The sequence below is a fragment of the Acanthochromis polyacanthus genome, chromosome 3 (assembly GCF_021347895.1).
Source record: "Acanthochromis polyacanthus isolate Apoly-LR-REF ecotype Palm Island chromosome 3, KAUST_Apoly_ChrSc, whole genome shotgun sequence".
Classification (NCBI taxonomy): domain Eukaryota; kingdom Metazoa; phylum Chordata; class Actinopteri; family Pomacentridae; genus Acanthochromis; species Acanthochromis polyacanthus.
This window is the reverse complement of record NC_067115.1, coordinates 22,373,418-22,825,464: the sequence shown is the minus strand read 5'-3', so window position 1 is coordinate 22,825,464 and position 452,047 is coordinate 22,373,418. Positions and strand designations below refer to the sequence as shown.

The 452,047-nt window shown below is 40.7% G+C and overlaps 18 protein-coding genes across 30 annotated transcripts; 8 read left to right on the top strand and 10 right to left on the bottom strand.

The window, feature by feature from the left end:
- Positions 1 to 2,231: 2,231 nt before the first annotated feature.
- tyrp1b (tyrosinase-related protein 1b) lies at positions 2,232 to 7,934 on the bottom strand. The gene is given in 18 exon segments (XM_051946300.1): positions 2,232 to 2,543; positions 2,628 to 2,724; positions 2,726 to 2,775; positions 2,863 to 3,042; positions 3,320 to 3,487; positions 4,718 to 4,719; positions 4,752 to 4,827; positions 4,830 to 4,928; positions 4,931 to 4,952; positions 5,162 to 5,212; positions 5,214 to 5,251; positions 5,254 to 5,343; positions 5,346 to 5,374; positions 5,993 to 6,101; positions 6,363 to 6,576; positions 6,578 to 6,689; positions 6,691 to 6,720; positions 7,605 to 7,934. Coding segments are annotated over 18 exon segments (1,770 nt in total). The 5' UTR covers positions 7,802 to 7,934; the 3' UTR covers positions 2,232 to 2,337.
- A 2,739-nt stretch (positions 7,935 to 10,673) lies between these two features.
- Positions 10,674 to 61,137, bottom strand: si:dkeyp-118a3.2 (neurofilament medium polypeptide). The gene is made up of 5 exons (XM_051946555.1): positions 61,022 to 61,137; positions 14,886 to 16,100; positions 13,861 to 14,178; positions 13,074 to 13,191; positions 10,674 to 12,336 (listed from the first exon to the last, which is right to left on the bottom strand). Exons 1-5 carry the CDS (start codon positions 61,077 to 61,079, stop codon positions 12,195 to 12,197), a joined length of 1,851 nt encoding a protein of 616 aa, XP_051802515.1. The 5' UTR covers positions 61,080 to 61,137; the 3' UTR covers positions 10,674 to 12,194.
- Positions 61,055 to 216,575, top strand: ptprdb (protein tyrosine phosphatase receptor type Db). Its single transcript, XM_051946554.1, is given in 44 exon segments — positions 61,055 to 61,168; positions 86,144 to 86,169; positions 104,132 to 104,207; positions 105,420 to 105,464; positions 148,388 to 148,537; positions 159,664 to 159,809; positions 161,807 to 161,948; positions 169,377 to 169,565; positions 173,843 to 173,860; positions 175,581 to 175,691; positions 176,694 to 176,705; positions 177,220 to 177,489; positions 178,324 to 178,433; positions 178,997 to 179,194; positions 179,544 to 179,669; positions 179,827 to 179,974; positions 180,110 to 180,258; positions 180,406 to 180,550; positions 181,605 to 181,907; positions 183,144 to 183,337; positions 185,083 to 185,109; positions 185,790 to 185,907; positions 186,214 to 186,444; positions 186,447 to 186,800; positions 187,226 to 187,320; positions 187,963 to 188,219; positions 191,604 to 191,697; positions 192,484 to 192,708; positions 192,803 to 192,963; positions 194,167 to 194,178; positions 194,996 to 195,108; positions 195,205 to 195,246; positions 195,757 to 195,854; positions 197,780 to 197,903; positions 200,195 to 200,370; positions 203,637 to 203,756; positions 204,760 to 204,914; positions 206,498 to 206,783; positions 210,642 to 210,820; positions 210,923 to 211,049; positions 212,006 to 212,131; positions 212,219 to 212,373; positions 212,929 to 213,064; positions 213,159 to 216,575. Coding segments are annotated over 40 exon segments (5,826 nt in total). The 5' UTR covers positions 61,055 to 61,168; positions 86,144 to 86,169; positions 104,132 to 104,207; positions 105,420 to 105,464; positions 148,388 to 148,452; the 3' UTR covers positions 213,228 to 216,575.
- A 9,771-nt stretch (positions 216,576 to 226,346) lies between these two features.
- kdm4c (lysine (K)-specific demethylase 4C) lies at positions 226,347 to 261,224 on the bottom strand. Of its 6 annotated transcripts, none has more exons than XM_022212907.2 (22): positions 260,980 to 261,224; positions 258,867 to 259,033; positions 258,300 to 258,475; positions 256,723 to 256,837; positions 255,528 to 255,721; positions 250,576 to 250,625; positions 248,461 to 248,564; positions 248,036 to 248,173; positions 247,694 to 247,887; positions 247,151 to 247,380; positions 244,867 to 246,935; positions 244,642 to 244,753; positions 243,313 to 243,497; positions 241,848 to 242,091; positions 240,262 to 240,338; positions 238,908 to 238,963; positions 238,656 to 238,764; positions 233,768 to 233,962; positions 231,588 to 231,758; positions 228,861 to 228,980; positions 227,557 to 227,634; positions 226,347 to 227,406 (listed from the first exon to the last, which is right to left on the bottom strand). In XM_022212907.2, exons 2-22 carry the CDS (start codon positions 259,008 to 259,010, stop codon positions 227,239 to 227,241), a joined length of 4,929 nt encoding a protein of 1,642 aa, XP_022068599.2. In that variant the 5' UTR covers positions 259,011 to 259,033; positions 260,980 to 261,224; the 3' UTR covers positions 226,347 to 227,238. The 6 variants fall into 6 exon arrangements, with proteins under 6 accessions (XP_022068599.2, XP_022068598.2, XP_022068596.2 ...); XM_022212906.2 differs by having other exon boundaries at positions 227,542 to 227,634; positions 231,588 to 231,755; positions 260,980 to 261,223; XM_022212904.2 differs by having other exon boundaries at positions 227,542 to 227,634; positions 260,980 to 261,222.
- Positions 261,225 to 262,908: 1,684 nt separating this feature from the next.
- On the top strand, positions 262,909 to 281,377 carry ecpas (Ecm29 proteasome adaptor and scaffold). 2 transcript variants are annotated; one of them, XM_022212884.2, is made up of 49 exons: positions 262,909 to 262,994; positions 263,780 to 263,910; positions 264,177 to 264,293; positions 264,527 to 264,645; positions 264,884 to 265,033; positions 265,150 to 265,327; positions 266,255 to 266,394; positions 266,622 to 266,700; positions 266,791 to 266,910; positions 267,077 to 267,162; positions 267,279 to 267,354; positions 267,446 to 267,495; positions 267,593 to 267,659; positions 267,809 to 267,931; positions 268,035 to 268,138; positions 268,322 to 268,445; positions 268,559 to 268,639; positions 268,805 to 269,021; positions 269,354 to 269,445; positions 269,653 to 269,787; positions 269,877 to 270,048; positions 270,289 to 270,461; positions 270,628 to 270,729; positions 271,027 to 271,150; positions 271,501 to 271,646; positions 271,998 to 272,052; positions 272,180 to 272,294; positions 272,444 to 272,512; positions 272,680 to 272,797; positions 272,898 to 273,065; positions 273,184 to 273,263; positions 273,811 to 273,916; positions 274,137 to 274,184; positions 274,283 to 274,401; positions 274,927 to 275,077; positions 275,173 to 275,238; positions 275,372 to 275,461; positions 276,132 to 276,198; positions 276,281 to 276,372; positions 276,502 to 276,568; positions 276,703 to 276,900; positions 277,282 to 277,493; positions 277,595 to 277,638; positions 277,731 to 277,923; positions 278,008 to 278,158; positions 278,926 to 279,031; positions 279,137 to 279,225; positions 279,311 to 279,382; positions 280,497 to 281,377. In XM_022212884.2, exons 1-49 carry the CDS (start codon positions 262,973 to 262,975, stop codon positions 280,634 to 280,636), a joined length of 5,544 nt encoding a protein of 1,847 aa, XP_022068576.2. In that variant the 5' UTR covers positions 262,909 to 262,972; the 3' UTR covers positions 280,637 to 281,377. The 2 variants fall into 2 exon arrangements, with proteins under 2 accessions (XP_022068576.2, XP_051801783.1); XM_051945823.1 differs by lacking the exons at positions 262,909 to 262,994; positions 263,780 to 263,910; positions 264,177 to 264,293 and having other exon boundaries at positions 264,561 to 264,645; positions 264,924 to 265,033.
- Positions 281,378 to 281,589: 212 nt separating this feature from the next.
- smc2 (structural maintenance of chromosomes 2) lies at positions 281,590 to 294,127 on the bottom strand. The gene is given in 25 exon segments (XM_051946084.1): positions 281,590 to 282,194; positions 282,365 to 282,512; positions 283,158 to 283,318; positions 284,169 to 284,285; positions 284,398 to 284,598; positions 284,719 to 284,838; positions 285,033 to 285,107; positions 285,270 to 285,413; positions 287,465 to 287,658; positions 287,878 to 288,002; positions 288,399 to 288,534; positions 288,753 to 288,957; positions 289,090 to 289,209; positions 289,328 to 289,466; positions 290,150 to 290,267; positions 290,357 to 290,516; positions 291,150 to 291,383; positions 291,500 to 291,649; positions 291,830 to 292,072; positions 292,197 to 292,241; positions 292,334 to 292,444; positions 292,540 to 292,578; positions 292,677 to 292,799; positions 292,924 to 293,073; positions 293,798 to 294,127. Coding segments are annotated over 25 exon segments (3,612 nt in total). The 5' UTR covers positions 293,966 to 294,127; the 3' UTR covers positions 281,590 to 282,008.
- Positions 294,128 to 295,104: 977 nt separating this feature from the next.
- On the bottom strand, positions 295,105 to 297,267 carry exoc1l (exocyst complex component 1 like). The gene is made up of 4 exons (XM_022212901.2): positions 297,140 to 297,267; positions 296,884 to 297,006; positions 296,436 to 296,614; positions 295,105 to 295,736 (listed from the first exon to the last, which is right to left on the bottom strand). The coding sequence occupies exons 2-4, from the start codon at positions 297,002 to 297,004 to the stop codon at positions 295,467 to 295,469; spliced, it is 570 nt and encodes a 189-aa protein (XP_022068593.1). The 5' UTR covers positions 297,005 to 297,006; positions 297,140 to 297,267; the 3' UTR covers positions 295,105 to 295,466.
- A 4,354-nt stretch (positions 297,268 to 301,621) lies between these two features.
- clockb (clock circadian regulator b) lies at positions 301,622 to 322,223 on the top strand. Of its 3 annotated transcripts, none has more exons than XM_022212899.2 (24): positions 301,622 to 301,765; positions 303,544 to 303,634; positions 304,294 to 304,452; positions 304,918 to 305,006; positions 305,540 to 305,599; positions 305,771 to 305,919; positions 306,512 to 306,603; positions 307,093 to 307,182; positions 307,388 to 307,508; positions 308,037 to 308,150; positions 308,541 to 308,659; positions 308,759 to 308,841; positions 309,656 to 309,762; positions 309,863 to 310,010; positions 310,257 to 310,332; positions 311,118 to 311,262; positions 311,458 to 311,561; positions 312,747 to 312,875; positions 313,350 to 313,508; positions 314,201 to 314,401; positions 315,059 to 315,252; positions 315,376 to 315,508; positions 316,453 to 316,584; positions 318,594 to 322,223. In XM_022212899.2, the coding sequence occupies exons 4-24, from the start codon at positions 304,990 to 304,992 to the stop codon at positions 318,870 to 318,872; spliced, it is 2,652 nt and encodes an 883-aa protein (XP_022068591.1). In that variant the 5' UTR covers positions 301,622 to 301,765; positions 303,544 to 303,634; positions 304,294 to 304,452; positions 304,918 to 304,989; the 3' UTR covers positions 318,873 to 322,223. The 3 variants fall into 3 exon arrangements, with proteins under 3 accessions (XP_022068591.1, XP_022068589.1, XP_022068590.1); XM_022212897.2 differs by having other exon boundaries at positions 316,450 to 316,584; XM_022212898.2 differs by lacking the exon at positions 301,622 to 301,765 and adding an exon at positions 301,823 to 302,191 and having other exon boundaries at positions 316,450 to 316,584.
- A 344-nt stretch (positions 322,224 to 322,567) lies between these two features.
- Positions 322,568 to 345,551, bottom strand: kitb (KIT proto-oncogene, receptor tyrosine kinase b). Of its 2 annotated transcripts, none has more exons than XM_022212895.2 (21): positions 345,352 to 345,551; positions 343,326 to 343,601; positions 342,954 to 343,238; positions 340,919 to 341,058; positions 340,402 to 340,570; positions 336,627 to 336,816; positions 336,435 to 336,550; positions 335,992 to 336,106; positions 334,180 to 334,367; positions 333,636 to 333,742; positions 332,795 to 332,921; positions 332,559 to 332,663; positions 331,114 to 331,224; positions 330,254 to 330,392; positions 330,077 to 330,144; positions 329,890 to 329,981; positions 327,065 to 327,187; positions 326,089 to 326,200; positions 325,753 to 325,852; positions 324,532 to 324,637; positions 322,568 to 324,426 (listed from the first exon to the last, which is right to left on the bottom strand). In XM_022212895.2, the coding sequence occupies exons 1-21, from the start codon at positions 345,440 to 345,442 to the stop codon at positions 324,283 to 324,285; spliced, it is 2,904 nt and encodes a 967-aa protein (XP_022068587.2). In that variant the 5' UTR covers positions 345,443 to 345,551; the 3' UTR covers positions 322,568 to 324,282. The 2 variants fall into 2 exon arrangements, with proteins under 2 accessions (XP_022068587.2, XP_022068588.2); XM_022212896.2 differs by having other exon boundaries at positions 330,077 to 330,141.
- A 15,655-nt stretch (positions 345,552 to 361,206) lies between these two features.
- On the top strand, positions 361,207 to 372,603 carry fip1l1b (FIP1 like 1b (S. cerevisiae)). Of its 4 annotated transcripts, none has more exons than XM_051945847.1 (16): positions 361,208 to 361,496; positions 362,176 to 362,230; positions 363,238 to 363,304; positions 363,465 to 363,577; positions 364,315 to 364,379; positions 364,504 to 364,611; positions 365,001 to 365,131; positions 366,168 to 366,286; positions 366,741 to 366,794; positions 367,519 to 367,618; positions 367,756 to 367,912; positions 368,009 to 368,090; positions 369,486 to 369,541; positions 369,797 to 369,986; positions 370,167 to 370,313; positions 371,947 to 372,603. In XM_051945847.1, exons 1-16 carry the CDS (start codon positions 361,418 to 361,420, stop codon positions 372,086 to 372,088), a joined length of 1,665 nt encoding a protein of 554 aa, XP_051801807.1. In that variant the 5' UTR covers positions 361,208 to 361,417; the 3' UTR covers positions 372,089 to 372,603. The 4 variants fall into 4 exon arrangements, with proteins under 4 accessions (XP_051801809.1, XP_051801807.1, XP_051801808.1 ...); XM_051945846.1 differs by having other exon boundaries at positions 361,210 to 361,496; positions 371,944 to 372,603; XM_051945849.1 differs by lacking the exon at positions 366,741 to 366,794 and having other exon boundaries at positions 361,207 to 361,496.
- Positions 372,604 to 374,925: 2,322 nt separating this feature from the next.
- Positions 374,926 to 380,638, top strand: LOC110965328 (uncharacterized). Its single transcript, XM_022214326.2, has 6 exons — positions 374,926 to 375,082; positions 376,853 to 376,995; positions 377,708 to 377,769; positions 377,870 to 377,980; positions 378,507 to 378,605; positions 378,706 to 380,638. The coding sequence occupies exons 1-6, from the start codon at positions 374,972 to 374,974 to the stop codon at positions 378,828 to 378,830; spliced, it is 651 nt and encodes a 216-aa protein (XP_022070018.2). The 5' UTR covers positions 374,926 to 374,971; the 3' UTR covers positions 378,831 to 380,638.
- A 6,871-nt stretch (positions 380,639 to 387,509) lies between these two features.
- Positions 387,510 to 391,068, top strand: LOC110965327 (uncharacterized). Its single transcript, XM_022214325.2, has 6 exons — positions 387,510 to 387,678; positions 387,797 to 387,942; positions 388,081 to 388,142; positions 388,285 to 388,398; positions 390,118 to 390,216; positions 390,813 to 391,068. Exons 1-6 carry the CDS (start codon positions 387,562 to 387,564, stop codon positions 390,980 to 390,982), a joined length of 708 nt encoding a protein of 235 aa, XP_022070017.1. The 5' UTR covers positions 387,510 to 387,561; the 3' UTR covers positions 390,983 to 391,068.
- A 1,323-nt stretch (positions 391,069 to 392,391) lies between these two features.
- Positions 392,392 to 399,269, bottom strand: chic2 (cysteine-rich hydrophobic domain 2). Its single transcript, XM_022214331.2, has 6 exons — positions 398,916 to 399,269; positions 397,757 to 397,811; positions 397,365 to 397,520; positions 397,129 to 397,185; positions 396,968 to 397,027; positions 392,392 to 395,693 (listed from the first exon to the last, which is right to left on the bottom strand). The coding sequence occupies exons 1-6, from the start codon at positions 399,047 to 399,049 to the stop codon at positions 395,643 to 395,645; spliced, it is 513 nt and encodes a 170-aa protein (XP_022070023.1). The 5' UTR covers positions 399,050 to 399,269; the 3' UTR covers positions 392,392 to 395,642.
- A 2,253-nt stretch (positions 399,270 to 401,522) lies between these two features.
- rhbdd2 (rhomboid domain containing 2) lies at positions 401,523 to 403,431 on the top strand. Its single transcript, XM_022214329.2, has one exon. It carries the CDS (start codon positions 401,832 to 401,834, stop codon positions 402,813 to 402,815), a length of 984 nt encoding a protein of 327 aa, XP_022070021.2. The 5' UTR covers positions 401,523 to 401,831; the 3' UTR covers positions 402,816 to 403,431.
- Positions 403,432 to 403,700: 269 nt separating this feature from the next.
- On the bottom strand, positions 403,701 to 406,227 carry LOC110965332 (OCIA domain-containing protein 1). The gene is made up of 8 exons (XM_022214330.2): positions 406,036 to 406,227; positions 405,729 to 405,813; positions 405,578 to 405,631; positions 405,429 to 405,476; positions 404,868 to 404,997; positions 404,558 to 404,730; positions 404,005 to 404,166; positions 403,701 to 403,887 (listed from the first exon to the last, which is right to left on the bottom strand). The coding sequence occupies exons 1-8, from the start codon at positions 406,084 to 406,086 to the stop codon at positions 403,850 to 403,852; spliced, it is 741 nt and encodes a 246-aa protein (XP_022070022.2). The 5' UTR covers positions 406,087 to 406,227; the 3' UTR covers positions 403,701 to 403,849.
- A 3,458-nt stretch (positions 406,228 to 409,685) lies between these two features.
- On the top strand, positions 409,686 to 416,298 carry slc34a2a (solute carrier family 34 member 2a). The gene is made up of 11 exons (XM_022214332.2): positions 409,686 to 410,664; positions 411,636 to 411,764; positions 411,997 to 412,140; positions 412,251 to 412,362; positions 412,991 to 413,183; positions 413,671 to 413,766; positions 413,856 to 413,976; positions 414,133 to 414,300; positions 414,404 to 414,520; positions 414,649 to 414,773; positions 415,671 to 416,298. The coding sequence occupies exons 1-11, from the start codon at positions 410,526 to 410,528 to the stop codon at positions 416,232 to 416,234; spliced, it is 1,908 nt and encodes a 635-aa protein (XP_022070024.2). The 5' UTR covers positions 409,686 to 410,525; the 3' UTR covers positions 416,235 to 416,298.
- Positions 416,299 to 425,231: 8,933 nt separating this feature from the next.
- Positions 425,232 to 426,946, bottom strand: bglapl (bone gamma-carboxyglutamate (gla) protein, like). The gene is made up of 4 exons (XM_022214342.2): positions 426,818 to 426,946; positions 426,328 to 426,702; positions 426,115 to 426,211; positions 425,232 to 425,906 (listed from the first exon to the last, which is right to left on the bottom strand). Exons 1-4 carry the CDS (start codon positions 426,876 to 426,878, stop codon positions 425,804 to 425,806), a joined length of 636 nt encoding a protein of 211 aa, XP_022070034.1. The 5' UTR covers positions 426,879 to 426,946; the 3' UTR covers positions 425,232 to 425,803.
- Positions 426,947 to 438,179: 11,233 nt separating this feature from the next.
- Positions 438,180 to 446,492, bottom strand: LOC110965341 (endoplasmic reticulum resident protein 27). The gene is made up of 7 exons (XM_022214344.2): positions 446,335 to 446,492; positions 443,035 to 443,120; positions 441,613 to 441,750; positions 441,372 to 441,488; positions 440,967 to 441,092; positions 439,659 to 439,856; positions 438,180 to 438,280 (listed from the first exon to the last, which is right to left on the bottom strand). Exons 1-7 carry the CDS (start codon positions 446,390 to 446,392, stop codon positions 438,239 to 438,241), a joined length of 765 nt encoding a protein of 254 aa, XP_022070036.1. The 5' UTR covers positions 446,393 to 446,492; the 3' UTR covers positions 438,180 to 438,238.
- Positions 446,493 to 452,047: the final 5,555 nt, after the last annotated feature.

The following is a 452,047-nucleotide window of genomic DNA, read 5'->3' as shown; positions in this document are numbered from 1 at the left end:
CCTCAAACATTTATGAGGAATATAGCAGCAGGTCACGGGCAACCGGACCTTTTCCAGACCATGGTCCTTCCAACCCCTTGTTCTAATATGTACGGGGCAGTACAGCAATTTTGGGAGACGCTTAAACTGTTATGCATTTTTTGCAGCTGAAAATAAAAATGATTTTCATAGGAGCACACTTGAAAGGCACTAATGATACTGTCTCTCATGAGGAAAGCGGTGGCCAAATGATTGTACTATGTGTGACTGCCGCATCTATCCATATTCATAAATCATGCTCAGTCTCTTTGCTGTCAGTGTAACCTGGTGGTGAGGAAAGAATAGCCAACAGATGATAGATCCAAAAAAATCTCTTCTTCTTTCTCCATCCATTCCCATGACATCCTTTTTCAGGACATCAGCCTGTGCTGCAAAAGTGCCAGTCCTAAGTAATTCGGTCCAGTGCTGAGTCTTGAAATCCTGCTTCCCTGAAAGCAAGACAAAAATATCCCAACAGGGAAATTCATTTGTAACCACTGTACTGTGGGTCGACAGTTAATCACAGCTATCAAAAGGTGCCACTAGTTCCATGTCATTCCCCAGCACTGAGCCGAGGCTGTCATTAACAAATGAGCTGGACTGATTGGAAATTTGGCGCAGAGAAACATGCATACCTCTGTCACCCATTTTTATTCAGTGGCATAGCCTGAAGCAAAAAATAATTAGACACAGTCATGCGGTTATAGCAGAGAAGCACTGCATGACATGCCGTATTATCAGGTTATGGAGTTTTAAAAACCACTCTGTCTTATTAAAATAAGAATGTGAAGGTCAAATGATTTAATGCAGATTAAATGGGCTTTGTGTGCCCTTTATCTATTCATTTATCTGACTACTTTTTAGGCAAGACATAGGCAGGATTTTAAAAATGTATAAGTCCAAGTGATCCCTGCACACACATTTATTTAAAGCGTAATTTGTCCCAGAGTTTCTTTTACTTGTATAAAAGCTTCTTTTTAAGGTTGTTCACTAGTCTGCCAGGAATAAAGTTCTGTTCGTTTCATCCATGTTTCTTTATCTCCCCTAACTTAGAAAAATAATCAGAATGAATCTGCAAAGCTTGCCATCTCTGCTGTTAGAAACTGCAATGAGCAACTTTAATTTAGAAATATGAACCTGCCTCTCCGCCACCGAGATCCTCAGAAAAACAAACAATGGAAGACCCACACATCAACGCGCCATCAGAGGAGCAACATGGGATTAATAACAGCACAAGCTGTGAGCCTTGTGCGTAATTACGCGTGAGCCTGCGGTCGCATTTTCTGGCACACTCCGATTTAAAGGCTGAATGTGACAAACGAAAAGGTCAGAAGAGCGTAGAAAAGGTGCTTATACTTTGCAGTTCAGAAGCTGCATTATCTGCAATTCATTTCGGTTTAAGTCGAGGTAAGAAACGCCTTTCTGATTCTGTTTTCAACCCGCTGTGACAAGTGTGGACACTGCAGGTCTGTAGCAGCTCTATGGTGACGTCGGTATAAAAATACCTTCAGGAGTCTGAAGTCATATTAAAGTATTTAGAACGATCTATTGCGTTCCAGGTGTGCTGGAATTAAAAGCCTTTGTTACTGCACACATTCAGCAAGATCATAATTTAGGAAATGTGAATAAAAGAGGACTGTAAATAAGTGAAAGATGTGAACTGAGTCGCTTTCCTCTTTTCGCAGTAATGTGTTATGTCCACATGAGGGCGGTGCGTGTGCTCTTATGGAGCACATGGAAATTTGCATGGACTCGATTTGGCTCATTGGTTAGAAGTAACATTGCATTCAGTGATGTGATTTGCCAGTTGGCCTCAGGCTTCAGACAATGAAATTTGCGCCTGCAGCTGAAGGCCTGCAGCAGAAAGACCTGTCTGTGGTGTGTTCATGCAGCGCAGCCTTTTGTTCACAGAATGGCAGAAATGGGAACACAAACATGCCATCTGACTGCATGATGTCACCCATTTATCTCCCAGACGGATCAGCTTAATCTACATTCATATAGTAGCAGCTTCTACTTCGGCAGCTGAAAAGGTGGAATTATTTTTGGAGTCATTAAATGATTGAGTTTTGACCTTCAGTGGAGATCCATTGTAAGCTGCTTCAGGTAATCTGGCCCCTCGGCTATAGTCTGACCCCTGCTGCTGTATGAGCTAAACAAAAGATCCGCCAGACCCACAATAAATAACAAATACAGGCACGGACACAACAGGCTCTGGGCTCCAAACCAGTTCAACTTTATTAGAGCAAATGGGGGAATAAAAAAGAAACACAAAACAAGTGCATGACAATTTTAAGGCCTCGTCAGAAAGGCGTGGGTTTAGACAACAGACTGGGATTTGTCCAGCCTGCGGTCATCCTCTGAGTAGCGTCGGAAAGTTTCTCCCAGCAGCGGCTCTAAGGCCTCAGCCGAGCGGTAGGAACGAGCTCGCACAGCGCAGGCAATGACGCCTCCCACCACCGCCACAACCAGCACTGCAGCAACAACAGCTACAGTAATGATCTCAGACAGGGTGAAAGCCCGAGCTGCAAAAGGGAAGAGGGTCATTGGGGGTCACTGAGTTGTGTGGATGGATGTATGTGTGGCTGTGTGTGTGCGCTGAAGCTCACCTGGCCACTGGACTTCGTATGAGTATCCCAGGTTTTCTGGGGCAGCGACAAACATCTCAGCATTGGTGACAGGAGGCCAGAAAGGAACCATGTTGAAACCGGCGGTTGTGACCAATAGGAGCATTCTCCTCCGGGTAAACGATTTCACCTGTTGGCAGGAAAAAAAATATGTCTACGTGCCAAGCCATCCTTCAAAGGGGTTTCTGTTTCTGTGTGTGAGTTAGTCTGAGTGTACCTGGTTGGTGTCTCCTGAGCCACTCGTCAAAGATGGCGTCGGTGAAGGTGTGCAGCAAGACAAAGATGGGATCATTGGGCGACAGGTGAGTCTGTCCGCCTGTCCCGTTGAGGAAGAGGTGGGCCAGATTGTGGAGGCTGCGGATCACTGGGTCATACATCCCTTGGGGGGCGCTGTAGCCTAGAAGGCATTGAACAAACAACAAAAAGATAAATTAATGAGAACTGTGATTTACCAAAATTAGGCACATCAAATGCTGTGTTGGAGCTCACCATATGTGCGTGTGGGCGGAGGACTGAGTGAGTGTGTTTTTTGGCTCTGAGTTTGTATCTATACAGTCACACAGTACTTCAGCTTTATTTTCTGAGCTGAGCCTGAATAAATCCCCTTTGTCCATCTGAGGAAGCTAAATCCCAGCTCCTGCTCTGGGTCTGACCTCTGACTTGGAGCTACACACCTTCAATGGTGTTCCTGAAGCTCTCGGAGGAGGTGGAGTAGTAAGGAGGCGTGTCGAAGGTGTTGAGCTCCAGACAGTCCAAAACATCCTTGGGCTCGGGCAGCCTCTGCACCATGGGCCGAGCCACGTTGCCAGCGGGGTTCCTCCTGATGGGACTGCTCTCCGTACCTAATAACAAAGAGAGAACCCAGGTGAGAGGAACAGAATTACCCTTACAATAACACAGTGACGGGCATCGTTTCTGGTTAGTGGGGTCACTCAGAAAATCAGTAATTAACTCATGCTAATATCACTCACAGAAATGAGAAGAAATCTGTTTAGAAATGTTGTTATTATTTTAACCTCTCTCTAATTCTGTGCGGGAGACTCAACTAGTTTGATCCATCTTAAACATGACAGGATGGCAGTTTTCTTTTTTTAAATTATTCAGTAAAAGTCAACAGTAGTGAGTTGGAGCTTTGTGACTGAACAGAAGTTTTTCTTTTTTTCTTCTGCTCTCTCTCTCTCTCTCTCTCTCTCTCTCTCTGTCTCTCTCTCTCTCTGTTGCATGCACGATCTCCTTCTTTCTTTCTTTTTGTACTTTCTCCTACACACAAGCACATAAAACAGAAGGCTACATAACTGAGTTGTCTGTCTGTTTGAAGATTATTCCCTCAGATCAAAGGAACCAGTAGACTGCTAAGATTCCTGTCTTCAACAAGCACATGCACAAATGAGGCAACCCCCACCACCACCATCCTAACCCATTTAAGGAGATGTTGCTTGTTGATGCAGGAAATACCAGGCCTCTCATGATTCTGTAAGGGGGAAATAACGAGTCAGATCACTCAAGTGTCAGCCACTCACGTGTCCTACCTGTTACCAAACTTTTTTTTTCTTACACGGCGGTTCAAAAGGATCTCCCTTTTATTGCGCTACAGTGACAGATGATTGACCTTCTTAATTATTCCAGATGAAAAGAAAATCCTGCATGTGCTATATTTGAACGCTAAAGCAAAGGTAGTGATTTAGGTGCCAGCGTGATCCAATCCCCCGCAAATCTGATCACCTAAAGTCTGGCTTATGCGGCTTATAACAGCATAAACGTTCCCTTATTCTAGTGGAAATCTCGTGACCCTTTGGGAATTAACGCCGGAAACCTACTGTTCTGATATCTTCTATTGAGAAATTAAGCTCCCTGAATTGAGAAGTATTCGTAAGATGCATTGTGCGGTACAGAAGGCAATGTTTCTAGAGTAGCTCCAAACAAACTGTGGTAATGGCGGGCGATATCGAATTTAGCACAACAGCTGTGAGGTATTATTTATAGTAGCTTATGTTCTACATGCTCTCTTTATGAGCTCTTTGCCCTCTTTTCTGAAGCAGCTGAGACGATGCTGTACATCAGCACCGCTCCACTGCTATAGCGAGGTATGGCGTGTGGTGGTCTTACTTGCAGACGGTGCCCAAAGTGTCGTAGTCATCCACGCTCTCGCAGATCACCCTCCACTGAGAGAACACAGAGTTGTGCTGATGGAGTTCATATCGAATGAGCTCCTGGCTCCCAGCAGGTCGTCGGTGCAGATGTCGCACTCGCTGCCTCGATGGGCAAAGTTCCAGTAGGGGAGGCGAAGGTGGGTCGCTCAGCATTGTCCTGCATGGTTGAAGGGGACAAGTGAACGGTTACATGAGTGTGTTAAAGAACAGTTCCTTTACATTGTTTTCTTCTACTTCTTCCCTGTTATCTACTTTCCTCTACTGCACTCTGGTCACCCTTCCTTCCTCCGCCATCAACCCATCACATATCCTTACATTCTTTCTATCCATTGTCCTGTTCTTTCTCCCCACCTTCCCTCGACTCACCTGCATGTCTCTCTCCAGCTGCAGCAGATGAAAACGATGCCAGGTAACAAAAACCGGGGCCCTCGTGGGAGAAGTCTACACCCCCAAAGCTGTCTGGCCTGGCCCCAGGTACGTCTTACTGACAGAGTAGTAGTGGCTCCAAACAAAGTAGTTGTAAATGGTGATGTTGTCAAACTGCGGGTGTTGCCATCAGGCCCAAGCACCTCCTGGTACCTAAAGATAAGGAGGCGAATGTCACTGTTTTTGTTTTTGTTTTTTCCCTCCACACTGCTTTAAGATAGACCTTTTATTGTCCAAACTCCAAAAGTGAGAGGATGCATGCATTTAACTGAACCACACACATATGTAGGTATACATTTTATTCCTGTGGTTATAATAGAGCAGAAATAACATTTTTTTATGAGGGAGTCTAACAGGGTTCTTTCTACCTGCAGGTGAAAATTGCTCTAAGAATTAATCTGCTGCAATTCTCGGCTGATTAGGAAAGGAGGTTATTCACAGATTTATGTAGTGTTATTTAAAAGATTATAATTCCCTTTCCTACTGCTGATAATAATAATATATTGCTGATAAGTTGCTCTCGCTACCTGCAGCCTTTACAGAAAGCTGCCACAAGTGCATTTTAGGATTGTGCTCATTTTAAAATGCACAGTGTGTGCATAGGCAACCAAATCTTTGGGCTTTCCAGTGGCAGATTCAGATTGTTTCAAATTGCATTTTACTCCAGGTGTTAATACTAGACCAAGAGTAGCTATTTAAAAGTCACCCCTTCTTTAAAGTGAGGCCGTTAGATTCATTTGAAGTTGGCTTATGTTATTATACTTATGTTACCTTCTTGTGCAGATGACCAGGTCGGGGTGGACAGTCCTCTTAGCTCGGTCCAAAGCATTCACAAAGGCCTGCTTCTCAGCTGTGCTCATCTGCATGATATTCCTCCTTACTGGAGCGAGGTTAATGGGTGGAGGCAGACAGGAGGGAAGGAAGAGAGAGAATGAGAGGTTGTCGAGGTGTGGAGGAACGAACGAGGAGCAGAGGAAAGAAAATGTTATTAAAAATTAACACAGACATTTCCTTTCTCTAGCAATGCATGCCTCTATTCCCTTGGCTGATGTAGACCTGTGAAATCTTAAAGGGCACAGCAGGAGTCACAAATTAAAAAGTTGCCTGAATTTTTTAAGCCCAACGGCATCCGTTCTCTTACCAACAGAGATCCTCTGATCACAGTTCGGTCCGGTCAGCCCGTGTCTGCATCGCCCACAGTTGTAGCCGCTGAAGTTCCCGTTGCATTGGCAGGTGCGGTTGAAAAACCTCAGCGGCCACCTCTCTCTGTCGTCACGTCCAGCATAGGGGTACTGAGGTCCGTGGCGGCGGTTGTCGGCCGCAATGTTCACACACTGCCCTCTTCCTGTGCTGGAGGCCACACTCATCCCCCGCCACCCCTGTTGGAGAGGGGCAGCACTGGCCGCTCCGCAGCCCCTCAGGGGTGACACACTCCCGGGGGAACTGGGCCAGCGTTAGGCCGCAACAAGGTCGCCACCAGGAGACTCGCCGTCCACATGCTACCAAAACACAGAAGAAGGTGGTACAGGTTAGATGGTCGAATAAGGACAGGATAAAGTTGAGATTTTAGAAATACAGAGAGAGGGTAGGGATGCTTTACGTGTCTAGATTTCTTTTTTTTTAACATTCTTTTCTAATCCACTTATGTTCATGTTTGTGAAGGGCTAGAGTCTCTCCCAGAACACGTTTTGTAAGATGAAGACAAAAAATTCAATACACCACAGACATACTTACTCTTCAATTAAGCTCAAGAACAACTCAGTCGGTTTGTGTTCTCTTGTTAAAGCCAATTGTCTTAACATTATTCCAAAACTTCTTACACGCCCCTGCAGGCAGTACGAGTCACTATTCATAATTCACAAAGCCATTAGCTTTCAACTCTTACAAGTTCAGAAATGCTTTCAAACAATAGACGACAAGAGATGATTTGCTTCAACCTTTTGTAGTTAGATTTGCTTGTCTTTTGAAGCTTGTTGATTAGGAATGAACGAAGGACGGACTAATAATTTGGCAGGAGCAATTATTTACAACAAAACAGTGATAACAACCACTCAAGAAAAGTTACCAATTAAAAAAACAGAGAAAAAAAGGGGGGACAATGGAACTGTTCTACATTTTTCCACCTCCGCTGAAATACAGGACTAATATGAATGATTGAGGACTTCAGTACAGCGCTGGCTGGCTTACGTGTGAAATATTTTGTCTACCTCCATCTGGAAGAAAAACTTGATTTCATCATCTGACTTAATTGCACATTTATCTCATGTCTATTTTCAATTTGTAAACGTGCTGAAGCAGTCACTCATACCAGTAAGTTGTAAGACTTTCTGCATTCCACAGTTCATTATGTAGAAAAAGAATCAGTGTAATGTGTTCCCCCTACCTCTGACTGTGCATGCTGCTCCTCTGATTGCAGAACTGTAGCCCCCCAAGAGTCGGTCCATTTCCCTCTTCTGTCTTAAATAGCTTTCGAGCACATGACCAGACCTTTCTGCAGCTTGTGTAAGCACACACACACAGAACACAGAACACATGGGTACTCTGAAAGGTCCTCGAGTGATTTCTAAAACACTCATTCATGCGCCTTGTGATCAGAGTCCGTTAAGTTCATTGTGGGTCACTCACAAAAGACTCAACTGTACGATGACATTCATGCTTTAGTCACTCTCGAGAAAAATTTGGGCGTTTCACTTATACTGTAAAACAAATGTTTTTTGGAGGATTTCTGTAATTTTTTAAAAAAATAATTTGTTGTCCTTTAACAGATTTTCCTTGTTATGTTGAATTACAGATAATAAAAAATAAAATGATTAAAAATAAATTAAACAGGCCAAAACAGTGCATAATGTCCATATCAAAAATCTTTTTAAAAATATTTATTTTTCATAATGTGTGACAGTAAAACTGCTGTTTTGCTGTATTTAAATCAGCTAAAATATCATTATTTGCAGATATTTGCTGTTATTTTCTCTGTTATTATTACACTTTTTGAATATTCCTCTGTTTATTTTCTGGCACCCTTTCTGTCAGATTTTCTTTTATTTTTACAGGTTAATTTTTACAGTGCAAGTAACAACGTGATATTGTTTTATTATCTATTAAAGAAGATACACGACTGGGGGAAAAAATCTGAAAACATTTGTGCATGCAAATTTATGGTAAACCTCATCAGTGCAGAAAAATCCATACTGGGTAGAGAAAAAAAGGGAACATTTTCAATATTATCTCTTTATTTTGTATTGCTCAAATCACAAATGATGATACAAAGGTCAAGAGTTATGTAGAATAAAAATCAAATCAAATTTTAAAATCCATCTCAGTAATGGAAAAATCCATTTTTTTTCTTTTCCTCGAAGGCCCCTGTTGTACAGTTTAATGAGACTGCTCAGACATAGCACTCTATGGTACTGCCAGCACTTTGTGAACAAACTGTACTGAATGCCGTTAAAACAGGAAAATTGCTTATTGTCGCTGCTCCTGCTCTATTCTTTTCAACAACTTTGAACAGCATGACTGAAGTGGTCAGTGTGAAAAACATTTCTCAGCAATTCCGTTTCAGCCTAAAGAGTTTACAGACATCAAGCTAGATACAAAACAGTTTTTGGCACATTTCCACACTCGCACTTGCACACAGCATTTTAAAACATGCTCTTCCTGTTCACTCATCCACATATTCATACATGCAAAATGTGTTACAGTGTCTCTTTTTCTCACTTCACATGAACACACACACAGACAAATAAACAGACATATACACCAAATATAAATGTGACACATATACACTAGTTATTACAGTTTGACTCCAAGGCAGTCTGTGTTGGGTTTGAGAATTTAGGGTAACTAGGTGATTTGGGATTGGGTGCAGGCTTGGAAAGTGGCCTTTTTGGGTTTCATTTAGACGCAGCAGGAACAGACAAACATTTGGACCCCCTAAAGGATGGAAGTCCTGAGGTCTTGTGAAGAGTCTGGTCCTGGTCCAGTGTTGGCCGACTCCTCTGTGGAGCCGGGCGGGAGGTCTGACATGGATATCGCGATGCTCGTCTCCTTGCTTCTCCTTTGTTGTGGCCAGGGTCGAAGCCACATCAGACGGGTCAAGCGGTGGCTATCCTAACGGAAAGGACAGGAGAGGAGTTGGCAGTGATTGACGGTTGTATTTGATGAATGAAAGAAAGGGAAAACACAAGACAGAAACAACTGACGCCGAGTAACGGTAGTAATATCAGTAACATGAAAGGAGTTGTTTGATGCAATACAGGAATACAAAGACGGACATGTTTTAATGAGAGACGTTAAGTTAATGGTAAAATTCAAACACAGTTTAATCTGGCGTCTTTATAATGGCTGTCAAACTGCTGTTGAATGCGCCGCTGTGAGCAAACGCTAATGTTCTCACTGGAAGGTCTGTTTATTTAATGACTTCCACACCAGATGGAGAGTCTCACAAACTGTGCTGGAATAAGATACGCTGGGAGATAATGACACACCTAGGTATAAATAGATCACTTGATGCTATGACTAATTGCAGGTGATGCTGTCCTGAGTGAACGAATTTCAAAGTGCTGCATGCGTGTTTACGTGCCCTAGCTGGACTGCCTCTCAAGGGTATCCACACCGCCATTTTAGGTGTAATTCATCTTACCCTGAACACTTTATAATGCTAATCTCGAATGTTTCTTCAAAGGAGCATGGCTTTCTGAGGTGGGCTTGGGTCAGGTTCACGTTGGTTATTTTACATATGGAATATATTAAGATATTTCTCTCCTTTTGTCTCATGCATATCAGGCCTCCATGTGCTGCAAGTAGATACTAAATGTCCATGTGTAAAGACCTAAAGAGACAGGCTGTTGCATGCTACGCCTGCAAGACAAGTGCTCAGTATTGTAAGAAATAAACTAAATTATAGTCTTAGGGTTGAAAGTCAGATTCAGTTAGAGGGAGGGGTATTAAAGATGGAAGCATATGCAGTGTTTGGGTGACAGTTTAGAACCATATTCAGGGTTTTTTCTACTATATTAAATGGTTTACATCCAACTTGTGTGCCACGTTTTACTTTATTTTTAGCTATTAGCTCTGCTTCATTTCCAGTCATTTCCAGTTACAATCCCCCCCCCCCCCCCCCCCCCCCCCCCCCCCCCCCCCCCCCCCCCCCCCCCCCCCCCCCCCCCCCCCCCCCCCCCCCCCCCCCCCCCCCCCCCCCCCCCCCCCCCCCCCCCCCCCCCCCCCCCCCCCCCCCCCCCCCCCCCCCCCCCCCTCGAGAAAGCAGCTTCTTTGCTTTACAAACAGGACTCCATCCCAACAAGGCGAAATTAAGTCATGCCTGTTCTCTAGACTGTGCATCATTCAGTCAGTCATTTGTTTCTTTCTCTTTTTTTTTTTGCCATTGCAAATACTGTATGCCAAGTTTAACAGAATGCAGTCTACATTAAAAACAAGAAGTGCTCATATCCTGAGTTCATTTCCAGGTAACTAACTGCTGTTTGAATTACAGTCACATGGTTGAAATGCTAAAGAAGATTTAGCTTGATGCTTTGATCTGGAGTTTACTTGCTTTCTATCCTGGCTTCTTGCATCCCAGTATGTACAAGGAGCAGCTCATTTGTTATTCAGATGATGAGAAAAGATGAAAAGATGAGACTTTTAGATACTATTTGAAAAGTGCTTTTATTTTTTAGTTGACAGTGATTTAGTGATTCCGTCTTCAAATGACAGCTGGATTGTCATTGCAGCTATACAGTCTCTTAACAAGGACGCATTTCAAGATGACTCTGTTGACTGTTAAATGATTCAGTGTTGCTTTGTTATCGCTTGTGCTGGGCATTCATCACATTCCTCTTTGTGTCTTGCACACGTTCGCTTGCACAAGCAACGGACACAGTCCTCTTCAGCTGAGGTTTGTTTAAATCCACTTTTTCAATCTCGCCTTGAGTTTTAGTGAATTTGTTTTTGTTTCTTGCACATCGTGTCCTTCCATAGTTTCAAATGGACGCTCCTTGCACATATGCACCTTTGGCTTATTATTGATTCAAGCCTGCTAGTCTGATTAGGGTAAATAGCGGTATTACCCAGTAATTCTCTGGATTCACGGGACTCACACTCTCATGTGATGCAGTGAACAGAATCCTGTGCACGTAAGCTACAAAACAGCCAGAAGGGAATCAGCTGAGAAGCACACAACTGGCGGTTCCTATGAACCACAAGTATGCAGGTCAGTGCACAATATTCAGTCAGCTGACAAAGGGAATGTCTGACATCTGGTTAGTGTAGGTGACAGGGAGACTGATGCTGTAGAGGTCAGTTTGATGGGAGCAAAAGCAAATCACCTTTTAGGAGGAAGTGGAGTGGGAGAGAGTAGAGAAAAGCCGGGCAGAGAGAATTCCTCTTTGATCTCAGTGAGATCATGTACAGTGAACTGCTAATGCTGATCTATGGTGAAGTCTGGTGAAGGCTGACAATGAGATCTTCATCTTCGCTGTCAGAGCAGTGTGTGGACGTTTTGTTCGATCGCTGCCGTCAGTTTTAATTTTAATTCACCATCTGTAAAAGTCATTTTTGTCCGTTCAAGAAATGTTGTATAAATATATATATATACAGTACATGTACAGATGGTTGATAAATTAAAGCAAAACTTGATAAATGAGTAGAGAAAGACAGCAACGAAGGCAGAAGCTTCCATGTAAAAGGGCTGACTGAATGCTTTAAGAGGCATTCAAATGCTGTGATATGCCTCCTTGTATGACTTCACTTTCAGCAAATTTCCACCCAAGCGAACGCCTCTGGAAGATTTCAGGCTGATATGTTAAACGCGTTAGATGTATTAGATGAAACTCCAAGTACAAAAGGAGGAAATATCTTTTGGAAGAATAGTGTACATCCCTCCAGTCAAGATCTGAAGACATGGAAAATGACTTCCAAGGAACTTTGAAGCCATTCTGGAGGCTTTTTTTTTATGACACTGTATGTATGTAATGTGCCATCAGTATAGATACTGTGAAGTGTGAACGTACTGTTGAGTGTCTCCATTGCCTGCAGGCAGTGTGTCGTCACTGCAGTCACCTCCTGTAGCTGCCTCTGGTTCAACGCACCCTTCCTCGCATGCCCGCTGTCGGGCCGGGGTACTGCACACACACACATAAACAATATCCCATTATCACTGTTATTGCTGTTGTTTCTTACTGTTGCCTTTCGACAAATTAACTACTTGTTGCATTGAGCCGAGTGGAGAAATAATATAAAAAAAAGTAGGTACAGCTGTATTACTGGAGAAAAAAAACATATACTTTTTGTGAACAGAGGGGGGAAGTACTGACCCAATACTGAGCACAGCCTCCTCATTTCATCATCTATCAGTCTTGAAATGTTAGCTGCAGCTCGGGCAACATCGAAAGCAATCATGTACCAGCACTGCTGTGAGTCCCATCTGTGATTGTAGCGCTGTTGGTGCTACAGCTAGCAATCAGATGGCTTATTTTGGCTATTAGAGAGGAAGCACTGGGATATGGTCGTGTGAATGCAGAAGAAGTTTTATTTCGGTTTTCATTCATCAAAATAAAATAAATAAAATGGAGGGAAAAAAACTTCATGAAGACCGAGTCGGAACACAAAATTTGAGTTGTTGAGAACATCTACTTTTGTCTGAGGCTGCTGGGTGAACAATGTGGCTTGAACCATCTTGAATTATAAAGCCATAATGGATGATTGGCGACAAGAAAAATTACATCGGCTATGAGTTGAACAGTAATAAGTGAAGCAGATTTGAGCCGTACTTTTAGTGCACCAACAAATCTGGGCCCATTAGACAACTTTTTTTTGAGTGTTCCTGGAGATTAAGTGCACGGAAAGTGGTGCAACTTACCTGTTTTTGTTGCGACATTTGAGGATATAGATAATGATGACAACAGTCTCCAAAACCAAGAACACTGCAGCGGAAATAGCCCCAATCTTCCATGCCTCCAGGCCCAGCTCATTTGTCTCTAAACAGATATAATAAGGCAGAGGAGAGAGCATAACAAATGTGAGGCAAGAAAAGGAAGAGGAGAAAAAAAATTACCCATCAAAAAACAAGAAATTTGATGCACTGCAATTTTCCACAGTCGAATTGTCTGTCCCTCAAATGCAAAAGAATACCTCGCTTTTTGGCCCTGCTGTGTCATTTGACACAGTTTTAAATTACACCAGCTAAAATGGGCATGTGTGTGAGGCAACGGGGCATAGGAAGAGTATGAAGTAAACACTTATCATCCATATTCGTGAGGCAGGAAACAGCGTGTTATATTGTGACAGGATGTTCCCAACTTTCTGGTCTTCCCTCACCAGTTAGAGTGGATAGTTATCCTGCTCCACTGCTTAGTCGAATGGAACGACATCAACTCGGCCATCTGCATATTTAGTTGGCAGAATCATAGTAATGGTCTGTTTTCTTCATCATTTTGCCCAAGTTCTAAGCTTCAAAAAAAAAATCTGCTGTTAATTATCCCCCAAACCATTAATAGCCTAGGATTGGTTTAAAAAACAGCCTGAGAACTACAATAATTGTCACTGGTATTTTGGAAAAAAGTTTGACTCCACACACTCGCTGCTGCAGGAATCGTGCTGAAACACTCAATTGTAATAAAATCTTTTGTTTTTTCGTTTCATTTTACCTATAGTTCCAGCTGTATCTTCTACCAGCTCATTGGCCTCTCCTGGTTCCTCTCCTTGGGCCTCGGGTTGTTCACCTAGAACACCATTCACAAAATGATCCAGTGTAGGTTGAGCCACAGCGGGCTCCTGTGGCAAAAGGTCATCGGTGGTGGTGATGATCTCGTTGCCATGGTCTGACTTCTCCTCATCAGGAGTGTTTTCTCCAGGTTCCACCTCACTGACGGATGGGTTTGGGGAGGGAGCCTGGTTCTCAGGGCTCTGCTCCACAAAGGCTTCTTCACCATCCCCAGGCTCTGGGCCAGAGATCACCGGCACTTCTAGAAGAGAGGTTTGGTATGTGACACACACATGAAAATTAAGCCAAGAGGCCAAGGTTTAGGGTTTGTCAAGTGGACCTATGGAATGTAGGATAACGCATAGATGTGCTGTAGCTGAAAGCAGGAGGCGGGTCACAGTTTGTAAGAGAACTCAGTATCATCTGCAGCACATGTCAGTGTTTGCATGGACATTGGACAAATAACATGGAGAATTTTACTGTTTTTCACAGTATCTGTTTTTTTATAGCATGGACTGGGCGCCAAGGTATTGCAAAGTGTATTAAAAGGGCTTAGAATCTTAATTTAAGACCGCTCCTCTCTCAAAGTAGGTTAAGATGCAAACAATGCAAAAGCTGCAAAGCTGCTGAGTCTAATGCAAGTGAATTTTTTAAAGACAAATACCATTGCAGTTTTAGGCTTTTGTGACCCAGATTATGTGCTGGTTTTACATATTCAACATTTCAGCTGCTAACAGATGAACTGAAAGTTCAGTGAATTAGGCAGCTAAGAGATGTGTAATTTGTGTAGAGGATTTGTTGGGGTGGTGAAGGTTTGAGACATCCTTTCTAGATTCAACGGGGCACCATGCCACTTTCAGACCACCCCACAGAAGCCTAATTTTATGTGTTAGGTTTCATTTCCATTACAAAGGAAATACACTTAGCACTGCTTTGCAACTCCACCTGTTGGAACTACACATATCTCACCTTCATCCTCCTTTTCACCACCGTTTGAAGTCTCCACAGCAGTCTGTTCCTCCTCCCCTGCTTTTTGAACGCTTTCCTCATTCACCAATGCCACTGATTCCTCCTTGATTACACTCTCTCCTTCTATTTCATCTCCTGTTACTTCCCCTACATCTGCACCTTCTGCTTCTTTCTCTTCTGCAGTTCCTCCCTCCACTAAATAGCCATCCTCTCCTTCTAGCCCTTCAGGATCCTTTACTATATTTTCCTCCTTCTCCTCCCCCTCTACTGGTTCTTCTACTACACTTTGTGTGGCTTCTATCTCATAATTATCAGAAGGCACTACTATTTCTTCACCTTCCGTTTCATCTACCTGAGTTTCATCCCCTGGAGCCTCTTCTCTCGCCCCATCATGCCCTATCTGCTCCACGTCAGCCTCTCCTAGCCATGGTTCAGATTCTTCCACAGTCTCCTGATCTGTCTGTCCAATTACTGCCATCTCCACAGCAGCTGGGGCTTCCTCTGCTTCCTGTATTTCTGTTTCACCTGCTCCTTTTTCTTCTGACAACACGAGCTCATCCTCGCTGTCCTCCCCTGCCTTCTCTATGGCAAAATCCCCTCCTGTCTCTTCTAAAGCGGCCACAGCTCCTTCCACAACCTCCTCCTCACTTCCCTGCGACTCATCGATAACCTCCACACCCTCTGCTTCTCTGACTCCAGTTTCTACACCTGCTGTGGTCTTCTCCACAGATCCAGCTGCTGTTTCACCCTCTGCCTCGACAACTCCTTTCCCCTCCTCGGCCACATCTTCAAGCGCATCCGCCTCTGCTACCTCCTGCTTCTCTTTAACACCGGTATCCTCCTCCTTGTCACCCATATTTTCATTCTCCACTGCCTCCTCTAGCACTTCTGCCTCAGCTTCACTCTCTTTTGATTCTGTCCCCAGTGAATCCTCCTCAACCGCTTCCTGCACTACATTCGCTTTTGCTTCGTTCCCTGCTTCCGCCTGTCCCAGGGCTGCCTCCACCACTCTCTCCAGCAGCTCTTTCAGCACTTCCTCGGCCCCACGACCTTCCACCTGCTCTGATGCCTCCCGCACGGCCTGCTGCACCTCCTTCAGGCTAGGAGGGGACACTACTGGCACCACTTCTGCGGGGGGCAACTCTGGATCCTGGGGTAATCTCTGTCCATCTTGGTGGGCAACCGCAGTGGAGGACTGAATGGAGATAGACAGATCTACGGAGACAGTATCAATATTTTTGGTGTTTTGTTGCAGCTGTAATACTAATACTTAGTATTAGGCGTGTTTTATATTGATGCTTACATTGAGGGAATGCTGATGATTGCAGTTATGCAATCTTTGATTATATTATAAATTATATCATAAATTGTGCAAATTAAATCTAAAGACATGCAGTCACCTCACCAAAGACAGGTGTTTTTTTTCCATTTTGGCATACTTTTATTCACTGATTTATTCATTAATTCATAATACAAGATGTCAGATTGTATGTGGGTTGGAGTCGGTGTGCAGGTGTTACTATTTTCATCAAAATACAAATACATTAGCCCACATATAATCACTTATTTGCGTAACAGCACCGTACCTTTAGACTTGCAATGTTGTATCAGCAAAACCACCAGGAATCCTTTCAAAGCGCAGTACTCCATGTTGTCAGAGAAAACATGAAAGAAATACAATCCCAGTCTCTCCCAAGAAAATGCTCTTTACTTCCCTTCGCTCCTAAATGTCTTGCTCAAATGTCAAGTGTGAGTGCGTACCCCACCACGAGACATACACTGAGGGTGTAGACTCTGGATGGTTGGACGGTAAATTGGGCCTGTCCAAGGGAGGGTGATGTTAGCAGGTGACGGAGAAATGAGGGAGGGTGAAAAACTGAACATTGCCATGTTAAATATTGACACCCCAAGGTTTCTTCGTACCACCAGGTGTCTCTATGGTGTCCTTACATAAAGTAGCACGTCGGTGTTAAATGCTTTTGAGACTCTTACATGGGCCGTGGTGAAGCATGGGCGGCATGTCACACTCACAGTGAACTCTGGCGGAGCAATTATAGGTGGGCTGTGAGTTTGGGGTGTGAGTGATGCTACCAGTAGGACTTGACATAGAGCTAGAAGAGGTAGACCTGAGTGTGGCTCAAAAAGCCTGCATGTAGAAGTTCAGGATAAAATCACAATGCATCTGACAAGAAGCGGTAGTCACTTGAGTTGGCTCGTAAAGCAAAAAGGAAACGGCTCCCTGCTGTGTGGGTTACAGGTACTTTTATTCACCATATGAGACATTTCTTTTTGCCTCTGCACCCACTTCTATGTCACCAGTCTTATGTGCACTGCTAGAATTAGAACAGCACAGCGATGCCTCATGCCTTCCTACTGTAAGGTTGTCTAACAAAAATGTCTTTCACATTATGTAATGCAAAGAATATTTACATGGATGTCTTGCATGTTCCTGTTCAGTGCCAGTCTGACAGGGTTTGCATGGGAATACAAGGAAATTGGATGCAGGTGTTACTTTAATTGGAATCTTTCAGTGAATGCACAGTTTACAACCGTGCTGTATGGCTAGAGGCGATGTAAAATCCCCCAGGTGAGTTTTTTTCTGCTGCAGTTTATTTATATTCATATCCAGGTTAGCATCATTGAGACATCCCGAGTGTACTAAACAACCACTTGGACTGAAGTGTTTAAATTTTCTCTGTGGAGGCAGCCAAGAATAAGCTGGAGCATCTCTGTGTGCAGTGAAGATATAAAAGTCTGGGGTGATACTGCACAGATTTTTGCTATGCTAGCTGCATAAATCTAAGGATGTCACTATCAGGCTGTTCTTGTGTTTGATCTCGACTGAAATATCTCAAGAATTACTGGATGGTTTGCCATGAAATTTTGTTTTTCCATTCGCAACGCAAACCACAGGACGTACACTACCATTCAACAGTTTGGGGTCACCCAGACAATGTCATGTTTTCCATGAAAACTCACACTTTCATTCGTGTGCTAACATAATTGCACAAGGGTTCCTAATCATCAATTAGCCTTTCAACACCATTAGCTAACACAATGTAGCATTAGAACACAGGAGTGATGGTTGCTGGAAATTGGCTTATACCCCTACACAGACATTCTATTAAAAATCAGCCGTTTCTAGCCAGAATAGTCATTTACCACATTAACAATGTTCATTGAAAAGAAACTGATTTGCTTTTTAAAAAAAAGGACATTTTGAAATGACTCCAAACTTTAGAACGGTAATGTAGTTTTCACTTATTCAGTGAAATTTAAAAAATATCTGCTAAATGGATTGGCATACAATTTGACACAGACATGCATAATTCCGAGATATTGCCATGTATCCCAGTTATTTTGGTGATACCTCAACTACCTTTATCACAATAAGCTCACATTTTATGCATTGAAAGAACAACCTTCTTAAAATGTGAGTGAACAGCTCACTAGATAGAGCATGAATTTTTGGTTCAGTTGTTCATATTCCAATGAATATGGACTCCTTCTTGACCCATTTTCTTTAACATCACAGAGCCAGAGTTGATTCATTAATCCAATTATTAGATTTTTAACTGAATGTCAGCAAAACAAATGCGATTCCCATTAGCTTCAGGTAAGATGGTGAACATGGTAAATGTTACCTACCAAGCAACACAGTGTAAAGGGTGTGTTTGTGAGCATTTTATCACTTTAGGATTTAGTTCAAAGCATTTCTAGGTGTGCCTTATAATTGTGTCACTACCACCATGTTATTACACTACTGCTATTTATTATACATATTTAAAACATCACATTGTGTCAGTTTAGAGGATCTGTGTTGTTGAATTACACCAGTTTACTGCAGTAGAGGATCAAAAAATCCCTAACAAAGATTATCTTTGAGATAACCAGCCAAGCCAAGCGAACAAGATTTGAATCATAACACGACGAATTTCTCCACCATCATTCTTTACGCTTTAAGTTCATTAATTCTATGACAGCAATGGGCCGTCATTCACTCTACCATCAACTGCAGTAATATGAATAGATCAATTTATACTAAACATAAATAGCGCTCTTCATTCACACCCAGGTCTGCTGGAAATGAAGATGGAGGCTGAAGTGATTGAGTGTAAAATGAGTTGAGTTATTGAATGAATTAAATGTTGCAGGGATGCCGATTTGAAACATGAAATTCTCATCTTTTTTGCTCCAGACAAAGACATCAATTCTCCCCAGATATTTGTCTGATATCTTTCTGCCCTTCACTGCCCCACCCTCCTTTCTGAGAAAGGCAGTACGTCTTTGATAGATCATACTCCAGCTGCCCTGTGATCTGCCCAATAATAGTGGCCCCTCTGGGAAGCTTTACGGTATCTCGCCTTTCAATGAAATCAGCTGATTCTGACCAAAGGCTCCATTGATTCTCATGCTAAAAGACCAGCATGACAAAACTATAAACCCCTGTCATGAAACCAGTGAGACTCATTGAACCAGCAGCTTATTTTCTTGCTGGCTCCTCAGCAGGAACACTAACAGTCTGCTCCGAGCTATGAAACCAAGCATGGAAATGATAAAGACTTTTTCACTGTCAGTGTTGGTATAAGTACATGTCAGTATTATTCTCTGCGGTCTTTGTGTTGCTTTTGAAGCCACACGGGGTGCAGCGCAGTGATCTCTGCTTCAGTTCGATTTACTTGACAATTCAGTGCCAAATCTGCACTTCTGCATATCAAGAGCCTCTGTTTTCTGTCTCAAAACAAACTATAGATAGGAAAAAAAAAACTGAGACTGGGGAGCTTCAGAGGAGCAACAAAACATATCTGAACTGTTTTCTTCACTGCTTACTTTCTTGCATGCTTTTGAATTCTCTCTAACTTGCAATTTCTGATCTCTCTCAGTTTCTCTCATTCGTGACTGCAGGAGATTAGGTCTGAAAGGTTAATACGGTCACATGAGCTTCACATTGTGCTTTGTGCTACCAGGCAGTAGCACTTCATACTTGGCTTGTGACTGGGCTGGAGAGGGGGATTATTGCACAAAAAAAACCCATACTGTATATTGTAATATAATAATGCACACATATATGTCCACATAGGTACAGACCTATAGCATACAGTTGCACATGAACTCATTCACTCTTACACACAGTGTGTAGCATTTTAAAAGGTAATTATTGTTTCACACACAAACATTTATAAGGGCCTGCATGCAAAAATAAAAGAAAAAAATGAAATGATATATTTCAGAATACAGTCAGTGACCTATAATCATCACTCTTGCTCTATAATGGGTTTCCACAATGGGGGTTAAATAACCCATATTAGATGCTGCTGAAATGATCTTTGTTAAGGTGGAAATGCCGTACGGTGTGTAGCTTCTAAAGCTGGTCTATGTTTCAGGCTGGGAGGAGCCGCACCTTGTGCAGTGCTGTGAGGCCATAGGAGTTGCTGTCCGTATTTCACATGTCAATGTTGGAATTTCAGATGTGCTCTCCATGAACAGAGGGTGGTGGAGGTGACTAACCAACGTTAACCTCAACTCCAGCTGTACTCACCAGCATGTTCATGGCACAAAATCCCTTTGAACACTTGCGTTTACACACAGACCACAAAGCTTAAAGTGACTCTATGTTGGTGATTTAGGGGCCGTTTACACGAGGACGCTTGCAGGTGAAAACGGCAAAATATTTCAACAAAACACCCTACCGTTTATACGAGGACGGCGTTTTGGGGGCTTGAAAACGCAAAAATTTGAAACCGGCCTCCAGAGTGGAAAAGTAGAAAACGCTCCGCCTTTACGTTTCCGTCTAAACAGCTAAACGCAAAACTTTGCCGAGATCTGACCACGTCGCATACGCGATTACGTCACATACGTGCTTTGGTTTGCCGGCCGGTACAAGGACGTAAACAAAGATGTGTGATTATTTCCATCCTTTGTACCTTCAAGCAACTCTGGCAGCTCTTTGTACACTACAGGAGTCGTACCAACAAACGTACAGAATCTGTACAGATTCCATTCATGAACATTTACCGCGGCGGAGATCCGAAAAGGGAGATAGTAAGCATGCGCGTAGACATGGCAGAGTTTTATCACAGCGCCACCCAGCTGCCTGGCATGCATATCCAATCGAATTCCACACACTATAGAGTCACCGTATATACGCAGATTTCCTTCAAAACCGCTCGTCTAAACGTGAAATGACAAGACGCCACTTTTGCGTTTTCTGTTAGGATGGTCCTCGTATAAACGGCCCCTTAGATGAAAGAAGTTTCTTTCAATCAACATGAAACCTTGAATCAAAAGATAAGACATTAGACTGAATGTGCATGCAGCCAAATAACTGCAAACGCATATGGTATGTTTTTTTATTATCATGGTGTCAGGGTTGTTGATATACAGCCTGTTTATTTAGATTTGTGTTTCAAGTCTAACTTGTAAGAAAATCCAACAGTAGCACAGGTAATGAGGTGCAGATGCAGACTTGCTAATGAGCATCATCTACAGACAAGGAGAGTAATCACTTCTGCGGTTTTGACACGTGCCACCTGCAGGCAACTGGTGATCAACTGCAGTTTTATGTATCCATACAGGTGACAGACATGGCCTGAGGCATTTTTGTGGGAGGGGGTTGTCCATCCATCTGTCCATGCCTCTCTCGTAAAAGCGATCTCTCTTAAAAACCTTGAGGGAGTTTCTTCAAATCTGACACAAATGTTCACTTGGACTCAAGGATGAACTAATTACATTTTGGTAGTCAAAGGTTAAGGGTCACTGGGCTCACAAAACACATTAGCAGCCATAAATTAAAACCTCACACAAATGTCTAGTAGGATAAAATGATGAAGTGATGGCATTTTATATCCAAAAAGTCAAAGGTCACTTCACTGTGACATTATATTGTTCTGCAGGAACACTATTGTAGCCATTATTCAACTAAAGAACAGAAGGAGAGATGGATGTGAACTGCAACTTCACGTGCTGGTGGTAATTCTAGATTGCCTTGTATATCTGCTGGTGGTGTGTGCTCGTAAATGTTTTATTTCATTATTACTGTCACAAGCAAATGCATGCTTTGGAGAGGGACACTGTAACACGTAGTGCTATATAGCACTCAGTCCTTCTTTTGCAGAGAACGGATCAAAGACGAACAGAGATGCCCTTGAGCAGACATGATAATTAAGGACAATAAAAATGAAATAAAATGTTTACAGTCAGTGTTAGTGTGGCTCCGTCTATTTTCCTGAAAATGCCTGTTTAAGCTCTATAGTCCAGGTGTAAAGTAGGTACGTGCTTCAGTAAATTTCTACAATCTGTGTAGCTTCATCTGAAAAACTCTTAAGTACAGAATGGAAGATGGTAACATAATTCTTTAAACACACCACACTTGCAACCAATCAGAGGTCAGAGTTGACTACAGTCTTTATTAGGAACATTGCAACCAAACCATCAAATACAGCAAAATATAGATTGCTATATTACTGTTCTGTTTTTATATTTACAATTATTGGTCTATGGCATTAGTGGCTTAAATAGCCAGGTTAGGCAAATTTGCATATTTGATTGCCTCACTTGATCTTTTGTTGTACATTGCAAGTCAATAGTGTAAGCTCAAAGAGGATTCTGTGTAAGATCTGCAAAGTGTACATTAGACACTGAAAGTGCAGTTGCATAAAAGACCACTTGAGTGTTCAGAGTAATTGAGTGGTATTTAAAATGGCATGAGGGATTTCCCTGAGGGGAGGTGCAGATGGGATGTCAACAAAGAGTTGTTAAACCTCCAGTGGAGCCCGCTGAGGGCGAGAGGCTCTGGAGGTTGAGGTAATTGACAGAATGGTATCACCTTTAAACGGGCATTATTAATGATAACATGCCCATAATTCTCAAAGCGATTCTCTTCAGAATGAACAAACATATTGAGTTCTTCGGAAAAAAAAACAGATGTTTTGAAGTCAAAGGAGAACTAATGACTGATATTGCAGCGACATGTTTGAATTAATAAGTCACAATACAGGAAGAAGTTTCCATTTCATCTGATCTCCCCCTCTACTCTCTTTTCTGTGTCTTCCCTCCTCTCTCATTCTCTCTCTCTTCCTTCTGTCTCTCTGTCTGTAGTTTCAGGAATTTTTCAAAAGGATGTTCCCCAAATATCTAGGACATCTTTTTGGGTCACCATTAAAATGATCCTCCAAACTTATAAAACATGCAGAGAAGTTACCTTTTTTTTTTTTTTGCATATATGGAGATCTGAGCCTTCCTGCCGACACAAACAACAACAACATCAACCAGTACCAACAACAGAAATAATGTATGCTCTCATTATTATTCCTATTTAGAGTTCTAATTTATTCGGCCTTAGTGGGGAACAGCAGTTTCAAAGGAAAAACCATGAAGAGTGGCTTGTTGATAAGGCACGAAAGTTAAGTCAAATTATTCAGTCTTCCCCTCTGTTTTTCCCTCTCATTTTCTCTCACACATGAAAAACACAAACACGTACTCTACATGCACACATCACTCAGCATACCCACTTCAAGCGGTGACAATTTACAATTAATTAGAGGGAATCCATATTTCCTCGCTTGTTTATGCTTTTTGCAAAGGCTCTATGATCTGCAGCTCAAAGCGGAGCAGCGAAGACAGAAGCCCAAAAAAACCTCCCCCGTCAGCTCCATATGCTTGGAACAGGCTTCATTGCTGAACGATTGACAGCCGCATATGAACTGCCAAATAAAACATCCCAGTCACTCCCCCTCATAAATGTACGTCCAACACCAGAATAGAGCCACAAGAGCGGTTAAGTCATCGTTCGTTTTGCTTTTGTTGTCTTTTCTTGTGATTCATGGTATGCTCCATTTCTCAGAGAAGGATCTCGAACCATGCATTCGATTGCAGGTGTCTCTGCACATGTGTCTTCCGTGTGAGCACCTAATATGAGCTCGAGAGACAGCAAGACGGAGCGATGGAGAGGGGGAGCACATTTGTCCAACTGCTTTCAACTGGTACTCTCGTATGCTCGCACCATTGTCTGCCAACATACAACAGAGTTTTCTTTCTTTTTCTGTGATGTTAAAAAAAGAAGAAAAAAAAACAATACCTCCCTGCACATTTCTGCTTCTCCTTGTAAATGGAACACTTATATAAGGCACCATTGTGGATTACATAAATATCTCAAAGTTATCAATATTTCATCTTCTGTGCGTTTGATGTGTTTGGTAATTGGATATTTATGTTGTGGGCTTCCTCGCTCAAACCCCCGATTGCACTTTGGTAGTTGTGTATGTATATTATATATATGAGCGTGCATGTGTGTGCGTGTGTGTGTGTGTGTGTGTGTGTTTGTGTGTGTGTGTGTGCGTTCATGTCCAGTGTATGTGTGCTTTCCGTCTTCTTTTTTTTTTTCGCTTTTGCGGTTTTCTTGGAAAGAAGATGACGGCAGTCGCCCTAATAGTGGATTCATTCCAAATGAAAGTCTGCGTGTATGTTTGTGTGTCTATTTTTGTGGCAGTTGGAGGCCTTTGTAATGTTAGACATGGAAAGCCGAGGAGGCCACCCCACAGGAGGAAGTTAAAAACTGCTTGAGCGTGTGTGTCTTCGTAAGCGCGCAGATGAAACGCTGCTGCTGCTGCTGCTGCTGCTGCTATTATTGAATTCATATGTGTACATTTTCTTTCCGCTCACACTGGGATGGTCAAGTAGAGGAGAGGGCTGGGAGGTTCGTCTGTCTCGCTGTGGCGTCTCCCAGAGGGCACAGGGAGCTGCTTGGTTCCTCTTTGATGAAGACAGAGAACAAGGACAGAATAAAAGAAGAGGAGGAGAGGAGGAGGAGAAGCACTAAAATGGGACTCCTTAGTGGGAAATTGTGTCTTATAAATGTTTCACGTTTCTGACAGTTAATGTGACAAAAGAACTGTCTGTGTCTAGAAAGTATCTGACAAACCATTCAAAGACCAATCTGGGTATCGTTGAGTGGCGACTGACAACTCAATGGAATATCATCGAGGCGAACGGGGGAGGGAGGAGGAATGTGCAGAATACTTATGGATAGCAGGGACGTATACGCGCATGGAGATAATGTAGAGACTACACAAGCAGCAGCCGACGTCTCCAGTGTGTAGTTGCAAAGTGTGGCCAAGCGAGGGAGCTGTTGGGTTTAATTTCAATGATCCCAGAGGAGTAAAATGAGTAGCCTGCCAAGACAAAAAGGAAAGAGAGGGGGAAAAAATAGTAAGATGAGAACAGAGAGAGGAGGGAGGAAGAAACAGTGAGACAGAGAGGAGGAGGAAGCGAAAAGAAGGAGACTGACTAGTACCTTCACAGTCCATTACATCACTGTTCTCTATGAGAATACTCCTCTCCAGCTTACGTCAGTGGGAAAAACTCCAATTATACTTCCAGCACAGGAGCAACACCTTCATCATGCTATATCACAGCAACAGATACAGTTCTCGGCAGCTGAAGCTACCACTGCTCACACTGTCGATGACAAATGACACTTGCTCTGTGAGATTTGGGCGTCACTTGCTCTATATTCTCTCAAGTTCAAAACCCAAATAGATGTTTCAGATACTGTATCCTAAAGGACTACATTAGGCAGGCAGTCAGAATGGATTTGAGCTTGGTAAACATAAGAGCAAATGCAGCTCCTCATAGCTATTCTGGTGTTGACAGCTTTACTGCTCATCAGACTAACAGCACCTCTGCCCCACTGCTGATGTGCCTGCTTACCTGCCTGCCTCCTCAGCAGTTCAGCAGAAAGTTGTCTCAAAGTACCACAGAGGAAGGGAGAGAAAGAGAGGCAGCAGCAAGAGAGTGCACGAGAGTGAGATGGTATGTATGCAATGGGGAATCTGGTGGCAAGTATAGGCGTTTGTGCATATTCTGTGCCCAGGCCTGCTGCTACATGCGTGCACGTGAATGTGGTTTTGTGGGATTTTTCAGGCCTGTGTGTGCGCTAATGATCCCAAGAACTCTTCCTTTGCCACGTGAAAGCAGCTCAGAGCCTGGAGGTCCCAGATAACCTGTTTGTGTGATTTTTGCTGTGGCTGCGGATATTCCGGTCTTATCATCAATCATTAGACTTTCTCGCTAGGTGTTTGAATCAGGTTTACCCTGCTGTGAACACATTTAATGTAACAGGATCTGTGTGGGTGCGAGTGCGTGGGTTTGTGTGAGCGTGCGCGTGCACACACGTCCTGCTGCGAACGCAGATACAGCAACACTCAGCACTGGACATCGCAGCAGGCAGCACCTGAGAGAGACTGAGAAAGGAAATTGTGTGTGGTGAGAAAATGCTGCTTTATGAAAAGGTGGAGAGTGGAGAAAGAAGACAGGAGGAGGGAATGTGTGTGCATTCACATCAGTGAGCACCGACAGAGGTGTACAGCAATACCTGAGTTACACAAAGTGCATCTTTTCACACTCACACAGACACACACACATGCCCAAAGAGTCACAGTCCAGGTGCAGTGGCTGGTGTCTGCTTGTGATGAAGCAGCTACTCCCAGGCAGAAATAGGTCAGAGAGCCTCAAGGCCCCCAGAGTCAGGAAGACTGGCCTCTCTGTGTCTCTGTCGATGTCGCGTGCGCACACACACACACACACACACACACACACACACACACACGCACACGCACACGCACACACGCACACACGCACACAAACCATCTAGACACTCTTCCATACTGTAGCCTACCAAACATACAAGTATCGGTCGTTAAAAAAAAAATTAGTAAGGCAGTCAGGCATGAACATACAAAACTTTTTCTTGCAATATATCTCTGATAATATAATGTGTTGTTCCAAGAGTTCAGCTTAACTTCATATCAAGTTATTTACATTGAAGAACATGGCTATACAAAGCACTACCGCCACTAAGTAAACTACAGTTTGCATGCAGTATGGTACTAGACAGCAGGCTAATCATAGTTTACATGCAAACTCACATTGGTACAAACACAGATTGTGACTTATTGATGTAAAAAAACACAAATTTCATGGCTGACACCCTACAGCATGGTAACACGGCAATGAGAAACAAACAAGAGTAAGAGTTAAGTATGGAACAATACAATGCAATACGAACGCTGCCGATGTGTATCTAGCATTGATTTCCAATCTGCTCCTGGAGGCAAATTAAATCATAATTACCCTAAACATATCAGGGAAGTAAAGAACAAGTAAAGCTTGTAAAGCAGACATAGGCAGAAGTTTTCATTCTACTTCATGATTCAGAACCATCCATCAATTTGCTACACCTGCTTTATGCTGTGGAGGGTCATGGTGGGGCCTGAAGCCAATCCGGCTGATTCAGAGCTCAGTCAGAAAAATACTGTTGCAGACAGTCGTGTGCCAGATAAAGTTTCTCAAGTTAAGTTGCTGTTATGGCCATATTGAACTCAGCAATTAGAAACAAAAGTTTGACACTCTGATGATCTGTACTTGGAATTGCAGAACAAACTTGGTGCACTTTTTTTAGAATATAGACCAAACAAGTTTTCATTTTTATTTGTTGACAAATTCTAGTGATGCGTGAACAAACAGACGCGCAACAGATGGAAGATGTATTCATTATCTAAGTTATATAAATTATAATCATTTTCATTTTTTGTAATGTATTTATTTTCCACTAAACTTAAATTGAATTTCAGTTCTAGATTTGATGTTTGTGGTGGCATTTTCAATAGATAGTAGGAAAATTTTAGTTTAGTGTAGTCAAATGATCAGTATTTATTCAGCAAAATATTTTCACTAATTTTGAACCCATCATCAAATATTCAAAGAAATGACTGTGTAAATTGTGTTATTCGTGTTTCAGTGTATCACCGAGTACATTTTTATTTAATTTCAGCTCAGTGGTGTGGATTCAGTTGCATACATGTACATGTGTTTACAGGTGAATCTTGGCAAAAACCCACAACCCAACCTGCTGAGAGAAGATCAGATGAGATAAGATAAGATAAGCCTTTATTAATTCCAGAGCTGGGAAATTTGCAACAAGTCACTGAGATTAGTCAGCAACCAATAAATCGCAGGTTTATTGTGGTGTCTACTCGCCAGACACAGTAAACCATACTGACAAAAACACATATAAAACGTCAAACCCCCTCCCTCTTTCTCCAGCTCCCCTCCTCGGTATCTGCAATTGGGATTAGCTGCTATGGCCGAGGTATGGGAATAAGGCTTACCTGTGAGTGGGAGCCTAGTCCTCAGTCCCTTAGCAGAGAAGAGGGAGATTAGCACAGTACATAAACAGGCTGGGATTACTCACTACCAAGGATTAATAGATGCAGCCATACAGTGTTAGGTGTTTTGTGCGATGTGTTTATACGTGCTCGAAGCCAGGGCTTTTTCTCTCCGTGTTCACGCATCTCGAAGATTACTTGCAGTGAGATTACCTCGACAGAGAGGTGGGGTACTCTGAGCCGTTCAACCATGGAAACTGATGAGGGGAGGATTAGTCAGCAAATCTAAATCGACACATGACAAACTGTTGCTGTTCTGATCCTCCATTTCATATTTCAATCATGATATTCTGTTTACTTACAAGTTGTGCCCGTGTCAGTCAGTTGGTGGCTATTTGTTTGTTAGAATCAATACTGCTATTTTTTTTTCGTATTCTGTTTACTTGCAAGTTCTGCCCAGTCAGTGAGTCGGGAGCTATTTGTTCGTCCAGAATCAATATTTTTGTTACATCCTCACCTGCTAAGCAAAGCAGCTGCCATCGCACGGAAAAGACCTTATGTAACTCACGGAGCCCGCCAAAATTAACAAATGAGTTACTGTAAACAAAAAAAACAACAAAAAAACTCAACATATTTGTGTGTTTATGTGTGTGCTTTTATTGATGCATATAGCCAAGGTTTGCTTTCATTTTTGCAGGAGCCAAATCAGCGGAAAGGCAGTGATTCGTTGTGCCTCATTTGAAGTTCAACTTGGAAATGTAATTGGTCTCCTGACACACACAAACACACACACGCACACGCACATGCTTGGTTCTCTTACTTGCACATTCTCTGTTTTCCATGCCTTTGAACCCATCAGAATGCATTAGCCAGAAAACAAAGACTGTACTTTGGGTGATGTTGATTAGTCAATTACACAACAGGGAGTATGATAAGAAAAGTCTGGTGGATCTCATGAATATAATGCCTCATTATGTCCTCTATCGGCGCTTTCTTTAGAGAGGCTTCCCCATATTTTTGACAGATCATATACGTGGAAAGTGCTGTAAGCGCCAAGTCATGTTTTATTTATATAGTGTAGTAATACAAATTAAAAATTTGCCTCAGGGGGCTTCGCAGTCGACAAAATTCGAAGCATGGACAATCAGGATGACAAACCTATAGATAAATTGTATGTTTAAAAAGCATCATAAGAAAGCAAGACTTCAGGGAACTTCCAGGTGGTGCCTAATTGTAATTTCTATCTGAACAAAGTTTCACACAATTACAATTACACAGCACTGTTACTGATTATGTACCGAAATTTCCTCTGATAGAAGAAGAAAGAAAACAGTTTCCACTTTTGGACTGGCGGTTCAGACGCAGCAGCCTAATAAAACTGTACAACAAAATAACAATATGAGCTCATCTCTGCCGTAAATCTGTTTTCGGTGCCGGGATACAAATCTCTTGACTATCTGTCAAATATTAGGTCAGGCATTTCAGAGGAGCCTTCTTGTTGTTCGTTATTCTCCAGCTTAGCGAGGGAGACATGAAGGAGCATCTTCTCCCTGCTTCAGGTTTCAAAGCCGTCGTGCAGCCACGCACTGGAAACAAAGCAAATGTTTTCATCTCGACTTTTAAGAGAACCTACTTGCTATTTATATCCCGTCACCAGCAGAGGAGAGATGACAGCTCTCTCTTCTCCCGCTTTCTTTCCCTCTAAAATTCCTCTGATAATAAAAGAAAATAAAAAATAAAAATGAAGTAATCAGTCACTTTCTCTCCTTCCTACAGCATTCACTGTTGTGCTACATTGGCACCACACGTGTGTCTTTGTTTGCGGTGTATCTGTGCGTGATTCACTTGTCTCCTCGGATGACAACTTCGGTAAATCAAAGGCATATCACACTTGCAACTCGGCGAAGAACACAAATGCATGTTTGACATTACATTTGAAATAAAGTAACATTTAAATAATATCTTCCTAACAAAACGAGTGTTTTCTGAGATGCTAGGTGTGAGGATGAAAGTGGTAATTCTGCTGTGGTGCTCAGGAGGGTGGGGAAACCACACAGGCTCAAAGACGCAGACAAGGAAGTGAGCAGTAAAGGTGACAGGAGACACACCTTCTTTGCAATGTTCTCCCCTGAAATTGATAACAAGACACCTCAAAAAATGATGTAAGAATGAAGAAAAGAGTTTTTACATTGTTCTGCGTTCCCTTTCCCCCTCAAATTCTCTGTGCATCGTGCTGAAATGTTTGTGCCTTTGCATAAATGTCATTAAATATGGTAGAAATGCGGTTGGTGGTTGACAAAATGTGTGGGTTAAGATGAACCTTAGATTCCATATATTAAAATCATTTTTTACAATTGGTGCTTTTGCATTACATTTGAGGGTCAGTGATGCATATTTTTTTTTATTTTTTAGGCCATTTTTGGCTTTGTTTGACATGTTTTAAGTAAGAGACAGACAGCAAGAAGAAGAATGTGGGGAAGACCTGCAGCAAAGGGCCAGGAGCTGGAATTGAACCATAGCTGTTGCATCGGGGACTATCGCCCATGTTTATGGGTTGCACACTCAACCAGTTGAGCTGTCTGGGTGCCCCCAGTGATACATGATAACATAAAATAACATTTATGAGCACAAACCAGAAGAGACGTGCAGGAAGTACAGTTTATTTGATCAATAGGTTTTTCGTTCTGAAAATGTCTTAAAGAAGTGACAAAGCACATTATGTTTGAGATGTTATTGATGAATTATGGCAATTTCTATGATTTTTTTCCCTCAGTTTTGCTGAAAATGTAATTATTCATTGGCAAAATCTTCATTTGACACTCAGCAATCAAGTAGCTGCTATAATTGGTTAAACACTCTTAAGCGTTTAGATTCTAAGCTCCTTTTTTGTGACTATCTCCAGGTCTTTGAGATTGGAAGGCCTCTTTCCCACCACTTGGGTCATCATTTTCCTGCAGCTTCTCGATAGTATCCAGGTCTGAATTCTGTCTGGGTCACTCCAACATGTTGAAATAGTTTTATCTTAACCATTTGTCGACTGCTTTGGTTGTACCTTTGCGGTTATTGTCTTGTTAGAAGCTCCAATACTGCCCAAGGTCAACTCTCTCTGCAGACTGATATTTTTTTCACGGAAAATTAATTATTTTCTTTTCTTATGGTGCTGTTGATACCCCAAAGCATTACATTTCCCCTACCATGCTTGACTGTTACTATTACTGTTCATATTTATAAATTTGTGCCTGCACTAATAAATTCTATAGTTTTGTGTGTTAATTTTTACACAGTGGATGTTTATGGGACTGGGAGAAGGGACTTGCACCATCTTTGCACTTTATATTATTGCTATGCAGTGTATGAATGCTCTGAACGAAATTTCATTGTTTTATTGACAATGACAATAAAAAGACTGAATTAAATTGAATTAAATTGAATTGATTGTGGGGATGGTGTTCTGCGGGTTGACCACTTTTTTTTTTTTTTTGCCAAAAGAAAGCTTCATTCCTGTGTCCAATCAACAACATTTTTGTCTCATCCCACCACAGGCCGGATGTCCAAAAGCTTTCTTCTTGATTCAGGTGAGCTTTTACAAAGGCTTGGAGATGTTTTCTGTGCCTGTCTTGGGGTAGTGGGTCTGAGTCCATGGAAACTGGCCTTGTGTGTGGTGACTGTTGGAGTGTCTGTCCTGGCATATTGGAACCAGAAATGCCTCAGATTCATTAGGAAAACATTGGTGATCCTTGGATTCTTCTTGGACTCTCATGCTACCATTCCTGCCAATGCAGGGATCACTTTTTGGCTTCCTACCTTGCCCTTGGAGATTTTTCACAGTGTGTAACTCCTTGTGCACTTTGTGCTGTGGCCAATGGCACTTAAAAACATTTGGATATAGCTTAACAGCCTTTCCTGTCTTGTGTGAAGCCCCACTTTGGGCAATTCTCTCTCTCAGTGATGGACTCTTTTAGCAAGTCCAATGGTTTGGTCCTTTGGTTTTAGCTATGACTAGCAGTTGACTAGAAACTGACTGGAGATTTGTATGAGAATGACCTACAACACGACAGAAAGTTATTTAAAATGTAAAGTGGTTCAAATTAATCACTAACATCTTTAACACAAAGCCTTTTGTCACTTAATGATTTCCTTTTAAAATGAAGAAACCAACTGAGCAAATAAAAAAATCTGCATCAATTAAAATTTGGCACAGGTATGAATAATTCTGGCTTTAATTGCAGATGTCCATTAGCCTAGCCATGCTACACCCATGTTTCTGACGGCACAAGGGTCTAGGGAAGCTCGACAGGGAGGGAGGCGGGCTAAAAGGTTGTCTATCAAATCCCTCTGCAGCAATTGGGTAGGTATACAACCAATCAACGCAACGAATAGGCTGACGTAGTTCCGAGAGCACCAGTGGATTGTGGCTAAGTCCCATTAGCTTCCCAACCAGCGGAGCCGCGGAGCCAACTGGTATATTAAGGATTTGCCATATCCCGTCGGCATAAGTCCAAATACGTCTTTCTTCTCAATGAAACACTTAAGTGCCGTCCTTTGTTTATCTTTCAAGTTGAATTTTAGCTTCAAATCTTTAAGGGCTGTGGCCAAAGCGAGTCAAAAGATAACTGTTTATTGTGCGCCGGTTGTTTCTGTCAGAATCGTCACGCCTGTCGTCACTTCGTTACGCCCGCCTTCTGACTACACTTCATGGTGATTGGTCCGGCCAGTTTTAGAAGAATCCAGCCTCGAGCCTTATGGAGGGTAACTAGATCCACCCTGGCAGAGAATTAAATTCGTTGCCGTGGGTTGTCTAGCGCAGCTAGGCTAGGTGTCCATCACTGTTCAGTTGCGAACCCATGTATCACCTCTCCCGTCCACCAGATGTCCTCAGTCTTTCAGTCTGCCTCTGATCACATGTCTGCCACACCCACTTCACCTGATCTCAAATCCCCAAAGAGGTCCTTTGTTCTGTAATCAAATGCTCTTCACATCCACTCCTTGGTAAGTTGGTTAGTGCGCTTCTCAAGCTCTTAATCCTCATTTTCCTGCCTTCCTGACAAGCTGTTCCACCACAATCTCAGGTTTTGCTTACCTGCTAATCCACCCAGCCTATGAGTTTCTGTCTTTCACATTTGTCAGCAAACGTCTTGAAAACTGCTCCTCTCCGGGTTGCACACATTTGAGTCCTTTTCTTGCTTTCTCAATATTAACTGCAATGTCAAGGCACCGGGGGATCTGAAGGTAAATGAGCCCAGTTCATTGAATAATACAGACTTCTTTTACAATGCCAAATTCGTCATTTTAATAGGTCTAAAGCAATTTAAACTGAGCAAGATTTATGAACACACAAATTTCACAAGAAAATAGGCAATTGTCCTTAAGCACAGACTTCATTCAAAATTGAGGTCAGTATCATAAAAAGAAGGCTTTTTGAAGGCAAAGTCGCTGCTAGCATAGCAATTGAGTCTTGGGTATTTTGTGTCTTAAAAGAAGCTTCAACTACTTTTTCATCCAGACACGAGAAAAAAACCATGCACCATCTTCACAAAAGGCATTCAACTTGGATCGCTTTGCCACTAATTTACCCATTAATATTCGTAGATGTCCAGAATTGAACCGGACACTGACAAGACGAATGCAAAAAAATCCAATATGGAAAGATAATATCTGCAGTTTGTTAACAGTTACAAAGATTAATAACCATTTTCCAGCCATTGAGCGCTACACTTCCTCATCTAATGGTATTCATATAATTACACTGTTTTCTGGTTGCTGTCTTGCCTCTGGGATCCATGACTGTTGAGTTCTCTCGCCGTATCTTGCCTCGAGGAGCTCTGTAAACTTAAAGATCACAGAACCCGAGGAACATTTTAATGGCTGCTGAAATGAGCATTTCTCCAGGCAACAACTCAACTTTCTCCCACTCAGAAACTTTCCTGGAGCATTACATACGACCCAACAAGTACTTCTTCACTGTTGCCTACTCCCTTTGCTCCATGCGGGGGTCCTCCCACCAGTGCCTACATCCTGTGGCTGATAATGAGTGGAACAGAGACAAGAGTTCTTCGTAGACCATCTAGCGCTTAATTATTTTCATGGTTTTCATAGTGTTTTACGGTGCACATGAAGCCTCCAACATGCAAGGATGTTGACAATACTCATTTGCAGCATCTACAGCTAAACAACTACAAAGTAGCAGTAAAATGATGTCCAAGAGCTCTTTTCCCCATGTGAAAAATGGGGATAAATCTGTATATAAATGAATAAGACAGATAATATGTGTATATGCTAATATAAGTGGCCCATTTTAGCAGCGCAACAAGAATCAGCCATGCTGATACCTGTCAGTTCCACCTTAAATACATTACAATACAAATACTTCAATAGACTCCTGTAGAATAAGACGTTCATGTACGATTCTTTGTTATCTCTGCCATTTTAATTACTGCCACAGCTCTGAGGGTGCCATAAACCTACATCCTCGAGTAAACAGATGTTTCAGGGGGTCACCTTCACTTGGTGCAGGATAAGGTTTAAGGTTAAGCTCCATCGAGTTTAGTTATTGTTTTTCTTCATACATACAACCCAATATTCTGATAATTACATTCACATCCAGCCAATTTGCCAATGTTAATATTTGGTGATGTACTGGATTGACACTTAATCCATTTTAATTAAAACAATCTGGAAATGTCATTGGATAAATATTTAAGTAGCAAAATGCTGAATATTAAGCAACATTCACTGACAATGTATTTTAGCTGTTCGCCAAATAAAATAAATGAGCACAGTATAGCAGCAGCAACAGCAAAAGTTTTTTGTTTGTTTGTTTTATGAACATGATTAAGTCCTGGCAGCCCTTGGTTAAAGGATAGAGATCTGGATCTTTGTCAATTTCTTTAAAAAATGGCTAAAGGGGCTCAAACAGCACATAATTATTGAAATTTCATTGAAACCACCATAACCAGACTGTCTTTGTTTGTGAAATCTGAGTGCAGATGGGGTTAAGTATATGAATCTTCACCTGTGGTCAAAGTCCTGGGCTTTGTGTAGCAGCCATCCACCCAGGCTGCATTCAGGCAAGTACAAACTTTGTTTTTGTCACATTTTGGGACATATAGTTATATAGCTATCAATCCGTTCCTTGAACAGGGGTTCTTGAAAAAGCTTGTGCCAGTTCTTTCTAGTGTTATGCTCATGTTTGTAATTTTAGCAAGTTCATCTGTATTATCTTTGGGTGAAAAAAGCCTTCTATCTCTCACCCACTGACTAATGAAACTGCTCGCCTGTAGCATTAACCCAAAAAGGTTTCTAGCTTTTAAGTTTGCTTCTGTATTGTGTGGTCTATTATATATCCAGGGCTACATGTACAGACAGTCACACTAACATTGATACCTACGAACAATTTAGAATTACAAATTAACCAGTTTTTGGACTGTGGGAGGAAGCCGGAGTGCCTGGAGAAACCACCAAGCCATTGTGCAGCCCTTATTTTAGCATTGTTTATCATTGTATTAACATGTTATCACAACACCAGAGAGCACTATACCATCCTTTTCAGACTTGGGGCCTGTTTCACGAAGCAGGTTCACTGAAAACTCTGAGTTTCTTAACCCTGAAATAAGGGAAACTCAGAGTTTTCCGTTTCACGAAGCGAGGTAACTTAACCCTGAGATGGCCTGTTTGAACAGTGTTTTTATATTTCATCTTAAGCTGATGCCACATGCGCTTCTCCCCTGCAGGATTTCACCTAAATGAAATAACTTATAGGCTACCATTCAGACAGTTATTCCCTGTAATATTATTACGATTACAAAGGACTACATTTAAACTTACGCATTGACCCGGGCAGCCGTGTTCTCCACGTCGTCTCTCTCTCTTTTGCACCTGCAGCGGTGTTGCACTTCTTTCTAAAAACGTGTTCAAACTCGCCATATGAGCGCGTTAAAAACTTCCAGTTCAAAAACGCAGCCTTTCGCTTCCCCGTTTCCATGCTGACTCGTCGAATCGGGGTTCCATTGATGCTGTCTTTTCAGAGTTGGGTGCACGTGCTTAACTCTGGGTCAAATTACTCCGAGTTAATTAAACCAATTCAAACCAGCCGTTGTGAAACCGAAAACTCAGAGTTTTCTATCTCAGAGTAGATCAACTCAGAGTTGAGGAAGAAACTCAGAGTTTCTTGAACCTGCTTCGTAAAACAGGCCCCTGGTCTATAGTTTGGAATTACTCAAATGCATATTTATTGATTTCCACATCAGAAATGTTACCTTTTTCAGGGCCATGTGGAGGAGTCATTCAGATTTTTAGAGAGCGGCAGCTGCATCACAGCATAGGAAGTGCGTTTTTAATTTAATCAGCAAATCAAATCAGACAAAGTTCCTATTCCCATAAATGGAAACATGAATATCAAGTTGGATAATCGGCCAGGCTATATTTTCTATTCCAAATCACTGGATGTAACAGTAGGCTATGTTGCCTCCATTTTACAGTGTAGACCAAAACAGAAACTTTCATTAGTGATGTCTTTATTTTATTATTCGTTGCCAAACCCCCCCCCAAAAAAAACTGTTAACTTTGGCTGCTGATTCTAAATGTGTCTTTTCCAATTCACATGGGAACAACGAAAGTTTCTGGAATCCTCTTGTGATTTTTTTCCATTTCAGTCTTTGCAGTTGTATAACTAATAATATTTGATAAAGTAACACTCCAGAAGAAAATATCAAGCCGAACTTTCATGAAGAGTTTTCATTAATTGAAATGTAGCTCATTATAACCATAAATCACTGGTGACATCTGAAGAAAAGAAGAATGTAGGTGTCGATAATCCTGACAAGATAATAATAATCATGAACAGAGTGAAACTTGCTGTACTCAAGAGAAAGGCTTTCTTATTCTTCCCACTCAGCATGTGTATGTGTGTGTGCTGACTTGTTTCTCCATCTTGGCAGCTACACAAAGCACTTTATACAAGTTTATACACTATATTTCCGTATCTTTTCAATGTATCATTCATCTGTCTGCTGTAGAACCTTAGTGTTTGATGTGTAGAGGGATTGTAGTTCATAAAAATCTTTCACACAGTTTTGTCACGCATAAATCTTGCATTGTAATGTTTTAACACCTCATGTGTCTCCAGCATTCATTCTGCAGCCTGCTTGTTACAAATCCTTCTTTACCATTTACTGATTAAATATCTGGTTTTCAAAATCACCAAAGCAAAGCAGTATAAAACCCTTTTATATATATATATATTTGCATACTTTACACAGCAGACTATTAATACTACACCCATTTGTGAAGTGTTATGCCATCATACATTTCTGAACAGAGCAAAGATTATATTAGAAATTATACTGTTAAGCACAGTTTTCACAAGCACATTAGTCCTCATACTGTTTTTGTCCAATTCCAGTGCGATGAAATGATATTTTTAGTGCTACTTTGCTGTTGGCAATCTAAGACTGTTTAACTAGTCGAGGATTTAATGGCAGCTGTACACTGTACTCAAAAGAGCCCATCTGTGTAGGAATACTCAGCAGTGAATGAGGCTGTATTGCACTTGCAGAAATGAGCCTACCTGCGATGTACCTTTGCAAACTGGGCTAAACTACAATAGCGCTTTTGTACTAGAACATTTGGAAAGTTGTAAACAATAAGTCATAATAGTCAAGTGTCAAAAACAACTTGTTTGTTGTCATTTGAACAGCTTAAGGCTGTGCGTTTGTTTGACATGGCGGATTAGTTTTGGTTCCTGGGTGTAAAAAGATAGTTCTCTACAAATGATGATTGGACAGTTTTGGGTCACTGGAATAGCGAAACAGTGATTTGATAAATGGGCGTGAATTGGAAAAAATATAGATATGGTGTTCCACTTAAATCTTGTCATCCTCTATTGTTTCTGTTTCCTTATACCCCCCCCCCCCCCCCCCCCCCCCCTTTAAAGGGGAAAAGCATTGTTCCACATAATAAATTAAGCCCCTCCAATTTAAGGATTGTAATTGTTTATGAGACAGTTTTGTTTTGGAACAGGTGTTCTGGAGATTTGTGTTGATTTTGTGATACATCTGTTAAAAGTACATTCACCTTAATAATAATCAGTCACCATGCTTGCACGCCTAATATTAAAATTCACAATTTACTAAATGATGAGATAAGAGTAGATGGAACTAGAAGGAAATTTTTGTTCCTAGTACAAAAGAAATAAGATCTATGCCTGATACATTGCTGAAAATAAAAATAAGCTAAAGTAAGATGAGAACAGTTAAGTAAGAATACTGACAATGATTCTGAAGTAGTAATGGCGAATAAAAATGAAGTGTAACATGATAATAAATTATTGCGCATGAAATTGAAATACCACATTTTGAAACTGGCATTGCACAAACTATTGAGAAAAGTAATACTGCGAATTATACTGACATAAGGTCAGATATTTCAGCTGTTATTCCTGCAGAAGGGGATGGAGATACAGTTATAGCCAGACCTCCTGTGGTGCTCTACGCTGCATGTGGCCTCACAGCTGAAGGTGGTCTGATGTGAAGGATTCATGTTCTTGTCATTTGAATGAACTGGATACTTGTATAACTGTACATGTAATTTCTATAAAGTCCGTTTTAACCTTGTCCCTGTAGGAAAACTTATGGAATGGGGCATAGTGAGGTTTATTTGAACAATGGCCGTGGCTGATTTCTCAACTCAGTCATGATGCAACTGTAACCATGACAACTAGTAGTCCTTAATAAACTGAACTCAAACCGGGATCTGACCATCGAGCTGAATGAGTAGCTCAGTTAAGATCCACTGTATTACATTCATTCTTTAGTAAGCAATTTATGAAATAATTTATTTAAAATCTGACCTTAACCAAGCTGTCTTTGCTTCCTAAACTTCAGTGGAAAAAAGAAAGACAACAACCCACGTAATTTGTTTTGTGACCGTGATAGCAGCCTAGGCCATGGTATCTGGATTTTATTTTTTAAAGAAGTGCCTTAAATTTATATACATTTGCCAAAGCAGTATATAAGAGCAAGTGCTTCTTAGTGTCAGTTATCTGTGATACTGAAGATCTGTCTACTACAACATGAAGCACTAATACCATAGACAACACGAATAAGTGTTTTCACTGACAATCATTGAGTTGTTCATATTTTTGGATGAATAAATAAACAAAAGCTACAAAAAACATTTTCAGTATTTTTGTTCTTCCTGCGGGTTCCTGAGCTTCTTAAGATGCTCTTAGCTTCCTATGTGTGGGTAGAAAGCACTCTAATCTCTATGATCATTTCAAAGACTACCTTTTGAACTTTTGACGGAAAATACCTTTTTAACTTTTAGATGTTCTTAAATGTATTTTAAGATTACCTGAGCTGTGAGATGCTTTTGGGAAATGAAACCTTGATTTGCTGTTTAGGTATGAGGGCTTTTGTTTGTTTGTTTTTTTGGCTTGTGAGCGACATCCTTATATAATTAGCCAAAAGATGAAAAAGCTCAGTTGTCGCTGAATTAATTTTGAGGTAGACCAATAGATTTTAGGCAGATTTTGAAAGCTACGGTGGCAGAGATGTTTTCTCTCAGAGAATCATTTAATCTTTTAGAGATAACAGAACGAAGGTTCACAAAAACTGGAGTTTCAGCCTCAACAGTGAAGTGTTCGTTTGTCATTTTACAGTGAATAATACAGCACGACAGCAACATGGTTGTCAAGGCAGAGTAAGGGGTAATAACAGAGATCTTCAATCTGGGTTAATAATGTAGTTTTCTTCTTCTTTCCACTCTAACAGAATTTGACCTTGTGGCATTTAATCAAATCCCTTTTCTTTATAGTAAATAGAGAGAGTTGATCATTTCGCATGCAGTTAATATTCTATACAAACAACCATTCAGTAACGTGAACATTTTCTGTGAGCAATGTTAAATTCTAGATAATACTGTTTTTTTTCTGTTATATAGGTGGTGTTTTTTTTTTTAAAAAAAAAACAATGATCTGCTGGTTGCATTTCTTTTCCATTATTTTTGTTCCATAAATTTACTTCTAGCATGTTATCCCATAAGCTGTGAAACATATCAGCTCTGGCAGTGAGGACGGGAATGATTAACAATAGCTTCATCATTTTCATTATTTCAATAACCCTTGTTGCGCTGATTAATTGCATTCCACAAAATTGTGATCACTCATTCTCTTGCTTATGGGGGCATTAATCTCAAGAGATTTAGCCCCTACATTTGTTATGGCGTGTGTTTTCTCCTCTGCCTCAAAATGGCTTTGAGAGCTACCCTCTATCAGTGTGATCACTGAGGCCTACCCAGAGAAAGCCGTCTTCTTCAAAATCCCAAAGGTTTTGTTCATCTATTAAGCCAAACAAGTGAGTACTTAGTTTGTGAATGCTGTGCTGCTCACCCAAAGTTTTGTCTCCTGATCTCTATCCACCTGTCCTTGTATGAACCTTCTCACAAAGGCGTATGCATGTGCAGGATGCAAATGGGAAACTGCATGGAATGTCGGGTTTACTCTCCCTTTGAAGATCATGGGAATTCACATGCGGGTCATCGATTTTGCAAATGAGTTTTGGGCAATTTATGCTTATATTTTCATGAAGATGTCATTTATTAACAGAGGTGTGCTTGTTCACTGAATTTTTTTCTTCAAATTCAAATCCACTCTGCAATAGAATTTGCCTAACAAATCTATTTATTAACAACTTTCAGGCCATCTTAAGGTTATAACCTGCACTATACTGACCCATCTTGAACTTTCTGCTGCAACACCAGGCTAGTATGCCAGTTTCTTATTGATCAGACCTCAGTCTAACCCTCCACAAACAGCTTCTCGTGGATTTTGACAGCATCACAAAGCTGCTCTCTACCATCTGGTACTCAGTTCTTGTCCGAGTAGTCACTTTACTATTAGCCTCAGATAGAATTATGAAGAATATCCTGGTTTGTTTGTCAAAGTGGCGGTCATAGTTGACAGAGAACATGGCAAGCTGCAGCTTTTTTCTTCTATGGAGAGTGATTAATCAATTAATATTAATCATTAACACCCCAATAATGTGCTTGACATTATTGATCCTGACATGTGCATAGTGTTTAGTAGATATTATGATTCATGACTGAGGCTTATATCTTGGTTTTGTGTGTTTATGCAGAATCATTGTGAATAGATTCTGGTCAGACTTGCCATTTCCAACAACTGCTACTGTGCAGTGTTGGCTACTCAAGCGTACCTCCTGCCAGCCCATTTTATTCAGCTGCCTCTGTCTCATCATTTTCGCCATGCGTTAAATCTGAGTATCCCCTCTGTTCATCATCAGCTACCACTGAAGTCTTTACTGCCTCTTCTCATCCCACATACAGTGAAGCAAGTTTCTTCTTGTTAAGTCCACACACACATACACACGCACAAAACTTTCAGGCAAGAATGAATGTAGGAAACACCTTCCTATAATAATTTTCAGTAGGACTGGCCCGAATAGTGGTTTCTGGCCTCCGAATATTCGGGCCCTATTAAAGACGAATATCCGAATATTCATTCCGCCCCGTAACGTCCGACGGAGGCGGGGAGGGGGGGGGGGGGGGGGGGGGGGGGGGGGGAGCGACGCGGCGCGGTGCGGCGCAGAGGCGGAGGTGCGGTAGTGACGGCGGCTGCAGCTTGTGACACAGACGGCCCGAAAATTCGGATCCTTTTTCATTTTTAGAAAGTTCTGGCCAACATTTCCTGATGACAGATTGAACCCAGTGTAAACCGACCTTCGTTGCCTTCGTTTTGTCTTCAGCGGAGGTCTTCGGCATCTTGTCTTGTGTTTATGCAACGAAGTGAAGCGCGACCTCTGAGTCGGCAGCCACCCGGCCATTCAGGTGGTGTTTACAAACACGAATGGAGGAGCCGAAATGAGCCGAAGAACAGGGCGGGATGAGCCGAAGTGGGCCGAAGGCGCAGGGAAGAGACGAGCTCCGAATATTTTTGTCTGGGGGGAGGAGGGAGTGATCACATAGACATATGTGTATATGTTATCGACGTGTGTATATCTTTATGTGATCACATGATGAGATGAGCCGATAAGTGCCGATGTGGACCGAAGGCGGAGGGAAGACAGTAACGTGGCAAATTCTTTCCGCCCGGTAACGTCCGACAGGGGTGGGGGGGCGAATATTCGGATACCAAATTAATATCCGGATAGTGCCGTAGCGAACGAATATCCAGCTATTCGGGATAATCAGGTCCAGCCCTAATTTTCAGGAACTGTTAGTGTCTCTCACAGTTTTTTTTTTCCCCACAAATGTATTGCCTCTGAAAGTAGTCCAGTCTGGAATAATGGAATGATATCGAAGTGAGAAGACTTCTGGGGACTTGAATGTAATCCTGGAAAGGGTTCTTCTGTCTGAGAATTTTTGTTGGGCATCCAAGGTACAGACAGGTTAAGCGAACCAAATTTAAAAAAAAAAAATGCATTTGAAGACGAGGATACAAGGATGTAGGTGTGTGATTCTGGAAGAATTTGTCATGAACTTAGATGATCAATCTTTTAGCTGTATCAAATGTGATGCAAAATGTCCAGGACATAATAATAATCAGCAAACTGTATAGTGGTGAGTCGGGGTTTGTAGAGCTGAAGGTGGAACCAATTGGCAAACCAAACCAAGCGGCAGCACAGAGGTACCAAAAACAGCAGTTCCTTAATTGACCACTTGAGGCTGTCTCCAAAAGTGAGTCAATCACCATAGACCCCTCACGTTACAATGCCCAATTTTATAGCAGAATAATATGAAAAAATTATTACCTTTATCCACAACTATAACAGAAGTGAATTTCTACATAATTCACCCATTTCAAGTATATTAAGGCTCACGGTTATGTATAATTAAGGGTGTGGCAACTTTGACTGACAGATGGGTGCCACCATGGTGAAAGTTCATGGCCTAGAGTTTACATGATCGCTGCAACGCCACCTCTTTGGTCATTTATCGATTGTCCAGGAGTCAGGCAGAGTCAGGCTCGACCAAGATAGTGAGCTGCTCAGTTCTGATGACTCCATTCTCAGCAGAGAAATAACCCTTAGGCTACATTTATGGAGGCCAGTGCACATGTGATACTTGGCCGGGTCTGATTTTGCTCTTTTGAGAATGATTTTTATGCTGTCTATACTGTTGAGAGAGGGAGAGAAGGGAGTAAGGCAGACAGAATTCTTTGTTTTTCTCTTGTTGCTTCAGTGAAATTGCAAGAACCCAAGTATCTGAATTCTTTATTCATCACCAACATTATCCATTATCTAGTTTGCTTAATATTTTGTATTCTGTATCAATTGCAAAAACCCTCATAATTATCTTTTGGTTCACCCTGTAGGCTGCAGAAATCTTCCCAAACGAAAGGATATTTTTGAAATATAATTCTTGAATATTCGTTCGTCTTGAAAGTTGGCAAAACACAATATTTAACCTTCACAATATGTAGACTGAGCTATGCATAAGACCCCCCACTTTCCTTACAATACATGACAAACATATATTGCTGATTTTATTGATTTGATGTCTGAACTTTATCATCAGTAACAACATCCATATACATGTAACATTTGTAGATTATGTGTGATGAAGCCACAAATGATTTAAAACTCTTAGTCTGACTTTTCATGTGTAGCCCAGTCTAAAAAACCTTTTAGACTAAGTTGTGTATATAATTAAAAAGACTAAATAGTCACACTGTGTTAAAATGTTTATTTAAATGGTTGATGTGTATTTAAGAGCAATAGAGATCATTTATTGTCATTTTTGTTTCATTTGCTGTCATTCATACATTCCGTGTTTATTGTGTTATGTTCCTTTAAGATGGATGTAGTTTGTTTGTAACGCACATTGGGATAGCGTGGTCTGTGCGCAATCTAGTTTGGTTTTTCTCAAGTCTTGTCAATCATTCTTGTTCTGTTATTGTTGTTGGTTGGCATGACCTGGGCAGCGAATCACAATAGATGTGGGCGGGATGAGCAACGGAAACCCTGTAAGGTACGAAGCACGGTAGATGAAAAAACAGTGAGGAGCTGTATACACGGTCTGTGTACGTCGCCATCATTCTATTTTCGATTTGGGGTCAAAACACCAAAAACGGATAACGGCCGTTTCCCGTTTTTCGTTTTCAAAACAAAAATCGGAAAACGGAAAACCAATCCGTTTTCCGATTTTCTTTTTTCAATAAAAACAGATATCAAAAAACAAATTATAATATGAGATTTGAATTTAAAGTATTGTGTGTGTGTCATACTTTACTTAGAATTAGAGGTTACTTGAGTTTAGTAAAGTTTAGTGGTAGAAATTAGTAACTCAATTTCATTATTTCATTACCACTTGGAGGCACCGTCATTTATTCTTTAACTGAGAGTGAATTGATAACGTTTGTTAGCTCTTCAGTCATGTTATGTTAGTCAAGTACCCAGGACCCCGCCCATAGTACTACCATCCCTACGATTTCATTAGAAATATACTTAGCTACATGGGACGGGTGTTACACATGCAACCACCTTTGTTTCTCATAACGATGAGATGAATCATATCAAACATTTTCATAATCTCTAAATACAATATAGAACAGGTTTTTCAAAGGCATTTAGTTCCATATTATGTAAACAACTTGGCTCTCTACCCTGCCTCATAATGAAGGGTGATCAGTCATGTCACTGTATCGATGGTTCATGCAGCTAAGTATTTACATACTACATTTACATATTAGTTGTGCGTAACTTGGATTTCACAATCTATGAAAAGGCATAATATGCGTATTGAGGAGCAACTGAGAAAAGACAGCACAAGCACATAAGATCAACAGGAGTGAGCCAACAGTGCAACAGGTTGGTAGCTGAATTGTTATTTTAATTCTTCAAATATCTCTAAAATTGAATGAATTTATTTTGTTGTTCTGTTACCGCAATCACAGTGATTACAAGATACAATGTGCGCTACTTATGACAAAAACACTGCAACTACTCTGACAAAGTTTTAGGTAGAATTTCTTTACTCAAAATTACAGATGAGATTAAACACTTAAAGTCTGTCTAAAATTTATGTCAATAAATATATGTGAGTAAAATGTAATAGCTGCATTTTTCTGAAAACCTATTGCCACAAGTCATACTTGTACAGCAGGCATTGCATGAACACAGTCTTATTGAGACACTAAACAAAATCTGTCACAAAAATTTGAGGAGTGAGTGGACAAAGTAGGATGAATTAGAACTTGTAAAGATGCAAATATACAAATTTAGCTGAGAATCTAACTAAAAACGTGCTGCCTGAAGTGTCATGCCATTTGAAATTATGTCAGCTTTCTTTCCAGAGGCCTCCAGGATGAGTAACACCACACTTGGAAACAGCTCCTCACTGCCTTTGCTCTTGAACAGCAGTCTAAGACCACTGCCCAACATAGTCGGCCCATTCATCCGACTCCCTGTCAGTATCTACATCCTGCAAACTATAATATCAAGAAACTGGATCACATCGGAGTTCTACACTCTCTCAACTGCTGTTATTGAAATCTCCATCTGCTTTTTTGACTTTTTTAGCATGGCTCTGTACATCAATCCAGACTTGTATTTGTTGGACATGATCAGACGGTTTCTCCTGGGTCTCATAGTCACAGCCCGTCCATTACTTCTGGCAGTGATTTGTGTGGAGCGCTATCTTGCCGTAGTCAAACCTGTGGTGTTCTTGCGGTTAAAGCCACTGAAGTACAAACTGATCTTGTCTGGGATAATCTCGTTGTTAACGCTGATTTCTGGCTTGTTCAGCGTCTTTCTGAATGTGGTATTTCATTGCTCTGTGACGGTGCAGATGGGAGTGTGCATTCTGGTGAAGCTTTACTGCTGTATTACTACTCTTCTGGCCCTAAAAAAGCCTGGTCCGGGGGAAGGCGCCAGGCAGAAGGAGGGGATGAACGACAGAAAACGGAAGGCTTTTAGGATAATATTGATCATCACATTATCAGTTATCCTCACGGGTGTCCCCATGATGATTATTGTGATGTTAAGATATTGCTTTACACTGGAAGCCTATGTTTACACGATTACTGTGTGCTACAGCTGCACTGACTTTTCAGGACTTGTTCTGTCTTTGCTGTTCCTGCAAAGGCGTGGGAAACTGCCTTGTATCAAGTGGCAGTAATATGTAAGTTTGAGAGTCAAATGTGATGCCCATTTAAATCAGAGTTTCTATATACCTTTACTGCGAATCACTGACATTTTTTTTAAAATTACAACAAATCCTAACTTTGTCTTTAAGAATACCTTGCAAGTGACACCCATCCATGCAGTGTCTGCTTGCACATTCATGTAAAACTAAAATATCTTTGTGAAAAAAATCTAATTCAGATTTACATGCAATAACTTTTGCATGTTTGAATATCGAATGGAGTCTGCATCAGCAGTTTACATTCTAAGGGCAAGAAAGCACACTGAAATAGATTTAGTGTCTTTTCTGGCAAAGACAACTCTGACTACAAAACAAGCACTGTTCATGTTTAAGATTTAATTCTCCTACTTCGTGAGAATTTAGCAACTCAGCAAGTGAACTCGGTCATTTTGAGAATTTTGGCTCTTTTTAAACTAAGCATTGGTGATGCCAATATGTAGCAACACTCCACTGTGACTGTATTGTCTTCATTTTTGAAACCTAACCAAAGCTATCACCTAGATAACAGTACCACTAAGTAACAAGCAAATCTGCATTGCCATTAATAGTGTGATTGTGGATGTTACGTCACCATGCATTTGAATTCACTAAGCTGCTAAACAAAGTTTCTTCGATGCTGCATTGGAGACAAGGCTAACTATGACTGTAACCTCTCAGAAATTAACTAAAACATTCAAATCACTGACAGGTAAAACAAAGAACATTGGTCATCATGTTACAATACAATCTTATGCTGCGAAACCTTGGATCCTGCTTGGGTCCAGACCAAGCACAACTCCTCACAGCAATGACGCTACCAAATAGCAGCAGCCTCTCAATTCCCCCTGCAATTTTGCAAAAACTGCACAGGAATGTCTTGACGAACATGACCAGAGTCCCAAGACACTGACCCGGTCTTCAAATTGTCTACATCCTAATCCACAGAACCAAAAAGATCTGTTGCTCAGATCCCACAGCAAAGTGCCACAGAGGACTTCCAGTCCATACCTCAATGGGTCAGAGCTGTTTTGATGGTACAAATACAGTTTTATGTTATGAGTGATTAGGATATTTCAATCAAGCATTTCAAAACTGTTAACTAGCAATTAATTGAGAATAAAGAGCTTTTTTTTTCCTGAAGTCATAGTTATCCAAACAGCTAATGTCGACACAACATACCGTATAACAGAAATTTCAAACCTAGAAATATTTGCACTAGTTTGCTACAATTCAATCATGTCTAGGTACTAAAACATTGCATGCTTGCTTACTGAAGACTTAAAATATCTGATTACTTTTATTTGAAAGTCATTGACGAAAATACTTTTACTGAAATCTTCTTCCTCCCTGTCCAGTGACAGAAGATATTCTGAAGTAATCTTTTCATAGGGAAGCTGCTAGATGGCAGGATGGATGGAAATCACAGACGACTGTGTTATTATCTCATCAGATCCACTGTGCAGATGTCCAGGCTTCACTCATAATCAATATCATTCTTGGTTTCCCTGCCAACATTTGTGTCATGTAGTTAATATTGGCAGGACCCAGAGATAGTGCTACATAGTCTTTTCTCTTCACTGGCCATCTGCGCAGTCGCCATTTGAAATGTCGTATTGTTAATTGCAGTGAATACTACAAGGTCCAGTGATGCAGCTGAAATACCTATTGTGTGATGTCAGATTGTCTTAGGAAACTGAAGGATCCTCTGTTCAATAGATCTGTCTGTTTGGAGTGTGATTTGACTGTCGTGACCGGACATTTCTGAAGTACAGCCTCCTTTCTTAGGAGACAGTGCAAGAATGTTGTTTTGTCCTCACAAGAGTACCATGTCCAGCCATTCACTGGATGTCTTTTGGTTTGGCTTTCACTTATTTCAAGTAGTTCGACAGTTTGGGAGATGCTTATTTTCTCTGTTTCTAAAGAGACTAAATGGGAGTGAGATGTGAAATTGACATACAAAGTCTCCACATAAAGGCTAAAAGCAAAAGAAAACATCTAGTCTGCTCTCTCAAAAATTCTCTTAAATTAAAACATTGCATCCAGCCTGTTTATCTCACATTAAAAGGGCATCTTCACATCTCACTCTCGAAAAAAATTGCAGATACGCTGAGAGTCAGCGTTGAAAGTCAGTATGATTACTGTCTGCATTACCAGGCCAGAATGAAATTTGAAAAGAATATATTTTTCCTGTTGCATGTTAAAAAAGTAAATCACAGCCTTATAACAAAAACCAGTAAACGCGGATGTTATAGAAGTTGCTCTAAAATTCTCAACTGCAACACTTACCAATTTTGATGAAACAGACGTGAGGCACAACGATGCTACATCCATTCTAATCATAGTGGCAGCAGGTGGCCTTTTTCTATAAATTTACCAAACTCAGCAATCCTCAGAAAACAGCAGCAAGTTGCATTTAAGCAGCACATCCTGCCTGTGACTTCCAGGGTCAGAAGAGTTGAAGTGTTCCTTCTTACTTGGAATTCATGAGCCACTCAACTCACCTAATTCCTGAAGATAAAACTTTAGCACTCTGTGTGAAATGTCAGAATGAATTTAAACAGAGAATTGTGGATATTATTTTTGTTTTTCGTACACAAACTCCAGCATTTCTTTTCTTTAACAAACCACAAAAAAACTGGAGAAAAGTGTGATTCACACTCAGGTTACATGCGTTATATTGTAGTGTAGTGTATTTTACCCTGACCTTATCTGTTATGTTAAATTGTAGCTATGTGTGGGATATTACTCTCTTTTTTCTTTATTTGATTGCAAAATAAATGAAATCATCGTAATCATTTTGATGCTTTCATATGTTCTAAGACATTTACTCATGAACTCGTGCTCCAAATACTGTTGTATTAAACTGCTAATTTTCTATTATATGTTTTATTATTCTATGCTATCCATCCAGTCTTACATTTTCAATGGTACTGTGCTTTGCAACTTGCAGAATTCTTTGGCTTTTTCTCACTCAAGGACAGTACAGCAGCATCTGTGAGTTTTGACACTTAGCAAATCATGTTTCTGTTCTGTTAACTATTCGAGCAATAACTTGACGAAGGAACATTTGAATATGCATTTCCAAAAACCCACCTTAAAAACATTTGGAAGAGAACAATACCCTTTTGTAACAACACAGAGGAGTTAAAGACCAAACACGTAGCCACATGGATGACTTAAACGTAACACACTGTGTAATACATATCCACATGGGAATCACAGGTGCACCTATGTGGTTACATGAATCACCTTCCCTGATTATTAAAGTGTGTGATTGTTGTGTTTGTCATTTTCTTTGTTGCATGTTCTTCAAAAGATATCACTGGAAATCTGTTGTTGCAGAAAGAAAAATATCAGTCAAGCTCCAGAGCCACATGTCTGTTAACATGGAGTTCTGTCCTCCTCTTTCTGTGTAACTCAGCCGAGTGCAGTTTCTGATGACTAAGACTGAGAGAGACTGTTCGCTAGAGACCCTGTTCGTGCCCCTCCACCACCGCCGCCACCACAGCCACCTGCTTGTCATGAACGAAGTCTTTGTGATTGACACAAGCATCTCATTTGCCTTCCGCTCACGTCCAGTAAACACCGTGGCCAAAAAGCAGTGACCTAGTCCGTTTGATGAAAGCAGATGATAAACTTGATTGTAAAGTGTTGCCTCAGATGGCATTTTAATTTTGAGTCGGAGATCACTTTAATTTAATTTGTTCCCAGTGGCAAATTACAACTGCTGTCCCCGACTCACAGTTCTCCTTCAAAAAAAACAAAAACGGCGTGAGATAGCAGAATGTGATTTACCTGTCCTTCGCCTTCGTTAGCGCCGCTTATTATTCCTGTTGTCTGCTTTTCCTTCACCCTTCCTCGAAAGTGCCACTTTTTGTGCCTGATTAGAAAGTGTGTTTTAAATTTATAAATAGCCCTCATTTCAAATATAAAGAAGTGCAATTACACCAGGAAGCTACAGGCCACACCATGCGTAAGTGATATTCTTTTTGAGATTTAATTCCTTGCAGGGGGACACATTTTAAACTAAATGAAAGAAATGTATTCACTACCAGTCAAAAGTTTAGACATGCCTTCTCATTCAATGCTTTTTATTTATTTGTGTTATTTTCTACATTGTAGATTAATACTGAAGATTAACACTCTTCAGTATTAATCAGCAATTTACAAACTAATGAAATAAAAACCGCTGAATGAGAAGGTGTGTCTAAACTTTTGACTGGTAGCGTATCTAAGCAGGATTTATATAAAGTCTGCCAAAGTCACGAATGAGATGTACTGATATTATAATAGTTAACCAATAGTTAATTTGTTCTTTTTCACCATTTCCCATATAGAATTTCAGTTTCTGTACTTGCAACAGAAGAAAAGTGTCGTATATAACACAAATCACACTGGTACAGTACTTTTACAGGAGGTATACATAATAATGCCACACACACCAGTCACTTGCATCAATGTAAACACCGTATTTGGTATTCAAGTGGTAAACCAATGCAAAGCAGCCACTCGGTTTTGTGTTCCTTGTGTTGTTTTGTTGCTTTATTTTTGGAAGGAAACTAAAGGCTTTAAGTGCAGCTGCAGGCTAGCCTGTTGGCAGCTGTATGCTAATGGCTTGCCTTGTTTGTGACTTTGAAATCAAAGAAAGTCTTATTCTGGTCAGTGCTGGTCCTCAAGGCTGTCGGTTCTACAAATGTGGTGGGGAGGGGGGGAAGAAATAAAACTAATACAACAATTGTTACTGATAAAAAAAATAATAGTAAAAAAAAAAGAAGGGAAATCCAGCTTGTGAATCAGAAGCTACAAGCTAAAAGCTTGATTTTTACTGTCAGCTACTCTCGTCAGGAACAATGCGTAGGGTTTTGAAAAGTGCAAAGAAAACTTCTTGTCTGACTTCACCATGCAAAATCAAGAGATTTGGGGTAAGACACAAAAATAAAGGCAAAATCCCACGACTGGTGGCGCACATCAACTGATCGTTGCTGCATTTTTCTCTAATCATTTCACTTCTGTCACTCGTTCTTTACGCCCCACATTCCCCTCCGTTACCTTTGTCCCCTGCCCTGATTTGTTACCTTTCATTTTTTTGTCTTTGCATCCGCTTTGGTTCCCTCTTCAGTTTTCTTTTCTTTTCCCCTCTCCAAATCAGTTCCCCTTCTATCTTCGCCTGGCTCTCTACCTTTCTTCACTTCTCTCCATCTTTCCTACCTCCCTCCCCTGCTCTCCATGTAGGCTGTGTGATATGTAAATGCGCAGACAGCTGCTCTCGTTCTCCAAGTTTTGATTCAGCCGTCGGCGTAATTAACAGCTCTGCGAACTGTGACTCATCCCAAACTAGGTGAGAGCAGCTCTGTCAGCCAACAAGCACCCTCTTTTTTTTTCCTCTGTGGTTTCTCCATGTCCTGCTCTTTATCTCACATACAGAGACACGTACATAATGTAAGGCCGCTATTTATTTACACTTAGGATGAGACACTTTCGCACTTATCCCCAAAACTGACTGTAAAACATCTGGGGTCATCCTCCCAGCAGCATTACTTTCCCTGGCCTCTCTCCCTTCTTTAGTCCATCCCGCCATCTCCTTCCTCATCTTCCTCCTCCTCTCCTTTCTCTTCTCGACAACACCTTGCAGTAACTTCTCTGCTCTCTGGCTCTCTCTTCTTCCCCAAGCCTACTCATCTCTTTAATGGGGATATCAATTAACATGGGAAACTGGGACCTCAAGGCCCTTAGAGAATTAATGCATAACATCTTAAGCCACAGAGACTGGCTCCAAAGCGCTCATCTGTTCCCTCTCCTGCACTATTCTTTTCCCCCCTTCCTATTTTTTTTTTTTACATGGTGGTTTGCTTTCTGCACAGGAAGAGCAATTCATTCTGTGAACGTGCTTTCAGGGTTTGAGCACCTTGCTGTTTGTACAGTAGCAAAAAGTTGCATTTTTGGAATTTTGCAGGCGTTGATGAGTCGCATCTGCACATCTATCTCAGTTTGGTGCAATCATACACTGTTGATAATTTGATAATGACCCTAATGAAGCAAGCATAATTACTTTTAATATTTCAAATGTGAAATGGCTCAAAGCTTGTCTGTCTGTATATGTAGCCCTGTGACAGACCGGCGACCTGTCCAGGGTGTCCCCTGCCTTCGCTCAAGTCAGCTGGGATAGGCTCCAGCACCCCCCGCGACCCTAATGAGGATAAAGCGGTGTATAGAGGATGGATGGATGGATGGAAATGGCTCAAAGGGCAGTGTAAAAAAACAACTACTTTGTCTCCATGTTATTCATAGTAGCACAGTGCTAAATTACAAAATGTTTCATTTGCAGTAATTAAATTACAGTGCTGAAATTTAGGAGTTGCGTTAAAAAAACAGTTTGTCTTGGCTCATTTCCCCTTACCAATTTAGCAGGGGGCAGAAAATCATTAGTGGCAGAAGAGTGCCGGTGTTTTGACAAGTAGGGGTATTGCAATTAGTTTTGATCTGACACCACATAAAGATAGGAATATTACCAGAAAATGTGAGTTGACTCCTGGCCAGAATGCCATTACTGTAGTGGAAAGCTCCATAAATATGCAATCTGTTAAAGCACTTGATCTGAAAACATGCACCCATCAAACTTACAGAGAAAACATATTCATCCTTATTGATAATAGTTAGAGAGACAGAGATTGAGAGTCTTCTAACAGGCTCAGTGCGCTCACTAAACTGAGCATTTACAATGGATGATTTTCTAAAGTCTGTTCAACTGAACATATTTTTGATCAGTTATTCCTGTAAAAGCATGGCAACCACTGTAAGGCTGAGGTTTGGTCAAGATGTGGCAACTGGTCTGAGACTGGACATGGATTATGGCCACCAAAGTTGAACATATAACGCAGTCAACTACCAACAAAACTCTGACCTTCACATTATTACCCTTCGCCACACTGCATGAACACCATCACACTACCTATTGCACTGACACTGAACATTGGTACCAGCTATGACTCCAATTCCAAAGAGAAACTGGGCAAAGCATTGCAGAGCTACATTAAAATCAGATTCAAATTCCTAATAGGATTCCAGTGACAAGTGTGCAATACTGTCATTACCACAAAATTATCATCAACACAATGACTTTTGTTGTAGAATGGCAATGATGAATAAAGTCTGATTATTTTTAGAAAAGGATAAATTACCGATGGATTATTTATTTCCCCATAGTAAAATCTTTCAACTGTTGCAATCAGTAACATTTCACTGGCTCTTTGCAGAAAATAATACATCCACAGGGGTCCGCAGGTACAGCTGCTTATCATCTCCTCTGTTAAATCAATGGCTTTACTTAAATTTCATGCTTTTTGAGCTCACAGCTTGGCCAGATTGCTTTATTTATTTTCCCAGCAGATTCAGTACATACCCAGCACCAAGCACTTTAAAGTCACCACCAAGCTTCAGACTGATGCACCTGTAAGCCACAACATTAAAACTACTGGCCTAATGTCGTGTAGGTTACCTTTTTACACATGGAGCAGGCCTCTCTCCTCCAATCTTGCTGTTTGGATATCTTTTCTGACATCTTGTTTGGATGTAATTTGCTAATCTTTGCATTCAAAGCACGCCTAATACATGCTTAGGTTGCTACAAAAGAAAACATACTCCACCTTCACTCTCTGTTGTCATCTCATCTGCCATTGAACAGGAAGTGCCAAACCAGACCTGGAGCGTAGATGGTAAATAATTGTATTTATATAGCGCTTTTATCCAAAGCACTTTACATGATACGTCACATTCACCCATTCATGCCAGAAGCTGCCATGCAAGGCGCTAACCACAACCCATCAGGAGTTCAGTCTCTCGCTCAGGGACACCTCGACATGAGCTCGACGGGCCGAGGATCGAAGCTTCAACCTTCCAGTTACAAGACAGCCACTCTACCCACTGAGCCATGCCGCCCCATGAGTTCATAGAGGAGGAAACCAAGTGTGGTAGAGCAGGAGGGGTGTTTAGGGGTTTTGGGTTTTTTTTGGTTTTTATTAAAATATATTTAAAGTAAACATTTTTAAAATAAATGAAGTGTGTGTACAATTGATAATATGTTTAATTTGTATATTGTTGTTCTTGTGAATGGTTTAAATTAGATAATTGAATTTTGTCTTTTGAGGTGGTAGAATCCGCCTGTATAAAAGGGGGAAGGTTGTAGTTGGAGATGAACACACTGAAAGGGTGTGGTACAGTTACAGACCTTAGCACATGCCCTGGGACATTTTTCCAGTTCCGTAAGTGTAAGTCGAGTTTTGCAAATATTTCCTTTTTTGTGTACTTTTTTTGGAAAATAGGATTTTATTTTGGATTTTCCTTGTCATTTTCTTTTGGTTTGGCCAACAGTTTAAATGTCTGCCCTGGACGCCACTGTTGTAAATAGGATTCATTTGGCCTACCGAACTTTGCCTGTAGCACAACATCCACGTGTCTTGCTCCTCGGCCAGTCTTCATGGCCACACCAAAAAAGTTCAAACCTGTCAGGCCATGGACTAAAGGATCTCTAATGTGACTGGAATTGTTACGAAGCAGCATGGGGATACTTAACAGGACTAGGATCTGGGACATTTGGACTCTAGTTCAGTGCTTTAAGCTTTTTGGCATGCTCCTCGAGCTTCTCCTGAGGAGTTTTTGCAATGTGGCAAGGTGCATTTTCCAGCTGGGGGAAGCTGCTGGCGTTAGGAAGTGCCAATGCCATGGTCTAATGACAAGGTGGGTGGCACATGTGAAAGTAACATCCACATGAATGCCAGGATCAAAGGTACCCCAGAATAACAATGACCAAAGTTATACACTTCTATCACTGCTTTTAATATTGTGGCTGATCACTGTACATTCCCCCCATGCAGTTTGTAATGGACTTTCTTTTCAAGAAAACTGAGAAGAAAAGAATAGGTGGAACCAGTACTATTAATAATGGCTTTAATAATGGCTCTCTTCTATTCAGTAGTCTCACTAAGTCAGGACAGTGTGACACTGATCCAGCATGTACAGTAGGCTTTTTTCCACAGCAGATATTAAGACATGTCAGAACAGGAAAAAGCACAATTGTACTAATGATACCTGCATTCCACTTAGGGACGGTCTTGCATTGGTGCACACTGGTTCACTGCCATGCCTTACTGGGACACTTACTGGAACTGAGTCAACAGTGATGTTATTAATTCCACCTGCGCTTTTCCTGCTGTGACTAGTCAAAATGTCTGCTTTGAAAAGAAAGTCTATGCCAGGACCCTGAAATGGAAGCGGCAAATTATTTTTATTATTTATACCAGTGAATTTCCTACTGCAACGTGTCGAAAATGACTCCTGCAAAAAGGGCTGTTTATTAAAATTCTATAAAACTTAAGTGCGGTGACTACAAGTCCAGAACAGCAGTGAAGACGGAAACACTTCAGCACTGTAATTTTTAAACAAATTTACCTGTGGGTACGAAGAAGGAAACCTTGAACCTTGAACCTTACACTGAGGTAGAGTTGCCACTAAAACTGCTGAACAAGTGAGTAGTCTATCACACAACTAACAAAAGCGGCTAAGCATTAGCTAACAAGCTAAATGCAAATTTTGAGGTTAAATAGGACAGGATTAGCTAACACTTTACACTCATCAGTGATTCTGTCTTGTCCTTGTCTTTGATACATACACCGTTCAAAAGTTTGGGATCATTAGAAATGTCCTTATTTTGTTTTTTTCAATGAAGATAAATGAATTAAATCAATCTGAAATACAGTCAAGACATTGTCAATGTGGTAAATGACTATTCTAGCTGGAAACGGATGATTTTTAGAATAATGTCTACATAGGGGTAGAGAGGAACATTTCCAGCAACCATCACTCCTGTGTTCTAATGCTACATTGTGTTAGTTAATGTGTTGAAAGGCTAACTGATGATTAGAAAACCCTTCTGCAATTATGCCAGCATGTGAATTAAAGTGTGAGTTTTCATGGAAAACATGAAATTGTAAGAGAGTATATATAAATATACATATAAACAACACTTTAAATGTATGTCATGCTAATTTTAGCCTTTACTTGTAGCTAGAACTGTGTCATGTCACCTCAGTCAGTTTGTAGTGGGTAGAGATGTGTTTTCAAGTATAAATGTTGGCATTTATCTCAATTTTAAGCTACTTAAAGTAACAAAATCTAGAATTGTGCCAACAAGCCACGGAACACTTGAGACAAATAAAAATGAGCCAATAGCCACCCTTTGCCTTCAAAGCAGCATCAACTCTTTTCATCCAAAGTCTAGAGTCCACCCTCATTAAGCTGACACTTGTGTTTAGCTGCCCCCTGCTCTTCCTTAATTGAAAGAGGGCATCGTAAATATTTGCTTTAATCTCCAGTATCCAACAGGGTGACTTGACCTAACAGTTTGAGGTTACATTACGCTTCTATCTTATGCCGTGTCAAAACCTAAGGTCCTAAGGTCAACAGCGAAATAACATAATCAATGTCTCAATGGAGATGCAGTTGGGAGGTGATGACCTGTAGTGGCAGGACAGGATATATAATTAAATTAATGGCATTATTGATATTCCCAGTCATTTTGAAAGTGGAACACTTGCCACCACTTCACCCTGTCACCTACAGACAAACGCTGGTATAATGTCTTTGAACTAATCATCTGAAGGGAATGCAAGGTCAAGCATTTACCCTCTCAAAAATTAATTTCTGTAGATAATTTTATGCTGGAATTTGAATTTACATTCTCTTGTTACTCAGTGGTAATTGTACGCTTGCGTAGGTGATTTCCAACCCGACACACCTCCAAAACACACAGTAAAAACTTCCCACTTTAAACCATCCAACTACTAATGTGCTCAAAGGGTGAGTTAAACCGCAACCTCAGAGATAAAATTAAAAACCAGGTCCCATTCATATCAATTATACCTTGAACGGGATCAATAGTGACAAGGTCTGCAGGCCATTGCTCAAGGGCTGTCAACAGGGGAAGCCCTAATCTATAGGAAAATGGCTGGCCACCAGCGCGAGCTGTAGGGGGGCCATATAAATGAAATACTGATGTTTATCAAGCTGGGAGAGGTTTACTCCGATGTGTGTGTGATTAAGTGTTTGATGCTCCTCTTTGAGCATAACGTGAGCCAGGCGTTCATCAGATGGGAGGGGTGGCTGTCTGTGTACTTGTACATGCACGTCTGCTTGTGTGCACGAAAATGTGCACATGCGTTGTCTTTTTTCCCCTTTATGGCGTTTGAAACATTTTTTTTTCTTATTTAAACCATGTTGCTTTGGTACCCCCTGAGCTTTCAAACCCCTGGGTGGTCGATATGGCCTAGTTTTGAATTTCCTGCTGCACACAGAGAGGCACACAAACAACTGGCACACATACAATGCACCGTCAGCCCCGCATGCACACACACACATACACACACATACACAGCAATACAGGCCTTGTAAGTGAATTGACAGAACATGTATGACGGAGCTTTGTTCTTTCCATTCTGATTCCAGAGAGGACAAGAAATGCATCTGAAGACGGGAAAGGGAGGACGGAGGAAGAAGGAGGGGAGGTGAGTGGAGAAGATGTGGGGGAAGGAGGGTGCAGGGAAGGAGGAAGAGGAGGGGAATAAAGTATAATAATGTGTCACTGTATATGGAGCCGAGCCAAGACACACACTGTGAATAATCTGTGGTGTTTTTTTTTGGCTGAGCCGGTTGTTGTAGCATTAAAAATATAATGCCAAATATGTCCCAGTGTCTGGCTTGCCTTAATGATGACAGCCCAGGGGATGGATAATTAAGACAGAGGGATGAGGAGTTTTCCACTATACAGCTTTAATAGTTTTCCAATGACTCTTAATCAAAGGTATTGTGTAGGTTTAAAAAAAAAATCTGTGCTAGTTTATCAAATTTTCCTGTTCTACACTGAGCAGAAAAACTGTTTTGTAAGGTGTCCTGAATATACAAAATACTGGTCTGTGTTGCTTCAAAAGTCAAAGCTCTACTTTTTTTCATGTATTCTACCAATCTCCAAGGTCTGCAGCTGTTTAGTAAGGCACATGCAGCCTCAATGCATACCTGGGTGAGCCTGGAAAAAAAATGGACAAAGAATTACCTCTTATTATTTGGGTGATTCATGAAAGAGAATAAAGATGGACAGATGGATACAGATAAAACAGCAGGTGCATAGCAATAAGATTCATCACCTTGAAATCCAGGTTTAGACCTGAATCTACTGAAGTGTTGAGTCCCAGAGTGTCCTAAATAAACCACTCTGAAGCCAACACGGCTTTCAAAAGGAAAAGAAGGAGTCTGAAACTTAAATCCTGAAAGTAAAGGCTTTATGATATGCACTTCTGCCCTTCTATATGACTTCCACTGTCTATCCTTTCGAGAAGAAATTAAAATGATGCGATTGATCAACCAATTCTGGAACATGGCCACCTGACTCATTGATTCACATACAGTCAAATATCTTCCATCGTTGTTGCCTCTTTTAGTAAACAGTGTCATGTGGTTAACATGAGAGTTTACAAAAGCTGGGAGTTGTATAAAGGAGCAAAAATCAATATTTCAAAATGTAAGCATTGTTAGACATATCACAAATAACACTCCTATGAACCTATATACATATGAATACACAAAGTTGCACAAGTACAAAGCTGACGCACACACACATACAGGCATACACACACTTCATCCCACATGCTCTGTAAATAGAGAGCAGGATGTTGCAGACATTTGGGTGCATGAACAAACAAGAGATGCTCCTTGTAAGGGAGAGATTGAGAGCGAGAAAGCAAGGAACGAAGGACGATTGAGAGAGAGCTGTAGAGAGGATAAAGACGGAGAGAAGCACGCAGGAAAAGAGAGCTAGGGGTAGGTGGACAGATGAAGTGGTGACTCAGGAATGAGATATGAAAACAAAAGATTCAGCACTTGGAATTATTCCCCTCCTCCTCCTCCTTCCTGCACGCTCCTTCTCTCTATGGACAGGAAAGGTAGCATGAGACAGTCGTGGATCTCACACTGAACTTTGCCCTTTTTCTTACTCGCTCCATCCATCTTCTCTACCACTTCTGCCATCCCGGCTCTTTCTCACTTTCCTCCAGTTTTTCTTCCTTCACAACTGCCACTCTTACCTTGTGAGGGGCAGCCGTCACCAAGCAGCAAAAATTGAAGTTAATAAAAGAAAAAATATTCAAGAGATGGGATACAAACCCTCTGCCGGCAGAATTTTTGATATGGAAGTCTAACACAAAGTCAAATAATAATACGAGTCTGATAAAATACTACATTGGTTAGCACTCTCGCCTCACACCAAGAAAAAAAAAGAATCAGTTTGAAAATGAAATTTTACACCTACACAGATTTTTGTAGCTGCTACCTCTGGCTATCATTATGTCCCTGTGATGATTCTGTAATATTTGACCAGAGTATAGAGGTCTATTTGTGCTCATTTAAGAAGTGGCGTCATGCCGAGGCTGTGGCAAACAAGTCCAGAGAGGAGCAAGGTGTCACCTGTGTGGGCACGATGAGGGCGAATGAATGAAAGGCATGCAATTCATTTGAATGATAGAAAATGTCAGTAATTTGACATAATTCACTTCCTGCTGGTAATAACTTTGACTTGCATGAAAGCTTTTTTATGTGTAATTTGTTGGGTGTATTCACCCATACACTGTTTGACATACAGTGTGCATAGTGTACCATATGTCTGTTTCCCCCCCGTGGAAAATATTTAGCTGAGGCTGCAAACCGCCCAGATGTTGACACACCTCGTCTCATCTATTAAGTGAGTAGATGATAGCCTAGACAACAGCCCCGCTCATTAAACATACAGTGTGACCCTTGTTGTGCGAAACAGCGAGCTGCACACTTTCCCCCTGCACAGGTTAATGATTTATTAATTTTATTTCAGGTCTTCACCTCTGCCACTTAAAAGCTGCGACAAAGGGAAAATCTGAAAATCTTGTTGTGCAGTTCACAGCCATGATTGTGACTATTGTATTCATTATCTGCAGAAGAAGAGAAAAGAGAAGACTCCCAGTTGTTGGTAATAGGCGAGAAATTATAGACTCTGTGCGGGGAATCTTGGATTTGCGGTTTCTTTTTGAATTAACAGCATAACAAGTATTGCAAGTGAGATGCAAGGGATTTATTCTGACCAAGTTTCTGCACCTTAGAGAACGAGAAGATGGATGAAATCTCTCGGTTTGTTGCATTTTGTCTAATTCAAACTTTCTGTATGAGTTTAAAAAACAGCCCATACAATAATGAAATAATTTCCATCTCTGCCTTGCTCTCAGCCTTTCCTTGTGGCTGGACTATATCATTATTTTATTGCTGTTGTATTTTATTGTACCTCAGTGGAGTTCGGAATATTTTATAGAGATGCATGATGATGATGGTTTGTGTTCACATCTTGACCTACTTGAGTAGCCTAACTTTTAAGTGGTGAATTTTTGAAATTCATTTCTGTGGATTCTCTCTCCCTCCTGCCTCCATCTCTCTCTCTCTCTCTCACTCTCTCCCTCCCTCCCTTCCTCTCTCCGTCTCTCTCTCTTTCCTCCGGAGCTTATCTCGGTGCGCATCGTCAGCATCAGTTTGAAGTCAAATTTGACAGCCGCTGCCTTGCCCGGTTCCTTTTTTTCCGTCTCTTTGACTCTCCGGTGGTCATCCCGTCTCGTTTTAAAGGTACTGCCCCGGATTAGTGAGCTAAGCGTGTGTAATTATTGATGTACTTTTTGGGTGGGTGGGTTTGCAAAAGCGGGGAGATTGACCTCGATTGCCTGCCCGGGATGTGCGCGTCCCCGGGCTTGACGTGCTTTTCTCTCAGTGTGGTCTTACCTTTTTTTTCTTTCTTTTTTTTCTTTTTTGCAGTTGAGACGGGACTGTGGGACCGCATCCGATCGCTTGTCTTCAACTTGGGGTGAAGAAAGACACGGGAAACTCCTCGGGATTCTCCGTACACCGAGCGCTGATCCGGATATTGTGGTGAGCTCACTTTGGCCAGATTTTTTTTCTTCCGATTTCAGTGCGTTACAAAAAAAAGTGCTCCATCTGATGTGAAACGGGCGTGTCTAAAAATGACGCTTCACTTTATTATTACTGTTAAAAAAAAAAAAGATCACTTAATGAATTGTTTCCTCACGACAAAGAACAGGAGCGTGGCAGCGCGGCAGCTCCTCCGCTTCTCTCTTTCACATTTTTTTTTAGCCCCATGGCTGCGAAGTTGTCGCTCATTATGCGTGAGAATTAAACGTGGCCATTTGTGACAATTGCCTGTATTGTCAGTATTCCTATCACGGAGGGTGGAGGGGGGAGTAAATTACAGGGAGGTGGGGCAGGGGGAGAGATTAGGTGAGAGAAGTGTGAGAAGAAAGAAACATTTGAGGGATCCCTCAGGGAAGAGCCGCCTAACCCCCCTTTTATGAGAGGGATTTTATTAGTCTTTTATTTCTCCACAATGATGACATTATCTGATGCTGTTCTAAAGCCTCTACTTAATATGCTATTATTGTCAGTGCCATTACTGCCCATTATATATAGTGACATCCTACAGTACTGCTGGCTGTGCTGTAGGCAGAAATCTATGGGGCCATTTGCTGCTTTTATTGTCCTGTTTATCAATTAAGCCTGTCTATAATGGAGATATTCACACTTTCTCCAACATAAAACATTACTCTCCCACACACCATCCGCTAGCATCTCACCTCCCACATAGCCACACTTGCTGTCCACAGCCGATTATCTGGTTATGTGCCACCATTTGCACTAATAGAGAGTCCCTACTTAATGTAATGACAACTCGATCTGTCAGCCCGTGCACAACGGAGGGCCGCTTACAGGCTCATAAGCGGTGTCATCAAGGGCAGATTGAGAGGCCATAAAGACACAGAAGACAAGACAAAGTGCCGGTGGAGGTTGTCTGAGTAGTTTGCTGATGTGTTTTATTGTCCGAGTACAGTATGGGGCCATCATTTGTTGAGGCATGTACCCAGGAATGTGTGTGTGTGTGTGTGTCTTATTGTGTGTGTGTGTGTGTGTGTGTGTGTGTGTGTGTGTGTGTGTGTGTGTGTGTGTGTGTGTGTCAGCTCTGCTCAGCCATGTGGATGCAAGGAAAGAATAAGTGAGCATAAAGAAAGAGGGACAGAGAGAAGGAGAAAGAGGGATTATGCTAACTCATAGTATTGGCGGAAAAGGAAAAACCCATGTAAGCAGTTTTTCCTCTTTGCTTATATATTTATATATGGAGCTGTCACTGATACACGGTGCGTTCTTCCGGCTTTGACATGCTTGTCACCAGCACGAGGTTTATATGAAAGAAGGCCACTGCTTATTTTTAGCTTAGCTTCAGGACTGCGAGCACAAACAAGGTGAGGCTCAGAGGATTGACCAAACAAGACCACTGACTTAAACACAATTGAAGGCATCTTATAACTCAGGTCACATAAAAGGAAAATGCTGGGCAAGAGCTGAGGTTCAGCCGCACCGTATCTTCATTTAGTCTTCCCAGTGGCCGAGCGGATGAGGTGAAAACGCAGAAAGAAATGATATGGGACCAGTGGGGCAGCTGTGGGTATTCAATAATCAGAGTTTATGTTATGTTTGGAGCTCCGTTTAAGATAAAACTAATAATGTATGAAAGAAAATTTCGTTTCAGTGGGAAAGTGCCTCGTGTCATCTCTCCTCGATTTACCCGCTGCTCTCTGTTTAGATGAGTTCCAGTCTGGGATTCACACAGATGTTTCTGTAGAGATTTTGAACCCCGCTGTAGACATGGCGAAGCAATCATGCAACAAACCAATCATTTAGCCTCTGCAACCCCCATCAGTTCATTTTTTTGTCAGGTGAAAATGAGATGTATTCTCAGATGATGTGCTGATATAGTGTCACTGATGGCAGTCCAGATGATGATGATGATGATGATGATGATGATGATGATGATGATGATGACAGTGTTTTGCTAGCTCTTCTTAATGATACTTCTAATATGGATCATCTGATTAGCACTAATAACTGGTTATAAAGCAGGTAGGGTTAGCATTACATCACTGCCATGATGGCGGTACAGAGCTGCAGTCAGAAGCAGGTCACTACATTTTACACCAGAGTAACATTAAAAGGACTTCCTTTCCCTTAATGCTCTTCAGTCTTGGAGCTCTGCAACTGCCAGTCCATTTCACAAAAGGCGAACACCGGGTTAAAGGGCGCTTCCAAGAATCAGACGAGTTGAATATCCCTCGACAGCATGAAAGAATGGCTCTTTTTGTCTTTTGGTGTTGTTGTTAAGATGGTGGGTTGGCAGCACCATCACAGTCCTATGAACATGACAAGCCATGCAAAATGGTAGCGGCATACAAAACAAATCCTGATTTTTTTTCAATGTGACAGATTGCGCGTTTTTTTATTTTTGCTTCCTCCAGTTGTTGTTTGTTCCCTCAGACGCACAGTCACTAAATCGCACATACGCATTCAAATGTACTTACTCACTCTATCTAATTTTTAACGCGCACAAATCTGACAAATGAAGCATTCGACACATCTCAAAAAAATCCCAAGAAGTCATTCATGCAGGCCTGCAGTGCCATTTGCCTACATACTTCATTCTAAGAGCTAAAAAATCTCATTGTGCCTCATACTTATCCACCCATTCTGTCAAACAGTGCTTGGCCTTGGGCTTAAAAATATCTGAGTACAAACACAAACACACACACACACACACAGGCACTCGCAGTTTTAGCAGGGACAGCCCTGGTGTGCTGGCGCCAAACCAAAGAGGTGGTGATAACAAGGTTGAAGTTAGTTAGGATTTTAGCTGCGCTTCAACCTCCTAACACCCTGTCTAAATCTGATTCATCCCAAAATGAGATGTTTTTCCAAAGGAGGGAGATGAAAACACACCCTCTCCCCCTCTGTTTCTCTCTCCCTCTCTTCTTCCCCTGCCAAATACAGTTGAGCTAACCCCCCTACTCTACCCCCACCCCTCTATTACTCTCATACTCTCACACACACACTATCTCTTTCACACCCCGTTCCTCCCTCCCGTTCTCTCACATCTCTCTCCTCTCTCCTCCCCTGGCACTTCGATGTGTTTCTCTTTAATTGAGATGCATTTCAATGTGGTGCAAATTAGCTTTCTACAGCTCCAGTCTAAACTTGTAACGTATGTGTGCATGTGTGTGTGTGTGCGTGTGTGTGTGAAAATAATTCCCACAGTTGAAAGTGAAGGCGCTACCTTCCTGTTCATTTCTCCATCGTGTCTTCTCGAGCCTCCTCTCTCCCACAAACTTACATTTTTAGTACAGCATTAATAACGTTCGCCTGGACTCCTTTGGTTTGTGTCTTTTGGCTGGAGGAATTTACTTGGCCCCCCTCTACGGATCTGAATTCTGGTCTTTGCCTCTGAGAGATGACAGTGCGTGGCAGCTCATTAGGGAGAGGGATGGAAGTCAGGAGGGTCAGGAAGGTTGTAGAGACATGCTTCAGTTATGCATTGCTTGTCTTCCTCTTTCCTGATCTGATCTGTTGCTGTTTAGCTAAATGGGAAAAGCCGGCTGGTGAGATTCTGTACAGGGTGCACAGTCAGGGAAGGGGTACTACTAGAAAACTGGAGTACAATATGCCTCACTGAACACGAGCTTTCACTGACTTATAAAAAGTAAAGAGCAAGAATTAGAGCAGTGGTTTGAGTAGGGGTTCACGGCTCAAGAGGTCAGAAGATACTATAAATCTCACGGGCTGTGAGATGATTAACAAGATAGGGGGGAAAAAATGTTTTAGGATAAAAAATCTATTTTTTTCTAATCTTAAAATCTACATTTATTGTGACATATGATTCAGCTTTTCAGGCCCAGAGAAACTCCTTAAAGGAAACCATCTGAAACATATTCTTTAGCTGAAGTGCGTATCCAACCTGTGATAAAGGCTCACAAGTACACTTAAAGTGTGAAATGATCTCACCTTGTGGCAAAAAGCTCAGACTGGATTCATCTTGAAGATAAATACAGTTCATCTTACACTGCAGAGTATCTTGAAGCAGGTTTCTCCAGGTGGTCTCTAGTGTCTGTGTGTCATTCTGTGCACGCACATGTGTGTGTTAGCAGCGTATGATTGCGAACATGGCATGAACTTTGCGCTGCTTTGTCCGTACAGGGGTATGCATGTGCACATGCATGTGAGTATGTCAGAGAACGAGAAGAGTCATTAGGGGGAGTGATGCTGACAGTGAGGTGACCTTGGGGCTCCCAGTCTTCCTCCTGTCGATGAAGGGGATGACTTAGTGCCTCCCTCCCCACCCATGATGGCTCATTTATTATCATTAGGCACACAGTCAAAAGATGCTGCTCAGGCCCTCAAGACAGAGTGGTGCGTCTGTAGGTGTGTGCGCTCGCTTGTGCGTATGTGTGTGTGTATATCGCCAAGAGTGAGCGACAACAGGACAGAGACAGTAAAGGAGGCCTTATCTCCGATGATAAGTGTTGCATGTCTGAGCATATGTGTTTGTCAGCTTGCGTTTGTCACAGGTGTGCTTGCCTTTGTGCGAGCTGCTGAGCGTGTGTTTATCCATATCTTGACGTCAGACGTGTTGCCTGTCAGTCTACATCTGCCTGTGAGGCGCGCCTCTTTCCCCTGCTCGCCATGCAGCATAAATAAGGGCTGGTGCCATAACCCTAACCTTACGTCACCTCAGCCAGCCAGTGAGCAACATCAGTGGTATATGGCTACATCAGGGCGGCCTCTGTGCTATCGTTTCTCAGCGTGATGGATGGAGACTTCTGCGGGCCAGTCAATACCCAATCTGAGCCCCACTGTCCTGATTTAAGATACAGCAGCACCCAGGTGACACACTCAGAAGCATGCCACTTTAATCACTCTGAGCATCAACTCTACACTGCCAAGATTGGTGTGTGGGTGGGTTTATTGTGTGTGTATGTGTGTGTGTGTTGTGTTGTGGTGTGTGTGTGTGTGTTTTTGTATTAGTATCTCACTCAGTCAAGCACTGCTGTAATCACACAGCGATCGGCAAGTGCTTGCACTTCTGACAGAGTTAACATTTCTTTAGAATGTAAAGGCAGTCACATAAATAACGTATACGGGAGGATTTATGCTACATGTAGCTTGAACGGTGACAGAAAACATACATTATCTAAAGGGGAATAAAACTTGTACCAAGCCGAGGTAAGCAAAATGTTCCCTTACAGTAATCCTGTCTCCTAAAAAATATGGTTTTATATGTCTAATTGCTTTGAAAATGGCAACCTGTAATTTCAGCCTGAAATAAAGTGAGGGGCAAAGTTGGAGTCACGACAGCTTCTGAATGTGACATACTTATACTACTAAGGGACAGAGAGGAGGCTGGGGTAGAGGATTGGGTCTATAAAGGGTGGGAGTTTGTGCAGAGTGTTCTACATATAACTATGTTTATACTACCAGGCTGCGTTGTTAATGCTCGGGAAAAAAATGTGGTGTTGGTTGAATAAAAAAAATGAACATATTCAATCCTAAGTCACCTTCAGGTTACCTTTTATTTCTCCAACATTTAACCTAGACTGCTACCTTTCTCTTTCGTTATCCAAGAGCCTAAACAAACCCTTGAAAACATTACTCATGCTTTAGCTGCCAGGAGCAGATTTGATGGGAGATTAAAGGAAACCATGAACATTTGGCAGATACGTTTAATATGCAAATCGTTGATTGACAACGAACAGTTTACATTAATATAAACATCTCCTTGCTATGCTAATAATGTACCATAATCCGTGCAATCATGTTTCCTTCTACGTGCATGTGCAAAATATCAGCATGCGAGTTTAATCAGATCTGGTTTCGATGTACTCAAATGTACTGGACAAACACTCACATTAATTGTGCTTTCTGCATGGATGGTAAAGTGAAAATATTTCATGAGTGAAAGGTGGACAAGTCGAATTTGGCATGCTCAATATGTACAATCTCCCCGCTGTTTCAGTTTATGAGTGCATCATGCAGGAGAACGCTTCACTATGTGTGATAATCAAGAGAAGATTGTGTTTATGAGTGAGCGGTTGGATATCAGTACTTTATCAGAGAGTAATCTGTTTGCACTGGTTCAAATTGTTCCCTCTTGACATGTCATCATTCACATACATGCACAAAGCATACTTGTTTGTGTACACGGAAACACACACTCTCTCTCTCTCTCTCTCTCTCACACACACACACACACACACACACACACGCATGCGCGCACACACACACACGCACACACACAAGCAGCCCCTTCCCTCTAGCCTCTCCGGTTTGGCTGTTAGTCTAATTTATGAGGTGCCGTTAATTTGGCCTAAACGCTCGTTGCGAGACCTCCCTCCTCTCTCATCCCTTCATCTCTGTATCCCTCCTTCTCGTCCTCCCTCTCATCAGTCACTCAGCAGAGTAAATCAGAGGGGTGGTATTGCACAGCAGGCAATACATAGACTGGACACCTTGACTAATATACCGCTGTCCTTCTCGCTCTTTCTGTCTCTCCTAGTCTATCTAACTCTCTCCATCGGTCTCTTTCTCCATGTCTCTTGCCCGCTGTCTAAATCAAATCTGGCTCCTCTCCTTTCCTTTTTTTTTTTCGCCCTTCTGTTAGATTTGCTTTTTCCTCATTTCTATCTACACCTCTTTTAGCTCTCCTGTGCACTTTCCCTTCCACTCTTGTCTTTATCCCACACCTACTTCTGTCCTCCACCGTTCTTCCTCCACTCTCCGTCTTCATTTTCTTACCTTGATTTGCTCCTCTTTGCCTACTCCCCCACTCTCCTGTTCTCATGTTAGGTGTAAATTTAGAACAGAAGGCATGAGGGGATGCTTTGTGTGTGTTTGCGTGTGTGTGTGTGTGTGTGTGTGTGTGTGTGTGTGTGTGTGTGTGTGTGTGTGTGTGTGTGTGTGTGTGTTTGTGTGTGTGTGTGTGTGTGTGAGAGAGAGAGAGAGAGAGAAAGAGAGAGAGAGAGAGGGAGAGAGAAAAACTACATGAAAGCTTCTCAGAGTCCCCATACAACGCTCAGATGGGGCTGATTAAAAACCTAAAGCCTTGGTTTTCATCCACATTTAGGATTCACATAAAATCAGATCTACACACTCACATGCACTCAGCTGTGCACACACTCACGTGCAGGCAAGAATGCACACAAACACACAAGTTTCCTCTCTCATTATCTTCCCTTTATTGCTCTCTTTTGCTACCTACTTGTCATTATTTTCCTCTCTCTCTGTCTCTGTTTTTCTGTCTCAAACACATTGCAGTGACTGGTAGAAGGTGATTCCTCCCGATACAATGCAAGTGAACAGACACAATGTCACACATCTGAGAGTCCCTCATCACTTTACGGCACATTGTTCTCTCTGATTCCATACTCCGCGCACACTTGGGAGTCACCCCCGCCGTACCGGACTGCCCGGCACACCGATACATCACTGTCCGTCTTTATACCTTTCTGCCTCTTTTCCGTCTTTCACTCGGCTCTCAATCGTTCTTGGTTTCATGTCTATTCATTTTCCTTCTTTCGCTTCTCGTATCTGATCTTTTACAGCAGCACCCATCCACCTTTCCTTTATCCTCTCTTTTCTTTAAATTCCCAGAGCACTAAGGGTTTAGCTACTTCTCAATAAATGTAACAACATCTAGTCTTGTGTTCTCTGCTACACCCCCCCCCCCCCCCCCCCCCCGCCATCTCTGTCTCTCCCCTCCCTCCTCTCTCTGTCACTTCTCCCTCCCTCCCTCGGCAGACTCCTACTAGTGCATACAGTCACAAGATAAAGCATGCTACCTCTGCCTTATCCCACTGTGTATTATATAAATCCATCGTGGTTATCATTGAGCAAGAGCACCTTAAAACACTGCCTCATTAAGATTAGACTCTTTGGAGCAGAGCATTTGAGGGTTAATACTGATTGGAGAGTTTCGATATAACATAGCTATTAAGGAAAACGAGGAATACGTATATTGCAGCAATTATAGCCAGGAGCTCATTTTCATCGGTGACACCAGGGATCTGGCGATGCGCAGGTTGATGCTGTAAAAGATTTAACAGTGGCTGGCAGTTACAGGGAATTTTGCTTAAAAATAAACACAATAGATCCCTATTACAGTCGCAGGTAGGACACACTGAAAAGGCAACTATTCTACTGTAAAATAACAGCTTCAAAGTTATTCTGATGATACACTGACTTGTTGTGAAAATTGCACCTTTTTAAATTGCCATTCTGCACCCTGAACACCTGTTCTTGCAATATAGTTAGGTACAATCTCCCTAAAGTAGCGTGCTAAAATATGTAAGAATAGTAATAAACAAACTGAGCAGCCAGTCAAACTAGGAATGAAACGCAACTCCAAATTCACTTTGCTTCTTAACTTGTCCAATTCCTCCTTTGAAGACTATTTCAAGCCCTCACAAACTCACACACTCCTGCGCTGCAGCTGTGACGTCAGTTAATTCTGTGAGGGTTTACTGCTTATAGGCCTTAGGGTGGAGATTGGGATTGGGCCCGAATATCCTTCAACCATTTTTTTTCCTGACTGAAATGTAAATGTTTGATAGTATTGCACTCTTCCATACTCGGTACTAAAGAATTCCACTTTCAGGGAGCTTTGAAGGAAAAAAGCACCAAGCTTTGTGCACTAAAAGCTAACATAAGAGTTAAAACATGAGCTTCCTTCAGTGGAGATTCTTGTTACACTGGGAGCTGGCAGGTTGTTACAAACTACTTAAGCAGTGGTGAGGCAAGGAAGTGATGTAAAAAACTGTCACAGTTCTTTAAATTTAAATGAAACTTTTAAATCCAACTTGAATTAAGGTTGACATAAAATTAATCTGACACTGTTCTGATGATCTTAAGCCAGTATTGACCAATAACTAAGGACTTTACAGTTAAAAAAAAGAAGCAATAATATGGAATATAATAGATTTTTTGGAGGCTTTATGTGTGGTACATAGAACAGGAAAGGTTACTTCTTGGATATGTTTGGACACACCTTCTCATTTAATGGTTTTTCTTTGTTTTCATGACTACATTGTAGATTCTCGCTGAAGGCATCAAAACTATGAATGAACACATATGGAACTATGTAGTAAATAAAAAAGTATGAAATAAGTCAACATGTTTTATATTTTAGATTCTTCATAATTAAAATAGCCACCCTTTGCTTTGATATTGCTTTGCACACTCTTGGCATTCTCTCTATGAGCTTCATGAGGTAGTCGTCTGAAATGGTTTTCCAACAGTCTTGAAGGAGTTTCCAGAGATGCTGAGCACTTGTTGGGCCTTTTGCCTTCACTCTGTGGTCCATCTCATCCTAAACCATTTGGATTGGGTTTAGGACAGGTGGTTGTGGAGACCAGGTCAAATAGCCCTTACACAGCCTAGAGGTGTGTTTGGAGTCATTGTCCTGTTGATATATGATGCTCCAGCTATAACACAAACCGGATGGGATGTCATTTTACTGCAAGATGCTTTGGTAGCCATGCTGGTTCAGTGTGCCTTCAGTTTTGAATAAATCCACAACAGTGTCACCAGCAAAGTACCCCCACACCATCACACCTCCTCCTCCATGCTTCATGGTGGGAACCATGCGCGTAGAGACCATCTGTTCACCTTTTCTGTGTCACACAAAGGCACGGCGAGGGGAACCAAAGATCTCAAATTTGGACTGATCAGACCAAAGCACAGATTCCCACTGGTCTAATGTCCATTCCTTGTGTTTCTTTACTTAGCTGATTGGTTCCTGCCGTAATATGGATTCTAACAGTTGTCAAATAGGGCTGTCAACTGTGTACCAACCCCATTAAGAAGGCAAGAATTTCCACAAATTAACCTTGACAAGACACACCTGTAAAGTGCAAACCATTTCAGATGACTACCTCATGAAGCTTATTGAGAGAAGGCCAAAGGTTTGCAAAGCTGTCATCAAAGCAAAGGGTGGCTACTTTGAGGGATCTAAAATATAAAACATTTTTAGTGTTATTTCACAATCAGTTATCTGCTACATAATTCCATATGTGCTACTTCATAGTTTTGATGTCTTCAGTATGTATCTACAATGTAGAAAGTGGCAAAAATCAAGAAAAAACATTGAATGAGAAGGTGTGTCCAAATTTTGACTGGTAGTGTATATTATACTTGTCCATACAATTGATCGATGAAATTTAATTCACCAGTAAATATATTCCGGGCATGTTCTTTGGGATCAGTAGCATAAATCAAGGGTTATCCACTTCTGCCAATGCCGGCAGCCTGCTAACACAGTCAGGTAAGTGCAGAATGATGAATTATTATGATTATATAAAAAGAGTTTCTCTCCCCTGATCATGTCTTGAACACGTTCATTTCTTCACAAATGGAAAAAGCATTCAGCTATTATGCTTGTGCTAATATATGCATTTACACGTGTGAAAAGCAGAACCTTTATTTCACTATTCCCTATCCACCAAGGTTCAACTCTTTCAACTTAAATAATTATCAAATTAAGCAACAGACATGGAAATTTGCAAGTCAAGTATGAATCAGATGTGTTTTCTTGTGTGAATCCATTATGTGGCCGTATCTCTGTGAGATCTCTGGGAGGCAGGCCAAGTGTCCCTGGCTGAGTCGTCTCCGTTCGCTGTGTCTGTTCAGTCAGCCACCCAGAAGACAGATAGAACCACCAGTCTGCTCACCCCTCCAGTCACACCAATGTAATCAGACCTCAGCAGCCATAAACCACCGGCTATGGACACTCTGCCCAGCCCGCTGTCACACACACACACGCACACACGCACAAACACACACCCACACACGGAAGCACAGTCCCGGGTACACAGATACAGGAAAAATGACTGCAAGTGTCGACTCATGCATGAGGACAGACTTGCGTTTGTGAGCTTAGACGCAATTTGAAAGCCGAAGTGCCTGTGCAGCTGCATTGCTTCACACATGCACACACATCTGAACATGCTGACACGTATATATGCACACACACGGAGGTTAAAGGGAGGCGTCAAGAGCTGAGTGCTGGTCCTCCATAGGTTGAGGCTTTCTGCCTGAGGAGCTTAGCCCAACATGCTCCACTCTTCGACTCTTCGAGGGCAGGAAGGATGTCTTCTGGCCCAAGGGGAATTTTCATCACGCTGCTCATCCTGCCACTATTGTGTGCGCGCGTGTGTGTGTGTGTGTGTGTGTGTGTATGAGTGCATGGATGGACTACTGTCTGCTCTGTGTGTGAGTTATGTGAAAGCTTGTGTCTTTATCTCCCTCTCTCACTGTCTCTTCCCTTCCATCACTCTTTTAGCACCTCCATCAGTGTCTGTTTCCCCCCCTCACCACCGCCTGCGTCTCGGGCCATTTTGTGTCTGTTTGTCTTTTTGTTATCTTGCATCTTTTGTTCTCCTTCTCGACAAACCAACGTTCAATGTCTCCCTCTCCCATCCCGCCGTCTTTCTTTGCTCTCTCTCTCCCCAGCTTTGTGGTGTGAACGATGGTGGATGACTGTGCTTTAAGAGATTTACTGCTGGATCCTGTCTCTGTCAGGTGTCGAGACGAAAGGAAAGCGATGAAGGGAGGAGGAGGAGGGGGGGGAGCAGATGGAAGATAGAGCAGTACACAGGGAGATGAAGAAGGCCGAGGGGGGGGGGGGTGGAATCAGAAGATGACGGCAAAGAAAGGGATGAGACGGTGAAGATTATGCAGGGGAACATGGAATGAGATAGAATAAGAAAAATGTGAACAGAGTATAGAATAGAGCGAGAGGCCACACTATGTTTTTTAATATGGTCTGAATATAGTTTGACAGACTGGCTCTGTGCTATAGCTACACAGTGTTTCTCTCCTTTCTTTAGTTTGTCACCTAAACATTAACTCAAACACACTTGGTTAGAGACACAAAGGAATTCATTCTGTCAGTTCCAGGTGAAACATGCATTCGTACACTGACCAGAAAGCAATTGGTTTTCCTTGGTAAACATTTGCTGGTTTCACATTGTTGTTTAAAACGTGTTTGTCCACGGTTCAGCAGTGTAGGGGCGAAAGATGTGGCTAAAACATCATGAGTGGGGTTTCTATTATGTGAAAAGTTTAATGGAAACAGCAAAATTCCTAAAAACACATCTTCCTTTTTACACAAAAAATGTGCAATCACATTGGTGGTTATCGATTCTTTGGGTTAGTTTAGCCTTGACACAATCATCTTGACAATACTCTAACACATTTGTACTCATTTAAATTGATGACAGTCATTGTGGGCGGAGCAAAATGAAGGATGAGGCTTTGGTGTTTCCTCAAAATAGTAACTTGTGGAATTTTTGTGGTGGAAAATTTGTACGCGCAAATACAAGCACTGTGATTAAAATGGATTCTCCACCGGAATAAAAGAACTAGCAGAGCTGCCTGACTGCACGATCCAAATGCTTTGTAAAAGTTTTATTTTCATTGTGATAGTTTATTGCCTGTTTCCAGGAGCGAAGAAAATGGTAGCACAAAGGTAGTTGAAAGGTGGGTGGGGGGAATGCCGACTAAAATGGTTGTCTTATACCTGCAACCTACATCTGGTGAGTCAGAATACAGTTAGCTTGCTTCAAATTCACTTGACAATTAAATGGAAACATGGCTACTGCGAGTGTGTTTAACCCACTAATAGACTATTCATACACCTAAATGTCCCCCAAGAGGAAAGACACATATATATCTTCAAAGACCAGGCTGGCTGCCTTAATGAAAAGTAGAACATATACTCACAGATGCACACAAACTCATTACTCTTACAGTACACGTGAGTACCATCTGCTCATCACTACTTTTCTTCAGTTCAAGAATTATTACTTACTCTGTTCAAATCAACAGCAACCGGATGCACAGGATTCTGAGGGAGGTGGTCCATTTGATCAGTTTACACTATTGGAGCCATACTGAAGTAGTCCATGTGTCTCTTTAAAACAGAATCTTGTATGTTAAACAATTGTATGCATGCATAACTAGACCTGGCCTTGCCTGAGCAGATTAGTAATTTATTCAGAAGAAAGGTCAGTTTTGGCATGAAAATGAAACAGTTTCTCTCCCCTCCCCACCGCATCACATTAAATCAATAATATCTGAGCATCTAGCTTAGTCAAGTACAAATACCATATTAATGAAACACACTGTAATTATGCTTTCAGTTTTTGCCTCTACAGATTTAAGTATAAATATATTTCAGCCGTGTCATCAAGAAACTGCTCATAAAGCACAACTGTTCCTTATCCTGCCAGGCCAAAAATAGCCCTGCATCAAAACAACACAAGGGGCTGCGTTGGAGTGGGTGTGTGGCTACAGGTACTAGCGAGATGATGAGATACAAACCAGGAAGTCCACACTGAAGCCTGATCACATAACAACCAAAATCAGTTTACCCTCCTCTGACGAAGGATTTTACAACGCTGCAGTATTATTACACTGCAATAATTTGCCCCTCCGTCTACCTGCTTGTGGGGTAAGCAGTGGAATTAGCACATCGCTGCGAAGCTACAGATTTACAGGTCATACAACAAGACACTGCATTAACAGAATACAATCATACTTAGTCATACTTACTTTTCTAAAGTGAGTTCCGGTGTTAGAATGCAGGCCTGTTATCACACCAGAACAAATTTATTGTCGGGCTCTTTGACTGGTGGTCAGGTTCACACTATGTTAGTCTGTCAGCAACAGTAACGCCGGCAGCAGTGTTGGCACAATCTGGACATCTCATGTCATTTCAGAATGATTTTACTTAAAAGGACCACTGCTTTCCCAGCTAAATAACAATGAATGCATTTTGGACTGCACCAGATATGGGTTAATAGAAAAACTGTTATATTTAAGTATTAAAATCTCAGATGCATGAGCACGTAGCCACTCAGAGAGTTGCGATCACAGGGTTGAGTTTACTCAAAACAATGAGTTATCCACTATTCTGAATTGGAACTCGAGCACCGTTCTCTTGTGTGATATCCACTCCAGCCAGAAGCTGTATTACATCAGCACTGCTGTCTCACAGTTGGTTGCAAGCACAGTTCTTTCAGATTACATTTTCTTTTTTTTTCCTTTTTTCTAAATTATTATTCGTTTCTGTGACTTTTAACTTGTAACGGTTGCTGATGTTTGCAATGAAACTAGTTCTGCTTTCAATCAATTTATATTTGGCCTGCAAGCCTTTTGGTTGCACTGCAAATACATCTCAGTTAATTAATCTTCAAGCTTCAGCATTTCTGTTTGAACATTTTTTTCTACTCTTAATTAATATTATGTTTCTGGTTTCAAGAAAACAGTAGAGTAAAATAATAAAATAAATATATTAAAAGAAGTAAAATGAAAACTTTAGCACACTTCTCAGCGTGGCCACTTGCGACAGATATACTACTATCAACCTTGCTGCACATTTCAGTAACACTCAAGTTCAGTCACAGTCACCCTCAAGATCCTCAGTATGAGTTTTGCAACCACTCCAGATACCGCTCAGTGGTGATTGATTGAGATGGATCCCAAATATCTTTTGAGAGAGTTTTTAACACATCTCCTCCGTACTCACAAAGTTTGGAGCAGGTCCAGAGAGTGTGGATAAGAGTTCCTATTTGCATTTTACACGCAGCACACATAGGGTTCACATCAGGATAGGATAAATCTTGGCTTGGCTGTTGTGTTAAAAATGAAGGATTCAATGTCATGTGCATGTCGATGGCGATTTGACCCTCATGTTTCCACATCAAGGTGCAAATTTAGGTCCTATCTGTGTTTTTGTTTCATTTTAATTGTATCTCTATTGCAATAAGCAGCATTCATGTATTCCACAAGTAAAAATAAATCTCAATGGTATCCACCCTAAGAACAACAAAACACAAACTGTCATGAAGTCATATTTAAACAGACGGGTGTTTGACACACATGCATAGCAAATGTGTGCACGCATGAATGACCACCGTCATGTCCGGCGAAGAAAACTGGAAAGCCAAAAAGAGGGAGATGCTTTGAGATGGGGAGAAAAACAGAAATGGTTTGAGGCACCCATCTGTCAGAGAAAAAGAGAAGAGACAAGCTGAGAGACGGACAGAGACAGCAAGTGGGGGGGCGGGGATTGACAAACTGAAAACAGCATGTGAATGTACAGACACGGACTGTGAGACAGGCGAAGAAAAAACAAAAAAGAGAGAAAACTGAGACAGAGGGGGGAATTGACACAGCACAGAGACGGAGAGGACACAGAGACAGGAAGACGGAGTGAAAGACAGTCAGCCTGAGAGAGTGACAGAGTGCAGTCCTGAGAGGGAGAGTGTGTGGGTGAATGTGAGAGCAGCGCTAGCTAACTCGTCTGTCAATCTGAGTCTGTGATTGACACCTCGGGGTCCAGCATTCCTCTCTTAGCCCGCTGGCTCTTCCTGTCAGGATGTAGGGCATAGGGTCACGCACACACAACATATAAAGATAAGGAATGCACGCTGAGCTTTGTGGTAGGCACACACAGCCGTTCATATAGAAAATATGTCAGCATGCATATCTGTGTCTCTCTCTACACACACACACTAACAGCAGACACACGGGGTCGAGCAGAGGTGAGGTCTCCTGTGAGGTCCACTCTTGCTGACTCGATCTCAACCTCTGACACATGACCTTTGACCTTTACACTGTCAGCAATACTGCTTTCCACTGGCTTTTTTTTTAATATCAGACTGTCTGTGTGATCGAACATGTATTTATGCATTTATGGTATAACATTTTTGCTCATAATAGTCAGTGGTTATCATTCATGTTCTTTGTATCTCTGTTTAAGTTCTTGCACAGCAGTGAGCGACAATAACAAGATGTCCTCCACAGTTTGTCCTGACCTCTCACAGTTACATGTCAGGCTGAAAAACAACGAAAAAAGTCATTAAAGTTTCAAATGTTTACGGTGCAAACAATAGAAGTTAATTATGAAACTGCTATATATTTGAACATGAGCCTCCATGTCCTTCTGGATACACTTTAGGTGTTTTTCTTTTCTTTTTTTGTCTGTTAGACTTTCTTACAGTGTGAAAGTCAAAGGAAAACTTTCTTCTATGCATGCATATGATTAAAAAGTGCATTGAAAGACATGATAAAACCAACGGGCAAATTTGTGCATTTTTAATGAGAGATGGAGTTTAAGTATACTGCTATAAGTTATATAAAAACAAGCATTTATATTCATTTTCATGTATTTTTTAAGTTCTTTAAGTTCCATTTGAATATAATACATGATGATTGTACTGTATATACAATGTATAGATTTTTCCTTAAAACACTGACCTTCCCAAAATTCACCCCCCACAAAAAAAAACCTTCATCTGAAATGACATTACACAATTTTTTTTAATGTGTGCAGCCGCATTAGCTGTGGTGTGATGATGACTGATCTGTCCGGACAGCTTCTGTTAATGGATAAAAATGAGATGAGCGTTACATGTAGGGCCCGTGTCTTTTTAAAATATATCACATAATGACTTTTACACACTTACACGTGCAGTAATGAGAGGATGTGTCCATCTGGCAGTTTGTGCGTGTATGTGTGTTTAAGTTTGTGTGTGCGTGTGCATGTGTGTGCACCAGTAGGGGTTTGTGACTAATGGGGTCATTATTGATGCTGAGTCAGGATTGCCGCTGATTGCAATGGTTGGATACCAACCTAACGAGTGTACAAATACACACATACAAGCACACATGCACAATTGCTCTACTCCCCCTGTCTCTTGCTGACACACACACAAGCACACACACATTTTCATTTCTTTCAGGTTCTCATAGGTGCACTTATGCACACACATAAACCTCCCACCTCAGCTAATAAACTTACTCACCCAGACATCCCTCCCTCAACCTCTCTAGACCTCCCTTGCTGTTGCACACACACACACACACACACACACACACACACACATACACATACACACACATGCAGACGTAGACATGCACACCGCGCTTTATATAACCACACACACATCACAGGCAAGTGATGTGTTCACTAATCAGGCGCTTCTGTATTTTTAATATAGACAAAGACACACATGCTCGCCTATAATAATAATAATAATAATAAAAATAATAACTTTATTTATAAAGCGCTTTCCGTCAAAGTGCTGTACGCAGAAATAAAAACAGATAAATAAATAAATAAAAACAGATAAATGAAAATAAAAACAATAAAAACAGAACAATAAAAAACGTTATAATACTCCCACTGTACAAACATTAACCTACAGCATACATACCTACCGCACAGAATGCTCTGTTTGGCAGCTTTGAGAAAAATACACTCTATTAAGTGTGTCTAGGTAAATATTCTGTAATGGTTGCCTTTCCACAGGTAATGGGTGAATCATATTGAATGATTTTGATCTGAAAGACACAGTAGGTGTGAAAGATACGAACAAGACACGGGCTTTGAAAATGCAGATGAAATCATAGAGAGCAGGGCTGTTGCAGATTATATGTTGTATACACAGCTTCTGTTGTGTAGAGTTGGGAGGCATGGTTGAAAGCAATGCCATACCATGAACAAGAATGTCCTGTTCTAGTATTTACAGATATTTGCAATCACGTATGTAACAAGAAAAGCACTCACAGAGCACAGTACTCTGCCAAGGCTGCTCAGCGGTGGATTTGTAGTGGGATCGCAATCATGCAGGCAGCTGACGTAGCGTTCATTTGTTGTCATAGTTACAGTGACGCCTTGCCGCTGTCTCACAAAGATACAGAAATCTTTAGCAAATCTGCGGATCCAGACTATAAGCCGCATCAATGTCAAAATCTAATGAGATGCTTCTTGTGTCATTTCTGACCTTCCCTGAGAATTTAATCCCTATCCGTTATTTCTGTTTTTGAGTGATGTTGTGCATGGACTAACAGAAGGACAAACGTACGCCGATCGTCACATAACTCCGCCGCGTTCCTTGTCGGAATGATCATAACATGGATTTTCACAGCAAGGAGCTGTCTTCAACTAAGTAGTTTTAAACAGAAAATATGTCTTCTGTTTCTGAATGAGCTGTGTATCAGAGAAAACGACCCCAGTGACGTCATCCTGTGTTACAAACTGGACATATTTTTCAGGCTGATAAGGTTGTCACATCACACAAAATATAGTACTTTAGACAGCATGCAATACCAGCGGATCAGCTTCTGCTAACTTAGTTTTGGACATTCTTGTTTTTGGCCACACGTTAAGTGGGATGGCAGTGCCAGTTGGTCACTCACCCACTTTAATCCAGAACGAAATATCTCACTAACTATCTCATGGATTGCAATGAAATGCAGTACAGTTATTCGTGGTCCCAGGGGATGCAGTCTAATGACTTTGTTCCTCGCATTTTCTCCTCAATAACCACGAGCAGGGTGAAGTTTTCACCAGTTTAGCAAAATATCTCAACATATACGAGATGGATTGACATATATTTCTGGTACAGATGTTCATGGCTTCCAGATGATGTCTTTTTCATCTACACCCATCACCTGCTGATCATTTCATTTTGTCCAGCACTTTTTTATTAATGTAAACATTTTGTTTACAGTGACTGCTAGTGTGACGTCAGCTCATAATCTGTCTCTTGTGAGAATCCCAATTTAATGACAATCCACTAATGAGTTGCTAAAATGCCCCTATGTAGCCTAAAAGCTGAAACTATTCTCTTTTTTTAATTAGGTATAATCTCCCTATAATCAATGAAATTTAATTTGGATGGCAGAATTTTGGAAATAACTTGATATTTTTGCAATGTATCATTTTAAACTTAACCATTACTGACCATTGCAATCATTAATACCTACAGTAGATATTTACTTATCGTGCGTCTGTACATGTCGTGTTATTTGTGGTGTGGGTGTTCCTGTACACAATACGTTGTTGTGTTTGTGAATGTCTCTCCTCACAGACAGACTAAATGCCGGCTCTGTGATCACCCCTGCTGCAGCATCATAAATAAACAAGCGTTCACATCAAGATAAGGCCCAACATTTAACACTATTTACAATTAGATATTTGCCTGTGTGTTTATGCTTGCATGCAGTTGTTGCATCTGGTGTGTGTGTGGCCTCATTAAGTCCCTCCGAGGGAGTTGCCCTCTACAGAGTATCACAAATACACCTCTTCTTGGACCCTGAGCTGATGAATAGAGTCATTCTCGGTTCATTAAGCTGTTTGAGTAAATGTGATTGGCACGTAGAAAAATGGAAGAAATTGGAGCAGCATGTGTGTGTAATTAAAATTGTGATGTAATACAGTATGTTTACTTAGCCTGGTACCATCTTTGTGTGTGTGTGTGTTGACTATGCTTCCAGGAGTGATACCCTTTAGCACATGAACTACACTCTCAGAAATGTTTATCCTCAATAACTACTTAGCAGCATAGCCTCGGGTTTTAATCAAAGCATGAGTGGTACGTCGCAAGTGTGTCTCCGTGTGCGTGTGTCTCCAGCTCAGTGCGATGTGACAATGTTCGTTGCTCCTGAAAGCCACTATAGATTCTAAATCAAGTATTTTATGAAGTTCTGCTGCTCTGGGCACACCATTAACATTTCATGTCACCCCGGCTCCCTCTCTGTCTTCAGTCCTATGGGCATGAAGCAGAAATTCCCTCTTTGAATAATCCCTGCCACAGTCTGCAAAAGCACATCACAGTGGCCACGCTTTTGTATTTTATTGGTATCTTACATTTTGTTCAGTTTATAGTTTTTCAAAAATGAAAAAGTTCCCAAGCAACTGTCGGCCTTGACCCTGAGCTCAACCGCATTTGTCTGGACTTTGCATCCTCGTTTCAATCTTCCATCTCACAAACTGATTTTTCATAACGGAAGAACAGCATTTTTTATTTATTTATTTTTTTTAAATCAATGTGGAGCTGTAGGGGGAAATTTTCTCTCCTAAGTTTCATCACTTTGCCAGACTTTATAGTCTTTTTCTTTTCACTATGTCCTCACTCTCTTAACATTCACCACTCACTTGTCAGTTCTGAAGCGCAGCTTGCCTTAAGTATCGGGATTCGGCGTGTAAGCTCGTCTCATTATCCCCGTTTGTGTGTGTGGACGTGTGTGTGTTTGTGCGCGCTTCATGTATGAGTGTATAACTGACTGTGAGAGTGTGAGTGAGTGATGGGTGTGTAAGCCTCCCTCTCTCGCGCTCTGTTTGAAATAAAGCGACAGATAATCGCAGGGCTCTGGTGAAGCTAGCTCATCTGAGCACCAATCGATACGGGTGCCATAGCTTCAAAGCAACCCTTCAAAGAGGAGAGAAATAGCCATATGCTCTCCGTGCTCTGTGTCTGTGTGTGTGCTGGAGATACAGAGCAAATGTGTGGAGAGAGAGAGAGAGAGAGAGAGAGAGATCGGGAGTGAGAGAACAAAAGGAAGGCAGAGACTGAGTCAGGGAGTCTGCGTGCAGATGAAACTGTTTTCATTTGATAGCAAACATTATCAAATCACATTTGACATACAAAGTGCTTGTGATGCAACTGATGTCGCTGTTTAAATTGGACAAAATCATTGTTTCGTTAGTTGGTAATCTCCTGATATTATGGCTCTGTCATCTCTTATTCAGCAAACCGGCAGCAGCTGTGGCCTTTGTTGAGGAAATGGGCTAGGAGGAGAGACACGCTGTCTCACACACGCAGACGGAGTTTAAAGACGAGGAGATAGTGTGTGTTTGTGTGTGTGGTACAGAGTGAAACAGAGAATAGACTGTACAGTGTACTGAGAGACAGTGGGAACCGAATGTGTGCAGGAAGGAAGAGTGTGAGAACGAGAGAATGACAGAGTGAGAAAGGGAGAAGGAGGTGTATGGAGATGTGTTTGTATGTGAGGGAGAGAAATCCCCAAACCATGCTGTGTTTAGCAGTGCCATCTCACCTTCCTTAAAGTGAAAATGAGAATGTATTTTTGACTTGGTATTAAAAAAAAAACTTGTCTGGAAGTTTGTGCATGAGTTTAAGTGTGATCGAATACGTGCTCCTCTGTGTGTGCGCCAACATGTGATTCTATACAGTGTGTGGGGAAAAAAAGAGACACTATGTATGTGTGTGCGTCAGCATGTCTAATTAGCTGAGACAAGCAGGTGTAAAACAGTAATTAATGGCACAACTGACTGACTTCATTATCTCCACATGAGCTTCTCATGCTGGCTGAACAAACACACACACACACGCGTTCAAAGCCGCCTTTAAAACATTACAACATACTTATGTCGAGGTGCATGAGCTTAAGAGAATGTGTGTTTTACGACAAAACACTGGAGCAGTGTCTAGTGGAGTAAGTGGACACAATCGTTGCACACGTCGCCGTTCGGCCACTCAAACACTCATTTAGTTTGCAAATGGACTCATTACTAATGAATCACAAGCTGCTTTAGAGCAGGCTGAGCACACAGTAATGGTTTGGCCATCCTCCAGAATTCAGAAGCTACAACACACACACACACACACACACACACACACACACACACACACACACACACACACACACACACACACACACACACACACACACACACACACACACACACACATTTACACGTACACACATCCACACACACTTACACATACACTCGCACACATTGACAGAGATTGAGAGTGAGTGTCCAAAAGCCCCAATTACCTTCACATCCAATGTAAGAGAACAAGCTAGAAAGCTAATTACAAGTCCCCCCACATCTAGATGGGAAACATTCAAGCACGTGCGCGCTCACACACACACACACACACACACACACACACACACACTCGGGCGAATGATATGTGATCAGAAATAGCATTTTGTTGTTTTTGTCTGTGATTGTTAGTGTTTACAATAAGCTCGTTATAGGAAATATGGCTGTGTCATTGTGTTATTACCATAAGTCATGATTACAACCTTCTGAGCCCAACGTGCTTTATTGAATCATCAATAAGACTGTATAATTTAGTGATTCCAGTTTTAGCCAGATTGATTTACGCTTCAGTACTCTGCCAGGCTTGAATGAGATCAAATGAAATTAGATGCCTCCAAATGCACCATGTTGTCATTCAGTAAGTGGAATAAATATGTTTTTTATTTATCATTCAAGTGCTATCAATCCTTTCTGTTGGTGGTTTGCCAAGACATAAATATTGCTGATGCTCTCTCTCTGTCTCTCTCTCTCTTTGGTGAGTGAGTGAGTGAGATGGCGGTGATTGGACAGAGTAATTGGACTTAATGAATATGTCAACAGCCTGTTTCTTTCTCTTTCCATTAAACACAACTGGATTAGATTTACTGTGCTTACTCTAACAACTTAAAGACTCCATCAGTAGGCCACTTTCCACTGGCATACCCACACACACACACACACACACACACACACACACACACACACACACACGCTGACACTCAGATTGGCTTAGCTCAGTAGATCAATGGCCTCTTGGTCAATGTCTCCTTTGGGAGGGTTATCTATCTGCTCCTCACTAATGAAACACTCTGATCGCTCGGTGTCTGTGTGTGAGTGTGTGTGTGTGTGTGCATGGCTTTGAATGTCTGCGTGCACTCATGGGTGTCAAATTGATTATAAAGTGTATGGATATGGCGTCATGTTGTTTATCGTTAGGTTAATTACCGGCTGTGCCATTTACTATAAGCCACTCATGCATGTACCACATTGACATGTGCTATTTTGCATGTGCACTTATGAATTTCTATGAAGAAAATCGATTTGGTGCGAGTACAAAGATGCAATTGTGTGACGTGTGAAAAAGCCACTGTTGATTGTGTTCTGTCTGCTTACATATATACATATATGTGTGTGTGTGTGTGTGTGTGTGTGTGTGTGTGTGTGTGTGTGTGTGTGTGTGTGTGTGTGTGTGTGTGTTGTACACTCACTGTAAGGATATTTTTGTGAGTTGCCACTTCTTCATCATCTGCATTAGGGCTTTAATTTTGGTTTGGCGAATAAGCACAAGCAAGCAAGAACTTGAAATTGACAATGACCAGCGCCAGTTATACCAGCAAAGCAAAGAAGTTGCCGGACTTACTCTCCACAGCAGCTAAAGTTACTTTAACTGCAATAATTGGGGGGAAAAAAATATTCAATGCCACAAACCAAGTCCAGGCTATCACTTAGATTTTACTTCGTCTTTTCTTATGTAAGTGTCTGTGCGCTGCAGTGACCTGACGGAACCGTACTTAAGATGACACTTAAATGCAACTTATTTTGAGTTCCACTTCTCTTTAGATTAAAATGTTACCTGGATTTTTAGTTTTGTGACCTTTTCAGAAACTGAGTTGAGAGCTAAAGCTAATTTTTCTTGAAAGAACACATTGTCTTATAAATGAGATGAACCTTTAAAATACGTCTGACAGCGTTTCAAGATAGCATCTGCTTCTTACACTTACTGATCTTTACACTTTTTAAAAAAATTATGAAGCACTTGGTTTTTCCCCCCTTTGTAATTATAAATACATTTTTCTTGGTCACTTTTTTGTCTTTTTTTTGTATGTCACTGTGTGTTAGTGGTGTGTACGTGCGTTATCTCTTTCCAAGGCTGCATGCGTTGCAGCCAGGAGAATATGGCAGTGTGAATTACAGAAAGTCAGTGGTTGGCAGGCGATGACAGAGAACAGCACCCAACAAACCAGTCCTATCTCCCTGCTACCTGCTCCACACCTTGGCTTGAAAAAAAGTTTGGAGCTTCAGGAGGGAAGGTAGAAGAATAAATGTTGTAAATGTTCCAGAGATTCAGCAAATCTTATAAGGCTTATTTCTAGAATGTTTTTTTTTTTTCAAATTTGTTTGTTCATTTCAATTCTGCAGATTTTCTCTCAAGTAGCCGCTTTTAGTGGGTTTTTTGTTTGTTTCTTGAAGAGCAACTGTCAAATGTAATTCAGATCAGCAGAGACTGTTTCACTGCTTCCTCATGTAGAGCCATTCCACAGTCTTAGTCACAGCTGTCAAAACACACCTGCTCTGGACTTCAAAATTCACACAAAAATAAAATAGGATCCCAAATATTTTGTGTATCTCCAAAAAATAAGCAATGTAATTGGCTGGCTGTTGCTGATTTTCATTTAAACTGAGTCTCTAAACTTAAATCATTTTTATGAACTGAACAAGAGGTGATTGTGTTTTTTGAGATGTCTAATTTCACAAAAGAATTTTTTGGCAACTGTATTGCCAGAATCTGAACCTGCATAATCATTCTTAAGAAGGAGGTGCATAAAGAACTGTATGGTGTGATTAGGGACGTGGACAAATTAAGAGTACAACGCGAACCTTCGACCTCTGCATTGAGGGGATCTGGAGCTCTGTGAGGCTGTGAAGGGCCTTTACTGACATGGTTTGGGTTCACTTGTCCCCTTAGAGGGAAGGGTCAATTCAAATCAAAGTTGTTCTGATTGATTATCTTTATCCTACAATGAAACATTTCTGTCCTGATGGGAGTGGTGTCTTACAGGATGACAGGGCCCACATTTATGCTTCACTAGAGTTCACTGAATGGTTTGATTGCAATAATTTGAATCTATGGCCTCCAAAACTGTCAGATCTCCACCCAATTAACCTACAGGAGGCTGACAGCGGTCATCATCAAAACACCAAGTGAGGGAATATCATTTAGAGGAGTGGCGTTCCATCTCTGCTATAAAGTTATACAGTCTGTAGAGTCAATTCCAGGGTGCACTAATGCTGTTCTGTTCTGAGATGGTAGGCCCAAACCTTATTAAGACATTTACATTAATTTTCCCTTGAATTTGTAGCCTTTCTCTTTATGTGAATGGAGGAATATAACAGAGTGACACTGCAGACAAATGCACAATGGAACTGCTTGTGAAATAAAAGCACCTTTGTGAAATCTGTCTAGTTTTACCTGACACGCTCTCATGTGAAGTGTCTTGGAAAGTTGTTGTTCGGCACCCTAATCTAATTTCTGTCTTTTTTTCCCCCCTCCCTCACCCCTCTTGTTTCTCCCTCTCTCCTCTGTCTCTCCCCTGTTCTGCTCCTTTTCTTTGCAGTTTGACGTGCTGAAGTGCTTCTTTAGGTAAGAGAGAGTCTCATTTTGTGTTTTCCTTCTCTTGTACTTTCCTCCTCTGATTTTCAACCCATAAAACACAGCATGCCATCAGCACTTGGCACAGTGTGCGTATCACGGAACAATCTGCGTCCTCAAAATTTATTTGGCTCAGGATCCTGCTCACTGAAACACAATAACATTGTGTTAAGATAACAAAGAGACACTCTGGGTAACACTCCCACTGCACTCTCCTGCCATGATCACAAATGCACAGAACTGAATCAGCGGCCAGCAGTTTACAGCATGTATGGTACATTTGTGTCCTTTCGTGGGATGATAAATAAGTTTAAATCAACATTATATATCATAAAAGCCGAGTTGTAATTCTGCATAATACACACACATTGTAATAACGCACAGTAAATCCTCTTTCTTGGTGTCTTACAACTGAATCGGCCTGTCACAAGCTGTTACTCACAACAAGGTCTGTCTGCAAAAAAAAACCCCACAAAAAACAGGAAAATAAAAAGAAACTTGCAGTTTTAGAAAAGATAGTGCAACTGTTATTGTTTATTTATGGACTACAGGTTTGAGCGTCAGTATATCTCAAACTTATTACTTTCAGGTCGGGATGCTCTGTAATAATATCAGCAGACTCACAATACTTTGGAAAGAAAATTAAATGTGTTGCAATGTCATACAACTGGGTTTGACCTTGTGTTTGGGCGTACAGGAGACCTGTGTAATATCTGTGTGGTTAAACTGGGGCTTGCAAGCACTACATTTCTCTAATTAGTTTGAGTTCTTGATGCGCCAAGATCTTTTTTGATTATAAACAGTCCATTATTTAAACTTTGTGATTTGACTTTGTCTAAACCTCTCTTTTTTTGGACCACTTTCTCCATGGAGTTGTGAAAATACATTTGAACTATAAATTAAGAGCATTGTTTAAGAATATGGTTATAACTTGACTAAAAAGAATGACGTTAATAGTTTACTTTTAAATGAAAGACGTTCACAGTTCGTTAATATTTTAAAAGCACTACGCCAATGCATCCTGGAGCTCTCAAACTGTCAAAACAGAAATTCCAAAATATATTTGAATTCATCTCCAGTAATTAGTAATAATTAATCTGCCGATACTCATGATTCATTAGTATGTGTTTACACTTGAAATAACTGAATGTTTGCGTAGGTGTGGATACTTTTATGACCTGAGTTTCATACGTACCACATGTAACTAACTCACACAAGTGTTTAAATATAAGCTCAACAAAAAACAATAATTAAACTCGCATACAATCAATGCATTGTAATTGCAAACTGATAGTAGGGCTTATTTTTTATGTTTTAATGTCTAGTGTTAGTCTTCCTTGTGGAGCTGCAGTACATGAAGACTTGACAACACTGTATAAGTTTGTATTCGTGGCTTCAGTAATTTTAAATACATTGTTAGTATGATTAAATCTTGCCTGTCAATGATTTTCTTATAGCTGTATATTTGACTGTCAGCATATAAATACAAGCTTCTTTGGGTGAAGTTTTCGGGAACTAAATTATGATGTAATTGTAGCATTTTTTTTCCCCGAGTGCCCTTCATGTCCTATGTCGTCTCACTTGTCATTACAAACTAAGAAGCATGTGTTGTGTAAATGACAATATCCCACGATCCCATGAATCCCACCAATATCACATGATTCTGACAAGTTATCTGCCATTAACGTTTTAGCATCATTTATTACTATTAGAGCACATCAATACAGTAGAGAGCAGTTACTCACAGCACAAAATGCAGTCTGACTCCTATAAATAATCAATTTCCAACAGCACATTCTTGGGGGAAAAAATCTGAGTTTTAGGAGGTGGACAAATCAGCAAATGGACAGATGGATGTGCTACACTGTAATGTGTCATAAATCATTTATTGTTTATACATACTTCAGAAAAAGAGAATAAGATGTACGGTACTAAAACACGCCGTTACTGGCACAAAGATTGAACAGCTGAAAGCAACTATCGATCGACCTGGTTTTTACAGGGATTTTTCTACAAACAGGTCATGTTTCTACAAACAAAAACTTTCACAACATCAGAATTATTTGAAATATGCTGGGACCATTTAAAGCTGTCCACGTACCTGAAATGTCTGGCACGTACTTTTGCGCTAGAGCAAACGAAACATTATTTCAAAGAGGCTGTTCAAACTTTTTGCCCTGTGATTTTCAATGCTAAACACTGCCACATATCAATGGTATGAAAACAAACAGTGTAATCACAGCTGAAGTTCGTCCAAATCTCCCACACCTACCTCTGAGGACCAGCAGAGAGGGACGCCAATCCACCCAAAGAAGTTGAGAACGTTTTTAGCCAGACACAGATGCCATGTTAGTGTGCCCCTTAGTGTTCTAATGTGTATGTGTGCGAGAGTATGTGCCTACAGCTTAGTCTCTGTCTTCTTTGTCTTTGTTCGTGTGTGTGTGTGCGTGTGTGTGTGTGTGTCAGCGTTTGGAGTGGGCTCTGTTGGGACTTTGTGTAGAGCCTCATTAGTGGCTGGTTTGGCTGCCGTGCTGCTACTGGAGACACTCGGGGCACAAAGTCATATGTTACTCTACTGCTGGCCCATCTGCCACATTGGCCCTCACTTGAGACTCAGTTTTGTTTCCTTTTCTGTGCACGTGAGCCTTTGTAAGCAGAATGTAACTAAGTAGATTTACTCAAGTACTGGATTTAAGTGCAGCTATGAGGTGCATGTGCTTTGAGTGACAATAATATTCTATTTTATTCTCATACTACACTATATTTATCATTATTCATTCATTATATTATTATTCTTTGTCTTGTCAGGTAGTATATGGTAATGTTGACATGGATTCACTGAGTTCATCTGAGGGCTACATCTTGAGCCTTACTTTTGCCTACATTTTTGCAAACCAATAATATCAGAACCAGCTCGAAGCGGTTCGTGTATGATACATTTTAGTGGATTAATTTGATACTAAAAGACTACACACTCCTAATTTAGGTATTCATTTTCTCTGTACGTGCAATCACTAAGTTTTGATGCAGGCAACATTTTCTCCACTGTTTGTATTGTGTGTTAATGCTGCTTTTTCTGTTCAATATTAATAGTGTTTGTTTGGATATGAAAATTCGATTCAGCTCAGTTCTCTCTCTTTTAAACCATGACGTAATGGACAAGATGTTCTACTTTAATCAGAAAATAATTTGCTAAACATGAGGCATGTCTTATTACGATTCTCTGTTATTTACTTAATCGGTGCAGGCCTGTAGTGTGAAGTAAAGGCTGGATCAGCTTTGTCTTACCTCAGTTACTCTTTTATAGATGGATAAACCAGAGGGGAATCAAACAGTTTTGGTCTTAATTATAAAGATAAATATTAAAGAACAATATTTAGAATATAATACTGTTTGAAAAGTGACTGACGAGGAATTAATATGTTTAAATTTTAAAGTCATCAGATGTACTTTTCAATGAAAATGAGGTTTTTGTTTTTCTCATCTGTTAAAAACTAAAACACAACTGACACTTTCTTTCTCTGCAAACTGTATTATTGTTGATACCCTGTGATGTACCACCTGATAAGTATTTTACAGTACCGACAGTCTTTATTAGTTGCTTGAATTCAAATGATGTTAAAGTCAGCAAATCAAACTGGAACCTTTTTTCTGCCCTCTATAAAGTATAAAAACCTTTTCAAAAACAGTTTCCACCTTTAGTAGCAATTACAGCAGTCAGATTGTCATGTGCTCAGTGAGTTACGGGAGGTCTTTTAAACCCTTAAATTATTGAGTGGCAAATAACTGAAAAACTGAATGCATTCAAAATCTTTTCTTAAAGAAAAAAACGGACCTGCACGGAAGTAGCTCTTTACATTATGGTGTTTCATTTGAAAGGTTGCTGCTTTCATAAAGGTCAAAATTACACTCTGATCTATAAAAGCTGCAGGTTCAGGAGTTATAAAATTGGTTTCCAAGGAGATTTACAGGCATTTGAAGCAAAGAAGTAAGATCATTGATGTAAAATTTGCAGTAACAGTTCTATTTTAAATATTTAAAAATATTTTAATTGTCTTTAACAGATGTGTGTCAGTGTCACTATTAGAACTGCAGTAACTGTCCTGCTACCCGCAGTTTGAAATCCTCTGTTATGTCGACATCCAGTAGATAAAGCAGCAGAGCAAATATTTTTGGGCGATTTTACATTCTGGTCTGTTATATAATGTCTATATATTTGCTGCTTTAATCTGTAGTAACTGATGAGAGCACTTCCTCCACTCTCATTTGTACAGACCATGTTTGAATCTGCGTGCATGGCTGGGTTGTGTTGTTGAATTGTGTAGCTGTCAGTCAATCGAGTCATTTTCTTAAGAAGAGAAGATGAAACGGTAATATTAGCCAACCGATGAATCTCGATGTCAGCTGATACTGTTTTTGGGACTGTTTGAATAATTCTGCTTGATTAAAAAGTAGAATCTTTCTGCCATGACAGCATGGCTATGAATTTAAAGGTAGTGTGACAGGTAAGGAAGCAGATACGAAGATAAATATAGATGGGTATGAATGTGCAGAATAGCCTCTGCGTGAACTGGTCCAGTTTGCAATTTCACTCTGTGTACAACAGCTCGGAACAACTGAAGTAATGTAATGTGTTTTGTTCGTGATAAAACTCGTTTACAGCCTTAGCTTTAATAGCTCCTCTCAGCAGGAGAAAGGTTAATTATCACATCCTGTTACAGACAGACAGGACACCTCCTCCTGTCAGGCACACACATACACTCTGAACCACACAAACATGCAGACCATCAAACAAAACTCTGTGTGTGTGTAACTGTCACATAAAGATGTAATCTAGCATCTGTTTGTCCTCATTTCCCTCATCACTCAGTTGCGGCCTTCCTGTCTTCTTCTTCACTGCTTCCTCCTCCCTCCTTCCTCTTATCCCACCACGCACACTTACAATGTGACAGCACTGATGTCACGAATTTCATTCACGTCGTTCATCAGGAAGAAACCGAGAAAGTCCCCCCAGATCACGTTCCTTCACTTTGATACGACGTGTGAATTGGGCAGGTTTTATCACATCTTCTGAAAAATGGGGCGCAAATCAAAAGAGGAAATTACAGAAGGGTGGACAGAGGTGATCAGTGGGTGGGAAATGGCGAACCACAGAAAATGAGAGCTGTTGTGTTCTCTGGAAGAAGCCAAACAACTTAGAAGAAATGAAAGTGACAACTCAAAAGGACCCACCATGAAGCAGTGGAAGTTTTTCCTTCGAAAAATGGACAAGTTCACTTTAAACGTGTTACAATACCACTGCACTCTTTCATGCCATCCACTCCATTCTTTGAGCCACTTTATCTTCCTCCTCCAGCATTCCCATCTCCTTTCTTTAAACACACATTCTTCCCAGTGTCTCCTCTTTTCTTTTAAACTCCTGTTTTGTGCACATACCTACCCCTCTATTCCTGTTGTCTCCCATCCACCTCCACCCTCTCTCCATCCTCATTTCATTGCCAGTCTAGACAGCTTCAGCGGCAGGTGCTCAGGCTTGGAAGAGGTGGGAAAAATAGGGTGAGGAAGGGAGGAAAGGAGCCAAGGGGATAAGGAAGACCGAACAGAGAACAGAGAGAGATTAATAGATCAAGCGGAGCGGCGTATGATGAAAGTTTAGAAGAGTATGGAGAGGGAAGGGAAGGAAATGAAAGGAGAGAAGAGGGATGGGTCAGGTTAAGGTAGGATTGGAGCAGAGAGGAAGGAGGGGGGATGTGGGTAAATCAGGTAGGTGCTATATGCGCAGGAAAGAGGTGCGGAAGAGGTTATTTTAATGCAGGGTAGAAATCAGGTGCTGGAGGTGGGGGAGAGAGAAGGAAGTGCCAAAGGAAGGAGGAAGGAGGGATGATGGGAAGGGAGGTGTGGAGCAAAGGAGCGAATGAGGTAAAGAGAAAATAGATGTGAAGGAAAGGAGGGTTTTAGAGATGAAGGGAGGAGAGAAAGAAGTCCCAAGAAAAGGTGGGGGGTTAAGTGGGACAGAGGAGGGAGCACGAGGATGGATGGATGGATGGATGGATGGATGGATGGATGGATGGATGGATGGATGGATGGATGGATGGATGGATGGATGGATGGATGGATGGATGGATGGATGGATGGATGGATGGATGGATGGATGGAGAGTGTATAGGGGGAAGGATAGGAACAGTGTTGTGCTTTTATGAGAGGACACCGTCTGCAAGGAAGTGAGGTGGGTAATAAGGCCATAGCTCATTCCCGTGGAGGTGTGTGTCTGCGAGTGTGAGCGTCTCGCACAGTTTATGTGTGCACAAGTTGTGTGTCTGTGCGCTCGGCCAGCAGAGAGGGAGCAGCCTCTCTCCTATTAGTGACTACCTTTCACTGGATGACTTATATGCACCTCGTTTTTCAGCAACGGGATGACAGCAGATGCTCGGGAAGAAACAAACACGTGCGCGCACACACATGCACACCGGCGCAGCTACGGGAGCAGTGACAGGAGAAATCTGCTCCCTCTTCCTGATGTGAGGAGAGAGAATGCCATCAGTGCAGAAAAAAACACAGCGTACAGCAAAGTGTGAGACTGTAGAATTACCTTGGAAACCAATGCAAAATGACGTAAAAATGATAAGTTGAAACATTATGTAATCAATGCTGCTGGATGTTTAATTAACCTACTTGTTATATAATTAATCAAAAAGCAATTCCATTATTTTAAATTACTTTTACTAATGAATCACAAAAGTAATCAGTTCTGTTTCTCCACCCAGCTCTGTCAAAGGTTTGTTTAAACAATTTTAGAAACCTCAATATCCAGTTGTCACAGCATTGTGGTTTAGCACGCAGCATTGATTTTGAAAGCATTTTCTGATCATCAACAGTCTGCTTGATGTTAGCTTTCATGTGGCTAACGTTAGGGAGACAGCTAAGAACACGAAACATGAAAACAAGACTACAGTGAAATGTGGCTGCACCAAAGACGGCACATAGTGGAGTCTGTCAGCTGAATGCAAAAAAACCCAAACTGTCTTTCCACCATACAGCCAAAAAGTCTACAATAAATAACTGGAGAGCCCAATTTATGCTGCCAGGTTTGGGTTAGCCTCTTTTCCAATAGCATATATAACTCAATGCAATCATTCATTCAGCATGTCTTCAATCTGTTTTTGTGTCTTTAAATTTTAAGACAAATTGACGTCTAATGCAGCAATTGACATAAGAAGCCAAACTCTTTGTTTTGTTTTGTTTTTTGTTTTTAAAAAAAGTTTTTTAGCTTTTGGACACAAGAAAAACTACACCTCATCTCAATAAGGAGATAAAATAAAGAGCATAAGTTTTATTGCAGAATGTGAACATGATAAAACAAGTGTTTTGGTGGTTAGACGTTGAGAAACGATATCATGGAGTGAGATCCCACATGGAGGTGGGAGATGAGGATGGGAACCCCCTGGAGTCTAGATGCTGGTGGTGGTGGTGGTGACGCTGACTTGGCAGGAGTATAATGAGACTGGTTGAGGTGCTCTGGACATCCGGATGAGGTGGGAAGGAGTAGAGGGGCACGTGTGACCTCCTGGGAGAGGACTGTGTGTGACAGAACTGCAGTGAATTTATAGAACGAGGATGTCATCACAATAGATTGGTTGGCGCGCAGAGTGCAAGAAGATAGAACATTAAATGAGAGGAGTGACGTGAAAATTGTAGCCATTTTGACAGCGTGTGAAAACAGAAGTGACGGAGAGAATAGAGCAGCGGGAAAAGCCGATGTTCACTGAGAGCAATAGACGCAGTGTGAGTGAACAGATCTTCCTTATTGAACTCGCACCTAAGATTCATTAGAAAGTGCAGCACGGGCACCAGCTAACTGTAAATGAATCCCTGAATTTAGCATTGTAGCCTTTTACTCAAAAAACACTGCTGGAGGAGAAATCACATTCCTGTAACGTGTTGCTGAAATTATTTACTGGAAGAAAAGACAAAGAGTACAGCTTCAACAAGATGTGTAACCAGCAATTTTTTTCATTTATTTCTTTGTCTGTGTTTCTAGTTAAGGGCAGGAAATATAACAATTTCCCTCTCCCTGTTCCTTTTCGCTCATGGTATGTATACAAGGAAATGAACCTGTTCTTGTTCAGGAGCCATGCAGTGGCATGAGCAGAATGAATAAAAATGAAAATGAAATGAAAAGTTGATATGCTATCTGTCTTTGCTGACTCAGGTTGCTGAAGACCTGTGGAAAACCACAGACTGTTCCAAAGGTGGAAGCACATCATCTTCTGTTCAGCTAACGACCTTGTGCACTTATAGTGGGTGTCTGAGAACTGCATAATCAGTAGCTCCAGGGAATTTTGTAATTGCAAGATATTTAACAAAATCCCCTGTTATCTTGCAAGGGTTTGCAATTTGTACCAGTCCTCTACACTTTAACTTCATAAACCCTCCCAAATCTTTTTAATATTTCTAAAATTTTTGCAGAAAAGCCAAGAGGAGAATTATTTTAGTTTCAAATCAGGAGAGGATTGGTACTTAACCACACGCATACATACAGGCACGCACACACACAAAGTTAAAACATCTTTTCAATCCCGTCTTGTCCTTTAAAGTGAAAGTTCATTTGTGTTATTGTAATTTACCATTTCCATGGTGACATTTTCTCCCGAGAATGAAGGCTGACCCCATCAGACTCCTCATCTGCCTGAGTCCAAGCAAACCCAAGGACTAATGGTTTAGAGAAAGGGGATATCAGAATATATCCCAATAATTTTAGTCATTTTAATTAAATTTATGCATATTCTTCCCTGTGAAGAATTTAGGGCATCTGGGCGAGAGGGGGGAAGAAAAAGAGAGAGAAAGAGAAAATGGGTCACTTTCGCAGTGGGACTGAGAGGCTTCATTAGGAAACCCGTTGCAGTCATTTTTGTGGCCATTCTAATTCTGCCCCAGTATTCCCATTCAGCACTCGTGAGAATCCAATATCTTGCCTTGCGTTTGTGACCTCATCAAAAGCAAGAAATAACCAGGAGTCAGGTCGCACTGGTCTCACCCACCACCACAGTGTCAACACAGTGCCACTTGTCTATTTATTCTTCCTCAATTAACACACCAGCTTGCTCCTCGTGCAAAGAAAAATGGTCAGGTGTTTCTCATCCAAAACTGTGCGGCTTCTTAGTGACAAAAGCTGCACCCATTGCCTTTGTCAGTGGAGGAATTAGGATGTTAGCACTGAGACAATCTGATGTTAACTGTGCCGGGGAATTAGATGTACTGTGTAATTTTGCCTTTCAAAGATGATAGCTGAGCAGATGGAACAGGGCAAAGCTCTGTCAAAGTTTCCTCACTTTGGAAGTTCTTCCTCCCTCTTATATCTCATTTACCCTTTCTCATTTGCTATAATTCTCCATGTATCCCTGTCGCTTCTTTATCCGATACCACCCGTTCATTTTTCTTACTTTCCCTCTGTGTTGTAGACACTTTCGTTCACTTGTTTCACTCCCTCAGTCATTCGCTCTCTTGGCCCCGGGCACAGAAGAGTCTAATATGTCTTTAAAAGTAGGACACCGCTGAGTAATTTGTTGCACCTACCAAATGATAATTCAGAATTGTCACCATATATCCATGACTACGGGGCCACCCCAAGCGCGCAATAGCATCGGCTGCTCAGGAGAACAGTCATTGTGATTTTCTCGTCACTGTGTTAAACAGAATTTGAGAATATGGGATTATTTTCACAAAGGCGTGACACTGTTTCATGGCGGAGATGTTTGTACCCTTTGTATAAACTGCGTCGTTTCATTGCCGTTACATGGAATTTGCTGTGCGGTAGATTGCTTACAGCCACCCTCTGTTGTTGCTATTCTTTCTGTCGGTAGGCGTGAAACTATATCTTGTCTAATTTTCAGCCTTTCTTGCTGTAATGTGGTGAGCTGAGTACAAGTGGTTTCTAGAGGGTTGGACTCTCAAGAGACAGAATAGAACAGATCGTTGCTTCTGTACCATCATCAGTGTAACTTAAACACCTTAAACCTCAAAGGGACACACCAAAGAATTGAGGTCAGTTCTCTGATTTTGGAGCCTCTTTGTTAATTCTAAAATAAATTCCCTAGTGATGCCATCAGGGTTACACTGCCTATTAAAAGTATTCACCCCTGTTGGAAGTTTTATCTTTTTATTGCCTTTTAATATTGAATCATGGTCAATTTAATTGAGCTTTTATGATGATAATTTACAAAAAAGAAACTCTTCGTATTAAAGGGTTTCTGCAAAATAATGTCAAATTGTTTAAAAAAAAAAGAATGTAGAATAAGTGGTTGCATAAGTATTCACCCTCTTCAAAGAGGCTCTTCTAAATCAATGCAGATGCAGTCAGTTGGTGCTAGAAGTCAGACAATTAGTGAAGTAGATATCATCTAAATGTAGTGAATGTGTTTTAGTTGACTGAAGTATAAAGACACCTGTATCTGGAAGGTGCAGTCACTGGTGAATCAGTACTCCTGGCTATAACTACACCATGAAGACAAAAGAACACCCAAAGCAACTCAGTGAAAAGGTCATTGATAAACATAGAGCAGAGCAAATCTCTAAGTCACTGAAAATCCCCTGGAGTACTGTTAAATCCACCATGCTCGATGTAAAGCATGGTGGTGGCAGTATCATGGTGTGAGGATGCTTTTCAGCAGCAGGCCCTGGATGGCTTATAAACATACAGGAAAAATGATTGCAGCAAAGTATTACAAAATCCCAGCTGTGATTTGGGATAAGACTTGTTTTCCAGCAAAACAATGTCTTCAAGCATAAAATCAAAGTTACATCGATATGGTTTGGAGACAACAAGGTGAATGTTTTGGAGCGGCCGCATCAGAGCCCAGACCTCAATCCAACTGAAAATTTGTGACTGGACTTGAACAGAGATGTTTGCTTGTAGTCCCCAGGCAAGCTCACAGTATTGCAAAAGAGGATGGGTAACATTGCAGTGTATAGATGTGCATATAAGGCTGATTCTCACAGGCTCAGAGCAGTAACCACAGCAAAAGGGGCATTCACTACACACTGAGTGGAAGGGAGGAATTCTTATCCAATTATAAATTATTTTTCTTTCATCAGTTTTAATTAATTGACATTATTTTTTGAAGAAATCTGTTTTTCTCGGACATATGAGTCTTTTTTTTTTTTTTTGTAAATTCTTATCCAAAAAGCCAACTTGTATTGACCATGATTCAGTGCTGAAAAGCAATAAAAGGAGAAAACTTCCAAGGGGGTGAATGCTTTTTAGAGGCACTGTAGGTTAGCTTTGATTTGGATTCTACATATTTTTTTTACAGATCATTTGCTTGGAAAGTGAGGGTGCAGAGTTTGAAGGATGTAGGGGGTCGAGCTTGACCCAGTAGCAACTAAAAGTAAGATCTCTCTCCTACTGCTCCATCATTCTGAGCAAATTTTAATCCATCTCCAACCTTATGGGTGCGTGAAAATGGAGTGTCCTTGCTGCTTCAACTTCTGAAACATGGGATTGCACTTTAACCTGCGTTAATAGATTATTTCATTGGGCACTTAACACATTAACACATCCAACATAGTAAATTTGGTAAAAATGATAGCAGCACTTGCATACTTGCCACATTAGCATTACCTTGAACTTCATTAATCAGTGGAAGTCCAGTGTCTAACACCTTTTAAAAATAATTTTTATTCTTTACTAAATAATTAAAAATAATCTGAATTGTCACTTTCAAGACTCCACTGTAGTTACCAACTGTTAAACTTGTCCCTCTGTCTTCATGAGTCAGACCTGGGTCCAAATTTGACTTAATCTAATCAGGTTACGTAGGGTAAGTACCTAAGTGCTAATATGAATGGCCCAGAGCCTGAGCAGTGTTTCATTTTTATAGCTTTTGCTGTTGTAGAAGTTGAAAAGAGGGCTTTAATTTTTCTCAAATAAATTTATCTTATAGCATATAAACTAGTTATTTTAGTTTCTATGACTTTACATCGACAGAGTATTATTATTGTTATCTTGCTGCTCTTTCCCACCCGCTGGTGTTTAACTGACCTTTCGGATTGGGTCTGATTATCCTCAGGTCTATTCAGGTCGGGTCTGGCTCTGCTCAGGTCCCCTTTGGATCAGGTCATTTTCTAAACTAATGCATGCATGTCAGGTTTGGGGAGGAAGACCATGACTCTGCCATTCATTCCTAAGCAATTAGAATATAGTGAGCTGATCAAAGATTTTTTGTTGAAGGCTGGGATGTCTGAGGCTCATAAAGTAGTGAGGCTGAAACACAAACAGTACAGTCTTGTCTTCACAGGAGGTGCTCCAGCCACATTTTCAGTCATTCTACTCATGCATTTGAGGAAATGAATGCTTCTATTTTACTCAATCTAGCTGTCTACACGGGTTGTGCAGTCCAGCACTTTGCAGACGGAGGGCTGTCTGTTTTTTAATGTACTGCTTTTATTACACAGCCTGTGTAGATCGTACGTAAAGTTCTGCGATTAATCCAAAATAATGAGCAAAGAGACAATGAGACAATAACACGTGCAATAGAGCTGAGAAACCCTGTGGATTTGTCAGTACAAGTGTCACTTTTCTTGTTACAGTCAGAGTCCACTGCAAATTTCAAAAACAAATATTAGTGCAGCGTAATATGGTTTTCAGTGGTTTATATGTGGAACTCCTGGACCTAATCCCAAAGGTTGTTGCTAGAGGTACGGACCCGTACCCGTAGCCTGTGGACTACGGATACGGCACTTGCCATTTGCCAATCAGATACGCGAGATCTGGTCACGTGACTCCCGGTAGACGCTAGCTGTACGGACCCGTAGCATCGGTACGACAGGTACGGACCCTAAACCTGACCCTAACACTAACCCTAACCTTAACCTTTGCTTACCTTTCAACAGTTTGCAGTGGTTAGCAGCTTCTTGACTCGCGAGACTCGCGTACGGGTCCGTATCTGTCTGGCAAATGGAAAGTGCCGTACCCGTAGCCTGTGGGCTACGGATACGGACCCGTATCCGTAGACACTACCAATCCCAAAACTCTGATGAAGCATAAAGTCAGTAGTCAAGGATATATGATTCCACATAAATATTTGTCTTTTTGTTTTGTGTTATTGTATATCATCATTTCAGTGTATCAGCTGAAAATATTGTATATTTAAGATTTCTAAACCTTTTTCTTTTTTTGAAAATAGTGGCATATTACACCAAGGTATTTATAAGTTGTTGGATAAGAGAAAGTAAAGTGCCAAACCACTTTTAAGAAAAACATTTTTAATATGCAAGTGTAATTAGTGCAAAAAAAAAAAAAACTCATCAGCATAATTTGTAGGTTAAACCAGAATTAATAACTGAAAAATGAAAAATAACTGTACAGAAGGAATGAAACTGGTTAAGAGACAGCCAATGGCAGTCTCATTTAAATTCCATGGTATGAACATAACGACAAGACCCATGCTGGCCATCTCGCATCAACAAGGTCTCTGACAAGTAGAAATTTGCAGCCGACAGGTGTTTCCAAACATGCGGCACAGTGGTCGTCCGATGAGGCTGAGAACAGCTGATGAAAAGCTCATAAAGCTGACTTCCCTTCTTCCAAAATTGTAAGATGCCCAGCAGCACTGTCAGCTCAGAAGTGGTAGAAAACAGTGGGATGCTGTTACGCGCATCTACAGATTAGAGAAGTCTGGTCGGAAGAGGTCTTTATGGACAGACAAGCCATTCTTCAGATGTAGAAGCAAAGCCAAGCAACCCGCTGTAGTGGTGTGATATTTAGGTCTAATAGAAGGCAGTTTTTTCTGTAGAGTATAGCTGCAGTATACGATTACTGTAACTATGAAACATGGTAGACATTTCTCGCTTGTTTGTAACTGATTTTCTGCTGGAGTTGGGGATATGGTCGGAATTCGTGCTGGCTTCTGTGCTGGGAAGTTCAAGCTGATTCGCATCCATCATGGAATACTATGAGAGGGTCATCTGATCAGTCCCAAATTAAATCTACAGTATGACGTTGACCCCAAAGATACTGCTAGAGTCCTAAAAAAATATTTTAGCAGGAAGAATAAGGAACCCTGCAACAGGTGGTATGACTGCCACAGAACCCTGATCTCTACATTATCGTGTAAGTCTGCCATAAAGAGTCTGAAGAAACTGAGACTAAATCCAGAGAAGAAAGGTGGCAAGTTTTCCAGGATACTTAAAACAACTCGCATGCTTGCAAGTGCTTTGAAAAATTATGTCACCAAGGAGATTTGGTGCTGTTTTGAAGAGAGGAAGTGGTCACATAAAATATTCATTTAATTTACTCTGTTTCTGTTTTCTGCACTTTGTTAATTAATACAAAAACCATCCGTTGTTTTTAGAAGCATAGAAGCTCAGATTTCTCTCATTGTTCTTTTTCAGATGTGAATTTCAGGTTAATATCTCTTCAAGAAAGCCAATGGAGGCGTAAACTTTACACTTATTTGGTTTCAGCTCCCAAGGCATTCAGCTGCATTTGGTATGTTAAACCAAGACATGAAGGCACATTGGAGAATTGCAGCCTGACTCAACTCAAAATGCCACATGTAGCTGTACTTATCCTGCTTTAGGTTTTAAAGAGGGCTATTTTTTTATGTAATTTAGGATTAAAATGAGGCTTGAATTTCTCCTGCATGTCTTCGCTTTCCAACTGTTATTTTGACGCCTCATATACAGGTTGCTGTTTGACTGGAGGAACACATAGAACTGCAGCTGAATAATCCTCCTCTTACTGTAGGCCTTTTTCAGACTTCAGAAGTTCAAGAGCAGCGGGTCACTTTTGAAGGCTCAGTTGAATTGTGCAGGCATTTGCGCATTTATCGTGTATCTTCTCAAAGCGCTTAATCATCCTTGTGGGGGCAGATACGATGCCTATCACTTTGTGTAAACTCTTAAATTTTAGGTCCGCGCACATACACAAGTTGTAAACAAGTTCAAGTTGTTTACGCAAAACTGTGCCATGCTGCTCCGAGAGTCCCTGTTGCCAGTTTGACCTGCAATAACCTCCTTAACATTCTAGACAAATTTATATCAGCGCTGCATACACACCTCGAAAGAGTAAACATGTTTACAAACTTAAATTTGCTGTTGGAATTTATTTTCTCGAGAAAATGACAGTTCTGGAGAGCATATGATCTTGAAACGTTTCACACTTAACTGCCACTTGGGGGGGGGGGGGGGGGGGGGGGACAGAAGAGATGGTGCAGCTTGAGGAGGGTTGTGTGTGGAGATGGAGTTTGTAGGTAATCATGTCAACGTTATGCGTGGCCGTGCTGTGACACTACATTTTAAATAGGCTTAAGAGACGGACATCTGATGCCCACTCTGCTGCCCTGCTTACCCACTTGCCTTGATGTTGAGGCCAGTTGACAGAAGCCTAAGAAGAGTGTTTCACACATGCTGAGTGAAGCCAAACCAAAGTAAGCCGAGTTCCACTGAGCTGCCCTGGTTAGGGTTAGACATCAAAAAATTATCTGGGCCATTGCTGTGCAGATCAGTGCAGAAATAGTTTGGTTCATGGTGTGAAAAGGGTATGTGAAAGCACTTCAGTGACCTAAATAATATGCTGCTTTGCCCTGAATCATTTCTGCCACCAGCAGAAACCTTTAAGGTGATGTCCAGACGCAGCACCGAGAGATGAATTCCCTTCAAATTACTATCAACATTTTTACTCTTACTGAATAGTCACTACAGCCATTAACATAAAAGGGCTTCAAAGGCTGCTCTGAAGGGTTCCCACGGGAGTCCTCACAGAGATTCAAAGCAGCAAAAAGGGTGTGCAGACAGACATTCACCATGGGTGCCACTTCATCACACAAAAATCAGGGAGGAATCTACAGTAATATCATGTCCACCATTGTCAGATAAACATAACTTGTCCTAGCTTGTTGTGCAAGAGCTGTAACCTGAAATTGCTTGCACCAACATGAGCTTTCCAAATGATCTAGTTTCCAGACTCTCCCTCTCCTGCACAAAGCTGCCGAGGCTTTAATTACTTCTGCTGGGCCAGCACAGGTGAAGCACATTCTCACTAACAAGGTGGTTTCCAACCAGGGAGCACTGAAACCCAACAGGAAAACAACATGATGGAGAGGAAAACTGGCGCCCGCAATAGAGGGTAACCGATGCTTATAATAATCCTCCACCCAACTGATTTCACCAGCCACTGTCAGATCGTTACAGAAGAAACATGGTGCAAGTGGAGAGGAATCGACAGAGGAATGTGTCATCAACTGAAAATAAAGTGTGAACTAGTTTTCACACGTAGAGCACATCCATTTGCCACAGTGCACATATATGCAAGCTCGGGCAGCACTGAAATCTATCACATCTTTGACAGATCATCAGAGCCGGGCAAAGACACAGATTCTTCAAAGGGCATTTGATTGCATTACATAAGATGTCGCCTTTATGGCCTAAAAACCAGCTGGGGTTTACAGGTCAAGGGACACAACAGTGATGACATATGTTCTAGTTCTCATCTGCAATTAAATCACTCAAGATCTTTACATCATCAGATCCTGCAGTTAATGTATGCTGCCATCATCTTCTCTGCCCTTGTTTAGTAAGTCGGTCAGCAGCACAAACACAGGAGTGGGGTAACAGCACAGACTAGTGGTGACTCTTTGTTATGGCACCTTCTGCCGCATGTTAAGGACAGATTCAATTTAACCACCTTAATTTAGTATAAAAAAATAATCCTCTTCTTGTTCTTTTTTGCTGTGCAATATCATGATTATAACCAGTCACAGCATGCAGCAGAGTGTGTCATACACTTAATAGGGCTTACAACAAGAATTAGAATGTCATAACTGCACAGATTGCTTTATTTACATGTAATTTAAAAGATTAAAATGTGCAAAATGTTTTTGTAAATGTCACAGCACAGCAGCCAAGTGTTACTGGTCTAAGGACTGAAAGTTCAACAGAGGACAGATGCGATAGCAAACTGTGAATCTGCCCGTGATCCTTTGAGATCCTGTCTGTTTTTGTTCCAACAATGAAGTTAGTTCTATTTTGCTGTGACTTGGTGCACTCTGCTGTTCCCCAGAGATGACTTGACAATAATGGTACTGGGTCAGTGGCGTCACAAAACATGGGAGAACATGGAAGCGTAACATCTGGACATTGTGTGTGTGTGTGTGTGTGTGTGTGTGTGTGTGTGTGTGTGTGTAGTGCAGATATTACTCAATTTGTGAGGACCTCACTCTGTTTACAGTCACAGTATGGGGACATGTCTTGCTTATGGGGACAAAAAGCAAGTCCCCACAGCATAAATTATTGAATTTTAAGGTGAAAGCAGGTTTTGAGGTAAAGCTATTGTTAATAAGAAAGCAGTACTTATGGTTCAGGTGAGAGTATGCCTCCAGTAAATTAATCTAAGTCTATAATGTCCTTTAAACTCTTAGATACACAGTTGCGCTTGTGTTTACGAGTATACATGGTCTGTCTTTGCTTGCATTTCACATGCCTCTGTGCTAGTACTCACACATGTGTCCTAATGCAACCCCTGATCCATCAGAGTGTGTACTTATCATACTGAGGTGCTGTATGTTTTTCCCAGTCAGGCTTTCCAGCCCCTTTTCCCCTCACAGCGCGTGTGGTTTGTAAGTAGCTGGCATGGAAGCCTTAAAAGCCTTAAAAGCTCCCAGTGCAGGAGTTGAGCCAGGGCTGTCCATTTGACCCAGAATGCTTTTGGAACAACTTCACTACAGTGTTTGAACTCTGCGTTCACACTGGAATCTTCGATCTCAGTGCCATGACATAAACACACACACCAATGGAAAGATGCAAACATGGGGAACTTAGCTGAAAGCCAGAGTTGGCTTTAAAAGCACTGAGCTCAGAAAGGCTAAGACTCTGTTCCTAATCCCTTTCCTACTTTTCCTCTTCCCTTCCTTTCCCCAACCCATTTTCTTTCTGTCTGTCTGTATCTTCTCTTTTGCAGGAGAATTCTGGGGAGATTTCTTACTCTTTCATTCCTCAAGGATGAAGCAGCACAGTGGACCTGTGTACTGAATCAGGTAAGCACTGATTATCATGGTGACCTTCAAAGAGACACATGCACAGACATTTCTCATTTCTTTGCTGTCAAGCGAAGATTTGTTCCTGACCAGATCTGGGTATGATTTCTGTTGCTAAAAGCCTCTTCTATGACACATCAAGGAGTTTAAAAAGAAAGAGAAATGGATTGGATCTCTCTTCTGAGAAAGAGAGTGAAGGAAACGCAAAGGGAGACTCGTCCTCTGGGATCAAAAGAGCGAGTGAAGACACTGTCGACAGGATGAAAGTTTAACCAAACATCGGCTCCCCACAGGAGTGGCAAATCTGCTGCCGTCGCAGTGGACAGACCGATGGAAAGACATGCAAAGGGACAGACTGGCAGACAGGACAAGACAGACCGGCGATCCCCAGCTGTTTTTTAAAATGCTGCCTCTGATACATTATTGAATATGCAGCTCTTCAACGCATCGCTGAGCTTTCCTCTCATGTTAGTGCTCAAGTTTGCATAGCGTCACCATTCTAAATATAAATCATTCGCTCACCCCTTTTTAGTGTGTTAAAAGATGCAGAGGCTGCACGTAGGATGTGTGTGTTACTCTGAATGCCACTTTCCTTTTCTAAGGCCGGCTGGAGTTTGTGTGAGTTTTTGTGTGACTCATTTTGGTAGCAAGCCTCTGCAAACTTCAAAAAACAAAAATAGATTTCATCAAACTCTTTGAAAGTATTGTCAGATGATGCTGAGGCAGGCGGAGAGCTTCACTGGGAGTCGTATGTACTGTACACTGAAAGAAGAGAGACGCTATCGAGGGGATTGATTTTAAATCAGACAGCATATGGAACACTGCAGGTCTAAGGCAATCTAGTGCAGCAGTAAGTTAGTTTGCACAACTCACCTACCCCTCCTTTTCTCCTAGTTCCCATTTTCCCAGCTTAATAAGTTAGATATGGGAGGATTTTCTGAGGTCAGAGTCCTGAGACTTTGTGTATGTGGAGTACCAGGTGTAATCTACAGGTGGCAGCAGAGCAACATACCCAGCAGGAATGTTTCTGTAGCAGACTTGAATGGCTCATTCTCGCCAGCCAGTTCCTCTTGTAGGCCTTTCTTACAATCATCTCTCTCTCATCAAGCAGTGTTTTCTCTATACCAGGCCAAGAAACACTGTGGAAAAAGTAATCAGTCATATTTCTTCCGGACAGTTCAAACTCACGTGAAAAATCTTGTTCTCTTTTAGCTCCCACTTTTAAACTTCATGTTCCACGATGAACCATGAGCAAAGGTAAGAAAGTTATTGTTAGTGTGTTTGTGAATGTAAGCCTATGAGCAGCTTGGGGTGCATTAGTGCTTGCAGTTGTATGCATGTTTGAGGTTGTGGGTCTGGTTTTTTGACAGATGTTGCAATGACATGATTAGCCCTGTGGCTGCTCGCGGCTCTGTGCGAGGTTGCTATAGTGACTGTGGGTTAAGTGTCGGGGAGGCCAGAGTGGAATATGAGGGTTCCGAAGATGAGGAGAGGGGGCGGAATAGGAAATGAAGTGCCTGGTGCCTCCGGCCTGTGCGTGTCTGCGTGCCTGAGTTTGTGTCTCTCTTTCTGGCTTTATGTGTGTGTGTGTTTGTGTCTGAGAGTGGGTGTGTTTGTGTGGTGTTTATGTCTGTTTGTTTGCGTATCTGTACAAAGAGCGCAGCATTGAAGAGACACTCGTCTGTGTAATTGGGAATTTGATCAAGATAACTCACTCAAACACACAGTCAATCATGTACACACAAACACACACACACACTCTCTCTCACACACACACGCACACACACATGTTGTGTCTGCGTAGGAGCCACAGAGACAGGGATCCTGTGATGGCTGGAGCGTGGGCTGAGGGTAACCTGCTCTGCCGCACAGTCCAACACTGAGTGGGTCGCACTATGTATCACTTATCACTTAAATTGCCGCGTCAATGGAGCTGTTGTGCAAACTGGTACAAGCAAAAGAAATGCCCTCCGAGCACAGAGACTGTAAAACACTGGGGACTGCAGCACCATGCAGCCTTGACAACAAGTCTCAAGCTGTGGTTGTTGATTTCAGACCTGTGTTTGAAGAAAGTGCTCATCAGCCTGAGGGTCAAGACCCCCGCCAGGCCTTGCAAGATTAGTCTGAGGAAAAGGGGAAAAACACACTTATTTGGTTATTATTTCATTTTTTTCTTACTTCTTGTTTTAGTTTCTGAAGTACCAGGCAGTTTTACATCCTCAGGACTCTATTATTACCACTATATAAATAATTATACCAGAGAAATTATGCTCATTGGTTTAACTGCAGGCAATTCAGACATAACTTACTTTAAGGGGTCACAAGCCATACACCATACAGGCATGGTTGTGAATTATTTTTTTGTGCGTGTATTGTTGTCTGCAGGGATGCACCACTTCAACTTTTCTCACCTAATACCCTTTCTGTTACCTCAGCGCTGTTTATCTACTGATTCTAATCCATTGCCTGTGCTTTCTTAACTGCTGCATGATGTTCATGTTTTTGTTACTTGCCATGTTCACTGATGTGGTCGTCCAACAACAACACAATATACAACATACACAATATTGGAATTTGAACAGCACAATTCTAAGAATATCTGTAAAAAATTAAACTTTTGTTAAATTTAGCTAGATTCCAAGCAATATACACAGCAAGATTTGCCATTTGTCTCAGCTGGATCACATTTGTCAGTGATAAATGTTTTTTTATGATATGTATAATATTTGTTACGTTTATGACTATCAAGTCATGGTGAAATAAAGCATAGTAATCACTATCAACATTTTTGGCAACCCTATTCAACAAAAAAATCTGCTTCTCTATACACCACATGAGGGACACAGTTTGACAGTGTGTGTACTGTTAGTATGCTAATATATGTGTAGCACTGTGACACATCTACACAGTGTATATTATATTAGATATTCTGCCTTCTTGACTTCACACAACTCACAGCGCCTCCTCTTGCTGGTCTTTTCAACCGAGAATGATAATAACAGTTCAGGAATTTTAATAACAACTCACTCATCAACACTTAAGCCCACACATGGGGCACCAGTATCCTCATAGAGGAAGACGGAGGTCCATGAAATATGTTCTTTCCTCTGAATTTAAGCTCTCACCAAAGCCATGCCCTGTTCCCTAAAGAACGATCCAGCTTCCCTCCCATCCAGTCTGGATTCAGTCATTTTTAGGATGCCAGAGGCCCAAATTTGAATGAATTGGTGGCTTATTTCTGATCTGAAATGTAATCAATTTATTTAATAATAACATTTTAATGGTCTGTCTGTCTGTCTGTCTGTCTGTCTGTCTGTCCGTCTGTGTTGGAGGTGATTTGGATTTTGAATTCTTCACATCTAATGCTTATTTATTAACTTTATTTGAGTGGACCCATGCAACACATTTATCATATAGAAGCACTCCAAACACCACATGAGGGTTTTAAATCTTCAAATTTCCGCTTTGATATGGAACTCATCTAATTTCAACAGACTATTTATGTAAAGCAGCACAAGGTGAGCGATTGCTGTGGCAACAGAAACAGACTCGGTGGTCTCCTGTGACAGACATAATTATTATTATGACATTTACAAAGAAACTGCATTTAACTATTTAATGTCCGCTTCTCATCAGTTTGCTACTTTTGTTTTTATATTGGTCACATTAAAACACATTGAAGCCCTTTGTTTCATACTCGGTGGCTCTTGTATATTCCGTTGACATTCTACTTTCTGTGAATGGCTTCTGCTTGTTAGAGAGGTCATGCACTTTTTTAAAAACTTGAGATATGGTGAAGTGGGCATGTAATTCTACATAAGCTGCTATTTTTTTCTTTTGTTTGATGTGGTGTGATGTTTGATTTTACCGGGACTTTGGTGTTTTTTTTTGGTTTTGATTGGTATATGTTTCGCTTTGTCTTGTCATTCGTGCGTATGACTTGTGATATATTACTGTGACTTTTTTTTCCTGTGAATTCAAAAGAAATGAAACAGAAAATGCAATCGTTAAATGTTAATGCAAACAATGAAAACTGGGAGACAGGATTATTAAAGAAATATATGGCAGCATATGCTAAAATTTTAATGTTTTAATCACTGACTTGAAAAACTATCTGTCAGAACTCTGAATTAGTTAATGTGTTCGCTGGAGGCCTACCTTAAGTGAACCACTCTTATTTTACATAAGAAATGAAAGCAACCCTAAGGCTGTGCCGCCATTACACAGCTAACCATCCTCACACTTGTCTCCTTTATCTCCAGACTGTGCAGCTGTGTATAATAGTCATTGTGAAAGACATAATATGCTGTACCATACAGGGCTGGCTTCACGCAGGGATTACACCTAGATGATTCTTCAGTAGAGAATTTAGTCTCGGGTAGCCGAGCTTAATCCGCGGCTGTGGAAGCAGACCACAGTACTGTGAAGCCATGGCCAGATATGACAAAGAACAGAGGGAACCAGATTAGTTCATTCTAGGAAGAGGGCTGAGCTTGAAGCTGCCTGACAGAGCGTCTCTTGACAGCTCCTCCCAAATCTCTCAACTCTCTCTAATGCAGTCTGAGGGAAACATTGTTCTCCTTTATGTCTTTTTGACTGTTTCTTTCTTTCTCCCACTCTGTCCCAGTCTCTCTGTGTGAGGTGAGAGCGAGACATAGAAAGAGAAAGCATGTGTGTGTGTGTGTGTATGTGTGTGTCTTATCGCTTCATTAGCCTGTAGATTTCTGGGTCAGTTGTAGCCTTGTTCCCACTGTCTGTGATCCTGTAATTGCCCTCACATGAGTCACGTCTGATAATTGGGATGGTCCAAGATTCACGCACATATCCCATGTACACTCATACATGTGACACACACACATCAGTCATTAGTGGGGAGCTTAACGTGTGGTACAGTTCTAGTGGGAATATCATTGCTGAGGGTTCCACTTTTCAACCTCTTACTTCTCTGGCTATTCATCTCAAGCACCATTCTTAAACACTTACAATAACCAATTGTATCTACAATTTCTCTTTTCTTCTTTGTTGACATGACCATATGTAAGGACAGTTTTATCAAACAGACTCTATAGTGCACCCTGATGTCATTAGGATTAGAGGCACTGAGCATGTAACTGCAATATCACAATGTCACAACTTCCATGTTTTTTAAAAATCATTTTCTCCCTCTTTCTTCGGTTAAGTCAACACTAAAGACCACACATGACGACTACGCCTCTCCCAGCAAGTGGTTGCCCATTTGGTAGTGACTCAGTGTGTCTTGTTCATAGCCAGTTAGTGAATGGTTGGCCACCAGAAGCTTACCTTTGAGCTTCCCTTCCAGTCCTGGCTTGAGAAGAGGGCCTGGTCTCCTTTTTTCTGGGCAAGCTATCAAAAATCCATCTTTGCTAACTCATAGGGGGTCTTCATAGGAGTTTAAATATCTTGGGATGTTGTTGGAGAGTGACAGGAAAATGGAGCGTAAGATGAACAGATGGATTGGTGCAGCGCCAACAGTAAGTGAATTGTCATGTTGAAGAGGGTGCTGAGCCGGAAGGTGAAGCTTTTGATTTCCCAGTCAGTTTTCTTTCCAACCCTCACCTTTGGTTTTAAGATCTGGCTAGTGACCGAGAGAAGGAGATTGCAGATATTACCGGCTGAAATGAGTGGTTTGGCTCAGCCGTAGAGATAGTGTGAGGGGCTCAGACATCTGGAGGGAGCTCGGAGTACAGTCGCTTCTCTTTCACAACAAAAGGAACCAGATGGCGTGGTTCGGACGTCTGATTGAGATGCCTCCTGGGAAACTTTCTTTATACCGTGGAGGTAAACCCAGAGTTTGCTTGAAGGGATTACATGTCTCATTTGGCCTAGAAACAGTATGGGATCCCCAGGAGAACACTGATGACATTTCTGGGGAGAGTGATGTCTTGAACGCACCACTTCACAATCTGACCCTGGATAAGTGGAAGAAAAATGAATGAATAGAAAGTTAGATCAATGTTTTTTTTCTGCTTTGCTAACCTTTAAAACATCTTTTGACCCTGTGTTTTATCTTAAAACTATCATGCAGTTTCCCAACACTAAAGCTGGGAGCCACAGTTTTTGTTTTTTTTTGTCAAGAAAAGCACAAATTTAAAAATAATTGTAGGAGAAACATGTCTACTGCTTTCACAGCGCAAAAGTACATGATAAGTGGAGAATGTTGCCTCAACAACCACTAGTCGACCAATGAAACAGTGTCTTCAAACTGTAAAAAGGACAAGACAAAGAAAAAGAAAAGACTGCGAGGAAAGTAACCTTGACTTGTTGTTCTCTTAGTTGCACTGGCATGTTCACCTCTCTTTATCTCAAATACTCTCAGTCCTTTCTCCCATCATCACTGCACCCATTTCGTCAGCTCATTTAAAGTAATATTACCCATAAGCATTCAATTTTCACTGTGTTTACTCTGTTGACTGAAATGGTAATGGAGATATTGACTGCACAGTGATTGTGTCCAGGCCATTGTGCTGAGTGGTTCGATGGAGAGGGGCGGATGACTGGAGGGCTATCTATCTATGGTATTACATATAGTGTGGAAAGCATGGGAAAGAGAGGCCCTCTGAAGCTTACATACTACGCCTCACATGCACAAACATAAAAGCCAACACACACACATGGAAACGCACAGACTGAGACATGCACACAGGCCATGGATTAGGATAGGGATTATGGAAGCATAGCTGTAAAACAGGCAGAGACAGATCAGTGTCATACTTCATGAACACACACACAAATAGTGGATGTGTATTAGGAGTGTAAAGTATGATGGATTTATTTTGAGGTGAATGCTATGATGACCTAAGTTCACGTCATGATTGAGCACCATTCAAGCTTAAATAGGAAGACGGTTCAATAGAGCAGCAAAGAAGCTTTAGCAAACAATTATTGAGCAAGAATTAGAATGGCAGGAGCTGAACAGAGCTGCAGAGATTTCATGTCTGGGTCATTAAGATTTCATAATGTTGGTAAGTTTTAATTTTCTACCAGAAGACCTATGCAGTTAGCTTCAGTGCGGTATATATTTGACAGCATAAAATGTTGCTCCTATATCCATAGTCTAAAACAGGATAAGAAAAGTCTGACATGTTGCAAGGTAAGACAAAACTCATAGACTGTGCACTGATAAAACAGCCCCAGTTTTAATAAACAATGAGTCACTTTTTGTAAAAAAGAAAAAAAAAGTTCTATTATTTGGGATTTTTTCCGTTTATCAGACTGTGTACATACAGATAGAACTCAGGAAAAATATCCTTGACATTCCAAGTCTTTAAAATGCTTTGGTTTTGTAGGGATTGTGTGAATTTTGTACTGTTCTAGCAAACCAGCGCATCCCTCTGAGGTGTCTCTAGCTAGCAGGCAAAAAACAGTAGAACATCATCAGTGGGAATTGCACTCTTTCTAATCACAGCCAGGGATCGAACAATTACACCTGTTGGGTTGGCACCTTCTTATTCATGTGAGCTTCTACATGTTCATGCTCCAGTTTTAACACTGAGGTTTTTCCGCTTAGATGGTCCTTAAAGTTCCCAGATCCAGACTCCGAAACATTGCCGACCGCACCCAGTCACGCTTACCTGTTCAAATTAGAACTGCTTGGTCTCTTGATACTTTCAAGTGTCTACTGAAAACATACATGTACTCTCTGGCTTTTACTTGAAGTTGAGCTTTGACACCTTGAAATATGTCATCGTTTTTGTTGCTCTGTACATTTCCTCACAGATTATGTTTTAGTTCTCTCCACCCACAGCATTATAGGATTGGTTACATGTTGTGAGAAATAGCCTGTCACAACTGAAGAATAGCTGTTAAAAAGCTGTGTTGAGATTAAACTAAATAAAGAAGTATAAACATTTTAGCAAACTTTGCATGGGAAACTGAATTATTCAAAATTTTGAAATTAAGATTAGAATTTCTGCTGCAAATCTTTTTCGGTTCCGATCTCCTTCAGTACTAATAACATTGCTCGAGCCCTCATTAAAACAGGAATTGACTGTATCCTCTCTCCATTAGTCACTATTTAAACTCTTAGCAGAAGGAAATTACGTGAATTACGTATATTTACATTTGTGTTGATCCCAGCTTGTTAAGAAGCTAGGGTCAGCCACAAAAGAACACTTTCAGAGCAGATAAGGTTGAGGGCCTTGCACAAGGGCCCGACAAGTGGCAGCTTGGTGGTTAGGCTTGAACACCCAACCAACAGCACAAAGCCTTAACCACTGATCCAACAGTAAGCATTAGTGGCCCGTACAGGGATCAAACCCATGACCTTGGTGTTATTAGCTCTAACTGGCCATCCTTTTCTCCCATTGATGCCATCACTGTGGTCAGACCATAGACTGTATACGTATACAGTCTAGACTAGCATCCATAATACGCTGAACCTTGCATTCAACCATAACCCACATTGTAAAGCTGACTGTGACAAACTCATATATATGTTCTCACATTACGAGAATGTCAGATGGAGCCAGGTCACCTGTTTGTCATTTACCTTGTTAGTTTGAACAAACTGTCCTTTTGTTGAAAGCATTGTCTTATTGGAGAGTAAAGAGGCAGTCACACTAATTTGGGTCCTACACTGTATCTTCTTGGAAATAAATTGCAAAGCCACAATGTCATCTAGGGTATTGTCACATATGTTTCAAAATCTGTCCTCAGTGGTCACATCTCAGTCACACAAGGTTCATACATGAGGGAGCATTAGTCATATGCTGACAGAGTGCCTCAATCTGCGGCCAGATGCTTTGGCCTCGCTGCATTAGGCATATCTTGGTCACCAGACATCTGTCGTCAGCATGCAGCTCAGTGGAGGTCCGTGGCTCCTCGTGATCCCATCTTCTCTACAACTGTCAAAAATAATAATCAATCTCTTCTTTGCGTTCTTTTATATTCACTCTGCATATTTCTGCCTGGCCTCTTCAAACTCTCCCCTTTTACCCTCCTCCTCCTCCTCCACATTTCTCTTCTCGTCTTTCAGTATGCTGAAATATATAACTAGCAATTTGCCAATCTCTCCCGCAATGACACACAGGCATTCACACATACGGATGCACACACATGCACATACACACGCACATGCAGAGGTATCCAGACCGCAAGAGCTGCTGTGGTGTATAATGACAGATAATTGGCTATTGTGGGTTCGCCCTCAGCAGCAGGAACCAATCACAGTGACAGCCACTTCTCCATGACCCGTGCGTGTATGTGCGCGCCAGTGAGTGTGTGTGCTCATGCAAGCAGGAGTATCTGTGTGTGCCGAGCACTGATAGTATTTTATTTTCCTGTCTGCTTTTGTTGCTCTGTATATAGAGGTAATTGCTTGTCGAGTGTGTACAGAACGTAATTGACGGCTCTCTTTAGTCATTGTTGCACTAAACGTAAATAAGCTATTCAACTGTTGTGTATGTATGCATTTGTTTGTGCATGGTTGTATGTGTGCAAATAATATATAAAAGTCCATCATTGTTCAAGGGCTGCACAGTGGAGCAGTGGTTAGCACTGGTTTGCATCCCGGCTTTCCTGGGATCTTTCTGCGTGGAGATTACATGTTCCCCCCTGTGCAGCCTGGGTTTTCTGACTTCCTCCCACATTCCGAAAACATGCTGAGGTTAATTGATAATTCTACATTATCTGTAGGTGTGAATGCAAGTGTGGTTGTTATTTTCATACAAATTGCCACCTAGTGCCTCTCATTTTACATTCTCAGGATTTTAAGGCAAATCTTGAAACTCTACAGCCCTGCACAATGCAGCCCTGCAGCACTGTAATCATTTGTCACGCATTTGAGTCAGCGCCCATAGTTAATGGTGAGTCTGCTTGCCATTTGTATGGAGCCAGTTGACTCCAACTGTTCCAAATATCAGAATAATAATTTTCTTTTTTTGTGAAAAATAATCCTGATGTGTTTCATGCTGGAATGGATTGCAGAAACATTAATAATGCCTTTAAATTAGCAGCCATAGTGGTGCCAGAGGAGGATGTCTCACTCTTTCTCATTCTATCCTTTTATCATCTCCTCATTTATTCCTTGCTTCTGTATTCTGTCTCTCTTTCTCTGCCACTTTCTCTGCTCTCACTGTTTTTTTTTCTCGTCTTCTCTCTCTCTCTCTCTCTCTCTCTCTCTCTCTCTCGCTGTTTGCACCGTTTCTCATTTCCGCTCTTTCAATAGTAGAGTGCTCATCCAAGCCATGCACACAGACTAAATGAGATCCTGTGTGCACGTGTGCGCGTGATGTGTGCGTGGAACTCTGTAAATATGATCTTTTCTGCAATGCTAATACTTGGTGCCATAAAAATGTGAGCAGTTGTGTGCACGGGTGGAGGAGGGGTTGTATACTTCATCATACCAGCCAGCTCAATATTCCCAAATGCAATTTCCTCGATGTGAAAAGAGCAGGCTGGGTGTTCATCATTCTATACTCCCTTCTTAGTGTTCAATAAAAGCTTCTTTAGGACTGCTGGGCTGCTTGCTCTCTTGTTTTTCTTATTTTGTATTATTCCCTCATTTTCACTCTTTTTGAACGTGTACACACAAGCACATATGCGTGGATACACACTCTGCAGAGTCATACCTTCCACACAGCAGATCTGCCTCCTGTGCATGATTAAAGTGTAGATCACAGCATGTCGCCTGAGTGTTTCATTGTAATGCTGCTCTAAAATTCTGAGCCTATAACATATAATTCAACCCAGCCGAGCTCGTCTGTACCGTGTTTGTGAAAATCAATTCCATTCATGGAGATTTTTACAGTTATATAAAAATAAAAACACATTTCAGCTGCGGCTCCGCTAAATTGATCAATTCGTGTTCCTATAGCTCAGAATTACCTTTTCTTAACAGCTAAGCCACAGATGGGATTTACATTGTCAGAGTCAAATCACACTGTTTACAGAAGTAACAAAAGAGCCAACAAGAGCATTTTAATGCCCGAATTGCAAAGAAAGCTTAAACGGGAAAGCAGGCATGAAGAGGAATGATGCAGAAAAACTATTTTGTTGTTTTTATTAATCCTCACCGTGTAATTTAGGTATGCAATTGCAGATAAGAATATAAATTTGATGCAGGTACAATAATCCAGTCAGCAGTCTTTTCCTTGATAACCTCTTAATGTTCACACTCTCATTGTTATTACTCCCCAAGGAACGTGGCGGAGTTATGTGACGATCGGCGTATGTTTGTCCTTCTGTGAATCTATCTGTGTGGAACATTACTCAAAACGGACCAACGGATTCGGATGAAATTTTAAGGGAAGGTCAGAAATGACACAAGGACCACTTGATTAGATTTTGGCAGTTATGCAGCTTATAGCCTGGATCCACGGATTTTATAAATATTTCTGTATCATTGGAAGATAGCGGCACGGCATCGCTGTATCTATAACAACAAGTGAACACTATGTCAGCTGCTTGCTGATGATCACATGATTGCAGTCCTACTACAGATCGACAGCTGCAGACTTATCCATTGGAAATGACACAAGAAGCAACTGATTCAATTGTGGGGATGTTTCTGAGTCCCATCAACTCCTGCCGCCCGCTACATATTTAGGTCATCCAATTTGGTATCTGTAGATAACGTACACATGCATAACACATGCCTGTGCTCCGTGCAAGGTCATTTTGTTTGTGGTACATCTATATTAAATGGCCACATTCTATGTTGATGTAGCCTAGCTGCGCTAGACAACCCACGGCAACGAATTTAATTCTCTGCCAGGGTGGGTCTAGTTACCCTCCATAAGGCTTGAGGCTGGATTCTCCTAAAACTGGCCGGACCAATCACCGTGAAGTGTAGAGTCAGAAGGCGGGCGTAACTAAGTGACGATTCTGACAGAAACAACCGGCGCACAATAAACAGTTATCTTTCGACTCTGCTTTGGCCACAGCCCTTAAAGATTTGAAGCTAAAATTCAACTTGAAAGATAAACAAAGGACGGCACTTAAGTGTTTCATTGAGAAGAAAGACGTATTTGGACTTATGCCGACGAGATATGGCAAACCCTTAATATACCAGTTGGCTCCGCGGCTCCGCTGGTTGGGAAGCTAATGGGACTTAGCCACAATCCGCCGGTGCTCTCAGAACTACGTCAGCCTATTCGTTGCGTTGATTGGTTGTATACCTACCCAATTGCTGCAGAGGGATTTGATAGACAACCTTTTAGCCCGCCTCCCTCCCTGTCGAGCTTCCCTAGACCCTTGTGCCATCAGAAACATGGGTATAACGTGGCTAGGCTAATGTTGATGTGCTTTTTACCACAAATTTTTACAAGATTTCATCCGTCAGAAATGATACGACTGAGCAGCCTTGGCGGAGTACTGCGCTCTCTGAGTGCTTTTCGGTTAGCATTATTTCTGCTTGGCTTAGCACGATCTTGGTTTCAATTCACGAGGGCAGACAAAGGGAGAGCTTGCACTGCGATCGTACTACAAATCCACCACTGCAGACTTTCAGTCTTATCCGTTGGAAATGACACAACGACTGAGCAGTCTTGGCGGAGTACTGCGCTCTCCGAGTGCTTTTCTTGTTTACATTAGTGTTTACCTCTAGTAAATTATGGTTGTAATTGTCCAGGTACAACTAGGAAGTTGGCATCTCTAATACCAGCCAAGTCACTAATGGTTAGCAGCCCACTGCAGCCTCTAAGGCCTGGGTGGAAAACAAATGACTGGAGAACTGGAAAATGCCAAGTCAGTGCCTGAAGGAAGGGGTAATGATGTAGTGTTTTTGTTTGTGTGTGCAACATATCTATGTGTGTGTGCAGTCAAAAATGTGCAGATTCACGTATAAGCAGCGTTATTTTCCATATGTACCAAGACAAAAAAATAGGATATTTGTGTCATTCACTTGTCAATATTTTTGGCTTGGAATATTCATCCATGTCATATATTGCTATACAATTTTTTTGTCATTTTAAATGTTGAGATTAGTCTTTGTCTGGTAATAGGATCAGAGAGGCGTCTGATCAGTCCCACAATCATCCTGCAGTGAATGACAATGATACCAAACATACAGCCAGAGTCATAAAAAAATTCTCTTTAGCGACAATAACAGCAAGCCCTGCAATAGACGGTACGCCTCACACAAAGCTCTGATCTCAACATCACTGAGTCTGTCTGGGGGTACATGAGGAGACAGATGCAACAGAGACAGTCTGAATACACAGAAGAACTAAGATGCTTGAAACGGCCCGCCACACATACCAAGGAGAACTGGTGCTGCTGTTTTACACTTTATACAAAGATAATTGATAAACAAAAAATACTTTTGTGTTTGCGAAAGCATTTTACTTTACTTTTAATACCTAAAACATTTGCACTGCTATATACTCCTTGTGTGTGTGTAGGGGTGGAGGAATCAAGTGTCTGTCAAGTGTATGTGTGGAGCATCAATCATTAAGGTTCAGTGATTAAGACGTGTGTGTGTCTGTGCATGTCGTGCAAGTGGGTGGCATAGAGACTCTCTAGGATGCTGAGAATAGAGGCAATTATTGAAATGTCACGACTTTAATGGGCAACTATTCTGCACCCTTATCATAACTCAGTAATTCAACTTTCAAAGTGATGAAACCAGGACCCGTTTTCTGAGACACTATGTGTTTTTAAATATTTTTTTGCTTAGCATATCATTGTTCTTTTTTATTTTAGCCCACTTTCCTTTTTTTATTCTCTTCTTTATTGCAATGCATTTTGTTAGTCTGTAAACAAACACACCTGTGTTGTTGGCAGACCTTTATGGCTTGTCAAGTGTATATAATAAAAGTTCCAGTTTTAGTTGCACTGTCATGGCTTACTGACACATCAAAATGAACTTGAGCCATTATTATTTTTGTACCTGTGATTCCCCTGTCACAGTGATAACAGTGAGTCCAAATTACCCTGTAGAGACAATATCCTGCTCTTAATCCGTCCACTGTTCAAATAAAATTTTTGTCTCATCAGCAGTGCTCAAGTCATTACTGGATTGATGACTGAAGTCAGTCCAAACCCAGCCTATACCTCGTGCCGTGAAGACACTGAATATGAAGTATCTACAAAAAAGTATCCATCACACTTAGACGTTTTTACCTTTACCTAATTTTAAAATTTAGTCACGGTCTATGTAATTTTTTTGACACAAATTCACCAAAAGGACTCTCTCACACCAAAGTGAAATACATTTGTACAGATTAGTGTCAATTTATTTAAAAACTTAAATGTGAAATAAGTGACTGCGTAAGTATTCACCTCCTTCAAATCAGGATTTATTAGAAGCACCTTTTTCCGCAGTTACAGCACAGAACCTGTGTGGACAAGTGTCAATTAGTCTTGCACATCTCGATGCCGCAATTTTACCTCATTCTTCTTTGCAAAAGTGCTGAAACCATTTCAGGTTACTTGGGGATTGTGAGGGAGCAACCCTTTTCAAGTCCACCCACAAATTATCGATTGGATTGAGGTCTGGACTTTGTCATTCACGTTGTTGTATTTAAACCATTTCTGTGCTGCTCTGGCTGTTTGCTTGAGGTTATTGTCTTGCTGGGACACAAATGTACTCTTCTCTTGCCAACTTCATCAGCTTTTTCACCAGGATTTCCCTATACTTTATTATGTTCATTTTGTCCTCAACCTTTACAAGCCTTCCAGGGCTTTCTGCTGAGAAGCATGCACACATCATGATGCTGCCACCACCGTGCTTCAATGTGGGGATGGTGTACAGTGTTTGGTCTGATGGCCAGAAAGCTCAGTTTTGGTCTCATCAGATCAAAGAACCTTCTTCCAGTGGCCATCAGCATCTCCTGCATGACTTCTAGTCAACTGTAGTCAAGATTTATTAGGAAAATATTGTCAGCTGTGACTTTTTCGTTGCCACTCTTCCACAAAGCTTTGACTGGTAAAGAATCCAGGAAACAGTTTCTGTACACAAAGTCTCTCTCATCTCAGCAGCTGAAGTTTGTAGCCACTTCAGGGGAGTCATAGGTGGTATCCCTCACCAGTGTCTCTCTTGCAGGGTCACTCAGTTTTTGAGGACAGCCATGTGTCATGTTCCTTTAATTTCCTGATGGTGGATTTAACTGCACTCCAAGGGAAAGAGTCTTTTTTTAGTAAATTCTTGGCCAAAAAAAGCCTAATTAAATTGACCATGATTCAGTGTTGTATAAGAGCAAAACTTTCAAGGGGGAGGGGTGAATAATTTTTATAGGCATTGCATATTCTAGCTGGAGATTATTCACTGTGATCCGGTCTCCAGATAAATGTGCTTTTATTGTGGCTTGATTCCCTCTTGTATCATTGTCATACTGAAGTTAACTGCTGGAGAAGGTGTTCTGTTGTTGCTGCTACACCAGAGAATTTACTATCAGCTCCTAAATCACGGATACAGAATGTGTCTCATTTGCTCCCATACACAATCCCAACTATGAGGGTAAATGTAGTTATAAGAATGTCTGAGTCAGATCTAAACATAGACTAGCTGCCTGAGCTGTGTCTGCCTCAGTTTTGTGCTGGTCCATTTACAAGTGATGCACTGTTTGAGGTGTTTTGATGTATCAAAGTTCAGGGGTCACACTGATGTAAATGATTGAAGGCCCACAATTCTACTTCTGCCTTCAGACTTGAACAAATTCTGACTGTCATGAAATTGAATGTGTTGCTTAAATGTTACAAGGGTGTTCATTTTTTGCAGCCAATAATTCCAGACATCTAACTTTGAATAAAAATCAGATGTATGCCATTGAGTAGTAGGTTTGAGAAGCATTGTTTTTAGCCATCGGTTTTCATCAGTGGTGGAGAAAGTATTCAGATCCTTTACTAAAGTAAAATACAAATATCACATTACAAAAAATACAATGTACTAATATATGACTACATTCAAGAAAATGCACTTTAAGTATTGAAGATATGAGCACTCGATGTAAAAAAAATGTCCCCAGTGACTGTAAGACTAATATTTATTATGTTGTTAGATTACCATTATTCATAAATGAATTTACTGTTGTAATTAAGGTGGAGCTCATTGGGATTGTTTTTGCATAAGACTGCAACCAAGGCTTATTTTTATGATGGATTTATTTGCTGATTGTGATATGGATTAATTGATTGATTGCGTGATTTGTGAAAATTCTGAAAACAGTAAGAAGTGCTTCTACAAATACCCAATTTCTGCACACACCTTGTTTTGTCCAACCAACATTCCAAACCTCAAAATTATAAAAAAAAATTTAAAAGTACTAAAAGTAAATACTCACATTTCTAAAGCAGTGTCACATTTCTATAAACTGTTACACAGCATCAGATATCATAAACTCTTTATATATTTAGTATGCAGAAATCTTATAACTATTAGCTAAAACTGTCAGATAAATGTAGTAAAAATTATATAACCCTCTAAAATGCAGTTTAAAGAACTGACTCTGTGTCCTAAGAAGCATTATTAAAATTCTTCCTTTGTGATTTTTACACTCTGCATCTCCAGTCATGACTTGATAAAGCTGGTGTCAATTTTATATTGCCTCAGTCACAAAACCAATTCCAGTTTATGTTGTCCGCAAAGCAAAATTTAATAATGCACATATTTTACTTTAAAAGAAAAATCTTTTCCACTGTTTTAATATCACATTACTTAGACTCCAGTAATTACAAGGAGTGTAATATGTTAAGCAAGACACTAACTACAAACAGGTGACATTTTCTGATTTTGTATCAATAGTAAAAAAGAGTGAAAGATCTCAGTTATTTGGAAAGACTATTCCGATGGGAACAGCGGCTAAAGTGGCATCTGCATTGAGATCTATGCCAAAGACATCAGTAAACATCTGATGACCCTGATGGCTGTTTATTTGAAGAATATGCAAGGGAAAACAGAAACTCTTCCCCAGGTGATTGAATGCAGATCGTGATCAGACTATCAACTAGAACAATTACACAGAGAGAGGATATTATAGTACGCTTTCAGTACATAAACCCCTCATTACAAAGATGAATGCGCATATGAGAGTTCAGTGGTGCAAAAACCATCAGCATTGGTCTGCAGAGATGTTGGAAAAAAGTAATATGGTCAGATGAGTCACTCTTAACTGTATTTGCTATAAGTGGGCGAGTGCATGTACGCCAAGGGAACAGTACAACCCTGAATCTTTGATCCCTACTGCAAGGGGATCTGGTGGTCCTGTTAGGCTGTGAGGGGTGGGGTATTTTGCTGGCACGATTTCAGTCCACTTGTCCCCTACTCACTGCAAATCAATACAAATTTATTCTGAGATCTTACCTTTATTCTATAAGTGGTCCCTTCCAGCATAACAATGTCCCTATTCACAGGGCACACTGAATGGTTTGATGAGAATGATCTTATACACTGGCCTTCTCCAGATGTCAACCCAGCTGAACACCTATGAGAGACTGTGGACCATCACGTTTGACAGCACTCTTCACCACCACCGTCAGAACAGCAAATGATTAAATATCTTGTGGAGGAGAGGTGTTGTATCCCTCCAGCAGAGTTTCAGCGACTTGGAGAATCAATGACGACATGTGATGGCCAAACACCTCTCACTATCTTTAAATCTTCCCCCATTGTCATCTCGTGAATCGCAGGATAAAATCCATAAGTGGGAATATCTGACAATCTTGCACTCTATATTGATTTGTTTTTTTTATCATTCAATGCTGCACCACAATAGCCTGGATTATTTTATTAACCCTATTCCGTAACCCAACAGACAATGTCATCTAAAATATATAGAGACCTACTTTAATCAGTGCGAGCTTTGAGAAAGAAAGTGTTGAGTTGGGTTCGAAATTATGGATAAGGGTGCTCCGGAAAGGCAGAGTTCATGCATGAGTTAGAAAACATTGAAAACTGATGGACTAGTTGGTTGACAGCGTGCACTGCGTGCCTGCAGGGAGTAAGTGAACCGGAGTGAACATGTGTGTTGACAGTCACACAGAAAGTATCGATGCACACACAGCCGTTGAATATTGAGCTGACATATCCATGCATATTTATTAAGAGGATTTGTATTGAATATTTAATCCACAGCTGTTGTAGAGTATGGATATGTGTTGACTGTTGTGATGGGGTAGGACGCCAGGAAACAAAAACATCATAAGCAACACTGTCTGAAACGTAGAACTTTGCGGCTAAGCACAAGTGAATCGTGTGTGTGTGTGTGTGTGTGTGTGTGTGTGTGTGTGTGTGTGTGTGTGTGTGTGTGTGTGTGTGTGGTGCAATGTCATGAGGCTCATCAAATACAACTCTAGATTCTATTTTAGCTGGTGAAGTTATCTTGATAGCAAACGCCTTATCTCTTCTGTGCTGACTTATTATCTTTAGAGTGTGTGTGTATGTTTGGGCATCTACATTTGTTTCTGGTGTGTGTGAGAGCTCGAGTGTGTTGTCCGTGTGTGTGTGTGTGTGTGTGTGTGCGTGTGTGTGTGTGTGTGTGTGTGTGTGTGTCCCAGCCCAGCCTGAGGTTGTGTTTTCTTGTACCCACTGAGCTGAGGAGTTTCTGCAACAAAAGCACGTTTACGCTCCTCCATCTCATTTACATTGTGCTGATGGGAATCTGCTGAACCACTGATTGTGTTTGGTGTTCTAGGTCAGCACACCCAGATAAGTGTGTGTGTGTGTGCACATTAGTGTGTCTGAGTTTGCGTGTGTGCTGTGCATGCATGTGCTTAAAGACTGAAAATTCGTCTTACAGCTTGTTTCGCCTTCTCACAGACAGTCCCGACACTCCTAAAAGTTGTTTTTACACACAGCATCCATATAATTTACACAAAAGACACTCTTACACAGCAGCTGCAATAGAAATGCAGCACCCTGAGTGAGTGTCTATGGCTGTAAAAGAAGTTATTTTAGCTCATTTTTGACACAGCCACCTTATTAGGATATTTTGTTACATCTGATTACAACATTATTAAACCCAAGAAAGAAAAAAGCTTCTTCTAAAACCGTGTGACTGTTGAGCATACAAGAAAAAATACAGCATTAACACAAACCTAAATCACTCCGTTGCATAGCCTACTGACATAATCATGCTGTGCACTCTAATCGCTCTAAGCAGTTCCATCTGGGAAGATTTTGGATTTGATTTTAGGGTCATCATACAGCTGGAGCTGTTAATAGTCAGAGCACATTTCTCACATCTATTCTGCAAAAATAAAAGTGAAATATTACCATTTCCTCTGCCTGTGGATCCTTTTAAATCCCCAACGGACTTGTTTATGTTCCTGTTAAGCACAATTTGGAAGCCGTTGGCCTAAATAACGTGAAATGTTGAGGCAATATCCAACTTTATCAAGAGCTACTCCTCACTGGAGATAAGATCAGCTCCACTTGTCTCCACGGATAAACTGTGCCTGTGATTGCCCCTCTCCTAATCTCCAAAGCCCAACGCTATTCCAGAGAGCCTGTTGACAAAAATTAAACAGAGATTTAATCTAAAATTGACTTTTAATTTCCACAAAATAACTGAGAGTTGGGTGAGAGTTTTTCACATAGACAAAGGGTGGCACATCTATCCATTCTGTTATGGCACATTAAATACGCTGCAGGATTCTGCTGACAAATGAAGCTGCATTTTAATGTCAGTGATAATTTAACCTCTGCTGATATCATAAAATATTAACACCGAACTCAAACATGTTTAACTGTGTGCTGCCTATCGATCCACCCATCCTCTCTCTCTCTTTCTCTCGCTCTGCTGACTCGTCCACCGGGGCGATTTCATCTCTTACCGGGCGAGGGAGTGATGGTAAAGGAAGTTAGAGAGCCCCTTTTGGCGATTCCTTACAGGATGGGCTCCCCAAACTGATTGTCGCACGGCTTTTACGCGCGGGGCGTCTGCAGCTTTAAACTGCGCCCCAGCTTCACTCCAGTCCAGCCACAACACACCGTGGGACGTCAGGAGCTACCTTCGCGAGTCAGATCCACGCCGGGTAGGAGAATTATTGGAGCGAGAGAGAGTGCGGTGGAGAGAGAGAGAGGGAGAGAGGGGAGGGAGAGAGAGAGATAGAGAGAGGTTGAAAACAGACGCACGGTGCTGGATTATTTGGGCAAAGCGGCTGCAGCTACGGTGGATGTTACACGGGCAGACGACGCACCGACGGACGGACGGACGGACGGACAGACAGAGAGCTTGAATCTACTCAGACTGCGAGTTTTTCCAACGACGGCGCCGGGCAGGACGCTGATATGGTGAGCGCGCCTCTTGTCATTTTGTGCGCAGTTGGGTTTTTTCTATTTTTTTATTTTTTTTGCGATTGTTGCGTTAACTTCTTCTCATCATGCATTCCCGAGCAAAGCGCATCTTCTCTTAAGCGTTCACATGCGTGTGCGTAATGGCCCCAGGATATCAGACACATCTGACTGACACCTCATATCTGCCTGTGTGTCCTCCCCAGGTTGAACTGATAGTTCTTTCATTGGTGTTTCAGGTGGTTGACTTCGCTTTAAAATTGCTTCATTTTTCTGTAAAATTCCCTCAATTTAGGACTCACATGCAGTCAGCAGTGAGTTCAGATTCATCTCAGTTCTGCTTCATCAGTGGTATTTAATAAAATTTGTCATTTATTTTAATATTTCATTGTGCTATTTGCATAAAGGCTCACACTACAATATGACTATCACCTAGTATTGATCTTTAACATGTAGTTAATTCAGTGTTAATCAGAATGTGGAATTGCATCCCTGTCAGATTTGCAGCCAGACTATTACAGTTCTTTAAGGCGGCTCTTGAAATGAGGTTTTTTAATGCTGATGAGAGATTACGGAGGCTGTAAATTGCTCGCGCTTCACCGGGGGTTGGTGCCTGGCCGCCTGGGGTTTTTTCGGTGCTTCCCCCTCAAAACATGCTCAGAGGTATTTTCTCATGACAGAACCGATGCCACTGGCACATAGCAACACTGGATGGACGCTTCACGGTGTGTGTGCAGACACAAAGCTCTGGGACTTGTTAATGGCTGTCAGTCAGCTGAACCTGTTTTGAGTGGGCTGCCTGTGAATTTATGCAAAATTGCGTGAACATTTTAGACTCACACAGGCTACACTGGATTATAGAGGTGAATTTCTGTCTGCAGGGTTTCACTCCGCCAGCCTGTATCCAATCTATTCAAGCACATTTTATTGGAAATGTTCAGAAATGATTAGAGCTGCTCTCCATGAAGCATGTCCAGTTTACCAGTCTGTGTGATCTGCTTTCACCTGTGAGATGTAATGACTGCATACAGTTTTGCTGCAGTTGTATTTCTTATTATGCCACTGCCATAACTCAGACTACAATATGCTGATGGCTGTGTGTGCTTATGTGTGTGTGTGTGTGTGTGTGTGTGTGTGTGTGTGTGTGTGTGTGTGTGTGTGTGTGTGTGTGTGTGTGTGTGTGTGCTCGTACGTGCGTGTGTTTGACAGCAGTCAGCAGTCTTGCTCAAACAGTGTCTATGGCAGCATTACAGACCTCACAAGCTTACAAATCAATCATGCAAGTACTTTAACAGCAATTAGGCTTGAGGATGTGAGAGAGAGACATATATATATAGAGTGGGTGAGACAGGTACCTTCTTGTGTGAGACTGATCTTACACATGCAGTTTATGCATGCAGTTTCCCTGCTCCAGTAGGCGCCTTAATCCACATGAAGTGCTGCTATGAACGACCTGCACAGTGAGAACCACATGTGGTGTCTTGTTTCCAAAATGCGACAAAAATGACTCTGTTGCATTAATCCAGTATTTAGACATTTCTTAGATATTTCTTGAGTAAGTGTACTTGTAAAAATTCTGCTTAAATTAAGTAATTATCTTCAAAATATACTGATGGATGGTATTTTGAAAATGAGTAGAACATCTTTTTTCTGTTTCTAAAAATGCTGTTACAAGAACTACCTCTGCTGCTGCCTGCAGACACTTCTGGGCGCATTAGGAAAGTGGAATACAACCTGTTTTACGACCATGGCCTGCTACTCTCAGGTCAGAGGTGCCTTGTCACATGCCAGTCAGTGGATGAACAAGTTCACTCCAACTGATCTTCCACTGTGCTTATTTTGCTGTGTGTGTGCGCATGTGCACGTGTGTGCACGTGCACATGCTTGCCACTGCAGCTGTTCCACCTCTCAGAGAGATTAAGTTTCACAAGATGTGATGGATGCCAGTGTCTGCAGAGCCAGCTGTGAGTGACTGTGTGTGTGTGTGTGTGTGTGTGTGTGTGTGTGTGTGTGTGTGTGTGTGTGTGTGTGCGTGTATGTATTCCACGTTTGTCAGCGCATTTCTCCATTTCTGTGTGCATAAAGCAACAGCATAAATGCATATACCTCGTAAACGTCCAAGTCATTGGGTCGGGTTAGGAGAGGTGACGTTGAGGTCATGGATGTTATGACTTGGGCTAGTAATTATAGCCACTGTGCCTTTGGTTCCCACAGACCAGGCCAGCACAGTGTAAACCATGAGGACTCGAGCGAGTCAACAAAACCAGATTGCTGCCTGGCTCAGCCTGTCTTGCTTATAACCCAGTCAAGAAGCAAAAAATCCCCCAAATTATGCCAAAGAGAAAAGACAGAATTTCTGCTTTAAAGTCTGTTTTCGTGTACTAAGATGCTGATCTTGTCTTTTTGTCTGATGAGGCAGAAGAGCGAGTACGTACACCAACCGTTCTATTCACTCTCAGTTGCGATCTTATTGCAAAATTTGTAGAATCCAAATCTATATGTAAAGGTTTTCCAAGAGGCTATTTTGAGAGGCAACCTTGTGCCGAGAACACACTCTAACAGTCAAATGCGGCAGGCAGGAGGCTCATGCCTCAGCTTCAGTTAGCCAGCATCCAGCTGTGTTGCTGCCGGTAAAAGCGATAGGATGAGGAGTAGAAGAGGTGGACGAGCAGCTGAGAGTAGAAGAGGCACAGCGATGCTATTGATTTAGCTGGCAGTCAGGGAGGGGGGACAGCTTCCAGTCTATCTCGGCTCCCTCTATCATCTGTCCTCTGGTTCACCCAATGTCTCAGCCTTCTTGTCTTTTTCTCTGTCTGATATCTAGATTGGGCCCTGCTCTCACTTTCCCATACCTCTCCACATCTCAGCCTAATCAATAGTATGCATTTCTGTCATCTCTCTGGTTTATTTGTTTGTTCTCTGCATGATCTATTTGTTTGTGTTGCTCCTTAGTTTTGCCTTTTCTTTGCCTGACGCTGCTTTTTTCCTTTGTCACTCATCCCTTACTTGCCTTCCTTCAGTTTTCATCTATCCATCACAGAATTACACCCACATACAGGCTTTGAATTGGTAATTAATAGCAAAGACGTCTTCACCTGTGGAGAGGAGCATATGGTGAGATATTAAAAATTCAACTTAAGACTTTCCACGCTTCATCTGTTCCACCCATGCAGGTTTGTTCTCGCTGTTTGTCTCTTCTGTGGCTCCCTTCTTCCCGGCCTTCCTCTTCTGCTCTTGGTCTGCCACTCCTTTTCCAGAACAAAATTGTTGTTTTATTTAGATTTATTTTTTTATCAAAGTGTTGTAGTAGCAAAACATAGCAAGCAAACATTTTTGCTCGCGGACATTTTTAGCAGTGTTCTGCTTATTATTCCACAACAGAGACACGCTGGCATCAGATTTCCATATTTATTACATTGGTTGTGTATGCTTTGTGTGCGTGTGTGGGTGTGTGTTTGTGCTGGATTTTACAGAAGGGAATGGGTATAAGATATAGGGGTGTTTGGAATAAGGAAACCGACAAAAATAGAGGGAAGACGGATTCAGAGCATGTGTGAAAGAGAGTGAGAAAGAGTGACAGAGACAGAGTTTGCGGTTGGGGCGATCCCCTCGCTGCTCCCCCTCCATGTTCCAGTCACAGGGAGACACTCTGAAGGAGCCAGGCACAACCACAACAATTCTATTTTCCAGCCACACTTACACACACAAAATCGCGCACTCAAGCCGAGCCAAACTTCCACAGTCACGGCTTAAGTGTTTCCCTCCTTTTCTTCTTCACTCTCCTCTCAGTTTCACATTTATTGTCTCTGTCTTCTCCTCCCTGCCCTCCTCTTCAATTATTGTCCTTTGCCTGTGTCTTTCCCACCGACGCTGTGTTCCTTCTCCCTCATCTTCTATCCCCATGGCACGCATGATGGTTTTACATACCAAACTGGTGCCAGACCACAAAGCTTTATTTTCCTCTTTGCAGTTCTTTTCTCCTGCTCTTTTGGACTCCCTCGTTCTCTCCCTCTATCAGTCCCTCCCCACCCCTCCTTACTACTGTAGAGTTTAATCTGCAGTGGGGGCTTAGTGGCACGGCTGCAGGACTTCCACATCACCTCTTTCTTTCTGCCAGAGGATTTGCTGCTGGTTGTAGTCATTCTCCTGTGGCCTTCTCTCTCTCTTTCCTAGGGTCCCTCTCTATTTTCTAGAGCTATTTATTTGTTCAATAATTTATTCACTTTCAGTTTTTTGCTTTCCCCTGTCCTCTTACACCCTCTCTTATCTTCTCCTCTTTCTGTGTGTGTATGTGTGTGTGTGTGTGTGTGAGACATGTGTCGGCATTACATCTTATTATTCTCCCCTTTAATCACTGTCCCATCAACCGAGCACACTTCATATCTGTGAAATCGCTGTCACGGGTTTCCTTTTTTTCTGCAGCATATAGAGCTAAAGATAACTCTCTCATCCAGCGGTCGCTCCACTTTTTGAATATTTAACTTTATGTGCTTAAATTGGCAGTCATCTACGTCTTTGTTCTTCTTCTTTTGCTTTTTGATGGCATCTTTGGCACCAAGCCGTCACCGCTGTGGTATTTTCCCAGAGAGTACTTGTCAGTCAAGCAGTGTGGGCAGCTCTTTGACTTGGATTTTCTCCGCAAGAACTTTCTGTCTTCTTTATGCAGTCGGAATAGTGACACTGCTCATAGTAACTCTTCTGGCAACTTTTAATCGTGTGCAAAAAAAAACCGCTTTCCTTGGAAACCGCTCCCCACCACCAGGTGTTAAGAATAATAAACATGGAAGTCTTTTATATGAGCCCAGTGTAAATCAGTATTGTTTATATCGGTCTGTAAGGGAGTAGCAAAACAGACATTTTTATGGACGTCTCACAGATGAATTCTTCAGGCTAAAGCATCGGATTTTCCAGGTCATTATACAAGCAGAGTCATGATGGCTGAACATCAGTTCTTGGTCCACTCTCACAACCTTTAACTTCCCAGCCAACAAGGCCAAACAGCAACTGGACACTCAAAATCATCTTCCACTGATCACTCACTGCACATTAATTCTATTAGTCTCTCTCAGCTCCCAATTCTTCTGCCTGTCCGGGATTAGCCCTCACCACTGTTTGTCTGTAGATTTTTAATTAATGGCTTTGATTGTCTTTTTTGTTTGTTTTTGCCAGTTGAATCAGGATAAGACTGATGAGCATTTTCTCTTGCCCTTTTGTTCATCCTTCATCCGTTTTGTCGTTCATTTTCCTTCCTCTCCTCTCTGGGGAGCTGAAATTCCAGCACAAATCCCATTTCTTCTTGTCCGTGTTCAGGAATTATGTTCAGCCTCCCTATTTCCCTCAGACTCCCTAAGGCACCTGGGATTAAATGATGCGTGATATGTGATGCGTGTGCGTGTGTGCACACCCTGTCAGCCTTTACTGTTTTGTCTTGATTGTAGAAGGGTTTTCTGTGTGCAACAATCACAGTAAAGACTGACCTTCGATGGTCTAAAGGTTTGAAGGTTTACAGGAAGTGAGTTTGTGTTTTGTGAGCTGTGTGTCCATCCCTCTGAGCGTGTGTGTGTGTGTGTGTGTGTGTGTGTGTGTGTGTGTGTGTGTGTGTGTGTGTGTGTGTGTGTGTGTGCGTGTGGATGAATAATCTCTTTACAAGCACCAAACATTTGAAATTACTAGACATACTCGGAAGACAGGATGGCACAGGCTGCAAATATTACAAACCTGACCTGAAATGTCCTGCTGTATCTGGTAGATTTAGCGTACGAGTTTCATTTATTTGATATGAGAATGGAATCAGTGTGTGTATGTGAATGGCGGGGTATATGTGTAGATGTTTGGCATACAAAAGGCCTGCACACGTGTTTGAACTGTTTAAACCTGTTTGAACTTGTTGGTCATGTGACATAGTGGATCCCCAGTAGATGTAACTAAACACTAATCTCACAAGATATACCATTGAATCAGATAAAAAAAAAGTACTAACAGACAAGCTTTGCATAATTTTGCTGTTGCCCATCGTTCAGCTTGTAAATATGTGCTATGAGACCATTTCCTTTCCTCTCTAATGCACCTCAAACCTCCTACTCAGCAATCCCAACTACTCCATTCCTGGACGGCCTTTAGACACAGGAAGTGCCTTAGCAGGTTTCTCAGTACCTTAATATTAAATTAGGCCCGTCATTTAATACATCCCCTGGTGTAGAGATTGGCATCATTTTCCCCATGCATCCTCTGAATCTCCCGGCCGAAGCAGAGAGACACCTAACCAACTGCCGGCCTCCCCTGTGCCTTTCATAAGAAGCTCCTGTAATGGGTTTATTGAAAGTAACAAGGTTGTCTTCTCGAGTTACAGTCGGAGCTCTGTTCCTGTCTCGGTTTGAACGTCAATAAAGTGTAGATTGAGTTCTTCAATGGAGCTGTTCTGAGGTGTTTTTTAGCTGTTTACCGAGGAATTCAGCTTAATACTGAGGAAAATATTGTTCTTTTCTGTGCCTTTCTTATATTTTATTCATGCAAATCCTGAACAGATGCATCTAAAAAGACTATTGCAAAAACCCAAAAAAACATAATGCAGAAATAAAAAAGGACGGACTTCTGCAGAGGCAATAAAGAAAATCGTTTGGGTTTGTAAATGTGTGAGACAAATTCCTCTACATCAGCTCCAGTTCTTTTTGTGATGCTGTTCAAACTCCCAAAACACTAAATGTTTAATTAGTATATTATGACAAATTCGTGCTTTAATGTGGGACATTTTAGAAGACAGAGATTAAACAGCAGCTTCTGGTCATCAAATAACTTAATTATATAAATTTAATTGGGCTTCAGTTGTTGTAGCAGTGGGTGTTGTTTTCTAAGAGACACAGAGAGACTTCAGTCAGGTTCAGAAATCAGCCACAGCACAGATTGATCCCCTTCCTGCTGCACAGCTCCGTCACCTCCTGAGCCTGAGACTGTCTGTGCTCCCCAGTGAGTGTGTGCATGTCCGAGCGCACAGGGGTGTGTGTGTGTGTGTTTGTGTGCCGGCATCTGTGTTGTCTCTCTTTTCACAGGAAGGCAGACATAATAGGGCTCCGTCAAAACTGTGACACACACTTTTATGTGTGCAGAGTTTACGGCACTAAAACGCAGGATTATAACATAATCTGACATTTCTTGGCCGATATGCTGATTCACCGATTAGACACCAGTCTGCCAGGCCTGCAGTTGGTGTGTGTGTGTGAGCGTTTGTGTGAAAACGAGAGACACGATGACAGATAGTTTGTTTGTGTGTTTTGGGGAGGATTGTTTGCAGGCGAGCTTAACGTATGCATTCGGCTAGACCACATGAAAGAGAACAATCATCCGAAAGACAATTGCTGAGCTACATCTCTCTGATTGGAATTCAACAAACAGTCAACCTTCGTATTATCATCAACTCACACGGGCAAAACACGCTGCATAATCTCGCACACGCATACACACACACACACACACACAAGTGAGGCGGTTTTATGATAAGCTTGCTCACCCCAAATGGACTTTCCAACCCATGCGCACACAACCATAACCACACAAGCAGCATACATTAAGCTCGCTCGACAAATTGGCCGCCCGGCACACACACATACTGCAACACTGTGATAGTTTTTTTTCCTCCTGATGTGACGCGTGCTCATTGTAAGCAGCCTTGCCATGCCGTTCTGCTCTCTTCATAGACGATTTAGCTGCTTCTCTGCTGCGCTGGGTGGCAGCCAGTAAAATGGTGGCGCTCATTGTGTAAGGCTGCTGGCTGCCATTGATTTGGCCCAGCAGGTCTCTGAGGATACACACTGTTGCCCTGCCGGCTAGGCTCGGGGAAGAGGACTGTGGTGTGTGTGTGTGTGTGCGGGTGTGTGTCTGTGTCAGATATAAAGGGAAAAGGGATTGTAAAGTGCATTTACTGGAGTGTACAGTGGTGCAATGTGCGAGGACAGCTCTCCTAAATCCCATTCTGTCGACCTGCCTGCACTAACTGTATGTTCCAAACTGTTTAAACCCCTTGGGGAAAACTATCGGAAGGTCCAGAGCGATCAATTAGCTGTAATGCTTTTGATGTGATTTGTTGTGTTTACCCATAGAGAAGGAGAGACAGGAAAACAGATTCCACAGAAAAGTGATATTTCCTGGAATAGTCCATTTTTCGCTGTCATCTTACCTCCTTTTTCTTCTCATTTTTTTCCCCACACTTCGACTCCTCAGACAAGCTTTGAAAAACAAACAAAGGGAGGCTGGCATTGGACTATAAATAATGCACAGACACAGATTGGGGTCAAATGCTTTGGATTCCACAACACATGCATCCGCCTGAATGGGAGCTTGTCCACACACACACACACACACACACACACACACACACACACACACACACACACACACACACACACACACACACACACACACACACACACACACACAGACCCGCTTTATACATTGTTTCTTACAGGCAAATCTTATTCCCCAGCGAGGATCCAGTGTGGTAATTAGGTGCACATGCATGCTCATTACGCACTGTCAAATATACAGCCAAGCAAACACTGACTCCTCGACGTACACACTGAATACTGTATACACACACAACCTTGATGTCCCTCGATGACAAAGCGTGACAAACGAGTCTGTTCAGAACACATTTAGGTCTCGTTGCATCCTCTCCCCTCCACCCATTCCTCTCCTTTTCATAACTCCGACAAGGGCAACTCAGCCATCCTCTCTATCCACAGCTCCTATCCATCAGCACACTGCCATAACCTGCCGCTGCTCCGTGATGAATTACTTTTCATGTGCTGATGTATTGGCCTATCAGACTTTGAGGAAGTGACAGATTAGATCATTATGCCCCTTTATGATTATATGAGTCTTGTTTTTATATATATATCTGATATATAAATATATATTTGTGTTTATCCGACGCAAGTTTGTGTTGCTTTATACAAAAAGCATTTTTCAGTGTGGTGCACTTTCAAGGAGGGTGAAAAGAAGAGTTGGATGTTTATGAAGGAGCACTTTACAAGTGAAGCAAATAAAACGAATGCATATAAAACAGCATTTCTTTTTAAGAAAAGCTTTTGAAGAAAACACCTTTGTACACTTTGAATGCTCTTTGTACTCACTCACATTTTCTTCTGAACTACTCGCAATATGGAAAGTGGTATGCAAGTTATTTTGTAGTAAATTTCCTCAAATAAATCAGTCAGAAAATGGTGCAAAATGCTAGTGAGTCTAGTGGAAACCTCTTCCTCTTTGATTGTGAAGGACTACATTGATTTTATAATGGAATAAAAACATTCTGTGATGAAATTTAATCACACAGTCAGTGTGATACCACATTTCCAACAATTTGCGCATTTGAGTTCCTGCAAGAAAAATGAAAAAATGCTTCCCAGAAATGTTGCATTGATCCATTTGCTTGGTTGATTAAGCTTTTTTTTTTGTTCCATTTTTTTCTGTTGACATTTTGATTGAAATGAACTGACACTGAACACATTTGATGGTGAAAAGAAGCAATGTTGCTGGAAGTTGATTCATGAAACTACAATCAAAAGACTATATCCATGTTATGAGTGTGTGAGCTCCTACCTGAAGAGTAAATTTTTGTGTGTTTTTTTTCCTTCAGTCCTTCATTGTTCATATGTAAATACCTCTTTTCCACTGCCAGTGACACAAAATATATACGAACTGGAACAGAGAAATGCTGTGATGAAACTGATGAGCCGCTGTCACTTGTATAGCTAATCCTGTGAAGAGAAACTGATGTAATGGATGCAATAGACTTGCGTTGCTGAGGCTAAATCGTTCATTTATGCCATCTACAGAACTGTATACGTCTGCCTCTCTTAGAAAGCCTACTAATCTCATGCATGCAATAGATTGCATTGATATAGTGCTTGTGCTCTAAGAGACTTTGAATTGTTTACACTGAAGGATATTTCTGTCTCCTCTATTTCTGTGGCTTTAGACAGACTTTTTCTGCCTTGTGCGGAAATCTTTCAACCTATATGACCCTGAGCAGCACATCAAACAGCTGACTCTCTTGACTTGAGGTACAGCATTCTAAAATGTTTGGATGCAGCCGGTGTGTGTTATGAAGCTTATCCACATCTCTAACCCTGAAACTCAAACACGAGCATTTAAAGTGCACCCAGTGTCAGATTCCTCACATTCAGCACCTCACCATTATGTGATGTAACTTCAAAACATAGCCAACGTCTTTTTTCTTAAGCTATCCCTGAAATCTATTCCACAGGTGAAGCACAGCTCCAGCAATCAAAGCAACAAAGCTGTTGTTTGACCTTCTGTGGAAATAGTTTATACAGTGGAGAGTATTTACAGTGCATGTGCAATGTTTTAGTGCGGGTTTCATTCAGCATGTGGGCTTTCTCCCTGACCCCTGACTCCTAAATCCACTTCAATGGTGCCGTGTCATGATTGATGACATCATTAGAAGCATCAGTGGCACACAGAAACGAGGACACGCCTTGATAGACAGCAGCCTCTCCACATCCATCTTTCTCGAGCATGCATTGGGGTTGTTTCATTTAAAAAACATGAAGCTGCGGGGTACCATGCAACATTTTCTGTTCCTGTCAGTCCTTATCATTTTAGAAGGAGTTTTCATATTCTCCCTATGATCAGTCAAGGCCATGGTTGTTGTGCACGCAGGCATGTGCTGCATGTCACATGTCCATGTATGCGAAAAAGAAATCTCCCCTTGGTACCACTTTCCTTCTCAGTATTCTCTTCATGGCTCCCGGTCGCTGCTACTAGAAGACAAGCTCTGCATTGCTGTCACTAGCCATTATAACGTATACACCACTATACAGGGCTCCTCAGAGGCCCATAGCTCACACACACACACACACACAAGGAAACATATGCACTTACCGTCCATACTGTATGCTTGCATAGCAGCACACAGCATACACATTCTTGCTTGAGTACACTTTCCTGCATGTTGCAATTTTCTTACACAGTGGTGCAGTAGTACCCGATTACATTTCCTCCAGTGCTGTTCTTATGGACAGTTTGGAGGCACATTCACCTTACTTTGATTAATTTTCTGTGCTAAGTAATGGAATGGTTCTTTACATTTCAGTCGTTTTTGTACATTCTACTGATGTATCTAATAGCTGAAGATAAATTACTTCAGATTCAGTCAGAGAAAATGTCAGCCTGTTTTCCAAATGTTAATTACTCCAGTCATAAAGCACTTTATTGCCACCCAACATGACCTCAATAATAAATTAGTTTGTTTTCAAGGCTGTCCAAAGATACAAAATCCAACTACAAGCACCTCCAAAGCTTCCAAATTAACACATTATACTACCTTTGCCATTTAAAAATAAAAGAATAACCCTAATAAAATGGGAGGTTTATGCAGCAGGTTGCTTCTTGGCTGATATATATCAACACTTAAGAATGCCACTATATGAATTTTTGCACTTTTTTTTGGTCAAGATTGAACGAACAAGACTTCCAGATGTTTGCCAGTCTTAAAGCTAAGGTAACCCAACTGGTTGTTGGCTGTAGCTTTATATTTAGTGGTCAGATTTAAGAGTGGTGTCCATGTTTTCATCTAGCTCTCCAGAAAGCAGAAAACAAATATGCAAAAACCTTACTTGTTTAGGTAAAAGCTCTGAGTAGCCTACGTCTTTCACCAGTGTTCTGTGGGAATTGTCCTTCCGTCTCTTCCTATTTCTCTGACTAGTCTCAACGAATTTGGATTAACATGCAACAGTGATAGATCTGGGACATGTCATATTTTTTAAGTCACGGGGCAATACGTTCCTAATCTGTTTAACAGTACAGTAGCCATCTTAGTCAAGAAACTCGTATAAGCAACCCTGCTGTTATATAAAGTGTTGGATGCAGTTGAGATGGATGGAGCACTGATAGAACTTTTTTAAAGGGCTATTTAGGAAATTGTGTCTGTCTCTTGCGTGTCTCGCTCACTCTCCCCCATCCCTCTTCTTTTCCCGCACACACGTCTTCAAACCACACACACACACACTGCAGGTCCAAACTTCCTTCCTCAATGACATCATTGAGTTGTGGTGCCCCCAGCGGCAGCAAGCCTAAGAAGGGCGGAGGCGCTGGCGCTCGGATGTCTGACTTGATTTAGCCTGACAACCAAGGACCATTTGGGAGCCCTGTAACCACGGCAACTTCCATCACAACATTCTGGGTAGTTGGTCGACAGAGCTAGTCAGGGCCGGTGCTCCTTGCATCCATTTTTAATGGCCAGTGTACTTAGTCGCTCTTCCTGGGTCTGTCTCCCCGCTGTCCCATCTCTGAGAAGGAGAGGCAGAAGCGCTTGGTGGAAAAAGCCCCCATTACATATTTATTGTCCCCAGTCTTAATTATTGAGCCAAAGGGAATATGGGCTCACTCTCCTGTCTCTCTTTTTAACTTGAGATCTTCTCTTTCCTTCTGTCTGTTTTCCCTCTCTCTAGTTGCCATGTGTCAGATCTCCGTCCTTTCAAACTATGCAACTTCATATCCATATAAAGCAACCACCAATGGAAAATATGAGGCTTTGTCTACACTGTTCTCTGAGCGGCTTGTGTTATGGAAAATTACAGTTTCTTTGACTATTCCTGCTGGAAGCTACAGGAACTTCCGTATGTGACATTATGTGTGTCACTGCTCAAGACAAGGCTCATTTACAGCTCATATAGACGTCTACTTAAGTATTTCTGTCTTCAGAAACTGCATTTATCTGCACTTCTTTAACTGAGTTCTTTCTGTTTTATACTGGCAGCACCATATGCAAGATATAATCAAGTTTCAGACACATGTTGCCTTCGTAATTATAATCGCTATGGTTGATTATGGAGCTGGCTGAGATCCTTCCGCATAATGTCGTGCACAACAAGAAATGTAACAGCCATTTAAAAGCTGAAATGTTCCCATCTTTGCATTTCCCTGCATGTTATTTTGAGTCATACTTGTGCTCCCACTCCTCTTCTGGCCAAAATCAATCTGAGGAAAAAGGTTTTGTAACCCCATCCTTCTCGTTCAGCCATTGTAACATGACATTGGAGAAGATTGATCAAGAAATGTATTTTTGGACACAGTTATCTATCTCCTCCCCTTTGACCTTCAAGGTGTTTATTCTTTATCGCATACTGAGCTTAAAAAAATGTATTTTCTTTCAATTTTCTGTGGTGCTAGAAATGTTTCTGTGATTTTTTATTTTTTTTATTCATCAGTATATTTTGCTCTTCTGGGTTATTCTTTGCACTTGTATCTGAATAGATGAGGAGAAAAGATGAGGATTTCTTTTCATTTGTCCTCCCCTCGTGAAATACCCTTGAGGGAAGCATGCAGCGAGGGCAACTTTTTGCTTTCACATGGAGCTCTCCTTTTTCTTGTCAGCAGCTACTCCAGCGCTCATTGAAGAGGAGAATGTTTTCCTCTCACAATAGGAAGGCCATCTCTTCACTTGTGGCGGCAGAGTCATGTACTGCTGCGTGGTTCCTCTGCTGCTGCCTCCTCCTCCTCCTCCTCCTCCTCCTCCTCATCTTCCTCTGACTCAGAAGGAAACTTTCTGTCCACACAGTCATTGTGGAGCATTGGATTTGTAAGCGGCGGTTTCTGTGAATGGTAACATGTTTGTCGAGCTTAAGAATGCAGGTAAAAGGCATTCAGTGCTCTTAAGAAGAAAGCAGGGAACTTAAAGTAAACTGCACTAAAGAATCACAACCTATTGAGCATCCATTTTTAGATACTATATAATAGAAGAAGATTGGGAGATGGGTTATAGCGGGAGCACCGTGTGGGCAAAAGGTTCAGTTATTGAAGGGTTAGCCCTCTTCTGGCGTAGAGGAAATCCATATTTTATTTGATGTGAGAGCTGCTCAAGGGCTGTAAATTATTACTGCTGTATTCCACCTGCTTGTGGAGGTCACCCAGCCAGCTAGATCGGTAGAACTGTGTGTGTGTTTTTGTGGCTGTGTCAGCACGCATGTTCTTCCTGGTGTGTGTCCGGCCCTACTAGCCCTATGGTAGCATGTGGAGCATGTCACAGAGCCACAGCAATCCAAGCCATACTGCAGGCTCATCCATCCATAGATCTATCCTTCCCTCCATCCATCCATGGACTAAAACACATTAGAGAGATGACTGCCTCCGATGTGCCACTTTACCCCCAGCACTATAGTCCCTCTGCTGTACATTGTATGTTGGAGGAAGAAGTGATCATGGCCTCAGAAAGCAGTAGTGCAAGAAGTAGATTTACATCAGTACTGTACACAAGGATCATTTAGATGTACTGATAAGCTATTCAAATCTTAAATTTACTGAGGTTTTATCGTTATTGTGCTACATATTCATCTTATGACTATAGATAATTATGTTGCAGATAAAAATAGTGATGTATTTCTGTAGTTTCAATATTCAAGATAGACAGACAGTCTGTCTTGACTAAACAGTAGAGTCACCCTGATGACTAAGAGCATTAAAATAAAACCTAAACATTAACACATAAATAATTAAGCACTGTAAAGCGAACATTTTTCCTCCGTATTACTTTCATTACTATTTAATCTTTCGGTGGAGAAAAAGTCCGAAAATAGTGAACCATGTACTTCATTCAACCCAAATCCAAAAATCACCATTTTCTTTTTTAAATTGACCACTTTAGAAACCCAAAGATATTTAGTTTACTTTTTTCTGATAGAAAGTAAAGGAGCAAATTCGCACGCCAGATGCCAGTTTCCAGCTTTTTCAACTCACTAATCTATTAGCAGAGTGATTGTTTCTGCTTTGTTTAAGAGTTTAATTTAAAAAAAATAACTTTTTTACAGCTACTGCTTATTTACTTTTTGAATGAGTGAACGAAAATGCAAACATGTGAGTGTGTTTCCATTGACGTGCTGCTGCTTAAGACTTCAAGTTGCTTACATCAGTTGCACAGTGACAGATGTTAAATCACCATACTGAAGTAGCCGCATTAGTTCGCTTCCTCTCCCTCCTTGCAGTTGTTTCCTTCCGCTCTGCCTCTCTGCCTCACTGTACCATTCATATCCCTCTCTTTAACCTTCTTGCCCCTCAGCTGGTGCTCATCTCTCATCTCCCTCTCACTCCTCCCTCCTTCCCTCCCTCTGCAGTCCTGCTGCTATCTTTACGACCCTCTCACTAATGCACCGCTCAATTAGCCTTCGATGAGGTTTCCACTAAAGGCCGGGTAAATAGGTAATTACATGTTGTCATCCCCCACCTCTTGCTAATCCACTCAACTTCACTTCACTCATCTCTGTCTACCTCTCTCTCCCTCTTGCTCTCTCAATATCATGGATGGCTGCCAGAGATGGTCCAATAGAGGCCCAGCGTGGGTCTGTTAGTCACAGCTGGCTTAACCCTTCGATTGGCCGCCTTCAGCAGTCTGCTTAGTGCACAGTTTTCCCTTTTCTTCAGCCTACACTTCAGCTATGTTATTTAGGAAACTGTATAATGAGAAATGAGAAAACTGGAACCACCCACTGGCTAAATGCTGACAGAATCTTGTCTGCTAATGTGGTCCACATCATTTTGTCTATCAGAAAGACGTGACATAAATGGTCACAGGTGAAAAGTAACATTGGCGAGGATTTATATTTTTTGTAAGACCAGCAATCAGGAAAGAAGGTGATGTGGCTCTGCACTTTATTGTCTATTTCAGGGACCAAATAGTCCTTCATGTCTTAAGACCCAGCTGCTTTTATACAAGGAGTTGCTGAAAAGGGCCAGGCTACTCAAAAGCTTTTCTTTTATTCAAGCATCAAGGAAACGTGAGAGAGACGAAGGAGAGCGATGTCTGCAAGTGGAACTTTGAGACTGAATGAATATCTTCCAAACAGAAATGGAAGCTGGACAACAATCGAAAATGGGCAGTCCTTTGCCACAGTGGATGAAATTCGTAAAATTCTTATTTTTACACAAGGGAATGTGATACCTCCCAAAGAGGATACTTGATTGACATTCCAGTCCAGCTTTTTATAGCGAGAAATTAGATATTTGTGAGACCCGAGTGACAGAGGCAGAAGAATGAAAGTACAAATGAAAAATAATAGTTTGTTTGGGCCTTTAGGGAAGGACAGCAAAGACAGAAAATGAGAGGCAGCGTTGGGATTGGAGATCGAAGTAAAAGAAGAAGTCAGGCTGAAGGAAGTTCGAAAAAAGACTGTAAGGAATAAAGAAAGGATGGTGGGAAGAATAGGAGGACAGAGTGTTGGGGGAACAAAGGGAAATGATAAGTTGAGTGCAGCCAGACAGCCTAAATCCTTATCTCAATCAATCACATTGTCCGTTCCTTTCCTCTCAGTTTGTCTTATTGATTTCTTGTTTCTGTCAGTGTCCTGAAAGCCAGCTCAAATGACTTCTCAGAGTTTTTGAGGCTCTGTCTCCCAGTGAAAACTAGTATGTCCATTTGTTCTCACATCTGTTCAAGGGATACAATGGTGTAGCTACCAATTCTCTTATATTACACTCATGTAAAACTAATTTACATTTATTCTGTATGTTTTTAAGTAGTGTCACAACACTCAATGCCAATTCAGGAAGTATTGCGGCTTTGAGTAGAGCTATTTTCCAATCTTTTGGGGCAAGTTTAATAGCAGGTCTTGAGAATGAATGAATCACAGTATGATAAGTAATTCAATAATCCCAACAGGGAACATTTTGTACCAGTTTTTTTTCAAGTGAAAAGTTAAAAATATTGAGTTTAAAATAAATTAAAGAACTTCCTGTGAAGTTCAGTGGAGCATTTTGTTATTATTACACTAAACATGCTTGGAAGAACATTTTGTGGAGAATTGGAGATGTTGTCCAGGTTGTTAAAAAAGATTTAGACAAGATCCCTCTCGCTGCCGCTGCATGTATATTGTCCAGATTCACCCCCAGGATGGAGCAAGTCTTCTGAATGAACTTTCTAATAGAGTATTGTGGCCTTTTCCCCCCTCAGACTTTTGCAAAGCACAGCGTAGAAAATGGCACTAGACATCATAGAGTTATAAAACATTTGGAGCATGATGCCACAAACATTAAAGCACCAGCACCTCAGCAGTAAAAAAGCAGACTCCTCCTTTTGTGTAGAGAATTTTTGATTTTTGTTTTGGAGTTTTTGGTCAAATCCAGTTTGTTATCCAAGTGAACTCACAGGTAGTTGTACTCATGTACCATCTCAATCCTCTTTTCCCCTAATGGAAAGAGGAGTAGTGGGGCAAGTCTTCGGGTTGCACCTGAAGTTCAAAGGGTATAGGCTAAAGAGAAAAAGGGGCAGGACAGTTCCTTGAAGTGCTCTGACAATGCAGAGGATGACTGGTCCATGATTCAGAACATCAGTAAGGCAGTCACCTGGTTTCTCAGCAAGTCAGGCTGAATGGTTTTAAAGTGCTGGAGAAGTTAAACAACATCATTTTGGTTGTGCCTCCTGCCCTGTCTAAACGGGTGTAGGGAATGTGGGGTAGTTGTACAGTGTGAGGAAATTGTCAATTACGACATGCAGTTGGTAGTGAACTGGAGGAGTCTAGTGAAGGTTGGACCAGTGCGCAAAGGGAATCCAGAAAGTCTTTCAATAATCCCTGTGATGTGTTTAGTCTAGAAACCAAGCAAGATATCTTCCGCAATGCATTGACTTCTCCAGACAACCACGGTTAAAGACGTGCCGAAGTCTGACACTGAGCATTATTGGAGAGAGCTGACTTAGCATCCTCCTTATTTGTAAGTGCATTATTAATGTCACTGTAGCTGAGTTGCTGCCATTGACTGTATGTAAAGATGGACAAATCCTCAGTGCCACATTATGCCTAACTCTCATTTCAATTCAGAAATAAGCAAAGGCGTGAGGCAAATGCATAACTTCAAGCTTTTGTACAATTTGAACGGGTAAAATTTCCCCCTTTGTACACTTGTCATGAACAAGAAAATTAGCTGTAGCGACTAAATCCTTTTTTTGTACCAGGCTGTAAATATTGTTTTCCACTGGGCTTTATGAGAATTTACTTCCTTTTGGAGGTAGCCCCAAGTGGCCATTTGAGGAACTGCGGATCTTGACAGTTCCACGTTAACCTCATTTTGATGTTCTGCTGCATTCTCCAGCATGCTCCTGTGTGCCATCGTTTACTCTCTAATATTCACATACAGCTGTTTTTGGATACTTTAAATTACCTCTTTGTCACCTAAAGGCCTCCTTCCTCTCATTCAGGGGTGCTTTGATGTCTTTGGTGACCCAGGGCTAGTTTGTAGAAAAAGTGCATATAGCTTTGGCGGGAGCAGCGGTGTCCACTCAGAAATTGATGCACTCTGTGAAACAGCTAGCTGTTGAACATTTTATAAAAATGGCTTTTGAACTTTTTAGTGTCAAAGTAAATAAATAACAATAAGCGTAGTAATTGATGTTGTAACTTGTCATGAGGACATTGTGACAGAATAATATTAAACTATATTATTCTTCCCTATTTCTGGTTACGTTTTTTGCTGCCTGACCAAATCTGAAGGGCTTCTGTTGTTTGCACATAGGAGAATGTGCACAGTGGTCTTTTAGAGATGTTTGTGTTGTTGTGTTCACGCCAGCAAGCCTCTGCAAACTTAATTTACCGATGACACCATCTTGTCTGTTGTTTCACAGAGATGTCTGTGTTTATTTTTGCAGAAGCAATAGTCCAGCTCAATTTGGACTTAGGCAATAATTTACTTGTCACGCACAGATCATGTGGAATCAATTGGGAAAAGCTAAGCCGAAGGTGACAGATGAAAAACTCGAACCAGGCAGCCTTAACTTTGTTAAATGCAAAATCACTGAATTTGTACAGAGATGTATCTGAATGTGTAGGAAAGACATACTGTATGTGCATCTCTCCACCCACACAATACATCTTACTCCCTTTCACAGAGATCAAAGTGAGTCTTTCTCCTTGTCCCCTGCCTCATGTTTCTCTCACTCTTAACAAAAGCACACACAAAAACACACACATGTGCTTAGTGTATACGTACATGATTACATTGGATGTTCTTGAGTGCTAAAAAGTAGGTGAGTCACACTGTGCAGAGGCAATTAATGTCTCTGTCACAGCACAATGTCATCCCTGCAGACAGTAGCACCGAGTTGCACGCCTTCAAATATCAACATTGCTCTTGAAAGCATGCTGAGGGGTTACTTCTGGAGTCTGTTTGAGCCAGTTTGTGTTCTGTGAGGGAGATGACAAATAACTGGTAATCAGCATGTGAATGAGTTTATGTGCACACGCATGCTCACTAGTCATATACATCAAACAAACACTCTCCCTTCAAGCTATTTCCAGCTAGGTTTCCTTTGTTGTGCACTGAGAGAGACTTACGTTTTGTGGACATTTTTACAAAGACTTCTTCCCTACTACTTGTTATCTATCTTCAATGAGCTTCTGTGAGGGTTTTTCTCTGAATGAGACAGCAACATCTTCTTCCTCTTGTTCTCTTAATAGCATGGATGGCTGCCAGAGATGGTCCAATAGAGGGCCAGCATGGGTCTGTTAGTTGCACCTGGCTGAACCCTTCAATTGACCACTAAGCAGTCTGCTTAGTGCACTGTTTTGCCCTTTTTTGTTCTGTTTTTTAACCCACATTGCTGCTTTGTTACTCGGGAAACTGTATAATGAAAAATGGGAAATCCAGAACCACCCACTGGCTAAAAGCTGACAGAATCTTGCCCACTAATAGAGAAATTAATGCGGTCCACATCATTTTGTCTCTCGGAAAGACGTGACATGAATGGTCACAGGTGGAAAGTAATAATGGCGGGGATTTGTACTTTTTGTAAGACTAGCAATCAGGTGAAGAAAGTGCTGTGGTTCTGCACTTTAATGCCTATTCTCTTATCTCTCATGTCTCAAGACCCAGCTGCTTTCATGCAAGGAACCGCTGAAAAGGGCCAGGCTACTCAAAAGCTTTTATTCAAACATCAAGGAAACACAAGAGAAACAAAGGAGAGCGATGTCTGCAAATTGAATTTTGAGACTGAATAAATGTTTTCCAAACAGAAGTGGAAGCTGGACTCATGGTGGTGGCTACAGCTGTCACTATCTTGGCAGTTTCTCATTCTGCTTAGCTCTTGGTTCAATCCAAAAATTGGCAACTAGGTGTTAATATAACTTCAAGCCGTCACACAATTTAAAGGGATGAGTTATATAAAATATCACCCCTTGTACAGTTTTCAGGAAAGAGGAAATTAGCATCTTCGGCTTCTTTGATGAAACTCTGGCATCTGTTTAAGGACTTCTTAAATACTGAAAAGATATAGTATAGTTGAAACCACCTACAGTGATATAGAAGAAAGACAACCAGAAGAACTTGAGTCCTTCAGGGTTCTTGTTAGTGAGATGTAGTGCTTTAGTGTTTGTGCTGCCTTACAGATTCAAGGAACTATGGGTTGCCAGGTGTTACCATGGTATGGTGCCAAACGTGGTACCGAGTGATCTTGCGCACATTTTCTATAGGTTGTTTACAAGATCCCTTCATTGACAGGTCAAATGCACTACAGTTCAATGAAAGACTTTCACACCTGTAGAAATGCGATGAAACAAACACACCATGTTTGCCCGAATTGCACCATTGAAAGACCATCGAAATATGGACATGACCAGTGTTGACACTGAAAAAAATATGCTTTAAGGAGACTTCACTTGAAAACCTCACTCGCCACTGTCCTTAATGGAGCGGGAGGAGGGTGCAAACCTTGTTCTCCTCACTTCGCTTATCTTGTTTTTCGTGCCGCGCTATGATGCAACAAATGAAAATCGTCTCTCCATTGACATTTCTGTCAGTCTGCCACTGTTTCAACAGGGCAAATAGAACAAGTTAATTAGTATGTCTAATTGCATTTGGTGGCTCAGCTTTTGGAATATCAAATCTAATTAGGTTTCTCAGTGTTCTTCTCCATGGCACACGGTTTGCCTTAAGCTATGCTTTTTAGGATCTGTCTTTTGTCTTTGTCTCTGTCTTTTTCAGCATCCCTTCCAGCTGTACTACGCCTTTGCTTTGTAGTCTACCCTCCTCTCTCTCATCATCCACCCACACTTTATTTTTCTTTTCTTTCCATTTTTGGATCACATTCTCCCTTTTAATTTACTTTTTTCACTTTTTCTTCCTTATCCTCCAACTTTCCAGCCCCATATTTTCATAAATTGGCTCCTCATTTACTCTGGAACAACTAAGAGTTATACCACTGGAAAATAACTTAAAAAGGCCCCTATAAGTAAAACAGAAATAAAGCTGTTAATCCTATCAACAGCTAGTTATTGTAGCTGCATTTTTTCGGATGATGTAACTAGCATTTTTTTAAGTAATTTTCTCTTTATTAATATGAATGTGAGCGCATTCATAGATTTTTTTGAACCTGTTCACTTTGCTGTCCTCACATGTCCCAGAAAAAAACATAAGCCAGCCTGCGACTCTTGAAGTTGGTCTTTGTTCTGTCAGGAGCTATCCGAAAGATAAGTGTAACAGATAGCTGGAGGCCCGGGCAGACAGACAGTGTATAATTGAGTGATAGAGACTGATGTAAGTGAATGGTTTAGGGCTGACTGTGATGCACAGCAGCAGCAGAAGCTCAGGCACAGAGGGAGGCTTTCTGTTAGGCCCTTGGTAATACTAGCAACAACAGCCACCCAGATTACAATCTGGTGACTACCTGGCTGTGTTTTGTGAGTGTGTGTGTGTGTGTGTGTGTGTGTGTGTGTGTGTGTGTGTGTGTTCCAGTGTGTATATGTGGCTCAGGTTATCTTCATTTTGTCCTCCTTCCAGTCCATGTCCCTATTCTTGTCTGTTTGCCGCTCTACTTCTATTGTTTCTGTTTCCATGCACTTTTTTTATCATCTCACCCTCTCTCTTTTCATCTGCCTTCCATCACCACCGTGTCCTCAGCCCCCCCGAGTTATCTTAGCTCTTTAATTAACGCGACATGCTGTGAAGTGAGATACTAAATAATGCAGGCTTTTCCAGTGACACCGAATCAGCTGGAGTGATTAGTGGCCACACACAATACGCAAAGACACACACATTCACACACACACATGCACCAAAACAGATGCTCTTCTTTATCAGTGATCTACCTTTAACCATATTCATTTTGCAGCAAATTGGACCTAATTGGACAAATATGAATATGAGGGCTCTGTTGAGAGTAGAGTCTATTAATTAATCAGTTTTTTGAAATTCAAAAATGTAAAAGACAACCCTGGTAACTAAACTGAAAAATTAAACTCACATCCAGTATCCAAAGAAAGCGTTTTCCCTTCTTGTCTACACAAGGTTCCTAAATGTGATTCCCTTTCATACTGTGTTGCTGAGTTTCTATATCTACTGTAGTAGTGTAAATCAGTGCAGAGGACTTAATTTGTGCGCGGACAGATCTAGGTTATCCCAAAGCAATTGTTTTGGACCAAACCAAGTGGAAAATCCAGTGTGGGTTTAGTTGTTTTCTGCCTTGGCTGCAGGGATGCTAAGAGCTCTGGGTTCCAGTGTTCTTCCACCCCGCCCCCCTTGTCTTTTTTTAATCAGATGGCTTGTTCAGGAGTGGAGGGGATTAAGACTGCTGCTGCTGCCATTGCTGATGAATCTGTCCAGTTTTGGAAAGCACACAAACACATGCACATACCCACTTACATGACCATGCAGCACAGGACCACACAGCTACAAAGCACGCACGCATGCATAGGCTGTATGCAAACACTACAGCACCTCCACACGCAGCTAGTGCTCATATGCACAGAAATGCACAGACAGAGGAATCAACATATGCATGAACAAGCCAATATGCATTCCTATGCTGCACAGTGAAGGCTTGCATATCTCTCTCCTCTGCCTCTGCTCACTTTCAGTGTCTCTCATTCAACACTGTCAGTTTCTGGACAGCAGCAGTGATCTGCCATGTCTCATTGTGTCATGTGATTTGAGCTGTGAGATTTCTGACACACAGACTGACGCCTGTCTCTTCTAATGCCAAAACGCTCACACCAGGCGCTGCAGATGGCAGGGAGACAGACAGACAGACAGACAGAAGGACAGAGCGAGTAAAAGGACGGGAAAAAAATCTGACTGATAAAATGGAGAAATAGAGAAAGACGCCAGGGAGATGGTAATAGGAAATGACAGGAAAGGAAAGAGAAAGTTGAGTGAAAGGAAAAGGATACAAGGATTTGAGAAGGGAATGATTAGAAAGCTGAAAACTGCAAGAAGAAGTGCAAGAGGTAACGTAGGAAAAGACCAGACAAAGACACACAATCTATGAAAGGAAGTGAGCGAAAGATGAAAGGATGGAGACACTGAGCTGTATGATCCAACACTTTGTGCAACATAGCCAGCAGATAACACCAGTCAGTCTCCTCCCTCTGTAATCTCCCCATCATCCATCAATCCTTTGCTCTATCCTGCCACCCCTCCATCTTAAAGCCATTCATTCCTTTTCATCAATCTGAAATCATGCCGTTTTGACATACATTTGGAAGAAATCCGGTACTGAAGTGGAGCCTGCTTTATAAATTGTGTAACGGGCAAAAAAAAAAAAAAAAAACCTAATCCAGAAAAATTGAGGTAGTTGCTTACTTGGGAGATAATAACTGCACTTCTGAAGAGGCTGATGTTTTAATGCTAAATGTTTGCCATAAGTTGAAATTCATCAGCTACTTTGCAAACACACACACACACACACACACACACACACACACACACACACACACACACACACACACACACACACACACACACAGGCGTACGCATCAAAACACACCTCCGGCACTGAGTGTATCGTCCTAATGAAGCGAGAAGAGGAGCGGCAGCTGCATAACTGGAGTGTGAGGCCTTGAGGGAACTCACACACTGCAAGTCTGCACGTATGTGTGTGCGTGTGTGTGTGCGTGTGTGCTCACAGACTATATAATGTCTGAAATTCTCTTAATTTGGACTTTCTCTAATGATTAAGTTTTCTTTTTCTTCCTCTTCTTGCACTCCCTGCCTCTCTCCCCAGGTTGTGAGGGCCTGTTTCTATCGTCCTGTTGTACAGTGAGGCAGTGAGCTCACGGTGGATACAGCATGCATGTGTCGACATATCCCAGGATGAACTCTGCCAGTCCAGGCCTACTCCTCCTCAGCTTCCTCTTCCTCGCCGATGCTGACTGTGAGTCCTTTGACGCTCTTCCACTGACATACAATCCCACACACAGTCATCTATTCACACATGCAGCACTGTGGAAAAGTTTCACGCACTTCATTTTGCCACACAACAGCAACCCCAAACATTCAGTCAGAGTTACAGCCTTATCTTCAGTGACAAGAAGAACAGTGAGTCCTGCAACAGATGGTCTTGTGTCCAGAGAGCCCTAATCTCAGTATCGTTTAGTCATTATGTGAAATGACCGAAGTAATTGAGAAGGCCTGAATCCACAGAGGAACTGTGGAAACTTCTGCAAAATACGTTAAACAACCTACCTGTTGCGTTTACTTCACTTTATATTAAATTGACTGAGTTTCCAACTTTTTTTATATGTTTTGGCAGACGCATATCTTTTGAAGACACATTCTGTGCCCTGATTTTGTTTTACAATCCACTGATGATCTCACCACCCCGCTGTATGTGCGTGATTTTGTGTGTTTGTATGTGTGTGTTTGGTAGCAGGTTTGATGTGAGGCCTGCTGTTTTTGTCCATCCCAGTATTACATGGCATGGACAGACAGATCACATATGGCAAATCAGATAATTTTTCTTACTGCTTCTACGAGTGTCATAGCATGTGCCTGTGTGTGTCTGTATGTGAAGCCCGTGGCTCGTAACATCATCCGATCCTTGTCAGATGCATTTCTCAAGTAGGTTCACATGCACATTAGTGTCCTGGTCGTGAGTCATATCCTGCTTTCAATTATAGCTGCAGCTAATGATTATGTTCACGACTAAGCAGATTAGCGTATTGATTGCTTTCCTGATTATTTGTTTGGTCCATAAAAGGTCAGATTTTTCACAGCGGCTTATGTCATGTCTTCGATACACTTGCTATGTCCAACCAACATTCCAAAATCCAAGGATACTCAGCTTCATGTAAGGCTAATAAACGTAGGAAATATTTTTTTTATAGAATGGAAATTGCATTAAATATGCATTATAAAAACGTCACTAATAATAATAAAAATAAGAAAACAAGCCATTAAAAACAAGTGTATTTGTCTCACTAAGCCTGAAAAATGTATGAAAAATGTATATAATTATTACAAATATTCTCAGTCACCAGCAAAACTGATTTAATAATATATTTTAGGCACCAAAATTACACACGCACACACTGCTACAATTGCTTAGTTTGTTACTGTGTGTATTAAAACGCCAAACTAACTACCTTATTAACCGATTTTTCTGTGTCAGTGCTCCTATCTGCTTCTTCACACTTATATATATAGGATATTAATTATGGATCAGTTCCTCATACAGCTCTACTTCAAAATCCTGAACTAACTAAGCACTTTTCCTGGAACAACAGACTTAACTCACTCAGACGTCTGGATTTCTGGACGCTGACGCACTTTCCAAGTTCTATTAGGTTTGATCTTTTCCTCTTATCAGCCATCTTAATGGAGGACATCAGCACCAGGCGACAGTCAATTTATCACTACATTGTTAACCTTGTTTTTGAGATTTCCGATTGACGACCACGATTCCCGTTGAAGATGCACCTACACAGATAACTGATGATGATCGGAACATGACGACGTTCATAAGGTGGCAAAAGTGCTTTAAAAATTATAATTACCATGATAAGTAGTCCGCTTCCTCAAATCCGATAGATTAAAGCTTATCTGAGTTTTTGAAATCAGGATATGGTGAGCTAACGCATTAACGTGAAATTCCAAACAATCTGATCATTACGGGGGTGATTGTGTGCTTGGAAACATGCTTAACACGTCTGTTTGAGATAAAAGATTTCACACTCTGTTTTACAGTTGATGATTTGCAGTTAGGGTTTGAATCACTGGTGATTATTTATGGTGAGACTTAGCATAAAAGAGATAAGACAGAAAAACAGTGTGGGAGGATTGAGGAATAATGTAAGAGTGAGAGAGGGCACAATCAAGTTCTGCTGAGCTCTATTGATCACTTGAGCATCTATCTAATTTTTGATTTGCATATTCGTTTTAAAAATGTTTGTACTATAAGTGTATGATGAGAATATTTGTGAAGTATGGTATGTGAAACATGCACAGCGTGGTTGGAAGGAAAATGCAGTGCTCAAGGTTATGGTCGTATGATGTTGAACATACATCATCACCGACCTGTAAAGCAGACATATATATGCACTAGGCTACCATAATGGCGCAAAAATACAGGCTTGAGGCAGCCGTTTCCATCGTGCATTGTTCTAAAAGTACACATCCACAAACCACTCTTGTTTTCCTTTCAGCCTCCTGCCCTTGTGTCTCATGTCTAAGTCCCAGGGTCGGCCAGCAAAGGCCCAGTCATCCATCAAAACGATGATGCTCCCAGACTTTCTCTATGAGGATTAGGGGAGCAGCACAGATGCGACAAGGGTGGAAAGGATTCATGCTCTGTCTGTAGTTTTTCTTTTTCCCCTGCCCTCGTCTCATTCACTGTGACTTTCCCCATTGCTCTTTTCTGGCTCGCTTTCTTGCCTCTTCTCAGCACATCCATATAATTTGGTGAGAAAGGAGGGACGGAGGGCTAGAGGGGCGAAATGGGAGGAAAGGCTGTTCGTTTCTCTTTTTATCTCATTGTGTATGACGTTCGGTGCCTCTTTTAATATCAACAGTAGGGATTCGGAGATTTGAGTGTTGAGAATTCAAACGGGGGCTGCCGGGACACTGACATCTTTGCTGCTTGTCACATATCTTCATGTTTTGAAATGTTAAATGCACTCTAAAAAATTGCTTTCACTTGTGCTTATCTTCGCCTAAGCTTAATATCGGATGAATGGAATACAGTTAGTCTTGCGAATTTTAGTTTTCTGTATCTCTGGCATAAGTTTTTATCAAACTTGAGAACATCAACACAGATGTTGCACTCACATACACACTGGTAGACTGAGGGTATTAAGATGCAATCAAATGGAACAGCATCCCATGTGCATAGTTGGAATCCTTGCATGACTTCACCATATGGGCATTCTGCAGAGACGCGCTGGTACAACAGTGTAAGCAGCACACTGAGCTTTGCATGTAAGAATGCAGGGATTTTTTTTGTTAAAATTCTCCCTCTTTTGCTCTCTGCCTGTCCCCTGCCACCATTTTTGTTTCTCACAGTGTTTGTGTGCGCGTGCGTGCATATGATATCTATCTGGTGGATTAAGAGTAATGCCCTGATCCTGTCACAAACTAGGCCACTGCTCCATGTACGCAATGAGATGCCCTGCGCAATGAGATGCCCTGCGCGAGAAGCTGCGTCTCTCCACATGTCATTCAGGGTGATGGGGAACAATGCAACAACAGGGTTCTTTTCTGCTGACCCTAGTCTGCCCCGAAACCAACGAGCCGTCGCCCCCCCCCCCCCTTGTGGCTTGGATGTAACAATAAAAATTCCAACTGAAATACAACGCCGCGTATGTGCAACACAACACAACAAATCGTCTCATTTTTCAGAAGCTTACAGTAGGGGAAGCACTGCTAAGTTGCAGCCCTATAGCAAGCAGACTGTACATTTTGAAACCTAGCAAGAGTGGTTTAGGATTCTGCCCAAGGAGGCTCTTGGTAATGTGAAACTCTTTACCCTCGGCTTGCATCACATCATTTATGTGCTGTAAAAGCTGTGCATTTTCCATTTCCCCAACCTCAAAGTTGATGTGAAAAAAGAACACAGGGGGGTCAATAAACTCCATTTTCAATTTTTTTACAGTTACTCAAATTATGACCTTTTCATACATGACATATTAGCCCTGTGTAGAACACTGGAAACATAGCTCTGGTTCATGCGGTGACTGATTGACCTGTCAAAATTGAAACATAGTTCTAGCACTCACGTGGCCCTCTGGCTGAAAGGTGGTTGGCTTAGTCTCCTACAATGACTGCATGTCTACTTGTACTTACTTGGGGAGCCCTTGAGCACGACAGCAAACATCACCTGCTTAGACATGAACTTTCTGTGGTTACCTGCAAGTATTTAATTCTTCCTCAGGGTGCGAGGTCAAGGGTCTGAGATGCCATTTAAAGCAATGTACTCATCTACAGTCACATGGCAGACTTGTATTTTTTGTATATTGCATTTTTTTAATTACTAAAACAAATTATTCTAAGTTTTAGTATGATGGAAATGAGCGATTCTCACTGTCACAGTCATGTACACAAACCAATGCTCAAATTATCCAGTTTTTATTGAATGCATTTGACTTTCTATGAACAAAAGCCTTACTTTTGCTTTGTTAAGTCAAAACTAAGAACATGAACAGGTAGGTATCAGTTCAGGCACATTAGCAAGTGTGCAGACTTAGAGATTAACTGGTCCTCATTACTGATGGATGACATACTGTCAGGATTTCCTGCAATGAGAAGAAGAGGTAAAGTCACAAAGGTTAAAGGTTTCTGCATGTGGGATTTGTTAAGGGTGCAAAAGACATTGAAGGTATTTTCTTGGATGGATTGTGTTTCCTGTTCTGTGAATGATTGGTATTGCTTGGCTCACTGTGAAAGCAAATAAAAGGCGAGATCGTGGCTGACATCATTGCCCATAACTTCAGCACAAAATGTCAAAGTGTCAACACCCGCTGGTGGGAGTTTAGCCCATGATGAAAGCAGCGGGTGATTTCTGCTTTTCACTGGATAATGGTGATCAAATGACCAAGAGACCTCCAGTGTTACAGGTCAGCTCGTTAAGGGTGTAAGCATTATTTTTTTCTTTAGTACATGACAATTTTTATGTGCATGAACCATAGTTGAAGATACTTTTAAATGGAGCTCCACATGTAGCACTAAAGGAGATATATTCACTTTATATGAGCAGATCCACAGCGCTCTTCTGCCTGTTCTGTACAAAGCAGGAGACAGTTGTTGCTTCACTTAACATAGATACTGAACAGGCACATTTAAAATGAAGTGCATACAATGTTGAATCAAGTAGGTTCTTCTAGTTATATGTGCATACACAAAGCCCTACACAAAGCTACAGAGGGTTGCTTTTACACTTCTTTGCCAGGGACACCTTTATTTTAGATTCTAAGCTTTATGGTGCTTCTTCTAACTGTTTGTTTATATATATATCTGTCACTGGTTTTAAAAATGACGGGTTCAAATAGACCTATTGGCAGTCTTTATCCACTGACTGTGTAGTTCCTCTTTCTTTAAAAATCAAAGGTGCAGCTAGGTGAATGTCAAGCCTAGAAACATCACAAATTTTTATGCTGGAAAATCAAAGGGCATGTTCTTTCTTGTTAAAAGTAATAAATGATATGTATAAATAATAGAAAATACATAATTGGACCCTTTTTGCCTTAAGCCAGTGGGAGGGTTAACACAGTTAGACAGTGTGTATTTGAAATAAAGGAAAATAAATCTGCTCAGACACGGCCGACAAGCCGACAGTTGATGTTGAGTAAGGAATGTAAGAATTGAGCCTAACTCGTTTTTAATTAACGTGCCACTTATCAACTGAACTAATTCCAGTCGTTATCTAAATAATTCATGTTTTGTTTTCTGGAATGATTTATTGTATTGTATTAAAATTCAGCTCCAGCGATGATGTGTCAGCTCATCTGGAATATAACATTGAAATAAATCAAGAGCGCAAGTATCTCTCCACAGAAGGTGACAGAAATGGGCCACATCACAAACAAAAAACTAAAAAATTTAAAATGCCAAAGTCACGTTGTGCAACTGTTTGCTGCTCACACTGGCATCAAAAGATGGAGAGTGCAAGAAAAATAGCTTTGTAGGACATTGGCCCGTTTGGACTCCCTCAATACGTTCCCCATTGTTGTATATTAATGTCAAACGAAAAACGAAGTCATGTCAAAGCGAGACAGATTAGGCTGAGAGCAGGACAGTCCATTGAGATGAGAAGAAAAATAAAGCAGCTGCCAAAGCTTCTCAGTGTGCTGCATCACTGGCCCTCGGTATCGAAGCTATTAGCAGCTAGCATAGCTATGCGCCCATCTGTGAATAACACAATCTGACTACCTTAGCTTAGCCTTAGCTTAGCAGGTGCACTCGCCTGTGAAGAGGCAGGGTAGCATTAGCTTAGCTTGAGCGCAGTCGAGCAGTGGCGTGTAAGTAATACACTGAGACCAGCACTAAAAAAAACAAAAAAAACAACCCTTCATCTTTATGGGAAGCCAGTTCTGACCCTGTAAAGTTGTGTACCCAGTGGGTAGCCCATGTGTTTCTAATGACCTATGTATAAAAGAAGATCCTGTTTGATTAATTCCTCCCCTTGCATTTCTAACAAATTAACCCTGATTAATTCGGCACTAGCCAGACCCTGCAGCAGCTATGGTGGTTAAGTGTCAGGCTAATTGGACATGCATTACTAACAGCCATAAAAGTGCATATTATCTTTTGCTGTTGCAGCAGTGTACAAATGATAATGCCATAGTAATGCTTGGTGACGGTGGGTGGAGGTTGTCCAGAAAACCGCAGGCCTATTTGCCAGAGTGAAGCTCACTAGCATGCAATTTTAAATCAAAACCGTGTTTGAGTTAAATGATCCCATTCTTCCTCTTTTACAGTTCAGATAGACACTTAAACTTTGTGAAACCTGAATAACATCTTATTTTAATTCAGATTTTTATCAAATCTGCCGGCACTTAATTGCGTATAATTTCATTTTCCATGTTGAAATAACCCATTTTGCCAAATGTTTTGCGATTAACGCTTATGTGTTCTGCAAAAAGATGATAGCTGTCTCTGTGTTTATTGGCCCCAGCAATCCAATTTCATTACTGGGACGAAAGCAAGCAGCTGATAATTTGCTCCTAATGTGTCGGTTTGATGTTAATGTGTTTTAAGTTATGGTTCTGGCCAGCTGCCTACTCACTCTCAAGGCTGACTATCATGGCCCTGGCTCAGTCCCGTATATTGGCCTTGTTCCTCAACTTGTTTGACAAGCCTGATTCACTTTTCATTTGGGGAGTCATCAGCTAACCACCCACAGCCACACACAATACTTTACAGCTGGATCTCTCCTCAGCAACGACTGTAAATTACTCCTCACGTGCCTAACGGTAGACACGTACAGTCACACAAATGTGAGCACAGATGCTTTTTTTTAGATATGATGCAAATTTCCAACATATGGGCATAGATGCTCACAAATGCTTTGCCTTCACATGAGTCTACATATAGACTCAAACACTCAGGATTATCTGTGAACATGTCTATAGGGAATACTGATGTGATCAGGGAGGTCAATAACCATCGTCTTCCTCTGAGAAATGATCTGCGTTTTTAAGCTGTGAGCAGAAAAAAATTCAAGCATTAAGCAAACACGCACACATCAGCTAACTTTAACGTCTTCTCCATTCAGCTGTAACTGTTCTCTTTTCCTGATAAAAACTCTGCTTACTCATTCTGTTTTTATCTTAGATTTCAGACTCTGTTGTTAATCTATTGCCTCTGATAATCCAGCCTTTCTGATTGAGAGCGCACAGTATGAGGCCTGGGGGCTCACACTTTGCAACGTTTTGCAATTTTTTAAAAGATGTGTAGAAATCATTTCCAATCATAACACAGTGCTCTTCAAAATATATTACATAAACATCTGAACTGAGCATTTCCTCTTCTGTCAGAAAATTAGATTCATAGACGTAACATCTCTTTTTTTCCCATCAAATAGAGGATAAAATCTACATTCCAATCATTGAGTTTCTGAACACATATTCCTAAATTTTTCTGTGTAATGAAAAGTATAAGAGATTCTTTCTTTAACCTGAGACGAACATCTTTCGCAGTTGTTTCCATCTCTTTTTCCTGCCAAATACGAACTTGCCATCCTAAGAGTTACACTCTTTCCTAATCTTGATACACCATATCTGTAAATCATACTCCCTGAAGGTTTGTTCCAGCATCTGTTCTTACAAACTCGATCTCTCTCGCTGTGTCCCTCTAGGTTAAGACAGCATCTGCCAGCCACAATATGTCCCTGTAGTCTCCTACACAGCGCTATTAGCTTCCTTAGTCCTGCTATTTGTCTTTTCAAAGTGCTACTCCAGTGATTCTCCATCACCCCATTACAATCCATCCAAAAACAATGCTGCATTTGTCACGGTTTACAAAATTAAAACTGACAAACCAACAAAACCAGTCAATAGTCGGAGGAGAAGCATAGCAGGGTCTGTCGAGAGGTTTTACCTGTAATAAATAGTGATGTTGTAATTTTTAAAGAAAAATTAGGACATCGTCATTCTGTGTTTCAGTATGGAATACAAAAGGCGGCATCAAGATGGTCTTTTCACCCTGGAAGTTTATCACGTCTTCAGAAGTGACTCAAAAGTGGTGCGAAGAGGGGAGTCGACTGTTTAATCCCTGCCATCTGTTGTGTCGATCAGATCCCACTATATGATGACCTATATGTCGGCCACCCTCCTTTCACCACCCACACACACACATATCAAGAGAGGAAGGATTGTTACTGTCTAATTCCATCTAAATCCCTCTGTGTGGATCACTCAGTAGTTTCCCTGTTGTGTACGATATGCAGGAAAACGGAGGCTGTGTGGAACACCGAGCCACATGCATCGACACCTCCATCACTGCCGTAAACGACTTCTGACATTTTATATGTGTAAAATAATAAACCCTCACGTGTCTCTTTCCTTCCCCCGAAACCTCTGCAAATGTTTAAGTGCCCTTTTAAGCTTTGGCCCCCTTCCTATGACCCAAATGTCAGTGCTTAATCGGCAGCATTTAATCGTCTTGGATGAGAGCTGAAACATCTCCAAGAGACAAAAAGACAAGTTCTACTGAACCACTTATGGGGAAATCATTTAGGACAGTGTTGAGAAGGAGGACAAGGATAGAAACAGGGTGATGAATTCAGAAGAAAAAGCAGTAGACTGAGAAAATAGAGGAAAACCAAAATCAAGGAAAAGTGAATAAGGAAGGGAGCTCAAAAGAGGAGGGGAGGAGAGAAATTGTTGAGAGTTGGGAGAAGTGTGGAGCATACGGTTGCATCCTCCCCCATTTCCTCCCCACTCCCACCCCCCTTCATAAAGTCAGTCAATGTGACAGGAAGACTTATATAACACCCCAGAGATGGAGGGAGGAGATGGGGAAAGGGTAACAAGGAGGAGGATGAAAGAGGGAGCAAGGAGAGCAGCTGTGAAGTGGGAGGAAGAAGCGATGCAGTGACAAAGAATTGGGAATGGGGTAGAGAGATAAAGAGGCAAAATATAAAGAGAGAACGTAAGACAATTAAACAGGAGATGTATGAAGAGAGTGATCGGGGCGAGAGAGATAAAGAGAAGGGGGGAAAGATAAAAAAAAAAGCAATTGAAAGATCTACCATGCCTTTTAGTATGGCTCTGCTGGCTTTACACTTTTCATTTGTTTTGTACGGGAGAGATTAGCAAGAGGATTAAGAGAGAGATTCTCCCGCTCCTCATTCTTTTTCTTTTTCCCTCAGCCTCCCTCTCAGATGGGCTCACATATTTGCTCGCTTATTCAGGCGTCACGCACACACATGCATGACAATGGCATGCATGTTGGAATGATCTGCGTGCAGCGATACACCGTACATATTAGCACCACAAAAGAAACCATTATTTTTATCGTGTATTCGTCTGTAGACTGTTTTGTCTCCAAAAAAATGTCAAAGAATGAGAAATTACCATTGCAATTTCCCAGAACCCAAAATGCCTTTTTTTTTTAATTGCTTGAAAATTACATATTTTACATAAAGGAGGCAAAAACACAGATCTGGAAATTCTCATATTTTGTATGCACCCTGGTGAATGCATTATCCAGAATGATGGTCAGTCCGTTGGCCAGTTATTTAATTGGCTAAACATTTGGCACTGGATGAACTCACACAAACACACTCCCACGTACAGGTGCACAGTTTCTGTAGGTGAATGTAAATTGGCGTGTGCATGGAGGAAAAAGTGAGCTGACAGACACACACACACACACACACACACACACACACACACACACACACACACACACACACACACACACACACACACACACACTGTTTTATTCAGTCATTGAGGTAGATTTGGCAGTGAGCCAGTGAGGTGTAGAGGTGATTGGGCAGCTTGGGGCTCTCTGACTGTGTTTGCCAGTACATCTGGCTCGCTCGCTCTCCATTGCACCCTCTGTGTCTCCCCCTCTCTCTCTCTCTCTCCGGCTCGTCTTCCTCTTTCTCTCTCTCCCTCCGCCGCTCTCCATCTGTCTCTCTCACTCGTTCCTTTTATCTCATTCGCTCCTCTGTTCATTTCTCCCCACTCTTTCAACACACGCTCGCTCTCGTTTTTTTTCTTCTCTCCCCTTCTCTGAAAGGCTTTTTCTCCCTTTTCTCCCTCCCTCCTTTTAAACAGCAAAAAGCAATTTCTCTCCCTTTGTCAGGGCGGTTGGCGGTAAGCCCTTAAGTAGGGATTTTCTGGTTTGGCTGGAATGCCATTAGGCGAGCTGGTGGTGACGTGCCGTGACTGACGTGCCGAATCTTTTTGATGTCGTGATGTCACAATCCAGCAGAGGCTGTGGTTATGATATTGTTGGCGTCCCCGGAACGAGGAGCTTTAGTGGTCATGTCAGGAGTAAGTCTTCATAAATCCTTTATGGCACAGAAATATTAAGCTTCTTTGGGTGGTACAGGGACAGTGGGAGAACATGGTTGTACGTGCACACACGTGTATAGAAAAAAAAAAAAGACACACACAGACACAAAGCCACCCACATTCGGATCTAAGCTGAAAGATGTGTTGGAGGTGAACACGAACTGCAATAAGGGGTTGACACTGTAACACGAAGACACTCTCAAAAACAGCTGGATTGTTGAAACCTTTTTACAGGCTGTATCATTGTTCTTCACTTTTTCGCTTAAACTGCACGACACATACACAGCTTGCATTCCCTTTTCACACACAACAAAGGTAAATGCTACAGTATATACGTGTCAGGAGCAGATTATTGTAGCATATTGAGTGATGTTCCAGTGTTGACATGCATTTAGGAGACTCTAATATTCCATTAGTGCATAACTACATGTTGTCATGTGAAGGCTATTGGATAACTTTTCATGACAACTTCTGCCAGGACTTGTTGACATGTGCAAACACACAAACTAACTTTTTCTTTTTATTACATCTTTTCCTACAGCACCCCCCAGATTCACACGAACCCCAGAAGACCAAACAGGAGTCCAGGGGGGAGTAGCTTCCTTTGTGTGCCAGGCCTCCGGGGAACCGCAGCCCAAGATTGTCTGGAACAAGAAGGGCAAGAAAGTCAGCAACCAAAGATTTGAGGTGCGATGCTGTGATACTAATGAATGAAGCACAATGGGAATTGGTTTGCATCCCACAATAGAGCCGCGGTAGAGGTTTGCTGACTGCGTGGAGGCTGTGCTCGTGGTCACAGAGTGAACTGAAGCAGGAGGACTGCTGCTGTTGTTGTCAGTTCTTGTTTGTGTTTTCCCGCTGTTTATCCTCCTTACACTTTTCTCACAGCAGACGTTTGACTGGTAAAAGTAATGACATTAAACATGGCCGTAAACACTGATTCATGATTATTTCATTGACGGAGAATTAATCTGCAACTGTTCTAATAATCAGTTCATTGCTAAAAGGAATAGTTTGAATTATAATAGATGAGGATGGAGCTACGAGACAGCTGTGCTGATTAAATATACAATATGTAAAGTGTTAATCTGCAAGCTTTAGAGATGCTTGTAGGCACATGTTTGGTCTCTGAGCAAAGCCAGGTTAGCTGTGTTTTCAGTACACTTCATGATAAGCTAACCATAACCTGCCTATAGGTTGATATTTATGGATACATTAAGAATGTAGAAAGTGAAAAAACGTGTTTTCAAACTGTCAGACTAGTTCTCTTCAACACTTTTAAAGATTAAATGTCAAACACTGCTTAGTTCCAGCTCATCAGACTGTTAATTAGACAAACACAAGAAATTGGCCTTCACCAAAGAATCAGTTAATTAAATAATTGCCAGAATTGTTTACAATGAAAAAAAATGCTGCTGTACATTTATGTTTTCCTCTTTGAAACCCTGTATTGTACATGCATACACACTCAGGTTGTCTGAATACAGCAGAACCATCATCAGTGTTTTTGCCGCTGATATTTGTTGCGATGAAAGTTGACATTTAACTCAATGATGAGGGTTGTGTTTTCATTTATTTATGATTATATACAGACACATGAACAATTTGGATACAAAGTCAAAATCTTTACCTGGAAAGATTTGATCAGTTTCCGTCCTTTCTGTATTTGTACTCCAAAGGTTTTGCAGGTGTGTGAAATGCTCTCTGTTCCAACTCTTTCATATGTCAGATAATGCCTTGGGCTACAGTATATGAGATTCTTATATGATCAGCCTTATTAGTTTCCCAGAGGCCCAAACCTTTGATTTATTTCCCCACCTCACAAGTCACTCTTAGATGGAGATGTTGAATCGGCTCCGCCAGCGTCACCCTGAGCTCAGGGTGCTTTTTCCACTTTAATAAGTCCGTTTTTCCTCCCAGGTTTAAGTTCATCTGGGTGTCTTCCTGTTTGTGATTAAATTACTCCAGGAACTATTCTGTTTTTTATTTCAGACTATATAAGCTTGAGCTACCTGCTGTATATTTTTCTTCTCTTCCTGTTCCTGTTGGGCAGGACTTGTTGTGAGATTTATTTTTATTGGATTTCAGTCGGTAGCAACCCTTCCCAGAATTCAAAATCCAGATCAATTACATGCTTGTATTAAGCTTATGCAAGAACAGTTGTAATGCACAATCTGGGAGCTCTGAAAAATCCCAAAGTTATTACAAATCCAAACAGGACAAGAGAAGTATTCTACTACATTATTTCACTGCAGTCAAAAAGTACTTCAGTGGAGTGCTTGTGTAGTGCTATTGGATTTCAATGTCTGTAGTGACCAATGTTACACTTTGGATTCAGCTTTTCTCACTAAATTAAAAACTGAAACAAGTCCTTAAAAACGTGTTTTCCCTGCAAATTTTTGTTGAGGATCAAATTAAAACCAAGCAGCAACACCAGTCAGAGTCCAGTGTTTCAGATACATTTCAACAAGTTTGCTGTCACTCTATCTGTTGCACAATGCAGTATTTTAAAGCTTGATGAATTCAGAAGAGGTTTTATCAAAAGTTCCTTTTTCGGCAGCCGCATGCCAAGTGACATGAGTAAAGAAACACCAACTATAAGCGATTCATTTCAGCCCACGCATCATTTGATCCATAAGAGAAATAGCTATTTTAGCTGCTTTAACAAATTTTCCCAACAACAGGTAATAGAGTTTGACGATGGATCCGGCTCGGTCCTGAGGATTCAGCCGCTGAGAACCCCCAGAGATGAGGCAATTTATGAATGTCACGCCTCCAACTCAGCAGGAGAGATTACTGCCTCCACCAGACTCAGCGTGTTAAGAGGTCAGTGTGAACGCACTCTCAGTCTGACTCCATGTAGCTGTCACACACTATATTTCACGTTCATAATCAAAACACTTCTTGAATTCGTTCATAACACCCTGTAATAGAGAATAAATAATGTATTTGCACACACGAAGGCATTTTTCAGTCTCGTAGTAGTCTATTCGTCCATAATTAACTCTTATCATTAATAACTGCTGTAAGTAAATAAATATTTGCCAGTTTAACCCATTTGTTAAGAATTCATTGTTTCAATTTCTGTGCTCATATTTCCAGTATCAAGAACGATCTTTCAACATTAGTGAGTTTTGTGAGTTGGGAACAAACTTTCACACACTTTTAACTTTCTAAACCCCATTTTCTTTGGGCCTGTTGTGTTTTTACTCACTGTGGGTTCATTTTTACCACAATATATGGAAACAACACAAACCTAGCTAGGAATGGTGAGAATTCAGAATTCTCTTCTGTGCAATATGGCACAGTTATAATGCCATAAACTATTTAAATAAGGAAAAGAAAAAATTAAGAAAAACACAAGTTGAATTTAGTGATAAATTATTTTACAGACATCTACCGGTACATGTACAATATGTGCTCACAATTATCACCAGTACTGGAAAAAAATGGTGTCTGTATATGCTGTCAGTATTTTACTACAAACAAAGCCTGCAGTTTAACTAAAAGTCCCATATGAGACTTCTTTTTTTTTTTTTTTTTTTTTTGCAGACTCTGGTCTGTGCAAAGGGTATTTTTTAGAGAATTTTTTTAATTGAGACGTGCAAGTGAGTCTGTTGAAATGTCCTGATTTTCAGATCAGATTTGAATAGTTTTCCCAATCAAACACTTGATCACAGATTGAAAGTCAGATGAATTTCTTTCTCTCAAAAGGATGTCTTTCTAGTGATTTTTAAAAGAAGCTTTTCAAACTGCTGGCTAATTTAAGAATTTTGATGTTTAAACACACAGTGATGATTAGTCTATGTGCATGATTATTTATGAGTAAATATGATTCTGGCTATGTTCTATCGAAGTTATCAATCAGTCATTAACAGTTTATGCACTAGTTTAGTTTGCTTCATAGTAGCATTTTGTTTTCTTATCATATACTGAAAGTATTTTATTGATGTTAGCATTGCCTTGAATACACTAAAAATATAATCTAGTAATAGTCAGGTTTTGTACCGTCAGTGTAATACTTTTCTGTCACTTTTCTTGTATCTTGAACACTATTTATGCAGAAGAAATTTGAGGTTAAGGGAATTTTGTCTTCAAATATGGATATGCAAGTGTAAGCACGGATCCACTGCGGTAGACGGTTTAGTGTTAGCAAGAGTCCATTAATGCAGATAGTGATGTTAGTGTTAGTGGAGTCCATTAGGAGAACATTATGTACCGGTAGTTTGAAGCTCAAGAGTGTCTTAGTGAGTGAAGTTGCTCAAGTGTGGATAATCACATCGCCTGCCTTTACGGTACGTGCTCGTGGGGAAAGGACGTGCAGCCTATTGTTCCACCATCTCATCTCTTTCTCTCTCCTTTTTTCTCTCGTCTCTCTGAGGGCTAATAACACCGTTTGAGCTTGTCCGCCAGTCTCTTGTCTTTCTCTCTTGTCTGTCTGTGTTTGTTGTTTTCCCAAGTCCATTCCCTCTCAGTCTTTATTGTGCTCTTCCCATTTTCCTCTCTTTTTATGCACAATCCTTCTTTTCCTTATCGCTCACTCCCTCTGTCTCTCCACATACTCTTAGGTCCACTACACAGCAGCCTCTAAATTATTCACATCAGACCACTCTTTGCATCTTCTGTGCTGTTCCGCTCCATCCATCCAGAATTTTTCCTGTCTCGCACAGTTGTCTTTTGTACGTGTGTGTGTTTGCACTTGTCTGTCCATGTGAGTGCATGCAGGCATGCTCGCTTCTATGTGTGCATCTGGTTGTGCTCTTGCTTATGTTTCTTTGCATCTATTTTTGCTCTTCCTGCTCTTCTTGATGGAAGCTTCAGTGCCCTCATCTCCAATCTTTCTTTTTTCACCGAGAACATTATCGCTCAAGCACATGCACACGGGCAACACACACACACAGACGTATCCTCAATCTAAGACAGCCAGCCTTTATGTAGTGATTAGCCTCTTTTTGTTCCTCTGAGGAGTCATTGTGTTGCAGATGAATAAAAGGCCACCTGGGAGCAGCTAATAGTCCCCGATAGACTGTCAGTCCAAATGTCAGCCACAAAGTGCACACATGTGTGCAGATACATGCACACGCACTTAGACGGGCACACAAACACACACAGTCTTGTCAGTCATGTCGCCGTGTCCCTCCCTGGATCTCGAAAGGCACCAAAGCTCCAGTGACTGACTGACTGACTGACTGACTGTCTGACAGGAGGGATCCGGTGTTAAGGTCAGCCGGCTTAATTACTGAGGATTAGAACCAGGCTAATTGAAATCTTGGCTCCCAGTAAATGGCTGTGATTGGCAATGGCTGAAATAATAATGAAGCTGAGAGCAATTATATGCTTTAGTATCCATTGTACAGTCAGATACTGTATAATTCATGGCACAAGAAAAACGTTGTGTGTGTGTGTGTCTGAAGGGATGTTTGATAAGCACTTGAGTCCAAAAAATATGGTCGTAAATTAGAAAGTTTTAATGTTCTGACTAATGTATCTTTTTAAAGGACAACACAGCGCTTTTGGATCTTATTTGACAAAGACTTACGATGTAAAACTCCCTCAATCACACACAGCAGAGCTGTAGACTTGAGCAGTCAGCTGATCAAACAGGTTGCAAACAAGCCAAAACTATCTAAATTACTTTATTTAGAGGTGAAAGTGAATGTGAGTGCTATCACAGCAGGTCACAGTGGTCTGTAAACTGCGGTGGACAATAACTTTCCTTTTTACCTTAGTAAGAATTATATAAATTCTAGTAAATAAAGCATTCATTGAAGGCACAGGTTGTATTAAGGGCAATTATAGTTTGGCTATATTCATTGTAGTATGCATAAGATGCTATATTTCTTGTGTGTCATCAGTGTGGTTGATTTTAGGTACACATTACAAACAGACCAGAGTTGAATTAATTACCCTCTGAGCAAAAAAGTTAACATGGAAGAAACAGAAAGAATTGCCGTGGCACAGTTGTGTTGTTTTGGATTGTGTTAAATATATTATCCGTGCATTAAAGATATAAGAATTATTCCCTACAGTTCATCCTCTGAGTCAGTCATGAATGACAGAAACAGGTTTGTTTGCAGGTGCACATTACACTTGGGCTTCTGAAACAGCAGCCAGCTCATTCTTTAGTTCCCATGAAGAACAGACAGTCCTCCAGATTTACTGATGACAAACCCAGAACGCTATGTATTTGAGTGTCTGTGTGTGCGTTTGTGATTTCATTTTGGGTCTTGCATAAGGAGAAAAGTGTTCGCACAGCGGTTCCCATGATTGTGAGACTGGGCTTTTCTGTGAGCTGTGAAATTATCTGGATCGCTCACAGTGGAAACAGTGAAGCGGGAGCACATCCAAAGGAAACAGTGTGATGTGTGCGAGGCTCCGTCAACAAGGGAGTGTAGGGTTACGCATCTGCCCCGACCTCAGGGGGTTCTTAGCTGTTACTGTTTCTCTAACACACACATACACACACACACGTACACGCACGCACATGCGGCTCCGTCCCAAACACACCGGGGTGTTGGTTACACCTGTCGCCATGATGGATGGTGGAAAGCTGATTATGCGCGCGCGTTAGCACGTGTGTATGTGCTTCAGTCCATTGAATCAGGCCTCGCTTTCGCTTACATCGCTTCACACCTTGTCAACTTTAAATTAAAAAAATGCCCATGTTTTGTTTTGGTCTGCCCATCAGTGTGTGTGTCCTTGTGTTGTTTTGTGCATGTGTGTTTTCACCCAGGCCTCGTTTCGTTCCTCCTGCAGATCCATGACCACAACTGTTTTTCTGTGCACATGTCAGTGGTTGCAGAAAAGGGGCAGGGAGAGATGCGTGATCTCGGGGAGTAGCACTGGAACTGTGCATCCTCAGTGTTCGGTGCGGTGTCCCACCCCAGGTAGATGAAATAGAATGCATTATTCCTGCCTACGAGGGGCTGGCTTTGAAGTAAGCGTTTGCATAATGAAAGCGGAGAGAATCAGGATTGTTATGCTGTATAGGTCCCTTGTGCTCACTCTCCCTCCCTGTCTGTTCCTCTCTCACTTGTTCTGTCTGTTTTCCTTTCCGTCACTCTTTCTTTGTCCTGCTCTATTGGAATCTATTCTCCTCGTTTCTCCTATATTCTTTCCTCTCGCTCTTTTTTTTTCTTCTCTTTTGCACTTTTGCCCACTTTCAACACCCACACACAGATACACACAAACACCTTCTCATCTTGTTCTCTTGGTTTATTATGTCCATGTTTCCATTTTTCGGGGCGTTGTGATTGATTGAAACTGGAGCTGTTAAAAGGCCACACACGCGTTCGTGAAACCGGTGTCTCACGACCCATCGGCTACGGTTCGATGGGCTAGTACCAGAATTAGCATCTCCTTGGCAAGATTCAGCGCTAGGATTTCCCGTTAATGAGGCTCTGTTTGGTGGAGAGGGATAAAGTCACAAGGGATTGTGGGTAAGAAAAAAAACAGGGGGGTGGGGGATTAAAATAGCCTGCCTTCCAAATCAAATACAGTGTAGGAACACGCTCCTTGCTCGTCTGACTTTTTTTTTCTCCATGTCTGTCTTTATCCACTTTATTATGGATGACTCATCTGACATTTTACCTCGCAGTTTCAAAGTGCAGCGTTGAGCAAAGTTAGAGTTTGTTTTATAAAAGAAAAAAAATTGCTCTGTACCTATTTGATGCAGGGTGGATACAGTGTCTTCTCAGTTCAGGCATCTTTGATCGGCTCATGTCCTCGAAGCATTGTCCCCTCCCTTGGCTTAAGTCTCTCACATCACTTGAATGAAGCTGGATCACTGCCTTTGATTTTCCTCCATCACAGTGGAATGACTCTCCGTTTGATTTAATTGCCGCCGATGTCTATGAATCTGATTTGCCATCCCAAAAGGGTGCAAGTCCCAGTGGATGTGTCTTTATTGGACTAATTTTTTTTTTTTTTTACAATGCATGAGCTTCCAGAAAAGGTTCTTTGTGATAGACACCGCTACAAAAAAGTAGCGTTCAACTGCTACTGAATCCCAGTAGAATAGCGTATTTGATTTTCAGTTGATTCTTATTCAAAGAGCAGTTGCCTAAAGCTTCAGTGAGTTTGTCAGGTAGAATGAAATATTACTTACTCTTTTTGACCTCGCTATTGGATTCTTTAAAAGTCTTGCCGCTGGTCTCGGGGCTGATGTGAAACATATTTTGGCATAAATTGAATGTAAATTTGACTCCTGCACTCGACCAGCCAGTTTCCCCTTAAAACCCTTTGACACTAGACTAGTAACTGAACAGCTTGGTGTGAGTTCAGCGCTTAAGCCGCGTCTCTTCAGCTTTTGAGCATCATGTTGTATTGAACACAGACTGCCCACTGTGCGAGGGCTTTTGCAATACGCTCACATGCACAACTCAGACAAGTACACAGTAATTGGAGGTAGCAGTTTGACACTTGGGGAAATATAACTGTTTGTGTTCATGCTGAGAGTCCGATGGAAGGGTCGACACCACTCACAACTAGTCAGCAGGCGGTTAGCCTAGTTTAGCGTAACAGGAAACATGAAAAACAGCTAGTGTGGGCTCTGCAAGAAGGCTGGCAGCTCCTCAGAAACTCAAAGAAAAAATGTAGAAATGGTAACAGGCTATCCACAGTTAAAATAATTAGAAAATACTTCCAGCAAGACATTTACAGAAAATTTCCCTAAACCAAAAAATGACTAACCCAAAGCAATTTGTTACTGTGGGTTTGTGCAATGTGCAATATGGCATAATTTTAAAGGTATTAGTCATTTAAAAGTGAAAGTTGAATTTATTTATTTATTTATTTAAAAATAAGCAACATAAAAATGGAACCTTCTTGTACAATATTTTAGCCAACAGGTGTTACCGAACTTACAAAAATATGGTGGCTTCACACACTATAGACATTTTACAACTTTCAATTGTTCATTTGTTTCTCTACTTGTCTGCTGTGTTAAAACACTGCCACTGCAAGTCCCTGTATTTTTGTAACATGACTTTTGGTCCCAGCTGATTCACTCATGGCTTCTAGGTTATGCAGAAGAGGACAGAATGTTGTGTTTTTTGACAGAATCGAAGAAGAGCAAATCATTTTCAGATTAGATTTGTTTTTATTAGATATGTAGAAAAAAGTGACTGATGAAATATTACATTTTCAAGCTCGGTTTGGTTGATTTTCTAAATGGAAACAGATATCAGATAAATGATGATAAATAGTGTAATTTTCTTTTCTTTGTCTTTTTTTAAAAGATAATATGCCTTTTAGACCAGCCAGCAGGTTTTGGGATTCAAACTGTTGTTTTTTACAGGCATGTGTAGTTTTTAATGAGACTTTTGTCACAAAGTATTAATTTCAAAAGGGAAAAAAGTTTTGTTGTAATTGTGATTTGCAAACATTTTGTCTTATTTTATTATTGCATGCATGTTGATGTCACTTCCCAGTCAGTCTTAAAGGCAGATGTATACTTGTTGAATATCGATTAACTTGCAAATAAGGGAAAACAGTCCCAATAGTAGTGCACCTTAAATAAAGTGCACAAAGCCTTTTTTATTCCAAACCAATAAGGCACTGATGATGATAAGAAATGATAGTTAGAAACCGGACAGGAGCAATGTTGTGATTGGCTTTAGTGACGACATTTGTTCATGTGAAAGCTAGTGGGACATTTACCTTTTATATCGCTTTGTGAGAAATTCCCAGAGGGATGAAGCTCTAGTATTACCATAAAGATATTATCCCAGTTTATCCTATGTAGACGGGAGTTCTGATTAATCCTCGAACATGTGGACGTCCTACTGACTTGTACAGAGAATGATAGACAGTGTGTGCGCCTGCAGTTTAAGGCGAAAAACTGCAAAAATAGGATTAAAAGTTCATGTAGAGCTGATTTCTTAAAATATTTATCAGTATCAGTAAACAAGTTTAGAATGGCTGGTAGTCACATGCTTCTCTGAAAATGTACTGTGATTCAGAAGTCATGAATATTCACACACAAATAAGTCGTATTAGTACATACTTGACCAAACTGTACGACAGAAAACGAAAAGTTTTTCATGAAAAATAACTATAGTGCCTTCTTTTCTTGTAATGAATAGAATCAAAAACTTGCTATTTTAAATCAAACATCAGAGTGAATCGATTTTTGAACACGACAGATTGTGCAGGAGGTGGTAGAACTGTGGGAACATGTCATTAGAAAAGTGTGTGAACCAATACTCTGTCCTCCCCGGTGTAAGATTTGACTCGTATATTTGATATTTCCAGAGGACCAGCTGCCCTCGGGGTTTCCCACCATTGACATGGGTCCCCAGCTGAAAGTGGTGGAGCGTTCTCGGACCGCCACCATGCTCTGTGCTGCTAGCGGCAACCCTGACCCAGAAATTACCTGGTTCAAGGATTTCCTGCCGGTCAACACATCCAATAACAACGGACGCATCAAGCAGCTCCGCTCAGGTAACCAGCACTTTCATCTCTCCATTCTTCTCCTTCCCTTCAATCCCAGCTTTTATTTCCACCTCAAGGTTTTTCCCTCCCACTTTGCTTTCATCTCCCCCTCAATATCCCCCTTCTTCTCCCCGTCTTTTCCCCCCAACCCCCTCTTTTTTTTTTTAAATTCCTGTTCCTACAACGTTTCTGTTATTCTTGCCCTCGTTCACCCCTTTTCTTATTGCTCTTCCACACTCCTCCCGCCGTGGTTACTGGCTGTGTTTTTCAGCTGCCTCTCTCTGCTGCCGCTGTGGTCTGAGCTGACTGTGTACGGTTGCCAACCCTTCTAAACTCTTTCAGGCCTTTTTCAAGTGAACTCCCAACTTTTATCCAAACTCTCCGAGGACTTCCTTTGCAAATCACCATCACGAAAGGTTTTGATTTTTCTCATAGTAAAGCTCCTGACAAGCATCAGTGACAAACAAACAAATTCCTCTCCTGACTAAATTTGCAACCAGGTGATGGTGGTGTGTACTGAAGGAATTGCCTCTCTGATGTACCTCACTGCTGTGACTAAACAATCAAATAACCTTTTGTTTTTCCTAATTTCTTGGAAAGTGTTCCTTGCGTGGAAGTGAAAATTGACTCCCAGAAATTGCATTTGTGTTATTTGGGGGAAATACACTGGCAGGATTTGTACAACTCGATGATAAATTACTTGGAAAAACACACAGACAACAGATTGGCTTCCACTCAAGCCCCCCAGTTTATTTCCCTCAGTTATTTTTGATAGCCACAGTAGTGTGTGAAATCCCAAAATGTCATAGCAAAGTCCCTTCCCTCTTCAGCCCTCCTTCTGCTTCCAGTGGCCAACTCTGGACCCAAAACCCCTTTTCTTGTGATTGGACTCCCCACTCTTTGGCTTCTTTACTGAGACCAACCTCTTTGTTTATGTCCCTGTTTAGTTTTTATGAATTACCTGGCACAGCCCTTAATGCCCTGCTTAGGATCCCATTTTGACATTTATTTTTTACATAGAAAGTAGATTAAAATCTAAAAAAAAATAATGTTACAATATGCAATGTCATATAATTGATATGTTAGAATACTTCATTATATGTAATGCTTATAAAATAGTTGAGTTTTATGATTCTTTTAAGGAAAAGCTTCTGTGTAGATACTCAATATCATGACTTTTTTGATTGTTTCTTTGGCGTTCCAGTACTTTTTCAAGGTGTTTTTCTACTAAATCGACTCCTCTGTGTAACCAATGGTCCGATTGTAATGCCATGTCTATGCTGTTTCTTTTCTCTTTGTATCTTTTTAACCACAGAGTCCTTTGGTAAGTGTTTCTGTTCCGAGGCCCACACCCTCACTGTCCACTTTTCTATATACTGTTCACTAATGTTGCTACTGTTGCTGCTACTGCTCACCTCTACAAATACTGCAGTGTTATTAAAGTGCATGGCACGCATTTTACTAACTGTCACACACAAGACATGAGGCACGGACGCACACACACACACACACTTCAGGCGCACACACATTGTTCTGGTTAAAGAGTCGTAAAGATGCTACAGACAGCCATAAAGACACACATGGACATGAAAGCACAAGCACACACCTCTGTCACCCTAAAGGTAGCTGGCCTCACCCTCACCTGTGCACCTGCAGCCTTTCCACACCCAAAAAAAATGATAACGTTCTCCTCACACTCACCTATTTACTTTTCCACTCTGTCACTTACTCAATTATCCTTTCCCTCACTCACTCACTCTATCATCCACTCACCCACTTACTCTCTCCACTCTGCTGTATAGAGTTACCAGTCAATAAGCCATCAGCCGTCAGGCCCAGATAGCCGTCAGGTTTGCTGCTGGTGGAGCCACAGTCAGGAAATCAATGGCGACCAAGTTTCTAGACATTGACTGTACAGTGTAGCGTCTACATATGTACTCTATATACGAAACCTGGTTGCTGCACTGTGGAGGTAGTGGTCTGGTGTGGACATGCTCAGTTTTGTACATCAGTAGAATAAATTTTAGCAAGGTTTGTTTGTTTAAAAATCCACTTTTCACTACTTTGAACCTGCTATACCAGGCTTTTGTAGTGAATAAGGGGTCATTTTGATCTAAAGTGCTGTAATTTGCCCCTTGTTTGGCTACAGTCACTCTCTACTTGAACATGCCTCAGACATACAAACCAAGCGTGTGATCACTAAAGCGTAGAGACAAAATAAGAGCTTCAGAGCCTCTATTAGTGAGATGACAGAAGTGAGTTATTACCCATTCTTGTTTTGTGAGATAACCATTAAGGAATCTTTTCAAGCAAAAATGCCAAATAAGATCTGGCTCCAGTGTCTTAAATGAGGATATTTCCTGCTTTTCTCTAATGCACACCGGTTGTCGGACAAAACAAGCAGCTTAAAGGCACACTGGTTTCTGGTAAATTGTGAAACAACCCTCTGACATACAGAGGATTCCAAAAAGGAAATTGATGTTTTTACTACACAAAAGAATAGACTAGCTGTAGGTTTTATTTCACTCATGTTTTTAGAATTGCATTGTCACCGTCAAATGATGTCCTTACTCACAGTGGTAGCTGTAAAGAAATTGTCATTTTTGTGTTGAAGAACAGTAGTTGCATCTTTTTAAAAAGGCACCACATTTTTCGGGGCTGCATCATATTCTGTGTTCTGTCAGACCACCGTAAGAGAGAGTTTAGTGTCTTTAACAATGGACTGCTCTCTTTGAATTTTGATGTTTGCTTGAAGATTAGGAGTGCACAAAAACCCTGTTGCTCTTTGATTCTGAGAGCCCGAGACATCAGCTTGACATTTACAGCTGAAGTTTCAGATGTTTTAGTTGAAAAATTCTCTGCTATCAGACTTAGTTGAGGCGCTGCTGAAAGGACTTCAGCTTGATGGGGCTTATTTTTTGTGCCGGTGCTGCAACCAGCACCCCAATGGTTTGGTAATTTTTAAGTTTTCTTGGGACCACACTGTTGTGATTTTATCAGCGAGAGCAAACCAAATACAGAGCACTGGCAGAATATTGCTAAAGATGTGTGCGTTTAAAGTAAAAACAAAAAGATTTCTTATGTTCAGTCTGTTACAAATTAGCTCAGTATGTCTTTTCCAACTATATTTTTAGTGAAAACAATATTTCACGTTTTATTCTTGAATCCCATTATCACTGCCGTGTCACATTTAATAGCATGACGTAACCCTTTATGACTTGAGCTATACTAGAAATAAAACTGAAATAGCTTGGATTGATGCAGCCACATAAATGCCTTAATTACCATTTTTATTTTTTGTTTCTATTATTATTGTACAAGTTCAATAAAAGAAAAACACACCATCTGCCTTTGGCTGCAGATTTGATGTGTTATATGTTCAGGATGCCCCATTCTGCACCATCCGCACAATAATCGCATTTCCTCAAGAAGCCTCTTGCCGCCTTTTTGAGCTGTTGTCGTCATGCATCACTATAATTGGCACAGATGTTTGAGAGCGACAAGACCTGGATGTGACTGGCTAAGAGTGAATTTATTAATCACAATACAACCTCCTATTTATATTCCAGTTCAGCCAGCCTGGTGTGCACTTTGCAAAATAGGAAATGCGTGTCTCATTAAAACAGAGCCTGATGTCATATTGTCTAACTATTGCCAGCTATGAAAGAGATTTAAAATGTATAATCAGGGAAAACTCTATACATGTTGTCCTGTTTTTTTAAATATTGAAGGATGGATTTTTTTTCCTCAAAGATTATAGTATTTACATATGATGTTACATCTAAACTCTGTGCAGTTAGCATGATTAGTCTTGTGTTCGATCCATTTCAAAGACCAGAACAGTGTAAGACCCAGACACAGTGGTAAGACACAGTTAACGTACTTAGAGTCCACCAGTCCACCTCCTAGAGAGCCAGTTGAGAGCAGTGCAGACACAACCTACTCCTACAGCCACATCTGCCCCTGCTGCAAATCAATGAAGTCAAATCAATAACCTATCTCCTTATAGCTCTGTCACTGTCTGTCACTCTATCTAGGATCTGTTTTTTTCTCTTCTCAGGCTTATTCTGTCTTTATTTACTCTGTCTTTTTCTTTTATGCCTCCTCTTCTTCTCACTCTTTAAAGATCTATGTTTTGAGTCTCTCTCTCTAATTTGATTCTTCTCCTTTCCAAGTTACCTTCTCCCCCCAAGTTCCCTCCCTCCCTGATCCCCTGCTCCTTCTGTGGTACTAACATTTTCTTCTTCTTCTCCTTCTCTAATCTCGTGCATTCATTGCCCACTCAGGTGGCACGCCCATACGAGGTAAGACTGCTGGGAGGACCAACATGACACAGTGGCCTGATTCCTTTTCGACCCCTTGTTCCTACTCGTCTCATAGATCTGAAAAGCAGTTCTGGGTGGGTTAATCAATATGGGGTTTAGTCCAAAAAGACTCTGCCATTTTGGTGGTACTCATCCAACTTCTTCAGATCTGCAGTAGGTGCAAGAGGAGGAATTGGAGTTGAGCAAGCAATTCATGACTATACTCTATCACCCTCCCTTCTTCTCATCTCTCATCCTCTCTTCGTCCTTTTATTTGTCCATCTCAGCCTCAGCATTCACTCTATAACACAGAAAGCCATTGCTTCCTTCTTGGCCATATTGTGATCTCTCCTCTGTACCCATCAGTTTTAACATCATTTGACGTTTTACATCTACTTTTGATTCCAAACTAAAGCATGATGTGTTTACAACTTGGGTTTATTTATTTGTTGCTTATTTGAGGTGAAAAAGCACACTCACTTCTACCCCTGTTTGTTGCTTTTTAGAATTTTTTCGTGACCTGATTTTGTTTTCCTTTTTCTTTTTCTTTTTTTTTTTTTGGGAGGAGGGTCTTGAACTAAGCTTGACCTGGCCTCTCCTTCTACCTTGTCTATATTTGCCCAATCAAACGTCCCAGTTTTGTTTTCCCTCCCAGCTGTTATCCGTTCAGCCTGAAAAGTCCAGATGGCGAAGACTCATGCACACACTTGCAAACATTAGCGTGCTCACCCACACAGATATTCACACAAAACTCCATGCAGGCATACAAACACACACACATTCCTTCATGATTTTTTTCATTACTTTCTCTTTTCTCTCTCATTACCGATAAAAAGCCCCAAACAACCACTTTTTTGATAAAGTTTTTATGGGCGCTTTTTTGCCTTACCACACCATCTTTAAAGAACCTCTGGTTGACTTTTTTTGACAATTTTTCTATTTTCAGGGAACGAGAAAGCATCGGCCCCTTCCCAAGGCTTTGCGTATGTCGTTCCTTTTTGTTTTTTTATCTGTTGGCCTTAAAGGAGGTCGGTTGATGCCTTTACCTCCTTATTGGGTGTGTTTTAAATAGACATCACACTCCTGATCCCATTGGTGGATCCGAAAGGGTTGGGGGATATCTTATTGCCACGGCAATATCTTTGTCACATTTAATCCTTGAAAATGTGATTTACTCCTTAATGTAACTACGTCTCAATTTTCAGCCAAGACTCTCTTTTTTTGTTTGTTTTTTTCAAAATGCTGTATTTGTGACTGGATTTCTCCATATTTTGGCTGCTTGGTCTATTTGTTTCTGCCTTGCATGAAGACTACATTCTCTGTTCTTGTAGGTTTTGTATCAGTTTTGTTTTTTCTTTTTCGTTTTTGCTTTCTTCCCATTTCTAAATCAGGAAACTGACCCTTGTTTTGGGCAGACTCTTGCTGACAGCGGTAGAAACTTGTTAATGTTGCTCTACAGATTCGACTCCCTTTGTAGCTCCGTGTTCCTCATACAGAATTCAGCTTGTTTTTGCTGAAAACTCCCTCAGACTCATTTGTTCTTTCTGCAGTTATTACCATTTATATGTTGATGTCTTTATGTACCATACCCAATTACCTGATGTGTCCCACTTCTGTGTGATTGCTCTTTCTTCCTCTCTGTCTTTCTTGTGCGACTTTCTCTCCTCTCTCTCTCTCTCTGTCTTCTACTCCTTCTCTCTCCATCCCTCCATCCATCCAGGTGCCCTCCAGATAGAGATGAGTGAGGAGTCAGACCAAGGGAAATATGAGTGTGTTGCCACCAACAGCGATGGGACACGCTATTCTACCCCAGCTAATCTCTATGTCAGAGGTAAGACGGGGATATAAACCGACCTGTGAGACTCTCAGTCTAATTAGAGCACAAAGATTTAAGGATCCATGTGGTTATAAATGTGCTGTCTATTGATTTAAGATGTAGTGTTGATGTTTTTCCATGTGGTATACATGTTTTATGCTCTATTTTATATTTTTTAGGCCGCAGATTTATAACGCAGAGTGTTCTTTACATCAAGTCAACGCCAGGCTGAGCGTTTTACTCGAGCCATTAATCTCTCTGCCCTCCCTTCTTAGCCTTTAGACCTCAGAGAAAAACCAAATCATTGTCTGGTTAAGACTTCTGTTTCTCCCCAAATCTGACAGGCATCTCACCTCCTCAGGCGCCGTCTCCTCTCCCCGCTTTTTCGACACACTCACATTCACGCGCATACCCACAGAATGTTTGAGTCTTGGAGACATTTTTATTCCCGGGGCTTTTTGCTCTGTTGTCTGCCCACCCAAAAAAAAGCCTTTAAACAGTGTAGCATGCTTTTCTGACTCCAACATTGCTCCTCGGGGCTACGAAACAAACACAGACGATCGGAGGCACACACACGAACACACACATCTATGTCACACACTCGATATACAGGTATACAAAATACACGTGCGTGCAAACACACATGCGAACACACAGCACGGAGTCAGTGATGTGCGTCTAACAGTGCTTGCAGGGCCAGTAAAATCTTGCAGTGCTGCTCAGTGAGTGTTTGACAGGCGGTCTTTGGAGACAGCTGGCAGCAGAGGCCGCCTTAAACAGGAAAGCTTTCACCAGTATTGGCCATCTTTGGTCTCCACTTTCTCCTCTTTCCTCTTCTCACGTCTTTTTCTCTTTCTTCCACTTGCTCTCTTCGGCTCTCCCCCATGTCACTCGCCACCTTGCCATGTTCCTTCGTCTAACTTGTTTTCTCTCCTTGTCTCCTGTCTCTTCTTTGATATTTTCCTCTCTTTTCTCTCCTCCTCCTCCCGCCATGCTTTGTCCTACCTCCCACTGCAGAGCTTCGAGAAGGTTGGTACAGTAACAACTGTGTGGCTCTTTTGAGTCTCTCCCGGGTGTTTTCTTTTCTTCCATTAAACGGCCATTTGTGTTTGTGTGTCTTGGCTGTTTCATGTGCAGTACTGAAGCTTTAAACCCGCCTATACAGTTCACTCCTTTGAGATATACTGTATGCTGTTTTTTCCCTGTGACTGCATGTGTGTTTGCTGTGGTTGTTTTTTTTTTCTTTTTTCTTTTTGTATCTTTTGTGTTTCAGTTCATAAAATATTTAATGGAGCACACCTTAAAACGGCATTAATAAAACATTTTGGTATCACATGCACCTTAGCAGTGGTGTACCAGACTGTCTGGATGCTTGCAGTCTAATCTGAATGCTATAAAACTTCATCTCAGAGCTCATGGCGCAACAACAAAAAAATCAAATAACCATCCTACAGTGTATAGAGCTTCCACTGTTCCGCACAGTCATGAATTTCTAATCATCTCTATTCTCTCCCCTTCCTGCCTTCGTTGCTGTCTGGTCCAGTGCGTCGTGTCCCTCCTCGCTTCTCCATCCCCCCAGCCGACAGCGAGATCATGCCAGGGGGAAATGTCAACATCACCTGCGTGGCGGTTGGCTCGCCGATGCCCTACGTGAAGTGGATGCTGGGAGCAGAAGACCTGACGCCTGAGGATGACATGCCCATCGGCCGAAACGTCCTGGAGCTGACTGACGTACGTCAGTCCAACAATTACACCTGTGTTGCCATGTCAACGCTTGGTGTGATTGAGGCGGTCGCACAGATTATTGTGAAAGGTGGGTTCTGACTAGGATTATAGGTGAGGAGAGGAAAAAAACACAAACAAGAGAGGATATTAATAGTTTAACCTTTACTCAAGTGAAATTTTTTTTAAAAAGTCAGAAAAGTAAAGGAGTGCTCTGTTTATAGATCCTCATGGCAAATATATGAATAAACACACTAAAGTAAATAATGCATATAAGGAATACCCTATGTACTGTATCCTTAGCAGGATGGAAAATAACACATGCACTGTCAAAAATACTCAAAAGCACAAGCAGATATAAACACAGTTCTATTGATTACAATATTCTTTTCCTAACTTATTATCTTGGAAATTGGTAGGGAAGGAAGGAGTTTTAGTGTTTTCTTGTGATTTACATTGGAAATCAATGAAATCATTCTTTTAATCAAGCTTAAAAGAATCCTTTAAGAAAAAGGTCTTTTGTCTCCACTTCTTATTGCTGATACCGAGCACAGACTAATTTTTGTGCTGCTGCTGTTTCAATTTTAGCACCAAATCTGTATTTAGTTTATCAGCATTTGCGGGTTTTAATTTGGATTGACTATGTGAGAAGTTAAAAATCTCTTTGAAGTTACAGATAAGTTTTTGGACAGACTGGATTTGTTTTGTCCAGTGGTCAAGATAATTTTGTTCATTACTGGTTTTCAGTACTTTTAATTGTTGTATAGAGATTACGGTAATGTTGTCATTCTGATGCTAAGCTGGCCTTGTCACTTAATTACTTTCAGCATTTTCATTCAGGACAAGTTTTATGTTCCAAAGTATAACCCGTTTCCAAATTATTAAAGGAAAACTCGTGAGATTTTCTCTTTTTCCTCCCCTTCAGCTCTGCCAAAGGCTCCTGGCACCCCTGTGGTGACGGAGAGAACTGCAACAAGTATTACTCTTACCTGGGATTCTGGAAACCCTGAACCTGTCTCCTATTACATCATACAGGTGTGCAGCAGACGCACAATCACTGTTTGCACTTACCCACACTCTACCTACAGCACAGTACTACCACCTGTGCTGACAAGTTTCTGAGACACAGAGCTTAAGATAGCTAAAGCAGTAGATTTTATATCAACATAAACTGTTATTAACAGCCTCAGTCACTAAGTAGGGCTGTAAAAGAAAAGAGCCTCTTGTCTCTCCTGATGGTAATAAACTTTGCCAAATTGCTCAAATGAAATCTGGTGTCTTGTGAATACTTTCTGCCCACAAGGAACAGTGAACTGAGATGTAAGAATGAAATAAGAACTGCTTAACCAGTGAGGATTAACAGCTCCATTCACAAAATGCACTGCATCTGCATTAGACATGTGGTGTCTCTCGCTTCACTCTGCATGTTTTTGGCTTAAATCTCGACTGGTAAATAATGGCATGGTGCAGTACAATTTCTATGCACTTGTGGGATAAAAACCATAGATTTTCCTCTGTAGAAAAAAAAGTTGGCTAATGCAGCTTTAAATCAGTGTGTGCCTCTTCTCCCTTCCCACTTTATTTCTTGCTTACTCTAGCATCGTGCCAAAGGCTCAGAGGACCCCTATAAAGAGATTGATGGCATTGCCACAACACGCTACAGCGTGGGCGGCCTCAGCCCTTACTCCCACTATGACTTCCGGGTGGCAGCTGTCAACACCATTGGCCAGGGCCCCTCTAGCGACGTGGTGGAGGCCCGCACAGCGGAACAGGCCCCCTCCTCTCCTCCACGACAGGTAAGGTTGATGCTTTGACTTTTGTAAAGCCGAAGGAAGTTATTACGGTGGTGTGGCTGTGGTTTTCAAATATGGCATCTCAATTATGTACATACAAGTTGCCTTCATTTCAATGCATTTCAAGCTTGGCTGTTACACAAGATGATTTGCTGCGTGCTGTTCAGCCTGGCATAGCACAGTGGTACATAAATCCTGTTTTCAGTGTGTAATTTTCAAGCGCTAATCTCAAGTTGCCTTCAGTTCTCAAAAAACCAGCCCAACTTTCTTCAACAAAACTTGCTGCTGTGAAAATATGAAGCATTTTCACTCAGTGCAGTGTTACTAAAGTTTCTAAACTTTTTTTCTGCAGGTCATAGGCCGGATGCTGAGCGCCACAACAGCAATGATCCACTGGGATGAGCCAGAGGAACCTAACGGCCAGGTGGTCGGCTACAGAGTGTACTACACCTCTGATAACACACTGCCTGTCAACCAGGTGGGTATCTCTGTGCGCATGGTTTCCCTTAATTTCATTGTTACTTTTTATTCATAAGAGATGACAGCCTGTGTTGTCTAGATGTGTAATACATGAGTGTGCATCTGGGCGTCTTCTTGCATTCACGCATTGTGTTATGTGCCTGTGTGTCGTGCAGTGGGAGAAGCAGATGGTGCGCAGCGCCAACTTCATCACCATCCAGGATTTGACTCCTAACAAGACTTATTATATCAGAGTGCTGGCCTTCACCTCTGTAGGAGACGGGCCCTTGTCACAGGATCTGCAGATTATAGCCAAGACTGGAGGTAAAACATGGGCAGCAATGGGAAGGGAAAGATATTCTTTTTGTGTGTGTGTATTAGACACAGATACCAGGAATACTAAAGAAAAATGCGAGCAGATGTCACTTTAGCTAATCTTGTTCTTCTTCAACTATGTAGTTCCATCACAACCTTCAGAATTTAAGGGTGAAGCCAAGTCTGAGACCAGTATCCTGTTGTCCTGGGTGGCCCCCACACCTCAGGGCGGCCCAGACAACCAGATCACAGGATATGAACTGGTTTACCGAAGGGCGGATGACTCAGAGGAGGTAAGGATGGAGGGACAGTTGGATTTGTAGTCAAAATGAACTGTTTTACTGGACTGCTAATTGAATTGATGATTGGATGGATGACAACAGAATAAATGATGAATGGATGAAGAGCAAAATTTAACTCTTTCCTCTGTGACCAAACAGAAGAAAGTGACCTTTGAGCCGACCGCCTCCTACCTACTGAAGAACCTGAAGCCCTTCTCCACCTACACCTTCCAGCTGGCTGCCAAAAGCAAAAACGGAATCGGGGCTTATACCAATGAAGTTTCCATTGACACACCGCAGACACGTAGGTCCAGTCGCACGCACTGCTGTGTGTGAATGGGTGTGTGTGTGTGTGTGTGTGTGTGTGTGTGTGTGTGTGTGTGTGTGTGTGTGTGTGTGTGTGTGTGTGTGATTGTGCGTGCGTGCGTGCGTGCGTGCGTGCGTGCGTGCGTGCGTGCGTGCGTGCGTGCGTGCGTGCGTGCGTGCGTGCGTGCGTGCGTGCGTGCGTGCGTGCGTGCGTGCGTGTGTTGGAGAGAAACAGGTCTCAGTTTTGACAGTGCAAATAATGAAATACACATTGACACTGAACCACAACTGCATAAAAGGCAAAATCAGAACTTCCTAAATTTATATGCCACCAAAGGATTTTGATGAGTTGCTTTCGTTGCTTTTTTGCACTGTCAAATAGGGGCCGTCATGAATTCAGACCTTTACTGACCTCAGAATTGATATTTCAACAAATGTAATACTGAATGTGATTTCCAGAACCTAACCTCAGAAACTGTTTTCCGCAAATATGGAGCAGTACCAAGCAATTCTCTGATGATTGACAGCAAAGCTTTATTTGTTGGCTACCAATCTGAGGTCTGTAAAAGATTCAGTAAAAACAAGGTAAGAAGCCAAAGGTTTGTAGATAGACATGAGAACTCCAACATGGATCACAGAGGCTTGAGTAGGCTGTCAGGACAAGTAAGTTATGGACAGGTATGTGTGTGTACTTCAGCTCTAGTCAGTGTTTTTGTGTTGCATTTCTTTTAAGTCATTCACTCGTTTTCATGAGTCAAACATTTCTGCCGAGCAGAAGTTGACACCCATCATTCAGTATCTTTGTTCAGCCATCTTGCTTTCTAGTCAAAGGGTCATTTTTCGTAAGAGCTTCTGTACGCCAGTGTTTTGTTTTCATTTTATGTTTCTTTGTCTTTTGTTCTCTGTCTCTCGTCTGCTCAATTTCATCCCCATTCCTTCACGGCAAACCTCACTTCCTCACCTCTCCACCCACCAATAACTACTTGCACACACAACCAAATAACATTTACCCAAACAACCCCTGCTGTGCTTCCTCAAAACTGGCCGATCAGTTCCTTCAGCACCTCCCCAGGACATCACATGCACCAGTCCCAGTTCTACCAGCATCCTGGTAAGTTGGGCTCCCCCTCCTCTGGAGTTTCAGAACGGCATCATTACGGGATACTCCATCCAGTACTCCACCACAGAAGGCAACAAAACGACTGAAAGGATTGATGGAATTCCTCCAGAAAGTTCTCCGTATCTCCTGGAATACCTTGAGAAATGGACTGAGTATGGCATAACAGTACGGGCATACACGGAAGCTGGGGAAGGACCAGAAAGTTTACAGCTGCTTATCCGCACCGAGGAAGATGGTATGTTCCCAAAAAGAAAAACAAAAAAAACACATGCCTCTCTTAGGATGGTTCGCCTCACTAACAGTGGCTCCCTCTAACTCACTAACATAGTTGTAATGAGCTCAAAGCACGCTAAACTAACGGAAAGCTTGTTCCACTGGCCAGTAAGGCATTTTGTCTGTCCTTGAGCTGCAGTCTAAACGGATGATGCATTTAAGAACCACTGTGAGACCCTCCATTTTTGCAAACCTCTCCTTTATTCCTTATAACCACCAAAATAACCTCCAACATCCGGAAATCTCCTGCTGCTCCCTCACCACTGCTTTTCTCTCGTCGACAGTTGCCCCCTTTTTCTCCAGCAGCCATTTTTATCCTCATTTTTACCAGTATCTTTTTTCCGCACCTTCCTCCTTTCTTCTGAAATCCCCTCTTTTTGGGAAAAGGGATTGTTGAGATTTTCTTGACTGAAAGGTAACAATATTCCCACTAACAATAGCAAGACAAACCCTTTGGCTGTATCTGTACCTCAGTCTCTCCTCACCTTGGCTTTTCTTACTGACCATCTGCCCTTCCGAATCCTTTCCAATTCCTTAATGGCTGTTTGGATATCTTTGAGCTGACTTTACTCAGTGTATTTCATTCGACCTCGAGCAGTTTGTGATATTTTTTCGTGATATTTTTGAAACTCATGCAAAATAGTCCTTCCTCACAATGTCTGCGCTAAGAAATTTTTCTGACTCCAGCGTTCTTCAGAGTGCTTGTACGTGGGTCAGTCAGATAGCAAGAGGGGGCTGGAGGTTTTTCATATTTTGATTTTGATTTTTTTTCTTTGTGGGAGAAGTGTAGTTCTTGGCAGCACGAGAAAGGTTTTTCTTGATAACAGTATTTTCTCTTTGACTGCTTGCCACTGTTTATCAGCCCCTGGCAACAAATCCTTTTCTATCTGCCATTCTTATCTTTCTCTGCATTTGCCTCTTATCTTCCACTGCTTTTTTCCTCCATGTTTTTCCTCAAGCACTCCCATTTTTTTCTTTTTTTACTATTTTGACTTTTTCACAGACATCAGAGCAGTTTGAAACTTTTTGAAAGGTTGTATTTTTCAAATTTTTTTCAGCTTTTTGATACACTTTTTCATCTTCCCTTGAAACCAATTATTTTTAAGCAAAAAAGTTCACTAAATGAAGGCCTTTACTTAAGAGGTTTGAGTGCCCATCATCTATGACCCTTGACCTATATCCCAAAATGCATTTTTAGTTCCAAGTGGTCCTCCGCGAGGGGTGGAGGCAGAGACTGTGAACGCCTCGGCTGTTAGGGTGAAATGGCGAGCACCGGCACCCGAACGGCAGCATGGTCAAGTCCGAGGCTACCAAGTCCATTATGTGAGGATGAATTACGGAGAACCTCAGGGTCAGCCCTCCATCAAGGACATCCTCATAGATGACTCACAGGTAACATGAACATATGAATTACAATCCTATGATTAAGCAAACTGTGTAAGGAACAAACTTATGGATGCCAAATAAAACCCTATGCATTATTATTTCTGAACAGCATTTAAGGCAATCAGCCACAACATTTCAACCACCTGTAATATTGTGTGGGTTAAGTAGGATCCCTTGGGGGGGGGAACTTGGTAGATAAGGCTTGTTCCAACGGATCCCACAGATGCTCGATGACATTGGGATCTAGGGACTTTGAGACATTGTGTTAAGCTCTTGGTTAGGTTCATCAAGCTGTTTCTCAGCCATTTTTGCAGTATTTTGAGACACATTGTCCTGCTGGTAGGGGTTTCCTTGATCAGAAACAGTGTTTAGGTGGATGGTACATGTCAAAGTGATCTCCACATAAATGTCAGGATCCAAGAATTCCCAAGAGAACATTGCATTGCTATCAAATGATCAACATATTTGCCTCCACTGTCTCTGGTTTAAATGTTGTGGCTGATCAGCATATATTTATACAGTCCTGTTGATTGTGAATTGTATCCATGTAAAAAAAAAAAAAGTGGAGATCTTTCCATGTATAGGCTTACCTGGACAAATTGTACAGATGCCAAAAACGTGATGCAGCCATCTGGTCACCACTGTTAATGAAATCTACACAAACACTACAACACACAATGCAGTAGTCTGGAGCAGCAATCTGTTACCGTCACTGTCAGCGTCCTCTCCACCAGATTAGTGAGCAGAACCCATCCCTAAGATTGTTTAAAGGATTTGCTGAGAGTCACATCTATCCATTAAATATGACGCTAATGCCAGCAGCCAGTAAGCTTAGCTTAGCGTCAATAATGGAAGCACCTCAAACACTCTTTGTATGGATGCTGTTTCCCCCAGCTTGTCCTAAGCTAAACTAACCAGCTGCAGGTTGTAGGTTAACATTTTGGAACCACACATCTCATCTGAGCCACATTAATGCCATATTGGAGTTTCTGTATTTACCAGTGCCCCTGTTTACAAGTTGCAATTACAACTGGCAAAGTCAAACGCTGATTCATTCCAGTGCCAGCTAAGGAAGCAAACTTGGATGCCTCATGTCAGCAAAAGTCCCTGTATATTGTCAGTTAATAAATGCAAAAAAAAAATCAAAAATATAGCTCTAGATTTAAGAATACATTCTTCAACTCCCACACATCCAGCTCTGCAGTACAGCAACCACCACTCACTCTTACACTGCAGACCTATGTAGCATGTTGCTGGTGTTTTTACCAAGCAAGTAGTCTTGCTAAATACTCTGACATTTTTTGAGTTGTTTGAGGATTAAAGAAATCTGTGTCTTTCTGATTTGTTTCATGATAAACATGGGAATCTCACCCATCATTACTGTTCCACCTACATGGTGTGATTACGGCATCCCTCTTGGCAAGAAAGCAAATCAGCATATTTCACAAAATCTTGATCTAGTCCTTCAATAAATGCTTAAGCTTAGTATTTACACGACTGCAGATCTGATCAGGATAAACAAGCTTGTTTCTCATTATTAAAGTAACATTTCGTCCTCATCCAGAACAAATTAAAGACCTATGTCAAGCCTTTGTTCCTTCTTATTACCGATAATTCCAACCAATATTTGTTTGACAGTAAAAGACACTTGACTGCAGAATTTGCAAATGAGGAAATATTTTAGATCATATGCTAATATCGTTTTAAAATGTGTGTTTCTCCCCCCTTATCTATACTGCTCCGTCGTACAGTGGGAATATGGCGACTCGACTGAATATGTGAGTAAACCTTTCCTTAACACTTTATTTGATAATAATAACAAAGCATGGAAAGTAGATGAGTCATATTTATGAGATAGTAGCTTCAAAATCTCCCCCTGAAGGAGCTCTCTTTTCCATTTCTGTCCTTTGTGTTGTCAAGGATTTTAATAAAGGATCCTGGAAAAACACAAAGATAAAGATGAGTCATTTCGGGGTATCGCCAAAATATTTTTGATTATTTATGTGATATATCTCCAGGCCAAGAAATGAAGGAAATAATATATTTAGTGTGTAGATGGAGACAAATTCGAAAGAGTTATGAGTGTCTGTGTAGTTAAATGTTATTATGTGGTTATTATGAACATTTCCATCTCTTATAATCTGATCAACTTGTGTAAAATTCTTGGTTTTGTTGACATAATCACAAACCGTATCACCAGTACATATCCTAAAAGCAGCAGTTGCATGAGCTATAAAAGAAGGGGAAAAGCAATGTTTGTGTATAAATGAGCTCAATAACTCCATGTACTAGAACACTGTTAGACAAAGAAATCACATGTTGTACCACATGAAGACTGCACCTTTTTGTCTCATTTTGACTAGCATTTTGACCTTGTATGTTTTCTTAATTAATGTGCTAAACTGCCTTTTAGCCTAAGGGCACGCAAAAGTTGTTTACAAAGCTTTTTGATCTGCAGGAGGTGGTGCTCGGAGACCTGAAGGCAGACACCTCCTACTCTGTATCAGTGGGGGCTTACACCGCCAAGGGTGATGGTGCTCGCAGCAAACCTGTTAGTGTGTGCACCGCCATGCCATGTAAGTTTGTGTACACAAACATACAGAAAGGCACAGAGCTTAAAAGAAACACACACAGTGCACATAACTGGTAATGATCTTTGAGACTTTGGCATCGCTAATGTTCATTAGAGGCCATTAAATCACTGACTTGGCCAAATCTCACTCTGTCACACCTTGCTGTGCCCGTGAAAAGCCAGTCATTTGGTGCCATATTAATCATATTCTGCAGTTTTCCTTGAGGTTATGAATAATGTGCTTTGTAATTACCCTCTAATTATCATCATTCTCTCTCTCGTTTTCTTCCTGTTTCCTTTTTTTTTCTAGTGCCCGAGAAACCCAAACTGATGGTGAGTGCCACTGATTCAGGTACTGCTCTGCTTCAGTGGTACCCAGCTCCCAACCCACCAACCCCACTCCTGGGGTACCGCCTCACCTTCGGCCGTGTCGACGTCCTTCCCTTCACCGTGGTGGAATTTCCCACAAAGGAAAACCGCTACACTGCCCAGGATATTTACAAGGGAGCTAACTATGTGTTCAGACTCTCTGCCCGTAACAAATGGGCTACGGAGAGGAGGCCATAAAAGAGGTGACCACTCCTGAAGATGCACCAAGTGGATACCCAGAAAATATTATCTCAGAGGAGGCTTCTGCCAACTCGCTTTGGCTGGCATGGAAATCAGTCCCACTAGTTGAGCAAAATGGGAAAATTACGAAATACTCTGTGTTGTACAAGGATATAAACAGTCGAGGAAATGCCTCTGAGGTTGTGGTGCCCACTCCAAAGTCGAGTGTTTTGTTGGAAGGTCTGAGTGCCGATACTGTGTATGATGTCAGGGTGTGTGCGTTCACAGCTGTCGGTCCGGGGCCCTACAGCCCAAGTGTCCAGTTTAGGACGCAGCGGTTAGACCAAGGTAGGATCACACTCACATTCTAAACAACCCATCTTCATTGCTCAGGATGCAAAACATGCCTCCTAACAGCATATTTCAGCCTATATTTTGCAAGCAAAGTCACACATGCGCACACACACACCGACGCACAACATCTGGTGGCAGCATCCTAAGTGTCCTTTTCATTGTCTTGTCACTGTAGCCTTAGACCCAACATCCCTTTCCCAAAGCAAGGTAAGAGTCTTGGGTCTTGGGCGAGTATCCCTGTCCAATCACGCTAACTGTGTATTGATGAGAGCAAGTAGTTAGTATGAGCCTGGTACTAGAGAATGATACACAGGTAAGACCATTGTGGTTGGTTCAGTGGACTGAATAATAAAAGACTGTGGAATCTTATTCAAGTTTTTTGTTTCTCTCTTTTTTTTTTTTATTCTTTTGTGCTTTAGTTTTTGCCACCAACTTCAGAGTAAAGGCAGCCATGAAAAACTCTGTGTTGCTGTCCTGGGAGATCCGAGACAAGAACCCTGCTCAGCCATTCACAGTAAGAAGATTTCTGTTGTATAAAGAGTTAGCTAGTAGGTGCAAAAATTGTCATTCAAAGAATAGCCAGATCTCGAAGGGTGTAACAAGACAAGCTGGTTCTACATAAATGGCTGGGATAAAAAAAAAAAAAGCAGAAAAAACTGAATCTCCATGTTTTGCAATCATTTACATGATACAGCCACTATTATCCTATTTCAAACTGTTCATTGGCTATAAAGCTATGAAGCTCCACTCCTCTAGTTAATAAAAGCTGGTGCAAGCCAGCAAAATTGATTAAAGATTAAACCTTGAGATACTGTCGAACCTTTAGCACCCAGTTGCCGCAATCTGCATCAAAAATCTTTCCATCTATGAGTCATATCTTAGTTAAACCTGGAAACACAAATGTTTCACTCATATTTTCAGATTTAATGTGAATTGCAGAGGTGGATTCACGGCTATAGATTTTCTAAGGACATCATTATTTGCGTTGTCCGTTGTAAATAAGCATTCATAAACTGAAAAATCACTGAACCGGGTACCAAGTTACAACATGTATACATATGCTTCAAACCATGCCTGAAGTTTTAGTGTAAGCTACTGAATCTATGGCGGGATTAGGCTTACTATTTAGACACTTGAAATGCATTTGTGTTTCTAGATCCTGTATGGAAAGGGTCAGTCCGTGGAAGTGGACGGCAAGCAGACCCAGAAGCTGATCACTGGCTTGGAGCCGGACACTCAGTACTCTTTTCTGCTCACCAACCGGGCAAACAGCGCTGGGGGTCTGCAGCACCGCGTCACCGCCACCACCGCTCCAGACATCCTGAAAACCAAACCCACTGTGGTGGGGAAGACCAACGCAGACGGCATGGTGACTGTGCAGCTCCCAACTGTGCAGACCACAGCAAAAGTCAGGTACTGATGTTTCAAGGAATGTGAGGAGAGTAAGAGTGAATGATCTGGATTGCGGTAATGATCTGATGTGAAGGTTTTAAATAGTAACCTGTGCAGAATTTGCTCCAATTAAGCTGTTGTCAGAGTAATTGTTCTATAGAGTATTTGAGCTATTTTCACTGCTTCCTCCTGCTGTTGATTTTCATTTATTGGTCTATCAGGAGGGATTTCTCCAAGCTGGCAGCAAAGCAAGTCTGAGAACTCCCACAGCAGGCCAAAGGAGAGCACAAAGCTGATCATTTCATCTGCTTTTTGTAACCAAGAACAAATATAGATACAAAGTAGAATCAGTCTGACATGTTTAAAGAGCAGGATGAATCACTCCACTGCTGCATGTTCTCACAGCTATTTTCTCATACTCTGTCTCTGCACATCAGAAGTGTTTTGGAGTGGGTTTTTTTCCTAAAGAGGTTTTTACTATTTCAGTGTCAAGCGTCCATCCCAACTTACACACCCTGATCTCAAATAGTAACACAAATTGTAATCACCTGGATGCAGAAATCACCCTATCAGCATTTCACTCTATCTGCATTGATCAAATGCAAAAATCTAAAGATTTAGCTACATGCTCTGTCATATTGCTTGTTATATCAACTATAGAGCAGTATGCTTGGAGAATTTTGATGTCTGTGCTCTCAACACTTAGTAGTTGCTTATGGTCTGACGGTTTCTGAAAAATTCCCTACTCGAGATGTTGTTGTTTTTGTTCTTGTGTGTGGTTTCCATATATTGGCCTGTTTCCCCAGCAGAAGCCACATTGTTTAGATTTACCAACGCTCCACAGCAGCTGCTACTCCTACTGCAGAATACTGTATTAATGTAGTGTATTCAGTAATTCTCAAAAGTGGAAGATTTAAAAAAAAGCCTCAAGTTTGGGGAAATTAGCTTATTAATTTTCTGAGGGTTAGATGAGAAGATCAGTACCACTCTCATGTGTGCACGGTAAATATGAAGCTATTGCCAATGCCAACAGCGAGTAGCACTTGAAATAGTTAGCCTGTCTCTGTCTAGAGGTAGCCTAAACTTACATTCAGTAATTAAACAACTGGGTTCAGATTTTAAGCTAACAAAGAAAAAAGGATACAACAAATTCTGAAAATGCTGTGAACTCTTCAACTTTCAAGAACTTTATTGTGTCGTAAACATATTTTAAGAATTTTTTTCTGCACATTTGTGAAAGTTTTCAGACCCAATTCTGTACTTTGTACAAATTTTATTGTAGGCAATTACAGCTTCGAGTCTTCTTTGACAAGTATGATTTTTGCCCACGTTTCACTGCAGTCATTCTTTCTTCAGTTAACTAGTTTCTCTGTCCATGATAGCATGATGTTGCCACCACCATGCTTCACTGTAGAGAATGTTATTGCCCAAAATATGAGCAGGCTTGGTTTTGCTGACAAAGTGTATAGAAGTTAGCCTAGACATGCTACACCCATGTTTCTGACGGCACAAGGGTCTAGGGAAGCTCGACAGGGAGGGAGGCGGGCTAAAAGGTTGTCTATCAAATCCCTCTGCAGCAATTGGGTAGGTATACAACCAATCAACGCAACGAATAGGCTGACGTGGTTCCGAGAGCACCGGCGGATTGTGGCTAAGTCCCATTAGCTTCCCAACCAGCGGAGCCGCGGAGCCAACTGGTATATTAAGGATTTGCCATATCCCGTCGGCATAAGTCCAAATACGTCTTTCTTCTCAATGAAACACTTAAGTGCCGTCCTTTGTTTATCTTTCAAGTTGAATTTTAGCTTCAAATCTTTAAGGGCTGTGGCCAAAGCCGAGTCGAAAGATAACTGTTTATTGTGCGCCGGTTGTTTCTGTCAGAATCGTCACGCCTCTGTCGTCACTTCGTTACGCCCGCCTTCTGACTCTACACTTCATGGTGATTGGTCCGGCCACTTTTAGGAGAATCCAGCCTCGAGCCTTATGGAGGGTAACTAGACCCACCCTGGCAGAGAATTAAATTCGTTGCCGTGGGTTGTCTAGCGCGGCTAGGCTATATAGAAGTCTGATCAAAGAGCAAAATTTTTGTCAAATCAAATCAGAGAATTTTTTCCTCATGCTTTCTGAGTCTTTTAAATACCATTTGTTTTATTCAAGAGCACATGATAGCCCACATCTGTCTACCTGCTTTACTATAAAGGCCTGCTTGATGAAGTACTGCAGAGATGGTCATCCTTCCTAACAGTTCTCCCATCTCTGCAAAGGACTTCTGAACCTCTGTTCAAGTAGTTGCTGGTTTCTTGGTCACCTCCCTGGCCAAGACCCTTCCTACCACATTTCCCAGATTGGCTAGACAGCCATCTCTAGGATGAGTCCTGGTGGTTCCAACCTTCTTCCATTTCACAATTATTGAGGCCACTGTGCTCCTGGGAACATTCAAAGTGGTTTTATATCACCCTGATCTATGCCTTGCCGCAATCTTATTGTAGTAGTCTTCACAGAGTTCCTTGGACTTCATGACTTGTCTTTGTCTAGACATGCGGTTGAATTTTAGAGCCTTATGTACGTACTGGACACATTTAGGGTAACCAGGTGCATCGCTTTATGTGGGACTGCTCAGCATTTTTATCCCTTGTCCAAGGTCACATATATTAAGACAGAGTCTTGCATTTTTATTGGCTTTAGTTTTTAAAAGTCCACCCTCCAGGACAGATGTTTTTCTAAAATCTGGCTTTCATCCAGTAGCTGTGCAGAAAACAGGGAAGGTTGTCAAAGACTGGGAAACTACTTATAACTGGGTAAAGCCAGTCGAAGGCAATTCTCACAGAGTTTTTCTTGGCATTTTTTTCATTCTTTTTTCTTTTTTTCAATATCCCACTCAAACCCTTTGCCCCGTGTTTGGTTTGTTGTGTTCTCGTCAGCTTCGACACATCTCAAGTATAATTAAAGCAACCAAGATGCACCTGACCACGATTTGGAGTGCCACAACAAAGGGTCTGAATACTTTTGTACACAAAATATTTCAATTTTTTAATAAATTTTTTATTAAAGTGTTTGAGTTTGGAGTCATTCGCAAAAGGAAAGTCTTACACATTTTGAAGTAAATCTACAGCACAATGAAGTGTAGGGAAATGTTTTTTTTTTACTTTTGACTGCTTTCTCATTTCCAGTCTTAGCCATACTTACCTACTGCAGCCTGCAGCTTTACTTTTGCCATGCAGGCACAAGATTACTATCAATATTCTCATCTAACTCTATCCATGAGGGCCACTATGCATTTTTCACAAAAATTTTGAAATATTCCCGCAAATGTTAGTATGTTTTTGCAGAGACTGAAAGGTTGACAAAGTGTGTAGTTTGTGGTTTATGTCCTCAGGTCTGATCCCAGTGCATGCTGTGTTTCAGAGGTTACTATGTGGTGGTGGTGCCGCTGAAGAAACAGAGAGGAGGGAAGTTCCTGAATCCCTGGGAGGAGCCCGATCAGATGAACTTGGATGAGGTGAGACACATAAACAGGCAAAATAAAGAGCTTGTTAAAAAGTCATACTGATATAAAGGGAATGGTGATGTTGATTGGGGTGGTGGAGGTGATTACTGTTAAACATGATTGAAAATGAGACATGCAAATACATTTTAAAATTGTATAAGCACAGGGGTATTTTGCTGCTGTTGCGTCAGCCTATTTCTGTCATATTGTGTATTATGAACAGTAGTTCCACAAGGCTTTTTCCTTCATTTTTACCCTAAAATTCCACTCCCTGACTGCACCACCTCATTATGCAGCTCTGAAAGCACATTGATGTGTGTGAGATTCGTTTCAATAGAGTTTTTATGGTGCCCACTGTCTCAGTGGATAAATGTGGCACCATTCAGCTGATGAAGACGTTTGTGCTTAGGTGATAATGCTCTGTACAGCCCATTGTTCCTTTACTGATGAGGGTTTTTGTGTGGGGTAAAATGATCAAAACTGCCCTTCTTTTCCAAGGTGATTTTTCATGTGAAAACTCAGGAATACAACGTCCACATATTAAGGAAATTGTAGCAATTTAGGGAAAAGATACTGCAATTAGAGAATGATGACAACATTACATGCTGTACCAAAAGCATTCAGTTGTCAAATTGATGATGCACTTTGTTTGACCTTGAAGAAAATTACAACCAACAACCACATTTCTCATTTTCTGTTTGGATTTTGCCTTTGTGTCCATTCTGTCTATTTTCTCCTCCTCTTCCTCTCTCCTGTTTATCTCCCTGTTGACCCATTCTCTGTCGCCTTTCCTTTCAGCTCCTCAAAGAGATCAACAGAACCAGTATCAGTCGTGCCCTTCGTATCCGCAGACAGGCAGGTCAGTCGGATCCCAGGGCCTACGTCACAGCTCATTTCAAGACCCTCCCCATGGAGTTCACATTAGGTGACGGCCGAAACTATGGCGACTTCCGCAACCGTCCACTGCAAAATGGCCAGGAGTATGTTTTCTTTGTGCTCGCACTGCTAGACCTCTCTGAGAATGTGAGTGCAAACAACAACGCACAGTTCGACCATCTAAGTCCAGTGTTTTCACAATTTTTATGTGAAAATGCATAAAAACCGTGTCTTTCTGCAGACCATGTACGCTACAAGCCCTTATTCTGACCCCGTGACCTCATCGGACGTGGATCCTCAGCCAATCGTTGATGAGGAAGAGGGGCTGTTGTGGGTGGTGGGTCCTGTACTGGCTGTGATCTTCATCGTCTGCATCGTCATCGCCATTCTACTCTTCAAGAGGTAACGACAATGTGATGGAGGCGGAGAAGCGAAAACTGTTCAGTAAGGCATTTGATTGGTGAGAGAAAGGGCAAGGAAATCAAAAAGAGAGGGTGAAAGATTAAGAGTTTCGGCGAATAGAGACAAAGAAAAATAATTGAAAAGGCTGCTTAACAACAGACGCTCGAAAGGGATTTACTTATTTTCATTACATATTTGACTTTTTGCTTCCCAGTGTGCTCAGTTCAAACGATTTTTTGGCAGAATTGTACATTCCACATAATTTTATTATATTGCTTGTCTTTGGTTTTTACTGTGTTGTCTTAAGCAGCAGTTCTCAGACCGCCTTTCACAGAGCAAAGTCACACACAGGTTATAATTCTTCGCATTAGTTATCTGAACTCTTGGTTTTAGGGGGAATTTAGATTATACGTCCAACTGTCTGTTCCGCTAAACGTCGAGCCGGTTGGTCCATTATGGGTTTGAATATTTAAAGAGCATACAGCGCTAACATTGTTATATTTATTGCTTTTCTGCACTGCTTTGGGGTAGACAATTATCATCTCTATCTGCTTGTCTATTATAGTAATCATAGCTGAGTTTAGCTCACAGGTTGTCACAGAAATTTGTGGGAGCTTTTCTCTATGATCTGTATTTGAACCCATATGCGGAGAGAAACATCCGTTAACATAAGAGATCGGGGAAGATAACATTATCAGCCATTAGCATTATTCATGATAATCATCTCATCTTCTGGCTAGAGGTTTGTTAATGCTCATGAATAACCACTGTGACTGATGCAGCATGGCAAAATTATTAACCTTGATGGTAATAATGTGAGGCTCATAAGCCCTGGAGTGTAACCTGTCGGCGATCTCCAGTCAGTAATGCCTCACTTGTCGTTAAGTTGCACTTTGAGCCGTGTTTCCAGTGTGTCATTAAGCACCAGGTGTCACAGCGCGAGGGTGCTGGGTTATAATATGTATGCAGGGTTGTGTTGAAAAGTGTTTTTGTTCTTCGATTCACACCCGATGTTGATCTTTATGTTTACAGAAGATGCTGTTTTGCTTATCTAACATCGTAATAAGAAACTGATTTGCTTAAAGGAGAAGGAGAGACTGATGGGTTCAGCATTGCTTTAGTTCCTGATGTTTTTTGATTGGACACTAATGGTATTCATTCTTGTCTGTCCTTTTATCTGCGTGTCTTCCTGTCTGGATCAAGCAAACCTGACAGGTAAACAAACACTGCTTATTACCATTTCTTCTGTCCTACAGGGACATTTTCCTTGAAAAGCCTTTGCAAATAGAGCTATAAAAATAGATAGGATTGTATATTAGCCTAAATATTCTAGCTGAGTTATATCGTTCATCCAGTTCCGTTTATTGCGCTGGACAAAGATAGTGGGCAGAGAAAGTATTTGTAATAATTAAGACTGAACAAGGACAGGCATGTAGATTCTCAGTCATCCAGGTCATGGTGTTCCTGCATGCTTCAGTGTAAAGCAACGCCACATTTCTTCTTTTTTTCATTTCATCTCTCTTTCATCTCTCGTCCTCAAAACTGAGGAAACCTCTCAGATGAGAGGTGAAACATTTTCGAGAACCAGAAACAAAAATCCATTTGCTTTTTCACCAAAGCACTTAGGAAAGACAACAGCCCTGCACTGGTTTCTTCATGTCACTGATTAAAAAATAAAGAATAGTCTCACAGGTTTCTCTGTGAAAAAAACAAACAGCCACCCACCATCATCACAGACAATCAGCAGGTCATTTTCATACAAAAATCTGCAACACTATCCCAGCAGTCAGCCAAAGCTCTGGTCACATTTGAAACAGAAATAACCTGAGATTTACAGCTATACCTGTAAATGTCTAAGGAACGGCGCTTTCCAAAGTTTATTTACTCACTTAATTCTGATCTATTTCTTTCAACTCAAATTCCATAGTTTGGTTTTAGATATTAATTTCCAAGTCCCAATTTTCCCTGGATCCATTTTCATGCTAGATATTTTAACTACATCAGGTTGAGATAATTGTGTCTGGTGTTGCAGAAAAAGGGCCGAGGCTGAAGGAAGGAAGGGCAGTTTTCCCTGCAGCAAAGCCATGTCCTCCCACCATCCCACCGATCCAGTGGAGCTACGCAGAATCAACTTCCAGACTCCAGGTAGATTGGAGACTAACACATATCAACATACACACGATATGTAGTTGGTGTTAGCTGTGTTGATGAGATTAACCATGGTGTTGTTTCCCTTTTCAGCCTACCGTGTATCAGTGTACCGCGGTTATCGGCGTTTGTCAAGTTAGTTGGTCTTAGTCCACCGTAGATCTTGTTTCTCTCCACTGCCATTGTTTCTCCATTACTATGTTTTCTTTCTTTCTTTCTTTCCCCCATCTTCATGCTAACTAACCTTCCATTCCATATAGGATGAAGCTGCTTGAATTGACAACATTTCATCAAATGCCTCTGGAATACTTCCTTAAACATTCCCAAAAAACAGTCATGCTAAATTTTTAACTGCCTGTGTCATAGTCTTTTTTTATCTTCACCAACAGTGTGCATATACTCTGAGGACATGTTATTGTGCCTCAGTAACTTCCTGAACACGCACATTGTTCTTTCTGTCTGCCTGGAGAGAAAATGGTCACTTAACAAAAAAAAAACCCACTTCCATTTGCTTTCGCCGCTGACCATGGACAGAACACTAAACAACACCTCCTTTGAGAATCCTAACTCTTAACATTTTCCTCCGAAAGACTTCAGTTGTACGTGTATCAAAACGGCCTCTTTTTCTGTTTCTATGCTCGGCAGGCATGGCAAGTCACCCGCCCATTCCCATCTCTGAGCTGGCAGATCACATTGAACGCCTCAAGGCTAACGACAATCTCAAGTTCTCTCAAGAGTACGAGGTAGGAATGCTGATTATCTGTCCTTGAAAATCTCCAACTCTGAAAAAAATCATCTAGTTTTGATGCAGTCACACTCATCCGTATATCGTCGACTTGTGATTTCTTTGCTCGGTTTCAATTTCAGTGACGTGTGCTGGAGATTTCGCGTCACATAGCCTTCATAGAACGATACAAGATAAAGCACACTTTCCTCTCCCTGCTGTCTTGTTGTTATCTATACAAATATAAGAGGAAAATTGAAATTGCAAGCTCAAAGAGTGCTTGCTTACAGCCAGATGGTTATCAAGCCTTCATTTCTACGCTCGGGTGGAGAAAGAGGAGATAGAAAATAAAGAGGAGGCAGCCACAGAGAGCAGAGTCACCAAGAGATACAGGAAACAAATATTCTCTGCAGAAAAAACATCTTCTTGATTAGTTTCCCTCAACTTGCCGCACAGTTAATGTAAAGCAAAAAAAATAGAATCTACTAGGAGATAACGCTGCGTCTGAACTTGGTGTGCTGAACTGTGGCACTCAATATAAAACACATCAGTAGAAATATTTCCCAACATGCTGGTTGTGTAGAAAATAGTGCTCGCATCACAATGAGTTCCGCAGAGAGCTGTTGAAAGAGTAAAAATGTTTTCCACGCAAAAAAAAGAGAAAAAAAACCTATTTAGACCAAGGGGCCTCTGGGTGAAGGGGACATAAGGCTCTAATTGGCTACTCCAAAATAGAGACAAATTGTGTGTGACAGATATACAAATACAGAAAAAGACAAGGACACATTATGCAAAAAGTAGAAAAGCAGAACGTGGATGTTTTAGGGGGAGAAAAGTATTGCGAGAGGGGATAAAGGAGGGAAGAGACAGTGAGGGAGAAGCTGTATGTAATTGTGGTGTGAGCTGGAACCAGTCTGTTGAGCCTCACATTCTCTCTGCATGACTGTGTGCTTTGTTCGGTACTGAACCCTTAACGAAGGAACAAGAGAGATGGATGGAACGGGGACTGAGGGAAAGAGAGAGGCCAGAAATGATTGCGGTGTGATAATCAGACACACATGATGTTGGAGGGGGGGAAAGCAGCCTTTAACTCACACACACATATCCAGTACCACTCCTGTCCATCCTCCCCCCACCCTCAACCAAACCATAATTATGCGTCGTAAAATATTCAGAATTGCTAAATTGCTCTGGCTCTCTCTTCTTCATCCCTCTCCATTGACAGCCCCATAATGACCTCATGTCTGCCTCTCCCAGCTAACAGCAATGGTTACACTGTAATTACCCTCCAGGAACTTAATGTGTTGGTCTAACACAACCGTCCTCTCTCTCTCCCAGTGGAATTTATTGTGCTTTTATCATCTTTCCTTGGTAGCTAGTTTCTCTGTTGAAAGTGGAAAGTCTTTCTTGAAAGGGGATATCATACATGCCCGTCTTCCTTTCCAACGTCAATAATGCCTCGTTAATTTTCAATTTGTAGTCGGTTTCTCTTGGTGGGGGTATACTGCAGGGAAGCTGGACAATGCTTTTCAGCTCGTGGAATTGTCGAAGTCTTTCTTTTCTCGGTGCCAAATCCTGCATTTAGTGAATTTCCAGTCGTACTGCTTGGAACTTATGTATAATACCACGAGAGAATCAAAAATACTGTACACACAGTAGTTGTGTATCATATCTTACAACTCCACAGGCATTCAAAACTGTTTATTAGTTCTCATATTCTTTCTAATAAATTGATCTTAACATTTTAAAGCAGCATTTACTGTAAACACAAGAACTTTTTTATACATGCCATAACAATTTCTTAGAATACAGTGATTTTGACACACTGTACACTAGTATGACCATCTGAAAACCACTTATCCAAGCCACCAGAAAATGCAAAGCTATTATAACTTTTTGCTGATGTTTGTTCTTTGCTCTAATACTCACTTTTGTGTCTTGTAGTCCGTCGACCCCGGTCAGCAGTTCACATGGGAGAACTCCAACTTGGAGGTCAACAAACCAAAGAACCGCTATGCTAACGTCATTGCCTATGATCACTCGAGGGTTATTCTCTCCAGCATTGAGGGTAAGGAAATGAGGCCATTTTGGTCACTTCCTCACTTGTTTAAAGGGCTGTTTGAGGTTTATGACTTGGTTGCAGAGCTGGGGTAAGGATCTCGACTGGGCATGAAGTTGTGATGGTTGAGGTTGGGGTTGGAGCTCAGGGCATGCATTATGTCACCACGTTGTCACAAATTTAGCAGTCCATACATGTGTGTTTGAGTGTATATATTTATATGAGTTTGTGTATGAGAGCTTTTTATCCATGACAGGATGGGATATTAATAACCCAATGATGTGTGTTACTGGCACTTCCTATACAGTACAGCAACAGACCAACTTCTTTCCCCCACTGTGGCTCAACATCCTACAAATGATTTGATCTCTTGATCATTTTAATATCTGAGGAGATAAATCATGCTCACAGAGAGACTATTTCCGATATGTTCACGGTGCACCAATTTCATTGGATTTGGTCTTTTAGAACGGCCTAAAACAAGAATATAAAATAGTCTCAGTCCTGCTCTTAGTGTGCATTTTGAAGCGCACTCACCCACCTCAGCTGGGAAAGACCTGAGGCAGAGAAACTGGCAGCTCCAATGTGAAGAGAGGAAGGCAGTGGGAGGCCAAGCCCAAACAGATGAGCCTTATCTGGGTAGAGCATGTGTGAGCAGCCCTACCACCCCCGCCTGTCCTGGAGCCCTGGCTGTCTGTCTTTCTTCCAGCTTAGAAAACGCATATACTCATGAGCGTGTCCAAACACACAAGAACACACAGTCGCACACGCACATAAATACTCTGCTGTAGATCTAAAACACATGCCCAGGATGTGCACAAGCACAGATATGCACTTTTGCTCCCAGTCTCTTCCACACATTCATGAACACACACTTTCTGCCAAGCCAGTGCAGCCACCAAGCGACTGGAAATGTGTGTGTGTGTGTGTGTGTGTGTGTGTGTGTGTGTGTGTGTGTGTGTGTGTGTGTGTGTGTGTGTGTTTTATCTGTACAGTGCTTCTGTTGTAGTCGCTTGCAATAAAGTTGTAGCACATCAAAGCATTTAGGCAAGCTGTCGTTTAGAGACTGAGGTTGATAAACATATGCTAGAAGCTCCTCTTACCGCCTGTCCCATCCCATTTAAAGTAAGTTTTATAAACACCTTGTACTGCTCTGTCATTTCAGTGTGTGTCCCTGTGGTGTGTGTGTGTGTGTGTGTGTGTGTGTGTGTGTGTGTGTGTGTGTGTGTGTGTGTGTGTGTGTGTGTGTGTGTGTGTGTGTGTGATGTTGGCTTGGGGTTTTACAACTGTATGGAACTGAGTCATACTCATAAAAATAATCTGCTCAAAGAGAATCGTCTGTAGGAGTTTCTTCCTGTTGGGGTTCTACTGTTTTCTCATTGATTTCTAGATTTTTTTTAAACGTAAACTGTTATCAGACGACTCAAAAGGACTTTTGTGTCCCACTTCGGCAGAATCGGGTCACTGCTGAATGTACGCTTGCACGTCTGAGTGTACGTCTGTGTGTGTACTTTGGGTGTTTTGGTGTATGTGTGCATGTTTGAGCTGTGACTCAGTGATTTTTGGGATTATGGTATTAGGCCCTAGATGAGCAGGCCTGATCCTAAATCAAACACACACACACGGTCTCTCACATCACACACACACACACACACACACACACACACACACACACACACACACACACACACACACACACACACACGCACACATACACAATCCCTTCCAGGACAAGCAGTGTCAGCCGAGTCTTACACAGAGACGGCCTTACAGTCATATTGCCATTCAAAGCGACACATCCAGAGTATACTCAGATTAGGCCCCATGATCGTCTTAGCATGTATTATAAAACAAGACGGCTGAACAATCCAACACCAAAGGACGCTGGGCCCTGCGAAAACATTAATCTCCGTGCCATGACCTCAGTTGATCCTCACCCTTTATTACTTGGACATAAACCTGCTTTCACGGCAGCAGACTTGAAATAATCCACGTAGATTATTTCACCACGAAACAGAATTAAAATCAGGTTCATCTGCAAAGGAAATTACAACGGACAGTGAATGTTTGGGTGCGATCGCTGCATTCATCAAAACCATAATGCAGCAGACAGACTTGAAATAATGCAGGATTTCAGCAACACTTGCATCTTTTTCATCCGTTTCTCTCTGCTTGTCCTTCCTTTTCTTTCCTGCGGCAATTAATCATCATCCTCAATCTGCACATCTGTCTTTCTTTTCATTCCCCCCACCCCCACCCCACCCTTCATGACTCCTACTTTTTTTCCCCCGATATTGCAGGTGTCCCTGGCAGTGACTACATCAACGCTAACTATATTGATGGCTACCGCCGTCAGAATGCCTATATTGCCACTCAGGGCTCCCTCCCTGAGACCTTCGGGGACTTCTGGAGGATGGTCTGGGAACAGCACACAGCCAACATCATCATGATGACCAAGCTGGAAGAGAAGTCAAGGGTAAGTAAATGGGAACCATGGGAGTATGGAGCAATGAGTACAGGACAGGACAGCACTATTCCACCACATGCATGGCAAAAAATGTAATAAAGAGAGCATCAGCGACAAGGGAAGCAAGGAGGATAGTTTAGTAGTTGGCAAAAAGCTAGCTATATGGACAGACTACAGTAGGTTGCAACTGAGTAAGATAGATGATGTGGATTATTATTGTAAGACTGGAGCAATGACAGATAGCAACAGAGTAGGATGGGGTGAGCTATAGTAGTATAAAGTCAACAGAAGTAGATACCTTTTAAGAGATGTTGGGGTTGAAATAAAGTTACTTGCATAGCCTGCATGACATATCAGTGCATTATTTCTTCTGGTTTCTGTGGAAATGTTTCTCTCAGCAGCCCTCAGAGCAGCAATCAACTGGGCGTTCCACTGACAGTGACTAATCCATAACTGCTACTGTTAGAATAGGACAGGACAGGCTATCATTCAGTACCACAAGTTACGTGATGAACACCTTCTTTTGTTAACCTGAAGAATGAGGTAAAGACAGAAAGATAGGATGAAGGAGTATTAGAGCGAACACAGTGAGTGTGATTAAAAACGGTAAGGATAGAGGTGAGTAGGACAGGATCATTATTGTAGATTAAAGTGAAGCGAAGTGACAGGGATATAGTACAGTGAGATTACAGCTGAAGGATAAGTTGAGTTGACAGCAGTGAGGAGGTGCAGGACCAAGCTGGGCAGGGCAGAACAGGAAAGGACAAGAGAGGATGTTGATTTTTTTTTTTTTTTAATTTAAATTGTTTTAACGATGGATGGATTCAACAGAACAGTACAAAAAACTAGAGGAAATGTGAGGACGAGCTGAGATGTAGAAGAAAAATACAAGAATAAACCAAAAAGCATCAACAGTCGGTATGATGAGTAAGCTAAAGGTACGCTGGTTAGGGAGAAGTCCGAGTGGACGTGTAGAATAGCGTGAGGATGCATGCGATAGATCAGAATAGAATATAGTAGAATAGCATAGATTGGTGAGCAAGACCTGGGGGAGTTACAAGTACAGCTAAATTGGGGTAGGTAATGAATTAGAAAATCATTTGGCTTCAAGGCATTTTGCTGTTGTTAACAGAATATGCGCTCGAGTAAAAATCCAATGTAATGAGAATGTCATGTTAGAATAAAATGAACAAGAATGGCTTGAGGTATGAATCATGATTAAGTGCTAACCAATTATGTCCAGAGCCCTTTTCAGAAAATGATCCTTTCTTCCCATCTGTGCTTCTTTTCCTATTAACCTGTGCCTTGTGTTAAAACTCTGTTTCCTTTTCAACTTTTTACAACTCTCTCTGTTGTGTCTGTTTGACCCTCAGATGCCCTCTTATTTCTTCTCTAAGGCAAGACCTCTCTTTCTCTCCTTTGCTAATCCCTTTTAATATGCAACCTCACCTCACATGGTTTTCTCCTTACCTTTTTTATCTCTATTCAGTGTCTTTTTTCCCGCTGTTTACCCTTTTCTTTTAATCAATAGCCAGGGCATTGAGTGAGAATGCAGAATTGTTTTCAGCTCACCACAAGACTTTCATAGTTAACTTGGTCTGAAATGGGTTTTATTGTAACCGCGGCAGTTCAGAAACAGTGCACATTAGTGTCTACAGTTTGCATGATCACACCCACAAGTTTTTTTTTCCTCCTTTGCAGTGCTGTAACTATGTAGTATTTTGAGTAGCCATTTAAAAACACATTCTTTACTCTCTGGCTACATTATGATGAACAGTTGTGTGATTTTTTTTGTTTGTTTTGTTTTTGAGTGAGCTGCTACTGTGTTGACTGTCAGTATTCTCCAGGTCATGAAATATCGAAGTGCTAAATTGAACTTACTTGAGCTTCTTCACAATGTTTCACTTCTCATCCCAAAAGGCAGAAGTGAAGAAGCCTTTTGGATGAGAGGTGAAACCCGTAAATAAACTCGAGCAAGTCTCCGGTTTTCTTCTTTTTACCACTTAGATTTCACAGCTACTGTCTTGTAAACATGAGAAATATTTAGTTTGTGAAAGCCCATTTAGCTTTAAATCCTTTAAATTCAATAAGATGGTTACATTATGCAATGGAAGCACTCAATTTGAACATATTTAGCTGTTTATTATCTGCCCACTACCTCTCTATCTACTGTTTGAGGGAGAAGTGGGCTGCTTGTTGGAGAAAATGATTTAATCTCATTTAACACCTCTCAACATTATGCCATGATGTGTTTACGCATTAACAACACAGATGATCACAGATGGTCCCACTGTGGAAATCTTGCCAGTATCCTTCCTTTTAGTACCAATCAAACCACGCAAGAGCAGGGCACGGTTATGCTGTTAGCCCATAAATCAATGGATAATAAAGTCTTCACACCAGGCATTTTCTGCGATCCTGTTTAGTGTCTGGCAGTGTGTAGCCCCCCTGCTTGGACAACCAAGCCTGTCCCCACAGTGTCTCAAGGTCTGGTGGGAAAACAACAGTTGAAAAGCTGTAATTACAGCCTGAACGTACCGGGCCAAAACGCATAATCCCCAGTCTGGAGCAGTGGAATGCAGAGCAAGCTGAGCTGAGCTCCCTGCTGTCTTTGATGTGAGGACTGGAGGGATCAGCACATAACATTTGGTTTGGCCTGATTCTGCCAAGGCCCTCCTCCTCCCCTTTCATCTCCTCTGGGATTTTCTCCTCTCTCCTCTGTGGTCTCTGAGGCTGAGCTGAAGAACTACAAATATGACCTCCCGATACAGGGGAACTGTAGGTGTTGGGATGTAGGGATGCTGGGATTTGGTGTGCTGCGAGTAGTTTTGTAGAGATTTACGAGGGTGGAATGTGGGGCGATGTACAGCATCAAATATGTGAAGGCTGAACTTAAGGCATCACTTGGAGGTTCTGAAGGCTGTGGTGGATCCTTGTGAGAGACCACCAATCTATGCCAAATAACTTGCAGGATCAAACACCACAGAAAGTAAAACACCCTCTACGCAGTATTTCTCTGTCTGTCACTCTTCACACCGCACACTTACTGAAACCCCTGTCACACACTGGGTTGTCTCAATTTTGCACATTTTTTCCAAACATTACTGGCTGAAGTTTGCAAGCCCTCTCACTTATCTGCTTGTTTGCCCCTCTACACATGCACTTGCACCCACGTCAGCTCTTTCTTCTCTCTTCTTTCACAAAAACAAAATATGTGCTCAGACGTGTATTAGCCGCTCTGCATCACTCACAGCTTCTCCACGCTTCCCTTGTAGGTGAAGTGTGATCAGTACTGGCCAACACGCGGCACAGAGACCTACGGCCTCATCCAGGTCACTCTGCTGGACACAGTGGAGCTGGCTACCTACTCTGTCAGGACCCTCGCTCTGTACAAGGTAACATGGCATGTGTAGTGGGGTGTAATGGGGTCGTACGTGTATTGATCTGTTCAAATATTTATGCATACTGGCTTGTGTGTTTGCACGTGATTTTGTGGCCATGACAGTGCAGCTGCTTTGTTGTTCATTTTTTCGACTCTTTCATGCATTAATGATATTTCCCGGGAGATATAAAGCCATTTATCACATCATAGTGGCCTGTTTTCTCTTTTAATTAGTGCATTTTTGATCAATTATTGTCTCATCTGTCAGATTCCATATGCCAACTGTGTTTATCTACATTTACATGCGAGCCATGAGTTGCTGTTGTTGTTGACTGAAAATGTGCCACGTTATCCCCCTATTAGCAAATTTGAACATCTGTGAATAAACTGAGTTTTTGACACGGACATCATGTTTTCAGGACTTCCCCTGAGAAACCATAGCCCGCTCATACTGTGCACCATCCTGCTGCTGTAAAAACACCAAAAGTGGATTTATTAAAAGCTGAAAAGAGCACCATCAAATGCATAATTTCTTAATGTTTAAGTAACATTCTCCACAAATTACAGTGCCCAACTCTTTTGGGAAAGTATTAAACCTTTTTGAAAAATTAGTCCGACTCATCGGATGTAGATTGCAGGTGTAAGCCCCATTAGCCATTTTTATGCCAGTGGTTGCCTCCCTTGTGTAAATTTTTCCAGCAAAGCTATTCCCACCTGACACTGTTTTTGCAGGGCACCATCGCTGCACCCTGGGCTTAGCTCCACCCAATACAACTGTGAATGGTTTTGCAGAAATACTCAAGTTTTTCTCCTCTAAAGCAGAATCATACTGAGACGAAGTAGAATGGCTGCTCTTTGTACCTACTTTCCATCTGTTTTTCCATAAGCCAGAAAGTACTGAGCAACAACTTAACGTGTTGCTGGATTTAGTTTTTCCGATGGGATTGTTGACGTATAAAACATAAAGAATATCACCAAGCTTCATCTTTAAAACCCTGTCTGTCTGTTCATCCCAGAGCGGGCTCCAATGAAAGCGTGAAGTTCGTCACTTCCAGTTCACAGCCTGGCCGGACCACGGGTGCCCTGAACACCCCACCCCCTTCCTGGCCTTCCTTCGCCGGGTGAAGGCTTGCAACCCTCCCGATGCAGGACCCATGGTTGTCCACTGCAGGTGTGTTTGCATGTTTGTGTTCTCAATACTTCGTCTATCCTCATCATTCACTAAACCAAAATGAATTCTAATTAATTCAGTGGTCAACAACCGTAATGGAAGCTGGTTCTCAGTGTGCTTGCATGAAACACTTATGTGTTATTTTGGGTTTTTACATGGGAGCATAATTTTTTGGGAGTGTGTGAAAATCAACCAAAAGTTCAGGGGCACTTGTATAAAATCACACAGAGCCTTGGACTAAAGTAAGATTGACCTGCCATTATGCAAACCTCAACCACCTTCACTGGCTCAGACACCAGCATTCCTGCCTAACAGCCTCTATCATCTGTAAAGTTTAACAGCAACATCAGCCACCATGCTGACCCTATTTTCCATAATTAGCTTTCACAATTGACAATTTTACTCTTCAAGCTGCTGGCAGAACTGGGTTCATAAGTTTATATTCAAATGAACTGCAGCCTGAGCAGCAGGAGGCTCATGTGTTGGATGGAGGAAGATTCTGGAAACTTGTCATTACGGTCTGGCGCCATCTTGAGCTCCAGAGCTGGGATGAAGCTGCTATTGCTCTTACCAGTGAACGAAGGAGAGGAGAAGACAGAGAGTAGCACGGGGAATACGGAAGCCGAAGCTCTTTGAGGAAGAATTAGTGAGGTGTAGATGTGGAGGAAGAGAGGGGAGGGGAAGGAAAGGGGGATTGAGACAATGATTGAGAGGAAGAGTTAGCAAGGGACTGGAGTCAGAGGAGGAGATATGAGCAGAATGAGGGAGAAGGTGAGGGTCAAATCTGGGACGCAGAGAATGAAAATTGATGAATTAAAGAAAAGGAAATGTGGAAGGAAAATGGAGCCTAAAAATGTACAAATGTGAGAGTGAAAAAGTGGTAGGGCCAATGTGAGGGTGTTGGAAGGGTGCTTAGAGGAAGATAAAGAGGCAGGGAGATGAGGAGGGATGTGGTGAAAAGGTTGGCAGGAGAGCAGCTCTTCCTAATCTTCGTAGCAGTCAGATGGAGTATCTAACAGGATTATCAGTCAAATTTTAATTATCCCGGCAAGACTCCATCATAATGTGCCTTAACACATCAACCAGACTCTGTATCAAACAATGGACCGAATCTCATTCCACCTGAACAATACACACACACACACACTCACACATGCACTCATATTAATTTAACCATATAAAAGAGTGATTTTATCACTCGCACAAATTGCTTGGTCAGGTTGTCTCACCCTTTAGGCACTAGCGCAGCAAAAATGTGAAGTGTTTGGGTGGGCAGCTAAATGTATTATATTTCTGGATTGTATGTCGATAGGGAGGATATCTCCCTAATGCCAGTGGGACGGTGATGCTGACTCATCGCTGATGTCAATTTTTACGTCCTTTGTTGAAAATATTGCTGGCTGGCATCTTTGCGATACTTAGTCGATTTAGGCACAGTGTGTTAGAGCTTTGCAGGGCCAGATTTGCACCAGGTGTGAAGACACAGCACACACTCAGGAAAATTATTGTTCATAACGCAGGTTCTGTGAGAAAATCCCATCACCATCTGTTCCCCCTTTTCTCCTTTACTGCTTTTGGCTCAGTGCTGGGGTGGGCCGCACCGGCTGCTTCATCGTGATCGACGCCATGACGGAGCGAATCAAGCACGAGAAGACCATCGACATCTACGGCCATGTCACGCTGATGCGCTCCCAGAGGAACTACATGGTCCAGACGGAGGACCAGTACATCTTCATTCATGATGCACTGCTGGAGGCCGTGACCTGTGGGAACACCGAGGTCCCTGCCAGGAACCTGTACTCCTACATCCAGAGGCTAACGCAGATTGAACCGGGGGAGAATGTCACCGGAATGGAGCTGGAGTTCAAGGTGAGGACTATTCACTGTATCCCTGAAGGTTGTAAAATTAGGTCCAACTGATTTATGGGATTCATAAAACCGATAAATGATAATAACGTCATACTTCACTGGTCTCTAAAAGGGAGAGGTATCTTTTTCCTGCCCGTTGAGACACAGAAGGTCACACATCAGAAACATTTATACAAAAGTATTCCAGAAGTCAGTGCTATGATGTTCAGAGAAATTCAGCAGATGAATCAGTGTCTAAAAATGATCTCTGTACTCACTAGGTTATTGTGACCCCATGTAAAAAGTACACTAGATGACCACTTAGTTTGTTATACTAAACTCCCAGAAGGGAAAAATGGACCAGAACAAGCTGATTATTGACATTTTGACACTACTGTGCCTTTATTGAAGTCAAAGTGATCAAAAAGATGAGGAAAACAGATACATCCAGCTTAAACCATGTGTATAATAGTCCTTGAATAATTGGTTGAGCAGCATTGTGAATGTATTGGATGGTAAATCAAAGCATGGCTGTTCCCAAAACACCACACCCCTAGCACCACGTCAGAAAAAAAAGAACCCAGATCTCTCTTAAAATTGCAGAGATAAAAGTACAAAACGTATCAGAACAAACACCTGTCAATTGTGAAAGCCCAGAAAAAAACATGACAAATCAAGCAGCTCATTTTATGTCAGAGAGCCAACATCAATTCAGAAACAAACAAAAGAACAGAAACTGCTCTCAAAGGATAAACTGCAACTATAAATATCTGTCAAGTGTGATGTTTTAGAGGAAACAAGACTAATTCAGTATTTCATTCATGCTAAAGGGCTCTTTCACTATGCTGTAAGTGTCGATCCAATATCCATCTTTCCGGAACAGAGATTTGTGATGTCCACCAGAGGAGATGAGGTTTTTTTCTGGTTGGCGCGAAATTGCGCGATAGCTTGGGCCAAAACACTGGTTTTGGCCCAAGCTATCGCGCGATATCCGAACGAGATTTGCTTTCTAGTGTCCTGAGATTTGGATACAGACCACAACAAATAGCGATCGCCAGGTAATGTGGAGGTTTTCGTTCACTTCTCATCTCTAGTATGTTGTGGGACACTCGTTGAGACTATCCGAGCTGGTCAGTGTGGGGAAAAAAGCACGTTAGGGCAGACTTTGACGCGGGGGGCCAAGTTGCCCCATACTTTTCGCTAGCTGAGCTGCTAAGTTGCCTGCCTGGCTAAATACTGGAGCTATGTCGAAAATTCATTTCTCCATCACTCACATGTATGAAATAACATATGAAAACAGACCCCAGGTTGAAAAAAACGAAGTTCCCCTTTAAGTATATAGCTGCGGCTGTAGATTTGCTGGTAGGCTGATTTTGTTTTTTGTTTTTTTCCCCCTTTGTGCAGTCCTTTGGCTCAGCTTAGCTGTCTGGCTGCTGGCACAGACTTGATATTGAATTCTCTACAAAAAGAGATTGGGTGTATTATCGAAAATGCCTTTTACCTTTAATATATGTTTGTTTTGCTTTTTATTTCCATTATTGTGCCCCCCATTGTGTGGTTCAAAAACAAAAGAGCACAAAGAAAGAAGTGCGTTCAAGAATCCCACTATTTGTTTTCAGAAAGAAGAAAAGAAAATCTGTTCAACTTTTTTTTTAAACGGTATTGAAATGGGAAAGGAAAATGAGCTGAAACTAAGGCATAAAATCAATCACAAAGACTGTAAAGTGCAAGAACGTAAAATGACTCATCATACATAACAAACAACTGTCTGCCGTCCTGCATGAGCTGTCGATGCACCAACTATTCTTATCCATGTTGACTTAACAGGTGAGGTTCAAATGGTATTTATTTTAGCTTGAAAACAATTGCTAATGATAGCTAATGAAGCTTATCTTAAATTGTTTTTAAGATGATGACTCCAACCACACAGCTTGACAAGAACATTGTCTACAAACTAACACAGAATGTGAGAGTCGGAAAGTTCTAACTTTGTCAGCCACTGAGCATCTTTCCCAGGACTGTTAGCAGCTCTTACAGTTCCAGTCCCCCTCTGAGAGTTTCATATATTCAGGATGGATGGTTGGATTTGGAAAGGATTATGGGATTGCACCTTGTGAATCTAAGGTAAAGGAGGGTTTTGGAAAGCATCATAGTTTTGGAAGTCGATCAGCATGCAAAGAAAGACCAAATAGTATGGCCAGAAAGATGCAGTTTATAAGAAAATCTCAAGAGATAATCATACAGGCCTTTTGAAAAATGTAGGTAGCCGACTAGAATTCACAGCGAGGACACCAATGCATCAGCACACAAGCAGTAAGAGTGAGAACATGAGGGATTCGAAGCATCCATTTTATTCTTGTTGCTTTTGTTGTGTTTGCTGTGGTATTTACTCTTTGCCAGATGAGCTCTGTGCAGACCTGTCTGCTCTGGCTCACTGAATAGAGAATTGGTTTCAGCCATACAGGTACATATTGAAAGCAGGTGGCTTAAATTTTTCCTGGAATGGTTTATGTCTGCTCAGACGCTCAGTGGGCCAAGTAAACACAAGGCGACTCTAAGCAATCTCCTTCATCCTGTGCTCCAGCATTCCTCTCCTAATAGCAGCGGTCTCCTCGTAATGACAACGAACTGAGCGCTCACTGAATTATTTGTTCAGCCTTATATTGATATAAAACATATGCCAGGGTTGTCCCAGTCACCACACATCATCTCACTTGAAGTCTTACTTGACATTGTGGAGCATCGTCTGAAGCAGCACTTTCCACCTTCACCAGCAAAACACCAAAAGGATGGAATTTCTGTTGGAGGAGTGGCATCACATCCCTCAAATAAAATCGCAGAAAGTTGAAGCATATGTGTGAGAAAAGCAAGAAATGACGATTTTCTGGCAGCTTTTGGTAATCCAACACCCTATTAATACATCTTGTTTTTGTTTCCTCTCACGGAGAGTTTACTGGTTGAGTTCAAAGAAACTGCCAACAGGGCAGGATTTTATCCAAGCTTAACAGATGGTGAAAGTATTGGCACGTATCAAAGCAAAAAAAAGTTTTGTGTCTGCCAGACTTTATTGATAAGACCGAGTCAAATTCAAACCAAATGACACGAAGAATTACTATTGTTGATGCTGGAGACGGGGTTCAGAGTACCCAAATGAACTGGTGAACTTGCGGTTGGTGGGATTTTCCAGCTTAGTCTGTCTGTAAGAAAACAAGGTACTGCTGTTTCTCCCACAGCGCTCCGGTAGCCACTGATGGTCGAGGCTCAATTCATGAGACCCCATTGTTTCCCACCGAGTCTGCGGTTTCCCTCTGCCTGTTCTCTGTTGCTCTGTGTTTCGTTTTAAGCCATGTCATCCAATGGTCAAGTGTGGGAGAGAGGCTGCAGCGTATGCTCACGTCTGCCTGTCTGCACGTATCTATATGAATGTGTGTGTTCCAGTTATTTTTTTCCTCCAGGATCAACTGTGGTTCACATATGTGTGTTGAGACAGTGTGGGGCCTTGTGGTTTCCTGCCCCCGTTTCTTGATTTTCTCCTTCCTCCTCCTATTCGTCTCATTATACTCCCTCTTCCATTCCCTGCCCTCAACACCCTATATCGCCCCTGCTTTGTTTATACAATTGAAGATGTCTGACTAAATGTCCTCAGGCCTGTCGAGTCAAGATGATTTTCTAATTTCAGTTACCCAGTATGCCAGAGGGAGACTAAGCCTTGTGCTAAACACATTTGAATGAGGTTCTTGAATTTGTCCAGACCTGCCATCCATCCATCCTTTTTTTTTTTTTTAATTTGCATTTATGTGCCAACACTGCCTATGAGGGCCGTGTCTTACAAATGTTTCTTCACATGTGTAATACTTGGAAATGTTCTTTCTATTCCAGCGTCTGGCAAGTGCCAAGGCCCACACATCACGGTTCGTGAGTGCCAATCTGCCATGCAACAAGTTCAAGAACCGGCTGGTGAACATTATGCCCTATGAGACCACGCGCGTCTGTCTGCAGCCAATCAGAGGAGTGGAGGGATCTGACTACATCAACGCCAGCTTCATTGATGGATACAGGTCAGAAAAACTAGACAGAAGATCAATTATTGTCTATTTTTAAATGCTATCGGGCAGATAATACTATTTTTCTAACACCTATCTGTGGATTTGTGTGTGCAGGCAGCAGAAGGCCTATATAGCAACCCAAGGCCCGCTGGCTGAGACCACAGAGGACTACTGGAGGATGCTGTGGGAACACAACTCCACCATAGTTGTAATGCTAACCAAACTAAGAGAAATGGGACGGGTAGGGACACACACTCGCTCTAATGTAATCAAGCACACTGTGTAGGATGGTACTGACTCGCCCCACGGGGAAACAAACCTCTAATTCTGCAGGTATTAGGTTTGGTGGATCTGTTAAATACAGGGATAAAAGCTGACGACAGTTACAGTAGCGTAATTGTCCGCACTGATATCTTTTAAACTTGACTGTTTGCCGCAGACTACACAGAGAATATGTAATAACAGGTTTTACGCGCCGAAGGAGAATCAAGCCAAAGAATCAGTAAAACTCTTTGTAACCAGCACTAATTAAATCCTTGTAGGTCAGCTTCACTTTCAAACAATAGATGGAGGTTGTTAGTGCATGTCGAGCCACAGTTTTAAACAGTGATTTGCTCTTGATAATTAATGGTACATGATCATTTTTGCCTGAGCATGCAGTGCAACATACAATGTCACATAATATTCTGTAATTAGGACTTATTATTTTTTTCAGATATGTAACATTTTAAAGGAGTGGCTGAATTGCAGCATCATCAGCAGCTCTTTGTTCTTCTCCGTACTTTACTTCAGCTGAAGTTCTCATCAGGACTGGACTTTTTGTCTATTGTGAAGTGTGAATAACAGCGTCCTTCTATAACAGGAAATGGGACAGTTTATGGATATGTGTGACCAAAAAACCCCAAACAAAACGTGTGGTTAAATATGGCGAATCATTTGTATTTTTGCTGAAAATCAACCAAAAGTCGCATATAATGACTAAAACAGAATGAAGGCATTATGAAGCATTGGGAGTGATAGGAGTTATCTGTCATGAACATCATATCTCATCTGGCACAAGATTGTCTTCAAATAAATAGTGAATTTCGCAAGTTATGGAGGCATTTTTGTGATAAAGTGGCCAAAAAAAAATTGATCTCCTTACAACCGATCATTTAAACGTGAGCGTTGAGCTTTTTTATTTACTGTCCTCTGCAGGAAAAGTGTCACCAGTACTGGCCCGCAGAGCGCTCAGCCAGGTACCAGTACTTTGTGGTGGACCCCATGGCTGAGTACAACATGCCCCAGTACATCCTTCGAGAGTTCAAAGTCACAGATGCCAGGGTGAGTCATCGGTCTCCGTGTGTGTGAGAAAGCTTTTCTAATTTGTTCTGGTTTGTTAAAAAGAATAACACGTTTTCTTCCGTATAGGATGGCCAGTCGCGGACAGTTCGTCAGTTCCAGTTCACTGATTGGCCAGAGCAAGGAGTGCCAAAGTCAGGGGAAGGATTCATTGATTTCATTGGCCAGGTGCACAAAACTAAAGAACAGTTTGGCCAGGATGGGCCAATTACTGTGCACTGCAGGTAGGACGGAGTTTTTCTAAGTTTGTTTTGTTAATTGCTATTGTGCACGCTGGTGACAATCTAAGGAACATTTTTAAATAAAGGATTAAACATAGATGAGATAATGATGTCAAGCTTTTAAAGTCACCAGATCGCCTTTGGTAAATTTTGAATATGTTACAGGACACTCATGTTGTATGACAAAAAAAATAGAAAGAATGTTGTTGATCCATTCAGTAGAGAGCTGCAGAATCTACGCTAGGAAGCATTTAATTTACTCTAAAATAAAAATGGGATACTCAATGCAAATTATATGAGTGTAAAATGCAAATATAGTCAAGTATCCATCTACAATGCCCACATAGACAGCAGAGATCACAGCGGAGCAGCATTTTTTCTCTTGCTTATGCATTAATAATGTTATGTTTGAGCCAATGATCAGAAATAGGTCAGCATTAACATAGCCAGTGGGAGGAACTTCTGTATACGATTGTACGGCATTCGCTTTATTATGCATGACCACTGGCTGTACAGTTCTATCCACCTCTAAACATGTTTCCATCTGTCCGCCGACAGTGCCGGAGTAGGGAGGACTGGTGTCTTCATCACCCTCAGTATTGTGCTGGAGAGGATGAGGTATGAAGGAGTGGTGGACATATTCCAGACTGTCAAGATGCTGCGCACCCAGAGACCTGCCACCGTTCAGACAGAGGTGAACTTTGCTCCTGTTGTTTTTCTGTCTCGCTTTTAAGTTCTTGCTGTCTTTTTCTTGGTCACTGACTTGAAACTCTTCTGCTTTCTTCCAGGACCAGTACCAGTTCTGCTACCGGGCCAGTCTGGAGTACCTTGGAAGCTTTGATCACTATGCAACATAAACCCAGTGGCCGTCTCTCATGCCACATCCAACCGAGTGCAGTTTTTCTCAGGTCCCGCGCCACCTGAATAAATGCACTAGGCTGCGATGTGACTTTGAAGATTTCCGCCACCACATGCAGAGTGAAGGGGGACCATCGGCTTATCCTGTACCCAGAAACAGCACCTCTAACTGAGCCATAGCAACCTGCTTGACAAGGGTGTTTCTTTTCCACCCTCAGCCCAAACACGCCCATTGGTCAGTCTGAAGAAGCAACTTCAACCACTGTTCCAACCAGAATACTTGATCAAATATAGATTTTTATTTGTTTCAGTGCTTTTTGTGAGCACCCAGATTGCTTTTTCGTTGTTTGGGTGTGGAACTCTCACCTCCACCAGTGTAGCATCACCAACCTAAATACAGGACCCGGCTACAATATTTTTCTGTCACAGGAAACTTAGATTTTTCTATCATGAGGACTGTCTAGAAGGAGTCTACAAATCCATCTTATGGAAGCCTCGTGGACTGAAAGAACTGGGACTTTAGAGCACCAGAGAATTGCCAACAGGAGACTGAAAACACAGAGCACACAGTATTAAAAAGACAACACACATCCAAAAAAAAAAAAAAAAGACACAAAGAAGTGTATTTTTTTCTGTTTTGTTTTGGAAACAGACTCTCGTTTCCCATGAATGAAAAAGAAGATATTTCTACCATACAGTAATAAACACCACCAGTTCAACCTTATGCTTCACGATTTAAGATATGGGAAGTTTAAGAGAGGTTTAAAAATGAATACCACAAAGTAAAACATTAATTTAGTTTTTTAGAAGAATATGTGACTATTTTGTTTTTTAAAAAAACTGAGTAATCCTTATGGCACGTTCAGTTTTTTTGTTTGTTTGTTTGTTTGTTTTTACAAGTTTATGACTTTGTCTGTAATGACCATACAAAGGCAAAGTTGTATTTTTTTCTTTGTAATCCAATGAGCTGTAGCCATTTTTTTAAAGTGATACGGTACTGTTTTAAAGTGTACAATCAAATCTAGTGTGGAAAATGTTCACGGTTCTATGAAAAATGCCACCATTGAGTGTCACTCTCCTGTATTCTCCACCCACTCTCTTTTTCAAAAACACACGTTTCGCATGCACACAGGACTCGCAACCTCATTGCTATCTCGCCTGCAGCGTCGGAGACCTGAAGACGGTTATTTTTAATTCCCAGGGCCCCACTGGGTTACAGTATTAACACTGCTGCTACCGGAAAGTCCCAAGAATAATCCCGCCAAGTTCTCCTATGTGTACGCTTAAGGAAAGCCAGATAGAACACAAGTGCAGAGAAAGAGAAATGTGGGGGGAAAAAAGAAAAGAAAAAAAGCAACTATTTATGTGTCCAGATAAGCTTCACAAAGATTTCTCAAGCAGGGAGCGAGAAAGGGATGTAGGAAAGGGATGGGATGTGGGGGTTGGGGAAAGAACAATTTTCTCACTGGAATGCTCACCTTTGACTTTTCTCTGTGTCTGATTCAGTGTGCAATAAGTAGATGTATTATATATTTTTGTGTCCAGTCACTAACTGCAGTTATATGCCATGATGATGATGATAGTGATGATGGTGCATCATTTTTCCAGACACAAGGATGTTACACTTAATATGGTTCCCACCACCATTTAATGTGTCCAGATTGAGGAATCACCTTTGACCTCTTAGGAAGTAGATCTTTTATCATGTCACAGCTCCAGTAGATGATGTCATCCTTCTGTCTGTCACGGCAACCAACGAATGATCGAACTCATGTTTCAAACAGCATCTAATAAGTATTTTGATTTTAGATTTCTAGTGCCTTATATTACACGCCTATTTTGATAAAGTTACTTAAAAGGATTTTTCGTGTACTTTATGTATGGATGCTTGTGCGTACGTGAACTGAACGTCTGTGTATATGATTTTGTTATGTTGCAGTACGTGAAAGTAATTTGTGCGTTCTGTTTTTCGGCTGTGAAATTCTGAATGGAAGGCTCTGTGTGGGCTGGATAGTTGTACTCATCGTTTCAAACCCAGCAACTCCATCATCATATCTCTTTTATTATGGAAAAAAAAAGGAAAAAAAAACTTATCTTACATGTGACTCAACTGCACATAAAATGTGGTTTCAAAATGGCTTCTTAAGCAGAATGAGCTGATCATTTTGGACAGAAAAAAAGATATGTTTCTGTGCCAAGATCTCCGTCTTTTCTCCGCAGGACACTTACACAAACTTTGTGTATATACTCTTCTCATGGAGACTTCAGTTTCCCTGCCATTAAATTTTGGCCACACAAGCATCTTTGGCAGCGACTGTGAGCTGGCTCAGACAAGTCATACTTTCTCAGCCATGTAGAAATCTATATAAAGCTGAAAGCCAGTGACTCTGTTTGTCAGTTTGAAGAAAAAGAAAAAAATCAAACATATGAGTACGCCCACCTGAAGCTCTTCGCCTGGAATCAGTCAAACCGGCCATCTGTGTTCCATATTCTGATGACTACATTCATGTATGTTTTCTGTTACCAACAAAGGCTGAGAGAAGTTCAGGTGCTACGTCTCCAACGACACGGAAGCTACGTAGTCATTTTTTTTGTATCTCCATTAACGCTTGATCATATAAGGGATCGCTGACAGTTTTCCACCATCTTACAGTAACCCTGTCGTCGTTTTTGTATGCATGGTACCACTTTTGAGATGCCCCTTTGGTCGCACCTGTTATGGGAAGACTTGCACTTTCTCTCTTTGTACTATGCACTAATACTAGTATCCTATTATCTCTCATAGCCCCGCCCCCAAAAAGGAGTCTTACTTGAAGTCAGTAAAGATGGACCCTGTAATGCTCACATGGTTGTGTATATGTAAATAACACAAAACACAGAGAGTAAATTGAAATGCATTAATAAATAAACAAACGACAAAGGTAAAGAGTGAATAGAAATTTATCAGATATAGAGAGTGATATAATTAAAAGGATGCACCTGAAATCACAGTTTTATGGCACAGCAGTATGTGCAATACATCACATTGTGGATTTGTTGTCCCACAAAAGAGAAGTTTCACAAAAAAAGTGTTCTATTTTACCCCCAATGTATCATGTAGATGGATTAAACTGGAGTTTATAAATTGTATAAAAATGAAAATATGGTGTGTTACTTGGATCAGTTACCTCCAATTGGTCTGTACATGTAAACTTTTTTGTTTTGTTTTCTGCTCCGAGTCAACAAGTGCTTTTTATTTTCTTACATTGGTTCTCGGAGCGTGTGAAAACTGAAAAACAGGTCTGTATGGATTTCTGTTCTTTATCGACACAAGTTTCATTTGTTACAAATAAACTCAAGTGAAAGAACTGCCGCCGCTGTCATTTTTCAATACCAGGGTTCTCGCCAGCGCAGATTACGCTGTGATTAGCGCCGCTACGCTGCCTTTCAAGTTGTGGTATTGTGTTTTGAGCACATTTGCTTGCTTAATATTTCCATATTTATGTGAGAAAACTTCTTTATTGGGGCAGTTGGCACTGTGAAAGAGAGTTATTCTGACAGATAACGCCAATGTGCGTTTGTTTTTATCGACTGGGTGCCTATCTAGGTTAATTTATGTCTCCCCACCTCAGCCGTACTTTCCTGTCGATTGACCCGTTCCCATCTAAAATTAAGAGTCGCTTCCAATCTCGGGGTTACAATTAGCATGTCTCAGTTGTTTCCGTGATGCCATGTATGGTGAATAGTGACCTAAATCACGAGCATTTGGAGCATCTGCGTGACGCTCATTGGCTGACATCTGGGCCGGCCGCTCGCGAGATTTAATGAAAGCTATTGCGCGTGCGCATAGTGACCTGCCGTTACGCTGTAAAAAAATCCTGGTGAGAACCCTGAATACTGACGCAAGCTTAACAGCAACCACATTAACTTACCTGGGATACAAACACCAGCTTAATTTATTGATTTTGGAAATAGTAGGAAGCCTTTATGTTGATATTAGGATATTCTTACCAAATATTAATATTATCTCACTATCACTCTAAAGAAAATGAAGATCCATTGTTATTTTTAACCCCATTTTGAGTGTGCAGTTGTTGTTAGTTTCCCCTTTTACCACCTTAGATGTGTTGTGTTCTTGGGGAAGGAAATGTAACACTTACTTGAAACGTGCTGGAGATATTTCTGTTCCAATCTTTACTCTTGTGTCAGACGGTCACACAAGGCCGTTGTTATTAGGGATAGTTTAAAAATTCTTGAGTCCAATATGGACACTGACATCGGAGACCAAACTCCCTTTAATTTTTAATGACATGGATGTTTTTGCTTGCTGTGTGTCTTTTCATCACTGTGGGGACAAATGAAAACATGGTGATTTTTAGAGTCACATGGATTGTTTTGACATTTAATAACCGAGTCCTGAAATAAAATTGTAGTTGTGGATTTCTGTCATTTAGTCTGGACTAAACAAATAACAGCAGCAAACCTCAAATATAGACCCGAAAGAGTGGTTTAGAAAAAATCCTTCAATGTAGACCAAAAAAGTCGGGTCTATATTTGAGATTTTAGGTGGAATATTCCTTTTAACCAGCCCCTCAGGTCTCTTTGAGGATTTTGGATGGAATACTCGGTTAAACCAACATTTTTAGGTGCATGTCCAGGGATTTTTGGTGGAATGTTCCTTTAAAGTGGATGTGTGAGGGCCTTGTAGGTGGAATACTTCCTGAAACCAACCTTTTAGGTCAACATTGAAAGACTTAAGGAGGAATATTCCTTTAAACCAACTGAAATTTCATGTTTTGATCATTATCAAGTGAGAAACCTCAATCCAGACTCCTCATAATGACGTTTGAGATTTATGCTGCTGTTGTTTGTTTAGTCCAGACTCAATGACAGAAATCCACAACTGTAATTGTATTTCAGGACTCGGTTATTAAATGTCAAAACTATCCATGTGACTCTAAAAACTCAACACCTTTACAAACTCTAAGATTAAACTCTCCACAAGGATCCAAAATAAGCTGGACTTCTACATGAGAGCTTTAATTATTCTTCATCTACTTCCTGAAAAGTTTGGTCAATAAAAAAGAGAAAAACTAATATTTTCAGCTGAACTAAAGACAGACATTGTGATTTTTCTGCTCACATGTTGAGTTGTTGTAAACTCACTCAGCATTAGCAATGGGAGAGGGGGAAAGGCATACAGGAGGCAGTCTGGCCAGGGATGTGCTAACGCATCCTGTCCCAGTGGACTGGTCTATTCCGAGAGGGAAAACCACAGTGGGCAATGTGTCGAGGCCTCTGACGCAAATAGGTCGACCTCCACTCTTCCATATCTTTCCCAGATCACCTGAACGACTGAAGGATTCAGCCTCCACTCGCCCGGTGGAGGTTTCCGGCAGGAAAGCATGTCGGCTGCCTCATTCTGCACCCCTGGCAGGTGTACAGCTCTGAGGCTTGCCAGGTGGGGCAATGCCCACCATAGTAGCCTCTGTGTCTCTTGCAGGGACTGGAAGGATCTGGTTCTCCCTTGGTGGTTCACATGGTAAACTGTAGACATGTTGTCTGAGTGCACCAGAACATGTTTGCCTTTTAAGAAGGGGAGAAAATGCCTGAGTGCTAGATGGACTGCACGCAGTTCTAACACATTTATGTGCCAGAGCCTCTGACGGCAGCTCCAAGTCCCCCTGACTGTTCTGTGCTGCCACACAGCCCCCCAACCAGAGAGGGAAGCATCCGTCACTACAATCTCCCTGCGGGAGGGGAGCGAACCCAGAGGAACTCCGCAGCACAGATAGGTCCTGTCTCTCCAAGGTTACTGGGCCCGAAGGCACTGGTCTGATATCAGTACTGTCCTGTCTTGGTGTCTCTTGGGGTTTAGTCCCAACCCATTGACCCATATTTGAAAGGGGCGCAATGAGAGGAGGCCCAGGGGGATGACCGCTGTTGCTGCAGTAATTTTCCCTAGTAGCCGGAGAAGTAACCTGTACGTCACTCCCTTGCCCCTCTGAAAGCGAGATACAAGGCTGAGAATATCGTCCACCCTCTGAAGGGAGGGCAACGCAAACTGCTGTCTGGCCTTGTTAACTTGGGCACTGCGGTCCAAGGCCTCCTGGCCTGCGGACCCAAACATCTGTCCCGGAACAACCGGCAGCGTGCGTAAAGTCTTCCTGCAGTTCTCTGATAATGGGGAGTGGGCCAGCCAAACTTGCCGTTGGGCCAAAGTTGGAGTGGACATAAGTCTGCCAAGTTCTCTTGTCATGAAAGCAAAGGCCTGAAGTGAAGCATCACTTAGACTCTGTGCGGAGGCATCAACACCAGTGGTCTGAAGGGTCTGTGACAGAGCCAGAACAAGGTGGGATAGGGAGTTACCAATGCGTCCCATCCTAGCTGCTATGTCACAGCACTTGATGAGGAGGTCATCAGTGATCCTGCATTGTGGGCATGGGCAACGAGCATCAGGTCGGAGAGCCTCATCTGGGGAGACTATCAAAGAAGCAACAGATGCATCAATGGCAGGCATTCGATCTAGTCCACATTGAGCAGGATCTTTCATAGCAGCCAAAACCCTGCAGCCACTCGGCAGATGACTGAATGCCTTAGGGTCAGGCCAGCATCTTTTAAGCTCATCAATGTATGGCACTGAATGAGGCACCTGAAAGACAGATGGTTGTGGCATATTCTTAAAGAAGGCATTGACTGGAGCCGTCTCAACAGGCGCCATGTCGAGGCCAAGCCGAGAGATGGCAAGCTGAATGGCTGTCTTAACTGCTGACAGCCCAGTTTCTGCATCTTTAAAGGGGTCTAACCCAAGAGAGTCCCTTCCTGAGGAGTGTAAGGGCGCTCCCATCAAATCTTCCTGCTCTCCCTCTTCTTTATCACTAAAGCAGTTCCCCCGAAGCTGTAATAGAAAGGACATCCTCCTCCTGCAGAATAGCAACAGGTGATAGGGAAGGCAAGCTATCACCTTCACTGATCAGGGGAGGTGGTGTTGGAGGAACAGAAGTAGTGACTGCAGCCTCTGGAGGGGGGGCTTGGGGTTGTAAATTTAAGAGAAGGCTCTTAATCTGGGCAAATTCGGAGGCCAGCGTGTCCACCTTGAGAGCCAGAGGGTCCTCACGTCTGTTTCTTTTTTGGAACAGTGGAGCTCAGTTTCTCTCTGCATTTGGAGCCCAAAGAAGGGGTCCCATTGAGGCCACTTTCATATCTGGCTAGCCTAGTGGCCCTCTCTGACAACGACATACAGCTGCAATTAGTGCAAGCCTGGTCGGTCATCGCTTGCCTGAGATGTTCAACTCCGAGGCACGTTGGACAAGTGTCATGTCCATCCTCTGCACTGAGAGGGGTCAAACATGCGTTGCAAACCGGGAACATCGCTGCTATCAGGCCCGAGCTTGCTTGCCTCCGTCGACACAAGCGTTCAGTTACTGTCGGGAGCAAGGCACGCTGTTAGTTCACAAGGAGAAGCTAAAATATGGGAGCAATGTGTGGCAAGAGTGGGGACACTCCGCAACACACCCACCTGGAACAAACGGCTAGCACTTCAGGCTAACGAAGCAGCAAGAGCGAGTCACACTCAACCACAACGTTGTAAGAGGTCCAACTGCGGGACGGTAGCTATGGAGCGAGAACACTCTCCGCTACTGTCCACAGACCACATACACTGTCGTCGCTATCAGGCGGAAGCACCCCAGCGAGACTGGTCGGTCGGATAAGGTTAGCACAGTAAAGTGTGTTCGCTAAGTCGGAAACACCCGAAAATAGCAAGTCAACACACAGAATGTTATCCGCTACAAGTGGAGACGCTAAACGGCAATGACAGCAATATCAGTCGGGAGAAAAAAAGGGTAATGCTAACCTGAAAGGTGCGGCAAAACTCCCAGTTCGGCAGTGAACACTGGCTATGCAGCCTCTGGAGGACGGAACGTAGCTCCAACCAATGGGTTACGAGGCTACTAGCACAGGCGGCTAAATCAATATCAGCAACCTGCGTGTTATGGCGAGAAGATGAAAAGGAGACGACTGCTGGGTGACGGGGCTTCTTATCAGATTGCTTTCGTCACCAAGGTCACATGGTGACTTTGATAGTCTTATGTCTCGACCTCATGCGCCACAGCGTGATGATATCCAGGTATTACATACCGTCTCTGGCGGTCAGGAAGAATGAAGTCGATCTTCATAAGCATGTCCATCAGATTGGTATCAGATGATCCACTTCCGGTCTCAGGAAATGAAAAACCAGACCTTTTTTTTGTTTCTGTCTCTTACTGATTTTATTTTGTTGTTGTTGTAAATATAAAATGAAAATCAAAGCATTTTTAAAATTTCGTATATCACTTTTGGTCAAAAGGAAAAACGCCTTGTATTTCAATTTCAACCCTAAAACATGTAAATTCTTTAGTCTCTTTAGAACAAAGCAGATGGTCTTTGGGAATAATTATCATGTTTGTCTTAAGTTCTGATGTGTACATCTTACTTTATCATGATAAAATGTATTATTGTGCCCTACACATAATATACAGCAGAAGTAATGATCGTTTAAATTAATGTATTGGGTGTATTTGCTCATACATTTTGACAGAAAATGCTCAAACAACAAGCAACAATTAATGTAAGTGGGATGTGAAAGTCTGATTTAAGTTTAGTGGCAATCTGTCTTGGTGTGAAATTGTTGAGATATTTCTGTCTGGAGATGATGACAGACTTACACTCCTGTAGCCCTTTACTAGCACACTCGAATAATAAATAGCACAGAGAAGTAGAATTAACATAAGTATGGACTTTTCCCATGGAGATTCAATTAATCGACTAATTAATCTCATCCACGAGAGGAAATGTAAATTAACATTTTGTAGAAAGTAGTTTGGAGAACACAACTACCCTCATCACAATAACAAATGAAACATTTGTGTATTGAAAACGGCACAAAGACTATCGATATACTTCAACAGCAGCCTTTGGGAAGTATAGAAAAGATGACTAATCTATATGTTTGATCACAGATCTGACAAAGTGTTAAGTAATGTCAGTTGCATTGCTGTGAATCTGCACCAGTGGTTGCTATTAACTACAAAATGTTCAAATGAGATCAAATGCTTTGATTCTTTGGTTCAGTATATTGCAGTGAAGTTTAATCTCCTGGGAAAATGACTCCTAATTATTCTGGGGATGTCCTTATTTTCCATCCAGTGCCAAAAGGAGGGGGAAATAACAGTTTATGAAGCACAGTGAGTCTAAGTGCAGCTGGCAGCCTCCCACTCCAATCTTACTTCACTTGACCTGGATTGCTTCATGTGTGGGTGGAGCCGCTGACAGCGAGCTCACCTGTGACAAATCCTCACTGATAACCCTCCACAGTGTGTTTGTGTCAAATTTTGTTGAAATTATATTTTTTAATATTTTTTGTTGTAGGTTTTTTTTTATTTATTTTAAGAAAACTGCAATTTCAGCCAGTGTTGTTTCAGTTATTGTTGAAACAATTGCATTTTCAGTTTCCATTCAGACCATTTCTCATGAGAGTAGAATAGCATGGAGCCACTTGGGCTTCACTCATGTCCGGTCAGACATTTGTTGAAGAGCCTTTCGAAAAACAGGACTAGAAAATTAGCAGCGCCTCAGATTGAAGCTGGTCTCTCAAACTGAGATGTCCTGATATGACCACTGCACAGATAGCCAGCCTTTCATGCCACCCTCTGGTCATACTTTAAACATCCCCCCCCCCCCCCCCCCCCCCCCCCGCTAATGGTAAGATGCTAAGAATAGCTCTGTTTCTGTCTCTCTCACTCTCTTTTTTGTATTAGAGAGTTTTGTGTCCAGCAATTTTTCAGTTTGGATGTGTAATGAGCATTCCAGCCTTACAGGGCTTCTTTGCCTTGCTGCTCTTTTAGTCTTGTTAAATCCATATTAGGAAACAGATTCAGGCAGTGAGTTGAGAGCTGAAGCTGATGCTCATTCATGTCTGACTTGTTGTGGCGAAATCGCAGCAAATGATCTTCCTACATGCTGTCTGGCAGGCGGTGGAGAGGCCGTCTTTCTTTAGAGCAGAAATGCCTCGTTTGCACCTCTGACGCTCAGCTGCATCTGCTATGAGCTATGTGATCAGCTCATTTCTGAGGACTTCAACACTTCTGTCAGGCTGTGTAGGATGCGCCAAAGACTCACTTGATCCTGTACAGACACACGCTTCTCCATTCAGCTCTTTTTAAAAAAAAAAATCATACTCATGTATATCAAACAGTGGAGCACCAGGCTGAAGCTCGAGAACAACTTAGTGTTGATGAGACACCATGCAAGTCTACAATAAGTGCAAATGAAGTGTTTCTTACCTCAATTACCCACTCAAGTTTAATAATGCAGCTCTTGCTCACCTCCTGTGAAACATGCATTACATTATACTTACATCAAGAGAAAAGTGTTATATTGGCTGTAGAATGCTTATTAGTTGTTTTTTAAGTGCTCTTTATTATTTAAGAAAATAATTCCCAGCAAATAACACAAATCGAGCAACAGCTTAAGGGTTCAAGCGCCACTGTGAATTCAGATGAGCTGTTTCTGTCCAATAACCTCAGTCTGTGCTGTGAGTAAATGACTAAACTCTTTATTTAACGTGAAGGAATGCAGCATTAGGGACTATTTTGAGAACCCACCACCCCTCCTACAAAAGAATCAGACTAAAATCAACAACATTGTGTCATTTTGCGTTTCTTAGTGGCCGTCTTTGACATGATTGTCAATGTTGCATCATTTTTTTTTTTTGCATTTCTTACTAGTATTTTTTCATATTTTGCTGTAGCTTCATAACTTTGCTGGGCAATGCTGTTGTCTATAGTAATTTCAAAATTCTTTGGATGTTTTTGTTCTTTTTTTATCTCTTTGCGGCACTTTTTCCATGTTGTTGTGCGGTTTTTATGCATTTATTCCGGTAATTTAGCATGAACTTGTAGTAGCTTCATAGTTTTGCTGTCTTTGTAGTCTTTCTTATATCTCTTCTGGGTAATCGTGATCATTTTGTGTCTAATATTTTTTTAAAGTTGTTTGGTCTTGTTTTGTCACTTTGGGCAGTGTGGATCTCATTTCAGCTGTTTTGCATCTGTTGGTAGTCATTTTGCATCTCTTTGCAGTTTTCTGTGCCTTTGTTATCATTTTGCATAGGTTTGTGACTGTCTTGCTTAGTTTCAGTCACATCAAAGTAGTTATGTGCATCTTTGTTGCCGTTTTGCATTTTTTGTAGTATGGGTTGACTTTTCAATGACAGTTACTTAAAACTTTGGCTCTGGGCCATGACCCCATAATCATTTAGGCCTCCAGGCCTGTGCTCAGTATACTGCTTCAGCTATGTCTCAATGATGGTAGGTGGACAAATACACAGTTTCTTATTACATGATGACATTATAGCGATAACTGACATGGTTTGGAGGCATACAAGTCACCTCATGTCCCTAAAAACTCGTAGATGCGTAAGTGGGCCAAAAATGACTAAGTGTGGTTGTTGTTGTTTTTTTTGCAATATCTTTGCAATGAAAAGTTTTTATCATTTCCTTTTCCAGCAGTTCCTCAAAAAAACAAGCCTTTGATATCACTGCATTAAATTTTATTAGTTACCGTTTATACTTTTAAAGAAATTATAATACTTGTGGTACTACCGCAAGCTCTTTATCACTGATAACATGATACAAGAGGTGATGTAGTGCACAAACTTGGAGGGACAGAGAGCAGCAACAGCTGGAGAAAAAAAGTGGAAAAATGTAAACAAACTGGACATTGACATGCTTCTATTGCTGTTCTGTGAACTATTCTTTTTTGTTTCAATTACGAAAATGCTCAAAATGTGCTATAAAGTGAAAAATAAACATATTTCAAACATGAAATCAATCTTATGTGGACTAAAATATAATAGAAACAATGATGCAAATGATTCTTCTTAACCAAAATGACAAAAATGGCACAAAAACACATTGATTCTTATGCGGGTTATTTTTGACCCACTTATGGAAGAGTGTAGGGTCCAATCACTTGTGTATCTAAGTGTTAACTCATTGTCTACTCAAGCCATCAGTGACTTTTTCTTCTGTGATGATGCATGCAAGATGTCTCAAATGATGGACCAAAATTGAAAACTGTCAGAACTTTTCTAAACTAAGTGATAAAAACTGATGTGAAGGGACCATTTCAAACTTAGAAAACAGAGTGAACCAGTTCACCAGCTCAGATGTCCGGTGCATCACTCTGAATATGTACTAATGTTTTCTGAAAGACCCAAAAGGACAGAAAAAAAAAACAGGCAAGCTTTCATGACTGTGCATTATAACCGCACACAGGAATGGTGTTAAAAGGAAATTTTCAGTTTTTTTTTTTGGTCTTTCTCACCAAGGATGACGTGTCCTCGTGCTTTGGCTTCGATACCACAAACAGCCATCTGAAGCGGGCTGGGATGCTTCATTGGGAGTACTTAAGCCACTTAAGATACCGCCTGGATTTCACTTGCTGTCTGTTCTGCCAAGCTGCTGGGAACACTCTGCTCCATATCCTTCAGCATGAGGTGGCCTCATGCAGGACATACCTGCAAGTGCTGATCCCCTAGTTTAGGGTATCACTGATAAATCCCGTATCACCAGAGGCTTTTTGCTTCATTGCACCTTAACAAAAAGTTTTGGTTCATTTATTCAAACATCAACACATTAGAACATCCAGTCTTTAACCAAATATACTGTTCTACCTTTGAAAATTATTTATATTAACAAATATATTCAACTAAGTGCAGGAACTAAAAGGACTGCTCTTAAAAATGTATTGGCGTTACTAATAAAACCTGAGTAACAATAATATCTTGATGTAGCACAATAAATGCTTATTTGAAGATTCATAAGGTAGCATATTTACGTCTCCCTGCTTTGGACAAAGCAGGAAACAATCCCATCTGTCTAAACAGGATTGGTAATATCTGTAAATAAGGATCATTAGTTCACAATGACACTTTTTCAGAGTATATTTTATAAAAATAACCATTTAAATGTGTTAAATATCCCCATTTAAGTTCAATCCAATTATCACTCCAAGATTTGTCATGTCTTAAAAAATTGCCAATTTCATTCTTACCAACTGAATTTCAGTGAAAATAAATGACAATTTAATAAATAAAAACAAATATTTAATTTTTTATTGTTTTTCTTACAGCAGTTAGCAATAGCTTAACTATAGCAAGCCAAAAATAAATACAAATTTTAAATAATTTCAACAATGTGTTTCATTCAATGGAGCAACAGTAGCATTTCACATTAAAAAGACACAAAATCCAACACAAAGGCATGGCTTCCTATCTGAATATCTTCCCAGGGGAAGTGATTAACATGTGGCGAGTCCTTTTTCTTTTGAATGATAACTTACGGAATTCACATATTTTAGTTCATGCAGAGAGGAAGCCATTGTACTGTAATTGGACTCAAGCCCAGCAGAAGCGGTTAGGAGAGAATGGTGAACATGCGGGGAGAAATGGTATGACATGAGGAAAAATACTACAAGCAAAGTACAGAAACATTCAAAATTAAAACTTGGAAATGACAGAACCCACCCTCCCCAAAGAAGCTACCATAGGCAGACTATTTAGAAAAATCTCACTTCTGAATTTTTCATGTACAAAGAAAAAATTGTTTACTTCAAAAAGGGTGATGTGACAGTTGTAAGTCACGTGTATTTTCCCTGACTGATGTGAAAGCACGAGGCAACTGAGGCAACGACGCCCTCCGTTAACCCACTCTGTACGAGTCCAACTGTCCAATCAGGATTCCTCTCCTGTCTCTCACACCACCCAATCACTGATGTATAATGTACAAGCACACACAAGTCAACATCCACCTCACCCACAACACTGTTTCCTCTGTTCTTTTCACAGGGAAGCTATGTGGGCAAACATTAAGATGGAAGCAGAGTCCAAAAACTTACAATCATACTCACACATACACTCACACAAACAACCTCGCGTCTACATCCACTGCTAATTCAGTGCATTCATCTGTCATTGCTCCTTCTCCTTGAAATTTATTTCCCTTTGTGGCCGCGTTGCTCCCATGTGCTTTTGGCAGTTGTACGGAGGCCTGGCAGGGCCACATAGTCTTTCTGGAAGCGTGAATTTGGTGTTCTCTGTCGTTTCCTCTCCCCCTGCGTGGTGAAGAAAGCATCCTGGAAACGCATGCTTGAGGCCGTTGACTAGAAAACAAGACGCGGGGAAAACACAGATGAGTAATAAGGAACTGTTCCACAAACCAACATCATTTTTAGGTTTTATATCCCATTAACGTTTATGTTTTACAGCTCGTGTTGCCCAGTAAGTCTAATACTTACAAGTCTACGCTTCACCTTTTTAGGCAGGTCTTCATCTAAAGTATAGACGTCTTCCCTTTTTGCCAGCACCTGAGAGCCGTCTTCAAACTCCACCTGAGAAAACATGAAAATGCTGTTATGTAGCTTCTGCACATGGATGAGTGATGGAGGCAAAAATTTTGACTGTGTACTTTTTTTGGTCCCCTTCTCCTTTATAGTTTCAGGTTGATATTTTTACCAAAGTCTCTCTTAAAGTTATGTTATAAATTGTCTAGCTACTACAAGTCTGAAAAAAGTACTGCCAGCTTTATGCAGTTTTTTTGGTTTAAAAATATATTCTAATACAATACTCATTTACTATCTAAAAAGGTTTCTAGAGGTGATCTCAAGTGACATGACAGTAAAAAGAAAGTTAGTGCCTTGACAATATAGCAGTTTATATATATTTTTCATGTTATCATTAATACCAAAGGCATATTAAGTCAATAATCAATTTCATAATTCATCATAGACCACAAAGATTTCTTTTATTTCATTGCAGCAACCTTTTAAGTGTTCAAACAGAAACATCAAGAGCTCGACGAAAGGTAATATTTTATTAAAAGGCCATTTTCAGTATACCTTTGCTCTAAAAAACATGTTGCTTATGTAAGAATTTCTGGTTTTTGATCACGATGTAGATCTTGAAATAAAACGTTTCCATATTGAAACACATCTTGACAATGGAAAGTTCTTGTTCAGCTGTATTTTTTAAAAAAAATCTGACCTATCTTAAACTGAGCGTGTGCGTCACAGATGCATTTGTGCATAACTGATGGTTGACGCCCAGCTCGACTAAATAAAGCTTTAAGTGGAAGCTGCATGACTGTTAGCTTAGTGAATATTTCAGTGAGTTTGAATAATGCAGATTGTCACCTCCTTCTCATCCTCCTCGCTCTCTCTCTCCATCTCTTTTCTTTGCCCATTTTTTATCACTCAGCCTCAACAGCTTTCGCTTTCTATATATCTGTCTTTTTATCCTTCCATCATCTTCCGTCTCCTCCTCAGTCACCATGACTCCAGCGCCCCCCTCAATCTCTCTCAAGTGTCGTCTCTTTTTTTTTTTCTCCCTCCACCTCTCCATACATAGACCGAAGGACCTTGACAACGTCACAGGAGTCACGATGACTCTGATGCTGAGGGAGTTTAACAAGTTTACTGCTGTGCCGCTTTGACCTAAAACTGTGCTTGCAAGTTTATCCAACATTAACAGAGAAAAAATGAAATCTGCACAACGTGTCTGTCTCTCCCCCACATACTGACTCACGATGGAGTGTTTTTCAAAGGCAGTGTGTGCATACCTGGTACATGTAGGAGACACTGGATCCCAGGTATTTGGCACCATAGAACAGCCCATCAGGCCATTTCACTTGAACAACTTCACCCACTTCAGGAGGACCTAGGTTCACACAATCTCTACTCTGAAAACACAAAGGAACAATGGTCGGTTTATGTAAGCACTTGAGTATGTCACAATGTCTTCAGAAACATAAATTACTCATCATTCGGCATAGGTTTGGTGTTGAAAAGAGCTTTTTTTACTTTCATGATTACCATTCAATGTCACAGCTAAACTTTGTATCCAACTGTTCAAAGCATTCAAGCACTTTGATAAGTTAATCTACTAAATACCAAGAGTGAACTGTAAACTAGTACAGCAAAGAACTTGACGATTTAGCTGTGAGAGTTTGAAACTCTCTATTATTTCCACACTATACACTGTGTTAATATACTCTAAATGAGAAGCTAAACAAAGAGGAATGTGTTTGAATGTTTGGTTTAAGACTGATGCCTGATCTCTCTCACTGCACAATCCACATCCACCTGCAGCCGTTCTGAGGTGCTGTGACATGTACACACGTGGACAAAATTGTTGGTACCCCTCAGTTAAAGAAGGAAAAACCCACAATTCTCACTGAAATCACTTGAAACTCACAAAAGTAACAATAAATAAAAATTTATTGAAAATTAAATAATCAAAATCAGCCATCACTTTTGAATTGCTGATTAACATAATTATTTAAAAAAACAAACTAATGAAATAGGGCTGGACAAAAATGATGGTACCCATAACTTAATATTTTGTTGCACAACCTTTTGAGGCAATCACTGCAATTAAATGATTTCTGTATTTGTCAATGAGCGTTCTGTAGCTGTCAACAGGTATTTTGGCCCACTCCTCATGAGCAAACAGCTCCAGTTGTCTCAGGTTTGATGGGTGTCTTCTCCAAATGGCATGTTTCAGCTCCTTCCACATATGTTCAATGGGATTCAGATCTGGGCTCATAGAAGGCCACTTTAGAATAGTCCAACGCTTTTCTCTCAGCCATTCTTGGGTGTTTTTGCCTGTGTGTTTTGGATCGTTGTCCTGTTGGAAGACCCATGACCTGCGACTGAGACCAAGCTTTCTGACACTAGGCAGCACATTTCTCTCCAGAATGCCTTGATAGTCTTCAGATTTCATCGTACCTTGCACACTTTCAAGACACCCTGTGCCAGATGCAGCAAAGCAGCCCCAAAACATTACTGAGCCTCCTCCATGTTTCACCGTAGGGACAGTATTCTTTTCTTCGTATGCTTGGTTTTTGAGTCTATGAACATAGAGTTGATGTGCCTTACCAAAAAGCTCCAGTTTGGTCTCATCTGTCCAAAGGACATTCTCCCAGAAGCTTTGTGGCTTGTCAACATGCATTTTTGCAAATTCCAGTCTGGCTTTTTTATGAGTTTTTTTCAGCAGTGGTGTCCTCCTTGGTCGTCTCCCATGAAGTCCACTTTGGCTCAAACAACGACGAATGGTGCGATCTGACACTGATGTACCTTGGCCTTGGAGTTCACCTTTAATTTCTTTGGAGGTTGCTCTGGGCTCTTTGGATACAATTCGAACGATCCGTCTCTTCAATTTGTCATCAATTTTCCTCTTGCGGCCACGTCCAGGGAGGTTGGCTACTGTCCCGTGGGTCTTGAACTTCTGAATAATATGAGCCACTGTTGTCACAGGAACTTCAAGCTGTTTAGAGATGGTCTTATAGCCTTTACCTTTAAGATGTTTGTCTATAATTTTTTTTCGGATGTCCTGGGACAATTCTCTCCTTCGCTTTCTGTTGTCCATGTTCAGTGTGGTACACACCTTTTCACCAAACAGCAGGGTGACTACTTGTCTCCCTTTAAATAGGCAGACTGACTGATTATGAGTTTGGAAACACCTGTGATGTCAATTAAATGACACACCTGAGTTAATCATGTCACTCAGGTCAAATAGTTTTCAATCTTTTATAGAGGTACCATCATTTTTGTCCAGCCCTATTTCATTAGTTTGTTTTTTTAAATAATTATGTTAATCAACAATTCAAAAGTAATGGCTGTTTTTGATTATTTAATTTTCAATAAATTTTTATTTATTGTTACTTTTGTGAGTTTCAAGTGATTTCAGTGAGAATTGTGGGTTTTTCCTTCTTTAACTGAGGGGTACCAACAATTTTGTCCACGTGTGTAGCAAGCTTTCACAAAAACAATACGCACCGGTTCATTTTTAAAACTCATCTGACAGCTTGTCCATTTAAAATTATGTCAAAAAGTACAATTTCAAATTGAATGGTAAAAAAGGTTCAAAATATGGTCGGAAAAACTAATTAAGACATACAATGTTAACCACATACACAGATGATTGCATCAAGGCCTAATAAAAAATAGAACGGTGTGGTTAGATTTTATAGAACAGATGGAATATAATCATTTATCGTTTCATCGTGTTGAAGAAAAACTGGAATTTGGGACGTATAATCTGACTGTTAGCAAGTCAGTAAGACATAACAGAATACACAATTCATCAAAAACATCATATCACTGTCATGTGATGCTGTGACCTTCTGGAAAATCTATATTGCTTCATGGTTGCTGTAAAAAGAGTCATAAAGAGAGAAATATTTTAGAGAGAAGCTTTGTTCTAATGAGAAAGTTGAAATATCTGATATGACCTGGTACAACGGTGAGGTGACCCCTTGAGCGTGCGTCTAATTAAACATCCTCACCACTATATCCTCGGGGTAGGTATCGTTAGAGAAGGAGCCATCATCAAACATGACCTCGTAGAACGTCTGGGAGGTGATCTGGGTGACCTTGGAGCTGTAGTAGCGCAGGTTCTTGTGTTTGGAGATCACCGTCTGGCCCAGCGAGATGGAAGCTTGGCACGGCCGCTGCTTCTAGTATAGACAGAAAGCAGAGAGCATGAATTAGGCTATGTGTTACAGTACAGTTTAAAGTCTAGCTAAATGATACGACATCATTATGTTGGATGACTGCATTAGCGCTATTTACATTACGAGTCTGATACCTAAATCACTACAAACATTTTCTTTCATTTACCGTTTGCCTGCAGTTAGTTTTGCTTTTAATGTTTTCTGGTTTTGAGATCTGGTTCTGATGCGTGCTGCCACCTCCATACAATAGAGGTGAACAGAATGTATTTTGTGATGTTCATAGTGGTGAAAATTACCATTAATCATTGTAACAGTGGCATGTCTTTCCACAAACACCGTCTCTGTTAGGACCAATTCATGCTTTCCACGTCTGTGTGCACAGACCAGTGCAGACTGAAAGCTGGGCAGTGGACGCTGTTCTCTTCATACGACAACAGGCACATGTCAGCCTGCTATGCAAACGGTCACATTACCTTTCATATTGAACAAAGAAGGACACACGAGGCTCCTGTGGATGTTTCTGAAAGACTAGCTGTGACTTTGTATTTTTTACAGGATACAACAGTTTCTTACAGATTCATCTATAGCACCATGCCAACGTGATTATTCCTGAGGTACCGTCTACCACAGTGAATGAACGGACATAGCACCGGATTTTTGGAGAATCTGGAAACTCTCACCATATCTAAACATGTACAAATCAAAGCACGTCAAATACATGAAGAATTGTAAATAGTGGGTGATGGAGAGTTTCCTCTCACTGTGTCTGCTCATAACAAGCATTTCTTTTAAGCACCGTTTATGTTTCTGGCACATGTCTGCACGCTTTACCATCCACATGGTCACAAATTTTGGGCTGCAGACATTCGCAGAGAGGGTACATGCAGACCTTAGCTGACTGGCTGGGTGACAAATTTTACCCAAAATTTTACCCTTGTGGTCACACAAATGTGGAAAGCATGACTTGGCCTTTGCTCTGGATAATCCATAGAAGGACCAACCAAACCTGTGGCTCGAGTGAGAAAATGTATTCGTGCTTTACGTACAAACAAATAACACACAGTTCAAGCAAAGCTGTGCATAAATTCCATTATTATTATTGTTCCACTGCACCTTTTTCTCCGGGCAGCATCCAGCAGCCTGTTGCACCAGCTATGCACAAGTTTTAGTTCAGTTTTAACAAGTTGCTAAATTTAAGTTTTGTGGAGAAAAGTTAAACTACACAAGTTAGTTGCAATAGACAGCCAGGACACACGTCATAATTTACAATGTGGGTCATAGTTATGATTTGGAGGTGCGGTGTCAAGTGTCCAAGGAAATTTGAATTGAATACTGCCAAAAAGAACTCGCTGCCTGTGAAGTACATCCCATTTAATGCATCGACATCCACTCAGTCGTAAGCTAATGTATTTTCTGCTGTTTTCATTTGAGATGGAAATTTTCTACATTATCAAGAAGTCTTCTAGAAACCTTTGTTAATAAATATGTAAGCATGGTATAGAAGCAAATGTTAAATCATTTAAAATGAATATAGGGGACAGTGTTAGAAAGACAAATTCACTGAAATATATGTTTAGATAGTTCATGCATGATATATGACTACTTTGTTGCGACGTACTTAAACTTTCCAATAAAATCACATAATCATAGCTGTTTTTCTGTCAGTTTTTTTGCACTACTAACACGTGACTCTGCAGCTCTTTTCTTGCTTGTTGAGGTACAGCTTCATTACAGACAGTGGAAGTCGACAAAGTTAGTTTTGGACCTCCATCTACTTCATAGTTCAAATTATATTTAGATTGATCTGGTGCAACAGTTGAAGAGGTTGTTATATTACACATGACCACCAGTCATGAATCAACTTTTACTGGGCTTCATTGGTTCCCCACAAATCACTAGGAGTTTATGATTAACCTCTTGTACAAGATTAATAAAATGCATGAACCTGTTCATTCTTGCTGAGCATAACTTGGTTCCTATCAGCTGTGGTGAACACCTGTCCTATAACTTACAGCTGACGAACTCCGTGACTGGTGTCTATGGCAGGTGATTGATACGACATACGGCCAATCATCAGGCTCCATGATTACACCGGCAGCATGGGCACAGGTCACATGAAAGGAGGTGGGACACCGGCCACATGAGCACTGGATACAAGCCCCTGCCTGCCGCTTCCCCGTGCAGCGTTTACGACAATAGATGCACTTCTGTAAACACATACAGACCAGACCAGACCAAACTGTCAATACCAGAAACCTGACTGCTGAGGGCCTGACTTCACTGAGGTTGTAAATGAAAGCTGGGGAATTCTTAATACTGCAAATTAATAACATAAACATTTTAATGAGAGCAATTTGGTTAGGAAATTTACCAAATGACAAATACAAATGTGTGCGAGCAGCATGGAGGGGCATTATAATTGGTACAGACTGGTGATGTTCTACATTTTTGTCAAAAAAAAAAAAAAATCCTATTAAAAGACCAAACCAACAACGTGCTCCTCTGAGCCCATTTGTTCTACCGAATTAGTAAATCCTCCCCCTCCCTTCTATTAAAACAGGCAGTTCGGGGTTGCCAATTTCAATTAAAATATAAATTTCAACTGAAGTTCAGTAATGATGAACACTGACTCATCTTTCAGTTAATTACTAAATCAGCTTTTAGAAAGCAACAGATGTACATGGGAAAACAACAACGCTCTGTTTCCAGGAATAAAATGTTAAAGTCATAGAGAGTAAATGATGAACAGCAACATTTTACGCACTGAACTGTAATTATATGGTATCAAAAATGCAATACAGTGAAATCTGCAACAGTATAGAATATATTTACAATCTGAAGACAGCTAGCTTGCCTGCTTTGCTGTTTACATACATCAAGGATGTAAAATTCAAAAAGGTCAGGCTTCTGTCACAACTTGTCCTTTTCTTCTTTTTTTTCCCCACAGCCAACTACATTATGAAAATTGTTTAGTCTCTTAAGTAGTGAATGAAATCTCTCTTTATTCAATAATGTGCCAATGAAACAGGGGAGATAGTGAGCAATAAGCACTTAAGAGACTTTGAATATCATCTCAAGAAAAACAACAAGTTCGAAACAAAAGACAGCCAAGCGAGTCATCACCGAATTGTGCCATGAACTTCTAACATCATTCAAAATCATTATGTGCTCCAAAAAAAATCTCTGTAATTGGAGACGGAAGTTTAAACAAATCACTGATACGAAAAGAAAGCAAAAAACAAAACAGAAAGAGACCCCAGTCGTAACTGTCAACAGAAACATGGTATTGCAATGCAAGGAAACCTCAAATAAGACCAATCAGATGACATCATTTGAGGTTTCCACAACAAACTGGTGCTGCAATGTGTGTGTTGTGGTATGTTTCCCTCGTTTGAGGTCTGTAAGCGGTACACAACCACACATTGGAGGGTGTAACACACATGCGCGTCCTATGCACAAACACTGCCATGCATCTATGCACAAACACACTCGCACCTAACTTTTTAAGACTATCCCTCGGTTTTCTGCACCAAACAGCCCATCAAGTCAATTTCCTCCTCTGTGGCATCTCCCTTCTCTCCCACAAATCCCCTGCTCTCCCAGTGAAGGGAAAAAATGACGACATCCTCCCATTATAACCCCACTCGCTCCCTATTCCTCTTTCACCCCTTTCGCATGCCTCCCATCTCACTCCATTTCCTTCACTCTGCTCTTAATAAAACACCCATCTACACGCTCTTTGTCGATTCACTTCCCTGCTCTATCTTTTTCTCTCTCTTGTGGTGTGGTTTCACATCTCTTTGAAGGTAATTTATTCATTAGTATAAATTCCCTGGAAATCCATGCTGAAATATCCATACATGTTGACATGTAATAAGCCTATATATAGACAAACTCTACAGAGTATACGCCCCAGCAGCAAGGGAGCTCATGTGGGAATTAGCAGGTTTATAAATATGAATTCCTGTTTAAGGTTCTAATGGCATGTACGCTGTCAGATCGCTATTTCATTATGTGCACAGAAGTATTTGATGTGTCTAAAGACTTTATGTGAGAGTATGGAGATAGTACAGTAGAATATTTAAAAGCACCGTAAGATGTTTTAATTCCCTGATATATATATATATATATATATATATATATGATAGGAAGCGCTGATGGCCCCAGGAAGAACAGGACAGTGAATGATAGGTGAATGAGTAGGTGACGCAGTGCGAATACAAAAGTTTCTTTCAAAGTTTCTGTCGTTATCTGCTAAGCCTCTGAAATACATGCCCTTTGTTCCTTTCTTTGAAAAATCAATAGCTGATCTAATTAGTTAACCTAGACAGCATTAATTAAATTTAACCTCTATAGCAGAGCCGGCTTCTTTTTTACAATTACCAGCTTAGCCTGCTTAATTCAGATATCAGTTAAGGATCAGAAGGTACTGTGTATGGAGAGACTTTCCTCTTTTCTTCTTGCGAGGCAAACCAAAAGGCAATGTTAATGCTTGATTTAAAATGGGTGATGAAAACCCTAACTTCATCCCTTTTTCTATTAGTGGAGCCTCTTCTGCTTCCCGGCTTCTCTGTTTTTCAGCCGAGGGACTTTCAGTCAGTGCTTTTCTTGGTGACTAACTTGGCCTACATTTCATAAACCCTTTTCCCATACCTCCTCCATTATGGACAGCAGTTGCTGATGAACTGGCCCGACTGTCTCGTCCACCTATTGAGGCCAGCCTGACAAGATTCTGACTGGCATGCAACACACCCCATGTATGTTCAAAATCAGTGTGTGTGTGTGTGTGTGTATAAATGAACATTTACGTGCATATATTGGTGGAAACCAACGTGCGTGAGGGCAGAAAGTAGTGTAAATATGTCAACACAGTTTAATGTTTTAATGTGTCCGACAGTGTGTGAGAGCCTAACCCATTTTTCGCCATTCCTGTGCCTTCTGCAGGGTGTATTTGGGTGCCTGTGTTGAACCATGCGTTAAGAACATTCCCACAGTAAATTATGAATGTGTATGTGTGCACGCGCCTGTGTGCGTGTGCTGTGCGATAGTAAATTATGAATGTACCGAGCTGCTGCAGGGGCAATGGGTCCAATGCGAACTTCAAAACACGTGGCTCTTAGAGTGAACATACAAATGATAAAGTGGACAAAAAGCCCAGGTGTACCATCCTAGGAGAAGTAACTCAGTTCAATAGTCAATCAATGTATTATCTGTCTCATGGTAACACATATATGCCCCCATATATCTGAAAAGGCTTAAAATTATTCACATACTTTTAGTTTGAACTCGCTGACTTCTTATTTTTTTTTAAGAAGCCCAACTGTTATGTCAAAAAGAAACTCATGTGTCCATCCAAAAAGTACTTATGTGATCTTGTTAACTGTTAAAAGTCAAAAACAAAAAGTATACATACACTTGGTTTTCAAAGAATCTGCTTTTTTTAATCTGGGGTGTCAAGCATATATTAGCACAGGCACAAACTTGGCAGTTGACAGCTAAAAGGCAGAAAGTATTTTTTTCTCTGAAAGAAATGTAGGTCTCTAAGATCTGTGCATTTTGGCCACCATGTGGGTCAAGTCAGAGGCTTTAATGAGCGTCCCACCCTTTCCAGTCCTGACTACAATTTCTGTTTTGTTCAGATTTTGGCTCATGTACATGGAAACTGACTTAGTGGTTTGTGCTTTCATATCCAAATGAGCTTAATTTCAATGTGGTGTGAGAAGATATGAACCATATCCCTGTAAATACCCTGTGGGTAATGTCACTAGGTCCACAAAGTTAGTGTCCCATTCAGTGACAGTGCAGTAATATCCTTTGCACTATTTTTGGCGTGAGCACTCATGAAGGAACCTAGACCGGCTGGTTCCCCTACGGAGGAGTAAGGAGGGAAAATCTATTCACACAGATGTCATTTTCTCATGGACAGATGGCTAAAATCTGCAAGGCAGAACTACATGGTGTTTCAAATAGTGCATATAGTTCAGAATTTGAATTCCTTAATGCCTTTATTTGGATCTGAAGGGAGACAAAGGGGAGGACTGACAGGCACTGAAGGAGGCTAAAAGGAAACCGGGGAAGTTGCAGTTCAAGGTTGGCTGCTTAACCTTTGGGCAACTTAACAATGGGGGTAAACTAAATGTTGGAAAGAATTTTGAGTATGACAATACTGCTGATGAAAAAATACAGCTTCCAAAATAATGTTGAATCAACTCCTTTCTAAAAACTGAACATTATACCCTCATGAAGGCAGACTTTTTTGCAGGCCTGTTGAATGAACCTAATAGACTGTAAACTGAATGTATATGAACAATACCCTGAAAATCAAATATGTATATATATTAATCGATGTCTTCCTGTCATTGTTGTTTTCAGCCCTTTCATTCTAGAGTTGGTCAACAAGCTGATTTACTGTTGTAAGTTTTGTTCATGTGATCTATCACATCTTCTTTAATTTATAATTTAATGACTTGGGTAATGGCAACATTACTTTTCTGCTACCCATCTTATGTTAGGATGTACTTTTCCAACACTTTGCTTTCTGCTGAGCTATCATTGTGCCTGCAGCAGAGAGCTAACTATAGTGGCAACATGTCAGGTCTGTTGAGACGCTCTCCAGCTCTCTCATTAAGCAAACACACTAAATGCACAAACGCATGCGCATACACACAGCAAAGCAGACACACACCTACACATGTATATACAAACACCAGCACAGAGGCAGTCCTATACACACACAACTCCCCACTCCCACCCACCAGTGGTTAATTATCTAGCTTTGATTGCGGGCATGTTCGTCTCACATTGTTAATTAGAACTGCGAACACTTCATTAATTAGACCGGGCCAGTCCTCAAGGATTGTGTGTGTGCGAGAGAGACTTTGTGTGTGTGTGTCTTCTCACCAGTTTATATCGCTGCATGGGGATCCTGCTGGTGTCAATGGGACTCCTCTTGGCTTCATCGCTGAACCTCACCTCCGGCAGCGCTACTGCACACATCACGTGGGCCCATCTATACACACACACAAATGCACACATAAACAAACAAATTAATACATTATGATGAATAAGATATGCATGACAATTCATTCGACTGAACTCTGGAGATCAGGGATAAGTATGCAGAGCTAATCACAGAACAAAAGCTTGTCTCACTTGTCGTTTTGGGTTTTCTTCAGAGCTCCACCTCTGAGGTTACACAGACAGCATTCCTGAGAAAACAAAGAGAGAGTCAGTAAAAGAGAAAGTAAATGTTTATCGTCCCTTTACCAATATCCTTACACATACTTACAAGTAGAATCTGCATATAACAACGGCACCACGAGGTCAGATTAGAGAAAAGTGGTGTGTGGTGTTTAAAAAAAAAAGTTTTTTTATTAACATTAAACATACAGCATCCTCCATAATTATTGGCACTCCTGGTTAAGATGTGTTCTTTGGCTTCTAATAAATTCAGTTTTTTTCTAAATAATCTCGGACCACAATGAAAAAAAGAGGAAAAGCCAACCTTTAATTCAAGTGCATTCATTCAGTGGGGGGGGGGGGGGGGGGGGGGGGGGGGGAATCACACATTAAGAAATAATTCTTTTACATCAAATCATGTGTGCCACAATTATTAGCACAGCTGATTTCAATACTTTGTACAACCCCCGTTTGCCAACAAAACAGCACCTAATCTTCTCCTATAATACATTTTTCAACAATTTTCAGTGTGAGAGTATGCTTCTGCAATAAAAATTGAATTTACTTTAAGGTTTTAAACACATCTTAACCAGGGGTGCCAATAATTATGGAGGGCGCTGTATATGTGGAGCTGAAAAGCTTACAACTGCAACTTAAATCAGTTTCTGCATGTTTTCTTCCTTTGTAAAACCAGACGCACACAAAGTGGCAAAATCAGCAAAACTGATAAACAGCATCCTCTTCAGCAGTAAGCATTGAGGTTTACTGCTGGGAAATGTGGTTGATATTTTTTTTTTAAATCTAACAATAGGATTTATAGTTACTGTTAATTATTTAACTGATGACATTGGTGCTTTAGAGTATCTTTTATAGTATTTTTTTTGTTTGATTTTTCTACTGTGAAGTGCAATTCAATAGATGTGGTGTTTAATGTAAAAAACTCTCAACAATGTATGTCAAAATGTATGGTTTGACCTCACACACAACAAATCTAATTTGGTATTTCAAAGCTGTGTTTGTTAAAATAGCATTGTTCAAAAGAGCAATGCTGAACTCCAAAAGCAATATTTTGTAAGACATTATGTTGATTTCACTCAAATCATTGAAAGATCTGTTTTCATCAGCTCATGAAATCTATCCAGGATTGAAATGCTGTCCCTGTAAAAAAAAAAATTGTGGTCCACCGTCAATATGCAGAAGATTCGCTTTTCATCAGCAATATTTTCAAAGAGTTTTGTACCTACTCTACCCTACCCTCCTTCTAAGACAACACTGTCTCGAAAGTGTCAACAAAAGCTGAATTAAACAAAGGGATAAAGTGTCTTACTGCTGTAAAGCTTCCTTCCATACACCGATCACATGACCATTGCTCAGTGATGTTCTCTGCAGCAACACCATAACAACCTAAACGAGGAAGGGATGAATGAAAATTAGAGGAAAAAATATTTACTCAAAGCTACTTGCATGGTACAAACTCAACAACAGAAAACAGCAGACTTGACAGCGAACCGTTGGTCTACTGTAAGTTATAAAGAACAGAACAAAATGCCACATCAACATTGTTTCCACAGATTTTTTTTGACTGAAGGCTGGTATTGTTCCATGCAGAAATGCAAAGTACTGCAGACTAAGTGGAAATTGAGATGTCTATGGTCTGCGTGTATAGGAATGTTGGTGTGGTCAAGGAAGAAATGCAGACAACAAAAGAAGAAGAGTTACTGTACATCTATACATCTAAGCTGTGTACATATTGCTGCTTTGCTTAGGTCTGGTCTGTGCCCTTGGTGTGGCAGAACAGCATAAATGTTTTGTTTTTTTAAAAACAACAACAAATGCTGGTGGCCTTGAACAGAAAAACATTCGGGATTTAATTTAGTAAAACAAATGTGATTCTATTCAAAGCTAGCAGCTGGTTGCAATCCATGGACTAGAGGCTTTAGACACGTAAGCTTGGAGGGGAATTTTAAGTTGTAAAAAACACTTAAAGTCTGTATATGTGAGTATGTCTCTGTTCTTTTCCTCCACTATCCATCATGAAACCCAAAATAAAATCTAAGCTCACCTCCGTTTCCTTCCCAGAGTTCAAATAACAGTACAGAACGAAAGCTACATCAACTTGTACTTATTGTTGGGTCTCAAAACCAAACTTGTGGCTTTTTCATCAGTGTCAAATGACATACACTTCATCTCCTGCTCCCACCCTGCCATACCTCCACACACTCACACAAACCCAGTAAATACATATGCAGTGCAGCACACACACAGTGCATAAATCCTGCACGGTGAAAAATGTGGTGAGATCAACACTAGCATGAGTGATTGAAAACGACTTAGGGAGAGGCAATGTAATTTTGAAGCTGTGGATTCAGGACAGTGTTTAAGACTTTCAAAAGTGAGTCTGTGTGCCCACCAGCACATGTCTGTGAAAGACTGACTGGGGGTTTAAGATATCAGTAAAATGTGCATGATTGGAAAAGAGGTCCATGGCTGTGTGAATGACGGCTTGCGATAATGCACAATGTATTGCATCTGTGAACAGAAAGACTCCAGGGGATTTTTAAGAGTGTGTGAGGGCTTGTTACTGGCTTGGGGCTTTTGAACAGGAACTATGTGTGGTGAAGACAGAGGATTCACCCTCATTCAGCTGACGAGGGAAATAAAATACTCCAAACCGCAGAGAGAGGGGGAGAAAGGGAAACAAGAAGGGGGTGGAACATTGAGACAGAGTGAGTCAGGACTGAAACCCACTGACCCTCTAACAATGACATCAGTGGGACAAGCACAACGTGTGGAAACAAACAATGTGACCTGGTCTGGTGGGTGGCAAATGGACACCGTAAAGTTTACAAATATCACTATATACCTCACTTACACACACACATATACATATTCTCCTTCCTTGTTCATACATACTTGCATGGACCTGCAGGCAACAGCCCTGACAGTAGAGCAGAGGGGAGGTGCCGTCTTCCTGCAGCAGAGGGTTAGTAGGAGTTGGGGGGCAGTTTTGTTCGCGGAAAGAAAAGCAGATTTCTGGGACAAGGGGCTTGGTCCTCCTCAACGCTCTAAAGGGAGGAGCGGGTCCTTCCATTGGAGAAGAAGATGTGGAGCTGTCCTCAGCTATGACAGGCTTGTTGTCCTCTGCTTTGTCTTCAGCCTATGGGGGGAAGAGACTGGGTAATTGTCATGTTCTTCTTGTGGATTAGGATATTTAACAGGGAAGTGATAAAATGTTTCCACTCCTTTGTAATAAAAGTGGCCATTCTGGATGACATTTCAGCCAGGGGCATATTACAGAGACTAGTTCTGTAATAAACAAAGGAATTACTATAATTACTATGGGGCTTGGTATTATTGATGTGCATGTACAACATTTTTCCACATATCTACAGGTGTGAGCAACACTGGGGGGAAAAAAAAATCCCTGACTCTATATACAAGAGATATTTTAGTATTGACATTTTTAATTTGCTTCCATCCTTGTTTTCTGTCTGTGTAAACACAGTCTGCAGTTCATTCCAGTTCAGCACAAAAAGCCCCTGAATTTTTCTCACTCGTCTGTTGGTTGCAGCTGAGCCACAAATGGTTTTTCGTTTGCACAGAGAAGTGCAGAATTTTATGTTTTTCACAGAATGTGGTGACTGCAAACATTTTATTTTGTGGCAAATAAATGAGACATGCAGATTAAAGTAACTTTGATGAAACGTTCCAATTTTTGGCTGGGATTTGATCGTTTTTCCCAATGAAACTGAAAGTCATATATGATTAGTTCAACAACTGTGCCCGTGTTAAAAAGCCAACAGTTGTGAATTACTCCAGTGTTTCTGTTTGAATGTCGATTAGGCTGAATTTTCACAATAAAGAAAGTACTGGTGTTTATGACTGCTCTGTACACGATGTTCACTACATAAAGTCATTTTAAGTGAAACAGGAAAGACCAAATCACTCCTTAGCATCACATTACACCAGTCAGTTTGATTCGCTTGTGGGGTCTTTACTTTTGTATCAGTTTTTGAGTTGATGATACTATTAAATCTATCAGGTTAGCACAATTGCTGTCCAAACCTGACAAGTGATACTAACAACTGTGAGCTGAGTTGATTTCACTCAACATAGCTACACTAAATTCAGCTTCACTGACAAATACAAACAGTAAAAATCCAACGTGTTTCTCCAAGCTGGACCTAAATTACATATGAACCAGCGAGCTCGCTAAAAAACTGTGAGTTATAACTAGAATAGAGTCGTGGCTGAAAATTCTGAGACATATGTGCTCCGGAGAGGCTTAGAATTGTGTTTTCGCACTAATGGAACTGTGTATTTTAGACACAGACATCTTCCATATGACACTATGTGTTTGTGTTGAACTCCTCTTTACCTGATAATAGGGCATGAAGAGTGTGCACACAGCACAGTGTGGCTGCATGTTGGCTGCATGAGCGTTGTACTCCCTCTCTGCTGAGAAGCAGCTCTTTTTGTTCTGCCACAGGTAGATGAGGGGCTTTGCCCAGGCTTCCATTTCCTGCTCCTCCTCCTCCTCTGCCAGGCTTGCTTCAGGGGGCTCTAATTAGAGACAAAATAAAACCTTTCAAGCTCGCAATCACTTATCTATTCAATTGGTGGTTCTTGTACTGTGGCTCAGATGATTATTCATGCAATACCACTTGCAAATCTCCTGCCTGGTCATTTGTTAATTAAGCCTATTTTGAATGTGAAATAATATGCAACCTGCATATCAAAAACACAGCTTGCATCATTTTCTTTTAATAATTGACTTGTGCTCTATTAACACACTTGCACAGATTTCTTGCTAAGTGAGATGTCATCCATCCACAGTGGTGACAATTTCCTCCAGTGACCTGAAAAACATTATTATTCACCAGGAACCTGCCTGTTTACGAAATTGCCTAAAATAATTAAGCCCTCTCATCATCATTAAACAGGCTTCTTACAGCCACAGTCATTTCTTAGTCCGGGATAAATAACGACAATGGCCGCTGAATTATTTATCCTTTTTTACAACCATGGAGATGATGAATGTAATTGTGTGTGTGTATATGCGCATTACTAGTTGTTAATGGAAGGAACTCCCCCACCCCCATCAGTAAAAACCATGAAAACAAATAGAGTATCTATCACCAGATCATTTTACTGTGGTAGGCCTGAGAATTAAATCTGGTTGGTTTATGTGCACATTGACGTCAGAAGAATCATTTGTGGGGTCATAAAATTTGAAAAATGGGCAGGGGAAGTGGGGACCACAAAGAGTGATGGTTAACTGTGGGAGAACACAAAAGTTATCTTAATAATTGTTAAGTTTTTTGTTAATGGAATTAAGACAATAAAGGCAGCTGTATGAATTCTAAACACTTTGTAATAGCTGCAATACCTTTAACAGAGAAAATATGTTTTTTAGTCTAAAATCCTAGTTAGTCTAAAAAAATGTTATGGCAACTGTACTGTGGATCACTGGTTTACTGTAATGGAGGATCATGGTTTCTGGCCCGGTGCCACCCGCTATGCAGCACTAACCGCAACAGGAAATGTCCCTGAGTTTTTATTGAAACAAGCATGACTTTTGGCTAACATTATGTGAATGTGTCACTGTCTGAATGTTGGAGTCTTTTTAAGGATAAACCATATAAATACCTCTCAGTGAACTGTGTGAACTGTGTGTGTGTGCATGTGTGTGTATTAATGTGCCAACCATCGTCACTGACGGCCTGTTGTTTGACAGCAGTGGGTACAGCCCTCGCAGTGGGTTTCCTGAGTGGGTGACGCCAGCTCTTAGTGGTCCTCTTCACTGACAAAGCAGGGTACTGGCAAGGACAGACATCATTGGAAGGTGTTAGTGGGGCAAATAACCTGTATTTTCACAAGCAATAATCTGAATGACGATAACTGAGGGTTAAAAAAAAAAAAAAACACTCACAGCACAAACCTCCCCGGGTTCCAGGCCTGATTCATCGCACTCATAATTACTTGTATCATTTTCCTCCTCTTCTTCTTCTTCTTCTTCTTCATCAGATGAGTCACTACTGCTTTCTCCCTTGGCACTACTTTGCTGCTCTGCCTCTTCACCATCAGATCCCCCTTCTTCCGTATCAGATACCCCATCCTGTTCTTCATCTCCCATCCTGAGAGGTGAAACAGCACTTTCTGAGTGCAGATTCTCCTCCGCTTCCCTTTGCCTCCCCAGCTCCCTGCACAGGGACAGGGCTTCACTCCCATTCACTTCATCTCTTTGCAGCTCATAATCTCCACAAAGCCCCAGTGGCTCAATAGCACCAACTGAAACTAATGATGTGGGCTCAAGCTGGGCCCAGGTCAGAGCCCCACCCTCCTCTCCCTGGTTCTCTGACACACGGAGGTCTTGTTCTGGGTCTTCGAGGTCTGTGACCTCTTTGCATTGAGGTTCAGTCCACATAGTGTAAGGTAGAGGGTCATGGGTGAAGTCAGAAGGGAGCTCTGGGTGCAAACTCTGAATGAGGACTGCAGGACTCTGTGAATTGAGGTTTTTCCAGATGCTACTGGAGAAGGTTTTGGGCTCCATGTATTGGTTCTGGGAAGTACAATGGGAAGGGGAGTATGTTTTGTGGTGGTGGGGTTGTAATGCTGAGTGGCTGTCACTTTGAGTGCATAATGGTGGTGCAGTGGCTAGAAGATTACTATTTGAGGTACCAGTTAACAGAAAGCCAGCACTGTTCAGACTTAATGCTCTATCTTTTCTAGGTGGATCTTTGGAGTTATCTTTACTTGCAAACTCTTGCAAGTTGAGCTGCTGCTCTCTCTGAGGTGTTGTGCTCTGAACTAGCTGGCCAGGGGAAGCATCACACTGCCCAGGAATAAGATTTTCCAGCTTTGCAGGATCCCTTTCTGCTTTAACTTCAGGCATTATTAGCATTTCGTGGACACCGCCAGATGTTATTTTGTGCATACCACTGGCAGTTAAATGGGCCGTGTTTCCCTCTAAACCAGACACTGTTGCCCCCTCACAATTATGAGAAAAATCTAAATGCCAGTTGTTGGCATGCTCTACTGCACAAGGTTCTGCTGACATCATTAAATCAGTCTCTTTCTCTTTGGCTCCATGTGTGGATGGGGAGCCAGTTGGCGTCTCCCTCTGAAGCACAGGTGCAATCTGGTGACTGCACAAGCTAGTTTTCGGAAAATCCGTTAGTCCGTCATCAGCAGGGGTGAGGGAGGGCATCTCTTGGGTCAGTACAGGAGGCAAAGGGCAAATGCCAACCTGATCATCTGGCTCTGGAGTGAGTTGTGGCATTTCCACTGCATTCCTCTGTAGAAGAGGAGGGAAAAGATTCTCCTCAGTGTTACTTTTTGCTAAACTGCGATTGCCTTGTGATTGGGAGAAAGTCCCACAAGACGTGGAACTATCCCCCTCTACTGGCTCTCTTTTGAGATCATAAAGTGCTTCTGTAGTGGAGTGTGGACTGATATGTTTTGGATCAACAACTATGTCAATTTTCTCTGCTTTAATAGCGTTATTAGTGTAATTCTCTGTACCTGTGTCCATGCTGCAGTCAGTGTTGGATGCTAGGTTTAAAGTGTCTTCCCTACATGAGGAACTAGATGTCTGAGTGTTTGAGTCAGGGGGACACAAGCCCATCACAGTCTCAGCAGAAGTTTGTGTGTGGAAAGATGAACTGAGTTTGCTGGCTTCAAGGGGAGGGATCCTGATCGAGCAGTCTTTACAAGTTGAGAGGTCTCTTGGTTCAGAAGAGCAACATTTTGACTCAGTTTCCAGATGCATCTGATTAGCCTCAGGCACTGGTGTAAGTCCTTCAGGAGTCCTGCTTGTGACCCCTGGCCCTGAGAGGTATTGAGGGTCAGCTTGAGTGACTGCTTCTGCCTTCAGGTCAGTTACCACTGGTGAAGCAGGGGAGCTGGAGTGAGAGTTATGGGATGACTCCTTATTAGGAAGCGCCAAACTTTTACTCTCTACACGATTCACCTTGACCACACACATCTGTCTGCAAGGACCTGTAAAGACAGAAGGATGGATAAAATGTGAAATCTACCATCAAATAAACAAGTACTGTCAGACATTTTTACACATCTCAGTTGAGAGAAGAAGCACACAGATAACCACCTCAATCACACACACAAATTTAGTATCAAGGCAGTCTGTGCGCTCCTCAAATCAAAGTGAGACACAAAGCTTCAAAGTCTTTCATTGTCATCAGTCAGTCTCTTACCAGAAAGCTGAACAGGGTTTTGATTCTGGTTGTGCTTTGACTCAGCTTCCTTTTTCGTCTCTTTCTCTTCTTCCCTACAAGTTGTCCCTGCCGCAGACCTTCGCACCTTAGGCCCAGGTGGACCACCCAGACCTTTCCTCTTGCCGTTGCTCAACGCTGAGCTGCCATCCAGGCCAACAGGCTCTTCTGTGGTTCTGAGACGCTTGGAACGCATACGAGAGTGGCTGCTGCTTCAAGAGGAGAGAGAGATCAAAGAAGACTAAAACTCAAAAGCCTGATTAAGGCTGAAAAGAAATGAAACCAAATGCAGAATTTTATGACTGAGGAGACAAGGGCTGTGATATATTTCTGGCCACATAACATTGGGTCACCAGTCACCAAATTGTCCCAGTCTAATGCATATCCAAATGTTGCACAGCTTTTAGTCACTATTCTCCACCACCCGTGCTCTCTCCCTACTAGCACTGTTAGCTGCAACACACTACTCCGTGACAATATGGCACAGAAAACAGAAGAAGCATTGTCTGGGTCTAAATACAGTACCCTTTATTAGCAGACTTGGTCTTGTGGCGCCTGTGCAACCAGCTCTGCAGCTCCGGTGTTGTACTGGGAGTAGCAAGCGTGTGGTCAATAGGCGTTGAATCTTTGCCCAGCATCCAGTTAGCATAGCGGTCAGGCTGAAAACGCTTCACAAAGGGTTCCATGGATATCTTTACCATGTCCTTGCTACACGTGCACTAAAGAAGGGGAAAAGGAAGAGGAACACAACATCATTTTACCTGAAATCAATAATATTGCATATTTTTTTTCATCCTTGTTAAAGAGATGCACAGATGCACAGTCTTAAGATAAACTCTCATCCAGTTGACCTAAGTGCAGTGTTACCTGTGTGGCCATTTTGCCATAGTCTATCCAGCGCACAGTGGCAAAGTTCGTTGACTCCGCACAGTTGAACCCATGATTAAATCCAGCATGGTAACCATAAGGGAAAGTGATCATGAACTCTCCAGCTTCCTGAGTAATCTGACAATTTATCATAGGGATGGAAGAAGGCAAAGGGAGAGAGATTGTATATTAAAAAAGATGAGTGATCAAAACAATGAACTGTAATTTTGGCTTTCTAAAATTAACAAATAAAAGAAAACTGTTGACGGAATTCAAATAAGCCAACGCAGATTTGTGCAATCAATCACAGCACTACTTATTATAGTGGCAAGAAAATCTGTTTTCACAAAGTTGGTAAATAAATGAAGTACAAGTGGCAAGAAAAGGCGGACTGAGAGTTTTATCAAAGGGGGTTGAGAGCCTACCTTATCAAAGGGAATGCCATACTTCTTCAGTATGGAAGGGGAGATTAGAGTCATCTTGTGACGAAGAAAAGCTTCACACCCCTTGAAGCTGTTGGGAAAAAAACCTGACAGACACACAAACACACACCCCATTACAGACTTTGCTAGTCAAAAAAGACAAACATAGATTAATAAAATGCATGAATAAAAGCCAAATGAAAGGTGGTGTACAGTTTCTGTTTGCAGAAATTTAGAGTACACTGGCATTTTCAGTGTTACTAATGATTATTATATCTATTAACTTATCTTCAACATACTTATGTAATCTGAAAGACAGTAAAGAACATCCAGTGATATAGTTCACAATGAATGGAACTCCAACCAGGAAAAGCATTGTATTTCTACTTAATAAATTACTTGGTATAAGGACTGAACGCCACAATTATGCACAGTATAACAGCTCTAATTCCAGTCCAATTAAATACACAGACATCCTACTTCCCTCCAGCAGCATTTCAGTTGGCAAAAGATGGAATGCTGAATGCCAGTTTGACTAAAATCCAGAGCATGTTGAACAGGACTTTTGTGAGGGTCGCAGAATACAAACAGAAAAGCAGAGCAAAATAAAAATAGACCCGGAAAAGACACTAATTTCCATTAAATTGATCAAAAAGCGATAGCAGCAATGAAGGCATATTTAAGGTAGCATATATACGGACAAAGCACAACAAACTCTTCACTGACAGTATATGAGGAGCAGATTGCAGTGGCTGAAGTTAAGTTATTCAAGGTCTATGACTGTCACAACGCCAGATATTCACTGCATGATTATGACAATATCTACTGAACATTTGTCTCTTATTCTGGCAAATTGATTCCACTCAAAATATGAGTAGACTGTGTAGCCATAACTGATAACAATATTATCATGTGTGTATCACATGCATTAAAAGGGCAGGAAACATCATCAAGGACAACTTCCACCCTGGTTCCGACCTGTTTGTCCCGTTGCCCTCAGGAAGGCGCTACAGGTGCATCAGAACCAAAACAAACAGACTCAAAAACAGTTTCTTTCCAAAAGCCATCACCACTCTGAATTCAAACATGCACTGACATTCCAAACCTCTCTCTCTCTCTCTCCCCTCTCATGTGCAATACACTGACCATGCACTTTATTCTTTTTAACTGTTTTAACTTATCCTTTTTTGGGATTTTTATTACATGTATCTTGCACTGATGGAGATGCTCTAAATCTCATTGTACTTGTGTATAGTGACAATAAAAGGCATTCTATTCTATTCATTACTAAGAGAAAGAAAAGATTGACAGATGAACATATTAAAAGGGTCCCTAAGAACACAGTTAAGTGGACACATTCCAGCATATACCTGTCTTGTTGACTCTATTTTTTGAGTTTGTCATTTCTGAAAGGGTGACGCAGGATAAGAAAGTCTAAATAATTAAAACCTTCTTCTTCTTTTTTTTTTTTTTTAAATCGCATATTCTGTGAGTTTGACCCACTGCAAGTGAAATATATGGATATAGAGAACATAATTTAGGAGGTTTGAGTAAAAAATGAAGTTTTAGCTATTGATATATATATATATATATATATATATATATATATATGTATATGTGTAGTAAGTTTACACATTTTACACTGATGAAGCTGCTTTGTTTGGGAGATCAGACAGATATGGTGTGTGAATAAATGTAACTTGTAATACCAAATATGACTCGCTGTCAACCGCTTGCACTTTGTAATATTAGCTCTCAGGGAAAATAAGTTTGGAGAAACCTGTTCTATATATTTTTGATTCTGTTCTTATGTTTTCACTTATTCAGTGCAGTTATCAGCATGTTCTCGGCTCATCTTGGTTTTTATTTGTCAATACTTCATTCATTTTACAGCTTTTCTAGGGGCAATATTTGCAGACAGTCTTCATTAGCATGCTCCATCTTCAGCCTTGCCATTACCTCAAGTGCCCTCTCATTGCAGCGATTAAATTAGGCTGTACTCTGATGTTTAATGCAGACCTGCCTCTGTATTCTGTGGCTGTAATTAAATAATTATTTAATTATCTCGGCCGACACCATTTATACAGATAAAGCAGAGAATATAAATGATTCTGTTACCTGTAGCCAGACGCTCCAGTCTCTTCCCATGCTCAGGAGGGATGGCATACCTGTTAGAGACAGAGATAAGGTGCAGACAGAATTATTTTTGACTATGTATGTGAAATTCATGCATTGTTAATTATGCATACAGTCTAACACACCCTGGCATTTACAAACAATTTCAAGACTGCCATCAAGTGGTGGATAAATGAACAGTAGCAAAGGGGCTGATCAGCCTTTTTGAGCACGTCACTTTTTTTCATTTTTGAAGTTTATTTTCTGGGGCATATTTAAAATGTTATTTTAAAGTGGCATTTTCACGTCTGTTACAAAAAGTAGAAAGGAAATTTGGGGAAAGAGAGTCAGTGAATATAATCTAACATAATATAATATAATATAATATAATATAATATAATATAATCTCCAGCTGGGAAATGAATCAGGGACCAGTGGGGTATGCACCCTTACTACTCATCTGCTGGGTCACCCCAACACTGCACTCTTGGTTATTATAATTAGGTATATAATCAGGGTTGCACAGTAGAGCAGTGGTTAGCACTTTCGCCTTGCAGTGAGAAAATCCCTGGTTAATGTCCCGGCGCTCCCGGGATCTTTCTGCATGGAGTTTGCATGTTCTCCCTAAGGATGCGTGGGTTTTCTCCGGCTACTCCGGCTTCCTCCCACAGTCCAAACATATGCTGAGCTTAATTGTTAACTCTAAATTGCCCGTAGGTGTGAATGTGAGAGTGATTGTTCATCTGTATATGTGGCCCTGAGATGGACTGGCGACCTGTCCAGGGTGTCCCCTGCCTTCGCCCGAGTCACCTGGGAAAGACTCCATCCCCCCCGCGACCCTAACAAGGACCAAGCAGTGCATAGATAATGGACGGTATATCATCAGAACAATATACAGAAAAGTTGACATTTTTGATCCCCCTGAATTTCTCTACAATCTTCCCATAATCTGCTTGCTATTACATTTTTCAGGTGCAAGCTGACCATTTACAATTTAATCGCCATAATGCAATAAATCTAAGTTTAAACTAGTCTCTGATAGAGACAAGATAACCATCACTGATTGCTGTTGAGTTCACAGGATATTGGCTCGACCTTATTCTGCATTTTCTTTGGCCATGCGGCTGATACAATCTGAATATAAACTATTTGAAAGTTCCCAGCGAGAAACCCAAAGAGAGTGACAGAATTCCCTCAAGGCTTGACTAGGCATTCCATTTGACTAGTACCATCCGCCCTCAGGTCTGTGGCATTTCTATCATCATATCAGCTGTCAGCTTAACACAGTAGTGAAAGACAGGGTAAGAGGGACCCTCAGGTAGAGGTGACACAAAGAGTTGGAGGGAGCAGGGGATTGAGAAGAGGTGAGAGAGGCGCATCTTTAAGCTGCTCCCCTCCAGGGACGAGATGTCAAAACAGCAGTGAGATGAAAGAGTGTACGTCAGTGCGTGTGTACTAGATGATAAGGGTATGCATGTGTGTGGGTACTTGGCACACTAGGCTGCTCTTTGTGAGTGTGTACCCCTGTTTCCGTGTATATGTGTGACACTGTCTGGCTGTGACACTGATCCCTGTGGGGTTGCAGGGCTCACTGCTCTAATGAGCAGAACTCCCCCCAGGGCAAGAGAGAGAAATGGAGCACGCCAAGCTGACAAAGAAATAAAAAGAAAACTCCATTTTGATCTACCTGCACTTTTTTCACCTCCTCTGCACTTTATCATTTCAGTCCAAACCTCAAAATAACAAAGCATCAATTAGGCATTTATATATATATATATATATATATATATATATATATATACATACATACACAGACATAATTACATATATCCATAATTATTGGCACCCCTGGTTAAGATGTTTAAAAATTTTTTTAAATAAATTCAATTTTTTATTGCAGAAGCAAACTTACACTGAAAATTGTTGAAAAATGTATTTTAGGAGAAGATTAGGTGCCGTTTTGTTGGCAAAAGGGAGTTGTACAAAGTATTGAAATCAGCTGTGCTAATAATTGTGGCACACATGATTTGATGTAAAAGAATTATTTCTTAATGTGTGATTTTTTCCCACTGAATAAATGCACTTGAATTAAAGGTTGGATTTTCCTCTTTTTTCATTGTGGTCCTATATTATTTAGAAAAAAGCCTGAATTTATTAGAACCTAAAGAACACCTCTTAACCAAGGGTGCCAGAAAGAAAGAAAGAAAGAAAGAAAGAAAGAAAGAAAGAAAGAAAGAAAGAAAGAAAGAAAGAAAAAAAGAAAGTATTTTCTATGACCATCAATAAGACAGTGTAACAAACTGAAACAGAAACTAGAAAACGCATCAACCACGTCTTCCAAAATGTAATGTAAAAGTTAAGTACAACAATAGAAAAAAATCTACTACTTATGTCTGCTGGACAACAATCAATCTGTAAAAAAAAAGCAATGACATTTTCTGGGGCACCATACCTCCACACAAATTTACAGAAACACTATATATTATTGGGAGACTGATTAAAATTAATTTTTCCTTGCTCCATTGTAAAATCAAGAAAGACAGCCTTGAAGAAACCAAACCATATGCTTGTGGCCCTTGGAGAGCAGCACAGCTCCATACACACTCACTTCCTGGATATGAAGCCTCCATATGTTGTACCTTTTCTATCCTCACTAGTATTTAATCTCCTATAATAGTCACTAATATCAGGGGACGTTTTCCTCCATGTGCCAGTATGAACCAAAGGGAGAAAACCCTCAAGCCACATGCAACAGAATTGCCATGCAAATCAAATGCAACCTGCGATAAAGTAAGTAATTTACATTTTAATTCGCTTTAATTCTGGAAAAAAAATGGAGAATGACAACGATGGATTTTGTAACGTTGATACAAATATGTGTTGGGATTATGCAAAATACATGCACTGCCAGCTAATGTTTCCCACATTTAATATACTATATACTCTGTTATTCCTTCAGCATGTCATAGCGATTATTATTTGAATGTTCCCATACATTTTTCCTTGTTCCACTTCAAAAAACGGTCCAATAAATTGTGACATGAGTCATTACAGTCTCTGGGGACCTGTGGAGGTTTAGACTGCTGTGACTCAGGATGGTGAGCTGATTCTCATAGTCAATCCAGACATTGGATTTATGAGTGAGACAGACTGAAAAAAGATTGACCCAACTCTATTTGTATTTGCAGACTAGTGATTGTTTACAGTCTATTCTGTAATGTGCACTTCACACAAATTTCATATTCAAGAGAACACTTTTGTTGCCCACTTGTTGAATGTAGAAGAGAAAAAAAGCTCTTTTCAGACATGCAGGCTTTTCCATTATTCTAACAGCATCTGAACATGTTGGCTTCATGTCTCCATGAGCACTTTGGTTACTTTTCCATAAAGGGTGTGACACCAGTCTTAATCCGTCAAACCGAGTAAAATATCCACACCACTTTGGGAGATGTGTGCCCTGAGCCTGGTTCTGTCAGAGCTAGTTTTTTCCTCCCTGTTAAATTTCTTTGATTGCATTCCACTGTCACAAAAGAATTCCAAAAGCAACTATATGTTCTAAATGTGTAAGGTCTTCATCGTACTATGTTAAGTACTACGAGATGACATATGTTGTGACTTGGCGCTGCACATAGACAAAATAAAATTGAAAGCCGAATTTTCAGCATGGCAAAGTTTGAACTGCATACTGTTACATTCATGGATGAGTACATGCAAGCGACATGCGTCAAGTTGTATGAAGTGACTCGAGGAGGCTTTTTCTAAATTGCGACACTAATATTTCTTCAAAAACATTACACAGAGAGCAAAAAAAGCAACTTCTATGTCAAAATCCCTACACACTGTTCTAATTCACTTTACTATTCACCGCTACACACTTTACAATTTCACATCTGTTACAAAATGAAATGCCCATAAATATTCAACTACTGCAACTATGACAGACTGTAATAGGTTGGTTTTATGAGACTCAACAATAATGATTGTAATCTGGGGTTTAACAAAGTGTTTAAAGGAGCTGCAGTTTAGCTTGTTGCTTAAAACTGTTTGTAGGAGTGTTTCCTTTGACTTTATTAAATACCTGCAGCATCATACTGCAGCAGGATGCCTATGAACATCTCCAAAGCAAGAGAGTCGAATGCATTTCTGCTTTTGGAGCAACAGAAATGACTTCATTATTTACTTTTAATTATAAATTAGCCCCAACGTGGAGACAGGACCAGTCAGTAAGTCACACTGTGCACTTTTGCATCACTTCAGACATGTAAGCTGTCACACACACAGTCACAGTTACTAAGCTGCACTTAAATCCTTTGTTACTTAACGGCTTTAGATTTAGACTTCTGTAGCCTGATGTACTGCCCAATCCCATGTGTACGACAAATATCGCTCTCTCGAACAGTTCTGTGGGAATCTCTGAATGAACCTGGGGAACGTAAACCTATACTAAAGAAAACATTAAAGCGACCAGTGCTTGAATGACGGAATGCTATCACTGTAACAGATTGATGAAGCCAGCAATGTTCAGTCTGAAAAGAGCTTTTCAGCAAGAAATTCTTAAAACTGCTTAATGTAGCATTTGTATATATTTAATGTGACTTTAACATCCAGCGCTGAAGTTATACTGAATCAGAAGAGACGTGTCAGTGCCCAACCACTTTACATAAATATGCATCACACAGAAATACTTAAGAAGCATCATACAGCTAATGGTAAAATTAACATTTCTGTATCATTCTAGCTGTCTGTTTACTGACTTTACAGCACAATCACTGTTTTTACTTAATTTAATGTGTACCTTGGCTTTTAAAATTACACATCTGTCATAATAAAATTTGTTGTAAAATTAAGGTATGAAAGAGTTGAGAGAACGCTATTTTTCTGATACTGTTGTACTACATTGCATAATGTTGATAAATTATTGCTTCTTGTGCATCTGTTCACTGTCCGACACTCACCAGGACTTGGGCTCTCCAAAGTGAAGATAGTTGATGCTGTACAGGTCCATGTCTTCTGTGTGCCAAGAGAAGGTGGTCTTCCACATACCAAAGTAGAGATACGGCGTGTTGACCCCCTGTATAGAAACACCACAGTCCTCCTCGATAACATCCAAGATGGAGTTCAGGTGTCCAATGTTCCACTCCTCTACATCCTAGAAAATTAGAAACAAGGGTCAGGACTGGGTTACAGTAGTCAGACTGATGGTGAAAGTCAACCGTGGCATTGTAGTAGACTACGGCATTTTTAAATCTGATCAGTTATTCAATGTATAATATTAGTCACTGCTACAGGCTGTCAAATCCCCCCCCCCTGCTGATAACAATTAAAACACTGGCACCATTAACTCACAAGCAGTATTGTACAGGAGTGAAATGTAAAGCAAGGAACAAAAAAAATGTTTCAAATATTAAAATCTGCACTATAACCTCCAGTGGGAATCAGTGAGCAAAGCAAGCAGAGTTGATCTGGAGGAAAACATTATCATATTGCTTCTATTTAATTTAATTGGCAAATGTCAAGTGTACTATTCCCCTCAAGCTCTGCTGACAGACAGTGTTGCTTTGGGTTGACAGTGGGTTTTGAACTTTGGCTGTTCAAGCTGTGGATAAAGAAATATTGTGCTTACTGTACAACACACTAATGACCATTTTAAAACACAAAGAAAATCTGCCATATGGGTAAAACTGCTTTAGAACAACCCTTATTGAAATATCTAAATTCCTTTACTGATTTTGTACGTCCTGTAATCAAACTGCAATTAAACTGTACACTGCAAATCTAGAAATTGAGAATCCCTATTTAAAAACTTTATGATTTATGATTGTTTGTAGATATATGAAACTACTGAGGTGTGTGTTGCTTTCACTCTATTCAATCCAAGTGTCCCTACATCAGATTTCTTTAAACAGCTTAAAATTACTCATTTTAGAGTTTAGGGGACAAAAAAATATGGTATAGACATCCCTAAATAAATTTTATACAAGCTTTTATTTTTAATACTAAAGCCAATTTGTGAGATCCAGTTGAGGCACAGTCCTGTAAAGTGAGTTCCATGGCCAAATTTAAAAAAAACAACCTGGAAAGAAATGATAAAAAGCTAAACTAGACAGCTTGATGACAGGGAGAATAAATGACAAGTTAAACATCATCTACCTCATCATAGAGACTGCCACTGACGTCAGCACCATATATCGGAGAGACAAAAGTGAGGTTCTTCCAATATTTCCTTTCAAGGTCTTCATAATTCAGATAGCGAGGTGTACAGTACCTGTAAGGAGAGAAAAAGACATTTGATGCTGTGAGATGTGATATGTATGAACTAACAAAGCAACACTTTACATCCAACCAAGATACACACGCATTAATGTTGCTGATCAGTTTGTCTCTGTTACTATCAGACAGTTAGCTGGACAACCAATCACACTGAAGAGGTTATTCTGTCTTGTACAAATACAAATTTGTTTGATATTGGTGAATTTTGGAACATGAAGCATAAGATAAACAAAAATGTAAGGCTGGACGCATACTACAAAATGTCTGACAAAGATTGCTTTCAGATCAAAATGTCTGTGGAGGTTCTCATTCATCCAGGTCATGGTTATCCAAAGTTGATTAAATCAATCCACTGGACTTTAAGAAAGTTCCTTGAAGACGTTTCACCTCTCATCCAAGAGGCTTCTTCAGTTCTGGTGGTGGTTGCTGTTGCATCAGCTTTTAACCTCTGTAAGGTGTGGTCAGTGCTATTCATATTCCAATGACCATTGCCAAGACCCGTCTGGCTCCTCAACGATGGTCGTTGGGAGTGCCAGGGAGTGTCAATGGGTGTCGCTGACCACACGTCAAAGAGGTTAAAAGCTGAGGCAACACCAACCACCACCAGAACTGCAGAAGCCTCTTGGATGAGAGGTGAAACGTCTTCAAGGAACTTTCTTAAAGTCCAGTGGATTGATTTAAACAACTTTGGACTTTCAGATCAAAACTTTGCACAAATAAAATCTTGAGACCATGGACATTTCATTATGCAGCTTCTTTTTTTTTTTTTTTTTTACTAATTTTGTAATATTTCACTAATTTACCCAACAATAATTAGATTCTTAGTCTGGCTACACCATAATGTGACGTTTGTGTCAATGTTTGAACACTTCCTCCCCAATTATATACTCAACAAGAAAAGCACTCAGAGAGTGCAGTACTCTGCCAAAGCGGCTCAGTCGTATAATTTCCGACAGCTAATATCTTGAAAAAAGTCTTGGCAGAAATCACAGCACCACAGAATGAGGCCATTTAATCGAGTTGGACCCACAAACAAAATGACCTTGCACTGAGCACAGGCGTGTGTTATGCATGTGTACAATATGTATGGATATCGACTCACTTAACCTAAATATGTAGCGGGTGGTGGAAATTAGAAACATCGTCACAATTTAATCAATTGTTCTTTGTATCATTTCCAATTGATAAGTGATGTTGTGCCACTATCTCGCAATTATACAGGAATCTTTAACAAATCCGTGGATCCAGACTATAAGCCACATAACAACCAAAATCTAATCAGTTGGTCTTTGTGTCATTTCTGACTTTTGCTTAAAATTTCATCCAAATCTGTGTTTCTGTTTTTGAGTAATGTTGCTAACAGACAGACAAACCCACACGGTCGTCACGAAACTCCGCCGTGGCTCCACCTCCTTGGCAGAGTAATATAGCAGTGAAAACAAGTTCATAATACTCACATGTCGCTGTTTGCTAATCTCCTGAACTCCTGCACACTAAGAGGTTTCTTCTGGATGTTATATTGAGTGAAGAGCCCTGATTGACCAGCCACCATCTGCTGAATGGGAGCATCAATCATCAAATCATCTATATCATCGTAGGTACGACGCGGCTTCCAGCCCTTAGGAGGAATTACCTGAAGGACAAACAGAGGAGTAAACATGTATTGTACTGAGTTGTGTTGTACAAACAGATGAGTCTGGTGAGCATTGCATCTTTACACACCATCACTAGCTAATCCACTGTATTTAAAAGGGCCACTATTAAATTACATGTGTGCTTAGATTAGTCACACAATTCTTTCGTGCGTTTTGTGACTGAATAAATCTACCCTAAGCCCAAAATGATGCAGCATAAGCCTTTGCAACAATCATCAAACCATAAGCTCACAAAAGAGAAGAAACTCTGACACACTAATGGTAGTTTGTCACTCTGACCAATCCATGATGGATCAAATGATGAATTTCACAAACTAATTGTATTGCGTTTGAAATTCTGACCAAGTTGAAGTTCCCATCACTACATACCTTAGCCAGGCCTGCGCGGTGTGCACCCTGAGACTCCATATAAACCAGGTACTGGTTGAAGTTCTTGAACTCTTCCATGGTGGGCCTGAAGGTCATTATCTTGCAGGTGGGGTTTGCAGGGGTGAACACCTCTGCTCCCGCCATCCTGCCACCTCACCAGCTATAACCTGGCAAAAAAAAAAAAAAAGAGACAAATATGTGATTCAGCATCAACTTGTTGTATTGGTAGATATTGCGTTAGGACAAATTTGATTGTTTTTCATCAGTTAAATAAGGTGACTATGATAAATAGCAGAATAGTGTCAATCTAGAAAGGATAAACTTAATAGTAAATGGTCTGCACTTATATAGCTCCTTTCTTTACAGCTGGTTTCTCATTCACTCAGTCACACACATATTCACACTAATGGCGACGGAGCAGCCACGTAGCTGCTACCAATCCAAGGTACTCCATGGTGGGCACTCCACCACCTATCAACTGCCACAATTAATTTTAATTTTGGTAAGATTTATCAAATACCGTGGGTATTGGTGATATTGAGGATATTATCTGAATATAGTACTGTATAGTATTTGAATGGTATTTAATTTTAATGTGCAGTAAATTACCAACCACTTTCCTATTAACATAATGTCACACTATTTTTTCCTTCTAATTTTGCAACATTGTTCAAATAGAATTACTTCATACCTCAAGATAAAATTTCTCAAGCATTTAAAATGTTTAACTACTGCTGACCAGCTGTTTCATTTATTTCTTGCACTTGTTGCAATGATGCATTAATCACACTATTACATGTCCATACTGATGAGAGTGTTGCTAAATGTATAGAAGGGAATTTCTTATTCAGCTTTTCTTTATTTAATTTTAACTAACCCTGATCCAAATGTTATTATTAGAAGATCTTGTACTTATTACTAGACATAATTTACAGGTGTAAAGCTTAACTACAGGGCAGGTGGTTTGTGTGCAGTTTCACCACTAGATGGAGGTAGAGATTCAACTAGTGTCGTCTTGATCCTTTGATCCCTGCTGATGCCAACAACCCTTTTCGCATTTTTGTCCCATCCACCCATCCCACTCCCAACTCTGACTTTACTGTGCTTTCAGACAAAGGATCACATTGCCCCAATAGAAGCAATATAACATTTTCAACATGATATTTCTTTATTACGACTTCTTCACTGCAATCCACAGTACAGCTGCATGCGATCCGATTATGTAACAGGCAATTACAGGGTGAAACAAGTTTTTGAAAAAAAAATCAGCTGCACTGCTTAAACACAATGTGATGACAGTCCTACTCTTTGTCCACATAATAAAGCACTCATTCCAAACAAGAGATACTTTCAATCTTGTATATTTGTCTTATTATTTATTAAAATTAGTTTATTAAAACTCCAAGGCAATTCAATCTCTGCTGATTTGCACGTTCGCTTTTAATATTGCATGAGGGTCTGTGGCTTTACTCATCTTTGTTGTCTGCCAGCCCAGCTAACTAGCCAACTAGCCTACGTTTTGTTATGATGCCAAGTAATGGCTGAACAAATAGCACAGCGTGCTAGCTCGGCAGACTAGCCGTCTTCTGTTTGGATTTCAGGTCGACTGGGTACACTTTAACTTTAATTTGCGGTCACAGGACTTGACTCGACAGCATTTTAGGGACAGCAGTTAGAGAGGGGAAAGCATAACTATTAAGCTAACCTAGCTATCACGTTAGCTAACTTCTCCCTGCAGGAGTCAATGGGGTTTAAATGTCCCTCGCAAGGTGGCTGCACACAGGCCCCTAGCTGCCTCCTTTGTGACTTTGAGTAGTACAAATGACTTAGTTCGGCATTTCTGAAATGCTGCTCTTCGTCGCTATCTCGCAGGTTTAGCAAAGACAAAGGAACAATGACAAAACACACAGTACGAGGCGACTATTGGCATAAAGCGAGTGCCAACTTATGTGGCTGGCAGCGCTAACAGTTAGCTGTTAATAGCTCGGCTAATCCTGCACAGGAGTCACGAAATGCACCCCGCTTCCTAGTAAACTGCTTCAAATTCAGCTACTGTGCACGGGTTTCACCGCTAAATCACACGTCGTAGCCATGAAAGTAAACCGGGTTTTACCTCGATTTAGAAAGACGGAGTCGTGTTGTTGTTTATCCTCTTCCTCGTTCGTCCAGCTGATTCACATGACAGCTGCTGCCTGCTGCTGCTTCGTGCCTTGGAAAGCGGATGCGTCCCAGACCGCCTCTCCTCCGGATCCACGGAGCGTCGGTCGGTCGGTCTATGGGTCCGCCTGCTAGTAGCCTCGGTGCACCATCCAGACGCTGTGAGATCTGCGAACCCGCAGCACAGTCGATAAACTGTAGCACAGCCAGAGTTGTTAGTAGTAAGTGCACCTGCTTCTGCAACATGAAACCGTTTAACTGCACAGAAAACTCATATTTTTTTATGAGGCTGTGTTGACGCTTTTATGTTTGAACCAGTTTGCTCAGTTTAATACCCTAGAGATCCTCAAAGGAAGTTAACTCCCCTTGTATTTTGTGTTGTGTTGTTCTCTATATTTATCCATTTAATAGTATTTACAGCTAAGTGCATTCATGAATGTAATAATTAATCATGTTTATTAAATGTCACGTCTTTTCAACCTGTTTAAAAAGATATTAGATAAAAATATCTGTTGATATTTGTATGTGTGTGTGTGTGTGTTTTATTTTCAAAACATGCATTGTATTTTTACAATAAACATATTATGATCATATAAAAACTCTACTGTTACTTTTGTGAATTTAAAGAATTTTATAATTGTAAAAAAAAATGACAAAAAACATTATATATCAGTCAAACAAGCTGGATTCTTAAAAGGAAAATGTATTGGTAATTCTTGCATTGATCAAAGTACATATAATGATTTTAAAATTAATGTAAGTTCCAGTTTCTAACTGGACTTTCAAAATGTAAAAATAAATTAATAAAATTAAATTAAATTAAATTTCAACATAACTGTGAAAATTTATGTAGAAAAAAATGAATTTCCAGTAACACTATAAAATTTTAAAGTGACAAAAAAAATCCTTCTAATGGGACTGTAGATTATTCCTTAGAAAATTCCATCCAATCAGACTGAAAAATCCAAAAGAAAAAAGAGCATCTCTACAAAGGCTATGAAAATTCAAAGAAAAGTCTAAGAAAAAAATTAAGAAAAATCTGAAAGACCTTTTGATTCGGCTTAGTCTTAACTATCTTTTTTTCTTTTTTTAAATGTCAAATAATTTAATTAAAAAACAGTTTAAGTAAAAGTTTAAAAAATGTTGTAAGCATTTACTTGAACAGAATCAAAAGTTGGGCCAGTTTTATTTCAGCTTCCAAGTGACTCTTGAAAGTGTCAGTGAAAGAATCTGAGCATGATTTAAGCAACTAAATGGACTTTAGCTATATTTTACTTTATTATATCCATTATAAAGAACATGTGTGATTTAAGCATGTATCATTAATGTCAAAAAAACAAAAAAAGTTAATGAATACGATACTGTGATTGTGTTCATTCGTAGGATATATGATTGATAGCTACATTCTGGAGAGGAAGTGTGATCACAGACTGTGTTATTCAGGTAAAAGTTTGAACATATTTAGAATATCAGAAGCACAGGCAGGATAAAGGGCACAAATAGGTAGAATAAAAACAGACATGGCAATTAAATGAGAGTTTCTTCCATATTCCAATAGGATTGCAGGGTAGATTGTATGCACAATTCAACCAGCCAAGTTGACGCAATTACACGTACATAAATATGACATGAAATAGGCTACTAGTGTAAGAGTAGCATAAATATAGATATGACACAGCAGAGTACCATATAATAAAAGAGAAAATGAAAGCTGTCATAGTGTTATTGTACCAGTGACAGTGCATTAGTGTGTATTGTAGACGTACACACGCCTTTATCATATAGAAATAGATGCTGTAATGCGAAATGTATGTGTACCAGAACAAGACTGATTTGTGTTTGTGTATTGATTGACTGGAGGTGTGTGAGTTGTTGCTGAGGAGTGGCTCTGCTGTCGGGTGCAGTGACACTCAGCTAACTGGGAGGGTCGCTGATGACTATCTGCAAACATGGCTGCCCAGGATGAACTCAGTAAGTTTCTTTCTGCCTTATTAGCGATTAATATTTCCTTAAATGTGGCGTCAGTGATTTCCAGAAACACACTTAAGAACGTAATTTAGCCATCTTAACGATCAAGATGTTTTTGAAATGACGACCAAGCTTATTTTAGTTAAAAAAAAAACTGAGACAGGAACGATGGCTAGCTACTAAGCTATGCTGCTAGCTAGGTTGCTAACGTCAGGAGGCCGTTTGCCCAGTCATGGTCAAAATGAAACTATCACATAAGCTATTTACATTGTTCCGTTCCTGACAACTTTTAAGGTATAGGTTTATAACTTGAAGATTTAGTACAGTTGGGGTTAGTTGCGTAGCGTGTCTCTGGTAGTAAAAAGCCGGTGATATAACAGTGAAACGACAAATTGCGTGCATAGTCTTGTCAGTTGTTGGAGCTAGCTGGTTGGTGAGCCATGCCAGGAGGAAGAAGGCAGGGCAGGGTGATGGTTGCACCAACACAGCAGCTGACAGGACGAGCTGATCAACCAAACTGGAGCAAAATGCATGCAAAATTATTTTAAGCTTGGGGCATTGTTCTCCCTTTATATGCAGCTGAAGGTCGCACACATTGGGTTTTGCATGTGGTTGAAGACATATTGTGTAAGCACATATTTGCATGGGAAAAAAATGTTGTCAAATACATGATGGCAGAGCTGTTGGTTTAATGATCATGTGCTTAGTGGTCATTCTTGCATCGTGATAAAGACGGCCAAGAAAATGAGACATCAGAGCTGATATAAGTGTTCCATGTATTTTGACAGATCAACTGGAACGCGTGTTCCTTCGCCTGGGCCATGCAGAGACGGATGAACAGCTACAGGACATTATCTCCAAGTTCCTACCTCCTGTTCTCCTCAAACTCTCCAGCGTTCAGGAGGGTGTGCGGAAGAAAGTAAGAATTATGCTGCCTATCTCTGTGTCCAAAGAGATTAAAATTACTCTTGAGCTTGTGTTTTGTCGCCACACCTCATAGAAATGTGGATAAATTGCAGCATCATACAATCAGAACCTCCCATTCAAGTATTGGCTTCTCTTAAACAATCAGATGAATCCATTATATTGTGTAGTACTGATATTGACCTAATGGCTCCTAAACACGTCCGGTGGATCTTTTTTTTGTGTCATATTGATGCATCTGTTTCATCCCTTCTCTGCTAGGTCATGGAGTTGTTGGTCCACCTGAACAAGAGGATTAAAAGCCGACCTAAGATTCAGCTACCAGTTGAAACCTTGCTGGTACAGTACCAAGACCCTGCAGCTGCCTCCTTTGTTACGGTAAGAACCTAGTAGAGTAGAGATGTGAAATGCTTGTTGAGAATCTACTGTGCTGCTCATTTCAAGATTTGATCGTGACTAATAACTTGCGCGCTGACTTGCTTTCATGCATCAGTGTTTTGATGCCTGAAGTTCACATGATCACGTGGTCGTGTGAGTGTTCCTCGACTGATTTCGCTTTTGATCTAAAACTTGCTTGTTACTGGAGTGATGATGGTTAAATTTATTTGCAGAATTTCACCATAATCTACATTAAGATGGGCTACCCGCGCCTGGAGGTGGGAAAGCAGTGTGAGCTCGCCCCAACTCTCCTCACTGCCATGGAAGGAAAGCCGCAGCCACAGCAGGACAGGTGAGAGGCGCGTCTACTCGAACATTTAGGAAGCACGAGAATATTTAGTAACAACATAATCCTGAATGAAAAGAAGTCTGTTTTTCAAGCACACACACACGTTTTTATTTTTGATTGACACCTTTATATTACCTCTTTCTTCTTTAGGTGACCCGACTTTACTGTGTCTTTATTGTTTGTTTATTGTTTTGTGTGTTTTTTTCCCCCATTCTTCTTCTTACACTTGTTCTTCTCGTAGCTTGATGCATCTGCTGATCCCCACTCTTTACCATATGAAGTATCCTGCAGACATCTCCAAGAATGCTTCTCCATTCAACCTGACTGAGAGGCCAAAGACGGTTCACCTGCTGCTGGAGTTTATGTTAGATGTTTTGCTAATGCCGTATGGGTGAGTCCTAGCTCTGTGGTCTGAGTATAACATTAGCAAGTGAAATTAGAGCATGAACTGTCTAGTCTGAAGCATTTTGAGCTACAGTGTTGACCTTTCCCCTTTCCCTCTTCTAGGTTTGTGCTGAATGAATCTCCAACTCGCCCTGCTCCCTCATCCTCCCAGGGCAGTTCAGCAGATGGGACAGTGGCTGCGAGTGGCCAGGGTCTCCCCCAGCCTCCCCCTGGGATGAGTGTTTATGCTGCCAAGAGAGTGATTGGAGAAGCCCAGTGGAATGCTGAGCAGTTGGAGCAGGTACAACAGCTGAAGCTGGAGGATGAGTAGTGGCAAAATGTTTTCCTGTTGGGATAGGAATATGTTTGTGAATTCTTACGAGACAAATTTCAATTTAAAAACGAGGTACGGTGGTCCCTTGTCTATAGCGAGGGTTAGGTTCCAGAACCCGCCACGATAGACGAAAATCTGCGAGGTAGCAACCTTATATTTATTTCTTTATTTCGATGTATTATTTCTATATATTTTACAGCTGCATAGCTTCTCCCTTCCTTTCGCATGTCGTGGAATTTCACCTTTTCTGCAATGATAAGGTTCTTCTTCTGGTGCTTGGGTTCGGTGACAGAAGACTTAAAAGACGCAAAATTTTTGATCGACATCATAGGGCTTGAAAGAAACTGTTTTTAACGAAAATTTCACCAAAACACAACGTCACAGAGCAGCACTATGCGCAGTGATCAGACATCGATGTGAAATGGACAAGGCAAGATGCTAAACGCATGCTATGCATGGGACACGGAGGAGGCTGATGCTACAGTCGCTGAGCCAATCAGCGCCAAATGTTGTACTCTACGCCTTTTATTTCTATTTAGTATTCTTTTAATAATTCGTTTTTATATTGTTATTTTATTTTTTAGGCTACAAAATGCTTATTTTACCACAAAAAAATTGTAAAATAATAAATAAATACCTATATACTGCAAAATCACGCAATATAGCGAAAAATCTGCTATACAAAATTTAAACATCTACAATACAGTGCGGTCGCGAAAAGCGAACCACCATGTGGCGGACACATGATTAGGTTTTAGTTGGTTGCTATTCAGTGCTGTTGTGTGTCTCAGCTGCATAATGATCTAAATGTGAATGTGGAGGGTGATGCACAATGTGTTGTATTTGTTTTGAGTATCAGCTAACGACTTCTTGTTGCATGTCTGGTTTCAACAGTGTAAGCTGGGCATAGTGAAGTTCATTGAGGCAAAGCAGGTCCCAGAGGTGGAAACAGTGGTGCATCTGGTGGTGGCGTCGAGTGACACTAGACACAGTGTGGCCACTGCAGCTGATCTGGAGCTAAAGAGCAAACAGAGGTGGGTGCTTCACCAACTATCCAAGTCATCCACTTTGCCACCCACTTAGTCCACAAAACGTTGTAATTTCAACAGTGCGTTCCTAATTCATTAGGTAAACATGCTAATCATAAAACTGCATCAGGCTAATGAGCCGAATCTACATACATCCAACAGAAATGCTGAAAGTGTCAACTTTTTTTCACATCATTAGTAATGTAGTTGTTTATTTTTTTCATATATTCCAGCATCATTGACTGGAACAATCCTCTAATTATCAACAAGATGTTCAAGGTGTATCTCGGGGATGTCCCTCTAAAAACAAAGGTCTGTAAACCCAATGTTTAATCTGAAAAGATATTCCGTGGGTGTTGTCATTTATTGAAATACATAACTACTTAACACTACGTACTGCAGGGCGGTAATGTGAAGCAAGAGCTGAAACATGAGCCGGTAAGCACAAGAGTCAAACTGAAGATCCTACCACATCTTCTACGGTCACGCCTGGCTGCAGAGTGCTTTCCAGCGAACATCCAGGTATGATCTTTGTATATGCTTGTGGGTATATCTTCAGATTCTTGATTTTACAGTAATTATTTCATTTGTAGTGTTAGGAAATGCTTATTTAATCCAGTTATGCTTTGTCTAGTAAATTAAAATAACTCCTCCAGTGAGTTGAACAGCCATGCTCTTTCCTCTGTAGGTGGTGTATGATGGTCTGTTTGGAGCCAACACCAACAACAAACTGCTGTCTCTCACTTTACAGTTTGTCCATCACATCTGCATGGTGTAAGACGTGTTCACTGCGCTTTTTTTGTGCGGAAGCCACCGAGACACATTTCTTTTCTGAGTGGGTTTTTATGTTGAAATGCTGATTTTGATATCTTTTCATCCCTTTTTTCCAGATGCCCTGACACTAATAAGCCTTTGGGACTAATGCTGCTTAATGGTCTTACCAAACTCATCAATGAGTACAAGGAGGTAAACTACAAGCACCAGCACACGCACAAACTGTGCTTCATATGCTTTAGTTAGATTTATACCTACAAACAAACCACGTTTGTCTTTGCAGGATCCTAAATTGCTGTGTGTTGCCTACTCTGCCGTTGGAAAACTGTCCAGGTATAATAAAATATTTCACGTTTTTCTTAAAGATTACCAAATTCATGTGGGATTTTAAGAATAAAAGCAATTCTAACTTTTATATTTTCTGTTCTAGTCGCATGCCACAGCTCTTCACGAAGGATATTGCACTAGTGCAGCAGTTTTTTGAGTCCATGTGCAAGGTAGGTAAAATAATCTAAACTACCCACCAGACAACAAACACATTACAGTATATGAGCAAATGTAGTTTATCATATAATATTTACTTTCTTTGGAGAGGACCCTTGTGTATGTGGTGTTAATATTTCTAAAAATCTGTTTTCTTCTTCAGGAGGAGCCTGATGTCCGTCTTGCCATTCAGGAGGCTTTGTCCATGATGGTTGGAGCTTATGCCAACCTACAGGGGGCACTGCTGAACCTGATGGAGGCCCTGGTGGCTGCGTACATTGGAAAGGTGAGTGGACACAGGCAGAGTAGGTATTTGGTTTGTTTAAAGCCACCGTTTTGACCAGTTTAGTAACTAGACACGAGGCTAATCAAGCATTCTTTTGGCACAGCCGGAGGTGCAGGTTCGCCAGGTGGCCATGAAGTTTGCCAGCACCGTGTTTGCTCCTGATCATGTGCCATCAAGATACCTGCTGCTTTTGGCTGCTGGAGATCCGTAAGTTCCAAAAAGACAGTGAAGTTCTGTAAAATGGCCAAAAAAACAAACAAACGCTGATACACATTCGGCATCACAGTGAGTCTCAAAAGCATTTGTGTTACAAATAAGCTGAACATTGGTGGTTATTGTGCATGTAGGCGCGGAGGAAAAGATAAAGTGTGTTGGCTTTTTGTGTTTTAGAAGAGAAGAGGTGTCTGGAGAGGCCCAGAGGGTGCTGAGGGCTTTTCCTACTCGGAGCTCAGAGAAGGAGGGACCGAAGCCGATGCCCTCCTTTCCTGACATGGTGGCTTATGTCCAGGAAAAAGTGAGGCTCTGCACAGCTTTTTTATTCTCTTGGCAGCAATACACTCGGGTAACAATGTGGCCGCTTTTTGGGGAGATATGGATTCTCAAATCTTTCTACTCTTGTCATATTAGGCAGCACAGAGGATCAAGTCTCCAGCTAAGTACATCGTTGGAACCTCAACAATTCCTTTCAACCCATCTGCATTTGGGGAGGTAAACATTATTGATTTTGACCCGGTTGTATCCAGTAATATTCCCATTGGATGACTTTGCAAATTCACTGTGTGTCTATGGAGAAGTGAGTTTGCTTTCTGTGGTGCTAAGTCTTGCATAAGTATCCGTTTCATATCTTTTTTCCTGTTTTTATTTTTTTTTCAGATCATGTTGTACCTGAGGATGTGTTTGGCCCACAGTGCTGGAGCCACGCCCATGTCCACACGCTTGTCAGACATGCAGGATGATGCTCCAGCCATCGGCCGATACGTCCACACGCTGCTGTCCTCTGAACCTCAGCCCTCAGTGTCAAAAGGCTCCGAGTCAAATCCTGTACACGTCTACATGGATCTTCTGCAGCAGCTCCTGTCTGCCGTAGGAGGTAAGAAAAGCCAGGCTGCTTTTCTGAAACACATGGTTCTAAAATTATCATGGAGTCTAGGTGAAGTGATTTTTAGGTTTTCATGTAATTTCTATTCACTGCTATGAGCCAGAATCTGCAGAGTAGGGAGTGTTGTCAGGTTGCATCTTAATGATTTTAATAACAGTCCTATTCGCAGTGACTTTAATATGCTGAAATGTCTTCTGAGAACTTTCTGTGATTTTATACTTGACGCAAATTTGTTCTCATTGAAGAAATCTTTATAAATTTTTAGGTATTACTTTAATTTTTTTAAGTGATTGTTTTTATAGTGCATCACAATTTCTTAACAGGAATCCCTGTTATGTACTGTTTGCTGGAGGTGGTGTCTGTTTGCCCAGAGAAACTGGCTCCCAGATTTGCAGATAAGATTGACTGGATTAAAGTGAGTATGTTGTTTGTGTTTACTTGGATGAGGGATGGAGACAGTTCCATGTGGGCATTTGTAATTTCATGAGTGGTACAGATATCAGCACCACTAAACAATTATCCCTGCCACTAAGCTGTCCTGTGTTGTTGTAAAAGCAGTAAGCTAATGCACATTTCATGATTAACAGTACGGTTAGCTGTACTAACAGGTATTTCTCTCCAGAGTCTGATGAACACAAACAAAGAGGACATGAGGGAGCTGGCAGCCCAGCTGTATGCTTTAGTGATTTCCACCATGACTGGCAATGAGCTGCAAACTGCTGTGCAAAACCTGATCAAAATCACCAAAGACAACCACGTATGTATGCCTCTTTGTGTGGACACGGTGCTTGAAAGCTTGTGCATATTTCCCCTGCATAAATGTGCGTTGGTTTTATTGAATCACAGAGTCCTGAGACTCAGCATGGCGCCATTTTGGCTCTCGGCTACATGGTGGGAAGGAACATGAGCAGGAAGAAAGCTGCTGCCTCTTGTGACTCTACACACCACACAGGGCAGCAAATGAGCATCACCTCCAAGAACGATGATGAACTTGTTGCCATGGCCACTAAGACAATCGGTATTTGAATATTTTGGATGAATTTCTTTCATTTTGTACTTTTATCGACTTGGTAGAGTACAGTACATTTATGTTGATGTTTAATTGTTATTTATTTCTGTAAATTCTGATGCTCGATGTAAACAAAATAGTTTCACTTTTTTATCTCCTTGTAATAATCGAATACAAATTAAGGCCAAATAATTTGCTTCAACCTCTATGTTTTCACTCACTCAAGTGTTTGTGTGCATGTCTATCCAGGTTCCTTCCTGGACAGCAGCAGTGCACTGCTGGCTGTAGCAGCCTGCACAGCTCTGGGAGAAATTGGGCGGAATGGCCCCCTGCTGATCCCTGCAGAGGGTGACGGCTTCACCAAACTCTCTACTGTGGAGAACCTGCTGGCTCGCATTCCCTCTGGCAAGGAGAGCACAAAGGTGACCTGGAACTCTTAGTAGGAGAAGTGACTGCAGCGAGACTCAGCTCAGTGACAGTTCATCCGTAGTGCACACTGTACTTATATGTATTCATGCCCTATAATTTGAAGAGACATCAGACCTTCAGCTTTGTTTTTCATCTGTCTTTTTCATGCATGTGTTCCAGATGAAGGAACGATCGATCATGACCTTGGGCTACCTACCAGTCGGAGATGGAGACTTTCCTCACCAGAAGAAGCTGCTGCAGGGACTCATGGACTCTGTAGAGGTATGAAACACACTGATGGAAGGCTGTATTCACATTAGCAGTGTGGAGGTTTTACAAGAGCGAATTCCTTCCGAAGCTTAGGCCATATTTAAGCTAAATTAGATCTGATTGAAAGGTTCTGATTTAGAAACATGTGGATACAGTTCTTTTGACATTTGAACTTTCAGGAAGATGTATTAACATGTCTAGCTGAAGTAGGTATTTGTGCTAGCACAGACGAGATAATGTCTCCATTCATTTCTGCCTTATTAGTGACAGCATGTATCACTTTATTTTTGCTACTTTTCTTTTTTTTAGGCCAAGCAGGTGGAACTGCAGTTCACAGTCGGAGAGGCCATCACCAGTGCTGCAATAGGGACCAGTTCTGGAGCTGCCAGGGACCCATGGACCTGCACTGAGGACCAGTACAGCCCGCCACACAGTGAGTACAAGTTTGTACATTCTTCAAAGAAGCGGAGAGGAATTATGACTAATAATGAATTGGGTTATTTTCTCAAGTTCACACAAATTTTATATAATTTCCAAGCATGTGTTAATGACGGCTTTCCTTGCTGCAGTCTACCAAGTGATCAGATTTGTCATAGCTTGCATTATAATAGTGCTATAACTCTGCATTGCTATTAATCAGATGTTACGTGTAAAAATGTTATTTGCCTTAGCATACATTTAAATGCAACAGTCCACTTTTATCTAAATATAAAATGCTTCAAGAAAATTAAGAATCCTGATTTTAGCCTCACATCATTTCCACCTTCTTCCTCTCCCTGGTAGATGTGAAAAACAATGATGTGGTTCCTTGGGTCCTCAACTCCGTCCTGTCCAGGTATATACCCAGCCAGAACCCCCACGTCCGGCAGGCAGCCTGCATCTGGCTGCTCTCCCTGGTTAAGAAATTCAGCCAACACAAGGAAATTACGGTGCGTATATTTTAGAGCCGTAAGTTCTGAATATTAAGATATAAAATGTTACAGATCAAAGGACAAAATAGTGTAAACTGCTATTTCAAAACTTTTTTGTTTGTTTTTCTTCTTCCATATAAGAGCTTAACTCAGCCTTTGTTTTAAATTGACATGGTCAGGTGTTAAAAAAAATCTATACAGCCTCAAGTTGTGGTTTTTTTCTCTATAATTTCACACTGACACTGTCCTCTTTGGTTTCAGACTTTTTTTTTTGGTCATCAACTGTTGCACAATCACTGGACTGATTCAATGTATGGCACTTTCGTTAGAAATACAAATAATTTGCTGCTTCTTCCTTTGCTCCCACAGTCCCATTTGAAGGAGATTCAAGTTGCATTTATCTCCATTCTCTCAGACCCTGATGGTAAGATGAAAATCCAGCCTAACTTGATTCTTTGATCTGCTCATCACATACAGCAGCTTCTGCTTGCTAAATATACCTTTGCAACATTACAAAAAAACCAGACGCCTCTTTTTTGTCCTTTATCTAGAGTTGAGTCAGGATGTGGCATCTAAAGGCCTTGGTCTTGTCTATGAGATGGGAGGAGAGGGGGACCAGCAGGAACTGGTGTCCACCCTCGTGGAAACCCTCATGACTGGCAAAAGGTGAGTGGACGGTTGAGCAAAGTTGGAGGGAGTGAAATGAAAAACAATTAGCATGCTGCACTATTGCTTCTCGAGTGGAGAAGAAGTAGGGATGGGACATTTTTGCTGCGTGAGAATATCATGACATGCTTATTTGTCTTTGCTAACAGAGTGAGGCATGCGGTCTCAGAAGATACAGAGGTGTTCCAAGGAGAAGGTTTGGGGAAAACACCTGACGGGTAAGTCGCCATTGGTAGACTTTGGTTACTCATTTCAGTCAAGGTATAACTAAAAGATTACAAATGAGCTAGAATTCAGTGAGCGTGTTTTTATGGGTTCACTTTGTACAAATTGGCCTTCTTCTCTCTTTTGTTTCTATACCACACATACTGATGGTTCTCGGCAGTCACAGTCTATCAACATACAAGGAGCTCTGTTCACTTGCCAGCGACCTGAACCAACCAGATCTTGTGTACAAGTTTATGAACTTAGCCAATCACCATGCCATGTGGAACTCACGCAAGGTATCGTTCTCGTACTCGTTCACTTTTTACATCCATGACATGTGGCCCTGTGAGTTTTTGAGCTTGCCTGCTCAAAAACTGACCTGACTTGTCCTTTCAGGGAGCAGCCTTTGGTTTTCACATGATCGCAGCTAAGGCCGGGGAGCAGCTGGCTCCATTCCTGCCCCAGTTAGTGCCTCGTCTGTACCGCTACCAGTTTGATCCCAATCTGAGCATTCGTCAGGCCATGACCAGCATCTGGGATGCCTTGGTCACTGATAAGACCCTGGTAGGAGCTGATGCTTGTACATACGCAGTACATGCACGGAAATACAGACTTGCAGAAATGAATGAATATAAAAGAAAGTTACTGTAAGAAGAAGTGTGTGCATGTTTGCTTATTCCAGGTTGATAAGTATCTTAAGGAGATCCTGCAGGATGTCATTTCCAACTTGACCAGTAACACCTGGAGAGTGCGTGAATCAAGGTACAATATCAATACCAACACTAAATATAAAACTCCTGAAGGTAAAGATTACTAAGATTGACCACTGACTGTGTGAGGGGGTATTTAATTTTCATTCAATGCTTTTATTGGACCAGATTTCTTCTTTATTTCAAGCTAAATTTGTATTGAAACAGCAACACAATAGCTATCCAGTAACAGGGTCTTACCATAATGTGGTGCTTGAAGGGTTTAATGACTTTCTTGCTTGCTGCAGAAAGTATTTTACAGAGGTCTTTATAATGTGCTGTAAGATTATGTGGGATTTATTCAGGGTATAATTAACTTGTATTCCAAATTCCTTTTAAAGTCCTTTGTAATGGCCCTGAACCACTGCAACTGTAGTAACTATTGTAATTAAAACAACCATTGCAATGTGATCCTTGTAATTATGCAATCTTGTATGTCACCTTATACTTCTGTTGTGTTCACTGCTACTTGTTCAGAAAAGATGTGTGATCTATGGCTTAACTTTATGATGTGAAAATCCAGAAGCTGTGTTTGATAAATGGACTTTTTTTTTCTCCAGCTGTCTGGCCTTGAATGACCTGATTCGTGGTCGTCAGGCTGATGACCTCATTGATCACCTGGCAGAGATGTGGGAGACTCTGTTCAGAGTCCTTGATGACATCAAGGTGAGAAGGACAAATCTGAAATCAGCGTTTGTTTCGTTCACCTGACATAAGAGGAGTAAATTTGACTGTGTGCATTATTTCTGACACACTGTAAAATCTCACACCTAAGTAGATGGCATTTACGTCATATGGTAGAATAACTGTAAATTTATTACAAGCATAGATTCAGTTTTGTCAAGATTTTGCTACGTGATTTTGACTTTTTCTCGTTTCCTTTCAGGAATCTGTGAGGAAGGCTGCAGACCTCACTCTGAAAACACTCAGTAAGGTAGGACAGTCTTTCCACGCCACTTGTTTTTGTGTATATGTTTGTATTTGTGTGTGTAAGCATGTACGTGTCCTTCACCGCTCTCTGTCTCTGTCCAGGTGTGCACTCGTATGTGTGAGTCCACAGGCTCTGCAGCCCAGAGAACTGTGGCAGTGATTTTACCCACCCTGCTAGAAAAAGGCATTGTTAGCAATGTCTCCGAGGTTCGCGCGCTCAGGTAACATCCATGAATGTGGTCTGGCTTTTCCTGTGTGGCATTATTCTCAAGTTGCTTGTATCGATGCAATTTGTGCTCTATGTTTGTCAGTTAAATATAACTGATATGAGTAAATAAACAATTTTAGCACAATGGGATGATGGTAAACTGGGTTCGAATGTAACTTTTTGGAGCTTGAAAGTTGAGTTTCTGTTGTTTTTGTCAAACCACAGCAAAATTAAACCTGATGCTTAGCAGCTTATAGTAAACCTACATTTGACATAAGAGATCTGATTTCAATTAGGTAATGTTTCATCCAGTATTTGTAATTCTTTGCCAATTTATTTATCATATCTTATCTTTTGTCAGCCATTGAACTTGTAATTTAGCTAAATGACAAAGTTAATAAGACATTTGCTGTTGTAATATGACATGATGTTGAGCAGTATGGCTTCGTTTGTTCATCATCCAGTCACCACATTACCACTCTGCAGTTTTGTGCCATTTGTCTGCATTGCTCTCTCTCAACTAATCTCATCCCTTCAGCATCCAGACCTTGGTGAAGATTAGTAAGACTGCCGGTGCCAGACTAAAGCCTCACGCTTCCCGTTTGATCCCGGCCCTGCTGGAGGCCCTGAGCACCCTGGAGCCTCAGGTCCTTAACTACCTCAGTCTCAGAGCCACAGAGCAGGAAAAGGTAACCTCAGCCACCTACTGCATCCTAACCAATGTAAATGTATTGCAAATTAAAGTTGACATCGTCACGATGTTGTATTCTTTCTGGCTCTCCAGAGTGCCATGGATGCTGCCAGGCTGAGTGCTGCCAAGTCCTCTCCAATGATGGAGACCATAAACATGGTAAAAAAAATGCAATTATTATTGATTGTCAGTTACTAATATCTTTGAACTTTGAATTTTTATGCAGTTTCTAAGTGTTACAGGAAAGAATTGGAGATTTCAGGTTTTACAAAACATGTGTCCCTGTGTTCAGTGTCTGCAGCACCTCGATGTTTCTGTGCTGGGAGAGCTGGTTCCCAGACTCTGTGAGCTGCTGAAGAGTGGAATAGGTTTGGGCACCAAGGTAAGGCGTAGTTCTGTAGTCATGAGTTCATGCTTTGATTGCCGTTTTCTGTGCATGTTCATATCAACCAGTTTTCTACAGGATGACACACAAAAACGGGAACTTTTTAACAATCCAATAAAACCAAGAGTGATGGAAGAAAAATATTTTATTCATAGTAATTGAAACCTTAAAACACGCCATTTAAGAAACAATGATGGAATTTTCATTTTTTTAAAAGTTACTTCCTGTAGATGGCGTCCTCCTGTACGAATGCATTCTTGAAATCTACCTGGGGCTATCTCAAGAGTAAAGTGTACACGACTCGACCAAGAACTCTGGATGAGTTAAAACAGAGAATTCAGGATGAAATTCACAGTATCCAAGCTGAGATGTTGCAGCGGTCAGTGAGGAATCTCAACAGCAGATTTCAACAATGCATTCGTACAGGAGGACGCCATCTACAGGAAGTCATTTTTAAAAAGTGAGAATTCCATCATTGTTTCTTAAATGGCATGTTTTAAGGTTTCAATTACTATGAATAAACTCTTGTTTTTATTGGATTGTTAAATAGTTCCCGTTTCTTTGTGTCCCCCTGTATCAGCTGATCTGTTTTTCTCATGTCTGTCTGTTCCACTGTAATGTTCACAAAGATGTTGGCGGTCTGATGTGTTCCTACTCTTCTTCCTAGGGTGGCTGTGCTAGTGTAATTGTCTCCCTCACAGTGCAGTGTCCCCAGGACCTCAGCCCATACTCAGGTATGGTCCAGCTTTTCATCTCTTGGTGGAATGTGTTTAGTGTAAGCAAACTAATAATAAAGGGTATTGTTGGCATTTCCAGGTAAACTGATGAGTGCCCTGCTGAACGGTATCCATGACAGAAGCACTGTAGTCCAGAAATCATTTGCCTTTGCTTTGGGGCACCTAGTCAGGGTAAGCACCAAGTTTAACGTGTACTTTTATGGCAATAATTACACCAGAGGTTTTTCTCACTGACTGATTAAGAATGTTTGTTAAAGTCATTCTCACAAACCATTAAGACGTGTGTCTTTTTCCCACCAGACAGCAAAAGACAGCAGTGTGGAAAAACTACTACTGAAGCTCAACACCTGGTATTTGGAGAAAGAGGGTGAGAGAGTAAAAATATCAAATATCTCTAACTTGTAAAATCAGAGCAATCATAACTAAATAGCGTATTTCAGACTGCATGCTCTTCTGCTTTCCATTTGTCCTCACTGTCTCACTCTTTTGTCCTGCACTCAGAGCCTGTGTACAAGTCTTCATGTGCGCTGACAGTGCATGCCATCAGCCACTACAGTCCAGACGTGCTGAAGGGCCATGCAGGAGTGGCTCTTCCACTGGCCTTCCTGGGTATGCATCAGGCGCCAGGTCCCGATGAGGAGAAAGGAGAGAGCCATGATGCCACGCTGTGGGCTGAGGTGTGGCAGGAGAACGTCCCAGGTAGAGAACACCAATATCATATAAATAAGAAGTGCACCTTTTTGATCAACCTTCTGATTATTATTATTATTATTTTAATGAATTGCCTAATTACTGAGTCTGTGAAATGTCAAAAATAGTGTAAAAATGGCAATTTGTAAGAACAAAAGAATCACACTTCACACTAGTCCGTGGGGAAGTGAATTGCAGTAGCCTCATATTTTACAAAGTGGAACCAGGAGTAGTTTGCATTTTTTGTGAGGAACATGACAGAAACAAAATGATAGCTGGCTAATCTTTTTAGCTTTAAATACACTGTATATTTATACTTCTGTCACTGTGACAATGGGAACTTTTAAGTCTTTAAACTCTTTTTTTTTTTTTTTTTTTTTTTACTATCAGGAAGCTTTGGAGGCATCAGACTGTACATGACCGAGCTGATCGCCATCACGCAAAAAGCACTGCAGTCCCAATCCTGGAAGATGAAGGCTCAAGGTGCAGCTGCCATGGCAACCGTTGCCAAGGAACAGACGGGCTCATTGGTGGCGCCACACCTCGGCTTGGTTCTAACAGCTTTAATACAGGGACTATCTGGGCGCACATGGGCTGGCAAGGTAATGGTTGCAAATACACCTGGAGACCAAAATATGAAGTAAATAGATTTGTTAGAAACTGAATTTTGGTTCCATATTTACTTTTTTCTGGTTGGTTCCAGGAGGAGCTGTTGAAAGCCATCGGATCAGTAGTGTCTAAATGCAGGTAAAATGTCCTCCGCAACTTTTTCTTTGAAACTTGACATTCATTTACTGGCTTTTATACTTTATTACTTCTGTTCTCAATCTGGCTTTTAGTGCAGAGCTACAGAAGCCTTGCAGCGGCCAACCCACCATCTCTGAGGTGTTGGAGGTCGTGCTAAAGGAATGTCGCAAGGAAAGTCTGGTGTACAAAATGGCGGCTCTGCGTTGTGCTGGAGATGTGCTCCATAGCAGCCAGGAGGACCGGTTCAGCGACATGACAGAGATCCTTTTCCCTCTGATCAAGAAGGTCAGACCCCGTCTGCTCTACATTTACTGCTACCACCTGAAGACTTTTAATGGCGCTCAGTCTGTCTTCATCATTTCCTAACAGAGCTGTCCAGAGAGTGGTGGTGCGTCCCCGAGGTCGCTGGAGGATGATGATGATGACAAAGACGTGAAGGAGAAAGAGCTGCAGACTGAAGCTGTGCTTTGTGCTTTTGAGACTCTTGGAAAGACTTGGCCTAGAAACCCACAGACTCAGGGTAAGTTCCAGCCTGTCTGAAGAAGGGACTAAACTGAACCACTGTTTTACATGTTAGCCAGATTAGTAATATGTATAAACCCCGAAGAATGTCATCTACGCAGAACACTAATTTTGACTTGTTGTACTTTGTTTGTAGTAAACTATTAATCCTGGACACAATCCTGCACATATATTATATCGTAAGGTTTGAGCAGATCTTCCTGCTCGACATGTGACTCAATTTTGCAGTTTCTGCTCATGTGGCAGACCACATGTGCTCGTTTAAACCTTGAATGTGCACCCACGGCAATATGTAAAGGTTAAACACTTGGCTTGTACATCCATTAGTGATAGGTGCAGCTTATAAAACTTGTCAAAACTAGACGGTTTCTTGCATAGTTACTTGGAGTACAAGTCACAGTAGATGTTGGATGGTTTGTCAGTGACAGATCACCCTGAGAGTCACAAAATAGATAAAGTATTTGTATGTTTCTTCACACATGTATTGGTTGCATTTTCCATTTTGTCAATTTCATGACATTTCTAGGTCCATATGTTGCTGTACTTATCATTCACCTTGATTGCTGTTCACTAATTAGGACTGACTGTGTTTGAAATGATAGAAGCTACATCTGAATACCACCTTTGTATTTCTCTTGTTCACTCATATGTTGCTGAGGGCACAACTATTATAATACTCAATAGTTCTCTCTACAACATTGCCTGGAAATGAGGGTGGGCTGCTGTGTCCATCATCCAGTAACGTTCTCAACACTCTGTATGTAGCACGTTTCCAGGTGGAGGTGTGCAGTCTAATGTGTGAGAAACTCAAACTGAGCACCTGGAAAGTCCAGCTTGCTGTTCTACAGTCCATGAAGGCATACTTCCAAGGGTAAGGACCAAACAAATTTCTTGTTGTTAGTGTGTTAAAATTCACTCTGACCCACGACTTGCTCATTAAAAAAAACATCAATTAAAATGATTTAATTCTTTCCAGATTATTGCTGCTTGAGAAAGGCACTGAGGACGTCAGTGCGTTGTCACAGATCCTCACAGACACCTGTGCTGCTCTCACATATCCTTTAGGTAAGGACCTCACTACTTCAAATTGAATTATAGTGTAATATGTGTGCGCATTGACTCACAATCTTTGTGTTGTTTTTCTTTTCAGAAAACAAAAGTTACTCCTCTGTGAGAACAGAGGCCTTGTCAGTTGTTGATCTGATCGTGAAACGAACCGGAGGTAAGCATTTACTGTGTGCAGTCGTGTAAATACGTTGTGATGTGAAGGACACACAAGGTTGCTTTTCTGGTTATTGAACTGTATAATCATTTATTTTTAGGCATTTTCAATAATGTAATTGGCAATGAGCAAGTTTGAGTAGGACATGTTTTGTTTTGTTTTTTTGCAGTCCTACTGACTGCCACTCTCTGTTTAGTCCACACTGGAATATCCCAACAAATATTGGATTTTGTGCATGCATTCACCATTCCTCAACAGCGGCTGTGTTCCAAACTGCATACTCTGTCTTTTTAACTTTAAGTATTTAGTACAGCTGCCCTTATAAAGTCTGCACTGTTTCATGCAGCATATATATATATATATATATATATATATTTAGAACATACGAATTTTGCGCCTTAAACTTTGACCATCGCAGGCTCTTTTGCTAAATTAGCTTTTAAACTGTTCAAATTCGTGATGTATTTGATTTAACTTGTGCAGGAAATCCCACTGTAGTCAGACATCCTGGCATTTTCGTACTATGCATTTGAGCGTAGTAAATCTTTTCCAGGCAGACTGTGTAGTATAGTAGTGTGGACATAGGAACACAGAGATCCCAATGATCTTGATTATTGGTGATCCCTTGACTTTTCCTCTCGCACCACCATGAGGTCATAATGGTTACATTGTAGACTTAATGTCTGGATTGCTCTGGTTAAATTATTAGTTTGTGGAATACTTTGGTTTATATTTAAATGTCTGTGAGGATTTTCCCATCATGCTTCACTGCATAGTGTCTGATACCGGGCAAATGTTAACTGCTAACATGCTAAACTAAAATGGTAAATGTCAACACTGTCATCGTCTCAGAGCTCCAAGTACTGCCACCTTTAAACTCGACTCTTCTAGTAAATGCAAAGCCCGTTTCCTGTTTCTTTTATTTATGACTGATATTAGAGATATGTAGAATTACTTTCCTGTAATGTGCCAGCTGCCATGTCTTTTTAACAACGCAAACACATTTATAAAGATCCACTATAACTGCTGTTGAAGTCTTAATGTATGTGATTGTACTTAAGCACATCATAGACTGTTGGGTGTTACTGATGAAATATTGATGTGGCATTAACAGAGAGCGAGCAGTGGGACTGTGTGTCTGTGAAGAGCCGGGAGCAGCTGCAGCGCTCTCTGTCCACGCTGCAGTCCGACAGCAGACCCGATCTGAGGGATAAAGCCCAGGAGCTGCGCAGACACATCCAGAGCCAACCCTGAGCGCACACGGCTCACCGAAAGCAAAATCAGACCTTCAACTTCTCTTTACTTCTTAATCAAATGACACAAACCGTACAATAGCACACTCCTCTATCCGACTTCTTTGATACAGCTGTCTGCTTCGAAACAAATATCCACAAATCTACCAATGATTGCGTCAAGTATCCGTATTCCCTGTGAGTTGTGATGCTGGCCTGTGTAAGGGACGGATTCATGCTTCTGGCTGACGAAGCTTCAAGAGGCTACAATAACTAACTTGCTCACAGTGTTGAAGGGCAAGACTATTATGTCATGTGTCAAGTTTCATTTGATTCATTTAAATGGACAGTAAGTTGATAATAATAAATGCTATAAAAACCAATGTGTTGGGTTTGTGGACACTGTATACCTATAGCCCCAAAATGGGGGCATTTTACTACTGTTGTGAGTTTGCCTACTCATTAAATGACAAAACAGCTGGTTGTGCACCTTAGCTGACACGGAAGTGCGACTGCAACAAGTCTCAGTTGCACTTTTCAAGGGTGTGGGCACTCCTCTACTGATGAGTGCTGGTGAAAGAACAGAGGTACTGGAGGTCTTCTGTGTCCTGGAGATGGGGATTTTTTGTTGTTGTTTGCCAGATAAGTGAGAGGGCCTATTTTGTGCAGTTTTGGAAATAAAAATGTTGCTGTTAACTTCAAAGTAATGCTATAGTTGTTTGAATTTGTCCCTGATGAAATAAAACTCCCTGGAATATTTGGACCAATGACTTTTCTTTTGTCTTCTGTTTTACATTTAAGTTTAGTAGTTTCACAGTAAATATATTGAGCTGAAGACTGAGTCACTAAAGCTACATCTACAAGTGAAGCCTGATACTAGAGACCAGATAATGAAGTCTACACAATGGCAGAAGTTTGCAAAGGATTTTCAAGGCAGAGGGCAACAGAAATGAAGCAAATCAGTGGTGAAAAGCATTAATATTTAACCTTCTTTATTTAGGAATATACATAAAAGCATTAGGCACATATAAAAGTGATGACTTGAAGCAGAGAAGCCTGAACTTAATCCACAAAAGAGACAGAATAACAAGGACATGTTGGATGGGAAATGTACAGTGAAAAGTTTAGAATACCAAGATATGAACAAATTCCACACAAACAGCTGAACAAAGGACACAAAAGAAGGAATGAAAAAGTCAGGAAATTAAACCTACAAATGGGTGCAGAAACAGCACAACTCTAGATATTATGAGCGATCGCTATCAACAGAGGAAACAAGTATCCACCATTCACAAGTTCTGATTATTTGCGTTAAGTGATGTGGTTTCTACGAGACATAATACCAGAAGGAATTGAAAATGTGACTTTGTCGTGATCAACACTCGGCGCAATGATTAGCTCATGATTTGCTTGGTCCTCTTCTCTTTCTGACGAGCTTTGTCTTGGCCTTTCTGAGGAAGGTTGGCGTCACTCTGGCTGAGTGCGGTCCGTGTCACCGTGGACATGCCGTCGACAAACTTTGTCTTGAACAGGACGTTGGCGTTGGTGAACATGCCGTCTTTTAGGGACACGACCACAAACTGCAAGGAGAGTTGAAAGGAATTTTGTGGTTAAAAACGTCACATCATTCAACAGTACGTGAAAGGATCAGGAGCGACGGCGTCAGTTTGGTTTGCGTCTCAAAGTTCAAGTTTCTTTGCAAGAAATTAAAGCTCAATAAATACATATATATTTGAATGTTTTTATTTACCTGGGAGTGCCTAAAATGTGTGCGTAGCATCTGTCCAATGTTCTGTGTGTGAGACAGATCAAGAGCAGCGTCCACCTCATCCAAGATGTAGATGGGAGCAGGCTTGAAAAGCAGCATGGCCAGGATGAGAGACAAGGCCACCAGAGATCTGAAGAGACACAAGCAGGGCTCTGAATAAAGTAACTAACTTTATCATCACACCAGACCTGCCAACTTTGGCGAAATATTTTGAGTACCACTTGTGTGGCTAGCTTAGCTACTTTATTCTATCTCACGCACGCACGCGCAAACACGCGCACAGCTCGCGCTCATGTCGATAGGAAAAAAAACTCTCGGTGCTTATTTCCCCGATATGACATCGTATTTTCAACGTGAAAGTAACGTTATTAACAGTACATATTTGCCAAAAGACACACACACACACCATTTTACTGTTTTAACCGCCAGCTGCTGCGGGTGAGGGCACGGGGAACGGGGAGAGAGGCAGAGGGAGGCAGACAGGAGAGAACGGGCCAACAAGGGTTCGGCAGACTCGTTTTTCTCCGCTACTCTATGATTGGTTGAAATTGCACCACTACACTGCTGCACCATGTTGTCAGGCATGAGTATTGCACGTCCACATTTCTAACAGCACTCACAGATGTCTGCAGCTTTTTGAGTAGTTTAATGAGGCGGAGCGTACCTGCTACGCAAAATGCGTACAGGTTGGCAGGTCTGTCACACCCAGAAACATTTATATTACTTACAGCAATGTTTAGACACACTCAAAGTCCGTACAACTGATTTTACTGACCTTTGTCCACCACTGAGCTCAGTGAGGTTCTCCTTCCAGGTGTTGCCCAAGGCCACCTTGAACTCAAGGCCTTCCAAGACTCCACAGCCCTGGGGAGGCGCCAGCTTTGCTGTGGCTCCTGGCAGCAAAGTGGAGAAGATGGAGCCAAAGTCCTTGTTTACCTACAGAGAAGGATCATGCAAAATTAATGGCACATAAATGCAGGAAGTTTTTATTGAGGTCCAAAGCTACAGGCTCAATAAATCACTAGTGAGATTGTAGCTACAAGCCACAAGTAATGGAGGTAATAAAAGAAATAAAATCAAAACACATTAGCAGTGGTTTATGGATTTTTAAAAAAGATGTGAACGTACATATACAGCTGCATGAATGGTAGGGCAAAACAGATGTTTTTATAAAGTTTCTGCTGTCTCACAGTAACACATTTTCATAGCACCAGTAGGGCTGGACCCGAATATTCCAAATATCCGAATATTCGTTCGCTACGGCACTATCCGGATATTAATTTGGCATCGGAATATTCGGATCATTTCGGCTCCTCCATTCATGTTTGTAAACACCACCCGAATGGCCTGGTGGCTGCCAACTCTGAAGTCAAGCTTCACTTCGTTGCATAAACACAAGACAAGATGCTGAAGACCGGTGTTTGGGAATTCTTCAGTTTAACTAAAGACTAAACGAAGGCAAAATGTGGACCCGGGAGACCAGACGAACGGATCCGACTATTCGGGCCGTCTCCGCTGCCGCTGCGCCGCACGAACCACACGAATGGATACGAATATTTGGGCCGTCTCCACCGCCGCCGCGCGCACCCCCCCACGACCACCACCACCACCGCCCCTGGTCGGACGTTACGGGGCGGAACGAATATCCGGATATTCGTCTTTAATAGGGCCCGAATATTTGGAGGCCAGAAACCACTATTCGGGCCAGCCCTAAGCACCAGTGTTATATGAAACAGACAAGCGCAGTCAGAAGGAAATACGAGAAAATTGTGATATCTAAAGAGACCTTCTGCCAAGCAACGTTGAGAGCCTCATTCTTCTTCTGGTCCAGCTCCTCAATGGTCTGCAAGATTTTTGCTTTGTCGTTCTCCACAATCCTCTTCTTCTTCATCAGGTCATTGTACTGCAGAAGGCAAGAAAATCCCAGGGGATAGTCGGGGGATCCGTTAGATGCTATTTTTACATTTGCTTGCTTTACAATCTCAGACATTCTATGCCCTCCGACTCCTCCTCACCCTTTCCTCCGTCTCGTTCAGCATGTTCATGGCCCTCTTGTTAACATTCCTCTCCAGCTTGGTGGTGGTCTCCTCCAACTTCTTCAGCCTCTGGCCCGCCTCACGGGGGTTGTTGGTTTTGAAGTCATAAGACGTGTTTGGCTGGCCGAAGAACTGACGCTCTGAACGGATCCAGTCGTGTTCCTCCAGCATGCGAGACACCTGGAGAAAGACAGTGAAGATGGAAGTCAGACTGAATATGGTCAAGCGTACATGAGCCTCACAGGTCATGGAAATATCAAACGTTATTGCAGCAATGGAGGCAAATTAAACTTTGTGCACCTTGTCAGCGGCGTCCTGGCTGTCTTTGCGGTGCTTACTAATGTTGTGTTCCAGTTCCTTAATCTTCAGCTGGACTTCGTTGTTCTGTTCTCTGATCTTATTGGCTTCTGTGCTTTTCACCTAGCAATCAAAAAGAAATGCATTTCGATTAACCAACCACACTTTAAAATTCTACATACAATTTATTATTTTCTAATTAAGGAAACTGAAGCCATTGCAAGCACAGTGTAATAATGATGCAATGTGCTCCAAAGAACCAATCTTGAAACAAATTCTTCTCTTCTAACAAGGATGTTGAAAATCAAAGCATTTACCTTGAGCTCTTTGTCTTGTGCCATGATTACTTCCTTTTGTTTAGCCAGCTCCTCCTGGGCTTTACGCACTGCCTCCTACGATGTGAAAGAAAAAAAAAAAAAAAAAAAGAGAAATGATGACGAGAGGTAAAACAAATGAGAAATTGCATTCAACACAGTCGTTTCCAGACGTGATTCACTCACCATGTACACTGTCCTTAAAAACACAAACTGTACTCTAAACACGGTCAAAATTACCTTGTTCTGTGACACAGTGCAAGCCATGCTGTCTATCTGCTCCTGGATGGCCTTCATCGCCTCATCTACAGCCTGAATCTGCTGCTCATAACCAGTCTGCTCTCTACGCAGCTCCTCCAGCTCCAGGGCCACGGCATCGGACTCCTGCACATTAGCAAGAATTTTTCAAAAAAAGAGCTATTTCATCAGTGCCTCAAATGCAACACAAGATCCTAGTGGAAATTCGAATCAAATACAATTTATTAATCATATTAAAGGAGACCTAATAATATAAAAACGGGGAAAAAAGTAGTGTAATAGTTTGATAGTTTTTTTAGTCTTCCATTCTTTTTTTAAGAAATTCCTAAAACATAAATTGCATGTCAGGTGTCTCCTACATCAGCAAAAGTCCATTCTCAATGTATGCTCAATCCAGGCTTTAGGTTTGCATGTCACACATCCATACAGGGGTGTCAAACATACACATGTGGACAAAATTGTTGGTACCCCTCAGTTAAAGAAGGAAAAACCCACAATTCTCACTGAAATCACTTGAAACTCACAAAAGTAACAATAAATAAAAATTTATTGAAAACTAAATAATCAAAATCAGCCATCACTTTTGAATTGTTGATTAACATAATTATTTAAAAAAAAAAAACTAATGAAATAGGGCTGGACAAAAATGATGGTACCCATAACTTAATATTTTGTTGCACAACCTTTTGAGGCAATCACTGCAATTAAACGATTTCTGTATTTGTCAATGAGCGTTCTGCAGCTGTCAACAGGTATTTTGGCCCACTCCTCATGAGCAAACAGCTCCAGTTGTCTCAGGTTTGATGGGTGTCTTCTCCAAATGGCATGTTTCAGCTCCTTCCACATATGTTCAATGGGATTCAGATCTGGGCTCATAGAAGGCCACTTTAGAATAGTCCAACGCTTTTCTCTCAGCCATTCTTGGGTGTTTTTGGCTGTGTGTTTTGGATCGTTGTCCTGTTGGAAGACCCATGACCTGCGACTGAGACCAAGCTTTCTGACACTAGGCAGCACATTTCTCTCCAGAATGCCTTGATAGTCTTCAGATTTCATCGTACCTTGCACACTTTCAAGACACCCTGTGCCAGATGCAGCAAAGCAGCCCCAAAACATTACTGAGCCTCCTCCATGTTTCACCGTAGGGACAGTGTTCTTTTCTTCGTATGCTTGGTTTTTGAGTCTATGAACATAGAGTTGATGTGCCTTACCAAAAAGCTCCAGTTTGGTCTCATCTGTCCAAAGGACATTCTCCCAGAAGCTTTGTGGCTTGTCAACATGCATTTTTGCAAATTCCAGTCTGGCTTTTTTATGAGTTTTTTCAGCAGTGGTGTCCTCCTTGGTCGTCTCCCATGAAGTCCACTTTGGCTCAAACAACGACGAATGGTGCGATCTGACACTGATGTACCTTGGCCTTGGAGTTCACCTTTAATTTCTTTGGAGGTTGCTCTGGGCTCTTTGGATACAATTCCAACGATCCGTCTCTTCAATTTGTCATCAATTTTCCTCTTGCGGCCACGTCCAGGGAGGTTGGCTACTGTCCCGTGGGTCTTGAACTTCTGAATAATATGAGCCACTGTTGTCACAGGAACTTCAAGCTGTTTAGAGATGGTCTTATAGCCTTTACCTTTAAGATGTTTGTCTATCATTTTTTTTGGATGTCCTGGGACAATTCTCTCCTTCGCTTTCTGTTGTCCATGTTCAGTGTGGTACACACCTTTTCACCAAACAGCAGGGTGACTACTTGTCTCCCTTTAAATAGGCAGACTGACTGATTATGAGTTTGGAAACACCTGTGATGTCAATTAAATGACACACCTGAGTTAATCATGTCACTCTGGTCAAATAGTTTTCAATCTTTTATAGAGGTACCATCATTTTTGTCCAGGCCTGTTTCATTAGTTTGTTTTTTTAAATAATTATGTTAATCAACAATTCAAAAGTAATGGCTGTTTTTGATTATTTAATTTTCAATAAATTTTTATTTATTGTTACTTTTGTGAGTTTCAAGTGATTTCAGTGAGAATTGTGGGTTTTTCCTTCTTTAACTGAGGGGTACCAACAATTTTGTCCACGTGTGTACAAGAGAAATAACATTTAACCAATGACATTGAGTGGAGGGAGACCGAAACAAAGCATAAAGAGCGTGGTCGTGTATAACATGCATCTGCACAACATACTTGCTGCTTCTGCTTTAACTTCTTGTTGAATGCATCAGCTTTGGCCTTGGCTGTGTTGAGTTTCTGCTGGGCAGCTTTCAGTTCTTTCTCCCTTTCTGCCTCGGCATTCTTCATCTTGTTCTCCAGCACTTTGTATTTCTCTTCCGCTCGTTTCTGCACATCCTTGGTGACGCGCAAAGTCTCCTCACTCTCCTCTGTTTCAGCAAACACACCACAGCAAACACCAAGATTAAAGCAGGTTCAGTGTATTGTTTGATTTGCAACTTTATATCAGATGTGCACGTCCGTAGCTCCAGGAGGAATCTTAAATCAACTGTCTGTTTGTATATAGCGTGCACAATCTGCCGAGCTAAATGTAGCGATCTTTGATTTTTTTTAACATTTTCTCTACGTGCATATTTCACTGTTCTGACCAATTGCCTTGCGCAGCCTCTCCAGCTCCTCCTGCTGCTGGTGGAAGGAGCTCTGCTGCACCTTGGCCTGCAGAATCTGTTCCTCCTCCACCTTCAGCTCATGCTGCTGCTTCAGCTGTCGGTACCTGCAAGGAGAAGAATGTAGGGAAGAGAAGAAAGAAATATGGGGGTAGGTCTGGAATGAAAGGAGCAAGTGAGAGCTAGAATACAGCTGGATGACATGAAAGTGAGTTAGTGATGACAGTGCTGGGATTTAAACTGCATTAAAGAAGAAGACTATTTGCTCTAATTGCTTTTAAACTCTTTATAATGTCAACTATTTAAATACTTCCAGTGATGACGCATATTGTTATAAATGGGAACTCCACTCCTCAGTTTCCACTGGAAGACTTATAATTATTGATAAATGCATGAATAAATGGTTACACCAACCTACAACTACATTACAAATATGTTCCTCTAAATGTACATGCACTGTCTTTCCCTTTGTGCAGGTATTTTGTGTGTTAGTGTCTGCATACTTCTCAGCAGTTCCCTTCAGGCTGGCCAGTTGTCGTTCAGTTTCCTGAAGCTGAGACTCCTTGCTGTTCAAGTTGTCCTGAACCTCCTTTACTTCTTGCAGGCTGGACAGAACTGATGCTGACTGGGAGCGAGCACCTGAAAAAGAAATGGCGGCAGTTGGAAGACGATTTTTCACCACAGCCAAGTAAGCTAAAACTGTCATTCTAATAGTAACAGTGATAATAAAAGTAGAATTCTATGTAATAATTAGGTGCAAAGGAGATTCTTTTATTTATTTTTTTTTAGCTTTGAAACACATCTCTATTCTCTTCTACAAAGGTACAGATCGATGACTTTATGCTACTTGCTCTCACCTCCACTCAGTGTTCCTTGTGGGTCGAAGATGTCCCCACCGAGAGTGACAGTCTTGGTCATCACCTGCCTATCAAAAGCCACTTTCTTGGCATTGTCCAGGGTGTCACACACCAGTGTGGAGCCGAACACGTACTCCATGGCCTTACGCAGGTCAGATTCATAGCCAACCAAAGACAGAGCTGTGTGGACATTGTCCTGTCCAACCTGACAAATGGAAAAGAAAATGGGAGATATAGACTTTTCAGCAAAGTGAAAAAAAACCTCAAATCACACGTTTCTCCAAAAACAAACACAGTTTGAATAAAAACTGAACCATAGAAAAGATTGCTCTCTCACCAGGCTCTTGGCAGCGGTGACGACTTTGTCATTAAGTGTCTTGGCAGAGATCTTGTTTAAGGGAATGATGGTGTACCTTCGCTGCAGCTCTCCCTTCTCTAGCAGTTTTTTACCAGTCACCTGAAAGACAAAATCAATACCTGAGGTTAAATGGTTGTCACTGGTCTGCAAATGAAATAAGAGCGTGAACACCCATGATAGCACTGAAATAACTGGCACTGCACACTCTCACACCTACCTCTGTGTCAACGACAACGTTGTAGAGCCGTCCTCCGGCGACAACCTCCAGTGCGGTTGCGTAGGAAACATCCTGGACTGTGATCAGGTTCGCTAGCAGCCCTTTCACTTTGCTACGGTCAAATCCTCGCTCTGGGTCCCTAAAAGACAGCAGGGTGAAACACAAAACAGAAACAAAAAATAAACAAACAAAAACAAGTAGCCGGTAATCGATCATCGATGCGTTTCTATATTCTATTCTATTTTAGATTGCTACTAAACATAAATGCCTGACATATGCAGCCCTTCTCTTCTGTGACAGAAGAGTCATAATCTATAGGTTCTGGACTGCTGGTGAGACAAAATTATTTGATGACATTATTAAGTTGCTTTAGGGGAATTTATGAGCCATTTTCTGATGAATGTATAATCAATGAATTGAGATTAATGAATATTGAAAACAATCCTTAGTTGCAGCCCTCCTCAGCCCGCAAATACAGCCTCATTATTCAAACGCTCTCAGCTCTGATTAAAAGTTTGCAATTAGACAAATATTCTCTAGCTTCAGCTTCTTAAATGTGAGGATTAGATGCTTCTCTTTGTCATTTATAATAGAAAATGCATTACCGTTTGTTTTCAGATTGTTGGTTAAATAAAACAAGTTTTTTTGATCACCACTTTTACCAGTTGAAAACAGTAACCTTTTACAATATATATATATATATATATATATATATATATATTTTACATATTACATTCAAAATGATGTGAATACAAACAAAATGAAAATGTATCCAAAAATCTCCACCTTACATATCACATGTAAAAACATGCAAGTCCTTACTTGTAGTCAAAGCGCAGGTTGGGGAAGCGGGACATGAGATGCTCATAGGTCTCTTTAAGTTTAGAGACCTCTCTGGACAGCTTTCGTCTTTGTTCGAGCAGACTTTCTTCCTTCCCATCTGCAGAGATAGACGCATACCTACTGTCATTACAGAGCGTTGGGCAGAGGAGGCATCTTGTACCAGTCCAAGTGGCATGTGTACAGTACCCTCATAGTTGAGTTTGGCTATTTCAGCTTCGAGTTTCTGCCTGCTGCTTCTGACAGCCTGCAGGTTGTCCTGGTCCTTCTTGTAGCCGCTGTCCATCTTTTTCACCTCTGCCTGTTTGGTCTTTAGCTCAGCCTGAGCATGTTTCAGAGTCATTTGGGCCTGGACACAAGGAAGGAAGGCAGAGATAAAACAGGTGGTGTTGGAAATTTGTGATATGAATAATTATGAAGGATAGGGGTGTAACGGTGCACGTATTCGTACCGAAACGTTTGGTACACAAATTTTAAGACTATTAAGAATGTACAGAATTGTTTTAATTGTGAAACCAAAAACTTCGTAGTGGCCACAGTTGCGGTAGACCTTCTCCAGCTCACACAGTCGCGCAGAATTGCGGACCTAAAAGCAGGTAAGAGTTTCCAGGGAACCACAGGATGTGACGGATCGTTAGGTGATAGAGCCCTGTTATGAAGTTCCTTCTCATCCACACTTCAGCCAGAAAGTCATACCAGCTCTCATATCAGCAGGGGGTTTTTTTCTCTCCATTTTTCCCCTTAACTGAGTACTGAACCTAACAGAACCGTGATTTTTGTGTACTGTTACACTCCTAATGAAGGAAATAAGTGTTCTCCCCTAATGGAACAATCTGAGCAACAACAAGGCTGCAACACACATTCAAGCGACTGAGCATACATTTTAGTACTGAAAACATAATTTTGAATGGAAACTGGGGATCTAAAAAGCCAAATGTGAAACGCCACACCTGTTGCAGATACATCTGATTGCTTTGCCCACCTGCTTGGCCTCAGTATCTGCCTTGCTCATGTCATTCTTGCAGGTCATCATCTGCCCAGCAATTGTGGCCTCCTCTCCGTCCTCATTGGTAGAAAGACCTGCAGAAACAGCTTTGAAATGCTGCTCAGCTGCTTCGAGGGCAGCGCTGTCCTTCTGTCCCTCCTCCTGTACAGCCTGAAGCTGCTCAGTCAACTTGGAAACCTCTTTTTCCTTCACCACAAGCATTTTCTTGTCCTAAGGATGAAGGTAATTACAGTTAGGGTTTGACTGCCATCATTGTGTGTGAATTTCTTTGGCTCAGTAGTTTCAGTTTAGACAAGTCACGTTAGGAAAATGTACTGATTCATTACCTCTTCCATACTCTTCACAAGCTCCTTCCTCTTCTTGGTTTCCTCTTTGAGATTCTGTTTTTTTAAGTCAAGTGCACTCTGAGCTTTGGCATCCACACGTTGTACATCAGCCAGACTCTCCTCCAGAGATTTTAAGACCCCATTCACCTCCTACAAATGAGCAAATTTATATCAAAGGCAAAATAATATGGCTCAATATTCCTTTATCTTGTAGAGAAATATTTTTTTAGAAACATACAAAACATTGATTAGCCTACAGATAATTTTGAAAGAAGTTAGCGAATATCCACACCAGTTTAAAAGCATCTTTATCTCCTCCTTCTCTTCTACTGTACATTACCTGGTCCTTTTCTTCTGCAGCTCCTGAATCTGGGCTGAGAGCTCTCGGACTTTGCTCTCGTTCTCGGCCATGGTGGCTTGCATCTTGGTGATGTTATCCTGCATCACCTTTAGATTTTCTGCTGACTTCACCTTGGTCTCCTCTGCACACACAAACATCCAGGCTACATACAACCGCGACAAGTGCTGGATCTCACGCATCAACTTCTGGTACTCCAGGTATGATGATCGCTCCTGTAGAGGGAGGAGGGTTGAAGTGAAAAATAGAAATCATTACATAGAAATCCATGCAGGAAATATAGCCAGATTCTACATATATGCATTGGAAGCCTCAGTTTTGGTTTTACAGTCAACCTACCTCTTGCAGTTTCTGCATAGTTGGAGTAATTTCCTCGTCCAGAATCTAAAAGAGTAAACACAGGAAACCGTTTGCTCCAGCAACCGAAGAACAGAAAAAGGTACAGATGTGAAAAGGACTCTGGATGTCAAACATACAGTCTGAATCTCATTCAGCTTGGCCTCCTTCTTCTCAATGGTCTTCTGAGCACTAATCTTTTTACATTCATACATCCTGGTGCCTGCTGCCTCCTCAATCATGGCAAGGATCTGGAAGAAGATAGGTGGTCATGGCTAAAAGTCTCAAAAAGGCAGGAAAATGTATGAAAGAGTGAGATATAGTGGACAACATGTGTATGGTTTACCTCTGGTGGCTTCATATTTAGAACTTTGGTGATCCTTCCCTAAAGCATCGAAAATATCACGATATTAAATTTTGTCACTGGTCTGAAAGAAACTGAATCTGTTACATATCATACCATGCATACTTAAGAGGACTGACCTGCATGATGAGGAAATGTGGGTTGTTGACATTGAGGCCAACAGAGCAGAACAAATCCTGCACCCTGGTGTTGTTAGCATTGACTCCATTGATGAGATACTTGTTCCTGCCACCGATCACCACCTTAAAGAAAGAAAAGCCCGCATGTAGCACTATTTTAATACTAGAATTGCACAGTAAGCTTGCAAACCAGTTTTAGAGGCTTGGAAAAAAAAAAAACAGTTTCCTTCTTAATTTCTTTCCCCACCTGTCTGGTTACTGTGATCTCATCATGGGTTTCAAAGCCCAGAGGACTCTGGCTTTTGTTGGAGTTGTCAAATGTAATAGACACTGTGGCCTTGGTGATGCCACCCTGTCCATTCTTGTAGACCAAATCCTGGAGGTTGGAGGCTCGTACCTTCAAAATTAATTAGATAAAAGGTATAAAAATTTCAAGATAGAATAGCTTAAGTGCGTTAGAGTAGTCCTCTTTTCCCTTCAGGGGTAGCCACAGCAGTTCATCTACTTCCATCTTATACCATCATCTGCATCCTCTTCTCTCACACAAACTGACTCCATGGGCTCTTTCACTACGTCCATACATCCTTCCTACCTTCCTCCATGCATCCTTCTACCAATATATTCACTATCCCTAATCTGTACATGTCCAAGTTTGGCCTCTCTGGCTTTATCTCCAAAATATCTAACTTGCGCTGTTCCTCTGATGTACTCATTCCTGATCCTATCCATCCTGGTCACTCCCAAAGAGAATCTTAATATTTTAATCTGTGCTACCTCCAGCTCTGCCTCCTGTCTTTTCCTCAGTGTCACTGTCTCTAAACCATACATCACTGATCTCACCACTGTTTTGTACACCTTTCCTTTCATTCTTGCTGATACTCTGTTATCACAAGTATGGTAGTGAAGAAAACGATAGAAAACAACCACTGCGACACCAACTCCTCAAAAAGGTGATTATATCAGCATAAGCGCTATGTTAATATCTTAAAGCTCTAAGATATTAGCATACAGCTTGATACCTTAGAGCAGTAAGGTATTAAGCTGTATGCTAAAACAACTGGGTACGTTTTAGCATGGAGGCTGTTGACTTACAGCGAGTGTATAGCTAATGTCGAACTTACATGTGTGAGGTTAGAAATGCCCAAAAGGAAACATATCGAGTCCAAAATATTGGATTTGCCGCTGCCGTTCAGTCCGGTGATGGCGTTGAACAGCGGGTCAAAGCCGTTGATTTCCGTCCTCTGTGCGTAGGACTTGAATCCCTCGATAATAATGGACTTGATGTGCATCTTTAGGCTGTTCTCTTTCCGCAGACTCCGGCGGCAAGATTCGTCGTGTTTCAGTGACAAATCAGTGAGTTAAAAAGCGAAAGCACTGAGTTACAGCCCAGTGTTTACAACCGACGACTGGAAAGCTCCTTCTTCTCTCCTCTTCTAACTTGAATTTTGGCGGCAGACATGAAGCCGCTGGGCTGTCCTCTCTGTGCCGGACTAAAAACGACAAAATGTAAATTGTCATTGCACAATGCAGGCCCACGTTCAAAATATTAAAAGAAGTAAAAAATAATGATTTGTATTTTAAAGGTAAAATGTGAAGAGGAATATTTATGAAGCATATATAACTGTGTGTATTTATTATCATCAGGCAGTCTTTAAGGCTACTAAATGCTCTGATGTAGATGTCATGCCGCCATCTGTAGGTTCAAAGCTGATCTGCAAGTGAAATCAGTGTACTTTGTAAAACAGATTGTAAGCATCAGACGTTCAGCCACAAAGGGCTCTCTGGTCGCGAAATAAGATTGAAATTGCATATTGAACAAGCTACTTTAAATATTACAGTAACATCTGTTTTGTAAATTTGCTTGAGCAGCTGAGATATAATGGTTAAGATATTTAGATAGCCTATATAGCTATAGATAAAGTGTAAAGGGATAATTTAAAACTCGTTCTAGCATCTGGTCAAACATTACTAATATGACAAACTAACAAAAGGACCATGGCAGACTACAAAGTCCAAGTTCTCTCTCCTGAAACACCAGATATTATTAGTACTTGTTTGTAATTACTTTCATTTGTTATTTCTTCAATTTACTAATGTGTTATATTTTCTGTAAATGTTTCAGAATATAGAGATTCAAATATTAAACATTGCAGCATGTGCAATAAAAATCTGGTGAGGGAATAATAAATGCTATATTTACTTTTTCTCAGGCTAAATAATGTCTTAACTATGCTGGAATTAGCCAATAAAATATTTATGAAATGCCTTTAAAACTGTAGAATTAAAACTTCTCCCAGGTTACTAAACCGCAAATGTCCCAACACAGGATATTGTGTACTCAGAGTACAGAACATATACAGATACTATAATAATAGCATATTATTCTGAGCTTACCTTTGTCAAGGGTATTGGTAAAAAGAGAGGCAGGGATTTTGGAACTGTTTTATTTGTTTTTGCACCACATAGTTTGAAATTCGCCGCATCACATGAAATACAATATTTCCTGGTACAATTATTTAAAAGTTCACAAAAATGGATTATGAATTTAACAAATTCCAAGCAGTTTGAAATTTGCAATGGTCATGATGGTACATTCAGTATAGTATTAATGCAAAACACATTTCACGGTGTATAACTTCTTGTCAAAGCCTTAATTTGTAACAGAAGCCACAAGCTTACGTTTACTCCACACCACTAGATCAACACAAAACACAATACATTTGCTGCAGCCTTCCAAACTGTGCGCATACACACAACTAAACTGAAACGCACTGCCATTGTGTAATTTTATTATACTTCCAGAGGCACAGGACACATGGAAAGACAGACCAAATTCAATGCATAGAAGCAAATCTGTGACAGAACAACACAGTCCCCTCTGTTGGAGTAGAAGGAGGTGGGCTTGATGTAAGCCCAGTCAAAGTTCCGCAGGTTCAGAGACCTTTGACAGTGCTGGTCACTGAGAGCAACCAGGGCACGAACAAAAGCGTATTTGGCTGAGCAGCTGGTGGCCGTCACTGTACGCACCTTGTCGAAGTGCAACAGGAAACAAGGGTCATCCTGGAATCAGAGGAATGAAGAAAAAAATATTTGTGTAGCACTTTTAAGAATCACCATCAGTGCAGGATTATGGAAATGAAGGTATTTGAGAGCTTATGTCAAACTAGGAACTAAAAATCTAAATCTTGGTCTGGTGCTTTGATTTTATAATGACATGTTTCTTTGTTTCTTTTTCTTTTTTAAAGAAACAGTCTCTCTGAAAAACTGGTAAACTTGTGCCATTTGATGAATTAAAATCAGTTAAATTCTGTCTTTGACAAGTCAACAAGCGATGTCAGACCTGGATATAACTTATTCTGTTTCAAATATTTAAAGGCAGAGCAGTGGCTAAGAGATAATAGAGAATGTTTTTCTTGAAAAATGAAATCATTTTGTCAACAAAAGCATGAAATAATTCCTCTGGCACATTTGATCTGAGAATGGCTAGAATGAGGCACTAATCCTCAGATTTCTACATCATTAAAGAAAAAAAAGATTTGTTTGCTTAAAGCATAATGGCTATTTTTTTCATATGCTTTTCATTAAGTCATCAAAGATGGCTACTGTTCCTCTTGAGGACCACAGAGAAGAACCACAAGAAAAAGAAAGAAAAATGACTAATTAACAGATTTACATTTGGTTGGAATTAAATTAAAATGTAAATGTCTTCGTGAAATGAAAATAGCAATTCAAAACAACAGAATTTAAAATGTTAATTACCACATCAGGGTCTCGTCCATCAACAAGAGTCAGGTTTTGGAGGGACCACATTTCTGTCCTCCTGTAAGAGTCCTGGATGCTGGAGCGTTTGGTGTGAGATTTCTTGGATCCAGACTTCATGGACGACTTCGATATCTGACATTGCACTATACTTAACTGCACCACTTTGCCTTTTTCAACTGTAAAATGGACAACAGTGTATTTACAATAAGATAAACATGTGCAGCACAGCACCAGATAATTCATCTGCAGTAAAAGTACAAAAGCATAATTTTAATCGTTGCAGACTTTTCACACTCTGTTTAATACTGTAAAGACATCTCTGTACAGATTCTGTAGAAGCAAACTATTTCTAAACAATAGAATATTACTTTTATGGTAAAGAATACAAGGTGCAGTTGGGATTAACTCTTCAAAGCTAAAAAAAGCAAGCAAAAAAGCTGTTTACCTGAAACGCAGAGAAAATGTCGTCCATGCGTCGGCTCCTCAATCTCAATAAACTCCACCAGTCTCTGTTTTGCAGGTCGGAATAAAACTCTCTGCATCTCCTCCTTTAGAAGAGACGACATCACTGGAGAGGGGAAGAGAAGATTTAAAGCTTTACAAAAACTGACAATGGAAGGAAAAATCCAAGAGAGAAATGAGATATGGAAAAAATATCTATGAAGATCTGGCAGTGGTGAGGAGGGAGGCGATGAGGTTACCTCTGGTCAGACCGCGTCAAAGTTGTGGGTTGGTTGTGTGTGAGATGAGCTCTTTCTTTACCACACACACACACAATCCATTCTGTCACGTCTGATGACGTTAATCTTTGATTGAAGTGCTGCTTTCATACCAACTTGCCCAACAGGGACTAAGTAGGAAGGGGGCAATTGAACGCCGATTTTTATAGCTTCGATTAGGACCCATTATGATGTTATGAAGCTTTTGCAAATATGGATTTCACTCTTGCGCTTGTATTTTAATAGCTGAAGTGTGTCTAACGAAAAAACCTAGAGACACAATTGTGGTTGCTTTGGATTGAGGTTTTCTTCACAACACACACAATCTGTCCCTTTTCTTTCTGTGGTCTTTTTGTCTCTCCATTCTCTTACATATAGACAGTGATATATATAATCTGGCACAGTGCCCAATGTGTGTCTGTGATTAAACGGTTGTGTGGGAAAAGGATGTCCCATAGCACTCTGCATGGTTTCCATTACCCCGTAGTAATTCAATCTCTGCGAATATGAACAAGTAGGGTGAAGCACTTATAGGGGGTGAGGGGGCATTTTTATAAGCACATAAAGGACGCTACAGTTCTTCAGTAATTATGGCTCCACAAGATGATTTACTGGACATGCTGACAGGCATAGAAAATGTAATATTATGCCTTTGAGCATGCTTTTTGAGTACTTGAGAAGCTTGTCAAAACAGCGTGGGAGGATTTTTCTACGAGCAAAACCGCCCCAGAATGAACCACACCAAAGCGTTGATTCGATTAGTTAGCAGGGAAGAGTGTGGCTCCATTGGATTTGTCACGTTTTATGAAAACAAAGAAGGGTCGTTCTTTGCTAAGTGCTTTATTGTTTTGTTGTTGATGGTTTTGTGGGTGTTCACTTGAAAGGCTTTTTACCTCTGAGATGGAAAGATGAGCGGATGAGCAGGAAGCAGAGAGGAAAGGAAATATACAAGTGTTGAATCTTATGAATAACACATGAGGTTTATTGTACTTACTTATCATCTCTATCCCAGCACATCTGTATTGTGCACTGAAAAGAATTCAATACAATACAGTAATTGGAGAAATCTTAGAATTTCAGTGGATGCTTTTTGTCATTATTCTTGTGTCTGAATGCACAAGGTTGCAAAGATGTCTTGTCCATGTTTAATGGAAATGCTGTGTTCTTGTTGTCTATTGTGTTAATAAGAAAATCTATTGAGTTTTGTGAATATGCCTACTGCATTCTCCATTTGCATTTCATAAAACATGCAGTTGAGTAGCTATAAACCATCAGGATAACACAGCAATTTTAATACCGTTATAAGGCAACATGGGAGGAGTTTAGAAAGGCTGGGTTGTCTGATTAAAGAGATGATGAATAGAGTTACAGTAAAATCAGAGCAGCAAGGCTGAGGAGAAAATCTGTGTGATGCAGGAAGCCTGGATGAAGCTAATGAATTTGGGGAAGAAAGAAAGAAAGAAGAAGATGTTGAAGAAGAAAGTGGATGGGAACATAGAAGGTGAATGTAAAAAAATAAGAGCAGGTTGTGGAGATGAATTAAGGAATGGCTGATGCAGATTAGGGTGATGCAGATTTGCTACGGCTCATCCAGATTTCCATAACAGCAGGAAGGGGTGCTGAGTGAAGGAGGGATGAGAAAGGAGACAGCATAATAGATGGGGAAAATGGGGAGAATTATTAAGAAGCAGATAAAGACTAATCTGAACAAACCGCGAGTGAACTGAAGATGATGACAGAGAGGAGATGAAAAAGTGAGGGAGTAAATGGAGTTCATGCAGAGGAAGGAGACAGATGATGACAGGAATAAGAGAAAAAGACTGAGAAGCAGCGCAAATATAATGAGTCCAAATGGGAGGAGAGAATTAATGAGGTAGGCGCTGATATAAAATAACAGGCAAGAGCTAAAGAAAACACTTGCTTTGTGCACAGACCTCAGAAAGGATTTTAAAAACATTCTTTCCAGTGTGGCTGTTTTCACAGATTATGGAATTTGTAATGAGTCATTTAAATGCAGTGACACATTTTAAATGATGAAATGTTTTCTGTAGTTCAGCCCTTTTATCAGAATCTGAAAATGTTCATGTTGAGGGATTCTCTTTGTCTGACACTGATTTTATGATTGCTTGTACTGTGATTCCATTATTATTCCTGGGAAATGACTTTGATGCTATCATGTCATAACTTATTTGTGTGATGTGTGATTTTGACCTTGAGGCTTTACTGTGACTAATGCAATATAGGACAAAGGTGACGAGGTGTGTTCATTGAAGTCAACTCAGCATGAGTAAGACTTTATCAGGGAGGTGAGCTGTTTATTACTCATGTGTTTGAAGAGTAATACACAGAAGAGTCTAATTTCATTGACAGTAGGAATTTTTCATGGCAGTACAAATAATCCTTGTAGTTTGTCTCTCACAGGGGTCACTCCAATTCATATCTTTACATTTTTAGAACAACTTCTCCTTGATTCATCTCTGATTTGATCTACTTGTTGAATACTGCAGATTCTGAACCAATGCTGCAATGAGAAAAAAATGAAAATCTCAGGCTTTTATCTTTCACAGTTCCTCAGATATTGTCATTCATACATGACCTCAAATTTTGATGTGCAAAAAACATGCTGAAAGTGGGTTGATGGGGACCTTTCTTAATTTAAAAAAATCTCAGAAACTATTTGATTTGATCAATATATACTTTCACAGGTATAAATATGCTCAAAAAACTCAAAAGTTTCAAGCAAATCATAGGCGGCCAAGCAAAAGGCCTCTGATGATTTGAGATGGAATCACTGTTTGCAATGTTTTAAAATAGAGAAATGTTTTCACCATAGTATCTTTCATTGTATTATGATATATTTTACTGAAGGGGGCAGTATTGTGACAACAGACGAAGAAGAAAAGTGAGTTATTGTGTGATATTGACAGGCAGAATAATTCTACTCTGACATAAAGTGATTTTAGAAAACAAATGTCAGAGGTTGTCATTTCTGCACACTGTTGCTGGCTGCACTGATTCGTGATGAGATACAGATAAATGCATTTGTTCAAGTGCTGTGAATACAAATCCTTTGAATCTTTTCTTTTCATGCCACTTTATACTTTTGTTCCAGTACTTTCAGAGGGAAATATTGAACTTTTTAAATCACAATATTTATCTCCTAGCTTTAGTTACAAATTACACACAATTATTGCACACAAAGCATATATAGAACCTATAAGATCTGATGTTTAATTATAAATGAAACTACTCAACGGTTTGTTCAAGTACAGCTGAAACAGTTGGTCAATTTATGAATTACTCAAATAACGGGAAATTGGGCACATTTTTTGATAATTATGTTGAGAGCTTGTGATTGCATTTGTCACTATTTTCAGAATCTAAATAATCAGTAGAATAATCTATAATAAAAAAGGTATTAGTTGCAGCCCTATACAACAAAATTATCAGAGCAAGGGCTTTAACTAACTTCAGCAATTGTTGAACAGTATTTTATTTCCACATGTGCTAATACCTCAGTACCTCAGTACCACTGTCAGCATTTTTCTTACTTTTTCTACTCTAAGGCCTTATTTTAGCTAATTGTAATTTCAAAAAGATATCAGACTTATATCTTGTTGCTTTTTCACTAAGTATTGAATTTCCTAATACTGTGTAGCTTTGTTTTCGGAGCAATGATGATGACACTATAGTCTGGAAACATAACACGTTTACTGCAGCCTTTGCTTTCTCGAATGTTACATTGTTGATAAATGTGGCCTTTACTATGAAATACGTTGTAAATTATGCTTTAAGCAATCACACACTGGCTTTTATATATAATTTTCTCCGTTATATCAATGGAAGCAGTCATTAAAATAGCATAGTAGCTTGTGGAAAAAACGTAAAAATGTATTTCGAATCCTTTTTTTCCCTCATCAAATGTGTTTTTAATGTTAATACGGACTATGTTATGAAGTTAGGGGGAACCTCAGCACAATATAGGTACAGCGTCATGGCGTGTGGAGCTTGTGATTGGATGTCGATTAAAGGGAAACCCCTTTGCCATCAGGCAGGGCCTTCCCTACCTTGTTCTGCACCCTTCTGGCCAACATCCAGTACCTCATCCACAGCCCCCTCACTGCAGCCTTCAACTGTATTTCCCTGAATATAATAAAAGGATATCACTCGTGCATATTAGTATTTCAACAATTAGGCAACGTGTCAACAAGCTACTTTAATAATATTACTGGATGTATATTGCTACTGTCTTGGATGTTGTCAGTCCACTGATTTAAATACATTAAATTAAATGTAAATTAGGCAGATAACGCGGAAAATCGCTGCTGTAATCTTCACCGTGTCGAAAATTTGGTGGCGCGGACAGAGCAGCCAGAGAAACGCGGAGTCATTTCCCGTCTGAATATCACTCAGCGATTCCCTCCGTTTTGCTGCTACTGTACTTGCCAAATAGTGCGCCCTACTGTCTCTATTGCGCATGACTCTACGCCGTAATATGAAGTAGGCCTCCTGTTTTTCTCCCCAACCCAGAGTCCTCCTGGCCCCCACCGCCTCGATGCAACGCTCAAGTAAGCAAAACACGGAGGCTGCTGTCGACTATCCGTGAAGGTAAGGAGGCTTTTTAATGCACATACGAAGCCGGCGGCGGTGGCGGACCGTGAAATAGCGTGGCCTTTTGCGGTTTGCGAACCGTGTGTTTTAGCGTGCGGAAGCGGTCGGACTGCAGAGCAGGCTTCGGGACTGTTTCCGCACGCTTGAGGGAGAGCAAGGCCCAGTGACCCACATTCAGAGCAGTCAGTTTCTATGTGTACGAGTGGGCGAGCGTGCGCGTATCCTTGCCCAGCGTGTGTGTACGTGTGTGCCCGTGGGAGCCGTGTTTGTGTGTACATACATCTGCCGCGAGAAATGTTTCCACCGTTGCCGCTTTTGGACATTTCTGTGCCGCCGACGTTAACGTTTTTGTCGGCTTTTGCGAGGACCTTGCCCCGCGCGGATGTTTAGACGCGGCTCTCTCGCGGTGTTTGCGGACCAACGGTAATATTTCAGATATTATTCCGTCTTTCAATGTCAGTTGTGGCGTGACAGCGTCGGACTCGGCGCCAGCTTGCCGTGATATATTCTTGATTTTCCTCTTTATGTCCTCCATTAAATCTCACAAACGTGAAATGCTCTACCTGTCACAACTGTGTCTGTCAGTGTTTGCGAGTGTAGCAGCAGGAAACGGGGGGCAGTAAGAGCATTAAATCTCTGAGTTAAATGGGCAGTTTTCGGTAGCAAGCTTAGCTTGCCTGCTAGTTAGCTATATGGGTTGCTCTCTTTCGGTTGTATAACGAACACCTGTGGCACTAAAAATATATTTTTAATGTTGCCATGACTTATCTTGAAGCTTATGGCTGTACCGATCAACTGCACTGTAAAGGCTCCATTCGGCCATATTGCTAGCATGAGAGTTTATTCATTGGCAACGCTTCTTCGCCCAATGAAGAAGCTCAGTCTAATGAGGCTTCACTTATTGGCCATGAGGAATACACGACTGTAGGTCAGCATCCAAAATTAGAGCATGGGACCTCAAATGTCTTTAGGATGGCTCAGGAAAAATATAAAAATGCAATAAGTGTCAAAAGAATCCAGGACAGCAATGCTGCTATCGGTGTGTTTTCTTGTAGTCTCCATGACCTTCCTGTCTACAGTCATGTTACAGCAAAATCCTCTTCGATGGTGTTCAGTGAAAGACGGTATGATTCATGTGGTGGTCTGTTAAGTTGTTGATGGGACTACTTAAGTTTGGAAACACCTTTTTTGACTCTTCACAGAGGTACTACAAATGCTAAAATGATGATTCAAATAGTATGTATGTTTTTCCAAGCAGAAAAATGTCAACATTACCTGAGTTCCGGCTTTTTAATTGTATAGGTTGGATTTAATGTGAATATTTAAGTTTTTGACTGTTGGTCCTACAACAAACAAAAAGCATAGTTTATGTGCTCTAGGGAACTGAGATGGGTGATTTTCACTATTTTATTACAGTTAATAGTTATCATTTGATAAAGCTGTAGTTGCTATTTTAGAAACTAATGGCAGATTAATCATTAATTGCAGCTATAAATAGCATAATGCCTTTTAGTTGTGGACTGTTTGTTGAACAAACAATTTGAAGATGTCACATTGGACCCCTAGAAACTGTGACTGAACTTTATTTCAGGCGTTGTGTAAATGGTAAAGCGAATAATACAAAAATAGTTGCAGCCTTTTTTTTTCCTTTTTTGTTCTTGCAGCTGCCAACATGTTTACACTTCTCGTTGGCCTTAGAATTTGCATGCATAGTAAATGGTGAATGCAGGCCCCGTGGTATGCTTGTGAATGAGTCTGGGCTTTTTGTGTTACAGGTGAGGTGTGTCTTACACATGAAGATTTGTCAGTGCCGGGAAGGCTAGGATCTAAAACAGTGTGTTTTGCATGCGAGAGACATTCCAGAAAGTAAGTTTTTTTTAAAAAAAGCAAAAACTTTCTGAATTTGTATTTAAATTGATTTTTTACAGATTGTCCTTGCTGCATGGATGTGCATTGTTAACAATTTTAAGGTGTTGTGGCACAATGAATAGGTATTCTAGCCCCTTCATTCATATTATTGTGAATTATTTATTATTAAGTTGGTTAAAATTAATATACTTGTACTAAAACAGCCACTGGCAGCATTAATTGGAAGTAAATGTTAATTTTTGAAGTCATTGTGGCAAATGTCACACTCTGAAACTAGTTCTTAAAAAACAAAGAAAAATAGTTGGTGTTTGTTTGATGAAGCAGTAAGGTCACTTTTGAAGACAATAGCAGTGTAATAACATTTGTTTTGTTACACTGAGGTCTGTATCTCATTACACAATACAGACATCCAATATTCAACTTTTTTCTTCTTTTTTATGCAGATTATAGCTAAGATTTTTGTATTCTTGTGTATCTGACTTTTTAGCCTGTAGAAAGTGGTTGACTTGCTGTATAAATGAAAGTTTAGATGGCAAAAGAGAATTTAATTCACTATCCTAATGCCAGCAGTGACGATGGCAAATGACTTCAAGCTGTGTTCAAGCTGACCTCTTGACCCCAACAATCCCAGATATCTGTTCTGATTTTTCCGGCAGGTTTGGTTGACCACCATGTCTGTCCTGCGTCCTGTTGCACTCTCGTGACCCCAATGACCTCAATACCACTTTTGACCGTAGAGTCAGCTTTGACCCCAAACCCTTTCTACAACCCCTGAGAAAAGACGTTAACTGACCGCGTGCATAAGCTGCAGTGGGGTGAGAAGCGACTACACAGACCCACACATAGCTGGATTGTGGTACACTTAAGTTTATGAAAAAAAAATCTGTTTTCATTATGCATGTTGCAGCATGTTATAATGTTTTACTAACCACAAATATGCAATGCTAATAAGGGTAATTAGCGTTGGAGAATTACTTTGAAATCAAGTTTACAGTTGAAGACCTGGCTTGTTCCGTTTTTAAAAGTGAGTTGATCTGTTTGCCAAGGTGAATGTGTTTTTATGTGTATACTTGCACGTAGTTGCAAATGTGTTAAAGTGTAAACAACTAATTAGAAAATCTTTACATAATCAGGATTTAATTCAGAGTCAGTTACAGTTGGGATGTATAGAAAATGGACACCATTTTCTGGCTCTCACTGCAGTTTTTACTCCACTGAAGTGCAATATGAAATATAGCTGGTTATTAATCTAATATATTATCTGTTTTTTGTCCCTCTAGGCGGTCTTCCAAATGCCTACCTCACGCCTAAAGAACAAATCACTGCAGCCACAGCCCTGATCAGCAGCCACCATGACATCAAGCATAGGGTTTGTACCACACACACTCAGAAACACACAATAAATGAAGACGTCATAGATACTGTAAACACTATATACTCATACGCACATCTGCAAAATTGCAAGACATATGATTGCTAAAACATTAAGCCATCTTATCTTATCTGTAGCTCTATCTCCCTTTGTAGTGCTTTTTTTTAAACAAAATATTCCAATATGAAAATACTATTATAGCTCCGGACATCGTTCATCAGTACAACTCAGAATGATTTGACTGATATTAACTGAAGCGTAGCCAAGAACACACCCTGTTACTCAAATGCGCTTAACCTTCTTGGCAAGCACAACACATTCCTTCTCCCTCTCTCTGTCTAACTCTTTTTTTTTTGTGTGACCCAAAAATAAACCTGCTGCTGGCATGTATAGTAAGAATTCCCGTCATTAGCCAACATCCTTCATTAGCTATTATTAACAATACATATCTACTTTGACGTTTCCAACAAACAGGCATCAACTTAAAGCGACTACGTGAAAGCATGTAAATATTATTTCTCCTCCTTTAGGGATGATTGTAGCATCTTTGATGGATTGATGGAAGAAGATGAAAAGGACAAAGCAAAACGGTAAGCTAGATAGAAATATAAAAGCACACTGGATTGATGATTGTTGCAGTTTGTACTCAACATATAATATGTATTAGTTACAGATGAGCATGAGCCAGTTTTTGGCTCCCTTAAGAGAATTCACTTGCTTATCATTTATAATCTAATTTGTAACTGTGACTTGGATTGTAGTGAGTCCCGAAACAAGTCGGAGAAGAAACGGAGAGACCAGTTCAATCACCTCATCAAAGAACTTGGCACAATGTTGCCGGGCAACACCAGGAAGATGGATAAGTCCACCATCCTGCAGAAAAGCATCGACTTCCTTTGTAAACACAAAGGTGAGGGCTTTCCACCACCCTCGCCTCGCCTCACCTCCTATGTTTCTGTTTGACGCCTCACAAAGTGGACTTTTCTTGTTCCGTATTGAGGTTTATCATTCACTTTCATGTGCACCGCTCTCAGGGCTTGTTTACCTTCATCATAAAAGTGTGTTTTTGTTACACTTTTAATGAAACACGGGTGCTATACATATAACGTGCGCCTTCTGACTAAATGATTGTTTGTTGTACCTTTGAATTCTGATTAATCTAATTTGACACAGTAGATTGTTTTGTCCTCAAATATTTAATCACTGTGCAAGGAATCATATCCCTTTTAATCCTAGCTCTTATCATTGCTGTGCAAGATAAATGTATATCAGCTGTCACTGCACTGGTGCACTGTGTTATCTAGAGTCCAGTTAATGTGCTGTGCTTTTGCTGTGGGCCTTGTACTCTCAAAACATACTTGCAATCAGTTTTTGTGTTGACTCCATGTTGTTTGTGTTGTCTCTTATGTGCTGTCACCTCATCATGTTTTGCCCCAGTTGAGATTTTCCCGAAAGACAGTTGTCGTCTTAAAATTCTAATTGCGTTCTCTCTTCTTTTTCAGAGATCGCAGCTCTGTCAGAGTCGAGTGAGATCAGGCAGGACTGGAAGCCTCCATTTCTTAGCAATGAAGAGTTCACCCAACTCATGCTGGAGGTCAGAAATCTTACATTGTGTACCGTAATTCTGTTTGTTAGGTGGAATTGCAGGTGTTTTAGGCACTGTTATGTTGATGCTGTGGTAAAGTTTTCAGATCTAAATCCGAAGAGCCTCAGTGAAAAATAACTGGACTCCTTAGTTCAGAGTTGAAGAAGCTTCTTCAATGAATTTTCAAAAGGCTAAAGCAGATACACAGTTGGTTTTTCCTGAAGCTCTTAGGATTATCATGTCCTGGATGACTGGTAATCTGTCCAGACATATCTAAGTCACAACAGATTTCTGAAGATTCTAATTCAGTTTTATAAGTTATCATATGGTTTAAGCGGTTTCAACTCCCCTTTGTCTGTTTAAGGTTTGAAATATGTTCTGATATAAACAAAGTCCAACATCAAAGTCATTTACGTTCTTTTTTATTATTGTTGCAATTATTTACAATAACTACTATTGAACGACATCTCACACTCTTCTTTTTGCCTCCTTTATCAGGCTCTGGACGGGTTCTTTATAGCAATAATGACTGATGGTAACATCCTCTACGTCTCTGAGAGTGTCACCTCATTACTAGAGCACTTACCGGTGAGTAGTACTGGTTTTCCTCTTGTCTGGTATGTATTACTAATCCACTGTATTGTAAAACAAGTTTTAACAGGATTTTTTTTTTTTTGTCTGATTCACATTAATCATTTCAGGATGACCTATGTGTGCTGAAAAGGGTTTGGCCTTTTCTCTGATTTGTGTGTTTGTTCTCGCGTACAAATGTTTGTGTGTGTGTGTTTGTCAGGCGGACTTGGTGGACCAGAACCTCTTAAACTTCCTGCCAATTGGGGAACACTCCGATGTCTACAAGGCTCTGTCCACACATCCCACCGACTCAGACAGCCTTAGCACTGATTACCTAAAGAGTCAGTAACACGTAGTTATTTTGTACAATACTTGATGTTTGTATTGTGTCTTCAGTGGGATAGTTATTCACTGTTATCTGATTTTTAAAATTCATTTGTGTGTGTTTGGGCATTATAAAGCAAAGGAAAGACAAACAAACTAAGACCGCTAACAACCCATATAGTAGTTATCCCACTGACTATAACAACACATTGTGGCCATATCGCTGAAAAAGAACAAAATGAGTAAAACTTAAACATAGTGTGAAATTGAACATGTGAATTTCACCCCGGGGATCAGTCTTATCTTAAGTTTTATCTTTTCTGACTGGAACAGCTAAACAAGGAGCCACTATTTGTTCTCAGTGCTGCAACACAAAAAGTCTCTCTCATTTTGTGAATGATGCTTAGGCAGCGTTATCTCTGTTTGTCTTGATTTCATTCCAGTGCCATAAGACATTTTGAAAATGTGAACAATATTTTTATCCTGGATGCCACAGCAATTGTATTTTTCTCCTTTTTGTAATTGCAAATTTTTTTTGTTTCCAGCTAAGAATCACATGGAGTTCAGTTGTCATATGCTGCGAGGGGCCATTGACCCCAAAGAACCCCCCATCTATGAATATGTTAAGTTCATCGGCAACTTCAAGTCTCTCAATAATGGTATGTCAGTAGTTACATAGTATGTTTTTTTTTTTTTCTTTTTGCATGTGAGACATTTAAGAGCTGTTAAATGGCATGAAAACAGGGAGTTGATCTTTTGAAAGTTTAACATCCAATTTTGTCTTCTATTATTTCTAACAAGCATGCATGTTTACAGATGCTCCAGTATAATGTGACATAAAATTTTGTGTCTCAATTCCATTTTAAGTAGAAGTTGCTGAAACTAGATTTTGACATTGATTGTAAACTGGACAATGCATGCATTTTTCACAGTGCCATCGTTCGTGTACTAATCTTGGCAGTGGTCATTCCATGCCCTACTTTCAGAGCCATATATAGCTATATATTGCTTGACTGACGGAGTAAACAACTCTGTTCTCTGTTGTGCAGTTCCCAATGTGACGAGGAATGGTCTGGCAGGGGTGTTACAGCGGTCACTACAACCTGCCTTTGATGACCAAGTGTGCTTTGTCGCCACAGTTCGTTTGGCCAAACCTCAGTTTATCAAGGTATTGTCAAGACATGGACTCACTTTGGTAACTATTCTGTCAATTTATTGAAAATCTCTTGACTCTAAACATCTGCTCATTCTGCTTTTATATTCATAGGAAATGTGTACAGTGGAGGAGCCAAATGAAGAATTCACCTCCAGGCACAGTCTAGAATGGAAATTCCTGTTTTTAGACCATAGGTAAACACACAAATACGCACATTTAATTGTGCGTTGCTCCTTAAGCTGCCAGTATGCTCATTCAGAACTGTTTGTTGTAGTTCTTGCACACACACACCTTTCTGATGTCAGAGTAGGAACAACTGTTTGGAAGTTTTTGCAACTTTGTGAAACTAACAACATTCACGCCCACTTCATGTTTTGATTGGCGAGCTGTGCAGATGTGAGAGAGAGGAGCCAGGAACTTGTCAGGCTCTTGTTTTTCATACTTGACATTTATTTCTGTCCCTTTTTACAAAAGCAGCTGAATGCAGCACTGTGCCTCTTCCAAGAGAGACTGTCTGCAAATGCACACTGTTATTCTCATTTTCTTCGGTTTAAACCATATTGTGTCTGGCAGTTGTGGTCATTCTAAACAAATATAAACCCTTTAGAGTTACATCGTGTTCAAATTTTGTATGAACTTGTAAATGAATGAAACAGACTTGGTTGTGTTAATACTTGAGCTGATGCTTGTTAGTCATAATTGCAATAAAATGCCAGTACTGGAGGCAGTATAAGCAAGTGTTTATAAATACATGTCAAACAAGCCATAATTTTTCAAATTATCTTGGATGTCTTTTTTTTTCACCACAAAACTAATATGTTTTGATTATACGGTGCAAATTTTGCTGATTTTAGGGCGTTATTGTAAAGAAGCAAGCAACAAACCCTGCTTGTATATACTAGTTGAGTCTGATTAGCTGTTTGTGTGAATTCAGTAGGTAATTGCCAATACCTGTTCAGCAGTCTCACATCAGCAGCACACTGAGAATATGCTTTCTTCTCTTTTCAGAGCTCCACCAATCATAGGCTACCTGCCTTTTGAAGTTCTGGGAACATCGGGGTATGACTATTACCATGTGGACGACCTGGGGACTCTAGCCAAATGTCACGAACACTGTAAGGACTTACATTTTCTCATATTGAATGAAGTAGCCTTTCTAGACTTGTTGTTTGTAACATCTTTGCTTTTGCTTGCTTCTGCCCCTCTCCTGCTCAGTGATGCAGTATGGTAAAGGGAAGTCATGCTACTACCGTTTCCTGACTAAAGGTCAACAGTGGATCTGGCTACAGACACACTACTACATCACCTATCACCAGTGGAACTCCCGACCAGAGTTTATTGTCTGCACACACACAGTAGTCAGGTATGTTCAGCTGAACGCTGTCTCAGCTTCTCTTTTTCACATGCAGATATTTTTTTTTGTTTGTTTTGTTTGACAATCTTATGACATTTCCAAATCATTACTGAGTCTATTAGAATAAAAGGCTTTTCGTGTATTCAGTGCAATTATGTGATTACAGGTCCCGCAGTATTTACGTTGTCACATCACTCATGTGCACCACCTTGTTGCTTCTTCACTGAAACAACCCTTTTTTTGTCTAAAATGCAGCTATGCAGAGGTTAGGGCAGAACAACGCAGAGGGATGGGAATTGAGGAGTCTACTCCAGAAGTCACTGCGGATAAGGTAAGCAATAACTTCTAGAAATGGTCTACAGTCATATATTTTTATAGTGCATAATCCCGATAATTAAAGAAACCCCAGCATGTAAAGCATGGGAGAGATTTTTTTCTGTTTCTTAAGACTTAATTGGTGTAATTAAACTAAGATTAACTGACTGACTATAAATCTTTAAAGACAAGATTTTGCACATAAAAAGTAATAAATTCAGCCTCATTGGGAGCCATTGTATTATTAGATTTGTTCACACAAAGTCCCAAAACATGTTTTTAATCTAACTGTCTCTTACAATGGGAAGTCAAACACCTCCTGTTCCACATTATCCATTGACTTCTCTCAGCAACTTCCTGCTGCTGATTAATATTTGTTGTCACTTGTCACACCGTCCACAAAAATGGCCAATGGATTGCTCTCTGATGTTATCTCAGTGAGTGGGGCTTTTCCTTTCTTCAGTAATGACATCAAGAAGAGAACAATAGACGTATTGTAAATCAAAGTTTGGGAGGAATTAAAAAACACATACAACAGTTGGATAGTGATTATTAATCGTTCAATGTTCCACTTTTTCTTGTTGCTCAATTATCCTTTTTGGACATCTGTGTGGTAGCTATCAGTGTGTATTATGGGTTAGCAGGCTGAAGTGAATGTGTATTTACTATGTGTTGGCTTGGGGGTCAGTCTGATTTTGATCTTTGTTCATTTACCCTGTGTCTATAAATCTATAAATAGATCTGTGTCTATTTATATTTAAAGGATCAGCTACCTCAAATATTTTCTCTTTTATTTTGTAGAGTCAAGACTCCGGCTCAGAGTCACAGCTCAATACATCCAGCTTGAAGGAGGCTCTGGAGCGATTTGACCGCAGCCAAACACCCTCAACCTCCTCGCGAAGTTCCCGCAAGTCCTCATCACATGTCTCTGACAACACTTGCACTTGTAAGAACAAACACAGAGATGCATGTGCATGCTTAATGTCAGTGAGTTAGACCCAATTATATACTGTAGAGAGGAAGCAGTGACATATCTGTTCTGGGCTTAAAGTGAATTGACTAAACGCTGCAGTAAGATGATATGATAATGTCAGCAGTGTTTGAATAGAAATCTTTGCCATTCATGATTTTGTCTGTGCAGCAACAGCTTCCAAGCTACACATGGACACCGCCACGCCTCCTCTGCAGTCGCTGGCCTCCACCATGGAGATGACATCACAGCGTCGCTCATCCATCAGCAGCCAGGTGAGGCATGATTGGCCAACAACAGTGATATATAGCAACTTTCAATTTTTACTAAAACTTTTTTTGGCATTCTTTTTGGCCATGAGTAGCACAAATGTAGATGGATTTTCAGTTTCTTAAAGTGAAACAGAGCTTGGTAAACGGATAAAATTAAAATAAAGCTCTGTCAGTGTGTCAGTGATGGAAAGAGGAAAGCGTGGAGAAAAAAAAATAGGTCATGACCTGAAGTGTACCTCTTCATCTGTGAAACGTTGTTCTTTCAGAGCTGGGACATGTTTGACTGCCAGTGGAAGTAGCACACTGGCAATTAGTGGTGATTTCCACTGCTGACAAAGGCAACTGGACAAATGCAGAGATACACGAGAACATTCTGTGTGAAGCTGTCTGGCACAATCTGACCTCAGACATGTAGTTTGGACAAACCATAAGTCTTGCTTTGTGACAAACACACCCCATGACAAGCTGGAGCTGAAGGTGGCTGCAGTGAAGGCCTGACATAGCAACACTAGCAAAGATACATAGAAACTGATCCTGTGTGTGGGTTCAAGCAGTCATAGACCAAAGGATTTTCAACAAAGTATTAAATATGATGATGTTGCTTTATCCAATTACTTTTGAATACCTAAACTTTGAGGACTGTGTGTTAAAATGGCTGTATCACGAACACAGTTCTTTGTATATTGATGTACACAAATTCTATCCAAATACTGGACTGTACGTACAATAACACCTACTTGAGTTTATTCTCCACAGTGCTGCAGAAAAGTATGCCAAGGGCAGATGGCACAAACATACTTCTTTTGATGTCATCATCACCAAGACATCCAAAATCTGTAAAGTCTCGTTTTCAGTGACAGAGTGAGGGGTGGGGGTGGTATGCTGGTAATGTCACAGGTTACAGAAGGCCAGAAGTCAACATTGGAGCAGCATTGCTGTCAGTATAAATTACGAGAGGTTCATTGTCAAAGTGGACAAGCATAAGGGATTCTATGACACCAGTTTAGCAAAGATAATACCATGAAAAGAAAAATACCCTAAAATGTGTGCGTTCCCCAACTGACTGAAAATGATTGAATGTGAGGTAGCTGCAAAATGTGTACATGAGCTGTTATAATGCAGTGGAATTAAGGAAATTCGTACACGTATGTTGCCATAACTCTTGTCAACTTTCTGTATTTGTTGCAGTCTATGAGCTCTCAGACCACAGGACAGAGTGCAACTCCAGGCATGATAACGCAACAGCAGCAGCAGCAGCAGCAGCAGCAACAACAGCAACAACAACAGCAACCACAGCAGCTCCAGGCAAATGTACAGGTCAGAATGGTGATGCTATATTTGGGACATGCCATGATGTGCAGTGAAGTAGAGCTGAAAAAATGTCTCACTTATTCATTCACTTATTTAATTTAACAACAGGTTAATTATTGAAGTGTCTTGTTTTCACTAAATATTGCCAAAGGTTCTCAAAAGTTAGTAATTTCAGTTTTTTGTAGTATAAATAATAATGTGCTACTTTTCAATCTTGGACTTTTGACTTGTTCAAATCACAACTGAAAAATGTCACTTTGCCCTGTGGGAATTGCAAAAAAGCCTTTTTTACTCTCTTCTGACATTTTATTCACTAAATTATTAATTAGAGAAAATAGTGGACTAGTCAGTGATAGAAATAATATTAACTGTAGCTACATCCCTACTTTGGAGTTTGGTCTGCATTTTGATCTAATTCACACTAAAACATCAGTTTACTGCGTACACATTGCATTGCATGTTCTTTCTCTCCGCCCACAGCCGGTCATGGAGTTCTCAGCGCAGGTGAATGCCATGCAGCACCTAAAGGATCAGCTAGAGCAGAGGACCAGAATGATCCAGGCCAACATCCAGCGACAGCAGGAGGAGCTGAGGCACATCCAGGAGCAGCTGCAGAGAGTTCAGGGACAGGGGATACAAGTAAGCTGTGGACGCATACTTACACTAGATTACTGTCAAGTTTGTAACATTTTGTAATGTCAATGAAACCATGTGTTGTTTATTTATTACATTTAGTCTTATTTATTGTGTCCATTGTGACGTAATGCAGTGAATTAACTCCTTACCCACTGAAACGTTCTCTTCCATTCTTTTATTTCTCTCTTCCCCTCATATCTCTTTGTCAGTTTTACTTGTTGAGAAGATAAAAGACCGAGTTAAAGGCTAAAAGACATATCCTATATTTGAACAGACTGTTCTCAAATACCATGTATACTGCATGGTATTTACAGAAAAAGAAAAATGATATTCAGACAATAAACGAATAGGCTTTATTTTGTTCACAGCGTAACTGCATGAAGACTTACGAGTTAAATTGTAGCATTAAGGTTTTTCCCCAGAATATTTTCTAGATTTGGAAAATCTCTTATTTAAACAAAACTGCAATGGGACCTCTTCTCTTCAAAAGATATCACGCTTTGTCTGTTCCTGCTGTGTTGTCTAGTTTTGCCTGACCTAGATAAGGATTAGAATCATGCATTATGTATTATTTTCCTTGTATTCAGAGGAAACGGCAATAATAGAGTGCCACCACCTGAATCTGCGTCCTGCCAAGCTAATTTTTCTCAGTCGATTATTCTGTTCCCTGACGTTCGTCGTCTCCGTCTCCTCAGATGTTGCTGCAGCAGCAGGGTGGCGTGATGAATGTACAGCTCCCTCAGGTTGGGTCAATCCAGCAAGCAACTGCTTTGACCAATCAGGTCCAGCAAACAACGATTAACCCCGTCCATTCAGGAACTCAGCAGCTCACCATCCAGCAGCAAGCTCCACCCCCTCAACAGAACCTACAGCAGCAAACCAACGCCCTTACACAGGTGAAAATGAGAAAGGGTTTAATTTGTTTCCCTGTGCAATTGTGATTCTAAAACAAAAGATCATTTGTGATTTTTTTTTTCTGTTTAATGTCAGAGAAATTTGCAATATTTGTAACAGTTGTGTACTCTGTATTTAAGATACTCTGAGAATACTAATCTTGTGTGAACCTTTGACCCTTTTAGTCACATCCATGATGAGTCTTTCATGAAGTATGCAAACATAATGCCATCCTGTGAGGCTGAAATGTTTACAGTTCATTCAGATGACAGAAAGAGCCACAGGGCCAGCTGCTGGACTTTTTATTCATGTGAGACAATAATCAGTGATACTAGTGAAGTGTCATTAAGCACATAAACCATATGTGACATGGTTAGAGACAACCTCCATATTGTTCTACTGTGAAACATTGATTACCCTGTCACATTGTTAAAAAAAAAAAAAAAAAAAAGTCCATTCTAAACAGCAGCTTTATTTTATTTTCTGTGTACTTATGAGTTTATGATCTCTTGAGTGTATTTTAAGCTATGTTCAAAATTTTAATTTATTATTATGAAATTGAATGGGAAAATGGACAATAATCTGCAGAAATGATCCTTAATAACTTCACTTTATTTGAAAGTCCTTACTGCCATCCCTTCCTCTTTGTTCCTTTACAGCCACAGCGTCAGCCTCAGCAACCTCCCCAGGCCCAGCCCCAGACCCAGGGCTCTGTATCGGCTCCCTTATACAACACCATGATGATTTCCCAGCCAGGACAGCCAAATGTGCTGCAGATCAGCACCAGCCTGCCACAGAACAACACACAGCAAGGCACAGCTGTGGCCACGTTCACACAGGACCGACAGATTCGGTCAGTAGGCAAAAATCAAACTTGATACCCGATATTAACCAGACTGTTGAAGTAGATCTGAATCTAGTGTAATACGCAGGCAGTGATGCATTTTTTTTCTGATTTCTCTCAATATCCCTATAGATTCCCAGCAGGGCAGCAGCTAGTGACCAAGCTAGTAACGACTCCCATGCATGCATGTGGTGCGGTCATGGTGCCCACCTCTATGTTCATGGGGCAGGTGGTTACTGCATACAACCCCTTTGGTGGCCAGCAGGTAAACACACACACACACACACACACACACACACACACACACACACACACACACACACACACACACACACACACACACACACACACACACACACACACACACACACAGTCAAACTAAAAAAAACTATCCATGTAAGATGACAACTGTTTTGACTAGAGCCAGTGTAAGTGACAATATGAAGTTCTACCCAGATGCTCAGTGCTGACAGATTGTGAGATTTTTTTTTTTTACATCTTAGCCCTTTAAATCAGCCTTGTAAAAATGTTTGTTTAAAAAAAGTTTGTATTGGTAATTGGTTAAAAAAGTATGTTACCGTAAAACGGGGCCATAAGGGACAGCAGGGTAATAAGGGACATTTTCCGGAAAATGTTTTAAATGTAATTCTGCGGTTTTTATGTTGAGCAGGATGCGGTTTTGTGTTGTCAACACAAATGTCAACACAAAACTGCATCCTGTTCAACATAGAAACCGCAGAATTACATTTAAAACATTTTCCGGAAAAATGTCCCTTATTACCCCGCTGTCCCTTATAGCCCTGTTTTACGGTACTTGTACATCAGGACAATATTAGAATATGATTAAATTTGATCTCAAGGTATTTAATATAAAAAAGGTTCCTTTTTTATTTTTAAAAATTGCGAACTTTTGTCGAGCCCTTTCAACCCAAATACCACTATCAGAGGCAGATATCTATAAACATAGATACAGTGTTTGGTAACGTTGATAGCTAATCTGGTTTTCCAGTGCAAAAAAGTGTTTCATAAGTGGATCTCACATCTGTTAAGAGGAATCATAAAGATATAGCTTAATGTGCTTTCTTTGTATAAGCAGTGGATGACAGTATTCTACACAAAACTAATGCTGAGAAATTCTTCATGCTGTTTTGGTCCTATATTGGGTTATATATCTTTAATCTTGGTTGACACTTTGTATCACTTCAGCAGGGGGGGCAGCCCCAGACCCTGACTCTGCAGCCGGCCCAACCGCCCCAAGGTCAGCCCGACGGTCAAAACCAGACAGCTGTAGTGGCACAGAGTAGCCAGCAGGGGCAGCAGCAACAACAGCAATTCCTACAGGTATCAACACTGGGCAGAACACCGCTTTATCCTCACTAGGGTCGCGGAAAATGTCATACATTATAAGATATTTTGGAGACATACACTACCAGGCAAAAGTTTGGACTCACCCCTAATTTTCCCGTATTTTTGTCAAAACAGCCCAATTAAGAGCTAATTTTAGCAATTTGTTATTTCTAATTATTGCAAGAACATTCATGAGTATGCTATGAACAAAATTTAATCAAGTATGGCCCTCAAGTATGGATATTTCTAAGCATTTATTGATGAAAGCATTACTAGGTTTAGGTAGCAACATCTTTTGTTTGGTTAAAGCACTTAAAATATCTTTACAAAGGGTTGCATGTCCCCTGTAATAACTATGCCGTCCCAACAGAATGTTTTTCACACCTTGATTCAAAGTTCTTTACGCTGTTCACAAATATTTTGTGTTACCTTTTCGAGTTGATATAAAAGAGTGACAGTTTCTGGAAAGAAGAATGTCTTTAGCTAATTTGAAAATTATCTAAATCTGAAGTAGCACAAAAATGGCCAGAAAACCTCAGTTAAGCAAAGAAAAAAGGATTGAAATTCAGGTTTTGAAAAAAGGAAGGTTATTCTGCAAGACAAATTGCTCAGAAAGTTTAAGTCTCACAAAGTGGAGTTGCAAAAACAGTAAAGAGATGTGAAGAAAAAGGGTCACATGAGGACAGATTTCGTTCTGGTAGAAGCAGAGTCACGTCTAAAGCTGAAGTTAAGTTCATCAAGGTCACCAGTCTTCGAAATACACAAAAGGCAGCCCCAGAAATAAGAGCTCAGCTAAACTCAACCAGGAGCAATAATGTGTCAGTGGATACTGTGCAGCATAGACTGCAGGAATCTGGTCTGAAAGGCAGGGTAGCTGCCAGGAAACCACTGCTAAGAAAGCAGAACATAAAGAAGAGACTTCAGTGGGCTAAAGAACATAGAAACTGGACTGTAGAAGAATGGAAAACAGTTCTGTTTACAGATGAGTCAAAGTTTGAAATGTTTGGATCAAAACGGCGCAAGTCCGTTCGACGTAGGGTTGGAGAACGCTTGACTCCTGCATGTGTTGTTCCCACAGTAAAGCATGGTGGAGGTAGCGTGATGTCTGGGGCTGTTTTGCAGGGGGTCAGACTGGTGATCTGCACAAAGTCACAGGGATTCTAAATCAGCATGGATACCACAGTATCTGACAGAGGCATGCCATTCCCTCTGGGCTGCGTTTAGTGGGACAGCCATTCACACTACAACAAGACAATGATCCAAAGCACACCTCCAAACTGTGTCAGAGGTTTTTGGCCAAGAAAGAAGAGGAGGGGAAGCTAAGGATTATGACTTGGCCGGCTCAATCCCCTGACTTTAACCCCATCAAACTTGCATGGGATGAACTGGACAGAAACGTCAAGAACAAGCAACCCACAAGTGTTGCAAACCTTTGAGATGTTGGCAGAAGCATGGGAGGAAATTATAATAAGTGATTATCCCATGTCACTGACTGCAAGAATGCCTCGAATTTGTCAAGCAGTTATCAAAGCTAAAGGAGGCTATTTGATGAGTCACAGATTTAGACATTGTATTAACAGTGTTATATGCTAAATGCTTCAATTTTGTTTTCAGTGTTCTTATCTATAGTTCTACTGTGATTAGAAATGAAACATGGCTGAATTGCGCTCATAATTTAGGTAATATGAACCAATCACAGAAAAATTAGGGGTGAGTCCAAACTCTTGCCTGGTAGTATATGGAGAAGTATCTTTAAGATATTTCATTATTCATATATTTCTTTTCTGAACAGATTTGTTGTCTCTATGCTATAGTGAGTAACTATTAAATAATGTACCTACTGTTAACCAAATGTCTGAAGTATCTGCAGCAGCATTTCCACTTCACGGTGTTACCTGTAGAGTGTGCTACAAGAGAAAGAGGGATTTAATCACATTATAGTATGAGGATAATAAGAGGTATCTGCTTCATATTCTAATATTAATGCACTATTTTGCTGCCAGGGCACTCGTCTGCTCCATAGTAATCAGTCCACCCAGCTGATACTGCAGGCAGCTTTCCCACTCCAACAACAGGGAACTTTCACCCAAGCAACACATCCCCAGCAACCACAGCAGCAGCAGCAACAACAACAACAACCGCAGCAACAGCAGCAACAAAGACAACAACAGCAACAATCTCACCACCAGAGGCACCAGCAGCAGCTGAAACCACAGCCCCAGAAACAACAGAAAGCCTCATCATCACACAGGACTGACGGTGTCAGCAGCCAACCGCAGTGAAGTGTGTGGGAAACTGTGTCGAGTGAGAAAACGTGGGGAACTGAAACTCTTAAGGGATTGCTGCATACGGTAGTTTTGGTTGTGTGGCTGTCACAAACTTCCTTTCCCCTAAAATCGTTGGCCTCCCTTCCTCCATCTGAAAGAAATAAATCATAGGAAAGAGGAAAGTCTGTGAGTTCTCGAGGAACTCACCAAAGATTGTCTCCATGGCAACAGGATGGATTAAAATCCCTGTTTCCCTTGCTGGAGGCAGGATTGAGAGGGAGCACCAGTCTCCGTGGAGACCTGAGAAAATAGAGAAGACATCTTATCGCTTCGGTAACGACCAACTCTTTTTGAAGTTGTGTCAAAAAGGACTGACCTTGTACAGATTTACTGTATGATAAAAAAAAACAACTTGTAAATATCCAATATAGCCTAACGGAAAACAGAAATGTAGTATTTTATATGATTGCATGGAAAGATAATTGTGTAAGCTTTTATTAGTCGCTTTTGAAAAATGAATTTTTACTTTAAGTGTTTCCTGGTCAAAGATGGAGCAGTGATGTGCTCGCTTAGGCCCCCTCCCCCAAGTCTCTGAAAAAATAAGTCCAAAACGAGACTTTAAAGTTCTGTCAGTGTGTTTTTAAAAAAAAAAACAGGTTGGGCCTGTTGTTTTTTTATTTTATTTTATTTTGGAAGTTGTGTTTCCCAGCACTTTCTCTGAGACAAAAATAGCTCTTTTAACTTTGTAATTACAAATCATGTTTGGCGAGCATCTAGATTACAGTTTAACTGAATTATTTGCAGGGTGATCACTGCACGTATAACGGGTTTAGTGATTCCAAGTGCCAACAACATAAGTAATTATCTTTTTTTTTAAATTTCAAGCAGACTATTCAAAGGCATATATATTTTCCAACAAGATATTACCCCTAATAAAGTTAATGCGTATGTATATAGTAGGGATTATTTTTTAACAGTCAGAGAGCCCTATACGTAACAAACAGTATATCCTCAACCCCCGAAACTTTAGCACTTGATGTGGTTGTGTACAGTAAATCACTGTCGAGACCTAGTTGTTTGTAGTCTGTGGTGTGATTCTGTGAGGTAATGTGTGGGTTTTGAGAATACAATCTTGGTGTGCATGAGTGTCTGACTGGTGTGTGTGTGTGTGTGTGCGCGTGTGCATGTGTGTGAATGCATGTTTGTCGCCCCTTGTGTCTTACAGTAATTGACTTAGTAAGGATTTGAAGTTGCTGGATGGTACTTGTACTCTCAGGAATGTGGAAAGTTTTTTGCTTCTGCCTCAGTCTGGAACCAGACCAGGAAGGATTAGACAGTGATGCTTTAAAGACCAGAGGAAGAATTGTCATAAAGGGTGTGGCATCTGAATTGAATTTGACCCAGATTTCTTTGAGCTTTTCTCGTTTCCTTATCAAAACAGAAGCGGAGCGGAAAGTCTCCAAAGAGAGGAGTAAATACGCCGTTTAGTTGAAGCTAGATCGGAGTTGTTGAGCAGAAATATAGAGGAAACCCTTTTAGCTTTCACCCTGATTGGAATAGATTGACTTCATCGTTCCTGCCAATCTGCAGTTCTGCCAGCTGTCTCATGGTCTACTGTATCATCAGTGTTTCATCCTTTCTCTTCCTAGGCCTCAGAAACCCTCATGCAGTTCAATTCATTCGTCTCTCAGTTCACAAACAGCAGTTTAAAGCAGGACTGGGCCCAAGTCCATTTTCAAAACAGAAGTGTATTTGGGCTCGGCCTGTGTACTACAGTGATAAGCCATATCAAACAGAAAAGCCTTGGATTGGAGGAAGTGTAACGGTTGGCAAAGGAGCATTTAGAATGTGTTGTTTTGTCTCGGAGCGGAGTAAAGACAGCATGTGTGGGTGTGTGTGTGTGTTTGTGTGAATAGAGCATCTCCTTTCTTTGATCCTACTTCTTATATCACTCGGGGGTCAGTATTGGTTTCCCCAAGCGATAGCCAATCAGTTCTTGCGTTGCAGTATAAAGGAATAATTGTAATTTTCAAGAAACGTCCTATCTGGTTGGGCTCAGGATTGTGCAAGCCTGTGTGTGGGACAGCTCAACTTGAATACATGTTTGTGTGTGTGACAGAGAAAGCGTGTATGCATGTTAACCGTCAGTGTAGCCCATTATATTTTCATATGGAAATGGATGCGTGACCGGGAAAGGATGGATGTTGGGCAATGCAGAGCACTGGTCACCTGTTGGGCTACAAAGAAAATGGGTACTGTTCTTGTTTTACATTGACAGCCTGCTCAGCAAGCAGTTATCAGTTTAAGTACACATCAGAAATACTAATCCTCATAGATAAATATAGATTAAATAGCCATTTGTGTGACTTAGCAGGATCAAGTCTGTCTGACTTTGTCCACAAATAAGGAATAGCAGAGAGATTTCACATGCAGGCTCTTACTGTTTGAACCGGGTCTTCCACCCGTCACATAGCAAATGTAGATCCTCTATAGCCTAGTTTGTGTTTAACCCATAAGAACCCAGACCCATTTTTCCTTAAAGGACTTAATGAGTTAAGGTCAGACATAAAGCTTTACAAGGAAGAGACTGGGGCACTCAAAGTGCTTGTTACACTGGTGTCACCGTGGGTTCTTATGGGTTAAGGCCTCACTCTGAAGGGTAATGCTGAAATGTTAATAGTTTGTGTCACTGATACCCAGCCCAAAGAATGTAAAGGTGTTTTTAAAGAGACTAATGGATGTTGTAACCGTAAATTATGGGGAACTTTTAGACAGGCTTTGTGATGAAGGAAAAGGAGGGAAAAACTACAATTCTCACTGCAAGAATCCACACATGGCAACCTGAAATACAGTCTTACTTACTGGCTTTGCATTGTACAAGAACCCTTTGAATGTTTCACCATTTCAAGTTTTATTGGTTTGTTTTTGCAGCACTATGTTTCTGACATCTGGTGGGTAAAAAAAAAGAAAAAGTTCACAAGTTGTTAAAGGTTGAGGAGTAGGATATTTCACATGGGACCCCATTGACAAGACGGCAAGCCCCTCTCCCCCCTTTCCGCACAGATACACAGATCACCCTTCCACGTTTGGTTCTACAAAGTTCTAGTATAATACTGTACACATACACAAAGCTAAGAACACCAGTATTCATTGTAAAATGGTGCTATGCTTACCTGTACTGTATGTATGTATGTATATCCCTTCTTCTGCTCTTAAACTGTGCTCCTTTATCTTCCCCAAAGTCAAATGTAATAATAATCAATATTTTGAAGCAAAATGTTTCCTATTATTATAACCCCCCTTTCTCCTCTTGGGTCAATTTGAAAATAATAATAAAAAAAACAGTTGCAGATATTAAACGTGAAACGTCTGCTGTAGTTTCTGTTGTTTGCTGTTGGTCTGTTTTCAGGCGTGTTAGCAGCCATGACGTTCATTTAGTGCCACCGTGAGGTTCATGTTAGTGCTTTGGTCGCACTAACACATCTTTCTTGCTTTAATTGTAGAAACTCTGAAGCAAAACATTTCCACCAGCCTTCACTGTAATTTTCAGTTATGTGTAGCAAAGGTAGAATGCTAGCATGCTAAACCTAAATAAGCATTATAGATGTTAAAAATAGTGTGTTATTTGTATTTAGCACTGTGTAGAGAGCTTCCAGTGAGTCTTGTTCCACAGAAACAGGAGAAGGACAAAAGAAACAGTCACTCTGGAGTTGGTTCTACCATCACAGGTACTTCCTTTATTATTACAAGTCAACCAACTGTATCAAAACTGCAGAAGCTCTGCTCTGTGCCGCGCTCTCACCAGTAACCGTCACAAACAAATGCGTCCAGTAATAAAAAGAAAACAAAAAATCTAAAGGCACATCTCTATTGTATTTACATTGCATACATGTTTGACAGAAATCAAGTAAAAAGCACACAATCAGTCCTAAACCCTTGGCCACAGTGACTTTGCTAAAGAGACTAAAGTTATCCAGGAAATACAAACAGCAACACACCAGTAAGTCTTTGTTTTAAGTCACAGTATTGAAAGCTACAACACACAGGTGGGAGTCAGTGTTTCTGTAACTCATGGCTTTGTTTTTTTTCGTTAGGAATTATCGCTTGCATGCCGCTTTTCTATGGCTCAGTTGTCTCTCTTCAAAGAGCTCTCAGATGAGACATACGTAAGTCAGACCATTTTTATGTCGAGGCCCATTAGACACGTTTAAAGTAGGCTTGCTGACGACCTCTCCCCAACCCAGTGACAATGACTAAACTAAGATTTGACATTTTTGGGATACATTCTCGCCAAGGGGTAAAAGACAAGAATGATGCCACTGTTATGTCTGACCTTTATATATGAAGCTTGGGCCAGAAATGTGTTTGTTTATTTGTGTTGGGTGTGTATCGAAGTTATTGAAGTGTACTTTTTTGTACTGTACATATACTTTTAGCTCAAGTGCTTCATAAAAAAAAAATCGCTAAAACTGTACTTGCCAAACTTTAGGCAGCAACAGTAAATCATGCACACGAGAACAAATAACAGTGGGATAGCCAAATTCAGTCAGGGATATGACTGTAAAATATAGAATAAATAAATAAAATCCTGCATTATTTGCCTTTGATTGCACAGCAGGGAATGACTTTTACCAGCGTTAGCCACTGAGAGATCATTTTTTTGCCCAAAGTCTACAAGTAGTGGTTTCACAGGGGGTTGCCAGACTTGTTCTTACCACACATAAATTGACATTTTTACACTTTGGGTATTGCACAGATTAACATATTAATAGGTGATCTTGAGAAATGCTGGTATGCAGATTTGGCTTTTGCAGATTTTTGTTTCCACTCTTGACTCTAAAATAAACTGTTGGCTTTAACGTTAAACTTAACGCACAGATGTGAGGATTGTCATCAGTCTGCTCATCTAACTCTCCGCAAGAAGTTGTGTATTCCCCAAAATATCAATAGCATTCCAATAAAATCGGAGACAAATCTAACACGACATCTTGTCATCACAGCACCACCTCTGCTTATTTACCCCCCCCCCCCCCCAAACTCAGTTATGTACATGTACTTGTCGTCTTTGCTTTCCTTAAAGCATCTTAAGTTGTAATCTAAGGCTGAATGTGAGCCAGAACTCCTCCCACAGCTGATGGGTGATGTTGTATCTGATGGCTGGTTAGTGCTGCGAGTCTGTTTTATGTAGATGTGCACCTCAAATAGCCACCACAGAGATCGATACGCCGATGGGAAGAGTAGATAGAGGCTGAGAGCCCAGTACAGGCTTGTATATATACACTGTCTAAGTGTGTGCGTGTGTGCAAGAAGGCCAGCATTTGAGAGTTAGTTTGAATGGACTTTGAATGTTATTAGTTGTAGAGGGAAAGAGTGATCAGGGAGTTAGGGTGGGGTTTTGTACAGATGTGTCATGGCAGTGTGTTTGTCAGACGTAGTCCTGGAAGACGTCGGCCGTGCTCTGCAATAAGGGCTGGGTGGGGGCTGTTGTGCTGCAGACGGAGCTCAGTCTACGCGACGCTGCCCTCTGCTGGTCTGGAGGACCAGAAGCGTTGCTCAGCGTCAGGTACACCTGTTTCAGAGGAGCATGGATGTGACTACAGTTTCTCAATCTGAACGACAAAATGCTAAAAACTAAACAAACACCAGAAGCAGTTCCATCGGTCCTGCTGCTTACATTCTTGGTGTTTTCTGACAGCAGCAGTTCGGTTCTTTCCACCAGTTTTCTGAAAGAAGGCCGTTTCAAAGGATCGTGGTTCCAGCAGCACAGCATCATGTCGTACCTACAGAGATGGTACCGGAATTAGTTTTTACATCTGGGAATGTGATGGCATCTACTGATTACAAAGATAACACACACAGAGAAGCAGCTAACTAGGTAAAAATCCAGCTGGTGGCTATAAATCTGTATAAAATCATCCATCCATTATCTGTACACCACTTAATCCTCATTAGGGTAGTGGTGGGGCTGGAGTCTATTCCAGCTGACTTAGAGTGAAGGGGACACCCTGGACAGGTCACCAGTCTGTCACAGGGCTACACACAGAGACAAACAATCACACTCATATTCACACCTATGGACAATTAACCTCAGCATGTTTTTGGACTGTGGGAGGAAGCCGGAGTACCCGCAGAAAACCCACACATGCACTGGGAGAACATGCAAACTGTATGCAGAAAGATCACGGGAAGGCCAGGACGTGAACCGGGGATCTTCTAGCTGCAAAGCTGAAAGTGCTAACCACCAAGCCACTGTGCAGCCCCATACCAGATCTTTCTTATTTCTTCATGATCAATAAATCAATTGATCTATAAACCATCAGAATACTCTAAAGCGTACATCACAATTTTATTGAAATGTCTTGTTTTGGGTGTCGAAGACTCAACTCCTGCTAAATTAACATATTATAAGACAAAGAAAAGCAGCAAAATCTAGCTAAAAGCTAGACTACACTTTTTTTAGTACTAATGCTATAAAAATTACTTCATTGTTTGACTAATTGTTTTTCCTGTAGTAGTCTGTACATTTTGCTGCACTCATGTTTGTATAACATATGCCACATGTCTGTGTTTTGTTACACAAAGTAAAAATCATGCTCTAAAGCATACTCCGCTTTATCCTCTATTATATTTTAAATGGGGGCATAATTTAGAAAACTAGCATCATGCTGTATTGAAAGACATTTGAAACTAGCGCCTGAGCTAATAAACTCATGAAGATAATGTCTACAGAGACAACATATCAAAGAAGAAATAAGATAATTTTTTCATAGACTTATATCCAATTTGACATCTTTTTGCAACTACAAGAGTCGCACCCTACTGGCCATTAGTGGCCAAATGCTCACTATCTGCACCAAATTATATAATAAGAAAACCCTCAGAGACAAACACTTACATTTCAATGGGAGCAAACTCAGGCCTGTTCATCCTGTGGCCTTCCTGGATCATCCTGTAAAACGCAGATCCGACCTGCATCCCAGGATAAGGGCTGTTCCCTGCAACACCACCACACAATACACACACGCTTCAAAAAATATGATCATGGATTCTTACAACACTGCCGGTTTCTCAATCAATATGACTTTGCATGATTCACTCCACTAAGTGACGCTGCTGCTCGGGAGCATCAGCAGAGCCTCTAATAAGGCCCCAGTCAGCTCAAATGGATGATAATAATGGGCCAGACATTACAAAACACGCACAACAGTATGGCTCTAACTGGAAATGTTACCCAGAGAGAAGATTTCCCAGAGCAGGATGCCATAGGACCACACGTCACTCTCAAAGGTGTAGACACAGTCGAAAATACTCTCGGGAGACATCCACTTGACCGGCAGACGAGCCTGCAAGTGGGACAGCCATGATCCCCTGTCCTCATTTATAGAAACATTTAACATTCGCTCTTTAAAAAGATCAACATTTTCCACATAGTGTATTGAGGACGAAAGCTTTTTCATAATTTGTAAATTAATCTCACTGATGAAAATCCCGTACAATTCTGAACATATAATTGACGAAACATCCATTGCCACCTTTCGGGACACCACAAACACTTTTATTTGGGCATTTTTATTAAATGAGACATGTAGACTCACGTGACTTTTGATGAAATTTTAAGCTTAGATTTGGTAATTTTCCTGGGTCACACATTACACATTCAAGGACTGCCAGAAAGCTGAGAATCTGAGAATTTTTCCTGTTTTTACAGTTTCTGGCACTAATAAGTGGTGTAATCCTGATGATGTTTTAAAGATAACATGCTTTTTCTGCCCACTGGTGGGTTCTGGGGGTCAGATGGGTAATAATACAGAAATCTTCATGTGCAAACTGAAGAGGATTTGGTGTTTTTTGCCAAGTATAATTCTAAATGCATTATTTGATTTGACAAACAACTGTAGCTCATCGCCCTGCTTTTAAGAAATTGCAACAGGCATTATTCTCTCCTTTCTGATATTTTGTAGCCTAAATGACAGATGGTTGATCATAATGAAAGTAATAATTAGTGGCAGCCCAGCATTCTTCACATGCATGCATTGTTCCGGTGAACAGTTCAGGGACAGTAAGGAGAGGTATGCGTGGGAGTTTTCCTTTTAGGATTTGCAGAGACAGAGAGGGAACAAAGGCAAAGAACAGAGTAAAAGGAAAGGAAGGAAGGATGAAGAGGAAGGGGAAGGGAGAAAGAGAGAACAACTGACAGACAGACTCACGTTTCCCCGGAGCACATAACTGGCGTCAGTGGTGATGTCTCGCGCCAAGCCGAAGTCACAGATCTTGGCCACCCTGCCGTGAGTCAGCAGAATGTTTCTGGCTGCAAGATCCCGGTGGATACACTGCACAGACACACACACAGAGGAAAAACAAACACGGAAATGGATACTGTAACCGCTTTCTGCACTAAATAACTGACTCACAGAATACACAAACAAATGAGGCGAGGCACGTAAAGATCGTTGCAAACCTTACAAGCACATGGCAAAAGAAAAAACAAAACACTGACATTCTATGTGACGAGTACTGCTGGTTAGGCGGAGAACATTTCACATGAGGATTGGACACAGTTTTCTTTTCACTTATTGAAGAATGTAACTGTTTCTAAACTGTATCTTATTGCGGATATAATTTTTCCCTTTGTAAGAAAGAAGGAAGTTACAGCAGCTCATTTTAATGTTCATCTGGCAAAACAAATAGACTTATATGCAAATGTGTGTTCCGTCTTGCACTGTGACTGGAGTTATTACTTCACACAGTTTAACAAAAGGGTTGCTGTTGTCTAAGGGAAAAAAAAAAAGTCATCAGCTCCACATTTCTGTTAGCCTGCCACCTGTTTGTGTGTGTGAGAGACAAATCTGCCAACCAAACAACAAAGCCATTGGATATAAACTGTGTTTGAGTTTAATTTCATTACAGAGCAGGTTTACGTGATTAATCATTTGGTCAGTTTATAAACCTACTGTACACGTTGGAGAGATGCACCATTGTTGACGTGCTTCTCTCGGAAATGACGTCACAGCAGACTATTAACCTTCTTTTTGTTTGTTTACTGTGGTCATTTTTTTGATCACTGTAGTTTATTTTTCACTGCAGTTTAAAAGTCCTTCACCTCTATGGAAACAGCACAGAAGTAGAGAGTGTAATATAACACTGTTATACTGCCATAAATCATGAAAACGGGAAATAAAAACTAAAATTGCTTTTGATTACTTATTTTACAAAACTAAAAACAAAACTGTAATGACCATGTACAACATTTGTTACCAATACTTAAAAAAAAGATGACTGAAGGTACTATAGATCTTTACTCCTTGCATATTTAATTTGTTTCCATACTCGTCTCCTATCTCCTGTGAAACCACATCCTGCAGAGCTGACTCACTAATGACTTCCTGGTTATGTCCAGGAGTGTAGACTTTTATTTTTATTTTTTTATAAATTCTGGCTTGTGCAAATTATTTATTTCTAGTGGGAACTGAGACAAACTGAATAAAGCGATTTTGTTTAAATATCAAAATTTTATGCTTAGATCTGGTGAAGTTTTCCATCAAAGTTTTAGTGAGTGCTGAAAACCTAAAAACTGAGCATTCTTTCTGTTTTTGTTTCTGTTTTGTTTGTTGATCTGATAAATGGTGTAATTTTGATTTTTTTTTTTATTTTATTTTTAAAAAGATGACATGCCTTTTAAACCCACCGGCAGGTTTTGGATTTCAGAAGGTTAATTGTAAACATAAACCAGTATTTTGACTATTGAAATAAAGTGAATCACTCAAAGGCTGTCAGGAAGACAACAAGGTTAAATTTTTAAGTGGTTAGAGTGAACAAACTCATTTTTTGGCCAGATGGGGGCAGCAGAAACAAGCAGTAAACACAAAACTGACATATGAGCATGCACAGCGTCATCAGTCAGCTGAAGTAATGTCTGTGGCAGCTTGGTTGAATGTAAGTCCACTATTCACTGTCTTTATCGTTCTTGTAGGAGCCATTTTCTGTTGTTTTTGTGTACAACTTGGACTACCAAGTGGCACTTCTGAATCTATCTGGATATTAAACATGAACTTTGATCATGGAAACTGGAGATTTTTTTGAAAGCATATTGCAGTTCTTCAACAGCATCAGTGGCTTTTACATACATCAGGTAGTCTCTATAGCTTGGTTTGGCTCTCCACCAACTCTCCTTTAACTACTGAATGATCCACTATGTTCACCAGATACTGTAGTTTATAGTTTTATCTGTCACTTTGTGCAAAGTAGGTAATATTATTGATGAGCATACAGCAAGCAAAGTAACTAAAAGCGGTAACATGAAAGCCACTGAATCGAAACAATGAGCTGAAAAAGGCTAAAAATGCAGCATACAGTTGAGAGGAACTGCAAAGCTGAGTGAAAATTGAGGGATAAATCTCTAGGTTTATTGCTGCAGGTGTAATTTCTACAACTCTGAGCATAAAAACCTTAAATATAGCAGATTTAAGAAAGATTAATTCATGTGTAATTCTGCAATTTCATTTAGCAGACGCTTTTATCCAAAACAACGTACATCTGAGAGTAGATTAAAACAAGCAAGGATCTAGTCAGGAGAAAACAGCCTGGATAAGTGCCATAAAACAAGTTCAAGTGTGATGATAGGACCTTGGTGCCTACAGGCAGTGCGGGAGGTAATACGAATTTTTCTTCTTTTTCTTTTTGCAATCTGTGAGGTCCAAAGGTGTTCAGTGAAGAGCTGGGCCTTTAATCTTTTCTTATTGACTGATCAAACAGAATTTGGCAATTCATTCCACTACTGGGGAACCACAGAAGAGAAGAGTCTAGCCATCGAGAGTTTAGGTAGGAGGGAGCTGTTTCCATTGCATTTTGGTATTCAAGTGTCAGAGTGTGCAGTATGAGATCAGATGTATACGCAGCTACACTGTATGTATAGAACTGACGGCATATAAATGTTGGCTCTGAGCCACAACATGATTTACAAACTAGCAGCAGCACTTTTAAATCTCTTCTGTAGCTACTCCATAAATATTAACGGGGTCTATAAAAGCCTTACATTCTTGGAAGTAATGTAGTCCATTCCTTTGGCCACCTGGTAGGAAAAGCTGAGGAGATCTTCAGTGTCCAGAGACAGCTCATCTATGTCATCTGGATAAAGATTGCACTGTCAGCTTTAGTGACTGAAAACAGACTTTGCATGATTGATTCTACAGTACAGAAATGCAGACTAAGTGCCTTTGTACCTGACTGGGAGGACTTTTCTTTCTCAGACGGACGCATGGGCATATATCCTGCGCCTGTCACCTCTCTGCTTCACACACACACACACACACACACACACACACAGATACGCGCACATTAGTACTTCAATTAACCACTTTCAGGTGTAATCACAGTTAAGAATTAGCACAGATATACACCTTGCAGGCTCTGTTTGGTTCAAGACGTTGCGATAGTAACCATCCCCAACTTGGGAGTTGAGGAAGGACTCTCTTTTTCTTCGCAGGAAGTTGAGGAGGTCTCCATAGCAACAGTACTCTGTGATCACCAAAATGGGGCCTGGCAGTATCCAGAGATAAAAAAAACAAAAAACAAACCCTCAGTCATTGATTTATAAACCATGACAGCATATAACAAAGAGAACCAGACAAAAGATGATGGCAATGCATTTGCAATGCAATTTGACACGAGGGAGGACATCCGATACACTCCGTCAGGATTGAACAGCAGATCTGTTTGAAAGCTGATCCATATTTTTGTGTTAAAACAAGCTGGAAAGATTTGTTGTCAGTATTCGATTCTTAAAGGAAGGATTTTTTTCAAAGCCTAATAGCTACGAAAACATCCATCAAGTGTTCAGTGTTCGCTTCATAATATCTTGCTCAGGCATATTTGCATGGAGTTCAATCAAAATGCTGCATTACAGTCAATACTGAGGTCTAGACGGGTAAAGAATATTGATCAAATGCGCAGTGAATCTGTGACGAGTCAAACTACATCATGTCTTCATATCGGAGCTGGATGATACTGACTGTCCAATATCTGATTTTTAATAAACGCTCAATATTAGCAGGTCAGCACATGTGTCTAAACTTTCCAGACTTCTAACAGCATAAAAATGGCCAATAAATAAATAAAAACAAAAATAAACTAAATACTGAAACGAGTGCAAATGCATGAAGTATATAGAGAAGACACCTAATAAAAGCAAGAACATATTTAACCAAAAATGAACTTGTATGTCAAGTTTGGTGGCAGCGTTCGTAGCAGCTCCTCTCACCTCCGACCGTACAGGCTCCCAGCAGGTTAACGATGTTCACGTGGTTTCCAAGGTAACTGAGAACCTTCAGCTCTGACATCAGTGCCTCCTTCTCCGTGGAATGAGCGTTAGCTACGATGACATCAGCACAGAAAGTTCATAAATGCATTCGATGGTGGAAGAAATCCAACTGTGAAAATACTCCATTAGAAGTCCTTTATGCTAAATATTTTTAACTAATGTGAACATCTTCCAAAGTATCTGGTATTTTCCCGTATGTGATAATATTAGATTATTTACAATGATGCAGCATTGTGGGTGATTGTACTGCTGTCGCTAGTTGAGGTGGATCTAGTTGTAGCTACTTTCTATTCATTTTTTTTCACTTGTAGCTCGGTGGTAACCAATCTAAAGTTTGGGCTTAGATTTACAGATCAGAGATCAGATTATTAATGGGATTGGAAAGAAGAAGAAAAAAAACATTTGTATTAATATTTTTTAAATATTTTGCTTCTTTGATGGTTTTCTCCTTTTGTCCTCAAACAAACCTAAAGTAGAACTGGTGCAACTGCAAATAATTCATAGAAACTCATGCCAAGAGTGTCTGAGCAGTTAGTTTTCTACACGTGTCATTCAAAAAACTGCAAAAAAAAAAATTTTTAATCAGATTCTGAAAAATATACCGTAGATAAAATCTGCACTCCTCAGCACATCCATGAAACCATTTGTGACTCAGCTGCAACATGACATATGAAAACAAATTTCAAGGATTTTTCAGGTGAATAGTAAAATGCATTTTTTCCAATATTGGTAACACCTGTGCCATTTGGAAAATTGCTGTACATGTTGACTGCAGGTTTTTACAATTTGTTTTAAAAAGAAATTCAACTCGTTTTTTAATTTTTTTTTTGCGATTCATGGCTTTCTAACTGTGTCATCCTGCAGAAAGGACAATTTTAAGTTCTTTCTACTTCTAGCCATGGTTATGCTGTTTCCATGGACTTTATGCTGCAGTTAAAAAGGAATCAGTAAAAAGCACAACAAGCTCAGAAACTGCTTGAGGTTCAGAAGGTTAAACAGGAAATTGTAACCACAGTTGTGAAAGCATTTCCCCGTGAAATGTTAAAAGCCACAGGATCATAAAATGTAATATTCTGGTAAATCAAAATTATGCTTAAAGGTTATGTCCTTTTTATTTGTGCTGACTTCCAGTGGTTAAACTCTTCACCATGCTGCAGTGATGTACAGTAGTACCCCAGGACATTACAAATGTCCAGGACTGAATCGAGCTTGAAACTTTAAACCAGAGAGAGCAGCAAAACACGGCCTCTCATCCTGCTTGTTGTCACCCCTTACATACAGTACCTGGGTACTTATGTTACTTTAGTTCCCACTACTGTATACAATGTCACTTAATGTATGTTGTTACAACACACAGATGCAGTAAAAGACACCAGCAGACTTACGTTTTAGCATCTTAACAGCGACGGTTGTAACAGTGTCTGCAGAGCACAGTCCGTACGCTGTGGCCCTCACTACTTTTCCAAAAGCCCCAGAGCCCAGGATTTTACCTTCAAGTACAGAAACATCAATCCGTTAGCATTTTATAATTACTCAGGCAACAATCACACGAGCATGCCCGCACACGTGCACTCCTACAATGTTAACATACACAGCTACACAAACATGGATGCTGTCATACCAAAGCGTAGCTTCTGCCGGGGGAATTCCCACTTTGAATCATATGGCAGCTGTGTGGGGTCAATATATATGTAGTTGTTTCCATGGATGCTCTCGATCACCTTCCACTGGATTTGGAACTTTGGTTTCTGTTGGTTTAGAGATGAGAGAGGCCATGGATTTATAAAAAGAAAAGTGATATTGAATCAGCTTATTGGGATTGTCTGTTTTGTGTGATTGTATTGTTCATACTTAATAGTCAGGTTTACATTACTCCATGCACTTTAGTTGTCAGCTTGTGTCTAGACTTTCCTGTGACGATCCCACTGCAGAGTCATAAACTAGTTTTCAAGGAGTCTGACTCATCTGAGTGCAATGTGAGCAGCGTGCTGAGGGGGGGGTAAATTATTGGCTCGAGGCGTGATCAGAGTGTCAAAAAATCCTTTAACTACAACATGTCGGTTATCTGAATGGCTGATTGATGCAGTTTGGTTTCATTAGGACACATTCATGTTGATTAAAAGGACACACTTTCACAATTATCTGCAGAATAGAAATTTGTTATCAAATGCAGAGTGAAAGAGGCTTCTAACTTTAACATACTATAAACAGGATGAAGGCATGAGTCATTAGTAAATGATAATGGGCCCTTTGCCAGAAACTACTCAAGCCATTTACTTATCTATGATGCAAACCGTATATCAATGCTGCGAGATTAATTTGATTGAACACTGATGCCTACAAACTTTGAAACTAACACATGGCTTTGAAAGGGACTGATGGCTGTAGATTTGTGTGATTTATGTGAGATTTATGACCCTGCTGTCACTCAGGTTAGAACTGCAGTTTATTTTCTGTCTTACCTGCATGTACTTGTAGAGCAGCACCACTAGAATGAGGCTGAGTAAGACACCGGTAGCCACCATGCCAGTTAGAAGAGGCGTGAAGAGTTTGTGGGGGACGATGCGCTCTGAGGATAGAAACACACCAACAAAACCATAATAATAAATCATCATCAACACTTTTTACCGGTAGTTACACAAACGTCACTCACACACACACACAGCCACATCCTCTTCCTCCACCATTAAGACAGACAGCTGCAGCAGTGGTGTTTGTTTGTGTGACAGGGATTAATATGTCTACGCCATATAATCCCCGCCTGCATAGTCAGCATACACTAATCTAATACAATCTGTACCCAGTAACTGCACACCTGGCCTCGGCAGACATGAGGGTCAATGGGTTTGTGTGTCTGTGTTTGTGCAATGTGTTTGTGGTATGGTTTATGAGATGAACACCCTCCGTGCTCAGGCACTAAGGCCTTTAGTGGAGTAGCTTTTAATTATATGTCATAGATTGTATATCGTCTATACAGTGCATGTTATATCTGTGTGTGTGTCGTACCACTGATGGAGAACAGTGTGTAGGCCTCTTCCCCCTCCGTAGAGGCCACACACTCCAGGGTGTGGTACTGAGCGTGCTCCTTGCTGACATTCAGTCGACTCTCCACCTCACTCCTACCAAAGGCAGACTCTGTCAGCATGGCGACCTCAGGAGTCTCCCATTGGGTGGCATTGGGCAGGTGTGAGCACCTGTTGAACGGTCAAAGTTGCTTAAAATCATTTTACCTTCTCCCCAACATTTTCTCTCTGCTCTAATTTAGAACAGATTTGGTTTTTTATCACTGAATGGGCTGTACAGGAGACAGTAACAGGAAGGAAAGAGGGATATTGAATTTCAGTACACTTTGTTGCATGAAAATTGAGTACAGTTCTGCAGTTTTTTTCATATTTTGTGTCAAAACATGTGCTGGCTTGAAGCTAATTGTCATTGGTGGATGTTAGACTTTAGGGTGTCTTCTCTTATACACATATGGCTCTTCCCATGGATTCATAATGAAACCGCATCCCATTAATGGGATCAAATCCCTGCAGTCCCTCTCTGTTGCTAACCCCTAACCTAACCTCTGATAATGTCACAGTGTATTTAAATGGCTGTTCTCGTGAAGCAGTAAGATATTTATGCTATTAAATCAAAACAATAAGAAGCTGTTTTGCACCAGGATAACGAGATAACTGTGTAATTATCACAACGGCACGACTCCTGAGCTAATGAGATAATACACTCATGATCCTGATAAAATTACTGCAACTAATCAGCTGCAGTAACTACAGTTAATGATGTCGATATATCAAATCAAATTTGAGAAGTAAATCACATTCCTGTTTTACCAGGGCTCAAAATGTGTCAAATTTGGTGTGTGTGTGTGTGTGTGTGTGTGTGTGTGTGTGTGTATGTGTGTGCGTAGTACGTTTTGTGGAACAAGCTGTGGTTTTTCTGTCTAAATGCGAATAAGCTCACTAGGCCATGAGGCGACATAAACCTGCTCTTCAACTTGTTCTGCTCTTTAAAGCATTTCCTGCTCTCACAGAAACTGCCAGACAAACCAGCAGAAAATTAGAGATGTTTGAGATGACCACAAGACAAATAGCCTGAAGTCAGGTGTTCATTTTATTGTGTGTCATGCAAAAGTGACAACAACATAAAGCGAAAATCACAGCAGGTAAATGTTATAGCAGTGATTATTCATTATGTGATGCAGTAACTTCAGAGTATCTGTTTTCAGCATATATTCATACATTCACAGAAACAACTGCCCTCTACTGCCCTCAGTAGAGGGCAGAACCACGCCCTCTGCTGGCGAAAACCCTGTCCTCCCTATACAACTGATGCAATATGTATCAATTTTGATCATCGTAAGTATCTCCCTCCCTACTTGATCTGCTGACCTGTAACTCCACAGCTGAGCAGGGGACCTTAGACTGATCTTCAGTGCCAAGTTTGATTATCCTGACTTCAGCGGTTGCAGAGATATCGGACCGGACATAGCCACATACATACATACATACATACATACATACATACCCAGTCAGATACCGCACCGAATGCAATAACCCCACCGACGTACCCGTCGGGCGTGGTCAATCACTGCTGTACTTTATCTCTGTCTACAACTCTCATCATTTGCCACATATGCCTGATCAGCATCTCAGCAAATATGTGTTGAATTATAACTGTGTTTGAATTCAAATCTGGGTCATGATACTCACAGTGTTTCTCCACCTCCCGTGTCTTTTCCCCTTTAAGCCAAATCTAACAAGGCAAACCAAGCACAATGCTCTTGGATGAAACTAGTGCAATATATTTTTGGCTTACCTTGTGTGGGGCAGGTCACAGAAGTACCAGCTGATTTTAGGAACTGGGTATCCTGCAGCAATGCACCGAACCTGTCCGTCAACAGGCCCCTCCTGGGCAATGATAACAGGCTTACCTTACAGAGAACAAAAACACACATATTTCACATATATGTCTACAACACACACTGTAGAGCTCCAGTATGCTGCCCACCTGTGGTGTTGCAACAGAAAAAACAGGCTACAGAGATCACAGAGGCTTATAATGACAGTATGAATTTCCTCTAAAAATGTCCAAGAAACTGCAACTCAAGCCAAACGTTTGTGTATGTTGGTGTTGCTGCCTGTTCTTCTGTAATACAAAGTGTTCCAAATAGATGTATGTGTAGGGTACATGCATCTTCACTTAGTTCTATTTTAACCTCCACCCAGTAAATGAGTTCTAATTATGTGAGAGCTACTTACTGTTGACGTACACGTGAAAAGAATGATCAACAGATGCGTCTTCATGACTTGCTGAGAAATTATAGATCCCTCCCTCCGTGCCAAGAACCCTCACTAGTCTCAGCTCACTGATGTATCTGATACAACAAAGACACACTTTAAAAACCTGTGCACACACAGTGACTTTCTGCAACACTGGCATAATTTCCGTACCTGTATTTGCGGCGGTGGACGGTGATGACATGCTCTGTGGTGTTGAGGAGACGCTTGCTGTTGTAAGACCAGAACAGGGAGCTGGGTTCAGGATAAGCATCAAACTCAACCCTGAGGCTCAGGCTCTCCCCCTCCTTAACATCTGCCTGGATGGGACTTGGATCTCCTAACATGGTGATGAAACCCTGATCTAAAGAACAGAATATATCGGTTTGTCATTTGTAAAAACAATAATTATTATTTGTTAAAATATCACATCCCAACACAGACTTTGGGATGTTCTTTTGCTGCATCTTTGAATGATCTTACGTTAAAAGAGATGTCTGGAGTGGATATTCTCAAGGGTTTACAGCTATTGTCTTAGAATCAGGAGAGTCTAAAAGAAGTCTTGGTGGTTTCCTGGAGGAATCTTTAATAGGTAAATTCAGAGAAATGGTTGATGGAGGAACCTCTAATAAGTCCAAAGGGGTTCTTCGGAGGTTTCTCCAAGATTTTTTATAGACTTATGTGTTGGACTTACTCTTTACACCTGCATTTACACTCACACAAAGATTTATTGTAACTGTGCACAATGCATATTTCAACATGCATACAATATAGCAACACTAATAAAACTAAATATTTAACTCAAAGTAATAAATACACACGTGGACAAAATTGTTGGTACCCCTCAGTTAAAGAAGGAAAAACCCACAATTCTCACTGAAATCACTTGAAACTCACAAAAGTAACAATAAATAAAAATTTATTGAAAATTAAATAATCAAAATCAGCCATCACTTTTGAATTGTTGATTAACATAATTATTTTTAAAAAACAAACTAATGAAATAGGGCTGGACAAAAATGATGGTACCCATAACTTAATATTTTGTTGCACAACCTTTTGAGGCAATCACTGCAATTAAACGATTTCTGTATTTGTCAATGAGCGTTCTGCAGCTGTCAACAGGTATTTTGGCCCACTCCTCATGAGCAAACAGCTCCAGTTGTCTCAGGTTTGATGGGTGTCTTCTCCAAATGGCATGTTTCAGCTCCTTCCACATATGTTCAATGGGATTCAGATCTGGGCTCATAGAAGGCCACTTTAGAATAGTCCAACGCTTTTCTCTCAGCCATTCTTGGGTGTTTTTGGCTGTGTGTTTTGGATCGTTGTCCTGTTGGAAGACCCATGACCTGCGACTGAGACCAAGCTTTCTGACACTAGGCAGCACATTTCTCTCCAGAATGCCTTGATAGTCTTCAGATTTCATCGTACCTTGCACACTTTCAAGACACCCTGTGCCAGATGCAGCAAAGCAGCCCCAAAACATTACTGAGCCTCCTCCATGTTTCACCGTAGAGACAGTGTTCTTTTCTTCGTATGCTTGGTTTTTGAGTCTATGAACATAGAGTTGATGTGCCTTACCAAAAAGCTCCAGTTTGGTCTCATCTGTCCAAAGGACATTCTCCCAGAAGCTTTGTGGCTTGTCAACATGCATTTTTGCAAATTCCAGTCTCGCTTTTTTATGAGTTTTTTTCAGCAGTGGTGTCCTCCTTGGTCGTCTCCCATGAAGTCCACTTTGGCTCAAACAACGACGAATGGTGCGATCTGACACTGATGTACCTTGGCCTTGGAGTTCACCTTTAATTTCTTTGGAGGTTGCTCTGGGCTCTTTGGATACAATTCGAACGATCCGTCTCTTCAATTTGTCATCAATTTTCCTCTTGCGGCCACGTCCAGGGAGGTTGGCTACTGTCCCGTGGGTCTTGAACTTCTGAATAATATGAGCCACTGTTGTCACAGGAACTTCAAGCTGTTTAGAGATGGTCTTACAGCCTTTACCTTTAAGATGTTTGTCTATAATTTTTTTTTCAGATGTCCTGGGACAATTCTCTCCTTCGCTTTCTGTTGTCCATGTTCAGTGTGGTACACACCTTTTCACCAAACAGCAGGGTGACTACTTGTCTCCCTTTAAATAGGCAGACTGACTGATTATGAGTTTGGAAACACCTGTGATGTCAATTAAATGACACACCTGAGTTAATCATGTCACTCTGGTCAAATAGTTTTCAATCTTTTATAGAGGTACCATCATTTTTGTCCAGGCCTGTTTCATTAGTTTGTTTTTTTTTAATAATTATGTTAATCAACAATTCAAAAGTAATGGCTGCTTTTGATTATTTAATTTTCAATAAATTTTTATTTATTGTTACTTTTGTGAGTTTCAAGTGATTTCAGTGAGAATTGTGGGTTTTTCCTTCTTTAACTGAGGGGTACCAACAATTTTGTCCACGTGTGTAGTTAGCTGAAAGTTACAAATGTTTAGTTAAAAGAAAAAATTTGCTTGCTACAAGTAATAAATCGTTAGCTCAAAGTGACAAATACTTACGCAAAAGAAACAAATAGTTAGCAAAAAGTGACAAATGCTTATCCAAGATAAACAAATAGCTAGCTAAAAGTAGAAACTGTTCGATAAAACTAATACATTTTTGGCTAAAAATAACAAGTAATTGGCTAAAAGTAAGACATAGTTGGGTAAAATAAATAAATAGTTAAAAGTAAAAAAAAAATAGTTTGCTAAAAGTGACAAATAGTTGGGTAAAGATAATTACTAGCTGGCTAAATAGTAAAGTAGCAAATAGAGTTAAGTAGCAAATAGTTAGCTGAAAGTAAATAAATTATTAGCTAAAAGTAACAAATAGTTATCCAATGCATTACTTTCACCTATTTATTGGCCATTTAACTATTAATTTAGGCTAACTATTCATTTTTTGAGGCTCCATGAGGCACTGACTTTTTCATTGGGGGGTGGTGGGTGGTGGGGGGTGGTGAAGATGACTTGCGCGTGAGTTTGATTAAAGTGAGGGAGAGTTGCGCAATGTCGTCTGCCTCACTCTCTCGTCCCAGCCCATCTGAATCCAGTGGCAAGACAGAGTCAAGACGGCTGGAGATGGGTCGGGATGCAGTGGATGACCACAGTGTTCTACGTGTCTCACTGTGCATTACTTGCGCTCCACAACGCTTTGCTGGGCCCACCTTCATGCCCGTTGAACCAGTCTAGTGGTTTCCTCCACGCAGTCTGCCGGGTCCAGGCTTTACATGCGTAGGTAGACAGGCCCTACAATAACCTACTGTCTATGTGGCATGCTCACTTAGACAGGGAGACTCGTGGTGGCTGGGACGCCTAACCCCATCACAGGTCAAACAGACCTGCCCACTGCCAATTCATTGGCATAGTAAGCAAATGAAAGATTGCAACTTGTACAAAAATATAGTTTTGGGTGTGAATGCTGGTGTCACTGGTCAGGTTTTAGTTGAGTGTTGTTTTTTACACTTCTGACCAGCAGTGAACATTCCCATTACACACTGAAGGCTGCTTGGTATCAGCTGTGTGAAAGAGCCAAGAAACTTCTGGTGCGTATCTGTATTATCTGTGCTTTGAAAACAACCTGGATTGTGAGCGCTTAGGTTATCGCTTCTTATCTATTTGTTTATTTTACATTCATGCATCTTTGCTGTTTGGGGACACATTTAATATTAGTGAAGTGACTTTCAACCAGCTCTAAGAAAAGGGATCAGAAGGAAAGGCTTTAGGTACACCTAAAAAGTTTACATCCTTAGAAGGCTTTTTGGCTGTGGAAAGACAGACTCAGCTTTTCTTGTGTGGTATAGAAAAACAATTAGAGGGTAAACTATTTATACTTTCTAATGAAAATTAAGTTCTGATTGTCTGTTCACTATAAAAGCTGTAACATGTATGCATGTACATTGACAAACCAACTTCAACACTAACCATAAACATCCAGCTGCAGCATTTCGATACTGCTGCCTCTGTCGTTGTAGGCAGTGCAGTGGTAAGGGCCCGAGTCTGACTGCTTGACAGCTTTGATTAAGAGTGAGGTGGAACGTTGATAACCATGGGAACCGGACAGGATGTGTGAGGCCTGGCTGTCACGAGGACGCTGCACGGTAAAGGAGAAGGGTGCAATATTAGCAGGTGTAAAATCCCACAGATGACCAATGTGTTCAAGATATCATGCACACATGTGAAATATGGTAAGTTATAAAATGTAAATTTCTCTTCATGTCATCAAACACTTTAACTTCTCATAAATATTACTTAAAATATGACCTCTATGTTCTGTGTGGTTATGATAGCTCTGAAGAAAATCGAGACATTTGTTGTATTTTCACATGGTAGGAGTGGATTTACTTGAAAAAAAAAAAAAAGCATATCAGACTGTTTGACATCGAAGGAGCCAAACACCCTGGCACTACGCACAGCTAATAAATCCCTTCATTAATCTCACCGCTGTCGAAGGGAAATCCCACTTGAGACTGAAGTCCGGGTTGATATTGGAGGAGCTACAAGTCAGCTCAAACTTCTCCCCTTTCCTCAGGATGACGGTGTCTTTTTGGGACAGCGTGATCACCGGACGCAGCTCTGGCTCTGAACCAAAGAATGAAAACCAACATTGTCAAAACCGGTACATCTGGTGACGTCATCTAAATCAGCACACTGTCATGAAAACTGCTATATTTTGCCCTTATTGAACAAATTTCCATGGACACATCTCACCACATGTCATAAGTCTGACATCCTGTTGCTTTTTTGTATTCCCTCCAGTTTAAAATGAATGTTGAACGTCTAAATCATAAATCTATGTTCATGCCTACATCTCATTTTTACACCATAACAGAAGACGGTTCTTTCATCGCTAAGCAGTTTGCTGCACAAACACACTAATGCATATTTACACTTGCCGTACCGTGCGCACATGTGCAGCCCAGTTGTGCACACACAAACTGCACCATTAATATCCATCGAATGCCTGCAGACGTCACTTTGGTTGCTGTGTTTGTGCTGCAGTAATCCTATTTAACCCAAACACAGCCTTCATGCGCCGTTACAAAGCTGTGTGAGACTCAGATCCCTCGGCTCCTCCCTGCCTCCCTCCCTCCCTCACGTCTCCTCTCCCTCTCTCCCTCCATCAGTCAAAAGGACACCACGCCATATCTCCCCTCAGCTTGTCTCCATTTAGACTCCCACAGCAGCCCAGACTGAAAATGCTGATGCAGTGCGGTGGACAGATGCACAATCATTTTCCACTGACATCAATTTAAACAGCCTCTCTGATATATTTTATGTTATTATTACCCACATAACTCATGAGAATTCCGTAACTCTCTTTGGCCAAAACATACATGATCACTGAATTTATATTATTTATATATGTCATGAAACTTCGTTAGGCTCCAGCACCCCCCGCGACCCTAGTAAGGATAAAGCGGTGTATAGAGAATGGAATGGATGGATGAAACTTCGTGGTCTCTCAAGCGTAAATCTAACAACTTTGGTAGGTTTTCCAACAGTGCCAGCATGACATTAATGTTGCGTTTTTTTAGAGAAATGTCTCAACAGCAATTGGATGTATTGTAATGGAAGTGCAAACATTCATTTACCATACAGTGTAGATCGTAATAACACTTTACATCCTGCTAAATACCTGCACAACTAATGGCCTTCCATTGTGGTTTCCAGCAAAGACAAATTTACTGGTGTTACATTTGTGTTTTAAGGCTGAAAAAGTAGTCTTCTAGCCTAGCTGCGCTAGACCCATGTTTCTGAAGGCACAAGGGTCTAGGGCCGCTCGACAGGGAGGGAGGCGGGCTAAAAGGTTGTTTTTCAAATCACTCTGCAGCAATTGGGTAGGTATACAACCAATCAGTGCAACGAATAGGCTGACGTAGTTCCTAGAGCGCTGGCGGATTGTGGCTAAGTCCCATTAGCTTCCCAACCAGCGGAGCCAACTGGTATATTAAGGATTTGCCATATCCCGTCGGCATAAGTCCAAATACGTCTTTCTTCTCAATGAAACGCTTCAGTGCCGTCCTTTGTTTATCTTTCAAGTTGAATTTTAGCTTCAAATCTTTAAGGGCTGTGGCCAAAGCCGAGTCGAAAGATAACTGTTTATTGTGCGCCGGTTGTTTCTGTCAGAATCGTCACGCCTCTGTCGTCACTTAGTTACGCCCGCCTTCTGACTCTACACTTCATGGTGATTCGTCCGGCCAGTTTTAGGAGAATCCAGCCTCGAGCCTTATGGAGGGTAACTAGACCCTCCCTGGCAGAGAATTAAATTCGTTGCCGTGGGTTGTCTAGCGCGGCTAGGCTAGTAGTCTTCTTCTTTTCTGTCAAAAAGTGAACATACTGTGGAGCCTCTTCTCTTCCTCATCTTCAGCTTCGTTACTACCCATGAGACAAATCTAGTAAAGCTATGCCACATGGAACACCAGTTAAAAACCCTTACACTGGTATCTTCCTTGATCATCATATGTCTTACTTACCAAGTCGGACGTCCACAGTGTATTGGCTCGACACCACTCTGACTCCACCAAGCTGCCCCACGCATACGTAACAGCCCTCGTATTCCTTCCTAGCGCCGTTGATGATGACACCTCTCTGGGGGTTGCCGGTGTAACTCATACCAGAGGGCATGGGCCGTCCGTCGCAGGTCTCCAGCGCCAGGAGGGTGACCTCAGGGTCGGTCACAAGACAGGGGATGGTGCAGTTCTCACCTGTTCGCACCAGAATGCTGTCCACCATGATGGGCTGAAAAGCATTCAGGGGGTCTGAGGAGAATACAGAAAGAAGAAAATTCGGATTGATAGGCTCGGTATTTTTGATGTCTGCTTCTTTCCCCAACCTCGAACACGCACCTTTCACGTAGACATAGATGGAGCTGTGTTCCAGGGTGCTGTTGTTGATGCACACATAGCGGCCCATGTGGTAGACTTGGAGCACCGGCACCCTGACATAAGCCACTCTGCCCTCCTCCACCTCTCCCTCGATCCTGCGAGCCTTCTCCCTCTGCCACCTCAACCCCCATGGGGCGCCATACGTTGTGGTATTGTCGTGGCAACGCAGCTCCAGCTTCCCCCTCTTGGGAACCACAATGTGAGGCCCGCCAGGGGAGATGACTGGCTCGCACCACACTGCAACAGAGGACAGACACGCAGTTTTGTTGACACGCTGTGAACCTGGATGGTATTTTCTGAAAGGTGCGACGAGTTTGGTTTGCCTAAATATTCAGGCCTGAGGGGAGAAATACTGCTGCTTTCATTGAGAGTTCTACAGACAGAGGGAAATCAATGAAAACATCGAAAAGAAACACAGTGAATAAGTAAGTCTGGAACTGAAGCGTGTGAAAGAACTGTTTGGTTTATGAAATATCATTGTATAATAATAAAAAAATGCCCATCACATATCAACCAATCTAATCAAGCTGCTTTACTTTGGGCTTGCCAACACTCACCCAAACACCTAAACTCTATTTACATAAGCACACAAGGAAGAGAAACAGGTCACAAAGCTGATCATCTGTGTGCTGAGGGTTTCACCTATAAAATGCTCAAAATATCCAAACTGGTAGATCAAAGTGCCTAATGTGATGGTTAATGTGATGGTTAAATAGGATGTTATGATTGGCACAGAGCCCCTCAAGAGAGAGTGCTATCAAACCACCACCGCTCAATTGAACAATCAATAATTATGAGCTGTCCAGCCGCTGAGTAATCATGCATTAAGGGCCCCTAAATCCATTCTCTTAGGATGAGTAAACTAAACCAACATTTTAGTTTGAGTCTAACCCCCCACCAGCCAGTTCCCTCCAGGTTTTCTTTCTCTCTCTCTCTCTCTCTCTCTTTTTTTTTTTCTTTTTTTTTTTTTTGCAGTATTCCACATGATAAGGCACCATTTCAAGAGCAGGATTTCATGTGACTGTTCTGCCTCCAGGCTCAAGTAGAGCTCAGAACATGAGGCATGTTCTGAGCTCTCCCCTTCCAAAATATCAATATCTGTGTTTGTGCAGGCTTGGCGAACAGGTTTCATATCTGATATTTTGCAAGATTATGCTTTGGCAGTTCATTTTAAAGAAGCAAAAGGTTTCACATACAACCTGAGGCTGTAATATGACTAAACACCACAACACTGAGAGAGATGTGAGATGTCAGAGATGTTAGATGCTGGGCGCGTTTCTGTGGAGAAAAAAAAGTGTGTATCTTTTCTGCTTTGTTCCATCTGCTGCCGTGGTAAGACGCACAACCTAATCCCCTTCATTTCGGTGGGATAAATAATTAATCGTCTACAAACAAAGCACACACACGCACGCACGCACGCACGCACACAAACACACACACCTGTTGCCTGCCGGGAAAGGCAAAGCAGAGGCATCTCTTGCGCCCCACCAAACAGTAGTTATGCAAATGAGTCCGGATACGATGTGGAGACTTGAGCTGGCAGGTTGAGTACACTGTACCGTTGGACACCACACTTTAAGTAAACGCTAACCACGTGTCCAGAGACAGTGTAGACGCAGAAAAAAACATGGTTAAAAAGCTGCACTACCCGTGCGTAAAAAGGCGCATGGTGTTTGTCTCGGCGTCCAAAATGAAAGCAAAAAAGACCTTAAATAGTGACAGCAGCAGAATATAGGGGTACAAGAAGGACACTGAACACTTTACGCAGCTTAGAAGGGCAGTGACTCTCACATAAAGCGGGAAAAATGGGAAAATAGATTACATCTAGGTGATACACGCAAAAAGTACAACGCGTTAATTAATGAATTACACAGTCTGCATTAATTTTTACCTACTGAGATACAAACGACAAAAAAGGTCACCATAAAGTAAATACTGACAAGAAAAAAACAGGAGTTAAACAACATTACAAGTGTTTTTTTCGTACCTGTTAGCGGCAGCAAGATAAAATAGGAGGCACACACAACCCAGTGGCACCTCATTTTTACGCGATTTGGATGAATTTCACTCCACTCCATGCGTCTCAGGCGCAGAAATAACCATCCTGGGCTCGAAAACAGCAGATCCCATCCACCCTATAATAACACACAGCAGGTACCTCCAACGTAATGAGGCGCACAAACACAATGATACTGCAGGCTGCGACTCCCCCTGATGGATTTCACTGGAGCTTAAAGACACAGTGCAGCGCCTCTCCTCCCCTGCTCTGGATCAATGCCACTCCTTTCTGTCCCGCATTGGCTGGACACTGGCCAAGGTGATGAGTCGGGCATTACCGGAAAAAAAGATCGTTTCCAAAGCATCTGTACTGTTTCTTAGGAGAAAAATATTCAAAAATTCTTCAGAAATTCAAGCACTGTCTGAGATATATACACAGTAACTTCTGCTCTGGTGAATAAGACTGCAAATGTTTATCATTAATATTATTATATAAAGTATTGTTATGGCGCAGTGTCTCCTCACACCTCTTGGATCAGTGCGTCCTGTTCTGATGATGACAGCTCTCACTTATTGGCAGGAGTTTCTCTGCAGGAGCTCATTCAGCTTGATGCACTTCACAGTCTCAGCTCTAATTAACATTACAGTGGACTCAGTTTTCCCAGATTTAATCAACTTTGTGTTGTAGCAGGAGTTAATAAATGCTCATACTGGAGGCTGGTTTGACTTTCTATAATCATTTGTGATGACTACCACCAAAGCAGGAAACTAACTTCCTCTTTTTGATATTATTCTGTCCTTCAATTCAACCGGAAAATGGCCCCAGAGAAACACAAAGCAGAACAAAAAGTCTCTAATTTTGGAAAAGTATCCCTTTGGTTACACTAAATCAGACACCTGTCTTATTTCAAAAACAGTTCTGCACAAATAGTGTGGATTTATGCGGATCTGAACGTTTATGTCCAGTAATAAAGAGCAGTAATGATTACAGCAAACAAACAGTTCCAAGTGCTCAAAAACAGACCTGAAATGCTATGACCCTATCTATAAAATCCAGCTACAACCACCACTTATACCAAGATGTTTGCTTATATCGATAGCATAATAAAAGTTAACATCTACAAAGTGCATGAAAATAAAACGGATTTTTGAAGAACTTTTCAGCAACAAACATTTACCAAATTTTCTTTAATGATATCCCACCAAACCCCAATTATTTCATATCTCACAGTTCCAAATATGATAGCTCCAACCTTTGTATGTTATAATCTCAAAATTTGGCATTGCACTCCGTCAGATTTGGCTTTCTTTCACACTGAAAGTCTTAAAGGCCAGTGTATAAACCACCATGTTCTGTATACTGAAAAGAAATCATGATTCCAGTCATTTCTGCTCACTTATATATGCTCAGTTTTGTCACTTCAGCTGACAGAACATTATCTGATGAAGAACATCTACCAACCAAAACTCTGTCATTAAATAAAGTGAATGCAGCTGGTCAAAACTGTGGAGGATTTCTGCATGTCTGCATCCCAAACAGCATCCAAAATGGCCGAATGACGTTGCTATTTGAATGTCATAACAAAACCAGGGAATAAAGGCACTGCTTAACTAATTAGATAACTGATTAATCACACACACACACACATACACAAAACATTTACTAGCAAAAACTAAAAGGGGTTTGGATTCAGAAAGAAGAGAGAGAATATAACAGCTGTTTAAATTTGCTTTAGAGTTGGCTCTGTATGTGTGAATCTCTGTGGTTTTGACCTTAAACACAAACAGAAACCTAACACTGTCACTTTTTATAAATGTAAGTACAATTCTACAATTGGGTATATAATCTATCATGCCATGTGTGTACATATTAAAGGTGTACATAGTCTTTATTATGTCTTTATTTTTGTATTTATTGTACTTTTGTAGTTTTCGTCTGGTTTATTACTGTACTTCGTTTGTATCCAGCCGCTGTAACATGTGAATTTCCCCAATCAATAAAGCTTTGCTTATCTTATCTTCCACCCGACTACAGTCAGTTTAGATTACAGCTGCCTGGTTCTAAACTGGCACAAAGAAATGCCAACACATCACCCCTGGTTCTGGCACATTTGCAACAGATTCCAGCTAAAACAGAATTAGGTTAAAAATGTCATTGATTGTTCTTGTAGTCTGATATGTTGACTCTGATTTCTGCCCTCAGGCCTTTTAGGTTATTCTCTCAGTTACTTCATTCAGGCCCTTATTCATGTGTGAAAACTGAAGACGACAACACCTACACTCTAAAACAGCCACCAATTCCATATTAACTCATAAGAACCCACGGTGACACCAGTGTAACAAGCACTTTGAGTGCCCCAGTCTCTTCCTTGTAAAGCTTTATGTCTGACCTTAACTCATTAAGTCCTTTAAGGAAAAATGGGTCTGGGTTCTTATGGGTTAAATACGTCTCACTACTGGCAATATCAAACAAAGACTCACCTTTTCTCCATTGCTTTTAGTTCTTCCTGAAACAATCCAAAGTTGTCTTTTTACTCTTTCACTACTATTGATCAACCTCCCTTTGATTTTTAAGCCAGTCATGGCTTCACTTTAGCCACCCTGTTGATATGACAACCTCAACATGCCCTACACGCAGTTATACTTGCTACTACTTGTACTGTACAGGTTTGACCTGAGGTCTGCTTATCCCACTGATCTGTCCAGTGTTCATGTTCTCCTGCTTGTTTTCTGTTCGTCTCTGCTATCCTCTCTTTACCCTCGCCCCAACTAGTCGGGGCAGACAGCCGCCCTCCCTGACCCTGGTTCTGCTGGACATCTGTTCCTGTTACAAGGAAGTCCTTCCTCTCCATGTAGAGCAGTCTGGCCCAAAAGGTGGTAGGCAGGCAGACTTTTTATGTGCAAAAGAGGTGAAACATTTATTTTACAGTGCTTCTCCATTGATGTGAAGTCACAAAACAATACAAAAAATATTCACAAAGAAAAATCATTTCAAAATTCCGTCAAGTCAACTAAATCTCGACACCTTTATAGGGCGTTTAATTCACAACTACTCACTCGAGCTCTACCATCATGCAGCATGGAAAACTATTCTACAACCTGGATGCAAACTAATCTGTAAACATTTTAGTTGTACACACCACAAACTTGTTGGCATTTCTAAATGTCGCCCTTAAAGCTTAACATGTGAAATCAGTGCTGACTGATGTCTTTTAAAACAAAAGAAACATTCATGAAAAAGGAAAAAAAAAACTCCACTTGTTCTGGCACCAGTAATGTCACTCTGACGTCACCAACATTATAAGTTCCGGCAGCGCTGGGCCGGCCTCCTCTCAAACATTAACCCTGCATGGTGAGTATGAACAAAAGGAACAAAGAAAGGTAGCTATGACTAAAATAACAATTTAAATCTGTTTGACTTGTAACTAAATCAAGGATAACTTAAACCAATTAATGACTCTGTGATTCCTTCATTTCTCCATAGGTGGATGTAAACTGTAACCTAATATTAACACAAACAAACCCAGGATGGCATGTGCTGCAATGTTACACTGACACAGTAAAATTAAGGTAAAATACACAGAAAAAAACATGGTATTGCCAAATGTGTAGCATAAAAGCGTCGTCACACTCCATTACTGCACATAAAATATAATAAGAAAATACAATAAATACTGTTAAAAAAATAAATAAAGCAAAGACAAAACACATAGTGAATAATAAAAACAAAACGTGTTCATCAAGCAGGGAGTGCTTGGAAATGTTGTACGGTCTTAACTTCAGTTGTACGTTTGTTAGTTTATGTATTCTATAATGCTAAAGATTCTTACCCTTAATAATTATATTAGTTAGGATAAGTTCCATAATTTATAATAAGGCAGGGTTGTAGCTACAATACATTTGTTAGGTTTTGGTTCATAATGAATAAAACTGTAATTTGTGGACTTAATACATATTATTGACTTGCAAATTAATTTTTATTTAATTCAGGTTGGCTTTTAATCCCTAATATGTAAATTCATGAGTTAAAATTACACCATAAATAACAATACAGGGTCAGAACTCCAATATTTAAACTTATAAGGTTAATTTCATAGCGCCGGACATAATATTGACTTATTTTATGTGGATTTTAATCTTTTGCTGTTTGTATATTTCTTGTTGCTCCATAGAAATATTATCGAGAACACTGGAATTTTTGTTTGTGTGTTTTTTTTGTCTTGCACACATGATGGATCTTTCACCTCACTGCCCTACAGCAGCTCATGTCTCTGTTGCCACATGATAGCAGAATGAGGCTAAAGAAACTGGAGCAGAAGCAGAATATAACTTTTATAGCTGTTTTTTTTTGTATCCGTCGATTGCTTGTGTCCTTTCATTGTTTCTATGAAAGTGTGACTAATAATTTGTGGCGCAGATCTCTAACACAGTGAAATAACTGGAGGGAAAGTCCATCACTACCACTTTTGGAGCTTTTGCACAGCCGTTCTTCCTTATGTTTATGCAAAGAGGTCCAACTGCCTCCTCTCTAACACAGTCCTAGGTCACTGGATGGATGAGCAGGTAGCTAGCTGTGCAAATATAATATGACGTCTTTATTAGTGACCAGACGTTTGGGGGATGGATGTGGTTATCTTCAGGCAGAGCTGCACTGTAAAATGAATAAATACATAAAATAAAGGAAAAAATGTATTCTGACAGCAGGGGAAGGAGAAAATAATTACCTCATAAAATATTGCAATTTCCCATGAATACAATATAGTTCTTAGCCTGAATTTTAGATTAAATTGTGCATTAGTATGGCTTTTAAATGTTTTAGAAAGGATAGTTATGTGTAGATAGATAGATAGATAGATAGATAGATAGATAGATAGATAGATAGATAGATAGATAGATAGATAGATAGATAGATAGATAGATAGATAGATAGATAGATAGATAGATAGATAGATAGATAGATAGATAGATAGATAGATAGATAGATAGATAGATAGACAGACAGACAGACAGACAGACTCTGGCTCTTCTTTTTCAGTTAATTATCACCAATAACATTTAATTCTATAAATATGTTTACAATATTAAAATTGAAATAAACAGATTATGATGAAGATAAAAATGTATTTTAACAGTATTTTTATGTTTTAAAAAATGAACATCCAGTGGTTATTCACATCTACAGGTTTCTAACGTTATTACAAATATAATGAAAAAATTCATTAGTAGACAAATTGTTTGCTGCTGATTCTTGTCTTTGTACCATGCTAAGCTAACCAGAGTTACACAGTCATTAGAGCTGCATCTATTTTCTGATCTAACGCCCCAACTACATGGAAATAAGCCTCTTTCTAAAAATGGCAAACTTTTGCTTCAACTTTTCCCTTTCCAGTTGGAGCTGGAGATCTCCTGCTGAATATTCTGCAGTCAGACAAAAGGAAACCTGCACCTCAAGGTGTCAAAGTACAATCCACCTGTTCATGGGCCCAGACTCCAGCTGCCCATGTGCTGTATGAATACGTCACTGTGTGTTTGTGTGTATGAGTGTGCATCCATCAGGATTGTCCATATGTCCGCTGTCCACCGAGTTCTCATGTCATTTGAGCAGTTTATATGCCTTTCCCTATTGCATTATTCATTATTGAGGTGAGCGTCTGCAGCAGATCTGGGCTGACTCACTATGACTTGGTGTGAGTCTGCCAGTGTGTGTGTGTGTGTGTGTGTGTGTGTGTGTTTGGACCCACAGCATGAGTCACTCAGTGCTTTTAGACAGATGAGGACAGCGGTTCAGAGGCTCACTGAGGGCAACGGAGGTTTTATACAAGAAAAATAGCCACTTAGATTTGATTACGTAATGAAAAACATTCCTCTCTGTCCTCATTCCCCTGTCTCTTCTTCTCTTTCACCTTGCCCCCCCACTCTCTCCTTTTCTTATTCCTTTGCAGTGACGCACGTACACACACACATACACACACACACACACACACACACACACGCACACACATACGCACACACACGCTAACTCAATCACCTACAAATGGATCGGTCTTCACACCCTCAGGCTGGCTGGCACGTACACACACCTTCTTTCAAAACCACACGAGACTGACAGGAAAACACACAGCACACACAGCTGGACACACACATTTCAACTCGAAGAATACCTAATCATTTCTTCCTTTGATGATGGACTAAAAGCTCAGCATAACCCTTTTTTTCTGATGCAATCAAACCCTCTTCCCCTCCTGCTGACTGGGCATTATAAACCTGATATCTGTGTCCATTTGTCTTTCCTCCTTCTTAATACAGTCAATGCACTGGAGTTTCTTTTTTTTTTACTCTCACTGTGTGGTTGTTAAGTGTCCATCCACGGTCCAATTGTGGTGTTTTGCATATCAATTCTGACCTATTGAACAGATTGGACGAGGGACGAGGTCAAAAAATAAAGCGTTTTTTTTTCAAGAGGAGCAGGATAAGGCCTTAGATTCACTTTGATATTATTATTCAATTCAATTCAGTTTTATTTGTTATTGTATAGTGCAAATTCAGGACATATGTCATCTCACAGTGCTTAGCATAGTAAAGTACAGACCTTACGAATTATAAACAGAAAACAGAAAACCCAATAATCCAAAGTTGTCTTTGGATTCCCTATGAGGGATGGTGGGAAGCAACCTTCAACAGAACCAGGCTCAGGGAAGGAGCCATCTGCCTCGACTGGTTAGGGTGAGAGCCTATAATGACTGATTATGACATGTAGTGGAAAATACAGTATACTTACTTGTTCTCTGGCAATGTTAGATGGAATAACGCCTTGCAAAAATGGCAGTTATGTGCTTTGCTGAGTCCAAAATCACTCCCGCTTGTCTTTATGGTGCGCTACATTTACTGTCCTGCTGTCTGTTTTATTTGACAGCCTGAAATGTGAGTGTGTAAATTCATACATGAAAGAGTGTACACTGCTTTCTGCCATTTCATCAATGTAACATTTTGTACAAACATAATCTATTAAGCTTTAAGGATAAAAAGAAAATATTATTCATTCAAATATGGCTTTCTGATGTTGAGGTTTTGCATGGCCTTGCTCCACCAGGTCCACAACTAGAGGGGACTATGAGGTGCCACATAGATGGATCATTGCTGGACAAACTGTGCTGTTTTTACTTTTATGGAAAGCAAAAACTGAATTACCTTTCATCTTAGTATCAGAAAGTGTTCTGCACACCCCACTTTAAGACTCATCTCAAACAGGAGTTTAAGGTGAAGCAGATCTGTCTCTTTTAACTTGACTTGCTACATATTTTTGATATTTTCTAGCAATTTCACAATCATTTTGGAATGGTTACAGCTTGTACTTTACTACCGATGTTAATTAATATGCATTTTCCTTATTTAAAAACAAACAACAAAACAACCCCACAATGACCACCGATTAGTTCAGCAGCTGATGATGCTAAATAAAGATGATTACTAAGTGTCTAAAACCTGAATTTGCTTACTTTTGAGTGCACATCACATAGGGAGCAGTAAATGAATGAACACAGGGAAGATTTTATCCACACTCTTGGAATATTTCTTGGCCAGATTCAGCATCTTACTGGTTGTCAGGGGACTGTGCAGAGCCAATAAATAGTCAGGCAAATAATCCCCAGGAAAACTGCAAATTCTGGTTTTTATAAACCTTGAACAAATGAGGACAAATGTATGTTCATGATGGAGCTTTAGAGGTGCTACTCAGTGTTTTTTTTTTTTACTTTTTGGACAGAGCCACACCAGCTGTTTCAGTCTTTGTGCTAAGCTGAGCTAACGGGCTGCTGGCTGTGGCTTCTAATTTAACAGATAAACATGAGATTGGTAACGATCTTCTCACCTAACTCTTTTCCAGGAAGGAAATCAGCACATTTCTCAAAATGTCAGTTTTTTTTTCAAACATAATCATAGAGGCAAATTGTAGCTGTGTAAATTGCTGTTCTGAAGTGAGACTGTGGCACAAAATCAATTTTTCTCATTTCAAATCTGAATTAAACACCATTAGAATAATTACAGCTACTGTAATCACATTTCCAACAATTACCTCATATTATGAGGCTTTAACTTGAACTTAACATGTGCTTCTTCTTTTTTCTTTTTTTTTTTCTTTTTTTTTTGCAACAGATGGATCCTGTGTTGCAAAACAAAAGAGTAGAGGCTGGTATGGCATCACACTGTTGAGATAACCATATGTTTGATCCAAAGAGATGATGTGGATTGAAAATGTGCCAGGGCACATATCTGAGGAAGCTAATATCAGCGTGTGTAATTACTGATAGCCCAGTGATCGCCCTCTGTCTAGATAAACCTGATTAGCATCGACTAGGCTGTAAGCCGCCCTAATCCACCGTAAGGAGAGAGGGATGGACAGAGGGAGGGAGGGAGCTCAGAGCCAGCACAGCCAGCCAGACAGGGTGATACTGAGGGTGAAGGGAAACGAATAAGAAAGGGCAAATGAAGGCAAACACGGTGCAAGAGGATGGAAAGACAAGAAGAGAGTAGGGTGGAAGAACTGAATATATCTTCTGTCTCTTCTCCTCTGTAGTTCCAACCTTCACCCTCACATACCCAGCCTTTTTGTATTCTTTTAAGGTTCCTGATTTGTTTGCAAAATAACGTTCTTGTATCATTGCTCTATGTGGTGATGTGGTGGTGTAAGTGTCCAAATCTTTGTTATAATAAATCTTCTGGTCGTGGGTTTGATATAGTCTATTTTGTATAACATGACTGTTTTCTGAACCCATAAAGGACTACTTAGTTGTTCAGTTTATTTGGATAGTATATAGCAGAAAGGATGATATTGCCATTATCTTCAGTACCAGACAACAGAAGCTTCCAAATGAAACATTGCCATTGGCCCAGTATGGACATTGTTGAGGTCTTTAGCGAACTCGAGACAGATTTCGCAGTTTTTCGCTCACCATTCACAGTCGAAGCTTCTGTTGTGCCCTCTGACATGCAACTTGAAATAATGGATTTGCAGTGTGATGTAGAACTGAAGGACAGATTTGCCTCTGTGGGCTTGGAAACATTTGATCAGCATCTCCTTCCAGGCTATCCTAAATTAACAGCACTGGCTGCAAAAATGTTGTGCACGTTTGGGACAACCTATCTTTGTGAGCAAGTTTTCGCAGTAATGAACATAAATAAAACAAAACTGCACACAAAGCTCACACATAAGCACTTAACTGACATGCTGAAGTTGGCTGCTGCTCAGGACATGATGCCTGATACTGATGCACTTGTGCAGGCTAAAAGATGTCAAGTTTCAGGAGCAAATACGAAGCAAGAATAAATCCTGTAAAATGCTGCTTTAAACATTGTTGCCCTAGGAAAAAAAACAGTAGCTAAATAAAAACTTGCTGTAGTAAATACTGTGAATTTCAGTGTTGGTCCTCAGATTCACTACAATAGTGTTTGATTGAGTGGAATATTATTTCTAATGGATGCATCCATGTTATGTATGTAGTTTTTTATGTATATTTTACATATACATTTTATACATAAACAAGGCAGGTGACAACTTTACTTTCTTAACTGTCTGTATAAAATAGCTGCTACTTAAGATTTAAAGGTGTGCAGAGTTAATTTAGGTGTTCACTTTCCAGATGTGGAAAATGGACTTCAAAAAAAGTCTTCATCTTGATAAGTTTGATTTTTTTTTAAATTCCAAGACTATGTTTTTAAGTTACACATACCTGTGACTAAATATGTTGTGCCATTGTACAATCACTGTGATCAGTTGTAATGCACACAAATAAATGTTAAACTGAGTCATAGTGTTGTTGAAATTGCACTTACTTTAATCTCTGGTTGTTTCTAATATAATTTTTAAAAGGACAGTTCATTACATAGAAAGATTTTTCTAATATACTTGTTCTCCTTTGCACTGAAACGTCAGAAAAACTTAGACTTATTGTTACTTCTCGGTAATTATGCTATAAGTTTACTTTGAGATCAAATTAGGCCGTATGCGGCCCCTGGACCAAAATGAGTTTTGACACCTCGGGTATAGAGAAACAAAGGATAGAGTCTGTGAGCACATTATAATTTTACATTTTTGATTTGGTGTGCAATGGTCTACAACGGAGCGAAAAATTGAAAAAATGCATGTATTTGCTCCGTAGGACAAATGTGAAAAAAATGAGCACAATCAGGTGGAAAATGGTAAAAATGACAATTTTGAAACCGAGGCTCCAGAATGTAAGTCTAATAACACAGACTGCACGCTTTCATGCTGTAATGTCAGTGGCATCACAAATAGTACTTTCAAAGGGTTCAGCTGTGATGTTTTTGTCTGAAACACACAAAGTGTATTTTAAATGCATTATAGGGGCCTGAGGTTAAAATTTAAAAGTTTCCTCAACAACACACTAGTTTTCCAAAAATGTATGCCACATGCATTGACACAGACAAAACGATCAAATATTAAAAATCAAAAAGACAAAATGTCTCCAGTATCTCATGAGGACTAAGGTATTATAAGACAATATAAAATAGACAGTAGCTATTTTAATGCCGAGATTCCACTACTATGAAGACATTGCAATTAGGTGGAGGAGGAATGTGCAAATAACTATACTGTCAATTGGACAACATACATTGAACAATATTGGCATGTTGGATACTGGCAAAAGCTGTGCAACCCTGATGTTGTCTTTTCTGTCCAACAAAAGATACAAAAGATGCCAGTGAAGCAACTTTGAATTTAAAAATCTCTAGCACCCAGAAGAGGAGGGAGAAGGTGGGAATAGTAAATAATGAGCTGGGAGAAAATGCTGGAAAATTTAAGGCAAACAAAATAAAGGAAAAGGAGGGAGAGAACACGGTGAGGAAGACAGAGAGGAATAACACAGACTGGAAGACACATGAGTTTGAGGGAGACAGAGTGAATGAAATAAATGCAATTTCCATGATCAGTTTAACTGAGAGACCATTAGCATCTGTGTCTCTCTCATCCCTGTGTGTGTGTGTGTGTGTGTGTGTGTGTGTGTGTGTGTGTGTGTGTGTGTGTGTGTGTGTGTGTGTGTGTGTGTGTGTGTGTGTGTGTGTGTGTGAGACACACAAAAACTCACACATATGATGTGATACAGTAGATCATGATATGAACCCCCAAGTGGTTGTCACGTCGAAACAAAAATCAATGTACTATGACTATAATATTACCACCTCTCTCTCTCTTTGAGGTACTGCACACGTCTCCAAATGAATTTCGTTACAGCATCAGATAATTCAGAGGATGTGTGAATGTCGTCCACGCCTCCATGTAATCACTGCAGTAAAGGAGCGATGGCAGCTAAAGTGGTGGAGAAAAGAGAAAGTGAGAGAATCCACAGATTTCCTTGTCGTTTACTGACAAAGCTAAAGTGGCCCCACTTAACTGGTCAGAGGCCATAAATGCATTAACAATCCTCTTTGCATTAACAGGCAGCTTCTTGTGCAAACAGAACCACAACAGCAATCATGAAAGTCCGTTTATTGATGATGAGCCTACAGCTGCTGCTTGATGCCATAAAACGGATGGAGTGCTGCTCTCTGAGGGTGGAAAACAAACAAACAAATAAATAAATAAATAAAACATCAGCAATTTATACCTTTATGTGTGAAGTGTAATACTGTCACAGCGTGGTAGCAAGAAAGACGGCAAATGTGTGAAGTAAAGAAATATGTGGGTTACAGATGAATGAGCTTTATGTTACAACGTCTAACTGGGCATGTTTGGCTTCAAGGGACATTGAGAATTTACAAGTTATACATGCCTCATTAATTCTAAGAAATGTGGTTAGTACTGCTTGGAAAGGTAGGATGTGGTGTGATGATACCTGAGAGAAATGATGTGAGAAAAGTGTGGGCGTTTTTTCAAACACTGATAGAGAAAGTCTGTAATTTCTTTTCAGTGTAATAAAATCGACATTCGCTTGTAAAGAAATAAATGGTCCGACTCAATGCTCCGAGATCTGCTGATACATGGAATGATGCACACTAAGGTCAGTGGGAAACCTCACTGCTGCTAGATCTGAATGTGAAACCGTTTGATGTCAAGGCACTTAAACCACCATTCACAGGCTGCACTTTAAGATTATATTTTTAAAAATAAAAACAATGCATATTTTGACTGGATTTTAACTTACCTGCATTATTTATGACTCAGTCTTCATTTAGTATTTTATTGCTGCATAGTGTCAATCATATTTTTCATTTAATCGCTTTTGTAAGTGTTTCTCATTCCCAGCAATGCCTGGCTTCACATCTACATACACCCCCTGTCAAAAGTTTTAGGACACTTACTCATTCAAATAAAGTAGAACCTGTCCTACAACTTTTGACAGGGGGTGGATCTACCAAATTTGGTACACATAAGCAGCACATCAGGCTGAACAAAAAAGTCAGTGACAGCCACATTCCAAACCCAACAGGAAGTGAGCTATTTTGCGTTGAATGTCAGATTTTGTCCATTTTTCATTTTTTTCTAGAGCGAACTACTCCTAGGGGGAAACTCCAATTCACCTCAAATTCAGCCAGTACATACAGGAGGCCTTAATGATCCAAAGTTCTTAAAATCTTTTTCCACAGTCAAAGGGCATGTCCGTGGCGGCCTCTGGAATTTTGATCCTTCGCCATGAAATTTCAAATGCTGTGCAAATGCCCTGAACATGGTCCAATCTGCCTGAAACTTCACCTGGCAAGTGTACCTGGCTATGTAAGTCAGTCTGCTGAGCCAGAGCTCTCTCTGCTCCTCACATCCAGCCATCCATGCTGTCCTTTGTTGTACTTTGGTATGTTTCACACTGACAACATACACCCTCGCACACCACTGATGCTTACTACCACAGCTCATTATTATCTTTACCTTAATAAATAATCTTTTGTTGCAGTTAAACCCTTTGTGCATCTCCTCTTGTGTTGCAGCCTAAGAGTCAGTCATAACAAATTGGGGGATCGTCCAGGATGAGGTATGGACTGCTGTTTGGTAAGCTTCTTCTTCTCTCTTTGGAAAAAAAAACAAAACTAATTTGAATTGAGCACTTGCACGGTAATGTTAGCCTAGCCGCGCTAGACCCATGTTCTGAAGGCACAAGGGTCTAGGCACGCTCGACAGGGAGGGAGGCGGGCTAAAAGGTTGTCTTTCAAATCACTCTGCAGCAATTGGGTAGGTATACAACCAATCAGCGCAACGAATAGGCTGACGTAGTTCCTAGAGCGCCGGAGGATTGTGGCTAAGTCCCATTAGCTTCCCAACCAGCGGAGCCAACTGGTATATTAAGGATTTTCCATATCCCATCTGCATAAGTCCAAATACGTCTTTCTTCTCAATGAAAAACTTCAGTGCTGTCCTTTGTTTATCTTTCAAGTTGAATTTTAGCTTCAAATCTTTAAGGGCTGTGGCCAAAGCCGAGTCGAAAGATAACTGTTTATTGTGCGCCGGTTGTTTCTGTCAGAATCGTTGCGCCTCTGTCGTCACTTAGTTACGCCCGCCTTCTGACTCTACACTTCATGGTGATTCGTCTGGCCAGTTTTAGGCGAATCCAGCCTCGAGCCTTATGGAGGGTAACTAGACCCACCCTGGCAGAGAATTAAATTCGTTGCCGTGGGTTGTCTAGCGCGGCTAGGCTACGGTAATGTTGCAGTGTGTGTTAACTGGAAAATCCAAGGAAGCTTATTCACTGTTGACAAAAATTATGGTTTAGCATGAGATGGTAAAATCTGCTGCTCTTAAAGCGCATGAGCCAGTCCCTGAAGCTTATCATCAGCGGTTTAGGAGCTGGAGAAAAGGCAACAAGTCACATTTGGAGTTTGCTCATGATATATCTGCTCTGTTTGATCGCTCATGTACTGCAGCTGAGGCTGACAGCTTTGAAGCTCTGCATGACCTGATGATTTTAGAGCAATTTAAGAATTGTACTCCAGAGGACATTGCCACCTATCTCAGTGAGCGAAAGGTTAAGACTGCAGCTGAAGCTGCTGCATTTGCTGACGGGTATGTGTTGACTCATGGTGAAGATAGCTAGTCTCATGGTGTCCATGGATTCAGGGGACGCAGGGATCTAAAAAAAGAATTCCTGGGTTAAGAGCCAGTCATAACAGTTTTAATATCAAGACATTTCAGAACACAAAAAAGTATTTGTCTTGCAGAATGGCTCATTTTATATCACTGGATTATAACTACATGCAGTTCGATGTAATAATGTGTAAGAAAAATTTTTAAAAAAGGTTGCAAAAGCCATGACAGTGAGCCTGTATGCACTAAATTAAGACTCTGACTCACCCTGGCTCATCAAAAATGAATGCAGTGGGTTTTTTTCACATGATCTGTTACAATGAAGCTGTTCCTGCCATGCTAAAATGTCTGCTGTGGGAAAAAGGACTGTTCTTTGTCCACATTTAGACACAATGAGACTCATCTTACTGTTTTTACCTCCATGTTGCTGGGCCACATAGACAGGAATATAATTTGATCATGTAATACCGGGGTCTGGATCTATGATATCACTCAAAACATGTATATTGTTTTGCTACAAGAAGCTAGTCATTGAAGTCTAAGGAAAATGTCATGATGTATAAGGGGAGTGAATTATTATTAAGCTACTTTTTAATCACAGCAAAAAGGTAAAATATAAATAAAAATATGTTTTCTAGCCCAACATATTTCTTGTGAAAACTTCTGTAATTATACAAGATGTCTCTGATTTTAACAAATATATGTAAAATTCCATGTACATTTATAGATATCTTTGTGTATTTCAGAAATTTTGCAAGATGAAAAGAAAACACAGGTGCATTTACAATTTTTACTGTGTTTTTGCTTACCATCAAAGACTTTGACAAAAAAAATCTGTCATTTAATTTCCTTTCTCTATGCTGAGTACTTGAATGTGTCAATATTTAAACATGTTTTTAAAGGTAAATTACATTATATTAATTTTCTGAAGTAAAGAGGTGTTTACTGCACACATCGGCACAACAGCAGCAGAAGAGCAAAATGTGTTAACATGACCAGAAAGTGATATAAAATGTGCTGGAGCCATATTTTTGTGTCAGTCTTATTGATGCAAGTGTCAATACTGGTATTGACACTCTAGGTATCAATCCACCCTTTCTCACAAGAAAAAACTGCACTAAGAGGCAAAAAACAGAGGGTCTGTCACAGTACAAAGAAGCCGTTGTGGTGGCTCTATGAACTGCAAATATTATCCTACCATCTGCACAACATAGAAAAACTAACACATAAAAGCAGTTCATCTGTATTTCATTTCAAAATTTAGTTCAGTTGAGTGATAACACCCAAATGGCCCAATTTCAAGCATCTGCAGCAGAGGAGGCTGCCCCATGGCGTCTCTGTTCATTGATCTTCTACAGTTTGCATACCAGCCTAATATTCATGTGGATGATACGCTCATCTACATACTTCAGAGAGAGCATGCACATCTGGACACATCTGTCTTCTTTATACACTTCCACATATTAAAAATCATGTTTTTTTTTCAAACTAATGCATACCCTTCAATATGACTCTCATTCAAATAGTAAAGGAAAGTGTGCAAATGTATAGCATAATAAAAGTAAACATGTATTTTCTACTTTCAAAATATTTCATCAAAAATAACTTCAAACTATTTCTGCTTTAAAAATAGCAAGAAAATAAGAAAACGCCTGAAGAAGTGAAATAAAAAAACTTCTTCGAAAACAAATGGACAGAATTTATTAAAAGATTACTTTCTCCGTTTATATCTTTGGTCGTGAAGAACAGGTTCTCCCACTGCGGTCCTGAAACTGTGGCCTCCTGTCCGCTAGGGGGCGCTCTGCTTTCCGTCTCCACACGTTGACCTTAGCGGGACGCCAACAGTCTCTTCCGGGTCCGTTTTGACTCGCAAGGGTTGAATATGAATCTATGAAGTCATAATTTTTGTATATAACCACGTTTTCCCGCTAAAGTAGGATATCTTAGTCGTATTTTTGCATTTATAAGCTTTGTTGAAGCTTGTTGTCGCTGCGGCTGCTGGTGGTTTAGCTCTCTGTGTTAGCCGAATATGTCTGCGGAGGAAGCGGACAAAACAACCACCACTGATGCCAGTGCTGGAGATGAGGAGGAGGAATGGCTGTATGGAGGTAAAAAAAAAAAAAAGGAAAAAGAAAACGCCTGTCCGTAAACTGAATACCTCCTAATCGACAGAGACAATGATAAATGTGCCAGCTGCTCAGGTATGAGCTGCTAACCAGCATAAAACACAGCCTGCTATGAAGCGTTAGCCTCAAAGCTAAGCTAGTAGCGCCTCTTTGGTTTGCTGTTGTCGGCCTTTTGCAGCAGCATGACGACCCAAGGCAACGTAATAAATGATAATTCTGGGATATGGTAATGTAATATCCGTGCTATGAATTGGCCAACATTCTTTCTGTCAAAAGAATTAAGCGAGATATTATCGAAATCACATCATGGTCGAGTGCATTTTCCAAAAAAGTAGTTTTTTTAATAAAAGTTACCCCAACATGCCATTACAATCTAAGCATAGAGATACTACAGAGATGTTTTGACCTACAAATTATGTTCTCTAGACGTAAAAAAATTGCTTATTTGGTATAAACCTCAGCAGGAGGCACATAATCATTTTACATTATTTTTCTTAGCGGAAAGTAAATGCTAAAGTACAGTTTACAGTAAAATGGTGACTCAGTGGAAACTAATCTGACTTTATTGTTAAGTTAGAGTTTGATCGCTGTGTTGGTATTAACAGCTGATGGTCTCCAGTGCTGGATAATACAGAATTTCTTGCAATTAATTTTGTTTCAGATGAGTCAGAGAGTAAAGAAGAGGATGAAGAAGCCAAATTGAATGCTGCTGTCAGGTAACTAGCATCCATCCACACAAACCAACACAAACATTTAAGTTAGTTAAGTAACTACGTTATTTACACATCTAAGAAAACTTTATCAATACACCTGTTTGCATTCACAACAAAAGCTGTTTTTGCAGAATAAAAACTGTTTTAAGAATAAACACCCACATAGGAAAGCAATGTAATATGACAACCCTGCAATGAATTAGAAACACCTTTTAGTAAAGTTAGTATCCTACAATGACATTAAAAAGGTTAATGAGTGCTAGTTTTTCAACAGGGCTGTCACATTAAATATATCTCTACAAAAATATGTCAAAGCATTTCAGTGATTGCAAAAGCGAAGCAAATTTGCCTAAGCAAAATTGTTGGTGGTGAAATTGTTTTTCATTGAATATTTTATGGAAATGATTGTAAGGGGTGGGGTTAAATAAGTTTTAACTTCTTCCCACTCCCTTTCGAACATGTTGAAGTTTTTCTGTTTTCCTCTCAGTCTCCTCATATGAGAAGCATGATGGACTATTTTGTTATTTTGTGAATCATTTGTTGAATGTTATTAATTACATGTTCGAAATAAATAAATGAAATGAAAAAATGGAATTGTTTATTTGGTAAGGTGGGCCTAACATACGAGTATATAGGACGTGGAGTAGACTAGATTGTACTAATGGTTAATATTCATATTAGAAAAGTGAAGCCAGTCTGTAACTTCCAACAGAGCAGGGGAAAAATGTGTAAGTACATGCAGTGGTGTATTCTGATACAGATCTTAAATTAGTCACACAGTGTTTGGAAGATCTATTTCCCACAATTTTTGACATGGATGGCAAAAATATATTAGTTCTCCATGTATAATTTTCAATTTTGCCTACCTGTTTCTGATGGAATTTTATCCTTGAGGAGTTTTTTGTGTGTCATGATATATGTAAAGCAGCCTATTTAGCTATTGTTTTCTTTGGTTTTATGTGTTTGTCATTTACAGAAATACCATGTCACATGTTTTGTTCTTTTTGCAGTGCACCTGCTGAAGCTCCAGCAGACGATGCTGTCCCACACGCTACAGGAAATGGAGTCGCCACTGAGGTAGGAAACGTACTCGCACACGGTCTTGAGATGCAAGATAAGATCAAACTTTATTATCCCTGAAGGAAATTCTTGTATTATGACATGCCCCTTTTTGTCTGTTTTGTGTTTGTCTAAGTGGTTATCACACATCTAATCCTTGTGCTTTCTGGATTTTCAGGCCCCAGGGGAAGCTGCAGCGGAGGATGTGGACAGTGACAGCGACAGTGACGACGACGACGACGATGTCCGCGTCACCATTGGCGACATAAAAACTGGAGCGCCACAATACACGTAGGTTTCAGTCACGTTGTGGTGTTTTGTAGATGCTTGCAACAGTTACTGGCTACTTTAAATAAGCTACTGGGTGAATGTTTTAGAATATGGGATCTGAAGCTACTGACCTGCTGGAAAAATATAACTTAATATGTTTGATGTAAGTGATAAAGTCGGTGAAAAGAAACTGTATCTCTCCCATTAGATACTGTAAGATATGAGGGGTTTGCAGATGCACTCTTAAACATCCAGAATTGTTCACAAACTCATCATCTCTATCCGAGTTGAAATGTGAATGCTAATGATTATCACGTGTCTGGAGCAGTGCAAGCTGTTACTAAGCAAAGCTAACATTCCTGCCCTCGAGGCACTTTGTTGCACCACAGTCACCCTTTTGTTTACATTTACTTCCCTGAGATTAGATAGAAGAATATCTGTGAGGTTTTGCTTTGTGTTCGTGATGCAGCTCCATTTCAAAATCTGTTCGGAAATTCAAACTCCTGCAGTCCAGTCCTGGCATTAGTCTGTCTCTTTATAGTTCAAATAGAGTTGTTGCCACAGAAGAGTGGGAAATCTCTTCGCAAACTATTCAGTCTCCTTCACTTTTTGTACTCTTCATTTAGTTTTGTTTCTAACTTTAGATGGATAAAACGAAATAAAATAAAAAACTATGAACTAAATATTAATAACTGTACTTCAGAGGTGATGCTGTAATGTTGGCCGGCGGTTTTAATGTTGGTTATTTCCTTCTGCAGACCTTATGGAGCTCCACCTGTCAACCTCAACATAAAGACAACAGGCTCCAGACCCTATGGACAAGGTGTCGCTCTATTAGTTAAACCTTATGTGATTTTGTTTACCTTAAAGCAGGACAAGAAAAAAAAGTATGATCTGCTTTTTCTTACTCTGTGAACACCCTGTAACATGTTGTGTTGTTTCAATAGCCACAAAGTTGAAAGGAGTAGATCTCGATGCACCTGGGAACATTAACGGCGTTCCAGTCCTGGAGGTGGACGTGGAGTCCTTTGAAGAGAAACCCTGGAGGAAGCCAGGTGTGTGTGCATGTTTGTCATGTCGTGTAGCAGCATTTTTAGTCCACCCCTATAATCCAGAGCCAACGTTTTTGCAGTGTTTGGAACAGTCTGCATCACAACTTTTACATAATGTTAAAAAAAACTACTATAGATAATAACATACAGTATTTTCCAGGCTTGTCTAAAAAATGGTCAATAATTAGTGTCTATTAGAAACATTATGGTAGTATAGTATGATCTAGCTCTGTTAGCCCTCATCTGCTATGGAAAAATTGCATCTGTTGTCACATACATTCTTAAAACAAACTGAAAATGAAATATGTGGAACTTAACCCCTGACTTCTGTTGTGCAGTATTTCACAAATTTTTTGTTTTGTTTGCTTGCTTGCTGTTTTATCTGTGTGAAGGAGCGGATCTGTCGGACTACTTTAACTACGGTTTCAATGAAGACACGTGGAAGGCTTACTGTGAGAAGCAGAAGAGGCTACGCATGGGCTTGGAGGTCTCCACAGTTGGCTCAGTCACGAGCAAGATCACTGTAAGAAACCTCGGCTGGCTCCGTCTTTGCTTGTTTTCTTCAACTCGCTCTGCATTTCATCAGCTTTCTGTTTCTTTTGAAGCACCTCTCTCTCTCTCTCTTCACAGCAGTTTGCCTAAAATTCTGAATGTATTATCACATCTCTGTCTTTGCTTTCTTTAAGTGAAAATGCAATCATAAGAAACACATTACCCCATTTAAAGTCAGAGAAACATTAAGAAAACTAAGCATTTTACTCTCCTTTCATGTGTATCCATCGCCTGTATTTCTACATTGCTGTAAGGAGACTGCATTAAAAAGAGCTTGTGTGATGGAGATGTAACAGTACATGTTCTCATCCTGAACTATTTGCTCATCCCTGTAATCTAAAAAGTGTTTTCAGAATCCTGTTTCTATCTGTACATGTTGCAGGAACATGGTGGTGTTTAATTGTTTTCTCTTTTAGCTATAGCATGCTAGTAGGGTTAGCCTTGAAAGCTTTGCAAACACTGTGCAGGTTTTATTTATGAATCTTCTATATCCTTAATATACATTTTAATCTACTTTGCTCTATGGAAAGAACTTGCAGCTTTTCTGGTCTCACTGTGCGAATCATTTGACTGACACCCCTTTTTTTGTGTCCTCAGTGTTGACAGTCTGTGCAGTATGCAGCTGAAATTGTGCTGTTAGTGTTTGGTTTCAGTTAATTGTGGACATTTTATCTTAATGGGCAATATTCAAGTTTATTTAATACTTAGGAATAAACAGGGCGGAGTCCTATAATAGAAAATTAGTGACATTTGTGTTGGTTATTTGTGTAATTTATTTGTTAGACTAAGAATTCCATACAGTGTTTTGCCTGCCAGTGTTTACATTTTTTCTAAATGTCTGACAAAAATGTTTTTATATGCATCTCTTTTCTTTTGCTGTTCTACTAAAAACTGTGAATATTGTGTTCTGTTATGCCCTTATTGTTTGATTATATATATCCTTAGATTGACACTAACTGTCTGCTATGATAGGAATACTTTTAAGATGCTTATTTTGGCTCTTCCAGGTTCAGCAGGGCAGGACAGGTAATGAAAAGGACCTGTCAAGTTTGCCTGTTCACACCTCCAAGCCAGACTTCACTTCTCCTGTCAACCTGTACAAGTCTGCTGTCAGTCAGGTCACCAGGTACACTTCTCCTTTTATCTTCACTTTTTAAATGTCTGGGAGAAAACACAGCTTTCAATAGATATGAAGTGTACATAAAGTAAATCAGTCAGCCATGTGTTTGGGCAATAGAGGGCTGGATGAGGATACTAAAAACAAGAGTAAAGAGGAAGAGACACAACACATACAGTTAACTGTCCATCTTCAGAGGAAGGAAGAGGAATAAATTTTAGTCATGACTGATCTGTGTGCCACCAAGAGCTGATTATTTTGGAGGAAACTGCTCAGTGAAAAACACCTCATTTGTTTGCTCTTTGAAATTCAACACGCTCAGACACCACCTCAACGCAGAGAACACACAGAAACACACCTGACCACCTCCAGGTTTACCTTCCCATGGGCTGTATCTGTGTGTTTGTGTGTGTTAGGCCCAATGTTACTCTCATCACCCCTGTCCTTTGTTTCAAAATGGTAGGATCTCTCCCCCTCAGTGGACTGGCCCGCCTCCTCAGGACATGTCCTATTATACGTAAGTGGACATGGCCTTGTCCCTACAAGGTTGAATTGGCCTGATGGTAGTAATGTGTATATGTTTTTTTCAAAAAAGGGGGCCTTGCCTTTTTCTTGGCCGTGAAATGTGATGACAGAAACACTCCCAGTGCTATTCAAAGCCCATGTTTCTTTTCTTTTGCTTTTTATGTGCTTTTTGTGCATTACTGGAAACACAAGTTAGAGAAAGAAAGCCGAATGTCATGACCTAAACATGACAATCGTAATGTGCATAATGAAAGCCCCTGAAACATGGGACATTGGTGCAGGATGTTTATTTAGGACACAATATCATTGGTGATTTTAAAAAAAGGAATTCAGTTAAAAAAAATTCAATATTGTAATGGTTTTATGCCTTACATCAATGCGAGAGTAGGTCTGAGATAACACTTAGAAATAGTGTCACCATTGCATAGTTCGTCTACCAGCAAGCAATGCAAAAGTAATTTATAAAAATCTGTGGTATCCAAATCAAGATTGTTTGTTTGTGTTATGTGTGTATGTATGTTATCAGCATGGCTACAATTGTCATGTTTGTGAAACGGGAGAAATGATTTAGGACTTTGATGTTGATTTGTAGTTGATGCATTTTCCTGAATATGTTTGCTTCTCGTATTTGTGAAAGTAGGCAATCTTACTAAAAGTGTAATTTGTTTCAATAAACCGCTCAGTGTCTTGATGTCTGCATTCTTCTCTTTTTCTAGGAAGACGAGCGGTACCATAGACGTCATCGGTGGACAGACAGCCACAATCAGCAGGGTTGAAGGGCGACGCAGACACAATCTAGAAGGCAACAATATCCAGGTATAAGAAGCAGCAGGAGCCCCCACTTTCAATCCCAAAAAATCTAGCCTTAAATTGTACTGTGGTGAGGTTTTTACTTTTATTACTGCTCTAAAATCTTGAGGCTACTCTGACTTCTCCTGTCTGCTGTTGTCCAGGTGATCTCTGAACACTCCACATCAGAGACGGAACCAACTCCAGCTAAAATTCCCCCCTTCTTCCCTCCTGGACCTCTTCCTCCAAACATCCCCCCACCTCCGTTTCTCCCTCCACCACCGAACGTCAGCACTGCACCCCCACTCATCCCCCCACCCAGTAAGTTCAGTTTCTTCTCTTACTCGGTTTTTATATCTAATCTATTCTGTTTTCAATGTGTTTACTCTCCCTGTTTGTTCTTGCTCTGCCTTGTAGGGCTGCCCATTACTGTCCCTCCACCTGGGTTTCCTCCTCCGCCTAGCGGGCCTCCTCCTTCCATCATCCCCACTATGGACAGGTAGCACACACATGTTTATGCACATTCAAAAGAAAGCTAGCATCGACACCAAATCTTTGTCCACATTTAACATCAAAGATTGGTGACTATGATGTAAGATCAGCAGTAACTTAAAGTAGAGGAACTCTGACCGAACCAGTGCCTATTTGAAACAGTGCAGCTGCTTTGCCTCCAGTATTGTCTTTTATTGCTTTCTCAGTGTCAATGACAGCTGCTCACTGAAATTATTTTACACTCAGCACTGCCAGTGTTTGGTTACAGAAACGTTAAAATGAAAACTCTTTTCAGAACCAGCATTGAGCCTAACCCTCTCTCCAGATGGCTTTGAACATAAAGAGGTCAAAGTTGTTGTTTTTTTCGTATAAAGCAACAGTTGTTATATCGATTAATTGAATAATGTAATGACAAATTTGTTTATTTTTGAAATATTTTTTATTATGCAATCAATATCAAAATGTGTTTACCCTAAATAAATATAAAAATGTGTGTAATTAATATCTCCCCACTTTATTTATTTAATTTATCCATCAAATCGTTATCATCCCTGCTGTGTTAATAATAATAATAATAATAATAATAATAATAATAATAATAATAAAGCCTTCAGATGCCTGATCAGAAAAGTGTTTCACCTCACATTTAGAAGGACTCACAGGTTATTTCCATCCCTCTATGTCACAGAAACACCTTCCCTCACATGGATTATTTTCATTATTTTGGATAATCTGCAGGTAAAATAATCGCTGGTAAATCTATCAGTGAGAAGATGTGAAAATGTGACGTGATGTTGCTTAAAGCCAATTTCTCCAAATATCAAAATGAGATGACACGTAGTGCAATGTTACGTCCCTGAACTATATTGTTTTGAACATCTTCTTTCCTAAGAACCGTAGATGTAAATTCAATATCTAGCTAACTCTGGCCTGGTAGGAGTAACTACACTGTATAGTCATGGTGTAAAAGGTCAGACGTGTTGAGAGTGACTTTCAGACTTGCTACTTATATCAAAAACTAAAACTTCATTTGTGAAAAGTTTGTTTCTTCATACTGCATTGCAAAAGTTTCTTTTTACCGCTAAAAATCAGATGAATAAGACCCGTGCTCAGAGTTTATTTTTTCAACCCAGATGCTCAGAAACACGCTGATGTTCAAAAGGAATTTCAGGAATGATGTAACAATAACTTTAAAGAAAAGGTTGTTGCTGTCATGCATGTCAGTTACAGCATTTTTCAGAATTGAACGTGTGTCGCTGTAGAGGTAGTAGGTGTGAGGACTTGTAAAACAGTTTCTCATCGCTGTTCACTGCTGCTTGTGGTCTTTGCAGTGACGCAAGTACAACAGCACACACGCTAATTACAGCCTCTGTATCATGTTACCTTTCCTCTCTTTCCACAGCGGCCACCCTGGAGGTTACGACGGACGCTCTGTACCTCCATACCCGTTCCCTCAAGGTAGGAAGCTCGACAGCATGATCTGGTTTTCTGACCTTAGTGACACAAATGCTGCAGCTTCATTAATGAGAGATGAGATGTGTTGTGATAGGAAGGAGAAACAATGATCATGGAGATGTGTGCAAGCAAATACTAACTGCATCGATCAAATGTGTGTTCCTGTTTATAGACATGTTTGAGATAATGAATACATTTAGACCATAACCAATCCTTACAACATGCAAGCACAAACTCTCCTCTTCTTTATCTGTCCAGGTGCTTACCCTCCACCCATGGCTGGAGGTGTCCCTCCTCCTTGGGCCCCAATTATGGACAACTCCAAACCCTGGGACTACTATTCCCGTCGGGACGACAAGAGGGACAAGGACAGAGACAGACCCAGAGAGAGGACACATGAGCGGGAGAGAGAGAGGGAGCACAGCCCTTCAGCTATAAGCTACACCAGGTGGGACAGACCAGAACACGACGACACTCGCAGAATAAACGAAACATGCTGCAGGGTGGTTTTATTAGCATTTGTAAAACCACTGAATGTGCTAAATAAGGCGATTAACAATGTTTTGAAGCAACACTGTGTTTTTGGACAGTAATAAAGTGAAGGCTCTTGTCGTTTCTGTCGCCATAGTGATGAGGAGCGGTATCGTTACCGTGAGTATCCGGAGCGAGCTTACGGAGAGCGCCATCGCGACCGGTCGAGCCGAGAGAAAGAGGAAAGGCACCGAGAGAGGCGGCACAGAGAGAAAGAGGAGGGCCGTCACAAGTCATCTCGCAGGTATAAGAAGAGATCGGTGATTCTTCTCTTGAGGGGTTGTTTTCAATGTGTTTCTGATCTTGTGGCAAGCTTTCTACATACAGTCACAATAGATCACTAAGTCCCAGGCCGATGAGCTTATGTGATCACTAAATTAGTTTTTGAAGTGTAAACTAAGTTACAAATCAGGGCCAGAGTCTATGACTTGACCGTGTTCAGATCTTCCAAAAAAATCACCAAGAGAAGTCAGCATTCAGAGGGCAGCAGGATTTATTGTGGACAAAGATCCAGGAGTAATTCTTAGCAGTGATAACACTCCAAGAAGAACTGAAGATACTCAGCTTTGCACCGTCTTTTATACTGGGAGCGTTGGTCATTTTTTCACACCTATAGATGATATCTGATAGGAGTGACAGTTTTGACACCATTATACTTTTCTCAAGCTATTGGTCAGATGATGATGTCAGGTTGTCATATTTCACCCTAGAGCTCACTCTGCAGAAGATGTTGCATAAAGTTATCATTAGGTCATCTTTTACAGAGAACATGCCCAGACATGTTCTGACTTTTCGCTCCACATTTCACCCTTATTATGATAGATTTCATGCATATTATTCCAGTACATGTCAAAAAGTTCTATTACCTTAAGTTTACACCATTATGTTTTACTTCTGGTCTTCAGTCTAATAGCCTTTGCCAGAATTTTCTCTTATTTTAGCACATCGTACTCCAAAATATGACGCTACATTTTCTAGTTCACAGGTTAAAGAAAAGCGTATGTAGTGTTTCTGTCCTTTCTCAAAGACAGCTTTTGAAGTGCAAGCTGATGTTTACTGCTCTGTTCTATGCTTTATTGCTTTTTATTGGGGAAGTTTAAACTCTGGAAATCCAGTTGATGTTTCCCAAATTAGTTTAATGTTTGACAAACACACCAGTTATCGTTCATTCTCAAAGCATTTTCTCTAAATACACAAAATTGGTATGTGGAGATCAAATAACCATGAGGATAAAACCATAAAAGCAGGTTTGAGAAAAACATGGCAGTTACATCTTAAATACTTCACTTCTTATAAATGGACTCATTAGCTCCACACTGTCTCTGATCTCTGTGTGTTTTACATGAATAAAATGTCTCAAATCAACTCATGGAGCTATCATTAGCCAAGTCAGACGATACGCTCCCGTTTTAAGCCAGTGTCCATTTCTTGCCGGTGAAATTATTTTAAGACCTAAGAGATTTAAAAATGTGTAAAAGCTGTCATCACTGCACTGCTTATGTAGTTTATGAGAATGAAAATACCTCAGCAATGTTAAAATAGATGCTTAGCTATATGTTTCTGTGTAGGTGAATCAAAATGTTTACTTTTTGTCTCTTTCCACTTTATCTCAACCTTTCGTCTGCTGTCCAACACCTCCTCCTCCTCCCTTCATTTACCATCACTCTGCCTCTCTGTCATTGTCTTTGTCCTCTTGTTCCTTCTCAATTTCTCTTCCTCTCCTTTTGTCTCTATTGATCTCCTTCACCTGTCTCTGCTTTCTCACCTCCTGTGCTCTCTCCTCTCTTCCCACGTCTGCCCTTTACTTCCCTTCTGATCTCTTTAATCTCCCCTCTCCTGCCCTTTCCACGTCCACATCCATCTCCCTCCATTAGCAGCAGCAGCAGAAGGAGGCATGACAGCGAGGAGGGCGACAGCCACCGGAGGCACAAACACAAGAAGAGCAAGAGGAGCAAGGAGGGCAAAGAGGCCAGTGAGGAGATCAGCGCAGACCAAGAGAACCAGGAGGCCATGGAGTAATGACCACCACCTCCTGTCTCACGTCTCTCCATTTGTCTCCATACCGAGTGGAAAGGGAGAAAATGACCAACGAAACCGGAAAGTCACAGAATGATCGATGCAGCCCGTCGCTCTCCTCTCCATCAATCTCCATTCTCCTCCATCCTGCTGTCGTTTGTCCTCACCATCACTTCAGAGCGGATGGAGCAGAGGAGGAGTTGAGGGGACGGACGCTCGTCCTCTTCATCCATCTGTCCGTCAGTAGCTGACACCAGTCAGAGCATCAATCAGTCTTCAACCACCTCCTTCCTTTTCCAAACCCCCTTTTCTCAGAGTTCCATTAGGTCACACTCAGAGATTTCACTGTATAGTCAGGATGACCAGCAGAATTTGATCTTTTTCTGTTATTTGTATGTTTGTTCTTGTCCTGTATGAAGACCTCTAGAGAAATCTGTCAGTTTAGTTCAATTAAAAAACACTTTTGATAAAATGTCCTTTTGTGACTTTTCCTTTTAAAATAAATAGTCCTAAACCCGTTTGTGTCTCAAAAGGAATCAATAATAATCTTTCAGAGCCTTTGGCAATTTAAAAGTCTACCCATTATGCATGTTTAAAACTGACAGAATGATTGTCAGTTTTTGAGATTCCTCAGGATGAATGCTTGAATGTCACACCCAAACCTGTTACCATGTTAATTCACAGAAATCAGGGCAATTTTTGTTTTCGTCTTAAATCTTGGTTTAAGATGTGGACATACCTTGGGACCGAACTCTCCAATGAACTAGAGGGCATCTTGTGTTAAGCGGCTAGAACTTTTAAAGTTTAAAATATTTATACACTGCTCATAGATTCTAGAGTTTTGAATGACTGAATAAAATTTTACGGTTCATTTTGTTGAAAAGACATCCCATGCATTATTTTTTCAAAAAGGTTGTTTGTTTACACCACCAGTAACCAAATTTTAGATAAGTAGTGAACTGTCAAAGGTTGGAAAAAAAAAAAGGTAAGGTTACCCAAAACTGAAAAATCGTGCATATTCTAATTATGCAAAAAAATAAAAATCAGGGGAAAAAGAAATGAGTTCACAACTTAAAGCTGTTCTGCGGTAACGGAGGCTGATCAAGCTTTGAACGTTGGGGCTACCACTTCCTACAGGTTTCCCAACTTTTCATGATTTCTTACATCCTCCTCTGTCTGCATAAAAGTAGCGTTGAAACGCACCGTGGCACCAAATCCTCAAGAGCATTATTTGCACAGTATTGTACTGCAGAAAGTAATGTTGGTATAAAAATGGCAAGGAAAAGACCATCATACCACTTCAAAATGTAGGTTTTATTTCTACAGATTAATTGCAAATTACTCTGAAATGAAAGCACAGAACAAATAAATAAATGAATTTTTTTAAAAAAAAGTATTCTAAACTTTTGACTCAAAATAGTCTTTTACAGCTTTTATTGAAAACTTGACCTTTTCTGTGAATTGAGTTTTGAAAGAATCATGTGTCCAAGGGGTTGTTCTGCTCCTACAAAAAGATGAGTGTGTTAAATACAAGACGCTGTGTTTTGTGTAGGTGTGTTTTTTTTTTTTTTACCAGCTCACATGTTTGATTATTTATTGTACATGTGCACCTCAGGTCAGCTGCTTTGTGTGGACTCAGCGGTTACACGATTCCAGCACCTTGTGGTCACGTTTTCAATGAGCAGAACTCAGCTGGGTTATCAGCGGTGGGGACAGAGTTTATGTAAACATCAAATTAGTTTTGTATTTGAAAATTATGCACCCACAAAAGATTTCCCATGAAGGATTTCGGAGTCACGATAGCGTCGCTCCTGTCTGCAGCTCATAGTGGTGATAATACTCTAATGTTTGGTTTCCTTTGTACCACAATATCGCAGATTAAGCCGTCTGATGCTTAAAATACGTCAAATCTAGCTCTACTTCATCCATCTGCCACAGTAAAATAATGCTTGTTTATTAATATACTGATGATAAAACATTAATAGATTTACAAAACAAACTCAACTAGCTTTTCTTTTAAATTGTCTTCTGGACAGCCGTCATTAGCAAGCTCTGTATTTTTATTTATTCATTTGTTTGTGTGTTTACAATGGGACTAAGGGGCAACAAGAAAATTAAAAAACGAAAGAAAAGTTAGCATCATCTGTTGTTTGTGAGTTGTGTTTGTGAAATGTTTTGTTGTCTCTGCACAGCATTTATATTTTGAAGACGTCAGTACACTTTTACAATAATAGGATGCTTAATTTTAACCCATTTGTTTAGCATTTACAAGCAACAGATAAACTTTTAATGATTAGTTTATAACTCAATATAATGCAAGAAGATGTATAGGTTTGTTTTAGCTCATTACTACTATGTTCTCTGTCATTATGTCTTTAAACAATAATCTCCAGCTGCAGATGCTAACTGGTGGAGTTACAGTTGCTGTAACATAAGAATACACCTGGACATGTTTATAGCTCAGTCACAGTGTGTTATAAGGCTAAATACAGACTATTACAGATGTACTGATGTAAAACTAGGTAGCGGTGAATTTGAAAGTAGCTGGTTCCCCATATAAATGGGTGAAAAAAATGTAAAATTAAGTTTGGTTTTATGAGTTTAATAGTGTCAATGACCGATCGGGTAGGATTATGAACAAGATTAAGGTAAATATGCTACATGTGATCGGATCAACATTCTTCCAACCGGTCAAAGTCTCCCATCTGTTTACTTTGGTTACATCAGCTCACAGGACCATGAATATATGCTGCATCTATGCTGCATCTAAAGACGAGACTGCTTGGTAAGGACTTTGAAGTGGAGACAAAGTACAGTGTGAAGGCAAACACTTAGGAGAGCCACAGAAGAACATCTTGAGTAAAGGAGAAAAGAGCCATCTGCAGGATGAAGTGTGTTGCTGTCGGCGTGTTGCTGAGTCTCCTGGCACTGGGACGGCCTGCTCCTCTGAGCGACTGTGACACTGTGGTAAAACCAATAGCCATCAGCAGAGAATATGTAAGTGCTTCACTTTCCCAGAGGTTTTTACCGACTATTAGACTGAATACAAAGCCTGTCATGAATAAAGCCAGAAAACTCTGCCAGCAAAAACACATAATGTCTGTGATATCAGATACAACTAAATGCTACATGTTGAAACTCCTATATTTAAGGCTTTAGTAATGGTGAAATAAACAACCTCTGCAGTCATTCAGTTCTGTAGGAACCACAATGTATAAAATCTCATTAAAAAGATGTGAAACTGGAGCAATAGTTTATCTAAAAGCTGTGTTGAGGAATCAACAAGGAGAGACTAATTCAGTGTATCAAGGCCTGTTCCTGCTTCTAAATATAACGCTATTCAGGAGGTAAACGCTATTGATGGTAAACATCCTACAATATTCTGCGATTCCGGTACATCTGGCAATAGATAGCAATAGCCTGCAATGCTGCAACGCCGCAGTCCTTTCCCGACATTTTTTCTCATTAAAGTGCATGCTAAAGTAGATACCATTGGTGTAACTACAGGTTGTTAAAGGGGAACTTCGTTTTTTTTCCAACCTTGGGTCTGTTTCCAAATGTAATTTCATACATGTGAGTGATGGAAAAATGAATTTTCGACATAGCTCCAGTATTTAGCCAGGCAGGCTGCTTAGCAGCTCAGCTAGCAGCTCGGCTAGCGAAAAGTATGGGGCAGCTGGCCCCCCCGCGTCAAAGTCCGCCCTAACGTGCTTTTTGCCCCACACTGACCGGCTCAGATAGTCTCAATGGGTGTCCCACAACATACTAGAGATGAGAAGTGAACGAAAACCTCCATATTACCAGGCGATCGCTCTTTGTTGTGGTCTGTATCCAAATCTCAGGAGCTAGAAAGCAAATCTCGTTCCGTAATTGCGCCAAAACCGGTGTTTTGGCGCGAGCTCTCGCGCGATTTCGGAACGAGATTTGCTTTCTTGCATCCTGAGTTCCCCTTTAACAGCACTCAAAACTGTCATCTCCCTAAAACCTCTGATATTTCAATAAATATGACAATATCTCACCAAAAATCAAAGATTAAATTAAATACATGTCCAGATTTAAGTTTGTACATTATTTGATTTTACTTATTACCTCCCACCTTATATCCCAGATTTCTTTAAGCCACTGTATATAAAACTAGATATGAAGTAGTTTAAATCAGCTCCACCTGCAGCAGCTACAATAGTTACATACTAACACACCAATGCTTCAATATTAATAATATAATAATGTTATATCATTAAAAAAATGTATTAAAGGGACAATAGCAGTATTTTTACTTTAATACTTAAACTATATTTTGCGTATAATGGAGTATTTTTTTGCAATGCTGCATTAATAGTTCTGTTTAAGTAAATGCTCTGTGTACTTTTGCCATCTTTGGTCTTTGTGTATTTGTTTCAGATTTGTTTCTAATGCTACATTGTGCCACAGCAACCAGTTTATTTTACTGGTGTAGTATACCTACTTACAAGTGCCTTTCTTTTGCCTATAATTAAAACCTAAATTGTGGAGTTCTTTCCACAAATCTTCTGGTAAATTTTTAGGACTTTGTGCAGACTTGACCTCAAATCACAAATCTGTGAACCAAAGCTTTTCCATCTTCCTTTGTGGTGTCATTTTACGATCAGCTTTGAAATATATGAAGGGAGCTCCAAATGTAGAGACTGATGTTAAACTCCTAGCGTATGCCATTTAGTTTGTCAAACATGCATCATCAGTTAGAGAGAAATGCTGACCAACAGTATGTTCTGTGTCTGTGTGCTCCAGATATTGGGGAAGTGGCTGTACATCGGGGGGAGCTCTGACCTCCCAGGAAGTCGCTCGCTGGGCCACCTGATGTCCAGCGCCTGGGTGCACCTCGCTGAAACGTCCCAGAGCAACGCCCTCACTCTCACCCAGACCCAGAGACTGTAAATCCTCCGCCACACTTTCTCACCACACCGCTGTTAGACAGAAATAAGACATTTGCATCCATACGCATCCCAAACAAATTTCCAAAGATGAATTCTGATAGTTCAAGCGTTTCTGCAAACTAAATTTCCAGTCTGAACCGCATGGCAGAAATAAAAATTATTGCTTGTGCCACATTGCAAGCTAAACAGCATACAATTAGTTTCATATTTTAGCAGTTTTGGGAAATTTGCTTGGAGCATATTCAGACTAAGTCAAAGATCTTCATAGTTTATAGTTAGTAAAAAAAAAATATTTGCAGTGTTCACTTTTTTGTCTACACCTATAATTTATTTGCAAATACATTTAAAGTTATTTTAACGAAATGTCTGCAGTGGAAATTGTAATCACAGTATTTCCACATTATCAGTTTGTAAAGTTGTTATAATGAACTCACTTATTAACACATCCAGTGTATACTGAAATTTTGGGATCGCCTGGTAAATGTGTTCAGAGTAAAGCAAAATAAAGGAGCTGAAAGATGCTGAAATGTGAGTGGAAACTGCATAAAAACACTCTCCAGGTTCAGATAATTATTTGTTCTGTGGCAAATTTCGACAAGTCACTTTTGGCAGCCGAAAATATGTAAAGTTACAATTGCAGCAATTTATGTATAGGTGCTCTATTCTGCTGGTGAGTTATTCTGATGTTCTAATGCCACTTTCATTTCAGATATAGCAAATGCACGAGCCTAGCATACAATGTGACCTTTGAAAACAGCATAATGTTGATTGGTGAGTGAAGAATTGGAGGAGAGAGATTATTCAGAGGTTTAGTGGAAACTTTCATTCAAATACAAAGCTAGTGTGTGGCCTTTGTGTGTGTTTTGTACAGAACAACCTTTCTACCTGAAAGAAGTCTACCTGACAACTGAGCCCGACTGTCTGGTCGCCTATGAAGAAATTATCTCTGGGAGAGATACGTTTACCAGTCTTCTCATGTTTAGTAAGAACCACTCATCGATCCTAGAAACTTAAATGAACACAATGATGTTATTGAATATATTTCGAATGAAATCACGTTAAACCAAGCAGTAGCTGTGTGTGAATTCAGAGCGCTCTGTCCTACTTAGTCCAAAATTCTGTGGAGAAACAGGCGTAAATTTCACAGAGGAATATCAAAAAAGTTCAAGACCTGAGATTTTTAGTGGAACAAAATGCTTTAACATACAAAAAACAAACATTAACTGTCTGTAAACTGTCACAGTGGCTGCGAACACTAGCTATGTCTTCCCTTTTGTGACTGAAAGCATGCACATTAAAATCAGTGTCAGCTCGCATTAACAGAATGTTTAAAATCCCATTTTCCAGCCGCATTCCTCAAACTTTTCAGATTGTTTTTTCTGTTGCAAGCTAGTAGCACACAGATTCTCATTACTTTGTTTATGGTAGTAATTTTTAAAATCACACAAAGTTTGATATTTAAATGAAACTCCTGGTTTTGTCCTTTATTCTGACTTCTTTGTTTCCAGGCAGGACAAAGAACGCCTCACCTGCTGCTCTGGAGATGTTAAAGAGACAAGCAGAGTGTCTGGGGATGACGCCGCCCATAATAGTAGATCCAAACTATGGTGAGAATTTCGACACATTTTCTTGTCTCCACTTATTGTGCCTCCATAGTGTCACACATTGTGGAGCTGTTTGATGAACTTTCACTGTGTATATAAACAGAAATGTGTCCAGACGACATCCAGCCCTCCGAGGGGCTCAGCGCTCTCAACTCGTTACTGGAGGCCAAGATGGGACATCGAGTTGCAAGAGTTCTTGATTATCTTTTTGATATGTTTGTCAACTGATTTTCAGTGGTGGAAAGCAACTAAACAGACTGACCTAAGTACAGTACTTAAATATAATTAAAGCTGCTGTCCGGAGTTTGAATCGCAGCGTCTCCCAGAACACTGGTGGTCCCACCCTCCCTCTGATTTCGCCCCTTTATTTGTGCACGCGCGCAGTACATGAGAGAAGTGCCCGGAGTGCTGCAGCATCTCGCCTGTTTTGCTGTTTTCCCCTCTTCTGCATTTAGTACATTTAGTAAATAATAAAGGAATTACGTTAGAATTCTGTATTGAGTCTAACTTGTCCTAATACCAAAATAACATGAATCTGCTAGGACGAACGAGTAAAGTTTCAATATGTGATTACACTCGTGTATCCCTCTCGATGACGTTGTTTATCAAACTTAGTGCATTTAGGCGTGTATATGTGTTACATTGTTTATTTATTTCTATCTAGAGTTCAGAATTGCATGACTCCTCTGACGAAGAGTATGTCCCAGACGCCCCAACATCTTCCTCCAGAGGTCGGGCATCTAAACGAAGCCGTCAGGCGGGCTATGGAGGGCCGTGGTCGGGGAGCGAGGCGAGCACCCTGACCACGGCATCTAAACGAAGCCGTCAGCCGGGCTATGGAGGCCGTGGTCGGGGAGCGACGCGAGCACCCCGAGCCAAAAACGTCCTGCAGTCTCTTGGCCTGACAAGCCGTGGGATTGGTAACTTTTCTGGAAGTTGCTGAGCCCTGATGCTCTCTCCTCCACAAGCAAAACAAATGTGCGTGCGGTTGCGTAGTGCGTAGCTCGCCCACCTCTGCATGGGCTTGCTTGCTGTGCGCGTAACCGTTGATTGACAGCATGACAAAGCTGAAGCTCGAACTTGATTGGTCGGCAGCAACCGGCGCTTTTTGGAATAACATGGGGGTCTATGAGAGGAAGGCGGAGCTCAGGAATAAATTTTCATATCGCGTTATTCTAACTTTATATTATAGTATCGAACTAGACTAACACATTTAAGCTTTGTTAAAAAAATGATACATAGATTGAAAACAAACGGAAACTCCGGACAGCAGCTTTAAGAGGTACAAATTCTTTACTGAAGTACTTCCATTTCTTTTTGCTGCTTTATACTTCCACTCCACTACGTTAGACGGTAATATTGTACGTGTGAAACTACTACATTTATCTGAATTTTTCTGTTACTTTACTGGATAATATAAGAAGCTTTTGAATTACGAGACACTATTAAAGATTAAACCACTCTTTTCCAAACGTTTTAACTTATGGCATCTCACACAAGGCAGAAGTGTGTAGTTGGGGTCATATTTCAGAAGTCTAGTGATTTTTTCCTCAAAACTTCTCTCTTGTTTTAATTTCAATAAATGTTCAAATGATCCAATAACTTACTTTAACGATTAGAGGAAAAAGTCCAAAAACTGAACACAGATTTGTGTATCTGAACTTTTTTCCTTTCCCATTTATCATCTGATGAGTCCTCAGATTTATTTTATGTCCCTGTACATAAAACTGTATATAAAGTAGTTGAAACTAGCTCCAGCTGCAGCACCTACACCAGTAACCTGCTGCTGACACACTTTTGCTTCACTATTAAAAATCAAAGTTGTCACGTATAAAAATAAACCAGTCAGTGACCAAACCAGCACTTTTACATTAATACTTCTAGTAACATTTTGATGTTCAAACTTACGCAGTTTTACTTAGTGGAATTTTTCATGTCTGACTTTGGCTTGTAATGGAGTATTTTTACATTGCAGTTTTACCTAAAGGGTCCATACTGTGCCACTTTTCAGCAAGTTAATAAAGACCTCACATGTCTCCAGAATGTGTCTCGCAATTTTGTAGCTCAAAATACTGCAAAAATGGTTCAATATTGTTGTGTTTCTGTGTCTGTAGCTTCAAATGCAGATGAGCTGCTGCTGCCCCGCCCACTTCAGGATGAAGACCCTCTCTGTGTCTTCTGTTAACAGTACAGTGATATACACTTGACTGCACAGCAGCCAACACAGATGTGAATCAGTGTGTGAGAGAAGGCATTTCTATTGCCTCTAAGTTTCTGTCCGAGTGATAATCTCACTTGTAAATATCCCTAAATTCACAATACAACACTTCACCTCATATGTGTGGTCATAACGAGCTGCATTTCAGTCACTAATTCATACTTGTTCTGTTGAAACAGAAAAATATTTAAACCAGAACAGCTGTATCGGTAAACTGCTTATATTAAAACAGTGTATGTGAGCACAGAAAGCAAAAGAGAAGAGAACAGATGGAAAAAGCAACTGAGCTGAAGTAGCACTTAAGCACAACAGGCGGCATGAAAACACAATCACCAACACACAGTCCTTGTTTACGGTTTCCAGATATTGTTTTCCATCTTGATTGAGTTCCGAGTTACATAACGTTAGCCACATTAGCAGCACAGTGTGCACAGTGCACAGTATAGCATTTGGTTTGCTTTGATTGGGGTTGAGGTATTTTAGACTTAGCGGAACCAGGGGCAGGATCACGCAAAGTTTGAACTGCACAACATCTGGCTCCTTAGTTTCTACCTTGAAACTGGATAAAATTCTTACTGGCCTGTAAAGCAGGAGCAGATCCAGATTAATTTTAGTGGTGGGGGGGCACAGAGGGGGTACAACAGATATTTTTGGGGAGCCACTGAAAAGTTGTAAGAAAAAATGAAAGCTGCAACCGACTTCTCGCTTTTACAAAATATTTTTCCTGTTTTTTGGGGGGGGGTTTGGCTCTTCAACCCAATAGGAAAGCTGTATATGATCTTTTCATGTTGGACTGTTAACATTCAAATTATGATGGACTTGTTTCCTTGTTTATGTGAATTACATCATTAGCTGCAGTATCTGCCTGTTATGTACAACTAGTAAGCTCAATGACAGTATCCTGAGGGCAGTTAAGTGACAAATATTGTGCAAGAACAGCACTATATACAACCCTGTGGATTTTAACTTCTTAGAATGTTTACTGACAATTATCACACCTAAAATAAGAAATAATATTCTGTACTTTTAGCAACCAGTTCTCAGCTGTAAACCAGAAACATCATAGGGTTCTGTATACTAATCAGTCTAAATCAAAATGAGTACTACCCAATACACAGTGAACAACAACAATCTGTACCCTTGATCTGTGGTAAAATAATCTGAAATGTTCTGTGCAGTAATGTAAATTTTAAAATACAATAAAATACAGTAAGTAGCACTCTATACATTTAATAGTAAACCTGACAACAATAATAAACAATACTCCATATTCTTAAATCAAGTACAATAAAATACAATAAGCAACTCTATACATTTAACAATAAACCTGAGAATAATAAACATAGCAATTTTCCATATTCTTAAGTCATTTAATAATTCACAGCTCAGCAAACATCATAGTGTTCTTCATAGAAATCACAAAAAGCTGCTCTCAATAATCTTTCACAGTGAGCAGATGTTCTTGTGTTTGAGGTCCATGGTCCAGACGTGGCCACTGAACAGGCTGGGGGGGTCTGACACTGTCTACTTCCTAGAGCACCTCCTCTTTTTGCAATCTTCATATGGGATGGAAATAAAGTAATGTTGGTTTAGCACGTCCATCAAAGGCCTGTAGGTGTAAAGCAGGAAGCCCTCCACAATGAGGATGTGCGTCTCCTCCTCCTCCTTGTGGTCGGATTTCAGGACAATCTCTGTGTCCAGGGTGTTATTAATGCAATTAGACTTCTCAAACTTCACCGGGTTCTCCAGCCATGCGTAGATCGTACTCATCATGGTGCCTATGTCCAGAGCAGTGATGACATCATACTGCTTAAAGCCATCTTCACCAACTTCAGTCTGGTCTTGGGGCTTGAAGAAGTCATCCTGATGGACCACACAGAATTCGGGCAGGTTCTTGATCAGGTGGTTGGTGAGGGTGATTTTCCCTCCATTGGTTACGCCATCGATGCCGATGATGTACTTCATGTTCTCGGATTGGTCAAAGCTTGGAAAAGGGGTCAAAAACATCAACAAAAACCGGGTCGGGAGTGATCAGACGTGGAAGAAAGCTAAAAAAGAGAAGGCTGCAGCAGGAAACGTCAACTACTCCAGTCCTCCATGGCACTTGAGTTTAGTGAGTAAGGTAAGAGCAGAAAGGGAGCTGCCACTCGAACACGGTTCTTCCACCCAGAGAGGACCTCTTTCTGCTGTTGCTGCTACTGCCCTAGTTGAGGTTTTAGGTGGAATATTCCTTTTAACCAGCCCCTTAGGTCTGTTTGAGGATTTTGGATGGAAGACTCAGTTAAACCAACATTTTAGGTGCATGTCCAGGGATTTTTGGTGGAATGTTCATTTTAAGGTGGATGTGTGAGGGCCTTGTAGGTGGAATACTTCCTGAAACCACCTTTTAGGTCAACATTCAAACATTTAAGGTGGAATATTCCTTTAAACCAACCTAAATTTCAAGTTTTGATCATTATCAAGTGAGAAACCTCAATCCAGACTCCTCATAAAGACGTTCGAAATTTATGCTGCTGTTATTTGTTTAGTCCAGACTAAATGACAGAAATCCACAACTATAATTTTATTTCAGGACTTGGTTATTAAATGTCAAAACAATCCATGTGAATCTAAAAACAGCTTTACAAACTCTAAGATTAAACTCTCCACAAGGATTCAAAATAAGTTGGACTTCTACATGAGAGCTTTAATTATTCTGCAGTTTTGATGGTGACGTTTCACGAGTACGTGAGAACGCAGGTATGGACAGTTACTGAGAAACGGCCACAGTCTTCTTACCGCAAAGGTGCAAAGCTGCTTGTCTTCTCCTCCGGCATCAGAAAACATCTTCAAATCCAAATAGTGGGGCAGATTAATTCCATAAGAATCTTTCACTTGGTGATACAAGCACCAAATTTGACACAAATGATGTTTCGGATGTGCATTTTAAGAAAAGTATGTTATCCAGCTGAAAATCCAAGATGGCCACCAGTTTTCAAGATTGCGAAGTAGAACTTTAATGAACAGAAACGTGTTCATGATCCAAACATCAAAATGAATGTATTCTGACTGGAAAAACTCGATGTGAATTAAGTTCCAATATGGCCACCCGTTTTAAAATGGCGGCAATAACGTGACTGAACATTAGGGGTTTCAGAAGCTGTTTGATAACTGATATTGCATTAAGTTGAAGGCAGACATCCATGATCATTCATTGAAATGCTGTGGTCAGGTTCTATTGGTGTGTAATATTTTATAAGAGTGATGTCAAAGCCATAGGCGTCAGTTTAAGGGGGGACGGTGGGGACGTCCCCCCCCCACACACACACTTTTTGTCAGGGGTCATTTTGTCTCTAACACATTCAAATTCTTCACATGTAAGCCGTTGTAAACCCAGTTATTTTCAGTAGTATAGAAAATTCCGACGCTCCTGAACGCACCATCCGCACTCGGCCGAGAGTTGCACAGACACGCAGCACACCTTCGTGAGGTTAAAAGGTTAAAAAACGTGCAGATGCTAAATTTGCGCCTGTGCCAAGCTCTGACCAGAGGCGTGCAGGGGCAAAATTTCGGCCGGGGAGAATTACTATAGCGGCCCACAGATCCCTCTACCTGCATGTACCGATAGCTCTACAGCTTGATCCTCCGCCTGTGGTGTGGTGGTTGTGAGTTGGAGCCCAACTTGTGGCATCTTGTCGACATTTTCTCAAAGTGCTGTGGTCTCCATCCCCCACACTTTTAAAAACAAACTGACGCCCTTGGTCAAAGCACAACCAGGGCACACTGGTGACATCACTGCTGTGAGACTCAGCATGGGGTTCAGTGTCAGCTTGTAGTGTACTAGCTGTAGTTGTAGTTTACTAACTGTTGTAGTGGTGTACTCACTGTAGTTTTAGTATACTTGAGTGTCCCAAATGCTATCTAATAAGCCCCTGTATATATCTCAACTAGAAGTTTAGTTAGTTGTAGTTTTGTAATTACATAGCCGCACCTGAATTGACAGGATGTGCCAGCGCGGGAGAGCCGAGCCAAGGGTAACGGGGGCTTCAGTTACCTGGATGGTGTACAGATCGCACGGGACTTAAATGGCACTGGATGAACGATTGGGCTAGGTGTAGGGCACCAGATGCTTGAACCTAGTTGCGTCCCATAGTTCAATGTGCTTTGATGTCTTGTATGGTTGGGTGGTAAAAGGATAACCCCTCAGCCTTTAACCATATAACACAAGATGTCCACCAACAATCCATTGAGTTGCGCTACAAAAACTGACTGTAAGAAGTGTTGCCTCTGTCAGACAGATACAAAAGAGGAGTTGAAATCTCCCCCTACCCGTTATGACTGTAGTTCTGATGGGTATTCAATGATAGCCAAAAACATACCACAATTTCAGGCAATCAACCTCTTGCCCATCAGGTTAGACCCATCCAGATTGGATGATGGAGGTGGTATTGAGGATACATTGAGGCGAAACAGTGCCAAGTATCACCAAAATTGTCGCCAAATGTTTAGCAACTGCAAACTAAGACACAAGTCCTATAAGTTTTTTCTCACATTGTTTGTAAAACAGAGAATCAAAGTCAACATTACCCTATACAGTGAACCCTCGCTATAACGCAGTTCACCTTTCATGGCTTCGCTGTTTCACGGATTTTTTTAGTGCGGTTTTTTAATGCTTTTTTTAAACAGTGCATTGTGTTCTGCATCCTGATTGGCTAAGGGACTGAACAGTCTCTGCGCCTCGTCTCCTCTGCCATACAGGCCAGCGCTGCCTGCTGTGGAGCGCTGGATCATTTCTCTCCTTGGTCTCTATGTAGTGAGACACCCTGAAAGACGGAGCTGACGGAGCAGCCTTATTCTTTTCCCCTGCCATCAACCAGACAGTGGACGTGGTCCCCAGCCGTCTCTGGCCACCGCAGCCACGTTCCCCAGGAGAAGAGCGCAGATGCGAGCCTTCCCCACCCCCGACTGCTCCAGTTGATTCAGCCGGCCCGCACTCTGAGACAAGAGTACCGTCGCGGCGTCCACCTGGCTGCAGCTGCAGCGCTCCCCCAAGTGCAGCATTGTATAACAACTGTAAAAAATAAAGCTGACTACTTCACGGATTTCGCCTATCGCGGGTTCTTTTTGGAACGTAACCCCCGCGATAAACGAGGGTTCACTGTATATCGGTGAAGTGAAATCCCCATTGTATCATCATAGTATTCTGTAATTTTGATTTTCTAAATGAAGAATTGGACTTCTCACACTCAAAAACATATATTTTGATGTATAGACCATCAAAATAGGACTATGTTCCGGCATGGCCTGTTGCTCTTCGGCTAGCGGTTGCGGTGGGGGGTGGGTGGTCGTGGGGGAGGTGGGGCTGTGGGCCGGTGAGGCGCCGTGGGGGTCCGCTACGGCCCGTTCTGCTGCGCGGGCCTTGGGGCTGTGGCTTTGTCGGGGGGGTCGCTCCGGGCTCCTGGGCTGGCTCTCCGCTCGGTAGCTCCTGCTGGGGGGCGGTGTGGGCCTCCTTGAGCTGGGGGAGACAGTTCCCTCCTTTTGGTGAAGGTTTTCATGCATGCCAGACCCACCGCACCGGCATCTACCAAAACTCAATAGAGTTTGTTCCTCCAGTCGCTGAGTCAGTGGAGGCTGCTGGGTTAGTGTCTGTGGATCTCACCCTGCTTCATCTATCCTTCCTGTGGCCTCCTGACATCTTCATGATTGAGCCTGTTCGGATTCTGTCGTATCTGGTGTTTGTGAAGGGTCTTAGATTTGTAACTGGTTTCAAGGTCTGAATTAAAGAGCACAAATAAATAGAATGCACCTTTTCTCTCAGAACACTGTCTATGCCTCACCTTTCTGTCTGTCCTGTGTTTGTTTTATGTTTCACTTGGGTGTGCAAAGCCCTCAATGGCATAATGTAGGAAACAGCTTGAAATAAACATGATAGGTTAATTTGCCATGAGGACAGGTGATGGTCACAGTCACAAATAAGAAAAAAAAAATTGCATGAAGCTTAAGCAATGACACCATGGGTGGTTGGTGTCATTTGTGAGCGGATATGCAGACAAAAAAAGGTTATGTGACACCCGGCGTTTGTGTGTCCGTCTGTCTGTCTGTTAGCAAGATAACTCAAAAACGCCTGGGCAGATTCAGATGAAATTTTAAGGAGATGTAGACTATGGTAAGAGGACGAGCTGATTTAATTTTGGTGGCAATCCGGAAAGGATCCCGGATTCTGGATCACTTTGAATTTTTTAGTATGTCTTAGTATGTGGTCCAAAATATGACAAAAACATCATAGGTTAGTATGTTGTCCAACAAAACAGAACAAGGTGTCCAGATAGCTCAACTGGTTAAGAAGGTAATTTGTAAAGAGAACTGTGTCAGAAACACATGTTCAATTCCAGCTTGTGATCCTTTACTGCATGGGTTTCCTGTTTTCCTCTCTATCGTTGGCGGAGGTCTGCACTCTCTGAGTGCTTTTCTAATTGTTCTTGAATCTGTGTGACTTTTCCAGTCCCACAGTGGTTAACCTTAGAAGTTCCATGGGGTGAAAATCTCCGAGGTGGCACATGTGGACACAAACTCTCCCCCACTTTTGCCACATCGCCTTTCTGAGTAAATAAAAATAAAAAATAAAAAATGTTCTCCACCTTCAGGCCGAATTACACCACATAAGTAAACAACTGAGGATGCTGTCATTTCATGTGGGCTGAACCATGTAACTTAAAGCCCCACTTTATAGCCTGGACACATTCGATCAGCAGGCCAGTCAGGATGGGGCTTGTTCATGTTGCTCTGGTTGTGTTGAATCTTCTGTCTGCTGGTCAGTCAGCTCCTGTGACCAGCTGTGAAAGTCTGCTGCAACCTCTTGAAATCCAGGGAAGAGATCAGGTAAGGCATTTTAATCTCACATGTGTCTCACAGTCTCATTTTCTGCATATTGTTTTATTGAAAAAGAAAATCCCACTGTCCATTAATATTACTGTTAATATTACATCGTCTGTTTCAGCTGCTGGGAAGATGGACGTACATAGGAGAGAGCACAGACATCCCTGGATCTAGAACACTGACGAAGATGATTGTTCAGACCTCCTGGCTGAACATTACTGCTGGTGACAGCAATGATACCATCAATACTGTTCAGAATCAAAAAGCGTAAGTTCCAAACTTAATTTCAAAGATTGTGAGTTCACATTTTACTCAACAATTGTTATTGTAAAATGTTGTTTGGACATCCGCTGGTGTCGTTCCCCATTTTAAATCATTTCAATCTTCAATTTCTCCTTGTGAAAGGATGGGCCTTTGTTTGACACTCTCTTACAAACAGACCTTGAAAAACAACACTATCAGTATGGGTAAGTAGTATTGAGGAAACATGCAGTACAAATATTTTGAAGGACCGAGTACCTGCACAAATAGATTTGGACTTTGTGTCCAGTGTTGCAGTAACCATTGTTGTCTTTGTTGATCTGTGTGTGTGTTTGTATGCATCTGCAGAACAACCTTACCCTGGTTCTGCCATCCTACTGAACACTGGCTGCCCTGACTGTCTTGTTTTCTATTCAAATTACACCATTGGAGAAAGCACATACAAAGGCGTCCAGCTCCTGAGTAAGAGAAGATATTTTTCAAATTATATACACTACTGTTCAAAAATTTGGGGTCACTTATGAATGTCCTTTTTTTTTAAAAAAAAAAGAAAAGCATATTTTTCAATGAAGATAACATTAAGTCAATCAGAAATACAATCTAGACATTGTTAATGTGGTAAATGATTATTCTAGCTGATTTTTAATAGAATATCTACATAGGAGTACAGAGGAACATTTCCAGCAACCATCACTCCTGTGTTCTAATGGTACACTGTGTTAGCTCATGGTGTTGAAGGGCTAATCGATGATTAGAACACCCTTGTGTAATTATGTTAGCACATGAAAGAAAGTGTGAGTTTTCATGGAAAACATGAAATTGTCTTGAATAGCAGTGTATTTATAGCCTAGCCGTGCTAGACCCAGCTCTTAAGACACAAGGGTTTAGGAACGCTGGACAGGGAGGGAGGCGGGCTAAAAGGTTGTCTTTCAAATCCCTCTGCAGCAATTGGGTAGGTATACAACCAATCAGCGCAACGAATAGGCTGACGTAGTTCCTAGAGCGCCGGATTGTGGCTAAGTCCCATTAGCTTCCCAACCAGCAGAGCCAACTGGTATATTAAGGATTTGCCATATCCCGTCGGCATAAGTCCAAATACGTCTTTCTTCTCAATGAAACACTTCAGTGCCGTCCTTTGTTTATCTTTCAAGTTGAATTTTAGCTTCAAATTTTTAAGGGCTGTGACCAAAGCCGAGTCGAAAGATAACTGTTTATTGTGCGCCGGTTGTTTCTGTCAGAATCGTCGCGCGTCTGTCGTCACTTAGTTACGCCCGCCTTCTGACTACACTTCATGGTGATTCGTCCGGCCAGTTTTAGGAGAATCCAACCTCGAGCCTTATGGAGGGTAACTAGACCCACCCTGGCAGAGAATTAAATTCGTTGCCGTGGGTTGTCTAGCACGGCTAGGCTAGTGTATTTAGTCAGCCGAGTCTCTCTTCTGCAAATTCAGTAACCTACAAATCACTCTACTATAATGTCCCTAAGCGTAGAGACATTGCAGTACAGTATTTCAAAATCTCCTTAGGTTGGCACATTTCTATCATTCACAGCAGTGGTGGAAAGTTAGTACACTGACATAAGCACTATACCTAAGTACTCTGTTGGGGTAGAATTTTTGTTTGGTTCAACCTTATGCTGAGAGAAAAGTTTTACTTTATACCTAACGATTTCTTACTCGAAATTGAAACGTCACATTAAAAATATGCCAACCTTTCAGAAAACAGCACATTGGCAATTAAATTAGCGTCTCCTGACCTTCTTATGCCCTTAACTCCTTGTTTCTAATTTGTATAATATGATAGAAATTTCCCCTCTACACTTCTCATGTGGTTTTATTTGAAAAACTGTTTGAGGCAAAAAGAGGTAAAAGCATCAAGGAAATCAAGGAAAACTATTGAAATCTATGTCGCAGAACATCTCTTGAATCCACCAGCTATGTATAAAACAGTTAAAACTGGACCGTGAGCACACAGCAGGAGTTTAGATGCTAGAAGCTCTACAACCCAATAAATTCCAGTACAAATTTCCTTTACAGTTAATTGCAGGCAACCATATATTCTGTCCTTAAAGTACCACGTCTCTGACATTAGTCTGTCTACCTACATTTAAAGTTCTGACGTGACCCTGCGTCATCCAGTGCTGCTGTATAGGTCCTTTGCTTACCATTGTTCTGTCTCTCAGGTAGGAGACCTAAGGTGTCGATTACTGAGATGGAAGAGTTTAGAAAACAAATAATGTGTCTGAACTTACCAAAACCCGCTGTCCTGGATCCAGAAAAAGGTATGAATTTTCATCTTAGTGCAATAATAAAGGCTACAAGGCTTGAAAACCATGACTGTTCTGTGTTGTTGTGTTCAATAAGGTTGTGGATATGCACAGTGTGTTTTACTTATTTTGTGAAATGTCACTTATATGTTTGTAATGTATGTGGATGGAAACAGATCCTACTAGAACTTACCAATCAAAAGAATTTGTACGGTGTGTCCTTATTTGTAGTGCAGCTGCAGCATTATCTTACTTTAGACAGCATAGTCAGGAGCAAAATGCATTTTATCAAATTACTTTCAACAAACAGCAACTGAAGTTAGATTTATATTAGATCACATTCATTTTACACAAACAGGTGTTTCTGCATGACATCTAGAAGCTTGGCATACACCTCTGCCTTCTAAACGAAGAATGACAGCAGGAATACAGGGCAGTCACACAATGGTTACCATCAAACAAAGCTGATTATCGCTGTTTACATCTCTAAGCAGTGACTTGATTCTTAGTTTCCACTTGTTTTTGTTGATCATGGCTGATGAAGGCTGTCATTCATGAAATACATTTTTCCTGAAACAAATGAAATTAATTCATAGCTCTCTACCTCACAGGTTTCTGCTTCGAGGAGCCCCAAGGAATGAGCTTTGACCTGACTGATAGCTTCAACAGCATGAGCTCTGATCAGTTGAACAAACTGGACAAGCTTTTTCGAAGTGAAGGTGGAGTACAGACAATTATGGACATGATCAGCAGTGCTGTAGATCAAGTAAATCCTCATTAACTTAGTCAGAAATGTCCTGCAACGCTTAATCATGAAACCGTGTCTGTAAAGAGAATTTTTCCATTACAATAAAGTTGGTAACGGCACATGAAGCCTTTCTGTCGTTCTTTTGTGCTATATTTGAGAAATTATCATTTAGATTTGTCTTTTCTCTTTTATTTAACTGACATGGAAAATCCTTTCTAGAAAAACCGTACAAGTAACAAATATGTACTTTCTGAATTAACATCCCCCCAAAACATTCCTTTTGGACATCTTTATATCTGATTGCAACACGAGTAGGTAGCTTAAATTTTATTTCAGCCTCAGAACTTTACTGCACCAGTTTTTAGCTTCAAATTTTGGGTCTACTTCTTTTTGGCTTTTGCATCAAAATTAGGATATCTTTATTTGTCCCCAGTGGGACAATTAATTACACAGCAGTGACATACATTTAATGCAAACAGATACAACACAGGAAAATCATGAACACAGTAAAATATTCAGTTAAAAATATAGAAAATCAAAACATTCTGCAAATGCTATCTTTTCCTTTGAGCGATATAAAGACGATTTTTTGCAATTCGACTTTATTCATTTTATTTAGTTAAAATTTCACTTCTGCCACAGTTATAACCAGTGTGACCCTGAAACTCGGTCCTTGACCAGGTAAATATGCAAACTTATTGATGTTAGGCAACATTTTTGTGCAACATCATTACACAAACAGATTTGAACTTTGTATCAAACTTTTCAACAGCATTTCTGTGTGTTCAGCAGTTTGTCCTCATATGAACTGTTACCAACTTGTAAATTGGCTTTTCAGTTCAAAGAGTTACTAAGCAAGATGACAACAGTGAAAATAACAATGGCTAGTAAGCTAAATACAAACCATAAAACACAGACTTTTAAGGCTTAATGGAGAGGGCTGAGGTGAACTCCAGACTTTAAGTGAATGCCATCATCATTCCTGCAAAACTGTGATGCTCGAATTACCTATGTTTTGCTTTAATTAGCAATTACACTGAGATGAAATGCTCAGCACATTAGCGGTCATTAGCATTTAGCTCAATGCACCACTGCATGTAAGGAAGGCATCATAGACCTCCTGTGAAGTTTTGTTTTGGTTCTCATCTAAGAGACTCATTAATCCTGCAGACACTTAAACCACTTTTGGGTTGTTTGCACAATTTTTTTAGTAAGAGGTAGGTTAAAAATTTGTGAAAACACCTGGCAGTCATGTATAGTCATGTGAAGTATGAAATGGTGTGTAGTAAGTGGAGTTGACTAAATCTGTAGCATAGACTGCACAGTCTATGGTCTGTCGTGACAATCTTGAGGCTAAACCCCCACTCTAGTTGCCTTTCATGTACAGCGGTGTCAACAAAAAGGATAACCGAGTTCATATTCACATTAAAAACCATACCGAGTTGAAGCGGAGGATGCCCATAGCCTTGTTTATTGGTAGTTTATTACTGTACATACATCTGTTCATGAGTCATGTACATATATCCTTCTCTCCCTCACGCACACGTACACACACACACACAGAACACTCAAGGTTATATAAAAAGGACTCATTTTTCTGTGCAGGATTCAATCACAGTCAGATCTATGAAGAACATTTGCATCTGCATACACCGTGCACATACACATATATGCACACACACACCACAAATATATGCATATGGCCTTACGCCTTGATTTACACAGAACAGATCACAATCAAAGATGTAGAAAAGTGATGATGAACTGATAGGCAAACCAGCGGTAATCAAGCGAACTTATGTCTTTTAACATATAAACTAACACTACGCCTGTCTTTGTGGGTCCGTGGTGCATGTGCTTCCTTTGCTATCTGAAGAGGAAGACCAAAGAGACGTTAGTTATCTTTTTCTCAGGGATCTTTTTCAATTTCAAAACAAACTCCAAATGCATTGTTTAACAATTATTCAAGTAATGTGTGACCTGTATACTGTACTTGACACCCTGGTGTGACTTTGGAACATACCTGACAGAGAGATTTTGCAATGCTACATTTTGTTGTTTATCTACTATAATCCCCTGAGTGTGACCCATACATTCACCAGAGCTGAGCGACCGAAAACTAAGTGTCAAATTCTTGATATAATCTCAGTATCTGTATCTTGATGTTTTAACAAAGGTGAGCAGAGAGGGGAAAGCTAAATATTTACTGGACTCAAAAAGGCCTTTTCTTTTCTCCTACTGGCGAAAATGTTGAATATATTCATTAAAAATTAGATGTGCTTCATATTGTGATCTATAACACATTTGTAAAAATAGTCACCTTTATCATGAAGCAGGACTGCTAGCTAGATCAGTGAACTGTGCCCAGACCTCCACTTTTTTTCCACTTAAACCCTCATTAATGTACATGTCATCACCTCCTTGCTATTGCAAACAACATTCACTCTCCTCTTAGGTTAATTTCAGTTATCCACTAGCTTCTGATGGAAATATCTCCAACATTAGAGGCTAAACGCACCAGTATGTTTACTACTAAGTTTCTAACTGTCTGCTGTTCAGGGCTCAGCATGTAGCCTACAGTGGTTCATCAGAGCTTTTTCTCTGAATGCTGCTGCTGCAAATCAAATGACTGAGAACCGCGACATCAAAACCTACACCGTCAAGACCTGTTCCCATTGGATGTGTCATTTATAATAGCAGGCAAATATACTTCAAACGAGACTGGTGCGATTGGATGTGTGTTGCATCAAAACATTGGATTTATCGTCTTTGAAAATGAGGTCAAACTTCAACAGCCCTTGATGGGGATAAAACGGTGAACAGCCAATCACAAATTGCACCTTGCGTCTCAAGTGGTGTGACATCAGCGACCTGGCATTGAATCTACACTCAATTCTGATCCTGTTCTACACACTTCAGCACCGCCTGTGAAGGTATTCACCAAAAAAGGTGGTAAAAAAGTGATGGAACCAAAGTATGCTTCCTGTGATGGCGTCAGTGTGAACAGTATTGGATTTTCAGAATTAAGAGATGTGATGATAGTTTTCTCCCTCTGAGTGACACATGCAGTTGAAACGGTCCATATGTGTGTCGGACAGAAAGCCAGAAGAATGAGCTGAAAGACAGTAAAGCTCGGATGTTAATGCTCATACAGGTGACCTCTTTCCACACTGCACAGCTAACATTTTGTAATCCTGCTTCATGACAGAACCCTGGTATCACCCAGAAAAGAGGGCCTAAGCCTCTTGTTCACCCTAAACCTTAGAATGTAATGAAAAAGGATGTATCTAAAACAGAGGAACTTTCTGATGTACGTCCGCATCCTCAACTTGAACACTCCTGTGAGTGAGCCAAGGTCAGTAGATAAGCGAGAGGCCATGTAAAGGTGTTAAGGACAAAGCGATTGTGTGCTTTAGTGTCAACACGTGACCGTAGAGAAAAGAGAAACCATGGCATTCCTTTGCAAAAATGAAGAGGCCTGTTTCATGAATGCACACATTATATGCACACTCGCACGCTTATAAATTACTACAACAAAAAAAGATAGGTTATGGCAAAGAAATATTTCAAAGAAAGAACCCTGCTTTACAGAGTAAAGAGTATCTCTTCATGTCTGATTTGTCTGTTTTTTTGCTTGTTTCTCTGACACACACACACACACACACATACATAACAGTTTTACAAGCATCGACTGCCTCTCTTTCAACATAACAGTAAACAAACCTTAAGACTCTAAAAAAAAAAAAAAAAAGGAGAAGAAAAAATATGTTCTCTCTTCATTACCAGTGGCCGTCTTTACAATTAACTTGATCTGCTGCAACTCAGAAGCAGTTGCTAGGCAGCCAGCCATCACCTGGACACACATCGTGCTGAAGACAACATGCTCCAGGAAAGTGTGTAGCACAAAGACCCATTCATACTATGGACAGTACAGTCAGAGTGTGTGATTGTCACTGGGTTAGGGTGATGCACAGTGAAGTGTGCAGAGACATGAGAGGAGGCGAGAGGATGCCCGGTACTTGAAGAGTGACATTATCGAGTTCAGCTGTTCCGGCCACCAGCCTCACATGTTCCTGTGAGACTAGTATGTCCGCTACAGGGTTGATTTGGATGAAGGCTCCTTTGGAGTTCCATGTTATGTTGCCTCCGCGGCCTTTAGTAAGGATCTGGAGCACCAAACCAACTCTTACAAAAGCACTGGGGTGTATTTTTTGCAAGTGAAGTTGGCGGTGTGGCATATGAAAGTGTTTGTGTTATCATGGTCCGACTGTGCCATGTGCTTCGGTTAGGGAACACAAAAAGTGACAAAATTCCAGTTGTGGCTCACGGACCTCAATTCAAGAGTCCAGTCTCCAGCTCTAGTTCCTAAATCCATAACACTGCTCATGGCTGCTTCTTCTCTGACATCGTATAGGCTGGCAGCAGTTTGCAGGGGCATGACAACGCGCCAGTTTGCCCGACGGTTCAAAGGTGAATTTACTCCGAAAACATGTGTGGGGCTGCTGGATTTGTAAACAAGGCTGTAGATAAGGTCATGTGTGGGGGAACGGGTCACAGAGAAAAAAGGGAGGATCAATGTAAACACAAATACTGGAGTATTTCAAGAAGGGAAGTTTTTCAGGAGCTTTACAGCCATTGTGATTCTGTGACAGAGCTGGGAAGCAGTGGAGGTTCAAAATCAGCTGCAGTCGGGCTAGTCCGGTCTGAAGATGGGGATCTTAGGTAGGAATTCTATTAGGATTACCTGCAGGCGATAAGAGAAAAGGTTCTTAGTGGTGAGTCAGGGATGAGTTTTAAATTTATCTAGTGTGAGACAAGTAAGCCCCTTTCAGACATGCTCTCCTTTGCATTAATCTGACAGCGGCTCTATGTTGGCTTCATGCCTGCAAGGTCGAACGCACTAACATTTTTGTACCACGTCACAAGTCTGACCTGCTGTCCCATTAACAGACAGTCATGCACAAACAACGATTGTTTGGGTTGTGTGAAGCGATTTGAGGACGGTTTTGTATACAGTTCAGCCCCAATATTGTTCAAAAAACATCACAGAGATCCAAAAACGCCTTTTGTGTACAAAAATCATTAAACACATTTCTCATTTACTTGGCTCTACAATGTCATATCTATTTACAAACTGAACTTTACCACAATAAAGACAGCCACTAACAGTTCAGATTAATGATGCTCGCTAAAATTGATTACAGTCTGTTTAGTTTGTTGCTTCCAGCTGTTTGTTTTTCTTTGAGTTTACTAAATACCTGCAGCATCGGACAGCAGCAGGACCCATACGAGCGTCTCCAATGTGAGAGCTGCTCGCATGGAACAACTTCTTTAAATACACAGAATAAGAAATTATCCCAGTAAAGTTACTTATTAGTTACTTACTTGTACAATTTGATAAGTTTGCTATCAATATATATTCAGCGTGTTGTTTATTAGTGCAATATTAAACATTGAACATGACTTGATGTTGCATTGGAGCTCACGTGAATGAAAAATACGGCATTTGTACAGCGGCTCTCTCAGGCATGGTGGGGTATATTTCTGAATGAATCCGTAAAGGACATGAAAAGAACTTTGACACATATTTGAATGACAGAATACTGTCATGTTAACAAGACTGATGAAGCAAAGCAGCATCACAGATGTCTGGAAAGGGCTTTTTTTTTCAAGTGGTATACATTTTGCTACAGTCTTTCTCCTAAAGTAGCTTTCACTTCCAGGTCATACTGGGTCACTGCAGGCAATACTACAAACTAATGTGTAGGACTGCTAGTGAGAATATCGGATTAAAATAATTTGTGCAATATAAAGATCAAACTCATCATTCACTGGATTATCCACAAACATACTTTTCCATATCATAACATTATCAACAATGACTGGGTAAAAAAAAGCCACTACACTGAGACCAACAAAGTTCTATCACCTGGTAAGTGTGCTTTCATCAAAGGTTTTGGGACAAACACAGCCACACTGAGGTTCAGAGCTACAGCGCTAACCACCACAAATACTTACATATTCCATCATGTTGTTGGTTTCACACTTCCTTTTGCTTAGCCTCCAATGCAAACATAACTGCAGACAGAGCGCAAAAGCGATCAGAGTCTTTTCTACAACATGTCTTATCAAGGTCTACTATTAGTAAACACACATCCTTTTATGCTGTCACTTCTCACCTTGTGGTAAAGTCTGCTGTTCTCCCACTCCAAAAGTTTCTCTATAGATCGTCTCGTCTGGAAGGCAACATAAACATCGGATATTGCTCTAATACAAAGTGTCACATATTGAACTGCTGCAGAACTCCCTTGATTTGGGTTTACTATGGTATTGCTGCACATGTTATGGATGTCGATGGATGCTTTTTAAGACTCTGATGCATGTGAGTGAGTGACCGTAAGAAGGAGTATCTCACCCTCTTGCTGAGGCAGATCACAGGCCACAAACTGAAGCCCAATGTACAACAGCAGCAGAGGCAGCCACACAGGAGCCACCGCACATTCACTGGGAGTGTCTTCCTCAGGCAGCTGTTTACGCGGTTGATACTGGCTTTGAATTCCTCTGGTGCCACCTAGAGAAACACACATTTACAGAATAGTTAATATAATAGCCTTTCAGATCAGGTATTCAATCCGTGTTTCCAATTTGTGATCAGATAATGAACGGAGGAAACACAACATTAAGAAATTTGAATTTGTGGTACTACATGCACGTGTTCGCCAGTGGTTACAGTGCAAATGTTGTTGTTAAGCACGTATGACAAATGGATTTTTCCACTGTTAATTTGAATAACAACAACACACTCACCTTTCCTGTAAGTGCTGAAGGAAATTCTGACTCGAATTTATTACTAAGCCCAAACCTTTGGGGTGAAGAGAGAAAAAAAGAAGACATGTTACTATATCTACATTAAGCCAAAGATAAAACTGCAGAGCCTAGCAGGTATCAGGGGTAAATTATTAATATTCACATTTAATATGCATCACAGCAGACCTTTGGAGATGCACCGGGACTGTTGTCAGAGCCCCATAACAAAGACATAATAATAATATTGTCACAGGAGGACCAATCTGATATATGGTATAAAACATTTAACAGAGGTCATGATGAAGATGATGCACAGGTGTATGAAGACATTGCAATCCCCATCATGTCCACATAACGTAGTTCTTAATCAAAATAAGTGTAGAGAAGCTGTCCCTTTCGTTGGCTTGATGCATTTTACTGTTTATTTTCGATTAAATAGCCATTTCTCACTAGTGGTCATCAGGGCCATTAACAGAAATAAAAAGAGAGGATGTTGTCAGGCAGTGTGCTCTTAAATGTGACAGCATTTCACTGCTAAATCTAAAGTCTGAAACAAACTTATTTCACATTGACCACCAGACTGAAACTAGACACAACATTCATGAACTTCCAAATTTCAGTCGATATCTTACCGGACATATCTGATTTTGAGTAAAGTTAGCAATCCGAAAGTACAGCTCATCAACACAAAAGAAGGCTAATTCGGCTTATATATAAGAAATGTGTATATTTAATGATTAATTCAGTGGTAAGAACAGTTATTTGTTTGCAGTATGTAGAAAAGTCTGTAGGTTGTCATGCTCGTTACAAAGCAGCTCAGGTAGTCTGTGTTGAAGTCCCGAAAAAGTGGAACTAATAACGAGGACACACTGTCTGGACGTGACAACAGCAAAAAAAAAAAAAATAACAGCATTATTTATCGTGTGTTTGATACAGAAAGGGAACGTTTGTATGAGGAAAGTTAAAAACGAAAGCCAAACCTATCCAGCCACTCCTCGCTGAGTTAGCTCGCTTCTAAGTTAGCAGCTAGCTAGCTATGCTAGGTCATCAGAGGCACCCAGTTAGCTGCCCGGTTACACACGTAGCCTGCGGCCGTTGATCAATTCCCGGCAACGGTAAACTGCCGTGTCGATCCCCGGGATCGTGGCCGGTAACTCACACAGTGACGTGGCCGGACCCTCGCACCACCACCGGGTCCGGAGCGTACTTGAGGAGCTGCTCCTCCGCGGCCCTGTCCTCGTCCTCCTCTTCCTCCTCCTCCTCTTCGTAGATCTCATCAAAGTCCTCCATCATCGCACGACTCGGCCTCGCGCTTCCCGGGAGAGACACCGGGAGCGACACGATGCCGACCGACAGCGAAACCTTACCGAGAAAAAAGCACGGAGGGAACCGGGAAGACGACCACAGAAAAACCAAGCAGACCCGGAGACGAAACGGCTCACATCGTTCGGCGAGCTCCGAAACAAAACATCAACATCCGCCGCAGGAGCCGTACGACACAGGAAGAGGGACCGACGCTGCTCTTTTTTCCCCTTTCTTTTTGATTTTTGTAGAAACTACATTTGCAATAAAATGGTTTTACAAACAGTTGAATATGTTTGATTTTACATATAGATTTTTATAATAAATAGGGCCATTTATTTTTCCTGATAAATGAAGTTAAAGCTATTCCTCTGTCCTGGTTTACTATGTTTCTTGTCTGTGTATATGTATTTTTGCTAGTATTTTTGTCTTCTTCATTTTGCATACTTCCTCTCGAGAATTATTATTCGAGACATGCTTTCTTTCTTTTAACAAAATAACACTTTCTAACAAGAAGTCTTTGTAAAACACAGAACTTGTCATTTTTGTATAAAGGAAAATGTGTTGAATTTTACTGACACATTTTGTAATAAACAGCACTAGGTTTCCCCTTCTGCTTATTGAAACCAAAGAAACTCCTACAGTCTGTTTTACCGTGTTTCTTGTTTGTATACCTACACATTTGTTAATGTTTTTCCATTCTTTATACTATATTTTGAATACTTATGTGCATTTGATCTGCCTTTTTATGTTCCACATATCTGGAACAAACTTCCAGAAAACTACAAATCTGCTGAAATGCTCCACTCATTTAAGTCAAGGTTAAAGACTTATTTATTTCCTGTTGCCTTTGATTAAAGACTGCCTTAATACTAGCACTGCACTGTTACTCTTACGTGGCACTGTAAGTTAAAGTGATTTTATTTCATCTCTCTTTTCATCTAAGTTTTAATTTCTTTGTTTTTATGATCATAAAATTTCATATTGATTTTATTGCTTTAGTTTAGTTTTATTTCTATGATTTTAATGCATGCTTTAAATGTCTACCTTTTAAATCCATCCTCTATACAACGCTTTATCCTCACGAGGGTCGCGGGGGGTGCTGGAGCCTATCCCAGCTGACTTGGGCGAAGGCAGGGGACACCCTGGACAGGTCGCCAGTCTGTCACAGGGCTACATACACAGACAAACAATCACACTCACACTCACATTCACACCTACGGGCAATTTAGAGTTATCAATGAACCTCAGCATGTTTTTGGACTGTGAGAGGAAGCCGGAGTACCCGGAGAAAACCCACGCATGCACAGGGAGAACATGCAAACTCCATGCAGAAAGATCCCAGGCCCACCCCGGGATTTGAACCAGGGATCTTCTTGCTGCAAGGCGAAAGTGCTAACCACTACGCCGCTGAGCAGCCTACCTTTTAAATCATCTTTGTTATTTATTTTCTTTGCCATTGTGAAACACTTTGAATTACTTTGTGCATTAATTGTGCTATATAAATAAACTTACCTTGCCTCGCTAGTTTAAGCAACTTCAGAAATATGTATTGTTCTCTTCTGCATATTTTTTTTTGTAAAATATTATTTGTTACATATGTTTTGCTGTTGTTTTTTTTTTTTGCCTACTTATGTGCACTCAGGATGTGCTTGGGTTTTGTTCTTTTCTTTCCTTTTCTAAAAGGAGCACACTTTACAAAAAGATGATTTTGTACAATGGTGAATTTTCAGTCTTTAAAAGGGGAGTGAATATGTGTATGCTTTTTTTAAAAATCTAATATTAATAAATATGGCCAGACTTTTTTTCTGCTCTGTGGAACTAAAATTACCCTGTATGATTCTTGTTGTTACACTTGTAAATTTCTTAGTGTTTTTGTATTGTTTATACTAGTGTGTATTCTGCCAAAGGATTTTTTTCTTCTTCTACAGAGCTGGGGTTTATATTGTTTTGGTGTGGTGGAGCAAAAGGAAATTCTAGCAGATTAGTGTATCTGAACAGAGGAGAAAATATTCAGATGCATGCAGAAATCCCACATAAAACTTAATTACTAGTTTAAAAAGTCCTGCAGCTCTCCAAAAGTAAGAGAAGCTATTATAGTATATCATGTTAACTGATTGTAATTACTGATACTTTATTCTTCGACAGCATTTTAACTTTGACTATTTTAAAATGTTTTAATCTACTGATTTGTTTAATTAATGCATTAAATAATTCAGGAAGATTGTTGCATGTTCTGCATGAACAACTTTTCACTGTGGATTAATCAAATAGAAGAAGAGGAAGAAGAAGAAGAAGCGTCTCCTCCAAAATAAGACGTGAACGTCATTGCAAAAGCTTTCCTGCCAATCAATGAATACTTACTTATTGTAGCTCTGACTGTTATAAATTATATACATATACATTATACTGATTATGTGTGTAGATGATTTAGCTTACTAGACATTTAGAAATAAATTTCCTTTAAAAAAATTGTTACTCTGCGTTAAAAGATATTATTTTGAAAAGTCCGACGAGAAGCTACAACTGAACACGGAAGTTGGTCTCCCACCCAGACTCCATAGAAAACTCTTCAACAAAAGCAGTCTTATTCTGTTTCTGTAAACCAGTTATTTCTCTATCAAGAACATCACCGTCCTGACAGGTTTACAGCAGCCGTCAGTCAAAGCAGTCCGGAAATGTCACTACTTTAAGAGGTTTTGGACAGTTGAACCCGTTTGGTAAACTTTTGTTTTAGCTTTTTATCCGTGGATGTTTTAAGCCGTCTCGCAAGATGACTATAACTGAGCACTTTAAGACGACTTTCAGAGTTGTCAAAGATGTCGTTCCTGTTGTCACAAGCGGCATTCTCACAGTGGTTCTTTTATCGTTTGCTGTATTTGGCATCCAAACATTTTTCAACTTAACCGAAGGTGTCTTCAGCGTTGGCGCAAGTGTTTTTCGAAATGGACACCTCCACAGGCTCTTCATGTATCCCTTTTACCACAGAACCTTTCCTCAACTTCTCCTGAACGTCGCAGCCCTTTTGTTTCTCAGTGGCAGTTTGGAGAAAGGTGTCGGCACCGTCAGGTTCCTGTTCTTGTTCCTGCTGCTCTCCTCCACCTCGGGCTTGTTTTACAGCTTCTTGGACCTCCTGCAGGATGACAGCATCCAGGGCCACACTGAGGGTTTGGTTCCTGTGACTCTGGCCTGTGTGGCTCTGACTACCATGCACACAAAGATGACCAGAGCTTTTCTGTGTGGAGTCAGTTTCCCCACCATGGCCCTCCCCTGGGTGTTCCTCATAATCACCACTGCCCTCATCCCTCACAGTGTGCTGCCCTGTAACATCATCGCCATCCTGGTTGGGTGGATGTACGGTAGAGGATGGTTCTCTCTTCTGGACATGTCTGAGGCCAGAGCTGGCCTTCTGGAGAAGATGACGCCTTTCAGGTTGTTGAGGGGCATCAGGGGTGTTACGTTTGTCCCCGCTTCCACAGAGGAGAGGAGGAAAACCCTGCTTCCACAGATCAATCCCACACCAGGGTCCTACCCAGTCCAGGCTTATGCTCCGTTGTCCAGCATGAACGCTGCTAACAACACAACCATGATGTATGAAGGTTGGCCACAGTCAGCCGGTCCCATGTCCACTCCCACACCTCCTCTGAATCTTCACGGACATGTCTCAGCACATAGCTTTGGATTAAGTCACGCACACTTTTCAGAGCAGAGTTTTGGGCACAGCTGCAATCACAGTCATGGTCATAGTCATGGTTAACGTTAGTGATGGTTATGTCTATGATTTATTTACAATGTTCCAGCTATGAAGAAAAGCCTTATTCTATCAGTACTACTGTGTTTTTCACAGCTAAACTTGAGCTCTGACTGTGTCTAATAACATTTTTCTGAATGTATAAATATTATGGGTGACTTTTATAAATTAAGAAAATGTATGTGTTTTTTTTTTTTAAATTTCTACTATTAAATACATAAAAACCCATAAAAAGTCTTTAAAAACTTCTGCTCTAAGTTTAGCAGAAAGGCAGTAGACATCCTGCTGCTAGTTTAGGATAAGTTTAAAAACAGAGTTTCTGCATCTGATGTTTTTGGTGCCATCATGTTATGCTTTACCCATGTTTTTAAAACGATTTCTACATATATTCTGATACTTGTATGGCAGCAATAGGAGCATATGCCAAACACTTTCAACTATTTCAATTTATGACGCTTTTTTTGGCTGATAGGATATAATTAGGTTAGTGTGTTGATGATATTCAGTAAATTTTGTCTTCTTGGGCATTTGTCTAGAGAAAACAAAAGGGTCCAAATTTGAATTTTCTGTTCGTCATTAAGTGTGGGATAATCTGTTATTTTCCTATTCATTTGTAAATCTACCTGGCACGTGTGACTTTATAACAAGCACTTTTGAGTCTGGCAAAAATTCCACTTTTCCACAACTAAGCCACCGTTAGATATCAAGACGGTGAATCCTGTTATTTGTACTTACAACATGGTATTAATCTCGTGTAATGAGTTGACACATTTGATTTCAGCTCTGCAGGTTAGTAAACTCAAGCTATAATTGTTATTTCCTTTTAGGAACTTTAATTTTGTGCAGTGACAATGAGTGCATTAATTCAAATTAGCGTCAGTGCCTGGAGAGTTTACTGATCAACAAACTGGTTTTATTGACACTTGCAAAGACATACTGATTAAAATATCATCGAGTTCAAGAAAAGTGGCCATTAAGATGCTGGTTTCTGTTGCATCAGTGATGCCACAGTACAAATTATATTGTCAGTTCTAACAATCTCATTCTTCCCAGGTGTCTCCATAGATATTCTTCTTCACTGTAACATAAAAGAGAGAAGAAAAAGTTCACACAGATTGATTTAATCTCAGTATCTCCCTCTATAATTTTCTTATATCTACCATGTGTGATACAAATCTCTGCAGGAGGAGCTTACCCTCTTTCTTGGGTCTCTCTGGCTCCCTTTCAGTGGGTGGTCTGAGCAGTGTGTCGGCCTTCTGAGTGAGTGTGACCTCATAGTTCTCTCTGTTTTTGAGCCTCAGGTCCTCATAGAGGATGGGCTTCTTCCTGGGCTCCCCCTCTTCCACATATGACTCAGCTGAAGGCGTCAGGGACAAGGAAAGGGAGAAAAAGGGTTATTTCTATATGTGAGGACTACAATTTGCTCATTCTGTCACCCTCAGGAAACTTCTTTGAAACAATTTTCAGCTTAGGTATGCAATAACTTATTTACAAGATGATGAAAAACTATTTGCACACAAAGTGTTTATAAAGTTACACAATATCACTCAATTTTCATTAGATCTGATCACTTGTAAGTCCCTTTATACAACAGTTTATCAAAGGCATAATTTGTTGTGCTTCTAGTGTCAGTATTTCAAAGCTGATAACATGTAACAGTTCGGCTTCTATCATCTAAATGACTCTATTCCAAATGCAGTGATCACAGTAGTGGTTTGTGAATAGCTCAAAGTGGCCCTACGTATTACCTGGAGCATTAAAGTCACCTGCTCTGCCCATTTGCGCAGGTGGCTCTGGATGGTAGCCATATCCATAATCTTTGTTGTGGGTGGACATGTTGCTCGGGGCCTCTGCGGGCTGAAACATGGTGCCAAATGACTGGGTGTCTGGGTCACTCAGCTCTGACTGTTGACCTTTGGAACTGGGAAGGAGAATAAAAATGGTCAAAAGACTGTTGCTGAAAGTTAGAGAAGTGAAAGTAATCCAAAGCACACTGGAACACAACCTTAACAGGCCAAGCATTTAATGAGGGCGACTTCCAGTGTGTATATTACGCACTATTGTGAAGGCATTCCTGTCCTCTGTCTTAGGATCTCTCCTAGAGGGGAGTTATCCAGCCTCTTGAACTTCTCCTGGCACGTCTTCATGTACGACAGTTTACCTGCCAGGTAGCCACAGAAGCCAGCAACTATATGGGCAAGCATACATGAATAAATCAATACTCAAATGTTACACAAACATTTACTAACAGCAAAGAGGATTTAGTCAAATGAACAATTTGGAACATAAATTACTGCATTTAACACCTCAGTATGAATGAGAAGTACTATTGACAATATAAATATGAAACTATAGCTGAATAGGTAAAGTATAGTCACAGCTCTACAGATACAATAGATTCTATCACACATATGTAAAAAAAACATTAGGTATACTTGGTTCAAACTAATGCTGTTGAATGAACTACAGACAATGGATTGAGAGAGGGTTTGATATTTTGTATAAAGGTTTCATTTAGGGGTTGCAGTGTGTGGTACAATGCACTGAAAGGTGTTTCTAACATCTCTTCTAATTTTTATTTAAGTAAACCGTGTTGTTTCCTCAAGTTCATGAACTTACAGGCCACTTTGGGTAAAGATCCAAACCTTGGAGATGCAGACAGAGCCCCTATAAATTTAAACATATCTGTGTCAATGCAAAGTTAAATATGTGTCTTTGTTCATGCATTTGTATACTTGTTGAGTCCTCTGCATTATGTGTTGTGTTACCTCTGGCAACTAGGGCTTGAGTGACAGCCATGCTGATCACAGAGAAGGGCAGAGCTGTGAAGAAAGCACATTAACAACACAATGGCTCTTTTAGTTTTTGGATTTAACTTTTAATATTAAGCTGACTTGTCTCCACAAGACGGACACTTACACCTATAAAGGAAGCTCTCCTTGTTGCACTCTCTCAACACCATCTTCTCCTCCTCTGTGGGGACGTAGTCCATGTTGAGAGGCGTCTGAAGATTGACAGACAAACCTTGCTTTAAGTTTAATTCCCTAAGCTAAATGGCACAAGGCATTTTAGTAACACACACAGACAGCCCCACCTTGAAACTAATGAGATTTAAGCAGCGGACAACAGAGCTCTTAGTGAGTCTGTTTGTCTGCAGCTCACCTAAACTTAACACCAGCGACGTTAGCTAACATGTTAGCATCCCAGAAAAAGCGACGAGTTTTACCTGCGCTGTCGTGCGCTGCTCCTCGGTGAAACCTGTAGTGGTGGACGACATATTTAGTACAATCCTGACACTTATAAATGCTTCAAAGCATCTAGGTTAACAAAGTGTTAGCCACTCGGCGGACTGACTTATTTAATGTTTGGTACAATGTCATTGCTCCTGCTGGCGCTGACATGACCCGGAAGTAAAAAATAAAAAAAAGTTGTACGTTACCTAAAATTACCTGGAAGAAAGTTTTGTTGCCTTTATTACTGCTATTTTATAAAAATAACCACAGGTAAAATATACCATATTTAAATTTTTACCGTTCAAATAGTGTAGAAAATCCAAAAAGAGCTGCAAACTGGATGTTTGTGACGTTATTAAAATTCCAACTGACTCCCTCTAGTGGTTGTGTTTCACATGTTCACTGAGGTTAAAAACGACACTAGTAACCAAGGGTAACATGATGTTATACTGTACAACTTTATGACGTGGTGTAATACTTAATCAAACTGAAAATTTTCACCAAACATTTAATATAGCATTATGACCAATGTAGTTATTACTTATAATCAAATACCAGCACTGTAAAACATCACAAAGGAATTTAGTCAAATCAGCGACTTAATATGATTTTTGCAAATGGTGTCCATTGATCTTCAAATGTCTTATTTTAATTTTCAGATCTTTAAACATGAGTTCTTATAACTTGAAGTATTTTGGCTTGAAGTGGTGTGTTGAATGAACAGCTGTGTTTTCTCAACTCATTAAATGAAGAAACAAAACTAGTATACAAGTAGACTTCCCAGAATGCATTGTTCGACAGGTCAAAACCTCCATTCCATTTGTTGTAGAGAAAACATGTTAAAGTAAGCTCTCTCTCTCTCTCTCTCTCTCTCTCTGTGTGTGTGTGTGTGTTTTGTTTTGTTGGTTTTTAAAATCAAAGTAGGTCTAACCTGACAAACATCAGTGCAAAATTCAGTCCCCTGCAGACTTATAACTTATCTTACTGTACTTAGGAGCAATCTCACATATTGTCTTTGTACTGACTTTGTTCAATAAAGGCTTCAGTAGCTGAGGCTGTTGGTTTTCAAATTTAAATGAAGAAGTACCTTTATGAACATTTAAAATATAAAAGCAATGCAAATCTGTCAGTTAGCAGTGTTTATTCAACCAAATATCCCAAGTTTGTTGAACTTACTATGTCAAGTGTAGTCAATGTAACTGAGCTATTTTCACACTTACACAACTCATACGATGAATTTGAAATAATAAATCAGCTGTAGTGCAGTTAACTCACATTTTGAAGGCAGCAAGGGAACTTACATGTCTATGCTGAATGAACATACAATACATTACAGGGTATATGTGCTTGTAGACTCCCCGACATCCAGGTTATGGTTATAATAAATGCTTCAGTAGAATTCAGTCACTTTTCTTTCTTGAAGACACTTCACCTCTTACCCTAAAAGCTACATCAGTTACAACTGATTGATGGCTGCACATAGTAAGTTATTGTCTAGAAATTCCCAAAAAGAATAGAATAGCATACTGCTGTAATAGCATTGTATGGTGCCTAGGTGATGCTGTTGCACTTGCAAACTAACAATAAAGACTTTGCCTCACAGTAAATGTGCCTGCACTGAAAGTTAAAATAAACAGGCTTTGAATGTTCCCATTCAAAGCAACTAGAATACGTCTGTTTTTCCTAATCCAGTCCAGGATGTAATAGACAGAAGAGAGAGAAACTAGATCACAATCAATAGTCTAGTCTTTATTGATACACCTAAAAATAGAGGTGATATTTTCCCCTTTGTTGCCCCAGTTATTAATCATTCAGTTTCCCTGCATGACAGGAGACTAAAAATAATTTGTGCTTGATCTGTACTGGCATGTGTGATGGAGCAGCTCCTCTGCAGGGTTAAGGTCAAACCAGAGAGGCAGGTGACGTGGGCCAGTCACAGCTGTACCCAGGGAGTAGCCATCAGGCAGACTTTTGGGCCAAACATATGGGTACTTTGGTGCACTGGGCTGCAGAGGGGCACCTGTGACAAACAATAGTTGCACCGGTGTCATTGGGTCAGTGTAGGGGTACTTGAGCAAATCAGACTGGCACTTAATTGGGTCACTCAGGTAGCTTTCAGGTGTGATAGGTCAGGGCCATAGGTGCAAAGTACCTGCTGAGCTAACCCTGGCACTGATGTTTGCTTTGATTAATGCGTGCTGCCTCCCAATAAATACCCTTAATGCTAAGCTTGTTTGGGTACACGAGTACAAAATTATATCAGCACATCTCCAGAACTCAATGTTAAAAATTCATGAAGGCAGGATGTAAGACTGTTGCACTGGACTGCTTTAGTTTTAGTGACAAAAAGAACTTGCAACTGAGTGTGTACGAGGATAGGAACCAAGAGTGGAAAAGTCCCATTAATGCTTGTCCTGCTATATTAGAGTGATGGTGACTAACAGTGTGAGATAAGAGGCTGTCAGAGCATTTGTTCCAACTTCTATGGAAATTCAGCACATCAGTCTAAGTCCAACTGATTTTACTCTTAAAAATTCTCAAAGCCATCACCAATAGTTCTACAGGCCTAAACTTAGGTCATTGATATTATGAAGTATTGATGAATGGGTAGCTGTATAAAGAAAATCAATAGATTGCTATAAAAGGCTTCAAAAATAGAACATAGCTGCATTGGCAAACTGAAATTAGGCCTGTATGACACTGCGCACATCCGGCACCCCACCACTCCCATGTGCTCTAGATAAACTTTCGCAAGCAAAGCCAGTCTCTCTGCCACTATTGACCTCGAGGTCCATCAGTTGGAGTTACCATCACTCTGAGAGCTGCGCATGAGAGATGCAACAAAGTTTTTTATTTTTAATGGATGCAAGAGATACAGTTTTTCTCCCTGAAGGAATTAATATCTTAAATGGATGGACATATTTTCAAACTGGACGACCAAAATTACAGAACGTCTTGTGAGTCTCAGGCGCGAAAACCTGCCGGGTATTTAGGCGAGATATAAAGTTTAACAGCAGCAGGTGTAGATGTCCAGGTAAAGGGAGGCATCACCAACTTATCAGGAACAATGTGAGTTGGATTGCAACACAACTGCAGATTAAAGCAGCGTCAGGTAAGACTAATCAAGGTCTGAAAGGTGTGCTTATCTTATCTACGAGAAAGAAGTGTTCCTGGTGATGTGAAAGCCGCACATCACCCTCTCTTCTGACCTCTACCGACCCCCCCACACCTTTCCGCTCTGTCTGCATCGGGGCAGCGCTTCAAAAAACCTGAGGCCCAGGTGAGCTGAGCACAAACAAAGGATGGACTCGCTGAGCCTGCCACAGGTGAGAATGAGCTGCTTTATATCAGTTTGAATGCTTTCATTTTGCAGTCATCTGGAAACTGGGTACCACTTTAGTGTTTTTAAACTATAGAAAAATCTATGCATCAAAGGTAAATTAAAATCAAGGGTATATGAAGTATATAATTTCTTTATTGGAATGAGAAATTGTGTTGTTTTTTTTAATGTACAAATTAAGTGCAGGGTTTGCTTTTGCAAATAAAATAGATAAGTTTGGAAAAATACCACAGAGTGCAACTCAAGTAAACAACTTTATTATTATTAATGTGGAATTTCTTTATTGTACGATGACTGAAGACATTAAAAATTTGCTTGAAATTGATTGAAAGTCAGCACACGAAACATAAATATCCACTCTGTTGTAGACAAGTTATTATAGAAAACAGGGCTTTAATAAATTTCACACAGAAGATGTAAGAGGATTTAATCAATCGTTAAAGAACAACTTCCAAATACAAATTGATAAAGCTTACATCAAGTTAATATTGAAGCAGTTGTGCCTTCTTTGTCATACTGTTGTGTAAATGGAATTTTACTGCAACTGAAGCATGTGACACTAGGATCAATACCCCGGCATGTGAGGGAAAGAGTGTGTGTATGTGTGTGCTTGCATGTGTGTGTATGTGATTTTTGTGAACTTAATGCTTGATAGTAAAACTGGTGGTTATTAGAATTGTTAATAAGGAGGGATTCGGTACAACAGGCTGAGGTTGTTTATAACAGTTAATGACGTGAATCCAAACACGACTGTAATGGATGTGGTAAACTTTCAGGTTGGCATGATACGATATTCACAGAGATTGTTTCAAAATGAGAAATTCCCTATTCCAGTGCTGAAACCTCATATCTTTACTTTTGAAGTTATTTACCACCTTTAAATACTGACAAATATAATTTTCAGAACATTTATATACTGCACACAACAAATACATAGCACTTTGGAAATTAAATCCTTATATATGTTATGTATATGCATGTTTGCTTTCACAGGAAATGGACCCTCAAAGTAAAAGCAGGGAGGACCAGGATGAGAACCATGGAAATAAAAGCAAAGGTATTTTTTTTATATATATTACATGCAGTATAGGGATACTTGTGAATTTAAACAGCTAAAACAGGTAACTGTAAAAAGGATAGTAAATGTATTCAAACTTCTCGTCTCTTGTCAAAGTCAAAGCCAGTCCTGCACATTCCACTATGGCTTTGATTGAAGACGAGCCGGAGGACATGGACCCATGGGACATGCCAGAACTGAAGGACACCGGGGTGCCGTGGTCAGGTGAAGACTCGTAATGTACCTGTGTAATCATTTCTGATAGTACAAATACTGCCCTGCACTTGTGTTTATAAAGGAACATAATGTGTGTTCTCATTAGGTGTGCATATGCTCAGTGTTAAGTTTTATATTTACAAGTTCATTGATTTGATGCTACGACATGTAATATGACAATATAAATGTATACATGCTAAAAATAATGAATGAAAAAAACAGTTTGTGTCTGTTTTATGGACACTGTTTTCCTGTTTCATGTTTTTAAATCAGTTAACACTCTTCAGCTACCAGGTGAGCTACTGCACTTTTAGATGTGTCTCATTAAAATGAGTGAACGTGTATCCGTGTATTTGGTATGATATATTTGTCATTTATTTAGATCATCCACTAGAGATATGTTTTTTTTCTTAAATGGATCTTTATTCTGATGACCAGCATCATAAAAGTCCCGTTAAAGCTCCTTTGATCAAGTCATCTAAATCTCTAAACCTATAAGATTGAGCGGTTAATGGGTTGAAAAATTGTCTAATCTTCCAAGCTGTCACTGCCTCATTGAAAGAGCAATAACTCAAATCAATAGCTGATGTGACTATTTAGAAAGCGTGGATGTCATAAATGACAACAGATATGATCCAGGTAGTAGTCAGAGAAACAGCCAAGTCCAACATACTGTAGATAGTTAAGATAACTGAGTGAACGCATTTCAAGCTAATACAACAGACCAAAGGTGGACTGTAAAAGTAGAAAACACAAGTAATATTACAAATATGTAAGAATAATATTTTTAATAAACACAATTTGCACTATAAAGGTTTCTCTGGTTGATTTGTAGTCTAAAATGCCTATTGCATAATGACAAAAACCTAATTAATATCCAGTTGTGTGCCATTGTTCTCTTTACCTCCCGCTTGCGTATGATTTTACCTAACTGCATTTGATCCCCTGTATTTTTCTTTACCTGTTTCTGTCTGCTTCAGCTCTGGATACCAAAGGGAAAGTGCTGAGAGTGTTTGTGTCGGTGGGGAAGATTGTTCTGCTGCTGGGTTTCCTTTACATGTTCATCTGTTCTCTCGACATCCTCAGCTCAGCTTTCCAGCTGGTCGGAGGTAAACACGCTGCCTGAGCTCATAATGTAATGCTGAGCCATTAAATTGTATGTTATATGTCTTTTATCACAGTAGGTAATTTGCAGATAGTCCCATAAAGGCATGTCAGTATGATCTTGAAACAACACAGAGATAAACCATAGTTAATACACAATCACTCTCCTGAGCATAATATGCAATGTAAATAAGTATTTTTTGAGAATTCACCTGTTCTGGTGTTCACTCTGTACAGGAAAAGCAGCAGGCGACATCTTTCAGGACAACAGTGTTCTGTCTAACCCTCTGGCCGGTCTGGTCATTGGTGTTCTGGTCACTCTGTTGGTCCAGAGCTCCTCCACGTCCTCCTCAATAGTTGTCAGCATGGTTTCCTCTGGACGTGAGTAGCAGCCTCAACACAAACGTACACAGAGATTCGGACATGCACAGAATACAGGAATGTTGGACTTCAGGTTCCAAATGCTGAAGCAGACCTGTGTGCTTTGACAGTGCTGACGGTCCAGGTGGCTGTTCCCATTATCATGGGCACCAACATCGGCACCTCTGTCACCAACACATTAGTTGCTATGACGCAGGCTGGCGACCGCAGCACCTTTCGGAGGTAACGATTTTATGTTTAATGGATGTAGTTTTCTTCCTCTGCTGAACGGAAGAATGTGCAGAAATGAACTTGGCAAATCTTGCCGACTTTCTGCAGCAGCATCTGCAGAAGCAGCATGATGAATTATGCTTTATTTCCCCAGCTGTATTATTTTGTAAAGTTATGTTGTGAGGTATTTGTACAAATTCCAAAATCCTGTGAACCAGACACCACACGAGTTTGACATTTGAGTCTGTCACTGAAGTAAGAGTAACTATTATCCTCACATTTTGAAAATGTACTTTTTAATGAACTAAAACACTCAACCTATATGAGCTTCGGGTCGTAGTTTTAAAAGGGTGTTTTTTTTCTCTAAGATGAAGGTAAAATTACAACCACTTAATGCACAAACTCAATGCTTCTCCTTAACTGATAACAATCAATTCATATTTAATTTCTAATTTCTAATCCTCAAGTTTGCTTAAAAAAAACAACAAATCCTCACATTTGAATAAGGATTATTGCTGCAAAAGTAGTTAGTCTGAGCTATTAACTTTCTAGAAATGTTTTGCTAGATAGCAATTTCATTGGAATGATCAAAGGTTCTCTAATATTTGCGTTTATCTCCCCTCTTTCACAACGCACCCAGGGCATTTGCAGGGGCCACAGTGCACGATTTCTTTAACTGGCTCTCTGTGCTGGTGCTGCTGCCCCTGGAGGTCGCCACCGGTTATCTGTACGAGGTCACCAAGCTCATCATCGACTCCTTCAAAATCGAGAGCGGAGAGGCCCCAGACCTGTTAAACGTGATCACTGACCCCCTCACTGAATCCATAATACAGGTAAATGTCAGGAGGATTTTAGCTGATCAAGTCTGACGAAAAATATTAAAAATCATGACAGACGAGATTTGGGCCAGTTATAATGCTAAGGAGCAATATACTATTTATTCTGACAAAAGATGCCAACAACATTTTTTTCTGAAATTTGACTTACAGTCAGATCTAGAGAGCATGACCAAAGAAGTAATGTTGCAATAGCAGCCTGGTTACTATGGCAGTAAATTGGCTATCAGGTATGGTCAGCGTTTTTTTTTTTAAATAAAGGGGAATTCTGAATTTACACAGAAGCTGAAAATGATAAATTGGTGGTTATTCATGAAGTCTGAAGCATTTGCTGGAAGATGATTAAGTATGTTTGCCATCATCCTAATTGTGTTGTTTTCATGTCATTAGGACTATCAGTGAGATAAGATGCCATTAAGTAGGGTTGTTATCTTTGTCATGGTTGCACATTCCTACACCGTGTTTCTCTTTCCCTCTGACTCAGCTGGATCAGTCAGTCATTAGTGGGATTGCCACAGGAGACCCAGAAGCCAGAAATAAGAGTCTCATCCTGAAATGGTGCAAAACCTTCACCAACACAGTAAGGCCAAAGCTCGGCAACCACATACCGAATATTCTGAAATAATAAGCTAATAAAAGCTTTCATGTGAAACTGCCTCTGTGTTTCAGACCTTAATGAACGTCACGGTTCCTGGCCCAGAGAACTGCACTTCTCCGACTCTCTGCTGGGTTGATGGCAACTACACCTTTACACTAAAGAACGTTTCTGAGACGTACGATGTGCGGAAATGTAAGACCACCATGCACACAATTCATAGTCTTTTTTTTAAGCCCACTGAATTGAAAAAAGGATGATATGTACGTTTCAGTGTGAGAAAAATCTTGTTATACAGGACTCAGTGATCAGCTTTCCTGTCACTGTATGTGTTTTCCTCTCTGTCCTCAGGTACCCACCTCTTTGTCAATGTGAATCTGCCCGACCTGGCGGTGGGTCTGATCCTGCTGGCTCTGTCTCTGCTGGTGCTCTGCTCCTGCCTGGTCCTCATTGTCAAGCTGCTCAACTCCATGCTGAAGGGACAGGTGGCTGCAGTCATCAAGAAGATCCTGAACACTGGTGGGCAGCACCGCACACTGTGATTTCAAACAACTGGATGTAAAACACTGGTTTGTAATACATGAATGCTTTTATGTGTGCTACTGTGTGTGTGTGTTTGCAGATTTCCCGTTTCCATTCGGCTGGGTCACCGGCTACATTGCCATTTTAGTCGGAGCTGCAATGACCTTCGTTGTGCAGAGCAGTTCGGTGTTCACTTCTGCAATTACTCCACTTGTTGGTGAGGTCAATCATCCATCAATCCAATGATCCATTACTTTTATCACCATCTCATAACCATTTATTATCTCTATCTCAGCTAATAATTCTGATTCCTTGCTGGTGTATGTGTTTCTTTTGTTTGAATAGGTATCGGTGTCATCAGCATAGAGAGAGCATACCCGTTGTCTCTCGGTTCCAATATCGGCACCACGACCACAGCCATTCTGGCAGCCATGGCTAGTCCTGGAGACACACTGGCAAACGCTTTACAGGTCAGACATTCACACCAAAACATTTGTAAAATACTGACTGACTTGACAGATATTATATTTCATGGTACTCCAGATTCCAGATGTCTTTTTTCAAAAGATTTTATATATATTTCTTATGATTTGTCAAAGATATGTGACCTATAATGTTGAGAAACCCTTTTTGCTTTCCTCAATGTTATATTTATGTAAACATCATTGTAAATATATATTCTTTAAAGAGAAAGAGCTGTTTAAAATAACACATCTATTGTTTTTGCGGTCACATTTTGGACTACCAAAACTCAAAGCACCAATTTTAAATTGGTACAATTTAAACTACATAGTAGTCCATAATGGATCTAAGTAATTATTACATTTCAGAAGTTGTTTTTCCTGTTTTATTTTTTTGCTACTTTACATTGGCAGAAAATTGGATGACGTTATTTTTTCTTCTAGGACATTTCTTCAAAACAGCTATGTAACTTGCAACAAAAATAAAGGGAAAATTGCAATATACCTTAAAGAATCACTTGTAAACCCTTGTAAATATTAATCTTTGATGAAAAATTTGTACTCTTGGACAAGATGTCCATTATTTTGCATGTTCAGCTGAAAATGAGAATGAATTGTTGGAGGTGTATCGGCTAAATGCTACATCTGTTAAGTATTTAGTACTAATCACAGTTTTTTTTTTCAGGAAAAATAACAAAAAACAATAACTAAATTACAGACAAGTAAAATTCAAAAAACTTTTGCTAAATTAATAACATTAAAAAGAATTCCTTGAAAATGTTGAAAGTCACTTATCTGCACTTAATTTATTACATGCAAACTTACTTCTATATGTAATAATATGTACTTTTCATTTTGTTGGCAGAAAAACATAAAGATAGTAAAGTTTGTGAATGATCATTCCAGATTGCCCTCGTGCACTTCTTGTTCAACATCACCGGCATCGTTCTCTGGTATCCAATCCCCTTCACTCGCATCCCCATCCGGCTGGCTAAAGGTCTGGGCAGCATCACCGCTAAATACCGCTGGTTTGCTGCTGTCTACATCATCTGCTGCTTCTTCGTTTTACCGCTCTTCGTATTCAGCCTGTCTCTGGCTGGATGGCAGGTACTGGTGGGCGTCGGTGTGCCTATACTCGTCCTGCTGATCATCACCCTGATCATCAACGTGCTGCAGAAACGGAAACCTGGTTGCCTGCCTGCAGCACTGAGATCCTGGGACTTCCTCCCTCTGTGGGCCCACTCCCTGGCTCCCTGGGACAAAGTGATTGGTGTGATTACTGCCAAATGCTGCTGCTGCTGCAAATGCTGCCAAGTTTCATCTAACGACCAAGAACACGGAGTACAAGAATCTGCAGAAAAGAACAAGAAAGTGCACACAGTGTATGATAATCTGGCGATGAGTGCAGAGAAAGAAGTGGAAGATGAGATAAAGATAGAGCTGAAGATCCTGGAAATGACCAGACTTTAGATTTTATAGTTATTGTGCTTGTGTGACGCTGTGTGGATGATGCAAAGAAACGTACTGGTCATGGTACGAGAACTAAATACATTCAGGCAACTTACACTTCCAAGTTATTTATACTTTCATTGGTAATAGATTTTTAAAGTGTAACATGAGATATGGCTGTATTGAGATTTCTGTGAGACAGAGAAAATGACAAATACATGAAATACAAGTGAAGTGAATTTTAAAGGATTACAATGGTAATTTATAGGTTTTTGTGTACAAATCCCGTGAAAAGACAAACCAACAGCAAAGTAATCTGTCTTCAATACTTTCTGCTTTACCCTGTTTGGTGCTGTCAGGTCTGTTTGACAGAACTTGGTAACAACAAATACGGCGGTCGTCTGACTCGTATCCCCCCCCCCCACAAAGCCAATCATCTGCCTTATAATGGCCAAACCTGAAACATCCAGCCAATCACGTCTTTCTCTCCTTTCATTTAGATTGCTTTGTAGTCTTGTTGACCTAAAATAACTGCCTGAAGGTATTGCCAAGAAGGCTGCTGAGTGGCAAGATTTGCTCCAGAGGGACTCTGAGATGAAAAATCAGTAAAATACTAACTTTAATTTACATTTTTAATTCATTTTTTTAAAAGCTGGGAACTGTAGTTTTTCACTATCATTCCTCGGATAAAAAAGAGAGAACATTTATTCAGTCAGAATCAAAATCAGAATCAGGTGTTGTTGTCAAGTAGATTTTAATAAACAAGAAATTTGACCGAATATTTTCATTCAGTGAAACAATATAGATTAAAATTTTTGCCAATTGTAGCAGTAAGCAGTAAATAAGCGTAACTGCTCCATCTTAACTATTGGTAACTATTTTCATCTGATCTGATGTTCTAGCGAATTGCCTGATTTCAGCAGCAGGACAGTGTGTTTGTGTTCAGCACTAATACAGAAATTGAGATTAAGATTTATGCTGTAAGTAACTGTCAGTTTGCGTCATGGTGAAGATAATAACATTATTATAACTACGTAACAAAAGCTCGTTAACACTGTCTTTGTGAGCTTAATAGTGGGTTGTCATGAACATCATTTAACTCACAGCACCGTGCTGATAACGTACAATGTCACTGCTACCATGACTGTAAACTCTTAGTCTCCTTGGACAATGATGGAGCTTCATGACACAGAGGAATAATCAGGGCTTGGCTACACAGAGGATGCATGTTAGCAGAGTCAGACAATATTGGATTTGGTCTTTTAATGGTATTTGTGGACAGTCTGAAAAATAATGAATAATACCAGACCTATGGTTTATCGTATATTTGAATTTCAACAAATTCCCCTTGATACAACCTAAACAATAGAAAGCCATTTAAAATAATCAAACACAGTTATTGGGTTTTTATCTACAGGTACAATATATAATATCAATAACATGTATGGTACATGTAAAGTTAGAACACAACAAAAGCAACATCTGTGGTTTGTAATAATCAATGTAAAGCTCTGTGGCTGTATTTGGTCAGCACACTCTGTTAGCTTGTTTAATTATCCATAGGTTAACTTGTAACAACTACTACAGCTGCCATGGCCTTTATTCTAGATGAGATCTACACAAAACCTACCAGGCAGGTAGCAGGTTTGATTAAGCAGACAGAGAATTGCCACATTTTGACATTTCTATCAGGTTTCTCTTTTGTATTTATACAAAGAAAAATGTTTTGTTTTTTTTACTGTGTGAGACACATCAAGATCCTTTACGCATCGTTTTAAGGTGTAAAATTATTTTGTAATTGAAAAGATAATTGTATTCAAGGAATATGTGGTCTGAAATTAGATGAATGAGCATCTGACTGTATGTTTTTGACATTTTGTTTTAAATTTTGAGTTGTATATTGTGTCTTGAAAATACTCTGTGAAAATGAAAAAATAAAAAATTGACATTACTAATTACCTAATTGAATGAGTCACTTTGGAAGCTTCCTGTCAGAAACCACCAGACGTATCGTTTTGAATGCATTCCTCATTCTATATGCATGCTGACCCTATATTACTATATTTATTGCCCTGCTATCAGTGTTATCTTTTCTGAGTAAAACTAGGTGGGCGTGAACATATTTAGAGTCCAAAGTGTTCAGAGAAACAAACATGATTTATGCCTTAAAATATCATAACCTTTATCAGCATCACCATTATTATCAATAATGACTAATAACAGCTCTCTTTTAGAGGGTCAGGCACTCTTTAGGTCTAGTTTAGGACTGTTGCATTTGCAAGTTGTGTATTGTTTTGCTTTTCAGGTGTCCGAGCCAGTGTCCAGGAAACTTCCACTGTTGTGCTGCCCGCTACACTGTCACATGTCAGCGAGCCATGTGCAAAGAACATGAGATGGATTATCAATATGTCAATACAGAAGCTGCCCAACTGTGCGAAACTGCACGCCACAAACACCACGAGAGAGTTTCCACATGGTCAGCTGGCACTCAACGCCCACCAGCGTTGAGTGCCAGCTAGAAAGATAATTAGAGATGAAGATGGATTACAAAAACAAGTACATCTATGAGTGAAATAACAGTGAGTGATGCATGGATGGGAGTCAGAATCACCAGTCAAACCAGCATTGTTATCCATTCATAAACAATGCAAGAGCACAGGGAATGCTCACACACACAGACACTGTATTTTATTTATTTAACCTTTATTTTACCGGGAAGTCCCTTGAGATTAAAAATCTCTTTTCCAAGGGAGACCTGGCCAAGACAGCACACCATTTCAGAGAATGTAAAATGTGTAGTAGAAGTATATAAAACAATTAAGACAATTCAGATATATAAATAAGAAATGCTGAAACAGGTTCAAACAAAAATAAAAGAAGGAAAGAGAGAAAAACAGATCAGAGAAAAACAGTTACACACATGGATTGCATTTTCCTTTAACAGGTTTTTGAATTGAGTCAGGGAGATAAAGTCGGTGAGCTTCAAAGTGTTTTGCAGGTTGTTCCATGACCAAGGTGCATTATGGGAGAAAACTGCTCTGCTAAGCTCACAGTGAATCCTGGGTACCTGTAAGTGCAGCCATCTAGCGGAGCGAGAGTCATAGAAGTGTACATAAATATGACTGAAGTTTGCTCAGTAATGCTTTGTATATAGGACGGACCTCAGTCTTTATGCATCAGCTACTCGCAAATGTACTAATATGTTTGTGATTAACACACTCTAATAACTGAGCCGGCTTCAAACTAGCGAGTCATTTATCGCATTGCACCATCAAAATTTAAGAGATGTTGTATGTGGTTGCTAAAAAACCTCTTTATCCTCCACTAAAAAGATTAAAGTATGTAAACTGGAGATCACTGTAGCATCTCAAACCCTTGGCTGACTTCCAAAAAAATCTAGTTTTAGTGAGGGAAACATAATATAGAACGTTGTCATTGTTCCCTTTGGAAGTGTAACAATCACTTTGCTCTATTTATATTTGAACACATGCAGGTTTCAGAAATAATATTTTAAATTGAATGGAAAATGTCTATTTATCATAGCTATTTATCTATTTTTTGCTATATTACAGTATGTTATATCCTTTTAATGAAATTGCATTTTTAAATATTTTCAATTTGCATCATATTCATGGGGCTGCACAGTGGGGTAGTGGTTAGCACTTTTGCCTTGCAGCAAGAAGGGATCTTTCTGCATGGAGTTTGCATGTTCTCCCTGTCCATGCGTGGGTTTTCTCTGGGCACTCCAGCTTCCTCCCACAGTCCAAAAACATGCTGAGGTTAATTGATCTCTCTAAATTGCCCGTAGGTGTGAATGTGAGTGTGATTGTTTGTCTGTATATGTAGCCCTACAACAGACTGGCGACCTGTCCTGGGTGTTCCCTGCCTTCGCCCGAGTCAGCTGGGATAGGCTCCAGCACCCCCCGCAACCCTAGTGAGGATAAAGCGGTGTATAGAGAATGGATAGATGGATCATATTCATGCAGCATTTTATAAAATATCAGGTCACATGCTGGCCATGAACCAGATTAACCTACTCTTCACTTTAAACAGGTCGCGTATTAGAAAGCTAACATTACTCAGTTAACATCACAAAATTAATTCTTCTTTTATGAAAACAGCACTAAGAGCTCTGAATCATTATGTCGGTTGAAGCAAAAAGTGTGCAGGACACAGTAAAGAAAATACAGTTTTGAAATGAATCCTTTCATGAACTACTGCTGCAACTGCTGCCACTATCGTTGATGTGGTATCTTAAAATAGTTTAGACCAATTGACCTGAAAGGCCCAGTGACCAGCCAGTCAGTAATTGTATCTCTATGTAAGAAACTGTTTGACTTCTGTCTATTCTCTCTTCAGTGATGCATAAATCTCTACTTAGTAATTTTACAACCAGGGATTAAGTTTGAACTCAAGGAGAGGTGGTGAAACAAGCTTCAGGAGTCTATCTGTGTGTAAGGGAGGCAGCTGAGAGGGCTTCAGTAAGTGATAAAGCAGAGGCACAACCCGTCCAGGGCTACATGGCTGCTCAGCATGTGATGGGGTGTGACAGCACCAACGTCACCAGAGTTTATTAACACGCCTGCCGATGAGGCTAACGCACCGTTAATCTTATCGAGACCTGTGACTGTTTTGAGGTGTAATGTGTTCAAATCTCCTACGTCGAGTTAAGAAATCTAGAGAATCAAAGTCCGTCTCCACAACACAAAAAAGGACTTTCACTCATTGCTACTTTACAGTACATAGATGTTTGAGCTGTAGCACGATGTGTGTGAGTTTGACATAGGAAACAGTTTTCACTTTTGGTTAAATTGGGAAAGTTTCCCTTTGCTCGTTATGAATTTGCTTCAGAAGTCAAGCACACATTCACGTACATTAAGCAAGTTATTCATCTCCATGTTTTCGCACAAACTAAATGTAATTTTCTCCATAGTTCAACTTTCCAAAATATGTCTTTCCAAGGGGCTGCGCACTTTCGCCTTGCAGTTAGAAGACACCCGGCCTTCCCAGGACCAGTGCATGCGTGGGTTTTCTCCAGATACTCCGTCTTCCTCCCACAGTCTAAAAACATGCTCAGGTTAACTGGTGACTCTAAACTGTCCGTAGGTGTGAATGTGAGTGTGATTGTTTGTCTCTACGTATAGTCCTGTGACAGACTGGTGACTACATTGACCTACTCTTCACTTTAAACAGGTTACGTATTAGAAAGCTACCTGAGTGTCCCCTGTCTTTGCACCAAGTCAGCTGGGATAGACTGCAGCCCCCCTCGGCCCTAATGAGGACTAAGCGGTGCATACACAGTGGAAGGATGGATGTCTTTCCAGACATGTAAGGGTGTAGTGTCTGTGACCTTAGTTGGAGAGGGCAAATGCACACACAAATACACTGTATGCCATGTGCTTGAATCAAGACATGTATTTTAAGAGAGCTGAACATCTTCTAATTAGCTTAAAGCAAAGCACAGAACCAAGAGGAGCAATATCAAGTCACACTCATGTCCTCCAGGTTAAATATTTTTCCCCAAACAAATTAAGCTGTTTTGCGTTGATCAGAGTGTGTACTAGCCACACTTATACTGCAACATTATTATCAGTTTGCTTGGATATCAAACTAAACTCCTGCATTGTAGTCAAACAAAAAATAATATTGTAAAGGTCTTGAACATAATTTCTTTATAAAAAATCAACATTTAACCTCTTTGGAAACTGTAGTTTATGATTAAGTTCTCTGGGTTCCAGTAATGTTTGGCTGCTCTGTGTGTGTTTGTATTGAGTGGCTCAGCAGTATGAACTGACTTTGCAGGCCATGTTCAGTTTGCAATCATAACCAAATACAAATAAGATTCTCCTGTTCAGACCGTAGACTTGTTGTCATGTATTCCCGCAAAATACATAATTAATGTCCTGATGTGTGAAATAGGACATGTTTATTTGAACAACATTGCCATCTAATGGTAGTTATGGGAACTTAAGGCAGCTGAATGCTGTGCAAGTAATAGAGACTGAATAAGGATGCTATCTTTATTGGGCAAGTTTATGTGTGATTGTAAAATTCAGCACTGATTCACAACAAATGCAGTGCCTTTCAAAAGCATTCAGCCTTTGGAAGTTTCCCCCTTTTGTTTCTTTTTAACGTTGAGTAATGGTCAATCTAATTTTACTTTATAATTTTTTTGAGACTTTACAAAAAATACTCTTTCATGTCAAAGTGAAAACAGATTTCACCTCAAAGTAATGTCAGTTATTTAAAAATATAAAAGATGAAATAAGTGATTGCATGAGTATTCACTTAGTATTTAGTAGATGATCCTTTGGCCACTACTACAGCATTGATCCTGCATGGAAAAATCACAATCAGACCTGCACATCGGGACACTGCAGTTTTACCACATTCTTCTGCAGACTGCATTAGTTTGTCCTCAAGGATTTCTCTATACTTTGTTGCATTCATTTTATGCTCTACCTGTACAGGCCTTCCAGAACCATCTGTTGAAAAACATCCCCACATCATGATGCTAACACTACCATGCTTTAAGGTGAGGATGATGTGCAGTGCACAATGGTCAAAAAGCTAAATTTTGGTCTTGCCATATCAGATGACTTTCTTTCAGCTGACTTCAGAGTCTCCCAAATACCGCCTGGTGAACTCTAGTCAAGATTTATTATGAGAGTTTTGCAACAGTAGCTTTCTTTCTGCCACGCTCCCATAAAGCTTTGACTGGTGAAGAACAGGCACTCGCTCACTGGTCTCTTTTTTTTTGACTCCAACCTTCTATACTGACAGTCAATAGAAACTTTGAGGTAGAAATGTACGCAGAATTCTACTTGTAGGGGGTTGTATTTATTCATTGTGGATTTACTGATGATCTAGTGCCCTGGTAGTTGAGATAATGATGAGTTGTCATTTTGTCATGACTCATTGCACATGGGTTGGTCACTTTGCAAAAGTGAACCAAATACACACCAAGCGTTACTCAGTGAGTATCTGCACAATGTGAGAATGGGTTTTGAAGGCCTATATAAAGGCCCAAAAAAGGCCACCATTGTTAGTCCAGTGAACAGCATCATGCCGCGTCTATCACATGAACAACGTCTCCTGGCACTGGGTATGGTGGAGGCCGGTTTGAGCTACAGTGATGTAGCCAGGCGTATGGGCTGTTTCCAACCCACAATCAGAAGCCTGGTCCAAAGCATGCACCGACGGATTGCTGCCTGTGAGGCCATACTTGGTATTGACTGTTGTGACTTTGTGTTCGGCAGGTGCCGTTTTCTTTTGTGAAATTCTTTCTTTTGAAATCATTCTTGAAACTTTAGATTTTTGTTTCTGTATGCCAATATGCTAAACAAATGATTCATATGAAGAAAATCCCGTTTCGGGCTTCAAAATAAAAAATTATGTTGAAAAATATGGTCTCAAAGTTTCTATTGACTGTCAGTGTACTTTGCAGGAATCTGTTTTTCCTTTGACATGAAAGAGTTGCTTTTTGTGAATTCTTGTCAAAATAGAACCCAAAGTAAATCGACCATGATTCGATGTTGAAAAGCAATAAAAGGGGGAAACTTACATGAGGTGTGAAAACATTTTTTAGACACTGTATATGTTCATAATTACTTGTATTTGTAAGTCAATGATGAACCCACAGGAAATGACAACCCAGTTTTGCAGCTTCCCTCAGCCTGAGGTTATTGTCTACTGCCTCGCTGTGTCTCTCCCACCATTCCCATAGTCATTTCCAGAAAAAATGCTCTAAAACAGCAAAACACTAACACAGTAGCGGACAGAAAAATACCTGTTACGCATGTGTTAGCATACATTAGTGATGCTGTTTGATGTTTGCGAAACCCAGAGGGTTGTTTACAGCCCTTGTTGTAAAGGTCTTTTCAGAATCCTCAAAGACTCTTCTTACAATGTCAGATAAGTAAAAAAAAAAAAAAACAGGCTGCAAGATTTGGACTTGTTTCCCAAGTCCTGTTTCTGTTCCTGATTCACCACACAAAGTGGAAGCTCACCAGCAAGGTGGATGTAAGAATCAAAGTTCCATCTTAGGATGAAAATAAATTAATTTCATCATTAGGCTAAAAACACTATGGGGACTCTGGAAATACGTTCAGAGTGGTGGTAAGTGTTTTAAACAAGCCTCCAGGATTCCAGACAGAGCTGCATAATTAACTTTCAGACAACCTCACGATTACCTCTGCCCCAATGTGCGTGTTGTGTTCCAGACATAGACTGCATAGAAAGCTGGACAAAACCTCTGAGACGTCACCCAAATGGCTGTTTTAAAGCTCGGTGTGGTGCCTCCAACCATCACTACGTTGGCAGAGCCTGACTCCTCCTACCTAACTTTATTCAACTAATCAAAAATGAGCCAAGAGCAAGGACATGAGTGGAGCTGACACACTCTTAATTATGCATATCTTTAAGCATTAATACAATTTAAACTGAGTTAAGCAAAAATTCACCCATAATGCAGTTTGTCATAAATGAGGAAATTAGCAACAGAGACCCAAACCATTTCTTTGGACCAGGCTGTAAACATGTTCATTTCTGCTGTAAAGCTGAGCATTTTAGCATGGAGGTCCTTTGGAACTGACTGTTTTTGGAGCCAGAGTCAAGTGGCCATTCAAGGAACTGCAGTTTTATTCAACTTCTGTCTTGGCTTCATTTTTTTTAGTCCTGGTTAACACATTTAGTTCCAGACAGCTTACTGTTTGCCATGTTGACATTTCATTTTGCATAATGTGTTGGTGAATGCTCCAAGCTAAGATTTCACCTTGTTTAACTTCTAAATGTTCAACTTGAATAGAGCTACTCAATGCATAAATTAGTGGCTGCTTGCTTACAAATTTGCCAAATTAATTTTACAAGGTCACACTAATATCAGTTTGTTCAGAGGACCTTGCTCCCACAGCTCCTAGAGACCAAAAACCTGTTTCTGCACATTGAAATGCTTAAGTTTAAAATAATAACATTCCCTTAGCTAACATTGAGAATACATTAAGGAAACAAAGACAATAGTTTGACAAAACAAAATAATTTATTATTCTCAAACCCAGAGGCGATTTGTGGTTACAGTCATTACAGATAAGTGATGTGCATTTTACACATACTGTACACTGCCACTATCACTACATTACTAAAACTACAGTACTTCTAACAACTCATTACTACATCCACTACTCACTAGAACTAACAATTAAAGTAAGACTAAAGCATGATATAAAAACATCAATACATTAACATACAATACATTTGCACTTGTAGCACCATTCAATTCATTTTACTGTAGACGCAAAGAATAATTTAAATTGTTTGGGGCTACCGCATACTTCACAGGCTAGCGTTTCCATGTGCCTCTCTGAAAGCATGGAAGAGGCCTTATATGAATAAAACCACTGAAGCTGATCACTTGTGCAATGATTTGTGCCTAAAGAAAAAAAAATCTCCATCTGGTTTCATACCATGGGCCAAACCCATCTTTTTTGTTTTTCTGCTCCTTCTCTGGATTTGGGGGAGTTGTTGTTGCACTGTTCTATACCAAAATGTCAGAAAAAAACAGTTCACATGTGCACTAAAGAGGAGTCTTTAACTTAGAAGGGGACAGGTCCGTAGTAGGCGACGTATGCGGCAACGATGCCTGCAGTCTCAGCCATCTCATCGCAGGCATTATTCATCTCACACACCTCTCTTAGGCTGGATGGAAGGAGAAAGACACAGAATTAGAAGGTGTGTAGCATCACTTCATTCTGTGTTTTGCTTCCTAATTGTATTTCTTGCACCAGAGTAAAACAGAAAATTGTGATTAGGGTTAATAGGATTAATAAAAAAAATAACTTGCAGAATCTACAACTGTATTCTACCTGAGTGAATCAATTTTTACACAATTAGAGCAAATAACTACCTTTCCAGCTGCAGAGGGGAGAGGTCGCCTGCTGGAGCAGCTCTTCTTCTCCTCAGGAGAACAGCAGCCAGGTCCCTCTTCATGACTACTTGAGCAGCTGAGGGGAAAAAACATCATAAACTCAGGCTTTTCTCAATTTTTCTTCTATTCATATGAAAATTTTTAAACTCTAAATCATCCAAATATTCCCTCTGGAAGCAAACAGCTACATACCCTCAGCACTGGCTGACTCTGATGAAGATGAGGATGATGAAGAGGAAGAGTCAGAGGCAGAAGAGTCAGAGGAGTCTGAGGAGTCGGATTCAGAAGAAGAAGACTCGGAGGAAGAAGATTCAGAAGATTCAGAGGACTCGGAGGACTCAGATGAGGAGGATGAATCGGAGGCTGAAGAGTCTGAGCTTGAGTTGGAATCAGATGCTGAAGAGTCCGAGGAAGAGTCGGATTCGGAGGAGGAGGCTGAATCAGACTCGGAGGATGAAGAAGAGTCCGAAGCAGATGAGGAGTCAGAGGAAGCAGCTGCAGGGTCGGCAGGTGCAGCTTCAGCAGCTGTGTCAGCAGCAGGATCCACGACAACCTCAGGTTCCACAGCTGAAAGACACAGAAAGTCACATTTGTTAAACATAGTGAGATCCTTACATTGCACTGAATAACATGGACAGCAATATTGTGTTTCACAGCGGTGACGGCATGAGTTTGTCCTTACCTCCCATGGACCAGCACACTGACAGAAGAGCACAGATGGAGAGGAGAGCCAGAGTCTTCATGATGTCTTGTAGTTAGAGTCTCGCCGTAGACAAGTTGCTTTCTTTGTTGCTTGCTTTTCCTTGCTTTCGCTTCGATGGCTTGTTCTGATTCTCTGCCCTGTGCTGAGGTCAATATATACTGTAGTCCACCTCTTGAATCAGGCCAGACCCACACAATGAGATAACCCTCTGATTGGCTGGGGAATCAAATGTCAACATTTCCGCTTCCACTTGTCGTGAAAGCTCCCACAAACACCCACGCAGCCCCTGGCACTAAGGCCAAACTCTCATTCACCCGCTTACAAAGCCACAAACATCCGTGGCATTTGACTTCATGTACAATATACGGTAAGGCATGTAAACATATATGTATTTATGTATGTGAACCTTCACCTGACAGTCAGTTCAACATGGGGGAAGGATTACCTTCACACTGCAGGGGCTTCCTTGTCTCTGATGCGCTACATGGAATCAAAAATGTGTTTCCTACAACTTTTTAAATAAGTTGTAAGACCTGTAATGTCATATTAAATTACTATATTGATGTCTTAAAACATTTTCTTTTTCAGGCTTTTGGGTAAACTAAACAATGTTTTCCTTATATTTCCTCCAACAAAACACCCTCATTTCCCTGCCAATCATTTCCTGAGGTCAAACCAATCATTTTTCTACTCATCTTGTTTCTGTGCATCCCCTTCAATCCTCATCCTTCATCACCAGAGTATAAATAATACAGCAAACCCTGAAAGTCCAAACTGGTGGTGTTACAAGATTTCTATAAAATACCCTTGAAATGTAATTAGATTTTAATCAGCGAGACCCATTGCAGCACTACCTCTTTAACATGGAGGTTGCCAGTTCTTCCATTGCTGTTATGCTACTATACTCCTTGCCCCAGATGTGATCTCCCACCCCCACAAACCCCAAACTATAGCCTGAGCCGACCACAAGCTACTAATCGAGTGACACGGAACAGCAGTGAGCCTCATTATGCGACAGAGCTTAATTAGAGTGTTGCAGAGTCCCACTAGAACCGCAGTCAGTCGCTATTTACGGACCCATCTCGGCCTGGGCCTTCAACAGATCCAGTGCACGGCCACGGCTTACCAACACCGACCAGTAGCCCAATATTCAGCGTCGCTGGATGTATTTCAGCATATATAGAGCTAAATATAGGCAGCCCCCATGTGTTGGATGCACAGCGTTATGCATGCGGGTTTGGATGCAGCCTTCTGTTTGTAGGCCATGGTTCAAGCTGTGGTTTTTTGATAAAAAAAAAAAAAAAGGTATTTGCAGTTTGCAACTTTGACCTAAACCATATTGCATCTTAAATACTGTCTAGATAACCAACATTTGTGCACACATATCACTTCGTGTATAAATACCTCGGAGGGCCCCCAACCAGCTCTATCTGTCATGCAGCGAGAGATTCGGTGGTGCTGCAGAGTGACCTTGGTGTCGTTCGTGTTTCTTAGTCTAGCGTTATTCCTGGTGTCAGGGATTTGTTTTGGACTGTGTGCCATGTAATTTCAATGTCTGGTCCGGTGTCCATTTTTGTGGATGCATTTCAGTGCATGGGGGACGCAGTTGGAGAAAACAATTGCCGTAACGTCCCTGAGGAGGCAGGAAATACAGCGTCTGGGGCATTTCTGATTTGGATGAGTTCCTTATTTGTTGCTGCATTTTGGCTTTAAAAGCATTTCTTCTAGACAATGAGTAATGCTCACATTGTTTTGTTTTTCTGTTGTTGCTTCAGGTTTGGGCAGCAGCTCTTGTCCCTCCAGTGGACTTAGACACAACTATATGCCAGATATTGTTCTGTGTATGATACTTGCAGTCAGCTCAGTGATAAACATCTAATCATCTTTTACATTACACGATCTGTTATCCTCACAGGTCAAATAGAATAGTGTCTGTAATGAGTTTTCCCCACGTTTTTGTATTGATTTGAAACATTTTGACTTGTTTTCAAGCCATTTCCCCTGAGGTCCATCATGTTCCCTGGCACAAGTCTTTTAGTCATTCCAAAGCGTAGGACAAAAACATTTGGTGAGACAACTTTCAGTTTTCATGCCTCGAGCTGCTGGAACAGTCTGTCTGAGGAAAGAAGCTCAACTTAAAAGTGCGTCTTCAGCCTGGCGTTTGATTAGATTGTTTTTTGGGCCAAAATTTAAATAGGATCTAATTATTTATTTTATTGTTTTGACGTCCTAAAATGTTTCCATTGCCTTTTTCCATGTTGATCATTTTCTGTTTTATTGGTTTTCATTTCTTATACATTAGTCTTAAGTTGTTTTACTGCTGATGTTTCTCCATTTGCACATGTATGTGAGGGTCATTATTACTCAGTATTAATTATATTTAGTATTCTTAATAAAACCAGTAATACAACACCATTTTACTGTAATATGATTCTATAGTCTTCGTAAGTTTGAGCTGACACATGTAGATTCAAATCTGGATTTCTGTAGAACTGATAAGCCAATTCTGTACTCAAAATTTAACAAAATCACATGCACAGTCATTAAAAAATGTAAAATGTTGGCTTCTTAGATGTATTTATATGAGCAAACACATAATCTTCTTTGAAACTGCATAAAAGAAGTACTTCAACAATATCACAAGGAAAATGGGCTTTTTCAGTCACTTATTCAACAAGAATATCAGTACACATAGTACTGTTCTGTAGAAAAAGTAAGTTCACCCCTGGCATCATAAGTTAGGATTACCCCCTTCAGCAAAAATAACTTCTTGAAGACATTTTGCATTATTGTGTCCACCACTCTTTGACATCGGCTTATTAAAATTGTTGACTTTTCATGCAAAATTCCAATGTGAGGGTTTTCTAACATGCACTGCCCATCTCAAGTCCATCCACAATATTTCAGTGGGATTCAAACCAGGACACTGACCAGATCAGTCCACAACTCTCTATTTCTTTCTTTCTTTTTTATTTTTTGCCCATTGTACTAATAAAAGCTTCACGTCAGCTTTGGTTTCACAGACGGACAGATTCCTTCACATTCTCTTCAAGGACTTTTTGATAAAATGCAGAATTCCCTAAGGCAGGGTTGGACAAACTTTTTGGCTCAGAGGCCACAATGACTTGAAATTCGACAGACGGGCCAGACCAGCATGAGATGGTTGGAGATTGTGCAAACTAATATGAATTACATGTTAAAGACAATACTGACAAAGTAAAGAATACTCACATTCAGTTTCAGCAGGAACAGTGTTGTTGGTCACCCTTTTCTGTCCATGCATCAAAGTCTGGTGTCAGTTTGGTTGTGGCAATTCTCAGGATGGATCTGAGGTGTTCATCGGTTAACTGGGATCTGTGGTGTGCTTTGTTGATGTTCATCACGCTTAACGTCTGCTCACACACGTAGGTAGATCCAAACAACACCAGCATCCTCTGTGACATCTTCCAGATGTTTGGAAACTTGGCTTCACTTAGTGAAGCATAAAAGTCATTCAGTTTAAGGGAGCTGAACTTCTCCTTTAAGACCGAGTCACTTTGAAGATCGATCAGTTCCAACTGCAACTCCTGAGGTGCTGTTTGTGGGTCTTGTGACAAAAGACATGATATCAGCTGAAGGGTCTTATCAATTTTTTTTTTCAAAATCAGAGAACAGAAGGCAGAATTCTCCGTGTAGGTCTTCTAGTAATTCCTTATATTTCATCACATATCCACTGGCCTCTGTCAGCATCACCAGTGTATGGAAATGAGCGAAGGATTTTTTTTTACATTTGTCTTGAGAATAAAGTCGGTTTGGCTTTGAAGGCTGTCACATTTGTGTACACTTCGTGCACAAATTGATCTTTCCCTTGCAGCTTCACGTTCAGCTCATTCATGTGCATCATCAGTATGTCCACAGCAAAAGCAAAATCACAGCCAATCTCTGTCGCGCAGCTCAGGAAAATCATCGGTTTTCCCGATAAACTCCAAAAATGAGCGAATCTCGCCTTTGAGCTCCCACACTCGCTGACATACTTTCCCAAACTTAACCAGCGGACATGAGAGTGGTAAAGCAAGTCCTGGTGATCAGCATCAGTCTCTTCAGGAAATTTAATGAACTAACGATGCTGAAAGCCCTCTTCTGGCTTCATGACATGATCAAGGTGCAAAACTGACTTAAAGAGAGCTTCCTGGTGGATTATGCAGTGTAGGAAAATCACATCCAGCTCAGGGTTTTCCTCCTTCAATTTATCCTGGATTCTTTACAGCAGCCCAACGTTTTTTCCTGTCCAGTTTGACGATCCATCCATTGACGAGTTTCCACCACAGCAGCTTCATCCTCTGGATGACCCAGACATCCTGTCCTACAGACCTCTCCACGTGTTTTCCCTTCATGGATTCATGGTCAAAAATTCCTCCATTGTCTGAAAATGTTCATTAATCCCTCTAATAAAAAATAAAAGATGAGCAGTGTCTTTTATGTCATTACTTTCGTCTAGTGCTAATAAATATAGCTTAAAGGACTCCGCTTTTTCGTTCAGTGAGCTGGCTAAGTCTTCGTCCATTAGTTCAACACGGCGAGTAACTGTCCTGCTGATAAACTAATTTTTTCAAATTTGTTTTTGCTCTCTGGACACAGGAGACCTGCTGTCTCTACCATGCATTCTTTCAAAAACTCCCCTTCAGAGAAAGGCTTGCCAGCCTTTGCTATTTTGAATGCTAGCAAATAACTTGCCTTCGTGCTTGACTCTTGAATCGTAGTTTGCAGAAAAAACATATTTTCCTGAGTCTGTAAACTGGCTGCCAGCCTCTGAGCCGTAGCTGTCCATTCCTGCGCTGACTGGTTGCTCGCGTAGTTAGCATGCTGCATGGAAAAGTGCCGGCTGATATTGTATTCTTTAAAAACCGGAACGGTTTCACTGCAAATAAGACATACAGCCTTTGAACGGACTTCAGCGAAAAAATATTTAGTCGTCCACTCCTTCGAAAACACTCGACACCATAGACTGTATATAAAAATGGACATAGCATCTGGCTCCAGAATTGAAGCCCACCCGGAAGTATCAAAAACTTGCAATATCACGCCGTCCGCTAGGATTGTCTCCAAAAAGCTTTTTCTCCGTAGACCCCAATTCATTTTTGGAAAAAATAAAATTTGATAGACTGATTTTCTACAGCTCAGGATTTTTTTCCCGTTAGTTTTCATGGTCAAAATGAGAGATCAGGTGGCCGATCTTTAAATAAATCAATACTGAATTTTAAATAAATCGTTAAAGTTGGCAGAGCCAGGGGGCGTGGCTATACTTGATAGACAGCAACAGAAGCCTCTGCGGTAAAATGTGGGCGGGATAAGAGAGTTCTCAGCCAATCCTGCCCCTCGTTGCTCTCCGGTCCAGCCTGTTTGATGACGCTTTTTACATCACTGGCTCCAAAAAAAATCCAAAACGGCGACCAGGAAGTAGCAAAATCCGGGCTTCATTTTCTCAGCCAATGACGTACATATTGTTCTCAGCGTTGAAACCAACGGGTGACGTCACGGTTAGTTTACACCTGCTCGACACTCATTCTTTGATTCATTCATTGTTACTGCAGAGCTCAATGCAGCTGCACAGTAGAAGAAGAGAAAATAAACCAACAAAGGTCAGTTGTGTCTGGAGCGCGCCATCTAGTGGGGTCAACAGAAACGTCGGGTACTGCAGGGGAAGGCCAAATGAATGTGGTCTTTACTGTAATTTCATCAATTCTAATCTTGACAAAATAATTTCGCGGGCCTGATTGAAAAGCCTAACGGGCTGCATGTGGCCCGGGGGCCGTAGTTTGCCCATGCCTGCCCTAAGGCAATGAAGCATCCCCAAACCACAATATTTTCACCACCCTTCACAGTTAGTGTGAGATTTTTCTCCTGAAAAGCTACCCTTAGTCCATGCCAAACATGTCTGCTGTTAGTGTGCTGTCTGTGGCCAACCAGCTCTATCTTTGATTCGTCTGTCCGGAGCACATCATTCCAAACGGCCTGCTCTTTGCCTGTATGTTCAATGTCAATTTAGTTTTACTCTAATGTTCTTTTTGGTCACCAAGGGCTTTTTCCTGATCTCCCTCTGATTGTACACATGCCTTTTCACACTAGCGGCTGCAAGCGTTTTCTACAGATCTGAACAAAAAACAGTCTGCTCTTGGGTTGAATTTGCTGGGGCAGCCAATCCAGTTGTTTGAAATCTGTGCCACCTGGAGGTGATTTTCTCTACAGTGGAGTGATTCATTTCAAATAATCTGGAGATTAGAGCACCTTGGAGATCTTTTAGATCTTTGCATGAGGAGAAGGGAAGTGAAAGAGAAGAGATAAACAGATCCTAGAATTTCAAAAAAGAGTGGTTTTACACCTGCCAATCTCTAAGGAGGTTCCAACTTTTGGCACCTGATCTGGAACTGCTGAATTTAATTTTATGGTTTTGAATGTGTCATAAATGTAGGAATGGAGTTACTTTTTTAAAATTTATATTAGAACGTCTACACAAAAAAAAGGGCTTTAACTAAAGGTTTGTTAGCTAAAGTCAGTTCAAGTGTATGGCAGCACGGACTTTAAGTGTTGGTGTTGGATAACTGGAGCCATTCTTCTTGTAATCTTGAAAGGTCTTCATTGTAAATTTCCTTCTTTTGTCCATGCCAGCTTTTCTCCACTCGCATAACGCACATGCTTGGTATCGCTGGAACAAACAACTTTCAAATGACCAGTTAGAGGCGTGCGTTTAGCATTTTTTTAAAAGACATTACCTCACTGTGCGTGTAGAAGCTCCGAGACAGACAGAAGGTTTCCTGTTTTTCATGGTCGTACATTCACCTTCCAGCACAGTACCTATAATAATAGCTACATTGTGCTGACGATGAAATATTATGAAATGTGAAGTTTGACATCGGTGCTGTAATACAACAATGTTACCATGAGGGGATTATAGTAGTCCCCTGAATCTGTTTGTATACTCATTAATATGGATATAAGCTTAAAAAATGCAGAAAAATCAAATTAAGACACATCGATAGATAGATAGATAGATAGATAACTTTTCTCCACTTTATTTCTCTCATTTTAATTCTCTCAAATCACACAGAAAAGACCATTTTAAACATAAGGTCCAATAAAAAAAGAATAATAAAAAAGAATTAAAACTTGTAAAGATAAATCTGAATGCACAAAGTCCTTGGGAGATTATTCTCTCCTAATACTATTTTACATGTAAATGAAAAAAAAGTCCAAACACAAACATAAAGGAATTTAAAGGGCCATCCATGATATTTCATGTTTGGAACAGCGTGCTTGTATGTAGAGGATTTGATTTACAAGTCTTGTACACTGTAAATGTTGCATTCCATGTAAAGATTTTGTGCAAATTGTTTACATGTTACTAGATATGGAAACGTTTGTTGTACGCTACTCTGTGTTTGGCAGACAAATTTCTTGGTGGTTCTTTTTGAACAAGTTTAGATCTTCTGCACAATCAGAAAACCTCCTCTATTAGTAGCCTTCATCTAATGCTAATACGTATTTAATTAAAACCTAATAGGCTACATAAATATATATTTTTGAGTACATCAGGTCATCAGGTCAGTTTGAAAGGATAAACATAAAGTTTCACGTGATTTTAAAAAAAAGATGTATTTTGAAGACTTGGGAATAACATTAGTCATACTCTTGGCTAGAGAATAGTTCCTACCTACAGTATACTTATTGCTTACTTATTAAAGACTTGTCTTTCTTAGAGGCCAGTTTTAGATGTAGATTTATGATGTTTCCTCGAGACCGTAAGAGCCAAGTTCCTGCTTCGTTTGGAGCAACAGGCCTGTGAGATCAGAAGCACAGAGAGTATCGTGTTTAGTTTGAGTAGGAGATGAAGGAGGAGAGTCGCTTCACATGTCAAATGTCTTCAGAGGCAACATTCATCTTCTCATCGTTGATCTCACCATCTAAGTGCTCTTGTAAATTTAACACCTACAATAGCGCAAATTACAGAATACAAGGGGCTGAAGCTGTGACTTTCCTTTTGTGGCGTTTCCATGATCACCAGCATCAAGCTACGGCAAAACTGTACCATCATAGCTGAAATATAACCCATCTTGAGAGGTTTTATGGCTACTCTAACCCAAGAAGATACATACTATAGTGCCAAGTCAATCTTGTGTCTTGTGAAAAATTTGTCCAAATAAATGCACAGTCAGAAAGTAATCCTGGAAGCCAGTGTGGTCATAATTTATTATGTCAAAGAATCTGCTGCTTTGCGGTTCTTTGTGCTTGCATCAGGTATAAACGAGCACCACACAGTAAACTTCTTAAAACTTTACTTTGACAGTAATTCCTTACCTGGTGTAATCTAGGACATCACAGCAAATGGATGTTTTTTAGGGGGAACAGATTAGATAAAACACACTGTTATGTTGGTGCCTCTGGCGCTACAGATGTTCATCAGTCTCTCCAGCCTTCCAGCAACTGAAGTACTGGGTTTCTTTTAATAACCTGCAAAGTCTAAACTTAAAAGACAAATTTAATTGCAGAGCATTTCAAGTTTCTCAGTCAATCAGCTGTAAGCCACAGAAGGCCATGCTATTTTTCATTTTAGAGCAGGTGTTTTTTTTTGTACATGATGTGAAGCCAGGAGCAGCCTTGATTGTTTATTAAAAATGACTGTGGAATAAATAAGACAAACAACCCACATGCTGACTGAATCATATTCTAATCATGAGTAATTAGTGACTGAATTGTTTAATTACTGGCTCAGGGGTGCAGTAATATTTAAAATCAAACATAAGGAGAAGCTAACTATACGGGAACCTCGACTTACAATTCACCTTTTGATGTTAGAGGACTAAAACACAGCGTCACTCGTGTCTGTCACCCTTCGACCCTCATCAGCTCTTTACGTAACACCGTCTCATCTGTCGGTTGTCTCAGTTGCAGCCATAAACAAACTCAGATGGCGGGCGATGCATACTGTATATTTCCATCTGGTCTCTGAGAAGTGTCCACCTGCCAGGCTTTCCCAATTCCGCCGGATGTATCCGCTTGGCAGTGCAACACCACTAATTATACTGATCCCAGTCTGGGCCTTGAAATTCCCTTCTTGCTTGAGAGAATATTTTTGGGACAAGCCCAAACTTTTTCACTCTTGATGTCTGCAGCCCATCTGTTGTTCTTTTATAGAGCTTTTACAGCCTTTACAGCAAAATACTTTCCCTTTTATCCCATATTTACAGAGTCTGATATGTCCTCAAGTCAAATATCAAGTTAATTTTGAATTTGATGCCCTAGTTGTTGTTGTTTTTTTATTGCATCTGATTGCTGCCTCCAAACATCCTTCATTGAGGATTTTCATGTTAGTTTAACTTGCACAGATTGTGTTTTTCCACTTTATTTGCACACTTTATATTTGGAAACACTTCTTTCTCTCACCTCCTACCTGAGAGAAAAAAGTGTTTTGATCAGATTAGACAACAGTTCTTTATTCCCTGCTCCCTTTGAATCCCATGCCCCCAAAAGATCCATCTGAGGGCCCATTTTATCTCTCGTACATGATTCCCCAGTGCTCTTTTTTGAACAATACAACGTCCCTATCCACTGTTGCATGGCTTTACCTGTGAGTGCTCACTAACTAATGAGCCATTTCATTGTTTGAACAACATCAGGTGCTGGATGGTGAGGCATTTCCCTCAAATAAATAAAAATAGACCTCAACTAATCATATTTTACCCTTTTAGCTTTGCCACTAAACTCAGCAATGTGCTTTGGTCACCTGTCTGTAATGTAATTAAATACCCTGAACTTGCCTTTAAACTTAAACATATGTCAGTAGTGGACAGTCTTTTTTAATCCCCTTATAATTAAATTAATGGGATCTCAGTCTTATAAGGAACTAGAAACAGTCATCTGTGCTCTTATTAGCTCTCAGCTGGACAACTGTAACTCACTGTGTTCTAAGATATTTAACTACAAATGGTTCAAAATGAGGCTGCACAGTGGATTGGTGGTTAGCACTTATGTCTTGCAGCTATAAGATCACCGGTTTGCATCCCAGCATTCCAGTGATCTTTCTAAATGGAGTTTGCATGTTCTCATTGTCCATGAGTGGGTTTTCTCTGAGTTCTCCGGCTTCCTCCCACAGTCCAAAAACATGCTGAGGTTAATTGGTAACTCTAAGTTGTTGGTAGATGAATGTGAGTGTGATTGTTTATCTTTATCTGTAGCCCTGTGATAGACTGGTGACCTGTCCAGGATGTCCCCTGTCTTCACCCTAAGTCAGCTGGGATAGACTCCAGCCCCCCACGACCCTAATGAGGCTTAAGCGGTGTATAGATCAATGGATGCATGGACGGTTCAAAATGAAGCTGCTGGACTTCTAACTTGGACAAATTAAAGACAACACATCTCATGCTCTAGTCCACTCGCTGGTTACTGGTGAAATATAGGATTATTAGTAAAAAATCATCTTTTCTTTATAAAATCCTCAATGGATTACCTGCACAACACATTGCTAATCTGCTGACTCCATAATCTGGTATAAGGTCCTCACAATAACTCCTCTCCCATTCACAACTCAAAACCAAAGGTGACTAGTATTTCTTATTTTTGCTCTGAAATAGTCTCCCTTCCCATAATACGGTAAACGCTATTCCACCTCTGATGGTTTAAAATCAGGTTTAATAAAAGCACTTTATTTCTCTTACTGTTCACATCAGTCTGCTGTTGCCCCTTGGTCGTGTACTCTTAACTTAATCTTACTGTGAATAACTCTGTTGCTGCCTTTTATTCCGCTTCCTCATTTCCCATTTAGGCTTCACCTTGGCTCTCATGTTTCTGTGGTTGTCGTGTTTTGTGTTTGTTTTTAACTTTTGCATTGTTAATTCATCTGTCTCGTCTGGGAAGCACTTCTGTTGTTTTTTTTTTAATTGTGCTGTATAAATAAAAGTGACTGGACTCGGCTTGACTTTTCTATCTTGAATGAATCATATGAGAAACTACCACTAACTACTGTGTCTTTAACTGCCTCCATCCACATCTTCCCAGTCTGCTTTCTGTCAGTCTCTCTGAGGTCGGTGTGTTGTGGTTCTGACAATAACATTCGCGGACAGACTAACAAACTCTGCCAGATCGCTGCGACTTGCGGCTAGTGACCTGAGGTCGGCTAACCAGACCACAGACGGCTCGCACTCGTGTAAACAGACACAACATAACATGCATGGGTAGATAAGTCAGGACACATGATGTACACATGCACACATGCAAATGGGAACCTTGCATAGTTTCCTTTGTACTGAAAGCAAGACAAAAGTCTGAAACTAAACCCTTCTGTTTTCACACCAGAGTTCACAGAAGATGCTTTCTTTCCTCATTTAGCTTTTTATTCAATGTATAATAATTCATTTACATTACATTGTCTTACAGTTCTGTTTTGGGCTTTGATCCAGCCTGCTCGACCTCCTGAAACACATGAAAGAGAAATAAGTGAAATACAGCAGATGAAACAGTGGACACTTGTGCACAGAATTTCACATTCATGGACTTTATCTTTTTAAATCATTCCTAGTTGACTTGTGAAGATATTTATTAATTTCTTTATTTTTAAAATGAACATGGGACAGAAGGTAGACAAACAAAGAACTTGTCAATCCCATTTACAAAGTAAACATAATGAATATAGTTTGGTAGTTATAATTAAGGAGATACAGTCAAAGCATTTCATTTTCGAGTAAAGTTTCCGACAGCTTGATAACATTCTGCGGAAAACTGTGACTTTCCTTGAGGCAAATGAACAAAACCAGTAAATTGCAGCTGCAAGTTGTAGAAGTGATTGTGTTACTGGTGATTTTGGTGACAGTAAATGAAGGGAAGCAGTGCTGTTATCAGCAGTAACTCAAGGTGACTGATGAAGAAGCTGCTGCTGTGAGTGAGAATTTTAAAGAAGATAAGCTTTGTCAGTCTAATAATGAAGCTTTTTTTCTTTTTGATAAACCTTGTCTTGAACACATTATTTCAAAGGAAGCAAAGATTTGCTAAGGACTGCTGCGCTGTGCACCTGAAATAGTTGTTTCCAGTGGTCTAAAATCTTTAAATCTCGAAAAAAGCAAAAAAATTATAATAGTCAAAGATGTTCTTCCATTCGAGTTTCTAAAATCTTTTAATCTTGAAATGATAATAAACTTTAGAATCCAGAACTTTCATTTGTTATACAGAATTTCTACAGTGTTGCTGCTTTTATTCAAGTAAAAGAGGCATTTTTTTCCCTTCCACTGGCGGCTATTCACACAATATAATGAAATCTGAATTCAGACTTTTTAGTGCCACAGTTTCGTCTGTCTGAAGGCTTCAGACTGTGTGTCACACCCAGCTGGAGCTCTGTGTGGTGTCACAGAGCAAATTGGTGCACAGACCAGAGGTTTCCTGTCTGTTGTGTGGCACATATACTTTACAATGACAGCAAGAAGTGCTTGTAGTCTTGTTGTCCACCACTCGCGTGGCCCAGTCTCGCTGTCATTTTCCTTTCTTCACTTGGAGCAAATTATCGTTTCTTGGTTTTTTAAACTTTGCTGCGCTGTATAACTCCAATGAAAGTGCCACCAGAGTGCTTAAGTTCTTCAGCAAAAGTTGTTTCTCTTGACCAATAAAGTGTCCCTTTTGATAAATGAAGTAAATTTTAGAATTGGACTCAAAATCTGTGTACATTTCATAGTAATACAGGACTTTTGTGTAATGGGCTGCATTCAAAATTCAAGAATTCAGTAGTGTTACTCATCAGTTCACACTGTAATAAAAACATACACTTATCAGTTGGGACTAGTTTTACATTGTGGCTGCCCACCTTCAGTTCTCCTCGTAGGAACGACTGACAGAACTCTCGCACTCGCTCTGCAGAAAGCTCTCCTTCAGGTAGGAGCCATTTCATGTCAGAGTCACCGTCGTAGATGCCAATTCGTGGGAGATCCTGTGACTTGAGGCCAAAGTAGCTAAGCGACTTATAGTTGGACTTCACGGCTCCATTAATCAGAACGAACAAGAACTGAAACAAAGGAACAGACATTTAACTTTATGATCTAATTGCATGTTAGATCAAGTCATTTGAATCGTGGCAGAATATGAATGAGGTATGTTGTAGGCCTGGGTATCGATTCAAATTTCAAGAATCGATTCGATTCCGATTCTTGAGATTCAGAATCGATTATTTCGAGTCTGTAGCACGTTTGAGATGAGGCTCCAATCCTCATCGATGTAGTGTGCTGTCACACTCATGTAAGATTCTGTAGCCAGGGACGTCCACGTGTCACTTGTAATGGCCAATCTCTCAGCTGACTGCAGCTTGCTTTTCACCCCTTCTTTTACTACGTCGTATATGTTTGGGATAACTTGTTCAGCCATGCGTTTTCGTGTCACCATAGTGCGGTTCACATACCTTGATGAGCCGCCTGAAGCCCGGGTTTTCAACAACGGAATACGGGACCATGGCACTGCAAATAAAGCCCGCTATCGCCTCGGTTATTTTGTTAGCGCGTGGAGAGCTAGCTGGTAGTTGTAGAGCTTCCTTAAGTTTTTTTTGTTGCGGTCCGGCGGCCTTGGACATGATGTCTTGGTGGTGTCGCTGCATGTGGTTCCTGAGGTTGGTCGTGTTTCCACAAAACTTTACCTCCATCTGGCATATCTTGCAAATGGCTTTGCTCTTGTCAAGCTCCTTTCTTGAATCGTCGTTCCTAAACTCGAAATAATTCCAGATATCCGCTTTGAGCGACTCTGGCCTTTTCAAATCTGGAGTTTGGCTAACTGCACAGCTATCGCCCGATGCCATGTTGTTAAGAGAACTCGCAGTATCTTCACACCGCACCTGCTCGAGTCACGTCACTAGTGGGGTTAAAGTTCACCCAGGAAAAAATAAATGTAAAAATATATGTGTGTATAAAAATCAGTCTTTTGACGTGCGAATCGATTTTTTGAAATTTAAATGAGAATCGATTTAAAATCGGCGAATCGACTTTTTCAACCCAGCACTAGTATGCTGTGAACTTGCCACTGCTGAACTTGTCAGATGCTTTTATGAGAACTTGCTCAGCCTGTGAAATGCAGAGATTGACTTGAAACTGCTCCTCTGGAGGTGAAGGAAGTTTCTCAGTATTCTCACCTTTCCTGTGAACTCAGGGGCCACAGCTCCTATTTCCTTCTTGAGCTCAGTATATTCTTTAGTTCCTCTGTTGGCAAAGACCAGGAGGTGGGATTTCACATCTGAATTGAACAGACCCACAGCTGTCTGAGAGACACAGAAGAGAAGAGATAACAGCATATAAAAAGAGTGAGGTACAAGCTGGGAGAAGCACTACTTCCCACTGGCCGCCCAAGATCTTCTTTTTTGATCTAACAGCCAGAAGAAGTGTTCTTCCTCTTGCAATGACATCTGTGCACCTGTTCACTGCCCTTTGATTCCAGCTCTTTTTCTAGTTCAATATGTTTTCAATGAAAGAAGTGAAGAAATGTGAGAACAATTCACATTTAACAGCAGGAACCTTTTGAAAACAGAAGTTGAACGTACCACTTGGCTGTACTCTGTGATGTATCGAATCTCGTTGACGGAGATGAAGTTCACAAGACCATCAGCTTCTAACTTTTTAGCGTCAGCGATGACGAGGTTCTCCTGGTGGTTATCTGCCTGGATTACAGAACATCATCATCATCATCATGGTCATCACTCTGATAAAACTGATGGAATCCATAATGTGTTTCTATGAAAACATGTAGAGAAAATCAAGCATGGCTGTGATGGTGTATAGTACTTTTCTGAAGAGGGTGATGGTGTCTGAGTCGAGGCTATAGTCAGCCCACACTTCCTTCACTGTGCAAATGGCTGCAGGAACTGAGCGGACTTGCTTTGCAGCTTCCAGTAATTCCTTATAGCCGTGACTCTCCTCTCCCTGAAATATAGGGGAGATCATTTCAATTATATCTCTATTTTTTACTTTTATTTTCTCAACTTGTCCCAGTTTTTTCTTTAATTGATATGTGCTAATTATTATTCATACATTGAAGTTCAAAAGTTTTGGGTCACTTCGAAACGTCTTTATTTTTGAAATAAAAGCAAAGATAACGTTGAATTAATCAGAAATGCATTCTAGACATTGTTAATGTGGTAAATGACTATTCTAGCCGAAAACAGATGATTTTTAATGGAGTATCTCCATAGGGGTACAGAGGAACATTTCCAGCAACCATCACTCCTGTGTTCTAATGCTACATTGTGTTAGCTAACGGTGTTGAAAGGCTAATTGATGACTAGAAAACCCTTGTGCAATTATGTTAGCACGGAAAACATGAAATTGTCTGGAAGACCCCAAACTTTTGAACGGTAGTGTATCGTATTTGAATATTGTTCAGGCTGTTCACCACCACCAGTGGTTGCGAGGAATACCAGAAACTTTCCCATTACCAGAGTTTCTTCAGAGAACTGTTGCATGTGAACAAAAGGGAATTTCTAAAGTGCAGGTGGCAGAGAGAAAAAATGGAAAAAACAAAGAAGTAAATAAAGAGAGATGAGGCTGAGTCAAAGGAAGGTGAATCACATCTATTTCTGAGACACTGTTGCACGAGCTCTGGCACTCCGTTTTCTCATTTTGCAGCCTGTAATATGGGATCATTCTCAGTGAGTCACAGCACCAATATTTTGGTCACTTTCAGCATCACAGTCCAGCTATGTGCTACCCCTGTGCTCTCCGTCTCTCTCCTCCACTCTTCTCTCATGAACCTTCTCCCTGCGTTTGCACTTGTTTACGAGGGGGTCAGCGGAGCCAATCCCACAAGTCCTCAGATACGTATGCATTTCCTGTCAAGCCTGCCATCTTCCCCCGCACACACAGTCTGGCCAAAGAGCTCTCCACCGTGGGACAGCCAGCCACCCTCTGTCCTCACTGCACTGGTGCTGCCAAAGGTGTGGCCCCAGGAAATATATCCTTCTTCGAAATCTATTCGTGACAGCAGCATCACCGAGACCAGGATGCAAACAAACGCAGTATTTTTGGAGACCTCACAGTCTCACTCTCAGCTAATTGGTCTGATCATGTGTGGTTTGCTCCATGCATGTTAGCATAATTAACTAAACCATGAAACAGCTCCTCTGACCTTGTTTTAATGAAGCTTATTTGAGTCCGTGTTTCAGACTGTTGCTTTTTTAAAAAAATTTACACGCATTTTTCCTGTCTGACCTCCAAGAATCCGATGATCACCACTTCAGCCGAGTCAATGAAGGCCTCAACAGCTTCGGTGTTGTTCAGCCTGGGAAGGGCACTGTCTGCAAAATGAAAACATGAGATACACCAGAATCCAGCATAACTTGCACATCCCAGTTCAGTGTTTTAACAAGACCAAAAGTCTAAGTCTAAAGCCATGCACAGTGAGGCTGTACACATGTGGACAAAATTGTTGGTACCCCTCAGTTAAAGAAGGAAAAACCCACAATTCTCACTGAAATCACTTGAAACTCACAAAAGTAACAATAAATAAAAATTGATTGAAAATTAAATAATCAAAAACAGCCATTACTTTTGAATTGTTGATTAACATAATTATTTAAAAAAACAAACTAATGAAATAGGGCTGGACAAAAATGATGGTACCCATAACTTAATATTTTGTTGCACAACCTTTTGAGGCAATCACTGCAATTAAACGATTTCTGTATTTGTCAATGAACGTTCTGCAGCTGTCAACAGGTATTTTGGCCCACTCCTCATGAGCAAACAGCTCCAGTTGTCTCAGGTTTGATGGGTGTCTTCTCCAAATGGCATGTTTCAGCTCCTTCCACACATGTTCAATGGGATTCAGATCTGGGCTCATAGAAGGCCACTTTAGAATAGTCCAACGCTTTTCTCTCAGCCATTCTTGGGTGTTTTTGGCTGTGTGTTTTGGATCGTTGTCCTGTTGGAAGACCCATGACCTGCGACTGAGACCAAGCTTTCTGACACAAGGCAGCACATTTCTCTCCAGAATGCCTTGATAGTCTTCAGATTTCATCGTACCTTGCACACTTTCAAGACACCCTGTGCCAGATGCAGCAAAGCAGCCCCAAAACATTACTGAGCCTCCTCCATGTTTCACCGTAGGGACAGTGTTCTTTTCTTCGTATGCTTGGTTTTTGAGTCTATGAACATAGAGTTGATGTGCCTTACCAAAAAGCTCCAGTTTGGTCTCATCTGTCCAAAGGACATTCTCCCAGAAGCTTTGTGGCTTGTCAACATGCATTTTTGCAAATTCCAGTCTTGCTTTTTTATGAGTTTTTTTCAGCAGTGGTGTCCTCCTTGGTCGTCTCCCATGAAGTCCACTTTGGCTCAAACAACGACGAATGGTGCGATCTGACACTGATGTACCTTGGCCTTGGAGTTCACCTTTAATTTCTTTGGAGGTTGCTCTGGGCTCTTTGGATACAATTCCAACGATCCGTCTCTTCAATTTGTCATCAATTTCCTCTTGCGGCCACGTCCAGGGAGGTTGGCTACTGTCCCGTGGGTCTTGAACTTCTGAATAATATGAGCCACTGTTGTCACAGGAACTTCAAGCTGTTTAGAGATGGTCTTATAGCCTTTACCTTTAAGATGTTTGTCTATAATTTTTTTTCGGATGTCCTGGGACAATTCTCTCCTTCGCTTTCTGTTGTCCATGTTCAGTGTGGTACACACCTTTTCACCAAACAGCAGGGTGACTACTTGTCTCCCTTTAAATAGGCAGACTGACTGATTATGAGTTTGGAAACACCTGTGATGTCAATTAAATGACACACCTGAGTTAATCATGTCACTCTGGTCAAATACTTTTCAATCTTTTATAGAGGTACCATCATTTTTGTCCAGGTCTGTTTCATTAGTTTGTTTTTTTAAATAATTATGTTAATCAACAATTCAAAAGTAATGGCTGTTTTTGATTATTTAATTTTCAATCAATTTTTATTTATTGTTACTTTTGTGAGTTTCAAGTGATTTCAGTGAGAATTGTGGGTTTTTCCTTCTTTAACTGAGGGGTACCAACAATTTTGTCCACGTGTGTACATGGACATGGAGATTCAAGTTAACATCAACACACAGTAAACACATACCAATGTCTATTACACACACTGTAATGTCCTACAGCTTTACCTTCGCAGTTAAGCGTGTTAGCTTGCAAAAATTCCACAAATATTTTGTGATGTTCAGTGAGTGGGATCGAAAGTATCATTTATCCTCTGTGAGCTATGAATATTCGATTCAGTCTCTGATGTTGGATTCAAACTACTGATTGACTGACCACTGTTGCCATCATTAAAGGTCCCACATTGTGACCCCTTTAGATGAATTAAGGTTAAATGTCACATCTTTTCAGAATGCGTCTTTTAGTTTTTCAGTGAAACGTGCCACAAAGATTGTTTATTTTACCATGACTGCTGTAAAACGTGATTTTAAACCCATTTTTAAGTGGCTAATTCTCACTGGTTTAAAAGGCTTTGTACTCTAAAAACACAATAGAATTGCTTTTATTTTGTTTTTACCATATGGGACATTTTAAGCTGCATTGCTAGCGTGCAGAATAAATACATTTTGTTATTTTTTCTGTTTTTTTTAATAATAGAAAGATAAGCTCCTAGAGTTATTTCTGTTATTTTAGACCACCACCTTTATTTTAAGGACGTCAATGTCAGTCATAAGAACTACAGGACTAAAAAAGTGAATCATACAATTGACAAGTTATTTACTTTGTGTCAAATGCTGATCACAATGAAAATTCTAACATGCCAGAGTTTTGCAGGTCCAATACTTATCATACAGGCTCACACAGCTTTATTCATCAGGGCAACTCATTCACAGTTTATCTGATCTGGTCCATGTGCAGACAGTTCAAGACTTCCAAAGTCAGACATGAGCAACACACATGGGTCAGTTTAAGGGAACAACAAGCAGCAACAAATCAAATCAATCCATTTGTTGTAGTTCACATCAAAATAAGTAATTTATATATATATTTTAAATGGTTTTTAATGCAGTTCAGACTAAGCTAAGATGGTGAACATTGTTAGCTGAAGCTCATGGGAATGTAAGAAGTATTTGATCTTAAACTACTGAAAATTCACCTGATGATGGCACAAATGAATAAATAAATAAGCTAAGGAACCTCCAAAATCATTACAGTTCAATCTCAGTGGAATAATAATGTATTTCAGTGAAAAAACTAAATTGTGAATCTAATGCTGAGGGTAGAAGTAAAGTGTAAAGTATCACCAAAATCACTGGACTTGTCCGCTGGAGTCAATGAATGTATCAACAAAATACCAATCCAATCCACTCTGTGGCTGTACAAATATTTAATTCTACCAACCAGGAAGCGCAAAATTGAAAGAATGACTAAAAGCTGTGTAGGATGACAACAGTTGCAAAAAGGAATCACACATTAGGAGCAAGAAAATCATGTTGTGTTATAAATTTACATTAAGGAGAGACACATGACTATAATGATGATATAGAGTACTTAAAATAATTTACCTTTCTTTTTGGCAGTGACAGAAGACACCAGGAAGGCAAAAAATAGAGTAAGCAGCATGTTTGCAGTGATTCAACTCACGCAGAAGCAGGTACACTAAAGGTAAGCCAAAGAAAGCCCAGAAGACTCTATGTGGCTCTGTACAAAAAGTCCTGTCACCTCTGCCCTGTGTCTGATGGCCGCCACATGGCAGCCGGCTGTGGCTGCTGGGTCGTTTCTGCGCTCTGATTGGAAGCTCCATGAGAATCAGCCAGGTGCTGTTGATAAGTTTGGCTGTCGGACGCTGGACTACGTGTCATTGTGCGACAGGAGACACGAGTGTGTGTCTGAGTGTGTGTTTCCTGTGGTCATCTGAGGTTGAGGGGGTCATTAATGATGGGGTTAGCCCAGTTGAAGCGTACTTTTGTGCAGCATCAGACACCTTTTCTTGTGTCTTGATGTCTCATTAGCACCATCCTCTTAATAACTTTGCCCTTTAAATGTCTTCTGCCGCAATGTGCTATCTAAATCTGTTGCGTGTGAGGAGAAATAGCACTCTGGTTAATATTTATGACGGACCCCCAGGCAGGCTGCTAATAGCCGGTGAGGAGGCCTGTGCTAACAGAGAGAGGCCAATGATTAACTGGGCTGCACTTCAGTAGCTGCACCACATGAGGGACACAGCTCCTACTTATTTATCATCATGCAGAGAAAGCTCATTTTGCTTCTCAGCTATTTGGTGTTTGGAGACGCACTAAAATCAAACTGTTTTTCTGCAAAATTGTTTTGATAAAGAAGCTATCTATCAACAATTTTTGCTTGTTTCTCTTCTTTTAATCCTGTAAGACATCTATATGAAGATAGTAAAGTCTTATTCAAAATGATTTACTACATCCAGCTATCATTACTACAATGAATTTCGTACGTTATGTGAGTGTAAGGCAACATATCTGAATAAATCTCACATCTTTAAACTTCACAGTCCTAGAAAGGACAACGTCTGATGGTTCAGATTCCAAAACTTAATCTTGCTGCTTTTTCTGGTGCAGATGTGCATTTACTGAATGCCATAAAGGAACCAGCCACCAGTTATTAGATCCATAAGAAATCCACATGAATCTTTTTCAAATTACTGACCAAACAGTGATGGCAGAAATAATTGAACAAAATCTAAAAATGAGACGAGAAAAACAATACAGAGAGCATTTTCTGTCATAGCTCAATAGAGAAAGAACAAAGATCCACAATCAAACAGCAGCTCCTGCAGCCACAGAAATGTTGTCGTTTGTGTTGACGTTAAAACATAATTGCCGCATCTCTGAAATGCGGATTTATTTCACGGCAGCACCACAACAATTTATTAAACATGACTAAAAAAGTAGGATTTACGCAAAGTTTGACATTCCATTCAGCGACATCCTCCAAAAAAAAAAACTCGGTTAAAAATGCTTGCATGTTACATTTTGGTTTGCCACAGAAAGAAAAGGAAAAAAAAGAAAGAAAACAGCTCGATGCACAAAAATACACTGAACTCTTGAGGACAAGACAGTTTTTTACCGGAACCCAATAAACTTTCTCTTTTGCATCAATAAAATCCAAATACTTGTAACATATAACTCTAAAAATATTAAACACAAAAAGGCTCCTCTGATTGCAAACCCAAAATATTCTCACTGCTGTGTTCTCCTAAAGTTGTTTTGTACAATGTAATTGTCCTCACATGGTCAGTACAAGAAGGAGACTCATGAGAGCAATAATGAGAAAACCCTCAGGGTCCTGACGGCAGTAGTTTAAAAAAGAAAAAGAAAAAGAGACCACATGAAAGAAGCGAGACAGTTCTTAGTATGTACAAAGACATGAGCAGAATGCCAGGAGCTCAAATAATCAGGTCAGATAATCAGAAAAACAAAGCAATCACACAAGTAGAACACATAAATAATGAAGCAACCATTAGCAACAATAAACTTCACGTTGCAGCTCTGTGATGCTGTACAGCCATCATGCTGCTTTGAACCTCATACTAACACATCTTAGAATATGAAAGCGAGCACCGCATTATATGGCATTCCAGCTTATAGACATTCTATATGAAGACTGCGGTATCCGTCTGTGGCACCATGAACATCTGTATACAGTTTCACCTCAGTCTGTGCTGTAGTTGATGACCTATATTTCAGTCTGGAACAACATGCTGGATTTCCAGAGCTACAGTGACTATAAAAAGCTTTTGCTCCTTTTATTTATGTTGAAGAAATCTCAGGCCAATGAACCTTCCTCCAGTTGACTTCGGAGCCTCCCGCATACCCTCTGGTGAACTCTAGCCTGGATTTAATAAGGGCTTTTATCCACAGTGGCTCTCTATTTACCGCTCTCCTATGAAGCTCTGACTGCTGAAGAAAGGGCCGCAGTTGTTTGCACAGTCTCTCCCATCTCAGCAGCTGAAACTCATTCAGAGGAGTCATTGGTCTGGTCTCCTTCTTGCAAGGTCACTCAGTTTTTGAGGATGACCTGCACTTGGCAGATTTATATGTGTTGATGTTTCAATGCTAATAAGCCATTAAAGAGGGAAAACTTTCAAGGGGCAAGAATACTTTTTAAAGGCACTGCTAGCATTTTTTCAAATCAACAAATAAGAGAAACAGAAGACTTATTGGTTTATCCAGTGTGGTAATTATTATTAGGCTCACGAATGGGTTCATTATTATCACACAAACAAGTGTCGACAGTAATTATGGGACCAGTGTTGTTGTGTATGACCTGTGTTCAGATGGGTACTTAAGGGTAGCAGGAAAATTGTGCTGCAAATTAGGCCAACACTTTCCATCAGAGATTTATGACTTCTTGGAAATGTACATGAACATGTCACAGATATAGCATGAGCCTGCAGCTCTTCTCAGGCGAGGACGCGTGAAAGTAAAGCTTCTTAAAACACCGATTCTGTCTTTGCACCGTCACAGCACAGTGACGCATGATGCTTTAGATTACGGCCCACATATTACTGTGCATTTAATTACTGTATATAAGGTATCTGCTCAAAAAATGCATTACTTAATAATCTGCACTAAAGGGAAGTTTTAAATTATTGACAGAATAATATTACTTAGTAGCAAGGCAGGAATTGTAGCATAATACTGTTGATGTTTAAATATAATTATTTGTATTATCTTTTATTTTACAATTACAGTGTGTCTATGCAAAAATAAAATAGAAACTTTTTGATTTTATACATCATACATAAATTTATAGAACTTCTATATACTTGTTTTTAGGTCAAGTTTTATTATATTTTTAACAAATATTGGACTACAACATATAATTTCCCATTGTTTACAATACTTCTAGTGCAGCTAAAGTGTGTTTGCCATTTATATTAATGTTTATTCATTTAGTTAGACAAAGTTCGACTCCTTTTCATGACATAAGCATCAACATCTCCAGGTTTCCTGTTTGCACCTTGTAATATATCAATATAATCTTTCCAATTTACAAAACATTTACAGCATTATTTAGTTCTCAATCCGCATTAATGCAAATTTTAATCCCTTGTTTCTTGCACATCCTCACTTACTAATTATCTTCCTGTTGCCATATATGTACATTTACACTGCAACTTGTGTTTTGTAGACTCTCAAAGTCAGAATATAGCATAACTTTGGAGGAATTTGAGAAATCATCACACCTAGTGGCTAACAGCTGGAAAATGTTGGTAGCATTCAATTTTTCATCATCAATTATTCAATGTCTTATTCTGTCTGCCTGAAATCTGCGTCGTCTAGTGACACTTTAAAAGGCAACAAAGACAATTTCACTGTCTTTAAGTTATTGCAGTGCTGAGACAGTAAAGTTGGTGTTTATAACATTCCTGACATGAAGCATGCCTGAAAATGGCAGAAAAAAAAATGTAACAGGAAGAAAATGGAAGAAGCAGAAATGGATGGAACATATAAAACTTCTCTGACTCTGTGTTAAGCGTTAAACAAGTTCAAAGAGGGTGCAGCTTAGGGTAAAATTACAGGCCCGGTTGCTCATATATTCGGTGCTACAAATAAACAAAGCAGACATAAAGATTGCAGGACACACAGTGGCAGAAATTAAAACATCACATTTGTCGCACACTGTGTTTTGCTTGAAGGATTGTGGCGACACGTGACTCCTTCCATGATGATTTTGGATTAAAACACACACACATTGTACCATTTAGCGGTTGTGTTTTGCAAACTCTAGACTAGAAATTAATTTGTGTTATTGCAGTTAATAATAAAACGAAACAATCCCTCTTGCATTATTGTTAAACTTAGCGAGACGATAGCGTTATTTTAGACAATAATTAAAGATAAGCTCCTGCACAGATTAAAGGTCTTTGCTGCCATGGCACTTGGCCAGAACCTAGTGTCCTTAATCTGTCATCAGTTCTTTGTAGAGGGCTGAAGAAGAGCAGATCACATGACCAGCAGATGACAGAAGAAGGCGTGCAGCCGAGCGCAGCAGCTACGACTTGTGTTATCATGTGATGATCATAGCAGCTTCACACTTTAAGACATGATCCGATTGCATGTTGCAAGTGTGAACTGAAGTGGGAACCCGAATGTGAAGCAAAGAAGAAAGACAAACTGCACTGAAAGACCTTACAGAATTTACACGGATGCTTAATTGCAAGAAGACAGTTTATGCAGTTACAATGATGTGCTTTTTGTGCAGAGCAAACAGGCAACTAATGTGTGGTACAGCAGACAGTATAGATGATGTTTTGTTGAGATTTTATTATTTATGTTACAAAGTTCACATCTGCACATCAGAACTGGTCGGGTGTAACAGCTGAGAGTCCTCATATGGATGCTAATTGCTATTTTCTTATTTGCCCAAATATATTTCATTTTCATAAATGCTGTTCTTGCCATTGCTACTCTACATCTGATATCTGTTTCACACCTCCCATCTGGCGTCATCTATATATATATATTTGAAATGATGAACCTGTTTCAGTATTTCTTGGTCTAATTCTATGTTACAGGCTGGGATAGTATCAAAGAAAACATCAAAGAAACACAATAACCATGCATTTCCTCCAACATCACTGTGAGGAACCTTGGAGTTATTTGAACCTTGTAACATTTGGAGTCCTTTAATTGACACATAAAAAAGTCTCTACGATTTCACCTGCACAATATCATTAAAACCAGGAACATCCTGTCTCATAGTGTTGATCCAAAAATGCTGCAGCCAGAATACTGATGGGAATTAGCTACAGAGATGAAATTTTCTCCATGTTATTCTCTTGTCTCGCCTGATAAAATTAGAATCCAATTTAAAATTCTTCTCTTCACAAAAACACTCTTAATGATCAATCTCCGTCGTACCTTAAAACTTTATTGTTCCAAATTATCAGTAAACAGCAATTTGCTCTCAGACTGCAAGTTTACTTGTGCTTCCAAGAGTTTCTAAAAAATAAAATGGGAGGCAGCTTCCAGTGTCCCCTGCTGTGGAATCAGATCCCAGTTTTGGTTCAGGAGGGAGACGCCCTTCTCTACTTTTAAGATTAGTCTTTTATTTCTGCTAATGCTTATAGTTAGGTCTGGCTCAGACGGCCCTCAGCCATCTCTGAGTTATTCTGCTGTATGTTTGGACTGCTGGAAGACTCTCCATGATGCACTGAGCACCTCTTCTCTCCGCTCCTCTTTTTCCCTCTTTATGCATTTATATGGCACCATTGCATGTCATTAACTTTGTGTCTTCTCT

What these genes read in the sequence shown, in the direction of transcription:
- kdm4c (XM_022212904.2), bottom strand. Translation starts at nt 259,010, where the DNA reads ATGGCGGGAGCAGAGGTGTTCACCCCTGCAAACCCCACCTGCAAGATA. An exon ending in ACAGGCCGTCAGTGACGATG is followed by an intron (nt 243,498 to 244,641) that starts GTTGGCACATTA and finishes GTCTCTAATTAG; the next exon opens with AGCCCCCTGAAGCAAGCCTG. An exon ending in AGTCACGGAGTTCGTCAGCT is followed by an intron (nt 231,759 to 233,767) that starts GTAAGTTATAGG and finishes TGTCTATACTAG; the next exon opens with AAGCAGCGGCCGTGCCAAGC.
- bglapl (XM_022214342.2), bottom strand. Translation starts at nt 426,878, where the DNA reads ATGAAGACTCTGGCTCTCCTCTCCATCTGTGCTCTTCTGTCAGTGTGC. An exon ending in AGTGTGCTGGTCCATGGGAG is followed by an intron (nt 426,703 to 426,817) that starts GTAAGGACAAAC and finishes TGTGTCTTTCAG; the next exon opens with CTGTGGAACCTGAGGTTGTC. An exon ending in AGAGTCAGCCAGTGCTGAGG is followed by an intron (nt 426,212 to 426,327) that starts GTATGTAGCTGT and finishes TTTTCCCCTCAG; the next exon opens with CTGCTCAAGTAGTCATGAAG.
- chic2 (XM_022214331.2), bottom strand. Translation starts at nt 399,049, where the DNA reads ATGATGGAGGACTTTGATGAGATCTACGAAGAGGAGGAGGAGGAAGAG. An exon ending in CTTCAGCACTTACAGGAAAG is followed by an intron (nt 397,521 to 397,756) that starts GTGAGTGTGTTG and finishes GTGTTTCTCTAG; the next exon opens with GTGGCACCAGAGGAATTCAA. An exon ending in TGATCTGCCTCAGCAAGAGG is followed by an intron (nt 397,186 to 397,364) that starts GTGAGATACTCC and finishes GTTGCCTTCCAG; the next exon opens with ACGAGACGATCTATAGAGAA.
- fip1l1b (XM_051945846.1), top strand. Translation starts at nt 361,418, where the DNA reads ATGTCTGCGGAGGAAGCGGACAAAACAACCACCACTGATGCCAGTGCT. An exon ending in GAAACCCTGGAGGAAGCCAG is followed by an intron (nt 364,612 to 365,000) that starts GTGTGTGTGCAT and finishes ATCTGTGTGAAG; the next exon opens with GAGCGGATCTGTCGGACTAC. An exon ending in TCAGCTATAAGCTACACCAG is followed by an intron (nt 369,987 to 370,166) that starts GTGGGACAGACC and finishes CTGTCGCCATAG; the next exon opens with TGATGAGGAGCGGTATCGTT.
- exoc1l (XM_022212901.2), bottom strand. Translation starts at nt 297,004, where the DNA reads ATGTCGTCTCTTCTAAAGGAGGAGATGCAGAGAGTTTTATTCCGACCT. An exon ending in ACATTTTCTCTGCGTTTCAG is followed by an intron (nt 296,615 to 296,883) that starts GTAAACAGCTTT and finishes TCCATTTTACAG; the next exon opens with TTGAAAAAGGCAAAGTGGTG. An exon ending in ATGGACGAGACCCTGATGTG is followed by an intron (nt 295,737 to 296,435) that starts GTAATTAACATT and finishes CTCTGATTCCAG; the next exon opens with GATGACCCTTGTTTCCTGTT.
- ecpas (XM_022212884.2), top strand. Translation starts at nt 262,973, where the DNA reads ATGGCTGCCCAGGATGAACTCA. An exon ending in CCATGTGGAACTCACGCAAG is followed by an intron (nt 272,798 to 272,897) that starts GTATCGTTCTCG and finishes TTGTCCTTTCAG; the next exon opens with GGAGCAGCCTTTGGTTTTCA. An exon ending in GAGCCACAGAGCAGGAAAAG is followed by an intron (nt 275,078 to 275,172) that starts GTAACCTCAGCC and finishes CTGGCTCTCCAG; the next exon opens with AGTGCCATGGATGCTGCCAG.
- si:dkeyp-118a3.2 (XM_051946555.1), bottom strand. Translation starts at nt 61,079, where the DNA reads ATGCGGTCCCACAGTCCCGTCTCAACTGCAAAAAAGAAAAAAAAGAAA. An exon ending in TGGTGAAAAGGAGGATGAAG is followed by an intron (nt 14,179 to 14,885) that starts GTGAGATATGTG and finishes CCTCTCTTCTAG; the next exon opens with AAGTGCCGGTGATCTCTGGC. An exon ending in AGATACAGCTGGAACTATAG is followed by an intron (nt 13,192 to 13,860) that starts GTAAAATGAAAC and finishes ATATCTGTTTAG; the next exon opens with AGACAAATGAGCTGGGCCTG.
- rhbdd2 (XM_022214329.2), top strand. Translation starts at nt 401,832, where the DNA reads ATGACTATAACTGAGCACTTTAAGACGACTTTCAGAGTTGTCAAAGAT.
- LOC110965328 (XM_022214326.2), top strand. Translation starts at nt 374,972, where the DNA reads ATGAAGTGTGTTGCTGTCGGCGTGTTGCTGAGTCTCCTGGCACTGGGA. An exon ending in TACCAGTCTTCTCATGTTTA is followed by an intron (nt 377,981 to 378,506) that starts GTAAGAACCACT and finishes CTTTGTTTCCAG; the next exon opens with GCAGGACAAAGAACGCCTCA. An exon ending in AATAGTAGATCCAAACTATG is followed by an intron (nt 378,606 to 378,705) that starts GTGAGAATTTCG and finishes GTATATAAACAG; the next exon opens with AAATGTGTCCAGACGACATC.
- slc34a2a (XM_022214332.2), top strand. Translation starts at nt 410,526, where the DNA reads ATGTATTCAAACTTCTCGTCTCTTGTCAAAGTCAAAGCCAGTCCTGCA. An exon ending in CACCGGGGTGCCGTGGTCAG is followed by an intron (nt 410,665 to 411,635) that starts GTGAAGACTCGT and finishes TGTCTGCTTCAG; the next exon opens with CTCTGGATACCAAAGGGAAA. An exon ending in GACCGCAGCACCTTTCGGAG is followed by an intron (nt 412,363 to 412,990) that starts GTAACGATTTTA and finishes CAACGCACCCAG; the next exon opens with GGCATTTGCAGGGGCCACAG.
- LOC110965327 (XM_022214325.2), top strand. Translation starts at nt 387,562, where the DNA reads ATGGGGCTTGTTCATGTTGCTCTGGTTGTGTTGAATCTTCTGTCTGCT. An exon ending in AAACAACACTATCAGTATGG is followed by an intron (nt 388,143 to 388,284) that starts GTAAGTAGTATT and finishes ATGCATCTGCAG; the next exon opens with AACAACCTTACCCTGGTTCT. An exon ending in TGTCCTGGATCCAGAAAAAG is followed by an intron (nt 390,217 to 390,812) that starts GTATGAATTTTC and finishes TCTACCTCACAG; the next exon opens with GTTTCTGCTTCGAGGAGCCC.
- LOC110965332 (XM_022214330.2), bottom strand. Translation starts at nt 406,086, where the DNA reads ATGTCGTCCACCACTACAGGTTTCACCGAGGAGCAGCGCACGACAGCG. An exon ending in AGCAGCGCACGACAGCGCAG is followed by an intron (nt 405,814 to 406,035) that starts GTAAAACTCGTC and finishes GTCAATCTTCAG; the next exon opens with ACGCCTCTCAACATGGACTA. An exon ending in AGGTGACTTTAATGCTCCAG is followed by an intron (nt 404,167 to 404,557) that starts GTAATACGTAGG and finishes TGACGCCTTCAG; the next exon opens with CTGAGTCATATGTGGAAGAG.
- kitb (XM_022212895.2), bottom strand. Translation starts at nt 345,442, where the DNA reads ATGGAGTGGAGTGAAATTCATCCAAATCGCGTAAAAATGAGGTGCCAC. An exon ending in GTCCACCGCCGCAAATACAG is followed by an intron (nt 336,551 to 336,626) that starts GTACGGAAATTA and finishes TTGTTGTATCAG; the next exon opens with ATACATCAGTGAGCTGAGAC. An exon ending in CCGGCAGAAGCTACGCTTTG is followed by an intron (nt 332,664 to 332,794) that starts GTATGACAGCAT and finishes CTGTACTTGAAG; the next exon opens with GTAAAATCCTGGGCTCTGGG.
- clockb (XM_022212897.2), top strand. An exon ending in AAACCAACGCCCTTACACAG is followed by an intron (nt 314,402 to 315,058) that starts GTGAAAATGAGA and finishes GTTCCTTTACAG; the next exon opens with CCACAGCGTCAGCCTCAGCA. An exon ending in AACAACAGCAATTCCTACAG is followed by an intron (nt 316,585 to 318,593) that starts GTATCAACACTG and finishes TTTTGCTGCCAG; the next exon opens with GGCACTCGTCTGCTCCATAG.
- LOC110965341 (XM_022214344.2), bottom strand. Translation starts at nt 446,392, where the DNA reads ATGCTGCTTACTCTATTTTTTGCCTTCCTGGTGTCTTCTGTCACTGCC. An exon ending in CCATCACCCTCTTCAGAAAA is followed by an intron (nt 441,489 to 441,612) that starts GTACTATACACC and finishes TCTGTAATCCAG; the next exon opens with GCAGATAACCACCAGGAGAA. An exon ending in TCCTACGAGGAGAACTGAAG is followed by an intron (nt 438,281 to 439,658) that starts GTGGGCAGCCAC and finishes CATGTGTTTCAG; the next exon opens with GAGGTCGAGCAGGCTGGATC.